General features: G+C 42.1%; 1 protein-coding gene and 2 long non-coding RNA genes across 5 annotated transcripts; 1 reads left to right on the top strand and 2 right to left on the bottom strand.

Moving 5' to 3' along the window:
* Positions 1-43,790: 43,790 nt before the first annotated feature.
* Positions 43,791-45,467, bottom strand: LOC310668781. The gene is made up of 3 exons (XR_014506835.1): positions 45,412-45,467; positions 44,700-44,794; positions 43,791-43,933 (listed from the first exon to the last, which is right to left on the bottom strand). It is a non-coding gene; the product is annotated as an uncharacterized lncRNA (long non-coding RNA).
* A 92,028-nt stretch (positions 45,468-137,495) lies between these two features.
* Positions 137,496-183,609, top strand: LOC310671084. Its single transcript, XR_014507762.1, has 6 exons — positions 137,496-137,593; positions 167,154-167,309; positions 168,550-168,674; positions 176,259-176,464; positions 178,528-178,587; positions 180,069-183,609. It is a non-coding gene; the product is annotated as an uncharacterized lncRNA (long non-coding RNA).
* GRM7 (glutamate metabotropic receptor 7) lies at positions 165,912-565,078 on the bottom strand. Of its 3 annotated transcripts, XM_083424907.1 has the most exons (11): positions 563,390-565,071; positions 432,533-432,749; positions 373,532-373,673; positions 365,524-365,678; positions 326,420-326,560; positions 287,439-287,639; positions 285,775-285,914; positions 248,001-248,936; positions 200,857-201,103; positions 195,223-195,315; positions 165,912-167,159 (listed from the first exon to the last, which is right to left on the bottom strand). In XM_083424907.1, exons 1-10 carry the CDS (start codon positions 563,897-563,899, stop codon positions 195,245-195,247), a joined length of 2,760 nt encoding a protein of 919 aa, XP_083281033.1. In that variant the 5' UTR covers positions 563,900-565,071; the 3' UTR covers positions 165,912-167,159; positions 195,223-195,244. The 3 variants fall into 3 exon arrangements, with proteins under 3 accessions (XP_083281033.1, XP_083281035.1, XP_083281034.1); XM_083424909.1 differs by lacking the exon at positions 248,001-248,936 and having other exon boundaries at positions 563,390-565,078; XM_083424908.1 differs by lacking the exon at positions 195,223-195,315 and having other exon boundaries at positions 563,390-565,070.
* Between the last annotated feature and the right edge of the window lie 11,638 nt (positions 565,079-576,716).

Raw genomic sequence — 576,716 nt, 5'->3', positions numbered from 1 at the left:
GCTTCTCTTTCCGTGCTTCCTATCCGGATGTTAATGGGGTGGAAATGGTGGATTAACAGAGTGATTTGGGGCTTGATACAGTCATGTGCTTTGAATACACTCCTAATTGGCATTGGCTCTCAAGGCCCTGAATAAATTGATCTGACCTTTTCAAATGCATGGTTGAAATGCATGTCAAAGTGGAAAATGTACCATAGAATTTATCCCCTCTCAAGTGGGGAAATTACTCACTTCCTGTAGGCCTGTTTGGAGTCAGCTTTGGACAGATCAATTTGAGGCGGCGGGCAGATAGAAGAAGCTCAAAACAAGGCTCACCCATATCAAAGATGGCAAACTATTTTTCCAGTTGCTCTTTAGTTAATGAAGAGAGGGTAGCACTGGAAATCCTTACAGAGCACAAAAGCAGGATGTAGTCTGGATGCCCTATTTATTTTTTAACACAAAGTACTCCAAAGGTTGTGTAGGAGACTTCCATGGATGCCCTTGGGAGTGGCTGACAGCTCTCCTGGGAAGTGCTGTCTTGGGAAGGCTGCCTTGCTCTCATACATATTATTCTGCTTCTTGTCATGAGCTACTCTGAACACTCTTGTCATAGGGCAGCCTATAAAGTCTGCAAGCAAAGAAAAAAAATGAAAAAGCAAAGCATGCTGATATACCTGTATACAGAAGCAGCCATCATGAGGAATAAGAAAAGGAAAATGCATTCAGAACCATAATTCATCCTACAGTAATGAAAAGAAGAAAAATGGTTGTACAGATTCCTGAAATCTGCTGTTCCAGAATGCAACCAATAACATGTATTTTTCTATGCTTTGTTGTGGCATATTGGAAAACTGACCTTTAGGTATTGTCATTGAACACCATAGCACCTCATGCCAGCCCAAGCATGATGGAACCTCTGGTTTCTTATAACTGAACAAGCTTGACTCATCAGCAGTCAAAAGATTACCTCTATAACAGTCTCCAGCAGTCTCCTCCTTAACAAAACATAGAATCATTACCTTAGGATCCATATAGATAGTGAATAAGCCCTTATCTGTTCTTAATATAATAATTGTTGAACAAAATGTCTGAATTATTGTCAGACTCAAAATATATGGGGCAAAACACTGGTATTAACATTGTTTCTGTGGTGGCCTATAATACTGAAAACATTCCACCTCTTCATTGGTATTTATCTGTTATGCTTTGTATCACTGCCTTAACAAGGTATAAATGTGTTTTGGTTTGTGTGATATATTTTAGGAGCTGAATGGAGGGATGATACAACATGAGATTAATAATAGACATCTGGAATGTTGATCATGTTTACTGTGCAGTGAAGGCAAGCTCTTTCATAAATTTGCAACCCAATAGACGGTTGAGTAGGCAGTAAAACAATGCTTCCAAATTTGTTACCCGGGTAGGGGTCATAAAATATTTTTACGGTGTTTCTTATCTATGATGTGAAAAATAAAGTATTCCATTTGGACAGAGTGGGAATCTAACTTAACTGAAGCACAGTTTTTTTTTGGCGGGGGGATGCAGACAGACAATAGGAGATACTAAAATATGCAACCCATGATTAGCCATCATGATTAGCCTCCATTGCTTAGGACTGGAAAGTGGATAATGTAACACTCCTTAAAAAACAAAAGGGATCTTTGCAGGATCCAGAAACTTACAGACAGGTTATGTTGATGTTGTTTAGTCGTTTAGTCGTGTCCGACTCTTCGTGACCCCATGGACCAGAGCATGCCAGGCACTTCTGTCTTCCACTGCCTCCCGCAGTTTGGTCAAACTCATGCTGGTAGCTTCGAGAACACTGTCCAACCATCTCGTCCTCTGTCGTCCCCTTCTCCTTGTGCCCTCCATCTTTCCCAACAACAGGGTCTTTTCCAGGGAGTCTTCTCTTCTCATGAGGTGGCCAAAGTATTGGAGCCTCAGCTTCACGATCTGTCCTTCCAGTGAGCACTCAGGGCTGATTTCCTTAAGAATGGATGCGTTTGATCTTCTTGCAGTCCATGGGACTCTCAAGAGTCTGCTCCAGCACCATAATTCAAAAGCATCAATTCTTCGGCGATCAGCCTTCTTTATGGTCCAGCTCTCACTTCCATACATCACTACTGGGAAAACCATAGCTTTTACTTTACGGACCTTTGTTGGCAAGGTGATGTCTCTGCTACAGACAGGTTAAGTTAATATCTAATCTGTGTTATTCAAGACAAAATTATCAAACATGTTGAAGAACATGTCTTCTGCAACAGTCACAGGTTCCAGATGGTTGGGGCAGTGGGAATGGATACAACAGATGCAGATGTGTGGGTTGAATCAGGCTAAAACTTCGTTTTTGTAAGTGGGGTTAGCATGGCTTTAGGGCAAGGATCCAGTCTTCATTCCATCAGCCCTTGCTGTTGGAATGTTTGTTGCTGCCAGTTGGTTGGGAAGCACGCATTCAGGTTGGGCAGCATTTGACCCCCATCGTGGTGCAGACAGTGTGTCTGCAATCCTGCCGGGCTACTGGGTGGTGGAACTGATGCAGTGACTGACCCCTTCCAGACTAGGGGTGTGGCCTGCATGTCTCTCCTCAATCCCTTAGCTTAGCTGCTACTCAATGTCATTCCCATCCAAAGTCATGACAAAGCACAGGATGCATAACAGAGGAATGATGAAAACATTCCATGAAAACACAAGGGGAAAGGGGAAAACCTCTCACCCCAGTACCAGTTGAGGTTTGAAGTAATATTCCCACCTGGCCCTGCCAACCAGGAAATGCTAGTAGAAAAGCAGGGCAGGTGGGAGAAATGGCCCTGCATGTAAAGTGGCCAGGACTTTTGTGATCTTGGCTGCCCTCCTACCTGCTTGCACATTTTTATTTAAATACAGCCCCTGCTTATAAATCTACATACTTACATCTTCATCTAGGCTTTGGGTCCATATCAGGACCTTCTGCAGTGGGTTCAAGGAAGAAAAAACCTACACACATGTATACACATTTGATGCAGCAGTTTTGTTTTGTTTGAGTGTATCTGGCCCTCGGTTCTGGCAGCTACATGAGTAGACAGTTGGATCAAGTACATTATTGTCAGAGGAATTAACCCATCTGTCACAGCATCTCTCTAAAATGAACGATTCCACTTGGAAATACAACAATCACATGTGACCTTTGCTTTGTGACAGCAGTTCAGGAAAACAAAATGAAGTATTTCTTCACAGGGCACATGCTAATTGATGGGATTTGCTGACATGAGATGGTTGTAAAGGAAGGTTAGAGAAATTCATGGAGGAGAAGTCTTCACTCACAATGTCCTGTGTCTCCCCAGTTGTGGTGAGCATGCGCACACTTCATCAAACCACTTTTGTGTCGCTTTGTTATTTAGTTTTAACAAAGACATTTCTGAGGAAATATTTTATGCTTATCTGGTGAACCCCCATGTATGCAGAAACCCTTATCTTGCCCGTGATTGGTTTCATTTTACTGCCTAACTGATAGATGCAGGGACACAGAGTTTCCTGTTAATCTGACAGCTAGAGCAGTTGCACAACTAGATGTTAACCAACATATTTTTAAAAACATGAAAACAAATATGAGGGCCATTTGAAAAGAATGGTGTCTATTTTTTTACTATCTTTTTATCCACCCAACACCATGCTTCCCTGTCAGGAAGTGGAAGTGAAGGCATGGGTCATTGTCCTGATGTCGGTAGGCTGGTTCTGCATTGAGCCAAAAAAATAATTATCAGCCATGACCTTCCATGATGCTGACTGAAGTACCCCAAAATTCCTGCCAATGATTTCAGAGGCCTAGTCTCTTTCAACCAAACCCCACATTTTAACACAATCATCACCTGGAGCTGTTTCTGGTGTGAGTCATGTTTATTTCCCTCCATTACATGTACTTCCTTGTGCTTCACAATATTTTATTTCAACTGCCATTTTATTGCCGAGTTGTTAGGCTTCACGAGGTCCTTCCCTAATTTGTCACAGTCACTTTTCAGCGGGAGGGGATTGCTTTCTGCTGAAAGCAATAAGAATTAGTGCTGGGGAGGGTTATCTCCTGATCTTATAAAAGTCAGAAACATTTTACCCGGAGAAGAAAATCCATACTGTGAAGAGTTTAGAGGGGGTGGGGCTTTTTGAGTAATGTTAATTCTTCTAAGAAGGTGCTTCAAACTCTACTTTATATTTCATGTTTTAATTATGAACAGGCATTCTGATCTTATACACCTGATTTTAGATTCAGAAGGGTACACAGAGAGCTTAGACCACTAGCAATAAATTGATATCCTAAGAGTGGAATTCCACCAAGCTTCATTTGGAGTGGAGCCATTGAAATTAATGACCATGATTCAGGTAGGTCCATTAATTTCAGTGGGTCTATTCTAAGTAAAGCTTAGTGGAATACCCTGCTGTGTGTGTAAATGTTCAAGAGATAGACAGCTCTGTTCCTTCCAGTCCAAGCTATTCCACTTCTTTAACCTTTAACAACATTTTATATGCTTAAATGTTCTCTTTTGCACTTCAAAATACTAGTTCTCTCACCTTTGGTCAATCACACAGAATTATAGTTTTGCCTAAGTGGAAAGCCTCACAAAAGCAGCTGCCCATTGACCAACAACACCATGTGCCTAATTAAGACACAAGTCCTGGCTTTCATGCTTACCAACCTGACCATTGCATTGTTCACTAACTGCAGCTTCTGGGCCATCATTAAGGGTTGCCCCATGTAAAGTACATTGCAGTAACCCAAATGGAAGGATACCAGCACATTGATGGGCCACCTCCATCCAGGAAGAGTGAACCAGCTGGAACTTTTATGTGCTCCATGCCTCTGGTGCCATCTGACTTCCAGTGACAATTACCCCCCAAAGTAATGTCGCTGGTGCAACCCCATACAGAACTGGTTGTCTACACAATTCCGGGACCCAATAACTTTCTATCCACAACACCTCCAATTTGTCAGGATTTGAGCTCATATTATTGCCTGCATGTTCCCATTAATGTTTCCAGCTCTCCTGGTTCTGATAACACAGAGAAGTTGAGCTGGGTCCATGCACACGACAGCTCATACCAATAACCAACTTAGTTGGTCTCTTAGGTGCTACTGGAAGGAATTTTTAAATCTGCATACCAATGATACATACCTCACCACAAATGTGTTAGGATATTTCCATTCCACCTTAAAAGGGAGCAGGATGTTTGTGTCACAGCCTGCGCGTTGCCTGTTTCACAGGATGTTTATGTTGTGTCTTTGCTTTCGTTTCTCTCTCTCTGCCGGAGACATCTGAAGCAGGCAGTCATGTTTTTCTTTGTTCTGATCAACGCTGAATAAACTTCTAAATAATGCTCTCCTGGGTGCATCTTTCGCTGTGCATTATCTGCTGATAGAGCGTGCATCAGTTCTGGAATGTGGCAAGCTATTTCTGGAGCTCATGTCGCTAATTGCTGATACTGCCTGTCTACGGGAGATCAATGGACGTCCAGAGACGACGTGGAGTTATGATGGACTTTGTCTCCCTGGCAGTATCCCAACAAAATGTACCTCACCACATACAACCTCTCCCATCAGCTTCATATTAAATTGAGAACATGATGGAACTTTAGAACAGAGAACAGGATGGAACTTGGAAGAACCCTGCAACACAACTGTTCCAAGCCAAACCGAATCCCCCAGTGCTAAAGTCTGGAAGCAGTCCTGCAGGTAGAAGCAGCAATACTATCCAATGTTAGTCATGCTCAGAGCAAACCCATTGAAATTAATGGACAGGATGAACTTGGATGTATTCACTCTAATGGGTCCAGTGGAGGATCTACATTTTGGGGGCCCAGAACCTTGAACTCTGATGGGGGCCCCTTCACAACCAGCAACAAGGTCTGGGTAACCACTGTTATCTTCTTCAATGGGGTTGTTTACAACCAGTCCTTTCCCTCCCATGAAAAATAGGTGCCGGTACTCACCATGAAGTTGTTACAGTAAGTGCCACACTTTTTAACAGCAAAAGAAGAGGTGTTGGTCCTGTGTACCCTTGCGTACCCTGGCGGTGGGGTGGGGAGGCACAACAACTTTTACAACATGTGTGCTACTGACTCTCAAACTTTGGGATTGTTAAAATATATACAACAATGTATACTAGACCCACTTTTTAAAAGCAATGTGAAATGAAGTTTCTTCTGGGGCTCCTCTGTGATTAGGGGCCCTGATAGCTTAAGCTTCATTACTTTCTGAATGAAGTCGAATTTGAGTAGGACGTGGACACAATCCTATATTACCATTCCTCTGACACCCATTCCACAAAGCCAGTTTGGGAGGATGCCTGTATCTGAATACAATAACAGCATTCCATCTTCCTTTCACCAGGATAATTGAGGGGGGGAATTGATAAAGCAGCTATGTTCATTATCTGTTCCTAAGGATTCGCTATCTGAATTCTTTAAAGGCATTTGCCTTTTTCTGTAGGGATCTAGGTAGTTCTCCAAACTCCAAGTCAAAACAGAACAGGCCAGCATGATGGACTGAGCCCAGTGGTGGCCTCTCAGATGCTTGAACACCTCCAGTTTCTACCCCCATTTTCTTCAACTGCAGGCAAGTGGGGAAAACAAGAGCTTTAGCCATGGCTAGTTGGCTCTGTCCATTTTGGTGGGTTACACATTTTTCAAAAGTGAAATGCAGAATTTTCTCCTAGTTCTAAATGATCCTTTCCCTCCATCCAGGCAGGGTCCAGAAATTAGATAAATGAGGTGCAGATCAAAGAGATGAGCAACCCTCCTGGGTAGGTTGCTCACGGCAGGAGAAACCAGCCAAATCTTCCGAGCATCAGCAGGAGTATAAAACAGGGGAAAAAACACTTGTTATTTGTGGATGTGCTGGCGAGTGCAGCTAACCTGCAATTATGGGAAAAACAATTGGTTGGATTTTCAGCCCTCCCACCTCCCCCCCCCCAAAAAAATACAGCAATCACATTTAAAGTAATTACTTTTTTCTGATGTGTGCATCAGAAAAAGTGTTTTAGCAGCAAATACCTAAATAAATGTCATAAGTGGAGACTATCAATATTGCACTATTACCATTTCAGTGTAAGTACCAAAGAGATTGCAGAGCTATTACCCAGTGCCTTTTTAATCAAATATTATTATTATTATTTTTTAAAAAAACCCAACAGTTTGAGAGTTCTGATTATTTGGCTGTAGCCAGGCTGCCTGCAGAGCTGGGAGCTCCTAATTTGCCACTAGAGGGCATCAAGGCCCCAGCAAATAATAGAACCCAACTTAGATACATCCATTGCGTTTGCAATACACCAACCAGGATAAAAAACCCTCTGCTTCATTTTAAATCGTGTTATTTTTCTCTAACATTTTCATAGGGACACTCTTGAATCGCCCACGTATTCTGAGACAGTGTGTGACGCTCCTCCTGCAATTGCAGACATAATTAAAGGTTCTTCTTTGTCTGGTATATGCTGAATTCATTCACTTCGAATGCCCTCGTTTAAAAGCATAGAGGGTGTCTGTTTTTTTCCTCCCCTTAAACATCCACTGCAAAAATGCAGTTTCCTGATAATATTATTATATCAACAGCTCAAGATCAACCTCCCCAGCTGCTAAAGGTAAATTGGCAGGCTGCATACCATGTCATTACTTTAGTGCTGTTTCTCAGAGATCCTCATGCCCATTTGCCTATCTAGGCCAATACTGGCCGTTCCAACCAGAAGTAGCTTTCCAGGTTTTCAGGCAGAGATCTTTCCCATCACCTGTGCCAATCAAACCCAAGATCCTCCAGGATGAGCAAATTTGGAATAGTCAGCTATTGTGCTGTCCCAACCGGAGCTCAGCTAGAGCTACACCAGAGTAATTCTGACTGATCAGGGGTTTAGTCAAAATAAGGAAATGGACAGAAGTTCAATGGCACACCAGGGCCAGTCTCTGAGAGTGGTCCTGTCTGGGGGCTGGGACCCCATATCCTGACTTGTATGAATCTGAACTTATGATACAGTTTATCTTTGTAGATCAGGGCAGATTGACATAACTCTTAGTATGGCAATAAAGAGCTTTGGTGACCCGGGAACTTCCAGCCTCCTGAGTTCACCCACATCTGACCTAAAAATTAGCACATGTAAATTTAGTTGCTGAGTACAGGACACTCAACTCCTGAATGAGAGACATCCCCACAATGGTCAGGTGATTTGAAGGCTAACAGCAGATAGAGATGGCCAGGCTCAGATAGAGGCTCACTCTGAAAGTCTTTCGCCCTTTTGTTTAGCAAACAGGATGGCCAGTTTTCAGTCATTTTTCTCACTACGAGTGAGAACAGGATGCTGGACTAGATGGGCCATCGGCCTGTCCGGCAGGGCTCTGTTTATGCTCCTTTGTTCTTCTAACTGCCTGTTTCCCTCCCTGAGTCGTTGGAGCATATGCTGGATGCGATCCAGCAAACGTATCCCTCTGCATTTCATAAAGCACAAACAGAGCTGTTGCAGAGGTGCATAACCATAGACAATCATGGGCTCCATCTGGCGTACCTGGCAGAGGCATGCTCAGAGCCCAGGAGTCCAACTCAGAAACACAAATACACTTCAAAATAAGCTCATGCAATGTGATTTACAGAAGGAAAAGACTGGAAGTAAGGATTTAGAACAGGGGTCTGCAACCTTTAAGACAAAAAGAGCCACTTGGACCTGTTTCCGAAGGGAAAAAAAACTGGGAGCCGCAAAACTTGTCATTATAAAAATAACTTTTTTGTCACTTTTTAAATTATTTCTTTGTTTGACCCCTCAGAATTACTCCTCCTCATAGAAATAAACGTTAAATTAACAAGTTACCTTTTTGTGTGTGTGTGTTCTTCACTCCCCTTCAAAACAGTGGCCAGCGTACATGCCCCCTTTCAATGCAGTGACCAGCGTACATGCCCCTTACAATGTGGTGGGCGGGCGGGAAGGTGACGTCAGGACGGTGCGTGACTAACGCACGCACCGCCCCCATGCGACGTCACAGCCAGTACAGCGCCAGCCACAGTGGGGAGTGTCGGGCTGCACAATGCACCTCCTCCCCTCGCTAGTATCCGCCCCGGAGCCGCCGCAAAGGTGTAAAAGAGCCACATGCGGCTCCAGAGCCGCAGGTTGCCGACCCCTGTTTTAGAACATAGGAGGTTGCCTTATACAACGGCGGAATATTTTGCTCATTGTCGTGTAGACAACCTGTCAGAGGTTCTCCAAGGTGGTCTCACTCAGCCTTACCTGAAGATGCCAGGAATTGAACCTCTGACCTTCTGCATGCCAAGCAGATGTTCTACCACTGAGCTATGACCCTTCCTAAGCCTATTATTATTATTATTATTTAAAAAGTGGGTGGATGTATATATATGCTCAATTATATGACTAAAAGTCCAGGCCGTTTTATTTGCCTCACAAATTCCCTAAATTTCCACACTTGTGTCTCAACTGTTTTCTTAATCTCTTTCTCTGTCTCTCAGTGTCACTCACAACTGACAAATGACTTCTGATGCTCTCAATGGCTCCGTATGTGAAAAGTGAGACAAAAAATTTAAACGGCTGTCCATTGGTACCACAAGTTTTTATTCTATTTTATTGAACAGCTTGCAGACACAACATCATAAACAGACTGTGGTGGAGATAAAAAAAAAGTGCACTATCTAATCCTTCCCAGGAAATACAGAACTTTATAAATTACAATGTTTGCCTATCTGCTGTATTTCATATTTAAGAGCTAAACTGCCTGCAAATAAATCCAAGGAAGCATTTATGAATTTATTTCAGTAATGCCACTGGCACCAGTCATTGTGGCACCAAAGCACAGAGACAGACCGTATGAATGAAATGTTGATACGCAGTGCGTCTGGAGAAGGGGGAGCGGATATTATACATTAGGGACCTCTCCTTCTTCCTCCATGCTATGTTCACATGGCAAAAGCGCAGGGCTGCCCTAGAACTAATTTCATGCCACACATATTTTGAAGTCATTCAGACATACAGCCTTCAGGTGGGAGATGAGTGAGTTCTATCCTCCCCTTGCTTGCATGGCTGTGTCTCTCTTGACACCTATCTGCAAAACTTTGATTATTCAAAATTCCTGAAAAGCTGAACCAAAAACCTTGGGCAGAAAGTCTCTGAAATCTGATGTACTCCTAAGCTTTTTCCTTCCTGTGCTGTTGTTAAGATCCCTTTTTCACCATTATTGCTAGATATGTTTATGCCACATTACAGGTAGGAAGAAGGCACCACCTTTTTTATCACCAGTCTTAGGCAGTGGATAGGAATTGGGCCTTCTTGACTGTTTAGTTCATCAGGACTATTGGAATGACTTTGATATATAGTGGGAGCAAAATAAGGGGGGAGCAGGGGAACCCACTGTTAAAGATCTCCTGGATTCTAAAAATTAAGAAAAGGCAGGCTGAAAAAGTCAAACGTTCCAGAGTGTCAGATTGAATGAGGCTGCAATACATGATAATGCTAGAAATCAATTGGTGTGCCTGATCTGTTTGAGACCTTTACTCAACCATTCTCATGGGCTGACGTTAGCAGGCTGATGTTAAAACATGGGTCACCTACCTTTTTTGACCTGCAAACACATTTGCAAACTGGAGAAACTACAATGGGCATGGCATACAGACTACAACCAAGCACACATGACAACCTAGTCTATCAGCTACAATATGAGGCCTCTTTCAAGCCAAATGTCATTGGGAAGATGGATGGGTACCCTGTGGGCACTGGGGAAAGCCTCTGTTGGTTCATATGTGCTCTTTGGATTCTTTCCATTAGGATATACACTGTATTGGCAAATATATGTCATCTCTATGTCATCAAAGCTATTCACTGTTACTCAAGCACCTACCATCTCTCTTCCTTTTTCTTTTTCAAAAAATATTTTATTTATACTTTTCAGATTTATACATTTCATTAGTTTTACAATCCTTTTAAGATTTCCCAATCTGACTTCCTTTCCCCTCTTTCAGCGGTTCCATAAATTTGTTGTTAATGTCTTCATATCCAAATTCATTCAATTTACTCATTTTTATCTACTCTAAATATATACTCTTATAAAACTGCAGGTTATTACAATAATCCTGCCAATGTTTTTATCTGTTTACAATTTGTCTGTACATGCTCAATAAACCATTTCCATTCTTTCATAAAAAGCTTGTTGTCTTGATTTCTTATCTTCCTAGTAAGTTTTGCCATTTCTGCATATTCCATATGTTTTTGTATCCATTCTTCTTTCGCTGGGAGTTCTTTCTTTCCATTTTTGGGCGAGTAACATTCTTGCCACTGTCATAGTATACATAAATAAAGTTCTATACATTTTAGGTAGTTCTGTCCCTATAATTCCCAAAAGAAAAGCTTTTTTGTTTGTTTGTTTGTTTTTTACAAAAGTTATTCTAAACACCTTTTACAATTCATTATCTCTTTTCCCAATAAGCTTTAACCTTACTACAAGACCACCACATATGATAAAAAGTACCTTCCTTCTCATTACATTTCCACCATTTATTTGATTTAGATTTATACATTTTTGCCAGTTTACTTGGTGTTAAATACCATCAATATATCATCTACCATCTCTCTTCCAACCACAATCTTTGAAATATAACTTACTCAACCCATTTCCCCCTATATTTCTCAGAACCCTCCTTATACCTTATATATTGTTTTTCACTTCTACAGTAAGCTGTTCATTTTCCCTTCAGTTGGTTTTTACCAGTTCTGTGGTCAGGCCACATTCTTGCCAGTGTGGTGTAGTGGTTAAGAGCGGTAGTCTTGTAATCTGGTGAACCGGGTTCGCGTCCCCACTCCTCCACATGCAGCTGCTGGGTGACCTTGGGCTAGTCACACTTCTCTCAGCCCCACTCACCTCACAGTGTGTTTGTTGTGGGGGAGGAAGGGAAAGGAGAATGTTAGCCGCTTTGAGACTCCTGAAGGGGAGTGATAAAGCAAGATATCAAATCCAAACTGTAACTCTGGCCTCACTAATAATGGGCCTAACATAAATCTCCCTCATTGGTTAGCTGCAGTTTACAGTGAATTACTAGAGCCAAGTTAAATGTTAGCTAGATACATTCCTGGTACAAGAGATCCCAATTCTTACTGGGAAGGCAGCATTAGGAGAGGGGAGGTTTATTTCTTTATACCCCCATCAGAACTGGCATCTCAATTACCCCACTTCATGTGGCTGTGAGCTTTGGGACTTAAAAAACAACCCTCCACATCAGTGTGAGTGGCTTTCCCCCCTATACGACTCTGAGCCAATCGCAGTGGGACAGTGAGGTGGTAAGCCTCCTTTCCCTGCACACTGTCTTCTCAGCAGGAACTGAGCTCCCCTGTTACTTAAGGAAAAACAAGATACATAGCTGCATGCTGCGTAATAAAGCAAATGCCTAACTCGCCCCTCAGAGGCTGCATTGAAGGACGAGAAAGGTGAGTAAGAATTACTGCTCAGCAAACAAATACAACAGGCTGAGGCTTATATAGGTATTCACAACATAAATGACAGCATCTAGGGTGACATTTGAAGCAGACTGACAATTCATATCCATTAGCAGCGGATCAATAACTGTGCAACTTCCCATGTCTCCCAGTAGAGCTTCACTACTGCAAATATTATAGATAAAAGAGGGGCTCAGTCAGTTCCCTCTGCGCATGAGTGGCAAGAAGCTGCCTCGATTTTGCTGGTGCTGAATAAACAGTAATACACAAAAGTCAGCTGCGCATCACTGAAATCAGTGGTGCTTAAGCTTTTAACTATGCACTTCAATTCCATTGATTTCAATTGGATAATGCATGCAGAAGCAGACCCCTACTGCAACCAATCACAACTCACAGGCGCCAGCTTATCACTTTAAGCTTCACATATACCCTAGAGGGCCTTCTCGGTAGTGGCACCCGCCCTGTGGAACACCCTCCCCCAGATGTCAAAGAGAAAAATAACTACCAAACTTTTAGAAGACATCTGAAGGCAGCCCTGTTTAGGGAAGCTTTTAATGGTTAATAGGTTATTGTGTTTCAGTGTTCTGTTGGCAGCCACCCAGAGTGGCTGGGGAAACCCAGCCAGATGGGCAGGGTATAAATAATAAATTATTATTATTATTATAGAAGTCTCTGCTTTTCTTCTCAATACATGTACTCAGAGCTGGCCCACCGATGAGACAGAGTGAAGCAGTGACCTTAGGCGGCAGAAGTGCTTGCCCCACTGCTGACACTGATACCAGAATTCCCCCCTCTTGCCAGTGAAAGGAAGGAATTCCTCAAGGGGTTGCCTTGTCTTCCATGCCCCTGGAGCAGAGAAGGCAAGAAGCAGTGCCTTGAGGAATGCCCATTCTCACCAAGTTGGGCAAGAGGGGAGAGCTCCCGTGTGCAGCATTGCCACTCTGCTTTCTCCCCCTGGGCTGGAGAAGACAAGTGGCAATGCCTTGAGGAGTGCCCTGGTTCTCGCTGAATTTGGTGAACGGGGGCAGTCCAGTAACTGCGGAAATGAGGGGGCAGAGCATGATGACAGGGAGGGGCTGGGAACAGCTCCTTCCCATTTTGCCTCAGGTGGAAAAACAGGATGGGACGCGGGATGTACTGAACTGGCTTCTGTGGTTGTCCATAGTAATGAATGACCTCTTCCTCTGGATCGTACTTCCAGGGGAAAAGCTGAGAGATCTTTCCTTGATGCCCTTCTCTAGTCACTAAAATAATCCAAAGATTGCACTCTGAAGTAAACCATCATGCACAAATAATAAGTATACAGAGATATTTTCAGTGATTGTTCACCAATTCTGAAGCTTTTTTCTCAAGGTTCTTGAGATTCACCAGATGATTTCGGTTCTGGGGGTAAAGAGTGTCCAGGTATAAGGTATTTCCAATTTTAGAAGTGCATGTTTACATAAGAGACCCTACCTGCCCGCGGACTGTCTTGCCAGAGTGGTGCATGCTCTAGTTTTCTCCCGGTTGGACTACTGCAACGTGCTCTCCATGGGGCTACCTTTGAAGGTGACCCAGAAACTACAACTAATCCAGAATGTGGCAGCTAGACTAATGACTGGGAGTGGCCGCCGAGACTATATAACATTGGTCTTGAAAGATCTACATTGGCTCCCAGTACGTTTCCGAGCACAATTCAAAGTATTGGTGCTGAGCTTTAAAGCCCTGAACAGCCTTGGCCCAGTATACCTGAAGGAGCGTCTCCACCCCATTGTTCTGCCAGGACACTGAGATCCAGCGCCGAGGGCCTTCTGGCAGTTCCCTAACTACAAGAAGCGAGGCTACAGAGAACCAGGTAGAGGGCCTTCTCGGTAGTGGCGCCTGCCCTGTGGAAACCCTCCTATCAGACGTCAAGGGAACAAACAACTATCTGACTTTTAGAAGACATCTGAAGGCAGCCCTATTTAGGGAAGCTTTTAATGTTTGAAGTTTTATTCTGCTTTTAATGTTCTGTTGAAAGCTGCCCAGAATGGCAGGGGAAACCCAGCCAGATGGGTGAGGTAGAAATAATAATAATAATAATAATAATAATAATAATAATAATAATAATAATAATAAATGCAGTTGGTGCAATCCAATGCAGTGTCGGGTGCTTAAGCACAGTGCTTTCAACTGACCTTGACTCTACATAACTCTGAGCTGGAGAGCAGCTGGAATATTTCCAGAACTGCCTTTTTTAATTAAAGAAAGAAAGACTAGTACATAAAGGAAAATAAGTACTTGCTACTTGTGAGCTCACAATCTAAATGAAAATATGAAACAAAGGGAAGAGGAGAGGAGAGCTTCACATTTGCGAGATTAAGTTAAAAGGAACGTAGAAATGAATTAGAAAAAGTAGGCAACAGGTAACCTGAAGATAAAATAAGAACGTTAGGAGGGAGAATAGATGTAGATATTTTTTTCATGTATGGGAGGGGGCAGTTATGCACTGTGAATCTGTGTGAATAAGCAGTAGCATTGTCAATAATACTATGCTGAATGTTCATGCTACAAAGAAATTAGGCTTTCTTGAGGGTCCCCCCCCCTGAAATGCTACACGGTTTTTGATGAGGTATTGCATCTTGTGTCATCCTGCTGATTATCTAGTAATGTTGTTTCATAACTGATAATAATCCAAGCTGAGCCTGACAATCTGATGCGATTATTATTAATAACCAAAGGACCTAATTACCAGACAACCTCTCCTGGGGGAAAATTCCTTTTAAACCCATAATATGGCAATCAATTATGCCCTGAGCATCTGAACAAAATCTGGCAGCTGACCCAATGGGAAATGTTAGCATGCCTGTACTGCCTTTCTTGCTCAAAGTATCTCTTCCCAAATAGGCTGGACTTGTGTACATATTCCTTAAAGCATGAAATATACTCAGAGTCCTATTCAACTCAGTACATAACAAATCACTATCCTCTGGGCTGTAATCAGGAGTGGAGAAAGAAGATATGGTGAGATCCTTACCCTTTTCTTCAACTGCTACACATTTTTTGACCTCTCAAAAGCCTGGTGTGGCTTTTCTCACTGCACCTTTTCCTCAGGGATGGGGAGAATAGCAGCTGGGGAGATTTTAATTGCTGGCAGGGAAAGGATAAGCAACTCCTTCCTGGCTAACCTGCTAGTTTCTGTTTCTCACTGTGCAGCTGCTGGGAGTCACAGCATTCTGTTTACATTCCAGAGACAGTCCCAACTCTTGGAAGTCTCACGGGAAGGGAGACAGGATGTGACGTTAGTGGTTTCCTGTTTCCTTTGTTCCTTTGTTTCTTTGTTCAGTTGCTCTCTGCTCTCACAGGGAGAGGATGTATATTTCTTTGCTCTCTGCGTAGCTAGAAAATAAAGCATAGCAATGAAGCTCATACTATCTCATCCTTCCGCGTGCTGTCTTGACGCTCTGCTGGGACAACGTGCCTGAGGCCTTATCAAAGGATCAAGTCATCAATTAATCGTCGGGAGGCGATTCCGAAGATGAGCCTTATCAGCTCAGTCGAACGGAGATACCTTTCCTCCCATGTTCTATCACCTGTGACTAATTTGGGAGGTGGGTAGGGGTGGGTGAATCTCTCCATTTTGGTTTCTGTTTCTTATTTTTCTAATCTTAAATTCAGTTCTCATTTCCACATCAGTTTGCATTTTTTTCCTAAAAGGTCCTTGTGAAAATTCACCAGCATTTTAGTTTACCAATTTATCCCAATATACACACTTTTGTGTGTACTTTTGTCTAATATGACCATTTTCGCAGAGCAATTTCTTCTAAGATAATGTATTTTTTGTGTGCCTTTTCTCCAGTATATGCATTTTTTTTGCACACACTACTTGGCTGGAAATTTGCACTGCGAAATTTGGAGAAGTGCGACATTTGGAAAGATGGCTGTGTTTCGGTTTGGATATTGTTTTGGGCCATGGAAATTAGGTAGGTTAGGTCGTTCACCTTTAAATGTGAACTGAATTGAATTCAACACCCCACCCCATCCCTAAATGAGGGCATATAGAAATGCATGTAATGTACACATTGGCCTATAAATTGGGGGGATGGGGGCAGGCTCATGAAACATCCAAACAAAGCGTTATGTGGAAAAATATTCTTCCTTGTGTTTAGATGTCTTGTTGGCAAGTTAAGGTTGCTAAGGCTGCAATCCTACGCACAGATTATTGGAAGTAAAACTTATTGAATACATTAGGACTCCTGGAGAAAACATGCATAAAATTGTACAATAAAGCTGGGAAATAAATAGCTGATCTCCCAGCTTTATCCAAACACAAATACTTAGAGGCACATTTCCACATACCTGCCAGTGGCAGTGCGTGCTCAAGGTCCCATTGATAGATAAGGTCCATAGTGTGGTGAAAGAGACAGGGCCTTCTTGGAGGTGGTGTCCCATTTGTAGAATTCCCTCTCTGAGGAAGGTTGAGTACCTGTCATGCTGACAGTGTTTCAACTTCAACTGAAGACACTTTTTTATTTTTTATTTTTTTTTGCTTCTGCTCATGGGATATAGGAGCTGCTCTTGAAAATGGTTTTAAAGCTGCAACTGCAAAAATGTCATGACCAGAATTTTAACTGGAATGGCCCACAGGGCACATATCTCTACAGTTTTTAGAAATCTGCACTGACTGCCAGTTTGCTTCCAAGCCTATTTCAAAGTGCAGTGTAAATTTAAGATTACCTTACTCAGTTCCAATAGAGCCATAGAACTGAAAGCGACTTGGGAAATTATCTGGGTTTATTCAATGAATTGTTATTGTTTGTAAATTATATTTACACGAGCTTAGCTATGCTGAAAGCCCTTTGTGAAAGCTCTTTACCTTGAAAAGTGGGCTATAGAAATATAAACAAATAGGTAAGTTTCTAATACATCCAACATCAGATTACCCAGCTAATTAGCACACTGCTTTAAATAATAGTGCCCATATACATTCTATAGTCATGAAATGAGGCTATTTTGGGGAGAAGAGAAACATCTTCATCTGAAGTGAGGAGACAGCTTGTGGGATACGATCACCATTTAAAGGATGAACACACACAGATCTATATTTACAAGCAATATCCATTTTATGAAGGAGCAATCAGCAACAATTAAATATGTTTAATGCAGGAGCTTTGTGAAAAGAGTGAGAAAATATATACCAATCAGAATGATCTTCGGATGATAAAACATTTGAGCCCACATCAGAGTTCTCACCTGATCATATTAGGACAGATGGAAAATCTGATGACATTTCTTGGATTCTATTATCTTACAATATAAACTGGCAAATGTTAGGAGGAGCCTGATTAGATACAACAAATCTATAGACAACTGGAGGCCTGCATCATTTTGTGGATACTTGGTTGGGAAATTCTACCACCTGTGTCAGAGGGTGATGTCATTAGTGGCTCATTGAGAAGAAGCTTCTTGTTTAAAGATCTAGGGAAGAGGTTACATGAGAAGCAGACTGAAGTAACCCCTTGCCACTAACTAAGGAAAGGATTTTCCCAACCCTTCCTTTCCTTTCCTGTGTTTATCGCCATCAATCACAAGATTTTTGGAAAGGAAATGACCAGAAAAAAAGCAATTCCTGGGGGAGCGATCTTTAGTGAATGTGCTGCTAAGGTGGTAGTGGGGATTGTGGAGTGGTGAAGAATGATGAATGGAAAAGAAAAGAAAAAAAGGGCAAAAGCAAATCATTGGCCAACCTTGCATTTTTCAGAAAGTGAGTGCAAAAGTTAAAATGTGCGGGAATCTGGCATCAAGGAAGAAAACATGAGTAGCCAACATTTCCCAAGCAAACACCAGTAGCAGATCTAGCAAAGAGAATAGAGCAGAAAAGAACAAGGCTACATCAAGAACCCTTCTCCAAAGTACAGTACTGTGATTGAAGAGCCCTCGTAAAATTGTTCTCTCCTATGAAAAGCTAGACCTGTCATTGCAAAAGAGTTCGCCCTTCCCTCATCAACATTTTCCTTAAATGGCAAGTCTAAGCAGAAATGATTCCATTTCGGGGTACAAACTATCTGCACAGTTTTGTTTTTGTTAAGTTGTGGGTGAACATATCAGACACACAGCGATTCTTCAAACAGCTCTTGTTTATTCACAGGCCAGGACAGAACTGAACTGAAGGATTCAGTCAGCCTGCTTATATAGAGCTCCAGTACAACGTTACTGCTTCAGTTCAGGGTGTTGATGAGATTCCTGTTCAGCTTGGATACCCCAAACTGGGCATAAAAGGTCTACAGTGGTACCTCGGGTTAAGAACTTAATTCGTTCCGGAGGTCCGTTCTTAACCTGAAACTGTTCTTAACCTGAGGTACCACTTTAGCTATTGGGGCCTCCCCCCGTCACCCTGCCGCCGCCGCGCTATTTCTGTTCTCATCCTGAAGCAAAGTTCTTAACCCGAGGTACTATTTCTGGGTTAGCGGAGTCTGTAACCTGAAGCATCTGTAACCTGAAGCGTCTGTAACCCGAGATACTTCTGTATTTGGATGGCACCACCAAGACCTCACCTGCCAATCATGTCAGCTTGTAAGTCACCCTGAGACTTCAGTAAAAGATGATAAATAAGTGCAATAATAAAAATGGTGATGATAACAACAAAAGATGAAGCCACCTGGTTCCTAGGCTCTTACATCCAATGGCTGACATTCTGTTGTACCAAGCATTCAAATACTCAGTGCAAATGTGTCAGTAATGTCACTGCTGATGTGTGACCAAATCATTGTCTTCCAGTGCAAAGTCCGTCATGGCAAATCTGTTCAGGACACTGATAATCCTAATAGAAGACTTGTTGCTACTGAAATGGAAAGTTCATGGGTGGAAAGTTCATTTCAGTCAGCCAGAGTGAATCTGAACATCTTTAAACACTCACATGTGGACCGCAGATGCAAAGTCTTTTTCTTTTCTTTTTGAAGAAGTCACCTTTGCAAATGCAAGTGCGGAAAACTTAATTTTCAAATGCAAACAAGATAAGCTGTCAGGTTGCCAACATAGTTATCTAATTTGTTGACAGAGAGATTGCAGGCAAAATTCCTATTTAGTCCCATACACCTGCACTTGTTTGCCATCTGATCAAAATTTGCAATACAGCAACCTCACTAGCAGAGAAAATTGCTTTGTGTTCTGCCAAAGTTTTCACTGATAATTTGGAACATTACAGTGCTTAGGTTTTCTGATGCCTGAAAGAGTTAGTTTTCAAGCACCCATTGGAGCAATGATGTGTTTCCCCATCTCTCAAATCTCTTAACCCTTTCCCCTCCAGCTATGCGTGGATTATTTCTAGTACACCAGAGCAAACAGCTTCCAGGAAGACATAGCAGTAAATGGGTGTATTTCTCCTGCTATTTAATTTACTGAGAAAACAATGTTGATGTACCAAGTTGGGGTTGCTGTGTTTTTGTTTTTTTTTAAAAAAAAACCCTGTACATTTTCATCAGATTGGAAAATATAAATTCTGACATTCTGCAGAATGATCAAGTAGCAATTTTAGCTCTCTTTTCTCCTTGGGTATCTTAAAATTAAAATAAATAAATTCCCGGGAAAGGTGGCCACTTCTCCATGCCATGAACTAAAATCTTAGTTCACTTGTTATTTTCCTAAATCCCTTCCATTTATCATCACATTGCATCTCATCTCATTTTTTTTCTTTTTTAGATAAACACAGGTTAAAAGCACTTGCAAATTAAATGTCAAATAAAAATCGCCTGGGAGATTATTTGGTAGCAAAGCAAATTGCAGACACAAATGCATATCTGAAGAAAGACTCTCATACTGAAAGGTATTAATTTTCTATAGAAGGGACACAGTGCACATGTTATTTTCTTTCTTTCTTTTAAAAAAAAGGCAGGATGCACAGTATGAATAGTTTTCTTATGTTATCTTGAACCTGTGGCTTAGTTCCACATTTCAATGGAAGGTACGCCACACTTCTCTGATATGAAGAGAGGCTTCATTCTAATGCACAAATAGAAAAATATAGGTTTGAAAGCACCTGGGAAACATCCTTGGAATTAAAAAAAAGGTGGAGAGAATAATAACCTAGATCCTTTGCACTGAAAGAACATATTCCTTGAGACTGTAGAATCAAATGATTAGAAGGGACCTCGTGGACCACCTTTGCCTAAAGAAGGATGCTCTACCAGACACATCCCTAAAATCACAAGATTAGCAGTGAATACAAGCACCACCAGCATCTGAATTTACTGTTGACAGGCAGGATAGCTATCTCAATCTCTAGAGGCCACGGCCAGTTTAAGATATCCAGGCCAGATTCTCACGCCACTGCAGTCTGAGCAGTGCAGAAAGGTGTTCACAGAGCCAAATAGAATTTGGTGACTTTTAGATAGCCAAGCCTTTGCTGGGCAAGGTAACCTAAGGGTCATTATGGATTTTTTTAAAAAAAAATCAGCCTCAATGAAATGTGCTTTGAAAGCAATTTAGAAGGCATTGCCATGCTTTGTCCATATGATCCACCAAACGGATCATGAGAAAGAATTAACTTCCATGGCAGAGTTCAAGGAGTTCAATCAGGCTGCCTTGCTCTGGGCCAACCCAGGGACTCTCCCCCATCCCCACTGGCAGAGGAAGAGGAGTGGGGGGTGGGGAAGTGCACTGCTCCCGGCAGCGCGATCCCAGTGGGGTGACATCGCGGCTGCCCCAAGACCCCAGGACATGCACCACGCTCCCAGGACACGTGCCAGCCCTGCCCCCATCTGCTCTCCGCCCCCCGCTGCCGGAGCATGAGGCTCCGCCACGGCCCACCCCAACACAAATCCAATCACAAATTAGTATGGGGATAGGGCTAGTGTTTGATTAGGGTTTTTTCAGACTAATTAAACATAGGGGAGAGGTGCTATTGTCTCTCTTTGCCATCATGAAGTATGACTATAAAGGGCATCAGTGAAATTATGCAATCCTATACGTTGTCTACTGAGAAGTAAGCCCAATTAAGCTCATAAAGGGCTTACTCCCAGTGTGCATAGAATTGCAGTTGAAAGATGAATTTACTGCATATCTCAAGGGAGAAATATTGTTTCCAGATTTTCTCTTGGGTTACAAAGCAGCACTATTCAGAGGATTCAAAAGTAGAAAGCTTTTATAGCCCAAATAGCTGAAGATTTTTCCTTGTACTCAGGCCATGATCTAGATTCCATTTATTCCAGGGATGTCCCACTAAAATTAACAAGATTTGCTCCACAGTAAGTGGGCCACGGCTTCTGTGACCAAATATTGAGCCATATAAAATCCGAATTTCTGTTTTATTTTTTCCTCAGAGCCAAGGAATCCCTTGAAGTAAATAATTTTCATAAGCACAGTAAATTTGTTTAGCTAACCCTAAACACACAATTTTCATGTCCTTTGAAGTGTGTTTTGTAACGTAAGGGAGCCTTCGGCAACTTTGCATCAACAAGGATAAAGTAAGCAGGTTTTTTGGGGGTGGGGGGGAATAGACATTTGATGAATCAAAGTTGTAAAAATTAGAAAGGAACACAGGAAGCTGCTTCATATCAGGACATACCAATGGTCTGTCTAGTTCAGCAGTATTCACTGGAATGCCAGGGTTTCAAAATGGAGTCCCTATCTGGAGATGTTGGGGACTGAACCTCTCACCTTCTGCATGCAAACCTTCTAGTACTCAGTTACAGCCGACACAGTTAAAAATAATGGGAAATCACTCATACTGATGTTAAACAACATCCTCAACAAGCAATTTTACCAAACTAATTGTCTGGTTTTCTCTCTGAAAGGTAATGATCAGCCGAAATGCTTTCAATCCTAATATAAACCATAACAATGAAAGAAAGACTAAACTGTATCTTGATAACTTTTATCTGTTTAAGAAGATGAACATTATCTGACTTGCTTCTGGGGTTTACAGAGTTCTGCTTAAAAAATCTAAAATCCTAAGGCCAACTGAAAGAAATCATTCATCCCAAGTGATGCAACAGTGGATAAAGCATTTATCCATAGATATCCATAGATTCCTATAATAATATATTATTTATACCTGCCTATCTGGCTGCGTTTTCCCAGCCACTCTGGGCGGATCCCAACAGATTAAAAACAGAATAAAACCTCAAATGTTAAAAATTTCCCTAAACAGGGCTGCCTTCAGATGTCTTCTAAAAGTCAGATAGTTGTTTTTCATTGACATCTGATGGGAGGGCATTTCACAGGGCAGGCACCACCACCAAGAAGGCCCTCTGCCTTGTTCCTACTCGCTAACCCTGCACTTTCCGAAGTCAGATGAAAAGCTATTCCTTATTGTACATAGCATGTCCATGAGGCCGACTAAGGCAGCCACCGTGGTGTAGTGGTTAAGAGCGGTAGACTCGTAATCTGGTGAATTGGGTTCGATTCCCCGCTTCTCCACATGCAGCTGCTGGGTGACCTTGGGCTAGTCACACTTCTCTGAAGTCTCTCAGGCCCACTCATCTCACAGAGTGTTTGTTGTGGGGGAGGAAGGGAAAGGAGATTGTTAGCCGCTTTGAGACTCCTTAAAGTAAAGGTAAAGGGACCCCTGACCATTAGGTCCAGTCGTGGCTGACTCTGGGGTTGCGGCGCTCATCTCGCTTTATTGGCCAAGGGAACAGGTGTACAGCTTCCAGGTCATGTGGCCAGCATGACAAAGCCGCTTCTGGCGAACCAGAGCAGCGCACGGAAACGCTGTTTACCTTCCCATCAGAGTGGTACCTATTTATCTACTTGCACTTTGACGTGCTTTCAAACTGCTAGGTTGGCAGGAGCAGGGACCGAGCAACGGGAGCTCACCCCGTCGTGGGGATTTGAACCGCCAACCTTCTGATCAGCAAGTCCTAGGCTCTGTGGTTTAACCCAGAGTGCCACCTGCGTCCCGCTTTGAGACTCCTTAGGGTAGTGATAAAGTGGGATATCAAATCCAAACTCCTCCTCCACTTCAAGAAGCAGAATCCAAGGGGAAGTGGATTCCAGGTTCCTCCAGAGGCCTCTGCGTTATTTTGCAGGGCTATCGAGAGATCTCGCTGGAACTGCAACCACACAGCCCTGGTAAGCGAGACTTTGGCGGGGGTGGCAAAGGGGGTGGGGCAGGGTGGCGCCTTTCCATTTTGCCTCAGGCAGTGAAATGGGGCAGCTGCCAATTCCATGCAGCAAGCCCAGCCCCACCCTCATGCTCCCATCTCCTTAAGGGTCAGATACCAAATCTCTTCCGATAATCTCCTTTGAGAAGGGCCATAGGTTAATGGTAGCTCATCTGCTGTGCATACAGGAGGTTCTACAACTCCTGGCACCTCAAGGTAGGGCTAGAAGAGACGCCTTCTGAAATCCTGGACAGCTTCTGCTAGTCCATATAAACAATACTGAGCTAGATGGACCAATGTTCTGACTCAGGATAATGCAGTTTCCTATGTTCCTCCCCAATATGAACACCATTCCTCACTCTTAATAGATGACGCACACATCATATGTTTTCCTACTTAAGCCTTCCTATGTGGTACTTACAGGGAGTCTATTTAGCAGGAATTTAAGCATTTCATGTGTAATGCCATATATATTGTCAGGAGAAATTTGCCCTTGACATAAACTTTCATGAACATTATTTGAAAAGAGAAACCAGCAAGTACCATATAATGTCCTTCAACTTTGGTTATTTTACACTCCTGGTTACTTAGGTTCCGCTACCTTTTCATGTATCTACAGTGGTGCCTCGCAAGACGAAATTAATTCGTTCCGCGAGTCTCTTCGTCTAGCGGTTTTTTCGTCTTGCGAAGCAACCCTATTAGCGGCTTAGCGGCTTAGCGCTATTAGCGGTTTAGTGGCTATTAGCGGCTATTAGCGGCTATTAAAGGCTTAAGGGATTAGCGGATTAGCTGCTAAAAGGCTATTAGCAGTTTAGCGGCTTAGAAAAAGGGGGTGGGGAGCGGAAAAAAAATCTCAAGACTCGCAAGACATTTTCGTCTTGCGAAGCAAGCCCATAGGGAAATTCATCCTGCGAAGCGCATTGAAAAACGGAAAACCCTTTCGTCTAGCGGGTTTTCCGTCTTGCGAGGCATTCGTCTTGCGGGGCACCACTGTATTTAATCTATCTATATCTATATCTATCTAATCTATCTATATCCATCTATCTATCTATCTAATCTATCATCATTATCTATCTATCTATCATCTATCTATCTATCTATCTATCTATATCTATCTATCTATCTATCTATCTATCTATCTATCTATCATCTATCTATCTATCTATCATCTATCATCATCTATCTATCTATCTATCTATCTATCTATCTATCTATCTATCTTATCTATCCTCTATCATCTATCACTTTTTACTGGTCTATATTACATTATATTTACTGAGTATACTAATGATTCTGTGGTCTCATAGCCTTGAAATGAATTAAAGTTTCACTGTATTTCAATTTGGCTTAATCGGGCAAATTCTGACTTGTTAAATTACTTGTCATAACAGATCTTTCACTTGTTTCTCTACCAATTTGTTTCTCACGTTCTCGTTGACTAATGTGTCAATCGAAGTCCACAGACAAACAATAAACATTGCTTAGTCTCCGGATAATTACTACTAATTTTATCATTAAAGCAAATTTATAAAGTATCCTTTCGGGGGGGGGGGGGATAGTGATGGTTAGAAACTTAGGAATTTCATGTAATTGACAAAGCAAATGAAGATCTAAAGAGTCTCTGATATACACACATCTCCCAAACCTCACAGCTCGTGCGATTTCTGTATGTTTTCTTTTCCATTACTCTTGATTAGTGAGATACTTGGGAATAAATAGAAGAGCTCTCATTTATAATTAGGCGCCTGTCCTGTCTGATTAGTTCACTCATCTAGAATGGCATCGAATCTTGATGTCCTGAGAGAAAAAAAATGTGTTGATTGTTATACTACCAAGGAGAAAACACACTTGAGAATAGAAAAGGTTTTGCTGAGCCCCCAAACCATTGTAAGAAAGGCTGGCTCTTGTGCTCCGTGAACACCAAAGTGCTCACTCCTAAAAGCATTTGTGGCCATCAAAGGTTGAAGTCAAACATTCAGGAATCCTCAAGAAGCTCTTTGAATGTTCAGCTTTAATGCTCAAAAGATGCAAAAACAGATCATCACTGTCCCTCAAGGTTAAACAAAAAACACTTCATGTTGGTGAAGGCTAGCAGAGGAAGAAGAATTATAGAGTTGGAAGGGACTCTAAGATCCAACAATGACTAGAGAAACCTCTTGAGGTAAGTCAGTCGCCACATACCTGAGAGCTAGCATGTTATACCACAGAACACTTCTTAATGAGTACACATGTATAGGAATACACACACACACATGCCTCTGCTGCTAGGGAAGCTGCGGTTGGGTTAAAAGTCCAACTGGGAAGAAAATGGGATAGCAGATGGAGGAGGTCAGGGCAGGTGGAAACAGAATTATGGTTTGGGGACATCTCAACATGTGCTATACCCACTTCAACTGAAATGTCAGAACTGGTGCATGCCCAGTTTGCATCTATGTGGGGAAGGGGCTGATGTGCACCAGCACATTATGTGCTTTAATCAAATCAGAGTGCACAAAGACATCCTGATTTCATCTAATAATGATGGCACTTATCAAATTGCTCAAATGCTAAAGCCCTATTCAGGCATTACATTGCATTCATTGAATTAGATGACCCTTGGGGAACCTTTAACTCTAGACATTCCGAGAAAACACAGGGGGATGAAGAATGGAGGGGGTGCAGGGTTGCACACACACATGAAGGTGTGTGAAGACAATTCTGAGCCAGATGTACTAATGGCAGTAACAGCATCCATGACTATCAACTTTACTATATAGTTTCAACTTAAAATAGTTAATATATTTCTTAAAATTTATGTTCAGTAGTAATCATACAGCAGTAGAATATATATGTATAAGTTTCACTTCTCATTCAGAACTGAAGGGTTATACTATATTGAGCTATTTCATTTTTTAAAAATTATATATATATATATATATATATATATATATATATATATTCCAAACAAAACATAACATCTCCTCTCATCTTATACAACATTTTGGCTATAAGCCTAGGACTTCCATCAACCACATCTAATGATTTTCAACCTTCATCATTTAGCCTTGCATTTCAATATTTTCACTATTATATTGCAGGGAAAATTTATGAGAATGGATTTTAAGTTATGGAATATTGAAAGTAATAGTGATATCGAGCTATTTCAATGGGGCATCTGAAAGCAATTTATAAAAATCTTTGAAAAAATGAAACCGTTACTGATTATTATAATATTATTATTGTTATTATTATTGTTTACACAGCATTATGCAAAGAAATAAATTGGGAACATATGATATGTTCTGTGCAAAAATGTTGAAGAATATGCAAATACTTTATTGAAAATTTAAAATGTTATGCTGAGATCAGGTAGTTTACAAACGTTTAATGAAACAATAAATATAAATTTGTTTTCGTTATGCCCAAAGCATACTTATTGAAATATTTTGTCACATGGATAGCCAATTCATTGCTCGATTATATTTACTGCCTAAATTAATATATCTCTATTTCAGATGTACTGTAAAGAATAGCTGACACTTCCTGACAACTTAAACAAGGAACAGGATTTCTAATTTAAGATTCCCCCAAAGGAGAATTTACAGTTTTCTGAAGGGTATGGGGTTAAATAGTTCAAGGAGGGGTGAGAAATACACCCATAGACAAAATTTGCATGCAATGCCCTTTAGCTTCTGGTTACAAATCAGCTGTATTCTGGTTGGAATCAATTTAGAACAGAGGTGTTTACCACTTCCTTCTGAAAGGATAGAAAATCCCATAAGCAAGCCAGCAAGTTGGGTTCTGGGTGTTGCCTTTTTTAATGTGTACAGCCCTAAATTGTACCAATGTGAATTTATGTTCTCACTTGTTTCCCCTCACCTCATGACCTTTTTATGTGTGCATTCTTTCTCAGGGTAGAGTTTTAATTAAAACAATGTTCTCAGCTAATCCTATGAGAGAATTTTTTAGTGGAAAAAACTCCACATCTATCCCTCCCTAGCTAATTCTGCCAGGAATGCTTGTTGAAAGTAATCAAATAAACTTGGAAGTAAACATTGACTATGGAGAATGGGTTGCCATGGGGACAGTCCTGAAGGACAGATGGAGAGGCCAACACAGGTGACTACCAGAGCACTGAACGGCTTTGGCTGGGGAGGGCAGGATATAAATAAATTTTTAGTAGTAGTAGTAGTAGTAGTAGTAGTAGTAGCAGTTGCTAGGTTCTCCTGGACTGTGTTACTGAACTACACAATCAGCAGCAGAAGCAAAAACAAGTAAACTTCATTTGTGAAGCTGCCCAAATTGATCTCTGTGGCCAGCCTTGCATTAATGTTCTCTTTTTATTATTCACAAGAAAATCTATAACATCAGTGAACCATGCAACAGATAGTGTTCATGGAAGTGCTTGTTATCAGATCCATGTGTGCAGATGCTTGCCAGTCCTTGGACCTGCCACAGTTTCTGAGGAGCCGAACCAAGCTCACTGAGCGCAAGCAAGAACATTCCTTTTACTAAAACTGGGACAGGTAGGTTACAAAGCATCCTGATAGCTGCTCAGTTTGAGATGGGTTCGAGGGCTTTGCGGTTGTCAGACTATTCCAGATTTCCTGATTACAAAAACCAGGCTTCGAAATGCTCCAGTCATACTAAGAGGCTCACTAACAAGCATCTTCTGTGAGTGGGAAATTGAGTCTAGCAGTACTTAAGGCAAGCAGCCTTGGATAATGATGATTAGGAGTGAAAATACTGGAAGCCAGAAGGAAGGGGGCACATCTCCTCCCCCCCCCTTAGCAAAACAAAAAGAAGACTCTGTACTCAACCTGAAAGCATCGCTGAAGAAAGGGGAAAGGAATGCGGTGGAGGGAGTAACAGAATGGTGACTCAGTCTAGATGTTAACAGGATTTGGTTTCTCAAAGTTTGTTTGTTTGTTTACATTTAAAAGCCACTTAATAATAATAAAAAACTTTCCAAATAGTGTACTGCTTCTGTGCTCTATGCTTCCTTCCATTGAAGCATCTGGAAGATTTCATGTCTTTCATTGAATAAACTGCCCCATCGCAATAACCTCAGGAAATGTTTTTCATTTGAAAGGTTTCAGGGAGACAGGGATGTCAGCTACAGAGTGCTTGAGCTATCTAGAGATCTGCCAGAGCAACAACAGCAATAGCAAGAACATTTGTTCAGCTGTATCTGCTACATTTTCACAAGTTTCTTTTTAAACTGAGGAGCAACAAGTGCTTACAATCAAAAATCATTCTTATCAGTGTATACTAGTAATCAGATCTAGTGAATCCCAGTGGTTACAGGTAGGAAAGGTTTGCTGCAGTACTGCAAAGCTGTTAGTAGTTGGAACTCTGTCTTAACAATTCAGTGGAAAAGAAACACCCCAAAGCCCATACTTAATTTATAATGGTGCTGACCTTGGTGCTGAAAAAATGAAGCTGTGGCAGGAAAAAGCTACATTACTAATGTAAGTTGTGGTCACCTAAGAATGCTAATGTACAGTGGTACCTCGGGTTAAGAACTTAATTCGTTCTGGAGGTCCGTTCTTAACCTGAAACTGTTCTTAACCTGAAGCACCACTTTAGGTAATGGGGCCTCCTGCTGCTGCTGCGCTGCTGGAGCACGATTTCTGTTCTCATCCTGAAGCAAAGTTCTTAACCTGAGGTAATATTTCTAGGTTAGTGGAGTCTGTAAACTGAAGCGTATGTAACCCGAGGAACCACTGTAATTCCACATGACCAAAACTAGGGGACTTTATAAAACTGGATTTCCACAGATAAATAAGGTAATTAATGTAACCAGAAATTCTTTTTCAGGTTTCCTGCACTTGCTTCTTTTGTTTGACACTGGAAGGGATTAAGTTAGCAGTAAAATCATTTTGGGCATTCAGGTTCATTTCCCCCCTATATTGTTTCTTTCTCGCTTTCTTGTGAGCAATAGGTCAACCATTCACAGGTAACAATGGAAATGGTGCACATGTTTTTTTCTTAGCATCTTTAAATATTTGTGGTTGGTTGTTTATTATATTTGAGCAGTCTTTTTGAAAATCTGGAAGCTCTTGGAAACCACAAGCAAGCTGCAGGGAGGGATGAACCTTGAGGAGCCTGTATGTGACACAGGTTAGGTGATCCTTATCTATATATATCGGAGTGGGTCTTTTGTTTTAATTGCCATATGTCTTCATCTGTCACAAGCTGTTTGTCAAGACAGGCAGACGCTTCCTAATAAAATCCCCAAATACACAGTAAAAATATTAATGAGCTGAAGCAAAGAGGTGTTTGATTGATAGTGGCATCAACTTCATCTCGGAAGACAGAGTAATCAAGAAACATTTTGAAAGACTGTATGTCACTCAGCCCTTAGAGTATTGTTTCTTCTTGGGAAAACTAATTTAGCTTGTACAGAGAACACCAAAGAAATATGAATTAAGAGTCGGTTGGTTGGATTTTGGGCATCACACTGCAGGACAGAGTCTCAAACAACTATGTGCTCTCCTGAGTCCATCTTCTCAGCATGTTCGCACTTTTGTCTCCTCAACATCTATGTTGGCTTGGTAATGTCCACAGAATGGAAGATGGAAGGGTCCCCGAGGACATGCTCTGCAGGGAGCTGGCTTCGGAAGAAATGCCATTATGCCCCTGTGGCAGCAAAACTGGATGCCTTCATCTGTCCCACCTGCAATAGAACATATCTCGCCCATATCAGTCTCTACGGCCACAGCAGCCACTGTAACTCTCCAATGGTTTGACTTTACCCGTGAAGGTGCACTCTTCCATTGTCTCCTGAGACAGATGGATACCAACCAATGGTTGGATTGTCCTGGTTAATTTTATGTAGACTTGCAAGATGTATATATACAATGGACAAGTGCAACAACTAAGATGCATGTGGAAGGGTGCCTGGTTTGCTTCTAGGGCACTCATTTTTAAAGAAGTTTACTTAATAACGTGCCTTCCTAAAATCCCAACTTCATAAGGTTGATCTGAAACATCTTATAGGAATATTAAGTTTCACTAGGTGGTTTCCTGAAATGTATGTCTATGATGAATGCATCATTGTTTTCCTGGTCATTCTACATTTGAAAAATAAGCATTGCTTTATATCATTCTGGACCTATTAGAGAATCACTTTAGCTTTAGTGTGATTGTGTTAATTAATTGATGCAAGTTAGTGGACAAGCAAGGCACACAGATCCCTTTGGCCATGGGGTTGATAAGCTCATGCCAACTTCAGGATGGGAGGAAGCTATGAAACTGGAGGTGGTATAAGCTTATCATCTGAATTACAAAGTGATCTGCATTGCTTGCCATCAACCAGCATTCATTAATTCAAGTTAAAAGAGAGTCCGTGGTCTACAACATTCAAAGCTCTCTCTCTCTCTCTCTCTCTCCATATATATATATAATACAGTGTCGGTCTGAGTGTAAAGTACTGTAACTGCCAAATGTCTGTTTATATCTGGATAAATGAAAGAAAGGAGAGATAGGCTTGTTTTAGACCAGTGGTTTGCAAACACTTTACCCCCTTGGACCACTTGAAAATTGCCAATGGTCCTGGAAGACCACTGAATGGTTTTTCTTCCAGTTGCAGGAATTGTAATGCTACTTCTTTTATTTCTTATATATTGTATTTCATTGTATTATGATTTGAATTCCATAGAATTCAAATTGTAATACAGTAAAATGCAATATAAGAAATTAAAGAAGCAATAAAATACAATTAAATATGTACATATGGAATGTGGTGGGTGAGCTATATCCCGTTTTCAATCAGAAAATCAACAAACGTGTTGCATTGTTGCAGACCGCCTGAAGGAAGGCTGTGGACCGCTGGTAGTCCATGGTCTACTGTTTGGGAACTCCTGCTTCAGACATGTAGAAGCTTGGGCTCACCTCTCTTCCCCTCTCCAGTGTGGCTCTAAGGAGGAGACTTCCTGTTTTTTACTAGCTGTGGTTCACATTTACAAAATGAGGGAAGGACTGTAGCTCACTGTGTTGCATGCAAAAGATCCTAGGTTTGATCTCCAGGTAGGACTGGGGAGAAAAGCTGTGTGATACCTTGGAGAATGGTTGTCAGTCAGTGTTGACAATACTGAACTAGATGGATCAATGAGTTGGTATAAGATGGCTCCATATGATCTCATATCGCCAAAGGACAAACTGGTTGATTTAATCATATTTATTTAAACACACACACAGGCAAGGAACAAAATATGGCTTAATAGCCCACATGATCTTTTCAAACATAACAATAAACTGAAGTGAGTGAAAATCAGGAAGTGAATGCTTCCAATCTCAAAGCCTCACCAAGAGGGAGTGAGCAGCACATGAGCCATAGTTTAGCGTTATGGAGAGACAGAAGGAAGAGAAGGCAGCTCTAAGAAAATCTGTTAGCAGAAGGTACAAGGGTGCTTTGGTGTGATGTTGCTGTGAGCCTGGAACTGATAAGTGTTTTGTGCACTGAGCTACAACAGAGAACATGCCATTGGCTCTTTAGGATTGTTCAACCCAAGCCCATCATAGAACAGGTTGAATACGACCTTCTTGGTCAGATGCCTCACCTGTGTGCACAAGATGGCAGGCTCGGTCACTCTTCCAATTTGATATGGCTTTCAGATGATACCGCAGAGATGTGCCAGAATAAAGTGTGGGTGTTAACCATTGGACAACCCCCTGTCACCTGCCACAATGTCTGCTTAGCACTGATATCAAACATAAAACTTTCCTTTTGACATATTTCAGCTCTTTCCCATTGCAGCATGGTTTTGATGATCTGCATTCTGTGAATATTAATGAAGTAAATTATCTCTGAACTCTTCCAACTGTGCCCAAACAACAGGAACCCACATGCCTCATTAGACTCCCGTCGAGCAAAAACGTTAAAGTGGCTTTTCTTTTAATTTTAATTAAAACAAATTGGATAGACTTTTTGATTTTCCAAAAATAATCATCACCAAAATTACTTAAAGCTCACACCCTTAGAAGTTAGATACAAAGTAACTCTTGTTAAGTGTCATGGGTGGGCTCATTTCCACCACTTTGGCCTCTAGCCTTAGCTATGGCCCTGAGTTATCTCTAGGTCTGTGGCAATGACATACATGAATACACCCCAATGCAGCCTTCTTGGTGCATGGAAAGCATCCTTTGTCTGCGTGGAGCTGGCTTCTTCTAACCCCAACCTCCTTCCTATCCAGTTTCTTAGGAAAATATTTGTTTAATCTTTTTTATTATTTAAAAGCATTTGCAAAAAAACCTGCTTGTTTTGGGGTCACAACCCTATGATCATCCGTAGAGTACAATGTCATGAGTAAAATGTGTCCAGGTTATGAAAGTGATAATACAGGGGCAGGCAATCTTTCAGGTCACTTGTTCCAAGTTGTTCAGGGCTTTATATGTTCACAACAAAACCTTGAGCAAGGCCTGAAAGCTGATTGACAGCCAGTAGCCACAATGCTTTTTGGAGATCACGGTTCCTCAGTACTGCTCGTGTATCTAGTCACCTGCCCCTTTCCACTACATGCTTTTCTTCTGCAAGCAGAATTGTCTTTATTCCATCAATGATTTTTCTTCTTCAGATTTCACTGGTTTTTCCCCTTCTGAAATGATCCCTTAGTTTCTGAGAGCATATCTTTGTTGGGAGCAAGGGAGAAGATTGAGCAGCCTGGTGGCAAGAACGGTGGGGCAAGTCTCTTTGTCGCAATAGATGTAGGGCTCAATTCAGCTCAAATGAAGCACATGAGTGTCTCAGCGATTTCAAATGGGATTTCAAATGGGAGACGTGCTGAACTCTCTTCCATTATGCATGTGCTTATCTCTCCCCCATTGATGTCAATGAGACCTCAATGTGCTTCAGTTTGATTGGATTGTGCCCTTACATTTTTATTTCAGCACTTCAGTGAGCTGATGAATATGTAAATATGGGAAGAGCCATAATTGTATTTCTCAGGGATAAGTCTGGTTCATTGATCATTACATTCTTTCCCAGCAAACCTCATGATAAATTTTTCCTGTATTCTGAACTGTATCGTTAGGATTTGTAGGAACCTCTCAAGGCAGTATTAGAATATGAGGCAGCTGGGTAAATCGTAATGAGATTGCTTAGAACATCCTAGCATAATGAGACAGGTGTGAGCCTGACGGGCAAACACATGGATAGTCATGAGTTTTCCATGAAAGCCGTCTGCAGGGACCTCCTTACAAGAGAATGAAACTGGAGGAGGAGGCTCACAGCAGCCCTGAGAGGCAGGCATGGTTGTCATCAAAAGAAACTTTATAAGATCCTTCCATTAGCCATGCTCCCCCTTTCCTAACTCCAGAAATGGACACGTTGGCAATAATGGTCAATGTTTTGTGGGAGGAGGGCATGTCTAGCTAAATAAGAAATCATCTGTTAACTAATAAGGACCTACTTCTGTGCACCTGCCTGGAATTATGCTTCTCAACAGCAGTAACATAAAGGTTGTCATATTACATGCACTAATTGGGGTTGCCGTTTATATACAGCAGAATGTTTCCACGATGCATTTAGAATTGGCCAATAGCCACTGTCAGCAGATGTCTCCGAATCACTCTAAATCCAGGAGGAATAACGCCTGCGAGGTAAGAACAGATTTCTTTTCTTTTTCTTTCTTTCTCTCTTCTTTTTTGAAATGTGAAATGGATGGGATGTGTTCTACAGAAAGAATCAAGTTTTCAATTGGTGTATGCTCGCTGAATGTCAGTTCCTGAGTTACAGGGTTCACAGGTACCTAGAGGCAGAAAGCTCTGCGGCTGGAATGGAAACTTGGCTTGTTCCCTCAAGCAGGCAGCCACAATTCATCAAGCCTAAAACACATCCCTAATAGATGTTTACCTAACCCTTTTCAAAGGTTCCAGTAATGGGAAGTTGCCTTGTCTTCTCAACTTCCTCCATTGGCCTAAATAAGTGTTTTCTTGGGTTGGTTCCTTATGAAAGAAAGGGGGGGGGAGCAAACTTTTCTCCTGGGGCAACGGAAGGCACAGTTAAAGCAAGTCTTCAGCTTACATGTGCATCAGCATTGTGACTGCCGATAACTGTATTTACTTTACCTAGACGGCGCTGCAAGGAGTGTCTGCAATATTTACCAAGACTGACCATTACCTATTTAAATGTTTTTAACCACCTTTCATTCATACCATTAAGGCTCTTAAGTGGATGCATGGATAAGATCAAAACAGACCAGCGATATGCACATAAAAATACACTTAGCCAAATGTGTCCCCCCCAAAAAAAACACAGATTGATGAACAACTGGTGGCTTAGGAAGAGATGGCTAGGTAAAGGTAAAGGACCCCTGGACGGTTAAATTCAGTCAAAGGTGACTATGGGGTTGTGGCGCTCATCTTGCTTTCAGCTGAGGGAGCCACCGTTTGTCCACAGACAGCTTTCGAGGTCATGTGGCCAGCATGACTAAAATGCTTCTGGTGCAATGGAACACTGTGACAGAAACCAGAGCGCACGGAAACACCATTTACCTTCCCACCACAGTTGTACCTGTCTACTTGCACTTTGGGCATGCTTTCGAACTGCTAGGTTGGCAGGAGCTGGGACAGAGCAATGGGAGCTCACCCTGTTGTGAGGATTCAAACCACCGGCCTTCTGATCAGCAAGCCCAAGAGGCTCCGTGGTTTAGACCACAGCACCACCTGCATCCTGAAGAGATGGTTAATGCTTAAACAGCATAGAAGGTATCAGGTTTGACTAAACCTCTACTGCAGGGGATCTTTCTTATTCTGTTAAGGGTCACATTCTCTCACAAATGTTGGAAGCCACATGTGAACAAGGGCTAGAGCCAAAGGTCAACTGAGTGTGAAGTGATGCAGGATTGCATTCCCCCCCCCCCATGTGCAGACACACGGCATTGCCATGACAAAGGGTGGTAAAATGATGCCCCGCTTTTTCAATGTAGTCCAAAATTCTAAGGCATGGGTTGCAGGCATATAATTGTAGTGTCCGTTCTTAAGATCTGCTCTGCAACACACCTGGATGGGAGATTGCTAGCAGAAATCTTTCATCTATGGAGAAGCAGTGTGCAGTAGTGGTTAGAGTGTTGGACCAGGACCTGGAAGACTCAAGTTATAATCCCCACTCAGCCATGAAATTCCTTGGATGACCTTGGTCACTCCCTGCCCCTCAACCCAACCTAACACACAGGGTTGTTGTGAGGATAAAATGGAGAGAGGGGGAACCTAGTACACCACCTTGGGCTCCTTGGATGTGTACTATAATTTCTTTGAAAGAAAGATGGCATATAAATTGAATTAGTTAATAGTATGGACACATGGTTATCCAAGTCTTATTAGTGACTGAACCTATTAATAATCAGGATTAATTAATCTGGAATAAATAAATAAAAACAGATTAACAAAAGATTCGAAGAGCCCCCTGTTCATATGAACCAACGAGGGGCTAATGTCTTGAAAGAGCAGGCATTTTACATTAACAGCTTGATACTGTCCATTTGTCTCTTGTTGAAAGTGTTCGCTGAACAGCTTGAAACCATATTAACATGCCCATTAATCATTTTCATAAGAATTGGACATGTGCCACAACTCTTATTGCTTAGTAATCAAGCAATTCTTCTTCTTTTTTTGTTCCAGGCAAGTGAGTCTGAATAAATTTCTGTGTTTTCTTTTATACTGCATCCAGCAGGAGTGGACAACCTTTTTATTCAGGCTTAGGACTGCAGACCCTCATAGAAAACCTTCTAAGGGTCTCAGGACTGTGGTGGGAAGGACCATAGCCACCCCTACTGTCTTTATGACACAGCTTCCCTCTGTCAAAAGTTATACTGGCGTCTCACCACTTGCGTGGGGGTTAGGTTACGTTCCCGGTTACCGTGTGTATACATGAAATCACATACAGTAGGGAACACCATCTAAAAAGCCTATAAACACAAGCTCGGGAAACTCTTGAAAAACCCTTGGGGAAAACAGCAGCACTTACCAGACTGGCATGAATGGTGACAAAAATGGTGGTCTTCCAAAAACTCATCCTCCAAACTCTGACAAAAATCCACAAAAATTGGCCAAACTCCACCACAATCTCTCCTTCCAAACCCCCTTTCTCAAACTCCACAGGCCTCAAAGGCTCTTGGGATTGCAGTTGCAAAAAGCTCCTGGGATTGCTAACTGTTTCTTTTGGGGGCATTTTTGCAGTTTTCCTGCTCTTTTCAGGCCGTTTTTGCCCCTTTTGCAGTTTAAAGTGGTTTATTTCCCAGCACTGTGCATATATGCAGTCATGCACAAGTCGAACATGTGTAAGTGGGGAGATGCCAGCTTCTTATGCCTCTTACGCACTGTTAAATGCCACACAACAACAACAATGGTCCAGGTGTTGTTTTTCACCAGATTTTTATCCCCTTCTGCAAGTGCATCTTTTTAATGCACATGGTTATGTGTTTAGAGTGGTTTTGTTCCACATTCAACTGCTGTATATTTTTTAAACCTTTGGAACTGGCAAGTACAATACATTCATCTTCAAGGAAATGCATTTCAGAAATTTGTTTCTTTTAATTTCCCTTGTGCAAAACATATTTATTATGCTCTGTATCAGAGCAATGTCACCCCGTTTCAAGATCACTAACAGTTAAGCCCAGGGGTGTAACAGTGGCATAAAATTAGTTCTCCAGCCCATGTAGACACAGTGGTGGGAGATATAATTCATTGTCCACAGGTCCCAGCGAGCACTTTATTAACTTGCCCTCCGAGACTCCTTAATGGGGTTAATTATTTAGCTACCTTAATTTACAACATATCTCTGTCTTTTGCTTGCGGCAACCGTAGTCCAAAACACCTACTGAAGAGCGAAACTGGAGGAAACGATGCAGTGAGTTCATTGAATCAGGAGGCACTGAGGATGCTAGCTTTCCTGCAGGATTTCAGACCCTGTAAACTGTGGATAAATAATATGGATTACTTATTAAATTCTGCTTGAAGTGGCAATCCCGGGACTCCTTTAACGCCCACTGTTAGAAGTGAAATACAAATTCAGATTGATTCTCTCCATTTTGCTGATTGTCATCACAGCTTTGACATCAGCAAAAGTAGTAATCGAGTGGGGATGGTCTGAACCAAATGGAAAATGAAAACTGTGGCTTGCAGGTATACCTTGGTTCAGGTAGGAAGAAGAGGTGGGCAGCTGCAATCAGTAGCTGATTGTTGATAAATGGAAATCATTACAAAGAACTGAGGCTGAAATGCCAACCATGAAATGGATGTTAGTCTCTCTTTTCTTCTCCCCTCTGGTCTCCATTAATTCACTGAGACCACTGAGTAACAAAGAGCAATTGCTGTGCCAGGAAATAAATAAAGCATTGTTATCTAGCTTCAAGGCGGAGAGCTAAGCATTAATACTTTGCGCGAAGGAGAGAAACTTGCCACTGTGTGTAGGCTTTCTAGCTTTGAGGCTCTTTCTTCAGAACTGCTTAGTAAGCTGAAGCCCATCGTCTCGTCAGGTACAAAAACGGTTCCTTTTAGTGCTGTGCCAAGAATTCCTCCCATGTTTCTTTTACCATTTCCCATCAAATAATGAGAAAATAAATTGCATCAGAAAATTGTTAAAGGTGGAAGAGAAATTTCAGTAAAATGTTCATGGTTGGTCTGCAGCTTTTTCTCTCTCTTACCTTTTGAGGCAACTGAGGGGTATTCTGATGTTACATATTTCATGGACATGCGCATTTTTCATACAATTTCCCATTGTTCAAAATTGGGATTGTGCATAATGGCTGAAGAATGTGCAAAGTTTAGTCAGTATACACACATTTCCCAAGACCTGTTGGTGATTCTGTATTGACTGAGAATCGTGCACAGTTCCTTCTTTCTGGAAGAATTATGTGCACATTATCCATGAGACCTGCTGAATGTGCACAATGGTCGGTTGTTATGAATGTTATGAACAGTTATGCACTGAAACTCATCTTCTTTAGGAGGTAAAAAAAGAGTCAGGACTCCTGGCTCAGCCCCTGTTGGCTTATATGAGTGAAACACAAAATATAAAAGGTGGTTCATTAACACTATCAAGCAAACATGATTTTAAAAACCTGAAGGACAATGGAAGAGTCCGTTAACAGGCATTGACAGTGTTGATGTCTTTAAAATGTGAGAGATTGGTTTGTGAAGCAGAACCACTCCTAAACTGATCCATGTTCAGGAAATTGTCCCTAGCAATGCAACACTTTCATCATTCTTCCCTGTATCCAAATGGTGAGACTCTTTCAAAGCTTGCCATAGGATAACATTTAATTTTCACTTGTCAGATCTTGTAGCAGGGTGGGGGGACTTCTCTAATGATAGGATTAGTGGACCACTTAGGTTTATATACATTTCTTTCTGCAGATAGCCCAAGGACACAAGCATAATTCATTGCTCCTGAAAGAATGTGTTCTTGGATTATATGTATGCATCAATCCTGATATCTTGTGCTTATAAATTGTTTTTCTTTATATGGGGTGGCATCTAACCAACTTATTCTGTAAGTGCACTTGCTCAGTTGAACTTCTCCCCTCTTCCTGTCCCCATGTGCACTCTGCACCTTCCCTAAATCTGCTCAGAAAAACCCAGAACAGGTTTAGTGGGTGTACGGGGGGGGGGGAGAGGGGGAACATTCATTGTGCAAGTGGAAATCTTTGTCCTGACAGAATGAGTTAGCTGGATACCTCCCAGAGCATCCGTCATTATTTCTTAGGTGACATCTTTAAAGGATAGCAACAATAGTTTCCCATGTTTGGGAAATTGGTAAGTTACCTGTTCTGGATGGGGTTTGAACTCCTTCTGAAGGAGTAATTGCATAGCTTGGGGTTAATCCTGCACACATCTTTGTCACTAGACGCCCAAGTGTCCTCTGTGGCTAAGAAATGCCTTTTACCAGCTTTGTCTATGGCCATTCCTGCCCAACCACTGTAGTCCAAGGCTAGTAACTCTAATGTGCTCTATGTGGGGCTGCTCTTGGTGTTACTGGCCTAGTAGGGAGGACCTGGAACACCCTGGGTGGCATGCCTGACTAATGGAGCCAGAGTTGACTGTTTTGGTGGGGTATGACTTGGGCTTAGTACTCCCTCAGTGTCTGTTGGTTTCCTGTCTTAAGTCCAGTCTTCCACATTTCAGCATCAGTTCTTGGGGGTTTTTTGGGGGGGGCAGTGAATCCTCCTATGAATCCATTAGCATTTTAGTGCCCGTTTCTGCTAATATGCACATTTTTTACAAGCAATTCCCCCCAAACATAATGTTATTTTCACTCATCTATGCTTTTGAATGCAGAGTTTCGCTAGATATACACAGCACACTAAAGGTAAAGGTAAAGGTACCCCTGCCCGTACGGGCCAGTCTTGCCAGACTCTAGGGTTGTGCGCTCATCTCACTCTATAGGCCGGGAGCCAGCGCTGTCCACAGACAATTCCGGGTCACATGGCCAGCGTGACAAGCTGCATCTGGCGAGCCAGCGCAGCACACGGAACGCCGTTTACCTTCCTGCTGGTAAGCGGTCCCTATTTATCTACTTGCACCCGAAGGTGCTTTCGAACTGCTAGGTTGACAGGCGCTGGGACCGAGCAATGGGAGCGCACCCCGCCACAGGGATTTGAACCGCCGACCTTTCGACTGGCAAGTCCTAGGCGCTGAGGCTTTAACCCACAGCGCCACCCGCATCCCATCAGTACACACAGCACAGTACACACATTCTTTGGATGTGTTCTTGGATTATATGTATGCTCTTTGGAGAACTGCATCACAGCATAATGCTTCAAAAAGTGCAACTTGGGTAGGGTTGCATTAAGATTGAACTATCTTCTCCCCCATCCTTACCTGCCACACAACATGATGTGGGCTGTGGGTGTGTGATGAGACTGGAACAATGACTTTCAGTTCAACAAGCCAGGCTAGAGTTCATCCACAAATGGTTATCCCTTTAATAAAATGTCTACACTAAGAGGTTAGTTCCAAAAAGAAAAGAAAAAAGCCCTGTTCTTTCACTGTGTCTGCAATCTACCCTATCAATTCCTGAAGGAAAGGGGGATTTTATTCTAGCCTAGTTTTCATAAATAACCAGTGTCGTCTCAGATCCAGAAAGACTTGTTACTCTTGATTCATTTCTGTTCTGGGATCAAGCTTTCAATTAAAACAGCATGACACTTAAATATTTATTTCCACCCAGCCTAATAATTTAATTCTGAGTACCACCATAAAGTTTTCAACCGAGGCTTAAATTAAAAAGGAGACTACGCAACCTCTGTGATCATAATTAATCAGGTGAGGGCTAGGCACGAATGCATATTGACCATATATATTAATGCAATGAAGACCTCTGAGGGATGACTTGGCTCCTATATCTGTCTATAGAAAGAGGCAGAATTATGCAAACTACATAAATAATTTAGAGATATTCAGTGCATGCTGTGGCAATAATTAGAAGTCACTGCCACCAATATATCTCACAATGCTCTCAGAACTATGAGAATGAAGCTTAACTACACAAATCAGATCCTTTGTAATCCCATTAACATTTTATAGTCCAGAGATATAAAATCTTCCCTGTTGCTGAATTGTATATTACGTATTTGTTTTCTTGCAGTTGTCATAGGCAGAGACATGTTGTAACACTAAAAGATTACTTCATTAACTTGTAAGCTATGAGCTCCTTACTTTATATAGGTTGCTGCCCTCTGCTAGGCCTCCCCTCCCTTTCCCCCAGGCATAATAAGGCATACATTTATTCATGCAGATTTTGCTATAAGGGTAAAGACAGAAATAGAGGGGGAGAGCCAATGGTGCACCAACAAATACAACAGGATTTCCCTTTTCTATCCTTTCCTTTCCCATGCTCCCATAACTGCTCTGTGGGGTTCTCTAACTCCCTGGAGTAGATTCAGGTGTGTGTGCAGGGGCTCCAGCAGGGAGCAGAGGAAGCAAATGAAAGATTCATGCAAGCAAATGGAGGGAACCAGTGGAACATGGTTCTCTCTGGGAATGACCAAAGGACAGGGTAGGACATACTGGAGGTGGCATCACTCTGTACATCGAGGATGACACTGAATCCAGCAAGCAAGCTCCTCCACAGAATCCTTGTGGGTGGTGATACCAGGCCCCAAGAGTAATCTGTGGGCTGCTATCCCACAGATCGAAATGCTGAGGGAGATCTGGTGATGGAGAAAGAAATCCAGGAAGCATTCAAGAGAGGAAATGTTGCAGTAATGGGTTGGACCCTAAGATGACGAGGGAGTCAAAGGTGAGCTAAAGGAGAAAAGTCAATCTTGTTCTGTTCTGTATATACATTTTGTTAAATGACAACAAAAGCCTCGCCTTCTTTGCTTTATTCAGGACCAAATAGTATTTGGGAGCATTTTTTCTTGACCTTGACAGAAGCCATAGTTAATAATCATATCCCAGCTATTCAAAAATATCCGCATCCTAATTTTAGAAGGGCAGGAAGTCTAATTAATTTACACTAAGTGGCTTTGCCATTTTTCATTGTGAGTTGTTTTCTCTTTTTTTGTAAAGTGCATATTATCATACTTATTTGCACAGATGTATATCTCCTGCTGAGAACAATGCTACACCTAATTTGCTCCAGCAAATTAGAACAATTAAAAATAACTCAGCAAAATTGATACTGAATCTTCAATTACATCCATGCCTAGAAGACGAAGTGCATTTCATGCAGCTCTTGACTTGCTCATTGTGTCCTCTAAAGCTCTGCTATGGAACCATTTTATGCTGGGGGTTTATTCATAAACTGTTTACTGGTGTTAGTTGCACAGCCTGACTGGCCTCATGAATCACATATTACTTCTGTGGTGTCCTCCGTTGAATGACCTATGCTCCATATTCAGGTGCAATCTGTTATTCTTGTCACAAATATCCCACAGACATTGCACAAATGTTCAAGAAAATTCAGAGGTGAATGCAAGAAACTTTCAGATGTCCAGAAAAGTGCTTCTACAACTGAGGCGCAACAATTTGTAGGGTTTCAATGAATGGATAGGCCTTTGTTGAAGGATGACCTTTGCCCTGTGTGTTGGGGAGTGCTGTGTGCAAGAGCGCCACACTTCTTGCATCTAACATTACCTGAATCATATAGGAAACCATTGCAGTCCTTGGGGCTTTCTGATTCCAGATATGCACCTGAGCTACACGAATGTGGTCCTGGTTATGATCCAGTGAATATAGGTCATGCTCAGCAACCATCATCATTATGCTCAGCAAAGGTAATAATTAAATTTTCCTCTGTAGCTATTTCTAAGCACAGGAAAGAAACAGCCAAATATCGTAACAGATCAAATCCTGTTAGAGGACTTCCCTAAAATGTTCCTCTGTATTTAGAAAGCCATGGGCTTTGCAGATAATGGAGCACAAGAAGTCACTCAGAGCAGCTGTCCATCAGTTGAGGAAATTTCCAAGATGAGAATTAGACACACAGAAATATTTTGATACCAGGAGCAATTTCCAGAGATGCTGCTCATCTCTTCCTATTTGGTCTAGGCATGTCCAACTCCCAAGAGACTGTGATCTACTCCCAGTATTAAAAAACCGGCAATGATCTACCCATTGTCATTGGAGGGAGGGAGGACGAGTGTGCATGGGGTGAGTGGATTGCCCAGAGATGTCGAGCTTTTTGGGGGGGTAGGCTTGCACAGAGGTTTTTTTATATACACAATAAGGATCCCATGATCTACTAGGATCAGCTGGGAATCTAGCAGTAGATCGCGATCTACTGGTTGGAAATCTCTGGATTCCTTTTGAATAGGTTAGACCCCATAAATTCTACATTCCCATCATGGGTCTCATTCCAAGCCAAAGCCAAACTTCCAGACATCACAATGTGCAATAGGGACTTTCCTGGCACTTAAGCCTTGGTGTTTCATGTGTGATTCTTGTGACACTCTCAGTTAGTATGCCTTCCTTTTTCCTTGGAGGAGGAATCAGTCATCTGGTTATCAGCCATAGAAAAATGAAAAAGAGGTATGGCAGAGCCTGGAGGTGAAGCCTATTGTCAGGACTCATGATAAGGAAATATTTTAACCAATGAGCTAATAACTAAATAAATATGGGTATTTTTTTGCATATCATAGGAATGTCTAAGAATAAAGTAACATAGTCCACTCATCAAACAAATACCTGTATTTTCCATGTAATTAAACCTCTAGAACCAGATCTGCCAATTCTCTGCTAAATTCAATTCTGCCAATTAAATTAGTAACCCCCATGTCACTAATTACCAGGATTTTACAGAGAATGAACATTTCTAATTAGTTCTGTGTTACACATGCTACAAATTCAGTCAAAGTCTTTGTGATAAATAGTGAACAGCTGCTACTGACAATACCTAGATATTGATTTTCCTCCTTTTTTAATTTCAGAAAGCATGTTCAGTTGGGTTCCTGGTGGTTCTCTGCATAAAGGTGGGTGGGCAGGGTCATCAGCAGGGAAGAGAAACCCCACCAGGAAATATCTGGAGAGTTTATTCTAAATCAAGGCAAATGTAAGAAAAGAACAAATAAATATTATTAGAGAATAGTAGGAGTCAGTTCTTCTAAGGAATGGCATTTCCAGCTGTTCACTGGTATATTGTACAATAAACAGGAACATATCACATTTATTAATAATTATACTTTGAGGTTGCTCAACTGATAATGGAATTAAATCAAACACAATGATGGCGGCAGCATTTTAACAGTAGATTATGCTGTGCATAATTTAAAGGAGGTGATAATGGGGCTTATGCTGCTTTCTCTGTTAATAAATCAGGCTTCTGATGTTTAAGAAAATAGCATTGTTAACTTGTAAAGACAACATTTATTGTGCTCCAGGGATCTCTCTCTATTCTTCCTTGCTAAGTAGCAACCAGTCTCAGTCACTTCTCTCTCGTATCAACCACTCTTAAAGACCAGTGTGCTATTACTCCACAGTGGTGGTGACAGTACATTTTCCACTTCCGACCTGAACACTACTTTTCAGTGATAAGAAGATTCAATGGATGATCTGCTTTTACTATGCACACATTGCAAATACATGAAATATTCTTCCAGAACCTGAATTCTCTGCATGGGTGTTGTACTTGTGTTGTGAGCCCTAAACCTTTAGATGCAGACTGCTGCTGAACAATAAACTACCTAAGATCCGAAGTGGGTTACTTTTTATTATTTATTTAGAAGATTTATAAACCATTTGATAAAAAGCTCTCCAGGTGGTGTAGAAATAAAATTGGAGATAGACTTCAAATGACCCCCACCTTACCATTAGAAGCAAGGACTTTGGCTAGATGCAAATGTCTTATTCTTCACCTGATCACCTCTGTGTGTGTCTCAGTTTGGTCATTCATTAGCCCTGGGGAGAATAACAGTGACAAAAGTCCCTTTCCAACAAGCACTGTTCCTAATGGAAGCTTAATCAATGATTATTTGAATTTCTTAAAGTTAGGATGTGTCTTTGAGGATTTGTGTATAATTGGTAATACCACATCACAAACTATACAAGTTATAAATTTTCAGGGAGAATGGTTTGTTATCCTCTAGGCAGTTTTTTTTTTTACAGGTTTTGTACAGTTGATTTCCTATGTGCTGGTTGATTATATCCACTTCCCATATATATGAGCTCAGTGGACCATCGTTACACTTTATGAGTCATAAACATCAGGTTTAAAATATGAACGTATTGCATGTGTTGCCAAAAGACATTACAGAGACATTATATTTGAATTGTTCCTTTTTTGTACACCTATTTCATTTTATTTTGCCACATAAATTTCCTCTCAGGGAAAAAATGCTTACAGTGCTAACTATTATTTCAAGCATCTTTCTCTAGCCAGCCACCAAGGTAAACTCATTTGAAAACTTGACATTACATTGCAATGGATAATTGACACTCAAAATGCTTTGGGTATAAAATCTGTACAGGAGCATCAAATGACAGAGAAGCCATATATTGTTCCAAGCAGTACTCACAAATCTATGAGGAACTGAGGATTTCTTAACAGAGAATGTTGACAAAGAGGATAATGTCAATGTTCTGTGTTAAGAATCCTCAGTTCCCTATAGAATTCTGAGTACTTTTTGGAATGATACAAGGCTTCTCTGCCACTTGATGCTACAGTACAAGTTTTACACACACACACACACACAGAGAGAGAGAGAGACAGAGACGGATATTACTTACATTGCTTTTTTTAAAAAAGTATGTGAAATTCAGGAGCCTTAGTAGAGCCTCAGCAATAGCCTCCTGTCAGCAGCATTGTGAGACGGCATTGAGATAAGGCCTACATATTGCACAGGCTGAAGCAATCTGACGCTCCCTTTGGCATCCCTGCAGAACCCTGACCTTGTTGCTCCTTTACCCTTCCTCTCTTCATAAGCAGCAGGTGATGTCGCTGCTGCTGGGAGGCTATTGCTGCACCCCACTGGGGAACACATTTTTGGGGGGAAACACACAACATTGTAAATATTGGGGCAATTTGTGAGGAAGAAGGGGAAACAACTGGGGGTACCCAATTTTGGCAGAAGTCCCATGAACATTGTAAAATGTACTTGCACACTGAAATGTCAGGGCCAGAGATGGGGTTCACTGTGTGTAGCGGGGGAATGACTGGACACCTCTGTGGAGCAGCCGAATGGGGAAGGGAACATAAATAATTCCCAGCAACATTCGGGAGATGGCAGAACAAGCAGCGACTGGCTCCCTTGGCGTCATGCAAGCGTACAGCTGCTGGTCATGCAATGAGCTGCACCGGTATTAGCAACTGATAGCCAAGGGACAGGGAACTTCTGGCCCTATAGATGTTGCTGGACTCCAACTTTCACTGGTCCCAGCCAGCATGGCTAATGGTCAGGGGTGATGGGAATTGCAGTCCAGCAACATCTGGAAGGCCAGGTGTCCCACATCCTTGTGGTAGCCCATCAACAGCTGTGCACTTGCAAGCAGTAGCTGACATTTCCCCTTCTTCCACCTCTTAACAGTCACTGGTAATGACTTTCATGCACATTCAGTGTTGATCCTGCACTAGTAGCACCTCAGTGGCCATCCTTGGAAATAATGCTACGAGCAGCTCATAGAAACACTCTTTAAGGCTCATTGGCAATAAGGCAGGCAACATTCCTCTTCAATAAGCAAATCAATAACTCTCTGCAAAGATGAAATACATTATACACTAACAGTCCATAAGCCAATCTGCCGGTTCATAGCACAATCCGATTCACGTTTACTCAGAAATAAGTCTAAGACCTGCTATGTATGTGTGTTTAGCATTGCAGCGTCCATTGTACAAGCATATGGAATTGTCAGGTGAAGCATCCTTGCCAAATAGAGGTATTCAGGCAATGAGGGGGGTACCTCACAATCTGTGTTGTTGGTTTTTTTGGACACTGCTTCTCTCCATCCTCCTCCTGCTGCTCCTCTCATGTTCACTCGCAATGTTTGGGAAATTGCAAAATCGTCCCTCCTTTCCCTGTCCTTAGTTTGAGGGCTATATGCGCCTTTGGCTCTATACTGTATTACTGTGTTGTGCAACCAGAAGTATATCAAGCCATAGTAGACATTATTGAAGAGCACAAATCCATTCCTACCCTTTGCATCAATCCAACCCCTCTTCTAGGAATGAGGAACTTGTGGTCCATTGTCCAAATATGATTCCCACTATCCTTGCTCATTTGTTATGCTGGCACTACAGTGGCTAAATGGGAGTTAGAATCCAAGAATGTCTTGAAAACCACAGGTCCCCCATCCCTTCCCTACCCTTTCTACTCCTTCCTTCTGCCTTTTTCATGCATAGAATATCCACAGGACCTTTGGACTCATTTGATCCTGTGACACGTGGCCCAAGAGTGGTCCCACCAATAGTAATAAAAACCCTTGATCGCTTCAAAATAGTCTTGATATGTTTCTCTTAAAATTCATGAGATGTAGCAAGCCCACGTTCCTTTGTAGGTAGCAAACTGTACACAGAACTGTCTGAAAAAGATAAAAATTTAGGGATTAGTTCCCTAAATCACAAAGAGGCACACCTCTGAACCCCCTCCTTAACATATGCCACACCTTAGCTGTCCCTCTTGCAACTGCTGTCACTGCTTGAAAACCAGTCAAGTCTAAACAGTACTTGGTAGATGCATAGCAGAATGTCATGGAGAAGAAACAAAGGCCTTGTTTCAGTTCATGCAGTGCTGGAGAATGCATTTTCTTATCTCCCTTTTCTGCCACCTTCCCATCCATGCCATGATTAGCATAGAATTAAAAAGCTTAAAGTAGACATTTTTGATACCCCTGTGAGCTCCCCACCCCCCAAAAGCACAGCTGTTCATATAGACATGGCTCGTTTCTGTTTATCCTTCATTTCAAAATAGAAGAGAGAACTTTATTTAACAAGCAATTCTTACATTTTTTTTTCCAGATTGCAGATGCTGGTATTCTGCTTCAGCAAATAATTCTAAATATATAGACTCGTTGGACACCTTTAATGCAAAAATATATTTTCATTAGTTTTAAAAATTAGGCAACATGGATCCATCCTTTACAAATAAGATATGCAGAGGAAAGGGAAAGATACTTTTCTGCAACAAGTGTATCTAAAGGGCATTCTGTAGACAAACATACAATACATCTGAAGCTAATACTGTTCCACTTTCTGTTTATGTGTGTATGTTACAAGGACTGCAAGTTTAGCAGTTAACATTCATAACAATTGGCCATTTTGCACATTAACTAGGTCTCAAGGAGAATGTGCAAAAAAATCCTTCCATGAAGAGGGTATTGTGTACATTTCCCAGCCAATATACACAATCTCCAACAGACCTTTGGGAGTGTGCATAGCTCAACTGCATTTTGTACATTCTCCAGTCTCCAAAGAACATACCATTTCCCCTTACTACTTCTTCAAAAGTAGGTATGGACATAATACACCATCTACTCAGTTGAGAAAAAGCAGCAGATTATAGTTATATACACTATGTAATGTAGGAATCCAAATAATGATAATGTTGTTGATGGACATATTTTAACCATGACATAAAAGTGGAATCCTTCAGTTTTGCTTAGCAAACTTAGGCCTAAGTTTGTCATTTGACAAATACAGTGAAGGTGTTCTGCGATGTGCATAATTATGTTTTTAGAACATATGAAACCCTGGCCTAGACGCTTACATAAAAGCAACTGAGTATAATTGTGAAGAAGGAGATGACAGAGGACGAGATAGTTGGACAGTGTTCTCAAAGCTACGAACATGAGTTTGACCAAGCTGCAGGAGGCAGTGGAAGACAGGAGTTTGTGGTGTGCTCTGGTCCATGGGGTCACGAAGAGTCGGACACGACTAAACGACTAAACAACATTATTGTGAATCTGACCTGCATTAGAGTGTGCACATGAATCACACCAGGAAAAGTTGGTCGGTTTGCCAGTATTTTCAATGGTCACGCAAAGGAAGAGTCTCCCAAAATAAATAAGGGAGAGTTGGGAAGTTGAAACAGGCTTCACGGTGCTATTGCTTTGAAACCAAGGTTGGAAAAGAAAACAATTATGAGGTTGAAGAACACAACAGGTAAGAGATTTTGATGAACTTACCATTTCAGGAGAAAACTGAAAAGCGGGAGGAGGGGGGATTAAAATACCTTATTCACAAGGGAACTCACTCTCTCTCTCTCTCTCTCTCTCTCTCCCCCCCCCCCCGTGGACCAGGTTAGAATTAATAATTTGTCACCAGTAGTTCATTTCCAATCTTGCCAGCAGATTAGCTGCTTGTCTGAGCTCCTGAAATGGGAATGATGAGGCTCTGAAGAGATTAAGGTATTTCCTGATTAGCTCATTTGTTCTAGTCTACTACAGCTTAATGAGAACTTACTACTCAGATCAGAGATTCAATATTTCTTCACAGGTAACAGTGTTCCGTATTCTCACACTGCATGGGATAGAAGAAGGCTGTTAAGCTTGGGTACTCCACTTTTGAATGAGATGTACAGAAAACATTTCTTGGTTGCAATACCTGATTAAAATCAAAGTGACGGAAACATCCTTTCTGGAAAGACAGACAGCACTGAATCACTGTGGCAGCGGACATGTGAAATGGAAAAACTGAGAGCTTTATTTGAATTAGGTCAAAGTGGCTGTTTTCATCATTATTGGATGGAAGAGGAGCTCATATGGCTAGAAGTAAGCAAATTCTATTTGGAGAAAACTATAGTGATGAACGTATGCAGTCAACTTCAACAGAAAAAAAATCCCATGTGGTTATCAATTCTTGACATTTCCCCATTAAGTCAGTGCTGGGGAATTTATGTGGTGCCATCACCCCTGAGCATTGGTCATGCTGACTGAGGCTGAATGAAGTTGGAGTTGTGCACACAGGTACAGTGAGCCCCTGGCCAGTGGAGGGCCATGGCACAGGAAGAAGTAATAGACCCAGGACAAACATATTGGGATCAAACAGGCCACAACCTAATTGATTACAAGTGCCAGTAGGTTTTGGCATAAGCATTGAATGTGTATCCCGAAACATCCCACCCATCTGCTGGCTGCTTATTTGGCAGAGTGAATTCTGGGTTAAGATCTGCCGAATGACATACATCACATCAGTGTGATCCCTCAAAGATGCCATAATGGCGGGTGCTATAGCCCAATGTCCTCCATTTGGGCATCCAGACAGAAGCACCTCCTCATGGACTCCTTTAACTAGGTATCCTGTTTCCTTGAAGTGGGGGATAGGGCTCCCAACCCCCGGCCCCCCACCTCAACTAAGGATCCTATCATCATCATCTCATTATCATCATCATCAATTGAATTTATATACTGCCCTATAGCCGGGGGTCTCAGGGCGGTTCACAGAATAAAATCAAGATATAAAACCGCAAAATACATAATAAAAATAGAAACAACAGCCCAATAGCCCTCCCCCCCTTTAAGAGCATAGGATATAAATCAGATCAATCAAAGGCCTGGTTAAAAAGGAATGTTTTTGACTGGCACTTAAAGGTATATAATGAAGATGCCAGGCAAACTTCCCTGGGGAGCACATTCCACAGATGGGGAGCCACTGCAGAGAAGGCCCGTTCTCGTGTTGCCACCCTCCAGACCCCTCGAGGAGGAGGCACGTGAAGAAGGGCCCCAGAAGATGATCTCAGACTCTGGGTAGGTTCATATGGAAAGAGACGGTCCTTGAGGTATTGTGGTCCTGAGTCCCAACTCAATGCCTTATCTTCCCACAAGCTGCGACAATTACTATGAGGTAGACAAAAACCTCAGGCAGTCCCAATTTGTCGGCAGGCAAATTCTTCCCTGTTCCCAAATTGAGTGACTGAATATTTCCATAGTAAGGTCTTAAGCATGAACTGCATGCTCACTTTGGGGCAAAGCCAAACATTTTGCATAGGATGGGAGAGGGGGAAATCCAGTGCCAATAGAGTTGGTGAGGCTGGGCGAGGCCCACTTACTGTAAGTGCCTGAAGAGTGGAACAGAGTGAAGCTGGCAGGAGGTGGGGGGCAAAGTTTCCATTCTAGCCCATTCACAATTGGCCCAGCCCAGTGTGGCCAGTTGAAGAGGAAGTAACATCCTCATCCAAATGTGTGTGAACCGTGAGATGACTCTGGCTTGGCTGCAGCCGTACCAGGCCACAATTGCCACCTGCTGTTTTTGTGCCATTAGGTGTAAAGGTAAAGGGACCCCTGACCCTTAGGTCCAGTTGTGGCCGACTCTGGGGTTGCGGCGCTCATCTCGCTTTATTGGCCGAGGGAGCCGGCGTTTGTCCGTAGACAGCTTCCGGGTCATGTGGCCAGCATGACTAAGCCACTTCTGGTGAACCAGAGCAGTGCATGGAAACGCCGTTTACCTTCCCGCCAGAGTGGTACCTGTTTATCTACATGCACTTTGACGTGCTTTCGAACTGCTAGGTTGGCAGGAGCAGGGACCGAGCAGTGGGAGCTCATCCCGTTGCAGGGATTCGAACCGCCGACCTTCTGATTGGCAAGTCCTAGGCTCTGTGGTTTAACCCACAGTACCACCCGCGTCCCAGCCCTTAGGTGTATAGGAAGCCATTCTATAACCAGTTTTGAAGGAAGGGACAAATGCCTAGTGGGGTTTTGTTGATGGAAGCAGGAGGGTATGTGTCTTGCCCTTCACCTCAGGCAGCAAAATATGTTTGGTCTGCCATGGCACCTCCTTCTGGGCAGGGCAGATCAAGAAAGCCTTGATGGTCCAAACACATAGCCCACAGCCCATGTGCTGTACATCTGGTAACTGGATGAATTGAAGAAGGCCTCAGAAGGAGTGAATCATAAGATGTGGGCAGGATCCTATTTTGGGGGTTGACTTTTTTGATGACCTATTATACCTGATGGGTATCCACAGGTTGGCTGTACTAAATCAGTGGATGAGAGAAAACACAATTACGCAATCAAAGCAGAGCTGTGTAAAAAACAGAGGACACTTGAAGCCTGGTGCTGTATCAGATTCAGAACATTGTATGTTTAACAGGTTGAACTTGTAACCGTGTTCATCTAAATCAGTGAAATACATTTCCAATTAACTTTGTAATCAGTCAGTCACATCTGATATATTTATAAACCATTTCTGTGACAAAAAAAATGTTGCAGAAACACTAATCATTTCTCCCCATATGCAATTTTATGTATTCTGTGTGAATTATTTCCCCATGCTTGCCATTTTATTCTATATCCCCCAAAGATCCTTAATGAGCTATGCTAGCTATGTGCCTCAGGCAGAAATGGTTGAAGCCTCGTGATGTGCTGACAGTAATTAATTTATGGCAAATTGTAGTAGGGCACAGAATGTGTGAGAGTCTTTGCCTAACAAGTTGCAATTTGGCTCGGGAGTATAAAAATGGACCCACTACAGTGTGAACAATGCTGAAGGCGGCATTTTCCGTCATCTCACCTGGGAGTAATGACTTTTTCTTACCCTGTAGGCACCTCAAGTATGACACATTTTGGTCCCTCCTGCTCCCTGCTTAAGTCAGGTCCCCTCGGGCTGCATTCCCCCCCCCCCCATTCCACAGCCTCCTAATGCAGGGTGTATTGGGGTAGGAAAGATCCTGTTTGAATGCAGAGGATTGAAAGAGTTTATCTTAAGGTATCTTCACCTTAAGTTCACCAATCCTATTTGCCATCTTAAACAGCAGATGCAAACTTAGGCTCAGAATTTATGCTAAATTTCTCTTATCTCCTAAATACTGAGGAGGCATAACTTTTCCAGGATGAAATGGGAGCACAGAGGATAAGTAGACCATTTGCACAGACTAATAAAGAAAGGTTTTGTTAAAAAAACAGAAACAGTCCCCTCCCCCAACTGAGGCAGCATACATGCCATAAATTTACCAGTGCTTTATTTTCTGGGGTTGACAATACTGGCACCTCTCCCCCCCCCAAAAAAAAAAAATGTTAAAAGTGTGGCACTTGCTATAACAACTTCATGGTGAGTACCAGCACCTTTTTCTTATTTTTTAAAAAACAAAACCACTGTTACTGGCTATTATCCAGCCCCAAATAATACTTGGATTTTTTATTTTTTTGTTTTATCCCCCACAGAACTACAACTCCCAGCACCCTTAACAAACTGAAGTTCCCAGGATTCTTTGGGCGGGGAGCTTAAAATGTGCTTAAAATGTATGGTGTGTGTGCAGCTTAGAGGGCTAACAGGTATAAAAAGAAGAAACTCTTTATGATGTATTTGCAGTGGGATAAATAAATAATAAAAATGCTTGCACACAACAGCATTGGATACATATTTCTCCAATGTAAATTACAGTGGGGCGTATTTGTGTGTGTGTGTGTGTGTGTGTGTGTGAGAGAGAGAGAGAGAGAGAGAGAGAGAGAGAGACCCATACCCACTTTTGTCTCTGGGTGCAACCATTGCTGCCATGCATTCCTCAACACATTATCCCTGGTGGAATGTGACACTGTTTTAGATTTTCCCAAATGTTGCTTGCATGCTATACATCCATATATATATTTGTGGAGCTATCAAATCTTCTGCATTGCAAAAAAAATGTTCAAATGTTTGTTTGTCCATCTCTATGAACTGGAATCTCTGCTACCATTATTTCTTGTTCATAACAATAATAATAATAATAGTAGTAGTTTTATATTAACAACATCCATAAAACCAAACATAAGAAGCACAGCATTTCAACAATGCAGGTAGTTGAGGGCATGTATTGAAAACAACCTTATGTTCTTGTTCTGTGCTTTCTTTCAGATGCACTCAGCAGTTAAATGTGTATCACAGTTCTGTGTCTGGATTTGCAAACTGTCACAAATTCCAGAGAACACCTGGAACCAGCACTTCTCTCATTTCCTTTATGATCCACATAGGTCATAAATTTGCACCAGGTCGGCGGTTCGAATCCCCGCGGCAGGGTGCGCTCCCATCGTTCGGTCCCAGCGCCTGCCAACCTAGCAGTTCGAAAGCACTCCCGGGTGCAAGTAGATAAATAGGGACCGCTTACTAGCGGGAAGGTAAACGGCGTTTCCGTGTGCGGCTCTGGCTCGCCAGAGCAGCTTCGTCACGCTGGCCACGTGACCCGGAAGTGTCTCCAGACAGCGCTGGCCCCCGGCCTCTTGAGTGAGATGGGCGCACAACCCTAGAGTCTGTCAAGACTGGCCCGTACGGGCAGGGGTACCTTTACCTTTTAAGGAGTCTGCTAGCACTCTCAACAGCCACAATCCCACCAACTTTGACCGCAGAAGCTGTGTGAGCAAGTCTGTTTGATGGAGGATACAACTTCTACCCGATACATTGTTACAGTCGTGCAGATAAGCAGAAAAGCAGATCAAAATACCAAGTTTGTAATAATATACGAAACATTGCTTCTTGTTTTCTGAAGAGCATGAGCTACAGTCTCTTTGGGATTCCAAGGATGTTCAGAACAGTTTTCCTTCTTGTTCAATTTTAATAGATCACTCTTGATAAGCAGACCATCAGAATGATTTAGGGCATCAAAGCGTTCTCTCTCTCTACTCCTATGAAATATTTTGAAAGTACTGTCTAAGGAAGAAATAATGAATGTTGAGAGTTTTATTTTAATGCACTTGTGAATGTCTAGCTTGAATCACTTTTTTTTTAAAAAAACCAATCCTTCAATGTTCTCATACCCATAGGATAAACTCCTTTCATTGTTATGTGACTGCCATTGTTATATGACTGCCATTAAATAATCTCCATTCCTTCATACAAGAGAGATCTTCCCATGATCTCTTCCTTCCAAAGAACGGTATGATTGGCAGTTGTGCTTCTCACAACCTTTTGTTTTGCTGAGGATATGAACATAAAGGTCTTTCTGTCATGTTTCTGTAACCAACAAAAGTCTACAGGCATGTAAACCCTTGAGATTGCTTTCCTTTCCTTTCATAACATGGCATTTCATTTGAATTTATGGGCTCAGCTGTCTGGCTGAGTGAAAAGTGTTTTGTTAATTTCCAGTTCCAACCATCTTAGCTTGAGAAATAAAAAAAGAAAGAAGAAAGAGAGTGGGTAATAATATAGGAATGAAACATTTCACTTCCTATCAGTAGAACTATGGGAAAACATTTCTAACTGCAGTTTTCTGACCTAAATGTTTCAATGGGATTTGTAACCCTGTTTCTCAGGAAAAAGAATTCCTCTATAAATGATCACAATATCACTAAGGAAAAAAGAAAGTTTAAAATATTCCAGTATTACGGTAATACTATGGTAATAATATTATAAGGTTACCCACCATTATTTCACCATGATGTAAATTATGGTGTGAAGTGAACGTGAGTCCATTAGTCCATTTTACCATTTTACCTTGGTCCTTTTTACTTCAGAGGAAGCAAAATGGGCTGAGTCAAAGTGACTGTTTACAGCACAATAATGCAATGATATTTTTCAAAAATATCCACCTATCAAGGTAGATAAACCATGCAATGAAAGCATCGAACAGCTAGGTTATCCTATATTTACAATCTTTAAATAGCATAATGGCATGGGAATTTTTGAAAGACTCTGGTAGAACAGATGGCATGACTTCCTGTGATATCCCTGGGTACCTTTAGCCATCTTCTTGGTCCAGAAAGGAACAGTTCATCCTGAAGCAACCAAACAGAACATAAGTCAAGGTATGCCAAGGCCTTTGAGATGACTACTTCGTACCTGCCCATAACATGCTGCATCACTTTGCGCAGGAAGATGTTACATACCAACTGGATCCTTAGTAAGCCTCTCAGCCCCGTGAAGACACTGTTCTCACAGAGGACAATGCTTAACTCAGTCTAAAGGAAATAATGTAATACTATTTCAATATGGCACCTTCTCAATGTGGTTTTTCTATGACGGCAATCCATGGCTATTTTCTTAGCTGTCTCTTTATCCCAGTGTTGACAGTCTTTGGACAAAATGTCCAGATCCAGATAAGCTTAGTGGCCTTTAGATCTTCCCATTAACACATTTCTTTCCCAGGGTCCGAAGCCAAAATGTTATACTCATAGATAATCTGAAGTAGTACTGAATAGTGCCCAGTGCCAGATTGTAATAATGCACATTATCTATGATCATTTCCAATGAGCAGCTCTCTTTGGGTTATTAGGTTGCTAAGAGATAGGAAGATAAGAGATCATTGAGCTCCTTTCAGATACATATAGATGCCCAATTATTTAATCATTTGCTCCCAAGTACAGTTCTTATGAAGTTTAAATTTAAAAGGGAACAAACACTATCGAGCGAAACAGAAGGCTAGATGGCGAAAGTGAATGATTGCCCTTTATCAGCCCACTAGGAGAGCTAGATTAAAGAGCTGGCGGTTTTAAAATTCATATCGGTTACATTGGATCCTGTCCAGGTTTTTCAGGGAAGGGATTGTTGCATCATAATTTATGGAGATTAGATGTAGAAAACGGAATGTGGTAATAACCATTTTATGACCTTGTAACAAGGCTTAGTAACTTTTGGGAACAGCCAGCTGAGACCATATAACTAATGTAGACACACCGACCAATATATTTAGGCTTGATAGTTTAATGTTAGCTACTAGAGTAAATGGCTTGGGACATATATATATATATATATAACTGTCTGAATCCCCATATATATATATATATATGGGGATTCAGACAGTTAGCACTGAGGTTTAAAAGAGATCCATCAATGTTGCTTATGCCAAACAGATGGAAGACAACTAAGTATCTGGGATAAGGGTGATGATTATGTAGGCATTTCCCCCCCAGTTTTGTCAAATTAGTGATCTCAACTGGGGATGTGCTGCTGTGATGAATAGTTTCTACGGCAAGGTTATACCTTCACCTGAAAAGCTTGCGCTATCTGACTAACAGAGGTTAGTCAGATAAAAGTGATTACTTTCCCCCATTTTGACCAGATAGCATTAGAAACAAGTGTTTTGTGAAGATGAACCTTAAACTGGAAATGAATCCAATGAAGATATCTTTATTAGAACAAAGAAGTGGAAGAGGCTTGATGATTCACCTTGTCCAGTCTCCTACAACACTGGGAATAGATACAGGCCGGCAGTGCCTGCCTACAAAACAATTCCACCACATCATATTTTTGGATTTGATATCCTGCCTTTCACTCCCTTTAAGGAGTCTCAAAGCGGCTAACATCCTCCTTTCCCTTCCTCCCCCACAACAAACACTCTGTGAGGTGAGTGGGGCTGAGAGACTTCAGAGAAGTCTGACTAGCCCAAGGTCACCCAGCAGCTGCATGTGGTGTGAAATGCATTCTCTTGCTCAGGTAAGGACTGCTTTCCGTAGCCCTGCCTGGGTCCTTCCTTCCTGAATGTGTGGTCTGCCGGGTGCCCACCTGTTCGTTTGAATGAACCAACCAAGAGCTGGGTGTTTCCTATGTAGTGAATCAGGGTGAAGATCCAAGCTTCCAGACTTCACTCAGGCCCACTTGCAGGACATTTAGGCAGGTCACACCTCTTCGAGGCAGCTCAGCCAGAGTCAGGGCAGAATGGGCACCAATACACACAGGGGTCAGGAGTGCGAATCCTATGCAAAACAGCCATTGCCTGTACAGTGGTACCTTGGGTTAAGAACTTAATTCGTTCTGGAGGTCCGTTCTTAACCTGAAACTGTTCTTAACCTCAGCTACCACTTTAGATACCTGTTGGAAGCCGCCCAGAGTGGCGGGGGAAACCCAGTCAGATGGGTGGGGTATAAATAATAAATTATTATTATTATTATTATTATTATTATTATTATTATTATTAATGGGGCCTCCTGCTGCCACCACGCCGCTGCTGCACAATTTCTGTTCTCATCCTTTAAAGTTCTTCACCTGAGGTACTATTTCTGGGTTAGTGGAGACTGTAACCTAAAGCAACTGTAACCTGAAGCATCTGTAAGCCGAGGTACCACTGTACATTTTAAGCCTGCTTTCTTTCCACTTGAATTCACTGCTTCTTGTCCTTTCCTCAGAGACAATGGAACCAGAATTTGTCACAGTTATTTAGGTCAGCCTTTTAAATATTTGAATGCATATTTAATCTTCTCCCCCTGCCCATGTATGTATGCATGTGCAGTTTCTTCCAGTTTTCCTGATATTGCAAACTCATACCATTGTGTTTATCGCATTTTTCTGAGCTTTCCCTAGATTATTTATTTATTTGAACCATTTTTATACTGCTGAACCGCAGTAGTCCCTAAGCGATTAACTAACAAAAACGTGGGCATTTGACCTATATATCTTTCTCTGGCCATACTTCAAAACGTTTTCCATCTAAATGGAAGTATTTGTAAGGTGATTCAAAAGCAGAAATACTATAAAACTGGTGATAAAAAAGGAACAATGTCATCAGTTTAGTGCAAGTAAGCAAACATATGATCGAAGGTGGAGTATTAGCTCCCTAGTGATCACTACAGTTTATCTTTTAAACCACAACACTTTGGAAGCAATTGGGGTAGAAGTGTATACAATAACTCATTAAGCTCCTACATTTCCCCCTCAATTATAAATATGAAGACAGGTAATCTAAAGGTAACATAATTTGCTCTAGTGGCTAATATTTTGAAAGTCAGCAAGCTCACATGACATATGGAACTCAAAGAGAGTTTGCAGATCCCAACTATTGTTAATGCTTAGGACTCAGAGGTTGAACAGTTGGGAGTTTCCACCAGGGGAGAGAAATAATTTGAAATTGACTGAAGGCTTCAGATAAGTGTTAAGGTAACTTGCCAGCATTTGCCCATGTGACAAAAAATATATAACAGCAAATAGTAGGTTGGCATTTGGCCTGATTGACAGTATCAATAAGTTATTTGAGGGGAAGTGTCAATCTGTCCTTCTCGCAGGGTATTTAAACTAATCTGAAGCATCGATAGAGCGGATCGATCTTTTCTTCTAGGTCTGACAAGTCTAAACTGATGGGAATCCAGGTTATGAGCGAAGCTTCCTACCTGTCGATTTTAAGGAAAAGTGCACTGACTGAAATTCACCTTGGTACAATATGTGGGCCAACCCCTCAGTTTTCTGTACACTGGTATAAGTCCACAACAGAACACATGGTCAAATTAACACCACTAATTGCTGCATTTGGTTTCTTTGAGAAGACAGCAAGCTATGCTCATAAATAAGCTTTATTCAGGCTAAAAGAAATCATATCAAGGTGTAAAATTTTTGGATCCACTGTTTTGTGAGTATATTTTTGGTGTGATGAGAGCCAGTGTGGTGTAGTGGTTGAGAGCGGTAGTCTCCTAATCTGGGGAACCGGGTTCGCGTCTCCGCTCCTCCACATTCAGCTGCTGGGTGACCTTGGGCCAGTCACACTTCCTTGAAGTTTCTCAGCCCCACTCACCTCACAGAGTGTTTGTTGTGGGGGAGGAAGGGAAAGGAGAATGTTAGACGCTTTGAGACTCCTGAAGGGGAGTGAAAGGCGGGATATCAAATCCAAACTCCTCTTCTTCTTCTTCTTCTTCTTCTTCTTCTTCTTCTTCTTCTTCTTCTTCTTCAATTGTGTTTAATGCTTTAAAGTGTTACATTGTTGTAACACTTTAGGGTGAAGGGTGGGTAATAAATTTTAATTTATTATTATTAATAATAATATTCTCCCAATTTCATAATCCTCCACTTAGTTATGATCTTTCCATTCAAGTCCAATTTATCTTGAAGTCTTATTATCAATACATTGCAGATCTTTCCCCATGCTTCTTATGTACAAAACAAAAAGGAAACTGTCTTATTAAATTTACGTTTCCCAAGATTTATTTGACAAGCCTCTTGAGCTCAACCTGCAAACATGCTCTAAAAATGATGTATAAGCATTAGAAGTGAAAGGGAAATGTGCAGAAATTTCAAAATATGTCAACCATACAGAATTTCAAAAATGATCAAATGTTGCATTTGCATATAAAATATAAAAGCAGAAGATGAAATTAATTTGCACCATATAAACTAGACTTTTGAAATCAAACTCAAATCAATAAAATGTGCTTGAGAATTCCTGCCACTCACCCCAGAATTAATCTTCAAGGAGAAACAATATATCAATATGGTGTGGTGTCATTAGCAAGGTATATCAACCTATATTTTTTAGTAAACCCAATTAGAAAGAGAAATGGTTTCCAATCTACACCGTATCACATTATAGCTTTCTGAAGTAATGCTACTCTCCTTTAGGCTGGCATTTGGATGTGAGGCACAACGATTACAGGCCCTATCATTTCTGACATTGTTTGCCTCTGGACTGAAAAGTACAATCAGACAAGAAATAGCTTCTGCTTCTCACCCCTGCCTTTTCTTTAAAATCCCCGCAGAAGGATCAGATTACAGAATGGTGGTATCTCTCGCCTGTACTCCGGATCTTATGAGGAGACAGCTATTTTAGTATTATTTTAAGTTAGACATTTCCTGGCTCTGGAAATCTGAGCTATTACTAGCTGAAAAAATTGCTTTGCCAGGTCCACTGCCACTACAAATTCATTTAATTAAGTGGAACTCTTCTCATTTACACCAAGATAGGTTTGAAGTTGTACTTAAATGAATGTTCCATTTCAATAGTAAGCCAGCATTTTATTAAATTTTTCCCATTGGCCGTCTCTTCTCTCTTATTTTTTAAATATAAGCATTTACAAACGAACAATTCTATACTGATGTGACTGAGATATTTCGAGTTTTTAACTATCTCATCAGTTCATGACAAGATAGCACCATCCACCAATCATTTCAGGGATGTAAAGGGATGTAAAGAATGTGTTGCACTTTTTATTTTACCTGGAATGTACATCAGTCATTGCAGATCATTGATCTTCAAGTGGTGGGTTGGGACCCATACTTGGTTACTAGGCCTTGGTCAGGACCTAAAGTGAGTTACGACAGCAGCTCTACCACTGTACAAACACATGTCCCTCCCTCCATACATGTTTAGCTTAGAGGTTAGTGTTGGGTTTCTATGAGACTAAATTCCTCCAAGGAGCAAGGAGTGAAAGGATATGGCCAACTGCAGAACATGGAAGGTTAATCATGACTGAGATATTTTGTGTTGTGAGCTTTTATCTGAGAGATCTCCTCCCCTACAGATTCTCCTAGGTGCTAATCAGCAGAGGGAGCCATCTTGGTAGTTCTGCTGCCCTCAGAAGTTCAAAGTGGTGGCTCAGAAGAGGCTGACAGCCCCTAGGTTGTGGAATTCACTCCTCACAGAAGTGTTTCTGATGCCTTCGCTATACAGCTTTGAGTCGAATTTTGAAGGTGCACCTTTTAACCCTGGCCTTTGACATTTGAGGTATGTGTTTTCAGCACCCACCCTGTTCTTGTCATTTATTTTAACTGTTTTAATTCTGAATTTAAAATTGTTGGAGCCTGCCTTGGAACTTGCTAGTAAGGGTGTATCTTGTGGGATACATATGCGATACCTAACCAAAGATATCAACTGAGCATAATCAGTTTCCACAAACTGAAGTTTGACCAGGGTGGTGATCTGCAAATGAAAGCAATACACTTCTGTTGCGTACATGCACATGAAAAGTACTGAAAAGTGCAGAGAAAGCTGGTGAAAGCATACACAAACCCCCTCTGAGACCTAAGCAAATCAAAGCAACAATTTAGGTTGCAATCCTAGGGTGTCCCAAGGCTCATAAGATAGACTGGATCTACTCCCCTGACACCAGAGACAGAGCTTTGACTTTTGAAGCCCTGGCCCAACTGACATCTGAGCTCCAGCACTGGATAAGGGGGATCTTCTGACAGATGGCTTGGATACAAAGACTCCAAAGCTGACCTGGTCATCTAAGTTGCCCTCCAATTGAAGATGTTGTACTCCTGTGGTTGTTGTTTAGTCGTTTTGTCGTGTCCAACTCTTCATGACCCCATGGACCAGAGCACGCCAGGCACTCCTGTCTTCCACTGCCTCCCACAGTTTGGTCAAACTCATGCTGGTAGCTTCAAGAACACAATCCAACCATCTTGTCCTCTGTCGTCCCCTTCTCCTTGTGCCCTCCATCTTTCCCAACATCAGGGGTTTTTCCAGGGAGTCTTCTCTTCTCATGAGGTGGCCAAAGTATTGGAGCCTCAGCTTCAGGATCTGTCCTTCCAGTGAGCACTCAGGGCTGATTTGCTTCAGAATGGATAGGTTTGATCTTCTTGCAGTCCATGGGACTCTCAAGAGTCTCCTCCAGCACCATAATTCAAAAGCATCAATTCTTCGGCGATCAGCCTTCTTTATGGTCCAGCTCTCACTTCCATACATCACTACTGGGAAAATATGGCTTTAACTATACGGACCTTTGTTGGCAAGGTGATGCCTCTGCTTTTTAAGATGCTGTCTAGGTTTGTCATTGCATTTCTCCCAAGAAGCAGGCGTCTCTTAATTTCGTGACTGCTGTCACCATCTGGTCGTGTTCCTGAGCTTGGCTATATTACTCCTTTCCCTCCCATTGCTGCAATGGGAGAGAACACGTTTTTTAAAAAAAAACCAGAGAATTTTTTTATGCAAGATCACTCCTCCACTTTTGCACCCATCCTGCTGGGCACAGGATCAGAAGGTGGAACTGCCACCAGCTTTCGCTCCCCTCCCTCACTTTAGGATTGCAGCTTAAATACATTACATTGGCAAAGAAAATACAGTCGGAACCTGAAGTTTTGTTTGCTGTGCTTCTTTCAGCCCCTACAAGTTATGTTTTCCAGCCCTGTTACCCCTTTTTTCTTTCTCTAAGTGGCAGCCCATGAACAGGACCAATTGTTATTGCTCTTTTATGAGTGAAAAAAGTCCCTGCAAAGAAGAAACAGTATCTCCGCCTGTTTTGTACTCGCTGTTTATGGCACCCGGAACCAGCTAATAGAACTCCAGGTGGCAGATATATTCCTTTTCTAAGTTCGTTGCTGCTCAGGCCATCCCTCTTCATTACTGAAGGGTGCAGTAAACCCAGCCTCGCTTTCATGGCTATTGTGTTTCGGTGAGAGCCATTCTGCTTATGAGGCTGGGACCTGAGAGAGCTTGAGCATGCAGGTTGCTCGGTCTGCTTAATGGCAAAGTGCTAACAAGCCAGAGTGACACCTCCTGTCAAAGTAATGCAGCTGCAGCAGGCAAATCCATCAGTGGCCTTATTGCCATTATTTATTTATACAGAACTGGCAGGGTGCGAGGCAGTTAGCAGGCGAGCCAGAAGACAAGGTGCCCGACCCAGAGAACAGAGGAAATAAATCAAATATTGCCCAAGCTTTTTATCACTCCGTCGGCTTTGCTGATTGTTTACAAAGACCGTGGCTAAATAGAATAAAATGGAGAGGTGTGTTGTAGATCTACGTAATAAAGATTCAAGGCTTTTGGTGTGTTCTACTTGACTGAAGAGGCAGTGTTCAGTTGTCATGTTCAGCATTGCTGGCTGTGACAGCACTGATAGCCTGTTAGGTATCTGAAAGGGGACTTTATAATTGAGGGTTGAATGCAAGAAAGTCTTTGTGCAAGCAGATTGACTTCCTCTCAGGTGACGGATTGAAGATGAACTGCCCTGTTTGAGGAGCAGGGCAGAGGATCCCCCAGGGTGAGAGGCTGGGGGAAGAGGGGGAAGCTTCCAGGTGAGAGCTGAGGAGGATCACTTTTCTGTGTGCAGAATAAGGGCTAAGATTTAATTTTGATAGAGGACTTTGGAATTTCCCTTTCCTCCTTTCCCCCCCGTCTTTTCTTCTTTATTTTCTTCCAGAGGCGTGTGGTGAAATTTTCCATAGGGCCAGAGGCACCAGCTTGCAAGGGTGATGGGGGGGGGGGCTGATGTTGCACCCATGAACATGTCATTGAATTTCTACTCAGTATTGATCCGGAGTAGATTCCAATGCAGAGTAAAAACTTAAACACATTGCAGGATTCCCCCAAAATAGACCAGAGGCAATTAAATTTCATCCAGCAGAGCTTTACTACTACTGAAGGAAAATGAGCATAATAGTCACAAATCTAATACATTCAGTATTGGCACAGTCCATAAGAAATCCAGTTGCAGCAGACTTAACTTAAACTTACAATAACTTATAACAACTCTAAACCTTAACACTAAGCATACTATGTACAGAACAGCACACCAGAAGGAAAAGAGACAGAAAGAGAAAGTGAAACCCAGGCTCCTTGATATCATGGGCTGTCCCTTGAGTCTGCTAGCAGCTAGATGACGTCGCAAGGGATCGTTGCCTTAGGAGAGCGAGAAAAATTCGCACCCGGACATCACCTCTTTAATCTTCTACCCTTGGGCAGGAGATATAGAAGTATAATCAGCTGTACCCACAGGCTAAAAAATAGTTTCTAACCTGTTAGCTGTAAGGCTGTTGAACAAAAAATAACATAGCGAAATTGACTTGCGAGGTGGTGTGTTGTTTGATAAGAGATTGAGTGTTGGGGGGGAGGGAGGCTCCTTTAGTTTCACTGTACACAGCTTGTACAATGACAATAAAGGTATTATTATTATTATTATTATTATTATTATTATTATTATTATTATTATTATTGTCGTCCTTCTGGCCTTACTTTTCTAGTCAGCATGACCTTGACAAAAGAGATAAGAGAACCAGTTTAAGCCAGCTGTAGTCAGCTTCTCTGAAGGAATAACCCAAACATCATGAAGTTTCTTTCACACAGAGAAGTTTCCAGAAGCTTCCAGAACCCTCTTGAATTAAGTAGAATAGGAAAGATCTCTACATACCAGATCAACACTTTCTGCACTAAGAAATGCAAACTGACAGAGCATTGTCTGGGAAGGAGGCACTAGGGGAACATTTAGGGGGCTAGCCTTGTCCCCCTAGTCGAATGACCACATGCCACTGAGCTAAGCAGTTTCAGGTCTCTGTACAGGCTCTACATAAAACATCAGAGATCTAATTTGTTGAACATCACTCTCTTCTCGTAATTATATCTTCTGTATATTCCAATCTACCCCTGGCATTCACAGCAAGAGATGGTTATAGGTACTCCATCCCTGATCAAAAGCAAAATTCTAACTAAAGGTGGAGATTCCTCAGTAAAAACGTCTGAGGAACTTTGGGAAAAACAAAATAGTTTTGTTTAGTGATGGGTAAAACCCACTCCTCAGCCCAGGTAGCTTCTCAGCTTTCATTAAAGCATGTGACATTTCTGTTTCCTTTTGTCATTAGGGTTACATTTGTATATCTCAACTTGTCGGCACCAGACATCTAGCACAAAGAACCCCACATTCAGGAGACTTTTCTAAGGATGAAAGACCTGTGTTGTAATACATTTTTTTTTAAATTATATGGCTAATTTCAAGACAACATAAAAAAGATAATTATAATTAAAGATAATTGTATATTTTTTGTTTCATATGACTAATATTATTGTACTCAGTGGAAAAATAAGTCTTTTGACCATAGTGTGCAAATGGCTGATTAACACATTTTGAAAGGGTAATGATTTCACAAAATGAGTAACTATTATACAGTTAGCTAAATTCATTGCCACACAATGTAATGGATGAATGTGAAGTATGTTCAGATCCAAACATTCAACTACCATGTGGTGGAACACAAACTGATTGGTTTAAAATAAGAAAGCATTACTACAATAATCTAAAATAATGTGATTTAACCAGCCTGTGTGCAAAGATTGCAACTAAAATTAATGCCTTTGGTTTTTAATTAGATTCTTCCTTGATTTTCCCACAAAGCTACAATAGAAATCTTTCCACTATCTATTGCAAATTATTATGCTGAAATTCTTGCAAATATTTCTAAGATTGGGTTTGTTCAACAGAATAAATTCAATGGATCCAATTAACTGCATTTTCTTTTTTCTTAGACCATGGAACACAGATGGTCATGATGTTTTTAAACTTCAGCCTTCCCATCAAAGTAATGATGTATAAAATTAGCCCTGAGAAATGTATTACATTTGTATACCTGAACCCACATACATGTTCAACTTTAAACCCAATAAAGAAGTTATCACACCAAGAAATAGTAAAAGAATGGTTTATTATTATTTATTGAATTTATATACCCGGAGGTCTCAGGGCGGTTCACATAAAAAGATCACAATATATAAAATTAAATAAAAGCAATAATGCCCCCCTAGATGACAGAAGAGAAAGACAGAGCATTAATTATTACTATTTGTTATATGATTGGCTTTAGACAGCAAGTTGCAAAGCATGCAGGCAGCAAATAATCATTAACACATTCAAACACCTTTATTATATAGAATAAAAGAAAGTTCCTCTCCACTGAAATCCTGAAAAAGTGGGTGCAACATTTGACACAGACCCACAGTAAAAGAAAAAGAAATTGTGGGTTGAGGGTTATACCTGATCCCGAAGCCTAATGGAACCCAAAGTCAGGGATCAGAGATCTGTGATTCCTTTTAAAATCCTATACCTGCCAGGTATCAGAAATCTCTCACCCCTTCCTTTGATCCATCTCCTGCAAGACATAGAGCTGACAGTGGAGATGTTCCACTGGAGCAAGTGGTCAAATTTACCGTAATGTGAGACTATCACGTTATCTCACAACAATGTGACAGTAAGCTGAAGGAAACAAGCACAATAGTTAATGAATTGTGCTTGTTTCTTCCAGCTTACTATCACGTTGTTGTGAGATAAGTTTGAAGTGAAGAGGACAAGACCCTAAGTTTTGGGGAAAACAAGGTTTTTCTTTATAACCCCCAAGTTGTAAATATACAGTGGTACCTCAGGTTACATATGCTTCAGGTTACATACGCTTCAGGTTACAGACTCCACTAACCCAGAAATAGTGCTTCAGGTTAAGATCTTTGCTTCAGGATGAGAACAGAAATCGTGCTCTGGTGGCGCGGCGGCAGCAGGAGGCCCCATTAGCTAAAGTGGCTTCATATTAAGAACAGTTTCAGGTTAAGAACGAACCTCTGGAATGAATTAAGTACTTAACCCGAGGTCCCACTGTACTCCCAAAAGTAAGCTTCATTGCCTCTTTGAAATTATATTTCTTTGTTAACCAGATATTCCTTGCCAATCCATATATTATTTAGCTGACCTTCTCTTGCAACTGATAGGAGCAGGATGTCAACTCTCATGTCACGTATCAAATAAGAGATGTACCAGGATCATAGACAGTTCAGAAAGGGACAGTTTTTATATTAAACATAGAAGCCTATACTGTTGCCAGGATCCATAAAAATGAACCATGCAGCAACTTCAGACAAGCACCCATGCTTACAAACATCACTCATCTGTATTATCCAAATTGATCTTTCTTCAAATTTTATTGGAGAGCTTGATTGGCCAAGAATTCTTGAATCTGCTACAATTTGGGTAACATTTGACTACAACTTTACCCCAAAAATATTTCTATTCTACAACTTGCACATCAATTCTGTCTCTCAAGCAGACTTGTGATCTTTCCTGATTTCTTCTCCTTTACGTGAAGGCCAGTAGCATTCTTCCATATTCTACCCTCCAAAGACAGTAATTATTTCCTTTCTGCCTCAGCTGAACTACTGCTGTGCTCTAAAAAAGATCAATAATTTCCATTTTATTTGCTAAAAATACCTGACTCTAGTGTCTACAACCTGATAATGTATCCCTTCTCCTCTGCACAACCATCTCCCACAAACTATGTCACTTTTTCTCTTCTTTGCCTGTATTGTAAAATGTCTGAGGAGGCTAGTATCTACACAGCAAGTACCACATAGTAAATAAGACTGATTAACAATAATGGTAAAATGATATTAGTGTGCAGTGGTGCTGTAAACAGGCTATTGCGTGTAGATCTGAATGGAGGGAAATATATCATTGGAGAGGTTGTAGTAGTCCAGTTTTAGCATATGACACACAACATATAGAAACCTAAGGCAAATCCTTATCCTTTGCCTTCACAGCAGCAGGATAGAAGACTTCATTTGATTAAGGAGACTCCTCATCCCAATGCTGCCTCCAGTGGGGATCAGCAGGGATATTCAACTCCCAATAGATCTATTCATAGTATAAAAAAACTGGCAGTGATCTACCCATTGTCGTTGGATGGACCAAAGTTGGTGAGCTTTTTTGCAGGGGGGTGGGAAGAGATCACTGAGGGGCCAGAGAGCTACTAGAATCTACCAGGAACCACCCCATGATCTACCAGTAGATCATGATCTACCTGTTGGACATGCCTTGGTTAGATGATAACTAACAGAACCATTCAAGCCCATCTCCTGGGCTGAGTGGGCCCTCCCTGGCAATCCATGTGGGGACAGTCTGTCTGAATTTAGCCTACCTAAGGTAGTTATGCTCATTAATTTCAATGGAACTATTCTGTGAAGGGCTAGCAGTAGATACAATGCATAGTTTCTCATAAAGCTCATTAGTTTCTCATAATTTCTCACTTGTGTGACAATCCTCTAAATGCTGTATGTGGCAATAAGGTTATAAATATGCCTGCTTATGCAAAGAGGCTTTGCATAAATGGGTGCCAAAATGTATACATATCCAAACATTGTATGACTCTTGATGCCCCGCAGCTTGCTGTAATACCAACACACACACACACACAAAACACATAGAGATAATAATTTATGTTGCACTTATATTGCAGCATTTTGGAGGGCAGACAAAAAGATGCTTTGTGGAGTGCCCAAAGCAGGGGAGAGAAGAAGAAAGAAAAAAAAAACTCCCACAAACCGGCTTCCATTATGAGAAAACCTCTTTATCTCTTAAAGGGAATTCTTGAAAGCTCACAAACAAATATTTCATTTTTTGAAGAGGCCTCTTGTTGTTTTTTCACTTCGTGCTTCAACACCTCCCACGGCAAGTTAAAAATAGAGGAACCTCTTAAATAGAAAATACACAATCGGCCCCTCCTGAAAGATGCAGGTTTATTTGTTTCCCTGTCTATTCAGCAAATGCTAGCATAAACAGTTTTTAACAAAGCGGCTAAGAATCAGCCATAATTGCAGTCATTTCAGTTCCATCAAAGGGATGGTGTCTTTATTATTTTATAGGTAGGTGATGAATCTGTGACAAAGATTAAAGAGTGCATCTCAGAAGGAGGCCTATTATATCTTCTGTCATTTGCCTGATTACAAATGCATACAAATGACATAAACAGAAGAAATAATTTTCTTTTATGCTAATGTTGGCCTGGCCACCTGCACATTTACTAATGCTGGATTAATTGCTCAAAGATGGATTATGACAAGGTAAAGAAAGTGAATGCCTATCATTATTTTAATCCAGTCTCCTTGATCTTGCTATTTGCCGCAGATGCAAGGCTCCTGGTGCACTCCAAGATTTCCTCTTCCCATTAGGGCTGTCCCACTTCCTTCACTGCAGAAATAGACAGTTAATAATGGAGAAAGTTTTAGACCATGGCGGCCAGTTTCTGGGCCCAATTTAAGCAGCTCATTTGAGTGTTTGAAGTCCTAAATGGCTTAGGATTCCAAATATAGGAAAGACCGCCTCCTTCCCTACAGATACTCCCAGCTGTTGAGATCAGCATAGGGGAGTCTCGTGGTAGTTCCACCTGCTTCAGAATATGCCCCCAACAAAATGCATAAATGGAAGATGATGAAGAACGCTCAGATTATGAATACATCATATTAATTGTTGTCACGTCAGAGCTGAATAGAACTTCCTTTATAATTCTTTCCCCACTTTACCCAAATTCAATTCAGCTGTATTTTACATGATGAACAATCTGTTGTTGTTGTTGTTGTTGTTGTTGTTATACCCTGCCCATCCAGCTGGGATTCCCTAGCCACTCTGCGTGCTCACAGCACACGCAGAATTGTTAAACATTAGACATTAAAAATTTCCCAATACAGGGTTGCCTTCAGATGTCTTCTAAAAGTCAGAATTGTTTATTTCCTTGATATCTGATGGGAGGGCGTTCCACAGGGCGGGCGCCACTCCAAGAAGGCCCTCTGTCTGGTGAGAATCTGGGCCAAGCTACAGTGTATGTTGTGTATATTTTAAGAACAAACTTACTTACACACACACACACACACACACATTGCATGTGGGGTGGGGGACTCTTTTGTGAGGAATACAGTGGTACCTCGGTTTTAAGAACAGTCCTGCTTACAAACTATTCAGTTTACGAACTCTGCAAAACCAGAAGTAGTGTTCTGGTTTGCGAACTTTACCTCGGTCTACAAACAGAAGCTGAACGGTGGAAGGGCACCGGCGGCGGGAGGCCTCATTAGGGAAAGCGTGCCTCAGTTTAAGAACGGATTCGGTTTAAGACGGGACTTAAGTTTGTAAACTGAGGTACCACTGTACAGCACTTTAACCCTTCACACACATACCCCACTGTTGTCCTTCAGTTTGCATTTATGAGGTAATCGCCTGTTCCTTTCAGTGAGGCACGTATTCAGTTGCAAATTGAAAGTGTCTGGGGTGGGGTGGAGCCTAGTTTGGGACAATAAAAGGCAAATACTAAAGCCCCTCCCCCTTACTCTCACTAGGGTCCTGATCCAGATCAAATGCACCACACTGGAAATTTGTGTAAGAAATAAGTCCAAACACTTACAAGCACAACTAGGGAACTAACATAATGTGTAATTTGGTCCTTAGTACACGTGAAATATAAGCCCCTTTTATGCATTAGAGCAGGGTTGGAGCTGCTTTTGACCTCGTCCCCTTACTTGGTGTCTGCTGCACTACCTATATACTAGGATGGTTGTCTGAGGGAGGGAGGGCTTTGCATCTTTACCACTATACCCAGAGACTCTCCTGGATTCTGGGACCCTATACAATTAGGGCTTTAGGATATTGGGAAGCATCCACTTGAAGAGGTAAATGCAGGAAGTAATATCAACAACCTCAGATATGCAGATGACACAACCTTGATGGCAGAAAGTGAGGAGGAATTAAAGAACCTTTTAATGAGGGTGAAAGAGGAAAGCGCAAAATATGGTCTGAAGCTCAACATCAAAAAAACAAAGATCATGGCCACTGGGCCCATCACATCCTGTCAAATAGAAGGTGAAGAAATGGAGGCAGTGAGAGATTTTACTTTCTTGGGCTCCATGATCACTGCAGATGGTGACAGCAGTCACGAAATTAAAAGACGCCTGCTTCTTGGGAGAAAAGCAATGACAAACCTAGACAGCATCTTAAAAAGCAGAGACATCACCTTGCCAACAAAGGTCCGTATAGTAAAAGCTATGGTTTTCCCAGTAGTGATGTATGGTTTTCCCAGTAGTGAGAGCTGGACCATAAAGAAGGCTGATCACTGAAGAATTGATGCTTTTGAATTATGGTGCTGGAGAAGACTCTTGAGAGTCCCATGGACTGCAAGAAGATCAAACCTATCCATTCTGAAGGAAATGAGTGCTCACTGGAAGGTCAGATCCTGATGCCGAGGCTCCAATACTTTGGCCACCTCTTGAGAAGAGAAGACTCCCTGGAAAAGGCCCTGATGTTGGGAAAGATGGAGGGCACAAGGAGAAGGGGACGACAGAGGACAACAGAAGACGAGATGGTTGGACAGTGTTCTCGAAGCTACCAGCATGAGTTTGACCAAACTGCGGGCGGCAGTGGAAGACAGGAGTGCCTGGCGTGCTCTGGTCCATGGGGTCATGAAGAGTCGGACACGACTAAACGACTAAACAACAATGTTCTCCACATTAGATGGCTACACTAGCCCAAGGACTGGGGGAGCAGGGAGGAGGAGTTCCACACCACAGGAGTGGGACCAAAGGCATGTCCCCACAGCCCCTCTCCATGTGCTCTCTTCACACAATTCACACTACAGTTCCAGATTCTAAGCACAAATCTTCTAGTTTGGTGTGTGTGTGTGGATTTACTCAGGGTGAGAGGATCATTCGAAACACGTCCCACACTTGTTTTTAGAATATTCTTTTCTTATTTTGATATCTTCTCTCTTAGAAACAAATGTGCAAAGGTTCTGTTGCACATGACTAACTTCTCCTAATTATGTTGGTTTTACTGCAAAGGCTGCATGGAACTTCAGGGAATATGAGGGCATAAACACATTTGGCTGTAAAATTAAACACAGTCATTGTTGCCTTGAAATGTACCAATGTGCCCCCCACTACCTAAAATGTTGAACTTCAGATCTTAAAAACCTGGGTTCAAATCACCCAGTATCCAACTTGGGCAAGGATCTTTCTCATAGCCTCTGTGTTTAAGCTGGAATGAAACTAAGATTTCTGTTTTTATCTCAAATGAACTGAACATTGCATTCTGCACATTAGGGTTTCTATTTATTTATGAATATATAACCCGTTGCCTTGACAGCGCATACCTATGTTAAATGCAGACTACTAGAGTTATGTAATCTGCATAGATTTTTATGTTTTTATTGTTGTTAAATGTTTTAGATATTTTAAAATAGATGTACACTGTTTTAAATACTTTTTAATTTCATTTTTAATTGTATTGTTTTACCACTTTGGCGTTTGCCACTCTGGGCTCCTTTGAGAGCTCCCCACAACCTCATCATCACCCTGGCTTTACCCATTCTTTTCCAGGTGTGCAGCCTTGGTGCAAAACCACTGTGCCCCCATTTTATGCCCCACAGCTGCCAATAAATAACCAGGGAAATTTATTAAAATCTGTAGTTAGAACCCAATGTTGTTTTGCCCACTAGATTATGGAATCATCTGTTATGCAACCAGCAACACAATCTTCACAAGGTGCTTATTGTCATGTTTCTCCGGTGACAACTCTTGCATTATTTCAGCAGGTGTTGTGTTGCTAGTTGGTGTTCTTTTCAAAGTTATTCCCCAAGCTTTTTCTAGGGAACAGGTAAATTTGATATGATGCTTCAGCGGAGCTTATATATGAGTAACCATAAACTCTCCAAGGCAATTTGAAAAATCTCTTCCTGCAACTAGGCATTAGTATGCCGAGAACAGCTTTACTGCATTAAAAAAAATGATTGTGTGGATCCAATTCTTAGTTTCTCTCTTTCATTTTCCCCAGTGATCCTACATAGAAAGAATAAACAGCTGACTAGATGTATACTTGTGTCACAGTTGGGCAATCTGGTTCCATGTCCTACAATATGTCACAGATACAGGGTGCCCCTGTAACACCCCATTGTCAGACCCAGAACCCCCTTTACATATTCCTTAAGAGCTTTCCTCAACCCACAATTCTCTGCAGTGGGCTAGTGAGGAAGAAGAAGAAGAAGAAGAAGAAGAAATTTTATTTATACCCCGCCTTCCCCAGCCAAGACCAGGCTCAGGGCAGCTAACACCAAATATAAAAACAATTGATTGAAATACAGCTTAAAAACAAGATTAAAATACAACATTAAAACATTGAAATGCAACCTCATTTCAAGAGCTGCCTTACACTAAGCAAGAGCATTGGTCTACGCAGGTCTGCTCTTTTGCATGAAGAACCACTCCTTGGCACGGTGAGACGTTCCAGATAGGCAGTGCTTACTCGGGTTTGCTTTGCTTTAAGATGACAAATCATTGGAGCATTCCAACCCTTCTTTTACACCAGGATGGATGTGGTTCAGAGGTTCCTCCTCCTCCATGGGTGGATGAATAGGTCAATTTGAGTTTCTCATTATTCCAGTCTTATGCTCAGTTCTCCATATCAGTTGGCATATTTTTCAAAGTCCTCATGAAAATTAATTTTAGTGTGCAATACTCATAACACATATTTTAATGTAATAATAATAATAATAATAATAATAATAATAATAATAATTTGTTATTTATACCCCGCCCATCTGGCTGGGATTCCCCAACAGCTCTGGGCGGCTTAAAAAAAAATTTAAAATACTGTACTACATCAAACATTAAAAGCCTCCCTAAACAGGGCCGCCTTCAGATGTCTTCTAAAAGTCTGGTAGTTGTTGTTCTCTTTGACATCTGGTGGGAGGGCATTCTACAGGGAGGGTGCCACATCTTCCCTAAAGATGCATGTTTTGGGAAGCAGTTCCCGCTATTGCAATGCATTTATTTTATTTTTATTTTTGCTTTCTCCCGCTTATATATGCATTTTTGTACACAAATGATTGAATTTGGAGAACTGTGAATTCAGAACCATAGCTGCATTTCAGTTTGTGCCCTGCTTTGGGAAAGTGTGACATAGATAGGTTTGCATTGCTCTCCCCCGTCCCAAGCTTCTGTTCTGCCGCCACCAACAGAGTGACACTAATATCCATCCCTTGAATGCATGGGTGGGCAGGAGGCATGTTGGGGATATCCTTACCTATAGAGGCCAGCCCCTGAAATGGGGCAAGGAGAGAGTGGGGCCAAGGCAGTTTGGGATCCACTAGATCACAAGCCAGCCTGTCATTACCCAATGGTGCCATTACCCAGAGACATTGGGCCCAATCCAAATTTGATCTCTGTACTAGCTTGCAGTTGGTGCAGGGATCAAGCCACATCACCCTTCCCTCACCTTTCACTTTTGCCACTGTAAGCAGCTAGGCTGTGGGTGCAAGAACTGCATTGCATCATAATTTTGTAATAACTGGGTTTATTAACAAAGATGCAGGTTGAGCATTGCTGGAGGTGAACACCTAAAACACCCCAATGGCAAAACCTACTGCCCTGCAACAGATTCCCAAACAGGCACAGCTTTCTAGCCCAAAAGCACTTCCCAGAACTCAGAACAAGCCCTCTCCCTCTTTTAAGGGAGATACCAAAATGAAAGTGAAATGGGAAATGTAAGATGGATTTCAAACAGTCCACAACTTTTACTGAATATTGGGCTAACAAACTCAACCTGCCATAAGACTACAGCATGATAATGACCCTGTATAAATCTGGTGCATCGTTGGCATAGCAATAAGACACCCAGAGACGAAGCTTAACACTTGACTTCCCTCCAAATTTGAGAGCCTGTGGAATTCTGTCAAATTAAAGTTTAAGCTCACTGTTCAGTATAAATCACAGTGTGCAAAAAAAATAAAAAAATAGAAAACCCCTACCTGACCCTTGAGGAGTCCAAACATGTTCTGGATGTGTGCATAGTTAGCCATAGTTTCAAGTTACATGCATGTATTATGTTTATTGATAACTCATTTTTAAAGATATAAGCTTAATATGCATAAAATGCTATGCAGAGGAGTTTGCATTAGGCAGGAGGTTTAACTATGGTAAATGCAGCAAGGAGAGTGTTTAAGGCTAATTGATGACTCAACCCTGGAAACCTGAGCTGCACTCTGCCTGTCAGCAGGAAGATGAAACCTGAGAATTCAAGAGTCTTAGTCAGTAGTGGGAGCCAGCAGCATTAGGAGCAGGAAGCTTGTATGGGATCTCCCTTTGGGACTAGAGAGAGGAAAGTTATTGGACTGTATTAAGGACTAAAAAGAAGAATGGATCACATTGCTAGTTTGCTAAAGTGCTGCTTTGTATTTTTGCAATGTTTTATTTTTGTAACCAGTTTAAGAGATTAAAACTACCAAACTGGAACTCATTCTTGTGATGGACTTTATTCCATTTCCACTCTGCACAAGGTCCAGATCAGGGATTCTGCTTGCAACACCTCTAACACTCACTTCTAGTTAAACTGAATCTCAATTTGCCAGATTCCCCCCTCTCAGTCCTAATGATTGTCCCTAAAAGAATATATGCATCTAAAAAAAAGCAACCCACAACACAATGAACACCCACTCCTAGAGCCAGTGTGGTATAGTGGTTAAGAGCGGTAGTGTCGTAATCTGGTGAACTGGGTTCACTTCCCTGCTCCTCCACATGGAGCTGCTGGGTGACCTTGGGCCAGTCACACTTCTCTGAAGTCTCTCAGCCTCACTCACCTCACAGAGTGTTTGTTGTGGGGGAGGAAGGGAAAGGAGATTGTTAGCCGCTTTGAGGCTCCTTAGGGTTGTGATAAAGCAGGATATCAAATCCAAACTCCTCCCCTTCTTCTTCTTCTTCTTCTTCTTCTTCTTCTTCTTCTTCTTCTTCTTCTCTCATATCTGAAAAAGTGACCTGCTGGTGAGGACATGAAAAACCTCAGCCACCAAGAGGCCACTAAATGACAGAGGAAAGTTCTTTCCCAGCCCTATGAGGAACCAGCAGTTGCCAAACAACCAAAAGGTCAGGTTTTCAGGGAGGAGAGGGGAGTAACAGTAATTTTGCTGGCAATGGCAGGAGAAATGTCCTTCATGAGCTTCAAGACCCCAAGAGAATCAGGGAGCCCTGACTGGTTGCGCTGCAGGCAAGGAATAGCTCAGCCAACCAATAAAAGGGTGACATCCCAAACTGGTGCTGAAAATCATGGCTGCTTTTCCGATCCTACCCACCCCAGTCTTCAACAGCTCCTCTGCCTGTCTGCACAAGTTGACAATATGGGAGTGTTGCTTGCCCATTCCAAAAAACCTGCAGCATCTGTCCTGAAATGCTTCTGTTGGTTTCCACTCACAGCTGGCTGGTATATACGGGAAGGCCCTTAGTTCTTCCTCAGGGTGCCTCTGAATAAATACATTGGGCTCAATAGACATACTCGGAGCTACAGAACAGCTTTGTGCTCTCCTACCCACGGCAGCACCCTCATGCATTCCAGGAAGTGGACAAGCTCTGTGAGCAACCTCTTTTGCACAACCCTGCTTCCTCCACTAAATTCAATGGGGAAGCCTAAAGCTGTATGGCTTGAAAATGTACATGGAAGTCTAGAACTGGGCTCCAGCCATGGGTTGCTAGGATAGATTATATAGCTTTAAAAAGTCCAGAGAAATGAATAAGTGTGCATAGACTTCCCCAAAAGCTCTGGTAAATCTGCAGCTATTTTCCACTGCAAAGAAAAAGAATTAAATTGCTGTGATTTGTCTTCCTTTGGGTGCTCTATGGCAATACATTTTTAAGGGAGAAATGGAAATGTTGCATCGCCCAACGTTGGCCTGTACCTTAAAATTAATTATTGAGCAGTTACCATCAGTATACCATTATATGTGAGCAGCCTGACAGGCCCACTCTGAAATGTTAACCTTTGCAGGCATACGGCTCAGAAAGAAAATAGCTTCCCATGGCAGTTGTGAGATTCAGTTTGGTGACAGCATTCTTCCTTTAATCGATAGGAGAAGCAGAAAATCAAATATTAATGAAGGATGGTTAGCCCGGGTTCTCTGTATGTCTAGCAAATGCTTTTTCTTTTTTCAATCTGGGACTGGGTATGAGGCACTAACACAGGACTAAAAGTGGCATTTTTCATTTCAAGTGTATCCTGGAGTATCCTCCTTGTCTCTTCTCTCGCTCATTGCCAGGGCCGACAAGCATCATAAAGAGATGCTCCATCAAAACGGAGTCTGCAGGAGGATGAAAATGATGTTGTTGCTGAAGCAAATGCATCGTCTCAGAGGGCGCACATGTCCATCATATTGAGGCTCGACGGCCCATTGCAAGGTTAGAGATTCTAATGCATGCTGCTGCAGCAATACCATAAGTAAGTATCTCTGGTTGCACAAGGAATCGCTCTCTCACACAGATTTTGTTCCATTCTCTTGGATCGGACTGATGAGGGAAGACAGGTCCATATGCTGAAAAGCAGCACTTAGATACAGGAAGGGGGAAGAAATTTGATTCTCTTCACCAGGCCCCTGTATAGGAGGGGAAGCTGGGTACACTTGCCCTGGGCCTCAGAGGACTAAGCCAGCCAGGGACCCCCACCAAGGGCCTGCCGGACTTACGCTGTTAGGCCAATAACACCCCATTCCTCCTGGGTGCCCGGGGCCTCAGACAAGCTCTTCACCTTTATATGAAAATCTACTGAACTGATAAGTACATAAGAAAAGCCTACTGCATCAGGTCAATGGCCCATCTAGTCCAGCATCCAGTTCTCACAGTGGCCAACCAACATGCATGAAACTCTTAATCTTAAGGTCGTGGGTTCGAGCCCCACATTGGGTGAAAGTTTCCTGCGTTGCAGGGGGTTGAACTAGATGGTCCTTGCAGTTCTTCCAACTCAACAATTCTATGATTCTATGCCCATGGGAAATCTGCAAGCAAGACCTGAGCACAAGAGCACTCTCGCCTCCTGTGGTTTCCAGCAGCTGGTATTCAGAAGCATACTGCCTCCATCTGTGGAGGCGGAGTATAGCCTCCATCTTGGTAAGTAGCCATGGATAAACTTATCCTCTGTGAATTTTGATAAAGAAATTTGATGAAACATGCATTGTAGTAGTAGGCCCAGGGCAGAAGTCAACAATGCATAATAGAGCATTGAAAAAGTTTCAAACAAAACAGAACAATCGCAACTAGAGTGGATCCTAAAAATATACAGTGGTACCTCGGGTTAAGTACTTAATTCGTTCCGGAGGTCCATTCTTAACCTGAAACTGTTCTTAACCTGAAGCAGCACTTTAGCTAATGGGGCCTCCTGCTGCCGCTGTGCCGCCAGAGCACAATTTCTGTTCTCATCCTGAAGCAAAGTTCTTAACCTGAAGCACTATTTCTGGGTTAGCAGAGTCTGTAACCTGAAGTGTATGTAACCTGAAGCGTATGTAACCTGAGGTACCACTGTATCTCTTAGGTTTGAAGTACAAAGGAGCCTCTTCAGTGTTCACCATACACTGTGTAGTGAAGGTGGCAGATGCTCCTCTGTGTATATAATGACATGGAGCTGCCCTTGAGGCTACACGGAAATCTCCTCATAAGCAGTGCATCTAGAACCATACTGCATGTACTACAAATGCACTTCCCATCAATCTCTGGGCACAGTTTAGGTTCTGATTGGTAAGCCTCTCGCTCGTGGCTGCCTCCACTCACACTGGGTCAATGCCTCAGGCAGCCTTTGGCATGGGGCGGGTCCAAAAAGTGGCCACATCCGTGTGTTTTGGTATCTGTCTCATTCTGCTAAAAAAGAGCCCCCTACTCTCTCACGGCCATTAAATAATTTTCCAAAGAAAAGGGATCTCATACATTTAGTATGAGAGAAGACTCCAGGCTCATTCACACAGGAACACAATTGCTTGATTTCTTGATATTTGATAATGGTATCAATCCATGGCTGAAACTGTTTTTTTCCCATTACTTGACAAGTATAGCACTAAATGGTGACTCACATTTGTAAGTGAACCATCAGAAATAGTGTGTTTTTTTTAATCTCATTTTTCAATGGAGTCAGTTTCTCTGCAGATTATTAAGTGATACTTAGAATCAAGCCTTGATGATTCATAAATGAACATGTGAAACGTGTTCACTGAAATGAGTTCATTCATGGGTGCTTTTCTGTGTTGCTGTTCAGCTCTTTGGGTGTCAGCTACATTTTTTTCTTTGGTTGGGGGGGGGGGAATTCTGCCATTGCCCTGGGTGTGTACAGTAGTACCTCGGGTTACAGACACTTTAGGTTACATATGCTTCAGTTTACAGACTCCACTAACCCAGAAATAGTACCTCGGGTTAAGAACTTTGCTTCAGGATGAGAACAGAAATCGTGCGGCGGTGGCACAACGGCAGCAGGAGGCTCCATTAGCTAAAGTGGTACCTCAGGTTAAGAACAGTTTCAGGTTAAGAACGGAGCTCCAGAACAAATTAAGTTCTTAACCCGAGACACCAAAGTACTGTTATTGGTGGTTTTATTAATGTTGTGAATTTTATGGCTTCTGTTCTATCATATTTTATTCTATTAATCTTGGAAACTGTATTTTTAACTCTTGTTGTGTAAACCACTCTGAGTGAATGTTATTTAAAAGGTATTCCCATACAGTGGTACCTCGGGTTACAAATGCTTCAGGTTACATATGCTTCAGGTTACAGACTCTGCTAACCCAGAGAGAGTACCTTGGGTTAAGAACTTTGCTTCAGGATGAGAACAGAAAGTACGGACCTCCAGAACAAATTGAGTACTTAACCTGAGGTACCACTGTATCTGTATTGGGTTAGAATTGATTGTGTGTATGCACCACTGGTCATCAAGGGTCATCTTGTCTAAGCCCCTGCAATGCAGAAATCTCAAATAAAGCATCCATGACAGATGGCCATCCAGCTTCTGCTTAGAAACCTCCAAGGAAGGAGAGTCCACAACCTCCAGAGGGAGACCATTCCACTCTCAAAAAGCTCTTACTGTCAGAAAGTTCTTCCTAAAGTATATATCCTTAATAGTAGCAGAGAGCATGGTGGAGCATGGTACAACACACTTGACCTCCTGTCAGTCACATCGCTGCTTCTTACCAAGAATGATTGAATCACAGAGTTGGAAGGAACTGCAAGGATCATCTAGTCCAGGCAGGTCCAACAACAAGTAGCCTGAGATCTACCATCCAATATCAAAAACTGGCAGTGATCTACCACACTCTCCCATTGTCATTCTTAAACTTAAACATATTATATTTGGCTGCGCTTCTGATAAAAATACAGTGGTGCCTCGCAAGACGAAATTAATTTGTTCCGCGAGTTTTTTCGTAGAGCGAGTTTTTTCGTCTTGCGAAGCACCACGGTGGGGAGGGGTGGGGAGAAGCAGGGCAGCTGCCGCAGCCGGTCCTTGGACTCACCGCACCTTGTGGACACCGACGCAGCTGCTGCCCTCTCGCTCCCCTCTTCCCCTCCTGCAGAATCCTCTCTCTCACGCGCGCGCTCTCTGGTTTGGTCTCTCCAGCTCGGAGTTCCTTGGCTGCCGACTCTAATGAGAACCACATGGGCTGGGAAGAACCCACCTCGCTTAGACTAGAGGAGCCCTCCTCCTCCTCCTCCTCCTCCTCCTCGCCTGCCCCAACAACCCCACCCTGCAAGGAGATCTCAGCTCCGGGATCCTTTCTCTCCCTTGCAGACGCAGGCGTGCGCTTTCCAAGAGCGCTTTCCAAGAGGACATGCGTGCGCGCATGTCCAGGCGCACGCAGGCAACACCCTGGTCCCCGCGGGGCTCAGGAGTGCGACTCCGGCTGCAGCGCTGGCTTCTGGCGGCAACGGCTCCTGAGGGGAGCGCGCGAGGGCGGTGGGCAGCGGCGCGAGGCAGCCGGAAGGTCAGCCATCAGCCGGAAGGTGGGAGGGAGCCGGAGGAGCTGTCAGCAGGAAGGTGGGAGGGAGCCGGAGGAGCGGGGAAGCGAGCGTGCGACCGTCGCCATGACAGGAGAGGCAGGGCTGTTTCGTCTAGCGAAGCAAGCCCTTTGGAAAATCCGTCTTACAAAGCACCTCAGAAAATGAAAAACCCTTTCGTCTAGCGGGTTTTTCATCTTCCGAGGCATTCGTCTTGCGGGGCACCACTGTAATAGCAAGTGATAGTCGCTTCCATAAAACCTGAAAAGTTCATCATAATTCAATATATTTTTTAAAAATACATACTTTGTGTACTTGTAATAACGTAAGAAAATAACATTGAGGACAGGGTCCTACATAATCAGAACATGATGCATGGATTGTTGTTCACAAAAGCTCATGCCATAATAAATGTGTTAAGTCTTTAAAGTACCCCAGGACTCTTGCTGTTTTTCAAATGAGTCAGGGGCACATGTCAACCACAGCAGTTTCCCCCATAGTTCGAAACAGAAATTGGGTGAACTCAACTACAGAGTTGACAGCCTTCCAGCACCACCTTAAGAACGGGATGAAAACTGTAGAAGCCCTTTGCCCTGGATCCAACCCACCCCTTCATTTCGAGTAAACCTAAACCAGCCCTGTTATGTACTGAGTTGAATAGGATCCAAAATGCAGCAGTCTGATTGGTCCTAGAACAATAGGATCCAGAATGCAGCAGTCTGATTGGTCCGCAGGAGCCACCCAATCCAACTCCGGGTTGAAGTGAATCCGCAACCTGATTGGACTACAGGATTAGCCAATCTCATGGGGCCCATTGTGTAAATAATGTATATAAAGCAGACATTTCGGGGGAACTTCCATTCCTCACTACTCTGAGCTGAATAAAGAGCATGAAATCCACGCTCGACTCCGAGTATATTTCAAGCCCTTTCTCCGATGAGCCAGCGTGCAGGGCTGCACACGCACACACACATACACCCCTCCCTGTGTAGGCAGGATGGCAGCAGCCAGGAAAGGTCCCCCCTCCCTCGTATGTGTTTGTTTACTCAGGAGTAAGCCTCACTGTGCTCAGTAGAGAGCTCCTAGGTTTACAGGGGAGGCAAGGCAGCCCTCCCCTCGAGGGCTGGATCCTGGAATGTTCAGCACCATCTCTCTCTCTCTCTTTCTCTCTGGACCCAAACCAGCCCTTTCTCTCGAGGAGCCAGCACACAGGGCTTCTTTCTCTTGCCCAGCCTCTGTCTGCATATGCCTCCACTCACTTGCTTCTCCTTCTCTGAGAGAGAGAGAGGCCCTGTGTGATGGTTCCTCAGAGAAAGGGTTGTTTGGGGGGGGGGGGAGATCGACAGAAACAATCACATGATCTACAAGTTGATCCCGATGTGTTGGACATGTTAGATAAATTCAGCTCCAGTCCTCCGAGCTGATACAGCTCATCTTGGCTTGAGCCCAGTGGAGTATAAAACACGCAGAGTCTGCAAACGAAAGGATGAGGCAGGTATGGCTACATTGCTAAGCTTTATTTCTAAGCTATGCAGAGAGCACAAAAATATACATCTTGTCTCTGTGAGAAGCAGAGAGCAACTCCAACAAACAAACGACAGTACAAAGGAAACAGGAAACCAGTAAACGTCACATCCCGTCTCCCTTTCCCGTGGGAATCCAACAGTATCTGGACTATGGAATGAAAACATAGTCCTGTGACTACCAGCAGCTGCTCAGTGAGGGAAACAGAAACCAACAGGACAATGCTGATCTAGTCCAATGCAGGAATCTCAACTAAAGCATCCATGAAGGGTGGTCATCCAGGGGTGGAGCAAGGCAGTGGCAAGGCCAGAGTGGTGCAACTCACCTGCAGGAGCGACGGATTGGCTCTGATCGTGCATTTTCAACACACTGGCTTTGCCACAGCCAAGTCTCTGTCTCTCTAACTCATGAAAAACAGCAGCAATGCAATCAGCCAGAAGTCAGGGGCTCAGTAACAAGTCATTATGTCAACCGCTACTGATCCAGAACAACAGTCAGTCACTAAGACTCCTTTTAACCAGATTTGGAGCGGGCGGGTGAGGGGGGAGGATAGAATCTGAAAATAAATAAATGTAGCATTTCAAAAGCAATCGGAAAACTGGTGGATGTGTGACTCATAATGGCGGCCCAGTTTCCTCAAAATCCATTTAAAAGAGACTGGTTCCTGCAAGGCTAGCTGAACAAGACATGCAGGAAATCAGTAGAATATTCTCCAGCGCTTTAGATTACTGGGGAAAAGGCAAAGTGACAAAGGATTTCTAAAAATATCAGACCAAGTGGTGCAAATGTACATCTATGGCTGCAGCCTTATAGGAAACAGGGAATGCAAATGATTTAGGATATGTGCAATGTTCCTGAAATGCTCCTGGCAATAGAAACAACATTTCATAGATTATTGGTACAGTAACCTAGAGAGGACATATTTATTGGCGATACAAAATGAAAAATCTGCCCAGAACTCTGTGCTTATTGGAAGCTCGTCTCCTGGGTGAAGAAAAGAATTTGAAACCGCCTTGTTGAATCAATTTGTTCAGCTTCTCTCGGGATGCCTTCTTTATGAGTGTTTATGCTGCAGCTGTGCTTAGCTTCTCGGGGCAAGTTCAGACAAGATGCTATGAGACCCAATTGTGCTCTTTCTCACCTTCCTTATCCGCGATGCTGAAGCACTCAGCTTTCAGAAAGCACAAATGGATTGCTTCTGTCCTGCCCAGGCATGCAAAGGAGCAACTATTCTGGGACTGACATCGGGGTCATTTCCACTTGCCCTCAGACAATCTCAGAAGCAAAGGGTTGCCATATTTCCAGCAGTGAAAATCCAGAAGAAGCTGCTGAGCTCTTTTTTTCAGGGGCGGGAGGAGGGCAAAGTTGCTGAGCGTTTTGGGCAAAATCTAAAAAATAATAATGCCCTTTTTGAGCTATTGTTTTATGGGGAAATGGCAAAAATGGCACTGGTGACATCTTGATTTTCTTGGACATTTGACCGATTTCCACCGGGACAATGCTACTGACAGGTATTCCGGATATGTCCAGGAAAATCCGGACATATGGCAACCCTACATCCTGCCCATCGGTAATAATATTTATTTATACATACATACATACATACATACATACATACCCTGCCCATCCGGCTGGGTTTTCCCAGCCGCTCTGGGTGGCTCCCAACAGATTAAAAACAGAATAAAACATCAAATGTTAAAAACCTCCCTAAACAGGGCTGCCTTCAGATGTCTTCTGAAAATCAGATAGTTGTTTATTTCCTTGCTCCTTGTTCAGAAGGGAAAGATTAAAGAAACCTCGTTGCACTCTGAGATCATATGCATTATAAGAGCCGATTGGTTTATATCTTTTCTCAGTCCTAACTTACTTGAACTAGAAGCATGCAGCCCAAGAACCTAGCTGGTGGCAGGAGCTGTTGGAAGTTCTGGACAGCTGCCCCATGTGGTAAGCCACTGAACTGCATGGGGCAGCTACCGACAGACCGTGGATGGTCTCCACCTGCCCAAGTTAACCATTGAATTCTTCTGGAAGGAGGGCTTTCTTTCCCAGCTAAGCCTTGCTTTTGAGCAGCAAGGAAGGTCCATCGCTCAGTGGCAAAGCATCTGCTGTGCATGCAGGAGGTCCCAGGTTCTATGTGGTTCTATGAAGCCTTATCACAGCCTTGCAGCCTTGTTCTTTGGCTCCTAGAATCATAGAATTGTAAAGTTGGAAGGGAGCATGTGGGTCATCTAGTCCATCCCCCTGCAATGCGGGAATCTTTTGCCCAATGTGGGGCTCAAACCCACAACCCTGAGTTTAACAGTCTCGTGCTTTACCAACTGAGCTATTGTAACTCAGGCCTGACTTCTGGCTTTCTTCTCAACTACTGAATTGTTCTTTGGTTCTGACTTACTTATCATTTGATCTTGATTATTTGCTTGTCTCAAGGCTCCTATTTTTCCTGGCCATGTCTGATTGGTGCCCAGAGCCCAGTGCTGTCAACTTGTAAGTTCAAAGCCCACATGTGAATTTGGCTACAATGCCTGGGGCTTTTCAGTTTACACTCAGAAAGGTGACTAATGGAGGGCTTTGATATAGATTTATAAAATTATTCATTTTCTTGCTAATGACTAGAACTCAAGAACATCCGATTAAATCGATTGATAGGCAGTTCAGGGCAGACAAAAGGAAATACAAGCACCCAACACATCTTTAATTTGTGGAGTTCGATGCTGCAAGACATGGTGGTAGTAAACACTAGCTAAATGACTTTAAAAGCAGGTCGGACAAACTCATGAAGTGTAGGACAATCAATTGCTACTAGTTTGCTTATTTATTACCCTCACCTTCTTAAAAAAATATATATTAAGGTGGTAGGCAACATATAAGAATAAAATCAGCAAAAGCATCCATAAAAACATCATTAAAAAAACACTAATAAAACATCAATAAATAACAATTTGGTGGGGTTTTTTTTAAAAGAAAATTCATATTGTCTAAGCAATATAATTTTTTTAATAATATTTTTATTAAGATTTTCCATAACTTTCCAAAAAGAAAAAGTACAAAAAAGAATAAAGAAAAACAGTTTAAAACAATTCAATTTTTCATAACATATCTTGCATTTGCTTGTTTCCCGGACCTCCCCACACCTCCCCTCCTTGTATTCCAATTCAATTTATTAATTCAGCAAATCCTTTCCCTCTTTACTTTATCCTTATCTTGGTCTTAATATATTATACCTTTAAATTTTCACCTGTTTTTGCATATTCCTTCGTACCGTTGTTACTAAAAACCCCTTAACCTCAATCCAACATCATTCTAACATCCATTAATTTTATAATATTTCTGTAAATAGTCTTTAAATTTCTTCCAATCTTCCTCCACCAACTCTTCTCCCTGGTTTCGGATTCTGCCGGTCATTTCCGCCAATTCTATATAGTCCATCACTTTCATCTGCCATTCTTCCAAAGGGGGTAATTCTTGTGTCTTCCAATACTTCGTGATGAGTATTCTTGCTGCTGTTGTAGCATACATAAAGAAAGTTCTATCCTTCTTTAACACCAATTGGCCAACCATGCCCAGGAGAAAGGCCTCTGGTTTCTTCAGGAAGGTATATTTAAATACCTTTTTCATTTCGTTATAGATCACCTCCCAGAATGCCTTAATCTTTGGGCACGTCCACCAAAGGTGAAAGAATGTACCTTCAGTTTCTTTACATTTCCAACATTTATTATCGGGCAAATGATAGATTTTTGCAAGCTTGACTGGTGTCATGTACCACCTGTATATCATTTTCATAATATTCTCTCTTAAGGCATTACATGCCGTAAACTAAGCAATATAATTTTCAAGACACATGCCCAACCTCTACCAGCAAGGAGTTCCACAGGACAGGACCTGTCACACCAAAGGCTTGGTCCCCAGTGACTGCCAACTGAACCACCAGACATGCCTCATCAGAGAATCTCAGTGACTGAGGTTAAGTATCCTGCTGGTTAAGACAGTTATAATGACTTACAAGTTTAGAGGCAGCATGTCTCTCTGTACCTCCTGCAAGAAGCAAGAGCAGGTGAAGGGTTGCAGAGTTCAGCAGGTGTGCTTCCTCAAGGTTGGCCACTATAGGAAATGGGATTCTTCATTAGGTGGTACATTGAGCTGATTCTGCAGGGCTCTCATGTTCCTACCTTATTGTACCTAGGTCCTCCTGTCTTTAGGCCTTGTGTTTAGATTTTCTCCAGTCCTGTTTTCTATGCACTTCCATTCCACATCTCCACCAACCATTGTTTCCTTGGGCGCTGGCTTTTCAGTTGTTACAGAAATGTCACTGCAACTTTGAACATTTTTTAAAAAAATATCAGAATGTTTATACTGCTGTTAGTAAAAAAATATTCTTCTCCACGTTGTCAATATTTTTACAGCTGATCCAAAGAAGCCTGAACACAGACAAATGACAGCTCAAATCTTAATCCCATCACTTGATCCCAAACTAGGGTGACAATTCACATCAGTCCGAACCACTCCACTGATCTCTGCTCCAACCACCAGATCCACCAGTTGTGATTTTGCTATTGGGATGAACTGACCATTTATTGTGCCTCAATGCACAGTGCATCAGAATGGCGAATCTGTGGAGAACACCAGGAAATGAAACTAATGGCATGTTTTAGAGTATAGTTCTTTTGATCTGCAACATATGAAAAGACTGATTTACAGTAAGGTACTTATTCACATAGGTTCAAGTTGATAGAATTTGAGGGCTGGTCAAATCATGGCTTTGCAATTGCTTCCCCACCCCCCTCTTTTATCAGCCCATAAAATAAAGGACTCTTCTTCTCTTTTTTTACCATGAAGGTCTCTTGGTATGCAAGGGTTATTTTTGTGAACCTACTGAGTATCATCTGGATTGCCTACAGCACTGCTCTTTGAAACATGTAGTGTAGATGTCACAGCTGCTCCTGCTCTAAAAGGATATATGCACCCTGTTGAGATGAGAGTAAATACGTTCCTGGAAATACTGGGGGAGGGGTGTGTGCGCCGATCTATTTATCTGGTAGGTTTTTGTGACTCTTAAGAGCAAAGGAATGTTTATGAAAATAAATGATATTCGTGGGTTTTAATTTCTTTTTGCAAAGATGATATCCTAAGGTCTGTAGGGTGAGCACAGCCTTGAAATATCTTAGCTCTGGTGTGGCAGTCATCAGTGTAGCTGATCCAATGGGGTTGTGACTGCAGGGAAGGAGAAGAAATGTTCTCTGTGTGTATAATACAAATCATCTGTCTTTAAATCACAGAGCTATGCCTCTCTCCAGGGCCAAAGGAAGGCGTCGTGACACCCGGGACACCCGGCTGTAGCGGCGCCGGAAGGATCCCAGCACCGTCTGTATGGCGCTGGAGCAGCGCCAGCAGCAAAAGCTATACAGCGCATGTGCGGTGTCGCTACGTACAGCGCATGCATGTGACACCGCACATGTGCTGTACTTAGCGGTTTGCCACCGGCGCTGGGATCCTTTGCTCATGGCTGCAGCTGCGAATGGAGGATCCTCCACATGCAGCTGCGGCAGCGCAATGGCTGCTCACGCTGCCGCGAGCCCCCGCAGGGTTACTTCTTGACACCCCACAGACATGGAACCTGGGGCGCACTGCCCCCCGCCCACCCCGTTGTGACGCCACTGCCTCTCTCTCTCCACCACAACCCCTCCTGCAAATGGAAGATGTGACAGATACACAATATACCTATATATTGTATTAGCAATATTATATATTATATATAATATATTGTATTAGCAACCCTGATTAAGATTTCTATACTGCGTGCTAACCATGTATTAGTTTGAGGAGGTTGGAATTCTGGGCCAGTTTAGCCCAATGATGCATATTGGAGATTTCTGCTCTGACTGATAGTCAACTCCCTTCTTTGTTTATTTCAGCACTTCTTATACCGCTTCATCACCAAAGTTTCTGAGCGGTGTACGTATAATTTACAAAAAGCACACAGTGGGATAAAATCAATTAAAATTAACCATAAAGGCAGAAAATGCCCTTAAAACATTAACTGAAATAGAAAGATCTTCAACAAGCACCTGAAATTCAACAGGTATGAATTATTCCTAGAGGTCACAGCTACCACCACAGTGTCAGACCAGGACTTCGTGGTCTCCATAGCAACTATGGGGCTGACTCTATAAATCAATGGCCGAACTTTCGAGGGGCATGCAGAAAAACAGAGGCAGAGAGTTTACTGCTGCTTCTGCCCTACTATCAGGTAAATGTGGGAGAAAGAAAGAGAAGAGTTAAGCAAAGAAGGGGTCCAGGGCAGGGATGGAAAACCTGCAACTCTTCAGATCTTGCTGGACGAACTCTGATTCATCACAGGCTAATAGTCAGAGATGATGGGTGTTGTCCAGAAACATCTGGGGGGCTGAAGGTCACCCCCATCTGGTCTCACAAATGGGTCAGAATGGATTTGTGGGATCTGCGATATAGGGTTGTGCTTTTTGTGCTTTGCTTCCCTGTGGTTGCTGAAAAAGGGACCCGATTGCTTGGCTTTTGGAGTGGTATGGTTGAAAACTTGCAAGGAAAATTAGAAATTGGGATAAGCAAAGGGTAGAGAGGGAGAGAGGGTGGGGCGGGGAGAGAGAGAGAGAGAGACTTAATTGGGGCTTAGATTTTTTTGTGCGCCAGTTTGAAAGCATCATAACAGAAAGATGAAATATTAATGTTTCATAATACCCAGTCAGTGTGCCACTGTAAAAGGTGCTGAGCTAGATGTCTCTTGTTTTAGGTGTTTAAAAGTCACCTAGATACATTGCAGACATCCTGCTTTGTGAGTGTGATTAGGGACAGGTGTGCCACAGGTTTTGATTTTATTTACTACATTTTAATGACAGTTAGCCACCTTGGGTGGGAAAGTGCAATGCAGTCTTTAAAATTAAAAAGAAGAAATCTATGCATTCCAGTTAAAAGGACTGTGTACACCATGATTTATAATTTCAATCAGTCAGGTAAGGTCAGGAAGGGAGATGTCAGGCACCGCACTAAAAATAGCCCAAGCTCATTCAACAGATTGACTTATTGTGTGTCTTCTGTGTCTCCTCTGCTTACCTTATTAGCGACTAAAATAGACCCAGTGAACAAGATTCCTTTCAGACTTGTTTATTATCAACAGAACTTCATAATTAAATCATTGACGTAAAATCTTTAGAGATGGCACAGGAGTGAATATTCTAGGTACAGAACAAACAAGCAAGCAAGCAAGCAAAAAAAAAAAAAGGTGCTTTCAGGTTTGAACTTGCATCTACAACACTGCAAATCACGTACCAATTCCTTGTCTGGAACCTGGCTTTCCAAAATAGCTCTCATCACAAATGCACAAGCAGACCTCCATCTGGGCAGTTTGGATCTCAGGTGGGAATCTTTGGACCTGTTTGCAGGATATGAACTGAAACAGCTATAGAAAATTCTGATAGAGCATAAAGCTTAAGAGTGCGAACTGTAAGCTGGAAGTTCACCTTCCGATGTTCAGTTGTGAACTAATTTGGGAGCTTTAAACACCACTATTTATTCAGTCATTGTGCAATCTGAGTAAGCTGAGTTACATTGAGCATGGCCCCATCTGCACTCTATATTTTAAACAGTAATATATCACTTTAAACAGTATTCCCCCACATAATCCTAGAATCTGTACTTTGCTGAGAGTTATTAGGAGAGCCGCTATTCCCCTCACAGAGCTTCAATTTTCAGAGTGGTTTTGAAGGAATGGGTTTCCCAAATCTAAAGCCTAACTGTGCAGTCAGTCTGAAACGGGCCCCCAAATCCCCATTTTTCCTTCTCCAAGGGTCCATTAGCTAAAAAGCATTAACTTGAGCACTTGAGCCAATGTATAACAGGAACCCAGCTATATAAACAAAGCTCTCTCCTTTATCAGTCCATGACGCTTAATGGATGGCCTTGTCAGTTCCGAATTGGAGACAGGACGGCAGAGCTGGGGCTTATCTTATCTTGAAGGTTGTAAATATCCTGACACACTGACACACAGATTCTGCAAGACAGGGTCTGTCAGCCCCCACGGCTGGAGACAGAGATGGCGTCAAGAGAAACTCCTATAGCTGAGTGACCCTCCTAATCCCAAGGTAAGAGTACAGGAACATCCGTTTATGTTCATGGATGTCAACTTACGTGTATGAACGTACGAGGCTGGATTCCTGGGGAAGTGGGGAGAGGGTGCCTGGAGGATATATATACTGTGTGAAATTTCTCTTGCTTTTGTGCTTGCTGTGAACCTATCATGCAGTGCCTTCTGCTATACGGAGAGCAGAATAAACTCTCTGAACCAACCTCGGTGTCATTTGACTCCTTCCTCCCTGCTCTGGGAGCAACGCTCACCCTACCAATTGGTAAAGTCTAAGAAGGCTACAGTTTAACAATCAATCCCTCTTCCTAGGGAGTTCTAAGAACTGCACCTCTGTGAGGGAATAAGGATGGACCTTCTTGTTCACCTACGTCTTGCCCTGGCCCAGAAAGGGTGAGCAAAGGAAGCAACAATGGTGCTCTACCTCTTTCTGGAAATCAAGTAGCTGGTAAAAATTATGAGGCTGAGGACCAGCCACAGACAAGCTGAGGCACGGGGGCTTGTGGTGGATGCTTCCCCCAAGCCCCATCCTCACAAAAAAACAAACAAACCATGCAGCCAACCCCTTTCTAATGGCATGATATGAAAGGATGCCAAAATAATAGTTGCAACCAAAAAGAAGCCTAAAAGTGCCCCACAGGTAAGTCATTATGTCATGGGTCTGTTTGTTGTAACTAGTAAATGTTGTTTCTCTCAGAAGCATAGTGACAGCAGATAACGGCTTGTAATGGCTCCCTTCAGGCCTTAAAAATCTGAAGGAACTTTATGCAGATGCAAAAGCCTAGAAAACCTTTCCAAATCCTTCAGGGAGCATCAATGCATGTACAAACATTGTTTAAAAGATTGCACAGCACATTTTTATGACGCGATGTGAACCTCGGGAAAGAGAAAGGGCTTTATGATGTTTGAGTGGCTTTGCCAGCTATCACACATGTGGTCCTTTTGTGTTTTGTGCTCCTATGCGATTGAGCCATCCCACACAGAAACCTGCCGTGGCTTTTGTTAAATAATCTAAACTACACCTCCTTAGCTGAGGTGGTTGGAATTAATACTTGATGCTGGCGTGGTGACACTTCATCTGAAAAGGAATATATTCTAGAGGGAAGAAGAGATCTAGGGTTTGGAGACGTGTGAAAAAGATGTCGCTGCCATTTGAAAAGGTAGTTACATTCCCAAAGGCCTCATTAGAAATTATGTATCTCAGCTCTTACACAAAATGACCAAACATGTTGTAGTTGGATAGAAGTCTCAGCCTCCATGCATTGCCACTTGAGAGTTCTCCAGGGCTCACCTTGGATTAATTTGGAAGTGATGGGGGATTTGATGAAAAAGGGGGGGGGAATGTTTGGTCCAGGCTCAAAAAATTACCCATCTTGGACACCCACACTTGTTCCCACACTTGACCCTTGGCTCAATATCTCCCCTTCCCTTCCTTTACTTTGAAGTCTGATGGCATCAAGAGCCACTGCAGATGCCCATTTAAAGAAGTCAGGAGGATTTCTGTCTCTGTTGCTCTACTGTGCAACAATGGCAGTGGTCTATGGGAGCTGTAGTTCTCCCAAGGTCTCCTATGGCTTGGCAAGCATTGAATTGAATTAGGGAAGAGCTGTGGTACAGCCATAACATGCAAAAGAGCCAAGTATCTTCAAACTGGCCTGGAAAGTCTCCTATCTAAGACCATGGAGAGGTACTCCAAATCAGTGCAGACCATACCGAGCAAGATGAAACAATGATCTGACTTGGTCTATAGGGCAGCTATGAATTGGTTGGGGGGGGGTGTCTAAAGTTTGCTTTTTTTCAGGTGGGCTTTCCAAGTCTTGAAAGTATATTTGTAAGTCTGAGCACAGAGAACCTGGCAGCTATTTCTAACTGCTACTGATTTCAGAAGACATAGATTTCTTTGCTTTATTTAATTCTATCTGTAACCTGCTCTTCACCATTTACACAATCTCAGAGCAAGAAACAGCATTAAACACAATGTCCTAACAACATACCTACGGCAGCAAGGCAAGGAACATCACTCTAATCAAACACTTTGGTGAAGAGCCATGCTTTTCCCTGGCATCAAAACTCCATCAGTGTTGGAGGGCATTCCAGAGTTAGAGTGCCCACTATTGAAAACACCCACTAACTAGTCACTGTGTACTGTATCTCAGGGAACTGTGGCACCCATGTTGCTGTTTACCAAATTGAAATGTTGCTTCTCAAGGGGGAAGGAGGAAAGCCAGCTGACAAACTAAAGAGTTTTCTCAGGGTCCATCTCCTGTAACAGGTTTTTGGACAGATGTAGCCTAAAGAGGCACAGCTAGTCAGAACCGACAGTACTGGGTTGAATCTGGATCCTAGTTCATTAACTTTGGACAAGATGAAATCTACAGGAAACAAAAAAGCAATATTAGCTTGCTTCGGTTTTATTTACCTCCCAGTTTAATCTTGAACATTATTTTATGCCCCCTCTTTTTCTCAAATTCCCTTCTGCGTAAAGCCACTTGTTACAAGTGCTTAACATAAGGCTTCTTTTGATTTGAACTTTTTTATATGTAAATAAAGTATAGATCTATCAAAAGATAAATCAAACATGCTTGAGTATTCAAAATGGATCATCTCAGTACAATTCCCAAATCCAGTTGTATTTTCAGCTCCAGGTGGATAAATCTGTAAATTTCAGGTTCTGCCTATTTCTCATTTTTCCAATCTTAAGTTCAGTTATGCAGCTTTCCACATAGTTTGCAATTTTTTTTTAAGTCCTCAGGAGAATTCACCAGTGATTTTTATCCTAACAGACACATATTTGCATGCAATTTTTACTAATATATACATTTTTGCAAAGTGATGCCCCCTAATTTAATTCATTTTAATGAATCTATGCATTTTTATGCACTCTTTACCCTAATATGTGTGTTTTTATACACATGACTTAGCTGAATTCAGAGAAATGCAAATGGCCATTTTTCAGTTTGTACATTGTTTCAGCAAGTGAAAATTAGGTAGCCCCCTGCCCCCGCCTCAAACTTCAGTACACAAAGATGAGCAGATGGCTAACTTCTATGACCTGCAGAATGGAAAGTGCTTCGGGTTGAATTTATATATTCTAAAAGACCTACATGTGTACACATGAACAGGCTAACAAGTTTCCACCTGCATGTCCCTGGCTATGCATAGAAAACTAGAGATAGTACCAATCTGTGGGAGGCAGTGGAAGACAGGTATGCCTGGCGTGTTCTGGTCCATGGGGTCACGAAGAGTCGGACACAACTAAATGACTAAACAACATCTTCAGGAAAACAGGGGTGGTGCTTCTTCCAGATTTCTGCTTTTGCAAACAGTAGAAATAAATAAATGCAAATGCAAAGCAATTAAAACTCCATTTCTGTTCACAAATGCCTTACACAATCTTTTAAAAAAGAATGAAAAGAAACTGATTAGAGAAAAACAGAAGGAAAAGGAAATAATGGGTTCTCATGAGAACGTTTATAAACATTTATGACAACATGAAAACTTACTGTCACTTTGTCTGTTGCAATTAAAAGAACAACAACAACCAATACCCTTGGACTCAGAAATCCAAACTCTGCAGAATAAATTGCACAAGTTGTAATTCAACCGAAATGTAGTTCAGCATCAGCAGAAAATGTGAAAGCAGACACTGCTAGGGCCATGTTAAATATGCTCTTGTCTAACTGCAAATACATACAATGGTAGAGAATCAAAAAGAAAGGGGCATGCAACAATGCGGTAAAAAAATTGAGGATGTAGGAACTAGTGGGCATGAAAAACATGTGTTTGCAGAGGGGTGTCACTATCAGCAAAAGTCCTTTAAAGTATTAGTTGGCATTATGTGCCCCGTAAGGTATTCCCTTCCCCAGCTATTCCACTAGAAATGTGCATGGATTTTTCAAATCCATGCTGAGGTGCTTAGTAGTCAGCCGGTGGGTGTCTACATACATACAGTACACAGCCTTGAAGCAAACCTATAACCTGTTGCTCACTTATATCAATTCTGAACAAATTGGTTTCCTCAAGAAAAATATCTGTTAAATTAAGCTACATGGGCATCTGAAGCACATCCCGTTTGAAAAGAACCTACTGTATATATATATATATTCTCCCTGAAAGTGAAATAGGCATCATTTGACTTGTCATCAGGCTTCCCTTTTCATTTAAATAAATAACCTCAAGAAGGTGGAAACTTTCGCCCACATCAAACTCTTTGGCTTAATCATTCCTCGTTGGCATTCATTTTGCTGAAATGGATGCAGTTTTTATCAAAGGGTTAAATTGAAAAGTAACAAGATTAAGGTGCATCTACGAATGGGAAAAGGGGTGAGGGGGGAGAAGCTTTCTTTGCAGACTAGGTAGTTTTTCTCCAAGAGAAATGAGTGAATCCATTGGTGGTAACTCAATGGATGCTATTTTATATATATATAAAAGGTATTAGCTCCAGTCTTTCAGCCACATCCCATCAAATGCAATCATGCAATAGGATGATAATGGCTCAGATGTGACTAAAAGGACTCTCTAATACATTCTTAATGCAATTTTGCTCCCGCTTCGGTCTTGGAAGAGGTGTAGAAATAGCTGCCTCCATAGTTTTAAAGCAAATTATTGTACTTTGTATTTCTTGCAACCTCGTACAAGAGAACACTATGTGCCTGGGAGAGATCACTCTGCCTTGATCTTTGGTATTAAAGATACCCTATGATTGAACTCTAACCCAACCTTTGGAGAGTAGATACCCGTTAAGCACCACACTTTCCCAAACCAGCAACTGAATCCTGTAATGCTATTTAACACAGCTCTTAGCAATGCATTCAAAATAACATGTAAGGCTTTCAGACTGGGGAGGGGGAGCTGGTGTGCTTCTGCTGGCCCCAGGCCCAACATTCATGCATGCACTGGGTGCGCCTGCCACAACCCACCTTTCTTGTGTTGAGCAGTGAAGTGGGAATGCGGCTTGCAAGTGTGCTCGGCTGAACACGCTTGCCACCCTCTTCACACCTCCCCACTCAACACGGAACGGTTGGAGGTGAACCATGTACACCCAATGTGAAAGCGCCTGCTTTGCCTTCCCCATTTAAACCCTCATGCATTATATGGAATGCATGAATAGGGGTACGGACTGACCGATCTCAATAAGTTGCTAAGGTCATGGAATTCTACTCAATATTGATCCAGAGCAGATTCCAATGTATAGTTAGCAGAGTAACAACTTAAACACGTTGCAGGATTCCCCCAAAATAGACCAGAGGCAATTATATTTCATCCAGCAGAGCTCTACTGCTACTGAAGGCACATGAGCATAATGGTCACAAATCCAATACATTCAGGATTGGCACAGTCCATAAGAAATCCAGTTGCAGTAGACTTAACTTAAACTTACAATAACGTATAATAAGTCTAAAACCTTTACACTAAGCATATTATGTACAGAACACCACACCAGAAGGAAAAGAGATCGGAAGAGAAAGTGAAACCCAGGTTTCTTCTGGCCCTACTTTTATAGTCAGCACGATCTTGACCGATGGGATAACAGGACCAGTTTAAACCAGCTGTACAGTGGTACCTCGGGTTACAGACGCTTCAGGTTACAGACCCCACTAAACCAGAAATAATACCTCAGGTTAAGAACTTTGCTTCAGGATGAGAACAGAAATTGTGTGGTGGCAGCGGGAGGCCCCATTAACTAAAGTGGTACCTCAGGTTAAGAACAGTTTCAGGTTAAGAACGGACCTCCAGAACGAATTAAGTTCTTAACCAGAGGTACTACTGTACTCAGTTTTTCTGAAGGTATAACCCAAACATCATGAACTTTCTGCTTGTTTCTTTCACACAAAGAAGTTTCCAGCACCCTCTTCAATTAATTAGAATAGGAAAGAGCTCTACACATCAGATCAATACTTTCTCCACTAAGAAATGCAAACTGACAGCTAATCCCCCAAACAGAAATAAAATAAAATGTTGAATGACATTAAAAGCTCTAAAACCAAATTCTTCAAGTATGCTTCCTTTCAGATAAATAGAGTATGTGTGTCCAAAAGCTATTGGTGGGGTGGGAGAGTAGTTGCATCTGAGCTGATCAAGATTTGCCATTTTCCCCACTTCAGATTGTAGATGTAGGCAAACATCCTATAAAATACACGTATCAGACAGGACTAAGGTTTTTATTCCAGCAATTCCTGTATCTTTCACACTTGAACTTGCCATGGTGTGTAGATCAAGGATGGCTAACCTGCAACGTTTCACATGTTATTAGACTCTAATTGCCATAAGCCCTAGCCAGCATGGTCAGTAGTTTAGGGAAATGGGATCTGTAGTCCAGTAACACCTCAAAGCTTAGCCATCCCTGGTGTAAACTGTGCCACAAAGGCATGCCACAGGCATTCAGGAATTGCCTGTTTAGACAAATGCAGCTGGACCATTTTGGAGAGAGAATATTTCTGGGGTATTTTAACAGATGCCTAAATTAAATATTTAGCTATGATCAATTATGCATCTAATATTTGCAGAGCTTTCACTAGCCTTGGTGGCTGGCTGTGTAAATGGTATACTGAAATGCAGCATGAAAAAAGAAGCAAAGTCAAGAATTAGGCTATATTTTATTGATTAGGTTGATTCTACATTTTAGTATCCAGTGAATCATAGTCATGAATGAATGGGGAGGGGGAAGCATTTGTGTAACTTGCTGTTGAGTACATATATATTGGGCCTAAAGAAGTCAGGAAGTCAGGAACATTTCACATTGTTAGCAGGGATGGTTTAGTCTTAATGCAGAATGAGAACTGTCTCAGGTGGTAGGTGCACAGGAAAAGTAACTGGTGTACCTCCACTCAAATGCCTCATTTATGGGCCAGGTTGCTCATCTGCTAGCCCTCCAGTTGCCCATGGCATGACTGGCAGCCTTCCCATTAGAGAAGGCAAGGCTCCCTGTTGTCCTCTCCATCTCCTCCCTGCCTCACTCTGTGGAAGGGCCAAGGGGGTCCTTCTTCAGAGCAAGGCATTCTGGGCAAAGTGGTTGGACTGCACTTGCACCACCACTGCAGCTAGAAATCAATATATTTCAACAGGGCTTTTAGCTGCAGTGGAAGTTCAGGTACTCTCCTGGCCACTTCACCCAGAATGCCTTACAATGAGGAAAGATGCCCTTGGATCTGTCCCACAGTGATGCTTGGAGGCAATGGAGGGGCTGGTGGAGAATATGCCACTGTTACTGCAGTGGTAAAAGGAGTAAGTAAGGAGGACTAGGAATTGGAGGAGGAGGAGGAGTTTGGATTTGATATCCCGCTTTATCGCTACCCGAAGGAGTCTCAAAGCAGCTAACATTCTCCTTTCCCTTCCTCCCCCACAACAAACACTCTGTGAGGTGAGTGAGGCTGAGAGACTTCAGAGAAGTGTGACTGGCCCAAGGTCACCCAGCAGCTGCATGTGGAGGAGCGGGGAAGCGAACTCAGTTCACCAGATTACGAGTCTACTGCTCTTAACCACTATACCACACCACACTGGGATGAGGTGGGTGACAGAGGGAAGAGGAGGAGTGGGGTTGGCAAAGTCACCTTTTGCCACAGGCACCACAATCTTTTGCATCAGCCCTGATTGTTCACTTTCAATTTCCATAGCAAGAAGGAAGCATATACTTGCTGCCTTAGTCAACAACCATATCTACTCATAAGTATCTATCACTGAGTTCAGTGGGACATACTTTCTGCAATATACATTATGCTTAGGATCCCATCCATGTTCTTTTGCACATTGTGGAGAATGGTTTTAGCTGATTCTTCAGAATCTTGGCATTTGGGGCAAGAGCTAGGAAAGAGATGGAATATATATATATATATTCTAAAACATGGGAAATCGGCAATAAAATGAACTATGGAACACACCAAATAGAGATGTAGGCCTGTTGAGAGCGGGACTCTAGGTTCTGCACAGAAAATTGTTTTCAGCCGTTACCTGCATTTTCTAAACATAAAACTATGGGCTGAACTAGACTTGGAATTAAACGTGTCACTCAAAGTGCTGTAGTTATTTTCTAATTGTTAATAGGTGCCACTGTGGAGAACATTTTTGTTAGGACCATGGCATCTGGGTAGAGAGGATGTGGTCCTAATGAAAGTCATGGAAAGCAGTATCATGTCTAAATCTGCCATGCCCCTCACCATTAAGATAAGAAAATTTCATTAGAAAAATGAAAATATGCATTTTCTACTTTCTTCAGAAGTAGCATTCCACTATAAAAGCCCAATTTCACAATAAAAGCCTGTGTGATGTGCCCAAAGTCAGGTACTGCAGTATTATTTTTATACTCACTTTTGGTCCTCAATCTTGATGCTGCCTGGAAGATTGCAATAATTCTTTTCTCTTTTTCTTTTCTTTTTTCTTCTTTCATGGTCAAAGCCTAAGCGAAACTGCTGCTTATTTCTATTGTTGAGGTGCACTTCATTTTCACCTCTCCAATATGGAGCCTAATTGTTGGTTGTCTATTTTCCCTGTAATATAATAGTTCTGCATTGAAACGATAGTCATCTCTCTCACAAATAATACTCAGTACGAGTTCCTTTCATGAGAAAGACCAGATCTAATTCTCCATAACTGCTAATTTTCTGTAATGAAGGTGCTATGTTCTTTAGCAACCTTAAATTACAGTCTTTTAGGATTTATTCCACTACATTGTTATTACTGATAAGGACAATTATAGGACAGTTCCCCACCACCACCAACACACACACACACACACACACACACACACACACACTCTTTCCCCCTTTTAAGTGTTACAAATTTAATGCATATTTTCCTATCCAGGGATCTGCAGTTTGTTGCACTGTAATTTGAATAGTTTTGAGACTAGCATTATATATCACATTAAGAGAAGTTGTAAATTTTAATACCCATTTTCTGAGTAAATTACTGTTTCAAAGGAGACAGCAGAGTGTGGGTTGAGACAGTAATGTGCTGTAGGTCCCTTGACTTGCTGCTTGATCTAGAGCTCTACTTACCTTCCAATATGCACACATCTTAACTACCAATTTCCTCAAGCATTGTTTTAGCATCCCACACATGTGCTGGGAATGCTTGTACTGCTGTTTTCCCAATGTCAGAACATGGAGGTCTCTGAGCCTGGGCAAAAAAAGGTAATGCAGAGGTTTGTTAGGTGGCTTAATAGCTAATATAAAGGCACCTTAGTGACATTGTTAAAATCCCCATCTCATTTGCTTTCCCAGGCATTTGCAGAGGTTCATTAAAAAGCCAGAGGTCTTTCTGAGCTTCTTCCTGAGAGTGCTAAAAAAAAATTGCAGATGAATTGTCCACCAGTCTTCTTCCCAACCCACCATACCTGCTACAAAATGGTGGAGGGGTGTGGTGGCAGGAAGGGCAGGAGCAGATCTCCCAATGGGGCAGAGCTGCAGTAATAGCCTCCTGGCAGAAATGTGTTACGATATAGAAGCAATGCAGCTGCGAGCTGCTAACTTGAAAACATCACATGATGTTGGGACTGTCCGTGGGAAACAGAGGGACAGTCAATTCACAGTGCGAAGCACTGGGATTAGCTCAGAGTGTAATATGAGCTGTACAGGAAGTGTTTGTCACTCGACTGCTGGAGTTTGAAGAGAGCAGTCATGTTTTTTGTAACGCTGCAAAGACAGAAATAAAGGCATGTAAATACGTTTCTGTCTATCTCTTTCCCCTGCCGGGGGGGCAACAAAGAGGGTGTGTGTTCTTCTCACGCTGAGAAGGATCGCCTATCGCGACCTCTGCCTGGATCTTGCTGGGAATGCAGCCAGGGAGGTCAACAGGAGACCAAGCCGGGTGCCTGGGAGTGTTGACAGTTTCTCCTGATAAAGGCTTGATTTCCGACAAAATGTCCTTGCTGCTTACTGGAAGGGGAGAGGGTGAGGTGGTGGCGAGATCATGGCTGAATAGGTGCACCAGTGGCAATGTCGGATTGACTCTGCCAGTGCTCCCGCACAGCTCTCACCTGGCTGCCACCTCTCTCAATAAGCAGCAGCTGGGTGAGGCAGTCCTGAAGAACAGCATGCTGAATCTAGGCTTTTTCCTGAACAGGGAAAATGCCTTTCCATGGAGCATTCTTGGGATTTCTTGGGATTTATGTTACCTGAATCAATTAATGTGAATTTAATTCATGACCAGGACCTTTATTTCCAGCTAAGCATAGGCCTGCAAGGCCTCTTCTCACTTCCCATGTGAGATTTTCTTGCTGCCAGTTTCCCCATCTTTTTATTGGAGTAAGTTGGTTGAAGGAACTACAAGGGGTAGTTGGCTGGTGAGACCCCATTCCCAACTAGGCCCAGTTCAAAATGAAGTATGAATACCCAAGCTCCCATTAAGTCAATTCCCCACATCCAATACTTTGCCTCACACATTCATTTCATTGGAGCTGACTTTTAATTTGAAGGCCTTTCAAAAACTCTGCTTATTCGAGAAGAAAATGACAACAAATGGAAAATGAGTTCCCAATATGAGAAAGAGTTTTGAAAGATGGACCCAAACTTCAACAACAACAAAACCAACGCTGAATCCTTCTGTTTGTCATTCACAGTAAAATCCAGTTATGGCAAAGTAGGACCTTGCAGGGATATTTTTAATGTGTTTGTTTATGTGAATTAACAAGTTTCTGAAGCATTCGACAACAAATGGCAATTGTTTCATTGCATTTGAATGGGTCGTAAGTGATTTGTTCTGTCCATGAGCTTCTGGACTTACATTTTTGATTTATAGAACCTTCAGATTCTTCAGTGATACAGTCCCTGCCAAAACTGATAAATATAGTATCACATTCCATAATAAATGCATTAGCACACTCCATAAAATAAATGCATCCATTAATAGTATAAGATATTGCCTACTTCAAGAAAACCTCTCATCTACGTGTTCAAAGGCTAATGTACTTTATATCAGTGATAGTAATAGCAACTAAAAAACCACAATTTAATATTGGAAATCATTTTTAAAAACAACCTGAAATGAGAGGTGAGGTGTGCTCACTGTGCAATATATTTATTAGACATAATTTAATTGGCTTTTAGCTTTTCGGGATATTTGTTGCAATATGGAGCAAGAGTCCTTAGTAACTTCTGCTTAGTTACTATGGCAACAGTGAAGTCTGAGCTCATTAGAATTTTTCTCATGAGGCTCACCAAGGCTTGTAAAACTCAACTGCTACTTTAGAGAAAATACTAAACAAATGGGAAAGACATATATCATTTGTGAAAGAGTGGCGCACAACTTCCAAAATCAAATATCTCATATTTTGGAAACCCAAGATGGAAAGCCACCATTCTGCCTCAGGTATGTTGTGGATCGGATGTCTTAAAAATGTATCTCTTTAAAATGGCTGTGTACTGAAAACAGGCATGCTGAACTAAGTGTGCACTGTCCCAACAGCAGAAACCAGCCATCTAATTCCCTCTTTCATCTCCTTTCATGGCCCGGGGAAAAGCTCTGCCTCTTAAAATGACCAATACCTCCATGAAGCTTAGATTCTATCATCAGGGTTCAACAGACAGCACAGTGAAGACACCATTTTTGTCTTGGTGAGGATCTGCATAAACAGGCTATGCTTGTACCTTCATGCTGACTAAATGAAGGTAGTCACCGCCTTGAACTGGCTTCTGCTGCACAGAAGCGGTGGTGCAGTTATGCATGGCTCAGGCGCTTACAAGTGAGGTGGCTGTCATGGCAGGTGGAACTGGCAGGCTAAGCTGCAACTCTAGTTACTCACCTTATTATTATCATTATGATAGGAATATGTGGTTGCCTATTGCGTGTTAGGGATGCGTGTGGTGCTGTGGGTTAAACCAGAGAGCCTAGGACTTGCTGATCAGAAGGTCGGCAGTTTGAATCCCCGCGACGGGGTGAGCTCCCTTTGCTCGATCCCTGCTCCTGCCCACCTAACAGTTCGAAAGCACATCAATGTGCAAGTAGATAAATAGGTACCACTCCGGCGGGAAGCTAAACGGCGTTTCTGTGTGCTGCTCTGGTTCACCAGAAGTGGCTTAGTCATGCTGGTCACATGACCTGGAAGCCGGCTCCCTTGGCGAATAAAGCGAGATGAGCACTGCAACCCCAGAGTCGTGTTAAGATCCCAAGACCTCCCCCACTAAATACTGTAAAGACACAATTGACATGGAATTTCGTTTAAGGTTATTGGCATAATTTTGGCCACAACTTTATTGATTAAAGATCGTGAGTGGTTTGTTTAGGCATTGGTTCCCAACTAGCTGCCCCTGACCTTGGCAGGGCAGCACTGACGGCTGGACTCCAGCAGACGTCAGTAAGGGAAAACATTGGGGGGGGGGCATTGGATCAGGTTCAGACTCAAGCTCACCCCAAATGCTCCCAGGGGCTCTGGCATGGCCCTAACCCCAGAAGGGGATCATACAAAAGCAAGGCGAGCCCCTGGATTCCTTTAACGGAATATCCTTTCGTGCATTGGAGGGGCAGGTGTGACAACCTCCCCTCAACTCCACATTGAACCAATGCCTAACCGCCAAACCTTACAAAATTGTGATGATTTGCTACGCGGCAGGCAAAACCCAAGTGGCACCAGCCAATCAGCCAAATGGGGAAATTCCTACCAGGCCCCTGTCCCAAGAACAGATGACCCACGACCGCATAGCAAGGTCATAATGAACCCTAAATATAGGGAGGGTGGGCGGTGATCTGATGCACGAGGTGAAAAGAGGAAGCTCAACACAACGTGCAGCGGTAAATTTAGGTCCCTCGGTTAATGCATGAAACGATCCCATTGGCCAGAATTACCCCAGCAACTGAGGGACCACCAATCGGGTTGTTGTGGCTATCCAATCGCTCTCACCCACAACAGCAGTGAGGTCAGCCTTGATTATCTCACCGCAACGTGTGCTGTCTGGGAGGAGGACACGATTTGTTAAACTCATAGTAAAGCAATGGGCGGTGGGCAGTCAGACAGAAAATGTGGTCATTTTCTTTAAAACATACACCTCCCCCACATACTAGCAGATTTAAGACAGACTAGTGAGATTTAAAACAGCCTAGTGGACGTGGGTGGTGCTGTGGGTTAAACCAGAGAGCCTAGGACTTGCCGATCAGAAGGTCGACGGTTCGAATCTCCACGACGGGGTGACCTCCCGTTGCTTGGTCCCTGCTCCTGTCAACCTAGCAGTTCAAAAGCATGTCAAAGTGCAAGTAGATAAATAGGTACCGCTCCGGTGGGAAGGTAAACGGCATTTCCGTGTGCTGCTCTGGTTTGCCAGAAGCGGCTTAGTCATGCAGGCCACATGATCTATATGCCGGCTCCCTCAGCCAACAAAGCGAGATGAGCGCCGCAACCCCAGAGTCGGCCACGACTGGACCTAATGTTCAGGGGTCCCTTTACCTTTTAGTGAGGGCTCTTTGCGCCAAATCTATAGGGAATCACCACATAGCTATATTTCTGTGCTCCTGCAGACAGATTTCATGTGGCTTTAAGTTTCGTGCATTTGTTTCGTAATTTATGTGTTACATTGTTGCAGGAAACAATTTTTATTGTTTCCTGTTTCCACATTTAAACAAAATCAGGAAAAAATAACAAGCAATGCCCAGTGTGGAAGGAGAATGCTGTGTCTGGGCCAGCCACAAATTACACCCCCCTTGCCACGTCATCCTGTCATCAACATGGGAATGCCCAAAATTCCCCTGCTGTCTCAAGGCTAAAAAATCTTTTAAAAAAACTTTCAGTATTTGCTACAGATATTAATAATTCTAGTCCTTGAAACACTAATAGCCCATTCTCAAGGCTCAATATATTCTTACACGAAGCAATTAAGCTTAAGGGAATTAATTTATCTTGTAACGCAACCTATATCTTGTGAGATACAGATTGCAGAGTTTTGATCAATGGATGCTGTATAATTGAAAATGTGTTTTTACAGAAAAATACTTTATGTGCTTCTAATTCCCAGGATACTTTAGTAGTTTTGATTGATGTAGAATAAAAGCAAAGCCAATGGACTATCATCTGCATTTAACTATTTGATATATGGCATTATTTATTTCCAAACCATATCCCTTTTAAAACAAAAGTAACTTTTTAAATAAATAAGAACTCTTTTGTGTAATTACAGGATGTTATCAGGGAACTCTACCATGTGTCTATGCATGTGTATATATTTATTCATATATGTAAGGTTCTGTGATTCTATGATGCATCTCACAATGATTATGGAAGCCACAATTTTCAAAAGTAAAGAATCATAGAACTGTAGTTGGAAGGGACTCATAGGGTCATCTAGTCCAGGCTTCCTCAGCCTCAGCTCTCCAGAAGATTTGAGACTACAATTCCCATCATCTCTGACCACTGGTCCTTCTAGCTAAGGATCATGGGAGTTGTAGGCCAAAAACATCTGGAGGGCAGAGGTTGAGGAAGCCTGATCTAGTCCAAACCCCTGCAATCCAGGAATCTCAACTAAAGCATCCATGACAGATGTCCATCCAACCCCTGCTTAAAAACCTGCAAGGAAGGAGAGTCCACAACCTCCCGAGGGAGTCTGTTCCACTATCAAACAGCTCTTACTATCAGAAAGTACTTGCTAATGTTTAGTTGGGATCTCCTTTCTTGTAACTTGAATCCATTGGTTTGAGTCCTACCCTGCAAAGCAGGAGAAAATAACCTAGCTCCATCTTGTGACATCCCTTGTAATATATGAAGATGGCTATCATATATCTTCTCAGTCTCCTATTTTCCAGGCTAAACATACTCAACTCCCTCAACCATTCTCATAAGTCTTGGTTTCCAAACCTTTGATCATCTTGCGACTCAGTTACACTGGCAAAGAAAAAGCACTTTATATGCATTGCTTATGCATTCTAACACTGTGACACCAGATGGCGCTGTGGAGGTCCGTTTTTTCTCAACCTGATTTCTCATACAAAGTTGAAAAAGCATTTAACTGAAGCACTTCTTTGATGTGTCTAGATCCAGCCTTGGTCACCCTCCTCAGCATCTGTTCCAGCTTACCAACCCCTTGTGGTGCCCAGAAATAGACACAGTACTTCAGGTGTGGTCTGATCAAGGCAGAACAGAGCAGAACCATGACTTTCCTTTACGTAGCCTAGAATAGCATTTTCCCCTCTCTCTTTTTTGCTGCTGCTGAATCACACTGTTGACTCATGTTAAGCTTGTGATAGTGTGTTCTTCTTCATGAAGAGCACGTGTTGCGGTGGGGGCTAACAGGACAGTCCAAAGTTGTGGGGCGGGCTAATTGATCGTTGGCCACTGATGTGACTGGGGCTTCCCTTGTTGTTGGGAAGAAGTTAATGTTGCCATTTGTTGATTGACAGCCAGAAATGCTAAAACTCCTTGCATGAGGCTAGGGCTTCCTCTTTTTGCTCGTGCCTCGGATTGCCTGCCCCCCCTCCCTAGAATTAGGGTTGTTCGCTTTGATCTTGCTATGCCTGTCATGGGGTCATCTGCTCTTGGGGCAGGGGCCCGGTAGGAATTTTGTCCATCTGGCTGATTGGCTGGGGCCATTTGGTTTTTGCCTACTGCGTAGCAAATCGTCACAACTTGTAAGGTTGCGGTTAGGCATTGGTTTATGGTTTGGTTGGTTGAGCGGCATGGATTGGCTGTGCCTGCCCCTCTAATGCTGCTGCTGCAAGGGATTACGTTAAAGGAATACAGGGGCTCACTATTGCTTTTGTCCGCTCTGTCAAGGGGCTCGGGCCATGCAAGAGCCCCTGGTTGCATTTGGGGAGGGCTGAGGGCAGGTTCCCTGCTCCGCGTAACCCCCAAGTGTATTCCCCTTTTCTGACTTTCGCAGGCGTGCGGAATGTCAGTCTGTCCCCCATGGGGGTGCAGATAGTCATAACCAATGCCTAAGCAATCATTCACATTTTTGTATTTTAATAAAGTTGTGGCCAAAATTATGCCAAAAACCTTAAACAAAAATTTCTGTGTGGTGTGTGAGTTATTGGGCTGGCCCTGGGGACCTCGACACGCAACTAATTCGACACCTAGATCCTTTTCACATGTACTTCTGACAAACCAGGTGTACCCCTATCTTATACGGGTGCACCTGGTTCTTCCTGCCAAAGTGCAGAGCCTCACATTTGTCCCTACTGAAATTCATTTTGTTGTTCATTTGGGCCCAGTTCTCCAATCTGTTAAAGTAATCTGGAATCCCAATTCTGTCTTCTGCAGCAGTAGATACCCCTCCCAGTTTGGTGTCATCTGTAAATGAAACTGCTCCTTAGGTTATATATCTAGCACTCTCCCCTATTAGAGCATAGAAAGTTGCCTCATTCTTTATCTTAATATTTCTGTGAGATCATAGGCAAGAATCCAATCAAATATTACTAGGCAAGCAAGAACGTACAAAGTTCATGTCAGAGTAAGTGAAATGATACATTAAGTGCTAGTTTAAAGACTTCTAGCCACACAATTAATCTATTTTACTATCACCTCTGGCACAACATATTACCTCATAGGGAAAGAAGTGTATAGAATAACTTTTCTCCCTCGCTGCTCCTAATAAATGATTAGCGCCATCTCCTCAAGAAGTAAAGGTCTCCCATATTCCTCAATAGAGCCATGTCTCCACTTCAGCATCTGCATGGGAATAAACAGGCAGCAGAATTAATTTACACAATTTATAATTTATATATCATTAGAAGTCTTTATATGCCAGGCAAAAACCTTCCTCTGTAACCAGGCCTTTGACTCTCTATGCTCTTTTAGAAGTGGTTGGGATATTCTTAATGTATTTATATTTCCTCTTAGTTTTAATGTATCTATATGTGGGGCTTGTTGTCTATATGTTTGGTTGTAAGTTATTTTGGGTTGCCCTGGGCAAGGTAAAGCGACAGACTAGCTTGGGGTATGGAAGAAGAAGAAGAAGAAGAGGAGGGGGAGGAGGAGGAGGAGGAGGAGGAGGAGGAGGAGGAGGAGGAGTTTGGATTTGATATCCCGCTTTATCACTACCAGAAGGAGTCTCAAAGTGGCTAACATTCTCCTTTCCCTTCCTCCCCCACAACTCTGTGAGGTGAGTGAGGCTGAGAGACTTCAGAGAAGTGTGACTAGCCCAAGGTCACCCAGCAGCTGCATGTGGAGGAGCGGGGAATCGAACCCGGTTCACCGGATTATGAGACTACCGCTCCTAACCGCTACACTACACTGGCTCTGGAAGCTCCCATAGTCCTTGCATTCTTCGTAATAGCTCATTTCAGGAGAGGAGGAAGCAGGGCTATGAGCCCTATAGAGAGTTTTAAAAAATAAAGAAAACACCCCTATAATTTGTCACTTAAGGAAGTCACTGTATTTACATTTATACATCTCAGCAGTTAAAATCACTTTCTCCTTAATCACAAGAAATGCAGATTGACTAAATATTGTATGTAGGAATACATCCTTTCCCTCCTCTTCTTCTACCTTTATTTTTAATTTATAGTGGCAATTATTATATTTCTTCGTTGTGATGCACCTGTCTGCTACTGTGTTTTCACAGCTAGAAGCCTTTTTGACAGACCATAAGTAAATTTTTATTACTTTACAAGTTAAACAATAATTCCACTGGCATGCTCGCTTCAGATCTATGGTGTTTATGATGCTCGCATTCAGCCCCATCAAACAATGCTCCTGCTATTCTTCCTAATACCAATCAGCATCTTTCTGGCTTTCTGCAATATGTTCTAATCCCACCCTTGTCGTTTCAAAAACCAAATAACATTCTTTTAAATTGTTGGTGCATTGTTTATGGATTTTTATTTTATTTCGGTGGGCACTGATTTAATTGTATCTCAACTGCTTTTAAATGACATTCGGAAATCCAGCTATCTGTATATCTGATTGGTACATGCATTTTCAAATACTATTAGCTGGCTGGCTGTGGTTCAGAAAAACCTCCGGCCATGGAAAATGCTTTATAAGGGCAATACCAGTGAAAGAAGAGACACAACAAAGTATTAGAGCTATAAAGAGAATGCAAAGTCACAAAGTGTGCTTAACAAAGCTATTGGAAATAAAAGCTATTTTAGATGCCTTAATTAAGAAGATGCTGAAGGCAATATAATGGAGATCTGCAGCTTAAGAAGGGCTGCCATCAGGGGTTGGCTTCACTGGGCCAGTAGGACCATCATTGACTAATAGAGATGGTAGTAAAGGTAAAGGGACCCCTGACCATTAGGCCCAGTCGTGGCCAACTCTGGGGTTCCGGCGCTCATCTCGGTTTATTGGCCGAGGGAGCCGGCGTACAGCTTCCAGGTCATGTGGCCAGCATGACTAAGCCGCTTCTGGAGAACCAGAGCAGCACACAGAAACACCGTTTACCTTCCCGTCGGAGCGGTACCTATTTATCTACTTGCACTTTGATGTGCTTTTGAACTGCTAGGTTGGCAGGAGCAGGGACCGAGCAACGGGAGCTCACCCCGTCGCGGGGATTCGAACCGCAGACCTTCTGATCGGTAAGTCCTAGGCTCTGTGGTTCAACCCACAGTGCCACCCGTGTCCCAATAGAGATGGTATGTTGGCCCTATTGCATCTCTTCTTCATTACTGCCCTGTAAAAGAAACGAAGGAAATGGTAGTTAAGGGAAGGAGCCACTTCCTTACTTGCCTGCCTCTGGATGGATCCTGGACTAGATATATGGGCCTCTGGTCTCATCCAGCAAAGCTTTTTCATATGTTTATGTTCAGTACAGTCCTCCAACCTACAGCAGGAGTGTAAACACTGCGGGATTGTTGTATATTAGTCTCTTAGCCCAGCCTGCAATTTGAAGGTAACAGCATGGATAACCACCAGCCTACGACAGGAGCCTAATATGAGCTGAATGAGAAAAAGGAGGAACTCTTCTCTTTGCTGCTACTTTGGTGTGTGAGAGAGAGCAGAGCTGGATTTACGTATAAGCTAAACAAGCTATAGCTTAGGGCCCCACTCTCTTGGGGCCCCCAAAAAGAATTAAAGTAAAAAAAACACATGGATGTACATTTCCAAAATATAAGATAAAAAACAAATAAAATAAAACCTACATACAGCAACAGTGTTTTGTGTTGTGTAGGCTCCTATGATGTAAGTAATGGGCCCCGCCTGCTAGGCTGCTCCCTAAAATATCACTGGTTTGCTCATTTCTATATACAGTGGTGCCTCGCAAGACGAAAAGAATCCGTTCCGCGAGTCTCTTCGTCTAGCGGTTTTTTCGTCTTGCGAAGCAACCCTATTAGCGGATTAGCGCTATTAGCGGTTTAGCGGCTATTAGCGGCTATTAAAGGCTTAAGGGATTAGCAGATTAGCTGCTAAAAGGCTATTAGCAGCTTAGTGCCTTAGAAAAAGGGGGTGGGGAGCGGAAAAAAATCGCAGGAACTCGCAAGACATTTTCGTCTTGCGAAGCAAGCCCATAGGAAATTCGTTTTGCGAAGCACCTCCAAAATGGAAAACCCTTTCGTCTAGCGAGTTTTCCGTCTTGCGAGGCATTCGTCTTGCGGGGCACCACTGTATAGGGTGCCTACATTCTGCATGTGCGAATGGCTTTAGATACAGTACCTATTAGGTCCATAAATTACCATATGGCATATATTATGCCATATGGCATATATTAAATTACCATATGGCATATATTAAATTACCATATGGCATATGGTATATATAATATACCATATGGCATATATCGAGCCTGGATAGCTCAGTTGGTTAGACCATGGTGTGATAATGCCAAGGTTGCAGGTTCGATCCCTGTATAGACCAGCTGCATATTCCTGCATTGCAGGGAGTTGGACTAGATGATCACAGGGTCCCTTCCAACTCTACAGTGCTATGTGCTATGATTCTGCTATATTAAACATAAAAAACAGTGACAATTTGTTTTTGACAAAGGACAGCTGGACATATAAAGGGTCCCATTACCTTCAGTAACTTAGGGCCTCATGAAACCTAAATCCAGCCCTGTGTGAGAGAGAGAGAGAGAGAAAGAGAGAGAGAGAGAGAACGCTGCTGCTCAATCCCAGCTACAAGAAAACCTTGGGTTTTTCCATTAGTTTGCATGGACAGCTCTCACTTCCATCCTTGGAAAATAGCTTCTCAGTGTGAAGCAGGAAGCCACCTATCTAGACAGTGAGATGGTTCTCTGCGCACCTCTTTTTATCTCTATAGGCTGGTTCATATTTTACTCTGAATGAGGGTACAAGCTATCTCTGAACATGCAGACATATTTATAGAGCTCATCTCTCACGTGCAGACAATACTCATCGAATGCTAATATGACTAAAGTGGAATCTAGACACATATAAACAACGTTGTGGAAAATGCTTTTTTAAAAGCGTTTTGAAAAATATGTTGAATTTGCTCACCATCGCCATCTAGTGTCACATTTGCATAATGCACTTAAAACACACTTAAAACATTATATTTGCAGCTGCACAGCTGAGTCCTATCTGTCTGAGAGTGTATCTCAACTATTTCTGTACAGAGGTACACAGATTGGAAGCAGATTGCATGTAAGTGTGAACTTCCTGTCCCTCCCCCATTCCCAGCCACCCCATTCTATTCTCAGTCCCACTTGGCTATTAATTCTTTTAACTTCTCAGTCGATCAACATTCACTGCTGTTCAGTTTTTATGCTGCTGTTTAAGGGTGTCCCCCACCCTTTATGATCCTGCACCCAACTTCCAAAGCCCCCTCCAGAGTTCTGGCACACTGAAAGCATAAAAGACTTCATCCTGCTCTGTCAAAGCTCCATAGAGCAGAATTGGGCGATTTCACACACCCCTGTTGTAGTATGATAAATAAAGGTAAAGGTACCCCTGCCCGCACGGGCCAATCTTGACAGACTCTAGGGTTGTGCGCCCATCTCACTCAAAGAGGCCAAGGGCCAGTGCTGTCCGGAGACACTTCCGGGTCACGTGGCCAGCGTGACATCGCTGCTCTGGCGAGCCAGAGCCGCACACGGAACGCCGTTTACCTTCCCGCTGGTAGGCGGTCCCTATTTATCTACTTGCACCCAGGGGTGCTTTCGAACTGCTAGGTTGGCAGGCGCTGGGACCGAACAGCGGGAGCGCACCCCGCCGCGGGGATTCGAACCGCCGACCTTTCGATCGGCAAGCCCTAGGCACTGAGGATTTAACCCACAGCGCCACCCGCGTCCCTGAGTATGATAAATACATACCTTTAAAAAAACCCCACTGAATATACTGCAACCGTTCTCACGATCCCTCCACCTCATGAACAAGCAATATTAGTCAAACACATTTTTGAAGAAACAGCTTGTGAGGTTTTAATACCAGAATGAATTATTACTGCACCTTCTGGCATTATATTTCCCTCAAATGTCACACACCCTACTCAAAGTTTATGAGACCAGTTTGCTGGGTCCCTTCAAGGAGGACAATAACTGTATTGGAAGGAAAGGTTTTGTTCAGCTGGTAATGATTTGACTCAGAGTCTATGCAGGCAGCTGATATTTTACACAGAAACCCCCAGGGAGTGCAGAACTGAAGCTTCAGTAGGTTACAGGTGGATAGAGACTGGATGTTAAATGCCCATTCTGAATTTGCAGCTGTACTATTTTTCTGTGTAACAAATTGGACTGAAGTTGTCTTAGAGCTTACTTTGGTTTATACGTTTACCTGGCCCTTCCCAACCACTTTTTAAGAGTGGAGGGAATGTCCATAACAACCTTAGAAGTCTGTTTAGGTGTCCACATTCACACCATATACATTTTAAGATCCCAAATAATTTTGGGAGCTGTGGTTTGTTAAGGGTGCTGAGAGCTGTTGGGAGAACACTGCTTCCCCTCCCAGAGCTACAATTCTCAGAGTTCCCTGTGAAGGATGATTGTTACACCACTCTGAAAATTGTAGCTCTGGAGGGGGAATAGAGGTCTCTTAACATGTGTCCACTTTCTTAACAAAGTACAGTTCCCAGAATCCTTTGTGGAAATCCATGACTGTTTAAAGTGGTATCATTTTTAATATAATATTTTTATTAAGTTTCCATTTCATAATATTTAGGTACATCCTTGTTATTCACATTAATTTTGCTCTTACGAGCTAGTCGACTTCTCTCCCTCCCGCTTTATGGTTTTCGTAAATCTTTTCTAAATCATAGCATTTGTACTTCTTCCTATTTATTTATCTTTCGTTCATTCCAATATCACATTTTTAAGTAACTATAAAAAGGTATGAATCATAAACTTTACAAGATTTTTAAATCAGTCCTGCTAGCGTTGTTAATTGTTTGCAATTATATTTCAAATATTGTATAAATTTTCCCCAGTCTTTTTGGAAAGCTTGATCATGCTGGTTTTGGATTTTCCCAGTCAGCTTCGCCAGTTCTGCATATTCAGTCATGTTTGTCTGCCATTCCTCTATCGTTAGTAATTCCTGCTGTTTCCATTTTGGGGCTAATAGAGTCCTTGCTGCCATTGTAAACATACATAAACAGTTTTTTTTTTCTCTCTTTGGAATTTCCTCACCTATTATACCCAATAAAAATGCTTCTGGTTTTTTAACAAATGTACTTTTGTACAATTTCTTTAAATCATTGTATATCATTTCCCTGTAAGCTTTAAATTTACTGCAAGTCCACCACATATGATAGAAATTCTCCTCTTTTTCTTTACACTTCCAACATTCTTTATTTCTTGTCTTATACATTTTAGCCAATTTAGTTGGTGTTAAGTACCATCTATACATCATTTTCATTATATTTTCTTTTAATGCGCTACAGGCAGTAAATTTGATTCCTTCATTCCATAACTTTCCCCAAGCCTCTAACTGAATATTATAACCAAAATCTTTAGCCCGTTTAAAGTGGTATCAGAGTCTCTTAAATGTATGGTGTGAATAGTTCAACTGACTGAATCATTCATTGTACCACAGATTGTTGTATCCCTTGCAAACCTATCTTAGAATGGATGAATCTTATTTCTTGGTTCTATTCACATAAACATACCCTGTTTTTAAAGCAGATCTTCAGTAGGAGGCGTATAACTACTTAACATATACAAACAATTTTAAAACAACAGTAATTAAGTAACCATTTCATTGAAGCAATCTAACAGTAATTGCAAAAATGGTAATTGCAACAGCATTTAAAAATAAAAAACAGCTAAACGGATTAATCTTAAAAACCCAAATCTAACTAAAAGCAGAAATAATGTAATACATATTTGCATTTTTTAAATTTACACTTTGAAGGCTCCACCCGAGACAGGTGGATGCCAGCAATGACAATAGATAAATATATATTACTACTTATTTTACACTTCCATAAATAGTGAGAAGGGGTATCAGACAAATAGTTTTCACTGTGTCAGAGAAAGAACTAGAGACTTCTTATAATATCTCTTTATTTTCAGATATAGAAACATAGTGTATTGAAAGCAAGCAGTCTCCCAAAGCACAGAGCACACCAAGTAATGCTTAATAAAATTCCCAAAGCAGGGATATGGACCTACCCCCTTAGCTCAATACTGCTTCCATTGTCCTGCCAATCTCACATTATGCTCTCTCTGTGTACAAACTTAAATGGCAACGAGTATTTCTCTGCTCCTTTCACTACCTTTGAAGGTGACCTAGAAACTACAACTAATCCAGAATGCGGCAGCTAGACTGGTGACTGGGAGTGGCCTCCAAGACCATATAACACTGGTCCTGAAAGACCTACATTGGCTCCCAGTATGTTTCTGAGCACAATTCAAAGTGTTGGTGCTGACCTTTAAAGCCCTAAACAGTCTCGGTCCAGTACACCTGAAGGAGCGTCTCCACCCCCATCATCCAGCCCGAACAGTGAGGTCCAGCGCCAAGGGCCTTCTGGCGGTACCCTCACTGTGAAAAGTGAGGTCACAGGCAACCAGGCAGAGGGCCTTCTTGGTAGTGGCACCCGCCCTGTGGAACGCCCTCCCACCAGATGTCAAAGAGAAAAACAACTATCAGACTTTTAGAAGACATCTGAAGGCATGTTTTAATGTTTAATAGGTTATTGTATTTTAATATTCTGTTGGAAGCCACCGAGAGTGGCTGGAGAAACCCAGCCAGATGGGCGGGGTATAAATAATAAATTATTATTATTATTGTTATTATTATTATTATTATTATTAATCAGCCACCACTGATTATAGGCCCATTGACAATTATCAGGAGAATCAAACCACATGATTTGAAGCAAAGGAAAACAATCTCAATTTCTCTCTCCCTTGTGTGTGATCTTGTCAGTTGTTGTTGTTTAGTCGTTTAGTTGTGTCTGACTCTTCATGACCCCATGGTCCAGAGCACGCCAGGCACTCCTGTCTTCCACATGGTCAAACTCATGTTTGTATCTTCGAGAACACTGTCCAACCATCTCGTCCTCTGTCGTCCCCTTCTCCTTGTGCCCTCCATCTTTCCCAACATCAGGGTCTTTTCCAGGGAGTCTTCTCTTCTCATGAGGTGGCCAAAGTACTGGAGTCTCAGCTTCAGGATCTGTCCTTCCAGTGAGCACTCAGGGCTGATTTCCTTCAGAATGGATAGGTTTGATCTTCTTGCAGTCCATGGGACTCTCAAGAGTCTCCTCCAGCACCATAATTCAAAAGCATCAATTCTTCGGTGATCAGCCTTCTTTATGATCCAGCTCTCACTTCCATACACACTAGATCTTGTCAGTAGGAGTAGTTAATACAAAAGGGCATCATGGACTCCCTCTGGTCCTGCCCTGTGTGACCTAATGCTCACTTGTAATGCAGACTAGAGCAGCTGCCACTGGAGTCAAATCTAGGAGCATTTTGCTGGTGAGTCAGACTCTGGCACGGACTTACTTCTTTTTCTCTCTTCTCATATGTAATTTTTACCTCCACAAATAACATCTGCTCTATTTTTACCCTTTCAATTGTCCTTGAATGGCCCGAGATAGAATACTGAATGCAGACAAGCACCCTGCCTTTTCATTCTTCCTCCAACAGGTTTGCAGGTATAGTTCTCCACTTCAAACACATATGCTTCCTTTGTTTCTTCTGCCTGTTACATTATTTGCGGTGGTTTCAACCTATGCTTCCAACAGATTTTCCGCTTCTCATTTGCCAATGTTCCACTCACTCCACCAGCCTTCTTAAGTTCTTCTCGAAGGCCTTTCCCTTTTGTATCTGCACATGGGAGAAACCTTGATATTTCTTTGTCACGCAATCCCCACTTTGGCTTGCAATCTCTCTTCCCCAGGTTCCTCCTTTTGTTCCCTTTTCTTTGGCAAGAGAATATTCCATCTCAATGCTATTATAAAAACCTTGACAGAGCTGTCTTTCTCTTCAGGCTTTTCTTTCACAGAGCTGCACTTGGTTGTAATTCAGCAGTAACAATGAAGAGCGTTGAGCTTCCCTCGGGAGATTTCTCACATTTTGTATATGGGATTCTTCAGCCACAGTGATTTCAACCAACTGGGCAAAACGTCCAGTGTTCAGCATTTGCTCAAAATTCTTCCACAGATGTTGAGGTACTTATTATTCCTTCCGGAGTTAGCTTTCTTTGACAGCCAGTGAAGTTTAGCAGAGGGGGTGTTGGTCTTGTAGTGGACTCCCTGAGCCGCCATTATGACAGCCTTCCATGGGTCATTTGTTCTCCAAAATTAAATCACAGGTGAACATACTCTCCAGATATTGTTGGTCTCCCGACTCATGTGAACCTCAGGGAGCATGGCAGTTGTCAGGGTTGACAATATCTGCAGGTCCACAGATTTCCTACCGCTGCAGTAAACTGAGGTTCCTCCTGAGCTCTTCTTAGCAGACACGCCATAATTCATAGATTCACACACTCCCTTCATTTCAAAACATCCTTCCTGTTCTCTGCTTACTCACAGCCCATCTTGGAGTTGTAAAAAATATTATACCTGTATACCTGAAGGAGCATTTCCGCCGCCATCGTTCAGCCCGGACACTGAGGTCCAGCTCTGAGGACCTTCTGGCTGTTCCCTCCATGCAATAAGTGAGGTTGCAGGGAACCAGGCAGAGGGCCTTCTCGATAGTGGTGCCCTCCCTGTGGAACACGCTCCCATCAGATATCAAGGAAATAAACTTTGAGAAGACATCTGAAGGCAGCCTTGTTTAGGGAAGTTTTTAATGTCTGATGTTTTATCGTGTTTTTAATATTCTGTTGGGAGCCGCCCAGAGTGGCTGAGGAAACAAAGCCAGATGGGCAGGGTAGAAATAAATAAATAAATAAATAAATAATTTTGCTTGTTGAGTCTTTTATCTCCTCACACTTGCATAATGGGTGCTTTAGCATACCCACACTGTTATCACACTGCAGCCCCTAAATGGGCTGAAATTGCGCATAGGAAAAGCAAATTATTTAAGTGAAAACAGATGTATGTATGTTTGTTTGTTTATTAAATTTGTATACCGCCCTATACCCTCAAGTCTCAGGGTGGTTTACAGGATAAAATTAAGATATATAAAATATAAAAACAACCCAATAACCACTACCCCCTTACAACAGGAATCACAATAAACAAAACTGTGTAGAGATGAAGGAAGTAATTTGCAGTTGCCTCGAGTTCCACCCCCCTCCACAAAATGCTGACAAATTCTGCTTCCACTTCAGTGTTTAACACCCGTATATTTTTACAGGTAAGCTGAGAATCACTGTACGTTTGGCTTGTGGCCCAATGCTTTCCCTCAATTTACAGAACCATGAATTCATTTATTCATTCTTTTTTTAAGGTCATTGCGTGCTGCCCTCAGAAAGATTATTGGGCTTTGAAGTTTCAGCTCTGGAATGCAAAGCACCTCATTCATCCACGGAAGAAGCTTTGCCACCTGCTGCTCCCCTGGGTACTGTGACTAAGAAGCCAAAATAGACCACTCCTCTTATAAGCCATTGGAATAATTTAGTCTGAGCTGTGCTGTTGCCCATCCTGCTCAGAACATTTCCGTTGCTGTCTCAGCAAGTCATCTGAAGTTTAGCCCGTGACTTTCAAAATAGCTGGTGGGGGTGGATCTATTTTTACCAAAGGTTAAGGCCCAGGGATGACTTTATTTAAAGCATGGTAGGAGAATTTCATCTTGATGATGCTCACTCTGTACCTGGTATATCTGCGATTTCTGATGTGAAATGGCTTGATCCACATTTCTCATCCTAATTTACGGGATCAAAACATAAGTTATCTACCAGCTTCCACAGTTCCCAAATGCTCAAACACAAGTCTCAACTCAAAGAAGTATCAAATTATGTGTTAAAAATGCATATTTAGCAATAAGTCTTTTGAATCTATTTTGTTGTGCTTATTTTAAGCGTTCGGTGCAAATTTTCCACTGAGTTTTTTCCTTTTTCTTTTTCCTTTTACAATGCATTTAATGTGGAAATGGGATAGAAGCAACTTATTGCTTAACACTTGCAAAAGTGACATGGATGAGAGAGAGACTGATTTGCCCATCCCTGTATTCTGGATCCATCTTTAGCATCCCAGCAAAGTCAAGGCTGATAATAGTGTGGGACACAAAGACTTCTCAGAGTTGGGAAGCTAAAAGGTCATCGAATCTTATCCTGTTATTGTAGACTAGACTGACCAACCATGAGCCTCCAGTAACATTATCTCACAATCCTAATAATCATGTAGTACAGATGTGGGCGAGGGACGCTGGTGGTGCTGTGGTCTAAACCACAGAGCCTAGGGCGTGCTGATCAGAAGGTCGGCGGTTCAAATCCCCGCGATGGGGTGAGCTCCCGTTGCTCGGTCCCTGCTCCTGCCAACCTAGCAGTTTGAAAGCACATCAAAGTGCAAGTAGATAAATAGGTACCACTCCAGCGGGAAGGTAAACAACATTTCTGTGCGCTGCTCTGGTTTCGCCAGAAGCGGCTTAGTCATGCTGGTCACATGACCCGGGAAAACTGTCTGTGGACAAACGCCGGCTCCCTCAGCCAGTAAAGTGTGATGAGCGCTGCAACCCCAGAGTCGTTCGCGGCTGGACAATTGTTAGGGGTCCTTTACCTTTACAGATGTGGGCACTCTTTTGTTCTGTTGATAGTTCTCATTTCCTCAGGAATAATCTATTGTGGGCACAGTGGAAAGTCCAAAGCATTGTGGAGGACACAAAATGGTGACCGGGCCGCCAACATGGCTGTGCTATTGCACATGCTAATGGTAAGTCTCCCGCCTCCAAGAAGCTCAGCAATACAGAATGTCTCCTTGTATAAATTGGGTGGCATCTCTTTGCCCCACCCTGCCAACCCATAATTATCTCCCCGTACATAGGGTGGAAAAATTCTAGTTTAAAGGTTATATAGCTCAAGAATGTGCTGCAGCAGTCCACTCAGGAGATTCAGTGGTTGTTTATTTGAGATGGCATTACGCACTGATTGTGCTCAGCGTGTCAGGAAGACAAATGAAGCACATATGTGAAATCTTTCACTTTCTGCTGTCTGCTCTTTATTCCTCAATAGATACTGTATACAGCTGAGCCTTAATGCCAGTTGGCTTCCTCCAGAAAGAGCTTCTTGGTGTGTACATCTCTGCAGCTGATATTTGTTTCACATCCTGTGCTCTCTCTCTCTATACACATACTGTGGAGAAGAAGGGTGTTATGAATTGAAAACTGCACTCAAACTTATGCACGCGGCATACCCTGCTATACTAAAAATAAACCTCTTAACTCTTGCCAAAACCTTTGGCTTTACAAAGTGCTCAGAAATTGCCTTGTGTGGGTGCAGCTCTTTCTTATGGTTTTGCAGCGGATGCAAACATGTGCGCTTGGAGAAACAGGTCTATTTACATTTACAAGCAAAGTCAATTAGTCCTGTAAAGAGCATTCCAATCTACAATAGCAAACGTGTAAAAAAATAGGGGAAAACACTGGGTGATCAACCAACCGATGAAGCAGAAATAGAACTCTATACATCAAGTGTAATCTGCAGCAGCTCCAAACAAAAGATTGCTGGTGAGAGACAATTTGCATGCTGCTCAGAGAAAATATACAGCTAAGCACACAGAGGTGAGATCCACTGGGGGAAATGTTCTTTAGCTTGAAACTGCTGTGTTTAATTATATTGTAATTGAAAGCAGTAAAACAAGAGCAAGTACCATAATACATATTATTAGTTGGGTAGGCAACGAGTAGCTTAGTCCTATTGCTAACGAGATTAGAGTAGTTACCTCTCCTTTCCTCCTGGCTCTGGCAGCCTGATACCACATTTAAGCTTTCTGCAGCATGTAGGAATATGCTACACAGTCCCTCTGCTTCTCCTATAACACCACAGTGATTGACAGCCAAATATAACTCTGCCCAAATGCAACAGTTGCCATTAGGCTATACAGTGGTACCTTGGTTTGCAAACAGTCCTGTTTACGAACTATTCGGTTTACGAACTCTGCAAAACCGGAAGTAGCGTTCTGATTTGCGAACTTTACCTCGGTCTAAGAATGGAAGCCGAACGGTGGAAGGGCACTGGTGGCAGGAGGCCTCATTAGGGAAAGTGCACCTCAGTTTAAGGACGGATTTGGTTTAAGAACGGACTTCAGGAACGGATTAAGTTCGTAAACCGAGGTACCACTACCTAGAATGGTTAAAGGTAGCACTGTGGTCTAAACCACTGAGCCTTTTGGGCTTGCCAATCAGAAGGCTGGCGGTTCAAATCCGCGCAACGGGGTGATCTCCCGTTGCTCTGTCCCAGCTCCGGCCAACCTAGCAGTTCAAAAACATGCCAGTGCAAGTAGATAAATAGGTACTGCTGTGACGGGAAGGTAAACTGCATTTGTGTACACTCTAGTTTCTCTCACGGTGTTCTGTTGCGCCATAAGCGGTTTAGTCATGCTGGCCACATGACCCTGAAAGCTGTCTGTGGACAAACGCCGGCTCCCTCAGCCTAAAGTGAGATGAGTGCCGCACCCCATAGTCGCCTTTGACTGGATGGACTTAGCCGTCCAAGGGTCCTTTACCTTTACCTTTTACCTTACCTAGAATGGCTTACCTTTCCCTCTCAGAGACAAGACCTATGCTGTGCAATGACCACTGATCTGCATGTAATGTCAACTGGAGAACAGACAGGAATTTCCCAGGAACAGGATAAGAACTCAGCTGTAACAACACAGACCACACTTTAGTCTATCTATGTGCTAAGGTTGTAGAAACTGAAACTGCAGTCCTCAAACCCCATCTAGAGTAGTTCCATTAAATTTAGTGTGTGGCAAATAGAGTTATCAGTCAATTTCACTTGAAGAATATTGTGAGTTAAATTTGGGGGTTCGCATTCAGGGAAAACAGAAGAATTTCAAGGGAAGCTTACATTTTTATGATGGCTCTATTATTATTATTATTATTATTATTATTAATCTGTAGATCTCAGGGTTGTTCACTCGGCATATCCCTATAAGGGTTACATCCCCCCAATGTATTTATAAAATTACTTATATATAATTAATCATCCAAATTAAATTTCCAGGAAATTTCAAAAGGTTCTGACACCATTAGATGTCACAAATAAATCCCATGAGGGTCAATAAGCCTTCAGGTCCTTCCAGATGGGAACTATTTTTGGAGTCAATGCTGTTCATGCACACAGGTTTTTCACAGGATGTTATCATAATCAAAATGCCAGCCCATCATTTTTAAACATTTAGTGTTGTATGCAAAGACGCCATCCTGTTAATGCAGGATCTTCCACCTGTGTAGCAGGACTTTTTCTCCCTCTCCTTTCCCTAACTATATCCCATTCAAAATCTGCTCTGGCAGTTTTCCCCAAAGCTGCAGAGCATATCTGAGGGGAGCACATGGGAGGCATTCAGGGAGACAAGAGGGACAAGAAGACCTGTGGCACAGATGGAAGTCCTTTTTCTAATGGTATGGATTTGTTGGCTACAATCCTTAATCTGGATTCAACATTACTGCAGATAATCTGATAAACATAACCCAATTGATTTTTACAGTCACCTCTGGTGTCGAAGTTTGTTAGCTTAGTTTTGGGGGTGGGCAGTTATTTGTGTGGTGACATTTTGATGGGGGGGGGGCCTCTATTGCCATGCTTCTACTTCCGTATGCTTCTCAAGTGAGCACCATCTGGCCATTTTGTCTCCAGCGGGTCTCAACACTGAACAAAATACCTTCTAATTCCTTCTATATATATAAAAAAATCCTTCTAACTGCCACACACTGAATGTGCAGACAGTTTGGAGCGGTTATTCTCTCAAATGTCCCCACAGTAACAGCAGTGGATTACCTCAGAGACTGCAACTGCAGTATGTGCACTGGGCTTTGAAAGAAATGTGATGTGGAGGCCTTGTACAAGACTCCTTTACCTCTCTTTCACAAGTCTTATGCAAGTCAAGTAAATATTTCACTATTAAAAAGAAGATTAAAACAACAACAACAAATTCACATGGCTATCCCCCCTGTCCCCCCAGGAAATAGTAGCAAGCCTCCATTTTGTCCATTGTGAAACATGCTAGCTATGGGTGCTAACATTGCTTTTGTGCACTTTTTGGTACTATGTTTTTATAAAAGATGTGCATACTCAGTATGCATGTACAAAATAGGAAAAGGTAGTGGAATATGGGGGAGAAGTGACTGAAGGGAGAGATTTTTAAAAAAAGACCACAGTGCAGATACATTCCACCGTCCTCCATCCTCTAATGTGGACAGTGAGCAGTGGAGGAACAGAGGAAGCCACATAGGCCACAGAAACACAGAAAAAAACGGGCCTTGTGACCTGTTTGCAGCAAGGCCCCTATCTGAAGGCAGACTTGCGCAGCTTAGGCTGTTAGTGTTAAGTTGTGGGTGAACATATCAGACGACACAGCGGTTCTTCAAACAGCTCTTGTTTATTCACAGGCCAGAACAGAACTGAACTGAAGGGTTCAGCCAGCCTGCTTATATAGAGCTCCACTAGAACGCAACAGTAACCATTTTCTGTAACTATCCAATCACTGAACGTCACTTTCGATCCCTTATTTGCATATGTGGACCTGAACTATCTACAGTATCCCCCTGCTGGCCTAGGGTGAGAACTTCAGTACATAACACCTAAACTGTAGCTGTACACCTTTACTCAGAACGTCCTCTCCAGAGCCAGCTCAGCCCAGCGGTTCCATTGACCAAAGCATTGCTAAGATCCCATAATGGCTTCCAGCGGTTTGAGACCCTCAGGCGCTGCCTGGCTTTCTTTAAAAAAAAAGAAGAGAAAAGAAAGAATGTCCTCTCCACACCTGCAGTCCTGCCTGTAATGTCTATGCACTGAGCATAGCCTATGCATGTGCAGTGATAGGATGACACATCAGGAACCCTGTGTAAAGTCCCTGGTTGCCTGGAGAGCCCAAGCATCATACAGTGCTATGCATTCAGGCTCCCTTTAAAAGAGCACCGGGATGGTGGGCGTGGGCCCTGCAGGGGACATGGCAGCCACGGTTCTACTGCCTTTCAACAGATTTAATGTACAAATAGAAGGAACCTTCTGATAAGGGCTTAAGATGAAAGGTGCAATCAGCCTATAATGCAGGGTGGAATGATACGGCCACCACTGCATTAAGATCCGATTTTTTTCACTGTCCTGAGATTCAGAACCCAGAAGAAGGAGCTTCACTTAGAAGGTGCTCATACACCAGGTCAAGAAGATGAACTGGATTTTTTAGAGTCGCTGGCTAAAAAAGACTGGAAGGAAAGCCCTATAGTTTTGCAGATTTATAGCTGCTCACATCTCAGTCTGGGCAATTTTGCTTAGCTAGATAGTAAAAGTAATGATGACCATTAGTGCATAATCCATGCCAAGTACATAGGTGTCAACTGATATTCAGCAGGAAACCAGATAGCGCGGGGGGGGGGGGGAGGCAACAAAATGAAGTGATTAACATTATTGATTTTTAATTTGGCTTGCTTATTTTCATATCCTAAGCGATTTCCAATAATGTCATGCATCATAGAGAAAAGGAACTACAAGCAACATATTGTTTTGTGCTTGGAATAGTGAGAGGAAGGCAATCTCATTATGTCTTTTAAGTATTTGTTTTAATGCTGGGTAATGACAACCAGCCAGTGTAATTGTCTCAAAGTTGCGGTAAAGAGTTGGAAAACACTAAAGCAGCCCATGACTAGCATTGAAAAGCATATGAAAATGCGAACACACACACACACACACACACTTTCCCCCCCTCAACCCCTTTTTGTTTTCTTTTTGTTCTGCTGAAGGTAGAATAAATGTTTAGTTGGGGTTAGGGATTATTTTAATTTTAATACAACTGCAAATTGTGTTTCTTATTATTAGTTTGTACTGTTTTATTGGTCCATTGTATAGTCTGTATAACATATTCAGTTCTGAAGGGGAGAGGATCAGGGCTGCCTGGGAGCGGGCTGGGGCAGGTGCCACAGTGTGGGGGGATGCACTGGGACACCCAATCTCAGTGGGTAGGAGGAGTTATGCTAGGACCAGGCCATGTGATTACCAAGGAGGCAGGTTTCGTCGTTGTTTGAAGACTATCCCTGTTTCCGGGTCTAGTCTTGACTGGAAGGATACTGAAATCAACAAGGGAGACCCACATGACCTTAAGGTGCTGCTGTGCTCCATCTGGTACACAGGCTGAGACCCTACTTGTCCACAGACTGTCTCGCCAGAGTGGTGCATGCTCTAGTTATCTCCTGCTTGGACTACTGCAATGCACTCTATGTGGGGCTACCTTTGAAGGTGACCTAGAAACTACAACTAATCCAGAATGCGGCAGCTAGACTGGTGACTGGGAGTGGCCGCCAAGACCATATAACACCTGTCCTGAAAAACCTACATTGGCTCCCAGTACGTTTCCGAGCACAATTCAAACTGTCGGTGCTGATCTTTAAAGCCCTAAACTGTCTCGGCCCAGTATACCTGAAGGAACAACTCCATCCCCATCATTCAGTCTGGACGCTGAGGTCCAGCTCCGAGGGCCTTCTGGCAGTCCCTTCCCTGCGGGAAGTGAGGTTACAGGGAACCAGGCCGAGGGCCTTCTTGGTAGTGGTGCCCACCCTGTGGAATGCCCTCCCATCAGATGTCAAGGAAATAAACAACTATCTGACTTTTAGAAGACATCTAAAAGTATCAGGAAAATTTTAATGTCTATTGTTTTACAGTTTTTTATGTGCTGTAAGCTGCCCAGAGTGACTGGGGAAACCAAGCCAGATGGGTGGGGCATAAATAATAAACTTCTTCTTCTTCTTCTACTTCTTCTTCTTCTTCTTCTTCTTCTTCTTCTTCTTCTTCTTCTTCTTCTTCACCACTCTGTGTTCTTCTCAGCCAGTCGTTTTGGAAATCTGGACAACACCCCTAAAAAAAAAAGAACTATCTGAGGCTAACAGGTTTCATAATGGCAATGAACCAGTGGAATTTTTATCTCAGTAGATGGTAAATGCTGCTTTAATAGGACTATAGAGAGACAAACTATTTTGTTGATCAGGAATAAGCAGGAGGAACTGCAGCCAATATGACTGGGGAACTGGCGCCTAATGTTTCCCCAATGTGATTGACTCCTCGAGACTAAATACTGACAACAGCAGACACAATATTCCTTACCCTGCCTTGGCTGCCAATGCACAGAACAGCAAGGCAGCCAAGGGGTGGATTTGCAAAGGATAAGTAGGAGGTGTGAACTAAGATGCTTAGCTTCCCACCCCACCCCAGGGAATAAGAAAAGAAGCAGAACAGCTAGGGGGAAAGTGGTGAAATAATTTTCTAATGTTTCCAGCTCCAGCTCTTCACCTCTGCTGAGACATCAGCGGGCCATAATCTCATAGTGTTTCTTTCCTTATATGAGTAGGCTGCCTCTCAAGATTCTAGGACCGTTTGAATGACAATCGTGCCTTGTCTTGAGATCATTGTGGCTCAGTCAATGGTACTGATGTTTGCTTTCATCTAATGAAAAGGGGAGCTTTATTCCTATATAACTCAATTAATCCCATTTACAAATACTGCAAAAGGAACTCCAGGGGACTTTCCACGTCTTTGGCATATGGGATCTGAGAGAAAAAGGGAGAGAGAGAAAGAAAGAGGCAGGTAGAAGAGAAATTCTGATGCAGCTAAGTAATCCCAAATGTGCAATGTAATGTCTTTCCAAATGAGCAAGAAAAAAGCCCAGCAGAAATTAAAGTAATTCATTGCATTAGTGCAGTCCAGTGATGCCAGCTGCACTTTAAACGCCAGTAGTGATTTGTAAGAAAGACCCATCTGAATTCATAGGGGATTATTTGTGCCCTTTTAAGTTGTGTGAGTCTACATATTTGAAGCAGTTGACTACTTCTCTGAAAGAAATTCTTTGCTGCCACATGGCAGCAACAGGCACAATCTGCTTTCTGTTCCATGGAGGCATAAAGGCAGTTCAAACTACATTTGTTTCTGGGTTGTTATTGGTCTTTGAAACTGGACTTTGAAACTGCTCTTTGAAACTGATTTACCTGGTTCAGCCATTTGGGAACATCCAACTCCCTGTGTCTCCTCCAACTGAAAACAAAACAAAACACAAAAAGCCACATCTTTATGCAGCCCACAAAGCCTTGGTCCCAGGTGTCTTGGAAGTACACAGGAAAACAGGGTGGTTTTCAGATATCCATTCCCTTTGTACCTTGTGACACATGTATTTTGGGCTCCTGAACTATTAAATATCCAAACCCTTCTTAGAACACCGTGGGCCAGATTTACCCAAAGCTAGCAGAAGCCAGTGCAAAGGGCTCCTACTAGTGCAGTGGGGCTCCCTCCTCATCTCCCCCCCCCCATGTGCCCACACAGCTCCCCTCCAATCTGCTTTGGAGGATCAGGTGAACAGCATGCAGCGGGGGAGGGAGGAAAGTGGGGGGTTGCCCACTCAGGCAAGCAGAAACGTTTGCACTCACAGAATGATCAGAACAGGGCAGCATTGAGTTCCTCCCATTGATTATAAATTCAGGCTCTTTGGACACAGTCAGCTATACTTATGCCACAGAATACAAGAGGGAAACAATAAAAAGAAACATGGGTGGCGCTGTGGTCTAAACCACTGAGCCTCCTAGGCTTGCCGTTCAGAAAGTCGGCGGTTCAAGTCTGTGTGATGGAGTGATCTCCCTTTGCTCTTTCCCAGCTCCTGCCAACCTAGCGGTTCAAAAGCATGCCAGTGCAAGTAGATATATAGCTACCACTATGGTGGGAAGGTGAATGGCATTTCCGTGCACTCTAGCTTCCATCACAGTGTCCCGTTGTGCCAGAAGCAGCTTAGTCATGCTGGCCACATGACCTGGAAAGCTGTCTGTGGGCAAACGCCAGCTTCCTCGGCCTGAAAGCGAGATGAGCACCACAACCCATAATCGCCTTTGACTGGAGTTAACCGTCCAGGGGTCCTTTACCTTTATGCGCCACCTGCCACAGAATACAAGAGGGAAACAATAAAAAGAAACTCTATATCCTGCTATCGCCACAGCTTGGAAAATGACCCTGCGTCATCCTGACTGGGCTTGACTGGGATTACAGTGGGGAAGAAATGGTACACAATTAGGTTTTTGAACACGCATCAGTTATTCTTCGTTTTTTTAAAAAGGCAGGAGCTGCGGATATTCTCTTAATGTGCCTGTACTTAGAAATTGGGTTTTTATGCTCTATAGCATAACAGCTATTATATCATAAACCACTCCGGTATTAGCTAGTGAGAAACCCTTGCATATTAGCTGCCAGCAAGGGTAAAAGCATCGTACTGTAGTCTGTGTTATTAGTCCCAGATATTGATGAATAGCATACACTTAAAGTAAAGCCCACTTTAGCAAACCTATTGCTTCTTTTATTGCTAGCGCCGAGCACAACTTGAAATTAGGTGACGGAAGCTGAAAGGCCTGGGCTGTGTGTATTTCTGCACAGAAATGTATACTTATTGTTCACTCTGCACTACGCTGAAAATATGATTTCATAGTCATTTTATGTTTTGACTGTATACCAGGGGAAGTAATTGCATTTTTCTTTCTTTATTGGGAGGAGACCAATCAATACGAAAGTAAAACATCCAGACAACAAATCCCCATAGCTGTGTGGTGGCTCTTTGCTTCTGTGCTGCAACACTTGCTGAAACAAGCAGAAAACAGATGCAGTTCCAGCTAAACCAAAGGCTGCCTTATAGCTGCAGTGTCAGAAGGTGAGTATAATTCAGACCCAAGTGACTGTTTTGCCCATTGCAGGTAGAGGGCATGGCCAGGCTCTCTTCGTGTTTGGGCGGCCCTGAGCAAGAAAGTCATCTGGGGACCCTTAAAGGTATGAAAGCAAGCCAGGCATAGAATTCCACTAAATTCTATATGCGAGGCTACAAGGAAAGCATGAATAAACCATCATGATACATTCATTGTGGTCAATTTTTATTACGTGTGGCATGGAGAATATTACTTAATAATATATTGTTATAGATTTGGGAGGAGGATCCCCCTAAATCCTAGAAATTAATAAATGGTAGGATTTTGATTATTTGGGTTGGGGAGAAATATAAGCTGCAGAGGAATTCCTGTGCTAGCCTATGCAAAACAACTTGGCCATGCTAGGGCCATTAAGGAACAATACAGGTCCATTGAGAGCCATTGGCAATGCGAAAGAACTGCCCTCCCCCTTGCCCTGAGTTGTGAACAGAGGCAGGGGGGTTGGAAGGTAGCAAGGGTAACTAGGTGTGAAGCGACAGGAAAAGAGAGACCTAAGCAAGGGTTGCTGGGAAGAAAAAGAAGGAAGAAAAGACTGGGATCCATCTTGGGCAGGCCGGCTGAAGGCTGGCTAGGAGAGATGCTTTGGACTCCAGGGGTGCACTGCAGGGGGGGGGTGGAGGGGTACAAGCCCCTCTTGAAATGACCATGTTCTAAGGTCTGGACTCCCTCCATGAAAACTAAAGGTGTAAATAGGTGAACAAACCATATTTCTTAAAGCTATGACAGTCTCCACCGTGTCTCAGTTCTCCGAAGGAATGCAGATCCTGGGTGAATGTCTAGAACCCTGTGAGCTCTTGCCACTGCTCAGTATACTGTCATAATATATATCAACACTACATTGTAAATAAATGAATGCAAATCATTTGGGAGCTGCCTTGATCTGTTTCTCCCCTTTCCAAATCCTTGTCCTCATCAGGGGATTGTTCCACGTTCCCTTCTTCCATTATCACCACTTAGCCAATCTGTTTCTCAGCTCACAACAGCTGCCTCTTATGCAGCCACGGTACGCACGGGAACACATTCCCTGACCCTACCACCGCCAGCCTAGCCAGGCTTACATCTGTGGGGAATTTGTATATACCAGTGACAGCCACCTCAGATGCCTTCTCAAAACTCTTAAAATGCTGTTCATCTAGTCCTGAAGACTGCTTTTCTTTTCTTTTGGAAATCTCTTTATTCTTCTGCCACGGTGAAATGTACGATCAGCTCTCCATAACTTAAAAACAACAGCAACCCAATAACAGAAGCCTGTTTGTTGTCTTCATATCTCAGCACTAGCAAATGTAACCAAGGCAGCAAGTTGTGAAAAGAACATGAAATGGGGTGGCAGGGGGCGACAACAATTCTGTGAATTAATCCCCAGAGATAAGGCAGTTCTTAAAGTTATGTTTTGGCTCCATTTCCTGACTGTGGGTATCTTGAATGGCTCCCTGGTGATTAACATGATGACATTTACACCTGAGGCTATGGCCTTCATAAACGAAACCTGAAAAATAGTCTTTTTCATTGGCATCTGCACTGGATTGCAGGCAGTCAAAGAATTAACCTTTAAAATCCAACATGACTTGGGAGGGGACAGTTTATCTGAATGATTGCTGTGGAAATTCCAATTCTAGTGTTTTACAACTCGTATTTTGGGAATACAATGTTTGTTGTATTTATTGTTTAAGTTTATTTTTTTTACAGCCTGTTTCATCAGAAATTAAAAGCCTGGGATTTTTTTTAAAAAAACCTAGGTGCCAAAAGATTATCAAAGTGGCCTCCAAGCTTATTGCTGGTCAGAATACATTATATAATGAAGTGTGGGCTGTGTGAACCCTTTGTGATATTCTCTGGTACAGATCACACACGCACAACTGACATTGGGTTATCCTAAAGGAAAAAAGTTCATTTACGTGGCAGTTTGCTTCATTTTCACAACATATCCGAGGTGTTGGTTTCCACATTCAACTTGAGTTTTCACATGATGTAAAAGCCACTTCTGCAGTGCTTAGCATATGTATGGTATATAGGTTTTGTATATACACACTGCAAAATTTCAGGACTGGTTAAGATAAGTCACTAAGGCTCATGTATCTTTCAAAACAGCTGAGCTGTAAACAGGCAGTTGACATTTGCCACCTCGAGTTCATTTTGAACATTGCAGATATCTATGATAGTATTTTCAAAAACATTTTCAAAGCCCTTGACTGAGCTCACAGTGGTTGATCACCTTTCTTTTTCACTTTATCTGTATGGTGACTCCACTGCCTTTTTGTTTTGTAAAATACCAGGCTAATTTGAGATGTCTCTCCCTCTGGGAATGTACCAACAAAACAAAGGAATACCTTATTGCACTTTACAAGAGAAGTTTGCACCTCAGCTCCAGTGTAAGTAACATTAAATGAATATCATCTTCAATTTCCTCATACTTCAAATACTGAACTACAGATGTTGAATTATACCAAACACAGCCCAGGGAATTAAGTCACAGCTATACGGGAAATAGTGATACTGCTATCATGGATCCTACGTAGTTCTGTGAATAATTGCAATGATTCAGTCAGCTGCTGTACATCAAAGTATTTTAGATAAGTGGAAGTTTTAATATGTGGCTGATAAGTATGAATTTTTGGTCCGTTCTTTACTCTCTTTTTTATAAATGATCTTATAACCAAAAGGCTTATCAAACAAAGAAACATCCAAACCATCAGGGGCACAGTTAGTTAACTTGCAGCCCAGGGCAAAACAGAGTCTTGGGAGTCTCCCGTTGCAAACACACACACACACACACACACACACCAAATTCTGTCAGTACATAACACAACATATTTATGTACATGGGAGAACAACATCATAAAGTTATTATGTAGTTTAGTATAGCCACAACGGCAAAAGGAGAATCGATATTTCTGCAAAATGAAAAATAGACCCAATTAATTGTCTTATTTTTTGATTATCTGTAGTGATGATTATATCTTCATTATACACCTTTAGGCGTCAGGCAAAAACGTTCCTTTTTAACTGGACCATTGGTTGACTTGATCAACATCCTATACCCTTTTAAAATGTGGCTCTTTTTGGGGGGAGGGGTATTGTTGGGTTATTGTTTTTATTTTAATTTTATATTTTTTTGTGAATCGCCCTGAGACCTCTGGGTATAAGACAGTATATAAATTCAATAAATAAAGTAAAACAAAACAAAACAAAACAAATGATTATTGTTTCTATGGGGCAATCATTCTGTCAGCACAAGCATTTCTGCTTGTCAGATGGAATTATCTTCCCTTTAACTGGCACATATCAGTCTGTAGTTTCCCTCCATCAATCAGAGCAGATTTAGGCAGAACACAGGGTTGTGCATGGGGTGGAGAGTGGGGAAAGTCCCATTGTGCTAGTGGGACTCACCTTAGTTGAATCTGGCCCATGGAATCTAGAATCTCAGTTGTTCAACGTTGGTGGTCTCACAGACCCCCTAGTACTGTTTCTCACACACTCTTCAATAGAAAACCCAGAGTTATAGCCATGGGAGGATGGGAGGTTGTGGGATAGTCTGTGCCACTCCATTTAACTGAATGCCACCTTACAGGTACATCTGCATCTCCAGCCTCAGTGGTTTCAGCTCCCCAATGATAGAGGTGCCTGGCTGAGTTATTACACTTCAGGGAGTGGCACTGCTAGTGGAAGGGAGGAGAATTACAGCCTGGTAGACAGATACCACTAAATGCGCATAAGATTTCAGCAGAACAATTAGCACATTCAATGTCACTACATGCTGGGATTACTTTCTGTTTACTGTCCCTACCAGGATTCAATTCCGCTAACAGAAAATACTAGAGCAAGAACAACAAAAATGTAGTAAGTGCCTCATTTCCATGAAGTCTTACATGAGCCAGTTCAAAAGCAGCAGAGAGTGAGATCGGATCTGTCTCATAAAGATGTGGAAAGGGGAAAGTTAGACAGAGGCTGGGTAAAAATAGAGGCAGAAAACAAATCATGAGACACGTTTAAAACAAGATAAAGCAGCTCTTGAGAAAACCACCACAAGAAAAACCTCATGGTATCAGATCAGCGCTGAACCAAAAGACAGGATGATGTAGGAAAACTTTCCAAAAGAAAAGCATGTTTTGGTTAAAATTCTAAAATTTACCATATGTTTTGATAGCATACTGAAACCAACACATTTCAAAGAACATCCTTAAGTAATAGACTAGCTCACACAATCCTTGTTGAATGTAGCATAGCAATTGCTCTTAAAAACACACACTCTTCTGCTTGGATAGACTTGAGCTTACTTCTGGGGTGTCAAGTGACTAGGAAGCATTTCAGTCCTTCAGACCCAACACATTTCCTTTTTTTTTTTAAAAAAAAATATTTATTAGAAGTTTAAAAGTTACAGAGAAAAAACACACACAAGAAAAAGAACACTCCAGGTTACATACGCTTCAGGTTACAGACTCTGCTAAGCCAGAAATAGTACCTCGGGTTAAGAACTTTGCTTCAGGATGAGAACAGAAATCGGGCTCCGGCGGTGCGGCGGCAGCAGGAGGCCCCATTAGCTAAAGTGGTGCTTCAGGTTAAGAACAGTTTCAGGTTAAGAACGGACCTCCGGAACGAATTAAGTTCTTAACCTGAGGTACCACTGTATAGCATTTTAAACTTGAACATGCTTAGCTGGGTTGGTGAGTGAAGGCTAGATGGGGAAGCAAAAATATGCACTAGCCTCTTGTTCTGATGTTCTGTTCCAGTGTTCTCATATGCACAGAGTGCACAGATGGAGGGCCAGGAAAGCACGTTCTCTTCACTTGCTACAAACCAGAAAACAAGAAGAGATCAATTGCTGTGTTTTCGGATCCTGCTGCATGCGATGAATGAAGGAATACTATCCAGCCTGGCAGTGTGCCTGCATATTAATTTCTGCCTGCACAATATGCTTCCTATTCGGGAAAGCAGCACGGCCGGAATACAATGTGCCTTCACCAGTCTGTGCTTCTATATTGGCTATCCACATCTTGAAGCAGATACAGTGAGATACTAGTAACTCATGCAACCCTTTTGTGCAGAGATATCTTTGGAAGAAGCTACATCTTTCTCCTATGCAGCTCTCCCTTATCTCAAGGATGTATGAAAACACTACCATAAGGTGTGTGTGGGGGGGGTAGCATCATCAACTAAAGTCTAGGTTTTCAGTTGCTGAAATATTAACATTAGTGAACATGCTCCCTTTTCCCTCCCCCCCCCCCTATTTGAACACATGGTTTCTTACAGGAACAAAATGGCATCTTCTTTTCTTGTAGATTTATTTTCAAGCAATTGGGCAAGATGTTCCTATGGTAACAGATACAATTTAATTTCCCTGATGTATTGCAGAAGAAAAATGGATTGGATTTCATCTGACATGGATCTAGGTAGGCCATATCGCTGGTTATTAAGCACAGTCGCTCAAATTATCCTGCGGCGGCAGCTTCGGGTTAGTTAAAGAAACCTTTCTGATGAGATTCTCAGGGTATTTTTCTTTGAGCTACCATGTTGTGGGGAAACCCGTCAGCCACGGAGAAGATATTTTAGGATGTTTAATGGGCTCACAGTGCAAACCTTCTGGGAAGTAAGTCCTATTTAGTTAAATACAGCCTTATAGCACGGGATTGTAGCTTGTATAACATCCATAGCTCCCAGGTCAAAAAGGGGTGTCCCATCATTAGGTTCAGTGGAAAAATTCCTGCATGTATATAAATATGTATCTTCCATTGACATTTATAGGCCAATGTCTGTAGAGGAGAGCTCAGTGTGGTCATTTCACACTTGAACCATTTGTGTGATAGTTTGCTGAGAATGCTTAAACGTGAATGTGTCTAGGACAAGCAGTTGCACCATCAGTCTCAAAACATTTGAACACCAAGGTTTAATTCAAGCATGCAAGGTTTCAGTGCATCTCAGTGTCCAGTAATACAGTAGGTGGCAATGGTGGCTTGTGTGGAAGCTGAGGCAGTCTTCCAGCAGTGCTGCATTTGTTGAGATGAGGTGAGGTGGTAGGAGCAGCAGCCCCACAGTGCACACTCAATGCAGGGACATTGTCACAAGTCTGGAACTTCCTCAAGCTCACCATCATCTTGCCCCATGTCCTAATGAGCACATGGCTGCCTCCAGAATGACATCTCTGGCTCCCCCAATGAGCCACTGTTGGTGTGAGAGGATATCAGTATCCTTGCATGGTGTGTGTGTGTAGCTCTGTGGGTGGAAATTTGTTCACAGTTGAAGCACTGGGAGAAGGCTGATCCAACCTTTTCCCTGTGGGCCATCTTTGCAACCGAATTCGCTTTCTACCTGCCCTCACATTTAGGAACTTAAGGACATAAACTGAGCCCGCTGGATCAGCCCAGTTCTCTATCTAGTCCAGCACCCTGTTCTCATGGTGGCCTGTGCAAAGCCTCCGAGCTGGACATGAATACAACAGTTCCTAGCAAGTGGACAGTGGAGGAACAAAATAGACATCATGACTAGTAGCCACTAATAGCCTTGTCCTCCATGAATTTGTCTAATCCTCTTTTAGAGCCATCCAAGTTGGTGACCATCAGTGCCTCATGTGGGGACAAGTTCCCTAGTTTAACCATACACTGCTTTCTGGAAAAGCCACTCCAACAAAGTCTATGGGATGAAAAATTTCCCTCACATGTCACCTTCACAAAGTTACTTGTCAAACATTTAACTCGTTTAAAATGAGGCAGATATTATTCTTTCTGTCCTAGATTTGGCATGGACAATCATCATCATTCCCTATACAGTACAGCAAAGTTTCAAAGCAGTCTGCTGAAACGTCTTCTAAGTGTACTACTTTCTCATCATTATTATGGCAGAATGTAATTTCTTCAACACACCCTTAACCAGAACTGTGGTCCTATAATGCCTCTGGTGTAGGATACAGTAGGTAACAAGTAGGACTGAACTAAAAATGGTTGTTTCATTTTCACACAAAACTTCCACTTATTTCTATTTGTTTGAGTGCTCCTTTGAGATTCTCTTCTTTATCTCTCTCTCCCTTGTCCAAGACCTAGCCAACCAAACTTCTCAGAGGGAGCTGTGCTAAAGAACCATAGGAGAAGCACATCTTATTTGGAGAATAAGCCCAGGTTCATAATCAATAGCCTTGGATGAAACATACTGACTCACACAAAATTGAAGTAAACAGATATCTCTGTTCAAAATATTGGTGGTTGTTTTTTTTAAAATGTTGCTAAGTTGACATACTGTAAACAACCAATTAAGGTTTTTAAATGTTAAAATACTTTGTCATTAGATGTTATATTTAGCTGAATGGTTCCCTTGAAAGGAACAGAGTTCAAGACTAAAGAGAAAGTGGATTATTTATCACAGATAAATGGGGAAGGCAGTCTCCTGAAGAACAGATGCCTCTAATTAAAATGCTGTGTTGTTTCTAACATTTAACCTTGCACAAGAAAACTGTCTAACTCTTTTGTTGTTGCTACACTCACAGACAGTCAGAGTGAATAATCAGTAGGGTGATCATTTGTGATATTGTCAAAATAACTCAAAATATGGCACACATTTCCCATGAGCAGGTAGCATCATTCCCAGGGTGGCTTCTCCAGTTACAAGTATGTCACTGCTTCAACCCTTCCAAAGGTTATTAGAAATGCTTTGCCGCTTTGCCCAACGCACAAACACCTTTTGCGGGGGACCAATGGCCTGGTGAATAGAGCCTGCTGTTCTCCCTCTGCTGTTGAATCATTGAGGGAGGCTGGGAGGCAGGCAGTTCCTTCAGAGAAGGCCTGTGAGAGGCCTGGCTATGATTTTATAGGCCAGGGCCCTGTGGGATTTGGTCAAGGAGGCTCTTGCCTGCCAGTCAGCCGCAGACTTCATGTCCCTGACTCCCCAATGTCATGATCACTGCTGGACTCTGGGATCATGACACCAAAACTTATGCACACTCTCTAGGACATGTGTTAGGAAGTTTCTGCAAATACACATGGAGGATTTTTTACACATGTTGCAATGAATGTGTGTAGGTCAGGAGAAGAACCTACTCTGATTGGCACAGTCAAAAGGAGTGTGATACACAATCACACTTATCTATCAATATTCCAATCTCCCAATTACTCATACTAGACCAGGCACAGGCAAATTCGGCCTTCCAGATGTTTTGGGACCACAACTCCCATCATCCCTAGCTAACAGGACCAGTGGTCAGGGATGATGGGAATTGTAGTCCCAAAACACCTGGAGGGCCGAGTTTGCCTATGCCTGTACTAGCAGGGTAACCAAGAAACAAAATCCATGATGCAGCTTAGATCAAACAAAGCTTGGCTCAAACTTGCTTTACTGTCATTTAGGGTGATGATGGCTTTATCCTCCACTCAATATTATCCCCCAAAGTGTTCCTTTACCTTCTCCCATACAAGTGAATTATTGCCTCTTGGGAAAAGGGAACTTGTGGCTCTCTAGTTACAGACCTTCCAAGTGTCTCTATTTTCCAGGGACAGTCCCAGATTTACAGAAGCCATCCTGGTTTCTGATCTCATCCCGGAATGTCCTACTTTTCCTTAGGACGTCCCTATTTTCATCAGAGAAATGTCGGAGGTTATGGAGTTATGTGACCTCCCGATTTTTTCCACAGAATCCTTGGAGCTGAATAGTCAGGCTTTTCTTCCACATCCTCCATGCCACCTGTCATAATTGTTCCTATTGTTTCAGAAAACAAAGAAGCCTAGAAGCCTAGGAAGTTAAGGCTGTAGCATGTATCAGTGGCTTGTTAGAGCTAAGACCTCCAGCTGGGTAGGTGAATTGACATGAAGGAAAGCTGCCAAACAGTTAACATGGTTTCAAGTCTGCCTGGGTCCACAGTGGTACAGGTGAGCACAGGATGTGTGTGTTATAAAAGACTCGCCAAATGTGAAACAAACCTTTCTGAACAGCTGCCCTGCTTGTCATTAGTCAATCTAATGTGAAGAAGATGCAAGAAAACAATTAGTTTGAAGAACAGCCCCTGTCTGCTCATGTGGATACTGGTTATTTCACTCTCAGGTATGAATACAGAGAATTGACCAAAAAAAAGAAGAAGGTAATTTTCTTTTTCCTGAAGGCTCAATATTTCCCAGCAGGAGAAATATGTCCATTTTGACTGTGGCTTTTTAAAAATAACATACGATTATATTTCATTATCACAACAGCTTGATTTATCTCCTTTGTCAATATTTGTCTTCATCTTGCTGCTGCTTATCTCCAGGGCGCAGAATCTTCCATCCTGATCGTAGGCAAAATTATGTGCTTATCATGAGGCCACAATTGGTTTACAATTGAAGCTTGAGGCTCCCTCCCAAAGTGTTAATAAGAGCCCAGATCTAAACATTTTGGGAGTTTGTACTAAGTTCACGCTGTCAGTGCATTTTAGAGCATTTTATGGCCCAGGGCATGGAGTACCAAGACGTGTAGATTAATACAAAGTTGATAATAAACTTGAGGCTCACTACTTTTTCATTCTACCAGATTCACCATTCTGAAATGTATCAATTCTTCCTCTTCTTCTTTTTAAACCGCTGGCTGTCAGACTCTTGTTTGCTTGATGAAAGCAAATGAAAGGACTTCATCCGAAAAGGCAGCCTATAAATATTTAAAATACATGAAAAATAAATAGTACAAAACAGGCATGGCCAACTGACAGGCAGTAACGCAAGGAGGAAATAAATGCCAACAAACTAAAGGCGTAATTTTTAAAAAGGGTATCAAATGTATACAACTATACAGTAATACATTTACTCAGTGCTTTTTATAAAAAAAAATGTTTAGGGGTACTCTCATTTTCCTACTCATATTGAAATAATGCCCCTCAATGAGGCCAAAGTTAGATTCACAAAATGTTTAGGGGTATGCATACCCCTGCGCCCCCCCCCCCGAAAAAAGCACTGCATTTACTGTACAAAACTGGCAGCCTCCATGGCAATTCTGGCTTTTAACCTTTCCCTCCCCAGCCTTCTGCTGACTCTCTCAGCCTCCAGTCACTAGAGGGCAAGGTTGAGACTAACAAACACTTTGTGGTTTCCCACTAACCATCCAAGCTCCGCCTCTTCCTCTTCCTCTCTCTTCTCCCTCTTCCTTTCAAGAGGGTACCATGGAGGTAGGTCCAGTCATGTAGTGTAAAATCCAAAGCCATTCTTGTGAATAGGAAGTAATGGTAAGTATAAAACCCATTTTGTGTTTAATTTTCCGCTTTAAGCAATGCTAGTAATGTGTGAACGAAGAAGAATGGGTCATTCCAGGCAGCTCCAGCTTCTGATTGTGAAAAATAATAACACAACCTCTTGGCCAGCTCCATTTTAAAGGTAAGCAAATCGTACACCCATGTTGCAGGGAGGCATGGCAATGGGTTTTATTCTAAAGTTAAAATACAGTGGTGCCTCGCAAGACGAAATTAATTCGTTCCGCGAGTCTCTTCGTCTAGCGGTTTTTTCGTCTTGCGAAGCAACCCTCTTAGCGGAATAGCACTATTAGCGGTTTAGCGGCTATTAGCGGCTATTAGTGGCTATTAAAGGTTTAAGGGATTAGCGGATTAGCTGCTAAAAGGCTATTAGCGGTTTAGCGGCTTAGAAAAAGGGGGTGGGGAGCGAAAAAAAATCTCAAGACTCGCAAGACATTTTCGTCTTGCGAAGCAAACCCATAGGGAAATTCGTCCTGCGAAGCGCATCGAAAAACGGAAAACCCTTTCGTCTAGTGGGTTTTCCGTCTTGCGAGGCATTCGTCTTGTGGGGTACCACTGCACTTACATGTAGAGGGAAATGGCCCTGCAGAAATGTGGGTTAATATCTTGGAAAGCACTACCTAGAATTGCTTTTCTCAGATTACGTAGATTTCCATGCGCACTGTATCAAGTAGGCATAACTGGGAGTTCCCCTGTTTCTTTCTAGTATTGTTTTATGAGGTCATTTTGCTCCGTGTTCTGTGCTACTGCCTTCCAGTTTAACTTGGAGAATTTCTAAAATTTATTTCAGAATCGACGGGCATGCATCATTTGCTGCAGTTTTCAGATCATTCCTTTTTCTTGTGCCTTACCAGTGCCCACAGATTAAATCACAACACAAAAAGGCATCTTAACATAACTGCTCAATTCTGTTACACACAGTGGTTTTAATTGCGGCGAAGATGCACTGGTATTCAATGGTAACCTATAAGAAAACAAAACTTTCAGCAAAATGAAAGCTGTGGCAAAGTTGCATGAAAAACTCCAGAATTATCATTATTTTTTTAAAGTAGGAATGGTGGGTTGTTAGCATATTGATGTTGCACAAAGCAGGGCCATGCACTTCAGAAACCTCGTAGTTCAGATTGTTCCACCTCAGTTGCAGGTGGACATGGTCATCATGGTGATGTTTTCTCCCACATAATTGCATTTGTGTGTTGGGGAGAGGGAACTACTGTGGAGGAAGCAGAAAGGTGGTTCAAATTTTAGATGTAGGTTCTCATGAGATAACTGCAGGCATTACATAGAATCATAGAATCATAGAGTTGGAAGAGACCACAAGGGCCATCGAGTCCAACCCCCTGCCAAGCAGGAAACACCATCAGACCACTCCTGACATACGGTTGTCAAGCCTCTGCTTAAAGACCTCCAAAGAAGGAGACTCCACCACACTCCTTGGCAGCAAATTCCACTGTCAAACAGCTCTTACTGTCAGGAAATACATGGAAAATGTGATCCCATTAATGTACCATCCATGGTGCCAGTATTGAATGTTGAAGGCTCATGTGGATCTTTTGCAATCTCAATCATTAGTTTTCATGCAGAATAGGATTTGCCACGCCAGATACACAATTACGGAGAGATGCTTTGTTGTAGGAGGCATATCGGCAGATTGAGGCGGAATAAATTTATGCAGCAAAAGCATTACTCCCACCTTAAAGATGGAAATGAAGGGGTCGTATTGGAGAACATTATTACTTGTACAAGTAAAGAAAACTGCTTTGTTACTCATGGATACATCAGTTACTTTAACCATATACATGAAGAAAACTATGTGTGGTATTTCAGGTGTATATAATTTCCATACTAATTCTTCTTGAACTCCAGAGAACCATACAATGGAAGGTATTTTTATTATGCTTTTGACAGTGCGAATGCACTTATATTGCACAGAGTGCAGCAATAACTATGCCTACGAAATTGCATATAATGTTTGCAATGCCTGATGTAACGGAGAGATAATTATAGTACTCCCAGAATGTGACAGGTGTCAGGAACGAAAAGTGTTCTCTCTCACTCACTTAAATCTATGGGAGATAACATATGCATTGAAATGCAGGCACATTATGCCGGAATGATAGTCTCCAACACTTAGAAATTAGTTTCAGTGAAATTTCCCTATTTTACCAAACACCAGAGTGTGATCAGCCACCATAACCTTGGGGCATGTCAATTTGTGCCTATCAGATTCATAGCAAGAACACAGAATGTTTCCGACTAACAAAACTCCCATCTCTTTAGAAGCATAAGCTCACAATTCTGTTTTCAATGGTTAGTTGCATGCCTGTTCAGCCTCTCTGGCACATACGCCAGATGGAGCCAGTGGAGCACCTTCAAAAGGGCATGGCTATGGATCTCCTGCAGCTCATGTCCTCCTCTTCCATAGTTTGCCATGCCCTATAAAGCATTTCACATCTGCCCTCTGCATCACTCTGATGTCTGCTGTTAGGTCTGGGAAAGGCTCCTCCTGCCTGAAAACTTGGCAACTCCTCCTGCCCTCTGCACAAGCCAGCCCTAGTCATTTAGCTTCCCTGGGGACTCTCTCAGAGTCCTGAGTCTAAGCCAGGGGTGGCCAACTCCCAAGAGACTGTGATCTACTTGCCAAGTTAAAAACTGGCAGTGATCTACCCCTGTTTTTTTGGGGGGGGGGGGTTCAGGTCACAGGTTTTTTTTTAGGGAGGAGAAAAACCCTGATGAGGGGGGGTACAAGAAAAAGTTGTTTAGCTTTGTTTAGGGAAGAAGAAAGCCCTGATTTTAAGGGTTTTGGAGGAGAAAAAGAAACAGAGAAACAGCCACTCAACAACAAATTGCTGGGGAAACAAACAGCCTCACTGAGTAACCTCAGTCTTCCGTTCTGACGATCCTGCAACAATGGAGGGCGGGGCAAGGGGGCGGGGCCTGATTCGATTTTACCAACGCTAAGGAAAGGGTCCCAGCGATCAGCTGCCATCTACCAAAACCTCCCCGGGATCTACCAGTAGATCGACCTGTTGGACATCCCTGCTCTAAGCCTATCTTGCTCAGGAACAAACTAGGAAGGGGAAACTGTGTACTACTGAGAATTACTGCAAGACATCAGGTTTCCCAGAAACCTCTGGTGCGGTGGTTATTGTTCAGTGTGCCACCCCACCCCATGGGGGGAGATTGCATAGGGGGCACAAAGAGGCAAGTGGGTGGCAGGGGGTGCTGAGAAACAAGGGAGCAGCAGGGGGTGCTAGAGGTGTAAATGACTATGTGACTTTGAAAAGCTAGTGTCAGTGGATCAGGTTCATAAATGTTGAATTAATTAAGCCAAATAACTGCATTTTGTATAAATGTGCAATCAGTTGGTTCTGTTTTTAATGTTATTGTTTCGTTACCTTCCTTAATGGGTCATGCAAACTGCTACAGTCATACCCTGAGTTGAATGTGCTTCAGGTTGAGTGCTTTCAGGTTGTGCTCTGCGTTACTTCCAGGTTTCGCCGCTCGTGCAGACTCTAAAAATGACATAATGCACATGCGCGGAAGCGGCAAAACACGACCCGCGCACGTGCAGACACACCATCGCATCTTACATTCCATTCAGGATGCAAACGGGGCTCTGAAATGGATTCCGTTCGCATCCCGAGATACCACTGTATTCTGAATAATTTTAAATAGGGTAGAGTAGGGGCACTGGGGCTGAGTTTATGGAACCAAGGGGACAGTGTTTTAGTCCCAATTTCCACACCTCTACTTTCTCTTGCAGGGGAGGAGGTCTTTATATAAATTACTGGCTTTGGATCTTGCAACTTTAGTGATTTTTTTTTGTCCCTTCCCTTCCCTAGCTAGTCCCCTAGGCAGTTTTTAAGTCAGTGCCAGGAAGTAAATGTTTTAATAAAACCAAAGCTCATTAGGCCTGTTATAGGAAGCTGCCTTACATCATAGAATCATAAAATTATAGAATCACAGAATTGTAGAGTTGGGAGGGAATCCGAGGGTCATCTAGTCCAACCCCCTGCAATACAGGAATCTCAGCTAAAGCAGCCATGACAGATCACCATCCAACCCCTGCTTAAAAAGCTCCAAGGAAGGAGAGTCCACATAAAATAAGAGTAGTACATTGCAGTTTATCGGTGCTTTAAAATCAGTCAGGGAAACACTATTTTAAATGCCTTCAAATAAATAACTAAAAAAAAAAATGTAGAAGAGCTGGGAAGGAAGCCTTGCAAACTCCAGGTCTTTTCACACCCACTTTGAGATCCTGCCCTCGGAGGGTGAATGTGACCACCTCTGCTTTCTTTTGTTTCCTGCATTGGGCACCACCTTTTTCGGAAGTGGGGCAGTGATATTCCATCTCTTTCTAAATAATTTAATCAATATGGAAATACAGTCAATAAAAAAATCACATTTCCCTTGCAGAAACACACTTTTTCGCTACCTCTCCTGTAAACATTTTGTCTACACTGCTGGAAGTCTATTATGACTTTTCTTTGTATTTTTTTGTAGCTCCAGAACGACTTTTCAGAAACTCTCTTCAGACATCCTCACTCCTGTGTGCAGCTGCTATCAGTGCTTGCCAGATAGCAGTTATTCATCAGTTTCACTTACCCCACCTTTCTGTAGCAATAGCTTTTGTTATCGGCAGATTTATTTATTTTTATCTCTTCCCCCACATCCGTCCATCTTGTATGCACAGCAGTCTCTTTGATCTCTCCGATTTCCTTTGCTGGTGCAGGTATGTGGAAACGCCATCTGTGAAAATGTGTCACCTTCAGATCTGTCGACTACAATACTCTGTGTGTCTCGATGCCTCTAACATGTAGGGCATCAACAACGCTTGCCAGCATACGGCTGCCATTTTAATATGCTGCTCGTTTTGCCTTTTGGTATAACAGCAGCAGCAGCACAAATGCAATTGTCTCCTTTTCCTTTTAATTGCTTTCCGTGAATATTAATTAGGTCCTGAAGATGTAGATTGGTTGCTCTTGTTAGGGGAATCATCCATAACCAGAAAGCGTATAATTTGACACTTCAGTTTCTTTAAAAATGAAATGCTGCCTGTTATCATAAATGTTTGTTTCCTAGACATCTACAGGTTGACCACCACATGGAATACCAACATTTGCAGTAGCCATGAGAATAATGGCCTCTGCTGCTTTTACATCACAACCCTTTCCCCTAGCCCTGACATGCCCCTCCATTATTTCCTCTCAAAAGTAAAATTCCACGTCTCTGTTCTTTCATACCCCTTGACCTGGTCTAGTGGACTTGGGTCTCCATAGGGAATAGACTGTGAATGATGGATTGTACTACTTTAGAGAGTGTGGGGGGGGGATGGCACTTTTTGAATGATCCCCCCTGCAAAACCCCCCTCCCAAAAAATCCACATCTGCTTTGCTACTTTTTAGGTATTGTTTTTCATAGGGAACCGAACTTTTAAAAATTTAATCACCTACGAATGGGCAACGGGAAGTGGTACAGTCCATTTTAAGCACTGCATGTGTGGTTACAGGGAACCAGCCAGAGGGCCTTCTTGGTAGTGGCACCCGCCCTGTGGAACGCCCTCCCATCAGATGTCAAGGAAATAAACAACTATCTGACTTTTAGAAGACATCTGAAGACAGCCCTGTTTAGGGAAGTTTTTAATGTTTGATGTTGTATCATGTTTTTATTATTCTGTTGGGAGCTGCTCAGAGTGGCTGGGGAAACCCAGCCAGATGGGTGGGGTGTAAATAAATAAATTATTATTATTATTATTATTATTATTATTATTATTATTCAATCTCTTTCCTTCTTTTCTGCTGGTCACTCCAGCCCCTGCTTGTATTTATGCCCCAAACCAGTTTCCTCCTGTAGCTCCCCTTCTCCCATGACCTCTGGTCAGTCATGTTGCTCCTGCTTATCAGGAGGTACAGGGAAAGCAGAGAAGTGGCAAGGAGGTTGGCATGGTGAAAACACACTGGCAGGGGCACCCTATTAGCTCTGCTGAGGCATTTGCATTGCACCAACTTTGCTGCCACCTCACCCCTCTCCCCAGAGGTATGACCAAACAGAGGTCATGTGAGCAGTGGCGCCCTATCATGCGATCCACTACTGTTCTTACGTTCTTTTTGTTCATAGCGGGGGGCAAACTGGATTTGAACTAGCCTGCCAAACCATTACCAGTGGCCCACGCACCCCCAGTAAAATTGGGTGCTGCTTCTTTCCGTCTTGGTTCTGAATGACAGTAGAATTTTAAACTTCTCCTCTCAGCCTCAGCTTCACATTGGTTGATTTGAAGTTTTTTGAATTATGTTGGGAAGTTAGCAATCGATTAGAGAAGATAATCTCCTTGTTTTCCTACAACCATCTAAAAATTTGTTGCAGACTCCTTAACCATGGTCAAATCACTCCAACCGTCATTGTGACCCATCAAAACACTCTTTTTCAACATAACAATCATTTTACATAACACATTTTGAGGACATTGTGACCAGAATTGTGTCAGCAAATGCTAGCAAGCACCCATCACACTCACTCCAGTGGGTGCCAGGTTTAATGGCAACTCAAGGAGCTTCCTAGAACCACTTTTCTTTGTTCATGGAAAGAACTTTGCAAAATGTGGTGTCGAGAGTTTCCTTCAAAACGCGAAAATGATTTTCTATATCCATTCCAATTGGGGTTTATTCCCAATTTTGGCACAGAAATACCTTTGCATGATGACCTCTGTCGGGAGAGACCTGGGGGGATGTTTCTTTGTCCATTCTTCCCTGATCTCTCAGCAGCTTTTGATAGCATTGACCATGGTATCCTTCTGGAGCAGCTGTCTGAGTTAAGGAGTGGTAGCACCACTTTGTGGCGGCTCCATCCCTACTTGGATGGTCATTTCCAGAGGATATGTGCTTTTCAGCCTCATGAAGCCTTCAGTGTGGGGTTCCTACTTTCCCCCTCCAATACTTTGTATTATATGAAGATAGCTGCACTTCACCAATGGGCTCCTACCCTCCCTACACCTTTGCAATTCAGTCACACACTATATATATACAGTGGTGCCTCGCAAGATGAAAAGAATCCGTTCCGTGAGTCTCTTCGTCTAGCGGTTTTTTCGTCTTGCGAAGCAACCCTATTAGCGGATTAGCGGCTATTAGCGGCTATTAAAGGTTTAAGGGATTAGCGGATTAGCTGCTAAAAGGCTATTAGCAGCTTAGTGCCTTAGAAAAAGGGGGTAGGGAGCGAAAAAAACCCCCCAGGAATCGCAAGACATTTTCGTCTTGCAAAGCAAGCCCATAGAGAAATTCGTCCTGCGAAGCACCTCCAAAACGGAAAACCCTTTCGTCTAGCGGGTTTTCCGTCTTGCGAGGCATTCGTCTTGCGGGGCACCACTGTATATATAAATACACACACACACACACACACACATTTCTACTACTGCTGCCATGACAGTGGCTTCAGTACCACTCACCACCCTCCAGTAGTGGTGAGCATACAGCAGTACTGCTTTAGACTAGAACCCAATCTCAGCTTCCATCCGTGGTAGCAGCCCATCATTTAAATGTAATGCATGTAATGCTACGGTCAACAGATCTTTGATTTAATAGTTTTTAAAAATCTAAAATAGCCACCTGTGCCCAGTGGGGAAGACAGTGCACTGTTAGGTCAGGATGCTGTGGGGACCTTGTCCAGTGCCTGACCTGGCCTGGCCCAAGACTGGCATCAAACCTAGATACAATTGATGGGTGATTAGTGCCATTCAAAGGAAGACAGTATATGCCGCCCAAATCCATAAAGTATGGCATAAAACTGTCTATGCCACAGTTCTAAAGTTGTCATATAGGCGTATATACGTGAAAGAAGCAGGCACTCCTGCAGCTTGAAATCTAGGTCAAGCAGTGGTTGAGAAGCAAATACATTTACTGGGTTCTGGATGAAAAATAACTCATAACTGCTTCAACAATATGCCACTGGCCTGGGGATTAGCCAACACTGGTTGGCACATTGAACATGAATAAACCAACAATCCTCCGTGGATTTATTCCCATAAGCCCGGAGGTGTTAACAGCATTTTTGGTTTTAAAGAAGATTTGACACTTGTAAATTATGTGCCAGCAAAAGGTAGCACAGTGATTCTCCTTTCTTCAGTGCACAAGGGCGCATCTTTCTCGGACCAGAATTCCAAGCCTGAGCTCATTTCTTAGTAAGAAAGAGCTAATTGGGACCAAATCATGGCCAGTGGTATTTCCTGCCCTGCCACCCCTCAAATATGGTGGGCATTGCCTGCTGAAATATTTGTATTGCTGGGAAGTTGTATAGCCCGTGACAGTGTGAATTTCCCTAAGGACACTGCTTTCTAATAACCCTAGGTTTAAAGTTGATCCTACCTGGTTTGAGTCTAGAAACACAGCTTATCTGAAATGTCATGAAAAGGGAAGGTTTAATGTCTGAAGTTGATATAATGCCAGACAATAGCAGAAGCATATGTGCTTCTTGTAACCATTTTGTCTGTTTGGAAATGTTAATTGGTTTTAGACTGCTCAAGTGGCATGTGCTATTGTTGCAAGATCTGTGAGATTTGTGATCCACAACTCATGCTTATTGTACCATTATACATGTGCATCGGTTATAACGCGGTTAATGAACTCCCGCTGGGCTCCGGAGGCTTCGGGTGAACGCACCTTGAACGCACAGAATGCACCTTGTTTTAGAGGGGGAGAACAATAATCTCCCCCCCCCCTTCTCCCCCTCCTATGGTCCGGTTCGTCCTATGGTCCGGTGCATCCTATAGAGCGAAAAATACGGTATTACTTGCAGATTATGTTCTCCATAATCACTCCCACTAGATAGTTTATTTTCATGACTTCATTGGGATACATTTGGGCCCAATACTGGATTGATACAGCCAATTTTGTATCAATGGAGACTGAAAGTCAGGCCTTTGGAATAACCTGTGGTGTGTGGTAAAGTCATGCCACCACTGTCCTCCAGTTTAAAGGTAAAGGTAAAGGGCCAGTCTTGACAGACTCTAGGGTTGTGCGCCCATCTCACTCAAGAGGCCGGGGGCCAGCGCTGTCCGGAGACACTTCCGGGTCACATGGCCAGCGTGACAAAGCTGCATCTGGCGAGCCAGCGCAGCACACGGAAACGCCGTTTACCTTCCCGCCAGTAAGCAGTCCCTATTTATCTACTTGCACCCGAGGGTGCTTTCGAACTGCTATGTTGGCAGGCGCTGGGACCGAGCAACAGGAGCGCACCCCACCACGGGGATTCGAACCGCCGACCTTTCTATCGGCAAGCCCTAGGCGCTGAGGCTTTTACCCAAAGCGCCACCCGCGTCCCGTCCTCCAGTTTACTTCATGCAAAATGCTCGTTGAGAGCTCAAAGCAATACTGGCAAATTAAGAGCTACCAACAAATGAATCATTCCATTGGTCTCTCATTCTTATTCAAAAAGCACAGTTATACAGTTCCCTTTCATATATTTTCTCTGTTTATACATTGTCCAAATATGTTTATCTGCAGTGTTGCTCCAAAGCAAATGTTGATTTGAACACTTTTCATGTTGAATGTACACAACATTCAGAGAACTCTTCCTTCCTAAAACTCTCAGGGGAAAAGTTTCTCTTCCTAGCCTTATGCTCACGGCAGTCTTTATGTATGATCGGTATGATGAATTAGAATCCAGCCGGTACACTTCTGTGAATCCTTTTCATTTGAATTCAGTGCTTTACACCTAATTTTCTTTTCCTGTTTGACCTGTTCAGGTGAACCATCTGTATCTTGCAAAGGCCATGCATAGCAAGAGAAATGAGACAATCAATTCCAAAAGAGAGAACATGGTTTGTTACAATGGGAAGTAATACTAGGCAATATGAGAGTCTCATATTCAGAATATCTCAAATCTCTCTCTCTCTCTCTCTCCCCCCCCCCCCCCAGATCACAAGCTTGGATGTAGTCAGTGCAATGTAGTAGATAAAATGTTAAGTCACAACTTAGACCCAATCAACCTCCCTGTTCACCTGTGGAATTTGCAAGCAGGTGGGATGCCCTCTGGTGGAAGGCCCCAAAAATGGGACATTCCAAGGGTGGGGCTGAGCCAGTTTGAGATTCACTGGACCTCAAGCTGGCCTTCATCCTGTTGAGTGATGGCATTAGGCCCAATAAAGGCCGATTGCCCTGCCTTCCACCTTCCTCTACAGCTGCTGTGAGAACCTGAGCTGCAGATGCAGCAGTAGGGATTATGATTGCAGCCGAATTGTGTGCATGCATTGAATGTGCTAGATTCCCACCCCCCTCAAAAAAAGTAACTAGCATTTGCAGGAAGCGTGGCACAGAAGGGATTCAACAAGGAGTTAAATGGGGAGATTAACGATCTCTCCTATGGAAATTCATTAACTTTGGAAGGGAACACACAGGGAAGGCAAATGATATGCAAGTACAGTTGGATGCTCGGGTTGCGAACGTGATCCGTGTGGGATGCACGTTTGCAACCCGCGTCTGCGGGTTGTGATTCAGCGTTTTCGCATGCGCAAAGTACGTTTTAGCGTTTCTGCGCATGCGCGACTGCCAGAACCCAGAAGTAACCCGTTCTGGTACTTCCGGGTTTTGGCAGTCCACAATCCAAAAAAACGCAACCTGAAGTGGACGCAACATGAGGTATGACTGTATTGCTGATGACTGAGACATGTTTGTCTGTTGTGTGCTAGGGAAAAGATATGTTTAAAATATGTATGTTCCCACATCATTGGACGGCAAAACAGAACAAAGACTTTTGCAAAGTAAACTACCGTAATTCCAGTAGAATGGAATGCCAGGTGAAAGTGTGAATTAGAACAGATTGAGGCATGTTCCTAGATGTTTAGTATAAGCACGCCGATTCAACAGGTATAGTGGAAACAATGTTCTCAGTTATGGCGAGAACAATTTTGTTAACAAAAGCAAATATTTTGTTTTTGATATATTTTTGATATATTTAATAAATTTTATACAACGCTTACTGGAACAGAATTCCTCTAAGAGGGTTTACAAGGGAGCCGAAAATATTCATTTAAAATACCAATAAAAAAGAAATATTAAAAGCAAGTTACATAAATAAAATGAAATCAGTAATCTTAAACATATCTATTTCTGTTCAACAGAATTTATAGTGCCCAATCCTAAACCTGTATATATGAAGTTATTTAATAAACTCATTTGAAACCAGATTCTATACCACATATTAGCAACAACTTCATTTTGTCTGATGAAGAGCTCTGCATAATCTTAGCCAAGAAGATTTGCTCCAGTAAAAAACATGGCACCATATATTTAGTCTCTGTATACTCTGGGATCAAAAAAGCAACAAAAGTCTCTTTCTCATACTAGGGGGCAAGCAGCATAAGCTTTTCATTTTATTAAAAGGAAATAAAGATCATCTAGGTACATTTCCGATAGTAGCAATCTCTGCCTCTTATCTCCTAACTGTATCTCTGCAGATAGAGAAAGACAGTTCGGCACACATAAATTTGTTGGCATTCCTGTCCAACATGCTTTTTAAGAGCTGAACATAGACTTACATTTGCTTTAAAGCTTCCTGGTCTACCCATAATCATTCAGACACATACTGAGTGAAACAACTTGACCCTTCTTTCTTCCTCTCGCTTCTGTGTACCTTAATAAGCACATGTAATATGGAAGAGGAAGACAGACCCTCCAAGTGTCCCTATTTTCCAGGGATGTCCCTGATTTAGAGAAGCCGTCCCAGTTTCTGATTTGATGTCCCACTTTTCCTTAGGATGTCCCTATTTTCATTGGAGAAATGTTGAGGGTTTGGAGTTATCTGACCCCCCAAGCCATCTTAAGGCAATAATTTTTAGGGAAGTTTTTCTAATGTTTAATGTTTTATTATGTTTTTATATGTGTTGGAAGCTGTCCGGAGTGGCTGCGGCAACCCGGTAAGATGTGTCAGGTATAAATAGTAAAATTCTCATTATGGAATGGGACACCCCTATTTTCATCAGAGAAATGTTGAAAGGTGTGGGAAGAGAAGGGAGAGAAGGTCCCCCTCATATGTCTATATATGATCCTATGGCGCTCTTGATCGTTTTCTTGCAAACTGCTTATAGGTTTTATTGCAATCAAGCTGTATATAAATGTTGTGAAATGAAATAAGTTACCGTATTTTTCGCTCTATAGGACGCACTTCAAAAATGAAGGGGAAATGTGTGTGCGTCCTATGGAGCGAAGACACCATAGCCCCGCGACCCTCTCCCGGCTGGAGAGGTGACGCACGGCTATGGCAGGAGCCTCTTTAGCCATGCGCCACCTCTTCAGCTGGGAGAGCGTGTGCGGGGCTAAAGAAGCCATAGCCCCGCGACCCTCTTCCAGCTGGAGAAGTGACATGCGACTATGGCAGCAGCCTCTCCGCTGCGCCTTTCCACTGGTCCCTGCCCTGCTCTTTGGGGCTGGTGGTGGGCTTCCCCCCACCAGCCCCAAAGAGCAGGTTGAAAGGAACCTGAAGCCTGGAGAGCAAGAGGAGTCGGTGTGCACTGACCCTGAACGGCACCTTGTTTTAGAGCGGGAAAACAAGAGGGGGAAAATTCTCCCTCTCTCTGCGCAGCGCCTCCTGCCGCTTTGCTGAAGGGGCGCTGGGCAGAGAGGGGGAGATTTTTTTTTTCTTGTTCTCCCCCCTCTAAAACAAGGTGCGTCCTATTGTCCGGTGCGTCCTATGGTGCGAAAAATACGGTAATAAAAAAAATGGCCACTAGGTGCGATCTTCGCATACATTTTCATACATTCCGGTTTCAACTTTGCTAGCTTTTGCCAGAGCCAACAACAGGGATCCTTTGTGCTTTCTGGGTTTTGAGAAGCAACTCTACTATGGAACTAAATCCTACTGATTCCATTGGGCCTTAAGCCTATTTCAGACACTACCAATGTGGTGTAATAGGATGTGGTTTGATCCTTTGTTGTCTGTCTCAGTGACTTCATTGACTGATGACATCATGACCAACCAGCCAGCTCCACTGGTACTGGGGGGAATTTCTGATCATCAAACCTCACATGACTTGTTACAGAGATTCCAGAGTTGAGGAAAGTTATTGTTTTAGTGAGTAGCACACTGCCTAAGGCCCAATGAAATTACAGGGATTCAGTTCTGCATTCATAGCTAGAATGCATTTGCATTCAACTCAGTTCTGTTGGCACCTGTCTGTCTTGAGAGACAATGGGGTGTGCCTCTGAAGTCAAACTGCTGGAGAATCACAGGGCCTGCTGTGGCAGCAGAGACCATTAACTGCTGCCTCCCAGTGTTTTTGCTGCATTAGTAGCACCAAAGTGATCTCTCCAGGGCACAGGGCTGGGCAGTGTGTTTGGAGGTCCTGCACTGCCCAGACAACAAGACCCCCTTCTTGGCCTCACTGCTGTCATCCAAAGGAAACCAGAGCAATGCATTTGGCACCAGCTGGGCTGCAGGAGTTCCCAGAAGCAGGCGTACAAGGCGCCATCCAACTGTCTTAGGGATTCCACTGTAGATTTGTGTATGCTTTACTCCTTAGCCTTTTCTTCTTCTGAAGATATCCCACAAAACAGAGTAGACCCATTAAAATTATTGGACCTAAGCTACCTATGTGTGTTAATGCCAGTTGGTCTACCTTGAGTATGACTTGTGGTGGATACAATCCAAGGTTGTCAGATCTGGCAAATGTTGGCTTTAGCAATGTTGAAGCTGGATTATCCAAGTGCGGGCATAAGAAGGATGTTGTCATTGGCACAATTCCAGATCAGACCTTCATGAGCCAACATGGAAGACATCTTTGGGCAGCAGCCATCCCACCTTGAAAGTGCATACAATGGTCTCCTAATTCACATCATGTGCGCAATGCCAAAGTGTTTAGTAGTTTCACTTTCTACCCAAATCTCTATTCTAGATTTGTTTTTATGTGTTTATTTTCCAGCTATAGAAAGTTTTTTAATGTAACAACCCGAGTCAATTATATCACAGATGCTCTAGCAGAAACTCTAATGCCAAACCATAAACTAAGATATTTTCCGGTAACAGCAGCATCTGTCTGCTTAGCAGCTCAGGTAGTTCGGCAGCCGGCTCTGCCTGTGCGATTAAGCTGGCTGGCACTCGGCTGCTGCTGCCTTTTCGCCTTCATGGCTCCTCATGGATTTACTGTCTTAATGAAGTGAGGAAATGCACTATGGCAGAAGACCTCCATTATCTAAACCCCGTGTTTTACTGTAGGTCTCCTGTGTCTCCTGGGACACTGTAACTCACTCATACGGATACTACCTGCTCATCTGATTATCCAAATATTTTGAATGACCCTGGAACTGTTCTGATGAAGGATGTCCGGTCATTTGTTTTTTGGCACAATCTCTTCATTCGTGTCACTCACTTGGTACATATATATTTACTGGGTTTCTCCCAGCACCATACAATTCTGCCAATAGCTGCTGGGTTGGTAATGAAGGCGCAGAAGTTGGTGTTGACAAGGTGCATTACTAACCAAACTTAAAACTTACACCACAAAGGTTGCACAGCACTCCAAGACATCTAGGCAAAAGCAGATATTATTTCCTTCATCTTGCTCTTCCTGCTTTCAGCAAGACATGTTCCAAGAGCAAATGATTACAGCCTATGTAAGTATTTTACAAGCAGCTTGGGAGATTGCGGGTGATTCCAAGAAGTTCAAGTTCCTTTGCGGGTTTTTTTTTTGCTTTGTTTCATTATAGAGGTGGTGTTGATACCATTTGCAGTGTTTGCTCTCTGTGGAAAGGTCAAGCTATGTACATTTGTCTATGGAAAGGGCAAGCTATGTATATTTACAGGGTACACATGAAGGGTTTCTTTCGCCACAGGCAGGAAGAGAGAGGGACATGACTCTGCATTGCCTGAGCAAGTGAGCCAATATTTATCACTTTATTTCATTCCTTCACGGACCTGCTTCCCATGAAACCTCTCAAAGTGATTTCACAGGAAAAACTCAGCAATGAAAACATATATAAAATTGCATGTATGTGTGGTTAAAAAAACCCTAAAGCAGTTTAATATAGAATTGTATATTAACAGTTTAATCATAGAATTGTAGAGACAATTTAAATATTTTATACAGTGGTACCTCTGGTTACGTACTTAATTCGTTCTGGAGGTCCGTTCTTAACCTGAAACTGTTCTTAACCTGAAGCACCACTTTAGCTAATGGGGCCTCCTGCTGCCGCTGCGCCGCTGCTGCATGATTTCTGTTCTCATCCTGAAGCAAATTTCTTAACCCAAGGTACTATTTCTGAGTTAGCTGAGTCTGTAACCTGAAGCATCTGTAACCTGAAGCGTCTGTAACCTGAGGCACCACTGTATCTACAACAAATCCAATATAGATATAGACTAGAAGAAAAAATCCCACTGAAAGGCTTGCTGAAAAAGGAAGGTCTTCAATAGGCACCAGAAAGACAGTACAGTATAGACAACATCTGATATGGACCAAAGGGTTGGTGACGCCATGCTAAAGGCCCAGTTCCTATGCCATACAGAATGGCCGTCCTGGTGAGATGGGTGCCTACATGAAGGATGCCCTCTCCTGCTGAGCTCTGAGATGTGTTTTGTATATAAAGGCTGACAGAATCTTTTTGGAATTCTGGTCCCAAGCTGTATAGGACTGCTGGTAAGTCTGGTCCCTCACATACTCAAGCAGTTCTGCTTTTTGGAGCTATGTCCCTGCAGGCTATTGCAGTTCAACCCAGGTCTGGCACAAGTATCTAAGAGGCTAGTATTGGACCAGTCATCTGCTATAACTCTAACCTACTTTTACGGTGTTCTTGAGAGAGTAAAGGATGGGAAGGGAGAACAAAACTGTCCAAAAGTTCTTGGAGGAGCCACTTATTAAAATGGTTCCAGTTTGATCCATCTTTAAAAAGCACATGACAGGCTGTGCCTAATAGTTCCCAAATGGAAAGGAATCCTTGTTATTTTTCAATCTCTATTGATTCATGAAGGAGGGAAGATGTCTTCTCTCACACTGCAGAATGCTGATTAAACCCAGTTCTTCTAACTTCTATTCTGCACTGTCATGATTTGGACACTGTTTGTGACATCACTACGGAAAACAGGGTCAATTTCTGGAAGAGTTCGTATCCAGGTCAAGGCTCCGCCATTATTGATGGGCAATACAACATCCACTTTCCCCCTCTTTTTAAAGTCATTTTAACAACAAAGAGGAGGAAGATCTTGCACAGTGGCCATGCTCTCCCACCCCTAGAATGCTGAGGACGCAGCATTGTTTGAGAATATCTGGGGAGGGCACTATTTCCTTCCACAATGCTCTGGGCCATCTGGAAACAGGGGTGGTGGTTCTTTGTTGTTGAATTTTGGAAAGAGAAAAGTAGCTCGCTGCCCAGCCACTATCTGACTGCACTGGGGCTAGTAAGCCTGATCTCCCATTAATTATTTTAAGAATTCCTCTTCCTTCCATTACTCCCAATTTCAGGTGCCCATTTTCAAATACAAATACTTCAAATTCAAAGAGAACTTGCTGGGAACTTGGTGCACCGAACTGCTTTCAAGTCAGACTTTCAGAACGCTCTGCTTGATAAGTGTTTAGGCTGAGCTAGAATTCCTTTTGTGAAATTAATTACTTCTTTTACATAATTAAGTGGCATTTGGTGCTTCTATCTACAGTATTTAGGGTACCCATGCATGCAGTCATCAAATGTATTTATTAATTTCATTTTTAATTCCTTCTCTTTAATCCTTCCATATCTTTATGCGCTTTGCCATTTTGATAGAACCACACAAATTATTTCACTAATTGCTGTTCATTCTGTGCATGAAGCAAAAATGGAGTTGGGGGGGGATCATGAAGGGAAATATCTACAGAAGTCAGGGCTTTACTCTCAAACTAAAGGATGTGAGTAGATGAAAATACAGCAAAAGGACAAGCCTGCACATATTTATAGCGTAATGAAAACTGCAAGCAGCCTCTGTGTGGTAGCTTTTCCAGATTGCCACTGTAACTGGTGATAGCTGAACATCCCTCAGGTCAATTCAGAACTGTTTCTGAAAGCCGTTTTTCAAAAAAGGTGGAAAATAATACATTTCCCCCCATCCAGCTCCAAATTTCAAAGCTTCTGTCGTGCTCCCAATTACGTCAGTGAGAGCTTGATGAATGCAGAAAACTTCCCGAACCCGACTACTGAACTCCTTAACCTGCCCACCTGTTCCTTCTCTTCTCTGAAGCTTATTGGTGGCCAAGGCAAGGCAGGAGCAAAATCTCTCTGGAAACATCTGTTCAGTTCCTCCCTTGCCTGGCATTTAGAAGGTTGCAATGATAGCATCCCAGGGAGCAGGAAACTTGTGAAACATTTTTATTATTCCTAGCCACCTACTTAATGTGATTTTATCTGTGGCATTCCAGACCACCTCCCATTGAGTGTGAAGATCTGCGATTCCTGCATTACAGGAATGACCCTTGGGGTTCCTTTGCATCTCTACAGTTCTCTGATTCTGGGAGAGAGAATGTATGAATGGTTATACTGTGCTGTATTTGGTAAAGCACCGAATGTGGTATAACCGTTAAACATTTTCAACGAAGGCAAGAAACTGTTGTAAGTGAACTGGCTCCAAGCATCAGCAGCTGCGTTGAACACAATGTCAAGTCAAATAGACAACATTTTGTTTGTTTGTTTTAGTTTTGTGGAAAGACGCCAGTGTTTTGTTACTTCTGTACAGAGTAGGAGACCTGGACACATGTATATTTTGGTGAGAGACCACAGCACAGGGCTAAGGCATGCACTTTACATGTCAATCAGTCAAGGCATCTGAAATTGAACAAGATCTGTGAGGAGGAGGAGGAGGAGGAGGAGGAGGAGGAGGAGGAAGAAGAAGAGGAAGAAGAAGAAGAAGAAGAAGAAGAAGAAGAAGAAGAAGAAGAAGAAGGAGGAGGAGGAGGAGGGGAGTTTGAATTTGATATCCCACTGTATCACTACCCGAAGGAGTCTCAAATCGGCTAACACTCTCCTTTCCCTTCCTCCCCCACAACAAAGATTCTGTGAGGTGAGTGAGGCTGAGAGACTTCAGAGAAGTGTGACTGGCCCAAGGTCACCCAGCAGCTGCATGTGGAGGAGCGGAGACACAAACCCGGTTCACCAGATTATGAGTCTACCGCTCTTAACCACTCCACAACACTGGCTCTCTGTTATGTGAGAGAACTCTGCCTGAGACTGGAGAGAAATGCTTCCAGATGACCGTACTGTGCTGGAGACACAGTCTGTTCTGGGGTAAGGCAGCTTTTGATTCCCTATGGGTGAGGATAAATGTGACTATATATTGAAGGACACCCCCCCCCCCCATATCTAGCGCAGGAGGTTGGCCCAAGCAGGAGGCAAGACTAGAAGCAGAAGGAGAAAGTAGCTCACAGAGAGAAGGCCTGTTGTACAGAGTCCTATAATGAATTAATTGTTCAAATCCTCTGATCTGCTCACCATGTAAACAGAGAACATTACATCATGTATACAGGAGAATACACGTATACATGTATACAGCAGAATAAAACAATGATGTTCAGCAATATTTTTATTACAAGGAATAGGAATATAGTACAGAATTTTAAGAGGAAGAGGCCTCTTTGTATCTAAGTTACACTTTTTTTGGCAGAAATGTAGGCCATTTAGAACAGGACAGTGCTTCTGCCATTTCCAGCTGTCTTTGAAAACTACAAGGTTAGAGTTCATGAAGACTACAGTAGACATGGCTCCCTTTTTCACCCACATCTTCTCAGATCAGAGGAGGGTGTCACTCCACAGAGCACACAAACCAAGATTCTGGTATCTTTTCAACAAGACATGGGTCACACTTGTCACCTCATTGTTTGCACTTTTTTCAAACGATGTTTTACAGTCATTGCTGGGATTCCCTTGTGCCAGAGCCAAGGGCAGTGCCCCAGGCCTGAAGGTGCCAGTGTATAATTTTTGTTGCTAAAAAAAGCTGTATCCATTTGAAGATACTTTGGAACACTTGTTCTTTAAAACTTGTGGTTAAACCTTTTGCGTTCTATTTCACCAACATTTTCTCCAATAACTTTCATAGCTTACAGTGAATTGAAAAGAAAGCACAACTAAGTAGAAGCCTAGGCATCATAATTCATTATTATATCATGACAGACTCATGCATAGGATAATCTGAAGCAATTATGTAGTTTGTCATGCAGGACTTCACAGCTTTACTTGCCATGGGGCTCAGCAGAAGTTACTCCATGGAAACAGCCCTGGAGGTAGGAGCAGAACTAATATGTGCTCTACTATGGCCTCAGCTCCCAACCCACAGAATGTGTTTATAGTATCAAAAGTCACTAAGATATCAAGGGTTCCACTCTGTTTCCCTACCATCTCCTGAAGTAGCTCATCAGGCAGAGGAACCAACATAATATCAGAACCTAATTGAGGTCTGAATTCAGTTTGATATGAGTCAAGACAATCTGCTTCATTCAAGTGTATCTGAAGTTGCACAGCCACAGTCCTCTTCAAGGTCTTGGGTGGCATTTATTCAAAATCTCCAGACTCAAAAAGAGCTCCTTAAGGAGAGGAAGCATCATCACCTATTTCAGGTTGAGGGGGAACCATTCCCTCTCATAAGAAGGCATTAACCACTCATTGGACCCACCCTAATAACCCTGTACAGCTATTGCTAAGAAATCACATGGGGCAGGGGAGCTTGGTCTCACTTCTTCATTTGCCTTGTCCATAATATCAGGCTGCAGTAGCTGGAATTGATCCCACATAACAGGACCACTGGTCCCATCACCTACTGGCAAATAGAAGGGGAAGAAATGGAGGCGGTGAGAGGTTTTTCCTTCTTGGGTTCCATGATCTACTGCAGATGGTGACAGCAGTCACGAAATTAAAAGACACTTGCTTCTTGGAAGAAAATCAATGACAAAACTAGACAGCATCTTAAAAAGCACAGACATCACCTTGCTGACAAAGGTCTGTATAGTTAAAGCTATGGTTTTCCCAATAGTGATGTATGGAAGTGAGAGCTGGAGCATAAAGAAGTCTGATCGCCGAAGAATTGATGCTTTTGAATTATGGTGCTGGAGGAGACTCTTGAGAGTCCCATGGACTGCAAGAAGATCAAACCTCTCCATTCTGAAGGAAATCAGCTCTGAGTGCTCACTGGAAGGACAGATCGTGAAGCTGAGGCTCCAATACTTTGGCCACCTCATGAGAAGAGAAGATTCCCTGGAAAAGACCCTGATGTTGGGAAAGATGGAGGGCACAAGGAGCAGGGGACGACAGAGGATGATCTGATTGGACAGTGTTCTTGAAGCTACCAACATGAATCTGACCAAGCTGCGGGATGGAGTGGAAGACAGGAGTGCCTGGCATGCTCTGGTCCATGGGGTCATGAAGAGTCAGACACAACTAAATGACTAAGAACAACAGGGCCAGATGGTTCTCTGTAACCTTCTCCAAAACGGTAGTGCCAAAGGGCAGAATGGGGTGACTGGTTTCATCCTCAAAATGCCTAGCAAATATGTCACAGTGGTTCAGATGTTACAGACTGATCAAGAGTTTCCTTAACCTCTAAAAAGCTCTGCTGGGTAGCTTACTGTGGATGAGAGAAAAGTAATTTCCAATTGCCACCATGGTTACCAAATGATAGGCACAACTATGTGCTCTAATATGTTCAATTGGCTTCATACAAGATTTGTTCCACTTGCACTCTGCCCATCATCCAGCCTGCTTCATTCAACCTTCTTCACCTGGATGAACAGCATTGGAGAAGGTGCTCAGTCATCTTGATGGCCCATTTCTATCTTGCCATTTCTTACTGAGGCCAGAGTCTTGACCAGAGTGTCATGTATGTCAACCAGAAAATCTCTTGGCGCATTCAGGAATCTTTTAAGTTCTCCTAAGTTTCTAGGAGGAGGATGACAGAAATTGGTCCCCTACCATACAGGAGAGGAGTGCTTACCATCAGATCAAACATCACCAGGAAATGTTCAATCCAGGACAAATGTGGTAGTGGCTACCACATTTGGTACCAGATAGAGGGTACCAGACACAGTGAGTGAGGTCTTGTCTCCAGCACCCTAGAGATTGTTCACACTCGATTAGGGCAGCTACCATTAGATCCGTCCATATGCAATGCCAGAAAAGGAGGCACTCTGCTTCTGAGCAATTCAATATCGGCCCAAATATTTTGTATCTGGGACTCAAAGCAGTCACATGATTATCTGGCCTGGCACATGATAGGAAGCCGCATCACTTAAATCTTATCACAATGTGTGTCTTCTCTTGCTAATTTACACATAGGAAAGAATGAAAAAAACAAAACTACAAACCCTCAGCATCTCAACTTTTTGAATGGATACATTTTGGTAAATGCTTCACATTTATTTTGCCATAATGAACAGCGTTTTTTGTATGTCAGTAGATATAGTTTAACTTTTACAAAAAGCTGCTGCAGAGTTGCTGGTTTATTTCCCTCCCAAATATTTACATATAAAGTATACTGTATTTCTATCTGCATTTTTTGCTTAGTGTAACATGAAATCCTTTCTAAATGCAAATGATTCTTTTCTTTTTGTATTGTGCATACCGATAACGTATCAGTTGAGGGTCAATGGGACCCTCCTCCCCACAAAATAGGTTTTACTGGAAATTAAAAACAACAACCAGGAATTGGGAAGATGCTCTGTTATGACTGCTGAGCCTTCTTTCCATGGGCGTGCTTGCTGAAAACGTTTTTTGCTGGAGTTTCCTCCCTACCCCCCCCCCCGGACATCTTTATTGAAAGTTAAAAAGAACCTAAGCTCGGCTTCTGATATTGGAGACATCAATAGTTTCCTTTTTAAAAAAATTGTTAAATTTGCATCCTTCCCTTTCTCCCAGGGTGGAGGGATAGAGCTGTATCTTGTCAGAATACTGATGACACTGCACTCCAAATTCCTGGATGGCAGCTACCAACTTCATAGAGATGTGGAAAAGCTTGGGCTCAAAAGCCATGGGGATGAGCAGTTGTCTCTTAGTACTCCTTCCTGGTAGCGACCCTTCACGTCTTATTCTCTCTAAAACAAACACACCTGTGATTTCAGTCCACTCTACAAATCCAGAATTAGGAAAGGTTCTGGATCATGTAGAATTGTGTGCATGTGAAGGTTTCAGACATTGGCACACACAGACACCCGGGTGGCGCCATCTTGCTTCCTGTTGTTAACCATGATCTGAGCACCTAGATGAAGCTGGAGGGTATGGCACCGTGAGAGGCCAATAAAATTATTAGCATGCTGAGAATTCCCAGAATTCTTTGGTAACTACCCCCCCTTTTTTAACACAAGGGTTGCTTTCACCCTTTATCAACTCTGTGTGCATCACACGCAACAATAGGCATGGTCAGAAGTAGGTGTGACCACCCCAAAATCTCACATATACTTGAGACACACATGGCACATGCTCCCCTCTCCTCAGCTGATCTTTTCAGATCAGTTGAAGAGTGGAGCTGCTGCCCACTTCCTCATCAAATAATTCATCTGATGACCAGAAAGGGGAAAACCTCCATCTCCATCAGGGCACAGGAGTAGGGGGAGAGGTTTAAATTTCTTCACCTACCCTAGTGTTGAATCCATTCTGCCTGCCCCCCATTTTTCTACTGCTGGGATGGGTCAGGGGGAAAAAATAGCTGAGTGGGACTAGTGGTTAGCTCTATACTGTTTTCAGATGACCAAAGTATATAAGGATTTAAAATAAAATAAAATTGCACCCCGCTTTCCCCTTCCACAGAAGGGTCACTCAAAGCAACTACAAAAGCAACAAGGATCTAATGGTTAGAACACAAATCAACAGCACTGAAAAAAGTTGTGTTAGTTTGTGGTTTAATGGTAGGATTGTGCATTAGGATGCAGGGCAAAGAATGACGTCATCGTCTTACTGTATCTACCACTGCAGTAGGAAATTGGATAATGGAAATCAGTTTACACTTTCAGAAATGATGGATCTGCTCAGGATCCATATTTACCGAAAGCCTGTTTCTCCCTGTTGTTTCCCCTTCGTGTAAATATTTAAATGGCTGAGGCAGGTTGCTGAAGTGTGTGATTCATGGAGAAAATAATGAATCCTTCGGGGAATATGTGGGTAGTGTTTACTGAGGCATGTCTTTATGGGTCTGGAACACCTATGGAAATGCATACAGTTTGCCCCTGGATAAATGACTCAATAGCTCCTTTGATGTTAAAGAATCTATTTCAGAGCAGAGCATCCTGGGAAAGCTTGTAGACTGCTATTTAATAAAGAGGCACTAAAAATGGAGAAAATTGGCTATCAGTCATCCTGTTTAAAAATGTAGAGAATGGCTACAACCCAGATATAATACCTTGGCCACTCACATTTCTTCTTCCCACTACTTCTGGTTCGAAATACATATTTAGTCTGAGCAGGAGAAATTGATAACACATATGAGCAGCAATTAAGAACATCAACCCACTGAAATTGGAGGCCAGCATAGCAGTGAAAGATTATTATTATATTATATTATATTATATTATATTATATTATATATTATATATTATATATTATATTATATTATATTATATTATATTAGAACATAAAAACATCCTCTTGGATCAGCCAGTTGCTCATCCAGTTCAGCATTCTGTTCTCACAGTGGTCAACCAGATACCTGTAGGGAACCCTCAAGCAGGATTCAAGCACAAAAGCACTCTCCCCTTCTGTGGTCTCCAGCAACTGGTATTTGCATTGCTACCTCCAGCTGTGAAGGCAGAGCACAGCCATCATGGCTAGGAGCTGTTGATAGCCTTCTCTATGAATTTGTTCAGTCGTCTTTCAAAGCCATCTAGGTGGGTGGCCATTACTGCCTCTTGTGTGAGCAAGTTGCATAGTATCATGAAGTTGCATGAAGAAGTACTTTCTTTTATCTAGCCTGAATCTTCCAATCTTCAGCTTCACTGGCTGTCCATGTTATAGTGCCATGGATAGTTTTATCCTTTTTGAGGTAAGGTGGCCAGAACTGTACACAGTTTTCCACATTTAACCGCCCTGTATATTTGTATAATGGCATTATGATACCAAGTTTTATTTCCCATTGCTTTCCTAATGATCCCTAGCATGGAATTTGCCTTTCTCATGGCTTCCGCACACTGAGTCAACATCTTCATCAAGCTATTTACGACCACCCCAGAGCCTCTTTCCTGATCACTCACTGCCAGTTCACACCCCATGAGTATATATGCAAAAATTAAGATTTTATTTGCCCCTACATCCATCACTTTACACTTGTTTACATTGAATTGCATTTGCCATTTTACCTCCCATTCACACTCTCTTTATGTTTTAACAATCCTGAAAACTTTAGTATCAGCAAATTTGGCCACCTCACTGCTCACCCCTAACTCTTGATCAAAAGTATAAGTCACAATACTGATCCTTGGCAGACCACACCTTCTACATCTCTACATTGGGAAAGCTATCCATTTATTCCTACTCTTTGCTTTCTGCAATGTAACCAATTCCTGATCCACAGTTGTGCTGTGATTTTTCTGAATACTCAAGAAGCAGAGTCCAGGTTTGCAGGATCTAGTTTGCTATTTTTGTTGTTTAGTCGTGTCCAACTCTTCGTGACCCCATGGACCAAAGTATTGGAGTCTCAGCTTCACAATCTGTCCTTCCAGTGAGCACTCAGGGCTGATTTCCTTAAGAATGGCTAGGTTTGATCTTCTTGCAGTCCATGGGACTCTCAAGAGTCTCCTCCAGTACCATAATTCAAAAGCATCAATTCTTCGGCAATCAGCCTTCTTTATGGTCCAGCTCTCACTTCCATACATCACTACTGGGAAAACCATAGCCTTAACTATACAGACCTTTGTCGGCAAGGTGATGTCTCTGCTTTTTAAGATGCTGTCTAGTTTGCTATTTACTAGAAGCTTAACACTGACCGACCAGAGACTATGCAAAATAATGGCTCTGGGTGTTGCTGATGGATCCAGTTACAAACTATATCCATACAGAAGAATGACAGATCAGAGATCCAGCAAGATCAGGGTAACAATGTTGTTGCTGTTGTTAAATGATTGAGAGTCAGAAGCTCTTGCTGATATGCTGCAAAACATCAATCAAGTCTACTGGTGGATGGCAATCTCTGTCTTTCCCCCACTCATGCCTGGCCAAAACCATAGATAATGTGGTTCCATCACTGGTAGTTGGAAAGACAATAATAACGTTTATAGTCATGCCCACTTTTTGAAATATTTCCTACCAGCAGTGGATTCTTTTTGTTACACCAAAATGCTATGGAATATATACTTGCATAATGAAGGCGTCTTCATTTGAGCTCCAATACTTTGGTCACCTCATGAGAAGAGAAGACTTCCTGGAAAAGACCCTGATGTTGGGAAAGATTGAGGGCACAAGGAGAAGGGGGCGACAGAGGATGAGATGGTTGGACAGTGTTCTCGAAGCTATCAGCATGAGTTTGACCAAACTGTGGGAGGCAGTGGAAGACAGGAGTGCCTGGCATGCTCTGGTCCATGGGGTCACGAAGAGTCGGACATGACTAAACAACTAAACAGCAACATAACTTGAAACCTACTCACACGACCCATAGTTAATATAGTGTTGCCATATATTGTTACATGTTCCACACTTAGCTCAGTGTTGATAAGTTTCAGGGACAGCATTTACACTGCTTTGATCTCTTTAGTAGGACAGATCACTGGAGATTTACAATGTTTTTATAATGTTTATTTACAAAAAGACAATTTGAGCATAGGTGGAAGTAGACAGTGCAGCACTCCTGCCTAGTAGCAGATCCACTGCTTCATCAGCTCTCCAGAAAGGCAGAGAGCCACCCATAGATGCTCTTAACCTTGCAAATCTCAAAGCTCCTTGCCTCCCTCCATCTCAGTTTTTTTGCTAACTGTAGTGTTCTTCTTCTTTTTTGCAAAAACACCTTCATTTGAGGAGGCTCAGAAAAGGTATGTTGCCTCCCTCTCCTCCTGTTCAGAACATTCAAGAGGTATTTCCAGAAGCCATATTTTAACAATTAGCTCCCAGAACAACACATTTCATTACCATTAAGGAACACCAGCCAGTCATTCTGGCCTGAGCATTATTTTGCCTAAGCCTCAAGCTGTGATCCAGGATTGCTTCAAGTCAAACCCACAGTAATTTTCTGATTCACAGTAATCAGATGACAGTCCTATATGCTTCCTCCATCTACCTTAAGATGAAAAAGTCTGCATGCAATGCTCAAACTTTCCTAGACCCCCAAATATATATTTTTAGAAAACCTATATTTAATTTTTATAACTCAGTGTTATGTTCTGTGTAACTCAGAAGTTTGGGGAGGCACCATGGCTCATTGGTAGAGCATCTTTGCATGCAGAATGTGGTTCCAGGTACAATCTCTGGTATCTCCAGGTATGACTGGGAGACAATCGTGACTGAAATGCTGGAGAGCTGCTGCCAATCAGTGGAGATGATACTGAGATAGATGGACCAGTAGTCTGACTCAGTAAATAAAAGGCAGTGTCCAGTGTTACTAAACGTCCAAAATAGAATGCATTATGTGTTCATGTGCTCTATGTTTACAGTATCAACAGACTGGATCAAGTGTAATACAGAAGCTTGATCTATAATTCCTAATCATAGTTAATTACCTTGTTGCTTGTAATACTGTGAAGAAATCAGGAAAGGAGTACACTTTCTCATGAATTTACCAAGTATAGGGGAAGCAAAACTATATTTTCAATAAAAATAAATAAAAGCCATTGGACATTTTTCAATTCTTTTTTGAAATGACATTTGAAAACGAATGGAAAATGGAATGCAGGTGTTAACCCTTGTACTCTTTGCTTTTACATTGCTCACATTCCTTATGAATGATTTACTTAAAAGTTGTTTTCCAAGATCGTCACTCCTATCCAGCTATCCCTTAGAGCAGGGATGGGGAAGCTGATGCTGTCTGGATGTTGCTGGACTACAGCTCCCATTAACTTTGACTATTGTCCATGCTGGCTGAGCCTGATGGGAGTTGGAGTTCACCAGGGCACCAGGATTACCTATCCATTCCTGAAAATGCCTTAGAAGTCCCATACCTACCACAGACTCACACATTTCACTGAAGTGGCCGCTCTCAGTCTGAATGCAGATTTACCATAAAGAAGTGAATGGTGATGCTAAACAGGCATTCTTTTTCAACACTGCAGTGCATCCTGAATCCTGGATAGATATGGGATGCATAATGGTGGTTATGGTGATTTTCCATATATTCGTGTGAATTGTATGTATATTTCACTGAGGTATGGCTCCCATTCAGGTATGGCTTTTGAAAAAGTTCTTGAGTGCCCTCTCTTCCCCTTAAAATAACAGCATCAAGATCCAGTCAAAATTGGAACATGAAGGTTTTCATCCATAGCATTCTGTTGTGGGCTAATGCCTCCCGGCTGTCACATTTTGTTTTGATGCTGATTACCTTCATCAGTATAATTTATCAAGTTGTCTGGATAAAAAGGGACGATAAATACTTTGGAATCTAATCTTCAAATTAGACAGAAAATATTGCTGCATTGCCTGAAGGTAGCATGCAGGTGTGCCATCTCATCTGTCGGGAAAGAGAATCTAACTGAATCACCTGTCTTGACCTGTATGAGTCACCCTATTCTTTTTCTTTCATCCTATAGAAAACTTGTTGTGTGATCCTTGGAGGCCTTTTGAATCACGCCATGCTGAATTTGGCCTCATTTTCATTGCAGTCATACTGTGAAGGGATGAATTTAACTTATATCCAACATCTGGCAACCTTCTTACACACAGACTGACTGTGGAAAGCAAAATTACCCACATGCAGTCACTAGTGTGGTTGTAGCCTGTTGCTTTCTCAATTGCTTTTGATCAGTACTCAAGATTGCTGGGAATCCCAAGTAAAGGAAAACCTCTTGGCAATCTCATTAGTTATGGGCAATAATTAATACTTCCTATCTTTATAAGCTACTGTACAGCGAGCCCTATGTTCATTTGGAATATTTAGAGTGACCATACCCTAAAGTGGTTGCCTGTTTTCCAACCTACCTTTACATTTGCTGTGTATATACAATTTATATTCCAGTCACAAATAGACCCAATCTGTGCACTTCACCTTGGCCAAGAATAGTCTTCTGTTCAGCAAGCAGCCAATTCTGGAATCCATTCCTCTGTCACACAAACACAGGGAACGTGCTTTTTCTTGCGACTTCTTGCCTGTCTCGTCTCTATCTCAGCAAAGACTAGCCACCTTGATATAACCTTGAAAGAGAAGTGGGGTCCCAACTAGAAAATAGCATTTTTACAGTAAATAAAGAAAAGTTAACCAAAATGTTTTATTGATACATTCTTAGACAATATCACAGGTTTGAGAGTATGGAAAGAGGGGAGTTCTGCGGCAAAGATGGTTCTCACTAAATTGGCACATAAGCAGCAAGATTAACGAAATTACTTATTACAAACAGTATAAAACATACATGCTTTTTTCCCTTAAAAGTCTTTTTTTTTTTTTTTGTTTAAATCACACTGGTCAGTCAATAGTGGGGCATTAACAAAGAAAAAAAATCTTTTCAAGACATGTAAAAGCCGTTTTCTTTCTTTCAAATACCATAAGAATTATTGAAATTATTGCAAAATAGTTATATACCGTAATGAAAAGAACAAAATAGAAACACAAATACAAATATCCAACATAAATTATTAACATGTACTGTAAAATACATTACTGGCATGCATTCCAAATATCAAGACGACCTCTATCAAAATTCAGCAATCCGTTCTGCTTTCTCTGTTGCCATCAGAATTATGAAAGGCAGAGAATGGAGGTGGAGGTGGAAGAAAGGGGCGGGGACAGAGTGAGGGGCTTGCTTGGTCAGCACAGTTTTTGGTCTTAAGTATCTTTTTTCTCCCTTTTGTTTTAATTAAAAAAATAACATATATGAATTGCAGTGGTACAGTAATAATCATACAAGTCATGTACATAAATTCTTTTAAATCTCAGGGGTTTTGTCGTTTTTGTTTTCGTGTGCTAAAGTTAGAAAGAGCAGGGCTTGCATGATAACTGTGCATTCAAAACCAACGGTGAACCTCTGAAACGACATGAATGGCAATATGCAAAAATCCCTCACAAACTGTACAGAAAGTTCAAAAACTTGCAGTTTGGAAGTACATAGAAAGACAAAAATAGCCCCTTGAAAGTCACCATGGCCAATTGCAGTTCACCCGGGAGAAGCTGGTCGGAGCTCATAGGTCATACCTCCCATACAATGAAGAAAAGGTCCAACATCACAGCCCAGTGGCAGTGCCAGTGACTTATTAAGCCAAGAATAAGTTAAGGATATTTTCATAGAGCAGCTGTTCAGAATACTTGGATCCTCCATAATAACTGCCTGGCCTTTCAACGTCTCCAGCAGTGCATACGCTGCGGTTTCAGGAACAGGCCTACACGAGGTTAGGTGACTGAATGGATGAAAATCTCCATCCTCCCATGGCTCCGTCTGATGCAGCTGACTAGATAACCAGATTGTTATAACTGACATACTTCTTTTTTGCAGCAGGGCCTGTGGAAGAAAAGGGCAAGAGAAGACCAATCAGCAATACAAGGACCTGCTGCATCTTCTGCTATGGTCTGTTGGTAGATACCAACATTTGGGAGTTGGTGTTCTACGGTGAGAGAAGAGGGAAGCAGAGAGGCACAGGCATGCATGCAGGTACATAAAAATTACCAGCCCATAAACATTATTACAAGTCCATCTTCCTAGGCATACCGATGTAAGTCATTTCTTGCATGTAAACAGCTTGCAAGTCGTACCATATTTTCCCTGGTGTGTGTGTGTGTGTGTGTGTATGTGTATATATATATATATGTGTGTGTGTGTGTGTGTGTGTGTGTGTGTATGAATATATATATATATATATATCTCCATATATCCATTGCAAACCAAATCTTGCACACCAGTTTACATGTGGCTGCACAATGTGCACACACATAAGGTGGATTTTGCCTAACAAGTCCCATCAGCAGAAGCCCTGCACAATGATTTGCGCAATGGGGCTTTGCCTCCTCTTCTTCCCCCATGCCCTCCGCCCGGGGTATGTATGTCAGGAGATCCAAAAAAACCAGCATGTGGGGAAGGGAGAGGCCGGGTCATTCTCTCCGGCAAGTTGAAGTTCTTGCGCTGGCAGAATGCTTGATACCACGTGAGATTGAATCCAACCAAGTCATTTCACAAGTGGAATGACGTCTCCTTCCCACTGTGCCCTCCCACCCTCCTCAGATCTGCTTCTAAAGGTTTGGGGAGGCCCCAGAGCCCCTACTGACACAGAAGTAACTGTGGGGCTATTTGGACGCTTGCCGGTAATTTGATTTTACAGCTAAGCCTGAAATACTTCTGTTTGCGTAGCCACCATTCACATCAGACAAAATCAATTTTCATCTCAAAGTAACAGCCTCAATTATTGTCATCAGTGGCAAATTGCTAAATGGCAATTGGTTGTATATAAATATATGAAGGGTGAATAGCACGCTTGTGTTTATTATTAACATTACATCTGTTAACCTGTAAGTATGCTTACAGCTGCACCGTTCAGAAAGAGCAGGGAGTAATTCGATCCACTAGGAACTTCTCCTTAACAACCACACTGAAATAAATGGTGGCTATGCTTGTGCCCTGGCATAAGTTTAATTCATTCACAGTGTTTGTGGAGGACCAGCTGCCGGTGGATTGTGCTTGTTGTTATTGGGGAGTGGGCGCGGGGGGGGGGGGAATCAGCTGTAACTTTCTAAGCATCTGCTGCTGCAAAATGCCATCAATCTAATCAGAGAGGAGCACCTGGTAAACAAGATCCAGGCAGTAATAATGGCAATAGCGTTAGATGCCCTCATATATACACACAAGAATGGCCAGAACAGATTGCAAACTGACTTTGGGCTTTGGATCTTTCCAACAGTTATTGATATGAAATGAAAGGCTTCGTATCAGAATTCTCAGTTCTGCAGCACACAGGGATTGTGTAGTGATAGTACTGAAGAACAATAACCCTAAAATGTTTAAGTGAAAAAGGGCCACAAAAAAGTTAGGTTATAAAAGTGTTTTCAGAATAAAACAAAGATGTAATTAATAGCAGCAGATGACTTTTTTAAAAAAATATTTTTATTAAAGATTTTCTTGGTTTACAAAGTACACGCCTTCTGACATTTTATATAGCTTTCAGTTCACAGTTCTAAGAAAGCTTTGCAATCATTAATGAATTCACAATGGAGCAAACGTCCAACTTGTTCAGAACTTGAGCCTGACCAAGCCTGTTGCAGTGTATCAAATAGGCATTGTTGAATGCTAGGTGTGTGGCAGACTGCTAATGTTGCCTCCTGCAGAAATAAAATCCACAGTTGGGCAAGCAGTTGGCACAAAATAGTTGGCAAGATTTTGAGTTCTCCAGGATGGGCCTTGTGTAAAGCAGGGGACACATTTTTAAAATGTGACAAATTGGCCTGATGTTGTAGCCATCAGATTTGCATCTAGACTCGGTCTCAAAAGCGGAGCCTTCCTTTGTCTCTGCAGGGTGCTCTTTAGGGAATTTACCATTTGAGGATCCCATTCACTCCAGCTGATTTGGTTTCAGCTGACTTCAGAAGCAGCTCACCTGATGGCACACAGCCACAATGTTTCTTTCCTGGCAGCAATGCTACCGCTTACTGAGAGAAGGGTTGAGTCAACGCAGGGGGTGGCACAGTGGAGGCACACTGGTCAATCCGGTGCTCTCGCTGGTGTGTCCACACTGCACTGACTTCCCTGCTGCATCATCCCCTCCTGGTAAGAAGGAACAATACGTACACTGGGAATCTAGAGTTGCCACTGCCCCTTGGAGAAGGAAGCTGTTAGACTATGCTGAGTTGGACAAATTGACTGGAAAGATTAGATACTTAAGAGACCAAAAGTTCACCGAGGACTGGGGAAAAATTGTGGAATATCTGGAGAGTATAAGTGAGGGACAAATAACGCTGGAGGGATTTAAAAAAGCACTGTGAAACGCGAGAAGTATTGTTAAAAGGGAATAGAAAAAAAAAGGTTTAAATAATGACAATACAAACTTAAGAAATGCGTAAATTAATAATGACTATGAATGATTTACGGAAAAGCTGAAGGAAGTCCAGAAAAGAAAGATTTTGTGAAAAATTGGATGTGAAATTATTGTGTGATTTTGTTTTTGTTGTGTGATTTTGTTTTTGTTGTTGCAAGCCACTTCTGATGGCCTTTTTTAAAAAATAAAACTCTTCCTAAAATCAATATTCAGCTTTGCCAATATAAAAACTCTCTGCCTAACAAGAAACACGTGTTTCAGGCAGATTTCGGTAACTTCGTGTTTTTGAAAATCTGGGTCGGCCATTGCTTCTTTGTCGCAGGATTCTAGATGTAACCTGAAACTTGTGGCATCTAAGAGAGACTATCCTTATCCCTACCTGGGTTGTATTCATCGAAATCCTACTCATTGAAAGTCTTACAAGATGCACTGAAATTAACAAGCCTCAGCTAGTCAAGCCAATTTACTTCAATGGATCTACTCTGAGTAGGAATAGCACTGAACACCACCCCATGTCTCGATGCAGACATTATGGCTGTTCTGGAGAATGTGAAAGCTTGCTCATTATTTTGTGACATTTCGGTTGGTCCTTATAAAGTGTAAAGAAATGAAGCTTTTCGGTCTTTTGTGTTGTATTCTTTGTTGAAAAAGGATAGCTTTTAGTTAGAGGCTTTTCTTCACAGGAGGGTTAAAAGCTCAGCCCAAGAAACTGAAACTTAAGGGGGAAGTGAAACATTAACACAAAAGCGGGGAAGGAATCAAAGAAATTACAGGAAAGAGAACTTAATTCTCACACAAAATTCCACTGCCCTTCTGATTGGCCAAGAGACTGGGAGGAGAAGTGGAAATACAAAGTACATGAACTAAAACTAGCCAAAATAATTAATTAGTGTTGGGCTTGGAACACCATTGGACAAAGAGCGAAAAGCTAAAATGGGGTGGCTGAGGGTGGGCAGGGTGGAAGGCGCTGCAGTGCGTAGAATCTGAGGAATGGAAACTGTTTTAATGTTTAGGTTGGGAAACAGACCACACAAGGTTTAACTAGATGCATTTTTTTGGTGTTGTTTGAGTATTCCTGATCAAAAATAAAACAAAATTGTTTAAGTTGCTGCTTTACAAACATTGACTAAAAGCTAAACTTGTTTTTAAAAACGAAGATCATGGCCACTGGTCCCATCACCTCCTGGCAAATAAAAGGGGAAGAAATGGAGGCAGTGAGAGATTTTACTTTCTTGGGCTCCATGATCACTGCAGATGGTGACAGCAGTCACGAAATTAAAAGACACCTGCTTCTTGGGAGAAAAGCAATGACAAACCTAGACAGCATCCTAAAAAGCAGAGACATCACCTTGCCAACAAAGGTCCGTATAATTAAAGCTATGGTTTTCCCAGTAGTGATGTATGGAAGTGAGAGCTGGACCATAAAGAAGGCTGATTGCTGAAGAATTGATGCTTTTGTATTATGGTTCTTTGGAGGAGACTGTTGAGCGTCCCATGGACTGCAAGAAAATCAAACCTATCCATTCTGAAGGAAATCAGCCCTGAGTGCTCACTGGAAGGACAGATCCTGAAGCTGAGGCTCCAATACTTTGGCCACCTCATGAGAAGAGAAGACTCCCTGGAAAAGTCCCTGATGTTGGGAAAGATGGAGGGCACAAGGAGAAGGGAACGACAGAGGACGAGATGGCTGGATAGTGTTCTCGAAGCTATGAACATGAGTTTGACCAAACTGCGGGAAGCAGTGGAAGACAGGAGTGCCTGGCGTGCTCTGGTCCATGGGGTCATGAAGAGTCGGACACGACTAAACAATTAAATAACAACAACAAACTTGTTTTTATTTAACAGAAGATTGGTCGTGCTGGATGAGCCCAGTGGCCCACTTTGTCCTAAGCATCCTGTTCTCACAATGGCAAACCAAATGTTCACGGGAAGCCAGCAAGCAGCACCTAAGTGTAATAGCCCTCTCCCCCCACTGTGGTTTTCTACAGCTGGTATTCAGAAACATACAGCCTCTTGCTTTGGGGGATATAAATCCACAGCTTCATTGTGTCTTTATTTCCCCTCAATGCCCCCCCCCCCGAGCTGTGCTGAATAATAATAATAATAAAATTTTATTTATATCCCACCCTCCCCAGCTGAAGCCAGGCTCAGAGCAGCTAACAATAAAAGTAACACAGCATTCTAAAATCAATTCATTCTAAAATTATTTAGAATCAAATTAATGGCAACCATTGGGCTAGAGTTCTATGGGGATTGCCAAAGGAGGGGGTCAGACTGTGCCCTGGCCAAAGGCCTGATGGAACAGCTCTGTCTTGCAAGCCCTGCGGAAAGATGTCAAGTCCCACAGGGCCCTAGTCTCTTGTGACAGAGCGTTCCACCAGATCGGGGCCACAGCTGAAAAAGCCCTGGCTCTGGTTGAGGCCAGCCTAACCTCTCTATGGCCTGGGACCTCCAAGATGTTTTTGTTTGAAGACTGTATGGTCCTCCGTGGGACATACCAGGAGAGGCGGTCCTGTAGGTACGAATGCCCTAGGCAATAGAGTGCAGACTTCCCAAGCAGCTAGAGAGAGACCAGGGTGAGAAGCAGACTCTGTTTGGCAGCAGCCTATAATAATTCTGGGGGGAGCGGGAGGCGCAGGTAACTCTTATAGAAAAAAATGCAGTTTTCCAGCAAGTTCCCCCATCTGTCTCAATAACTAACAACATAAAAAGGTTATACCGTATTTTTCCATGTATAAGATGCCCCCATGTATAGGACGCCCCCTACTTTTGGAGACCCCGAAATTAGAAAATGGGCATATGCACTATCAGTGTATAAGATGCCCCCAGATTTTTGACCTTAAAGTAAAAAAACCAAAAAACCTAGTCTTATATACAGAAAAGTACAGTAATCTTCAGACTTCCACCAACATGCCTTCAGCTTGGGGAAAAAAGCAGACGAAAAAGTTTTCCTTTCCTACTGCTTCCCCCTCTCTCCCTGTCAACTTAGTTTTCCCATGCTTTTGAAGACTTGTGGAAGGATGTCTGCTGGATTTTGCTTTTAGACGGACTATTAAAAGATAACAAATAAGAAATGCTGCGATATAACCCAATCATCTTTGAAAATGATATCAACGTTTTATTCCTTCTTAACCAGATTTATTTTTGTTTTGTGATCACTGTTAGAGGGTGTATTTGATGCTTTTTTCCAATGGCAGCGCCACATTATCAAATCAGAATCCAGTTGTAGCGTTTAATACTTCATGACTTCTTCTAATACAAAGGCAGAGTCTGAACCAAAGCAACACCAACATTGGGGGGAAAGCTGCTTTTATTTCTCTACGCGGAAAGCCTCCCATGCTTCAAAGAAAACCTAATTTGTACTGCAAGATGTAATACTTCACATGGCAGTTGACATGGCTTTAAAAAGATTCATTTACAGCTTGTCTTGAACTGTGGTAAATGGAGAAACAGGAGGCCCTGCTTTGGAACAAGAAGAAAATGGTCTGTGAGATTTGTAGTTAACTTTGGGGTAATTTGATTTCTGGTGCATTTGTTTATTTGCCTGTTCTACAGCTCCCATACAGAGAGAGCCAGGTAATTTACAACATCAAGGCATCTTAATGTTGTAGTATTTATTCATTTTGCCGTGGCAGTCGTAGGACTCCTCTAATCAGATTGTTTTAAAGTGCATATTAAATCCAGATGCTTTCAAGCTCCTCTAAGGAACTTCGGGCATACCAAGTGCACACAGCAACAAGATGATAAACATTTTGTTTTTCCAGTTAAATGACCACCAGAATAGAAGCTTGTTTAATAATGATGCTTTATAAAGAACTTATATGAGGCGCTGAAGATTAACAAATCCACGCTACAGCATAACCAAGTGCCCACGAGGACAGTGTTCTACAGAAGAATGCAAATGAAGCAGCGGATGATGGATAATTTTTAGAGGGATTCTGCCATGCAGTCTAGCTAAAAAGTGCTATTAAAGAGTCAATATATCTTAATAATGACCACTTGCACAGAAAACCAAAATGCTTCCCTTAGCACAGGAGACCACAGGATTGTTTTCAGTACTGTAGGACAGATAGGAGCTCATGCATTTGTCTGGTGGGAGTGGTTTGAAAAGCTGCTTCTTAGGATATAAACTTCTGGCCAGGGATCATGGAGTTGAACATAGCAAGTGATTAGAACTAAGTGCCATTATTATTATTTTTAACATTAATTCCTAATTTACCCACCATAGCTAGGGAGACCTTGGGGTAGTTGGCCATCTGAAATATTCAAGGTTCCTTCTTTGAATATTCACATTTTCTTCTTTTTCCAGCTCATTTTACTTCTGTAGACATAGGGAATGCGCCAGACACTGCTGTTCACCACAGCCTCCAATTTTACAGCCGATGAAAGCTTAGGTTGCTAGGATGACTGACAAACACTTATTTTCCCTTGATTTATTTGACTGTATTTGATACAAGGATTGCGCTTGTTTTAGTGACTGCATTTGTTGCATAAACGGCTTAATTTCAAATACAGTTTGACTAGCTGTATTTGCAATTCTGCTGCCAGTCCCACCTCTCCCTAAACTCATGGCTACAGCCAAACGATCACATTAAAAGTGCCTATGGAATGAATTAGGGACGCGGGTGGCGCTGTGGGTTAAAGCCTCAGCACCTAGGACTTGCCGATTGAAAGGTCGGCAGTTCGAATCCCCGCGGCGGGGTGCGCTCCTGTCGTTTGGTCCCAGCGCCTGCCAACCTAGCAGTTCGAAAGCACCCTCGGGTGCAAGTAGATAAATAGGGACCGCTTACCAGCGGGAAGGTAAACGGCGTTCCGTGTGCGGCTCTGGCTCGCCAGATGCAGCTTCGTCACGCTGGCCACGTGACCCGGAAGTGTCTGCGGACAGCGCTGGCTCTCGGCCTATAGAGTGAGATGAGCGCACAACCCTAGAGTCTGGCAAGACTGGCCCGTACGGGCAGGGGTACCTTTACCTTTACCTTTATGGAATGAATAAAAGAGCTTGCTTCTGAAATATTATGAAATATGGCCTTGGGTTGTTGTTGTTTTTTTAAAAAAGACACACCTGGAGGAGAATTCCTATGTATTATACAGCCACCCTATATTTATTTAACTTGCATTGTGTTTATATCCATGTGGGACAGGAACATGGAAAAATATATGGATCCGAGGATAAGGTCAAGGTTTGGCTCTGTGTGGCAAGTCTGAAAACGTTGCCTGTGCTACTACGCGATGCATAGCAGCTACAAGCATGTATTATTAATAGCGATATAACTGCCATTCAGAAGCATTGCAGGACAGGGACAAATTGGTTTAAAACAAGTGTATTAACATTCCCTGACAGACTTCAAAGGGGTGAAATCACATTATTTTTATTTTATTCCGATTTCACAAGGTACAACCCCCAAATGTGGCAGAGCTCTTTATATGCACCTTGAGAATTGGCATCTAAGGTGTATAGGCCTAAATTGTCACTGCAAATAGGATCAAATTAAGCAGCTCTAGACACAGCCTGAAAAGCTGAAATGAACTGAAATGGCATGAAGGAAGGAAGAGTTGCAGGTTGCTTAGCAACTATTACCATTTCTCCGCATTAGATGAAGGCAGTTCAAACTTTGGAATTGTTGATATTGGTTTCTGGGAATGTGCAGGGAGCTTTTTAATTTCACCATGTCACAAAATAAGCTAGCTGCCATTGTTAAAGGAAGACTTGACATCTGAAATTTGGAGAGTGATCCGTTTTTCAACGGCAAGTAGGCCAGAAGAGGCAGTTAAGAATTTTAGGGCCTGCCTCTTAGCAGAAATGCTACATTTACTTTCCCAAGGTTATCAGAGCTGGGCATCCCTTTGAGATGACAGTGACTGGTGGCAATTCAGTGCTACTGGCAGAATGAGCTGGTATGTTGGAAATAAAACTATTACTAAAGAGACTTGTATAAGTCTATAAGCCACACACACACACACACACACACAGAGAGAGAGCTGAGCCTGTAGCCTCGAGTGCTTGTCTCCTAGCCTTAACAGTATCATATTTTGCTCAGAGCTCTCATACATTTGGGGGTGGGGAGAAAGGATGAGACTCCAGCCTCAGTTTACTTTTGTATCCCCCTCACAGCAGGACCTTAAGCCATATCACTGGCAAACAAAATCCTGACAGAAACTGACACATTCTGTCCAGGTCTTTGGAAACAGTTCAGATCATGGCCACCAACGGTTGTATTAGCTGAATGAAATTAAGGATGAGACTGTTTTCAATACTGTGTAAACTCCAGGGTCATTTGGGGTATCACGTTAAAATGGCTTCACGTCTATCACCGAAAGCTGAAGCACAGAAGGAAACACAACATCATTTCATGTCATCTTTGCCTTTCATGTGCTGATGTACATCAGATCACCCCTTTGTTTCACTGTTGCTTGTTGACAATCAGGTACTTTTTGACACGCTGATTTGAAATGGTTCTGCTGAGATAACATCAGAATCCACTTATATGCTTAACTGATCTTTGGCTTTTCAGAACTGAGCTTCTCCTAACAAATTTCAACTTTATAATTTGTTTGCTTTTTTCTACTTGCCCCTCCAGCACTGATGGATTCTCCTTGAAGGCAGAGCACCTGCCTCAGAATTCAGAATAGCATACACAATATTCAACCCGCTCTAAAGAAGCAGCAAGTATTATTCCTTTTCATTTGTGGAGTAGAAATCAAAGATTCAAAGCTGTGAATCGCCACACTCCTATACATTCCTATACAAATCCCCCTGAGTACATTGGGGATTACTGCCAGGGAGGTAAGTGAATACTGAAATAAGTTTCCAAGGTTATGAATCTGGAGAGGGATGGGGTGGTAACATGTTGAGAACATGTTAACTAACATTGTGGGTTCTAGTTAACAAGCTGGCCTGTGCTTTGAATGGGGCCAAAGCTCAGAAACAACAAATCACAGTACTCAGACGGTCAGTTTTACAAGGTGTTATAATTTGTGCAAGACTAACTACTCACTTCACAGGTAGGTTTCCTGGCTGAGAACCACTCTCAATTAGGCCATGACTCTGTGCCTTCGAATGAGGAACAATGCACAGTGATGCTAAGATCTGAGCAAATAGGCAAACTGGCACATCTGGAACACCTACCCTTGCCAAAGTTTCCTATCTGGTTTTGTAGTTAAGCCTCCAGAACATGCATTGGTAGTTGTTGGTGAAGTGAAAATAGAACAAATGGAACAAATGTCTCATGTGTTTCTTTTTCTTAAGGTTGGTACAGAAATTATGTTTGGTGTTGATCCATTAAAATGACTTGTGTCAAGTATCTATCCAGGAGACACAAACCTCAAATATAAATACAGTCATACCTCGAGTTGAATGTGCTTCCGGTTGAGCACGTTCAAGTTGCGCTCCGCGGCAACCCGGAAGTAATGAAGCACGTTACTTCCGGGGTTTGCCGCTCAAAATGACGTCACGTGCATGCGCAGAAGCGGCGAAACGCAACATGCAGACACGCCGACACGTTTTGTGTTCCGTTCAGGATGCAAATGGGGCTCCAGAATGGATCCTGTTCGCATCCCAAGGTACCACTGTAAAAACAAAATGCGATTTCAAAATCCTTAGAGAGCCAAATTAAGGCATTCATCACTATATTTCTGTATTTAGAGTTAATGGGCGGTATCAAATTGGTGGCCTTGTGCAACCAGAATAGATTTGGGGGCAAGGCAGGCACTGCCAGAGGAATCTCCAAACATTTCCTACCTTCTTCCTCTTCCATGACCCGATATCTCTGCTGGTGGAATAATGTTAAGGACATTAACTGGATATTCAGGATCTTTGTTTGCATACACACATGGTTATATGCTGGTCATTTTACTTTTATGTGTTTGCTTCTTTAAAATATTTCATGACTGAGTCATGGTTGAATGTTACCCTGAGACTCTCTCATTATTAGCTTTCTTATAGATGCACATTATTTACAATCCTTAAGCAAACTCAGACTGGGCTAACAATAGAAGTAAATTCTCAAAGAACTGTGTGAGCCTGTTACCCGTGGAACTGGTAAAATACTATCGCACAAAATGATGCCTGAACCATAAGTAACAATTATAGATGTTCACCATAATAATTTTCTTTAACCTTGGCTGCCTGCAAGAGCAGTTTGAAGTAGCAGTCATCAGATTACAATATTTCCAAATGTTCTACTGCAGTATATTTATTATTGCACATTGCATTGCACAATGTGATGGTATAGGTAGGTGCCTTATCTAAATTAGAGCTAGTTAATTATATGGATAGGGAGGCGGGTGGCACTGTGGGTTAAACCACAGAGCCTAGGACTTGTCGATCAAAAGGTCAGCGGTTCGAATCCCCGCGACGGGGTGAGCGCCCGTTGCTCGGTCCCAGCTCCTGCCAACCTAGCATTTGAAAGCACGTCAAAGTGCAAGTAGAGAAATAGGTACTGCTTCGGTGGGAAGATAAACGGTGTTTCCGTGCGCTGCTCTGGTTCGCCAGAAGCGGCTTCGTCATGCTGGCCACATGACCCGGAAGCTGTACGCCGGCTCCCTCGGCCAATAAAGCGAGATGAGTGCCGCAACCCCAGAGTTGGCCATGACTGGACCTAATGTCAGGGGTCCCTTTACCTTTACCTTAATTATACGGATGCTTCAATATTCACAAGAAGCCAGAAAGTTGCACTGAGTAACCAAAAAGCATTCAAACTCTGGAGATGTGAATGGTATAATCCTGAACTGGATCAAAACAAGGTGAGATGAGTCTGACTGCAAATGAGCTGAGGATTATTATTATTTAATTACATTTTTGTATTTAATTGTATTTAATTACATTTTTATTTAATTACATTATTGTAGATACTTAAGGAGATACACAGACATAAGTGGGCAATCAGTTGATGGCTTCTAAATTGCATGGTAAGACTTCAAAAGCAGTGCATGAAGAGGGGTTCTGGATTCCATCGACCTACACAGCATTCCTTAAAATGGGAGACATGTTTGAATGTGTATCCACATTCTGGCAACTTGTACCAATAACTGTGTGTTGCTGTTTTAGTTATTTTCAGTTTATATGACCTATTTTCAAATATTTTGGAAACCTTTGAGATGTCTTGCATCATTAGATCATATTTGCTGTCGTTTCTTCCCCAGACAACTAGTCAATTTGTTCACCTGTTTTTAGAAGCTGTTCTTGCAAAGCTCACCAAGAGCATGATCCTTGAAGCAAGGCATTCTGACTTACGTCAATTCAAACCCAGCAGAAATACATCTGTTATGCATCTTCCTCCTGAAAAGGATGCTTTAATTGTAGTGTTACAAAAAGAATAGTTTGCCCCTGTTGTTTTAATGGAACCCAAAGCAGAACACAGCTGCTTAGTTCTGCTCCAGCTACCATTCTAAAGCCTTAAATCTGCAGTACTGTCATGTATCCTTCAACTACACCTACAGCTGGTACTGATGTTTCTTTTAATGAGACTTAACATGGTTCAGTTCGTTATACACAAGGTCCTGTAGCACATATGTTCTGGCCCCACAACTACACAGAGGATGAGGCTAGACTCCTCTTGTGCAAGAAGGCCAGTCCTCTTTGCCAATATTCAAGAAGAACAGCAGCCCATTGGATCCAATCATAATCCTAAGCATTAAGCTTTATTATCAGACAGGAAGTTGTAATTTAATTAGCGCTATTTGCACATCAAGACATAAGATTGCATTGAGTGCATGTCCTTGATTCAGTTCTGTTATTTTAATGATGCACCAATTGTCCTGTCATAGGCAGTCCAGAGGTTATGGTATCATCACAGTTCTGTTTCTGAGACAATGGGTTAAACGGCAAAGGCTGACATATCACAACCTTCTAAAAGAGTTCATTCAGTTGAAACAGGTTTGAAATTAAACCATTTAGGCATAGTGAAAATAACTGATCTAAACAGTTAGCCCAGAATGGGAACTAAGGACTTAATGGAAGCCAAAGAAGTACTCAGTTCAACACACTGATATGACTTCATCAAGGGATTTGCCACGTAAAACCCTCTTTGAAACTAGTATGAATAGATCTGGTGAAAACAAGGAGGAAAATCACACGAAACAAAAAATGCGCCATGTTGTCATAGTAACCAGTATTGCGAGAAATAATGTTCTGAAGCAAAAAGCAAACAAGCTAAAAACAAAAACAACCCCCCCACTATTTCTAATGCAATCGATGGAAAATAAGAGGTGTTGAGGTTGTTAATATTTTGACAGACTACAATAAGCAAACATTTACAGCCAACTGCATGTCTTCTTTTTGAAGTAGTAAGCATTTGCCTGTTGATGCCCCTTTCATACGCTAAGCAGATCTACCATATATTTTGGAAGGTGGTGTGCCTGTCTGTTCATCTGTTCTCTGTGCATTCCAGAGCCTCATGAGATACCATCACCAAACCTGATACGGTGGTTCCCAAGAGGGAGGAGGCAGTTTTCTGAATACTGCATGCTATTTGGAATCAAGATGGTGGACCGAAACATTCTGAACTCCACCACTTCAGATACCTCTGGAAATATTGTTGCCCAGTTAGGTAGGTTCGAGGAGTGGATTTCAGCCTATGATTCAATGCCATCAGACCCTGTTTTGAATTCAGCTGGTGGACCACACAGTTTCAAACTGTGCCAATCTAGATGCCTCTGAAGATATCGCTGCCCAATTTGATGTAGCAGTTCCAAACTGTGCTGATGTGGACAGCTCCAAAGATATCTCTCACCATTGGTTTTGGCCCCATTTGTAATAGTGACAGCTGATACAGAAATTGAGCCATGTGCCAAGTGAGTAATCCTGCAGGGGTCTGCTTTGCCATCATGTTTAGGGAAGTTTTTAATGACTGATGTTTCAATGTATTTTTTATATTTTGTTGGAGGCCGCCCAGAGTGCCTAGGGAAACCCAGCCATATGGCTGGTGTATAAATAATAAATTAATATTAATGTCAATGTTAATATGTTCCCCACAGAGAACATACTGTTTTGTGATCAGGGGCAGGAGAAAGGAAACAGTGTTAATTTAAAGGACCAAATTCTGGGTTGGATTCTATTCGGATTTTCCATGGTCAGGTCATGTGTGTGCACACAAGTGAACATATTTTATTATCAATTTATAAATCTCAGGCTTTTTGTTGTTTCTCAGAATTCCCAAGAGATGGGGAACTTTCAGCTACTTTTGTATAATTTGCAGAAAATATGTGCTTTACTGTGTGCCATCTGGAATATGGTAGTATCTATTGACAGTATAGCTAGCTAATCGATGCAGTGTAGAGTCTGTCGGAGACTACTATCCTCTGGAGTGCATCATTAATATTGTCAATATTTTAAAATAATTTACAATCTACTTAGAGCACAGAAGACCCATCAATGTGTACTTGAAGGAATTTACTTAAAGCAAAGTACCCATCAGCATATTAAGGTTGAACGATAAATGTTCAGATTAGTATTTGTAATTACATGGATACTCATTAAAATAAACTAAGTGCTTCTACACTCAAGTCAAACTGTTTGATAAACCAGTTATGGTAAACTAAGTGTAGGTATTAAACCTTTATAACACAAATCTGGAAGCTCTCACTGGGCAATGGCCAAAATAATGGCAGTCTCATTTCACAGCAAGTGATGCTGAAGATTAAATATTTACAGATAAAAGGTGGACAAATGCAGATGCCATATGGCCATTCATGTTAGGAGCTCTACAGAGGAATGGTCTTTCTACAGGTAAGAGATTAAGGGTCAAATAAGATGTGACATGAATTGCGTTAATGCAATTAATGCACTCTTCTGTTATGTGAATAGGACTCATGGGGAAGCCTGAACCAAGGGTGGTGCAGAGCGGGAAAATAAATCTCTCTTCCTCCCACAGTCTGAACAAAAACCCATATCTTCATCCCACTTCCCAAGGACTTCCTTGCAGTGCTATTTACTTTTTTGGGACAAAAACCATGCACATTAATTGAATGTACACAATTTACATTGTGGGTCTAATTATGCTCCATTGATGTTGGAAGCAGAATTACAATAGAATCATAGGATTGCAGAGTTGTAAGGTGCCCCCAAAGCACCACCCTTGGATCAATTGGTAGACTATTCAAATATCTATATCAATTCCATCTAACTTGCAAATTATAAAGCATCCCTGAACCTCTAACAGCACAGAGTTGAGGCATAAATGGACCAAAAAGAGAACATAGGCAACAGATTAGTGATTACCTAGGGAAACCTAAGCAGGTTGCTATTATTTTTATTTTTAAGCATGGATGAATTCTTAGAAGAGCAGCATTTTTTGTTATGCAGGGTAGGAAATCATTTAATTTGATGAATGTATTATTTTTGTGAATTACTCTCTTGCCTCCATTCTTTGGTATGCAAGGAACCCAAGATGTGTTCTGTGGCAGAGGGTCTTAATAAATGTGTAGCTACATTGTTTCATTGTGATTGAAACAAAGATGCATTATTCAGAAACAAAACCAGCTCACATAATTTACAGTAAACCTTAAGTGCCTTTAATTAAAAAGCATAAATCACAGAGAGCCATTTCAATGTAAACTGTCTTAAGACTGCTGAATATGTCTGTTCTCATTTAAGTTCTAGTGACTTGAAAGATAACAAAGAATTGCAAATTACTTTCTCACATTTAAACAATGCCATTAACCATGTTTTTCTTTTTGCAAGACTGTGTTGGCTTCTCCACAGTTTAAGCCAGGCATGGAAATGATTTCCATCAAACTCACCTGCTGCCTTTTCTCCCCAAATAGCAAGACTCATTGTTTTCTCGAACTGCCAGAATTTCAGTTCTGTCTAGTTATCTATGCAGTTCAGAGTCTTCAGTTTGTTTTATTGGTGAGATATTCATCCAAAATTTGTTGTTGTCTAGTCGTTTAGTCATGTCCGACTTTTCGTGACCCCATGGACCAGAGCACGCCAGGCACTTCTGTCTTTCACTGCCTCTCGCAGTTTGGTCAAACTCATGCTGGTAGCTTCAAGAACACTATCCAACCATCTCGTCCTCTGTCGTCCCCTTCTTTCCCAACATCAGGGTCTTTTCCAGGGAGTCTTCTCTTCTCATGAGGTGGCCAAAGTATTGGAGCCTCAGCTTCACGATCTGTCCTTCCAGTGAGCGCTCAGGGCTGATTTCCTTTCCTTTTTCATCCAAAATAGCTCAGTATAATAATTTCCAGGTGCATGCTATACTATCAAATTGAGGGTGTTTCTCTGCCTCCCAAGAGTACACAAATAGCTTTCCCCCCTCTGAATCATCACACACCAGTATTGTATACAGTAGCACTTTAGAGACCAACTAAGTTTGTTGTTGGTATGAGCTTTTGTGTGCATGCACACTTCTTCAGATACATGCACACAAAAGCTCATACCAATGACAGACTTAGTTGGTCTCTAAGGTGCTACTGGAAGGATTTTTTTTATTTTGTTTCGACTACGGCAGACCAACACGGCTACCTACCTGTAACCAGTATTGTATAGACATTAATAGATCTGATTGTAGGTTAGAAGAACAGGCCCATGTGAAGTCGTTTGCATGGGTGCTTCACAGTATGTTTGCGCAGAAGCAGCAGAATGTGTGGCAAGGAAAGAGGTGGGTGCCACGAATAATTTCAAATTGGAAGCTCAGAATTAAGTGCATTGCCACCACATTGCTGTCCATGCCATTCTTTACTAAAAGCCATGGTACTGAACTCTGAAGCTAATCTGTGACATTGGAGAGATGCCCTGTGTCTGAGTGCATTCATTCATAAAGCACTAGCTGAGATACAACCTGGCCAATTGGTGACCCAGGAGACCAAATGCAGTGAACCACCAATGTATGACGGTCCTTGAAATAACAACTGCAGCAAGCCGTTGTTATTTCTCCAACAACAAGCAGTGTCTTAGAAAGTGTCTGCTAGAGAATTGAAGTTTCCAAACCCAAGCTTGTGGTTCGAGGACCCGACCCCCGCGAGATGGAAATGAATACACAAGGGCACATGATATATGGTTTATGGGCATGAAAAGGCCACAACTTTATTGGTTACAGCAGTGAAAAGGTATTGGCTTAGGCATTGGATGTCCACCACAGGGGTTGAATCACCAGTAGGCGGAGCCTGTTGATGCTAATACAACTATAGGCTCTCCCCTGATGTCACCGGGGGTCGTGCCATGGCCTCCCGCCAAGCAGGCATTGGACAGAATACACGACCGCCAGATTCCTTTAACGGAATACCCAAAATTGAAGGCTTAGGCGATGGCCACACCTAGCCTTCCAACACACCACAACGCATTAATCCAATGCCTAACCTACCCACCAATACCACAAAAAGTTGTGACGGTTGCTATGAGGTAGGCGAAAAAACCAAATGGCCTAATGCTATGCGGAAAAATTCCTACCAGGCCCCCCGACTAACCAGGGCGACCAACCTAAGGTCCATAGCAAGGCCAAGACCCTGAGCTAAAGGGAGTGGAGGGTGGGTGACTCTCGACGGGATGAAGAGGAATGAGGCCGAGGGGAGGTCTGGTGCTGTAGGTTATAGTTAGCTGGACACCCCCCCCCCCGGCGGCACCTGATTGGGTGCCGGCCGGTGGGCGTGGCGCCAGCCAGGTGAACTAGGGAGGCAGGGGGCAGTTGCCCCCTGCTAGGGGGCGGTGCTCGGGCTCCCGCCCACAACCACTCCTCTCTCTTCCAGGGAGGAGAGTCTTTGGCAAAGTTCACTGGAACCCTTAATTAGGAACAGGACAAGTTTATATGCTGTGAGACAGGGCAAGCCTTCAAGGGCATTACCATTTACATGTCTTTAATTTAAATTAAGTTTGTGTCCGGAATTTCTCACTTCATCTACTAACTACAGAGCTTAAGACAAGTGCTGGAAAAGCTAACCAGCAAACTATATTTATTAAGAGCAATAAAATCCCAATTTAGTCATAAAATTCATTGAGAATGTCCTTATCTCTGAGCCTAATCCATCCACAGGCAAGGGGTGAAGATAAAATGGAATGATCTCACAATAGTGTCCTGAGCTCCTTGGATGCAAAGTTGTGATACAAATACATTATAATTGATATATTTTCAGCGTTATTCTACCCGTAAATGTGCAGCTTTCGCATATCCACGTATCGTCTTCACAAGAGAATGCTGATTGCTGTTGCTGTATATGTAATCTAAACAATGTCTCCTACTTCTCAGAAGTTATCTCCACTGAGTCCAGTAGGATTTACTCTCAGGTAAATATGTACTAACGCCACTTGTTTGGGAGCATCCCTATTAAATTCAGTAGCGCCTTATTTCTGAGTAGACATGGCTAGGATTGTGCTGGAATATATTTACCACAATCATTTGATTGGCTAAAACTAAGCTTGGTGTTGGGAAACTGTGTATGTGCAGCTACTCACACAGAGTCAGTTAAGGTTTGGCAGACAGCCAGAAGGCAATCTGAAGGAATAAGTCTGCCTGGTGATAACAGAGACATGAAGACAGCTCCCTGATTGGTCAAGCTCTTTCAAAGGCGTGATAATTAATGGCCTACTAACTGGAATGTGTTAGTTCAGGAGTTCAGAGGTACAGAGTTGTTCTGTGTCAGTGTAGGAGTTGTGAGTCGTGTGAGAGAGAGCTAGCTAAAGATCTGTGTTCTGTTCCTGTAAATAGTCCACTGTATATAATAAACACCTAACTACAAGTTCTTGGTTCCTGCTTCGTCTATTCTGTCTGCAGCCAAGTCACCAATTGCTTCCGTGGTTTCTGTGTGTACTCTGCTAGGTCTGGCTAAGGTTCTGCAACTAGTCAGGAGGTTGCGAAACACCAATAGGTTTTGCCAATACTTGGTGTATGTGCTTATTTGATGTTTCAATGTGTTGTAAACCTCTTTGAATTTTTTCTTAAAAATAAAAAGTGGTATAGAAATGAAAACAACAACAACAAAACAACATTAAATATATTTGAGGAATTTTATTCTTGTGAACTCATCTGATCTGCATCTCACAGAGTAATGTGCAAATAAACATGTAGTTACTCCTTATAATTTTTTTGTGCCTCTGAATATTGCAATGCAGCTCTCAACTCCCCAAAAAAGACATGGTGCATTTTAAAATGAGTATCTTGAAATTTAATTCTTAGAAAATCATATTTTGAGATAATATATGTTTAGAAATGCATATTTTGTGAAAAATGCATTCAAAACACGTTTAAAATGAATGCAGGTTTTTTTAAAAAATACAAATAAAACCACAGATGAATGCATAAATGAGATGGACTTACAAATGAACACATATGAAAGTGTCACAGGCCAGAAATAGACTGAACTGTCCGTTCTTATTTGAAATACATGATCCCTACTAATTTCAGTAAAGCTTTTGAATTAGCTTCTATCGCATTATACCCTCAGTCCAAAATGCCTTTATGTACAACTGTAATATTATTGCTGGTGCCAAAATTCAATAAATACAGTTTTTGTACTGCTAGCTCATTTTCTCTCTGTAGCTCATTTATCACTTTAACATATTTCAGCTGCTTAAAAACAAGAAGAAATGCAAATTGGCAGATGTTTTCATTCTGCAATCTTTGGATGAGATTTCTTTTTAATGCCTTAGTTCATGCAACACTGGACACAGTAGCAGCCCAGCCGCTTACTTGCAATGATGAGTGATTTGAATTGTCTCAGAGCACACATGCTTATGTACCTAGATCAAACAAATATTTTATGGCATTTTTATGGTTCCACTTTTAGTAATGAAGAATATCTTATGGAACCTTTAAAAAACCCTCTCGAGTGTTCTTGTGAAAAGCCTACCACTGGGGTAGTCATCAATGTGATGCTCTGCAGATAGGGCCAGCCCAAGACATTTTGACACCTGAGGCAAATCACAAAATGGCAGCCGCTCCCTATCAGGGAAGAAGGGGTGAGTGAAGATCTACATCAGGAACAAGGGGGCAAAAACGATCTACATCAGGATCTGCCCATGTGGATCCTGCTGCCTGAGGTGGTTGCCTCACTTTGCCTCGTGTGGGCCGGCCCTATCTGAAAATGTCGTCCTCCAACACCCATCAATCAACCTACATGGCCAATGGTCAGGGAAGCTGGGAGTTATTGTTGTTGTTAGCCTTTCACCCTGAGGTCCCAGGGTGGGTCACGAGAATTAAAACATAATATTAAAAAACTACTTATTTGTAGAACAGCAATATCTGGGAGGCATTACATTGGTCACCTGTGGAGGTCAGTTCTGGATCCACATATCTTTCCCCAGTGGGGACATAGGTTTCTGGGGGGGAGGTGATCATGGTGAGGTTTTGCCAAGCGTGCCTTCCTCTTAGCACGTTTCTCCCTTCCGCTTGAGTTCAAACGTCTTCAAAGTCCATGACACCTTTGGTAAAGGCTGCTCTCCAATTGGAGTGCTCGCAGGCCAATGTTTCCCAATTGTTGATGTTCATACTACATTTTTAAAGATTTGCCTTGAGAGTCTTTAAACCTCTCTTGTTGACCACCAGCATTATGCTTTCAATTTTTAAGTTCAGAATAGAGTAGTTGCTTTGGAAGATGATAATCAGGCATCTCAACAATACAACCAGTCCAACAAAGTTGATGTTGAAGAGAGCAACTCATGTCAAAATGTGCTAGTTTCTACTTGCTTTTGAATAAGGGTACAAATGAATAGTTGCCATAGTTACTGTTAGTTGATACTATGCCGATCACATTTGGGGGATGCTATGAAGATCATGCAGTGTGCATGCACACAAAAGCTTATACCCAGAACAAACTTAGCTGGTCTCTAAGGTGCTACTGGACATTTTATTATTATTATTATTATTTATTTCAACTGTGTCAGACCAACACAGCTACCTACCTGAATCTAGTGTAGCAATGTTTGGGTCATTTGATCAAGTGGATAAAAGTTACATTCAAAACTACTGATTTCTCTACACTAGAGTTGACAGAGTGATTGGCTAACACTATTCACTTTCTCGTTTGTAAATAGTCCATTCTGCTTTTTTCTTTTCTTTTCAAGTTAATGGGCATGCTCTGAGTGAGCTTGAGCAGCCAAAACCTGTTGATAACATTTAGATTTGAATCTGACTTCCCTGAAGCATACGAGTGAGATTTAGGAAATGCTAACACTTACAAATGGGGGGGGGGGGTGAGGATGGAAATAAACAGTGGTCTTAAAGTCTAATTAGATGGCTTTCCGCAGGGTTAGTGTTAGGAACAGTAAATGCTCATCAGATCCAACTGTTTACGCTGATCTTATATGGGCCTGTGAGAATGCTGGGAGGCCTCTTTCATACTAGTTCTTATACAAAAAGGGGAGTCAGGCTGAGCCCTGACCAAAGGCCTGGCGGAAAAGCTCCATCTTGCAGGCCCTGAAGAAAGATGTCAAATCCTGCAGGGCCCCGATCTCTTGTGGCAGAGCGTTCCATCAGGCTGGGTGTATATCAGGAATGTATGTATGTATGTATGTACAGTGGTACCTCGGGTTACATACGCTTCAGGTTACATATGCTTCAGGTTACACACTCTGCTAACCCAGAAATAGTGCTTCAGGTTAAGAACTTTGCTTCAGGATAAGAACAGAAATCGTGCTTCAGTGGCACAGTGGCAGCAGGGGGCCCCATTAGCTAAAGTGGTGCTTCAGGTTAAGAACAGTTTCAGGTTAAGTACAGACCTATGGAACGAATTAAGTACTTAACCCAAGGTACCACTGTATATCACACTAAAATGCTGATGAATTTTCATAAGTACTTAAAAAAAACCACAAACTGATGTGGAAAATGAACTTAGGATTTGGGGGGAGGGGGAGAGAGAGAGGTAATTTAATTATTGTTTGATTTTATACCAATGTTATATACCTGATGTTAGCTGTCCTGAGCCCGACTTTGGCCGAGGAGGGTGGGATATAAATAAAAGATGATGATGATGATTACATGTAATTTTGCCCAATACACTGTATTTTTATATGTTGTTTTGCTAACATGTGCATTTTTGTTCACACTTTACCCCAGCATATGCATTTTTGTTAAACATTAGTGGGCTGGGGAACTGCATTGCAAAATTAGGAGAAGTGCAACTTTCGAAGGTTGGCTGTGCTTCGGGTTCACATATTGTGGTGGGTTTGTCTTTAAATGCAGACGGAAACGAATTTCTCCTCATCTCAAAGCAACACTTATACAGCACTGCTGTGCTTGCAACTGAAGTATTAATAGCTGCTTCACATACAAATAGGTTTCAAATAAAGACTGTGATTTTGGCTCCCCCTTCCACCATTAAATCTTGTATTATTGTTGTTGTTACCGTTGTTGTTATTAAAATACTACCCTTTATCCAAGGATCACAGGACTGTTTACAATATGAAAACACAAAAATACATAACAGAATAACAAACAAAAACCAATTCTCCCCCCAGTTTAAACAACCAGAGATGGTTTAATTAGCCTAAGGTCTGGGAGAAGAGAAATGCTTTTGTCTGGCGCCTAAATATATGTAACAGGTGCCAGGTGAGTCTTCTTGGGGAGAGCGTTCCACAAATGGAGCCACTACAGAAAAGGCCTGTGCTTGTGGTGCAAACCTCTGGACCTCTTGCAGAGGAGGCACACGAAGAAGGGCATCAGATAATGATTGCAGGATTCGAGTTGGTTCATATTTTAAGACCACTGTTTATTTCCATCCTCACCCCCCCCCCCATTTGTAAGTGTTAGCATTTCCTAAATCTCACTCGTGTGCTTCAGGGAAGTCAGATTCAAATCTAAATGTTATCAACAGGTTTTGGCTGCTCAAGCTCTCTCAGAGCATGCCCATTAACTTGAAAAGAAAAGAAAAAAGCAGAATGGACTATTTACAAACGAGAAAGTGAACAGTGTTAGCCAATCACTCTGGCAACTCTAGTGTAGAGAAATCAGTAGTTTTGAATGTAACTTTTATCCACTTGATCAAATGACCCAAACATTGCTACACTAGATTCAGGTAGGTAGCTGTGTTGGTCTGACACAGTCAAAATAAATAATAATAATAATAATAATAATAATAATAATAATATGTCCAGTAGCACCTTAGAGACCAGCTAAGTTTGTTCTGGGTATAAGCTTTTGTGTGCATGCACACAGTATGATCTTCATAGCATCCCCCAAATGTGATCGGCATAGTATCAACTAACAGTAACTATGGCAACTATTCATTTGTACCCTTATTCAAAAGCAAGTGAAAAATGGCACATTTTGACATGAGTTGCTCTCATGTATGACTACACTGCATCCAGGAGATAAATGAGTTTTCAGGGAGCAATTGAAAGGAGAATTTGATACAGATAATTGACTTATGGTCTTTGGGCTATTGTATTATTTTCACGCAGGAACTTTAAAAAAATAAAGACGTGGGCTGCACACAATTTATCTCACACACCTACACTTACTGTGTTTTCTGACATGCCTTCCCTATCATAGTTATCTCTTAGCTCAATCTGATAAGCCTTACCATTCTAACACATCTGGGATGTGTATGTTCAAATATCACCATCACCAATTAGAATTAAAGAATGCTAGCGGGGGGTGGGGAGGAATCATGTAGATTTAGCACACTGATCTTTCCCCCTAACAAAGTAGGCCAGGAAAGGCACACCAGAAGAATATTTAAAAAATCATTGTTCAGTAGAAGAGCCACTTCAGCCAACAATCGATGTTCATCCAGATGTTCCAGGGAAACTCACCAGTAGTGCAATTAGATAATTTAGTCTTTGAACTTAATGTTCTACTCTATTTCTTCACTTATTTTAAGATGTAAGTGAGCTGGCCCTGCTGAGTTTGGGGAGCCTCCTGTTCATTCTGCCTGGCATATTTACCCCAAAGTCCTTTCCTGGTGGCACCACTAAAACTACCCAAGACCTCATGATACAGGCAAACATTTTCCTGTTGGAACATATCCCTCTGCGTATGGTCATTCTTTTCAAAATCTATACATTTGCTGGGGCACTGTTATTGGCTCTAAAATTTACTAAAAACACGGTGTTCATTATTTTAATTCCAGGCAATTTTCTAAGTAATTAGAAACAATTCAAAGAAAATCTGTATAGGTGAAGACACACAGGAAGCCTAAGGCCCACAAAAAAAATTCCCCATCAGGCTATCTAGCATGAACACCTGTTTTGAGTTCCAAAGGGTAAAGAAAACGATATAATGAATGGAAATAAAGCAGAGACGCCCAGAGGGCTGAAATATCCACTGACAACTAAATTAATACAGCAGCTAATGTGGGCAGGATAACAGAGCTTGGCCTTTAGGAAACACCTTACAGATGGTAAGGGCTAATGCTGTAATCAATAATTATGTGAATTGCTAATGCAGGCAACGAACAGCTCTCTAACTGCCCAGATGGAGAGGCATTCTGCAGCAATGTATTAGGAAATGAAGCTACTGATCCTTAAAAACCTTGCTGGAACAAGCTCTGTTCATTCCAATGCCGCACAACACTTTGAGGATTATGTCGCCTAGGTCCAGCCTTACAAAGACATATGCTGCACCAGTTTAACTTTGTGCACTACTATCAGTCTTGTTGAAATCAATGGACTTGTTTTGAGTGCACCTAAATTCAGGTCTCCAGGCAGGGTACCATATCAGTATGCAGACACTTGGGCTTCACTGAATCAATGAAGCAATGCTGTTAAGGGTCCTCTCCAACAAACAGCTGAAAGAATTGTGGTTTAGGTTTACCAAATCTGGTAACGTCCATTTCTCAATTCCAACAAAATGGAAAACAAGAGTTATCTGGTGGCTTCCTGGCTTATCACAGCACACTGAGGAAGGAAAGGATGGTGTAAGGATGGAGTATGTGGCCGAAAGAGTCATTTATTAAGCCAGGGTATGATCATCTGAATGTGGCCATTGCCAAAAGAGTCAACCATCTAATTGTATGTGAGATGGTGTGAAGTCAATGCCGGATTTATGTATAAGCTAAACAAGGGGACCCCCAAAAAAATTAAAGGAAGAAAAACTGGATGTACATTTCCAAAATATAAGATAAAATCAAATCAAATAAAACCTACATACAGCAACAGTGTTTTGAATTGTGTAGGCTCTTAATTGTTATGTGCAAATGGCTTTAGATACCTATTAGGTTCATAAATTACCATATAGCATATATTCAATACAAAAAACAGCGACAATTTGTTGTTGAGAAAGGACAGCTGGACATATAAAGGGCCCCAATACCTTCAGGAGCTTAGGGCATGGGTAGGCAAACTAAGGCCCGGGGGCCAAATCCGGCCCAATCGTCTTCTAAATCCAGCCCGCGGACGGTCCGGGAATCAGCGTGTTTTTATATGAGTAGAATGTGTCCTTTTATTTAAAATGCATCTCTGGGTTATTTGTGGGGCATAGGAATTTGTTCATTTTTTTTTCCAAAATATAGTCCGCCCCCCCCCACACACACAATGTCTGAGGGACAGTGGACCGGCCCCCTGCTGAAAAAGTTTGCTGACCCCTGGCTTGGGGCCTCCTCAAACCTAAATCCAGCTCTGGGTGAAGTGACAGTCAAGCAAGTGCTATTCTACATGTGAATACATTGCTTTGCATGTGACTTCTAATGCACAGTGGCACACTCATTCCAAAGAGGACAGGGCACAGGGAAGCCTTAGGTGAGGACTGAATTGTAATACAAAGCCCCACCCTGTTTTACAATGGGTTCCCCTTGCTGGTGGTAGGGGTAAGCTCTCAGTGCTGGCAAGCACAACATGGTTAATTGTGATGGAGCCCTGGATTGAATGAAGGTTGTATAAACGACAAGCAACCATCTTCTAAAAATTAAGCAGTCCAGAAAAGCAGCCAGTTAGGCGCAGTAAGGAGCTCTTCGAACACAATCCATGCATGCTTTCTCTGAAATAGGTCTTACTGTGTTCAATGGGACTTAGTGTGGTTTTAGGATTGAAGCCTCAGAAGCTAAAACTTCTGTTATCCTCACACTGTAGTAAGACACAGTTAAAAGAACACCCACCACTGGTGCGGAGCTCAAAAGGGGGAAACAAAGCTTTGCTTCAGGCTAAAACGATTCTTGAAAAGCTGTGGTCTATTGCTCTCCCCTGCTGATACTTGTTAGATACTGCTTAGGTACTGGACCATGCTGCTGTTGCTTTGGAAACAACAATGCCCAGGTGCTTGGCTCTGGGTTTTGACTTAGGATTGTATCTCAGTTGAGTGAGCATCTCTTTAACTCAGTTCCTGTAAAACTGGACTTCTAATATACTACGTTACTTAAGGCACCAAATTCAGGTCTGATAAATGCACGACATGTTTAAAGTGAGATAATGCAAAGCGGTGAGGAAGGTGGGCAGGATCCTGTCATTTTTCTTAAAATCAGGAATCTAATATCTAAAACAGATGATTGCTGGGTGGGTTCAGATAAATATATTGTGCTGTATGCTAGCTGAAGAACTAGCTGACCTCTTGCTGGCAAATAACTCTGGAATACAGAAGAGCTACTAAGTGGTTAGGGTGTTATTTTTTATAAAGCAAATATTGCTGCTGAAGAAATTCAAATGCCAAAGGACCACAGGTAAAGCCGAGCTGTGAATATCTGTCCTATTTTAAAAGTAGGGCAAATCGTGTATGAGGAGAGTGAAATAGCTGTTGGCTTGAAACTCGGGAAACTGAAGCTTTCCTGGTGCGACACTTCAGAGAGACCCATGCAGAACAGAAGGCTTTTTCATTCCAGTTTCTGCCCTGACAACAAAGGAGGTAAGTTCTCATCTCCAGCTTTTGTTCAAGCAGTTTAAATAAACTATTTAGGGAAAATATTTATTTATTACATTTGTATATTGTCCACTCAGTCCTCTTGAGTGGTTTACATACACAATAAAGTACAGAATGCATTAAAAATTAGTCGTAAGGCAAAACATCATGCAACATCCCCCCAACCCTTAAAAACAGCATTAAACAAACTAGCATGAAACCAGCTCAGGAAAATGACAGCAACTGAAATTCAAATGCCGGGGGGGGGGGGGGGTTCACCTAGTGCTTAAAAGACCATAGAATGGTTTTCATGTGAATGGGCTTCCCACTGGCGTCTGGTTAGCCTATGTGAGAACAGGATGGTGGATTATACAGGCTTTGATCTGATCCAGCAGATTCTCATAAAAGTTATGGAGAATTACCTCTTTTATAGAAATGAAATCAGTGCTCTACAGTCCAGTGCTTATACCCTATACACTAGAAGGTTCAGTGACTTCCTTGTACTAACTTATCAGGCATAGGATTGCAGTCTTAACCAGTCCTGCTTGCTGCTGTTAGGAACATCCCCTTTTTTCTTGCTACATTGACTCTTAACTCGGCCATTTGGATGTCTCTGATGAGTCCACTATAAGATTATTGTGTTATGACAGAAGAATTTAAAGACATGCTTAACAACATTTTACATTTAACTGTATTAAATTTACCATTGCTCTCCCATTCTATTATTTTTTTCAGAAGTTGAAATGGAAATTTGTTAGATTGGGTTGATTACAAAAACGACCCATACATTTTCCAAACAATGCTGCAATAACTTCCTACAGCTGAAGTCACCGAAAAGTAATTTCCACCAGACTTTGTAAAGATAGCCCATACATTATAATGAAATATTTTTTAGCTGTGTATGCAAAACCTTTATGTGCAGTGTGATCCTACACATGCCCATTTGGAACTGAAGCCTCCTTAAGTTCACTGGGGTTTACTCCTTTATAGGATTGCAACATTTAGTGAATATACAGACAGCAAGCTTACATTGCTGTGATGTTTTTATTTCCAAACTCTGAGGAGGATACTGCTAACGTATAATTGTGTTTTCCCCACTAAACACTGCATGCTTCAGAAATCTAGCTACAATGCTGAAAACCACAGATGACTGAGCAACTTAATCCCACCCCACAGAATAGTCTTCACATGGCTTCCTCTCTCTAGTGTTCAATGGATGCATAGGAGGGAGCATGAGTCAACCTGCAGGCCATGCCCCATGTTATTGGTGACAAAGGACTCCGTGTGCATACAGCCATATACACATATATACAGCGTATAACATTTAAATAACAAGGAACCCTGATTAGTCCAGGGTGCTTGAACACAAGGTAGAACTGCACACATTTAGTATCCTTTCTAACCAACACGGTCACTGGAAGGGACATGCTGTGTGGAATGCCAACAACAGAGGGGTATGGCCCACAGTTGTGACCCTCCTTCCCTTCATCAAATACATGTGGAGGGTGTCATGTGAAGACCCCTACAGCTTCTCATAATTCATAAGTCTCTGGAGAACCTGCTCACAGTGACAATATTTGGCATCGAACTATAACCCTAGGGAAAGGCCCAAAGGCAACTTTTGAGTTTCCACAATCCTGCTCTATGCTCTTGAGGTGGCTCACGTTGGCTGATTTTGCCTCCCCTTAAGATTTTCATTTGCATATTATTTCTTTGTTGACTAGTTTTGATTAATCTGACATCTTTAGTTCCATTATTACATTGAAACAAATGTACATTCTTGACATTTAACTTGCTTTTAAAAAACTTTTTAAAGAATTAAGCAGTAAAAGTTAGATCTTTGTCTTACCTTCTAAGAAAGCAGGCAAGAGCTATACTGTAGGTGGAATAGTGTACCAAGTAACAGATTTTTGTACACTCTTTCTTACAGGTGGTATGCAGTCTACAGGAAAAGTAAATATATTGGTATATGTAATGCACACATTTGAATAGATAAGGTAATTTTGGGGGGTGATATCAAAAGGTTTCAGTCAAGCAACGGAAAGGACTTCTGCTCTCACATCCGGACTTCCCCATTGTCTCTTCCTCTTTGTAGCCCCCTGCATGACTTCAAAATCTGCTATAGATGGTTATTGGTTGGGGTCCTCCATAGCTTATTGAGGAACACAGAGTTACAGGGGGGGGGGGGAGAAAGGGGAAGTCGCTTTGCGTGAACAGATGCCCATTTGTGTGATGTTGAATATCAACCTTTAATTTATGAGCTAGGTTTAGGCACACTATAAAGTTTGGGGATATGGCAACACACAAATTACAGTCCTGTAAATTAACAATGAACAAATCAGTTCACAGAAGGCTTCAGGTACCTCTGAACATAAGAGAAGGTGCCTACACATCAAAGGAATATACTGGTTGCATTCCAGAAAGGCCTGGAACTGTTTGCACCAGCTAACATCCAGAATCTAGTTCCCTATATTCAGCTATGCTATCAGTCTTCACTGTCTTCCATACTTCTCTCGTTTGGCTGGTCTTATGAAACTCCCACCATTCCCCACCATAAAAAGATGAATTAGGCAACAACATGCCAATGATGTTAGGAACTGATACAAATGAACAAACGAAAGAAACGGCACAGCAGAGCAGTGGTTGCATCGTGGGGCCTACTTCATTCTCTGAAGTAGAACATGGGATGTTTTCATTTCACATGTACATCATTCACAATCCACTGATGGGATTCCACAGACAGAGTAGATTCTTAACTGCCATGTTTCACGTCACAAACATCCTAAATGAAGTCTTACAGAATTTTTGCTCCCTTGAGAGATAGGGAGGCAACAAAGCTTTTCAGTTTTGCCTGTCTGTGCTGCACTTTCAGTTAAAATTATATTCCATGGTAACTCAGAGGAGATGAGTATATGTGAGGGGGTTAGAAGTCCTAAATGTATCAAATCTACTCTTGAAGCACATTGAGGCACTGATTTCATTTTCATTATGGTGGTCAAGAAGGCAACTCCTCCAGCTGAGAACTTGCTGGCTTGAAAAAAAGAGTTGCAATACATGGTGATTCACACACCGGTAGCCTCCCGATTCAATTACAGTACAGTGGATGCTCGGGTTGTGAACATGATCTGTGTGGGAGGCACATTCACAACCTGGAGTGTTCGCAACCTGCAGCACCACGTCTGTGCACACACGGTTTGCGATTTGGCACTTCTGCGCATGTGCAAAGCGTGATTTAGCGCGTCTGCACAAGCGCCGAAACCCAGAAGAAACCCGTTCTAGTACTTCCAGGTTCGACGCGGTGTGCAATCTGAAAACGCACATCCTGAAGCATCTGTAACCCGAGGTATGACTGTACTTAAAGCTGTAATCATTGTAATATGTGGGGTTATACTTGAAGACAACATGGAAGCTTCATTTAGTGATGAGTCCATTGCCAGAATTGGGGTTGCCTGTGTTACATCTATTCTGAAAGTATCACATGGTATGCTTTTAATAGAAGATGGAGAAGAGGGGAGCCACTGCTTACCTGACCTCAGGTTGCCTGCATCTCTGCTGTATATTGTGACTGAGTGACTAAGGGGTGAAGCGGAGATGAGGTCAGTATGGTGGAGATGCTCTGAATGTAGCACTGGCCTGGTTCTGCAGGTATGTTGGCACTGTACTGACCTTGCCAATGCTTCTTAAGAACCAAAAAAGATATTGCTGGATTGAGCCAAAGGCCCATTTATTCCAGCATCCAGTGGCCATTCAGTTGCTCTTTACACTCTCCATCTCCACTCAATACGCAGCAATGACTTTTCCTTAAGGGAAGGCTCATGCTTTAGAGCCTTCTGAAGCATAACAAAATCAAAACATACAGATAGACACACGTTTTCCAGGTATGTGGGTAGAAAAGTTAAAGGAAATTAACAGTGTGTGTGTGTGTGTGTGTGTGTGTGTGTAGGTAAGGAATGTTTTACTGTCTCAAAAGAAAGACCCCAAAGTGAGAACACAAAAGTAGGCAGCTGGCCTTCCACTTAAATAAATTATGTTTGCCTTACACAACCATCCAAATTTCATCGATTGTGAGGGTTGACATGCAACTTCCGAGCTCCATCACAAAACACTTAAACTCAAATAGGAGAAATCAGGGATGGAATTGTGATTTCTTAAGGGAGATTCACTTGATGTTTGAAGGTTTATGGCAATGAATTTAATGTTATTATCTGACATAATTATGCAAGAACTCTACGTAGTATGATTTTCTGACCCAAGGGGTGGGTGGGTGCTTTAAGATAATGACTTGATGTGGTCACATGCCTGGAGGAAAATTGTTTTGCTTCTCAAACATTCTGAAGAAAGTAGTATTTGAGAAGTAGTTTCTCTGAAAAGAAGTATTCTATTTTTTTTTTAAGGGAACCCTTTCATTAAGGAAGAAGTGAGATCTTATTTCTCATTGCTGATTTCATAAATATATTAATCTTTTAAAGAAGCTAAAGACAACAGGCACAGACATTGAAATTAAGATAAATATGGTGAGTTGTTTGCTTTTGTCCAAATTTGCCACTTTCTATCAAGAACAACATACACTTCACTTATTCAAATGATAACACTATGAGTTATTTTGTCAAATAACCGTGAAATTCAACCAGTGAAACACATGAGAGAAAATGAACAATTTAAGAGAAGAAGTAACAGTGCCTCCAACAATTCTGCTCATTATAAACTGCTGGATTTATTTATTTCTAAACACAATCACATATGGAAAATACTTATAATGCAAACATGTAATAGCAAAGCAAAGCTGCTCAATGAGGAGAACATGCACATATCAGATGATAACAGTATTAGTGATTAGCGAGACTTTTAACGTTGTTAAAAGACAGGAAAAGCTTTGGATTCCACCCACTTCAGCCTCCTGCCATAGAAGGCTCTTTGATACAGTGAAGGTTTCTGCAAAAAGGAGGTGATTTTCACTAATTCCCCCTTTGCCCCTTCTGAAAATCTGCTCTAGAGGACTGGCAAGAGAGTCTTTGGAACAGAGTGGGAAGTGCTTTGAGGGCAGGAGTGCAAGGGAAGGGGAAATATGTGAAAATCTCCTCCATCCCACTTCCATTTGCGAAAGCTTCTGTGGAAGCAAAGAGCCATATATGAATGGATTCATATTTGAATGCATCTCAACCAGCTGCCCACTGCATTTGTTAGTGAAGGGCTCAGTTCATGCCATTCACCAAGACTCACTGAGCATCACATGCAGGTAATGGTCCCCCACCATTCCACTTTGGTCAGTCCCATGGTGCACTGAATGGTCCCAATAACTTTCACTTACACTGTTTTTGGCCTTCAGTAAATCACTGCCAGAAGATCAATTAGGAAACATATTATTAGAAACCCCTACTGGTGTTTGAGGTTGTAGGGAGAAAAAAATGTTTGAAGATGGAGCAATATATAATGAGGTGATCTTGCATATAATTTGTTGCAACCTCATATAACCCCATTATCAGTGCTTTACCTGAGGCACGTATGTCATTAAAACATGTTGCCTCTCTTACGCTTATGAAATGCACCAATTGTGAGGTCTGCTTGCACTAGAAATATGTTTTTTGTGTGTTAAACGTTAAACTCTTAGCAGCAAAATAACACAGTCAATTGCTAGCTTTTTATTATTGTTTTCGGTCACCAAACAATCTAGTGTTTTGAGGTACATGAATCTCCTGTGGGGATAGATATAGACCATGGATATAAAACCTCATCTTTTCATTAAATAAAGGAACACATTGTAAAATCCCACCAAACACCTCACAGCAACAACCTTTGTTAAACCAAAGATAGCTCTTAAAGAACATTTCATTCCTAAATTAAGTATATAAGTCATCAGGCTCTGTTTCAGAGTAATATACATTGAAATGATTTGGGATTGTGTCAGAATAGTATTTAAGGGTGCTCCATCTCACAGGTTGCAACTAGCTGGAGCTATTGCCTTAATTTCAGACCTCAATCAGCACGTTTTAGTTTTCGATATATGAGCCCTTTCAAGGCTTCCTCCACATGGATGGTGAAGGGGAGCCTCTGACATCACAAGCACTGCTTGTGAATTTGGGGACCTTGGTAGTGTGGACTACCTGTGCACATATTCAACTGCCACTTGGATTTATATATGTGGTGGTCCTGAAGGCAATGTGTTTCTCCTGCCTCCTCTAGAGGTTTGCCTTTAATCTCCTTAACTGGTAAGGAAGCTGGGACACACTATTGGACACAAAAGGCTTTCTGCAATGCACTGAAAGAAGTTGCCTGAAGTTGAGTCTGTTATATGACACTTCAACGGCTGTTGACAAATGTGAAGTTTGAGTTTATAGATTCTTCTAAGGAAGACAACCATATCTATTAAAATGTTTTCTCATATAATTTGCATCAAATTTGCATGTGTGTATAACTTTCAAGTTAACATGAGCCCTCGGGTTATTATTAGGGCTGTCAGTCAAAATGGTTAATCAATCACCTGCTTTTTAATCGATCTATTTAAATAAATTTGCATATTTTCAAATAGTTTGTTTCTGAGGATATTAAAGGAAGAATGTCATTTCTCTTGATGCAAAAAAAAAAATCCCCAGATTGTGCCGCTCATTCCTAGAGTGTGCTACTCACTGAAAGAGCAAAATGTCACTGCTTCATTCAGAAATTTTGAATATACCATATTCCATATAACAACACAGAACCAGAACGGTTTCTAAATGAACAAATCCTGTCAGTATTGAAGTAACACTGATTTTAACTAAGCACTGTCTATAGCTTGCGTTTCTTTCCCATAGTTGTTGTACTATGGAACACCAAATAACATCTACTTTAGAGGACAAATCAATCAAAATAAATCTTTTTAAATTTCTCTTTCCTCACATTTGGCACAGAGATTGTGTTGCCTGTGAATGCTTTAGTCTCAGGTTCTGAGAACCACATGTGATTTTAATAATAATAATAATAATAATAATAATAATAATAATAATAATTGTGATTTATGTCTGTATTCCTACTTTTCAGTACTGGATATAAGCATGGAGAAAATGCCTCCACAGAGATTAACAGATGTGCGAATTAGCCAAGTAAGTCAGACACAGAAAGGAGAGGGACCACCAGGCAGATGTCCTGCCTCTCCATTTAAGACCATCAGTCATATAGGGCAGGTGTGAATGAGGGCACAGTATTGGGGTCAATTATGAAAGAAAACTGCTATACTTGGAAGCCTATTCCTAAAAGAGAAGGTGAGGCAAGGAGGAATAAATGCTTGTGGTTTTCAAGAGTAGCGCAGAGGGTCTCTCTCAGTGGGGAAGAGCCAAAGAGCAATGGAGAAAGAATAAATGTCATAAAAAGAGCTTCCCACAGAGATGAGATACCTTTAGCTATCTGTGTATAATCTTCAAAATAGGAGATCAGAACTTATGAAGGCACTTCTCAACATGACCCCTAGCATAGCACCGGCAGAGAAAGCAACAAGTTCGAGATTACTTACTGTTTGGGTCTACATTTTCACAAAGTTCTGTTTTTGCTTCCCCATTTGGTCTGTCGCTAGTTTTGTGTGACAGTCGCGACGACATGGTTGCTGCTGTCACTACTGCCTTAAAGCTGCGCTTCCGCTTCTGGACGTTTAGTTCAGGGTGGAAGATGATGATGTACACTTTCGGCATATAAAGCATCCCCAGGGCCACTGAAGCACTTAAATTCATGGATATTGTAAGTGTGGTGGTTTGTATGTAGACCTAGGAGAAAGAACACACAAGGACACTGTTGAATAACGATTGAGAAGCGGACAACAGCACCTTAAAAAGGAGGTGCCTCTGACATAACTTGAAACAGGGTGGACTACAAGATAGCTTGTTTTCCTTGCTCTGAATTTTGCAGTAGTAGTTCAACATACAAAAGGTGCTGCTGCTCCACCATTCTGTTCCCACAGTAACTGTAGGAAGCCAATAAGAAAGACATCAGTGCTTACTCTTACCATTTGGGTTTCCCAGCAGCTGTTTTCCTACCTTTGATATTGGAAGCAATATATAGCCAGCAGAACTAGTAACCATTAGTGGCCTTTTCTCCCATGAATTTATCTAAATCTCTGTTAAAGCTATCCAAGATGGCATACATCACTCAGTCTTGTGCTAGTGAATTCCATGGTTTAACTATGCACTGAGTGAAGAAATACTTCCATTGTCTGCCCTCTATCTTCTTGTCATTCAGCTTCATTGGATCATCCCTACCCACATTTTCACGCCATATGAAGACCAAATAATTTAAAGAGGGCTCTGTCAAGTTTGCAGATATTTCTAGGTTAGAAATCTCATACGATCTTATGTATAAACGCAATGTAAATCTCACTATATCAATCAGAACTTAACTCTCAGGTAAGTCTACAAAATTGGTGTTTTTCATCATAAAATATTATCATGTACATAATTCCCTTCACTGAACTATTTCTGACAGAGCTTATTGTCTCCTGGAATGAAGATTAAGACATGGAGTTGTATAAGTCATCACAGTCCAACAAGGGGACTGCATGCTGAGTCCTGGGTGCTGGAATATAACAGGCAAATTTCCCAGAACCAACTCAATATTTATGAGCTTCCTTGGCAAGCTTTTCGGAAAAGTACATCTTGTTTGGGAGACTTCTCTCCCAGTTTGCAACATTGGCTCAGTCTTTTCGGTTTTGCTTCCAGTTTTGTTCTTGTCAAATCACACCTCTATTTTTCCAGGGAGTTTTCAACTGCCTTAAAAAAAATTAATCTATTAGTGTCCTGGACACTAACCATAGCTTAGCTGTGCAAAGTTCTTGAAACTGATTTTAACATGCAAGGGCAGGAGTTGGTAAACTACAGCCTGCGGGCCGGATACTGCCTGAGGGGGTTATTAAACTGGCCCCCGGTCCTTGCTGCCCACTCGGTCAGTCCCTGTGCAGAGCTGAATCGGCGCACTGGGACACAGCCACAGCTTCCTGTTGGCTGCAGGAAGCTCCTACAGCCAATAGGAAGCTGCAGACGTTGCCTCCTCCCCCACCATGTCTCTGAAAATCAGTGGGGAAAGAGCGGCAGGCGTGTGTGCATGCGCACGCGTGCGCCCTCTCTCTCACGCTCCCGTGCGCGGGCGATCCAGCCCACTGGTGGAAAAGTTTGCTGACCCCTGCTCAAGGGGGAAGTATGCTAGCACAACTCAAGGGATCCCCTAGGCTTTGAAGTTCTGTAATCCCAGGTATTGTCTGCCTAAGATCCAATGAACAAAAACTTAGGCAGAGTTTCTTTGTAAAGTCTACACTACAGCCAACGCCACTGGTACCTTAAGATCCTCACCACAACTCATCCTGGTTCCACTTACATGGGTTGTGTGAATGTGTGTTTCAAGCACACTTTTCCATTTTTCTTACCAGGGATGTAGCTAGCTGCTCTTCCTCCCAACACAAAATACCAACATTATCTTCTTATGCATATTTACTAGGATGGACATCCCACTAGGATGGGGGATTCTTCCTCCAAGGATTTCAGGCAGTTACCCAAGTAGCATGTTAGGCTAAGTACAGGAGCGCTGGTATGATGAAGCAGCAGAGGGGCAGAGCTGGCCTTTAAACATCAGTTTTCATGTCACTTATTTGAATGATGAAAGGGGTAGAGCAGCAGGGTAGTGGTGAGGTCAGGACTGTGTAGGGCGTCAGAGGAGCCAATCCACTGCTTCTGCAGGTGCATCTGTGAATTCTCAAACTTGCCACCATCCTGAACAAGCGCTGCACTATCCCAGGGAGTGGCAGTGATATTGCTGCTTCCCACTTCTACTGTCCCTGCCTGAGAGATAATGGCTGTCCCATGGCTTTATAGCTTAGTAGGGATTTGAAACTTGGTCCTCCTAAAGGTAAAGGGACCCCTGACTGTTAGGTCCAGTCGTGGATGACTCAGGTTGCAGCGCTCATCTCGCTTTACTGGTCAAGGGAGCTGGAGTTTGTCTGCAGACAGCTTCCAGGTCATGTGGCCAGCATGACAACACCACTTGTTGAACCACAGCAGTGCACAGAAATGCTGTTTACCTTCCTGCCGGAGCGGTACCTGTTTATCTACTTGCACTTTGATGTGCTTTTGAACTGCTAGGTTGGCAGGAGCAGGGATTGAGCAACAGGAGCTCACCCCGTCACAGGGATTCAAACTGCTGACCTTCTGATTGGCAAGCCCTAGGCTCTGTGGTTTAGACCACAGCGCCACCCGCGTCTCTTGGTCCGCCTAGTTAAGGCCTAATTTATAAAAAAATGTTGACTGAAAAAGAGGGAAATTACCATTCTTCTCAGGTACTCTCTAGTGTAAGTCAAGAATAAAATCCCCTTATTTTCATGCTATTCAGCCTCGAAGGTTCCTCTCATTTCTAAAAGAGACTGATCACTCTAGGTCTAGTAAACCAGTCAGGCACTAAAGCATGATTTTAGCTTCTTGGACAATTGCTCCCATCAAATAGGATAAATCTACTTATATGCTGAGAGTTAAGTGCCTGAATGGGTGACCCACCTGTACATGTGTATAGTGGAAAGGATGAAGAATTGCTAATTCATGTTACAGAGCCTTTAAGAAGCCTCGCAAGCCTCAATCAATTTATTTAGTAGCTTAATCAACTAATGCTTTAATTGCAGATTAAATGTTGCCCCATAATTATTCAGAGGGTGCGCTGAGATTAAAGGGCAGCCTGCCATTCAGCTTGCAACAGTATGGGAGCTTACTCTTCCCTGTGCCAAATTTCATGAAAAGGGTAACTTACAGAGGACCTTCCCGGAAATTGGTAGCCAAAACTAGCAGACAATTTGTATTTTAGTTTGAGTCCATTGCAGCTCTCAGTGGGTATCAGATCTGGAACTCCACACTGACAAAGGACCTCAAAGGCTCCTTTACAGAAATGTCTTCCTTGCCTCTTCACCACTACTGTGCATCATTAAGTACATTAAAACAATTCTGCTGGACGTCCTGTTTCCCAGTGACCACTGAGCTGCCCATGGAAAGCCTACAACTGAGAAAAGAGAGCAATAACCCTCTCCTAGTGTTGCTCTGCAGTGTGTAGACATCATGATTTGTAGCAATTGCTAGACTTATCCTCCATGCCTAATCCTCAACTGAAGAAGTTCCAGCCCTACATTTTGTGGCAGCAAAATCCGTTTGTCAACAAGGCACTATGCAAAGAAGTCCTCCCTTTTGTCTTTGAAAATCTGCTTCTGTTGTGCACGAAATGTACACCTGGCTAGGGAAGAATGGCTAGAGATGGATGAGCCAGCCCATTTCTTCCTCTGTATCTTGCAAAGAAGCATATAATTGTAGAGTTGGTCATCTAGTCCAATGCCCTGCAGTGCAGGAATCTAAACTGAAGCATACCTGGGCAGATGGCCATCCAACCTCTGTTTAAAAACCTCCACTAAAGGTGAGTCTAGGGACACGGGTGGCGCTGTGGGTAAAAGCCTCAGCGCCTAGGGCTTGCTGATTGACAGGTCAGCGGTTCGAATCCCCGTGGTGGGGTGCGCTCCCGTTGTTCGGTCCCAGCGCCTGCCAACCTAGCAGTTCGAAAGCACCTCAAAGTGCAAGTAGATAAATAGGGACCACTTAGTAGCGGGAAGGTAAACGGCGTTTCCGTGTGCGGCTCTGGCTCGCCAGAGCAGCGATGTCACGCTGGCCACGTGACCCGGAAGTGTCTGCGGACAGCTCTGGCCCCCGGCCTCTTGAGTGAGATGGGCGCACAACCCTAGAGTCTGTCAAGACTGGCCCGTACGGGCAGGGGTACCTTTACCTTTACTAAAGGTGAGTCTATCACCTTCCAAGGAGGTTTTCACACATGCTTCCTCATAAATCTGTTTCATCCTACTTTCCACATTAATATGCATTCCTTTTTTTAAAAAATCCATATAAAATTTCTCACTAAATACATATTTAAATATGCATTTTAAAACTTATATTCTCTCAAAATGCACATTTGTAAACATATTTTCTTGAAAAACATACACTTCTTTTTTTAAAAAAAATGTTTGATACAGTTTTGGGCTGAGAGATGTTTCACAATATTCAGAAACGTGCAACGTCCGGTGGATAGCTTTGTTCTGATCAACACATTTGTTCAGGAGCAGCAACAATTCAGAATTTTAACCTCCCCCCCAAAAAAAAAGTTACATCAACCTGAAATCAAGAACACATCAAACTTTGTTAAAGTACATTAGCAAGAAGAACACCCTCAGGATATCATTTGAATGCAAAGATACCTAGGTTTGATCATTTACTTTACATAAAATATTTCAGTTTGAATTTCCATGTGTGCCACAATCTCATGTTCTCCATGCAAATGACACAAAATTACCTTAAAATGCTGCAAATAGCCTTTAAAGTGCAGCGATATTAACTAGAAAACTTCGAACAGCACATATGGCACCAAATAGACAATTTTAATGGCTAAGGGGCTGTTGCATCCTCTAATCACTTATGGATCAGGTCCTTGTGGGGTTGTACTATGAAATGCCACAGTTTGGTCATCATATTTTATTTAGCGACTACCACTCATTCACCATAAAAGCCTATAAAAAGAAAGACAATTGGGCTGTAAATACGTTACTACAGGGTCACACTTGACAATTGCCTACTTCTAAGAACAAATTACTTTTTGTACTAACACTTTTAAAAGAAGCATCATTCAATAGATGATTTCATAGCTTTTTCTGTATCAATTGAGATGTTCTGTGTCTCTCTGCTAGAGAGAAGTGAGTAGCTGAAATGACTTGTGTTTTTATTATGGGGCTTTACTACTGAGTCGAATCAAAAGGAATGGTTATTTTCATCATCATTATTTCTTTTAATGAAACAAATCTTCACAAGGCCATTTAAAAATAAACTCAAATTTCAATCATAAAAATATTCACAAGACAATACAATGTCTGGATCGTCCTCATAAAGCAACTGTTAGTAAATGGCCCTGTGATGGAGGAAGAGGTAACAGCTGTTTTTGTCCTACAATACATACTCTTTACACAACTAGTGGTTTGTCATGTACTGTTGAAGATTTCACCATCTACCTACATCTCTTACTTAATCAGGCACTGAGGAGAGGCATTGCATTCAACAGGACCGACTTCTGAACAGACTACACTGTTAGTTATCTGAGAAAGGTCTAATATTACATAGCAAAACAACCAATTAAGAAGGATATTGACAAGCTGGAACAAGGAAGGCAACCAAGATGATCAAGTGTCTGGAAACCAAGCCTTATGAGGAACGCTGGAAGGAGTGGGTATGTTTAGCTAGGAAAATAGGAAACTGAGAGGCGATACGATAGCCATCTTCCAATATCTCAAGGGATGTCACGTGGAAGATGGAGCAATCTTGTTTTCTCCAAATTTGGAGGATAGGACCCGAACCAATGGCTTCAAGTGACAAGAAAGGAGATTCTGACTAAACATCAGGAAGAACTTTCTGATGGTAAGAGCTGCTCAATAGTGGAATTGACTCCCTCAGAAGTGGGTGGACTCTCCTTCCTTGGAGGTTTTCAAGCAAAGATTGGCTGACCACCTGCCATGGATACTTTAGCTGAGATACCTGCATTGCAGAGGGTTGGACAAGATAACCCTTAGGATCCCTCCAATGTTCTATGATTCAGTGAACTTGCTTGAAATCTCCACAATAATGCCCTTTCGTATCTTCACTCTGTTCATAGTTCTAGCTCCGGGTTTGCTTCTTTTGTACATAACCCTTAGCTTAAACATGTGTTTTCTTTATACCTACAAACGCTCTACCTACAAACGCTGATCTGTATAAGAATAGCCAGTTAGATCAGGCTAGTGGCCCATCTAGTCCAGCATCCTGTTTTCACAGTTGCCAACCATCCATTGAGGCAGAGTATAGCCATCAAGGTTGGTAGGAGTGAATTCCTTAGTTTAACTATGTGCTGTGTGAAGAAATGCTTTTTTTCTTCTGCCCTGAATCTTCCAACATGCAGTTTCATTGGGTGTCCACGAGTTCCAGTGTTATGACAGAAAAACTATCCTCCTTCTCCACATCATGTATAATTTTATTCACTTCTACCGTGTGCTTTTCACTCTAACTTAATTCCAGAACAAGACATTTTTTCCCATTTATTTTACAATATTGCGGTGCATCACCATATGTACAATAGCCTGTGAGTACATAGGTCCAGTCTGAAAACACACATCTCAGGCCCGTTCACTCAATATATTAGTTAGACAGAGAGAAGCAGACAGAAAAGAAGGCAATAACTCTGCTTGCTTTTGAGGGGGCCGCTAGGGGCGCATTGGAAGATGGCTGACAAGGTAATTAAGAGGCTGGTATGGGAGTATGCAGCCTCCCTGGTTACCCCAAGGGAATGGGGAACACTGCCTTGCCTGCAGTTGCCATAAATCACCCCCGGATTCAAAAGAAGGGGGTGAGGGCACTAGGCACACAGCCCTCGTATGAGACGGCTCTCCCTGAAGCTGTCTCTTATCGCGCAGCTTGATTGCAGGAGCTCAAAATAAACAATTAGAGAGAAGCAAATGCACATATTTCAAGTGAAGATCGGGAGTGAAGACTGCTAATTTAAGTGATCTCTGTGAAGTGGAGCGACGGGCTGGATTCAACAATAAATCAAGATGAAGATACTTCAAAGGGTCGGTATGTCAGAACAGGACTGAAAGGGGGGGGACTTTTCTTTTTTTTATCTTATGTGAGTACCTAACAACCCTCCCCCCAAGAAGAATCGTTGCAATTACTGATTACAAGCAGGATGATTAAGAACTGTGTGGAAATAAATTACTAAGCAAAGACATGGCTCGTGGGAAGTTTTGGAAAGGAAGGAAAGGTCTTTGTGATGCAGTTATAAAAAGAGATTTATTACGGCAGGCCTGGCTTCAGGATGATCGAGGGGGAGGAGGACCATGGTTTGTTATTACATCAGATTGTGAGTTTGACCTGGCAGAACCCCCTAACAATTGAGGACTGACAGGCCTGCAAGGATTAAGGGACAGACTTTAAGAATGTCTTGTACGGAAGTATGTTAATGGCGTCTGTTTGTTTTGATATGGTTCTTGGAGAATGCAAAATCCACACAGTAACAACGTTTGTTTTCAACCCGCTTGCAGAACCCCGACACCAGAGGTCACAAAGAAAGGAATATATGACAAGAACAAGAAGATGAGGAAAATAATAAAGAGAAGATTGAATAGAACTGTATTAAAGCAGCAGCAAGAAAGATGTTTGGATCCCTTTTTGAACACGAAGGATGGGTACCCACAACAAAAATTTAAAAATTTGGCTGTGTAATTTGGAATTAATGTGAGTTGGAATTAATGTGATTTGATTGGGCGCTTAATAAAAATTATTTGAAAAAAAAAAAGAACTCTGCTTGCTTTTGTTGTTTCTGTCATTGTTTCTGCATTTGTGAATAGGAAGAAGTAATGCTTAAATTAATTGGTACTACAAGTTTATTATCAGGGAATAACAAGGGATAGTGAATGTGGTATGAATATTTTTAAAAAAACAAACACAAACAAACGAACCAACCAACAAACAAACCAGTCATCGCTTTCAGTGACATCTTGGTGCTTGTTTCTGTTTTACAAGTTGTACATCCACTTAGCACAAGGCACATCCCAAGGGAAAGACCTATCACTGTCTACATGAAATAGCATAAGGTTGGTTTTTTTAAAAAAACACAACAACATGCAGTTTCTGTTGCACTTGGTTTTGCAGTACCAGATGGAGGCTACAAGCTCACCTCCATGCCTAGACAACCCTGTCATGTTCATTCCATATGTTTTAGAACTGTTTAGAACTTGTTTTTATCTCGATACCTGAGGCAGCAGAAAAAAGAGATTGGAAAGAAAATATTCACTTGTGTGACATGTATTGGGGGGAGGCGGGGAGGGAATCTTTCATCCAGATTTTTCTAATTCCAATCTGTCATAATTCTGAATTTATGTTTTGTCCTCCAGCTGTCCATTTCATAAAACTTTGCCCTTTGTTTTCTCACATGAATGGCAGAACATATAATGGAAGGTTAAAACATTTGGGTGAAATCCAACTAAGTCATACCCTGAGGAGGCCATTTAATTAAATATTTACTTGAACATTTAATACTTAAATAAATACTTGAATTTACTTAAGCACGCCGATTTCCACAGGTTTACTCTGACTAACAGTGGATATCACCCTATTTCTGTAAAGTTATCTGATTTAATTTCAAAAGCACTTATTTGGGAGATTAGTTCCTGGAAAAATTAATGTTCCTCCACAGCTTTGGTTTAAACTGTTATGGCATGACCAGATTTGGAAGATGAATTTCCAGTCGGCAATGATGAACCATAAATCCTTGCTTTTCTGCAATCCAAATCTTTCTTAAGTTGGGATTCTGTCATTGGAATGAAATAGCAAAAAGCCAAGCTTTTTATGAATATGTGGTAGTTTTGGCGGAGGAAAAATCCTTGTAAAATCTTCATGCTTTTAGCAGTTTAAACTGTTAAAAATGTGGGACTGCTTCTAGCTGTTTGGAGTAGGTAAAAAGCATTTTATACAACATTGTCTGTAAACGCAGGTATATTATAAAATAGCACCCCTTCCTGGGTAATTGTGGGTGGGGAGAGATGCCTGTCTCCATATATTTATGAGGGCTTCTGGCAATTAGCTAGTGACCCCACCATGGCCTGTTTGGGGGGCTGCATTTTTGGGTCAAAACAGGGCCTCTGCGGTACTCCTACACACTGGCAGAGATGTGTAGAGAGGGGCCCACGCTTCAGTCTAGCTCTTGCAGCTTGAGAAATAGCATTTGCAAGGGTAGGATTTTCTGAATGTTAAGTTAATCCACATATTAACTTGGTTACTGAGCTGATTCTGTTCTCTTCAAAATGAGACGTTTTACAAACTGGGTACATAAAGCATTTTTGTGGCTTGTCTCTTTACACAAACATGGGACAAAAAATGGTTATTCATTTTAGAGATTTAGAAATATATGTTCTTTTTTGTTTTGGATTTCAAGAATATGATTTCCTTTAACCCTGTTATTTTTACCCAAAGTTGCTTCAGACTGTATATTTCTGATGATATACAGTGTTAATGTATTTATTTATTTTTTGTTTTCTAGGAAAATAAGACACTCTCACACACAAGAGCAAACGAGTTGCCAGAAATGGAAATATTAAACACCTATTTAACGTGTTGACAACAGCTACATTTTCATGGGTAATTTAACAGTGAAAATTCGAAAGGTGCAAGTGTAGGAGGTTGAGGGGAAAAACAACAATTCTACAGGGTCCTGGAGCACCCTACAACGACCTTATATTGTCAAGCCTATCATCACTTTTCTCTGTTTCATCAAAATCCACAATAACTATTCAAAATCCTTTCACTACACAGGAAGCCCCCCACCGAGCTCACGTTCCAAGATACCGCACATATCAGTGAAATCACGTATAACTGAAACACATTGAAAAAGCCCTCTTAATTATATTTCAGTGATGTTTCTGGGTTACTTCTGGGTTTGGAGTGATGCGCATATACACGGTCGCACACATACTGAATATATGTAAATGGGGAGACAGCTATCTGCAACTCTAAATAGACAATTCATTACCAAAAACAAAATATTCTTGTACTGCAAACCATAATGCATTCCCATCTGCATCTGAGGATGATAATAGGTAACAATTATGGCATTTGCATAATTTTTCTTCAAACACAGAATTTCCATTTGTGGGAGTTTTTACACTGCAAGCATTTAACACACACCTCTTAGCCTACAAGAGGTGTGGGTTTTTTAAGGGCAATTGAACTGCAAAGTAATGCTATGCTGATTGCTATGTCTTCAGTGTAGCTCACTAAGTTTTACCAGTGACTAATGATGGCACCCAGGGGACATTTGATAAACAAATGATAGTAGTTATGATGATTGCAGCTATTACTGTACAAAATAACAAGGCATGCAAATAGCCTCTCTGAAGTTTCCATGGGAATGTCAGAGTATCATTTGCACCATCTGACTGTCAAATCAGTGCTTTGTAATTAAACAAAAGGTGATATTCTCTGTAGGGACAAGAAAATGATGAGAAGCTATATTCACTACATTTGCTGTTTAACACATGGTAATACTGCATGTCCAGTGTCAGACATACTGATTTGCTCTTAAGCGAAAAGAGGCCACAAACAGGGATTGTACTAGCATGCTAAGTTACATGATTAAAAAGTATAATCGAGTTGTCCAAGTGGGAACAAAATAGATGTTGGTTTATAAACTACTGGTACATTTGAAGCCTGATGCTGTACATAGTTGTGTTCACAGAGGATAGTTGCACTTTCTTCTCAGTGCCTTTTTTCGAGACAAATAGGTGCCAGTACTCACCATGAAGGTGTTACAGTAAGTGCCACTTTTTTATAACAACAACAAAGAGGTGTCGGTACTGCATATTCTTGAGTACCCCCTGAAAAAAGCTCTGGTTCTTCTAATGTTAGATTTGCTAGTCTCTTCTTCTCACTCCTAGTGAAAGAGGAGCTACTAATAAAGGTTCCATAAGTAGTGGGTTGAGATTTACCCATACAATTTTGTTTAAAAATGGGTGGAGAACCCATTTTCAACCAAAGGGTGATATTTATGCATGTGAAACTTTCTAGGTTCACATGCAAGATGCAAACATTTGTATGGATGTACAGCACAGTAGGCCACTGAAGAACCAGATGTTTTGCATTCTGTGCCTCATATCACATCATCCTTTCTCAGGGCAAGCAAGAGATGTTATCATAAATAAAGAACACATTCTAGCCAGTAAAAGTGCTCAAGGAGGGCACAGAATAAGGGTTGCAAAGAGTATGGGAACAGAACAAAGAGGCCTGCATTTGGCCCTTGGCTTGATGCTTCCTGTCCCTGACATAGCCACTACTGATCTCTTAGATTTGCAAGCCTAGTTTTCAAAGCTCCAAGTGAAAGAGTAGTTTTTCATGAAAGTTATGAACTTTGTAGTAAACTAAGCATAGGTAGGGGTTAGATTCACACCTTTTTTTGTGTTAGCATACCTTGCAGCTTGGGTGAATTAGATTGGAATAATCACTTACAGTTTCGGGAGTTCAAAGGCTTTATTCATGCAGGAACTATTTACAGGTTGAACAGAGATAAAATGAGAGATAAGTAGCTAACAATTTGTCTGGAGGGAACAATAAACAAAATGTCTCAGCTTTTAGGAGTGGAGTTAATTTAGGCAAAGAGTTACAAGCAAGTGTTAGCTAGTTTGCAAGACAAACATTGCCCTCATGTGGTTTAAGTGAACATATGTGTTAGCTAGAAGTTCAGGATAAGGAAATGTATTTATTTTTCTCCAACACTTTTTAGTTAGGTGGATTTACTCCAAGAAATTATTGTTTATCTGCAGACTAGAAACTTCCCACTGCCACTATGGTTATCTACACTCTCAACTTCATTTAAAAAAGGTAGTGACAATTTTCCAAGCATATACCTAATGTAATATAGATGCTATGAAGACGTATCAGTCTGCAGTATTTCTACTATGGCCCAGCTTCCTAAATTTTGATTTAAAAAAGTGTCCTCTCTGGTTGTGAAGCCAAGATAGATCAAAGGGCAAAGCCTGCAAGAATGTAGCAGGCCATAGTGCAAGCAAAAATAGAGCTTGGTTTCTCAGTGATAAAGTAGGGTTCATGGATGACCAGGGTGAAATCTGGTGGGAAATGAAAAGAGTCTTAAAAACCTTGTGTTGGGGTTAGCATATTTTGGGAGGGCTCTGAAATTTACTGGCTTTTTAGATCCCAGTGCAAGTTACCTGCCAGATAAAAAGGAAAAGGAGCCAAAACAGTACAGTATGTAATGACTGGTTGGCAAACTTTGTATGGGTGTGGAGAACTAGGACAGCTCACTTTGGGGAACATGCTGCTGAGACAGATTTGGACTGAATTAACTGTCAGTGTTTGTAAAAAAAAAAAAAAAAAGGTTCTGACCTCCCTTTCTCGCCTCAGCCTGGTCCTCGGACCCTTGTCGGCATAAGAGTCCACAAGAAAAATATCCTTGTAGAGTACTTTCTGCTTTTACTCTTAAAAGTCTTTCTGCAAAAGCGACTGACCAACTGTACACATATCAACACTACCAGCTTCCACCAACCAACCAACCCAACCAACAAACTAACATTTCTCACTCTATATATACAACCCGGTGCAGGCCGCTGACTCATGCTGACCCAGCTTTTTTAAGCATTAAAGAAACAGCGGCCAACTTTTAGCCGTGACATTAACAGCTTGAATGACCAAGGAAAGTACTTTGTAGTAGAATCTGCTAAGTAGATGCTTTCAAAGAGATCTGGAGAGGTATCTGGTTCTACTTATGTAGGGTGGACACTGCTTCCTCCTCCTTGAACAAGATGTAAAACTGTTTTCTAAGGGCTTCCAAACAGCCCAGCACTGTGTCTTGTAGTTCTGGCAATAGGGATTTCAACACATAGCATCACCTGACCACACAATGACATCAGGCAACTGACAGATGAGTTTCTCTACCCACCTGTCAAAGTTTAGCTCGCCAAGGGGTGAGGAAATAATGATCTGTTTGACTGGCTAGAACAGTTTACCCACCCCTGTGTTTATGTAATTATTTTCTTCATTCAAATCAATGCTGATATCTCCCACACACCGATGTTCACACACACACACACACACACACAATACAAATATTCATGTTGTATTCTGTATGAACAGAATAACAAAGCTAATATATATATATATATATTTAAAAAACTGTAGTTTAAAATAACATTGTAAATTGTCTATACTTATTAAAGTCAGAGCAAAAAAGACCTGATTCTCATATCAAACTTGCATGTTTAGATTGGTTCCTTTGAGGTTCTGGAATGCTTCCAGAATAAACTAGTCATGAGATCAGAAGATGCCCCTGGTTCTGGAGTAATCATATCAAAAATACAATTTGCAATCCATAGGCCCTTCTAATATAGATGGCTCCTTCATCCATTAGGGATTTGAACATGCAATGTATTAATCACCCTAGCTGATAAATTTCACCTAGTATGCTGAAATTGGAGGTGCATTTATGGCTCAGGTAATTAATTAGCTGTCAGATTGGTCTAAGCAGGACTAAAAGGTGATGAAGGCAGACAGCCATTTTTTAACACTAAAATTGAAATTCCCTTTCTCATGAATATGTATGATTTCTTAGTCTGGTAAAATGTGTCTGTCATAAGACTCCTTATGGAGGATTTTAAAACATCTAACAAGAAGTCATCTGCCTGGGGCTATTTCGCAAATTATGCAGAGCAGACACCTGTTTGTCTACTTTTGACAGTCTGAAAGAGGTGTGATGAAGTTTATAAGTGAATTAGTGTTCTATTAATTTCATGAACTGATCTCTTTGCATCAAATTGTTCCCTGTGGTGGAACGGCTCTGGTGTACCATGAAACTCTACAAGGTTCTGCATTTAATTTAAAGGGCTTTGAAAATGAGTTGGGGGGTCTGGCTCACATAATACACTGTTGTTCACTTGAATATGTTTTACAGTCCCTGAGTATGTACTTACATGACAGAGTGAACTAGGAGATTCCAAAGGCTACTTCACACAGGATATATCCTTGTGAGGTTACTTCAGAATGTGCATGGCTGCCAAACTATACTCACAGTAGATGTCATTTGTGGGCACTAGTTTCTCAATGTGAGTGCATGTTAGAGATTATATGTGAGTTGAGTGGTTAGTGTGCCTAACATCTGGCCATTGCGCATATTCACCAGGACTCATGGAAAATGTGCACATGTGGATAGGGAACTGTGCATATTTCTTGGCCAGTAAACATCATCTTCAATAGCCCTTGGGGAATGTGTATCTATGAACTACATTAGCTAGCAAATATGGATAATCCCCAAAAGGCTTTGGGAACAGGTATATCTTGGCTGTGTTTTGCACATTCTGTAGGCAATGTGCACATTCTCCAGTCATTATGCAAAGTCTCCAAGGAACATGCCCCCCATTACTATTTCAGAAGTGTTCAATCTGCACCCCCTGGGCTGCTTCTGGCCCACTGCCTTACCTTACATGGCCTATGACATGCCCTCCCACTGAGGGCTATCCTCTGCCAACATTTCCTTCTCTGTGGTTGGTAAAAAGGAGGCATCTTATTATCTGGAAGGGGTAAAACTTATGTTTCAATCTCTTTCCTGCCCTATCTTTTCACAAGAACTATTATTATTTGACAATGACTCACTTTTCAGCACGATATTTAAACAAGATTTTGAGGAGTAGGGTTAGATTTGTGAGAATTGACAGCTGACCCACATAGGGCTTCTGGAGATACTGTACATCTGTTTCCCACAATATTTTTAGACATCAAACTAAGATGTCTCTTTTTCTTCAAACCTGTGAAGATAGCTGATATGAAGAGTCATCTTTTCACTGCTGAATTTGTTTCATAATGTTGCTGCTTTTCTAATTTCTACATGTTATTGATATGCTGTATTTGTTTACTGCGCTGGGAACCTTCAGGTTAAACAGCGAGTAATAAATCTAACAACTTAACAACAACAATGCAAGAGAATGTACAGAATGCATCTGCAAGGGTTCTGCACCTGTTTCACAAACCAATGCCTAAAAATTCACTGTCATGCAATGCACCTACATCATGAACGTATGAAGTTGCCTTACACCCAGTCAAATCTGACCTGACCAGAATTAACTTTTCTGACTGGAACAGTTCTCCAAGGCCTGAAGACTTTATAGATCTTCCATTCCATTCCACGGTGATGCCAGGGATTGAACTGGCATCCGATGCAAGTAAACCATGTGCTACTGTCTACCCTTCATGCTACTTTTATGATAGTTGTGCCCTACAGTGGGCAGAGTGAGGCAGGTGCTCCAGGTGGCAGATACTAGGGGGAGGCGGAGAAGGAATGGTAGTGAGGGCAAGAGTTGTGTGCCACACAGTCTGCCCCACAACCCCAAAGCTAGCCATCTGCCTCCAGATTTGGTGAGGGATGCTATCCTTGTCAGGAGCTTGTCCTACTCTCAAGTATGACCCTGGCAGAGACACATGCCCGACTGGAATGTTCTCTCCCTCCTAGTTGATCGTTTGGGAGCCCCAACATCACAGTGACCGATGCCAACAGACACCGGCACACTTAAGAGATCCACAGAGTCTTCACAGCTTTCGTGATAGATCTCAGCATTTTGGCTAATCTACTTTATTTACATATAAACACACACGGAGCACTACAACATGGCTCCTTCTCTCTCTAGCATCAGACAGTAAAAGGCAAAAGAACAAAGGACAATAGTCCCACTTCATGGAACACAGTAACACAGACATCCTGTCTCCATCACTTCCCACTCTGTGGAGTAACAACATACACCGTCTTGTGAAAGACAACAATCCCATCACTGCAATCACGGAGCAGGAATTCTAACAGTCCTGTTGCCAGTGCTAAAATTCTGTACCTGAAAGGGAGGCACCATCTTGTCTGACTCAGGTAGAAAAATGTCCTGAATGACCCTGATTATGGGATACAGCACATGGGATACAGAAGTTCTTTCTCTCATACGAAAGTAATGGATGAGTGTCCTTTAAACAAGCAAACAAACCCTTTCAACTTCCCTAACATCCCAGTGTGCTTCTGTACAGAAATAAAGGCAGTTTTACAAGTCACCTGGGACTACATTCTTTGTAAACATATAGAAAGATAACTGCCTCGTCTTTACTGTTGCAGGGAAACCTAAGTGACACCAGAAAAATCAATGTTTGCTTTTAAAAGTGCATGGTTCCTCAATGGTTGCTTTTAAAAGCATTCAGCTCCTCTCTCCTAAAAGAAACCCAAATAAAGTCTCTCAGACATTAGTGGGCTTTTTGATATTGGTTTGCTGTGATATTTTAAATAGTGACAGTGTAAGGCCACATGAAAGCAGAAAGATTTTTGGGGATCTCTCTCTCTCTCTCTCTCTCTCTCTCTGTGTGTGTGTGTGTGTGTGGAGAACCTATTCAATAAGATTTTACAGCTGTGAAATTTCATTTGGCACAAATGTTGCACTCACTTTTTTGTGGAGATCATATTTGCTGCCTCAGAATGCCATAAAATTTGGCATGCAACAATGCAATGGTAATAAACCTGGGGAGAAACAAATGAGGAGAACAATAACACTGATAAACCCCCTAAACGTGTTCATAAGTGCTCAGCACAAATGTTTCCCAGTTTAAGGCTCTAGTTCACGAGAGCATAGAAACAGCAAAATTATGTGCTATAGCTATGCAGGTTATGGTACTTCAATATGTTCCCAGCAGCAGGAGACTTTGGATACCAAAGAGAAAATTGGGGTCATATTGTGAAAGATTGCCACCTGCAGAGGCCAAATGCAAAGGAAGATAGTACCACGGTAAACGGGTCCTCTAGGACTAATTTTCAATTTCCCCTTCCAGCAATGTAAGAACTATTTATCCAGGTGTCGCAGTGCTGTAGCCAACCTAAATCTCCTTGTCTTAAAGCATAACACCTGGCAGATGGCTTGGGTGTATTGGTTGTGAATCTTTTATTTCACAAGCTGAAGAAATGCTGAGAAGAAAAAAATTGACTGTGAACACAAAGTATACATGATTTTTTAAATGCATCTGAAGTTAAATATTTATGCACCCTGCTCCAGGATGATTACTGATGGGTTTATTCCCTTGGGAAAGCACTTGGGGAAATGTTTTCTGGAGTTCCTCAGAGTAGCCTTGAAAAAGTCATGGGCCTTTCTGTAGTGCTGCCCCATGACATTTTGCTGCATTGGGAAGAGCACAAAATATATCCACCTCCCAGCTCTCCAATGATAGGCCCAACACTGTGGAAAGGCTATCTGCATCATTACAATGTCAATTCCTGCCTTCATCTTTCTCCAGTACATAGCCAACATTGTGTCCTGCAACTCCCATCAACCCTGACTATTGGACCATGCTGGCTGGGGCAGATGGGAGCAGATGTACCGCCTTATTAGGATAGTAGCATGGACTAGGTCCCTCAACACTGTGGCAGCTGTCCTGTTAAACCCTGCCCATTGAAGTTAGACAGGTTCTAATGTTGCACACTTTTCATCAGGTACAGGCAAGGGGCTTACGTTACATTCCAGACCCCCACGCGCATTGGAGGGGCCCATGTAAAGCGTTCCACCTCACCCCATTACACCATTTTAGTGATGTTTTACTGACGTCTTCAGGTCACTTCCGGGTTTGGCGCCATGCATGTTTGCACAATCACGCATCAATCGGATGTGCGTAAATCGATCGTTGCCTGTATAAAAAGTTTCATTTTTTCCAGGCTTTCCCAGAAGGACGAGTTGACTTGTGAGCAGTGTCTGTTTGTTGAGTGTGCTGCACTACCTGCAGCTTCTCAGCCATCTTGGAAAACCATTCCACACAAAACATGTTGCAATGATCTAATCTATATTATTGAACTCAACGGGTCTTACTCCTGAGTAGTCATTTACTGGATTACACTGTAAGTGACCTTAGTATAACTCTATTTTTTCCTTTAACCAAACTGTGTGTATGCATGCATGTTAAACTGGATACAATTTGTGTGCTTATCCTGCTTCTTCAAGCATATGACTACGGGAGGCTTTTTTCATTTTTCACATCCACAAATGTCCCATTAAAATGACTGACAGATGATCTCGGCATTTTATGGTTTTTCATTGCCAGGCATGAGCTACCATTATAAATCATATTTCTTCACACCAATTGCATTTCATTCATTCTATTCATGGCTAGAGAGTAAAGTTAAAATGAAATAGATTCCCCACCCCCACCCCCATCCAACAACTCAAAGAAGAAAAGTCTTCAGTTTTGGATAACTTTGATTCCTGAGCAATTCAAAGGGAAACGAAATAAATGGAATGCTAAAAGTCTTAAGCGCTCAACTTTGGGAGGATAATGCCCAATATGATTTCCTACATACCTATGTCTCTGAACATATGTAAATGGAATTGTGATCCAAACCTCTGGCATAGTACAATATAGGAAAAGACTAGAACATCCAGCCAGCCAGCTAGCAAGGCCATCAGGGTGAACTTCAAAATATGTTCTCTTCCTTTTAGAAGTATGCAAACAGCAACGAATGAATAGACTGTACTTGCTATTTAACCAATTTAAATTTCGGGGTGAGCTCCCGTTGCTCGGTCCCTGCTCCTGCCAACCTAGCAGTTCGAAAGCACGTCAAAGTGCAAGTAGATAAATAGGTACCACTCCGGTGGGAAGGTAAATGGTGTTTCCGTGCGCTGCTCTGGTTCGCCAGAAGTGGCTTAGTCATGCTGGCCACATGACCCGGAAGCTGTATGCCGGCTCCCTCGGCCAATAAAGCAAGATGAGCGCCGCAACCCCAGAGTCGGTCATGACTGGACCTAATTGTCAGGGGCCCCTTTACCTTTTTATATTCTAATGACATTCCTGGCATACATCAATAGATAAGCTTGCCATGTTTGTCTAGCACAACAGCCCAATCCTTGTATTCCTCACTGATCTTTAATTGGTATTCGTATCAGTGATTAAATTTATATCCCACCTTTCTTCCCTAACAAGAGCAGGGTGGCAAATACACAAGCGATACAAAAATCAAACTTCTAAAAACTTCTGATAACAATTTCAATACAGGTGCAGACTGGGAAAGATCTCTAAAGGGCTTGTTGGAAGAGGGAAGTCTTCGGTAGATTCTGAAAAGACAGCAGAGTTGGTGCCTGTCTCATATTTAATTGGGGTGGTGGTGGGGAAATTGCCATGAGTAGGTGCCACAGCACTAAAGGCCCAACTCCAGTATTGTGAAGAAGGGACCTCCAGCTAATATGATATCAGCAGGAGGCTCTCTCCTGCAGAGCCCAGTGATCAATTAGGTATATATAAAACGCAGGATGTCTTTTAATGCAATGAGTATGGCAGATGAAAACTGCATTCACAGCTTAGTACATTTCCAAAATTATTACCAGTCCCCCACCAGCCTTAATTCGGACCTGTATAAAGGGGATGATAACGTCCTTTGACAACCTGCTGGTGTATTATATGCTTGCCTCTGGGGCTGCATTTTCTTTCCCAGTCACAACTCGAACCGCACAGGCTTCTTTCTATACGTACAACGGCTCTGCACAGAAACAATGGCTGTCTGAAAGAGCTGGCTGCAGACAAATCAGGGGCTTGATAAAATAACCCGAAACCTCTATATCAAAGAGACAGGCAACCTCAGCAGAAGAACCCGCATACAGATTGTGAGATGGCCGAGCTTTTGGGATTCGCTGCCTTGCTTGCTTTCTCTTTCCCCTCATTACATTTCATCAGTATGGACAAATGAGATAACAGCTCACAGCAGGGCATGTGTAATGCAGGTGCTTTTTGTCAAGAGGCAGGTCAAAACTGACAGCTCTGCTTGACAATCGACAGCAGCTCATAAATTCACACGCTGTTGGCATGACAATGAAAACGCTGGGAAGAAAGCATATATTTACTGCTGCTCCACATTGGTTTGTCCTGAAAAACATCACCCAAAGTATTCTATGGTCTGAGGCGAGAAGAGACAGTGGAGGGGAAGTGTGTGTTTTTCCCCCCTTGTGCGTTTTAGCAGCATTGAATTGTTTACTCACAGGTCAATTGACTGGTCAAATATTATCATCAGACTCTCTATTATTTGACCAAGGTAAAATAACAGTCAAATATATTATGAAGTCAAGAATGCCACTGTGTGTAAGTATCATCCTTAAAATGATTTCTAGTTACATATTACTAAAAATCTCACCAGAGATATCAAAGGAAGTTTAGATAACTTTCAATTTCACTTAAACAGCTACACTTGCTAGAATTATTATCTACATTTAATATTTTTCCACTTTATGTATAATTTACAAAAAACCCCAAGTTTATTGATTTTCAGGAAACTTCACATCTCCAATGAAAAAACCTCGTTATTACATATTTTTACATGGCTGGTTATTTGTATATATTTTAAAATTTCATATATGTGTGTTTTATGAAGGCCTATATTTGTATCGTCTAATAAAGGTTTGGCGAAGTAAGTAAATAGATTTTCAAGGAAACAAAGCAACCAGAATAAATTTACAAGGAAAAATAGGGTTACACACCTTCACAGGTGAAGTTAAACTTCACAGACTTCCTATTCTGGTAAGATACCAGGACCAAAAGTGGCAAACCTATGATCCTGGGAGGTGGACAAGGGCCATTGGATATTGCAGATATTCCTCTTCACCACAGAGGTCCACTGTCTCTCTGGTGCAGTGTCAGCAAACTGCAGAACAACCATGGCTGTTCTTCTGGCAGTGCTCTGAAGATAGTGGGACCAAGAATGGAGCATATCAAGGATGTGCAACAGAAATGGGAGGACGTGAATTTGCAGGACCTTATGTCCCTCCCCCACAGCCCTAAAACTACTCTAGTTCTGGAGCTGCCACTCACCACAATGGGAGATGGGGGAGACTAGATGTTCTGTTCAAAATCATGCAGGTCAATATTCCACGAACATTTCCTAATGCAGTTGCCAACTTTAATTAGATGTGATGGTGGCACTGCCACCATCACATCCAGAATTCTGCTGGCTTACATAGGTCACCTGCCCATCTCCTGCTCTGTTCTCTGAACCAGTAGGGCTCAGGATTATGGCTGCGGCTCCACCACAAATCACTACCGATCTCTAGGAAGAATTGCTCTAAGGTTATACAGTAGTACCTCGGGTTACAGACGCTTCAGGTTACAGACTCCGCTAACCCAGAAATTGTACCTCCGGTTAAGGACTTTGCTTTGCAGCCGCAGCGGGAGACCCCATTAGTTAAAGTGGTACCTCAGGTTAAGAACAGTTTCAGGTTAAGAATGGACATCCAGAACGAATTAAGTTCTCAACCCGAGGTACCACTGTATATTTCATGTTTACAATTCTAAGTAAAGTTGACAACTGCATTAGGAAAAGTTCAGGGGATATTGATCTCTATGGTGTTTTAAAAAAACAAAACAGCACAACAAATCAATTACATTGCAGACACGGAAATCAAATGATATGTCTGCAAAAGCATTTAATTTTATTTGCTTAAATTACACTACTACTTAAAGAAATGGGTTTGTAAATTAAGAAGTCTAATAGATGTTTTACATGATACTGCATTGCGTATAACTGAGACATCCAAGTAGCCACACTGAGTTCTTCCTTTGTGATAATACTTGCAAAATATTTTCTTTTTTGACGTAATAGAAGGTATATACCATGAGCATTGCTTCTAGCAAGGCCAATAGAACTGGGATACCTCTAATGCCGTGGTTCCCAATGTGGGGCACAATTTGATTTTTAGCGGGGTGTGTGTGCAATTCAAGAATGAGTTATTAACAGTGAATTATTTGCATTTCTTCCTCCAGGGGAATAGGACTTCACTTTTTGAATAATAATAATTATATGTCGGGGGGGGGGGGATCAGGATTTTAGAGATGCTTAGGTGGGGCATAGCCTAAAAAGGTTGGGAACCACTGCTCTAATGTATTGCATTTACTAAATATGAATAACAGACTGAAAAGCACACAGAAAACAAAGCACATTGTGCCTGAAGGATCTTCACAGTAGCAGAAAACCAAACAGAAAGTTGGCAGCATAGATTTAGGTAATAGAAAGATTATTTTATTTTATTTTATTTGAGAATTGCCTATTTCAGATGAGATTTGGCATTTGCAGTAAAAATGGGTGTATGACACAACAAGGCTAGATAGTGCCAGACCCATTCATCACAGTTTTAAGCTGCTAAGGCTGCAGTCCTATATACACTTACCTGGGAGTAAGTCTCATTGAATTCAATAGGAGTTACTTCTAAGAAGACATGCAAAATATTGCGCTGCACATTTGTGAGTAAAAAAGAAAAGAAAAGAGCCATGGATATATAATCTAGAATAATTAGGTAGGCTACATATTCTTATGGCTTGAATCAAGGAGTGTGTGTTGTATTTTCATCAAGACTGTCACATTTCATCACTTCAAAACAAATCCAGAGTTATACCCAAAACTGGGCAAGGCCTTTGAAAGATACTGTGTGAATACAGTGGTACCTCAGGTTAAATATTTAATTCATTCTGGAGGTCCATTCTTAACCTGAAACTATTCTTAACCTGAAGCACCACTTTAGCTAATGAGGCCTCCTGCTGATGCTGCGCCGCCGGAGCACGATTTCTGTTCTCATCCTGAAGCAAAGTTCTTAACCTGAAGCACTATTTCTGGGTTAGTGGAGTCTGTAACCTGAAGCATATGTAACCTGAAGCGTATGTAACCTGAGGTACCACTGTACAGGATTGGATGCTATAGAAGAAGAAGAAGAAGAAGAAGAAGAAGAAGAAGAAGAAGAAGAATTTTCCACGCATGTAATAGTAACACATTTCCTGTTAGAGAGGTGGATTCCTCTGAGTGCAAATTGCACCCATTATTCTTTTGGCAGCACCAAGTCTAATTGACTAAATTACTTCAACAGCCCAAGCTATGTTGCTACTTATGTGTCAGATAAAACTGAGGCTGTGGACACTGCTCAATCTAGCGGAATTCGTAAAGTGAAGTAAACCTGTGCTTTAATATGGAATTCCTGTCACCTCAAGACAAGCAGATGGGTGTTTATTACGAAGCTAAATTGGGATTTGATAATCTTGAAACACAAAATGGTTTAGATGCTCACTCAGTGGAGATCTCATTAGTAGACATTGATCACTTCAATCCCTGGTGCCAAAATCCAGTCATTCTAAGATGTCTCAAATTTCTGAGAAATGAGAAAGGAAAAGCATTTTCCAGAGAATTCTACAGTGGAGGAAATAGCCCATTCTGCTTGGAAACTGCTTTTCACAAATGGTATCCTGATTCTTTTCTCTCAAATTTCATTCATTCTATTATTATAAAGGACAATAAGTAATTTCCTCCTGAAATTGTGACAATGCAATAACAATATTCTAAGATAATGGGCAAACTGCCTACATATTTCTCTCTGGTACTGCACCTTGTAGCACAGAATGTCAGTTTTAATGTTCTATAATAGAAAACTTAGAAATTCATTATTGTATATTTGATCCTTACTGGACGAGTCTAAATCTCATCTAATAGGTAAGCATAAACTGCATATGAGTCTCAGGAGATCATTTACAATGTTGACAAACATATATTATTAAATATTGTTAAGCCAGAAAATGAGCACGATATGTATTTACATTAATCAACCAACTCAAACTCATCCCAATATTTTTCTAAATGCTGAAGAAAGCTTTTATCTTTTTTTAAAATGTGGGAGCATACTTTTTGTGTTTGTTTGAAATCTCTTTCCGTATCTATCTGATGACGTATTCAAACCTGGAGAACAATCTTTTAAACTCATCTTCCTTTAAAAACAAAAACAAATAAACATTCCTAAGGTAAGATCGAAAAAGAAAATTGGTTAAATTGTCTCTGCCAAAACGCTCCCCACATCAATGACCACCATTTCATATACCATGATGTTTAGTTAAGTAGCTTTCATGGTGGAATTACCATGAGTGAAATTTCAAATTCTGCTCCTGCTGCTCTAATTGGCTAGCAGTCACCACTTTGATTCTTCCAGAATTCTCTGTTCTGAGAGCCAGTTTGAGGGCAAATGGGAGCCACCACAAAAAAGGGGCAGCCCCTCCTCCACTGGTGGCTTTTTGATGACCAGTTTATGTTTTGACCAGTAACTTCACTTTGTCTTTTTTTACTTTCAACGTACAGAAGAACAGCCAAGAGATTCACAGTCAAGGAATTGCTGTTTCTCCCCTATTGTGGGGAGCTGCGCATTTTATTTTTAATCCTATAGGATTACAACTAGGGATCCCAGGGATCATCTAATCCAACACCCTGTGATGCAGGAATCACATAATAAAAAAGCACTTAGGGCTTAGCCACACTTACACCTTTTGCGCCTCTCTTTCTAGGCAGAGGTCTGTGCTTTAATGTTCTGTGTTTTTCATTTTATTTTTGTCATGAGCTTTCTACGTGAACACCTGTTCTTTAAAGTGGAATTGGAGCAAGCATCGTTTTGGGTTTTCTGCAGATTGCCATTTGTTCCAATTTAGCTTCAAAGAGCAATTTTTTTTTGTGGGGAAAGCTCCAAAGCAATAAAAATGGGTGCTCAGACATGGTTACGGACCATGTCAGGAAAGAGTGGAGGAAAGTGTGGATAAACCCATAGATTACAGCAACATCCTGAATGATACAGAGGAGAATCACCCCAACTGCTCCTCAAAACTAATCCAGATAAAACCAGAGGTTCCCTGAATGTTTTTAAACCTCATATCAAAACAAGCTTTTCATGAAAAAGTTTGCTGTGTTAAGAGTGCCCTTCCCCACACCCCCTTTCATAGTAGCTGCATGCTCCAATATCTCCTGTTCACAGGAGAATTACTTAGGCACTTGGCCAAGAGAGGGATTTATTTTCTTCCCAAGGAGTTCTTGTTGCTCACTTTCAAGTCAGATTGAATTTGGTCCTTGTAACTTCACACACTCGTCTGCACTCTCTCTTCCAGCCTGTCTCCACTGACAATGCAGCTCGCCTCCCAAAGGAGATGGGGCTGATGCGCCCGCCATTGATTGGAGAGAATGAATTTTTAAAGGGCCAGGCCCTCTAATTCTTATCCTGAGTCACATTATCAGTTTTCACTTTCCACTACTGAAGGCAGCTAATGAATCATATTGATTAAACAAGTACTCGTGTAGCAAAACATTTGATCTTTTCACTTAAATCTGCCACATTCCTACCAAGCTGGGTAAGGCTAGCAATATATTATTTAAACGCCTCCATTCTTTAGCTATCACATAACACCACTGTGTACATGCCTTTCTAACTCTCCATTTTTATTGCTACCCATTCTATTTCTTCACAAAAACCAGGTAGCTGTATGCTTTAGCTGCTGAACATTCAGTCCTTATCCACTGTTACATGTGGGCAGCCTCACAGGTTTCACTGGAAGCTAAATTCACATTGCACTTTATACCCTGGCTCAGCTGAGAATTACGACATCTTTAAAGACACACACACACACACACACACACACACACACTATTGATGCAGAACCCTCACCCTTCTTTCCCAATCACCACTTTCGCGCATTTTGCCGATAAAATAATCAATTTGAACAAACATCATTCTCAACTTGTACTGAGCTATCCATATTCCAGTGGTATCAATGTAAAATGGCTGCTGTTTTGGAATATTAGTTTTAATCTGTTCATGTGATGAACGGTATACTTTTAAAAAAATAAAAAAATCTTTGCCCATTGTTTCTTTAGCTGTGAAATCTCCCTATATGAAATCTGTGTCCATTCAATCTAATATACAGAATTGTAATTTGAATTGTGTAAGCAGCCCAGAGAGGATATTGTCCTATATAGTGACCTGAACTATTTTATATTTAATGTAATCATATTTATCCAGCAGAGCTAGGCTTTGGCTGAATTGGGTTCAGACAGCCCAGGATTACCCAGGATCAGGTGGCGTTATCTGGAGTGATCCTTGGCTTTCAAAAGGTGAGGTAGTTGGGCAGTGGGTGGGGTGGGGTGGGGTGGGGTGGGGGGAGAAGAGGAGACAGGCTAACTATGAAAGCAGCACATGACTATTTGCAGAAGGGATTTCAAACCACTGCACTCCGGCTGCATGTACCCTGTTTTTTGTTGGGTTGGGGTTGGTTAAATGATTAGTTGGGGTTGGCAGTTATTTTAATTTGGGTATACCTGTAAACTGTTTATTGTTATTATTGGTTTCTATCGATCTTTTGGGTTGTTTGTTGCTTGTATAGGATATTCTGTTTTTTAATGTTTGTTGTTTGTTGTGTTTTTATATATGCTGTAAGCCACCCAGAGGAAAACCCAGCCATGTGGGTGGGATATAAATTATCATCATCATCATCATCATCATCATCATTCCCAGCAGGGGAACATGCTGGCAAAGCAGACACCAGCAGCTGAAGGCAATCCTTCAGTATAGGGAAGTTTGTTTTTTTTAATGTTTAATTGTGTTTTTATATATGTTGGAAGCCACCCAGGGTGGCTTGGGCAACCCAGTCAGATGGGTGGGGGTATATTTTCAGTGGAGAAATGTTGGAGGGTATGTTGCACTGTAAAGTCTAGCAGGCGTAGGCAAACTCAGCCCTCCAGATGTTTTGGGACTACAGTTCCCATCAACCCTGACCACTGGTTCTGTTAGCTAGGGATGATGGGAATTGTAGTCCCCAAACACCTGGAGGGCCGAGGTTGCCTATGCCTGGTCTAGAGCCTCTTCTAACATTTAAAAAGTAAATTATAGTTAGACAGAGCTGTTACTTTGGCATATTTTTCAACAAATATTCTCTCCGCCTACCCTTTTTCTGCCTCTCTAATCAACTGCTTCCCCTTTGGACTTGTGTATAGCTAGTACCAAAGAGATGAAAAACTAACATAATTTCTTGTTTCACTGGAATTTCTATTTCTTCCAGTATCAGAATCTCTTTAACTATGGGATTGGATGGAACAACAACAGCAATCAGTTCAACCTTTTCTATGGCTGAAATTCAGAGCTGAATGAATAACGTAGATTTTTTATTGAATGATTTCTATTGGGCGTTTTGTTTGAGTTTTCAAAAGCACTATTTAACAAATATAGCACATATTAACAATTCCACATAGAAAACAGAACATTTAACCAGAAGAGCAGAGTGGGGAATGGAAAAAGGGAAGATCAAAGAAGGAGCAGTAAACGTAATGGAAAGGAGAGAGGAGCACAGCTGGCAAGGAAATAAAATATGCCTCTCATAAAAGCAGGTAAGCTCACTAACATCCTTCTGTTTAACCATTTAAACAAACATTTGCTATCAAGTTAGAAATGCTATAAATCTCTACTTTTTTTACACTTTTACCATGTGCAGTTATTATGCAGTTTGCCAGCAGACTGCTGCGTAAGCTGTGTGAAGGGCAAAACATGGCTATGTAAACTGGTCAAATGTGCCCTTCCAGGGCTCTCTATTCAGGCCTTAGTGTCTCTGCCCTGCAACTTCCTCAGGTGCTTCTGCCTGGCTGAAATGCATTCCCGAACTGTGATAATGCCGCTCGCCTGAACAAAGAATGGAGAGGTGTGTGTTTGTGTAATGGAAACCTCTGACTCCTGCGTGGCTTGAATGCAAACCACTGTACAAAGAGAGACACATCCATCGCTCCAGCCACATTTAGCTCAGGTCACGTCCATGAGGGAGAGCAGCCCTCAGGCCAAAACCAGTTTCTCTGCCTCTGCTACATACGTTCAGCTGCAGAACTGTATCACATGCTCCACATGCTATCTTTTTTGCCTAATCCAGCAGTACCAGGGACCCTTTAGGGCAGGTCTCTCTCTCTCCCCAGGCCACACAGACCTTCTTCAAGCTGCACCTCTGAGCACTGCTGCCGTGAACCTGCTTGAAGTGTATCCTTGAGCTTTGACAAAGCCCCTTTCTCACTTGGATGCAAGGTGGAAAGACATGTGCATAAAATTTTTAACAAGGCTGGAATACAACCTGCTGTACAAAGGTAAGAGTCACATCTTTTGCTACACCTGCTTCTGGTCCACCCACTTTTTGCTTCTGGCTACATGACCCCTAGAAAGTTGCCCACAGAGGAATGTGGGCCTTGAGTTTCTAAGGAGTTCTCCACCCCGGTCTGGGGAAATAAATTTTAAAAGCTTATATACTGCTTCCCAGTGCTTTTTTTCTAAAAAAAATGTTTAGGGGTGCTCTCATTTTCCTACCCATTATTGAAATACTGCCCCTCACTGAGGCCAAACTTAGATTCACAAAATGTTTAGGGGTATGTGTACCCCTGCGTCCCCCCCAGAAAAAAGCACTGCTACTTCCCATTTACGTATCTCAAAGCACTTTACAACATACCGTATTTTTCGCGCTGTAAGACGCACCAGACCACAAGACGCACCTAGTTTTTGGAGGAGGAAAACAAGAAAAAAGCATTCTGAATCTCAGAAGCCAGAACAGCAAGAGGGATCACTGCGCAGTGAAAGCAGCAATCTTGCTGCTTTCTGTCTGGCTGTTCTGGCTTCTGGGATAGCTGCGCAGCCGGCATTTGCTCCATAAGACGTACACACATTTCCCCTTACTTTTTAGGAGGGAAAAAGTGAGTCTTAAAGAGCAAAAAATACGGTACATAAAAACCTTAAAATCAATAAACAGCAATACAGTGGTACCTTGGCACTAGAATGGCTTGGCTCCCGAGCAAATTGGCTCCCAAACATTGCAAAGCTGGGAGTAAGTGTTCCGGTCTGCGAACGTTTTTATGTTTTTCGGAAGCTGAACATCTGACATGGCTTCCGCAGCTTCTGCTTGAGTGCAGGAAGCTCCGGCAGCCAATCGGAAGCAGTGCCTTGGTTTTCAAACAGTTTCGGGAGTTGAACGGACTCCGGGAATGGATGAAGTTTGAGAACCTAAGTACCACTGTACTTAATATATCCAGATTGTAATAACGCATATGGGGCAGACAAGGGTGTTTCTGTTTTGCTAGTGGGAATCTTGCCTCCGACTGATATTTTACATCTGTTCTTGATCTGGTTGCGCTTCCAAAGCTCTATCCCCTTCCTAAAAGGTGGAGACACTTAAAGGGGCAAGCAATCTTCTCTGGTTCTATCATTGCTGTGAAAAGATCCACTGGGAATTGTGGGAATCCAGCTCTGATGGTTTTCTCCCACCCTGCTACACATTTCCTATGCATTTCCCATACTTGATGAATTTTGAAGCAAGGAATCATAAAATGTAGAGGAGGGCCCATCAGTATTCAGGGAGCAGGGCAAGTAGATCTCTAGCCAAAGGGGAATAGCAGGAGTGACAGAAAAAGAAAAAAAAGAGCCGGGGGGGGCAGGGGGGGATAAAAAAGAATATAGCAATCCATAAAAAGCTCTACAGTTGTCATGAACAGACCAAGTTCACCATAGCTCTAATGCAGCTGACCCTGTGAAAACAATACATGCACACCACTTTTTGTCTATTTGTCATGAAGAGCCCTCGAGCCTGGGACTGGAGCGGGAACATGCCTGTAGGATAAGGTGACAGAGAGCGCTGGGCTTTGAAGCTCTTGGATTTTTCCTCCTTTGACCCAAGAGCCCCAGGACACACTTCCAGCTGCTGTTTCTTCTTTGTCATGCCCTCAGGATTGATATCAGAGGAGAGGAACGTACATGCCATAGAATCTTTCATTCTTTCAGACCAATGTGACAGGAACATTAGCAATTGCACAGATAAATAGCTGAGAGCAAAAGAGAGAGAAAGGCTTTCAATTTCGGATCCTTCGTGAGGGTATTTCCTTCCGTCCTTTTATGAAGATAAAATAATTGCTTTTTCTCTTCCTACTTATGCAAACTTAGCATCAGGTGGTCTTGCAAGTGGAAAAACAACACCTACACTCACCTGCCCAAACCTAACGCAGACATTCCCTACATTTCCCAACATTCATAGCTTCATTTTGATCCTTAGATTTCATATTGTTCTTTGAGTTTCTCTTATTATTAATTTTTGCATGTGTTGCAAGAGAAAGGGCAGGGGTGCGGGAAGAGCAAGGTCCAGAGGGTATTATGCTGGTTGAATAGAACATCCGTTCCTTTCACAGGTGTTCCACCACATCCTCATATTGCAAGCATGCCTCATCCCTGACTCACAACCAGGAAATACCAGCAGTCTCACACATACATCTCAGTTCCATGCAACAGTACAAGACCAGCAATATTCCAGCACAGTACTACAGCAATGTGGCACCGTCCTTCTTGTTCCATCCCCAGGTGATGATACCAAAAGGATAAACTGCACCAGCTCTGCATTCACGGGACTGTAAGGGTTGGCAGTCAGCCAACCAGCTGCTCAGCCTCACTTATTAGAAATCAGTCTGCATCAAATGTGGTTGTGCACCGGCTCCTGCTGACCATCCCCCCGCATACACACACACACACACACACACACACACACAGACACACACACACAGAGAGAGAGAGAGAGAGAGAGAGAGAGGTTGCCTTACTGCCCTGAGGCCAGGCCAGAAGGGGTAAGGGTTGGAGGAGTTGTCTGCTGACAACCATGGGGACAGCAGGTTGGGACCTTGACACCTGCTTAGAATGACATTATATTAAGACATCACAGTTACAAATTCAAAAATTGTATGGGTAAATAGATCTAATTCTATGGTTCTTTGGAACCCGGCCTACCTCTTTATAGTAGTTCCTCATGTGGTTGATGAAACAATGTAGACTCATAATTCGAACTCCAAAAATGTTTTGCAACAAGTAGCCTGAGGTGAAGGCTACCCTTATGGAGCAAATAAATCTGAAACCCCTCTTTTTTATTTCCTAAGGAGGAATGTGCAACACCCAGTACCCAAGGAAGCAGTTTCATTTCATTTATTTCTCTGAGCTCCATAAAAAACTAACCAACAATGATTACTCTGTGCAACAATAAGCAGATGAGAGAATGCTGCTGTTGCTGTTTGATTTAGCATGTCAATATTCTATTTCGATAAAGTATTTGTATTCAGTGGGAAAAAATGCTGAAAAATATAATGTCTCTCTCCCACCCCCACCCCCACGATCTCCTGAAGCGGTTTCCTCAAATCAAGCCCTGCTCAAGTGTTCAGCATGAAAATTGAGGAACATCTGCATAACTTATTTGGAACTGAATAAAGGCATCTATGGTTTCCTTTGTGTTCCTGGCTGAGCTTAAAATCAGTAGACATTATGCTTTACAGAAAATAATGTTATTATGTTTGAAGGGATTAAGGGCCTCATTATGATCTTTTCACACAAGACACTAGTTTGATTGTTTTTTGGCATTCAACTTCCAGTGCTAGGCTTTGCTTCTACACCATATCTCTGGACAAAATATTACTTCCTCTTACTAAAAGCAAATTGCAAAAGGGGAACTTATAGTTTCTGAGCGGCAATGTTTCTAAGCATATATTTATGCAAAAATTCATGTATAAGCTGCCAGAGTTTCTCTAATGTTCAGGTACTCAGTTCCGTCCATGTAAATTTACAAATGTATCAGTCCAGTGTTGGTCATGACATCAAATGACAATAAACACTTGGATCATGTCCGTTCCCCACACACACACCTGTCCAGAGATAATGTCTGCCTCAGGCTATTAGGGACAAAACCTGCAGTCAGATGTAAAAATTCCAACAAAGAGAGAAGATCGGCATGGCCAAAATAATGCACAGCTGGGTCTATTTTCCCCCATTTAAATGAATTACAAGCAGACTGACGTGTAACTGGGCAAACTGGTCCAAGATCTGGAACCTCAAACGATTTGGGGTGGTATGAGCAAGGTGAGCCCCAGATCTGCTGTTCAGGGCCTCTCACTCTCCTTGTATCATCTGCTACTCTGGAAATGGAGGGTGTGCTCTGCCCTGCTCTCTTATGATACTAGAGAACATCTGCCTGCAGGCAATGTTGTATACACAGCCCCATTTCTTCCTCCAAACTAGACTGGCCTTGCCTCAAGCCTTCTGAAACTGGGTGTGCTCAACTCACACTTTCATGTCAGCTTCATGAGAGGAAGCTGGGAGCACCGGAAGGATGAGGAGCACGGCATTGCTGACTTAAGCCTTCCTGGGAATCCCGCACGATATTGCATTCATTAGAATTTGTTTGCCCATTATACCTGTAAAATGTAACAGGAAAGGAAGAGGAACACATGAATAATCCATTAAAGAAGATGGGACCCACTGATGGGCTCTTGACATCTCTACAACCCTGGAGCTGGTCTCTACGTCCCCTCGCCCCTGCCCAATATTTTTCATTGAATTTTAATAACCACAAACACATTTTAAAAAAATTAAATGAAAGAAAGAAAAGGATAAATTGTCACAATTGCCAATAAAAAAATACAGGATACAACTATGGAAGATAAAAAAAATAATCTTGAATCAAAACATTTGCATAGACCTGGGGTAACGTATACTTCTGAAAGCAGGATTATACCTCTGCCCCCACCCCACAATACTCAGTTTACCTTGGGGAAAACTATCACTAGTCACTGCCCATATCTAGGCATGTAAGCTATTGTCTTGTATGGAACCAATAAACACTGACACTGCCATCTGCCCCACCCACCAGTGGTCATTCCACCTGATAACATGGGTAACCATAATGGAACATAATGTAAGTGTTGATGTCCAGATTTTCCTCCACAGCCCTTCTTCCTTTGCAAAATGACGAGCCATTGGGGAAAGATGCTATTTAGCCTACTCATTATACTGCATTTAATATTGTAAGCCCTTAAGAATAGAGTAGCAGCAGCAACAACAATAGGAGAGGCAGATACTTCTTACTTCAGCAACCAAAAGGTACAAAGTAAAGTTTAAAATAACTAAACCATTTTTTTGTTGTTTTACTCCACAATTTGTGGCTTTTGTGATGGGCATGTTCATATCCATTATTAATGGCACATTTACACAAAACGACTCTGAAGTTAATTCAGCTTCACATGAATGAAAGAAAGGCATTCACTGATCTAGAACGGGCAGGAGTTGGTGCATGTGGTGAAATAGAATGCACAGCATTGCACCAAAAACAATAATAGTAATCATAGAATCATATATGCCCTTTGAATTATTTATAGTTGCAGCTCGTTTGATGTTAAAACAAAATCAAGGTATAAGCATAGGGGAGGGCTTTTAATAATTAGACTTTGCTGTTCAAAATATTGCCAGCGGAATGGCAATTATTTCATTTTAGCTAGTAGGTTGTCATTTTAGCTAGGAGGTTGACTATTATGTAATGTCACAGGCGGGACAAAGGATTTGGTATTCAAATTCTGCTGGCAGTTTTACAATTTCTGAAGAAAGGAATAGGTGTCAACATGATGCATTCAATGCCTTGCAAAAATATTAGCTTTTAACATTTAGCTGGAGGCTGTTAAATGTGCATGACAAAGCCTTGTGCCAACGGATGCAAAGCCCAACATTCTATCATATTCTAATGCTGCCAAGAAACAGAGTTAGGAATAGATGGGGGTATGGGGATAGAAGGCTCAGAGGTGGCAGAAAGGGGTCAAAACTGGCCCCACTCTTTTACCGGGACTGGGGCAAAGGAGGCTTCAATCTACCTCAATGCCTTTGCAACTACACTAGATTAGTAGCTGCCACCCTTATCCCCGGAATGGGCTGTTCCAAAGGGCATTTTAGAAAAAAAATTGTGAATGCAATTTCCCCTTAGAATTTAAGAATGGGGTATGGGATGGAGGAAGGAAAGTAGCCTTCAATCTATATTAGTGGTTCCCAAACTTCAAATTTGCAGATGATTCCCAACTGCTGGAGGGTAGCTAATGCCACAGAAGGCAGAATCCGGATTCAAGAGGACCTTAACATATTGGACAGCTGGGCCGACCATCACAAAATGAATTTCAATAGGGACAAATGTCAGGTTCTACACTTAGTCAGGAAGAACCAGCTGCACAAATATAAGATGGCGGACACATATTTGGATGAGCAGTAGCAAAAAGGATCTAGGGATCTTAGTAGACCAGAAGCTTAGCATGAGTCAACAATGTGATGCAGGAGCAAAAGAAGGAAATGATATTCTAGCCTGCATCAACAGAAGTCTAGTGTCCAGATCAAGGGAAGTCATAGTCCTGCTCTATTCTGCCTTGGTCAGAAAAACACCTGGAGTACTATGTCCAGTCCTGGGTGCCACAATTTAAGAAGGATATTGGCAAGCTGGAGCATGTGCAGAGGAGGGCGACCAAGATGATCAATGGTCTGGGGGAGGGGGGGGAGAAGCCTTATGAGGAATGGTTGAGGGACTTGGGTATGTTTAGCCTGGAACAGTGGAGGATAATTGATAGCCATCTTCAAAGGGCTGTCACATGGAAGATAGTGCATGGTGCTCCTGAGCATAGGACCCAAATCAATGGCATCAAGTATGGATATTCCAGCTAAACATCAAGAAGAACTTTCTGATGGTAAGAGTTGTTTGAAAGTGGAACAGATTCCACTGGAAGGTGGTAGACTCTCATTCATTGGAATTTTTAAAGCAGAGGTTGGATGGTCATCTGTCCTGGATGCTGTAGCTGAGATTCCTGCAGGGGGTTGGACTAGATGATTCTATGTTTCACTGATTCTGTGTTCCGCTCTGTTCTGTTCTTATAGCACAAGCAGAACACATCCACAATTGGTGTGAACCTGGATATCTTCCATTCATCCCCCCACCCCACCCCATGCAGTTCAGGTTCAGTAATATCTTCTTTTTCTTTCCTGCTTTGTGGCTTCTGTGTATTTTATTTACATTAGTTTTCATTCCTTTGTACAGGCGGGATCGACCCAGCAAAAGAGGCTAGAATAATCACACGGGGGAGGGGGGGGGATCCTTGCTTTCTGCATGAAACATCAAAGCACCAGCGCTTGCAGGCTTCAAAGAATTCCTCTGTGACTGGAGACCTATCTCCGGAGGTGCCAACTTTTTAAAAAAGTAATTTCTGCCTAAATGAATACATCACCATTATGATGCAGTTTCATCTGAATTTAATTTGAGTATTATCCCTCCATTGTGAAGACACTGATTTTAATAACTGAAAATTCCACAAAGGATACTGATTGTTAATTATGCCTTAGCATTCATCTGTATATTCCTATTAGAGATACAGGGGTTACAGCAGAATGAATATAGTTTTCATTCTATCCAAATGGCTGGTGGCATGTTCCTCACTGAAAATGAACATTCAGCTCCCTAAGTAATTTATATAGAGCATGATTATGGCCTTGGGCTCTTTCTGTTCAATATTTTAAATTAGATGCATACCTTACAAACCGCAACATAACTGACAAAATACAAATTTTAGGGGGGATTTCAATGCAACAAAAAATGATAGGTTAAGTCAGGTCAACATCAAACATCTTTTTTGTTGTTGTTTCCAGAATCATCGTTTATTAATTTATGCCCTTCTAAGGAGGAGATAATTATTTCAATCTGCCCTAACCTTCCTTAACCCGTAGATCTCAGTAATTGGAATCTGAATATATTATTAACCAACACACCTCTGAATTTCTTTTGCTTTTGGTAAACATCTCACATGATCTTTCGGGAGCAAGGTGCATTAAACATATTTGAAGACTCTTGAGAAGCATGTGAGTGGTTTATGAACACAGAAACAAGGATTTTTTGTGTAGACCTGTTCACCACATAAAATCACAATAAAGAACAGATAAAGAAGAATCAAAAACAGACAACCCCCCAAAACCACAACACATTTAAAAGGGCATTGTATGTCAATCAGCCAAAGGCCTGGTTAAAGGCAATATTTTTGCCTGGCACCTAAAGGTATAATGGTATAATGAAGGTGCCAGACAAGCTTCCATGGGGAGAGCATTCCACAAATGGGGAGCCACTGCAGAAAAGGCCTGCTGTTGCTACCCTCTGGACCTCGCGTGGAGGAGGCACGCAAATAAGGGTCTCACAGGATGATCTCAAGGTCTGGTAGGTTCATATGGAGAGAGGTGCATGTATGTAAATAACGAGTTGAAGAAGGAGCATAGGGTCTCAAAATGGTAACTAAAAAAATATTTTTAACAACTAGTCTATTCTCATCCCCTAATTTACACGTTTATTCTAATAAATTTATGTCTTGCACATTCTGCTCCTTTTGTCTGTTTTTAAACTTTTCCCTTTTGGTGTATCCCACTGCAATTAGTAAATTAATTCAAATACAATATTATGGGCCACTTTGCAGATTACATTTTTAGGTGTACCCCCATAATGTTTTAAGTACAGATCATGAATGTAAATCATGAAGGTGGCAAGCATGTGTTAAATGTATAAGTATTGTCAAGGGATGCGGGTGGTGCTGTGGTCTAAACCACTGAGCCTCTTGGGCTTGCTGATCAGAAGGTCAGCGGTTTGAATCCACATAAGAGGGTGAGCTCCCTTTGCTCTGTCCCAGCTCCTGCCTACCTAGCAGTTCAAAAGCATGCCCCAAAGTGCAAGTAGATAAATAGGTACCACTGTGGTGGGAAGGTAAACGGCATTTCCGTGCGCTCTGGCTTCCATCACAGTGTTCAGTTGCGCCAGAAGCAGTTTAGTCATGCTGGCCACATGACCCGAAAGAAGAAGAAGAAGAAGAGGAGTTTGGATTTGATATCCCGCTTTATCACTACCCGAAGGAGTCTCAAAACGGCTAACATTCTCCTTTCCCTTCCTCCCCCACAACAAACACTCTGTGAGGTGAGTGGGGCTGAGAGACTTCAAAGAAGTGTGACTGGCCCAAGGAAAGCTGTCTGTGGACAAATGCTGAATGCCACAACCCCAAAGTCACCTTTGACTGGACTTAACCATCCAGGGGTCCTTTACCTTTTACCTTAAAGGTATTGCCAGCATTTATTTACTTATCAAGAAACATACATACCACACATCACCAAAAGGCCACGTAGCCTAGCCTAGCATAGTAAACAATATAAATTAACACACACACAGAGAGAGAGACAGAGACAGAGAGAGCGCTAGGTACCCCTAGCAGTGATGGAGAAATGTAATTCAGTTTGCATTTAAAGGTGATCCTACCTAATTAATACATTCCAAAACAATACATGAAACTGACAGACAGATTAAGTTTAAAGGGAAAATGGAAACAATCTAGATAATTTTGGACATCATCCAAATTAAACCATTGTAAGACTTGATCAGATATGCATATTCATCACTTATAGGTAAGCATAACCTATGAATGAACCATTTCAGAAGACGCATCATGGGCAGAACTTTCCATTCACCCAAAAAACAATACTTTTCAATTGATTTGGCAAACTGACTTGGAGTCAAACCTAGTATGAGAATCACTCTGTGAAGTGCAATGTTAATAGAACATTAACTTCTCTGCCTTAATTTGATGCAACTGTATTTCAAAGCCATAAAATGATTGATATAAGCTTTGTGCATTTCTTCTCGTTGCCATCTTAATACTGTCTTGGGGGCTCTTATTTTAGCATTAATTTCCTAATAAACATTTCTCACTGTTTTATCTGGGAAGAACATAAATTTGTGATAGACTTAAGAGTTTCAGGATAATGTTTTCTTTTGTTTTGTTTTAAGCCCACTCTCTCGAGCCATTACTTATTCTGGAAGAAACAAGTCAGCTTTTCTAGCACACTGAAATATTTAGCTATGTTTTTCACTTTTGCTTTCCTGAGATAACAACACCTGGAAGAATGGTTAACAGAGAAAACAACAGCCACTCAAAATATTCTTAAAATTATTTAGTAGGCCCCAAAGCACCAGGCTTCCTACCTTACATAATTTCAGCTTCAATTTATTCACTTCTTATTTATGTTGAGTGCTAAATGGAAGTTGTTTTTTGTCATTGAAATCACTTAGATTAAAAAATCCAACCCTCCCCTTGGCCGGCACAAGATATTTTACGGACTGAACCAAAAGGCAAGATGGCGATGGGGCAGCATCCTTTGGTGCACCAGTTGACAGCAAGCTAGTTTAGGGGTATATGACAGACCATGAGGAAAATGCAGTTCTGGTCTCCAGCAGAAGGAAATGGTTAGGGTACTCAGGAGGAGCAGCCATAGCTGTCCCCAGCACCTGCCATCTTTCCCGAAGGATACAGCTAGCCTTCTAAAGGGAATCCTTGTACAATCTTTTCTCTGCATGCTATCTAGTAGGCTTGTGAAGACCTTGAAGTACAATTTTCAACAGGTGTTGTTTTATTTAAAAGGTGAAGAGAACCCTGCTTCCCCTTGCCATTCATTTCTAAAGCATGTCTGAGACTGAGACATGTGTCAGGTCATTAAATCCAGCAATAACACCTTGAATATTTTAAAATGTTAACTGCCACAAACTAGCTCAGAACAATTTCGTGGGAAATTAACATGGCTATAGTGTAGCTCATTCCCCACCCCCAAGTGCTATATTTTTTAACATCATGGGCATCCGTTGCCAGTTCTGAAATGAATTTCTTTAAGCTTAAACTCAGCAAATGGGATGCCCACTGATTAAGGACTTTGGCAATTTGTTTTCTGTCTTACTTTAACTGATAAAGAAACCCAGTAGGACATACCAAGTAATATCCAAAGAAGACGAGAGGTTAAACATATGTTCTAATGCCCCTCGCTAATAGCAACTGGTGTTAATGGAAGATTCCATCCCAAAGCAAATAGCAGTTTTAAAGAAGAGTCAGGATCCCAACAGAGGAGGTAATGTTAAACTTCTCCTCTCTACCTTCTGCAAGCCTCCGCCTCAACAGTCCTCACTCCAAAAGTTGCTCTTTCCATTTTTAAAGAGGGCACATGAAATGAAAAAAAATATATTAAGTAACCTGTCTAATTTTGCCCTAAATGTGGTTTGGGCTGGGGAGTTGAAGAAATGTAACATTATTTTAGTACAAACTAAGGGTATCTTGGATACATTTTGATGAATATAGCTTTATTAAACAATACACTGAAATTATTAACCTATACACAGATGTAATTTATTGCTAATTAAAATTGTTTGCATGTATGTGGACGGATGCTTGATTCAAGAGAGGTGCATATGTGGCTTAGAGCATTACTACAGATGTCAGTTTGGACTACAGTTAGATTGGTTAATTATTTTATTACTTTCTTAGACAATCATTGATCATGCTGATCAATGGTTTTCGAAGCTTAAATAAGTAATGCTAAGATCATTTTCTCATAGTTCCAGTTCTAAGAAGTCTCTCACACCTGTAAAGCCCATGGACAGGGGCACCAACTTGGGCTCAGCAGTGCCCAGCAGCATGCTGATGGTATGTGCCATCATGATATCTTGATAAACTATGTGTGCTATGTGTCACATCGGAGGCCCCATGAGCCCTCAGCTACCATCTGTGAGGCCTTGGACTCCACCTCCAAGGGCTCCCAAGGCCTCAGATGTGACCTCTGGTGCTTCATGAGGCTCTGGAAATCATGTTGAAGGCCCTGCAAGGCCTCGGATGCCACCTCCGAGGCCCCATGAGGACTCAGTTGCAACCTCTGGTGCTTCGCAAGGCCCTGGAGGTCATGTTGGAGGCCCTGCGGTGCAGGTGCTGAGCACCCACGACAAAATTTAAGTGGGTGCCTGGGCACCCAGGGTCCCCTACAGCAGTGGTGGAGCATCATGCTCCTGAACCAGGGGGCAGAGGGCAAGAGGGGGCAGGGCTGGCGCGCATCCTGGGGGCATGGCGTGCTGCCCGTAGGGGCGTGGTGCCCAGTGCGGGCGGGGTGTGTGTGTCAGCAGTGACGGCACCCCACCGGCATCGTGCTGCCAGGGGCGGTGTGCTCTCCCGCATGCCTCTTCCTCCGCCAGTGCCCTACAGTTGGCCCCAGTGCCCATGGGTAAGATGAACTGCTGCCTAGATAGGATGCCCTTGCAATTCCCACTATAGCATGAGGGAACCTAGGCAAAGCCTGTCAAACAGGGAATAGCGCCTCATGCCCCTAAATGTGCTGTAAATACAGTAATATTTTGCAAATGTGACATTACTAAATATAGCTTTTTTATGTGCCTGAGAATTACATTGTGTAGGGTGAACCAAACGAGTCCCATCGGCGCAAGCTCTGCACAAGGCCTTCAGCTTCCACAATGGTGTCCTCTGCTACTCTCCCCATGCTCCCAAAATTCACCCAAGGCAGTTGGGAGAACCCCCAGAACAGCACATGGGAGGAGGAAATGCTGGCACAGAAAGGATGCTCACCATAGCAGGACACCCACCCATTGTTTACTTTGCCTTTTCCACACTTTCAGTGAATGTGTGTGTTCATTCACCCTGCCAAATGGACCCGGCACATTCTCATTCCCCCACTGATTTGAATGAAAAGGCCATTTAAAAAAAATAAAATGTCACCAGAGGAGAGAGGGTAGTTGGTTTCAACAGCAAATGGGATTAAGGGCTTCACATTTCCTGCAAGTAAAGATACATGGAATAGGAGGATGTGACAGAGGCCTCTGCAACTGGGACATGAAAGCTAAGGTTTGTCTAGAGGCGATGAATTAGCTGCTTATATTCCTCACACTTTCCCCACTAAGCATACTCAAACACAGAATCAATGTTAAGAGATTACTAACGCCTTTCAGATAATAATGATAGTTTATAACAGTTCAAAGAAGCCTAAATATATCCCCAATTAGACTTCGCAGCTAGATGCAGTGAGATATTCTTCTATTGGATGCTTGAGCACAGGAAGAGCAACGCAGGAGAGCAAGTCAGGCTGAGTGATGATGGACACAGCTTCTGTGGGAACACAACGCTAGCTCCTAACCATGCTACTCTTCCCTGCAGCTAGGCAGAAAGAAGTATGCATACTGTTTCTCTTGCTCTATCCATATACTTTAAAAAATTTCTTTTACACCTTTTTTTTTTTGCTAGAGCACCCTGCATACAGCTTTACAGACACAGACATCTCAAAGAGTGCCTTGACATCATTTCAGCATGCTGAAAAATATTGATAAGTTCCAAGATCATAATTCTAGCCACCTTCTATGAGTGCAATGCTGCTAGATAAATGGATGGCTTGGGTTCATATGTAATAGTCAAAAACCTTGCAGAATGCACGTCTGACAACAAAAGCACTTGATCCTCCCACACATCCTCAAAACCCAACCTAAACATGAATTTCTTTAATGGATGCTCAGAAAAATACATGATTGAAGACACACATTAGCCTCAAGGAGAGTTTGTTCTAGTATGATAAGCACTTTCAGACTGCTTCTGCAAAGAGCTTTGTTTTCTCAGGGCCAAAATTTGCCTTAGGGTATATTTGTGACTATGGCTAACTTTTCTAGTTTGCGTTGTTAAATAACAGCTGTGGGGGAGCACAACATGTGAGTAAGGAGGAGAGTTAACCCTTGATCCACGCTCTGCCATTTCAATGAAAATCACCCTCCTGAAGCTGCTGTTTGCTGTGAGAAGGCAACTGCTATACTGGTGTGAGGGTGATTTTCCTTAGGACTGTGGCACATGAAGGGATGTTTAACCCTGCTCTTCACATATCATAGCCTTGACGGCAGTTGTTGTTTACCCAACAGCAACCCATCAAACAGGCATATTAATTCTGATCTTACATTTAATGAAATATAATTTGGCCCCCAGACCGGTTTTGTGGGATATTTATAACTTTCTACCTCCAGGGAACAGTTTCAACAATGCCTGCTTTGCCAAGGAACACTTGAGCATTCGCTAATGAGCTTTGCACATATAGAAACTCTGTGTAGGGAAAAGCATAAACAAATCCATGTGGATCATGGTGTGACAGAGTGAATGTGACTTCCTAGTATGTGCTCATGTAACAAAATATGCACATGCATGGGTATCACATAATGCTATACAGATAATGATATAAAGGTAAAGGTAAAGGGACCCCTGACCATTAGGTCCAGTCGTGACTGACTCTGGAGTTGCGGCGCTCATCTCACTTTATTGGCCAAGGGAGCCGGCATACAGCTTCCGGGTCATGTGGCCAGCATGACTAAGCCGCTTCTGGCGAACCAGAGCAGCACACGGAAACACCGTTTACCTTCCCACTGGAGCGGTACCTATTTATCTACTTGTACTTTGACGTGCTTTCAAACTGCTAGGTTGGCAGGAGCAGGGACTGAGCAATGGGAGCTCACCCCGTCGCGGGGATTCGAATCGCCGACCCTCTGATCGGCAAGTACTATATACGGTAACATATTATTCCTAATATGTAAGTGTTATGTGTGAAACAGCCCCAAGCATTTGATGACAATGTATACTGGCTTAAATGCATAATGATTTCTTGACAATGTATACTGGCTTAAAAAACTAAGAACAAAAATACAGTAAGAATTAGAAAGGCATTTGTTGGAGAAGGGAGAAGCTTTCAGAGAATAATTATATGCTTTGTGTGTCAGTCACATGAATAATTTGCTAGAGAACTTGCTTGACTCACTCAACTCCTTATCGTCTCACTTTGCTATTCTAATATTTTGATTCAATTTGGCTTATTGATTTAGCTGTGCTTGGCTTGACCTTACAGGGGCTGTTTTTGCTCTTTTCAAGTGCCACTTTGTATTGATCCTAGTATAAACCTATAGCTTCTATAATTGGTCTAACACTTCTCGGAGGCTGCCTTTGCTCCTGATCAAGGTATCCACAGATCTGGGGAGAATTTAAAACAGTTTTGTTGTCCAGGCCAATTATATTGGCAGCATTATCACTAGCATTTCATTTGTACAACACTCGCTGCCAAAGGGAGAGGTTAATAAGCTGTGCTGCACCACGGTGTTTAGTTGGACAGCAAATGGTGAGTCGGGGATGTCAGCTATTCTGAACTCCCCACTGCTGTAGAGAAAGACTTTGATTCAGCTGTTCACAATTCAATTACAAGGAAGCCATCGTTCTCATAAGGAAGAAAGCTAGTGCAATAAGATATGTTAAGGAATCGATCTCTATAAGAAGAATGCCTTCAGATGAGCTGATGTGCCAATTGTTGGTAAGGCAGTAGCATGGGCACATGCAGTGCCCAGATTTACATATATGCTAAACAAGCTAAAGCTTAGGGCCCCACTCTTTTGGGCCCCCCAAAAAAATTTAAAGGAAAAACAACAACTGGATGTACATTTCCAAAATATAAGATAAAAAACAAATAAAATTAAACTTTTGTTATTGCCAAATGCCAATGTGTTTGCATTATTAAGTTTGTTATGAATAAAAAATCATTGTAAGTTAGAGCTTAATAATTATTTCACTATTAATATACCTCTTCTTAATTGTATTTCAGTTCAACAATTACTTTGGTAAAATACATATTTTGTTCTGTGCAAATGGCTTTAGATAACTATTGTATTAAGTCCATATATTACCATCTAGAATATATTCAGCACAAAAACAGTGGCAATTTGTTGTTGACAAAGGACAGCTGGACATATAAAGGGCCCCATTACCTTCAGTAGCTGAGGGCCTCATCAAACCTAAATCCGGCCCTGGGCACATGCGTCTTATGGTTCGGATGGTAGACCGGGATCAAAAGTGGGTATCTTTATTTTCCCCCATCTGCCATCCATGGGTCTGCCTGCCTGTAGCTTCCACCTGTGTCCGCTTACAGGGCTGCCTGTAATTGCCAATGGTGCCTTTGCCACTGCCTTCCCTGCTTCTGCCAGCCAGCCGTGATGGGGTTCTTCCTCAGAGGTGAGTTCACAGCAAAAATCTCATGGGTGCCTGTGCTACTGCCATTGTGGCTGTGGCAGAAACTATTTCAGGGGCGTGGAAAGTGGTAATGACCCTGTATTTCACTTTCTGAAAGCATTTCATCCAGTAAATTCTCCCCTGTGATGACTCTTCACTGACTGTAAGAAGGCTGTATACAAAATCACAAGGTAGTCTAATTTAACACTGCAGCTTATGGTCAGTGCCACATTTACATATAAGCTAAACAAGCTATAGCTTAGGGCCCCACTCTCTTTGGGGCCCCCTAAAAAATCTAAAGGGAAAAAACCTGCATGTACATTTCCAAAATATAAGATAAAAAATAAAATAAAACCTACATACAGCAACAGTGTTTTGTGTTGCGTAGGCTAAGTAATGGGCCCCACCTGCTAGCCTGCTCCCTAAAATATCACTGGTTTGCTCATTTCTATATACTATATAGGGTGCCTACATTCTGCATGGACTGGTTGCACGGCAACATGTGCAAATGGCTTTAGATACCCATTAGGTCCATAAACGACCATATAGCATATATTCAACACAAAAAACAGCAACAATTTGTTGTTGACAAAGGACAGCTGGGCATATAAAGGGCCCCATTACCTTCAGTAGCTTAGGGCCCCGTCAAACCTAAAACCCCGTCAAGCCTTGCTTATGGTAAATGGCTTTACCTAATAGTCTCTGAAATAAGCAACCACGCTACCTTCAGCTTTTAATTGGCTACACTCTTATGTTGGTTTGTATGATTTTTATTTTTAAAATTGCTTTGTATGTTAACCACAAAGTGTGATAGAAATAATTTTAACTAACTAAATCATAGGAGGGCAGAGAGGTACTTGACCTCCTGTGTCTCCACAATATCACAACAGCATCTATATTCTTCTTTTTTAATATTTCCTTTCCTCATAGTTCCAAGGGGTTTCACAAGTCTGAACAAGAAGGAAGGGCTGTAAGGACACCTGCAGTTCTTTCCCAAACATTTTCTCCTTCCATTACAAACCCAGTTCCCTCACCACAGTATATATCTCTTCCCGTCATGTTAGCACAGAAAAGATTCTGCTGAAAACTAATTCTTAATTGGAAGACAGTGATTAGGCTAAGTAAATTATATGTGTATAATTGGGGTTAATGCTGGCCACACAGAATGTGCTTGTTCTAAAATCAGAATGTGCACATTTTAATATATAAATCCCTTTTTCTTAGTCACATTAAAATGTGCTGGTCACATTTATATTATTATGTCTTATAAAAAGATCAATATCAAGACAATTTTTATTGCTTCTGATTTAAGTTCCTGAATATTTTCTAATATTAAAAACTTCTTTAATATAACAAAGCCTCCAGAAATGTTACCATTAAACCATCAATAGCTCTTCTTCTCTTCACATTTTCCTATAGTGTAATTTTATTCCAAGGCATCATTGCAGTCCCTTATTATATTATATAATATAATGCCATTTTTCAACATGTAAATGTTGTAAGAACTGATAAAGCCAGATGTTGTGCATGCCAGTATTATAGGAAAACCTAAATCAATATATAGGGAGCACAACCCAATATGCATGTACTTGAACATTTCAAAATGCATTCAGAAGGGATTTGAATTAGGAAAATGGTAGGAGAAACATTCAAAGCCCTAGCAATACTCTTATCTTAATGCAGTTTATTTTCCAGGATTAGAAATTATGATAGTTCCATTCACAAAACTCTAGCCCTCACATCTAGTTTGGTCAGTTGTTGCCTGCTCACAGAATCAGCTTTGATTTTATGAATAATTACATAGTTAGTTCACTGCTGTAAATGGAATTGGACTTGCAAATGTTACCTGCACATGGCCTTCTAACAGGTGAGATCAATGAATCACACTGTATCCTGCTGTGTTATACATATGTGCAATGTCACTTACTAGGCTAAGTGATAACTGTCTCCGTAGAGACAGTGGTGGAGCTTCATACTCCAGCACTGGGGGGCGGAAAGCAGGCGGTGCAGGGCTGGGGCGTGTCCCAGGGCGTGTGCCACCTCCCGCAGGGGCATGGCATGCATCCTGGGGGCGTGGCACATTGCCTGCAGGGGCCTGGCACCCAGCACGGGCGGGGGGCAGCCGCAATGGCACACCACCAGGATCACCCTGCCGGGGTCAGTGCGCTCCCCCTGCACTCCTGTTCCTCCGCCAGTGCGTATATATATATATATATATATATATATATACACACATTGTTTGATTACAAAATATGGTCTTCTGGCAATATGATTGCTTCATATCACAAATTCTGCAGGCAGAAGGAAATTAAATTAGAAAAGTAAAAAAAAAAAGAGCATACAATCTAGTTTTGTCTGAGAAATGGCTATAATAATAGGCAAGTACAAAAGCACAGAGCAAAACTTGTTTGGATGACAAGTCTGTTATGCAAGTATATATACTCCTAGCAGTCAAAATGCATTTGTTAACAACAAATCATACCAACCAACCCAATTTTTCTTCTTTGATGTGGAAATGGGTATAATGGACAAGAAGGACTACTGTGGATATAATGTATCCTGACGTTAGGAAAACTTTTGTCACCAATTCAGAAGACATCCTCCTAACTAAATTGAAGAAATGCATTTTAGAAAGTGGATACAATATTGGAAGCAAAACCCAAAAGAGTTATAATGCAAAATGTATTTCCAAGGAAGTTGTGGAATCTCCTTCCACTAAGGTACAATAAAGTCAATTAGAAATTCATGCATATGTTTAAGTCTAGAGTACTCTTCAAGCAACAACTTGCCTTCCTTTGCATCACAGTCGCTGCAGCCTTCCACCTTCTGAGGATTAAACTTCTGCAGTGGAGATCCTTCTCTATTTTTGTAGGCTCCCTGTACAATTTAGAACTCTGATCTTACAAGATTTCCAATTGCACAGGGAACCTACACAAGTAGGCTCCACATTGCAATGCGTACAAGTAAAAAAAAATAGCTTGGTTATGGCAACACTGAACCTTCATATTTAGAAATTGTAGCCATATTTCCCACAACAAAAGCTGCAATCTTTTATATACTTACCACTGGGTATACTCTATTCATGTTAATAGGATTGCACCACAATACCTAGTTTGAGAAACGCATCTCAGCGATCCTTTGCGCCCTGCGGTTCTGAATTCCCAAAATGCAGATTAGGACACAAAACTATTTTCAATAGATGCTGACTTTATATCCTGTAATCAAAGCAATGAGCTGTCCCTCCCATTAAAATAGTAACATTCTATCCATTATGCTAAAAAAAGGTGCAGCTAAAACAGAAGGAACCAATGGATCAGCTGATTCTTACTGACCATCATCTGCCACTTCATGAAACAAATGACTTACAAACTACTGGTAACTGCAGAAGGGGAGAAGCAAATACATGGCAAATACAAAACCATTTTTTGTCAAGCCATTTAGCCCATTTCCAAAAGCACGTTTAAATAAAAACTTCCATATATAATTTATAGGAAAAATCATCCCGTGAGTTACTTGACTTTCACCTACCTTTTCAGCTGCATGGGAAGTGCAAAAAAATATTGGAATAAAGGCAAGCCATACTATACAAGTCGTGTACATAGTGAATCCAATGGGTTTGGCTTCATTAAAATTCTCCGGGACACCCCGAGTCTTGATAGCATAGACAGTACATGTAACCATGAGGAGAATGCTATACCCCAAAGAACATATGATTTGTAGATCCGTAATGTCACATTTGAGGACTCCTCTGGCTTGATCTGGTTCCATAGGCTTATGCTCATCATAATCTATTATACTGTTTGGTGGGTCAACTGCAAACCAAATAAAAACCCCAAGAAGCTGTACTGATATCAAACTCGAAGTAATTGCTAGTTGTGACGTTGGACTAATAAGCCGGGGTGCTGTCACTGATTTTTTGCCCTGTTCAAATATGCGGTAGATGCGGTTTGTTTTAGTCAACAGAGCTGCGTAACTTATGCACATCCCCAATCCTAAGAAGATACGTCGGAAGGAGCACACGGCGACATCTGGCTTGGCAATCATCAAGAACGTGATGATATAACACAGAAATATTCCTGTCAATAGAACATAGCTGAGTTCCCTTCCAGAAGCCCGCACAATGGGGGTGTCGTTGTATCGAATGAAGGTTGCCATAACAAAAATGGTGGCGATAATTCCAAGCATGGCCAAGAAGACCGGGATGACTGCCCACGGGGAATGCCACTCCAGCTTCACAATAGGGATAGGGCTGCATCCTGTACGATTCTCATTTGGCCGTTGACTGTAGGAGCAGATCTTGCAGGTCACTTCGTCAGACTGGTATTGGTATCCATCGCATAGCTCACATTGCCAACAGCAGCTCATCCCTTTAATAATCCTCTTTCGTTCTCCCGGTTTACAGGGAAGGCTGCAGACAGAAGTAGGGACCTTCTTCGTTCCTTTGCCCCACTGCATTTCATCCATCTATGGGTAAAAGAATGCAAAGTAAATAGGACTGGTTATCTGGAAGTAGTTATCAAGCAGCCCATAGTAACGACAAAGGAAAACGAATGTGTGCACAGATGGCATCATGGAAACAATCCATTTTCTGCTCAAATTTGATCTGTGCAGATTCAATTCTGTACATATATTTGGGTAAAACGGATAGAGCCATGTTAATCCACCACCAAGTAAATGAGGGCTGTTGCTGAGAAAGAGAAAATAGAATTAAAATTTCACACAGGAAGCAAATAATAAGCAAATGATATAAAGGTTATTAGGGAGATGCTATAGGAAATAATTGCATGTAGGATCCAGGATTGTTGAAATGATGAAATTTGTTTTATCAGCTGAAATATTTTGGCATTCTCTCTCATTTCCTTTGCAACACAGTAAATGCTCATCTAGCCATGCATAACTTCTTATAACCTTATAAGTCTTAGAGATTTCTTAAAATTAGAAATTGTTTAATGAACACTGAAGTCTGAATTTGATTTAGGCATCTTGGTCTGCAATCTGCAAAAGCTGTGTCTAAAGTTTAAGCTAAAGGGGTTTTCACACACTGATGCAATGAATAGCCATGCTCCCCAGTGCTAATGTGCCCCCTTCAATCGAAGTCCAGAAGCAGTGTAAGAGAGAAAGAGCTGTAAAGTTTAGAATAAAGAGGTCTCCATCCCTTTAGTTTAAATTAAAGAGAAATTTGCAGCTTCTGCAGGACATGGTGAGCACACCCACCCCACTGGCAGGCAGAAGGCCTAGCCAATGCAAGTGATTCCTTCACACATGTTTCAACACACAAAAGTTCACATGAATCCCTCTTTAGTGTAACATAGATCTGCCACATGACCCATCTAATAAAAAGTAACCTGGTCTGGGGCTTTGTGGTATGTGCATCTGGGGGGAAATGTAATTTATATTCAGAAACATTTGTCTATTAGCAGTCGCTATTTGAAACTAACCAATATAATGGAGTATAGATACAAGATGCCAAAACTGAAATAGAAATCCATGGAAAATTATGGAGCCTTTTTTCCTTTCCTTTCCTCTCCTTTTCTTTTTGTCTAGCAAGAATGCCCTTCATCATACCTCTAAATTAGTAGCCTCCAAAAGCTAATTGTTTTGTTGCTTCTGGTAAGAAACTTAATTATGGAAAAACTACCCGTTACAGAAGGGTTTGCCGATCAGAAGGTCGGTGATTTGAATCCACATGATGGGGTGAGCTCCCGTTGTTTGGTCCCAGCTCCTGCTAACCTAGCAGTTTGAAAGCACGTCAAAGTGCAAGTAGATAATAGGTACCGCTCTGGTGGGAAGGTAATTGGCATTTCCGTGCGCTGCTGTGGTTCACCAGAAGCGGCTTAGTCATGCTGGTCACATGACCTGGAAAGTTGTCTGTGGAGAAATGCCGGCTCTCTCGGCCTATAGAGCGAGATGAGCGTGCAAACCCAGAGTCGTCCGTGATTGGACCTAACGGTCAGGGGTACCATTACCTTTACCTGTTACAAAAGCCACTGACAAAACCAGCAAAGTAAAATTGGGAAATCAAATGGATGTCCCAGACTTTTAACAAATAAAAATAAATAATGTGTACCTGGTGTGTGGTTGTGGTTGTATCTGTGTATGTCGTGTGTGTGTGTGTGTCTGTTAATATATGAGAAAGCCTGGTAATTCCTCAGTGACAGAGCATATATTTTGTGGGTTCAAGATTGCAGGGTCACTGAAGTTGAAAAAGTTATCTCAAGTTCAGGTAGCAGGGCTAGGAAAGGAAGACTTATTTAGACCCATTAGAGTTCCTGTCAGTTAGAGTTAGCAAGACTTGCTAGATAGGCCTGCTGGTAGAAATTCAGGGCAGTTTCAGCCAAAACACACTTCTCTATTTCCAGAGTGGTTTCTCGCTCTGTGGTCCCTCAAGCGCCATTTATTGAGGCCGCTACACATTTTGAATGATAGAGATTGATGACAGACCAAAAAAAGAGAAAAAATGCAGAAAGGAAAACCTTTCTTAATTCCTTCAGAACTAACATTTGTTTGAACATGCCGCCTCAGGAAGAAAAGTTTGTTCACATGGGGATTTCTGCTTACCACTTTATATTACTATATATTGCTGGGAAATGATGGACACAAACACAAACTGGTTTCTCTTTTCCATGTAAATCCCCAATCTATTTATCCTATAAGAAAACAAGTTACTCATTGTAGGCAAAATCCCCACATGGGCTGTACTTGTAGGAGAACAAGGACTGGTGACTTGTGGAGCATGCGTCCCAAAGCATGCTCCACAAGGCATTTAAGCCTATTTTGGAACTGGCTCAAAGGGGCAGGGGGTTGAACACGAAATAGGTTAGATCAATTTGAGTAGAGGACTTGCATTTTTGACCCACACCCTTTACAAATAATCATCACATCACATTTCTGTTGGAGAGAGAGGAACTGAATTTTAGATGCCATTCTCTCATAGATCCATTTTTGACAGAGCCTCAAATCATCTGGTCCAGTCTAATATAAATCTGGACTGGGGACTTTAATCTCTGACAGGTGACAATCACCTCATCACCAGAGCATCACCATATGTTTTGCACAAACCACCAGTGACAGGAGAGTGAAAGGTATCCATTTCCTGCAAAAGATACCACAGTGCAGTCTGAATACAGTCCTGAATACCGTTATATATTCTGGAACTGTGGGGCTTCAATGGATTGTAGAAACTATGAACTGGATGTGAGCCCTTTAGGCCATTTGCTCAGGCCTTCGAGCCTAACCAGACAAAATCTGGACCATGGATCAAAATTTATTCAGCTACTCAGATTCATTCTTGACAAAATATTGGTCAGTCCACCCACTGCTAGTTCTCTGTGTGGCTCTTATGCTGTCCATGGAACCCTAGAGCACTTGGCTGGTGGCTCCATGGAAAACATCAACCCCCCTCATTATTGCAGGATCTTTAATGGGAGAAGTGGGCAGAGAAAGAGACAAGGGCATTTGAATCTTGTACATTATCTGTTATCATACTGGAGGATTTACATGAGAAAGCTTGAAACAGAAATGGCCTGTCAGTACACAACCTCTTTATTTTACGTACCGGAGTAAACCAAAGGGGAAAAAATCTGAATAAATTAATTGGTCAAGATGGTGACACAATAAATGAAACTGCTCACAGCATCTGCTGACCCTTCCAATGTGCAAGCAGATGATCTACATGAAAACAAAATATTTGCAAAGCTTATTTATCTTCCACTTACCTGCACTCACAGTCATGCATCCTTTACATTGTTGAAGACTGCAAACAAGGTTTTAGCCATTATTGAGGGGGTTGCAGTCATTTCTGGACACTAAGGGAGTATCTGTATCTTTCCCAGACAAAACCTGCTCATTTCACCTTTAAAATGAAATGGCTTTTATTCCCACTTGTCGACCTTGATGGGATCATGCACAGCTCAAAAGACTCCTTCGGAAGAATAACAGGAATCAGGTCTAGCTCACGCAAGCTTTGCTGGTATCCGTCTAATATTTTGGGGAGTGCAGCTGTGGCTGTCTCACTTTTTCTTACAAGGCCGATGCCATTATGCAACAGAATGCAATATTAGTGTTTCAGGATGTCAGGCCTAGATATGTTTTCACCTAGCGACACAGAAAAAAAGCTAGAAAAAAGCCAGGCATGGCAAAAGGAGGAGGAAGGAAATTTGAGGAAATAAGTGTTATGATAGCCACGATTTCTCTTGCTTGCTTTGATTGAAACCCAAAGGGTCTGTGTGCAGAGCACAAACCACACACAGTGGGAGTCTTCCAGCCTGCCTTCCCAATATAGCACCTTGTGTCACATTAAGAGCTTCTGGCGCTCCAGGGGGCTTCTGGAGCATATCCATGGTGGCAGGGGGGGCAGCAGCTAAAAAAGAAAATTCACAAACACAGATGCTGTTTCTTTGCTCACAACGTGGAGACGGTTCAATCCTAACTCTTATCAGGATTTTAGATGCTGCCTTTCCCAACTCTACCTCATCCACAAAAGCAGGAGAAGCAGATGGGATTATACAACTATTACAGTATGTGCCCATGTATTTATGAGAGAGGGAGGGAGGGAGATAGGGAGATGATAATAATAATAATAATAATAATAATAATAATAATAATAATAATAATTTATTATTTATACCCCACCCACTCTGGGCGGCTTCCAAAAATATATTAAAACACTATAATACATCAAACATTAAAAGCTTCCCTAAACAGGGCTGCCTTCAGATGTCTTCTAAAAGTCTGGTAGTTGTTGTTCTCTTTGACATCTGGTGGGAGGGCATTCCACAGGGTGGGTGCTACTACTAAGAAGGCCCTCTGCCCGGTTCCCTGTAACTTGGCTTCTCGCAGCGAGGGAAATGCCAGAAGGCCTTTGGCACTGGACCTCAGTGTCAGGGTAGAACGATGGGGTGGAGACGCTCCTTCAGGTATATTGGACCGATTGCATGTTTGAATATGTCCTCACTTAAAAACAGCAGCAACATACTTGTGTATAGAAAACTAGCTTGCCAGGGAGACAGCTAAGTCTGAGCCTTTTCCCCCAGGACATGGTAGTTTTCCTATAACAAAACCAACAAAATCCATCTTCGTTCTGAAGTGGCACTGTGTGCCTTTTCGTGCTCCTGAGATATGGCTTCTGACGACAGCAGCCATGTGGGAGCAGCTGCCTTGCAGTTTCAAAATGTGAATAAATACTGGAAGCATGGCCAGGACCGATGGCAAGGGCTCTTTCCCACTCAATCGTTCTCCTCCCAGGTTGGTGATCCAGCAGGAAAGAAAAGTCAGGCCATGAGTGCCACCCATAAAAATGCAATACAGTATTCATAAGGGACGCGGGTGGTGCTGTGGTCTAAACCACTGAGCCCAGGGTTTGCCAATCCAAAGTTCGGCGGTTTGAATCCCCGGGACGGAGTGAGCTCTGTTCCTCAGTTCCTGTTCCTGCCCACCTAGCAGTTTGAAAGCACGTCAAAGAGCAAGTAGATAAATAGGTACCGCTCCGGTGGGAAGGTAAACGCCATTTCTGTGCGCTGCTCTGGTTTCGCCAGAAGCGGCTTAGTCATGCTGACCACATGACCCGGAAGCTGTCTGCGGTCAAACGCCGGCTCCCTCGGCCTATAGAGCGAGATGAGCGCAGAACCCCAGAGTCATCCATGACTGGACCTAATGGTCAGGGGTACCTTTGTTGTTGCTTAGTCATTTAGTCGTGTCCGACTCTTCGTGACCCCATGGACCAGAGCACGCCAGGCACTCCTGTCTTCCACCTTTACCTTATTCATAGCATAAAATGAGGTGGGGTCAGATCAGAGCATGGAGAAGAAATTACCTTGCAGCAAAAGTTGTCAAAAGGGAGTGGGATTGTGGTGAACCATAGGAGATCCAAGGACTCCTGCAGGTGCAAGGAATACAAGTTGCCTGGTGACAATTACCAATCAAGTGTGAACAAAGGGCATGGTACTGGATGTGTCTGCAGTCAAGGAATAGCTTTCTGGAACAGAGCAAGAAAAAGCCACCTCTCCAAATACTCCATCTCTTGTAACAGCTCCTGTAAACGTGCTTCCCTTGCCAAAATGAGTTTTCCTGCAGTATCTCTCTTGTTTTATCCTGAACAATTCCATGCAATGTTTAAAAATCAGTACAGAAATAATCATGTGAGTGTTAATTAACACACCATGCTTGAAAATAACATTTCCCCCCCTTCTGTAGCCACAGTTGTCCCCTGCAGCTGGTTAATAACAGCTACACTACAATTGCCATGGATAGATTAGGGGGGTAAGAGTTGAGGATTGTTCTCAGGTTTGTTGTTATCTTGCAAATTCCATCCCAACTCCAGTTACTAAGTCAGCAGTTCAAATAGTTTTTTGAATATTTAGCTTCATAGATAGGAGTATTTGCATGATTTAGCTCCCCAGGCTTATCCATTTAAGTCTTGTAATTAGTTTCTAAATCCTAGGCTTCAAAATGATAATAGTTTGAAGCTAGGAATATGTCAATAATATGCAGTTGATACAAACTACCATATACAAATTAAAATATGTGAAATTACCTAAGAAGGAAAAAAAAAGAATTAGTTTCCCATTTAAAGATTGAAATTGTAAGTTTTTGATCTGCAGTGACTAAGAACCCATTGTACAATTGTGCAGCTAATAATTACGGAAAGGAAGATCTTCCCCAAGCCAGGACAGCCTTGGTTGCCTAGCAAACTTGCTGCTATTTAATACCAGCTTGATACATAATAAAACATCTACGTATTATCTAGGACAGAGGTAGTCAGCACGGTAACCCTCCAGATGTTGCTGGACTACAATTCCCAGCATCCCTAGCCATTGGCAATACTGGCTGGGGCTGATGAGAGTTGGAGTCACCATCATGTTGGGCTTAACCCTATCTTGGGCTTAATCCTAAATGAGAAGGCTCATCTGGCTTGTACTGCTGAGCCCTGCATGGATGAGTTGTGCCATCAGGACAGACAAATTAAGGAACCTCCCAGTGCAATAACACCCTCCCCCCATGACAACTTCCCTGCCTGAGCCTTCAGAAGGCTTTGGATTGACATTTGTGAATCCAATCTGTTGGTTATGGGGAAAATCCACAGGTTACCTTGTTGGGGGTTTTATGGCCATCATGACAGCCATGGATGCAGCACACCCAGCGGATCACACGCTAGACTTATTTTTCTTGGCATATCTGAGGGTGAACAACTTGTCAATTGTAGAAGTCAACTTTTCAGGGGATTACTGTATTGTGGTTGGAGGCTTTCAAATGTGCAGAGGGTCTGTTAGTGACAAGTCCTGCTGACATCATCCACAGAAAAGAACCTGGCCAATGGTATACCAGACATTGTTTGGATTGAACAGTGGCTGGTTTAAAAACAAACGTTTATGAAAGATAGCCTCACGGAAGTTCCCCCAGTTACTACACCAGTTTTTTTACTCCTTTGCCCTGCTTACATTCCCTTTAGTTCCCTTTTGTCATCCTCCAGCCACGATGCATCTGCTAACTTAAACCTCTACTATTATTCTGCTCCAAACCAGCTTTGTGGGAGCATGAAGGCTGCAGAAGAGAGGCATGACATGGTAGATTTGGACCATTTGAAACTGACTCTATAATTCTGTCATGGCTGATTAAATGGGAGTGGGTAGACCGTGTCAATATGCCTGATGTGTATTAATAAATAGTAAACAGCAGTGATTAGTAAATGTTACTACAGCTGACCTTTCAAAGAACACAGACCTGCTCCAATGGCTTCATCCAGTGACTTTGTGTATAGTTCTCTCAACTGGTTTGGGTGTGTTTGTCATAAAATTACATAGTGGAGTGAGAAGAAAGAAACCTGGCTCTGTTTAGAATGGCAACATTCCCAAGGTGAGGAGGATGACACTTTAAAGAAGTGCTTCTTGAATCACAGAAAGTAAGCGTAATATCTGAACTAATCACGACTGGTTCCTGTTGGAACATTTCTGTGTTGAGATAAAAGGGCTTCTAGAACTCCTTTAGGCACCACTGCTATATTCCAAAAGGAGTATTGATTATACCATTAAAAACCTGATCATGAATTCTGCAGCTGACTGCTGGATTTTCTCTCTTTGCAGTTTGTCTACTCTGAATGCGATTCCAAAAGAACATTTTATCTCTCTTGATTTCTTAAGCAACTTTAATGCTGCCGCTAGATTTTAAGTCTGCTCATCATTCCTTCCTAAATGGAGGCACCAGTTTTTTACATTGAGTCTTGCATACTTCTTCTGCATTGCAGAACATACTGGAAGATAGCTTTCCATCCTGCCTCTTGCTTGTCATTATGGAGAATATTGCTTATGAATACGAGAACAGCTCTTAATATTACTATGAAGTGTGTGAAGATGATGGGGAGAGTTGTAATTCCAGGAATTATTTGTTTCTACTCTTTAAAATACAGATAAAAAACTGGGTTAATTCCAAGTAATGAATATGAGCTTCTTCATACTAAAATGCTATTTTACTTATTTCATATATTTATATATTACTTAATACCAAGATAGTTTCTAGGCAGTTGCAAAAAGAACGTATGGTAAACAGTAAACTACATCAAAGGTCCGTATAGTTAAAGTTATGGTTTTCCCAGTAGTGATGTATGGAAGTGAGAGCTGGACCATAAAGAAGGCTGATCGCCGAATAATTGATGCTTTTGAATTATGGTGCAGGAGGAGACCCTTGAGAGTCCCATGGACTGCAAGAAGATCAAACCTATCCATTCTTGAGGAAATCAGCCCTGAGTGCTCACTGGAAGGACAGATCGTGAAGCTGAGGCTCCAATACTTTGGCCATCTCATGAGAAGAGAAGACTCCCTGGAAAAGACCCTGATGTAGGGAAAGATGGAGGGGGGAAAGGACAACAGAGGACGAGATGGTTGGACAGTGTTCTTGAAGCTACCAGCATGAGTTTGACCAAACTGCGGGAGGCAGTGGTAGACAGGAGTGCCTGGCGTGCTCTGGTCCATGGGGTCGGACACCACTAAATGACTAAACAACAACAAAACTACATTTTTAATGTTGGGTGCTTTACTGGGGTTTTATAATTTCTTGGAGGCCACCAAGAGTGGCTGGGGCAGCCCGGTCAGATGTGTGGCACAACAAGAACAACGTGGCTGTATGGTGAGCACTGGTCTCATCCAAGGCACGGCCTGGTACATGGTATATTATGAGAACAAAGCTTTGTTGTTGTTTCAGCCAGCATTAAACTGAAAAGCTGCTATATGGTAACCATATAGAGATGCACCTGTCCTGGATTTTGACTAGGTGAGAGTGATGGTCATGTTGTGCATGGCAGCAGACTCTTTCCAAAAGGTTTTTGCTGCTGCAGTATAATTTTAAGTAGCCACCACATGGCCCCTGAGCACTTGTTTTCCACCCTTTTTCAGTCCACAGCAGGGCCCCTAGGATTTATTTGCTGATGGATGTCTTCCTGGCACAGTAAACAATGCCATTCCCTCGAAGCCAGTAAAACTGCTGTGCTCTCTTCATAGGCTCAGTTTAGGCACTACATAAAAACTCTGCTGCCAAACTCTCTCTCTCTATATATATATATGCACATATTATATATGCACACACAAGCATAATTTCCTTCCCCCAAAATGATTAGATCTCTGCATGTTCCCTATATTTGGTTTTCTTCTTTGTTTTCTTCCTGTGCTTATTGGAGAGGAAAATCTCCAGTGTTTATAGTGACTATAGAATCCTGCACTGCTGGTTAAATAGAAGTTTTTATTAACAGAAGAGGTAAATTTCCCTTAATTCAAACACTGCAGAATTTGCAAGCATTCCTCTCCAAGTCTAAAATACTGGCGTGGAGTAGGAGGCATTGGGAGTCTAAATAGGAGCTATATTTGATATTATCTTCTTGATTGTTGATGAAATCAGTCTTTGCATTGCGTAAAATATTTAAGTTAGGATGTGGGAATGAAAGAGTCCTAAATTTCATGTGAAAAAAATTATCCAGCGTTTATGGGTTTTCAAACCAGGTCTACTGGTGCTAAAGTTTACAGTAGGAAGATGACTTAAGACATGGGTAGGCAAACTAAGGCCAGGGGGCCAGATCCAGCCCAATCGCCTTCTAAATCCGGCCCGCGGACGGTCTGGGAATCGGCGTGTTTTTACATGAGTAAAATGTGTGCTTTTATTTAAAATGCAAATCTGGGTTATTTGTGGGGCATAGGAATTTGTTCAATTTTTTTCTTCAAAATATAGTCCAGCCCCCACAACGTCTGAGGGACAGTGGACCGGCCCCCTGCTGAATAAGTTTGCTGACCCCTGATTTAAGAGGTCGTAATCCCAGTTCCATGTTCAATTTGGCCTGTGGTCCTGTGAAATTCGACCAAGCTAGAGCCACATGTTGCTCACATGTGTTACAGTGACCTTACATAAGAGAGAAACCTTATTATTATCTATTCTCTTCCACCAACCTGAAATGATCCTTTCTCCTGTCATCTAAGGGCCAAAGGTTGTACTGGAATAGTGCAACGTTTCCTAGCTTTATCTATATTCAGTTCATTTTTATTTAAATAGGTGGAAACAAAAAAGTGAATGCATTAATATGCAATTTTCTTTGGTAAATGTAATCCAAAAACAGCCCATCAGATTAAGCCAGTGGTGGGGAAGGTATGCTAAAAAGCCAATCCATGTTTTCCACTTCCTCTGCCTCTTGAAAGCAAGGCCTGAAGTTGTACTCGGGTCTTTAATAGCATTTGAATAATTAATCTACAGTTTTACTGTGTGCATCAATGCAAATTTCAAATAATAAGCATTTTCTGTGAAATTGTAGATGAAGCACTTTTCTGACAGCGCAGCAGGGCTAAAAATGTGCAGGACTTGAATGCAGAATGAATAGTTTCTCTGAGCTCATCAGGGGCATTATAAGAAGAGCTCATTGCAGCGAGGACGCCTTTAGTGCCATTACAGTTTATGGGAAATTAGGGTGCATCGAAACAAAATAAACAAACAATATCAGATGCAGCAAAGAACAACAACAATGAAGCTTAAGATAACAAATCTCTTTTCATCTTCCTTTACTGAGGTGGACTAGTGTCTCCTCAGTTGCTTTCATACCAGACTGGGAATATTTGCAGTCATATCTTGCATGCGCCTGCTATGATTTTCTTCACTCCTTCTTTCCAGCGATCCAAAGACAAACATTGTGAAGTCCACTCATTCCCACAGGAGCCAACTCCTAGAGGCCAAGGTCCCTTTGTGGCCCCCAGTAAAATATTTGAGGGGGCCAGGGCCCCTCAGAGTTAATGGGCATTGCCATCCAAATGGTGTGGGTCAATCATGTGGTTGATTATATGAGACGGGGCTTATTTGCTCCTTCAGTACAGTATTACCTCAGGTTACATACGCTTCAGGTTACAGACTCCGCTAACCCAGAAATACTACCCCAGGTTAAGTACAGTGGTGCCTCGCAAGACGAAAAGAATCCGTTCCGGGAGTCTTTCCGTCTTGCGGTTTTTTCGTCTTGCGAAGCAAGCCCATTGACGGAGTAGCGCTATTAGCGCTAATGGCTAAAAAAGGGCTAAAAATGGCTTTTTTAGGGGGGGGATAAGCGGTTTTGCTGCTAAAATGCTTTTAGCAGCTTAGCGATTCAGAATAAGGGGTTTTGGAGCAAAAAAAAAATTCAATTTTTTCCGTCATTTTTCGTCTTGCGAAGCAAGCCCATAGGGAAATTTGTCTTGCGAAGCGCCTCTGCAGACGGAAAACCCTTTCGTCTTGCGGGTTTTCCGTCTTGCGAGGCATTCGTCTTGCGGGGCACCACTGTATTTTGCTTCAGGATGAGAACAGAAATCGTGCTCTGGTGGGGCGGCAGCAGCAGGAGGCCCCATTAGCTAAAGTGGTGCTTCAGGTTAAGAACAGTTTCAGGTTACGAACGGACCTCCGGAACAAATTAAGTACTTAACCTGAGGTACCACTGTACTTTATTCAAGTTGGTGCTTCTGCTCCTCTCAACACTGGCTTCTACTCACATCCAAACCCAGCAATACCACACTTGTTCTTAGCTTTCCTTCTTTCAACGATGAAGAGAAGCATCTGCAAGAGCCAATGCCTGCTTTTCTGTATGGCAAGGCAGTCAGTCAAGGCTTTTATGTGCTACTAGGATTTGAAAGGTCTGGGGAAGAGGGTGGTTTAAAACCCTTGTGGGGCAACAGTGCCTGCTGGTGCAAATGATGTCACAGGAAAATTATTGCCATCTTGTAAACATCTGAGAGACAGGCCAAATAATTAAGGTTTTTAAGAATAACCAAGATCCTGTGTAATATAGGTGCATACTACCCTCGATCCCCTGATGACTGTGTTTTATTACTTATGTTCCCTATAGGAATGTCTTTTCTGCACTCCTAAAAAGCTCTTTGATTGCTTCCATGATAATTCCATGCAGTTACCACTGGCAGGCAACCACTGGTCAAAATGGCTGTTTTAAGGCAATACTAAATGTTTTGAGTGCGATGATAATAATAATAATAATAATAATAATAATAATAATAATAATAAAAATAATAATAATAATATACCCTGGCCATCTGGCTGGGTTTCCTCAGCCACACTCGGCAGCTCCCAACAGAATATTAAAACACGATAAAACATCAAACATTAAAAACTTCCCTAAACAGAAGCCTTTGAGGAACCCCTAATCTTTTAGACTTTTTTTTGGCACCATTTTATGCGGCTGGCCATTTCATCCAAGTAAATGCTTCTCGAAATGGATCCAGAAAAACTCAGAAACCCCTCCATTCCGAATTTACCAGCGACTATAAAATGCATTATCAGCAAGTTCCAATTTAAGGTGTGACACGTGCAATTTGCACTTGGACATCATGACATTTAACAAAGACATGCTCGCCGCAGCTCTTCAGCCGGCTTCGTTTAATGAATGAATGACTCGTTCTCTGGCCAGTAGCCAGGATAATCATGAAGAACTATGGGGAGGAAAACATGGCTCTAGCCACCCCCAAGTGCTTTCTCGTTTTCTGGCATGATATAGCTTGTCAGAGAGTGCTGTGATCCTAGGTGAAATACAGCTGTTGGAATGAAAGCTGGCACCTCTGATGGATGAGAACACGCTCCCTAATGAGGAATTCACTCAATCATAATGACAATGGGTCACAGTACTTGGCTTTTACTGACCACTGCACTGCAACTTAAGAATGTGGGAGAGCTTTTATCTACACAGCACATATCATTTGTTATTAGAGAGGTGCAGGGAGATATTGAGTTTTTGTCAACAAACTTGCCACATACATCAAGTGCAAATATAGGCAGCACCAGGGCTGATCCCAGTGGAATACAAGCACTCTTGGAGGTGGCACGAACAGTTCTGTTTTCAGAAAGCTGCTTATTTGGGCTGCCTTAGAAAGCCCAGGACTCGAATGAAACATAGAGCTTTACTACGGTTTTTAAACTGTTGCTGGCTTGCTTTGCTTGTCAATATTTTTACTGTCCCTGAGTGTCAGATTCAGGCATGATGGAAATGCAGGGCAAAAGCAAAAGAGCTTCCAGACAAGTCAGTTATCTGATCAACTTTTCTAACAATGGCACAAACTTCTCTTTCAGGCACAAAAAAAAGTTGAGTGCATCTTCCATAATCTCAGTTATCATGGTTCACAAGCAAGTTGAAGGAGGACTTTCCAATGGAAGTCCTGGCAGGCAGTTATAAATATAGAGATATGATCATTTAAGCAGGAATGTGCGTGGCTGATGCTGAAAATGTAGTGATAATTGGGAAAGAAAAGGTGCTTGCATGGATAAGAAGGGCTTTTATATTGCATAGATATCAAGCTGCATCTCTGTACACCTTGATATCACTCAAATGCACCAAAGCACATCTTTGATATCATTCCCTGTAAAACTAAAGGGTGATGCTGATCTCAATTAAGCCAAATATCCACACGTGTGAAAAGACACCTTTCTGATGAGCACAGCTGGGGGCTGTAACGTTCATGTGTTCATTCATTACATACATAGTCCATCTTTCCTCCAAGAAATCAAAATGGTACACATAGTTTCTCTCTCCAAATTTATCCTGACAACCACATAGCTTCTTCCAAGTCCATTATTTACAAAAGACCCTTTTCTGCCAAACCAGCAGAATCTTAGCTTAGCCTTCCTCTTTAACAGCCATGACCCACATTTCTGCACTGCTCTGTGCAGTCATGAGGGAGTTCTACATTTACTTTTGGTTGGCAAATAACAATAACAACAAAGTAGTAGTAGTAGCAGCAGCAGCAGCAGCAGTAACATCATCATAGGTAAAGGTAAAGGGACCCCAGACGATTAGGTCCAGTCATGGCCGACTCTGGGGTTGGGGCGCTCATCTCACTTTACTGACCGAGGGAGCCGGCGTACAGCTTCCGGGTCATGTGGCCAGCATGACTAAGCCACTTCTGGCGAACCAGAGCAGCGCACGGAAACGCCGTTTACCTTCCCGCCGGAGCGGTACCTATTTATCTACTTGCACTTTGACATGCTTTCGAACTGCTAGGTTGGCAGGAGCAGGGACCGAGCAATGGGAGCTCACCCTGTCGTGGGGATTTGAACCGCCAACCTTCTGATCAGCAAGCCCTAGGCTCTGTGGTTTAACCCACAGCGCTACCCACATCCCCAGTAACATCATAGTTAGCCCCTAAAATATCCACAGCTGGTGCTAACCAGAAATTCAGAGCAGGCCCCCAGCACTTGACTTTCTGAGGGCTCTAGCGAGAGCTCACAACTAATACATTTTCTTGTTCATGTTGCAGTCATCAATCAATCCTCCTCTGACAACAAGAGTTGGTACACAGAAAATTAGGCTTTGCTCATTGAACTTTAATTATGCTTCATTTGGAGACATTTTCACATTAACATCTCAGTCCTGTCTGCCTGATGAAGTGTGCAGAGAGGAGAAAACACACAACTGATCATTGCAGACAAAAAAGTGGGAACCTGCAACAGAATGTTGCAGTACATCACAACATCTAAGAAGAGCTTTCCTATGCAGTGCTCCTGAGAGTTAGGCTTAGGAGCCTTGTCATGTTTCCTGCCTCAGTGTATTACCCTGAAGAGGACCCCTTCTAGACTGCCCTGCTCTGAGGACATGACTCCATTCCTCTGCAGACTCCCTTGTCCCACCACCACACAAATGTATGTGCCTACAGAATAGGCTGCACACCCTTTAAATATTTTAAAAACTCTCCCAGGGAGGGTGGAGTCACTGGGCTGTCAGAAGAAGAAGAAGAAGAAGAAGAGGAGGAGGAGGAGGAGGAGGAGGAGGAGGAGGAGGAGGAGGAGGAATTTGGATTCAGGGCTGCAGATGACTCTAAGCTAGGGCAGGAGCACCTATGGCCCTCCAGATGTTGTTGGATTCCAACATCAGCCCCGAGTCCTATTGCCAATGATCAACAATGGTGGTACAACAATATCTGGAGGTCTCAGGTTTCCCAAATCTGTTTTCAGCCTTTACTGAGGCAACATCTTCCCAAACTGAGCTAGCAGAACCCTCTGGGAGATGTCCAGGTAAGCAGCATCGTTGGTTCGTGGACATAATTTTAAAAGTATGATTAAACAAGGTAGCACAAGCTGCAAATCTAAGCACACTGATTTGGAAAAAGTCCCACTGATGCGAGTTGTACCTTATTCTGGGTAATGATGTGTAGGATTTCACTGTTACTTTTGAATTAATGATCCTAGACTGTATGAAAATAATAACATGCTGAAAAATAACCCTGACTTACTCTAGAGACTAGATTCAAAAGCACTAATAAAAGCAGAAATAATGAAACACACCCAGCACCTCCCTCCAATGAAAACATAATTGTAACCAGGTATAGCTAACACTTACATACTACCAATTTTTGAAACTGCGCTATTCTTTAAGATAAATATTCCAGTGGAAAATCTCATTAAATCAATAAATTCATCCTTCAAGTCAGATGTCCAGTCCAAAGAGGATTCAGTTGACGTTCTGGCTGCTAAGCTGCTCGTGTTATAAAGTCATGATGGTGAGTTTGGGAGGGGTGGTTTGGTATGCAGCTAATTTGACTTGTTTAATTAAATCCCAGATCTTATTTAACCATATCTCCTTTACTGGCCGAAGATATAACAAAGGCTGCAAGTCCTTGTGAGAAATTAATATTGTGCGTGTGGAAAGTGTACTCAAGTCTCATGGTGCCTCTGTTATAGGGATGAAGGCTCCATCCTCCATTGCTGTCACATAAGCAGACAGCATTAAATTTGCTTCTCTTTTGATTTTGCCCTTCAGGGCAATTCCATTAAAACAGACAAGAAACCCTCGAAGAACAATCTCACAGTGCCCTTCTGAAAGTTAAATCTCTAGTGAAATACAGTCTTGTGGGATGTTCAGCTATTACCCAAGTCTAGTCAAACAAAGGTCCGTATAGTAAAAGCTATGGTTTTCCCAGTAGTGATGTATGGAAGTGAGAGCTGGACCATAAAGAAGGCTGATCGCCGAAGAATTGACGCTTTTGAATTATGGTGCTGGAGGAGACTCTTGAGAGTCCCATGGACTGCAAGAAGATCAAACGCATCCATTCTTAAGGAAATCAGCCCTGAGTGCTCATTGGAAGGACAGATTGTGAAGTTGAGGCTCCAATACTTTGGCTACCTCATGAGAAGAGAAGACTCCCTGGAAAAGACCCTGATGTTGGGAAAGATGGAGGGCACAAGGAGAAGGGGACGACAGAGGACGAGATGGTTGGACAGTGTTCTCGAAGCTACAAACATGAATCTGACCAAACTGCGGGTGGCAGTGGAAGACAGAAGTGCCTGGCGTGCTCTGGTCCATGGGGTCACGAAGAGTCGGACACGACTGAACGACTAAACAACAACAAAGTCAAACTGCTGCACATTTCCTCAAATTATTAGGCTTTCCCTGAGCCTAAGGTTTTGAAAAGAAGTATGTACCGTATTTTTCAGTCTATAAGATGCCCCCATGTATAAGACTTTTTGGGTGGACTTGGATTTAAGAAAATGGGGGGAGATGTATCCATGTATAAGACGCCCCCTAATTTTTGATATTATTTTTTAGGGGGGGAAACCTAGTGTTATACACAGAAAAATACGGTATCTGTTTTAGTTTAATTATTTTAATTATTTGCCAAAATCATCCTTCAAAACCACCAAGTTCAAAAAGCAGTTTGGAGATTTGGCACAAGCAAGTCAAGGGGATGTATGAAAACAAAACACATAGCATTGTTTACAAAAAAACCCCCATGCTGTTCTATCAACCTACAAAGAGTATTGCTGGATTAGACCAAGGGCTCATGTAATCCCATGTTCTGATCCCAGAATGCCTATGGGAAACTGACAAGTAGGACATTTGTGCTATAGCTCTTCCTTGCTCAGATTCCCCAGCAACTGGTATTCAGATGCATAACTCAGGTGCGCTTACAGAGTAGTAACCTTGGGGTGTGTGATTTTAAAACAGACATTCAACAAGGGTGACAGAGGCAGGAGCAGCTCACCCACTAGGCTGGCACCACCACAGCAACAGCCTCCTAGCAGCAGCACTACTGCTGTTTAATTGGAAGTTTGAGGCACCCTGAGATTGAGGTTGCGCCACTGTGCTGTTGGATTCCATCTGGCATCTCTGCTCAGGCCTGATCTCACCATTACCTTGCTCCTCCCTCCCCCTGCTGGTAAGGAGCAGTAATGCTGCAGACAGGAGTCTATTGCTGCATCTCCCACCCACCGGGTGAACTTTTCCTGGTAAGCCCACCTCAACTCGGTGAAACGCCGGCCTTCCCACAGGCAGATTGCAGAGATGAGTGTGCAACACATACACCATTTTCTGCTGCGGTTATCCACCTCTGTTGAGAAAATGAGCTCCAGAGCAGGAGAGATGTGGTTTTAATCTTTTATTTCAAGTGAAAAATGGCACCAGGCGGACACTTCTAATCACATCTACTCACCTCTGTGAAGGAGGAGGAGGAGAAGAAGAAGTTGTTGAGGTTAAAAATCTATTATTAATCTGATCATGTCCCAACCTTATCCTCCCAAGTCTTGAATGGTTTAGCTCTATCTTTTAAGTGGCTCAGTTGGCCTCCCTTGTGGACCACAATCTCCTATTTATAAGATTATCGTGGCTTCCTGCTGTTCAAACTGTGCTGTGCTACTGCTGCTGCAGCCTTTTAATAACTCAGCCCAAGGATGGTAAGCAGATGTGAAGAGCTGGGCTCTGCAACCATTTGATATGCATGGTTGGGTAGAAATATTTGCATTTCCCAGGTCTGCGGTTTCCTTCCTCAAACTGTTATGCTGATACAGCCCTTTGACATTCCCACTGGTGAGGCTTCCTACTCAAGAGGAGCTTTGAGGACTGGGCTGCAAATGAAGTGCATTTTGGGGGGTGGGGGAATAGATATCTATTTCGGAACATTCTTCATATGTGGATGTAGTCTCCAGGTCTTCATGATCTTTGTCGCCCTCCTCTGTATACATTCCAGTAATCTTAAACTGCAGTGCTCCGAACTGGACATGATACTCCAGATGGAGACTTGTTTCCTCTAACTTCTGAAAACTCTCGACAATCTCCATTTAGACTGGAACGGGGAAATAGAAGTTTTTATCTGCGTTTCTGAAGCCATAACTAATCCGCATTAACTGATATTCGAATACTGCCTGCGGAAATACAAGGTTTGAAGCCAACAGAGTAAGAGGTAAAATGGAGAGAAGCATACTCACAAAAATAACTCTTGCTAAGTCTGACCTTTAAGACATTGAACCGAAATGACTGAGAATTGTAAGTAAGCAACGAACTTTACTTTTCTTTCTTCTTCGCTCTCCACTCCCCTGCTTCCTACAATACTCTCTAAGGTGTATTAGGATACTTCCAATTATTGTGGATATTGCTTCTAATCTCCACTATGGGCCATGGCAAGCGGCCAAGGGACCTGGATGAGGCAATGCCTCCCCCGAGGCCCAAACAGTCCAAGATTGATACTTTTTTTCTTAACTGTAATAGAAATAATGAGGAAGTTAGCTACATGGTTGAAACTCACAATCGTTTTAATCCTTTAATTGACCTCGCAGCCGATATAGAAGTGGAGGGGGTGAACTCGAAGACAACGAATAATGCCAACGATAATGACAAAGAGGTGAGAGCCACCTCGAAGGGGGAGCCCGAGTTGGCCCTCGGCGATGGCATGGGACTCGATCATTTCCAATTAATAACCAGGACCCTGCGCTGCATCTTTAAGAGCATAAATGGGATCTCCATGCAGGTGGATAATCTCCACCAAAAGCTTGAGGCCCATTTGCTAGAGCTCCAGCTCAACCACACTCTCCCTCCGAGGGATTTAAAGGGACAGAGGTATACCTCCCTTATTAGACATGAAAGTGGTACTGGTGGTCACCTCCTAAAAACTCAATTGGACTCTCAATCTCTGATTTTACAACCAAACAAAATATGTCTAACTATACACAGTAGGGACCCCAGGTCCCCAAGGTGGAATAATTCGAGAGATGTCAAAGATCATCTGAGGCAACTCCTTCAGATTTGGCCTCCGCTAATAGACCTCAGTACAGTGAAACTTTTAAACTACCACCATCGGCTCCAAAAAGTATTGCTCTCCTTCCAGTCTCCAAAAATTCCCTCCATACTGGTTAGGCGTAAAGCGTTTCTGGCCACCTGGGGCATCTTCCCAACAAGAGTCTTTAATGACACCAGGATTAAACCTCTCTTCCGCAGCACCGTACAAAAAGGTAGCTGCCCGCCAGACAGGCGCGACTCAGCCTTGAAACTCAAGTTGTCCACCCGGGAACCTCACCCTCCCTCTCAGCCCAAGCTTCCTGGTTTATCTACTCCAGCAACAAAGAAGCATGACCAAAGCGGGCCCAGCCATCTGGATATCTCAGAGGAGAGGGACCTTATTTCATCCTATGGCGAGTTGCCATTAGTAGAACAGCAGGAAGTTATAAACAGGCTTGATACACTCAAGCAGCATCTTACACATGTACTTCAAGAGAAAATCTCCTCAAATCCTGGACATAGCAACCTATTAAATCAAAGGAAACCAGTTATGAAGGGGCTAACACCCCAGAAACCCCTGCCAAATACTGGGACTCCAATAACGGATGATTTGGCAGTCTGCCTGGCGGAAGCTCCTCATACACCGTCGCAACGCAGACCCCCTTCACCTCTACTAATAGATCTGCAATCAACTACCTCGTCCTCCGCCTTAAAGAGTAACGCGTCAAACACACCTCATCCTGGTAATCTGTCAATGTCCTATTCTTCTATGCCTGACCTGGAGTCTTCATTCAGTGCGGTCCAGTCAAATGACTCTATATCCTCGTCCTTTGCCAGTCAACCTCTTTTGGTAGAACCTCATGTATCCGCAACCTTTTCAAGCCAATATATAAACGTTAAGGAACCCACTGTGCAAAGAGACAACTTAGGTTTTACTGAAGACCCTGCTGGTCACATCAATCAACTCACCACCCCTTCGATACCTTCGGTAGTACCTCGCCTGGAGCTGTCTCAGACCCCTGGCAATGTCCTTCCCACCAGCAACCAGAGCAATTGACTAGCACATAGTCCCTCCTCAAATTGCTTTAATGTGCTATCCTGGAATGTGGCAGGATGGACGTCCAAACAGGATGACGGGGATATGAAAGAGTTTTTAGCGAAATTCCAGATTATGGGTATACAAGAGACCTGGTGCTTAGAATCTTCACCCCCCCCATCCCTACCGGGCTATGACGCCTTTGTGATTCCTGCGACCAAAACACACTTGTATGGGCGCCCTAGTGGAGGCCTGGTAACATTTGTTTCGCAGGAGCTTCAGCTTAATATCTCTCCTATCTTTTGGTTAGAGAGTAATTACATTCAAACTTTGCACATCACTAACAGCTCGCTTGGGGAATTCATATGTGTAAACTTGTACAATCCATCTACCTACTCCTCCTCTCACTCAAATCAGCTTTGGGAGGATTTAAGATTTATTCTAGATAAATCTGGGGCTGAACTTCCAAAGTCAGAGATCCTTATAATGGGGGACTTCAATGCCAGAATCGGAGCAGATATAAGCTTATTCACCGATAAGTCGCAATTATTCATAGAAGAGGAGTGGTTTCCTACGTGGAATTCACAGGACAAGACCATTAATAGGGCTGGCATCATACTGCTGGAGCTCACTATAAACTGCGGGCTGCACAGCTTGCACGGCACACCCAAAGACTGGTCCGGGGGATACTATACTTTTCTAGGATCTAGAGGGGCAAGTGTTATAGATTACATCTGGTCCTCCTCAGCATTTAATGATGAGGCATACTGTTTCAATGTGTTCAACAGAACCGAAAGTGACCACCTTCCAATTGCCATCTCCTTTCACCACACACAGCTGGGGCCTCCCAGCTCACCACACCCCCAGGATTCATCGACCCTGGCCCCCGGACGCAAGAAGTGGGACATCTACCTGGAGCAAGACATAAAAGTCCTCCTAAATTCCCCTGAGATCCTAGCCCTGAAAGCTCAGCTGTTAACAACGAATGTGAATCATTTCTCAAATTTCCAGCAAATTCTAGTCTACTTGCTCCCTTCGCTTACGAAACCTTCCCGTGCGATTCTATCCTGGAAGAATCAAACCTGGTTCGACCAAGAATGCAAACAGTGCAGAAGTAGGCTTAGATTTCTCCAGTCAGACATGAAAGCAGACAGCACTCAGAGCAAAATCAGGGAGTTAGCCCAATTTCGTTCATACTATAAGAAGCTGCTCCAACATAAGAAATTGCTCTTTGCGAAAGAACGCTGGTCGGCTCTGTCAGTGGCCATTAAAACCCGTGACGACAAGAAATTTTGGAATTTAATTAATGCAGGTCTAAGACCCCCCTCATTCATTGTTAATAACATCACAGCAGCCAGCTGGCACTCTCACTTTGCTCAGCTGTATTCCACCTCAGATTCTGACGTAAATGTAGTCACCACCCTTCCAGCATCTGCCTTGCCCACCTGGGAGCCAGTCTCCCCAGAGAGATGTATTCAACTAATTAGCATGCTATCAGGGGATAAATCCCCGGGGGAGGATATGATACCACCTGAGGTATTCTTATCGAACCAGTCGTGGTGGGCCCCTATCTTAGCATCTCTCTTTACCACCATTAATGCTACTCTTAAGATTCCACCTAACTGGAAACAGAGCATAGTTATCCCAATACATAAAAAGGGGGACCCACAAGATCCGCGCAACTACCGACCTATCAGCCTGTTGGACATATCATACAAGGTTTACTCTAGATTCTTGCTAGAGAAATTAATTGAGTGGGCAGAAGAAACAAAGCTATTCCATCCGGAACAGGCTGGCTTCCGCAAAGGTCACAGCACATCTGGCCAATGTCTTGTTCTACTTACCCTGATTGATAAATACCTAAACAGGTTCAACTGCAAACTACACGCGGCTTTTGTGGACCTGACCTCCGCCTTTGACTCCATTCCCAGAGATAGGCTATGGCAGAAGCTTAGTCATACCAGCATAGATAAGAGACTCCTCCTCCTTCTTATGGAAATTCATAATGACATATCGGCCAGAGTAAAATTCGGCCCTCTGGGAGCTCTTTCTGATTCTTTCCCTCTGAATAAAGGGGTCAAACAGGGCTGCCTCTTGGCCCCTTTTCTATTCAATTTCTATATCAATGACATCGTCACAACTATGAAGGCCCTAAATCAACCTGCCCCCTCCTTACAACAGCTCAAGATCCCCATATTACTCTATGCGGACGACATGGTGATACTGTCATTAACCAAGCTGGGCTTAAACAACATGCTCAGAGGGCTCATGACATATTGTGATACCAACTCCCTTAAAATTAATTTCGCCAAAACCAAAATTCTTACTTTTGGCATGAAAACTCGGAAGTCACTCTGGAATTTTGAGGGCCATTCTATTGAACATTGTTCAGCATTCAAGTATTTGGGTATCATTTTTCAGCATGGGCTTAGCTGGTCAGCTCACCTAAATACAACCATCCTGGCTGCCCGCAGAACCATCAAAGCCTTGGAGAAATTCTACTATGCAAAAGGCGGCCAGCTGGTTCCACCAATCAGAAAAGCATTTATCAGCAAAGTCCTCCCGATGTTATTGTATGGGGTTGAAATCTGGGGGTGGAATTTAAAAACACTACAACGGCTGGAGATTCTACAAAACTCTTTTGCACGGAAGATACTGGGTCTCCCCAAGGGCTCGGTTGCAGCACAGTTAAGAACAGAACTGGGCCTCCCCTCCATTGTTGCGAGAGCCCACATTAGAATTATTAGCTTTTATTGTAAATTAATCAATGCCCCAGGTCCCCTACTAGCCAGGCAAGCCTTTTTAACGTGTTCTCAAAGCAATAAATGGTCCAAGGCCATGGTGACTATTACTGCACGCTACTCTCTCCCAAATCTTGACTCGCTGTCCTCTTGGGACAAACATAAAATCCGGGCCTGGATTCTTACAAGAGACGAGGCCATGGACCGGGCACAGTCCACCTCAGCTCGCCTCTCCATGTGGCTCCCTAAAGTGAAAGTGGTAAGATCACTTGCCAACTACTTGATAGACCTGACGGAGCCCAACTTGAGAAGAGCGTTTACTATGGCCCGCTTCCATTCTATACCCACGGCCTTCCTGCAGGGGATTTATTCTAAGACCCCTATTACCCAGCGTCTATGTCCATGCACAATGAATGAAGTAGAGGACTTCATACATTTCTTTTTCTACTGCCCTATTTATGAGCCAATAAGATCTAAGCTCCTCCTCTTGATCCCGTCCACCATTACATCTAAGGAAGACTGTTTGAAATCGCTTCTTGTGGACGCAAATCCCCAAATCTCACGTGGGGTGGCAATATTCATAGTGCAGGCTCTGAAACTCAGGGCTACTCTGACAGGGTAGCGTGCCCTAGACCTGGACCTGTTTTAATCTTTTTATTACTTTTAACTCAATATGCTGAGTTTGTGCTGGGGCCATTTTGTGCTTTATATATACCCGCATACTAGTTTTTGGGCGCTGGCTATTATATCTTTGCATTATTGTCTTCGGGTAACTTAAATGTCACTACGCCAGCCAAAACACCTGAATTTTGCTGGGCTGCTTGTCTCTAGTTTGTCTTTTTTCTTTTTTGTATTGTCTTATTTTGCTATGGCAGTTTGCTAATGCAATAAAGGTTTTTTTTTTGAGATATCTATTTCTAACACACTGCTTCATTTGAGTTTCTGAGGGGATAATGCCCACTTTTAACTGAAAATATGTCTTTTCTGCTTTCGGGAAATTGCCAGCAGAACAGAAGTTCCTCTCTCTTTCTCGCAAGAGTTAAGAATGGAAGAGGCAAGGGCCATGCATGGGTGCATTTTCTGAACAAAATATGAATTCAGTCTGTCAAGAGGCCTCCACAAAGTTCAGCATACAGTGCGCAGAAGGAAAACATTGGAGCAATGAGGGCTCCCTGCTGACACCAGGACTCCTTGTCAGGCGTTCCTTCACAGTCCCTTGAGCATGGTGCTCAGGGCATTCCAAGCAGCAACTTTGTCTTGCTGCAGATGTGTAGTGGGAGATATTTTGAGTACCTGCATTACTATTTGAGTCAACATTCTTATTTTCACGGCTTGCAAGCTCAGTTATTTATTACTGTTAGTTTAATTAAAAATACTTCTGCACCGACTTTCAAGGTCAGTCACACAAGAATCTTTTGAGTATTTTCAAAAGATAGATAGGCAATGTTTTTTCTTTAAAAAATGTTTAGGGGTACTCTCATTTCGACACAAGAAAATCTCCATTTTATAGTTCAAATCGGGAAAAATAAATACAGTAAATGGACAAAAGTACAAAGACTGACAAAATGTTTAGGGGTATGTGTATCCCTGCGTTCCCACAGAAGCACTCTATATAGGCATCTAATAACAAGCTTTCTTATTACCTTAAGCACACAATTAATTTTTAGAATTTTCTGTGGCAAGATGTGGCGACAGGCACTAGCTCAGATTTGAGAATTAGACAAAGTTTACAGTGGCTACTTATAAGTCAAATCCAAGATCTGCAGAATGAGTTTTTATTTGCTGATCTTGGGCTACCTGCCCCCAGTGCTATTTTTCTAGAAAAAGAAGTGCCAGAACTCACCATGAACACCTCCCTTGTTCTCTTATAATGGCAATGGTGCCCACCTGAGAGGTGCCAGAACTGAGTTCCAGTGAGTTCTGGCTGGGAAAAAATGCCCTGCCCACTTCTACCACCCCAGCTCAGACAAAGAAATATCCACATAAATTGCTCACCCTGGCTCAGCCAGCAAAATTTAAACCAGCAAAAATTATGCCCGCATAAGTCCTCCCAAAAGGGATGTGATGGAAGCACAGGAGAGGTGGAATAGGGCAATGAAAGGCTCACACCTATGCTAGCCACTATTCAACCTGGCCACATCACAGAGTGTGGATCTAAACACAGGGGGAAAACCCCCTCTATGAATAAACCAGAAATTAGATCATTTTAACAAAAGAAGAAAAAATATTTTTGGAAAACAGCATTCTAATTTCTTTTGCTCTCTGGCGCCATCTGGTGTTGCATGTTTATAGCACATTCAAATCGCTGTTTCTTCACTAATGTAGCTGAGTCCCTAGTATCCCCATGGAACTTTTGCCAGCAAAAGAGGGGTGCAAGTCAAATTCCTCCTGAGGGGAGTTTAGAATAGGGATAATTTATACTGGCTTTCCATCATCAGCATTGCTCTATTATTTGTTATTTAAGGCATGTCCGTTCTAACCTTCAGTGGAGATTCCAAGGCAGTTTACAAAAACAAAATCCATAGATAAGACATAATAGTATGTTAAAGAAAATTACGTCTGAAAATTACCGAAAAGCCTGGGAGGTTTGAAAACTGGCACCTAAAGGGCAGCAATGCTGGTGCCATATTGGCACCTCTGGAGAGGGAATTACATTCAATGGACACCACCACTGAGAAGGGAATCCGGTTGTCTTTCTCTCTCTTATCACAGCACACCTGGCCGCAGGTGAATGTGCACCTCTACAAATGAGAATGCGTAGGGAGGTTGGTATGGGAGTAGCTGTTCTTTCTGGTAAAGGGAAGCACCAGTGCTGTATAGAACTTCTGTGGTCCAAGGGAGCATCCCAGTAGGGAGCAATTATGGGGGAGGGAGATATTGCATTGGATTCCTCCGTGGGGCCTTGCCTCAGGCATCCCACTGGGCCACTGTGGGATGCTATATTAAATAGACCTGTGGCCTAATCTAGGGTTTTTAATATGTTCTTTTTTTAAAAAAGCTCCTGCAATACTCCCTCTATATTTATACCTCTCTAAATTGCATGATGAAATATATTTTCCAGCTATTTTCTTAGTGTGATTCTATTTGACATTGTTTTTATTTCTTGAGACATTTTTTTAAAAAAACCACATCTGCAAGGAAAGCAACAGCAGTGTTCAGTTGCCAAGAGATAATAAACTTTAATTTGTTCCCTCGCGCCACAGGTAGTGCATCTCATAATGATGTTACACTTTGCTGTCTAGGCACATGATAGCTACAGTAATAAGAGTGATACTCCACATCCGCTGTTCCGAAACTGCATCATGGATCAATGTGTCATGAAGAGCTGCTGAGTGCGAGTGCAGTGTGAAAAAAGCAGGGGAAAGACCCTTAAGCAGCCAGTTTTCCCAGGTGGAAAATGAACTATGGGACTACATTAACGAGCTCTATTTCTGCTGCCACCGTTTCTGTTTCGAGTGTCAGCCACGGATGCTAGAAGTCTGCTTTGCTGTCATGGCATTTGTTTTTAATACCGATCAAGGCGGAGCAGACTTTTGGTCCCTGTGACTTCAGAAAACAAAACAGTAATACTTAGCAGTCGGAGGTTATGGCCGAAGTTACTGAGAAGGATCAGTCATAGGCCACGATTCAAATAATGAAACAACTAGCTCCAAGCTCCCCAGTAGGGCTACACTACACTACTGCGTCCCTGATGCAATATTAGCAAGGGCTGTTAACTTACAAAGAGACGTCTGCTAAATGAAAATCTCGTGGGTTACTACTGCTAGCTTTGGGGTCCATCTATCATCGTCAAAAGAAACAGAAAACTCAGGAGCAGTAGTCACACAAAGAGGGGGGAAATCACTGACAAAAAAAAAAAATACGATTCTAAACAACAGCTAGAGAAAAGGAGAAAACTCAGCTTATACAACCTCTGGCTATGGAGCCTGTATGTTTATTGCTGCTGTTGTCCCAAGTTGCAGTGCTGGCTCAAGACATTTTGCTGCCTGGGGTGGAGTACAAATGTGCTAGAGTCTTGCTGCATCATTCAGACCACAGTTATTGCTTTCATGGACTTCTTGAAACAGATTGTTTCACCACGTTGCATGGAAAAGCCCCACTAAAGTGAGAAGGAATTTACCTACAACCACCCACAGCTTTTGAGTTCATTTGCACAATGCTGCGTACAATTGCTATTCCCTCAGGCCTTAGGGGTTTTTTTTTGTTTTTACAGTCAGGCGGGATATAAATGTTAAGACTGCTTCCTTCCCTCCAGACCCTCGGAAGTGGTGAGATCTACAGAGAAAGCCAGTGTGGTGTAGTGGTTAAGAGCGGTAGTCTCGTAATCTGGGGAACCGGGTTCGCGTCTCTGCTCCTCCACATGCAGCTGCTGGGTGACCTTGGGCCAGTCACACTTCTTTGAAGTCTCTCAGCCCCACTCACCTCACAGAGTGTTTGTTGTGGGGGAGGAAGGGAAAGGAGAATGTTAGCCGCTTTGAGACTCCTTAAAGGGAGTGAAAGGCGGGATATCAAGTCCAAACTCTTCTTCTTCTTCAGAGGCTTGCGGAGGTGATGGTGGCCTAGGAGTGAGCCTTCTCTGTGGCAGCCCCTAAGCTGTGGAGAGATGTGTCTATGCCTTTATTATACAGCTTTCAGAGAATGCTGAAGAAACACCTCTAGTCATACTTAGAGCAGACCCATTGAATTTAGCAGACTTGAGTATGTTTCACACTGAATACAACCCAATGAAGCAGAAGGTGGTCATGTCAACATGGACCCATCTCATCCTTGTCCAGCTTTGCCTGGACCTGAATCCAGCCTAGACCAGGCCCTACCAAGCACACTTCCTGTTCTGGAGAGACTCAGCTGTCTTCTGCCTTCCTCCACACGCTGACACATGGCTAAAATCTATATAATATCTTAACCACATCTGCCATTTTTACTAGGTACTTATAAAAGGCCAAGCTTATACAATATGGCCTACATTCACAATATGTTTCACCGTATAATATTTGTTTATGACACCATGTGCTTTTAAAATATTTACCTTCTACACAATGAATTCTTAAGGAAGAATTTGTGGATATGGCTGCTGAGCAGTTGTTCAAAAAGCTTTTGTGGTGCTCTCAGGGGGATTCGTTTTAAAGTGCTGCGTTTTGCGATCTTAGCACCTTCACTCCCCCACAACACACCAAGGATAAGTGGTGTTTACTGTATTTGCATTGCTCTGCCAAGGAGATTGAGAAATCTATAATACACCAATTATTTATATAATCATCTCACATTATAGGTTTGGAGTTTTCTCCTGCCAGCTAAATCTGCAGCCACCTAACACTGCTGCCTACAGCTTTTCAGAAGGGAAAAGTAACAACGTCGACATGAAGAAATCATAAGTCCCTGTAAATCCAACTCTTTGGAAGTGTTCCCCTTCTGAGATTCTGGTCTGGTTTATTTGGACCAGACAGACCTAGGCCCAGATCCTTCCTTAGTAGCCATGGAGCTCATTTGGTTACCTTGGGCAAGCTACCACATTCAGCTTAATTACCACACTGATTTGTTGTGAGGTATCTGTTTCCAGTATTCAAAAAGAATCTGCATGGACTCCTTTACTTTTCCAACTATACCAGATCAATATATCCAGCACCCAAAATTGATGGTCTTTCAGAAATCTTGTCACAGGCACCATATAATTTATTTCAGCTGTTTTACATTGGTAGAGACTTAAGGCTATTTTGTACATTTCATACCACTGTTGTCTGCTTTGAGAATGTCCTAGAACTTTTAAATAAACAAACCTGTTTGGTTACATTTATCTAGGTTATGTAACTCAAAACTTATGCTCAGGCTTGACATAAACAAGAGGTTTATGGTCATTTAGCTGCCCATTAAAGTATGTTGTTAGCATATGACTAAAGATCAGAATGTTTGACCAAACTGCGGGAGGCAGTGGAAGACAGGAGTGCCTAGCGTGCTCTGGTCCATGGGGTCACGAAGAGTCGGACACGATTAAACGACTAAACAACAACAAAGATCAGAATAAGCCTATGGCCTGTCAATAGGCTGACAAATCCTCTTTCAGATGGCTCTGTGGAAGTTAAATTCATTCACATCTTAATAACAAAAGCAATGGAAAACTGTAATTCGAACTAGTGCAAATATTCTAAAATTCTCCTCTACAATTTTGGCCTAAATGTGTTCACCATTGGAACACTGTCATTCTGTAGTGAGAAAAATGGATACTTGTCCTTAGATAGGATGTAATAGGTGAGAGTGGCAATGACCTGTAGCCTAGGTTAATTTATTGATTATTCAATTAGAGGGGGGGAGCAGGAAGGCCACAGATCCATAAAGTGCTGAATAAACCAAACTGGTGGACACAAAACCAACAAAACAGCCATAAAACGTTCAGTAAATTTGCCTTCTGTTTTCCAATCGAAGGTGAGAAGAGGAAAATGTGACTAAGTACATTACTTGCTTCCCATTATTTATTATTCAAGTACCTCCTGAAACATGTCAGATATGGAGAAGCTGCAATGTATCCAGTTGAGACGTTTAATTACTCTGTTCTTCACTATGTCATTCATAATATTACAGTATTTCTAAATTCAGTGTTGGGATTCAAAGTACGACCCAACTGTTTCTCAACAATCACAGGGGCTGTGGGTTTTTGTTAATTGAACACTTTCCTTGACACATCACTTATGAAACTAAAAGGGCTTTCAAAAGAATATTGGGCAGGGGCTTACTGTTCAAAGCAGAGGTGGGGAGGTGGGACAAAGCCATGCTTGCCAAAATTAGCCCTTTGGATCCATGCACAGTAATTGAGATTAGTTTATACACAGAGAGACAAATAGATACAGTGGTTTAAGAACAGCTTAGTATATGAACAACTTGGATTAAGAACATTGCAAACCTGGAAGTAGGTGTTTTGGTTTGTAAACTTTGCCTTGGAAGCAGAACATGTTTCGCTTCCTGTCGAGTGTATTCCATTTGTAAATTGAGTCCCCCGCTGCTATGGGAAAGCATGCCTTGGTTTAAGAACGCTTTGGTTTAAGAACAGACTTCCAGAACGGATTAAGTTCATAAACCAAGGTACCACTGTACAGAAGTAGAAGCCATTTTCATAAACATGACAGAATAGAGCAAAGCGATTTAATTTTTTCTTCTGGTGAGGTTGCACTACATGATGTTTTGAGACTTCGGTGGTCAATAGCACAGAAATTAAAAGCACAGTTCTCATGCCTGGATAAAACTGAGATCACACATTCCAATTCTATCCCATCCTACTTCCCCTACTTTCTGTGGAAACACATAGCTTGTTAAACCAACCATCATACTTCTTTGTTTTAAGATCTATAGGATCTCACAGCATGGAATCTTGCTTATAAAACAGCAGCAGCAGCCCAGATTTCTGTTAGACAGCTGATCAAATACAGCAATTAAACCAGTCCACCAAAATAATGCAGCTTCTATTCGTAAACCTGTAGTCATATGTGGCACATAGGATATGACTCAAAAGTTGCATAACGCCAACACTCTTCAGAGTGTCTTCTTCCATCATCAGATGCCTTACAAAACTATCAAGTTTAACATGCAGCTTGGGAGCTGAACATAAAAGGTTCTGAAAGGAAAATCTTGGTGCAGTGAGTAAAATAGTATGCAGGTTGTGGTGGCAATTTCTTCCAGCAGCAACTATAACAAAGCCCCAGTTCCCTATCCACCCTTGTAAATAGCACAATCTGTTGATTTTAAGCAATATATAAATCAATATTTGTAGAAAGATTTATCCACTATTAGATTGTTCTCCTGTGTTACTTCATCCTGCTGAATTGTTAATGTTATTAGTCACAGAACACATATCAGTTGGACTGATACTATCTAATATTTATTTGGTTAACCAGTTAACTGTTCCCCTCCTCTGTTATTGCTTTAATAAACTAATTCCATCCCCAAAGTACTTTCAGACAGTCATAGATTCACAGAATCATAAATTGTAGAGTTAGAAGGGACCCCAAGGGTTATCTCATCCAACTCCTTGCAATGCACGAATCTTAACTAAACCATCCATCACAGACAGTCATCCAACCTCTGTTTGAAAAGCTGCAATGAAGAAGAGTCTACCACCTTCCAAGGGAGTCCATTCCACTCTCACCTGGGAAAAGAAAGGAAAGCTCCCAGGTACGAGATGGGAGGGTCCATCCCTTTCTGTATGAGATAAGGCAGGCATAGGCCAACTCAGTCCTCCAGATGTTTTGGGACTACAACTCCCATCATCCCTAGCTAACAGGACTAGTGGTCAGGGATGATGGGAGTTGTAGTCCCCCAAAAAATCTGAAGGGCCAAGTTTGCCTATGCCTGAGATCAAGGTTAAGAGCTATTTGAGATAGGACTCTGCATTTTCTTTTCTCTCTCTCTCTGTTCTTGTTTTTATCTAGATTAGTTTGTCTTTATTGTATTGTATTATGAAAAAACCTTAATAAAATTTTATTGGGGGCGGGGCGGGAATCAGCTGGATCCCCCTTGGTCTTCTTTCCCAGCCTTTTTGAAGATGGGGACAACATTTGCCCACCTCCAGTCTGCAGGGACCTCACCTGTTCACTAATAATTCTCAAATGTTATAGACAGAGGCTGTGAGTTTACATCTGCAAGCTCCTTTAGTGCCCTTGGGTACAGCTCAGCAGGTCCTGGAAATTTGAATTCATTTAAAGTAGCTACATGTTCCCTTTGGGACGCGGGTGGTGCTATGGGTTAAACCACAGAGCCTAGGACTTGCCAATCAGAAGGTTGGCGGTTCGAATCCCCATGACAGGGTGAGCTCCCATTGCTCGGTCCCTGCTCCTGCCAACCTAGCAGTTTGAAAGCACGTCAAAGTGCAAGTAGATAAATAGGTACTGCTCCGGTGGTAAGGTAAATGGCGTTTCCGTGCGCTGCTCTGGTTCGCCAGAAGCGGCATAGTCATGCTGGCCACATGACCACCTGTACACTGGCTCCCTCGGCCAATAAAGCGAGATGAGCGCTGCAACCTCAGAGTCGGTCATGACTGGACCTAATGGTCAGGGGTCCCTTTACCTATACTTTACATGTTCCCTTACCACCTCTTTTCCTATATTGGGCTGTAGCTCCCTCCTTGTGTCATTTATTCTGTTATCATCAGGTTGGGCATTGCTTTCCTTTTGGGTGAAGACTGAGACAAAGTAGGTGTTGAACTGTTCCACCTTCTCTCTGTCACCCAAACGCATTTCTCTGTCTTCTCCACCCTGCAAGACAACTTAATGGCAGAATATTTAACTGTTTCCCAAGCACTAAGAATAACATCACTAGGGGCTTTTGTAGGGAAGAACCTACTTCAGTGAATGCACTAAGTGGACTGAAAAAGTAGTGAGTATATATAACTTAAGCATGAGGAAACTGTGGCTCTCCATGTTGTTGGATTCCAGTTTCCATCAGCCCCAACTGGCAGAGCCCATGATCAAGCATGATCAGAATGGTAGACAAGGAACAAATGGGTAGGGGAGCAGATTCCCCATCCTGGATATAACTAAACACATACAGGGGCTGATATACATTAATCAGAACATTCATAGAATTGTAGAGTTGGAAGGGACCACAAGAGTCAACTAGTCAAACCTCACATTTTTTGTATGTGCGAAATGTGGCTATTCTTTGGGAATTTAAACATTAGGCATACTTAGAAATCCTATATAAAACCCTCTCTTCAGCTGTAATGGATTCATTTTCTTTCCCTCAAGCTTCTATGTACCATTCTTATTTAGCCTGAGAATACAGTGGAAAGAAGGATCAATACTTACGCCATAAAGTACCTTTTCTTGATATAATACTGAGCTGTAAGATTTGTTCATGATGGGAAAACTGGCAATTAAAACAAACTTGAAGAAATGCAAAATATCAGATGGAAATATAAAAGTTAACCACTACACAAGATCATGATCGCTATGCTTTCCATACTGGGCATGATGCTAATATTTTACTTCTACTCACCATGAGAATTATGGCCATGCTAGCCCATTATTTAATATGAAAACAATCAGAGTATTGCAACTGCTGTGTAAACATTCAGTGTAGTCTAGACTAGAGGCCAGGGGAGAGACATTTTACTTGACTGCAAACACATGTTTTGAATAATTACAATCCAAAAAGCTCTGGAGATTGAAGGGCAGAGAAATATCCTCTGAAAGCCCTTCAAAAACCAGAATACGTTCTGTAAAGTAAAATATCAAATCAAGCTCTTGTAGATGTTTGTAAGTATGTATTTATTACCTTATTAATTAATTTTGAACCACCCTTCTTGAATACAGATCCAATGGCAAATCACAGACATTAAAATAAAGCAAGCCAAACAACCACAAGGTTGTAAAACCCAAACAAAACGAAATTCAACAAATCATAATGAACGATAAATACAGTAGCAATCCCTAATAATAACTCTAAGGCATTGGACAGTCCAATCATAGTGCACCAACGACCTTGGAAAACTAGTGTATCTCAATCGGGGTACTTTGATTCTTGGGTACTTTGCTGAATAGATCATGGGTAGACTGTTGAGAAATAAGTCTGAACCTGTTACTGTGAGGGTTGCACATATTACTATAAAGACTTGGTAGGGTAGCCATAAGCCAGATCTGATATTTCAAACCAATGTGATTGCCAAATGCTATAATGCTCTTTTATTTATTTTTTATTTTTTTCAAAGTGCTCTGTTCATTTATGTTTTACTTATGTAATACTTAACATCTAGATGGGCTTTTGACAAACAGATCAAATGACTAAGAAAGTGATTATGTTATCATGGTATATCATAGAATGATTTAAAATTGAAAACAAGCAACAAATCGTGTTGAATCAAATCATCACATAATCTGGATTTAAATGCTTTCTTTGCAATATCTGGCCAGGCTCCTAGAAGGTAGAAAGAACAAAACCCATTTCGATAAGTCACTTGGCCAACACTCTCTGCCCACAAGATCTATATAATAAAACATCTCTTCAACAACCTGTGACCTGCCAAGAATTAAAATTAAAATCCAGTAGTTAAATAAACTCAGATGCATCTTCATTACAACAGGTTTCATTTCTCACTGTGGAGGCTGCGCTTCATTTCAGTGTGCCCAGAAATGCATGGTAGGCAAGCTCTTCTATCAGCAAAATATGCCAGACTATGTCAGATCACAAATTCTTATAAATGGGAGCCTTCATTTTCCAATACCTGGCTAGTGACTGTCATTAACTTGGTCGCTATATCATAATGGTGGATGATAAAACAATGTGAAAGTTAAATCAAACAGTACAATAAAGAACCTGGAGGGTATAACCCTTTTTAAAGACCAGTGAATCATGTGATATGTTAAAAAAGGATGATGAACTAAAAAGCAAGACGGACACAGTTTCTTTTTGATAGTTCACCGTTTCAGTCCTGATATTTTAATGAAAAGAATCCCCAAGTACGGTACAGTGGTACCTCAGGTTAAGTACTTAATTTGTTCCGGAGGTCCGTTCTTAACCTGAAACTGTTCTTAACCTGAAGCACCACTTTAGCTAATGGGGCCTCCTGCTGCTGCCGTGCCACTGGAGCATGATTTCTGTTCTCATCCTGAAGCAATGTTCTTAATCTGAGGTACTATTTCTGGGTTAGCGGAGTTTCTAACCTGAAGCATATGTAACCTAAAGCGTATGTAACCCGAGGTACCACTGTATTTTTTTTCCCGATGGGAAGAAATTATTATTACTAATAATTCAGCAGTATTAGGAATGCTGTCAATTGCACATGTATAAACATTCTCTCCCACACATTCACTTGCTCTATATCCTCACCTCAACCAAATTCCTGCTGGGATAGCAAGCAGCCCAGAAGAGTCATTTCTCAATCTGTGCAGTTCTATATTAAGAAACACGTGTGTCTCAACACAATGCGCTGCCTTGAATTTCAATCTGAGAACTAAAGCAACATATTGGCAGAATAATTCTGCAGAACTCTGCCTACTCTAAGACAATATTCTACTGCAGTCACAGTTAACTGAGTAAGGGGGGAAAATAACATAGGAGCATGATTTGTCTTCATGCTCTACCAACACATGTGTTCTCTCTCACACCTTATGTAACATTCCAGTCTTCTCAGAATCAGCTCAGTGAAATTCAGCTTGGATTTCAGGCAACAATACAGTGGTACCTCGGGCTAATTACTTAATTTGTTTCGGAGGTCCGTTCTTAACCTGAAACTGTTCTTAACCTGAAGCACCACTTCAGCTAGTGGGGCCTCCCGCTGCTGCCGCGCGATTTCTGTTTTCATCCTGAAGCAAAGTTCTTAACCCGAGGTACTATTTCTGGGTTAGCGGAGTCTGTAACCTGAAGCGTATGTAACCTGAAGCATATGTAACCTGAGGTACCACTGTATTACTGTCTAAACAGTTAAAAAACTCAAAACAAAACAATTATATTGTGTGTGTGATTTGAGCAGTTCAGCCTGTAGCTGTGTGCAAATGGATGGATATTTAAGACATAGGCTTTTGCTTCAGGAAGTTGAACATTGAGTAGAACAAGAAATAGGACATCAATATTTCTACAGTTAGTACATGGTGACCAGGAAAACTGAAAGAGGTTAGGAAATGCTCATCATATATTGGGGGAAGCCAAACGTTCTTTCGGCATATTATAAATAATATTTATCCCAGCATATTGTAGTTGAATACTGGCCAATGCACTTCAACGGGGTATCTTGTTTATTTACGATTGGCTCATACAATTTGAACACAATTACGGTGCTAGCTCAGGGGACCCTGGGGTTTTGTGCTAGATCAGCCACAGAGATTAATAACCTAAGAGGGTTTACTCAGAAATGACTCCCATTGAATTTGTGGAGTTTGCTCCCATCAAGCATGTATAAGATTGCAACTTCAATTTGCTACAATAACCCTTTTCGCATTCAGGAACGGTAGCACCACAACATGCAGTGTAAAATGGTAGTTCGTCCATCCCCAATACACACTCCTTAAAATAAAATAGAGGGATTGGTGTAGAAATATTTCCAGAGTAAAACCAGGACAGATGGACTTGACACCTGCTTTGACATATTCAAGAAAAGAAATGGGGAGAGCAGCATAGCTTGGAGTTGCCGTTAGGTCATCTGTTTCCTATCTGATATCTCCCATCACATCCACCTCCTCCATGTAGGACACCTTCAGGTATACAAGCTGAAACCTTTGCGTGGTTTCCCTGATATATTTTTTTAAAGAATGCCTGGAGATGCTTGAAATCTATCATTCCAAAAGGCACAAACAGGTATGTGGCCTGTACAGCTGGTTTGTTTTCTTGGCTGCTCTGTGTCTCAGTTTGTTACCGTTATTTAATGATGTTTTAATTGGCAGCTATAAGGCGCAGCTACAGTTTTAACTATCAAAACATCCTTGTTTAAGTGTTGGTAGCTGCTGGTGGTACCGTACTTTTTCGTGATTTTTTTACCATAAAAAGTATCTAAAAAATGGAAGGGGGATCATCTCATACATGGTTATTGCAGAGTTGTGTCTGGGGATCGGTTGTTGCCGTGAGCAGGAGATGGCAAGTGGCGATTGGGTGGGTGATTGTTGCATGCGGCAATGACTGCTTCCGATTTGCTGCTGCTGCGGCAGCCGTACAGACGATCTGCATCTTCTTGTCGTGCGGGGTGATGATTGGCAGATTACTCGAGTTGCGCTCATCATTCTGGCGGGTAAATGTTCATTTGGAATCCACCCCCCCCCAAAAAAAAGCTCCACAGCTCTGGGCAATCCCCTCCCATAAAACCAGCTCAACAACTCAATAACTCTGGGCAATCCTTCCCTGGGCAATCTCCCCCTATTTTCTTAAATTCAAGTCCCCAGAAATAGGGGTCGTCTTATACATGGGGGCGTGTTATACATGGAAAAATACGATATTTCACAGAACTATATAATGTTGCAATATTGCAATGGCCACAGGTGACTTTCCCTATGCAGCAATCTACAGCAGCGGTAAGTATCTGACCTGAAGTAGCAGCATACTACGCATGAGCATACCTCAAAGTAGAGAATAAAACAGGCTTACATTGAGCTGCAAGTCATCCGTCCACTGGCCAATCAGATGGTAGCCTGGAGTGCTGGTGTTTGTTGCTTGGTATTGAAAGATGTCGTAACGCCCTGGTGCATCACCATTCTTATTAAACATCACTGGAGTGCCAGCACTGCCTGAGGAAGGAAGTCAAGCAAAAGGAAAGAGAGAAAAGACCCAACACTTTAAAATATTTCCTTTTGTTATGTACTGAATTGAATAGGATCCAAAATGCAGCAGTCTGATTGGTCCTAGAACAATAGGATTCAGAATGCAGCAGTCTGATTGGTCCTAGAACAATGCCAGTATGATTGGTCCGCAGGAGCCACCCAATCCAGCTCCAGGTGAAAGTGAATCCGCAACCTGATTGGCCTACAGGAGAATCCCAGAATTAGCCAATCACGTGCGGCCCATTGTGTAAATAAATAAATAAATAAATAAATAAAACAGATATTTTGGGGGGACTTTCATTCCTCACTACTATGAGCTGAATTAAGAGCATGAAATCCACACTCGACTCTGAGTATATTTCACCTTTCTTTGTTTTCTGGTGGTTGAAGAGCTTTTAGGATGGGATTACAGCTCAGACAGCAACCCCTCCATCACTGTACATTTTAAATGAACATTTTAAAACACCCTTCCCTGTCTTCTCTTCTGTCATTTCTGGGATTCATTGTCCTGACTCCCCCTGCTCAGTGCCAGCTAGCTGAAACATGTAGCAGTCTTGGTTCCAGTCTAATTCATGCATATGACCCAATATATGAGGCGGGTCCATTCCACTACAAAAAAGGGGGGATTCTTGGGTGGAAATCTGTGCTGGGAATGGAACTTCTTGATTATTGTGTTTTCCTTCAGAAAACATTCCATCTGCTTCAAAGAGATATTGCAACCAGAAGACAGTGAATCTTGACTAGCATCCAGAAATAGCTCCTTCCTCCAGAATATGTTCTTATTCCAGTAATCAACACAGTTCTAGAGTGGAAAACAACAACAGAGGAGACTGGGGAAAAGCTGTTCCTGATTTATCCTTGAGTTCATCTTCCCTTAGTCTCTTTCAGGAAAATAAAAGTAACAGGAGTGAGCATACCACTAGCCCGGGTCCAGATATAACCCTAAGCCAAAGCATGGCTTAGACATGGGTACTGCAGCAGCTTTCACCTTTTCTTCCAGCCAGCTGGCCAGGCAGCCAGCCCTGTATACTGTGTACTAACTTCCCTTGAAGGCAACACAAATCATAGAATCATAGAATCATAGAGTTGGAAGAGACCACAAGGGCCATCGAGTCCAACCCCCTGCCAAGCAGGAAACACCATCAGAGCACTCCTGACATATGGTTGTCAAGCCTCTGCTTAAAGACCTCCAAAGAAGGAGATTTCACCACACTCCTTGGCAGCAAATTCCACTGTCGAACAGCTCTTACTGTCAGGAAGTTCTTCCTAATGTTTAGGTGGAATCTTCTTTCTTGTAGTTTGGATCCATTGCTCCGTGTCCGCTTCTCTGGAGCAGCAGAAAACAACCTTTCTCCCTCCTCTATGTGACATCCTTTTATATATTTGAACATGGCTATCGCTTTGCTTTAAAAATGTTTATCAGGATTGGGAAAGGGTCAGGTAGTTAATTCGAACCAAATCTCTGAGACGGATGGATGGTTGTGGACTCACCGTTGAAGTTAACACTGCGGATGTACTTCAGCAGCTTCTTGCCACCTGCATGTTCCATCTCTGGGCAGACACCAGAATAATCACTGCACAGATCCTTGTTCATCTGATGGAGGGCATGAGCCATGGCATAAACAGCATCGATCACAAACTGAACTCTCCCCTCCTGCTCATAGTGGGAGTCTTTCCCAATTCTCTCCTGTCCTGCACAGTTAAAGAAATACACACAAAAGATATTTGTTGAGGAATGGAATTATTCCCATGATTAAAGTGCCATGTCCATTTCAAAAAGCACTGATGAGAGAGAGAGAGAGATATTTTTTTTTTAGTTTTAACACACAAAGCTCATTATTGTGAATAAGACCAGCTCAAGGAGTACTAATTAAATTATCTGAAATATATTTAATTGAGGAAGAAGCACAAGCAAGCTGCATTTTAAAGATAACTGCTTTTAGTTTTAACATAGTCTGAAAGTTAACCAGACCCCACCAAAAGTAGCCCATCTGGCCCAGTGCTCTGGGTTGTATCTGACTTAAGTCATACTCAGTGCACACCCATTGAAATCAGTTGACGTAAGTTAATCAGGTCCATCAAGTTCAAAGGGCTGACTTTGTAGGATACAACCCTTTGATTGGCAGGGGCCTGGTTCACATATTACAGTAAGCCAAATGTGTGGGTTCCCAAAGAGGAGCTCACAACAGCTTTGCTCCATCCCAGAATTGCCTACAGCTTCTGGTTTGCGAGGGAAGAGCTTAACCACAAGTCTGGGTTCAAGCAATATGATAATTCAAACTTTGGCTTAGCTTAAAAAGGTAAAGGTAAAGGGACCCCTGACCATCAGGTCCAGTCATGGCCGATTCTGGGGTTGCGGCGCTCATCTCGCTTTATTGGCCGAGGGAGCCGGCGTACAGCTTCTGGGTCATGTGGCCAGCATGACTAAGCTGCTTCTGGCGAACCAGAGCAGCGCACGGAAACACCGTTTACCTTCCCGCCGGAGAGGTACCTATTTATCTACTTGCACTTTGAGGTGCTTTCGAACTGCTAGGTTGGCAGGAGCAGGGACCAAGCAACGGGAGCTCACCACGTCGTGGGGATTCGAACCACCGACCTTCTGATTGGCAAGTCCTAGGCTCTGTGGTTTAACCCGCAGTGCCACTCGTGTCCCTTGGCTTAGCTTAGTGTGGTAAAAAAATAGCCGGGGAAAGAGAAAAGTGTCTTCAAGCTCTAATTTGGAAGCCTGTACATTTGTGTGATTTTGGTAAGCCAAGCTTACCATGTGATGTGAACCAGCCCAATGTGTGCTCTAACACTGAGCTATGAGACTCACATTTAAAGCAGCCCAGGAGAATCCCAGGAACTGCAGTTTGCTGAGGGTGCTGGGGATCGTAGCTCTGTGAGGGGTAAACTACGGTTCCAGGGATACTCTGTATGTGCTTTAAATATGTGGTGTGTATGCAGCCTGAGCCTCTGTTCCAACTCCAGAATGAAGATACCTATAGTGTCATTCTCATTCAGCTACTGTATTTGTCTGTTAAAACCAAAACCAAAAATACCCCTATAATATGCAAAATAATACTTATCCGAATGGGAAGAAATCTTGCTTTTTTATTTTAAAAAAGAAAAAAGACACACTTCCAATTTTGAAGTCTGACGGTATGCATGCTTTTCAAATCCCAGACTCTTAATTTAAAGATGCAGACAGATTTGAAAAGGAAAGAGTAGTTTCTGTGGCAAACTGAAGGGTGCTCAAGAGAATTTGGTTAACCAGCAATCTGGGGGAGTGCGGTGCATATGCAATTCAAGAGGCCCTCCTTTCGTCTCCCCCCAAGGGATAAAAAGAGTTCATCTGAATTCATAGAATGCTATTCAAATGTTGCATTAGCAATGCAGAAATCCATTCCATTTCCCCCCACCTTCCACTGTTAAAAGAAGCCCTGCTGTTTTCAACCCATAAGAAGGAGGTGTATTTCTCCTCCCCCTTTTTTTTGACACCAGCACACGTTTATGTATATATTCTTTAGTAACTAGAGTGAAGGCTTGAGGGTTGTCCACAAAAGTGCAGAGCTTATTTTCACCTTTCAATCATGTACATGGGTAAACAAACACAGAAAAGGTTTCCAATGAAGTAGCCTTTTTAAATGTTCTTCCATAGGCCGATGGTTTACATTGAATTTTCTCCCCAAGGCTGTGTACCCAACTTCACGATCTTGTGACGACAGTGAGTGCCACTTGTAGGGACGGCTAGTCCTGTTTCGCTGCCTGAGGTGAGACGGAAAGGTGCCATCCCTGCCCTACCAAAGCCTTGCTTAACAGAGTTGCACAGCAGTGGCTCCAGCAAATCTCACCAATGCCACCACTGTGAAACCTGTGGTGGCTGGGATGCCTGCAGGGGCACCCTATCATGGGATTCTGTTGCCTGAGGCAACTACCTCAGTCTCCCTCATGGGTGGGTAGGCCGGCCCTGGCCACTTGGCTTTATGTCAGGCATCAGGGAATCTGATCCCCCCACAATAGGCTGCCAGGAATAGACAAGGGAAGCTCTTACCAATGTTTTTTATTCAATATTCACAGAGAGAGGCTTAGAAACGCAGCCTCTTGGAGCAATGGCATTGCTCTGAGTAATCTCCACCCTCCTTCTCTCCTCAGTCGTCAACAGCACCACCCACCTTACGGTGGCTACTTAGGGCCATTTGCCTCTGAGCCTTTTGCTCTCCTACTTTCAGTGCTCGCCAGGTTCTGCGAGAAGGGGTGTGTGGAATGCTTTTTACCCATAACGTGCCAGCCAGCTGCTCTGGCTCTGCTTTCCCCTCCTCCTCCTCTACTATTATTTCCCCACTTTGCCCCTCATCTACCTCTGAGCCGCAACCTTCTGCAAACCACTGTTGTAAATCTATACGATCTTCCATATAGAGGAGGGGGTCCAGTCCCTGACACTTTAGAAGATCTGAATTCAGATGCCTGCTCAGCCATCAAGAATTCACTGAGCCTCTTCAGGAAAGAATTAGCCTTCCTTACTCCTTCATCTGTTATGTAGGCAATTGTATCACTGATTGTGAAGAAATAGCTAAAGACAGGAAAGCAGTCAATGTGCTGAAAAAGCACTAGAGAAATGTTTAATAATAAATCAGGGATTGACAAATGCTCTGACACAGAATAATAATGAAACTGGTGAAGCTTGCTGCTGCTCTTGGGAGCTTGTTGCCAAGCGCACCAAAGAGAAAACTGATGTGTTAAGTTATCCAGCAAAATCCATAAATATGGTGGTGTCAGAACTGTATGGGTATCCTGGGTCAAGACGCAATTTAGACACAGGAATTGCAGTGGGCAATGGGGAACATGCCTCTCTACTTCCCTATGCACCTTAAGTAAGGAGTGATGTTTACACTCTACTTGGAGGCATACACATGCAGCCACCATTTTTTATATTTTCTTGCCACTCAGAACTGGGGGCAGTGGCGGGGAGAGATGATGTAAATCAGGCCACTGCATGTATCAGCATCTATGAGGTATGTCACACCATGCATTAGTTTAGTGGATGATGGGGCAGGTGGGCTCATACCTTCACCACCAGAAATTGCAGCCACCTGGAAGTATTTATTTTAGGTCTAAGAATCCTAAGCAAATGAACATAAAAAGTGTCCTGCTTAATCAGATCAAAGACTTGCATCTTGTTTTCTATGGTGGCCAGTCAGATGCCTCTAGGAAACCCACAAGCAGGATATGAAGGCATGAACTATCTGCCATGTTGTTTCAAGAAAGTGGTATTTTGATGGCATGCAGTCTCTGATCCTGGAGGCAGTGAGTCTTGTTGCTCAGGTATAGTCAAGACACAGGTATAAGGGATGCAGGTGGCACTGTGGTCTTAATCACTGAGCCTCTTGGGTTTGCCGATCGGAAGGTCGGTGGTTCAAATCTGTGTAGTGGGGTGAGCTACTGTTTCTCTGCCTCAGCTTCTGCCAACCTAGCAGTTTGAAAGCACACCAGTGCAAGTAGATAAATAGGTACCGCTGCGGTGGGAAGGTAAATGGCATTTCCATGCGCTCTGGCTTCCATCATGGTGTTCTGTTGTACCAGAAGTGGTTTAGGCATGCTGGCCGCATGACCCGGAAAGCTGTCTGTGGACAATGCCTGTTCCCTCCACCTGAAAAGTGAGATGAGCACCGCACCCCATAGTTGCCTTTGATTGGATGGACTTAACCGTCCAAGGGTCCTTTACGTTTCCCTTTTCCTTACAGTTAAGAAAAGCTAGATGTCAAGCACGGCCCACACAAACAGTTTGCAGCTGAATATAATTCACTGCACATTCATTTTGAACCAGTGCCTTCAGATGAATGCTTGCTGGAATTGGAATATTCTCATTGAATGCAACACCCCAACCGATTTGCATTGAGCTAGTTATGGCACTCTGGCATACACAACAGCAGCAACAAGCATATTTTACTCCCACTGCCCCACACATTTGTTCCAGCTGATGCCTTTTATCTTCATATAACATTGTGCGAGGCAGGCTCCAAATGTGGCAAGCTGCAGGACTCCGCTTGAAGAGAGGTGCTATGATTAAGATATTCCCTGGGTTAAAGCTCAATTATAATTCACAACAGGACTAGCCATGATTAATTTCTCTCAACTAATCCAAGAGGGTGAAAAATGGCCTGAGCTTTGATAATTCACCAACTGTCCCTTTTTTTATTATCATGCCGCGCCATACTCATTGATTACAGAGTGTATGACATTGCAAGGCGGTGACATTACAGTAGTATCAAAATTGTCTTTCTCTGAGATCCAGAACCAAATCTGTAATGCAGTGGAAAAAGCACACTAAGAGACTCAGAGAAGCAGTCTTAGAATTTAAAAATGAAGACAAACAGGATTTAATTAGCCACACTAAATTTGAGGTCATATGTGGCAAACCGAAAGGGTGGGCGAGCGGAATTTAGTGTTGCAGCTGTGAAAGTGTAAATGAAACCTTCTTAAAGGGATGTGGGCACTTCCTAGGAAAACAAACTGCCAGAAAGCATGGGTAAATCCGGAATTATTAAAAGACAGAGAAGATCAGGCTCTGAGGGAGGAAAAATTTGTATGTTTTCTGCAAGACCTTCATCTGGTCCCAACTCTTGGAGAGGCATTATTGGCGTGATTGCCCTCACCCGTCGGCAGTCAACAGAGCCAGGAAAATGGCTAATCGTGCAGTGGCACAAAAGGTGCAACTATTGAATGGTTGGGTGATACGGCACCCCATCATTACTTTTGACCAGGAGGCCTTGTTTCACAATGATGGCATTCACCTTTCCAGTTGGGGAAATGATATTTGGCTGGTTGACATAGTGGAGGGCATTAGAGATTGGTTGCAGGTGTGAGGGTGTTGCTGGTGAGCCCCTTTGGCACGAGTGGCAGTTAGGCATTGGGTAAGCCTTTGTTTATGAGAAAGGAGGTTGTACCCTCCGTCTGCCTCTCCTCAATAAGGGTATCCTGTTATAGGGATCCAGGAGGTGTGGATCCCATCCGAAGCCTGGGCGTGGGCTAGGGCCATGCCACAACCCATTGGTGAGCCTGGGGGTGCGCTGATTTGATGTACCATATTTTTCGCTCTATAAGATGCACCAGACCATAATACACACCTAGTTTTTGGAGGAGGAAAACAATAAAAAAATATTCTGAATCTTAGAAGCCAGAACAGCAAGAGGGATCGCTGTGCAGTGAAAGCAGCAATCCCTCTTGCTGTTCTGGCTTCTGGGATAGCTGCGCAGCCTGCATTCGCTCCATAAGATGCACACACATTTCCCCTTACTTTTTAGGAGGGGGGAAAGTGAGTCTTATAGAGCAAAAAATACGGTATGTCATAGGGCTCCCCCACTGGTAGTTTACTCTTAGTGGGATGCCCTGCAGACGGGCAGGAGTCATAATATACTGTAGTCTGGTTTCACCAATGCCTAAGCCAAACTGCTCACATCTGTAACCAATAAAGTTGTGGGCTATTTTATTCCATTTATTTGTGTCTGTGTGTTTATTATCTAAGGGAACTGTGGGGTCTGGGGCCTCGTCGTGCAGAGGAATGTCCTCACTTACTAACCTTCAAAAATGTTTGGGCAGTGTGTCAACAAATAGCAGTCATTATGACACCTAGCTGTGTTAATTGGTCATCTGCCACCCTGAGTTCTACACTGGAAGAAGGGCAGGATATAAGAAGCTTGCTTTTTAAAAAAAATGTACAGAGGGTGACTGCAGTGGAACCTTGGAGCTTTCAAAATGTTTTGGAAAAGACTGTCACCTAAAACTAAAACCTTACATTATTGTGGGCAGGTCCATGGATGGGAAATTTTTAAACCAGGAAGAACAGCATGAAATGGACAAATTGTGGTTGAATTAAGCACTGGGATCCCCCACAGATCTGATCAGAAGGTCAGCAGTTCAAATCCCTGTGACGGGGTGAGCTCCCGTTGCTCGGTCCCTGCTCCTGCCAACCTAGCAGTTCGAAAGCACAGCAAAGGGCAAGCAGATAAATAGGTACCACTCCAGCGGGAAGGTAAACAGCATTTCTGTGCACTGCTCTGGTTCGCCAGAAGTGGCTTAGTCATGCTGGCCACATGACCCAGAAGCTCGGCCAGTAAAGCGAGGTGAGTGCTGCAACCCCAGAGTCACCCACGACTGGACCTAATGGTCAGGGGTCCCTTTACCCTTACCTTTAATTGGAGTTGGGGAGCACTAAAGTACTTGCGTTTGTGAATTCCAAACTATGCAAGATGGTGAAACCCCCAAAAGACTGTGGATAACTACAAGGGGATTTCCAAATAGCTTGCCTGGATAACAAAATGACAGATGAGATTCACTTATATAAACACAAAGTGACTGCTTCCAATATACATTAATGGGGTCCAAATTAGCAGTGGCTGTCCAAGAGCTATTTGGGTCATGGTGTACAGCTCACTAAAAACATAAGCTATGTGCAGCAGTGGTAAAAAGGGGTGTGGTAGAAATTCTAAAGAAAGGGATGGAAATGTACAAGTGTCATGACGCCTTTGTGCTGTGTCCTGGCCTGCCAATGAGCCTATTTGGCTGGGTGGGTCAGTTATTACAGCACCAAGGAGAGCTCCTCATGACAACATGCTCCAACAGGAGTTGGAAGTGATCTGGGGTCTTTTGCACTTCTGCCTCTAGTCCACCTCTCTTGCACTGTGTTAAAACATTGTGGACCTTTAATGGCTACAGAGGTGAGATCTGGTAAATGACATATATAGTGGTACCTCGGGTTACAGAAGCTTCAGGTTACAGATGTTTCAGGTTACAGACTGCTAACCCAGAAATAGTACCTCAGGTTAAGAACTTTGCTTCAGGATGAGTACAGAAATCGCAGGGCGGCGGTGTGGCGGCAGCAGAAGGCCCCATTAGCTAAGTGGTACCTCAGGTTAAGAACAGTGTCAGGTTAAGAACGGACCTCCAGAACGAATTAAGTTCTTAACCCAAGGTATCACTGTATATGGATGGCTACTGATTTCATTCCAAGTGTACCCAGGGCTGCTGAACAAGGTGTTATTACACAAACACACACACACACACACACACACACACACCTTCATAGAGCAAGTCCCCCGCATCCAAAGGAACTGCTGTATCTTTGCTGGGTCAAGACACACATTTTTAGGAAATATAATTCAGAAAGAAGGTTCCTTCTTTACACCAGTTAATAAGGGCTGCTTTACACATTATTCACAGCCCAACATTGTACACACACAAGGCACCCTAGCCAACTACAGTTCCCTGGCAAGTGTGCCTATATGCTACACGTTTCCAAAAATGTGTTCATTGCAGTCATGCTTGACATGTTTACACTCACATTTGTGTGTGTGTGTGTGTGTGTGAATCCAAACACATGATAGGATAAATAGCCCTGAAGAGGAGGTTTCAACTGAAGTATATAAGTATTATCCTGCATTATGCTAGCTATGATAGAAGCTGGAATACAATCAGTCCACACATTCAAACTTTCAGTTTGTAATCACTTGATAAACAAATCTATTTTTATTCTTCTGCCCTGTGAATTGAGGATTGCATTTACTGGGTATATTTTGTCAGTAATGGTATTCTTCAGAGCAATATCAGGAAGATATGAAGGCAAACAATATCATCAGTTCATCTGCCTGTGTGAAGAAATAACTTGAGAAAACCATAGACTTTGGCCTAGGCAGAAATCCTCCTGAAAAGCAGTAAGCTAGCTTGAGGAATCAGTCCCACAGAAGAGACCACTGGCTGCAACAGTTGTGAGGAATGGAAGGCAAGGCTGATAAGTTTGGTCCCATATGAAATATGCACCATGTTTTAACTTTTATATTATGTGCTGGCAGAATGGAAATGCTCAGGTGTGGTAATGTTGAATAATGATGTCAAGGCATGAAGGAGAGGGCCAAACCCAAACCATTGCAGAGCACCAGGTTTGATCTGTCAAATACTGGACATAGACAATAATGCTGTTATGTGTTCAATAATTTGCAATGATTGCTATATGCAGTGTATAACCGAAATAAAGTGCGTTGTTCACCAATTTAGCCCTGCTTCCACTTGCCGTTCCTTCCTCTGTCGGCTCCACTGTGCCAAATTATAGATTGTATCTCTTATTTATCCTCTTGTACTCTGTAAAGCGTTGAGCATGTTGACTACGTAAGTAAGAAATAAATGGACCAAAAGAATGAAACATCAAGTTCCTCTGTCCATTAGAATGCTCTCCTGGTACTCCACATATCGGCAATATATTTTTCCAGCTTTAAAATATAGTTCTACTCATGAATCATCACTTGTTCCTTATACATTTATAGCAGATAACTGCTCAAGCTTAACCACAAGCTAGAGCTAAAATGAAAAAAAAAGGATCCTTGTCCCATGACAATTCTCCTAAATGTTTGATGCCACTTAGTATTCACGTCTGGTGGTGTGACAAAATGGAACCAGAGAGTACTTTGGCATTGCAGCTAGAATGAGTCAGCTCTTGAAAGATAAATGTACTTGATGTAGGACCCGGAATGCTGTGCAAAATGGCTGAGTCTGCTTTGTGTCATCTTATATGGGAACAGTCATGACTTTTTCAATGAGAAAGTGGCAGGACTTCTGAACATCATTCCTCAAAGCTCTACAGCTAAGCTTTTGTCACGGGCTCTCTCTTTCAAACTCTGTCCTGCCTAACCTCCACAAAGCACATTGCTTCAGGTAAGTAGCAAGTAGAAATATCACGAGATCAAGACTGATTTTAAAATGTCACTGAGAATAGGCTAATGGATACTCAACAATGCACTGCTGGGAGCCTTTTGAACCCCTTCTTGGCCCCTGGCAGAGCAGACTAAAGCTGCAATCAGCACTTCATTCCAATTCCCTGATGTTTCCTTACCTACTAATTTTTGCATTTTCTACAATGTAAGATCCACTACCAGAATCTAGTGGAAACTTAGTGTTTATTTCTGTGTTAATTTGTGTGTGTGTGTGTACACACACAGGCAGGCAGGCAGGCAGGCAGGCAGACAACATTTGCAACCCTGTTAACCTGGAAAATTATGGAACTGGGGTGGTATTCTGGCATACAGTTCTTTCCTGCTGTTTTCATGTATGAATCATTGGGGAACAGAAGCACACATGGGCACGGCAGGGTGGTGGTGGTGACACAACATGTCCAATGACATCTGCTGTTGTGTCACACCATGCTCACTGTTGTGAATGAAATTTAGCATGCCATGGTGACATATTGATAAAAGAAAAAATCTACAATTCTGTAACACCATCTACAATGCACTGTAAAAGAAATGGTAGAAACCAGTACAGAAGTGCTAGCTGTATTAGCAGGAAAGCTAACATGTCTGAATCTACCCTAAGGACAACAGTGGGTATTTGGGAATCCCATTGGTACTACTAAGCCAGTAATAGCTGCTGCACCAATTCTTGAATCTATTGGGATAGCCTTAACATAGTCTTGTGAGTTGTCACCCTGCTCCTTATTGCAAAATGCAGAACTGATCTATTGATTCAGTCTATATTTCCTTACCTGAACATTGGAAATACGAATATTGCCAACATCCTAGATGTTAGCAATTCATGGTTAGAGCAGCATAGCCTTTTATAATGTGTGTTTGCGTGCATAGTGGACACTGCATCAACTGGGATGATGGGGGACGTCTGTGGAAATGTTCGTTCCTATGAACTTGCAAAGTGTTCCTACTTGGAAACACTCTTATGTCTGTGTGCGTGCGGTGAATGCAAAAGGTGTGCAAAGAGCGTTAGAGCATACAAAGAGGGAATTAGGGCATCTTTCCTTTTATGTTCACTGCATAGCGGTGGGAACATCCAGGCCATATTCACTGAATGCTCCATTCAATAAGACATAAGTGCCTAATGTTAAGCCATTAAAAAAATATCTATTGAATAAAAGCAAACACCCATCCTATCCAACACCCACAGTAGCAAGGCAGGTGTCTCAGAGACAGATCAGAAGTAGGCCACAAAGGCAATACCTTTCCCTGATATTGCTCCCTAGCAACCAGAATAATTAAAAACACACCCCTTATTCAGCATTCTTCTTGCTGAACAGTCTAAAAATATATATTAAAAATGCCCATGATCTAATTAAATATGTTAGTAACACTGCCCATGATAATGGAATGTACCGTGAGTACAAAAGCAATATAATATCTTTAGGTAATGAATACATTCAACAGAAATACACATGACGGCATGATGCAGCCTGTATCATTTTGGTTATGGTGTTAGGAACATAGGAGTCCATTGGTCCATCTTGTTCAGTACCATCCACACTGAGTGGCAGTGGCTCTCCAATGTTTTAAGCAAGATTCTTTCCTAGTCCCACCTGCAGATGCAGTAGATTGAACCTAAGACCTTCAGCACCCACAGCGGCTGCTTGGCCCCACTGAGCTACATCTGTTCCCCAAACATCAGCTTTGGGTTTCTCCAAGACGAGAGATTGCCATTGCCACAAAGGGGCTTTACATTCAAACCAAATATTTGAAATGTGGATACATTTTAGAAGCATCAACTTTAGCAAATAACACCACTGTGATTTTAGACACATTTTTTGCAGTCCTATAACCCTGAAAGGTTTGTTTTCTAAAACAAAAATCTCACAGATCATTAGTCAGTTGTTATTATTATTTTGACCTTTATTGGCATAAAGTCCATTATCGAGTCAAATGTATTTGGAGAGTGAGTCGGCACTTCTCCCTGGCATTATGCGTCATTGCCACCCCCAGTCCTCATATTATCACAATATCCTTATTTCATTTATGGGTTTTTTGGGTTTTTTTAATTGCAGGGGAGTGATATAAGAGGAAAGGGGCTCATAAGAGAATGTGTTGCTGTGTTCTGAATTCTCTAAGCTGTATGTTACTAAGTCACCATTTTTGGTCTTATAAATATCTTCATCCTTGACTGCATCCTTTAAGGACACCCACGGTTTTCTAGTTCTAGATCAGCCCCCATCTGGCTTAGCCAATGGTCTGAGATAATGGAAGTCAAAGTGCAACAGCACCTGAGGACACAAGGTGGAAGGACACAGTTTGAGATAATGAAGAAGAAAAAAACCATTTTCTCTCCAATTCAATGAGTATGACCTCCCTTTGTTCTTCTTATCGGAAATCAGATTTCCTGTTACACTCTTTTGCATTCCCTCCCTTTCTATTCAGCTGATTGTTCTGATGTTATGAAATCTTTAAAAACGGTTATCTTGAAACATGTAAGATATTAAAAGGAGATAAGATGACACAGAGAAGCACGGTTTTCAAAAAGCATCTACAAAGAGAAAACAACTCAGATTCTAACAGACAGATGAAATATATTCAGACATTTGAAAAAATAATAAAGCTACCAACTGGTCGTTCATCTTTTCTTTAGCTGGCCTGGTCAGCTTAGGAGAATCTGGGCAGACAACAGATGGCTCATAACAAAAGCAAGACAGTGTCTTGTCCTTTCACTGGTTCCCCGCACTCCAATTTTTGAAAGTTCTACAAAGAAGTATTTATTTTGTACGCTCACTTCTTGTGTGCATATGTCTAGCAGGTAGGGGAGGACCAGAAGAAGGTGTGGGCATGCAACACTGAATGAGCAAAGTTCAAAATCTCTTGGCTGCCCAGTCGCTGTGACTAGCAGCGAGGTAGAGTTTGGAGATTTGCTTCACTCATATGCCAGTGCATTTGCTCCTTCCAGAAGGTGTAGTGAGAAGCTCAGACAAAGGAGAGAGTCTGAGCAGGGTGGGAAGCTTTGCCTACTGGCCAGTTCGAGAACTTGGTGATGTCCATAAATCTCATTGCAGACAGCAGTAGGACAAGCCTGACAGTGGTTTTGCTCGTGCTGCCTTTTGGCCAGCAGCAGCCACTACCACATCTGTACCGTGACTGTAGCAATGAACGTCATGGCAGCAGCTGCACACATGGAAGTGATAGAAACAGCAGTAACAGAGATCTCCAGAATGGCATGGAGCAGCCTCAGCAAGCGGTGTTGAGTTCCTGGACTAGTTTCTTGTCCTCTGCTGCATATGTGTTGTGCTCCATTTGTGCCAAATTCCTTTGGCGTGTCTGAGGCTGGCTGGCTATTGGGTTACTTGTGTTGGATGGTTGCAGCAAATTGTCCCTGCCTCAGTGTTTCCCTTAAGAACATCTGGATTATGGTTGCTGCCCTGCATTTGTTTGTACATAGGTGTTCGTTTTACCAGTGACTTGTTAAGGTTCAGCAAGGTTCGTCTCCCTGAGTTCCCTAATCTGTTTTTTTTTTTTTTTAAGTTTTTTATTTATACAACAAGGAAGACAAACAAACAAACACCGAACACGAATACCAAACCATACACTAATCACAAAAACAACCATAGACACACAATACTCCTAGCAGACAATAAAACATCTATTGGTCTTAACACTAAAGACCCGACCTCCCGTCCATTCCATACTTCAAATTCATATTACTTATTGCCCATACACATTTTTTCTTATAATTAAACTTATTCTCATTAAATCCAATTTCTTATATCTACCTTACTACTATTACTGAAGTTCCTCGAATGCTGCAACAGAATTTAAACTACTATATTTATTTTTCAAATATTCTTTGAAAACCTCCCATTTAGAAACAAATTCCTGTTTTGATTTATTCTTTATTTTTTCTGATAAACCATCTAATTCAGCATATTCTGTCAGCTTTTGGATCCAATCTTGAATAGAGGGGATTTCGTTACTCTTCCATTTTGCTGCGATCAAAACTCTTGCTGCCGCCGTGGCATATAAAAAGATACCCTTCCTCTTTTGTGGAATATCCAAATCTGTTATTCCTAGGAGGTAGGCCTCTGGTTTTTTATTGAAAGAGATCTTTAGCATTTTTTGCAGCTCTGCATGTATACTCTCCCAGAATGCCTGTATTTTCCTACATATCCACCACATATGGAAGAATGTTCCTGAGTCTCCGCATCTCCAACAATTACTTGATACATTTTTATACATTTTTGAAAGCTTCCAGGGTGTTAGATACCATCGATGTTGCATTTTTTGAAAGTTCTCTCTAATCGTGTAACAATTTGTGAATTTCCAATTGATCTTCCATAAATTTTCCCATTGGGCCATGGTTATTGAGTGGCCAATATCCTGGGACCACCTCACCATTGCCACTGTTTCCTCCTCCTCCTTGACTGTCCAGTCAAGGAGGAGTCGGTAAGTTTTGGAAAGGGTTTTTCTTTTAGAATTTACAAGATCAGATTCAAATCGGAAAATTTCTGTTGAGAACCCCTTTTGTTTGTCAGATTTAAATTTTTCAAATAACTGATGGTATTGGAACCAGTCTGAAATGTGGTCTCTTATTTCCTCAAAGTTTTTTAATTTTATTTGGTTATCTTCATTTTTTAGAAGTATTTTATATGTTGGCCAGCTTTCCTGAGTATTTTTCCGTTTTACTGCTATGGCTTCTACTGGAGAAGTCCACCACGGGATTTTAGGCTCCATCAGGTCTTTATATTTTTCCCATACAGCAAAGAGTGATTTTCTTATTATATGGTTGGTAAAGTTTTTATGAATTTTCGCTTTTCCATATATTAGGTAGGCGTGCCATCCCCAGCGGTTGTCAAAACCTTCCAGGTCCAAGAGGTCCGAATCCTGCAACGTGCACCAATCTTTTATCCAGGTGAAACAGGCTGCCTCGTAGTAAAGTTTTAGGTCGGGTAGGGAAAAGCCTCCTCTCTCTTTTATGTCTATTAAGATCAGGTGTTTAATCCTAGGTTTCTTCCCTTCCCACAGGAATTTGGAAATTTCTCTTTGCCATATCTTGAGACAACCTGCTTCGCCCAGTATTGGAATCATTTGAAATAAAAAGATTAATTTTGGAAGCACATTCATCTTTATAATGGAAATCCTACCCAGAAATGTTAATTTTAGTTTACTCCAGGTTACCAAGTTTTTTCTAATCTCTAACCAAGTTTTGGTGTAATTATCCTGGAATAAATTTATGTTCTTGGGGGTGATCCAAATACCCAGGTATTTCGCTTTTGAGGAGATTTTCAGGCCCAATGTTTTTTCTAAATCGTCCTTTTCTTCTGTGGTTACATTTTTAACAAGCATTTTTGTTTTTGTTATATTCAGCTTAAAGCCTGCCACTTCTCCGAATTCTTTAATCAATTCTAGCACTCTTTTCAGACTTTCTTTAGGGTTTTCAGTCATAACGAGTAAATCGTCCGCAAAAGCTTTAATTTTATATGTTTTGTTTCCCAGAGTGATGCCTTTCACAAGCTGATCCTTTCTTATCTGGTTGTTCAAGACTTCCATCACCAAGATAAATATCAGTGGTGACAGTGGGCAGCCCTGTCTAGTTCCCTTGTTTATTTTGCACTCCTCAGTAATTCTTCCGTTGATGATCAGTTTTGCATATTGTTCTGTATAGATGGCATTTATTCCTTTACAAATATTTTCTCCCAGTCCGATTTCTTCCATTAATTGTTTCATAAACTTCCAGGAAACATTATCAAAAGCTTTTTCAGCGTCCACCAACATAATAGCTGCTGATTTGTCAATTTTAATATCCAAATATTCTAATACATTAATCACACATCTAATGTTGGATTGCATAAATCGTCCGGGAAGAAATCCAGTTTGATCTTTATGGATTATCTCTTTCAGCACCATTTTTAATCTATTTGCAAGAATGTCTGCGAATATCTTGTAATCGTTATTTAACAGTGCGATGGGTCTGTAATTGGCCATATTTGAGGCATCTGTTCCCTGTTTGTGAATAAGCGTAATAAAGCTATCCTTCCAGGTTTTCGGTAGCTTTCCATTTACCAGAATATTATTCATTAGGTCTTTCATGGGAAGAAATAATACTTGTTCTAACTTTTTATAGTAATTAGCTGGGAGACCATCTGGGCCCGGTGTCTTTCCTAATTTTGATCTCTGTATAGCTTGTTGCACCTCCATAGCTGTTATTGGTGAGTTCAAGATTTCAGTCTTTTCCTTAGGTATTATTGGTAGTTTATTTTTGCCCAGATAATCAATTATTTTTTCTAGAGTCTCTGGACCTTCTTTATATAGTTTTCCGAAAAAACCAGCAAAGTTTTTACTAATTTCCTTCGGTTCTTGAATCCATTTATCTTCAATTTTAATTTTATTGATAATTCTATCTTCCTTTTTCTTCTTTAATTGCCAGGCCAAAAGTTTGCCAGGTTTATTTGCAAACTCAAAATTTCTATGTCTCAACCATTTTATCTTCCATTCTATTTCTTCATTTATTATCATGGAGAATTGCGTCTGTAAAATTTTTATACTTTGCTTAATTAGTTCATCATCTGGTTTTTGGAAAAGGATCCTTTCCTTTTTTCTAATTTCCTCCCATATCTCCATTTTTTTCTCCTCCTTTATTTTCCTTTGGAATGCGTTTTGTTGGATAAAGAAGCCTCTTATGACAGCTTTACCCGCATCCCAAACCGTCTCTAGATCTACTCCTTGATTTAAGTTGAACTTAAAATATTCTTCTAAGATTTGCTTGGCCTTTTGCACAGTTTTTTCATCGTTTAGCATACTCTCATTAAGTTGCCACCTCTTAACCTTTTCTTCTTTTCCTTTAAAGTTAACCCAGACCGCGCTGTGATCTGAAATTGTCCTTGGATGAATTTCTGCTTTTGTAATATTATTTAACAAATCCTTTGTTGTCCAGATCGCATCGATTCGTCCCGCCGATTTATGTGGCTCTGAGTAATGTGTGAATTCTTTCTCTGTTGGATTTTTAAACCTCCAAGCGTCAAACAAATTCAGGAGTTCTATTAATTGGAAAAATGTAGTTAGGAGTTTAATCTGCCTCTTTTCTTTCTTCTTTATTGTTCTGTCCATGCTTGGATTGACTACTCCATTAAAATCTCCTAATAATACAATTTTTTCCCCTAAATATTCTATGACTTTTTCTTCCAGGAATTGATAGAATTCAGATTTTCTTTCATTTGGTGCATAAATTCCAATAACTATCACTTTTTCATTATTGATCTTAACCTCTATAATCACCGTTCGACCTTTTTCATCACTGTAAAGCAGTTTTGGCTCCAGCTGAGGTTTTACATAGATTACCACCCCTCTCTTTTTTTCTTTACTTGATGTAATAAACTCAAGCCCCAATCTTTTATTTATTAATACTCTTTTATGTTTTTCCGCTACATGGGTTTCTTGCAGACAGATTAAATCATATTTTTGCTTAACCAGAATATGTTCCACCTTGTTCCTTTTTGATTTTTCATTTAGACCATTTACGTTCCAAGTAATAAATTTATAATCCATACTTTATTTCTTATGATACGTCAACGGGTTTAATGAAATAAAAATTTAGAAATTACACATTCAAGGTCTCAGTCTACTTTTAGTAAATTCCCTTCTTAGATCTGTCTCCTAGCTCTCAACTGTTTGATCAATTTCCTCTGATTCTCCCAACAGTTGCCTTTTTCCTCCGAGCTCTTTCCGATACTTTCTCCAGAATTTGTCTGCGTCTAGTGCCGACAAGCACTTTCTACGTTTCCCTTTAAAGAAAAAGGAGATACCTTCAGGGTACTCCCACCTATATTCCACTGCCTTTGCCTTTAGTGCTTCGGCCAAAGGTCTGTAAGCTTCTCTCTTTTTTATCAACCGATTTGGGATAATCTTGTGGACAATAATATCATTTCCTTCCGATTGGAATTTCTTCTTGTTACTAGCTTGTAAAATTCTATTTCTGAAATCCAAAGAATTAAAAGAGACTAAACAGTCCGCCGGCCAGTTATTTGCTTTTGCTACATTAGATTTGACTCTGAATGCTTTTTCTATTTTTTGCGCTACTTCTGCTTCTTCTAGGTCTAACCAAGCTGCTAGCTCTTTTGAGATTTTTTTCTCAATTATTTCCTCTGCGTTCTCTGTTAGTCCTCTGAATCTTAGGGTATTCTCCCTTCTCTGCATTTGCAACATCGCAATAGAGTCCAAAGTTGAATCCTGCTGCGCTTTCAAATCTGCTGTTTCTTTCCTTATCTTATCACATTCCCTTTTCAACTCTCTATTTTCATTTTGTAGTTTTTTCTGAGCTTCCTCTAGGTTCTGTGTTTTACTTTTAAGGTCTAGCACTATTTTCGTCAGTTCTGAATTTTTTTGTACTAAATTGTTGACCTGAGTTGATAACTCAGCTGCTATTTTCACATTTTCATCTATTTTAACTCCCATTGAAATAAGTTTTTCCTCTGTTGCTTTTGCCTTTTCATTTACATTATTTTTTAAATCTTGGATATCTTTCTTCAAACTTAAAATTAATTCTCTCATATCTAGTTGTTGATCCATGTCACTTACAGAAGTTCTCCTGGTTTGTGAAGCTGAAACTGCCGCAGAACCTGACACAGTTGATTTTTTACCATACATCACTAAGAAATTCAATTAGCTCACTAGGTAATTTGTTCTCTTTCTTTCTGTCTTACAGCTTGGATATCAATTAAATTCAATCTTTCTTGAATTGATACAATCGTGACAATATTTTCAATGTGATAGTTAATGAATATTAATTAAATTCAGTCTTTCTTAATACATTCACGACAATTTTACCAGTCTGATGATAATCTCCGGCCTATGTATCCACTAGTTCTTTATATTCACCAATTTCACTAAATAAATTTTAAATTGATTTTGAACAATTATCTAATTAGTTACAGTCAGGCATCAATACAGCAATATCACAAATTCATCAGATCAAATAAATAAATAAGATAAATGATTGCAATCCTTGCTTCACGTACTCATTCAGGGTGATAGATCATATATATAGATCTTTAAGCAGGTTAGCGGTTCAGTTAATCAGCACCTTGCAACAAAGCTAATGACATCTGATGCAAATATCAGCTGCATTAGCTACCAATAGATAGCAAAAGGCAAAGCAAACAAAAACAAAAAAAAACAGAAACAAAAAAAAACACAAAACAAAACCGCACAAGTCGAAAACCACACAAAAAACACAACCAGAAAAACAACAAAATTGAAACAGAGAGACAAAACAAACAAAAAAAGAAAGAGAAAGAAAAAAAACCCCCAAGGAGAAAATTACAAAAGAAAGAAGCAAGGTAAAGAAAACAAGGAAAAGATGGGAGGGTAAGAAAAAAAAAATAAATCAAGAGAAAGTAATAATAATAGTGCAATTTATAATTTGTGGAAAAATAAAGAGGGGAAAGAAAATATGAAAAGTATATATAAAAGTATATGTTAATAATTAGAAAAGAGCTGGGGAGTATTTTCAATTAACAATGTACAATGCAATAATATTATGTGCTATTAAGTTCTCTCTAGATGTTACTCTTTCAGAGGCAACAGGAATGCTATTCCAGTAATGAGGTATAGGGTCTATAAAAATTTATGAAACCTTGTCATAGAATCATAGAATCATAGAATCATAGAATCATAGAGTTGGAAGAGACCACAAGGGCCATCGAGTCCAACCCCCTGCCAAGCAGGAAACACCATCAGAGCACTCCTGACATATGGTTGTCAAGCCTCTGCTTAAAGACCTCCAAAGAAGGAGACTCCACCACACTCCTTGGCAGCAAATTCCACTGTCGGACAGCTCTTACTGTCAGGAAGTTCTTCCTAATGTTTAGGTGGAATCTTCTTTCTTGTAGTTTGTATCCATTGCTCCGTGTCCGCTTCTCTGGAGCAGCAGAAAACAACCTTTCTCCCTCCTCTATGTGACATCCTTTTATATATTTGAACATGGCTATCATATCACCCCTTAACCTCCTCTTCTCCAGGCTAAACATGCCCAGCTCCCTTAGCCGATCCTCATAAGGCATTGTTTCCAGGCCTTTGACCATTTTGGTTGCCCTCCTCTGTACACGTTCTAGTTTGTCAGTGTCCTTCTTGAACTGTGGTGCCCAGAACTGGACACAGTACTCCAGGTGAGGTCTGACCAGAGCAGAATACAGTGGCACTATAACTTCCCTTGATCTAGATGCTATACTCCTATTGATGCAGCCCAGAATTGCATTGGCTTTTTTAGCTGCCGCGTCACACTGTTGGCTCATGTTAAGTTTGTGGTCAACCAAGACTCCTAGATCCTTTTCACATGTACTGCTCTCAAGCCAGGTGGCACCCATCTTGTATTTGTGCCTCTCATTTTTTTTGCCCAAGTGCAATACTTTACATTTCTCCCTGTTAAAATTCATCTTGTTTGTTTTGGCCCAGTTCTCTAATCTGTCAAGGTCGTTTTGAAGTGTGATCCTGTCTTCTGGGGTGTTAGCCACCCCTCCCAGTTTGGTGTCATCTGCAAATTTGATCAGGATGCCCTTGAGTCCATCATCCAAGTCGTTGATAAAGATGTTGAATAAGACCGGGCCCAATACAGAACCCTGTGGCACCCCACTAGTCACTCTTCTCCAGGATGAAGAGGAACCATTGATGAGCACCCTTTGGGTCCGGTCAGTCAGCCAGTTACAAATCCACTGAGTGGTAGCATAGTCAAGACCGCATTTTACCAGCTTCTTTACAAGAATATCATGGGGCACCTTGTCAAATGCCTTGCTGAAATCAAGGTAGACTACATCCACTGCGTTCCCTTCATCTACCAGGCTTGTAATTCTGTCAAAAAATGAGATCAGGTTAGTCTGACATGACTTATTTTTCAGAAATCCTCTTTCAGCAGGTTATGATGCAGCGCTTTGAGATCTTCACTAGTTGCAGATCTTGTAAAAATCCCTGTAATTGTTCTTAGAAGTCTTATTGGAGGAATGTCTTTTTCAAAAGAGTGCAAAGGTTTTTTTTCCCCAGCTGATGTCGCTGTTTGAGTTGCTCCCTCTTTGCGACTTTCAACCCCCTTCTCAATCTGTGTGAGTCTATGGCAGACTTATGCAATTCACTTCCGTTCCTCAGACAGGAAAATGTCGAACTAAGAAAATGTCGGAGTGCATGAGACAGCAGAAGTACCCTTAGCCGTTGTTAAATTGATTTATACTCCGTTGAGTGTCCGTAGCAGTCTGCAGCCAAAAACAGAAATCCCCGGAAAGGAGGGATAGTAACACTTTGTGGGAGCAGAGAGGTGATACTTATCAGTCTTGTGACAGTTTTATAACTTTGTAATCAATCACCCTCTTATTCACTGCCGTTCTCTGGGTGGGAGTCCCTGGTTTTTATGTTTCTTTTGCCAGCAGAAACAGACAGTTGAGAACTGGCTTTTGAACAACAGTTACTTTTGTAGTGAAAAGTTTGGAAACCTCTTTATAATTTCACCACTTGGGAAAGGTCTTTTTATTATTATTATTTCTTCTTCATGACTTCTTGGTTTATTTCTGTCTCAACATTAATAAAGCCATTGGTATTCCTTTTGTTCATAACTCCAGCAGAAAAAAAAGGCTAAAAACGTCCTTGGTATTAATGGAATAGACGTCTTTTAAAAAAAACAGTCTGATATAGCTTGTAAGTAAATCTTAGTCAGTTGCGAAAAGCCATTTAGGTTCAAACACTTTGTTTTAAGTTCAAACGCTTTGTTTTAATCGTAAATTAGCAAGTTCAGTAAGCAAAATAGGCTAATCGTTTAGGTTTGCTTCAGTTTGTTAGAAGTGTAGCCACAGACATACCCACGGACTCGAGCTTCTCATCAGCGGAGGGTTGCAGGAACTAGCACTGAAGAAGTTCTCCCCCTTCTCCCCCTTCTTGCTCTGCTTTTAAGAGCTTGAAAATGGTCTGGGGGTCCTCTTCTTCGTGCTGCAGCAACTCCATATCACCTTGGAATCTCCTCCCAAGGCTTCGGGGTCAGCTTAGCCTTAGCTCCCCCTTCTAGCTCCGCTAACGAACGCGTACCTCCCGACCTTGGCAAAGTGGGAGAGACGCATCTGTCCGTGAGCACAGACTACGCGGAAGTCCCTGAGTTCCCTAATCTGGATTCATAGTTAGCCGCTGCTTTGTTCTAGTGACAGCCTTGAAGCGGTATTCTTATATCTTGTGGGAGTGAATTCCAGAGGTTGTGTAGAAAGTCCTTCCTTTTGTCTGCCCTGAATAGTCTAACAGCTTCAACAGATGGCCTTGGTTCTAGTAGTAAAAGAAAGGGAGGGGGGACTTATCTCAATCTCTAACATGGATTTTCTTATTTGCCTTAGCTTCGAAAATAAAGTGCCCCAAATGTTGCAACCTGAAAAATGCAGTTGTTTGACAGCTTCCTGGAGCAGAATATCATCATTGTATTAGTTAGATCCTGGTCTCAAATTTACTCCTGATTCTTTCAATCAGGCTCCTCCGATACACACCAGGAGAGCATGTTCAAATCCTGGCTGGCAGATGTTCTAGCATTAAATAATAATAATAATAAATAATAATAATAATAATAATAATAATAATAATAATAATAATAATAATTTTATTTATACCCTGCCATTCCCGGTTCAAAAACCAGGCTCAGGGCAGCTCAGGGCAGCTAACAACAAATTTAAAACACTTAATTGTAAAAGCAGCATAAAATACAGTATAAAAACATGAATAACAACAAAATTCAAAATTCAGAAATCAATTAGAGGAAATAAGCATTAGATAATCCCCAGCTGGCTGAATTGGTCCTACTTGGGCCAGCGAGGAGGCCAGGGGAGAATTAGCTGTGGGGTCTCAGAGCGGGTAATCTTCATAAAAGGGGAGGGGGAGGGAAGAGACGGGAAGGGAATTAAAAGATCAGGCTGAATTCAAATTAAAGGCTAGGTGGAATAGCTCTGTCTACAGGCCCGACGGAAGGAGGTTAGATCCTGAAGGGCCCTAGTCTCATGGGACAGAGTATTCCACCAGGTTGGAGCCATCACTGAAAAGGCCCTGGCCCTGGTGGAGGATAGTCTGACTTCCTTAGGGCCTGGGACCTCTAAACTATGGTTATTCATGGACCTTAAGGTCCTCTGTGCATACCGGGAGAGGCGGTCCTGTAAATACGAGGGCCCTAAGCCACAAAGGGCTTTGAAGGTCAAGACCAGCACCTTGAACCTGACCCTATACTCCACCGGGAGCCAGTGAAACTGGTAAAGCACTGGGTGAATATGCTCCCATGGCAGGGACCCAGTGAAGAGCCTTGCTGCAGCATTCTGCACCCACTGGAGTTTGTGGGACAGTTTCAAGGGCAGCCCCACGTAGAGCGAATTACAGTAGTCAAGGCTGGAGGTGACCGCCACATGGATCACTGTGGCCAGATCGGGGTGGGAAAGGTAAGGGAGCAACTACTTAATGCGGCAAAGATGGAAAAATTGACCTGGCATTCAGCAATAGAACTTTAAAATCAGAGGGGCTATCACAAAAGTTACCACAATACTGTTGGTTCAAAGATACCTTATAAGGTAGAGTGATCAATATGCAATCAGATTGTCTTCCTCTATAATAGTATTTCCCAGTAGCAGTCCTCTGTCATATGCCATTTTTTTTCCTGCCAATGGCTGCACTGACCCACACCCCAGTTCTGAGACGTACTATCACTTCCTCCCTGCCCTAAATTGCAGGGGAAGGGGAGAGAATAACATTTCCCTTAGTGGCAAAGACGATAGCAAAACAGACTACAGAGAGATATTTTGTACAAGACTAACATACACAAGAGGTTTACCGGTAATATGTTATTGTCTCGAGGGAAGTTTATCTTAATTTGCAATAGAACAGAAAGAGGCTTCAACATGAAAAAAGCTAATTATCCAAGGTGATTACCATGGCATCCTGTGGTTAATTATTAGGTCTAAAGAAAAAACACATATTTAAAATATTTACTATAGCTATGTCCTGCTCTCCCCTTCAAGAGATTATGTGATGGCCTGGGATTCGGATTCGGATTCAGATGCTGAACCTGAAGAATCCCAGCCTGCACAGAATTCCCCGCCTCCAGAACCAGCTGAGCCGGGGCTGGGGCATGAGCCTGAAGGGTCCTCACCTGTGCTGGATCCTCAGGTGCAGGCACCAGCTAAGTCTGCTTGGGCTCCTGAGGGGGTGGAGGACCCATTGCCTGCAGGTGCTCCACTCTCAGCAGCGTCAGGGGAAGCTGAGGTTGCCTCTGGGTCCGGTAACCCTCCAGCCTCTCCTGAGCTGCAGAGGCCCTGGGCAGAGAGGTGGAGGGAACTGAGGTCCCGCAGGAGGAGTGCTCGCCTCCAGGCCAGGAGAGGCGAGTCACCTGAGGATCGGGGCCGCCCTGTGCGGGAGCAACTTCGTTGGTTGACAGTTCCTGCCTGAACCCTGTCCTGCTATCCTGCCGGAGCTCCTGATCTCACCCGACTACCTGCCCTGCATCCAGCTTCAACTTTTACGGACTGCCTCCATACTGCACCTTCGACCTTGGACTGGACTCGGACCTCGCCTCTCGGTTAGCCCATGGGATCAGCACAGATTGATCAGCTCCACACTCCGTTTCAGCAATGCTGCAGCACAAGTTGCTCCCACACTAACTCACCAGTCTAATTTCCCTGCTCCAAACTCCAACCACCAAGTTCAATGTCAGTTTCTTCAGGCTTGTCTGTCATTCTTTGATTTAAAAAAGGCATGCCATCAAAGATTATTGCCATCAAAAGTGATCAACTGAGTAATCTTTCCCCCCCCCCGGACAGAATAAAATTGGGTTTGTTGGGATTTGCCCGAGTATGATAGGGTGCTATTAAGAAGGGAGTATGAAATAATGACCAGAAAGTAGGGCAATTATTTTCTTTATATAAACTCTCCTTCTGCGGTCTCTTAGAAGAGTCAGCAAAGAATTCCTGGGCATCTTTCAAAGTGGGACATTCGGTTTTGCTTTGATTAAATTAAAGCAGAGGTGGAAAAGTTGTGGAGGGCCTCCAGAAGTTGTTGGACTCCAACTCCCATGAGCCCCAGCCAGCATGGCCAAGGGTCAGGGGTCATGTGTGTTGAAGCCCAGCACCTCTGGAGTGTCACAGCTTCCCCATTCCTGGATACATCGTCTTTTCAGGTTGTGCCTTTCAAAGAGAGGGGGGACTTTTGGAATAGGGGGAGACAAAAGCTGATTCCAGGACTTCACATATATGTCACTGACAGACAAAGGAAGGGAGCAGCTGATCTTTTGCCTCAGAAACAATATCTCACTAGAGATATGGTTATTTAAGAGAGAGAACCAGCATGGTGCAGTGGTTAGAGTGTTGGGCTAGGACCTGAGAGACCAGGGTTTGAATCCCCATTTAGTCATGAAGGTCACTGGATGACCCTGGGCCAGTCGCCATCTCTCAGTCTAACCTACTTCACAGAATTGTCAGATAAATTGAGGAATGGGAAATCATGTACAGTGTCTTCAGCACATTGGGGAAAAAGGTGGGGGATAGAAGGAATATATATATATATATATATATATATATATATATATATATATATGCTTTCGTAGATTTTCACGGGTACAGGAATGCAGGTTTTGGTGTCCTCGGGTGTCTTCCCGTGTAAAAGTTGGGGTGTCTAGGCGACGTTTCGACGAGGTCTCACTCGTCATCTTCAGGCTGGTGCTTTCGGCTTCTTGTTACTGGAACAGAGCAGGATCTCAGTGTTTGAGTTCCTATAAATACTGTTGAGGAGGTGTGGTGTATAGCCTCCAATGTTCTGGGCAGAGAGGAGGTTCCCAGGCTAGTGTGCCTTTTCTTCTTTTGTTCCTTAATTACTTGAGGGATATCTTGAGTGATTTCTTGAGTGATTTCCTGAATCACACTTAGGTGGGTCATTAGGTGTGGATTAGTTGCTAAAGCCTTCGTGTCTTGAACTCTTGAACTTTGTGAAGAGTTTTTCTGAGAAGATGGCTGTACTGCACTTGGTTGTGCTCTGGCTTGGCTTCGTGTATAGGGGCGAGCTGTGGTTTTGTGGCCTGTGCCAGCCAGATCTGTGTAGGGATTGCAGGGGGGTGCAGCATCCGGAGGTGCCACCCTGGTTTGGCTACTGGATGGTGTCTGTAATTTATCTGTGGAGAGGGTCTGGGTTTGGGTCTGGTGTGGTTGATTGGTGATGGCGTTCTGTGTGCCTCTGGATCTGGTGTCAGATTTTGTGGGGAGGGCTAATTTCCAGATGTCTGGCAAGCGGGATGTGTCGTCACGCTTGTTCATGTTGTGAGGGTGTTTCTCTATCTCGATGGCTTCCATGATTATTCTCTTGTGGTGATGTTCCATGTTCCATGCTGCACCCCCCTGCAATCCCTACACAGATCTGGCTGGCACAGGCCACAAAACCACAGCTCGCCCCTATACACGAAGCCAAGCCAGAGCACAACCAAGTGCAGTACAGCCATCTTCTCAGAAAAACTCTTCACAAAGTTCAAGAGTTCAAGACACGAAGGCTTTAGCAACTAATCCACACCTAATGACCCACCTAAGTGTGATTCAGGAAATCACTCAAGAAATCACTCAAGATATCCCTCAAGTAATTAAGGAACAAAAGAAGAAAAGGCACACTAGCCTGGGAACCTCCTCTCTGCCCAGAACATTGGAGGCTATACACCACACCTCCTCAACAGTATTTATAGGAACTCAAACACTGAGATCCTGCTCTGTTCCAGTAACAAGAAGCCGAAAGCACCAGTCTGAAGATGACGAGTGAGACCTCGTCGAAACGTCGCCTAGACACCCCAACTTTTACACGGGAAGACACCCGAGGACACCAAAACCTGCATATATATATATATATATATATACACAGTGGTGCCCCGCAAGATGAAATTAATTCATTCTGCGAGATTTTTCGTTCTACGAGTTTTTTTCGTCTTGCGAAGCACCAATGCGTATTGACGGTTTCCCATAGGAATGCATTGGCGGTTTTTTTAAAAAAAGGCGCAAGACGTTTCGTCTTGTGAAGCAAGCCCAACGGGAAATCCGTCTTGCGAAGCACCTCAGAAAATGGAAAACTCTTTCGTCTTGCGAGTTTTTCGTCTTCCGAGGCATTCATCTTGTGGGGCACCACTGTATATATATATATATATATATATATATATATATATATATATATTTCACACTCCAAGTAGTTTACAATAGAAAATAAAGGATTACAACACCCTAATAGATACGTCAGAAAGATGTGGTGAAAGACTAGAAAAATAAACAAATTCCTTCATAGATTATTTTATTTTTTTGAAGTCACATAATAAACAGGCCAACAGTTCACAGACTAGGTAAAAGTATTAGTTCTTTCTGCTAAATGGTTGGTTGCTCACAGATATGAATGTAAGAAACTGCAGGGCTGTCCAACTTCCAAGAGACTGCAATCTACTCCCACTATATAAAAAACCCCACAACTGACAGTGATCTATCCATTGGATTGACAAGAGTTGGGGGAGGATGAGCCAAAGTTGTTGAGCTTTTTTGGGGGGAGGATGAGAATCGCGATCCTGTTATACAGCAAAGTGTGAGATCTAGTCTGATCTCAAATAGAGATCAGAGAGAAATTTAGTGTTGGCCGATTTATGGAAGGGCCATAGATCGAAGGTAGCATACATGCCTCACTCACAAAAGGCTCCATGGTATTTTCATGTAGGGCTCAAAAACATCTCTTTCTAAACCCCTGAAGAGTTGCTGACAGTCAATGTAAACAGCACTGAGCTAGATCTGGCTGGGATAGCTCAGTCAACAGAGCATAGGACTCTTAATCTCAGGCTCCTGGGTTTGAGCCCCACATTGGGCCAAAAGATTCCTGCATTGCAGAGGGTTGGACGAGATGACTCTCCAACTCTGTGATTCTGTGATTCCAACTGGATGGTGCAATGGTCTGAAGACGAGCTTAAGGCAACTTCCTAGGAGGTTATGCTGACTGTACGACAAGAAGCTCTGCTTAATTGGAACACTGAAGGCTGATTCCGAAACTCAAGGTCACCAAGTGGACCATATAGAATGTCGGAATATGGAATGCACCAAAACAAGTGAGAATGCTGTCATAAGATGATCCTTCTGCGGATTGCATTTGCAAAGAATGCAGGTTTTGCAATGGTCAGATCAGGATGTTAGTGGTGGTTTTTGTGTGGATGGTTTTGCTGTTACTATTATGGATTTCTTTGTAAAGCACCCTGTGATCCTCGGATGAAAGGTGGTGTAGAAATTTAACAAATGAGCAGCAGCAAATATTCATTCACATTCCTTTGCTACGTTCTATTTTCTTGAGGAATATGAAGCTGGTTGTGAGGGGAGCAACTGCACATTCTCTGTGCGCCTAGTATCTGAATAGGGAGTTTCTCACAAGTGCATTCTGGCCTCTGCATGTAGATGTGATCTCTGTTTCAGACCATGCCATCATCCCAAAGGAACAAAGCCTGCAAAATTATTCAGTTTTGATGTGGTTCCATTGAAAAACTATTGCATATAAAGGTTTTAAATAACGGGTTATAACTGTGAGGATGGATGCCCTTTATAGGAAATGGATTCAGCAACATTCCTTTAAGAGGCGCACACCAGAGCTATATTCTGAAGCAGCAATTACCACTAACGTTCCCATTTCTATTGTACCATTGCCAATGTGCCAGCCAAGCCGTCATAATTGCTCTGAGCTAAGGTGAATATAAACATGCCACTGACATCTTGTCTTTCAATACCTTGGGGTGCTAGTTCTGTTTGAGCCTGACACACTGTAGCTCATATGGTTCAAAATACCAGTAGTTTTAAAGCCAGTATCAAGACAAATAGCCTTTTGTTAGATTTTCAATGATTCTCTACAAAATATCCTTTACAGCTCATGAATATAGGGTGGTAATTAACTACCCACTTTAATTAATGACTACAACTAAGATAGGCCTATTGTTTTCAATGGGTCTACTTTGAGTAAAGGTTAGTTGGATACCATGTATACCCGCTCTCCCAAATAATTTTATATTCTGTCCAAGACATGAGAAAGTATCATTCCGGCAAAATAACTTATCAGTCCCACTTACACGGCATCTATAAGAGGTGTGTGGCCACTTGGAGACCACAAAGGTTGATTGCTCATCTATATGCATATGACATAAACGTTCCTTGCAATCAACAAGATAATGCCTCTGACCCGGTTATGTAATCAGTGCATGCAAGTGGTTCTCCGGTTTTTAACTCTGCCAAAACAAAGCACCCATCAGCTCACAGAGTACCATCCACCATAACTGGTAATGAGAAAAGCCTGTGTGGATTTGAATCACAGTTATTATCGTCAAAGCCAGCCCAGTAGAATTTGCCCAACAGCCTTTGCAGTAGCCAGCCGAGCTCCAAGTTACTTCACTGGCTGCTAGATGTGAACATTTAACTCCTGTTAAGGAGAATTCTGTATCCCTGTAACCTAACAAGCCCAGCAGCCATAGATAAGAACCCCAGTAGAAGGCTGAGCAATAGGGTATTTTGCCAATTATTTTTATTGATTTTCCAATTTCAACCCAATTACACAAATTAATTCCAAATTAAGACAATTTCATTCAAGAGGTTTCCCATGTGCCGTTCTTGATGGGTCTTTACGATTTAATATTACTGCATTTCATATTCTTATTTACCATCCATTTTACAAATTACCACATAACAGTCACTCTTAATGATTTCTATTGCTGAACAATAGTGCTGCCCTTCCAGCAGTTTTTCCTTCGGTAAAAAATGAGGTGCTGGTAACCATACACAGATAATGCGCATAATGCCTGACATGGTCAGGTGAAAAAGAGAGCTGTCAGGACTCCATACTGGTAAGTACTGTCACCAAAGCCCTGCCTCCCAGCATTGAGAAGAATCCTAGAATTGCAGAGTTGGAAGAAAGCCCAAGGGTTATCTAGTGCAACCCCCAGCAATGCAGGAATTCTCAGCTGAAGCATCCATGACAGGTGACCATCCAACCTTGACTTAAAAACCTTCAAGGAAGTGGAGTTCATCACCTCCCAAGGGAAACCGTTGCACTGTTGAACAGCTCTTACTGTCAGAAAGTTCTTCCTGATGTTTAGTCAAAATCTCCTTTATTGTAATTTGAAGCCATTGGTTCAAGCCCTACTGTCCAGTGCAGGGAGAGTGTGCTTCCTGAGTCAGGAATGTTGGCAGCCCACAGTGTGTATGTACCTGTGGAGTCACTGACAAGCCAGAGAACCTCCATCTTGCCCCTCTCTTGCCCCACCCCAGTGAGCACAATACTGCAGCCACCAGGGCATGGCTACTGCTCCGCACCCTGACACGCTGCTGTTATGAATGCAATGAATTCTGCTATTTAAATACCCAGCAAGCCTCAGTGTAGGAGGCTGAGTTTGATTGGGCAGCATTGGCCCTACCATTATGCAGAGTGAAGCAGCTGCCTCAGGCAGCAGGCAGGGCTGCCTCAAGACATTTCAGCACTTGAGGCAACCCCCAAAATGGCTCCCTGCTCTCTGCCAGGAAAGAAGGGCTCAGTGAAGATCTACATTAAGAACAAGGGGGGAAATAAAGATTTCCATTTCCTCGTGGGTCCTGCCACCTGTGGTGGTTGCCTCACCTTGCCTCATGGATGGGCCAAGCCTGGCAATGGATACTGGAGGGCGGCAATCAGGACACAGCTGTGTGTGTTACAAAGCCTTCCCTGTGCTCTCTAAGTTAGGTTGCGGTCTTCATGTGTGAGGGATGAAGCCCCATCACCAATGTTGAAGTAAGATTCAGCTACTCTGACCAGTTTTTGTATGTAGAATGGAGGGAGGCAGCGTCATTTTCTTTGCCTCAGGCAGCAAAATATATTGGGCCAACCCTTCAGGTTGGGCAGACCCAGGGCTGGATTTAGGTTTGATGAGGCCCTAAACTGATGAGGTAATGGGGCCCTTTATATGTCCAGCTGTCCTTTGTCAACAACAAATTGTCGCTGTTTTTTGTGTTGAATATATGCTATATGGCAGGTATCCCCAACCTGCGGCCCTCCGGATGTTTTGGCCTACAACTCCCATGAACCCTAGCTAACAGGATCAGTGGTCAGGGATGATGGGAATTGTAGTCCAAAACATCTGGAGGGCCAAAGGTTGGGGATGCCTGATATAATTTATGGACCTAATAGGTATCTAAAGCCATTTGTGCATAACAAATAGGAGCCTGCACAACACAAAACACTGTTGCTGTATGTAGGTTTTATTTTATTTGTTTTTTATCTTATATTTTGGAAATGTACATCCAGTTTTTCCCCCTTTAATTTTTTTTCGGGCACCCAAGAGAGTGGGGCCCTAAGCTAAAGCTTGTTTAGCTTATACATAAATCAGGCACTGGGAGACTTGGTTAACTCCCATTTATTTCACTGCATGTGTTTGGGTGCGTAATCCTATACACACAACTGAGAATAAATACAATTTAACTCAATGGAGCTTGCTTCTGAGCAGGCTTCTATAGGATTGCACTGTAAATCTCAGCAACTGAAATCAATAGAAATCAAAAGAACTTACATTTGGTAGTTGGCTAATTCCCAAGCTAAGAATGATATAAGTAAAGACTAAGGTTTTCAATCCATAACAAAACATAAAACATCCCCCAAAGTATTATTTTATTTTAAAATGGATGTGTGATGTGCTGGAGAACAAAGAGTAATCATTTGTAAGGATTTGTAATATATAGTTCGGTGGGCAAATAAATAGGCCAAACAAACTCCCTTGATGAAATCTATGTATTTTAAACCTAGAAGCATTTTGGTAAGAAAAGTAGCAATCTTCAGTACTTGCCAAGTTCTATCAAAAAATAAATAATTGCTGCCTTTAAAACTGTCATTTAGAAGCACACGCTGGACCAAAAGCTGCCCTCAGGCATGTACACACAGCTCCTACTGTGTTTAATGTGAGTTGTGCATATTTATCAAAGAAAGGAATTTGACCCATTACAAAGCTTTTTGCCACTTTCAACAAAAGACCAACAGCTCTCAAACTCAGAGTAGCTATTTCTGGATTCTGAAACTCAGAAAAAAAAACCTTACACATATTTCTCCAGACTGGACTGTATTCTTATAAAAATCAATAAGCGCATAAGGGTGTGCACAAGACACAAGATTCAGTTTGTACTTGAGTCTGTCACTTTGAGAAGCAGCTCAATATGTTCTGAGTCACTCTGTGGTATATATGTTTAGAAGTGTATAAGAATGGTTTATAATATTTCACTCCCCTTTTGATGGAAGTAGATAAAATTCTCAGGAACAGCAGTCCGTCCAGAATAGATTTAACGTGCCAAATTCCAGGCAAATACACCCAGAGCTTTGTGGGGGTCACACACACACACACACACACACACACTTGTTACAATGTTAAGGTAGATAAAAGAGGAATGGTTTAAAACCTCTTCCACTGTTTTGAGGGCAGTTGGTCTGGAAATTAACATCTGATACTCTTTTAAATGTGTTTCTGAAAGGGCTTGGGGGGAGGAGAGGTACTGGTTTATGTGGGGGTTTTGCGTTCTTGTTTTTATTATGCATTTTGTTTTTGTTTGTTTTTTAAAAAACTTGTATTTTCATGTTGTGAACCACTTCGAGATCTATGTATGAAGGGCAGTAAAACAAACAAACAAATCAACCAACCAACCAACCATACAGACATGAGAGAGGTGCCTCTGAGAAATCAATTTGGATGCACATTAATGCATACACAGGTTTTTGTGCTAGGAGTTTTTAAAGATGATTTGGGCAGGACTAAGAGATTAAAAAAGAAACAACAAAATACTGGAATGAAAAGCAGCTCACACTCCACAATTCTACAACTAAGGTTGGGTGTGGAAGCATAGCACTTTAAGCACTATAGCCAACATTAACACTAAAACAAGAAGGAGAAGGAGAGAGAAATCATTAAATGAAGTGTAATGTTGGTAAATGGAAATTGGTTTGAGCAGGTGGGAGAAACCCTGGCTAGTCCACCACTCTTTAAAGTGCCCTTGCTCTATAAAAGAGCAAGGAAGGAGCAGGTGAAACAAACTATCAAACTTCCATCAACATCCCTCCTCCATATCGCTGCTAAAATAATTCCCTCTGATTTAAACCTAGGCCTCTTTGTCAAAATGAGTGACTTCTCCTCCTCCTCCCCACTTGAGCTGCGCAAGAGTGTTTCCGCCTTCTAGTCAGCTTGGTTTTGCTTTGAACAACAAAATGTCTGTTATGATTTCTTTGGTGTCCAAGCTGACTGAGTGAGACATGAGGCCCTTGTGTGGTGCAGGGTGGGCACTGCGAAAAAGAAAAAAAAGTAACCTTGATTCACCTCCTGCCTTAGATTTCAAGTTTCAGAGCCACTCTATATGCTGTCAAGGCAGGTAGACAAATGCCATTGTTTTTTATTTTCTTTTTAACAAAAAAACCGGCACATAAGCATTCATAGTTTACATTAAAATTATATGTCCATAAAAGGATCACAGTTTCCATTATCCCCAAACAAGAAATGATTTCAAGATGTTCACTGAATGTCATTTATGCCCCTGACAAATCTGAACCATTTAAAACTCAAAGGAACTGCTGTTGTTATCCGGGTTAAAAGTACCTATACACATACGCTAGAGATCTCACTGTCTCACTTAGACCAGTGCCGGATTTACGTATAAGCTACACAAGCTATAGTTTAGGGCCCCACTCTCTTGAGCCCCCCCCCCAAAAAAAAAATTTAAGGGAAAAAAACCCTGGATGTACATTTCCAAAATATAAGGTAAAAAACACACACACCTACATACAGCAAATGGCTTTAGACACCTATTAGGTCCATACATTACCATATAGCATACATTCAACATAAAAAACAGCGACAATTTGTTGCTGACAAAGGACAGCTGGACATATAAAGGGCCCCATTACCTTCAGTAGCTTAGGGCCTCATCAAACCTAAATCTGGCCCTGACTTAGACTCACAGTGCTGCCACCCTCACACACACAGGAAGCCCCCACAACCGAGCACACACACACACACCTTGCAATGCCACACAGCCTGACAAATGCTCCCCACAATCTCACACACTGCGGCACACTCTCTAGCAATTCCTCGCATCCCACAACCCATACAAACACAGGTACACATATTCCTGCGGATGCTCTGGACCAAACCATCAGCCTCCTCTGCTAGAATTAATATGCCAGGGCGGATGGGCATGTGGTTGGACATCTAGCTACAAACACCTTGTCCACATAAGCTGTCTGCATAAGCGGAAACTGATCTCAGAACACTTCACTGACTATGGCCTTGGATACTTCATCTCGAACAGCAAGAACTGCAGAGGCAAGGTCACTCTGAAGTCAAGTGACTTTATCCACAAATAAAACTAAGGCATACTTTCTCTCCAAGCAAGTTAAAAAGTGTGCCTTCCTGCAGCAGATTTCTCTACCTTCATGTAAACCCGTCCTCTGAAATATGCTCTGAGATTTGAATTATACATCATGAAGTTGCTTGAAATGTCACAGACTACATTTTCCCTAAGGTGGAATGCGCTGCGAAAGCCCCCTCCCTTGCTGCACCTTTTCAGATTTCTTATTTATTTCAATTTATAGCTAATATTCCATTATCAACCCCTGGGCTGTTCATTTGAGGCTTTCTTTTTCTCATTTTCCCCTCATTAGTTTCTGCCTTTCTCTAGGCTATTCTATGCAAGTTTTGTTGTCACAATTCTTAACGAGGACTGAGAAGGGCAACTAACTTCACACACACACACACGGGGGGGGGGGAGAGATGATAGATATAGATAGATGATAGATAGATAGATAGATAGATAGATAGATAGATAGATAGATGATAGATAGATGATAGATAGATGATAGATAGATAGGTAGGTAGATAGATAGATAGAGATAGATGATAGATTAGATAGATGATAGATAGATAGATGATAGATAGATAGATAATAGATGATAGATAGCTAGATGATAGATTAGATAGATAGATAGATAGATAGATATATAATAGATGATAGATAGATAGATATAGATAGATAGATAGATAGATATAGATAGATAGATATAGATAGATAAATAGATGATAGATAGATGATAGATAGATAGATAGATAGATAGATATAGATAGATAGATGATAGATAGATAGATATAGATGATAGATAGATGATAGACAGATGATAGAGTTGCTGATCTAGCCTAAAACTAAGCCTCACTGCTCTGGTGTGTATTGTTTTGCATGGTTTTTTATTATTTTAAAAACATATCTCCTATTAATATTCATTTGCAATTATTATGGATAGGCATTTACACCAATTCACACAATCCCAACAAAGGTCTGAAATGTGGATTAAGTGACGTTGGGCTTAGTCCATACTTGGAATAACATTTCTTACTCTGCTATTTTGGCTAGGGATAATTGAGGGATTCCTTCAGTCCACATTTTAAAGCTAGCAGGCCTAATTCAGTTAATGATTTCCCCACACACTTCTCTGAATTTTGCAATACAGTTCTCGGCTCAAAAAAGTGCTAAAATGTGTATAAAATACATATTTGGGGTTAAAATGCATATGAAAATGTGTATTTTAGGATAATGCAGATACAAAAAAAGTGTGTTTTATGGCAAAATTTACAGCAAACATGCAGAATGATGGAACATCTGAAGGCAGCTCTGTTTAGGGAAGCTTTTAATGTTTGATGTATTATAGTATTTTAAAAAAAATTTGGAAGCCGCCCGGAGTGGCTGGGGAAGCCCAGCTAGATGGGCGGGGTATAAATAATAAATTATTATTATTATTATTATTATTATTATTATTATTATTATTATTACAAACATATTGTCAGGGGTTCAGGAGCAGAGGCACAGGAAAGGGAGGAAATGGAGAGCGAGGGAGAGGAGTCCGAAGGAAATGTCAGCGATGACAGCGGTCCGAGGTCTCTGAGTCTTTCCAGCGAATCGGAAGATTCACAGAAAGGGGCTCCCATGGTCAGGGCAAAGGGGGTGCCTAGGGGGACATCCCAGGAAGAAGGGGCCAGAGGGGACTCAGAGAGCAGCAGTTGGAAATCAGGACCAGCGTCCACACCAGAGTGCAGTAGGGGGGAGGAGTCCCAGGCATCGGGATCAGGCGGCGCGCGGCCAGCAGGAGGACAGGAGGCAGGACTGGCCACGCCTCCATCGGGGAGCGAGGAAACGGTCGAGAGGAAGGTTGAAGGCTGGGCGCGCGCGCCAAGTTCAAATGTACAGGAGGGCGGCGCAGTTGGCAGCCCGGATAGGGAGCCAGGTCCCAAAGCCTGCCGAAGAGAGCGGGAGGAGTCAGGGGGGTCAACATCTGCGTCGGAAGAATCCAGGAAGGAAGGGACCCCGGGGGGGTAGCAGGACCCAGAGGAGAAAGGAGAGACGGAAGAGGTGGAGTAAGGCTAGAATCTTAAACTGGTGTACAGGGGGCGGAGATCCAGATGGAGCTTCGCCGGTCTAAACCCTAGACGTAGAGCTGGGGCGCTCCGGCTAGAAAATGGAAACTGTACTTCAATAAAGACTTTTGTACATTACTACCGGCTAGCGTTGGTCCTCTGTGAGCTGGGACCTGGAGCCAGCTCTGACACATATGAATGAACAAACACACACAAACTCTCTTGTGTCATAAACAGATTTGTCCATACTTGATTTTGACACTATGGCACTTAGCTGCAACTGGAAGCAGCAGCATTAAGAAGGTACTATGTTGTCAACAAGAACACTAGAACATAGAAGCACAAATATCAAAGTCACAATAGTATGCATACTTTTCTGGGAGTAAACCTTATTGAACTGCTGAAACCCAAGCAGGGAGTTTGTGACATCTGCTCCTTTGAAGATCACCAAAGACTTGAGAGAATGCTGCTGTGTTATTCTTTGGCCTTTTGAACCATTTATTTATTTCTAAGTATTTTAAAGAGTGAGTGCAGTGACTGAGAAATCATATATGAGTGCGGTCATTTTTATTTTTATTTTTGAAGGCATAAATTTGGGGCCAACCACAATACAGTGGTGCCTCACAAGACAAAAAGAATCCGTTCTGCGAGTCTCTTCGTCTAGCGGTTTTTTCGTCTTGCGAAGCAACCCTATTAGCGGATTAGCGGATTAGCGCTATTAGTGGTTTAGCGGCTATTAAAGGCTTAAGGGATTAGCGGATTAGCTGCTAAAAGGCTATTAGCAGCTTAGTGCCTTAGAAAAAGGGGGTGGGGAGCGGAAAAAAATTGCAGGAACTCGCAAGACATTTTCGTCTTGCGAAGCAAGCCCATAGGAAATTTGTTTTGCGAAGCACCTCCAAAACGGAAAACCCTTTCGTCTAGCGGGTTTTCCGTCTTGCGAGGCATTCGTCTTGCGGGGCACCACTGTACTGTTGTTCCAATTTAAGCCTCTTTATTTCCACAGTAGACTAAGTTATATGTTATTTAAAGGCATTCTTTTCCATAAGCAAACCCAGAGACTGAATTGGCCTTCTCATTTTGTTCTGTCTCCTCCTCTTGCCCCAGCTTCTATCAGGAGAATTCCCACAGAAGCCAACTGAAAGATGCCAGAGTAAGTAGGAGATCAGAACGGGATGCTTACTGCCTTACATTTGTATGCCTGACACATTTCTTTTCCTGCCGAATCTCCATGGGGAAAAAACATACAGTGCTCTCTGTCTTTTACAAAATAGCTGCCATTTACGGCATCTCTCCCCCTAAGCAGCTCATTCTCTATACCATTAACTGAAGTGCACCTTCAGGCCAATTACAGACTCTGGTAATTAGAAAAGCTCTCGGAGTCACCTACCATCCAACAAGGTGACATTTAGGGTGATGTCACCCCAATATCACTTCATTATGCCTTGTTGAGCACAAGGCAGGCAACATTTAAGACGGTATCTAATGAGGGGAAACTGCCACAACTACAGTCAAATGTTTGGGCTTCCTTTTATAGGCATGCCATACCAAAGAAGCATGGTTCATTAAAGGGAGGGAGTTTGTTGGTACATTAAAGCAGGAAAACGCATCCAGAGGCACTTGAAAATATGGTCGCACTTGGATATATCTGCAAAGCAGACACAGCAAACGCAGAATTACATTAGAACCATTATTTTATTTTTCTTGTTCGCTTGTGCATACAAACAGAAGAAATCTCTCTAGTGTGGTGTCAGGCAGAAGACAAGATTGCACTGACTCGGACTGCTGGATACGTTCATCTTATTTCTCCCTTTGTGCAAAGCCATGTCCTAACAAAGTGGTAGTGGGAACAAACTGTAGAGCAAACTCAACTCTCGGTTTCAAAGGCAGCATTGATAGTGGCCGTGGAGGGAGTGTGTGTGTTTATATCACATTTTTACTGCCTTGATCACCTTTGGCAATCACCCAGCCATAAGCTCCCATGGTGTTTTTGTTAACTGTTGCAATTACAGTAGGTTGGATCCAGAGTGTTACTTTCACAAACAACTCATTTAATGCGCCCACCAGCCCTGCAGAGGTAAAGACTAGGCAAGAAAGGGATCGATGAAAACATTGACCCTGTGTGCATTTGCTGTGGAAAAAAAGCGAATTGCATGTTTGAGATCATTAGAAAAGGAACAGAAGACAGCCTGCTAATCTCACAATGCTTTTGTATAAATCTACAGTCTGACTACATTTGGAATGGTGTGTGTGCTCCCCTAAAAGGATTCTGTGAAGCTGGAGAAGATGGAGAAGAGGGCAGTCAAAGCGGAGGGTAGGACAAGGGGTTTGAGCAACTCCACTTGCTCATGTCGCATATGTGTTGGGCAAACCACTTGACTGGATAGGCCTTTGGATGGCAATCTTCCAATGTTCTTAACGTAAGTAAGAGTATGCACATAGCTGTTAAAATAATCCTAATGTCACATTGGTGGGATTGAACTGGCACCACTGAGCTGACAGTGACTAACCAGGATAGAGATTTTGGGTCATGGTGCATAGCTCAATCAAAACATCACATGTGGTACATGCAAAACCCTCCAATAGTACTCAAGCAAAGGGATACCCCAATGAAACTGATTGTCAGGAGATTCAGGAGAGCAACACATGTCTAATTCATGGAATCACCATAAAAATATGTTGATTCAACAAATGCAGGTGGCTATAAAGGGGAACTGGAGAAATTCATGGAAGAAAGGTCTATTAATGGCCACTAAACATGATTACTGTATGGAACTTCTAGGTTTCATTCACACTGTGTAAAGAAAAAGACTGACTAGGTAGATGTTAGTCTTGATCCCAGTAGGGCTCCTCTTAAGTTCTTACATATATTCACATCTTATATAGGTATCGCCCCTCAGAGAGAGATGCATTCCCTACTCAAATCTATTTCAGTTCCAGACCAGGAGAAAGCATTGCTCTTTCCCAGATTACAACTTCTCTTCTATGAAATAAATTTATAAAGGAAACATTCAAAATGATACAAACACCTCTCTCTCTCTCTCTCTCTCTCTCTCTCTCTCTCTCTCTCTCTCTCTCTCATGAGCACAAAAATCAATGAAAAATGTCAGTTCCTAGAGGATGGACAGGCAGAAACAGAAAAAGTGTCTTTTTTACTTAATCTATTTCTTCTTCTTTGTAAGACTTGTGCTTCTGAGTTCCCATTTTTATAAAGAAAAAAATTCTCTCTGTCTCCCTTTCTCAACTTATCTCCAACCAGCTACACAGACATTTTATGCCGGCCACGTACAGCATCATGGGAAGGACAAAGAGAATGAAATTACCTGTGCATTTACGATCTGTGTCTTCCTTTTTTGACCCACTAATCGTTAACTTGCAATTGAAGTTTTCTTCCCAGTATTCTGCAAACCACACATTTCTTCTGTTGTTCTCCAGTGTGCGAGAAGTAAAGTAGGTATCAAATCCTAAAAGAGAGAGTTGTTGTTGTTATTATTATTACATATATAATTCATATACAAGATTGATGTTTTGGGACTTGCTACGCCTATTGCAAGGGGGAACGACATGATTCCAAGACAAACCTCAGCCCACAGAGCTGTTTCAAAACATCCTAGCAAAGTGACTATTTGTGAAGGGGTAGTGGTGGTCAGAGCTGAAACAAAAGTCTCTCACTCTTCCATACTAAGAAATCTGGGAAGGGTTCTGAGGCTATGGACGAGGCAGGATTGCTTTAAAAAGTGAAAAATGTTTCAATTAGATGCTTGCTCAGTGGGTAGCTGGTGAGGGGAAATGATTGAAGAAGGTGAACCAACAGGAGCTAGAATAATGTGAGGTTCTTCTGATGAAAAGGGAAGAAGGATTTCAGATAGACAAAGGGTTGTGGGTGAAAGCATCTGCTGCTGCTGATTGAAGTTCTACCTATAACAAAGTAGACATTTACAGTTTCTAGGAAGTAACTATTGAAGATACTAAAATATAGCCATTGTCCACTTTGCATTTAGCAACCACACTTTGCAAGTTAATCACTACACCATACATTGTGAATTCTCAGGACACAGCCAAAGTTACACATATTTAAATCTCACTAATTTCAGTTGGTGAGATTTATCTACACATGAAGCTCTCTTATACTGAACTGAGTTCTAGGTCCATCTAGCCCAGGACTGTACTTTGACTGGCAGTGGCTTCTGCAGCTCCCAGAAAACATTTCCTAGCTCTAATACCCAACTTTAATCTTAACTAGAATAATGGAAAACATGTTATTGACCGCTGAGCTATGGCCCTTTCCCCTGTCAGTTTTTCATACTTCCTCTGACAATCTTTAAGGTAACCGTCCAACGCCACTTAAAAAATCTCTCTAAACAATATCTCCTTTTAGACACTACTGAATAACTGGAAGAAATCTTCCTGTATCTGAGGTTCTGGCAAATTGTCCTTAGTATCAAACTCAGGAAGCTTCTTGCACCATACAATAGTACAAGGTAGCTGAAAATTGTCTCATAACATGGAGAAAATGGCTAGAGGTTGTGGTTGTTTTTTGGTCTCTCACTCTCTCATAACACTAGAATTTGTAGACACCCAACAAAGCTGAATGTTGGAACATCCAGATAAAACATTTTTTTCATGTAGTGCATAATTAAAGTATGGCACTTGCTTTCACAGGAGGCCATGATGGCCACCAACTTGGATGGGTTTAAAAGAAGTTTAGACAAATTCATGGAGGAAAGGGCTATGGTTGGTTACTAGCTATGATCTGCTGCCATGGTTGAAGATAGCAATGCTTCTGAATACCAGCTGCTAGAACCAACTCCCTGGCTGCCATGCTGAGGGCAGGTTTGCATGGGGTGGGCATCTCCCTCCACAGAGGTCTCCATCCACACACAGCCCCAAATTCTGCCTGAGTTATCGCTTGATGGCATTTGGACCAATCCCTATGCTAGCTCCATCCCCTTCTGTCCCAGTTGAAATGAACAACTGGACTGCAAATGCAGAAGTAGCTCCACCAGTCCACCATGCCCCACCAATACTCAGCCAGGTTTTGAATTGCTCTGCAAATATGCTTTTAAGTCAGACACCTGAAGGACTCTAAACATTGTTTCCTTAAATGATACAACACATAAACAAATATATAAATCTTAAAAGTGCAGCAAGAGCGGTGTTGTGAACTGATTTTATAGCCCATCTCTATTGTTAATATAATGCATTTCTCAGGCCCTTATGGAGAAGCCCAGTATTATTCCCATTTTCCTGGCTGTAAGTGAAGTTGAGACACAGCAAACTTCCATTGCCACCCAGGGAGAATCATCTCCAATTCTCATATCTTCCCGGTTCTAACTCTAACTGGAACACAGTGTCTTTTGCCTGCTGAAATTTGAGGAGATGCAAGCAAGCCTTTTATCCCATAAGTGTCTGCAAACAATAATATGAGAATACAATAGCAGTGTTGACAAGCCAAACAACACAGCTTGCTGCCCTCAGTTCTACTGCTTTACCACTTCAGTATTTGTTCACGCGTCCAGGATTTAAAGCAGTCAATCAAATGCAGAGAGACCTTTTGTAAATAAGAGGTATTGTAAATCAATAGATACATAAGCTAAATACTAGCTTGGTGTCAGAAAGCTGACCTTTATGCCTGCAAAAAAGAACGCTCACATGAGAGCAGGCTACAGAGACAAGGAAGGATCACAATGTCAATGTGGGTCAAACACCCAGACAGCAGTCTCAGCTTGGGTGATGCTATGCTGACAGATACTAATGGGACTTCACGCAGCATGGAAGTGCAATGACTAGCCATGATCACGATGCTCTCAACACAAGCCAAGCATTTCAGGATTAGAAATTGCCTGCCAAGCTCAGTGGTGGTATCTATTTGGCTGCTTTCTAAATGAAAACATGCTTCAGTCCATCCATTTTTAAAATTCCCCTTTCTTTGATTTTTTTTTTTCAAATATCACCTGCACAAGGAAAGTCAGTTCAACACTCACAGCTGTATTTTGACCCATCGTTAGATGGAGTCGTGATGGATTCACACAGCCTAGTTTGCCACCTTGCAGTGGATCTGACACTTGTGAATGGTTTGGTGTGTATTCAGACAAAGAGCCAAGGACTGTTTACAAATTGCAAACATGGGAAAATACTGTTGGGGCTCTTAGTTATTAAGAGTACATTGGATTTTTGTTTTTTGTTTTCATGCTCTGCAGGGCTGCTGTAACAGGGAATGAAAAGAAACATATCAAAGACCGCTCCCCCCCCCCAACAAGTGGAACGTTTAATTAGATTGCAAGTTACCTTACAGTTTCTTCTGTGTCTCAAATGATCAATACTGAAAAACTGCAGTATTGGTAACATGCAAATTGATTTAATGAAATAAAAAATAAACAAACTAAAAACTATTAGCCAGACATATCTCAAGCACCATGGTTCTGTACATAGTGAAAATTATTTATTTAAGAAAAGTTCTATACCTCTAAGTAGTTCACAAAATTGCACTTCTTTCTATATGTACAGGTGCACTTTTCTGTTGTCACACAATACTTCACATGGTCACAGACAGAGGGCTCCTGTGAAATATAGTGTAATGAGAGGCTGTGGATGGGAAGCCTAGGCGAGTCACAGAAGGGCAGCCAGGAGAGGTTTCTGCAGCCTTCCAGCTCTGCTGGTTCCTTTGCTGCAAGCTTCAAGGCCGCTGTCTCTGGTATCCCAATTCACAGGCCAGCCAGTGCAGCTCCTGGCCGCTTTCTTCCTCTTCTGCCAGCCTGTGGCGACACTGCTGCTGCTGAGAGCCAATTAGCACAAAGGGTTCTGCCTGGGCAGCAGGAGGTGCACAGCAAGCAAGGTGCTCAGAATCAGCAGTGGCCATCCAACTGGAGGACCCCCATTTTTTCTACATCCTTGCTCCCCTGGTATTGATTTACTTATTTCTTTCTGCAACCTAGGCCCATTGTGATAATGTTTTTTTTTCCCCTCAGCCTTAGACACAAAAAGATACAGGGTCACTGGGTACAACAACATTTTAAATTTAGGACAAGTCTTTTGGATCCATACTTGAAGAACAATCCTCCCTTTGGGCCTAAATAACAACTGTAACTGCATAGCTGCATGACAATATTTTCTCGTTTGTATATTGAATGTGAGCATTATCTTCTTCTCTTCTTTGCATTGATTTTGCATTTGGCTCTTGTCATTGTGAATCAATTTTGTGTTAGTTTGCTGCCCTGGCTCAAGGAAACATATAAACCACAGTCGTTTTCCATCTCAGTTTTAGAGTCCAGCATGCGAACAATGTTCTGCTTCAAAATAACTTCCGTATATAACAATAGCTTACTGTGGTGCAGCCATACAGAAAGGCAAGATACTTTTCCAAGTATGAGCAAAGAGTACGAGAGATAGCATATATATATATATATATATATATATATATATATATTCATCTCAGGGTGGGGACAGAATACAGAGGAAGTAAAACCACAAAAGACACATTAGTAAATCATAAAACCAAATTAAGCAACAAGATCAACTGAAACTACAGAGCAGGCTGAGCTATCATAAACTGACTAATGATCTAAGGTTGCATCCCTAACCTAGTTCTTCTGGGAATTAGGATCCAGCAGATCTCCAGCTCAGCCAGCAGGTTCCCAGCTCAGCTGGCATAACTCCATCCCCACAGCTCAGCTGTTTTTCTTTTTCTTTGTATATATCTAAAATTATTATTATTATGGTGGGTGGCTTACAGCATACATAAAAACATAGTAAAACATCAAGGATTAAAAACTTCACAATACAGGGCTGCCTTCAGATGTCTTCTTAAAGTTGTATAGTTCTTTATCTTGACATCTGAAGGGAGGGTGCCAAAAAGTATTGGTGCCAATCATGCTTCTAAAAGGAGGGCATTCCACAAGCCTCACTCATTGGATCATCACCTTGTCGTGGTGAATGGGCTTGCACATTCCTATGACCCTTGTAAGCGAAGCCGTCAGGAGTCTCGTACTCCCAGCAGGGTCACCCAAGGCAGTAAGGTCAAAGGAAAGGAGCTAGACAAAGAATGATCCAAGAAGTTCTCAATGGCAGAACAGGCGGAAGATAACAAGTAGCATGTTACAATGAGTGTGAAGGCAGACGAAGGCTGCAACAGCAGTGCAGACCAGGATGCTTGAATATGAACAGAATGAAATATTAACATTGTACAGGGCTGAGGTATCTAATAAAGAGGTATAGTATGCTCCTTTCCCCCAAAGGACATAAGTAGTTATTCTGACATTCCTCTAATGAAAATAAATGTATTTACTTCATACCCACAGGATTTTATTGCATGAATATTTTTACACTTAGCTAACATCAAATGGTCTAATTTATTCTCTGCCTGTGTTATTAATATTTGTAATTACAGCAGAATAATTCATTTTAGGGTTTTTGGGGTAAGGTAAATAGCACAGCAACTGCTGCTATGGAAAAACAGATCAAACAAAAATATATATTCCCACTGAAACATTGAAATATATGTTCACAATTATTCATTAATCCATTCAGAGAATGCAGGGCGTTGTATGTGCAAGGCTAATTCCTACAGCCATTCTTTCCCCTTACTTATATCCACATAGTCACACATATATGCATCTTAATAATATCACCATTTCATCTATATAATTAATGAGAGAGTTTTACAGTGGGAAACCATCAGATGAATGTAGAAAGCAGCTCAGCCTTTTCCCACTCATCATAAACCTTGTGAATTCCCTTATGCTGTTACACTATTTTTCTATTTTGGCATCAAACGAAGTCCTCCCACGCTCCAGCTGAGGCACATGAAGCAGGCGTGGGAGAATTTCCATGCAGAAATAGTGTCATGCTCTAAATTCCAGAGAAAATCCATATGCATTTGGGACACTAAGAGAGAACCTGTTGCATTGTTTTTTTCCCCATGATGTGGACTTTTCCTTCCTGCAGCAATTATTTACCTAGAGTCATTTCTCAAGGATAGATTGCACTGTTTTCACAGCATCCACTGCCAATCTCAAAGCTTCAGATCAGAGATTCTTGACCAAGAAACACTGGTGTCAGTTTAGGCTTTTGTCTGTTGTCCCTAAACAAACTAAGTACAGTGGTGCCTCGCAAGACGAAATTAATTCATTCTGTGAGTTTTTTCATTATGCGAGTTTTTTCGTCTTGCGAAGCACCGCTGTGTATTGACGGTTTCCCATAGGAATGCATTGGCGGTTTTTAAAAAAAGGCGCAAGACGTTTTGTCTTGCAAAGCAAGCCCATAGGGAAATCCGTCTTGCAAAGCAACTCAGAAAATGAAAAACTCTTTCGTCTTGCGAGTTTTTCGTCTTCTGAGGCATTCGTCTTGCGAATTACCACTGTACTCCAAGTACTTGGACTCAGAGTGGGATGGTTCACTGATCAGCCATAAAGCTAACCATTATCTCTCAACATAAACTACCTGAAAGGGATGTTTTGGAGCCGATTTTGGTCTGTACCATGCCTGGAGAGGAAACAGATAAACCATCCTTCTCTGTGTGCAGCAGTTGTGTGTGTGGGGGGGGAAGAATCCTCCAATTCCTGCAGTTGTTTTATTTAACAGTAAGATGCAGACATTGTTCACAACGTGTTGCAAGTCACATTGAGTTTGGCCTTCTATCATATCTTTTATATAGCCACAGGCCTGAATTGATGGGAGGAGCAAGAGAGGACACGTCTCAGGGACCAGGTTGGAATGAGGGGCTGCAAAATTACAAGCCTGCTCTCTCTCTCTCTCTCTCTCTCTCTCTCTCTCTCTCTCTGTGTGTGTGTGTGTGTGTGTGTGCTTCAAATGAAGGGTGTAGGGACACTCCCAGAATATACAAGAATTGTCCCCCACTCCCGATATTGCTACAATTGGGCTAAGAGACAGATGAAAGCCTGAGTTTTGAACAAATAAGTCATTTCTTCATTATGTCACAATATTGATACTGTAGGACTTTCCAGGCATTTCTCAATTTAAAAAATGAGGGGGGGGGTTTAATCTTGATACAGTGAGGTCCACTGAAAAACTAGTGATAGCACACCTTGTAAAAACTTAAGATTTAAGAAAAATAATAATCAAAGATGCACTTTTATGGACACACTGCTGCATTATAAAGCGAGGAGCATATTTTGTAGCAGCAGCCTCCCTCGTGCTGTAATACTGTGCCTACATCCTTATATTGCCGCAATAAGGGAGACAACCTGAAATGGAGAATTGACTTGAAACTTTGTAGAGCATATTAAGATGAGTTGCATCAGTTTAGAATTGGTTGGCGGTACACTTCGAGGTTGTAGACCACTCACAGTTTTAAAGCTAATACTCCTAAGCAAGTGGGAAGGGTGATATCTTCAGACTGAAAATGAATAGCTACTGGAATGATTCCCCCCTTCCCCCAAGAAGGTATACTAAAGGTCTGCTGGGAGAAAGGCATATGAAACAGAGTTCAACATAAGCTGTCTTCTATAAAGGGGTGGAAATAGAATACAGTCCAATTATAAAATGAAATTATTGACCTGTTTTATTGTACTTGTGCATAGAGCACAGTGAATTTCATTATTTCATTTCAAGCCAGGTAGTTTGTGTCTGCACATAAGATATTGGCCCAATTTCATTTGGTGCTTTTCTTACCAGTTATTTTATTTCACCTCCGCTCTTCTTAAAGTAACTAAAGAAACCATTACAGCTATGGACAGTAATCAAAGTGCTGGCCTTTCTTATGTAGTTAAGATTATTGATTTAATAAGCAGCTAGGCTTGACCTCTGATTAATGTAACTGAAGAGCCCTCGGATCATTTCCCCCTATTTGTTCAGCATTCAAGCCAAAGTACATTTATTTCTTGATCTTAAGTCTGAAGAGAAAACATTAATGGGAGGAAAGGAAATCTATCTTGAAAGAATTCTGCCCCAGCACACCTCCCCTCAGTTTTTATTATGTCGTCTGAACAGTACACTCCATATTTTTTATGAAACTATTAAGATGCTTTACAGAAGCTCTCTAGACTTCCGTGGCCAATAAAAAAGGAAATGCTGCTACTGAGTGATTTTAATAACTTACTGGCAAGGTGCCATAAAAATGGTTCAGGACTGGGGGCAGGGGTATGGGGAAACGAGGATAAAAAGGACTTCCAGGTAGAATAGCAGAAGAAGAAAAATATTCTTGTTGACATGATGCAATGACCACTTACTTCTGATTTACTCTGGAAGATGCCTCGTAGTAAAGGGAAACAGGTGATTCTGCTCCTGATGAATGCAGACTTGGAGAACAGCCTTTACACAAATAGCTGCATTTGCTAACCATCATATGCTCTAACCCTGTCTCATCAGAACACTGGCATGGCAGTGTCTCAGTAAGCTGATGCAGTCCATTGCATGTAAAACAGAACGTACAAGGAGACTGGGGAGGCATTGGGAAGCTCAGCCAGTATGGTGTAGTGGTTAAGAGCGGTAGTCTCGTAATCTGGGGAACCGGGTTCGCGTCCCCGCTCCTCCACATGCAGCTGCTGGGTGACCATGGGCCAGTCACACTTCTTTGAAGTCTCTCAGCCCCACTCACCTCACAGAGTGTTTGTTGTGGGGGAGGAAGGGAAAGGAGAATGTTAGCCACTTTGAGACTCCTTCGGGTAGTGATAAAGGGGGATATCAAATCCAAATCCAAAATGAACTCACCAGAGCCACAGTGCATAAAACAGTGTCTGGCTCAGATATGGGCCCATTTCAGAAACCTCGCCCCTTCCAGATTCCAAGACGAGGGGGTCTGAGGGCAGCCTCTGTCCTTTTCTTCTAACAGATAAGGCTAGCCCCCTAAAGGAGCCACTGGGCTCGTTGTCACAGACATTGAAAACACCTGTATCTGCAATACCCAGAGCGAGTAACAACAACAACAACAACAACAACAACAACAACAACAAATAAATAAATAAATAAATATTATTTATACCCCACCCTCCCTGGCTAGAGTAGGGCTCAGGGCGGCTAACACCAATAAAATCACAGTAAAATCATAAGGGGGGGGGGAGAAACCAATTTAAAATACAGGTTAAACTGCAATTTAAAATGCAGCCTCATTTTAAAAGTAGCTGATAAATCAAGACCATAAAGGGAGGGAGACATAAGGGTCAGACTGAGTCCAAACCCAAGGCCAGGTGGAACAGCTTTGTCTTGCAGGCCCTGCGGAAAGATGTCAAGTCCCACAGGGCCTTAGTCTCTTGTTACAGAGCGTTCCACCAAGTCGGGGCCAGTACTGAAAAGGCCCTGGACCTAGTTGAGACCTTGCGACCTGGGACCTCCAAAATGTTGTCATTTGTGGACCTTAAGGTCCTCTGTGGGGCATACCATGATGCAACATGGGTCATTGTTCTCGAAGGGATTGTATAGGGGTGGGGAGCATGGCTGCTCCCATGGCTCTGTGAGGTAGTTTTGTCAAAAATAAATATGTTTACATATAGGGAGGAATTCAATATACTGCCAAAGGAAATCACTCCATCAGCATAAGCATGTCAGAGGGAATATACCTCTGAATACTAGTTGCCAGGAATCACAGGCAGGCAAAATGCTGTTGCGCTCATGTCCTGCATGAGGATGGTCACTGTAGAAACAGGATGCTGTGTCTTTGCCTGATCCAGCAGCAGCAGAAGAAGAAGAGTTTGGATTTGATATCCCGCCTTTCACTCCCTTTAAGGAGTCTCAAAGCGGCTAACATTCTCCTTTCCCTTCCTCCCCCAAAACAAACACTCTGTGAGGTCAGTGGGGCTGAGAGACTTCAGGGAAGTGTGACTGGCCCAAGGTCACCCAGCAGCTGCATGTGGAGGAGCGGAGACTCGAACCCGGTTCCCCAGATTACAAGACTACCGCTCTTAACCACTACACCACACTGGCTCTCCACACTGGCACTGCACCACGCAGGCTCTTCTTACATTCATAAGTTCTTTCCTGCACATTCCTGTCCTTCATTTGCTGTATTTAGTAATAAGGATGCTCTCATTAAGCAAGAAACGCACTTCAGGTGGCCACATTGTTGTGTGTGTCTCTGTGTGAAAGATATACTTTATTGTTGACATGGCAACATTTGAGCTGAATTAAAAAAATAAATCCAAAAAAATAATAATTGTTGCCTTAATGCCGTGTTTTCTCCCCCTTTTCTATTGGAACACCAATTAAATAGCACACACTGAAGATTTTTGCCAGCGGGTATTGTGAATTGCATTCATGTAAAGCTAATACGTAAGCAGGAACAATGGTGGCAATTCATGCAGTGAATGTACTGGATTTGATATAATTGGTTGTGGCTATACAGAAAAGCAATTTCTCTCTCTTTTTTGAGCCAGCCACATCTATTTTCAAATTCTCTGCAGATAATGACCTAAGAAAAATTTTCTGAAATCTTGCTTGTTGTTTTTTTTGGAAAAAAAGTCCAGCTGTTTTCTACCTTTATAAATTGACAACTCTTCCTTCATACTAGACAACTTTCTTTTCTTAATCAGTTTGATAAAGGGATCCAATTCCAACCTTTTTGATTAAAGTAAGTACAATATATAGTTACTACTCTTTACTTCACTATATTGCTCACAAAACTGGTCCTATACCAACAGAGTTCCTAACCTTTGTGTTTTTTAAACTTAAAAACTTACCGTACAATAGGAAATGGAAGAGGGCATTACCCAGAATGTGAACTTACGAGACAGTTAGTTGCCTTGCTGTTTTGTGGTTGTGCACCAGTCAGATACATGCATTGAAAAACAAAGAAGAAGGAGGGTAAGTCTAGTGTGGCCCCATCCTACACTGAGAAAGGCAGCAACCCACTTTTGGGGGCGTAAAAAATGTGGGTTCAGTACCATAAGGTTGAAAACAATAGCATTAAGGTGGAACACTGGCTTCATGTATACCTTGATGTGCTTTCTGCAAAAATTTTGCCAAAGTTTGGTGCCAGTTTGGAGTTAATCGCATGGCGTTGGTTTTTTTTTGTGTGAACTGCAACCCCCCAGGTTTGATGTATGAAGTACTTCATTTGAGGGGCACTACAAAACACGGGGTTTTCATTTAAAAAAACATTTCAAAACAACTACCAGACGTTGGCACCGGTTTTGAGGGGATTGGACAACATTGGTTTTGGGGTGACACCCATGGCACCTGCGTTTGATGTATCAATTACTCTGTTTGTGGGGCACTAAAACATGGGGGGGTTGCTACAAAATGACTACAAAACTGGTTTTGAGGGGATCCTTGATTTTGGGATTCATTGTTAATGAAGATTGAGGATAACACCCTGCACTCCCCAGGAGCCCACACACTTCTGCTTTGCTTTAAGGACAGGTTTACTTTCATTCCCTGCTCTCTATCCACTTCTAGTGTGGGTTCATGGCAAAACTGTCATGCTCACGTTTCTGTAGGCCTTTTAGAATAGTTAGGGAATCTTTTACCCTTTAATCAATGTGTGTATGTGTTGTACTTGGCTACCTGCTTAGATGGTGACAGCAGCCATGAAATCAAAAGACGCCTGCTTCTTGGGAGAAAAGCAATGACAAACCTAGACAGCATCTTAAAAAGCAGAGACATCAAGATGCCATTGTAGAATCCTTGTTCACATGGTCTAGTTCTCAAGTAACTTATACTTGAGTGTTCACGCAAGAATGTCTCACCAACGGAATGGTGGTTTCCAGAATGAACACTAGTGGTTTCAAATCAGTTTTCAGAAGTGAAGGGTTCACAAGGTTGAGCCCAGATTTCAGTGACGAGTTGGTACATGGTAATTATCAGTTGTATGAGAAAACATTTCCAAAGCATAAATTGACTCAGAAGCCTGAAGGTATCAAATGTGGTTATATTTCTAAAAGTAATGTAATAAGTGGGAGACTCATGAGTACCAGGATAGAAGCCCCCACCCAACCCCACCAATAGAAAAAGTAGGAATCAAAATGCAACAAATCATTAATAAATAAAGTAGGGTGGTTCATTCAGATTCCATTTTAACAGATGGGAAAAAGGGAGGTTCTAGCTTGCTTCAAAAAAAACATCAAAAAAACGAAGATCATGGCCACTGGGCCCATCACCTCCTGGCAAATAGAAGGGGAAGAAATGGAGGCAGTGAGAGATTTTACTTTCTTGGGTTCCATGATCACTGCAGATGGTGACAGCAGTCACAAAATTAAAAGACGCCTGTTCCTTGGGAGAAAGGCGATGGCAAACCTAGACAGCATCATAAAAAGCAAAGACATCACCTTGCCAACAAAGGTCCGTATAGTTAAAGCCATGGTTTTCCCAGTAGTGATGTATGGAAGTGAGAGCTGGACCATAAAGAAGGCTGATCGCCGAAGAATTGATGCTTTTGAATTATGGTCCTGGAGGAGACTCTTGAGAGTCCCATGGACTGCAAGAAGATCAAACCTCTCCATTCTTAAGGAAATCAGCCCTGGGTGCTCACTGGAAGGACAGATCCTGAAGCTGAGGCTCCAATACTTTGGCCACCTCATGAGAAGAGAAGACTCCCTGGAAAAGACCCTGATGTTGGGAAAGATGGAGGGCACAAGGAGAAGGGGACGACAGAGGACGAGATGGTTGGACAGTGTTCTTGAAGCTACCAGCATGAGTTTGACCAAACTGCGGGAGGCAGTGGAAGGCAGGAGTGCCTGGCGTGCTCTGGTCGATGGGGTCACGAAGAGTCGGACATGACTAAACAATTAAACAACAACAACAACCTGCTTAGACTGCAGTTTTGCTGTCTAAGTAGCATTTTTATAGGTTATGTCACTCCTATTTTATGTAATAAATCAAGCTTTATTTATTTGTGTGAGAGCTTTTTGCAGGCATAAGGTTAAGGGTTAACACACATCCATAACAAGTGCATGTCATAACTCCAGCAAAACATCCTAACCCTCTCAGCAGTGTGTAGATAAACATACCTGAGTGCTGGCTGCACACATGGAAGTCCTGGTACACACTTGCTAACAAAGCAATTGCTCTAGGAGGCCTGAGACATTTCCCTCTGGCCCTTCAGGTGTCTGTGTGTCTCACCATCAAAACATGATGCAAGTCTATTGTGCAACTGATAATCTTTCATTGCAAATAAATATACCTGTATGCTATCAGTTAATTTGAACCTGCATGCCCTATTAGGATTAGTGTCTCTATAACATCTCCAAATGTTATCATGTGGTGAGTATTCCAGTTACAAAAAATACTAATTTATTCCCCAGACAAGGTCAGGGAATGCTTGCAGCAGTATCATGTTTATAGATATACATTTTTTGTCCACCCGGGAATTAAATTCTAATTCAAATGAAGCAAATAGGTGTTGCCTGTCTTCTTTTATCAGCACACCAAGCATGACACCTGTTTCTTACCAGGCATACATATTTTATTTGCTTAAAAAAAATTGCTGAGGCAAATTTCCCAGCTAATATCTCATTCCCTTTGGTTGCTAATGTGTATTCAACAAATGTTGTCAACAAACTGGAGGGAAACCACAAACACACCATAATTTTCAAGTATTTTGTAACCTAGCAGGATCCAGGTTTAGACTTTTAACATTCATTCTTCTTACCTCCCCCCCCCCAATACTTCCAACATGTTTCCCCACCACAAAAAGAAAAGAAATCCCCAAAGACTAACATTACACATGGAGAAGAAACACGGAAAACTTGTTTTCATTCATCACAATTAGGGGAAAGAACGTAGCTCTTCTTCTTTACATGCAGAAGGTCCCAGATGCCACCACCAATATAGGGCTGGGATTGAACCCACTTGAAACCCCAGAGAGCCATTGCCAGTCACTGTCAACTACAGTCATACCTTGGTTTTTGAACGCCTTGGTACTCGGACGTTTTGGCTCCTGAACGCCGCAAACCCGGAAGTGACTGTTCCAGTTTGCAAGCTATTTTTGGAACCCAAATGCAGGAGGTTCCTGCAGCCAATGGGAAGCTGCGCTTTGGTTTCTGGATATTTTGGAAGTCGGACTTCCAGAATGGATTCTGTTCAACTTCCAAGGTACAACTGTACAGTGGTACCTCTGGGTTACGTACTTAATTCGTTCCGGAGGTCTGTCCTTAACCTGAAACTGTTCTTAACCTGAAGCACCACTTTAGCTAATGGGGCCTCCTGCTGCTGCCGCGCTGCCAGAGCACGATTTCTGTTCTCATCCTGAAGCAAAGTTCTTAACCCAAGGTACTATTTCTGGGTTAGCGGAGTCTGTAACCCTGAAGCGTATGCAACCTGAAGCTTATGTAACCCGAGGTACCACTGTATTGGTCTACAACTGGTGGGTTGGGACATGCTTGAGTTAAAAGTGGGGGCTCGAGAATTCTCTCCTGGGTGTCAGCCGAAGACCACAGTTCCATTGTGCTGTATCCTGGTGGGTTGTCCCCCCCCCCCCCACTCTGCCAGGATGGGTCCCACTCCACTGATATTTCCCCCTCCCTGAGCTCACTAAGTGGGCTCTGGATCTGGTATACCTTATGCCAGCTGACTTTAAACCAACATAACTCAACACAGGAGGAGTTATGTGAGTAAGTAAGCATGCACAGAGTTGCACTGCCGGAACAGTCACTGTGATGAAAAACGAAGACAAAGTTCTCTCTATCCTGGCAATGCTGAGAGGCATCCGGTTAGAAGTGTACTTCATCTCTGAGAGATAAGGGAACGAGTCACTGAAAATATATCACCTCGTGTGCTTTAAGAGCAGAGAAGTGCTGACTGAGCAAGCCGCCTCCAGTTCTTAACACCTCAAAGCTTCAGTGAAGTGGAACCACCAGGAATAAATACTGAAATTGAGAGGAAATTCTAAGATTTTAAGGGCTCCCATAAAAATGGCAGGTGTTGCTGTGGAGGAAAAGAGGCCAGATCTTTAATAACTTCAAAACTCAAGGATAACTGGGCATTCTGCCATGTAGCTGACACAGGCTGTTGTCTTATGCCAGGCCATTCTATCTGTCCATTTAAGTCAAGTGTACTTAAACTCCAATCTGAGGGGCAGAAGATTTCTAGGGTTTCAAGGAACAGTCTTGAGAGCCAGTGTGGTGTAGTGGTTAAGAGCAGTAGTCTCATAATCTGGGGAACCGGGTTCGCGCCTCCGCTCCTCCACATGCAGCTGCTGGGTGACCTTGGGCCAGTCACACTTCTCTGAAGGCTCTCAGCCCCACTCACCTCACAGAGTGTTTGTTGTGGGGGAGGAAGGGAAAGGAGAATGTTAGCCACTTTGAGACTCCTTAAAGGGAGTGAAAGGTGGGATATCAAGTCCAAACTCTTCTTCTTCTTCTCTCTCAACCACAGATACTGACTTTTAAAACTGGGTATTTATGTGATTATTTAATTATTGCCACCTGCCACTGGGGGGAAAAATTGATTAAAGGTGTTTATGATCAATTATAATACTAGTTCATTAAAATTGCTAAAATAAACCTTCAATAAATACAGACCAGGGATTGAACCTGTAAAGCCAGTAATACTTCTATTTGAGGGCTCCCACTATGATGTTTTCACACACATGTCTGGCAGTATGGCACCTTGCTGCTATATGGTGCCACTGAAGCAAAGGCTGATCCCACAGGACCTATTAACCTACTAGAAAGTTGAAGTTCGGCATCCAATGCCCTTCCCTCTAGCTCGCCAGTATGAGCTGTAAGATTTTTAAAGTACCAGAGACAGGGCTTTTCCTTGTACCAACAGCCCAGCACTTTTAGAATTCCATCCCCAGCTTTGCCACTGCCGTTTTTAGCAGAACTTTGAAGATGTTTTTATTCTAGTTCACATTTGGTGTGCTTGGGAATGTTTTTGCTGCAACTGGTTTTGAAATAAATGGTTTGGATTTTTTTTTTTTTAAAAAAAGAATACTAGTTATTGGTTGATATTTATGAAGTTTTTATGTACTTCTGTCAGGAGCTGCTGCAGGAAGTTGTGTATGGCTGCCCTTTGTGGTAAACTAGTGAACTGCAGTGGTAGGCTGCCATTGAAGAACCTTCTGGATGGACTCTTCCCACCCAGGCTGAAGAATAAGTAGAGAGAGCTTTCTTTCCACTTGGGTCTCATTTGAGCAACAAAGTCTACCTGAACTCTAGCATGGCATGTGTTCCTGGTTTTGACTCTTGGTTTCCCCTCTGTTCCTGAATGTTCTTTGGTTCTTAATCCAGAAAGTGGCCAATGACCCAACTTCAATAGTTTAACACCCCCCCCCCTTCTGTAAACCACTTTGTGACGGCAATGTACCCTGAAGGGCTGGTTAGAAGGTCATTTAATAAATAAATACCAGCCCTGTGTCATGTAGGTCTGTTATGTCTTGAGCTTGGAACCCAGAACAATAGGCAGGTAGGATTTTTGAATGCAGCAATGTGATTGGCCCGTAGGAGCTGTCCAATCCAGCTCCAGGAGGAGAGTGTGAATTAGCTTATCATTGAGGGTGTCAATGAAGTATATATAGCCTGGGATCTGGGCGGGGACCACCTGACTCCTACAGGATGATTGGCTGTTTTTACTATGAGTTGAAATAAACACAAGAAAACCGATGGCTGTACACTCAGTTTATTTCAATGTCATAAGGGCTCCTGCATCAGACTGAGGCAACAGCTCATGCTGCTGGATTCTCATGTGAAGGGCCTTTTTTAAAAAAAAGTGAGACGCTACCTATCTGTCACAACATGGGCTAGAGAACAGGTTCATAGCTCAGTGGTACACTACCTCCTTTTCATGCCTAGAGTTTGAGGTTCCATCCCTTTCACATGCAGTTAGAAGGAAGTGTGTCATCGCATCTACTTACTAGATCCTCCAACCCTTGCCATTAGCTCACCCAATCCAGAACACATCTGCCAAAGACAGAGATTTAAGATTGCAATGATGTATCTTTGTGTGATTCAACAACAGCTGACATTAAACGCAGCAGATCGCATTTCAGTCAGGGCAGGAGGAGATAAAACTTAGATTAATCTTCCCAGTATTTCTTCTATGTCTCAACAAAACTTTCATCTTTCTTTTGCCTGAAAAAAATGATATATTACAACTGGGGCATGAAAAAGTAAAGCTACTTAGCTGTTCAAGAAGAGTGTGATATTATATACAGTTCCATCCATCCATCTATCATCTATCTATCATCTATCTATTTATCTATATCTATCTATCTATCTATCTATCTATCTATCTATCTATCTATCTATCTATCTATCTATCATCTATCTATCTATCATCTATCTATCTATCTATCTATCTATCATCTATCATCTATAAAAACTGCCACCTTCACCAACTGAGATGTTGTTATTGCTTAATGCTACAGCATTAGGTATTTAGCAGGATAGCTACGTTTCTTTTCAAATCAGCCTGCATTCAAAATTCTTTTGATGTCAAGATCACTGCAGGTCACTACACCAGTTTGCCAAGTATCTAAAAATAAGTTATCATGTTCTTTTTTATTCCCCCCCCCCCAAAAAAAAAGGGTAAACAGGAAAGACAGAAAAGCATTCCTTAAAGAAAATCCACTGGTTTAAATAATATGTCTTTAATAAGAAAACATCTGCAAACCATCAGGTTTCAGAACAGGTGTGCATGCGATTTAAGGACACAATTTGTGTGTGGGAAATAATGTTAGATTTGAGTGACCTGCTTTAGAGTGATTCAGATTCACACTTCTTTCTGCGGAACAGACTGTAATAAAAAAAGAAATCTGTTGTCATGCATTGAAAACACAGGTGCTGGGAAGCCTGGGAACAATGGCTGAGGAGCCCAGGGGTTTGGAATAGCTCCTCATTGGCTCAGTGACCTAGTCAAGCTGCCATTCACCACCCTCCCTGCTGGGTCCTTTGGATGCTTTTCAGCAGCAGCTAGTGGTGCTGTTCTTAAATGGAAGCCACTCTCCTACCCACAGTGACTGTCCACCATTTTGTTACCAGAAATATACTGCTCCAACCCACAGATCTATGAAATTTCCAGATTTCATAGTTCTCTAGTCTGAGCTGGATGGGAGCTGAATTTGGCTTCCATTAAAGCTCTGCTGTCTGTCCACCAATGAAGCATGTCTGGAGGGTGGTGAGGGGCAGCAGAGGAAGCATATGGAGGCCACCATAGCAGCTGCCACAAACAGGACTGGACCCATCCCTAATTGGGAGAGGGTTGGGGGATACCAGGCAACACCACCCTCCCAAAAATATTATGGGAATAGCCCTGTTTGTAGGTTCTACAGATATTCCCCTACTACAAATGCAGGAAAGTTTGTGGTAGGGTGTATAGGTATTTTTCTAATAAGGCATTTCTTTATTATAAATAAAATGGATCAGCCTTTGATTTTTTAAAAAGGGCCGGGACTCCCTGCCCATTATTCTTCAGAAAGTACGGAAGAGAAAAGCTGTTTTCTTCCCCCACTTGTAATGAGGAAAAACTACTGTGCAATAACAATGGTGCAATGATAAAGAGGAGCCTGTGTACAGCAGTATTTGAATTTCCCAAGTCTGTAAATCAAAGGAGAAAGCCAGGCTGATCAGAACATACATTGAGTTTTACAATGACTTTTCTCTGCATTTTCTTTCACACGTTAATAGCATTTAGAAGTGAGGCGAGAGGGATTAAAATGTGTTCTTAGCCTCACTGGCGAAGAAATGGACAAAAGGCAGCAAGATGGGAACAAAACACTGCACAAGTCCTATTCAGTGGTTTGCGTCTGCTCAATCTTACATAGTTTAAGGCTCTGCTTCTGCCATCCAATCACTGAGGGCGAAGTTCTGAAGCAGGGAGCCTACTGCATGCATTACCATTATTAAATGTTAGGGCTTTGGGGGGCCATATTTATGAGAATATATGTATGCTGTTGCTGTATGCTGAATATATGTATGCTGTTAGTGATGTATGGAAGTGAGAGCTGGACCATAAAGAAGGCTGATCACTGAAGAATTTATGCTTTTGAATTATGGTGCTGGAGGAGACTCTTGAGAGTCCCATGGACTGCAAGAAGATCAAACATATCTATTCTTAAGGAAATCAGCCCTGAGTGCTCACTGGAAGGACAGATCGTGAAACTGAGGCTCCAATACTTTGGCCACCTCATGAGAAGAGAAGACTCCCTGGAAAAGACCCTGATGTTGGGAAAGATGGAGGACACAAGGAGAAGGGGACGACAGAGGACGAGATGGTTGGATAGTGTTCTTGAAGCTACCAGCATGAGTTTGACTAAACTGCGGGAGGCAGTGGAAGACAGAAGTGCCTGGCGTGCTCTGGTCCATGGGGTCATGAAGAGTCGGACACGACTAAATGACTAAACAACAAACATGTATGCTGTAATTGCATTGCATTTTGAGGCCATCATAGAATTGCAGTGTTGGAAGACACCACGAAGGTCATCAAGTCCAGCTTCCTGCAATGCAAGAATCTTTTGCCCAACATGGGGCTTGAATCCTCAACCCTGAGATTAAGCCTCTCCTGCTCTACCAGCTGAGCGATACATGATTCAGTTTTGTGGGTTTTATTTTATCAATGTGCTTTGCTTTGAGATTTATTGTGGCTTAATTGTGTTGCTGTAATTGTAGGATAGCATTATTATAACCAATAACATGGAACGTGGTGATAACATTGAATTTTTATATTGATTTTTGGTGGGATATATCAACTGCTTTGAGATGTTTGTTGAAATATAAAGTGGTGTTAAAATGTTATCAGTGGTGTTAACATACTGTTAATGATTATGAATAATAATAATAATAATTGCATCCTGTCAGACCTGAGGAATTCTCTCCCTCCTCTCCCAATGGCTTCAAGGAGCCGGGAGGAACAAGAAAGCTTTTCAAAGATATTTATTCAGTCACTGTGGTAACAGACAAAGGAATCTCAGTCTTTCCTCTATAATGGAGTTGCTCACTCTGGCTCCTCCCCCTTTCCCCCTCCCCCAACAGCACTGGCCCCTACGGAAGCCCCCTGTTGCCAAACATCGCTGCGCACCTTGCTCTTGTACCCTCAACGACCGTTGCATCCTAGGGGCTGGGGATCATCTGTGCTGTCTATTGAAGTGTTCACTGGCTGCTCTCTCCCCTCCCTTGATTCTCCCAATTCAGCATAATTTGGCTGCTCGCCCGTCTCTACCCCGTTATCTTCCTCATAGTTTGGCTGCAATTCAATACTGTTTCTCTCCTCCCTGTCAGCTACAGGAGAAGTGGGGGAGGGGCGAGATACCCACCATTCCTCAGCCTCTTCATTCCATTCATCCCGGAATACCCCTATTTCTCTTTCTGAAGTGCTGCTGCTGCCAAGCTTGGGGAGGAGGATGAGCCAGGGCCAGCGGCTATGACAGAGCATCCCATTGCCTGTCCATGGCTGCTACTGCCAGCCACCTTCCTCAGGCAGCTCGCAGTGGTAAGGATGAGGAGAGGTTGCTGCCACCGAGGCCCAGCCCCACATGACACACCGGCTCTGAGGGGCAGGCAGTGTAGGGCTGCCCTGGGTGGGGAAAAAGGGGGAGCAGAGTGAAGAGCAAGGCATCTTGATTATTATTTTTTAATTAAAATACGCTTTGTGTGTCTGTGTCTAATCTTGGACCTTTCCAACATTTATTTGTTTTTGTAAATCTACCAAAGAATAAAGTAAAATAAAGTTGGGATTAAGGGGCAGTTGGTATGTGTGCTGTGTCCCATTGGTGCAGTGGCGGCGGCACTTGTCCTCCTTGTGATAGGAAATGCTCTGTGGGGCAGGGAAGAAAAATGGGGGCCTACTGAACAGAGTTAAGAGGCTCATTTGTTAATCCACCCACTTTTGCCTCTGGCACCCTGCTGGGTTGCGCATGAGGGGACATGGCCCTCAGCCCAAAAATGGTTCTCCAGCCCTGCATTGTAACTTCTCGATTAGCAAGCTGGTCAACACTGCTGGGCTTTGTCGCCAACAGGGTGTGCGCAGTGACTGGGGCGTTGAAATAAAAGGCTGTCCGCAATATCTTTGCTTTTTTATTTTTGAATATATAACATTCAAAAGCTGCAAGTCACCACTCCTTCTCACCAGCAGCATACAAAACATTTAATCAACTTAAATACAGTTTTCAAATAATCAATTACCCTATCATATCCCTGCATTCGGTGTGGAAAGGAAACTCCCCCTTTGATTAGTCAAGAGACCACAGGTGTGCTGCCAAGCATACACCTCTGAGTAGCACCATTGACCATCTCAAGATGAATGAGCAACTGTGGTTTCCCCAGGTCTAAAAGACTGCATTTTTGTGTGTGATTACGGCGACATGCTGTATTTATTTGATATGGCTTGGACTAATGTTCCGTAGTCCTAGGAATGCAGCCCATTAGGAGAGTCTTTGCATCAAGTGTAATGGTGCTTTGCAAAGCTAAGTTGAAATGAGTATCAACATCAAGCGAGCATTGTGTTCCTATTGGGCAATTTCACATGGAATGGATTTTACATGCCTTGGGACTGTTTGCAATGCCAGTAAGAAGAATGCCTCCTTTCTGTATTGCAAATGAGATCCTGAATATATCCTGAATAGGACTCCTTGCTGTACGCAGTCTTAAGTCTCCAGCAGTCAATGTTCAGCCCTTTGACTGAACTGACTTGAGTACTCAGGTAGGATGGTTTGCAAACAAGGAGGCACCCCTAAACCCAGGGCAGGATTTGTCATGGAAACAGAATGTGAGAGGGACAGGACTCTTGCAGTGCCTTACAGACCTTCGGGATGGATCAAGAAAGGAATCTTTTCATACAACATGGTGAGAGGTCCTGAACAAGGTGTTCTAAAGGATTCGAAGTCACCTGTGGGGCATCCTCTATTCATTAGTTGACTTCCGGGAATGCCGAAATATATAGCACTACAAAGACAAAACTTTTACTCATAGCTATGAAAGCCATGTCAAAAAAGAAGGGGGGGGGGGAAAGATGGAAACTGCGCAAAACTGGGGTCAAACTTCATCAATGCAAGCCGTTCCCCAGGTGAAAATACGGGTAGGGGAACGGCAACTGCTTTCAAGAAATTCAGACGCTGGGATTAAATAGGAGAACATTTGGTTTGCTTGTTACATTTCATGTGTGCCTGTCCCACCCTCCCACACTAGACTCCAGGATAAGGTCAGACATTGTAAGTCTCCAGGATTTTTAACTGAGCAAGCTGGAGAAGGTTGCGGTAAGAAAAGAAAAAGCTGCAATACTTTCAACAAGTTAGACGGAAGAAAGAAACTATATTAACTTGATAACACAATCTTGCTGCAGTAAAATTGCATTTCCTAGCCTCCCGAGACCTGCATATTAAACAGTAATACATCCCTCCAGCTAGTGCTCCCTGGGATTATTGAAATTCTCCCCAAAGCCTTCTTTTTAACTTTATAATGTTAAGCACTGAGTTGGTTCAGAAATGTCACACTGTGTATGAAGTTTGGGAATATATCCCAGATTGCCAAAGGATTACCAGGCATCTCTGCCTAAAAAAAACCTATAGAATAGAAGCTAACCCAATATTTGATTGTATACTGTTCCTCAAGATGAGCCTGCCAACTGAATGACCATGAAAAAAGTAAATGGAATAACATACTGTATGATGCTTGAAATGGAAATCATAGCTCATTATACTTAGGGGAGTGAATATTTCCTAGCATTTAGCTCGTAACACCAACACAGACAAATATGGGACATTTACAGTCTTGCAAACACCACAGATGTAATAATAATCAATCGGCGCAAGTGCTGGCAAGCAAAAACAAGAGTCAGCATTAAACGAAGAGCCGCTGAAATAGCTCTTAGCTCCTCATGGAGAGTTTTCAAAGCAGTGAAATCATTAGGTGATTTGGGGCAGTTTAAAGTCTCTTTCGTAATGCCTAGTCATCTTCAGTATTAAACAATCAATGGACTTGTTGCTCAGCACGGAGAAAGATCTGTTCTGATTGTCTTTGCAAACCTAGCCCTAACAAACAGCATGGTCACTGATATATAAGAGCATCTTGCCAAAATTCCACATGTGCCAGCTCCTGTAGAATACTAGATATGTCCATACGGGAGACAGATGGGCACATCACAATATGACCTGAAGTTTTGACATAGATACAGACCTATGCTTTCACTGAATTTGCAAGCATGTATCTGGTCGACTGGTCGTAAATTCCAAGCAAAGTTAATTTGACATACATTGCAATCATTCTGTAGTGAGATTGTGTTCAGCAACTTTGCAATAGGAAACCTAAATTACACGTGACCAGGTTTCCCCGTTTTTACATAGCACAAAGGTTGTTGTTGTGTTGTTGTTTTTTTTTAAAAAAATTCATTAAACATTACAAATGGTAAATAAAAGCCCACATAATTTTCAGTTCCAAAGCACAAAGCAAAGCACAATATAGAAGTAAGGAAAGTATCCACCAAAGTAATATTATGAGCGCTCTGCTATTGTGTATTTGGAGATTCGTCTTAACACAATGATCCTATGCCCAGTGGTGGAGCAAGCCGATCGGGCGTCTGGGGTGGCGCACGTGTTCTGTGCCCAGGGGCGGGGCGAGCGCCGCCTGCTATTTTGTCACCCCCCTCAGTGGTGACACCTGGGGTGGCCTGCCCCTACCGCACCCCTTCCTCTGCCCCTGCCTATGCCTCATGCACTGCACTACGTTCAGTGAGCATGACCCCTCCACAAAGGAGCTTGAGAGAATGGGGGATATAAAATACAGTGGTACCTCTGGTTATGAACTTAATCCATTCCGGAGGTCTGTTCTTAACCTGAAACCGTCCTTCCAGTGAGCACTCAGGGCTGATTTCCTTAAGAATGGAGAGGTTTGATCTTCTTGATCTTCTTCTATTGGTGGGGTTGGGTGGGGGCTTCTATCCTGGTACTCATGAGTCTCCCACTCATTACATTACTTTTAGAAATATAACCACATTTGATACCTTCAGGCTTCTGAGTCAATTTATGCTTTGGAAATGTTTTCTGATGCAACTGATAATGGCATCTTTGCAGCTGGGAAGGCTCATAGTGGGAGAAAAGTGTTTTCTCAGGAACCTTCGGCCGAAACTGAGCACAGCTTCATCACCACCTTGAACTGACAACATAATGGCAACCAGGGTGAAATTAGTTCTATATTCATATTCACATCATAGCTCAGTCGGCAGAGCTTGAGACTCAGGGTTGTGGGTCTGAGCCCCATGTTTGTCAAAAGATTCCTGCATTGCAAGGGGTTGGATTAGATGACCCTTGTGGTCTCTTCCACCTCTATGATTCTATAATTTTTAGGCAGGCAGCTCTGCATTGTGCAATCTGAAGCTTTCAGGCTGTCATTCAGCGACACTCCCACAAGGGTACATTACAGTAAAGGTAAAGGTAAAGGGACCCCTGACCATTAGGTCCAGTCGTGAGCGACTCTGGGGTTGCGGCGCTCATTTCACTTTACTGGCTGAGGGAGCCGGCGTACAGCTTCTGGGTCATGTGGCCAGTATGACTAAGCCGCTTCTGGTGAACCGGAGCAGCGCACGGAAACAGCGTTTACCTTTCCGCCGGAGCAGTACCTATTTATCTACTTGCACTTTGACATGCTTTCGAACTGCTAGGTTGGCAGGAGCAGGGACTGAGCAACGGGAGCTCACCCCATCGCAGGGATTCGAACCGCCGACCTTCTGATTGGCAAGTCCTAGGCTCTGTGGTTTAACCCACAGTGCTACCAGTGTACAAAATGTGACGACAGCTTAGGTGGCAGTGGCTATGTTCTTTTCTTTCAAGACATTAAATTTCTTAGCAACTCCTCCTAAATAAGTGGTAACAGAGACAGGACCTGGTTCTGAAATCCTCATCTTTAAATCTGAAGACTCTGTTTAGATTTAAATCCTTTCCTCCCTGTTGTTTGAAATAAGTGTAATTTTTAATTACAGTAATTATCTTAAATTGCGGCTGTGGTTTGCCATTTATCATAGGAGAAATTGAAGGGGGAAAAGAAGTGTATGAGAGAGAGAGAAAGAAATGAGATGCATTCTGCATCGCTTGAAGAGAAAAATACAGTGGGGTTATCACATTAATATGTCTGCGTAATTAATGTTTGGAATGGTCTTGTGTACTGGGAAAGAAGAGTATTCCCTAAAACAAAAAGCAACAATATTCAATACCAATTAGCAATGGGATCTAAACAAAAGCTGCAGGACTCCATTTGCCAACTGTTTGGGTGGCAAGGAAAGGAGAGGCAATTTTGTTACTGATGTGCATTGATCCCAGGACTGGGAGCAACTTGACCATCAAGAGGAAGGCGATGAATTTAAGGCACATCCCTGCTATTATAGTTCAGAGCTCACTGAAAACAAATAGTTCATTTCCAATGTCGTTCATTTTTGCTTTTCCTGTCTTTTAGCTCCCACTTCTTGGCCTCAATTTATTATAAGTAGGCATTCTTTAAAACTGCACCATACAAATGCAAGAATTAAACTATGATATGAACAATAAAAGAGAATGGTTAAAAAAAACAAGATTAACTTTGATCTGCAATGTCAATAGATTCTACTGATGAAGGTACCCCTGCCCGTACGGGCCAGTCGTGTCTGACTCTAGGGTTGTGCGCCCATCTCGCTCAAGAGGCTGGGGGCCAGCGCTGTCCGAAGACACTTCCGGGTCACGTGGCCAGCGTGACAAGCTGCATCTGGCGAGCCAGCGCAGCACACAGAAACGTTTACCTTTCTGCTATTAAGCAGTCCCTATTTATCTACTTGTACCCAGGGGTGCTTTCGAACTGCTAGGTTGGCAAGCGCTGGGACCGAGCAACGGGAGCGCACCCCGCCGCAGGGATTCGAACCGCCAACCTGACGATCGGCAAGTCCTAGGTGCTGAGGTTTTACCCACAGTGCCACCCGCGTTCCCAGATGAAGGTACAGCAAAGACCAAATAAGAGAATTTCAGGAGTGAAAACTCTCTGTAATGCACTTATGAAACTGCTATTATTTTGGAGGCTTGTTAAAGTCTACGCATAAACATTTGAGGAAATAAACAACTATCTGACTTTTAGAAGACATCTGAAGGCAACCATGATCAGGGAAGTTTTTAAAGTTTGATGTCACATTGTGTTTTAATTTGTTGGAAGCTGTCCAGAGTGGCTGGGGGAACCCAGTCAGATGAGCGGTGTGTGTGTGTGAGTAAATACGGTAATCCAGAATGCGACAGCTAGACTGGTGATTGGGAGTCGTCGTCAAGACCACATAACACCGGTCTTGAAAGACCTACATTGGCTCCCAGTACGTTTCCGAGCACAATTCAAAGTGTTGGTGCTGACCTTTAAAGCCCTAAATGGCCTCATCCCAGTATACCTGAAGGAGCGTCTCCACCCCCATCGTGGAGACATCTGAAGGCAGCCCTGTTTAGGGAAGTTTTTAATGTTTGATGTTTTATCAAGTTTTTAATATTCTGTTCGGAGCCGCCCAGAGTGACTGGGGAAACCCAGTCAGATGGACGAGGTATAAATAAGAAAACATTATTATTAGATTATTATTAGATTTTTTTTTTTAGGCTGATCTTGAGCTGGATTTTTTTATACAGTCGTATCTCATTTTGCGTCCGCTTCAGGTTACATCTTTTCAAGTTGCGTCTTTTCAAGTTGCGTCTTGTGGCAACCCGGAAGTACCGGAACAATTACTTCTGGGTTTTGCTGCTTGCACATGTGCAGAAGTGCTATATTACGCTTCATGCATACACAGAAGTGCTAAATCGCGCCGAGCGCACGCGCAGATGCGGCGCTTCTGGATGCGAACACTTCGAGTTGCGGATGTGCCTCCGGGATGGATTACATCCGCAACCTGAGACCCCACAGTATATGTGTATGATTTTTAAATGTGGAGGTCTTCCCATTTTTAGACCATAACGTGTGTGTGGACAGGCAGGCGGTGTGGTGTGGGGAATGGGGGAACTGCGCTTTGATTTCATTCCGCTGCCAACTTGTCTCAATGTGGCACCATTGCTGATAGGTCATATAATATAATTGCCATCTACATAAAGGTAAAAAAAGAGAGGAAAAGGACCCCTGGACAGTTAAATCCAGTCAAAGGCGACTATGGGGTTGCAGTGCTCATCTTGCTTTCAGGTTGAGGGAGCCAGTGTTTGTCCACATGTGGCCAGCATGACTAAACCGCTTCTGGTGCAACGGAACACCCTGGCGGAAACCAGAGCGAACGGAAATGCGGTTTACCCTCCCACCGCAGTGGTACCTATTTATCTACTTGCACTGGTGTGCTTTCAAACTGCTAGGTTGGCAGGAGCTGGGACAGAACAACGGGAGCTCACCCCATCGCAAGGATTCGAACCGCCAACCTTCTGATCAGCAAGCCCAAGAGGCTCAGTGGTTTAGACCATAGCTCCACCCGCGTCCCTACCATCTACATAACACTAAGTCTCTATCCATAAATCACTGCCCCATCTATCCAAGTCTACTCTGAGTGCCACAAAACATTTCGGACCTTGCTGATGAGGGTAGGGGGAGATATAACCCCATAACACACAGCTTTCCAGTGCTGGGAAAGCTGCGAAAGAACAAGAAAGAGCAAAGGATGTGTCAGGAGGCTGCTGTCTTGGCTTTTATACTGCTTAGAGCAATGCATAGAAATGTAACGGTCAAACATGTTAGCGAACAGCCATATGCAATAGGAATATATATGTGCACAACTGTTGGATCAACTGTGGTGTAGTTTGTAAAGGTAGGAATTAAGTTTATCCTAGGTCAGCTTCAAACTTGGCTAACCCCACAGAATAGCTTTGAACAGAGCCTGCTGCAAGATAGAAAAGGGCAGGCAGGCTACTTTGAACCTACCCCCACTACTCCCATGATGCTACAGCTGTTTTCAGCCTCAGTCAAAACTCCACCCTCTGCTTCTTATTATCTGACTTCATACTCTGATCTTTAAGAATCACTTGTCACCTCTTCATTCACACTAAATTTAAAGCACTGTCATTTTTCCTGTCATCATTGGGATACTAAAAAACTAATTAAAAATTAGCCTAAGGTAGCTCTTTGTATTATATGCCATATCTATGTGGGATGGTGATGGAGAGGCTATGACCTGCAAATTAAGTATGATGAAATGACAGATTTAAATACTCTCCAACAGATCATGAGTTTAAAGGCTTGCCATTTAGTGCCTAAATTGTATACGTGTATTACAAAAAGGTTTTTTTATAATTGGAGCAGTAACAGTGGCGGCGGGGGGGGGGGGGGCAGGTGTGGTTGCCCCAGGTGCAAAATTGTTAGGGGAGCAAAATTCAATGCCTGGTGATACCTGAATCCAGCTACCCACTTTTGCTGCTCCATTGAAAATGGCTTCTCCATGAGAACCAGGAAGTGACCTCTCCAGACAACAGAATGGTTCTTCTTATCCCTGTGGCTGCGAACTTTTGGGTGATGTGGATGCTGTTGGACAGTTCAATGGGCATGCATACTCCTTCTTTTCCCACCCCTCCTTCATGGACCCGGGCACTGGCAACCCATGCTACACCACTGATCAATAAAAAGGAGATATTAAACGGGAATAGCTGTGTGTGTACAATTATGTATTATTCGGGGTGCACTGAAATCTTTCCCATATTTGTGCATTTTTTGTTTGCTTACGGTAATGTCAGCAAAGGTATAAATCTATTACCCGTAGCCCAAAGAAAATGATGGCTAATGATTTTTTTTACATGGACTTTCTTCAGACCTCTTTAGAGATTGACTTCACCCACCAGAAGTCTTTGTAACTGGCACCTATGCTTTTAGAGAGTGGTTTGCAAGTGCTGCATGTACTTCCATACCTGATGCTTCTGACCTAAAAAGAAGTACTTGTCCCTGAACTATGGCTTCATTTATTTTCCAAACAGTTATTAGAGAATTACAGAGTTCAAGAGCCTTATTTTCCCATAGCAGCCCTTCTGGCTATGAATAGAAAAATGGGGACAACTCAGCTGGCCTGCATTTAGCAGAACACCTTGCTGGTATACTGCCTTCCTCATGTGAGAAAAATCAAATGATGACAAGATATGCAGTCTCAGTAAAAAGCTGTCTGAAAGCAGCTATGGGTGGACTTTATGGGTGGGTTGTATTCATTTGAAATCACAATCTCTGCCTTTTGTACAGGTGTCATAATACAAAACACCCAGATTTTGAAGTTGGCATTTCACCACATTCAAAGAATCAATGCGGAATTCCAAGCAGATTCCAGTGGCTACCAAGATTACTGAACGATAGTCCAGCTCTGCCCTTCATGCTCAAGCAGCATAATAGGTGGTACAGGATACACAAAGCAGGAACCAGCATTATGCAGTAAAACTTTTTAAAGCACTGGCCTGGGGGAGGAGGACACCATTTGGGCCCAGCCGGCTTCAGGTGGCAAAATGTCTTGGGCCGGCCATCATCATCATCATGGATTGGCTTCAAGAATTGAGGAGCTGAATGTACAAAATATTTTCCTTTAATGTAAAGAAAATGTTGAGAGGGATGGAATACACAAAATGAGGCAGAGGAACAAAAGTAAATGCAAAGATGGATGGCAGCACGTGAGGAGAACAAAAGGGGAAGACCAATATAACACCAGTAGGAAATAGACCATGATGGCCAACAGAAATGGCAATGGAAGGAAATCAGCAATTGTTGTTGTTGTTTAGTTGTGTAGTTGTGTCCGACTCTTCGTGACCCCATGGACCAGAGCACGCCAGGCACTCCTGTCTTCCACTGCCTCCCAGTTTGGTCAAATTCATGCTGGTAGCTTCGAGAACACTGTCCATCCACCTTGTCCTCTGTCGTCCCCTTCTCCTTGTGCCCTCCATCTTTCCCAACATCAGGGTATTTTCCAGGGAGTCTTCTCTTCTCATGAGGTGGCCAAAGTACTGGAGCCTACATAAGCTTCAGTATCTGTCCTTCCAGTGAGCACTCAGGGCTGATTTCCTTAAGAATGGAGAAGTTTGATCTTCTTGTAGTCCGTGGGACCCTCAAGAGTCTCCTCCAGGACCATAATTCAAAAGCATCCATTATTCGGCGATCAGTCTTCTTTATGGTCCAGCTCTCACTTCCATACATCACTACTGGGAAAACCATAGCTTTTACTATACAGACCTTTGTTGGCAAGGTGTTGTCTCTGTTTTGAAATCAGCAATAGCTTAAGTAAATCAGCAGTAGACCCTCAAAGTCAAGTGAACCCTTGCTAGTTTTGCTCCTCCTCGCATAGATCCCAGGATTTACTATCTGTTCTGTCTAGTCATTTTATGCATTTCATTTTTGGATAGTGTTGGCAAAAAGGCAAGGTAATAAATACAAGATTAAAGTAGGAAGAGCTCTTCCTTCACCTTGCTGCTTCATGCCATTGGAGCTGTCAGTATACTCCTTTTATTTTCTCTCGGGAATCTGCACAAACATTGTTAGTCCTGTTTTCATTCTACACACATGTGCCCAGGACTCCACACTTCATATCCACACACAGAAATTCACAACAAAGCCCTCATTGCCATGACACAACATTTCCTTGTGACCTTAGATTCTAACCAACATGGCCAGAAAAAATAAATTCTAATCTTTTCCCATTTGCTTCGTATAAGTACGCATATAGTACAAATCACAAGGGTGATTTTGTTTGTTTGTTTTAACAACCTTTTTTTTTTTAAAAAAATAATTAAATAAAAGATGTATAAGCTGCCTTTGGGGTAACTGCCTCTCCTAAGAGGCTTCAATACAAAACAACAACAAATCATTGAATGATTTTCACTACTTTCATTTTATTTTGCCCAAATAAGCTTTGAAACGGCTGTCTGAAGAAAATGCAATTCTCTTTTATTGATTTTTGTTGCATAAACATGGGTACTGTTTATTGCTTATCAATACCAAAGAGCTCTGATTAAACACCTTTTAAATGCAACCTTTTATAAAGTGATTATTATATAAGCACACTGCTTGTCCTTTGCAAATAAGATCTGACTTTATCCTTCACTGTAATTACATCAAACAAGACCAGACTATATTAAGACTGATGTAAGCTCACAGGGCTTAATTCACGTAATCTGTACCTTTGGGACAGTGGCAAACATATATTTGTCCCACAAACGTTGTTAAGTTAGATCATTACTTCTTGGGGAACCAATTTACACAGGCAGTGGTATAGGATGACAAAATAGGCTAATTGCTTTCCCTGGGGAGGGCAAGAATTACAGACCACCCCCCTACAAAAAAACCCTAACACAGAACCATTGACAATGATAGGCAGATGTGACTTGTTGTTGCTAAACAACCCCCCTCCAACCCCTAAGCTAACAGCTCAGACAGAAACCATGACAAATGACTATGCAGATTGATCGAATCATGGAATTGTTGAGTCAGAAGAGACTGCATGGGTCCCTAGTCCATTCCCCTGCAATGCAGGCATCTCAACTAAAGCATCCATGAGGGATGGTCATCCAGCCTCTACTTAAAAACCTCTGTTCCCCTGTCAAAAAGCTCTTACTACCAGAAAGTTCTTCCTGATGTTTAGTCGGAACCTCCTGTCTTGCTACTTAAGACCATTGGTTTGGGTCCTACGCTCCACAGCAGGAGGAAACAAGCTTGCTCCATTTTCCATGTGATAATCCTTTACATATTGGAAGAATGCTATCATATCTCCTCTCAGTCTCCTCTTCTCCAGGCTAAATGCCCTCAACTCCCTCAACTGTTCCTCATAATGCTTGGTTTCGAGACACCTGTTCACCTTGGTTGCTCACCTCTGCACTGTTGGGATATTGCCAGGGAGACAAAGGCCATTGTGCCTCCACGTCGTCTCCCGGTCTCCCGTGGAAACAGTATCAGTCAATTAGTGACACGAGCCTTGGAAATAGCTGTCCACATTCCAGGACTCATGCACGCCCTTTTCGCAGAGCTCCCACAACGAAAGATTCACCCAGGAGAGCATATCTTACAGATTTATTCAGCGTTGGTCAGAACAAAGGAAAAAGCATGACTGCCTGCCTGCGTGTCAAGGCAACAGAGAGAAAAACAAAAGCTATATACAAAACAGAAACTTCCTGTGAGCCGGAAGTACGCAGGCTTGTCACAAACAACAGCCTGCTCGCTGTTTAAGGTGGAACGGAAATATCCTAACATGCACAAGTTCCGGATTGTCAATATCCTTCTGAAATTGTGGTGTCCAGAACTAGACGCAGTGCTCCGAGTGGTCTGACCAAGGCAGAATAAAGCAGTACTACTACTTCCCTTGATCAGGACACTAGACTTCTGTGGCTGCATCCTAGAATAGCATTAGCTTTTTTGGCTGCTGTATCACACTGTTGACTCATATCAAGCTTGTGGTCTACTAAGACCCCTAGATCCTTTTCACATGTACTACTGGCAGGTCAGGTGTCCCTCATCTTATACTTGTACAGCTGGTTATTACTGCGTAAGTACAGAACCTGACATTTGTCCCTATTGAAATTCAGTTTCTTAGATTTGGACCAGTTCTCCAATCTGTTAAGGTCATGTTGGAACCCGATTCTGTCCTCTGCATTAGCAACCCCTCCCAGGTTGGTGTCGTCTACAAATCTGATGAGCAGCCCCTCAGTTCTGTCATCCAAGTCTTTCATAAAGACATTGAACAACAAAGGGCCCAGAACATCCCTGACAAACTGAACAGACAAAGGGTCCTTTGAGGAATGTTCATTGGTTCAAAGTAGTCAATGCCTTTGAGACAGTTCAAGTGTCTCTCTATCCTAAGAGCCATTCTTCTCATTCTAATTTCCATAAATTGAGTGCAAAGCTGCATGCATCAACCTGTGTGGTTGGAGTGCCAGACTTGGACTTGGGAGACCAGGGTTGAAATCCCCACTCAGTCACAAAGCTCACTGGGTGACCTTGGGACAGCCACTGTCTCTCAGTCTAACCAACCTCACAGGGCTGTTGTGAGGATAAAATCAGGAGGGAAGAACCATGTGCACTGCCTTGAGCTCCTTGATGGAAAAGGCAGTATATTAAATGAATGAATGAATGAATGAATGACAGGTCTGTTTGCTGAAAATTACACATTGATCTGGAAGGTTATCCTTGGGAAATGAGTTGGGTTGTGTTCAATGCAGTGCTAAGGTGAACATCCCACCAGTGCAAGGATTTCTCCTTGTGCAACAGAACATTCTCCCCCTCTCCACTCACTATGCACCACTTAAATCTGTTTCTCCATGAGCTGCCTATGTCAGTTTCTACCCAATACTCCAGAGTAGATTTGGGGATGGCACAGGGTGTGCCTGGGGAAGAAGGGGTAAATCTCCTTGCTCTTGTGCAATATTTTTGTTGAATATTGCCCATTGTTTCTTAGACTACAACAACATTGAGAGAACATATATACTTACCCTTCCTTTCAGCCTTGCAAAGAACCCCCAATGTAGCTTATACTTAGAGAAATAAATTATACAAACACCAACACAATTTTAAAAGAGAGAGAGAGGCAGAGAGCGCACACACCCTGCCAACAGAAAACAAAGAAAGAATAACAGCTTGCCTCCCTCTCATTTGCACTATGATACACTGTGGACAACCCAGCATGGATTTTTTAAAAAAACTTTTGTAAGAACTTGATGTTTTATGTAAAACTGGTGCAGAGACATGTGCGGCCTAAGCGAGACAGCAAGTCTCCTCGGTATTCTAATTTTTTCTTTCTAAGTGCGAATAGAGGAGGTCAGAAGTATCGCACATTTAACAACAAGTCATGTTATTCTCACATTATCGGCAAAAAACTCTTTTAGAAAAAGGCACCGCAAAGATTCACGTTCCCATGGAACTTCACTGGAAATATTCCCTTGTGAATTTCAACCCACCTGCCTGAATTTTCACTTTTAAGGATGGGCCCCGACTGTTACCTTGATGCAGGATGGCTGCTGTGTGCGGCACATACGTTTTGTTCTTGTTCATGGACCTTACAACCCTCTGTCTACTAAGAGCTTTGAGGTGCTAATAACAGTAACAGAATGATAAAATGAAACCAAACCTACAAATATGCCCATCTTGCAAACTCTAAAAATCATTATAACTTCTAAAATGTCAGGTCGTATGCACAGACTATGATAGGAGTGAGTCAGCAGTAAACCACACTGAGCAAGTTGGAGTTAAGTCTTTATTAGGGGGGGGGGGCAGGATCTGCACAGGAGTGTTAGGCCTCATGAGCACAGCAACCCTTCTTTTGTAGGTCTTGCCCCAATGAAGCAGTTGCAGAGACATCTGTGACTTTTCACCAGCCTCATTCATCTCTGCCTCTAGGCCTTTGTTCTCCCACTCTCCTGCTTCAGTTTCTGCCTGTGATTCTAAAGACATGATTTCTTGTTGTTGTCAAATAAGCCTCATCAACCTGGGAAACATTCAACTCACCTGCTCTGCAGATCAACTCAGTGACCAAGCTGGGATTTAAGCCTTCAGGTGGACCTAAATTGTTCAAGGCTTTGCAAATGAATACAAAGTCCTTGAACCTAGCCCAGCAGTCGATGGGCAAACAAGGGCAGGTACTTTAACACTGGTGTCACATGCTGTCGGCTGGATGTCCTTGTCAGCAACCAGGCAGAGCTTCTGAACCAGGCTCAAGGCACCCCAGATAAAGCTCATTGCAGTAATCCATCTTTGAGGTTACCAACTCATGGACTACGGTTATTCCACCAGTTATTCATCTCTAAGGACTATCAACCTACTTCACATTTTAACCTTTTCTCTTAAACAACAAAGGACTCTTGGGATCATAGAATTGGAAGGGAGCCTGGGGATCATCTAGCCCAAGCCCCTGAACTATGCAGGAATATGCAGTTGTCCCAAATGGGGATCAAAGCTGCCACCTTGCTGCTATGAGTGCCATGCTCTAACCAGCTGAACTATCCAACATCATTTCCCTTTTACTTGATATTCAAGCAGCTCATACTCTCCTGTGTAGCAATCTCAGTTTTTTTTCCAACTTTTTTGTGTCTTTTTATTTTTATTTTGACCAAGTAATAATCATAAATAAATAAGAATAAAAATGTGACCCCAGCACTGAGACCATTCCATTGTAACTATCCAACCTCCCAGAATTTCAACACCTCTTGCAATGGTTTGACCCCTTTCCGTTTTAACAGTATAAATTCTACGAACACCTTCCATATCTCCTCAAAATCATTTCTCCTGCGTATTCCCTATCTTACCTTAATGGCACATGTTAATTTCTCTTTGATACCTATATCCCACACCTCTTTATACAAATTCTTCCATTTTATATTCTGCTTGCCCCTTCCACTTCCTAGCTATCATAATTGGTGCAGCTGTCAATACATTTGTGAGCAAGTCCGTCATAGCCTGTGAACCTCCCACCTCCTTGTAAATTGATAATAATGCTACCTCTAGACTTTCGGTCAGCTTTAACCCAGTGATTTCTGCTGTCTCCTTAAACACCCTTTGTCAGAAAATTTGTACATATTTACACCCCCACCACATGTGAACATAATTCCGTTTCCTGGCACCCCCTCCAACATAACACCGGATATTCCTTGTTTATTTGATTTAATCTGACTGGTGTTAAATATCATCCCCAAACTAATTTATAATAATTTTCTTTTATTCTTATGGACAACATTTTCAATGTATGATTCTCCCATATTTTCCCCCAGAACTATCTATCTGTCTCCTTTGCCCACACCTCTTTTAATTGATCTTCTTGATCCTCCATTTCTACTAATATTTTATAAATTTCACTGGTTTCCCCTTTTATAACTGCATTTTCTTCTTTACCTCCCCTTTTTATAATCTTTTTTTTAGAGCAGCGATGTCACGCTGGCCACGTGACCCGGAAGTGTCTTCGGACAGCGCTGGCCCTTGGCCTCTTTGAGTGAGATGGGCGCACAACCCTAGAGTCTGTCAAGACTGGCCCGTACGGGCAGGGGTACCTTTACCTTTACCTTATATTCTTTGCCATTCTTGCTTTCCCTTAACCACTTCTTCATCCATTGCTCCAGTCATCCAACTTTTATAATCCCCAGGTAGCAGCGTTAAAAAACAGCCAAGTAGCAGTTAAGAGAACACTCCCTGAGCAAAATCCCTCGTTCAAATCCCTCCGTTGCAGTAGTAGCCAATACAGGCAGAGCTGTATTGCTGACCTGGCTTCCCAACACTGCACCTTGCTGCCAGCTACTGGGGAGAGAGGCAAGGCAAAAGGGAGTGCAGTGTGGGCACAGCAGCAGGAGCCTCAGATAAACTACAATAAACTCAAACAACCTCTTTGAGCAAAACATTGAAAGCCTATCACTGCAAATGGAGGCACTCTCATGTTTCGTGGTAGGCAAGGCATCCTCCTTTGGTATATACACATTCACTAGCAGTCTTTGGGGAGCAGTTGTTCTATGCTACGAGATAACAGAGATGACATTAAAATGTCTCTTCTCATTTCAGTTTGATGTATAATCTAATGATAAGAGAGAAACATGGCAGTCTAATTTATGAATCTGAAACGCATAAATGATAAGGCAATGGAAGCAAAAAAAAAAGGGGGGGAGGAAGCAGCAACAGTCTTACCAAATAAACAGTCTTACATAAATGTGATTGACACCCTCTAATTAACACACTGTGCCCTAAGATCTTATCACAGTGCATTATCAAATAAGGACCCACAATTGGCCTAGAATAAGACATCATGGCTGCATTGAGAATGGATCTTATACATCCAAGTTAGTAACCGTTTGCATACCAGCTGAACAAAGATTGTTTGCATGACCAGGCATGACAACCCCAGCCTCCAGGGATTGTGTGAAAGGAAATAAGGACTCTGACAATGTTATGGAATTAAAATTAGGCCACAACTTTATTAAACTTCTGAATGTAGGAAGACCTTGGCTTAGGCCTTGGGCATGTATCCCTCCCAGCCCCCCAGCCGGGGGAACTGGGGCACATCAGGGTAACTGGGATATGGGGGTGCTCTGTGCGATGTAAGTGTAGCAGGCAGCCGAACCCATATCCCCACACACAGGGTAGTTCAGTGACAACCTTTCAGTGTATGGCCAGTGATACCCATTTATGTAACCCCTTTAAGAGGGGACCCTGGAATCGCCACTGCAGGGGGTGAATAACCACTCCCCCCATTATAGAGAAGAACTCCCTCCCCCCATTGTAGAGAAGAAAAGACTAAAGGATTCCACCATAACTGCCAAAGTTGTAATGAATTGCTACAGGGAAAACAAAACCTGCCAATGCAGGAAAATTTCTTCCCAGTCCTTCAACAGCAACCAGTCATAGACCATAGCAGCACCCGCTAAACAGGGCACAAAAGTTAATCAGCAATCAGGAAAACATTAAATAAGGGAGGGTAGGGAGGGTGAATCTCCAGAGCCGTCTGCCTGGCTAATACCAGCTCCTCCCCCTATTTATAATGGGGCTGGCCCCACCTCCCAGCAATGAAATTTAATACTGAGGCTGGGCCTGAATAATACACTGAGAAGCAGGCCAGCCCCTTCTACTAGCAAGTTCCCTGGGAACTGTAGCACCACACGCAGTCCCACAAAGGGCACCCACAATATATGATGTGAGTGCTCATTATGGGATGCAACCCACCCTTGCACACAACTGGATTTTGGAGATTCTGCGCAGCCTCCCTCCAAAGCAAGCAATTCATCCTTTCCTATCTCTAGAAAGGTATCCATGCGTAAGCTGCATCTGCTTCTACTGACAGACTTGATAGGATATGATAGGATATGCCTTGGCAATGCACACAGTGCCCCCAGGACATAGGTAGCCATGCCAAGCACATGGCTGTATGTGCAATTGTCAATCACGTTCTTGTGAACTGAACAAGGGGACGTAATGCAGGCATCTGTCTGCGCAGTAGTCCATGTTACAAGGAAAGTCCTACATTCAGAAACTAAGTACCAAGCCTCAAAAGCCTGTGTGCAGATGTTGTTGGAGTCCAACTCCTGCCAGCTATGACCAGAGTGGCCAATAGTCAGGGATTTTGAGAATTATAGTCCAACATGTTCTGGAGGGCATCAGATGCCGCAGTTGCTTCCAGACCTGCAAGGAAGCAATTGCAAAGGCAGGAGACTTTGAAGGTTGCCTGCACAGAATGGTCACATTCTTCACAGTCCCACTTTCTCCCCGTGCCTGTCAATTGTAAGGTAAAGGTAAAGGGACCTCTGACCATTAGGTCCAGTCATGACCGACTCTGGGGTTGCGGCGCTCATCCCGCTTTATTGGCTGAGGGAGCCGGGGTACAGCTTCCGGGACATGTGGCCAGCATGACTAAGCCACTTCTGGCGAACCAGAGCAGGGCACGGAAATGCCATTTACCTTCCCGCTGGAGCGGTACCTATTTATCTACTTGCACTTTGATGTGCTTTCGAACTGCTAGGTTGGCAGGAGCAGGGACCGAGCAACGGGAGCTCACCCCATCGCAGGGATTCGAACTGCCAACCTTCTGATTGGCAAGTCCTAGGCTCTGTGGTTTAACCAACAGCGCCACCCATGCCCCAAGTCAATTGTAGCCCCCCTATATATATATATATATATATATATATATATATATATATATCTGAAGAGGCTTTTTGGAGTGGATAGAGGAGGAGAAGGGAAAGAACCACTGGGCCAGGTTGCCTTCCAATTGCACAGTGCTGAACAGAATGCTTTCAGACCAGATTTCCTTATAACTCTTAGTAGGAACAAGGAGTATATTAGCAGCGTGAACTTTGTAAAAAGGAATACCAATATTTGATTTCATCGGAACGAAGAAAGACACCGGATGTCAACTTAATGTGCGAAACTCATCTTCCAGGGTCTTTGCAGAGATGGCCTAACGTGTAACAGGCACAAAGCCCTGTATCAACAGAGAACACTTTTTCTCTTTACACAGCATCTCCTTAAGAAAGAGGTTTTCATATTTAAAATGTATATGAATACCAATCAGGAAGCCTATTGATTCTTGAAGGGTGCTAATAGAACAAGAAGGGGCTACAGCTCAGCAATGGAGCACAGACTTTGCATGCAGAATATATCCCATGTTTGAAACTATGCGTCTCCAGGCAAGGATTCGTCTAAATCCCTACCGAGCCACTGCCAGTCAGAGTCAGCCCTCTGTGGGTGGGTGGGAGTGTGCCTTGCTTGATCAACAAACAAATGGGAGCTACCAGCATCCCTATAACATCATAAAGTTGGCAGGACCTGCTGTGCTTATAAAGAGGTTGTAAAACACATGAACATCTTGCTGGCTGCCGATAATTGACACTGCATTTCACAAGCGTTCACCTTGGTGCAGAATATTTTATTGCTGTCATTTTACAGGGCTACCAGTCATCATTGTCAGATAAGCATTTGTATACCCCATGCAAGTCCCATGATGCCTGTTGCTCACTAACAGAGGTGATGCGGAGAACAGCCTGCATGCCTATAAAGATTTTTGTAACAGCAGCCTACACAGATAGGAAGATAGCTTCTCTTAAATTCAGCTGTGTTGTGTTTACGAATCTGAAACTTACAATATATGAGACAACGGTTTAACATGAGGTTAGGTTCACATGTAAAACAAGGGAGGACCATTCAGTGAAACCAGAGAGCAAAACCCTTACCTTCTATTGTTGCACGCTTGGGCAGAATGGTGATGGCTCCCTCAGCGACATCTTCCTGCTGTATTACAGGGTTTATTTTGGAGCCCCAAGTGTCTGAGGCCACCCAAAGAAAATGGCCAACTTGATCAGCCCTTTTTGCTGCTGCAAGGATATGCCTGCAGAGAGAAACATTTATAATTTACACAAATATAAAAGGGGTGGGGGAGAGAAGGAAAGTCAAAGTGATACTTATTCACTTGGGAACAATAGCAGGCAGAGAAAGGTTGCTTAATGAGCTGGAACAATGAATCCCCATAACTGGAAGTTGAGCGCTGCCTCATAAGGCTGCTTTCAGTCTCGCTTTCCATTGTTTCTTGGCTTTGGAAGTTAGACTGGTACAATCAGCTGCACAATTTGATACAGTTAGGAAGCAGCTGTGTGATTTCAAAATCACGGATGCTTAAAAAATATATCCACCGGTCATTTAGAAATTATGCCACAATTTGGGCTGCTCCTGAAGCTTTTAACCTCCTTCAGAAATTCACTGGGGCAAGTCAGGCCCCAGAGTTAAGAATATAGTCCATTTTCTACAAAACTGTCAAGAAAGAGGGGGTAGAAATAGGGGCATAGTTTTGTGACCAACCAGGCAATGACTTTGCAATCATAGTGCTTTTGGGTGGGGTCTAGAATGAATCTAAAATGGTGCCAGTGTTTTCACCACATGGTTGTGTGTCTGTGGTAACAGAGGCAACTGCAGAGCTCAGGACTCCCAAGGATGGCTTGAGAGAAAGCATTACCTGGTACTGACACACCAACTTCCTAACCTGGTATGCAGAGTTCCACTAAATGCCCACAACCTGAGACCTCCCTGTACCCTCTCACTGGCTGCCAGTGCAGAGAGAACAGGGTACCACCTCTCTGTTAAAAGTGATGCTGCTGACAACTTATACTAGGAAGGGATAAGTTCCAGGCAGTCAGAGTACAGCTATGAAAAAGGAGGAGCATGAGGCTTGTATCCTCTGCCCCTTAAAGGCTTGAATATAGAAAGCTGTCTTAAGCTGCGCCTCAGAAGGAAAGGCAATGGGGAGACATCTGTAGTTTCAGGCTTTTCAAATCTAAGGCAGACTAAGTGTTGCCCAAATCAGTTTGAGATGATCTGACCTTCTATCTGAAGGAACAAAGAGGGATCCAAAACATTTTGAACATACAAGCAGAAGATTGTACTGTAAATCTCTTAACCCTTTAGTTTGTTTGACACCCAAGGGCAACAACATAACCCAGGGCTGCCATACATCCGGATTTTGTTCAACAAAATTGCTCAACCATTTTTGCTTGTCCTGGCTTTTACTTTTTGAAAGATGGCAATCCTAACATAATTAAAGCTTCAATGAATGTGATATATAGTATAGTTTATGCCTTCTTAAATGCAAAATGTAGAATTACTTCTCCTGGAAATTTATTTTTATCTTGATTTTACAACACATTTCACTCCACATTCTATCGCCATGGTAATTTCAGTGCTAATTACTTCCCTGTAGAATAATCTATACAAAAAGGTCTATGGGCATTTAGCTACAGTACATTTCATACTGAAGAAAATACCCCTATCTTATTTTCCTTCCTAATGGTTAAGCAAGTATGGATATGATTGCACTTGGAAAGGCCACTTCTCCTCCGTAATAGGAGGGTTGCAATGAATGCCCATGGTTTTCATTTCCTAAAGCAAAAAAAAGGGGCACAATTACTATATCAGACAAGTGTTCAAATATTGCCACAACTTTCCAAACAGTTGGTTGACTGGTGAAACAGAGAAAAGAAAAGCGATGACATTACACAAGATGCTGCAGAATCAAGCTAATTGCACGGAACAAGGATGGAGCGCAATAGCTCAGTCTTTGAGCAATACCCCAGCACTAAAGCAATATCAATAAAGAGCACAGAAAAGCAAGACGTAATTATAAGCGATAGCCTAACGTCCTAGCCTTCTTCAGGCTTTTTCCGTGCAATTAACATTGTACATGCGAGGAAGGGAGAATGAGCGTGCTCAAGCACCGCATAGAAAATTAGCATTCTAAAATGTGTGACGATCCTACATGGATTAGAACAGGCTCCCAGTGCAGTCACTATCTCACCAACTCATGGAGGGCAAGAGGAACAGCAACAGAGGGATGGGACAAGTGTTATGTACTGAAGTTCTCACCCTGGGCCAGCAGGGGGATACTGTAGGTAGTTATGCAAATAAGGAATCGAAAGTGATGTTCAGTGATTGGATAGTTTTAGAAAGTTGTTACAGTAAGGTTGTACTGGAGCTCTATATAAGCAGGCTGACTGAACCCTTCAGTTCAGTTCTGTCCTGGCCTGTGAATAAACAAGAGCTGTTTGAAGAATCGCTGTGTCGTCTGATATGCTCACCCACAATTTAACAACAAGCATATTCATCCCCACTCCCTCTTCTATGCAATATTAATTGTGTGGCTCAAGGAATGCCGGAAGAGGCTCCTGCAAACTAATGAAACGACAACACGTTTTTTTCACAACAGGAATGATGTGCATAAGCGCACAGACACTCTCGTAAAATAAACAGGTCTGTGTCTTTAAGCGAAGAGTGATGGACAATTTCAGCATTCAACTAACTTGTGAAATAAGAATTCATGAAATTTCTGGCCTCCCCAAAACTGAATATCCACAGGGATTACCTCATTATATATTTCAAAATCAGCATGCAGTTTCTGCCCATGGACATTTATCCATTCATTACACTTTCAGCACACTTCCTTACCATAGTTTTCTCAGTCTTTAAAATGTGTGTTTAAAACTAATAAGTGAGAAACCTGCTAGAATGGAAGGTTTTTCACTGTGGGGAGACAGGGAGAATAGCATGGCTTCAGCTGATTGGCAGGAACAAAATAGGATGGTGGTTCTTGCATCAGCAAAGGATTTAACAAAGTTCATCATATATATAATTCTGCTTGCACCAGTCCCACAGCCCGACTGCAAATGGCACCAAGGATGGCACAATGAGGCAAAACACTGGTACGAGCCCTACCAGACTCCTTAGATGCTGTTGCTCCCATCCACAAATCATTCTTACAAAATCACCCTTTGGCATCCATAACTCATGCTGAATAGGCACTCATGTCAATGGAAAGGCATGCCAGCATAGGACATCCCTTTCTTCACTTCTGAGCTATAGTTCTAACATAGGAATTACAAGCATCATTTACTGAAAGCGTATGAGCAATGTGTTGCCTGGGGGAACCTTTGGTTATTGGCATCACTCCCAACATTTGAGACCATACCTAACTGGAATTGCAGATGTGTAGAGTCCAGCCTGGGTTTAACATGTATGCATGTGCCCTGGATATTGCTGAGATATATTTCCCATGCATGAATGCCTCTGGTGATTGAAACAAGGATGCTATCAAACTATGTCTCATTTTAGCAATACTAAATTCTTCAATATCTGTTATTGGATTCCAGCATATATATTGGGGATGTATTCTACTAACCACCCTATCAGTGCAAGGATTTCCACCTGTGCAAATGGACTCCCCACTCCTTCCTCTGCATGTTCTGCACCCTCTCCAAATCTGTTCCAGGGGGTTGGGGGAACCTCTAAAACAGCTTTAGGAGGCACACAGGTGGGGTGGAGGAGAGCAGGAGAACATTCCACTGCACTAGAAAAGAAGCCTTGCACTGATGGAATGATTTCCTTTGTTCTACATTGGATTCCAGCCACTGATTCAGAGAAGAAGGATATCACTGCATTTCTGGACCTCCTTGCCTATTTGCCTATATGCCTCCATGGAATAAAGAAGGCACTTTAGGCTTGTTGGTGACAATGGCATTCAGAAGGACACCACATGGAATTATTTAAGTGATCAGCTAAGCAATATAAAAGGAAGCCATGCAGAACCTGCAAATCACCCACCAACCATATACAGAAACCAGCAGCTGCCTGATGTTACTGTTACAATATTTCTCTTGCTTATTAATTTTCTTAATTAAGTGATATGCAGAGACAAAATTCGGCTTCATGTAATATCCACAAAACAAGCAGTTGTCTGAACAAAGGAGCTGCTGAGGAAGGGAAGATGGGACAGGGTGAATCTGAGGGCAACAAATTCATGTTTTGACCATACATGGCAACTTGATCCAATATATTAAAAATAAATGTTAAAATAAATCTTTAAGCTACAGCTTGACACTACATTGAGGCTGATTTCCCTTTTTAAAAAAGGAAAGAAAAAACCGAGGCTTTTGTGTTTGTGGAAAATCCAGAGCCAGGGTTGTGGACAACGTTTCGCTAAAGTGTTTTTGCTAGAATAGATCCTGCGGGCTGGCCTTGCATAGTGCCTTTGCAATGTTATACTGCAGGGGAGCCAATTTTGTGCCCTCCAGATGCTCTTGGACTCCAACTCTCACCATCCCTGACCATAGGCCCTGCAGCAACAGTCCAACAACATCTGGAGGGCACAATATTGCCTCCTCCTGTTATATAAACTAATAAATCAATCACAAAGTGCAGAGGAATAATAATATTATAATAATAATAAAAATTTATTATTTGTACTTCGCCCATCTGGCTGGGTCTCCCCAGCCACTCTGGGTGGCTATGAGTGGACACTGTGATATTGGCAACAAGAACAACACTTAGACAGCATTGTGTGTGTTCAGGGTTTTTGTGCAACATCTATTTCAATGTGTAGTCTACTGAAAATCTATTTTATATTATGCAGTAATGGCTGTGAATCTTGGGGTAACGTTTTCGTTTTGCTTTTTGGTACTCCCCCCCGCCCTTATTTCATTTCATATATTCTACTGAATTGTTATACAGTGGTACCTCGGGTTAAGTACTTCATTCGTTCCGGAGGTCCGTTCTTATCCTGAAACTGTTCTTAACCTGAAGCACCACTTTAGCTAATGGGGCCTCCTGCTGCTGCCGCGCTGCTGGAGCCCGATTTCTGTTCTTATCCTGAAGCAAAGTTCTTAACCTGAAGCACTATTTCTGGGTTAGCAGAATGTGTAACCTGAAGCGTATGTATCCCGAGGTACCACTGTATAACAACAACAACAACAACAACAGAATTGTCATTATCAGATTTTACCAGAAACCTTGCATAGTTCCAATAATAGTTTCAGGTTCTGTAATTGTTGGTCTTTTGTTACTTCATTATATTGCAAAGCGCAGTCTGGAAGAGGATAATCTGAACATATTACTGAATAACAGTGCCTTAGTTCTTCCCCTTAATGGTATCATTTCATAAAAGAGAGAGAGAGAGAGACAGTAGTTTTTAATCAGGTTTCAGGCTTTCTTCAATGGAATTGGCTTTGCTTTGGAGTGTTTCATTTCTAATGTCACTTATCTTCTGTTTTACCTGAAATTACCTGTACAATAGTTTATTTTAACAGCTCCAAAGCCCAACAATTCTTGGATGCCCATGGTTCCTCTGATTCCTTAATAGCAAGCAATTGTGGCAAACAGGTGCTATTCGGAATCTGTTGAGCTGAAAGCTAGAACTGAAGTTGTGTGGGTTTCCCTTCAAGGTGGAACAACTTTCACAGAGGGACCTGAGCAGCAGAGTTGGCCCAGCGATGAAGCAAGGTGAGGCAGTTGCCTCAAGCTGCAGGTTAGGAGAAGCAGCTGATTTGCCTCTCTTTCTTATTGCCCTCCTCCTCCTCTGGTGTCTGCCCACTGTGTACCTGCATGTTCAATGACACCACCCCAGCTGTCTCCCTTTCAGTCAGTTTGAATATTTGCATGCCCTTTCAACCCTCAACCTGTGAAGTGTATCCCACCACATCCAATCAACAGCCTTCTCTGGTCAGGACAATGGAAGATGTTCCTCTTACCAGCTTAGCTCCGGCCTTGGCAGCAGCCAATGAAAAGTGGGCTGTGTTGAGAGTAATGACAGCAGATCTCCATTAACTATTTGCTTGCTTTTTTAAAAAAATGGCATGCAAACCTTCACCTCTGCAGGTTCAAGTCATAAGCATCTCTATTCTATGCCTATTCTCTTTCTCTTTCTCCTTTCTTCTCTCAGACTCCTTACTCCTTATTTCCTTCATTTTTTTCTTCCTCTGTTTCATTTGTCTTCTGAAACGTTGCTTATATTTTTCAAATAATTGAAAACAAGTCATTCTAAACCATGTGACAATCATTCTATAAGGTGGTTCTCAGTCGACAACAATTGTAGCCGTTATCTTCCCATCCCAAAGATTGTGAAAATGTTCAGCCTAAGTACTGATTGAATAATTTAGTGGTTTATGTATCTTGCATTTTCTATCCCACAAATTGCTCAGTAATTGTCTAAGACTTTGGGGGGTTATTGGTTTCTTAATCAGCTCTCATCTTGGTTAAAATTAAATCAATGCAACACAGTCTCCAGATAAAATGGTAACTTAAATCAATACAGCTTTTTTATTTAAAAACAGAGGCAAGATGGAGCTTTTTCATCTAAGGAACTACTACTGTGTTGGTGTTGCCAGGGGTCAGCAAACTTTTTCAGCAGGGGGCCGGTCCACTGTCCCTCAGACCTTGTGGGGGGCCGGACTATATTTTGAATAAATAAATAAATGAACGAATTCCTATGCCCCACAAATAATCCATAGATGCATTTTAAATAAAAGCACACATTCTACTCATGTAAAAACACCAGGCAGGCCGCACAAATAACCCAGAGATGCGTTTTAAATAAAAGAATACATTCTACTCATGTAAAAACACGTTTATTCCCAGACCGACGAATTTAGAAGGCGATTGGGCCAGATCTGGCCCCTGGGCCTTAGTTTGCCTACCCATGGCATAGACACTTTGCAAGAAGGGTCTGCCCTCCTCTGCTCCCCCTCCCAATTAATCTCAATCTTCAGATGATTTTGATCATAATGTTTACATCAAGCATTTTCTCTCTTTATTGTTTGGCAAGTTTTAGCTTAGGGTTGCTATAATTCAAAAAGTAAAAACCAGTTGTTGAGCTTTTTTTTTTTTTTTTTTTTACAAATTGTTGATGCTAAAAAACCTGCAAATTTTCGATTGACCTGCCTAAGATCCAGGACAAAGCGCCCCTTTTGGAAATCCCCCCCTTTGAAATCCCAGTAATGTCCAGAAAAATCCAGACGTATGGCAGCCCTATTTTAGCTAAACATCTTTTACAAATCTGCTTGCAATAGCTTTGATCTTGACTATCAAACAACTCTGACTGTAAAAAGTCTACATTTAATGAATTTTCATAGTAACTGAGCTCTTAGTGAATTCTGCCTTGATTTTGCACCTCTGGTCTGGCAAGGCTGAATGTCAAAGCATCAAGTTCCCAGACCAAAGGCCTTGCAGTTTAGCTACTTTGCAACTGAATTGCAAAGCAACTGAATTCTGCAAAGGGCAATATAATTAGCTACAAAGGACCTTTGCTGTAAAGTACAAAATATTTGGATTGCAAGCAAGTGATCTGAGATGCAGATTGCACTACCAGCTAATTCCTTTGGCTCTTACCATCCCTTTAGTTGTACATGAAAGCAAATGAGGTCTAGTTCACGCATATGATGTAGGACAAAGGTTCTTGGAATTTACCACTTCAGACTGCAGACAAGCAATCACACAACTGTATATTAACTATAAATATGTTTTGATGGACAGATTGATAGATAGGTAGATAATCACTCTATGTACATAGTATACTAGAGGCCATGGAGAAAAGTTCTACTGAGTGTTTCCTGCTAGCATTTTCTGCTAGTGTACCAGTTTTGTATGGGGAGGGAATTTTCCTATGGGGAAGAATTCAGCCATATAATCCCCCTCCTTCAGTCTGAAGTGGTACAGTCCAGGAACAATTGTGTATCAACATCTATTGTTCATGTAATGCACAGAAATTTTAATACACAAAACCGATGTAGCTCGCAAAAACTTCCACTACTACTTTGAGTTGCACATTCTGTTCTATGTATATATGGTTTTGAAATGTTTTTCTATATTTTCTTGCTAATCCACAAAGCCATTATGTGTAAACAAGTTAATTTCTCCAGTCATCCTTACTTTATATCCTCATCGTAGGCAAATACAATGATAGCCCTGGCTCTGGGAGTATCTAGGAGAAGCTTGATAATTTTATCAAATTCGTAGGTCTTGTCTTTGCGATCCTGAGGGATTTTCAATGACTGAGCAATGCAGAGGTTACCTGTTAATAGAAAGAAAGAAGACAAGATGCTAAAATCTGTAAATTAGTGCAAGAAAGAATACTGGGGGGGAAATAGTGGTTAGATGAAGACTTCATTTGTCCCGTGTGGTCCAGTGGATGTGGTTTTAACTCTGGGGAAAATGGATCCAAATTTCCACTCAGCCATGAAGATATCTGGATGTTCATATGCAAGTAATCAGATCGGCCTAACCTACCTCAGAAATTCTCAGCTAGTCCATCCTGGCACTGTGAAGATTAATAATTCAGGAATATTAGGGTACCCTATAAATCAACAAGGCAGTATAAATGATTAAAAGTGGAGGGAAAGGAAGAAAAATGCAGATAAATCTGAAAATCTGAATCCAGAATTAGATTTCCATTAAATATCCCAGACCTTATGAGGTTTCCCAAAATCTAGACTGCCTTCCAAGTGTGTAGAAGCATTGCTTGGACTTTGGCTTTTCACCTAAAATACTTCATGGCGTGGAATGAGTCCATCCCTGTTACCCTCACATAATAATTGAGAGGGGTGTGAACCCAAGGCCTGTAAAGAGAGATGGATCTGTGCACTGCAGGCGAGCTGCATTTGGAGAAGATTCAGCAAAACATAGCAAAAGACATAGCAGGTTCTGGGGTGCGGCCATCACACATAAGGCTTTGGCAAGTTGTACGCAGATGGAACCTACCACAATTTCACCTTTGGCTGGATTTCACTATAGCTTAAGAAAGGTTTCCTGAGAGGTGATAACAACATGAGAAGGAACGTGCTTGTCAACAGATGAGGGGGAGGGAGAGGGAGAAGGAGGGAGAGAGAGAGAGAGAGAGAGAGAGAGAGAGGTGGCATGATGCTGTAAAGAAAGGTAAAGTTAAAGATGATTCAAAAGAAAAAAAAAACCTCATGCATGGAGTTTGCTTCCAATTCTGCATTGCGATCTCTATTGAACTTTGGAGTGGTATACTTACTTTCTGCTACTGCAAAAAAAAAAAAAAAAAAAAAAGCACATGAGGACTGGTGGTGGTAGGTAATAAGATCTGATGCCCATCTTTCACACTGCTTTCTAATGTTAACACCTAGTTTAGGGTTCTGTGGGAATGGTGGAGGTGAGAGGTTGATGTGTATGCGCCCTCAGGCTCACTCTGATCAACAACAGATTGTTCTGAATTCTTAAATATTCAGTGTAGCCGCAGATTGTCCAACTAAAACAAAGGACAGCCAGGTTCAAATCTCTACTAAATGTGAAACTCCCTAAGTGACGTTGGGGTAGCCACTGCCTCACAGGATGGTTTTGAGGCTGAAGTGAGAGGGTAGTGAATCATGTATGTTGGCCTGACCTTGAAGAAAAACTGAGATGCAAAACTCAATCAGTCAGTCAATCAATCAATCAATCAGTCAATCAATCAGAGATGCCTTTGGTCTTAACTGTTACAAAACAAATTTTGTCTCATGAACATCAACTAACTAATTTAAAATCTAATATATGCTTTATGTTTTCAGCATGTGTGTGTCAGAATTGCACAGACATGAGCACTGTGCACAAATTATGCATTCCTCCTCCAGAAAACCTGTTCTTTATTTTGATAGAAGATGGCATCTGATAAACTTTCCTACTATTCTCCCCTCCCCTGTTTCTTTCCAACACTAGGTCAGACCTGCTCTAATGGCCTGTCCACTGCAACGGGGACACATTTGGACATTAACCTTAAGCTTATTAATAGCACAGCAAACATGCGAGATACAGCCATGTGGAGCCTCTGCTCAACGGGGATGGTGTTAAAGCGTTGGAGTGATACATAAAGGGAAGGGTGGGGAGTGAAAATCCATTTCCCCAAACAATATTGTGAAAATTGCCTGACTTTATAGTTACTACTTTCCCCTGCGGCTCGAGTCTCTTTGGCAGACAGACCCAATTGCTTCTGAATTGTCCAAGTCATTTAAATTCCCAGCACTATCTGTCCCTGGCTGTACTCACAGGTAGCATAGAGACACTAAACCATTTAGCCTGAAACATCCCCAAAGAACAGCCTGCTAGACAAAACATAAAACCAAAGTGAGACTTTCCTCACACAATCTTTCAGGAGAAGAAGAAGGTTCTATTGCTGAGTGCAATTCGGGACAGCTACCATAATTCAGGGCAGCCAATTCAGCACAGAGTACAAGAGGCCAACTTGCCATCTTATTTTTTAAAATGTTTTCTAATTGCTGTGCAAACACATCTACTATACGTAAAATGGAAACTTAAATATAAACCAGTGGTAAGCCGTTTTTTGTTTAAATATAAATAGTATATAAATTGTATGAATAAATAAATGTCACACAATTTGTATGCAAATGATCATTTTGCTTACCGTGTAGGTACAGTAAACCATTTCAAATTCTAATAAAGATATATAAGTCCTATTTTCGTGGCTCTCATTCTCATGGTTGCTTAAAGTGCTTTGGGCTTTAACGTGCAACAGATATTTACTACTAAGGGTATTAAGTTATATGACATTTTAAACGCTAGGCTACTGATATTCATGATTCTGCCTTAGGCACTGCAGAGAAAAGAATCACGACACAAAGGAATCACATTTCCAAAGGTCTAATTTCCAGCTTCACAATTGGTTCCTTCTCTGTCGTTTCCAGATCTTTGCAGTTTCATCAGAGGAAACCAATCTATCCTGTCACATCTCATAACAGCTGTAGTGTCCTCCAGCAGATGTCACTATGGCACAGTTTGTCAATATTATAAGGCTAAGATATATGCATCTGATCATTTATTATATTACTTCTTAAAGAAAAATGTATAATAATAATAATATCCTCCATCAGGTTTGCTGCCAATCCTGCCAATATGATGGCTGGTGGAAGCTCAGGCTCGATGATCTGGGTCTACGCTAAGAGACAGGCTGGATCCAGATGGATGCTGCCCTGGATCCAAATATGATAGGTTTTAGAATGTCCTGTATATATTTGTTTGTTTGTTTGACTGAGAATATGAAATAAATGACTGGAGCCTACTCCCTGGTAACCATCCGTCCAAAAGCAAGCAAGCAAGCAAGCAACAACAACAGACTACTATTGCAGTCAACTGGTAAAGAAGTGGGAGAGATAAAGTTTGTTTTTCTTTGGACCCAGCAACTGCTTTTGCTCAGTGGGCCTTGGGAACATGACTTTGCCATGGATGAATGGACTGAGCTGGACTGAGAGCCAACTTGTGGAGAAAGAACAAGAGGGAGACAGTTGGGCTACGCTGACTTAAGTAGCCAACCCTGGCTCAGCCCAAGACACACTAGCATAACTTACCCATCCCAGCTCAGCCAGCTGGGTCAAGCAAGTCAAGTCCTTAAAAAATGGGTATTCTGTGGAAGTGTCTAGGGAAGGACCAGGCAAGGGAGGCAGACCTATGTTGAGTCCTAACTCCATTCAGCTCTGTCACATGATCTGGCAACCTGGTAGAACTTGCATAAGTAAAAAAAAGAGTGGTGTAAGTTAAACTATTTTAAAGGCTTCTTCCCCCTCTGCTGGGTTGAGGTAGGCTCAATTGGCAGTATCACCGCTCCTGATCAAAGTCTGGGTCTGGCATACTTTATGCCAGTGTGTGTGCGTTATTGTTTGTTTGTATTTTGGTTGTTATTCTCTTATGTATTTTGTACTTTTAGACCATAAACCTTACTGTGATCTTTGGATGAAAGGCACTGTATAAATTTAATAAAATTAGTTACACTGGATTCCCATATTTTGCTCTCTTATTCTGGGCTAGTTTCCTAGCCCTCCTGAATTCTAGGATGTACTTATCAGCTAGGCACTAGGCTTTGGGAAGGAGGTGTGAGGCTCTGGCAGTGTCCTAGAGCCCTCCTTCCTTCTTCCCAAAGCCCAGCGTTTACTAGGCTTTGGGAAGGAGGCCCCTGTGCACCTCTGGAGGAAAGCTGAATAAGGACTGGCTAAAGATCTTAGTTTGACCAAACTGCGGGAGGCAGCGGAAGACAGAAGTGCCTGGCGTGCTCTGGTCCATGGGGTCACAAAGAGTTGGACACGACTAAACAACAACAAAGATCTTAGACCAACCATAGCAAAAAAAAGTCAGATGAAATTCTACTTAAAAAAGGAAAAGCTAAATTATAAAAAAAAATGCCACCTGAAGCACACTAGTGTGTAACATATAGGAGGTGTTGTTTTTTTCTCCTGAGAAGGTTCAATAGACCTTAGAATGGGTATGTAACATAATCAAAATGAACTCATGTGATTTGTAAATGCATCCCCAACTGAAACTGTCATCTAACAGAAGAGTTTATGTTGTGTTGGATATATTCGGGCTTGTAAGTGTTCTTGCCTATGTGGATCAAATTAAAATGGGGTAGAAATATGCCTTGCTCACCAAATTACATTTGTGCATGCGCACACACAAATGTATATGCAATCAAGTGTCTTGAACTATTAATCACGGATTCAGGGAGCAAAGCCACTTGGCTGTCAATCAAGTAGCAGTTTATCCACCCAGAAACAGAATTTGTTCTCAGAAAATCCAGTACGTTACTAGTCTGCAGAGGAAACATATTGAATAACTCCTTTAAAATATTTGCTTTGATAAATAATGCCTTATGTATAACGAACTCCTGTGCATTCACCTCTCCATACTCAATATCTCACCTTTATGTCATACAGGTTTCTAAGAGACCGATATACCTTGCATCTAAAATAAGAGATGCCCTCTAGATATTCTCATGAAACCCAAATCAGCATCTCTTAAAGGGCTCATGTCTATAGGCTGTTCAGGCCCTACAATGAATACTTTATGAAATCTGACAAGGTCAAAATCCAAGGCTGCATGGGTTTAGGCCATGTTAGCTTAACAGCTGTCAGTTACTCCCTACAGCAAGTTGTTTCAAGATGGCTGCTCCAATATGTAGAGCAAGAAATGAGTAAAGGATAGCCAGCATATAAAGTTCTAGCTTACTTTAAAAAAGAAGTTGATCTTCTTCACACTGTGCCATATCACAAACTCCCATTTAATCTCTTCTTTATGTCAAAAGCCAATTGCCATTTTGCATGGGGAAGACAAGGTCCCTCCCTCTTATACATATACTTTGGCTCACAGGACTAGCATAGCAATTATTTGGTTCCTAGCTATCATCAAATTGTAAGAGATGAGAACAGCAAATATTATGGTCGTATTCACAAGTGGGATCTGATAATGTGTTGCAGTGCAGTGCTCCTGTTCAGGCTTCCAGTCAGAAAACCAAACCCCTTTCCAAGATATTCCCAGTATGCTCCCATGGATTTCGATTACCAGTCACAGAAATCAGTCAGTATTCTTCCAAGTCTGCTGATACCTCCCTCATGTGCATGGATGATGCCATTTTGGCTACATAAAACCTAATACAACAGTGGCACTCCTTGGGGTTATGAAGATGAATTAGTTAAGAATCATGCTGTAATAAACATATAAAGTGTGGGTTTATATGACTGTTTCCTAATAAATATGGATGCAATATGCACTTGAAGCATAATTTGTTTTGTTTTTTTGCAGAGAATTTCTGTGTGGAATGAGAATTAAGATTCCTTTGGAACTTGTCCATATGGACTTTTTTTACTGAATAATTTTAAATGTTTCTCTGTTTATTGGTTGGTTTTATATATTTTCCCCACAGCAAACCTAATCTAAAGCAAAATTAAACAGAAGCCATAGTGTGTAAATTGGCAGAGAAACGAAAAATGTCTAGCACAGATGAGTTAATTAAGAACTTTATTCTATTAAAGTTGTCACTGTAATTTTTGGTGCATTTTTAATGCAGTTCCCTGGTGCATTTTATCACCTCAAAGACTCACTTTTATTATGACAGTTAAATCAAGCTTCTTTAATCTACCAAAATCAAGGCAGTCGCTGGAAGACTAAATTGAATGCTAAGAATGGTGTAAATGATAATTATGGAAGAGATGGAAAAGATAGAATAGTTTTTCTTGATGGATTGATTCTTATCTAAAAATAGGTAATTACAGAGCCTCATAACTTGTTAACTCCACAATGTCCAATGTAATGAATTCTCAATTGTTAATTTTGCAAGAATTGTCCTGCGGAGGAGCAAAATTATTTGTTTATGCATAAATGACACATAACCAACCACATCACATCTTTTCTCTGGTTAGCATTCACAAGAATCTGAGCATCAACCATTACACTTTTTTGTCATATTAGAAATTAAATAAATAGATACATGAAGGGTCCCAGGTATTTGTTTTAACCCCTAAAACTAAAATGGCTACGTTAAGAAAACAAACCTGGGGATTACCTCATAATCGCTACCCATCTAATATAAACTGCCAGATAATTTTTTGGGGGTACTAAGGTTGGTCATGGTCTCACAAGTGAATTGGTCATAGATCCTAAAGGGGAGGAGATACTAGATGTGAATCATGGGTCTGATCCTACTGAGGATGAACCAGAAACCCAGTCCAACGAGAAAAACTACTTGCAGACATGAAACTCAACCACCTGTGTGGCCCTAAACATGTGTCCCAGATACCCTATGGCCTGTTCCCTACAAATGCTGGATCAATGTCAGTACTGTTGGACTTCTGGCAATTTCTGTCCAGGTGAAATTGCTTCTGACTTTCTGTTCCTAAATTCCAGTTCATTCTGGTTTGCTATGAGTTTCCTGCACCTCTAGCAGACCAGATAACAGGGATGCTCCCACAGAAACCTCACCTTGCCCTGTGTGCCCCCCCCAAGAGGCCAAAATAGGACAGCTGGCAGGCTTGGATTGGGGTCAGAGAATGTGCACAACAAATTATCTGCTTAGGATAACTGTGCCTCCTGCTAATTATTTTGAGGAAGACCCTGAAATGATAAAAATCATGGGCTTGTACAAAACCGAACAGTTTATCTGATTCCCCAGTTTACAGTCTTGCAAGGTTATTTGTGAAGTGCTATCGCCTAGGAGAATCTCCTATTCTTTACATCTTCTTAACCTTATCCTTTTAGCTTAGGTCATTGCACACCCCAGACTTTTAGTTATGGTTTCTGCAAGGCGACAAATGAACTGTTATTAGGCTCCCATTCCACAGATACTAGACAGACAGTGGCACACATTGTGCCTGAATAAAGGCATAAGGTGAGATTCAACTAATTAGCCCTCCTAGAAGAAGCCAGTGCAAAAAATTCTGCCCCATGCTGTGGGGCTTTCTCCCCTCTCCTTCCCCATGCACCCTCCAAATTTGGCTTGTGGGGGGGCAGAAGAACCCACAGAACAGCCCAGAGGGAAAGCAGGAGGGGGGTCCTTCCATCTTGCAAGCTGAAAAGCTTGCACTGACAGAAAGACTGCACTGGTGGTACATTGCCTTGCTTCCTTACAGTGGCAAACACAGAGCTACAAAAGAGGGTTGCCAAAGTGATGCTTGGTATAGTGTGGGACCATAAAATGAGAAGCAAAATAGAAGCAAAAGAATACTTGTGATATGTCCTTTATCTGGATAGAGAGAGGGAGAGAAAACTTGTTTGTTTGCCTGTTGTCTTTGAGTGCAATTTCATTGTAGGCAGTGGGCATCGATGCTTGCCCATTTCTGATTTGCAGTCATTTGTCTGCTACCTAGAATTACTGGTTGCAACACTGCTCGCAAACAATACCTTCCAACACTGATTTGGCTCCATTGCCCAAAGCAATTTCCTGCAACCTCCGCATGCCCAGGAGAATGTTATGCTCTGTGACATTGTTTTATTTTTCTGAACTGCCTCTTGGAACACCACACTGTAATTTAAGAGATTGTTCAGTGCTGTGCCATTCTTACAAGGATTTCTCTCCAGCCTCTGTATTAATGTGACCGCCTCTAGATAGTGAAGCATTTTACAAGTTGCAAGCACAAAGCCTTCTAAAAAAAATAAAAAATAAAGCTTTTCTGATTTATTTATTTTCTTGGACAGATGCATAGTGTTCCAGCCTATTTCAGATGACTGTGCAGCCTTCAAGGCAAGCAGTCATTGTCAACTAAGAAGAAAAAAAATTCAACGAGCAAGAAAGGCATAATGACTAAGCGGTAGGTAGCATTTGTACATTCTATAGGAAGCCAGCTTGAATGTTCTCTAAATTTTAATAGATTAGTGACTGCAGAGCACAGCATAGACTTGAATGTACAAAGCAGCAGGTATAGGAGGACTGATAGCATATTATGGATTTTGAAAGTTGCCATATGGTATCTGGCACTACTGGCTGAAATAATGTTGTGTCCTTGCATGCTCCTCCTCGGTTGCTCTTCCTACTTGGCCTGTGGTTAATTATGGTATTTCAGGCTCGTCTTCACTCTTTGATTTCTGCCACATTTCCTTTGGTGAAATACTGTTCTTCCCCTCTTTTTGGGCTATGGTGCTTTCAATGTTGAACCAGAAAATTACCTGAAATCCCTAATTCAGAATCTCTTGTCATTACCTTTAGATAACCATTGGAGCTGAAAGGCAGATGAAAGTAAGATCTATTGTTGTCTAGATTGTCTGTGTCTGATTTGAAACCAAATGGAAACTGATGACTAAGAGAGGTGCCCTCTGACAGTCCTTCCGTGAATCTCAAACAGCTCAAGAAAATAGACAAAAAGGCTCTTTGAATTTGTACTGCACTTTTCATAAACAGTTTGGAACCTATTAAAAATGTCTCCCCCCTTTTTTAAAAGGGTCTAACACTCCCTCATCCAGAGTCACACATAACTGACAAGTTGTGGTCCTAATCCACATTCTGCCATGCAGTTAAAGGCAACGAACAGTCTTGTTTTGCACAGTTGGCAGGCAGTGGAACCTCCAGTGCAGCATATGAAGACAGGAAAGACCTGCCTGGTTGTCTAGGCAATCAAGGATATGCTTGTGCCTTCCCCATTCAAAGTAAGGGAAAGAATAAAGGACATGTTTGCCATTAGTGACATCCTCGTGTGTGAATTGGCTACAGAGCACCACAATATTGCTGCATTTATTTATCTCAGGGGTAGCCAACCTAATGTCCTCCTGATGTTGTGGACAATGAGCAATGGTCAGGAATTATGAAAGCTGTAGTCCAAAACATATGGAAGGCACCACGTTAGCAACCCCAACATAATACCATGATATCACTGCATTCTCTATGGGTCCTCTGGTTGGCTTTGATTCTGCAGTGACTTTTTTTAATTATTATTTGGAAAAAAGAGCACTGAAGCAGGAACAGATTGGCATACTAAACAGAAGGTGGTAGAACTTATGCTTTGTAGAAGAAGACTCAGTGTTCAGTCTCTAGCATCTCAACTTAAAGAGATATAAGAAATACTTCTGGGCACATTGCTGAATGGGACCAGATGTATGAATTGCCCTGGCTCTGAGTTCATTTTTGGCCACAATTTGCAGTGCTTTAGATACGTAAGAATGGGGATTCAGAGAAAGGAGTTTGGTCTTCGCATATAAAGCAGTAATGGGAAATATGTGGGGTCCCAGATGGTGTTGGACATAGCTCCCATCATCATGGCCAATGATAAGAACTGCACCTCTAAAGTGCTTCAAATGTCTTGATGAACCCCAACTAATAATTCAATGAGTCAAAATTTATTATATGGTCAAAGAGCTGGTAAAACAGAAATAAAAGAACAGTGTGGCAAGGTCAGTCCATGTTCTTTGAAGCAGCCATGCAAGCCCATGAAAAGCATCCATGTGAATCACTTCTCAGAGAAAGGGAAGAACAATTCCCCCCCCCCCAATATTTTCTCTCATCGAGTCTGTCACACTGTTTCCCAAGCAACCTTAAAAATATCCAAGTTGTTTCAAAGGGAGAGTGAGATATCAGGTAGCAGCTGATCATGAGTCATTCTTCACTTTTCTTGAGTGTAGAAGGTGATATGCAAATAGGCATTTGAAAACTGTATTAACTTTAATATGCAGAATGCTTTGTCAAAAAAGAATAAACGAAAAACTCCACCCAGCATGTTATTAAGAGTCTGGTTCTTTTCTTTCTGACCCAGTTTCTATATTGGGGTGTGGCATTGCTGATTTCAAAGGAAGTGCTCTCTTTCAGTTTTACCTATGGAAGTTTAGATTCAGTTCTACCTAGATCCAGTTTGCAGTACTCTAAAAACAAGCTTGTGCAAAGTTTAATCAGAGTTAGTATAGCTTTAGAAGAGGAGGAAGAGGAGGAGGAGTTTGGATTTGATATCCTGCTTTATCACCACCCGAAGGAGTCTCAAAGCAGCTAACATTCTCCTTTCCCTTCCTCCCCCACAACAAACACTCTGTGAGGTGAGTGGGGCTGAGAGACTTCAGAGAAGTGTGACTAGCCCAAGGTCACCCAGCAGCTGCATGTGGAGGAGCGGAGACACGAACCCGGTTCCCCAGATTACGAGTCTGTCGCCCTTAACCATTACACCACACTTATATCGGTTAATTTTGCACCACACCAACTACCAAGCTGAACTGAAGTTGAATTTACACAAACTGTTACATCTTTGAAGCCTACCGGAATATGGAGCTTGAACTGGAAACCCTCTTAGGCCAAGGCTGAGAATGAAGTGACTGTCCAACTGACTGGAACCTCCAAGCCAATCAGATTGAAATCTGCCCGATCCAATGTACAAGTGGAGAATGTATGCACCAGTCTTATATGGTTGATATAAGCATTATTTTTAAAACATCTGTGTCATAAAATAAGACCCCATTTAGTTTAAGCTGTGTGGACACCCAAGCTCTGTTCCATTACTGTCTCTCTAGAGCATCTATAAGACAACTGTTACCTCTCTCAATGCCTGAGCAGTGAGGACTCTCTGTCGAATAATCGTGGAAACGGCAAACCTAACAGGAAGCATAATGACAGTGCAGAGGAAGAAGGAAAGCCACAACTGAAGTAAGCAGGGAAAAGGAATTGTGATTGTAAAGGATGGTAGGCAAGTACAGAAGTAAGTCAAGAGCAGGGAGCAGCAGGTGACTTCAGTGATCTCCTGCAGAGGATTACTGCCATGTCTTCTGTTATTTAGACCATGGTCTTTTTATAAAGACCCATTAATGCGATGTAACTATTAGCACACAACACCCTGAAACACTAGCTTATTTAAACAAATTCTCTGACCAAAACAGGTTTCTTATTTCAGAACCATCTCCCTTTTTTTTACTAGCCATGGGACATCTGTGCTAGCGCTCTCACAGATAAATTTAATGAACATACCTCCCCAAAGAAGCTTAAAGTATTTTCCATGCTCTATTAACAAAATAGTCTAGCATATTGGTATACAAATAAAGCTACCTCGTCAGTTATCACTCTGCCTCAAATCAATGCAGAGTCATTCTCTTTTGAGACCTTCAGACTGCATATGGATAACGGAGCCCATTCTTGGAAATAACCAAAAATAGGAGTCCTCAGACTCCTATGAAACTGAACAATTGTACAAGTGTATTAGACAAATCCATTGGGTAAAAGGCTATCAATGGTTATTAGTCATTATACCTACATTATTCATTATGGCTACATTAGTCATTATACCTACATATAACCTCCAGAACCCAGGGTGAGGGCGTGCATGAAACATGAAATACTGCATGCAGACTTGACTATAATGTTGCTACTTCCACAAACAAAACCCAGAATTTAATTTACTCGTTGCTTTCAGGACCATCCCACAGAAGTGACAATCATGAAGCAGCCTACATTGTGAGCACTTCAAGCACACCTGCTGTCATGAACCAAATAGCTACATGAATCAAATTGCCCAATTCTTTATGAGGACTAGGTTATTTATTTGGGGAAGGAAACAATGTCATGTTACACTGCCACACAACTAGAGGTCATCTGCATCAGCCGTTGGTCAAACCAAAACAGGCATAATGGGGTGCTACAAAATTACATGGTTCATTCACCATCCATTTCACTCTGGCATATTTTAATTAACTCATTAATTTTTTTCAAGCTTCCAATTAGTTATATAAGTCTATGTGTATGACTATGTCACTGAAGCAGCCTTCTGTATCAGGAAGGGGATGGTGTCATATCACACAGTATAGCTTTCAAACAGATGAAATAATGCCACACATTCCATCCTGATTACCTTACCTCTGCAACAAACACATAGTTGATGCGTCCAGGTTACATCTATTTAAACCCAATGTCTATTATCGTTGCAATTAAGGGAGCAGATCTTACATCAGGTGGGCATATTTTTAGAAACAAATATGTAAGCAAATATATAAGCACATGAATCACTCTGAGGCGGCAGTCCAGATCTGGAAGCAGCAGGGATTAATGGAGCAGCACAACCAGAGCTTCACCCACTAAGCCCTGCTGCTGATGCCAGCCAGGGTGGAAGGTGGGAGGGACATGGGAAAATGCACTTTTGTTGGGCTGGTTTACAGGTTAGTGCAGCAAAGAGGCCTGGATCCATGTTGCTGGGTTGTTTCTGAATTAGGAGGTTTTTTTTACTGGCTACTGATGATAGGAATACCACCAGTGGTAGCTTCTGTCCACATTTGGTGTAAGTGTGTTGAGGTGTTCATCACTGGGAGGACTTCACTGCTGCCACCAGAGCTGGGGCAAGGCTGGGTGAAGTGATACCCTTGCCACATTTAGACCCCTCCAGCACCATGGATTCAGAGTTTGGATTGCCCTGCCCTTGAAGTTCAAACTCACCAGTGTTCTATATCTGCAGGAATATTCTCAAATGCTACATAAGCGTTGGTTGACAATGAGACCGTAGCAGATAAATGAGCTTCTTTCTGTCTTGCATTGCATTATGGCTGTTAACAAAATTTTACCAGTTACTAGGTGATGAAGTAAAATAGCTTAGCTAGGGCTGGTAAATTTATCACAACATTGTCAACACTGCAATAAAGACATTGAAAAATCCTGGCCTCCAGAAAAGATAAATTAAATCATTATCCCGCCATTAAATGGCTATAAAAATTGTTGTAGGAGCTGGCTTGTTCTTTTCCTTCCTAATGAATATTGCAGCTATGATTTTGTTTGCAACATACGCAATAAGGCTCCTGCTTGAGGACTGAAATCGGAAAGAAATGATACGCCACAATCCTCCTTACTTCTCTTTTTTCCTATGGATTTGAAATATAGAATGATAACCAACTTCATGCCAAGGGCTGCTGGGCATCAGCAGATTAAATACACATGGTACCAATTATCCAAATGTTCAGGGAGCAGGGCCCCGTGCTTACCTACCATATTGCTGCCTCCACCTCATCATGAGTGGACACACAGAGGAGTAACATCCAACATATGAAAAGGACCTTGGGCTCCAACAACCTCGCTGATCACTGCCTGCTTTCTCTTCATCTGACCTCTCCCACTACCTGTAGAAGCCCACTCCTGGAGTTCTGTTGACTATTGCAGGTGAGGCAATGGATCACAGCAGAGTAGACCATAAAAGTGGCTGTGCTGCATGAGACTACAAACAAATTCAAGAGGCCCTCAAGATGGCTTGCAGAAAGTAGCACACAAATGCAAAAAAAATGCAATACAATTTATAAAAATTCAAAACAGCAAAATCTTAACATGTAAAACACACACACACAGACACACACACACACATGCACAACCATTGATGTTCACACCAAAAAGGCAGAGGACAGTTGCCATAAACATATAAGAGAGAGTGAAAGTGAATACTAAGGGGGTGCAGCAAGGCAAGTGGGGAATCTGGTCCTTGCTGGTTCTAGCAGTCCCTCCCCAGTAGCTGTCACTGAGTGTACAAGCAGGAGAGGCTTGGCTACTAAGATGACTCAGTTCTTATTAAATGCCGAACGGTGTGCTCTTTTTTAATGTATAGTTTGAAAGCTGCTATGGTCACGAATCTTGCAGCCCAAGTAGGTTATGCATTTTTATTCAGAAGTAAATCCCGCTGTGATTAAAGGGGCATGCTCCCAAGTACATGGGTTTAGGATTTATTTAGTGATAAAAATGTGCCTACATCAAGCTGTGTCCATCCTTTGCTGTCCAGCCAGGCCTGGCCTTGCTATGCAGCAGTGTGAGGTGATCAGCTTCAGGCTGCACCATGAGGAACTGAAGAAGGAGGTAGGGACTTATGTCAGAATGGTGCAACAAGAGTTTTAAAAGTGTTGCCCCAAGTGCTGTATGGGTGGGAAGAGGGGAGAGAGTTTTGGTGTTAGCTTCAGGTGGCAAAACATATTGGTTTGGCACTGTGTCCAGCATCCTTTCTGGTTTGGTCTAGCTGCAAAGTAACTATATTGGAACAGTGACATTAAAAAAAGCAATTTCAGACTAACTGGATTGATTGACCAATTAATTAGTACAAGCTAGCACAGAGAGCTAAAGCAGTGTTGCTATGTTTATCTGAAAGTTCACCTGAAGTAAAGTGTAAAATAAAATGAAATCAGTGGTTTTTTTTTAAAAAAAAATCTTCCTTAGGAATAGTTGTGTTAATATGTTACAGCAAAAATAGCAAAGAGTCTTTTGGTACCTTCAGGTCTAACAGTCTTTAAGGTGACACAATAGAACTTTGTTGGTTTTGTTAGAAATGGCCTCTCAGATCCTTAAAGAAAGATATTTTCTTTAAAAGCTAGAACTCTTCTCCCTCTCCATAAGGCCAAATTGGCTTTGGATAGATAAGTGACAGTAGCATGAGATCATCACAGAAGCTAAGCCTTTGGGTTACCATGAGAGAAAAAGTGGGTGTGAGTGGTCAGGCTTCCCCAAAATAAACTGGTAAATTAGTTTTGGGGGGTTTAAATGACATTTTCAGCTTAACTTTGCAGTGCAGTGCAGTGCAGTGCAGTCTTCATTATCTATGAAGAGTAAAAGTGTGTGTGTGTGTAAGTCTGGACCCGGCCTGCTGAAGCCATATAATTCAGACTTGCACTCTGTCACAGAACACATTGTCACATCCCATATACATGGCCAAAGGAAGCTTGGCCAAGGAAGAAAGAATAATAGCGAATGACTCCTTTAAAGGAGTCTGTAGTTCATTCCAGCCTATAAAATGTATTTCTGGAACCTATGGTGTGAGTAGTTTCTGACCATTCTAAAATATGCCATTTGGGGGCAGGATACCTTGAGTTTGTAGTGGTATCTCAGCTCCAGAGTTTCTAGAATAAAACTGATTATCTAGACCCATTTCAACCCATGGTTGATATGGAAACCTATTTCCATTTGTTCAGCCATACAATGTATCCATGTTCAAATTGGGCCCTAACCACTATGCATCTAGCATTCACATGCCAGCAGGATGCCTAGGACCTTTCTAATGTTGTTGCCCACCATAGTTCACCATGGTCTGAGTTCACCATGAAGCCCTATTTGTAGAATTCTGCAGAACTGAGCAGCCTTAGCCTGCCTGAGAACTTGCTTAAATCTAAACTATCAGGAGCACTTCAAAGTCCGTTCCCCTCCACACACAAAAACAACAACAACGTGGGGATTCAGCTTCATTATTTAACATGTAAGGATTAGGAAAAGGACCTTTTGTTTTGTCATCTTTAAGTTTTGTTTGGTATCATCCTTACTTCCAAGCTCCCTGGTTCTCAGCTGTGTCAGTTTTAATTTGTTAATCCATATTTATATATTTACTTAACAAATCACAGCACACTGTGGTTTTCAAAATAGGTTCTCCCACATAGCCTCCTGCACAGTTCTTCTAGCTGTATCTGAGAGTATGGCTGAACATGTGGGGGGAAAATGCAAGCTGGAAATATTAATAGGGAGGCTGATGCAGTAAACCAGGATAATCAAGACTAGGACCGTGAATGTTGTGTGCAGATGTGATCTAAAGTAAGAGAACGTGCCCTTGAATATTTTTAACTCATACTGTGTGGAAACGGAAGGAAGGGCCAACAATATACTGCAATTAAGCAAGCTGACTATTCTAGATACGGAAGGGGGGGGTGGTGAAAGCCTGCCCAAATCAAGGACAAATCAGTGGATTCCATACACCTAACTTGTATCTATTTATAAGGCCGAGCAATGTATGCACATTTAAAGAAAGAACACTAACTTCAAAGGCTTATCTGCCTGCTGGGTTGAAAAGTTCACAACTTCGCAGATTTATGAGCTGTTACTAATTTCAGCTGTGTAGGCTGTCTCCAAAGTTTTGTAATAGAGCACAGTCTCCATTCCCTGCAAGCCAGTCTTTCAAACCCACTTCTGTTTAACAGCGATGATTCCAACTGATCAGAAATATAATCCCTTTACTGTAATGTCTGCCTCGCTGGCTTTGGAAGCTGGGTCCACCTTAATGACTTCCCAACTATTCCAGTTGTAGCTGGCACGCTCCGGTCTCTTGCCTCATAGCACAAATGAAAGGGAGTGGAGTAGGCAATTTATTTACATATGGATCAAATATTGCAGCACAAATTTCATCTAAATTCAAAACAAGGCACTTTGAAAAAGCTGGAGCACTTAGGGGTTTTAGAACACTTTTTGTTGACCTGTTTCAAAGCTCAGAAAAAGAAATGCAAACATTTTTCAGCAAACTCTGTTACCATTATCATCATCTTCTTCTTGTATGAATGACTAAGCCACGTTTATGGCATCTCCTGATGAATATTGGAGGATGTAAAACCTAAGGAAGTAACTCACTTCCAAAAAAAAGAGGCTCAGATATACCATATTTTTTGCTCTATAAGACTCACTTTTTTCCTCCTAAAAAGTAAGGGGAAATGGGTCTTATGGAGCGAATGCAGGCTGTGCAGCTAACCCAGAAGCCAGAACAGCAAGAGGGACCATTGCTTTTGCTGCGCAGCGATCCCTCTTGCTGTTCTGGCTTCTGGGATTCAGAATATTTTTTTTTCTTGTCTTCCTCCTCCAAAAACTAGGTCTGTCTTATGGTCTGGTGCGTCTTATAGAGTGAAAACTATTTTAGCTTTTGGAGGGAAGAAGGCAGCATGGCATGGTGTTAAGAAAAGAGGCAAGGAGTAGCAGTGAGTGCAACAGGCACTGCAGAATTTTACTGTTTGCATAACAACAGAGGATAACTAGTTGCTGTGGTGTTTGTGTTGTATTGGGTTATACAAACCACTATTACCTGTGTGTAGAGCATGAGTGTATAGAGAGAGGAGCAGGGCCAGTGGCTGCTGGTCCAATAGGATTCCCTGCCTCACTAACTAACCTCAATCTGCCCTCAGCCAGCGCTCAACTTGCCTCCCATATTGTGTACAACCAACACAGGTGGGTGGCTCTGCCTGTCACTGGGTCTGGACTCTACCTGCTACTGGTCTCCCAGCCTTTCACCCCACCAGTCTCATTGGCAGCAACCACCGAGCAGGTCCATGCCTTTAGCCCCACCCTCAACATCACATCTCCCCACATGCACAGCCGTTGTGTGACCAGAAATAAGAAGTGTCCTGATTGTGTGGAGGCTCTGCTTGTAAACTAGGCTTTCCTCTTGTGAGTTTGGAGAATCTCATTTCTCATTTGTCTTGCTTTAAATTCAGTTCTGTATATGTTTATATTAGTTTGTGTAATTTCACTAATATAGGCATTTGGAGAAGTGTGAATTGCCACCAAAATTGTTTTGGAAAGTGCAAATTAGGTTGGTTTACCTATAAAGGCAAATTGAATATAATTTCTCCCCCATACCTACATTTCACACAAGCATGCAGGGTACACAGTTGTGGTAGTGGTGGGAAAACGATGTTGGGGCAGGGCTTAAAACATTGCACTGACTAGATGACTCTCCAGTTCTGTGATTCTGCGGGTGCTCCCCTCTCTCTCGCCATACACTTACGCCTGACTGCAAGTAATGCATGAATAGAGCTAAAGTCCTGTGGAGCTGTCCAAACCTTTAAGGTGCTGAAATTGTGCTTTCCAACCATACCTAAATTCCATAACATCATGTATCCCTGCGTGATACCAAAAGAATGAGAAAGATCTCTCTCTGGATTTCTGCAGCTGTCCTTCCCCTCACCAGTCTTGAAAGAAAATACAGGGGGAAAATATTTTTGAAGATGTTTTCCAGATTAAGTAACACTGGTGCTTTAAAAAAATAAAATAAAAATAAAGGCTTCATTTACAATTTAAAGTGGAGAGTTCATTTTTGTTTCCACGAATGAATTCAAAAAATACTGGAAAATAGACATCTGTCCAGTTTACAAACATAAGTTTTAATGCGGCAGGTTTTTATGCCTTTGCTTTATCATCATCTTCTTCTTCTGTTGGAGAAAAACATTCAAAATACCACACATCATACTAACTTCTAGGGATCAGAGTGGCATGGGCCATAGATTAGCCTATTAAACCATTTTCTTTTGAGATGTGTTTTTGGCCAGTGTCAGAAGCTCCATACTGGAGTACTATATATGCACATCACCTTGAGGGGTATTGCTCATTTACCCTACTAACATGCTATATTGCAACAGTGCCTGATATCACAGAAGAGTCAATTGTCGCAGCAGCAATTCCATCAGATACTTCAGTGCCAACTTGAAACAAACAGAAAAACTACCCCAATGAGCCTCTCTGAATACTTAAAGGTGCTACACATTTGCCATTCAAAACTGAAACATATGTAAAGCATATGTTAATATAATGTCACCCATCCTATAGAACTGAATGAAGGCGTCAGATCAAGGACTAGGTGACTATGGTATCTAAATGTGGAAAGCTGAGAATAGCAGGGCCTGGAGAAAAGAAAGGCTCTGTCAACTTTACAAACACTCATATCAACCTGGCACAATACACATGAAATCACATGCACAAACGAAACATAATCACTTAATGTCTAGGGACAGTACCACGAATTTGGTATCCTTTGGATGAGACACAGTTGAACTATATGGCATCTCTGCAATATGTCTTCTATTTACAAATATTCGGGGGGAACTTGGTAGAAGTGAGCAGAGTTCTGTAAATTTGCAGCAACTATTCCAGCCTTGCATCAGATACTCATAAAGAGCCTTTGAAACGTAAGAAGTTTTACCTTAAGCTAAACTCACAGCACTCTGCCTCCCTGCCTGCCTCCCTTTTCTCTACATTCAGATCACAAATTGACAGGAGGCTGTTGACAGAGGAATTCATTAACAGAAAAGGGGGCAGGGGAGACCTGGTTCTTTCATTACTGTTCTAGTTGTTTATTGACTGTTCTTTTTATTTTGTAAGTCACTCTGGGAGTTTTGGCTGAAGGGTGACTAGGAAGCAGAAACCTAAATAATAAATGAAATAAAACTGTAAACTCTGTGGAACTGTGATGTGCCCTTTTTGCTCATGATAGTCTTTAAAACACCATGAATAGCAGAATAATAGTACATGTGCATTCTCAGATTTATATCCCATTTTTACAATGCATTCACATTACTGGGAGTAGCTTACAACAGATACACAAAAAAGAATCCATAACAGAATAGAAAGAAAGAAAGAAAGAAAGAAAGAACAATAGCCAGACAGACTCAGCAGATATAAAAATGAAAAATAAAAGTACTAACTGGGGTTCACCATATAATATGGTATAACACAAGTTTGACAGAACTATCTAAGTGGGCTATTAAGGCTTAATTACTCATTAAGTCCTCCTCACCCACCTACAGAAAATAGGACTAAGTATTTGCACATATTTTCCCCTATTACCCTTAATTTTCTTTTCCTGCCTGCTCAGACCCCCTTCTTCCCATCAGTGATCAGTGAGTCACAGAAGACAGTCAGAGCCCACCATCCACTCTGGAATTTAGGCAGAGAATAATAAAACAATTCCACTCTCTACCAAAACTCAACAAGATGCTCAGCAGGCCTGTGCACCCTTGCTGCATAAATGCATTAAAAAATAAGTATAATAAAAAAATAATAATCAGGTAATGATGTAGGATAAAGCCTGCAAAATAGAGGGAATAATCTCTACAACCTGAATCAACATAATTTAGGCTTAATCTGGTTCTTTTCCAAAGTCCTAACAGAACAAGACATAAATTGTGCTATGAATTCTGAACATTTATCAATGCAGTCTACAACATTCACAGGCATATATAAATCTTTTAAAATTCATCTTTGGAAAACTAAGTACCAGGTGTTAAATGCTTTGTGTTGAACCGATGGCAAAATGTTCCAGAAGCCCTGCAAATGCCACTTGGTAGTCAAGATATATTAAAACAAATGAATATAATCACCTTTGACTGATGGGTTGTTGCAAAAACGAGCTCATATATTCACTTGTTTTGATATATACTAATTGGCTTGTTTTGATGTTGTGCTTATTTGTTGACCCTGGGCTGTTGGCCCAGACAGAGAAGCTATCTATACACTTTGAATTGTTGCCACCTATGGCCTCAGTGGCCAGGTGGATTGATGGGAGGGTCTGGCCAAACTGATGTGTGCTGCTTTGTGCATAAATTATGTGTAAATGGTTGCTTGGGTGTGGAGAAGTCATTATGACCTCCCACTGTTGTGGGGTTTGCCCCATGTCTGCAAAGGCAGTGGGACTCTGAAGGCTGTGCTTCAAGTTTACTCTTTCTTACAATAAAGCCCTAGAATTGATTACTCTGGATTTATTTATTTATTTATTTTTGCCATTCTTCTTTGGTATTCCTGCATCAAACCATTCCCATAAACCCACCTTTGGGCTGGTGGATCAGGACATGCTTGCATTATAATTTTGCAAGAGAAAAGTCAATAAGCATGTCTACTAAATATTAGCATCTTTCTTTCTTTTTTCTTTTGTCTTAGAAAAAAGTAAGATTTAAGTAAATAAAGTTGGTGGATCTAAAGCATGCTGTTTTGTTGTGTGTGAGGCATGAATGCAGATAGTTCTAAGCCTTTCACATTAATGGGGTGCATATTAAAACAATCTCCATTTCTGTTGTTCTGTTCGAAAAGTGCAGGATATTGCAATAAAAACAAACTTTAAAAACTTTGTATAATGACTCCTCTCACAAGCTGTATAATGAAAAGAACAAGGAAAAGGGTGTTAGTTTTAAGGGTTCTTCATGCCTACACAGTACAGGCACATTGTGAGATGTTTCAGCAAAAAATGTTTCAGCTGAAAGCACAAACAAATGCCTTCTGAAATGGAGGAAATGTGACTTAGCTAGGACATTGTTTCAAGGATTAAATAATACTATCCCTGCAATCCACCCTTTTTTAAGGTCAGAATGTTCTCATGAATTTGATGTAGTAGACTGTCAAAAATGGAATGCTTTTTTAAAAAGATAACACATTTTCTCATTCACAAATCCTCTGCTTCTTTATCACTGGATGTTAGAAGCATCAGCTCCCCAGGAAAAGAATGTGCAATGGGAATATGTTTCAAAATGTTTATTTCCCTTTAAACAAATTGGATTTTTTTTTTAAAAAAGATGCTGGTTTACATGATCCACTGCAGCAAAATGAAGCAGTGTATTAGAGGAAATAATCTTGCAAGACTTCAGCTTTGTATTCGTAATGCCACATGATAAAACTGTGTTTTAAAGCCTCATCAAATCTAACTTTTCAAATATGTCCCTAATATCTCAGTTCAAGTTCATGAAAATTATGAAGGTTGTGCTTCAAGATAGCATTCACAGTCAGAAGCACAAGCTGCTTAAACCCTCTCTTACATGTTCCCTGACAGGCCTGGAAATATACTTCAAGAAGATAAACAATATCTTTGTTCATGCACAATCTATAATGCTGTTGCCATTTGTCCTGCTTCAGTTAGCATAAGTCAACAATTCAAATGCAGCCCTCTTTTAAAGAAGCTGTTCAAAACTCAACCATTAAAATTCATTCTGGATTTAAGAGTGTTACGAAGTTTCACAGGGACATTTTTCTTTATCGTGCTGGTGGTATCGCTTCTGTCTGAACCCAAAAGACAAAAATAGAGCTCCACAGAATTTGCTTCCCGTTTTTCTCATATTCTCTTTTTGGAGCATTCTCTTGATCTTAAGGCTGAGATGGGGGGGGGGGGTCGTCTCAGCAGCTGTCAGCACTCTACCAGCAGCATTCTACAATAGTTGCTGGACCACCTTCAAAGGTGGTTCTACACAGACCCAGGAGCAATCCCCCAACAGATCTTATAAAGATTCAGCTTCATTTAGTTGACACTCATCTAGCCCATTAGACACTGGTTCAACATCCACACAGCTACAGCTACATCTCATTCTGATGTAGCATGGATGTTGTGGGTTTCATCCACACATTGATGACACTGGAGTCCCAAAGCCCCAGATGAGAACTCCTAATGGCTTCATATAGATGTTAAATAGTATTGGGGGCAGAAAAGGACCCTACAGACCCCACAGCTCAACAGTCACTGAGTTCAGCAGAGGTCACCCAGTGCTAATCCCTGAAAGTGGGTCTGCAGAGAGGAGCAGAAGGACTGTATCACTATGGACCCACCCCCCAGTGCTGCTCCTGGAGGATACCTGATAGCATCAAAACTTACTGAGATATCAAGGAGAACCAATGGGGTCAAACTTTTCACTTTCCTCAAAAGAGACATTAGCCAGGGCAACCAGAGCTATCACAGTGCCAAAACTGGTCTGAGGTCAGATTGAAATGGGTCAAGATAATCTGCTTCATCCAAGAATGCTTGGCATACTGAGTTAATTTGTTTTCCCCTGTTGTCCTGTGCGGCAATTGTGTCTTTATTTTAATTACATTTCTAACTGGTTGCCATTTTTGGTCTGCTGAGCTAATTTGTTTCTCTGTGCTGCTGTGTTGTAATCTGTGCTTTCAATTTAATCATGTTTTTAACTGGCTACCATGTTTCATGCTCTTATCTGATTTTAGATGGGATTACTGTGATATTGTCTGTTTGTTACATGGTTTAGTTAGTTTTTTTATTATTGTTAGCTGATAAGTATCTTTTCATAGACAGGCAAGGCATTGTAATACATAAATAAATAACATTTAAAATGTGGTGAAAGACTGCTGGAGTGAGAATTATAAGAAGCAAGCACCCCTGCTTGAATTCTTTATAATAGAATCAAGGCAGCAAACAGGTCCCCTGCCTTGAAGACAGTATTCAGCTATCCAGACAAATATGAGTCAGCATAAGACAGCCTTAGATGTTTCTGTGAACTGAAATGGTGACAGCCCACCATCTCCTGTCTCATCCTGCATATCAAATGCAATGTTGGGATCCATTGTTGCATCTCTGCAATCCATTACAACAGTGACATATCATGAAAATCCCTGCATTAACAACAACAGCAACAAATGAATCAGCCAATGGCTTCAGTCTGAATATATCCAAATACAGCATGCAAGCAAAAAGCAACTTCTCCTGTTCTCTAACAATGCTGGATTCTGTGCATTTGCTGGGCAGGTTACCAGTATTTCAACAAATGCATGAGTCATGACCATTCTATTGGTGTTGGGTAAGTTACCAACTCTCAGTGATGTTTTCATTTACCCACATTACTGCAAGAAAGCATGAATGAAAACATTCCTGAGTTGTCAGGAGTACATGTTGGAGAATCAGTCCTTCCATTTGTTCTGCTAATGAAATTTCCACATGCCAAGATGAAAACTACTGTCTTGCCTTGCGAAACAAGAATGTTTTATCACTCCTTCTTGATCCTAGCTTGACAGAAATATCTGTCCTTGAACAAAATACTGTCTTGTATATCACACTGTTGAAAATGAGAGACTGATTAGAGACACCATTTACCTAGAACCATGTACACACACACAAAATCAGTATTGAGATGGAAGGCAAAAGATACAACATGCCAGAAAAAGGAAGGAATGAAAGAAGGATCCCTCTCTGTTTTTCCCCTCCCTTTTTTGTAAGCATGAGCCCAAAGCAGAAAAGCTCACAATATCCAATATAGCTCTCAAGAAAGCTGTGGCTAGTGATGCCTCTACTAAGGCACAAATACATATTCATCAGTGAAGAGTTAAAAACTCCTTAAGAATTTTAATCTTGATTCTGTTTGAGTCTCAGGCTTCATAATCATTTTGCACTAATCTCAATTTTGTCCCGGCACATATACTTTACTTGTAATCATCTCCAGCTCTATTTTTCAAGCTGAGCTCCTTTTCTTTTCGCAAAGGCTGCTTCTAAAGCTCCTCCCCTGCAGATGAGCTTTAGGAAGAGCTGACAGACGGAGAAATTCTATCAACTGTGCAACAAAAAGGAAAACATTTTCCTGACAATAGTACTTGGAAAAGACAGAGGGAAACTGTTCATACTGTACTAAATCCTCCAAAAGGCACAGTTAATAATTATAGCAGCACATTGTAAGGAAGACGTTTTAAATGATCATTAGGTCAAATTCTAACCGAGAAGAAAGAATTATGGATGCAATGGCATGCTTTGCATTTTGGAAGATGCCAGCAAGCAGTTATTTAATACTTTAAATCGTTTTCATTTTAGGGAAAATATTCTGCGATCAGACAAGCTAGATGTTCAGCACCTCAGTTTTAGAATTAGCAGGGTCTTAGCTGGAGGAGTTGCAAAGAAAACTAAGATCAACCTGGTCCTGACATTGCAGAATCCAGGGTTTGCAATTTCTTTGCAGCTAGAATGAAGGAGAAGTGCTAACCCACTGGTCTCACAGACTGATCTCTAAGTCTCCATGTATGATGCATCCAAAAGATATACAAAAATAAAAAATAAAAAATGTTTTCATACTTTGCAGTCTAATCCACCTCCTCAAATCTAATTAAACAAGGATACTTTGGTTGTACAGCATTAGCTTGTCCAGGACAGTTTTCCCCAAACATGGACTACTGAATATGTCTTCAGCTTTCAGTAGGAAAAGTGGCACTTTGAGAAATTGGCAGGAATCCCAGCCCACATTAACCTTATTGCCTGTAGATGTACGGTACAGTTCCACTTTGCCTGCCCACTATAGGCTTGCCACTTGGCACGTGTGCAGTTTTCTTCAAGTACTCTATTTCCAGTAAAATGCCTCTGATCCCCAGGGATGTATAAATTTCAGTCTTCTTTTTCTTGCTTTCTAATGTGATCCTCTGGCCTACATGAGCTCCTGCCTAGCAACAGTTCTGAGTGCTTACTTTCCAGCCATCAATTTTAAAATCACTGTTAAAAGAATCAAAATTTTTATGTATCTAAGCATTGTGTCTCCTTATAATGCTTTCTATATCTTCACAGCAGTCATATGATGTAAACTAGGCTGATTGTTAGTAACAGGCCCAAGGCAGGAAGTGAGCAAAAACAATGATGATTTAAATGATATACAGTGAGTTTAAAATGTGAAACTGCATATGCTCAGAGTATTTGCATTTTGGTTTATCAGGGTTGGCAAAAAGAAAGAAAGGAAAGAAATGGAAAGTTGTATTTTACTGGTTCGGTGTATCTTTTTGGTAGCTCACAGAGGCTTATACCATAACAAATTAAGATACTATTAGACTTGTATTGTATTATCTTGCTTCATGTGTTCCTTTTGGGGGGAAGGGTGCTCTGTTTTGGGAAATGCACCAGGGTGTCCACCAGCTTAAACTGTATTTTAGAATGGGAGGAGGTGGGGGGGGGGACTTGAAGAGATTTAATATTCATAGCAGACAAGGTTCCAATGTCCATGACTGGATAAATTCAAGATAAAAATGTTTAAAAGCAAGCAATGTATACTAAGAACATTTGATATGTCTATTTATACCTCTAGAAAACCATAGCAGTGTTGTCAGCTCATGTCAATCACCCTTTGCTTTGCTTTTTTTTTTTAAAAAAAAGCAAAAAGGATTTAAGAGTTTGATATGAATATAACAAGTCGTTATATGAGCAGCAGCAACCCACCCACAGGACCCATGAAAATAATTGTGGTGGTTGTCATGTAAAATGGCTAGTTCATTAAAAAAACAAAACCCACTTCCCCTTCTGATCAATGGGTCTACTCAAGCATTGATGATAACAGCGGAAAGCTGCTGAAAGTATACTGAATAGTGTATTTGTAAGCAAAGGCAGATTGAAATATAAGATAACTGCACATTGAAGCGATCTCACAATCACTTTAGCTTAGGCCATACTTTTTCAATGATGCAGCATATCCGTATTATCAGAACATAAGAAGAACCTGCTGGGCCAGGTCCTTAGACCACCTAGACCAGCACCCTGTTCTTACAGATGTCTGTGGGAAAGCCACTAGCAAGACCTGAGCCCAAGATGACTCTCCTCTCCTGGTATTCAGAAGCACTGCTGCCTCAAGCTGTGGAGGCAGAACATAGCCATCATGGGTCTTGGAATTGCCCTGAAAGGACTCAGCAAAAGCCAAAAGGGATCAAAGGAATACAGTGGTACCTCGGGTTACGAACTTAATTCGTTCCGGAGGTCTGTTCTTAACCTGAAACTGTTCTTAACCTGAGGTACCACTTTAGCTAATGGGGCCTCCTCCTGCCGCTGCGCCGCCACCGCCCGATTTCTGTTCTCATCCTGAAGCAAAGTTCTTAACCTGAGGTACTATTTCTGGGTTTGCAGAGTCTGTAACCCGAAGCATCTGTAACCTGAGGTACCACTGTAAAGTGATACAGTTACTCTTTAAAACTTTGGTGCATTTTCAGTCCTTGCATTCTCCTCTTCACCAAAAGTCGATCCCTTTCTTTCACAAACTTCTGAATGTATTTTCTTCTTTCCCTCCAAGAAGTTCCAAAGGGTCCTTTTCTTTACAGTCAAGTGGTGCGTACATTTTGTGAAGCAAATAATAAACAACATGTCCACCATTGTAATAGCAGTGAAAACAGTCTCTCTGTAAATGAGTTCTTCCACCCCGTTCCCCTCATAAGTTTAAGTGCACTCAGGGCTTCATTCAGCAGCAGCAGGTTATGAGTATCTCCATCACTGACAGCCATTGGTATAGCTAAATATTATAGAAGAAAGGGAAGTAACTCATCACAAGGAAGTTGTTTGGGGACCATAATGCTCTCAGCCTTACAGCAGCCTTGTAAGGTAGGTTAGGATGAGAGATCATGGCTTGCCTGAGGTGACACAGCAGGGAGCTTCATTTAAAAACTTGGCTACCTACAACAGAGTCAAGTGTCCTATGTTATGGCACCACAAAGGCTTTGCTCGATTGCATCTAGTACAAATAAGTGACTCACCACCCACTTCCTTAGTCAAGCAAGGCCATGTCTGGGTACACTTGAGTTCAAAATATATAATGCACAGGGCGAGTTCTGTAATATAACACTGGAATGCCTGGAGTTTAGCATCATGTGCCAATGGAAGAGCAACCTGTGGCTTTCCCTGCTGTGGAGAAGAACCTTCTGCAACTGCTACGGCTGTGGCCACACCTGCAAGGGATTAAACACACACATGGAGCTAAGAGCTTTGACTTCACCCCAAATGATCTTATTTGTTCCCTGCAGAAGCACTTTGGATGAACCTAAGACGATCCAACAAAAAGTGGCTGACTATGTAATATACCTATGTAATATACTGGTGGCGCCTGCTCACAATTTGCTGATTAGGCAAGCAGGCGGGACCATTTACCCAGGCAGCAAGCTCAGACCAGAGGCTTCCTTTGCTGCCTGGAAAACAGTCCCTGGGACTTCCCATGGTGGATCCCAGTGCATGGGAGAATGCCAGCCCGCAATGGCGCCCACCAGAGAGGGTGAGTGGACTTCTCACAATGGCCAGCCAGATACTGATACCTACATGCTGGACCCCCAGACTACCCTTTGCAGCTCCCACATCCAATATATCCATTTTCAAATGTAGTGGTAATCCTATTTTTAAAATCCCCACATATGCAGCTCTCCAAAATGAGGGAACTCTAGTTGAGAAACTGATCCTGTCCCCAAATTTGTTATATCCTTGTTTGGAATGAAGGGGTATATCTAAAATTTTTGTCAAGCTAAAGAGACTTCATAATAATGGTATAGAAGCCATTCCCCTTCACAAATTCCCCCCCGCTTCCCCACCCCATTTAGCTGCACCTGCAGAATAAAAGAGCTATCGAAGGAAAGCTATCTGTTAAATGTTGATTCAGAATGACTTCAGAACACAGTCGTTGAGCTTGTAGTGGTAAAATGTGTCCAACAAAACAGCCTCCTAATCTCTGCAAATTGTGCATAAGAGCCTCATTAAATCTACTTGCCATTAATCCTTGTTCTCCCTGCTGTAACTCAGTGAGATGTGCTACCTATGGAAAACACACATACACAGAGAACATCAGTAAACTGATGAAATGAAATGAAAAGAATTCAGCCATTGTCAGCAAAGTGTTCTTGTCTGCCACGGACATGTTTGTTCTGTGTCACTGTGTCACATTTCAAATGGCCCTGTATCAGAACTTCATTCAAAAGGTAAAATAAACATTTTTTTATTTTTATTTTTTAAAAAGGTCCACATGTAAAATTTGAGAACCTTTCCTAATCCTTAGTCCTCAATAGAAAAGTCTTGTACATTTGGCAAATGCACCCATACCAATGAAATAAAAGATAACAATAAAATTGAATATAAAAATAAGTGTTCCTTTTTGTACCGAGGCAAATTTGTGGGGTGGCTTTCAGTTTATTTCTTGGTACACTGCTTGGCAGAGCTGTATTCATCGTTGCCATCGCAGGTGCATGACACTCGCAGCATGGAAAGCGCCAGAAAACATAAACACAGGAGATTGGTATTTGGGTTGAAATAGGCCACAACTTTTATTGATTATAGATGCAAGTGCAGTTTGGCCAAGGCATTGCATATGAATCTGGTATCATGCAGCCTGCTGGTTGCTAAATACTGCAGGGTGGACCCAGAACTTGGGAGTTGCTCCTGACATGGACCAGGTTCATCAACCCCACTTAAACCCCTGTGTGGGCTCCCAGGCAGAGACAATTTTCCTGGGCCCCTTTACAGGGTACCCGATCAGCTAAGGATCCAACCCAATGCCTTATCCACCAAAGATGTGACTGTTGCTATGACAGAGGTGAAAACATGAAGACCGGCCAATGTGTCTTGGGGGGGGGGGAATCCTCACTGTCCCTGAACACAGCAACTGAATAAACCATAGCAATGTCCTCATGAAAGTCTGCCCACTCACCTTTGGGCAGGCCACTTCCGTCTTGGTTGGGTAGGTGGCGAATCTGCAGATAGCCTCCAAAGATTAGCTCTTAATAAAGGTGTGGAGAAATTGTGGGACTGACCTGGATTTTCAGAACTATACCCAGAAAGATCTGATTAAATGTCAAGCTGTCCCACATGAAATACAGAGAGTTATGTCCAACTTGCATCCTTCCATTCAAGGACACACAGTACCTTTAGAATATTTTTCGGTGAAAAAGTAAGGATGATAGGCAGCTGGCATTTTATCAACGTGGGCTGTGTATACACACACACACATAATTCCAGACTGAAGCAGTCTGAAAGGGTGTTAATTCTTAAGATATAGTATGTGTGATAAGTGTTCATAGGGGGCAAATGTGGATACTATTCATATCTATGTTGCTGAGACTGTTGAGAAATGCAAATGCTTTATAGCATAGCACTTCTCAATATTTGTGTGAAACATGGTTTGTTTTTGTTTTAAATGAGAACAGAACGTAAATATCACAACCGAAGTCCAAGGGTGGCTCCATGGTGACAGAAAGACTTTAATTATCGAGCAACTGCACACAGCTAATCTTAAATGGGAATTTTGTGGATGGATTTGCAACAAAGACTTCACTCACAGTCATGAGCTGCTCAAAGATGGGATTTACAATGTAAAGAAAGGCAGCCACAGTGCAGCTTCTCCAGAACATTGATGTTCATGGCCTTGGGGGCTTTTAACACCTTCAATAGTATCAGTGGTTAAGAATGTTTTTTCACCAACTCCCATTACTTTGTTACAGGAAATTAGGCCTGCCCAATAATTACTCACAACTGCTTTAACCTTGAAACTTCATTGCATAATGGCCTGTTCTCATGTTGTCACCCTCTGGACCTCTTGCAGTGGAGGCACACAAAGAAATGCCTCAGATGATGGTCACAGGGTCTGGGACGGTTCATATGAGGAGAGGCAGTACTTGAGGTATTGTCATCCTGAGCCAGTTAAGGCTTTATAGGTCAAAACCAGCACTTTGAATTGGGCCCAGAAATTAATCGGCAGCCAGTGCAGTCAAGCAAGGATTGGTGTTTGTGCTCAAACCGTCTCGTCCCAGTGAGCAACCTGGCCACTGAATTCTGCACCAGCTGTAGTTTCTGAACTATCTTCAAAGGCAGCCCCACATATAATGAATTGCAGTAATCTAACCTAGAACATTGATGGCAGAAGTTAGGCTATTCCTGTCCAGATAGGAGTAAAGCTGGGCCACCAGCCAAAGCTAATGGTAGGAACTCCACACCACCAAGGTCACCTGAGCCTCAAGCAACAGTGATGGATCCTTAAGCTGCGTGCCCACTCCTTCAGAGGCAGTGTAACCCCGCCAAGAGTAGGCAACCTCCCACCCATCTATTCTAGGCAACCACCCACTAACAGGGAGGGCCTCAGTCTTATTTGGATTGAGATTCAGTTTGCTGGCCCTCCTCCATTCCATTACCGAGACAAAACTATGGTCCAACAAATCCATTGCCTCATCTGCAGATGTAAAGGTGAAGCAGAGTTGTGTGTCATCAGCATATTGATGAACATACTCCAAAAGTCCAGATAACACCACTCAACAGTTTCATGAGTAACAAAATGGGGGATTAATTGAACCCACATTAAAGGCTGCACAGGGGCGAAGAGCAGTCCCCAACCATCACCTTCTGGAAATTGCTGGTGCCATAGAAGACAGAATCATGAATCAAGATGACTTTAACAGATTGGAGAACTGGGCCCAAGCTAACAAAACGAATTTCAGTAGGGACGAAGATCAGGTTCTGCACTTAGACAGGAATAACCAGCTGCACAAGCTGAATTGCAAGACAGGGTGCACACGCCATTTGAATGGCAATGTCCACCAGCTTTGGGAAAGCCAGGCCCCCTCAAATATTTTACTGGGGGAGGCAAAGGGACCTCAGTCCCTAGGAAATGGCTCCTATGTTCTCATCCATGGCAGCCGTAACTTTTTGTCACCCTGAGATGGTGCTAAGCCAATTTTTGTGGACCTCATGGCTGCCATTTTGTCGTGTGCTGGAAGGAATCTAGGTTGTTTCGCTCCATTTTGCTGCAGTAGCTTGAAATGCTGTGGTTGCAACTGAGCACCAAATGCTGATCTGTGGCAGGAGGTACAGTGTAGACTTCACATGAATGGTTGCATGACAAGCAAGCTAACAGAGCCTGTGTAAAACCACAGAGCCACCATATAGCCAGGCATATGTGAGTCATTATTGTTGTATTATTTGCAGATTATGGTAATAATGATGTGAATCTTTATTTCTCCAAGACTGGGCTTTATTTATTTAATGAATGGAACACAAATGCAAACAAAATTAAAATAAAATAAAAAATGGTTGCACCTGGGAAAACAAAGCTAAACAAACAAAGGCAAACCAAAGAATCATTGTAAAACCCTGTCTCTCACACACTTTAGTTTGTAAAGAATTTAATTTGTTTTGTTCATCCTACATGAACAGGCTATGTCTCTCTGTGTGTGTTGTTTCTGTTTGTTTATAATAAATATCTGGGGACGTGGGAACTGATTTGGAAGACAGCTCTCATTACTGCTTTTCACTGAAGCAGAAATGAAAAATTGGGTTCTCACAGATATTTTATTTTCTAAATAGATGCATACGGTAAATTCCAGAAGATGCTTCATTTCTGTTGTTTGATTTTTTGTACTCTGGGTCTCGACTCATAATATCCTTAGGACAGAAGTATTGTGAAAAGTCCAAGCTTTTTCATTTTATGCTGGTAATGGTAAAGGTTTTGGTTTCCTCACAGGAATGAAATTTTGGTTGCTTATGTCTGGCTAGATGCCGAAAAGTCCAGCAGGAAGCATCCAGTTGCCATTTTAGCCTGGATTTATATGTTCTTACCCTTTACCTAAATAGTGAGGAATTCTACAACAACAACACAGAGATTAGCTTCCCTCTGGCCATGTAGGGCTAGAAGCAGCAGTGGAGTGAGCAGGGGCGGAGGAAGGGGGGTGCAGTGGGTGCAGGCCACCCCGGGTGTCACCACTTGAGGAGAGACGCAGTGGCTTGGGTGTGCTCAGGCTCTGCGCTGCCCAAATGGTCCACCTGCTGCCTCTCTGCAGCTGTAGGGCAGCTGAGTGGGAGAAGGCAGACAGACTCCGTAGGCCCCAGGCGCCTGAGCAGCTTCCTCTGCCACTGGGTGTGAGTAGTGGGGGTAGTGGCACATTCGCCAGAAGGAAAATAGGGTGGGGACAAGGTGAGATGAAGGTTCAGTCCTGGTTGTGGACCCATGTGCCACCACCATCCTGGGCCTCCTTCTAACTCTCCAGCACTTTGCCCCACTCTATCCCCAAACCATCGAATGCAGCTGTTGGAAGCACACCACTGCTGCCCCATCCCCTCACAAAATGGAAGTCTAGAACCAAACCTTTGACCCCTTATTTCCTGTGAAGCCAGTGCTATGAAGTGGAGCACAGCAGTTCTTATAAGGCCTGTAATTCAAGTCAATTTGTTGGTCTGAGTAGCTAGAATAGCCACACAGACTATCCCTCTCTACCTATCTTGCCTGCTTGGTCACCATCTTTCACCAGCCTATCTTTCACCATGGCACCTGCCTCTGGCTCTTTTTGATCCCCACCTGCCAGCTCATGGACCTGTCTTCCAGTGTGTCTTCGACCATAACATCTCTGCATTCAATGTCTTGTTTGTTTGCACCAAAGCAGCTTTGGCTGGTTTTGAAGCTTGGACAAGGCATGGCCGTTTAATACAACACTAGATAACCTGTTAAATCTATGTTTACTTACAGATATTCAAGGAAAGCCCAGTGAAGCAGCTTCTTAGAGCAGATAGTTCAAGGGCTAATCTTATATCAGATACCTAAGTCAATAAAGCGACCACCTTGAAGTACCCAAGGCTGCCTTCAATCTAACAAAACTCTGCTCTCTGTCACCACATCCCACATGCAGCAAACCATTTCTATTTTTCACCAAATGTTTATCTAACTCTCTCTGCCAATGCTATTGTCATGACCCAGCTCATGGCTATAATTCTAAACTAACAACAACAACAGCAACATGCAAAGGTGACCACACATTTAGCATATCATCTAGTTCTGCCCTCAAGCTTGGTTACAGTTCAAGGTGAAAATGACAGGGCAGGGGCGGGGCAGGCCTTTTCTTGATGCTTGCTCTCCACAAGATTATCGTTTTTAAAAAATGCATATGAATGTCTGAAAGCCACACATATGAGCCTCCCTGTCTCTTATGGAAAAAGGGGGTCATATGCATACTCTGTTCCTCTCCATGTACTGTGCTGATTCACTATGGAGGGATCAAATGGGAATTACTGAAGAGTGAATGGAGTCTCACCGTGGCTTTAATATATGTAAGCACTGGAATTTTATGCACTGCTCCCGCAAATAATTGTGTAGTTTTCCACAGAGCTCTTGAATTTGTCATTAATTTTTAAAAACATCCCCCTCATTTAGCCACCCCTGTTTCTGAAACCATTTCATTGTTTTCTTCTCTGCCTCTCTTTATGAATACCAACCAACCCCTCACTAATGAATGTTCTGGCCTTTGCACTTGAGATACAGTATGTGTTTTCAGGACCCACCCTTTTCCTGTGAGTGTAACTTAACTGTTTTTAATACTGAATTTTAAACAGTTATAAACCACCCTGAGACTTGCTGGTGAAAGGAAGATAATAAATTTAACAACACCACCACAACAACAACCAACCTGAGTATCAAGCAACAGGAGTCTTCAGAGTCTTACTACCTTCTTTTCATTCTTCCCAGCATCTTAATAATTGGTATAAAGGCAGTTTCATCTGTCTAGCACTTTAGTAACACCTGGGAATTTGCTTTCTGTTCCAATGCTTTTAAATCACTGTCTACAAGGAATATGGAGAATGCCTACAGCTTAGCTGGATTACCTCTGGCACATTAAAAGTGCAAAAACGCTGGGATGATTTCCATTGACAGGACTGCAAATCGCCCAAACAGCACACATGGCTAAAAACTGGCTGACACCTTCGAGACATTTCCCCAAGAATTGTGACACTCCAACACCGGAGTTATCAATTCTCTTACAACGAGGAAAAAAAACAAATGACCCAAAAATCAATAGAATTGTGCTAATTCTGCCTTAAGCTCATAATATTGGAGCAACGGTATGGGACCTTTAATGGAATCACAAGACCCACCACCTTCTCAAATATTATTGTTATTGTTATTGTTATTGTTATTGTTATTGTTATTGTTATTGTTATTGTTATTATTATTATTCCTCCATCTCAAGATCACAGGGTGGTTCACAGCATAAAAGTACAAAATACATAACAAAACAAAACCAATAACCCCCCTACCATATTAGCTCATTGTGCTCCCCTTGACCTTCAAAAAGCAGTTTCTAAGGGAACTATCACAAAAGGAAGAACAGCAGGAGCACTGTACAGACTATGTGCTGAGTGACATGGAACAGTTCCATTGCTTGCCTTTGGACGCAATACAAGTAATCGGCAAAGCATCAAATCTTAACTCCACTGAGAGATGTTGAGCAGCACAGAAGCCTTCTGCTCATTCTAATACACAATCATGAGGACAAATTCCTAGCCTAAAGAACATTTCCCAGTAGAAAGCAGAGGATGAACATATTTATCATACATGAAATGCCAAAGAGGCACGAGGATAAACAAATATTCAGCTGCCATTATAAAATCATAGCTAACTGGGGGCACCAGAAGCCAAATCCTTTTTTGTTTTGTTTTGTTTCAGAAACATAGCAGCCATGTCACAATTAAGAAACCAAACAAACGTGCATCTCCCAGTGAACTTCTGGTATCCCCTTCTAGATGTGCACTGAATGAGCAAAAAAACAAATTAATGTCAGGGCAAATAATGTCATGAAATTATGCAACATTGCTGATATAGTGTCTTGTATTTAAATGGATGTACTTTTTTCTAGGGAAAATATTCAGTTGAAAGACAAGATATTCATAGCACAGCTGTTTTTTGGGTTTTTTGTTTTCATATTTAGTACTGCACATCCAGAAAGACTGGGGTTATATGGTTATTTTTGAACAAGCGTTTTTGGGCAACCAGTGTCGCCAGAGAATGAATGTCTTACATCAAAATGCCACATATATGACATAGATGTATTGTAGCCTGCAGTTCAATCAGGCATGCCACTTACTCTGGGTGGCTGCCCAGCTGTTAGTAGCTGCCCTTAGAAATTTGCTCCAGAATATAATAGGACTTACTCCAAAATGTGCAGGATTGCAGCCTTACACGGATTACTAAGGGAATGAAAAATGTTGCTGAATGTTCAAGACTATGGGTACATCTAGCCCAACACTGTATGATCTGATTGCCAGTGGAACTGCAAGGCTGCAGAAAACAAAGTATGCATTTCCAACCCTGCTATCTAACCTGCTAACTGAAAGTACTAGGTATTAACCAGGGACAACAGTGTGACGCGGCAGCTAAAAAAGCCAATGCAATTCTGGGCTGCATCAATAGGAGTATAACATCTAGATCAAGGGAAGTAATAGTGCCACTGTATTCTGCTCTGGTCAGACCTCACCTGGAGTACTGTGTCCAGTTCTGGGCACCACAGTTCAAGAAGGACACTGACAAACTGGAACGTGTCCAGAGGAGGGCAACCAAAATGGTCAAAGGCCTGGAAATGATGCCTTATGAGGAACGGCTAAGGGAGCTGGGCATGTTTAGCCTGGAGAAGAGGAGGTTAAGGGGTGATATGATGGCCATGTTCAAATATATAAAAGGATGTCACATAGAGGAGGGAGAAAGGTTGTTTTCTGCTGCTCCAGAGAAGGGGACACGGAGCAATGGATACAAACTACAAGAAAGAAGATTCCACCTAAACATTAGGAAGAACTTCCTGACAGTAAGAGCTGTTTGACAGTGGAATTTGCTGCCAAGGAGTGTGGTGGAGTCTCCTTCTTTGGAGGTCTTTAAGCAGAAGCTTGACAACCATATGTCAGGAGTGCTCTGATGGTGTTTCCTGCTTGGCAGGGGGTTGGACTCGATGGCCCTTGTGGTCTCTTCCAACTCTATGATTCTATGCCTTTATGCTTTCATACCATATATTTAATCACACAGATATGGCCTCTCCTCGATTCAGATATCCATGCACCTCCACTAGTTGAGGTCTCTGACAATTCAAAATCCACTTCACATAGAGCATAGCACTAGTAGAATCTTAAGGTCACAAATTCCAGAAATCAGGGAAAGCTTACTTTCCTACTCCTTTTTCACTAGTCCATGAACACTCTCCACACCTTTTGTCAGATTTTGTCCCTAGCCTTTCAATCTCCACACTCTCAAGCAGGCATGAAAATGATATATACTAGAGCCTGCAGCATCACAATATCAACCCACTAATGACCTACTGTTATTTTCAGCTGTGCCAAAAAATAATATTGCTATTATTTGCAGAAATATTATAGTGATTCATTAATTTTTAAAAAGATGCTGAGAACAATTTTACGTGAATGTATAATCCTTGCAAGGGTTTATTTTTTAAAAAATGCATTCATAAGCATTTCAAAGAGCAGTCTGAATAGAATTACAGTAAAAGATGTGATTCTGGGCAGGTTCTGGATATTGTTGCAAATGAATCCCATGCTGGCAGTCCAAGGGATACTGCTGCAAGACATATCCTAACACATTATAAGACAGCCTTGGTAACTTTGCTGCAATGGGCAATATCACTCCAAACGAAGGTTTACTAGACAGATTTCCCACTCTGGTCCCAATTCCAGTAGTAGTCAGCAGGACATGTTTGAGGCTCAGTTCTGGATATCATCCTGTTTGAGAGCAAATAGGCACCCCTTGCTCAGCACAATGACGGTGACAAGGCAAGAGGTGAGGGACAGAGCATCTATAGGCTTAGCTCATTTCCCCCTCTTTTAGCCATTGTACCCTCCCACCCTCCAGCTCTCATAAGGTGGTCACTTCAAAATTTTGGTCTTTTTGCCAATTCCCCACTGGGCACGGTGGTTAGGGCATGGTAAAAAGGTAAAGGGACCTCTGACCATTAGGTCCAGTTGTGACCAACTCTGGGGTTGCAGTGCTCACCTCACTTTATTGGCCGAGGGAGCCGGCGTACAGCTCCCGGGTCATGTGGCCAGCATGACTAAGCCACTTCTGGCGAACCAGAGCATTGCACGGAAACGCTGTTTACCTTCCCGCTGGAGTGGTACCTATTTATCTACTTGCACTTTGATGTGCTTTCAAACTGCTAGGTTGGCAGGAGCAGGGACCGAGCAACGGGAGCTCACCCCGTCACGGGGATTCGAACCGCGACCTTCTGATCAGCAAGTCCTAGGCTCTGTGATTTAACCCACAGTGCCAACCACGTCCCTTAGGGCATGGTAGTGGTTGTTAAATAGATTGGTTCTTTCAATGCTCCAGTCAGCCATGAAGCTCACTGGGTGACCCTGGGCCAGTCACTGCCACTCAGCCTAACCAACCTCACAGAGTTGTTGTGGGGATTAAATAGGCAAGCGGGAGAACCATGCATGCCACGTTGAGCTCCAAGGATACCCCACACTGCAAACCTGCTCCTTGCAGGGGAGTGCAATCCCATCCAAGGCAAGCCATCTCCCCAGCTCCTGAACATGAAAACTTGGGACACTTAACACCTCTGCCTCTTCAAGATTCAGTTGCAGCCCATCACCACCTCCAAGCAGTGGTGCATACCAATTAGACATCTGAAAAGAGTGATGAGTCTTTGTCTTTTAAATAATGATACAGTGGTACCTCGGGTTACATACGCTTCAGGTTACAGACTCCGTTAACCCATAAATAGTACCTCGGGTTAAGAACTTTGCTTCAGGATGAGAACAGAAATCGTGCTCCAGCGGCACGGCACCAGCAGGAGGCCCCATTAGCTAAAGTGGTGCTTCAGGTTAAGAACAGTTTCAGGTTAAGAACGGACCTCTGGAACGAATTAAGTACTTAACCCGAGGTACCACTGTAGCTGTTTTAGAAAGGGCATCAGATGTCATCCCTGACTGAGTGTGGTCAACATGTTTGTTAGGTTATCTAATATTAACTTTTGAAGAAGTGGCCACATACATTTGCTGATAGTATAGTTCCTCTCTCAGCAGCCTGTTTCTGAATTTGTCACAGACCAAACAAATTGGTTAAGGCAGCATGATAATAAGTTTCTACTCAACTTGCTGCCTTTAACATCCACAGACACTCCATTCCTCTGCATCACTTTTCTCATCATATCATGTTCTTTTTAAAAAGAAATCAAGCACACAACACTTTCAATTGCACAGTCTGTGCTTCTCCAAAATTTCTGGTGCATAGACACAATGGAATTGATGATTCCACCTGGCTGAGAACTTGCAGTATACACTCCCATGAAATGTTCACAACTATTGCATGGATATGAAGTTTTGTACTTCTTCAATTACTACCAAAAATTCACCTAAAATGAAATACACCATGTATTTAGAGCTTGAACAGAGGGGTGGGGTAACTAACTAACAACAACAACAACAACCCGTAGAAATAGTTTTAAGAGAACCTAAGGGAGTTTCTTCGAAACTAGTACAATGTCACAGAGAGTTTGTGCATATCTCAAAATAACATTGACTGAAATTTGAACTCAGTCTGGAAAACATTCCTCAAAATAGTTGAATAATTTTGAAGGAAAACAAAAAGAGGCTTCTGTTAGGATAATACAACTCTCAAGGGTTGTGTGGGTGTTGTATGTACATGCCTTAACTTCTCTTCAAATATGGACTCAGGTTAAAATCCTAATATTTAGGTTTATCACACTTTTTGAGGGCAGCGCTGTAGGCAGTTTTCAGCGTAGAGCTGGGAATGAGGACACAGACCAGGGGTGTCAAGACAGGAGTCAGAGACAAGGAGCAAGCCCAGAAATCAAATGCTAGAGCCAGGAAGACAGCTGCTGCCCAGAGAAAGTCCCAGGAAGTCTTTTATAACCCTGTTATAACCCTGGAAGGGCCCAGTGGCTAGTATAGGTAGAAAGAGGCAATCAAGAAACTGGAATCTTCAAGACAGACAAAAGAAAGTACTTATTCACAAGATGCATAGTTACGCTATTCACTTCCACAAGATGTATTGATGGCCACCAACTTGGGTGACTTTAGAAGAGAATTAGAAGAATCAATGGTGCATGAGGCTATCAATAGCTACTAGCTACAATGTGGCAGCATGGCACTCAGTTGCTAGGATCAAGCTGGAAGCTGTCAACTCCTGGATAGCCACTGTAAGAACGCAGTGTTGGACTAGATGGGCCTTTGGTCTGATCCAGCAGGGCTCTTATGTAGCAAACATGGTTGGCTGCCAAGGGAGAAGCTCTAAGCTGCAGTCTTGGAGGCTGACTACACAAGGGCAGCTGTGTGCAGAGCACAGGTGGTTCCTTTCAGTGTTCCCCTGTTATGAAAGCCAAAGCTTTTGGGAACAAAGCACACAGGCACACAAGGATATTCCACCCTTTTTAAAACTACCTGGCAAGAGCAAAAGGGGAGACCCTACCCAATTTACACCTCCTAAAGCTAATGTCATGGGAGAAGGTTGACATCTAGCTGCACACTGTATCTGCCAAGCCCCAGGATCCAATTTGATTGGATGCTGGCTCTTCCCCTATCAATCACAGACCTGCAATGCATTGTGAAAGCAGATAACTGGAGCAGGTCCTTGTCTTCATTGCCTGGGGCAACTCTGTTCACTCCAGTTTCAGCGAGTTCTTTGCATCCCTCTGCAAGGAATAAGGATAATGTTTGTTCATGTAAATCACTGATCTGACCTAGTGATTGTAAAAATATCAAAGATACAGGAAGAGTTAGAAAATTACTGTTTGTTTTCTCTTTCTGATCTCTTACTCATGTTTTTTCTTGATTTGTTCAGCAAACTAACTTGAATTAGAAACCCTGAATTCATTAAAGAGTCTTCTTCATTCATTATTTCACCCATGACTGGCTGTTCTCTCTAATCCAGGGATGGATCAGAGTTTCCAGCCAGAGGGTCATATTCCCTAAGAAGCAACCTTCTGGGGGCAACTTGTCACTGGTGGGCAGAGCCAGAAGCAACGTGGAAGGAACAATAAGCATGACTCCCACCTTTGTACAGGCTATGTTCTAGCTATGTTCTAGCTGTACAAAAGCCAAAGGTGACCCTGCTTCAGCCCCGACCCTGTAGGGTAGCTCATTAACACACACACACCACATAGCACACAACACTTCTCTCCATCCAGCCAAGCAAGAGAGATGAGCACAGTTCAAGGACACATTCCAGCCACACAAAAAGCCCTCAAGAACGGTGTACAGGAGGGTTAGTAAAGCATGGGAAGGAAACCATGACCTAGGAAAAGCCCTGAGGTGGGCTAGTCAGACCTGGAGGGGCACATTTGGTCAATGGTCTAAATGCTACTTGGAATGATACAAAGAAGCCAACTCAGGTTTGTCTCTTGCGCTTTCATATATTGGATGGTATCCAACTAACATGTTCTATCAGTGTAAGAATTTTCACATGTGCAATGGAACTCCCCCCCTCTTCTCCCCCTTGTGCACCCCACGCCAATCCCAAATCTGCTCTAGAAGGTTGTGGGAGTGGGGGGGACCCCAATCAGATTTAGGGGAAATGCCTGGAGAGGAGGAGAGGAGCTGAAGTTCCTTTGCACAAGTGGAAATCCTGTTGGAACAAGTTGGTTGGCTACTGTAAATTTGGATTTCCATGTATCCAGATGTAGGATAGCTAAGAACAGCAGCTTTGTTCAAGTGTAAATTACATGAAGGTTGTCTCTTAGTAAGTCTTATCTTTCTTTCTTTTTTTGGAGTTCAACAGAGCTATTCAAAGGGGCCCAATGGTGTTAACAAATTCCTCCTTTCCTCCTGTCCTTTCTTGGCTTCCCTATCCATCCTTCAGCTGATTCCTCCCTCCTGCTAAGCTTAGGCAAAGGCAGATTTGGAGAGAGTGATCGGTTCACTCACACTGGGCTTGGAGCCTCGGGGGTGCTGCAAGGAGTGCCACAACTATGATGTAGAATGGAACTCAAGAGGTGGGGACACCAAATTTTGATGTTGCTGAAATTTGAGACCACTGCCTTAGGGGACAGACAGGCAACACCAACACTGTAGTAGTTCCTTAGATGAAAAAGCTCCATCTTGCCTGCACCTCGCTCTGTTGTTGTTCATTAGCACAACCACCTTTTTGGCACTGTGGCATCTCCTTCTGCTTGGGATAGCAGGACTTAAAGTAAAACATCCCATTGGCATTGTCTGCCATGGATGGTGGGAGTTGTACCTGAATTCCTATGAGCCCAAACAGAGGGAGATGCCAGAGTGTCAAGAGGCTGGGTGTGTCTCTTTTTACTTTTGACAGAATCATGGAGAAGTAGGCGAGGCCACTATCACTTCCACTTGTCTGGTCCCAAAAGTGGAGAGGATGTACACAAGCAGATTCGTGGTAGAGAGGAGTAGGCTGTAATTTTGTGCTCCAGTTTTCCCCACAGAAGTTGAGCGGGCACTTTTTATATAACCCTACTCAATTTATCACAAAACCCTGTTTAATTATTATATTATATAACCTTACTGAAAAAAGGGTTTTTCCTTTTTTCCAAGTAACCAAATGCAAAATACACAAGGCGTAATGCAACCAAAGTTAAGCAGGCTTAATTCCTATTGATTGAAATGACAGAAATCTAAGTACATGTTTAACTCATCCACATAAATCAAAGGGACCTCAAAGTGCTTGTCTTTTGCTGCATTCTGCCACGGTATTTACTTTGTGACTCAGAGCACATGATCTCTTAAGCACATCTGAATATTAGACATTGAGATAACAGAATATTTGGGACCCTTTAGTGAAATACATCAAAGGAAAAAAGATGAATTTTGTTGGGTTTGGCATGGATTCTATGCTTTTGTGAATTGGTTTGAAATGCATTGTGTGGGGTGCAACCAAACCCCGACATTGGTTAGTGGTGCATTGTGAAGTGGCAGAACTGCTCATGCATCCACAGTCCAAATGCAGTCACATGATAGCAGTGGGGCAAGCTCAAGATCCAGTGGACCCTAGGCCAGCTCAACCTCTCCTTGCCTTTAGAATGTCCTGTTTTGGGGTTTTCCACTGGGACCTGCCAGAAAGGGAGCTGCCAGCAGACCTTCCACCAATCAGCATGTTCAATGGACACTGGGAGTTTGGCGCAGTCACAAATACTGGCTGGCTGGATGCCACTACACAATCTAACCTAGCCATCTCAGCTCAGTGTAAGGGGTGGTGATGGTACATTGCTCCGGTAGCTTGAATATGATACAGGATGAATGTTTGTACTAGTTTAGCTGCTGGTGGAGGTGACAGATTTATTGACCATGATACTACTGCTACTACTACTAATATAATGTTGAACTTAGCACTGATTAATTAAGTCACTTTAGAATTTGCTTTGGTTAAAATAAAAAGTAGAGTGGGTGAGAAAATGTTGTGACAGGGCTACCAATAGTATTATTATTATTATTATTATTATTATTATTATTATTATTATTATTATTATTCCTGATGCTGTTCTCTTTAGTCTCTTTAACCCAGGAGCTAATTGTGTACTTGAGATGCATCTCATGTAGACTTTGTCAATACCAATTTCTACTCAATGTCTGTACATTGGATCACAGGATATGAAATGCCAAGAGGGTAATTAGTTCTTCTCACACGTGGTGCTTTAGCTTCTCAGAAGATGTTCTTTTGAGGCTGCTCTAAATATGGATCTTTGTTAAAATAATGTGGATCTGTCTGATCATGTCATTGTCATACATCGAGCCTCTGAATACTTGGGATTCTACATCTTTCCTTTCAATCTCCCCCCCACTTTTGATCTAGCATTTATTTTCTCTTTTTCTCTTGCTGCCTTTCTTGAGTGTGATGGTATTATTTGCATACTTTGAGCTGTCAACTGGGCTTTTTGCTAGATTAATTCCCTGCTGATGTTCTTGTCCCTTAACTCAGCACATAATGAAATCTAACCAATAAGCAATCACAGAGGTGGTTCATAGCCCAGTTAGTCATGATCATTCTTCTTTCAATATATATTTTATCATGACTTACCTTCTTCCTCAGTGTTACAGTAACTATATTAAGTCCCCCCCCCCCAATATATATATAGTACTATAAATATTTCTTCTTCTTTTCAAAGGAGTGGGAAGAGCATTGAAGGAATATCTATGTTTTGTGTGTTGTTGCAACCTTTTAGGTTGCACTCTTCCACACCCTACTTCGAAGGACACAAGAATAGCCTGTTGGATCAGACCACTGGCCTAGCTAATCCAGCATCCTGTTCTCACAGTGGCCAGCCTGTGGGAAACCTGTAAGCAAAACTTAAGCACAAGAGCGCTCTCCCTTTCTGTGGTTTCCAGCAACCAGTATTAAGAAGCATTGCTGCTTTCAACCATGGAGGAAAAGCATAGACATCATCTCTAGTAGCCATCGATAGCCCTCTCCCCCATGAATTTGTATAATCCTCTTTTAAAGCCACCCAGGCCATCACTGTCTCCTGTGGGAACAAGAGCCATAGCTTAACTTTGTGCTACAGGAAGAAGTTTTTGTGTGTGTCGGAAGATACTATACTAAGTTGGAAATAATTCTGAATAATAATGTCAAAATAATTACTTGTGTGTGTGTGTGTTTAAAAATCAAAATAGAACAAAAAATGGGGCCCCCAAATAATAAATATTTTGGCATTACAGAATCATGGTGACAGGATCCATGGGAGTGCTCAATGTTTCTTTAAAAAGTGATCTTTTGAAATGCCAAATTTTGGACTGGGGCTTGTGTGCCACACAAAAAAGACATGTGAGCAGTGGGAGGGGGACTAGAAAGGGTCTATGGGTTATGAGTTAGATAGTCCTTGTATACAGTGGTACCTCAGGTTACAAATGCTTGGGATACAAACACTTCAGGTTACAAACTCCGCTAACCCAGAAGTAGTACCTTGGGTTGAGAACTTTACCTCAGGATGAGAACAGAAACTGTGTGGTGGCGGCATGGCGGCAGCGAAAGGCCCCATTATTGAAAGCACGCCTCAGGTTAAGAACAGTTTCAGGTTAAGAACGGACCTCCAGAACGAATTAAGTTCGTAACCTGAGGTACCACTGTAAATGAAAATGAAAATAATTCCTTATACATCAGTGCAGAAACACATATGCTCAGCACACATACAAAACACATGCACCACACAGGTAGGCAGGCAGACACATACACTCAGTGGAAAGGGGGCATATGACCAGGCAGTCACCCACACACAGAGATACTCTCTCATTCTCCTCTTCCTACACCAGGGACTTGATGGGAAGCAAGAACACAGCAGCACTGGGATGGGGGGTTGCTGCCCTGCTCACTGCTGCTCTGGGGAACAAAAGCAAAGTGCCTTGGCAGGGAGGGAGAACAAAGCAACTCAAAGGTCTTTTAATTTCTACCTCTAGCTGCCCTTCCTGTTTCCTCCATCTTCTAAGACCTTCTAGCAAAGGTGTCATGCCAGAGGCAGAAGTGGCACTTTTCAAGGTAAAAAGTGATGCCAGAGGTGAAGAGGGAGTGGCAGTCTACCAAACATTGCTTTTCAGGTCGAGTCTGGCCTGGGAGAAAAGCAGCCTCCTAGTTGAATAGACGTGGGAACTTCAAGAGAGTCCTTCACATCACTGTGTCCTTCAGCCATTTCATGTATCATACATTGCAAACCTACATCTGCCATGGCGTACATGTTTTTGCCAGGGATAAACAGAAATCCTTACATGCAATTTGACATCTTAGATGGGCACCTAAAGTACCAAAAGTGTGAAGTAGGCTGAAAATCAGAGGCTGCTTGCTAGGTGGGGGACAGAGCTGCTTTGCTAGCTCCCCAGCTGGTGGCCTGCTGATGGTTACCAGGAAGCAGAGGGGGCAAGGTTGTGATGCACATGCCCCAGTGGAGCCAATCCAGCTCTCCTGCTGGTGTGTTTGCACTGTGCCAACCTCCCTGCTGCTTCACCCCTCCGTCTCAGCAAGCAACAGTGATCACCAACCAGGAAGCAAGGGTAGCAGCTCCACCCCACCTGGTGAGCAGCCCAATAGAGTAACATTAATTAGTCATTTCTAGGATGAGGTGACAGAACATTCAAAGGAATGTGCAGCATGTGAAGAACACTTAAGAGACAGTCATCTCCTAAGACTTGATCTATAGATTGGAATCGGTTGACAGAGTGGCGTTACAGTACACCATGGTGTGTGATACATCAGACTGCAGGAGTGGGGATGCCATTTTAAAAATGCTCTGCTGTGTTTTTAAAAAGCAAAACCAGCATGGAGAGGGGCTGGGGTGGAATCATTCATATCAAGCACTGCTTCCTGGCAAGTATATCATCTGCTGATGTGAACTGGCCTGTTCCAAGCCAATGTGGTCCGACTACATAATATCTTATAAAGTGAAAAGTTGGTTGCAATTAATGGATTTTTATATATTATTCATATGTAGGAGAACTGAAAAGAAATTTCTGGATTTACTGCAGCCATAGCGGGATCACTTTATTATAGTGGAACCGGCAAAGGCAAGGAATGCCGCATCAAAGAGATCTTCAGTGCAACAGCATTATGTGAAAGAACCTCAAGAGGCACCGAACTAATAAAATTTTGCAAAGCACTCAGAAGTGTTAATTGCTTTTTAGTGTGTATTCCGGAACGCTGGTACAATAGGCTATCAAATTGTAAGGAAACCAATAATGACTCCTTTTTAAGTGCTTGTTGTGGAGATCCACCCCCACCCCCAAAGACATTTGTTTAAAGCAACTCCATCACTGAGAACTTATTTATTACGTTCTTTGAGACTGTTTGCATACTGTTCATTAAACCTCCATTAGGCTGCAAACTTATGGCCACATCTGGCAACAACTCTCTGTAAAATCAAAGGAACTTACTTCTGATAGACATGTACAGCATGCTGTCTTATTAAACTGATGAGAGCTTGATGAAGCACATATTCGCCATCTTATCTCTGGATAAGAGAACTTGGACAAGCTAACTGGTATTTGAGGACATATTACCAACATTTCTCCCTTGTCCGGCTCTGAAAGGGGTCCAGGAAGAAGCACTTTTGCAGTGATGCCAGCCTGAGACCAGTTTCAGCTGAGCCAGGACATGCTTGCCAGGACATGGGAGGAGTGGGAGACTATTTAAGGCCTGCCTCCTCCTCCAGCTTTCTCTGAAAATGATGCAGCAGCCAGCTCACCCTTACAGTATGCAGAGGAAAACGATCTGGTCGTCAGAGTTGGGGCTATGTCAGATTCTTTTGTTCTCCCCTTTTATTTACTCAACATTATTTACTCAAAAGACAATGTGGATGCATAAATTGTTAACAGCTCCACTAAATTTGGGGTTTTGTAGTTTTAAGTCTACAGGAAAAGTTATTTTTAAGTCCACAGGTTTCAATGATTTTAATACTGCAGCACCAAGAGTAACACAAGCAAGGAGATTTGGCTTGAAAGGATTAAAGTATCACAGGTATGAAAAAGTCTCCAACACATCCTATACCTGGAAATAGGTAGGATGCATTTCTTTTAAATCCTTACTGTGTTCACACCAAGTACCACTGTTTTCCAACCACCAGCAGGGTGTATTAGAGAGATGGGAAAGGGTGGGGTGGGGGGTTAAGTATTTGATCTGAAGCTCCTTGTATCTAGTTGTAAAATATTTGGTCCTTGTGAAATTTTGATTCAAGCATGGGCTGAGAAGGAATGGGGTGGTGGCATAGGATAAATCCTATGAAGGTTCATTACTGATCTCTTTGGAAATTGGAGGACCTACATTGCTAATCATAGCCATTCAGTGCATTTAAGTATAATATTTGGGCAACACATGAGGTCAAAGCCGTTTACTCTTATTGACAGAGGTTTAGCAGACTGGCTTCTTTAGGACTGGATGGGTCATCACATATTAAATATATTCATGGTGAAGCAGTTCTTGCCACACTCCATCAAACCCAATTTACCAAGAGATTTGTACCATTAGTAGTAACCACCAGTAAATCAGGAACTTATTGGCCTGCAACATCTGTTGATTTCAATTTTAAAAATGCTGGTAGTGAGATCACTATGATGCTTCCTTTGGATAATGAATACAGATTGCCAGGTGTTGGCACTGAGGGTTTTTTCTTTTCTTTTGGTTGTTCTCTTCTTCAAAACAAAAACGGGGAATTTATACAACAGACAGAAAACAGTACTTAAACAACAATCAAATTAATCACCAAATTATGACAATAATGTTAAAAAATGAAAAGGCAATTGCTTAGCAACCATCCAAGTAGCTCAGAAATGCCAACAATGTAAATTTAATTAGCTATTAAATTTGTTTAGACACTCTGTCTAGACTTTCTATTTTCTTAATATAAAACTAGCTTTAAGAAAACTGAACAATTAAGTGTTTTTCATCTTGTCTGTCAAGAAGTTGCAGATTATGGCCAATACAATGCAAACACATCTCAAAAAGTATTATTATTATTACTAAGAATGTGTTACTATTTACTGCATAATTGGAACACAAATATACAAGCTGCATTGTCATTCCTTGTTCTTCTATTATAACCTTCCCCAAATTGTGTCCATCCTGATTTTTGGACTACAACTGCCATCATCCCTGGCCATTGGCCATGTTGGCTAGGGCTGTTGGGAGTTGTAGGTCAACAATATTTGAAGGGCACCAGGTTCGGAAGGCTGATCTGTTACATTTGTCTTGCTTTCAGGCCAGGGCCTTTTTAAATAGTAGCAAACCAGCAGGACCCTGACCAAACATACCTAGAAATCAGCATCATTGAATTCTGTGGGATTTACTGGAGTCTTAGGTAATTGTCTGGGAGCAACTCTTATTCCCCACAAACCATGAGAAAGCTTCTCAAAAATTAGGTGAAATTAAATTGATTGCCGGTAGATTCAGGACAGACAAAAGAATGCAGTGCCTCATCTATAGTACACAGTGTGCCAAAAGCAGGAGTGAACAAAGTGGCTCCTGAGATTATAACTGTACCATTTACACAAATAGGGGACGTGGGTGGCACTGTGGGTAAAACCTCAGTGCCTAGGACTTGCTGATCGTAAGGTTGGCGGTTTGAATCCCCGCAGCAGGGTGAGCTCCCGTCGTTCGGTCCCAGCTCCTGCCCACCTAGCAGTTTGAAAGCACCCCTAAGTGCAAGTAGATAAATAGGTACCACTTTATAGCGGGAAGGTAAACGGTGTTTCCGTGTGCGGCACTGGTGCTGGCTTGCCAGTTGCAGCTTCGTCACGCTGGCCACGTGACCTGGAAGTGTCTTTGGACAGCGCTGGCTCCCAGCCTCTTAAGTGAGATGAGCGCACAACCCTAGAGTCGGTCACAACTGGCCTGTACGGGCAGGGGTACCTTTACTTTTTATTTACACAAATATGATGCAGCTATCAACTTAGGTTTCAGTTGTTCCATTGCTCTCCTCCATGGAAACTCACTGTTTGCTGCTAAATGGGAACAAACATAAGTTGGGTTTTCTCTGGACAGACATTTGTTCTGATTCAGTGGTAAACATTGGGTTTTCCTGAGGAAAGCAGCAGGCCAAACAAAAATCTTCTGGAACCTGTGTCTAGTAAGCACAGGACAAGTGGAAATGTGGATGACTTTGAAGTGAGGACACATATTGCATTTCCTCCAATCTCATTATATCATCAGATACCAAGTATGGGATAAATGCAATTCCACTCTCCCCAGGCTAAACCCACCCACCTACCGTTGTGGTTCATCATATCAAATATTTGCTTCCATTTTCTGCACTAGCAGAAAGGAGAAGTGCCAAAATCCAGTCAGATTTAGAACTGGACCAGTGTTGGGGCTCCAGCTGTTTTTGAACTACAACTCCCATCATCCCTAGCTAGCAAGACCGGTGGTCAGGGGTGATGGGAATTGTAGTCCAAAACAGAGAGACCCAAGTTTGGTAAACACTGGGCTGGTCTATACAACACTTAAAGGAAACTGAAAATGGTCTCTACTTCACAGACTGTCTGCAAGCATGCTGACATACATACAGCATCTGCATTCATCAGCTTCCTAGTGACAGCTGGTATGGAAATTATCCATAGCAGGTAGAAGAGTCAGGTAGTGATATTACACATTCACGAAGAGACTATCCCCAGCTGCTGTTATGTCATGCAGGTAATGCCTTCTGGAGTGGGTCTTCTTCACTTTGAAGTGAGGAACAACTTGTTTGCTTGAGATGTCTTTGTTCGGGGGAAAAATTCATTAAACTAATTGCCTGAATGAAGACTGCAGGAGCAAAACAAGGCTCAGATTATCCATAAAGGTAGTGAAGGAGACAAAGGTAAAGGTAGTGAAGGAGACTCATCAGTGGAAAGGAGAAAAGAAAGATAGATGCATTGTAAAACTTGCTAATTAAAATGGTATCAAGCATAAAGATTATGGAAATTAAGGGGGGGCGACAAAACTCATGTAGGGAATATAGAATGTCTACTAAGTAAAATATGTGTGGACATCAAAGTTGTCAGATAAGCACAAACACAGAGAAAAGTTTTTCTCCCTCCAAACATTGGAACTTGTGGACATCCAAGGAAGCTGATTGTTGAGTGATCCAGAAAGTACAGCGTATGGTTTAACTATGGAATGCACTCCAAACAGGAGCCAATCATGGCCACTAACTTGGATGGCTTTAAAAGAGGAGTGGACAAATTCATGAAGGAGGAAAGGACTGTTGATGGCTACTGTCAGAATGGCTAGGTTGAAGCAGCAATGCTTCTAAGTCCCAGTTGCTGGAAAGCACAGGAGGAAACAAAACTCTTGTGCTCAGGTTCTGTTTGCTGGTTTCCCACAGGCAGCTGTTTGGCCACTGTAAGAACAGAATGCTGATGCACTGGGTGATGGGAAAACCCCTACAGCGCTGAGACTAGAGGGCAGCTGTGCCTGGTGAACCACCAGCCCCCTGGAGCAGTGTGTGTGTGTGTGTGTGCATGCATGCATGCACATACTTTCTGGGGAAAGAGCCCTTCATCTCCTGGCACTGGCTGCCCATGCCACTACAGCAGCTCTGGCAAGTGCCCTGTTCACCAGACGTCCCTCCCCATCATCTTCTCTTCTTCCCTTCCAACCTCTGCAGCCTCTGTGTGGTGGAGTCTGGCTTCACATCAACCACTGGCTGGAAACGAACTTCTGTCTGCCCCACAAAATCTACTGCTTCATTCCCCCAGAAGCCATCAAGAGGAAGCTCTCTGGTAATGTCCATCTTGGGTTGGGGTTTATAATAAAATAATGGTTGGGTTGTTTTCTGTGGCACTTCCCGGTCACAGAGTGCTCCAGGAAGTCTTCTAGATCTGCACTCAAGGGGGGGGGGCGCTTCTGGCCTCTGCTGTGAAACTGGAGCAGAGGGAGCAACTGTTGTGATTCCTGCGTTGCCAGGGGTTTGGACTAGATAGCTATTGGTGTCCCTTCCAACTCTACAATTCTATGATCCTGTGATCCTATTATTCTTTGTTTGCTTGGCCCTCCATAAACTGAGCTTTTTCAAAGAAAAGGAGGTGCATCTTCAGGGAACTGAGAGGCTTAGCACAATATTTTCCACAAAGCTAACCCCTCTCTTATCATCACAGGAAGGAAGCTCTTGAGGGCTCTCATTATCAGCAAGTACTGTTAAAATCCAGTTAAAGATTCCCTCTTGATTTCAATGAGAATGTCGCTCAGACTCTATAATGGTGGTCGAGCCCTCATCAAAATAAGCCCTCTTATTGAGTGTTCCTAGGTCAGAGTCCACCTTTCCCACTGACTCTTTCATTCTTCTTCACAGCATGCACTGTAAGATTACCATAATAGCATTGCTATCCCCTGGAATGCACCTGAAGCATTTGTTGCTTTCAGATTACTATACAAAGCAGGAGGAAATTCAAAAACTACATTTGTGAGACGTGTGTGTGTGTGTGTGTGTGTGTGTGAGAGAGAGAGAGAGAGAGAGAGAGAGAGTATTCAACAGTTCTAGCCCTCAGTGCCCAACAAAGAATTCAAACTTCCAGATCAGTTTTCTGCCAAAGACTTTAATGCTTAAATCAGGCACTGTTACAATGTACAGCATGTGTACAAAAGAATTAGATATATGGCTAAGACACTGATTCTGCAGCACCTTCCTTTTGAAGGACAGGGGGGTCACAGCACTTAGTGTGGCAAATGGGTGGAGCCCAGTCAAGAGAATGGGCATTCCTCCAGGTGGGTTGATGTGTATTTATGTGTGTTTATGCCACAAGTAGCGGACCTCAGGGTCTCGAATTTCAGTGGCACCCAGTGTGAAGCCAAAATTTGGCCTCTCCCTCTTGCCTTCCATTCTACATCATAGTTGAGGCACCCCCTGCAGCGCCCCAAACCACTCATGCTCCCCTCGATCTGCCTCTGATGCCAGTGCTGGCACCTCCATTTCCTTGGAGGTGGAAGAAGAGTTGACACCAGCTCAACATCCAATTCACTCTCATCAGCTAACAGGAGGAGGTTCTGGAGGAGGTTCTGATTAGAGGTGTCCAATGTCACTGGAGCAGAACATTCCTCTGCTATGCTGCATGGTCCCTCACCAGGATCCAGCCCACAGTACCAGCCTGTCCCTGGACTCTGACCTCCCTTGGGTTCTGCCGACACTTCCCACCATTACACTGAGACTCTGTCCCGGGTGGTCCAGCTGAAGCAATCTGAGTTCCTTCCATTCTTCCTCAGAAACAGACCATCTTCCCATGACACCTCCACGGGTTAACTCCTCAAAGAATTCCTGTAGATATTTTCAGGACGTTGGGCTGTGGCCATTATACTATACTACGTTTCTAATGGAGTCCTAAGTAGCTCTTCCAGTAACACACAGCATGAATTTCCTGTGACCCTTTCCTTCCATCTGCATCCCCTTATAATATATCCCCACAGTGTAACTAGTAGGCCTGGCCCACCCATGAGGCTAGGTGAGGAGACTGCCTCAGGTGGCAGGAGCCACTTGGGTAGCAGATCCCAATGTCAATTCAGGGCAGCCCTATCCAAGTGGCCAGGTGAGGCAACAGACTCAGGCAGCAGCATCCACCAGGGCAGCTGTTCCCAGTGTTGATCTTCCTCCCCCCCCCCTTGCTTCTAATGCAGATCTTCCCTCACCCCTTATTCCCTGGTGGGGAGGGGGCACCATTTTGGGTTCTGCCTCAAGTGCCCAAATGTCTTGGGCTGGCCCTGGTAACTAGGAATCCCACAGTCTCCAGAAACAGATTTGGGGGGGAGGGTACACAAGGAAGGAAGGGGTGGGAAAGCCCTGTTTTCTGAATGGAACACTATTTGTTTCATAGAAAAGAACCTAGCATCCAACCCCAAAAGGGAAATAATTATTAGTAGCACAGTACTACTGGTGGTATAACTCCACATAATAAATTACTACTATGTATTACAATGCAGCATTTGTGACAGAAGACACCCTTGAGACTTAAACTTATGCAACATTTATTAAATCAACATTCGTAAAGGGAGAGGGGAAACCTTTAAACCATTGCTAATAATTCTAGTAACAATGAGCACACCAGAAGTGTGCAATGTGCGCCAGAAGGTCTACTATCAGTCAAAGACACATTAAAACATGCTACGATTAGCCTCCAAAGCAAGTACCCTCATTAACATTTCTCATGAAACTGATAAAACTCATCTGAAAGGGGGGGGGGGGAGAATAAATGTTATTGCTACTATTTTTAAATGCACCACCAGCAAAAATCAAATATCTCATTAAATGTTTCTGGCCAGCTTTACCATGCCAACTGAGAAGACAAAATCTGCGATATTGCTTCTCTTATGGGAAGTGGAGAGAAAACTTTGGTGATGATACTTAGTGGCAGTTTCAGTAGTGTTAACTTAAAATGTAATTAAGAGGATGCTGTATTAATGAGAATGCTCCTCAGCTAATATGGCAATACATAAAAAGCACTAATATGAATGACTAGAGATCTCAGCAATTAAGAGGGTAAAATATACTTTGCAAACTGCATTTGAAAGTGTACATAAAACGATGCTGTCATTAACATTTCATACTCTGCTATGCAGTATATTTAACCCATGAGAGAAATGAAGTACAGTCCATTAGAATGTACTCAGGCAGGACGGGGGGGGGGGGGAATCACTCAATATAGAGAAAACTGAGGATGCATAAATTATGCCTCTCGTTAAGAGAGGTTTAGCCTGTCTACCAAACTTCCACCTCCTGTCTCATTTATGATGATTTTCAGCTTTTAAACCCAATGGCTCCCTCTGTGGAGATATTTATTTTAAAGGGGTTACCCAAGGGATCTCTTCATTATGTATGTTCCTTTAGCGCATGATGGATGGATGGATTTGGTGTGATGAGACTGCATCTCCCCCCCCCCCCCCCCGGCTACTGTTTCTGCTCAGCACAAGAAATGCCTTTAATTTGGTATGAGGTTGCATGTCAATTCAATATAATTAGCCAAGGGTGAGAGGAGTCCAAGACTACAGCCATTCTCTAGGTACATGTACAAGAAGCTAACTCCTGGGGCGTTCTGAGCAAAGCAGCTTGAAAGCCTGACACAGATTAAAAAGTAAAACTGTTTTGTGAGGGGCTTTCATCCAAACGTTATGGAACTGAGCAGTGTTATATCAACTGGTGCCCTTCTCATCAGTTAGAAATTAGGTGTGTCCCAAACATGCCACCCTTCATTATGCTGCTCAAATTGCTTTCAAAGGGACATGCAGTCGGACCAGCATAAGGGAAACTGGGGATTCTTGGCAAGGGGTTCTTCAGAGCTCTAATGTTCAAAGTAATTGTTATTTTATATGCAGTTAGAGCGGTAAAACTGAATAATTCTCCCTTATTTATTGCTGCTTTCCTTGCAGGTCTCCATAGAAATTTGCAGCTTTAGCCTAGGGTTCTGATGGGGCTGCAATAAGAAACTGCAAATGAAAACAATGTCAGTATTTGCCCATCCTAACTCTCAGGGCAAGTACTGGAACCTCATGTGAGGTCATGGATCATGGGTTTGAACCACACGTTGGGCAAAAGAATTCCTGCATTGCAGAGGGTTGGACTAGATAACCCGCGTGGTCCCTTCCAACTCTACAATTTTAAGACTCTATGATTAGAATACATGTTGCCATTTAAAGAGGGAAGGGGACTTCTGGTTACCTGATCCTTCAACAGTTAAAAGTTTTACTGGGGATTTAAGGTAGTGCTGGAGCAATCTGCTTGCACAAATAGCTGCTGTACCACTGAGCTGAGGCTCTTTCTCCTTGTAAGGTAAAGGTAAAGGTACCCCTGCCCGTACGGGCCAGTCTTGACAGACTCTAGGGTTGTGCGCCCATCTCACTCAAGAGGCCAGGGGCCAGCGCTGTCCGGAGACACTTCCGGGTCACGTGGCCAGCGTGACATTGCTGCTCTGGCGAGCCAGAGCCGCACACGGAAACGCCGTTTACCTTCCCGCTAGTAAGCGGTCCCTATTTATCTACTTGCACCCGGGAGTGCTTTCGAACTGCTAGGTTGGCAGGCGCTGGGACCGAACAATGGGAGCGCACCCCGCCGCGGGGATTCGAACCGCCGACCTTTCGATCGGCAAGCCCTAGGCGCTGAGGCTTTTACCCACAGCGCCACCCGCGTCTCCTTGTAATCTTATGTAAATTTGCTCCAAAGTAAGTCTCACTAAGTTAAAAGAAATTCACTTTTAATGGTCTTATCCTTATTGCTATTGCAGTCTCATCCTTAACTGAACGTTCCCTCCCTAATACACACACATCCTTTTAACCTTTTAGTCAGCAATTAACCCCACTAATTACTAATTAAGAAAACCAATTCATCAAAGATATGATGTTGAAGATTTGTGGCCAGTAGCAGCATCAGTAAATCCAAATTATCTGTTAACATTTTAATCATTGGGGGGTGGGGGCTAAAAAAACCCCCAAAACTGCAGAATGCAGAATGCAATTCAAATCTTCATCCACTGTCACAAAGACAAATCTAAACTAACTTGAAGTGCCCATAATAAAAGTCACTTTAAGAAGAGTTATGAACTCCAAAAGGACAAGTCGCGGTCTTCCGATTCTGCCAGTGTGTCTAAAAAATTACAGAAAGAATAATGTTCTCTAGTTACTGTTGCAAGCCTTGAGAATTTAGCACTTTGGCAGCCACTCTGGGAAATAATCGAGAATAACAGGTAATTTGGCACAGATTTGAGGGTGATGATAATAAACATTTTATCACTTATGAGAAGACTTCTTGTACATCAATGAAAGCTGAGCATCAGAAAGAATTAGATGCCAGCCAGCATCTCCTATGTATTCCAGCAAATCACTTTTGAACTGTACCAGTTTTGATGCAAGACATGCATCATCATATGGTGTGTCCAGCATAATATTAATAACACTTAGTATTTATATTCGTTCCGCACAATTTATGGTTGCTGTATTTCAAAAAGTGAAAATCCGGGCACAAATTGCCCCCAAATCAACATTTCTGATATGGGCTGCCATATGCCCAGGTTTTCCAGGACATTTTTAACCTACTTTGGGAGAGCATTCAAAGGTGTAGGGCAGGCTTCCTCAACCTCGGTCCTCCAGATGTTTTGAAACTACAATTCCCATCATCCCTGACCACTGGTCCTGCTAGCTAGGGATCATGGGAGTTGTAGGCCAAAAACATCTGGAGGACCAAGGTTGAGGAAGCCTAGTGTAGGGAGAGTGTGCTTTGCCTGTTTGTGATTTTGGCTTTATGTGCTATCCCTGCTCCTTCAAACACACCTGCACTGAAATAGTTTTTAATTGTTCAATTCATTGTTGTTTTCTGCCCTGGGTGTCCGGGGGGTGGGGAGCAGGTAACATAAAGTTAACTAATAAATAGTTAAATAAACAAGTTCATCAGTTCCTGCACTATTAAATCCCAAACATCCCCCCCTTTAATGCTACATAAATATGCATCCAAACCAGGAAAATGCATGTAAATACCAGCAGGTTCTGAAACATCAACATATTGTATCTTGCTTCTAAAGAGATCTTTCTGAAAGTGCAGATTCCCCACCACTGCCATTTTTACATGGATTATGCTCAAGAATAAGATGCTTTAAATTACCCAATGACAGCTTTGAGTGTCGTTAATCAGACAGATGCTCTTTGACTTATGGATAATGCAGGAAATCTGCAAAGATGCAGTTGTTGCTGCTGCCACTGAACTACCGGTAGTTAATTAATCCAGCAATAAACACAAACTTCATGTTGCTGCTTGAGATCATGGAAAATTTATTCCATGACCTATTTTAGATGGAAATCTCATTGGAGGTTGAGAAGATCTCATAGGAGGGCAAATCTATCTGAAATCCATAAGAAACATTTTAGATTTGGACGCAGTTTCACGTATTTGTTTAATCTACTTAGTTTATTTTACCTAAAAACCTGATGTGTTAGATCAATAGTTCAGCTGGCTCAGTGGTATCCAACACTACGTCAAAGAACCAGTAGCTTTGCCACATTGGAGACAGGCAGGTCTGACTTTTTGCCACAACCCATGAAAATCAGCTTGCATACCAAGTGACTGGGAAATGGCCAATGTAAGAACAATGTCATATAGTCTTTCCTGCCTAGGAATGCCTTGAAAATCCCACTGCTTATGATATAGCCTGTTGATAACAGCAGCCAAACCAAATTTTCCAGAACAATACTCAGCACATATTTTGGCCAAATGGCCCATCCAACAGCAGAGTGGCAAGGAAAAAGGATGGCTTTTTACGTTTTAGTCTAGCACTTCAACTCTCCCTCTGATGCAGTCAGCACACTCTGTCCAGGTTAGCGATGGAAACTCCAAACCATTGGCAGGGAACTGTGTACGTCTATGGCATTCAACACCCCCCTTCCTAAACTCTGTATTACTGTTTCTTGGTATTTTAGTTTTGTAAACTACCCTGAAATCATAACTGGTAAAGAGGTTGATATATGAAGTTCAAATGAATGAATGAATGAATAAGAAACTTGGAGAACCCAACACATTATTTGTGTTGCCATCATCTTAAATATTCCACCTTTGCTTCCCATTATACATTACATTAGAAGAACTGTGTTAAAAAGTGTGTGTGGGGGGGAGGCTAATCCACAAACTAAATTACAGCAAGGGCATTCAGCCAACCCATGAAAATTGCCTTGTATACAAGATGGCTGGAAAATAGCCAATATAAGAAAAATGTCAGAAATTTAAAAAGAAAAAAAAAATCTGAGGGAAGTGAGCATGTATTAAGTGACCACGGGAGTATCCTGGCAGAAATGTGCATGCTGCATACTGTAATGGGGCAGGGTGAAAATGAGGTCAGGGAGGTGCTGGATTAGCCCTAACTCTGACCTCACCACTGCCCTGCCCCACCCCACAAAATACTTTTGAGTTACAGCATATCAGTATTTTTACCCTCATTCCTTTGTCTGCAAAATAATACCATAGTTCTGAATCATAACCGTTTAGTCTCACGTTCTGTATTGATTGCAAGCATTGATTGCAAGTGATCTATATTGATTGCAAGTATTCTAAGATAATGTAACAAAAACTGTGCAATGTATTCAAAGTGTAGTGTGACCATCATTCTACACGTGGACATACTATTTGTGCAAGTATTCACATTTCTGTAACTAGAACATGGAGTTATATATGTGGGGTGGCAGCATTTATACATCTCTCCTGATGAAAAAGTAAAATCCAGATACTTTAATCCAACTGGCTCATTTAGTCTCCTTGAGTCCTTAAGTCTATCCTGAACAGAGGCAGCAAAATCTTTTCACCGGGGTACACTTTCCTCCGTAACAACCTGTTTCTTAAATCCACCAAATGTTTCAGCTTATCTGAGCTAGCAGAAGACTAGCTTTCATTTGGAGTGTTCTGTTTTGAGATGATGTATTTCACTATGGCAAAGCAGGTTCCGTGGTGCATGACTCTCAAGTTGTGCTGCAGAGAACCTTGGGATTCTTTGGCAATGTATCAAGATTCTCAGTGAGGAGATCACTAGCAGCAGATAAACTCACATGGAAAATGGCTTGTACTCAAGGCAGTGACGGAGCCCATAAGCAGTACTAGGTGATGGGGTGGAGCTGCAGCATGTCACTATGACATACCAGGGTGGAGAGGGTTGAGGCAGCAGTGAGGTCACTATGATGAAAACACACCAGCAGAACCAAGCCAGCGCTCCCACAGGTACATTTGCTGACCTTGCCGACACCTTACCTCCCTCCCTCTCTGTATGCAACAGCAATGTGGGCAACTGGATTTCAGATATTTACTGCCAAAACCTATGGATGGACATTCTAAAATGTGGCCATGAATTTTCCACCACATACTAGTATTTCAATAAAAGACATGTGCAGGGGTTCCACAGCAGACCTGTCATTGTGGAAAAGGTTCCCAAGAGGTATGTTTGAAAACCACTGATTAATCTCAAATAGTGTGGGAATATCTTCAAATGTAAGTGGGGAGCCTTTGAACATATATCAATAGACTGGACTTCTCTAGGCTTCCAAGCCCATTGCATTAAAACAGGTTTGGTGTCTCTTCAGAGCTAATAACCTTTGATCCCTCAAGCTGAGACCTCCTCACATTGTCCATCTGATTTAAAAAAATATGTGTAAAACTATTTGAAAGACATAGACGAATTGTCTGACATAAAGTTTATATCTAAGAAATTGCTTGGTTTAAAAGCAGTCTTGGCTGTGAAGAGATAAGGACTCAATATGCTAAAACATTGCTTTGTACTATCTCACCATAGCACGTGATTTTAACAGTGGGCGCACCAGAAACTTGATACAATTTCACTGTTATATCTTTCTCCAACAGAGCATTAATGCCATTTAGCTCTCAGACTCATAAGTGCTTTGTTCCTGAAAACCTCTATGTAAGTTGAGAAGAGAGAAATGAAGAAATCATAGGAATGGAATTGTGAAGGTATGAATAATGTTAAAGGATAAAGCTTTGTTCAATATAGTATTTAAAATAAGTTCCCATTTTGTGCAGCGTGGTTCGTCACCTACCTGACTCTCTGGAAATTTGTATAAAAGATTCCATGCCTTTTTCTCCATAACTTCCTTCAGAAGCCAATGTGGAGACATAATTCCACCCCAAAGCTCTCACGATGTCCACCATTGCCTGCGCTTGGAAGGAATCTGGAGGTACCACCCGTGAGAAGAAATCATAGCGCCTGTCGTCACTTAGCTCTGGTGCAGTTGAAGCATAACTGATTTGGGGTATCTGTAGGGAATAGAACAATTATTTGGAGTTATAAATTGATAAACTCAACACACACACAACAATTAGCTTGAGCTATAACACAATTAGTCTTCCCAGTGCCCATCTGTTACTTTCTATCTCCGTCAGTGCCTAAGTGAAAGTCAATGAAGCCATCTTTCAAATGATTTTCATTATGTGAATACTAATAGGCCAATTAAACTATTATCAGTTTTGTCCCCAAAAAACTTCCATGAACCTCTTTAGTGAAGGATAAGTTAGCATGCTTTGAGATAAGCCTTGGGTAAGCTTGCCCCCCCCCCTAGACTTTATGATGCGTGATTTGTCAACAATATTTCACCATCTTTAGGGTTCTTGAGTATTTGCCTGTTTACACTTAGGTCTGCGAGTCTGAATACTGCCTACTAGAGCCTTAGTTCCTACCAATTTGTGATCATCTCTGTTACTTTGGCTCTCATCAATCTCAGTCATAACCACTGCCAATTTATGAGAAAATCCAGTCAATCAGCCATTAGAAACATAAGAGCTTGCTGGATCAGGCTAAGCCTATCTAATCCAGCATCCTGTTCTCACAAAACTGGCAAGTAGGACCTGAGCGTAAGATCCACTAGAATCTCAAGTATGAAGCCCTCCCTAAAATTCAGGGATTATGTGCATCAGCTGTTCCACGGGACATAATGGAGCATGGAAGATAAAATCAAACCCTGAGGAACCCCTCATTGAAGGCTCCAGGGGCCGAAGAGCATTACCCACTGGAAACTACCATCCAAATAAGACTGGAACCACCACAAAGTAGTGTCACCCACCCCTAATTCAGACAGCCACTCCAAAAGGTTGCTATCAAAAGCCACTGAAAGGTTGAGGAGAATTAACAAGGACGCCTTTCCCTGTCTCTCTACTAACATAGGTCATCATGCACGGTGACCAAAGCTGACTTAAGAGATCCCAAGGTTAGGAGAGCTTGTCAGCACCCCTCCTGACAAATGGCCTTGTGAACAGCATCACTTGGTGGCTAGTTTGGAGCATTATCTCCAAATATAGCAATATTCAGAACAGCCTCAGTCATTAGGTGGACTGTGGCAGCTGCCTATGGCAGCCCTGCAGGCAGGAAGAGAAGCGGCGGCAGTGGCAGCAGGTATGATGGCAGTGGCAGTGGCAGGGCAAGGCTGCACTTCCTGTTTCACCTCAAGTGGCAAAAAGGGACATGGCGCCCCTGATCCTTTTTCATTCATTTAATGGATTTATAATCCACAAGTTCAGAAAGATATACCAATATATAAGAACAAAACCAAGATATCATAAAAACACCACACTGCCAACTCTGAGATGCCTGAACCTGTAAGTCAAGCTATCCCTTTAGCTTGGAGGGCTTCTTTGTCCTGGTTAGTGGACTATGCTGATGGAAGGTTTTCCAGCAGGTTAAATAACTGGAAAGAGAAATCTATAACAACACACAGGGCATTAAAGAAAGAATGGGCTCCTACCATGCAAGATGGGGTGGAGTGGGGTGTCAACAGTTAGCAATAAAAAATGTATGTGTTCATAAGCAGTCATTATTTGTAACCCATCCTGAGACCTTATGGTAAGGGGTGGGTAAGGAATCTAATGGGTGAGAAATCTAAAAAGGAATTAAATAAAGCCCTGACTTCTTGAAATTCTTTGTTTCCTTTTTAAATGAGTGAGTTGCCGAATGATATACAGGGCTTTAAATCTGATTGTGTGTGTGTTTAACTCTTGAGACACATAATCCAGATGTCAGCTTCATTCCACATTTTCTCATATATATACAGTGGTACCTCGGGTTACAGATGCTTCAGGTTACAGACTCTGCTAACCCAGAAATAGTACCTCGGGTTAAGAACTTTGCTTCAGGATGAGAACAGAAATCATTCAGCAGCAGCAAGAGGCCCCATTAGCTAAAGTGGTGTCTCAGGTTAAGAACAGTTTCAGGTTAAGAACGGACCTCCGGAACGAATTAAGTTCTTAACTCGAGGTACCACTGTGTGTGTGTGTATGTGTGAGTGCATATAAACTTTGTGTGGCGTGAGGAATTTTGTACAGATTGTTTTTCTCCTTTCTTTTCTTTTTTGCAGTGTCACCAATTTGGTCCAATCTTTCCTGCAAGCCCTGCAATAAACTTTGTGAGCTATGCTGAAGTCCTCTTTCCATCATATCTACTCCCTGAAGGATCATCACTGCAATTCACAGCACAAAGTTACCATCTCATATGTATGAAACAAACAACATCTGCTCAAGTCAGCTAAAAGAAAAGAAAAAACTCAATATACCACTTCTTGAGTCAAAAAGTTCAATTCTAGAGCAATCAAGTCACAGATGAATAGGAAGCTGAAAGGTGTCTTCAAGAGAGAGATGCTTGTCAGTAAACAAAGCAGCCAAGAATCTGCAATCATACGGGAACCATAAATTTAGGAAGTCTAGACTCAAAACTCAAGCTAGTGAACTACCGTACTAGGAATTGTGAGTGCTCAGCTGTCAAGGGCCTTTTCTGGTAGGGATGAGAAGTGGAGTGTGCAACACAAACATATGTCATTGACAAGATATTGGGAACTCAAAATCAACCACAATTTCCTGAGAGAATACAGAAGTCTTTCAGCATCATTGGTATTTATGAACCTACTTTTCATTCCTTCTGATTCAGATAGGCACATGCTAATCAACTTGGGATGTAAAACAGGGACACCAAGGAACAATACAAAGGTATACAGAAATACTTATCTGTAAAATTAGGTCCCAATCCCTCTCCCCAAAATGCTACTTGGTGATTACTCCACATGTTTTGCATAAGGCCCCCAGCACACAGCGGACTGAACTCAAAACGCTGGCTTGTGTTTGTTTTCCTCTGCAGGTGGTTGAAATCGTGCAAGTCAAATGTGTGTAAATGAGGGATATCTCATGGGAAGCTGTTAATATACGAACTAAATAAAACAACAACCAAAAGCCTGAGTATTGGCCTGCCAAAGAGGGGTGGCTAACTCTTTCTGAAATACTAAAATATCAAAGAGACAGCTTTTAGTGGGGTGGATACTTAGGCATCACTAAAGAGAGTAAATGCATTAACAAAAGAGACAACAAAAGTTCCTAATGCATGCTCTGCTGCTATAAAAATGTCCATATTAGAATTCAGGATTGGAGCCCTGCTATACTTTCTTTCTTTCCTGTTTTTGATCCTGCGATGCTCCGGTGTTTAAAGCACCGCACCCTGCTGCCATGGGAATGGCAGGGATGTCAACAAATTCTGCATTACCATGGCTTTGCTGCAGGATTAAAAGTAGAAAGAGAAGAGAGGCTGACAAGGAGATGGAATTTGTTTAAGCACACAAAAAAAGCATCTTGGCTAATTCACACTTTAAAAAATGACTGGGAAGCCATGAACCATAAATCCATTATATAAGCACCGTCGGATTGATATGTAATAGAGACCCAGCATGAGCATTCAATCTTAAAGCTGCAGGGTGTCACCTCAACGGTCCTCAGTGATTCTCACTACAAACTCTTCTTCTAAACAAGGATCATGTGAGACACATTTACAACCTGAGTATGTATTATTCTTCTCTTTGCAGAGGGGCAGCTCTCTCAAACTCTCTTAGTGTAATTATTTTGGGGGGAGGGGTAATGGTTGCCTTATCTTGACCCTGTTTTGCAAAGTTTGTGGGGACAAAATGAACCACAGTTAACTTGACATTTGGCAGTTCCGCTTTCCTGTTCCTTTCTGACATGGTAAATTGGACCCCGATAGCTTAGTAAATTAAACATATTCCTAGGAAATTGAATAGGAGTGAACCATGATTGTTGAGTACTACACAGAGCACAAAGGGTTCAGGTTTGCTAAATTTGTTTTTCAAAATAAAAATTAAAAAACTGTCCAGTAGCACCTTATAGACAAACTAATATTTGTTTTCCAAATATATGAAATAGCTGCTACGTTTCGCAGCAGCCCCATTGGAATAGAGAGTTAAACTGGCCAATTTTATGTACTCCTGATCTGGATTGGAAGTTTGCCCCCAATAGTCCTGTTTGCACGGAACAGAGCCTTTGGGGGGCAAATAGAAGCTGAGTAGGAGGGAAATGATTTTCAGGAGGAAACTGGCACAGTTCCCGATCTGGATTAGAAACACATTCTTGATCGGGGGCCCTGCAGCTATTTTTTCTTCAGAATGAGAGCAGCCAATTTAAGCACACTTTTTAAAGCAAGTGTGAATAATGTTAATGTGCAGATTGGCCTCTAGCCTCAGTGGAGCATATTTTGCCTATCTCAAGGTGCTGCAGCAATTGCTGCCATGCTTCTGGGCTCAATTCAACTGCAGGTTTTTAACCTTTAAAGTCACAAATGTCCCGGTTCTTTAAGGTATTTCAAGAAGGACTTTGTCCTTGAGCCTTATAGTCTTGGTGAGGAAGTTCAATTTATGTAGCCTGGTTGATATGGATTAAATGGACAATTCTGCCCCAAATATAAGTTTTGCTTAAAAATGAACAGTACACCCAGATATTTACTGGAACTTAACATCAGGCAGGATCTTACTGAACTTGGGTTTCACTCTGTGCCTTCTGCAATCTGAATGAAATGTATCACCTCATTCCCTTGGCCTGCTGATACCACGGCTGATACCTTGGCACCAATCTAGTTGAAAATGTTGTTTGCTTTGCCCTGTAGTGCCAGGGGTTTAAGCCGGCAGTATATTGTTCTTTGTCCTTGCGCACCAGCTGGTCTATAAATGATATTCATGGGGCTTTTTTTTTAATCAGATGAAGATTTCTATACCATTCACAGAGTATTCCTCTTCATAGTAGCAGCAAAACTAAACAAATGGCTAGTTTTGAATGCGATTGCCATTTATCATTATTCTGGTTTGTTGGCCTAATATTTTACATTGGGTTGAATGGGTGAGGAACCTCAAGCCCAAGGGTCAAATGTGCTCCTCCACACCTCCCTAATTGGCACTCAGGACTGTGATTATGCTTCCAGGATGGAGGATCTGTGTGTGGGTGAGTGTGCAGAAACCAATGGCTTTCCTGTGGCTGGTACGGAGTCTTCTTCAGTGCCATACAGAGTGGTGGTCCATAGGCTGGTGCTGATCTGCACTTGAACAGAGAAGCCAACCTTCTAAAATGCAATGGCAGGACTCACTTTTAAAAGTCCAGTATAACTTTCAATATCATTTTGATATATATATTTGTTTTCAAGAACTCTTTCTTTTTCATATTGTGCTGCAAGGCTACAATGCATGGAAAAGTACATAGAAATCCTTGTAATCAAATAGAATGCATCCATTGGCATTTTATTGCATTGCTCTTCATCATATTTTCCCCCCATTACCTTATTTGTACAGAACTCTATTCTCGAAATCTTTTTTGTTTCCTCCCCAGGGAGAGCTATCCCCCCTCTTTTCTTACTGCGTTTCTTCTGAAAGTCAGGGTTTACTGAACATGATTGAGTGCTGTAACATATTTCATAACAGATGCAGTGAAAACATCCCTGTGTTGTAGGGATTAAACTGAGCCAAAAAAATGGATGAAAACAGATGTTTTCCATAGTCTCTCAACAGAAAGACTGATGCAGACTCTACAAATGTACCATCCAGTGAGATGTATGCTTCACACAGAATTGATAGCCCTTTGGACCATGCAGAAAAAGAATATGGGGTAAATCTTCCTCCCCCTCCATAAACAAAAGTGCAATAGAAAAGTGCCCTATGGCTTAGGGCAATCTATTTTTCCGAGCCCCAGGTACCACCTCGGTGATCAACTGCTGCCTCTATTCTCATTGAGCACACTTACAGATAGTTTTCATGAACTATCCCTCAGTAATATAGGGACCAATAATTCTTAATTTAACTCTTGGAGAAGTGGCAGTGTGGTGGGCCCAAGTTGTGAAGCTGCTCTCCTGACACCAGTGATGCTATAGCTTCCCTGGGCAGGGCTGGAGCAGGCAGGGTGGCAACAACATTGAGACTGTTCAGAAGCTGTGGCAGGGTGCTGGATTGCCTGTGCAAACAAAGCCCTGACTTGGCTATTGCCTTACCCACCTCAGCCTCACCCAGGCCAGCTGTTCATAGGTTGGCTCCATGGCTCTGCCCCAACATCCCATTCATTATGAGAATGGGCCTGAGTAGGGATGGGGAAATATCTCCACATATATAGTGGATTCCATTTCTAAAAGGAACCACAACAGTGAAGAAATTCATGGTCCCAACCCAGTTGGAGGACTAACCCCTTAGACCAGGCATGGCTAAACTCGGCCCTCCAGATGTTTTGGGACTACAACTCCCATCATCCCTAACTAACAGGACCAGTGGTCAGGGATGATGGGAACTGAAATCCTAAAACAGCTGGAGGGCCAAGCCTGCCTTAAACCAACCTAACAATAAAAAGCCAATCAGAGTTTAACAAAGCACACCAGAAATGCTATTTAGATTGGTGGTTATTAACAGGGGGGAAAGTAAATGTTGAAATGTTCTGAGTTCTTGATCTTTGAGGGAAAGTGGCGCTGTGGTCTAAACCACTGAGCCTCTTGGGCTGGCCGATCAGAAGGTTGGCGGTTCGAACCCCTGCGACGGGGTGAGCTCCCATTGTTCGGTCCCTGCTCCTGCCAACCTAGCAGTTTGAAAGCATGTCAAAGTGCAAGTAGATAAATAGGTACCACTCCAGCGGGAAGGTAAAAGGCATTTCCATGCGCTGCTCTGGTTCGCCAGAAGCAGCTTAGTCATGCTGGCCACATGACCCAGAAGCTGTACGCCAGCTCCCTAGGCCAATAAAGCGAGATGAGTGCCGCAACCCCAGAGTCGGCCACGACTGGACCTAATGGCCAGGGGTCCCTTTACCTTTACCTTACATTTTGCTGATCACGCTTGAAAATGTGAATTTGAATGCAGGTTGCCCCCCCCCCCCCCCCCCAGTAAGCTAAATTAACAATTACTCTAAACATTGACTCTAAATGAATGTTTACTCTGAGTATCACCCACAGATGGTCAGAAATTTGTAGCCTCATTTTTGTTTTGTTTTTAGGTTCTATTTTTACAACCAAGCGGTGTCTATATTTTATTAAATAAATAAATTTTACAGTTTCGTTTTTCTGGCCACAACCCAACGTGAGCATTAAATCTCATTGTTGCATTGTTGCTACTGTGTCTCACTTAGAATATGGGAGAGAGCAATCCACAAAGGATATATAGCCTGCTTCACTGTGGCATCTGCCACTGCTGGCTGATCAATCTCCTCCGCCCTACTGCTTTCGCTCTGTTACTTGCTTGGTTTCTCCCACTGTGTAAAAAGAAACACTGACATTAATAGCAATATAAATGCAATGTCTAATGTTATATCACTTCAAATTACTAAGTAAATTTTGCTATTCATCTCTTTTGCTACCAAGGCAGAATTTAATAAAATGAGACCAACCTGAAACTTCTTTCCAAAAGACAGTTGTTAGGAAACTTTTAATAAAAATAAAAAGGCAATTTCTTTAAGGATCATGTGCGATTAAGATAATGCATGAGTGTACCTGTTGAGATATTAATGAGCTCCCACTGGGGTATTATTAAGTGCACAGTTTGCTGTAATTTCACTTTCAGCCTCCTATTAAGTTTTATTGATATAGGTTCCAGACAACACGAAGGGGGAAAAAATGCCACAGAAAACAGATTCGCAACCTTTTGAACCAAAGTTATTTGGAAAAGTTATTTTAGCATCCGTTTCCTGGTGGCACAATGCACTTTGCATATAAAGTAAGAGGACTATGAAGAAATTTGCAGTCAGACACTAAACAATTCAATGTGATTGATGGATGATTAACGGCTCTGAATGGGTTTTGGGTTTCACTTGTACTGATGTAGAAATGTTCCTCTGTCAGAGCTCAGATCAGTTCTCACAGCTGTTCTTTGTTCACAATTTACTTCACTAATTGCATAACAAAAAACTCTGGCATTCCAACAGCAATGAATAATAATTTGCAGCCTCGAATTAAAGTTATTCACTTAGAAAGTGCTTCTACTGCTAGGACAAACATCAAGGGCCCTTCCCCCTGGAATGCAGTCTGAGACCAAGTGCTCATGCCCAACAGCATGACGATATCATCCAAGTAAAGGTAAAGGTAAAGGTAAAGGGACCCCTGACCATTAGGTCCAGTCGTGACTGACTCTGGGGTTACGGCGCTCATCTCGCTTTATTGGCTGAGAGAGCTGGCGTACAGCTGGTCATGTGGCCAGCATGGCTAAGCCGCTTCTGGCGAACCAGAGCAGTGCACGGAAATTCCGTTTACCTTCCCGCCAGAGCGGTACCTATTTATCTACTTTCACTTTGACGTGCTTTCCAACTGCTAGGTTGGCAGGAGAAGGGACCAAGAAACGGGAGCTCACCCCATCGCAGGGATTCGAACCGCGGACCTTCTGATCGGCAAGTCCTAGGCTCTGTGGTTTAACCCACAGTGCCACCCATGTCCCTTTACATCTGTGCAATTACATTTAACTCCCCCCCCCCCGAATTTTTTTTGCTTTTGAAGCTTTCAGATCTTCCAGCATAGTAAAAGCCAAATGAGACTCCTGTTTCAACTACTTAACATACCCTAATTTAGTCTGCAACCTTATAGAAACTTATCTGGGAGCAGCCCCTTTAAATTCTGAGGTGTTTACTTTTGAGTTGGAATGCACTGAATTCTACTGTGAAGCTAAATGTAAATATAAATATACCATTGTAATGAAGTGTTGGTTTATTTGACTATTGAACCAACATCTGAAATTAAGTAAAAATAATTATAATATGTTCAGCAAGCGATCCATTACATGCTAACTATACCACTTCACCACTGAGGATGACCTATGCTACCTAATCACAACACTGGCATGGCTCGTCTAGTGAAACATTTAAACTTATTTCAGAAGAAATACTCAGATTAAGAGGACTGGAGTGGCTGAACAAAAGAGGCTGCTTTAATACAGTCTTTCATATAGTGAAATTTTTTGCAAAAACATTAAGCTGTTTACAGTTCACATTTTCTCCCCTTACTTTGCCTGCTCATGTTTGCCAATTACTAAAGCTACTTGTGTTCAAACAAGATCCTGTTTGCTCAAATCCCAGTCTTTCTCCTTTGTTATCTTTGTAGTGAATTCATAATGATGAATTAGCAACTCTGTGTTACTGGGGCAGTAAATGTAGAAAGCTTTTGTAAGGGACAGACACATTTGTGGCTTTAGGCATTCTCAGGTCACAACTTCATAAAGGGCAACATTTTGGATAAAGTCTCAGGTTTTCAATACGTTCATCGCCCTCCATTAGAGCATTCAGGACTTTAGAGTCAAGGCACCCACAAACTCAACACAATATGCAAAACATAAAACACAGATTAAAGCATCAGAAATAGAAAAACTAGTGTAAATATCTCCTGAAATAAAACTCACTAAACCTGGTGTCTGAAATTTAGCAGGGACGGGTCCTGCAGGCTTTCTATTAGAATAGAGTTTCAAAGAGCTGGACACACTATGCTAAAAGCACAACTGCTTGTTGACATGTGCTTCTGGTCCATGAGGAACCACTCACAGTTCTGGTGTACAAAGAGCATATTATTGTATAAACATTCAAGACCATCTGATAGGATTATTTAACAATGGCTGATCAGACTACACAAGCTGTATGGAGAAAACATGGCCAAAGGTACACGACAAATTACGCAACAGAAAGGGGAAGCTGCAATAATGCCTGGAAAGCCTTGCACAACTGTAGATTAAATAGGCTTTTAAACTTGCTACCTGTCCCTCAAGACTGTATCCAGAAGAGTCCGTTAACTGCACGCTTCCTCATGAGAACAAGTTCACTGAATCAGGGAGCCTCCTTCTGCTTATTAGACTGCAGGATTTCAGGCCCCTTGAAACAGGCAGGCAGGCAGACATATCTCAATACATTTGGCAATGTGCCATTATTATTATTATTATTATTATTATTATTATTATTATTATTCCTCACTCCTGAATAATATTATTAGATATTAGAACGCATGCCAGTAATTGTGAACATTGAGCTTAAAGATGCATCAACATTGTTAATTGTAGGCAGCTAAAAACTAGAAAAGATTGCTGTGATCAGCTCTTGGTTCAAAATCTAAGCTTTTAGTTCTGTGGTGGGGCACCTGCTTTCCATGCTGAAGGTCCCAGATTCAATCTCTGGCATCGCCAACTAGAAGGGTCAGGTAAATAGATTATGAGAAAGATCTTTACGCGAGAGCCTGAAGAGCCAGTCACAGCTAGACAATACCGGGATCGATGGACAAAATGGCCTGGCGTAAGGCAACTTCCTAGGTCCATAACTAGGTAAGTCACAGTGCCAAAGAACAAGCAGGTATACTTTGATGCAAGGTTATTTTCTCTCTCAATGAAACTAAAAAGAGAAACAAAATAAAAACCACATATGTGCAAAACAGAACCCCATATTTCATTTTTCTCTTTGGAAAATGCAACTGCATCAGCCGGTTTAGGGTTTGGCTTTTAAAGACTAGTTTTGAGGCACATCAAGTGCATCCATGTTCTGCATGTACGACAAATTCAATCCTTCCATCTCTTCTGGTACACTCACATACTGCGTATTGGTGGTGGGATGCTATATGCAAGGGATGCCCTTGTTCAAGTGGACCGCTTTGTTGGCTCAGCTAGAGACATTCAGTGGTAAACTTGTCAGTTTACACTTAAATCCCAATATACAGGCTATGAGTTTGTGCAAAAAGCTCCTCCTGCCCATCTGAGGCACACAAGGAGAAAAAATGTTGATAATGACATCCTTGGTCAGTGGCTGCATCTCCATATTCTTATTCCAGTATGGATGAGTTTGAAAGGAACATGGTGCTTTGAAGCATATAATTTGAAGTCTTACTTGACCCTCAAATTCACTTGTCTCTTTTGAGGTTATGTTTCAGACCAATTATTAGCTGAGCTCACTTGAGGATGGGGTTGCTCTGGAGCCCTCTTAACCTTTCTAATTAATGCATTGGGTAATTATATACTGCAACAAAGTTGCTTCTGTCACAACAAAGATACCTCTATATCAAAAGGGTGGAACATCGCAACTAGGATCAAAACTTTGTGTAAAGTAGGGAGGCGAGGGCCTGGCTATTAAAATAATCTGGCTACCAGAATGATCAAGGAATGGAAAAGCTCCTCTAAGAGGAAAGGATCCAGCACTTGATGATTTTTAGTTTACTGAAAAGGTGAGTAAGAGGTGAGATGGTAGAAGTTTATAATATTACACATGGTATGAAGAAAATAGATTCAGAGAAGTTTTTCCACCTCCTTTGGAACATTCGCTGAATGTTGGAATGTTCAAGACAGATAAAAGAAAGTAATTCTCTATGCCACACATAGTTGAACTATGGAACAGACTCCCACAGGAGGCAGTGATGGCCACCAACATGGAAAAGAGGATTAGACAAATTCACAGAGGACAAGGTGAACAGCTGCAATGGCTATGTTCTACCTCCACTGTCAGAGATGTTACACCTCTAATTACTAGCTGCTGGGAATCATAGGTCAGGGGTTTCCCAGGGGCATCTGGTTGGCCACTCGGTCAACTGCTGGCCATTCATATCCAAAATTGTATAACACATACAAGCTGCCCTTTGCTCATTTGCAAGGCAGCTCTCTCCCTGGATTTGTAATCATTCTATGCTATTGAGGAAAACTGGAACTGGATGGTTGACTTTGGGGTTGCGGCACTCATCTCACTTTATTGGCTGAGGGAGCCGGCCTACAGCTTCTGGGTCATGTGGCCAGCATGACTAAGCTGCTTCTGGCGAACCAGAGCGGCATACAGAAATGCTGTTTACCTTCCTGCTGGAGTGGTACCTATTTATCTACTTGCACTTTGTGCTTTTGAACTGCTAGGTTGGCAGGAGCAGGGACCGAGCAACGGGAGCTCACCCTGTCACGGGGATTCGAACTGCCGACCTTCTGATCGGCAAGCCCTAGGCTCTGTAGTTTAGACCACAGCGCCACCAAAAAAGGAGGAAAGGGCAGGGAGACTGACAGATAAGGATGGTGGAATCCACCAGACCTGATCTCAATCAGTCTGAACAGATCTGAATGAAAATTCTGGGAACACATGGTCATTCCTACTTTCCCTGTTCCCATGCATAAAGGAGACTTGGTTACTTCCAGTTATTCTCACTCTTCTTAGTTATTTAAACTTGTTACCCTACAAGGGTTAAGTACAAGGCTTACTGGGGTTTCAAGCTTCGTGGTGCCTTATTGTTGTTTCCATGCCTAACGGCCTTCTACTCTACCAAAAATAAAGGAACTGCCTATATCCCTTTCTGAAAATGTGAGGTGCAGTCGATGCTGCCACATATAGCTTGCTGTGTTGCTTTAGACAGTTCAAGCTGGAAAAGAAGGATATAGATATTTTAAATAAACAAAGACATACACAGCCTACTGTGTACGGCAAGACCTTTTTAGCTGAGCCTGGAACCCTTTACAAGACAGAATGTCTTCATTCACACCTATGGCTTCAATAATAATAATAATAATAATAATAATACAATTTTATTTATACTCTGCCCTCCCCGGCCGAGACCGGGCTCAGGGCAGCTATCAACAAATGAACAAAATGTTGGCACAAGGAAATCTTTTTTTAATAACCCCCTCCCCCACAAATTGGATGCTTTGCTCTAATGCACATCCATTAGGCACACCCTTCAAGGCTTCTGAAAAATCTTAAGTCTAGGGTTTCACTTACTCTTGCACATCACAAGTTCTTTATAAATTTGCAGGATTCTATTAAAAGCCAGCCTATAAGGCCACAATGACAGTTTTACAAGTCCTAAAAAGACCCAGCTATTAAACCATAACAAGTCAAGTTTCAAGCATAAGACATTTTTGGACTGGATAAATGAGCCGTGCGAAATCATAAGCATGTATAATTTTGATTTATGAGCAATACACAATGATTTAGAATGGAGGAAATGAATGGAGGAAGCCCTCACTTCTCCCGAATCCCTGCAATAAATGATAAGAAACAAGCAGAACTAGTTTATAATATGATGGACCAATCAGAAGATATGTCTGCATTCTAGTTGATCCTCTCCACACGTGGAATTTCCTATGGTTTAGTAGCCAATACCAGCATGGTGAGGTGGTTCTTTTGCAGTTATACACTGTCACTGCTGAAGAGCAATTGATATGGGATGCTTCATTACTTGTGATAATTAGGAGGCAGCAGTAGAGACTGGAGGCAACTCAGTCAGCAAGTGCATGGCTGATGATTGGCTAGCATCCCTGCTGACATCAGTAGCTGCCCTGTAGACTGTTAGTCAACCAGCAGACATGCACTTGTATGGTGTCAATTGAGCTACCCTTGCTTCCACCATAATCTATCAACAGTCTCCAGTTAGAATAGGCATTCCTCTACCCTCTTATCTCCTTTCCTCAGGGACAGAGCATCTCTGCCAGATGCTGCCTTAGTTGTTGCCAGTGCTAGTGACTCTTCTAAATTCCTTGGTCATATGTCGTTGCTTGACTGAACCTCCCAGAATACTGTAATGCTTTCAACAGAACTCTATTAAACTCATCTGGTCAATAAGATGAGTAATTTTGCTTCATTAAGACATTCATTAGGACTTCATTAGGACATCTGAAGGCAGCCCTGTTCAGGGAAGTATTTAATGGTTGATGTTTTACTATGTTTTTAATATTTTGTTGGAAATAGCCCAGAGTGGCTGGGGAAACCAGTCAGATGGGCAGCATATGAATCATCATAATTATCACCATGGGGAAATGTAAACTGACCAATATGGTCAACTCTAGTATGGCACCACTAAAACCACCAGAGTTGTGCCAGAGACTTGGGAAACTTGTTTCACCATGGGCCCATTTGACTGATATTCATCAGGTTATTTATTCTGAGCCTATATGCCTGCCTACTTGTAAAATGAGAATGGTAACAGAAGATCTACCTCACAAACCTGTTCTAAGTATTGAATAAAACTTGGGTAGCAATTTACGTACGTACTATAAAAATAAGAACCGTAGCAAGATTGTTATTCTGCACTGAAAACTGAGGAAAAGGAGATGAAATATACTGACTAGAGCACATGTGTTTTAAAAGTACACACTTGAAATATTGTGGGTTTTGTGTGTGGGCTCTCATGCTCTGGCATGATTAACAAACTAGCAAACAGGTTGGAAAAATCCCAGGATAAAGTGAGTCCTTAATGAGTATGGTAAGCCAAGCTGTGTGAGTTAAATTAGGACCCGCCAACCTTGGGGGGGACGGGACCTTTTGTGGATTCTGCACACAAACACACCCAAACCAAGCACATATCACAGCTATTGGGTACAATGGAATGTCTCTTATGGGGGGGGGGGGGCTTATCTAGGCCTTCTACATTGGCAACACATGAGTTACACAGTCTACTCTGCTACTACCCTTTTACTTCACAGATACAGGAGAAAGGTACCCCAGTTCAGGTTCAAGCACTTTGCTTATCTTCTTGGAAGGAAAATGAGGGTGGTGGTGGTGATGATTAAGTATGCTTAGGTAAAGGTAAAGGTACCCCTGACCATTAGGTCCAGTCGCAGACGACTCTGGGGTTGCGGCACTCATCTCGCTCTATAGGCTGAGGAAGCCAGCTTTTGTCCGCAGGCAGCTTCCGGGTCATGCGGCCAGCATGACTAAGCCACTTCTGGCAAACAAGAGCAGCGCACGGAAACACCGTTCATCTTCCCGCCAGAGCAGTACCTATTTATCTACTTGCACTTTGACGTGATTTCAAACTGCTAGGTGGGCAGGAGCTGGGACGAAGCAATGGGAGCTCACCCCATCGCGGGGATTCAAACCGCCGACCTTCTGATCGACAAGCCCTAGGCTCTGTGGTTTAGACCACAGCACCACCTGCTCACATACTGCTTTTTGTCACAAGTGACCTCAAACTGGTTTACACACAAAAATATAAACAAATCACATTTTTACAAATCGCAGAACAATACGAGAGAACCTTGTGTTGAAACACCATTCATGTCCTGAGAAGCAGAATAAAACCAAACTGGATGAATCTTGGTGCTCATAAAATGTGCTTCTTATATTGAGAAAAAGCATGACTTTTATATGCCTTCTGCAACTATAATAGAGATTTTTTGGGGCCTAGGTTTGTTTATAAAACTCCCTCCCCCCCCCCACCCCTCTACCTGCTATAAATACATAAGCAAATTGCACATTTAATTTCCCCCCTAGCAGATGGGAAAAGAATAATTATTCTGAGAAGATATTATTTGCAATTTAAAATTGGATCATGAACTGGCTGGCACTGTGGATTTTCACAGAATTTTATCCGAGTTGATAATGTGAACTGGGAGGGAGGATGTGAAATTGTTTGGGGAAAAGTTTATAGTTTAATGACCTACATATAGCTCACTAATACCTGCAGTGTTTCTCAGTGCTATTTCTACAAGAGCTTTCAGTAAACTAGCTGAAAGCCTTTTTTTAAAAATAAAAAATACCTTATATTCTAATACTGATAAAAATATAAACTGCTTTTTCTATCATCTCCAAAAATAGCTCTGTAGTGTGTGTGTGTGTTGGCTTTTGTTCAATAGACACTGCAAACTTGTTAAAGCATAACGTTTATTTGCCTTGGAGGCTAACTGCAAAAACAAGAGAGGGAGGGAGAAAACTAACAAATGCCAAAAGAATACCACTTGTGAGTTAATGAAGGAACTGAGAAAATACACACAAAGACCCTAAAGAAAGGGAGCATAAAAACAAACCTTTACAATGGTAAGTGAGCGTCCTGAGTGGATTTCCCAACTCTCGAAGTGAGCAGCGTTTCAACTGAGGGGGAATTAGGTAGTTCTTAAATAATATTCAGCATTTATATAGTGCAGGGTGGGTGTTTGAACCCCTTCACATAAATTATTTGCAGTAGTCCTTTGAGATATAGCACTATTTCACTCACATTTGCAAATGGCCCCTGAGGATAAAGGCTTTCCTGAGCCCACTTTCTGAATTTGTGGCTGAGGAGAGATTGAAACAGGGGACTTGATTCACGGCTCACATTCAGTCGCTATGCTGTATCAGCTTCTCGTTTGTCCTCCTTTCCACTGTGTTGGAAGTCTAATATCCCCTTCTGTGTCCTCCCAAAAAAGATTGTGTGTGTATTTCTTACTTGTCTGTATATGTGTATGCATACATACATATATACATGCATACATACATACATACATACATACATACATACATACATAGCTCTCTTCAGTTGTTTATTGGGTGAAGAAGGAAAGTGGGCACAGAAAAGGAACCAACAGACTCACATCACTGGCTTCTCTCTTGGTCTCTGAATTGGTTGTCCCCCCCCCCCCCCCCCCCGGTTCTCTGCTGTGTCTGAACTTATTTCCCAAACAGTGCAGGGAGCAAACCGCTAATGGACTTGATCCTTCATTCCTTGTTTGTCTTGTCAATAATTTAGTGCCAGTTACAGACTGTCATTTTACATAGCAGCAGCATTATTTATGTACAACACTGCAAAAAGCAGTTTATGACAACAATAAATAAAAATAGCATTATGAATACTAATTATAAGCTGCTTTCTCTCTACACTGTACAGTGGAAGCTCGGGTTGCGAACATGATCCATACGGGATGCACGTTCGCAAACTGCAGTGTTCGCAACCCACAGTGGCGCACGTGCGGGTTGCAATTCGGCGCTTCTGCGCATGTGCAAAGTGTGATTTAGCACTTCTGCGCATGCGCGGCTGCCGAAACCCGGAAGTAACCTGTTCCAGTACTTCCGGGTTTTGGCGGTCCGTAACCTGAAAAAACGCAACCTGAAGCGCCTGTAACCCGAGGTATGAGTGTACAACAGAATTAGGGATAGGCCTTTCAGTCAAGCCTCTAGTCAACTGAGCCATCAGCAAAGGAAATTGCCCCTCTCTAGAGAGCTGATTCGCATATTGATGACTAATGATTTTTTATTTTTTAAAAATCCTTTTCTTGATATTACATGTGAGCCTATGCTGGAAGTTTTATGGGTTAAATGCAACAGAGTTTTAGCAGTAGCCTAAGGAGTACTGGGACGCGGGTGGCACTGTCGGTTAAACCACAGAGCCTAGGACTTGCCGATCAGAAGGTTGGTGGTTCGAATCCCCGCGAAAGGGTGAGCTCCCGTTGCTCGGTCCCTGCTCCTGCCAACCTAGCAGTTCGAAAGCATGTCAAAGTGCAAGTAGATAAATAGGTACCGCTCCGGCGGGAAGGTAAACAGCGTTTCTGTGCACTGCTCTGGTTCACCAGAAGTGGCTTAGTCATGCTGGCCACATGACCCGGAAGCTGTACGCCGGCTCCCTCGGCCAATAAAGTGAGATGAGCGTCACAACCCCAGAGTCAGCCATGGTCAGGGGTCCTTTACCTGATTTGTACTGGAATAAACTCCAGTTTTAATGGCACTGCTATGAGTATGGATTATGTCTCCCTCAAAAGAGACTGTGAAATGGTTTCCTTCTTCAGGATGAAGAAAGGAAAAGACAGCCTGGAAAGTTGCTGACTGAAAGAGAGAACTGGGAGCATGTCAGTGATGGGGTCTATAGACTGGAGAAAATCCTTGGTAGGAGATTGAAAGTAAAAGGTAGCGCTGGAGTCATTACACAAATTGACTTTGCTGGAAAAACCTAGGACTAGAAAGACCAGACATGCTGCTAAACACACACTGTTCTACTGCTGAATTGGCAGCAGGAGAAGCTTAGTTAAAGAATTGTTAAGGTGTCTGCAAAGTGTTTTACCAAAATTTATTAGCAGCACTGTCATTTACAAGTCTACTGAGAAGTAAGTTCCATCAAGTTAAATGGGACTTGTGCTGGTTTGATAGGCATGTGTCAGGGTGGCTGCTGTGCAGTAAACCTAGTCTGTTTACGGATATGAAACATCAGTAATATAAAAATACTAAATTTACTGCGCAGCCCAGACTAACCTATCTGAATTACCTAATTCCCCCCTCCCTCACAATTATTAAATTAAACTGAAATTTAGAATGCTGTATGTCTTCCCTTTTCATGTTCTGAAAGCCCCTTACCATCAATGCCATCTAGTGGCCATTATAAACTGTTGATCTTAATACAGATTTCAGCTTTCCAATGGCTTAAGGAACTTAATGTAGTAGGCTATTAAACTCCCTGTTAGCTGTCCAGTTTGCCCTATATCTCTGCCCTGTAATCAAATGTAGAATGTCTTGTCTTAAAGCCTCTCTGCTGTCACTATAGGTCACCCCTTCAGTGACACCTCTGCACTTGGTTCCTGTCTCGCTATGCTCCCAACACATCAACTTCATACTATGAGTCCTCATCTTTAAGGATCCCCCCCCCATTTCACTCTATATAACCACCTCAGCTATTAGCTTTCTCCATCCATTTGTCTACATTTGTCCTTATGACTAAACAGCCTCCCCATTTCTACACCATTTTCCATTTTTTGAAAAGATATTCCAGGAAAACTATTCTTTTAGAAATGCCATAGCTGATCCTCCACTGTCTCTTTCACCCCACTCTTCTTCATGCAAACAGCAAGGACATCACATCATATCTTATACTGTAACATGATTACTTAACATTTGATGCATGTATGAGCAGAATCCACTGAAATTTATTCTGAGAGGTGATATGGCTTATTCGAGCTACTTATTCGAGTCAGATAGTTGTTTATTCCCTTGACATCTGATGGAAGGGCGTTTCACAGGGCGGGCACCACTACGAAGAAGGCCCTCTGCCTGGTTCCTCCAGGCCCTTGCCGCTGGATCTCAGTGTCAGGGCAGAACAATGGGGGTGGAGACACGCCTTCCTAAGAATGGAAGCATTCTTAGGATCTATAGGATGGCTCATAAATAGAGGAAACTTCTAACTAAAGTTGCAGAGGACCTTGCAACATCATACTTACCTCTGGGTAAACATTATGGTAGAACCATTATTTTAATTCTGCTTCCTGTTGCATATGGAAAAGTGATGCATCTGCACTGCTAAAGAGCCCTAGCATGGAAGCAAGCAGGATCAATGTTTCTTCCATTTTCTGTGCAGTGTAGCTTTGGGTGCATGGGAAAATATTACATTCATTTCCCCTGGCACTTCTCTCTGTGATTCTAATGTTCTTTTTACATTGCTATTATTATTATTATTATTATTATTATTATTATTATTATTATTATTATCATACGCTGCCCATCTGACTAGGTTGCCCCAGCCATTCTGGGCGGCTTCCAACATATATAAAAACACGTTACCTGTTGTTTTATGGAACTGTGGCTTTTTTGATTAATATACTGCCAAGTATTGCTGCTTTTTAAATGGTGGGAAAGAACTGCATGCTGGGATACCACCCCAGATTTCATCACATCAAATGGCAATGCAATGGTTTCAAGGCTTAACAGGGCTGCAAATTGATTATTTTTCTGGAAGCAAATAACACAGAAATGAGTGCTAAGTTTTCTGCTAGTTTTCCATATGTGGGTTTTACATCTTATGGGAGATAAATCACTGGGTAAATGGAATAAAGTGCTTTCTGAATGCAGCCTTTAGCACCAAAATGTTAGCTGGGATATAAATGTAAGAAAATAAATGATGAAGTAAATGATAATGCTAAGTAATCATATCCATGGTTTCTGCCATATTCAACACCTCTGAAGAAGCTCTGAGAGGCAGGATGTCCTGGATAGCAATGTTAAACCTTAACAGTAATTTGTTAACAAGGGCTGTGAGTTCTGCTGGTGATGACATTCTAACAGGGCAATTAAAACTTTTTCTGCTCAGACTCATCTCGGCAGGAGATGGATTCTTTCACCTCGAGTTTTCCAAGTGTGGCCTGTGATGCACATTCTGTCATATCCATCAGACTTCAAGAAGTGACACTGCTAAAAGTGGCACAGTGCGAGAACTCTGGAGCAAGCCTTATCAGTTCAGCTAGTCTATTTTTGGCATTTCCCTCCTCGGTTCCATCACCCACAGGAAACCTCCCCCATTTTCCAATTGTGTTTCCACCGCCGCATCAGCATACACCTACACAAAACAGCATGCTTGCTAATGAGAATATCGTGCAGCATTCAAGATTAGAATATTTAAATTGTGGTTGCCAGACCCTGCACAATCCCCAGGGAGATCCTAATCCTTTCTTTCTGCCTTTCTGCCATCACGCCTGGCTATATGGCTCATCCAAGATGTGGTTCATTTATCATGATGGACATTGTTCGTCCCTTCATCCCTTCCATAATTTGGGGTGACCCTACATCTTTGTTGCTCTCTCCCCTAAGAACATTATTTGGCTCTATCACCTAAGTGTTTGAAGAGGGACCTCATGACCTTTTTGTTCTGCAAGGACTCTGATTACATAGCCTACAACATGCCCCAATGGAAAACAGGGATGTGTGTTTTGGGGCACCATGTTCTTATGCGAGAGAATGCCAAAACTGGGACGTCCTGATTTAATCAGGACGGTTGAGGGGTATGTGGCTCAGCTATTACTGACTTTTATCAGCTTTGTTTCTCTTTTTAGTATCTGATTTTGGGCATGTGTTGCAAAGGGCAGGAATTGTTCGGAAAGGTGGTATACAAACAAATAACATTAAGAATGCCCAGACACTGGCGGCATAAAAAATGAGTTTATCCACCCTCCAGAAAATGAACCTTTTTGTCTTTTAACTCCCTTTCTTCCAGTTAAATATTCCCTCCAAGCATTTATTCAGAGTCTACACGGAGCGTGCCATGGAAGAAACCCCATGTGCATATATTTTCTAAGATCCATTGACCAGCTGATAATCACAATGCTCAACCTTACAAGCAATTCCAAATGGGGAAACTAGACTCTCTTCAGAGAAGCACAGCAAGCATTTTATCAAAGACTGAACCCTCCACCCACCCAGAAGTCACAAAAGCGCAGGAGCTTCCAAGATGCTGCATTCTTCACAGGCAACCATCAAGAAAATTAGCATTGTGAAATGGCAATCTCCTTTATATAAGCGCTATGTGAAGTCTCAGTCAGCATACAGTCATTAGCCAGCCACAAGCGAGTTGTCTCTCTCTCTCCCCCCAACCTGAGCATGTTGCTCTGGGAGAATCTTTTGATAGTTATACATTGATGTTTGAGGCACAGCAGTGACAGTTCACTGACAGGTCTACTTAAATGACAGGGACATTATTATTAATTACCCAACGTATCTGTCAGTATGAGGGAGAGAGCTGGGATGCGTGGCAGGTATAATTTGCTGGCACCGAGCTATAAATAGCCACATTACTTCAAGTAAGTTTTGCAGGTATTTTGATTTGCAGCCAAACGTCAGTTTCATTGCACTTCTTCCTCTGTGTGCAGTGCAGAGTAGGAGAGAGATGGTCCACCTTTAAACTGACCCAACAAGCAACTACCAGTTACTTCCAAATGTTCATTGTTTAGTCTCTCTCTTGGGAAAGACCTTGTTTGCATAAGTACTCTATAATAGCCATTAGAAACAGAAACATGGGGAAGTTTTGATATAACAATACAGAGTTTTTGGCACCTTAAATACCAACCAAGGCCATTATGGCATAGGTTTCAATATATGACCTGGCTTTATTCCATTACAGGGTGATTTCTGCAGCATATGTGAATGAAGAATGGAGGCAGTCAAGACAAGTTAAGCTCACTGTCCAAGCAATTCCAAATGGGGATCAGTTTCTAGTAGCTCTCATCAGAATGGCACCTAGATTGTAGGGTAGACCACTTCCAGGAGGGATAAGGGCATGATAATATGACAAAGCAAGCAACACAACTGAGGCTGCAGTCCTACAGTTTATCATTATGTACACTTTAATCATTATACCGTACACTATGCATGTTTTACCACTGGAATTCCAAGTGGTTTTTGTGGCTAGGTGTGCTTGTGCCCAGCTTAGGCTGGTTTACCAGCTACAGCCATTCCTGATCAGGACAGTCTAGCTCAGTTGTCCATGCTGTGCTGACCTGCCACCTAGACTACTGCAATGCACACTGTGTGCAGCTTCCCTTGAAGACAGTCCAAAAGCTGCAGCTGGTACAGATAAATCGGAAGCTCAACTCATTCACATTTATTTGAATGAGTATGAAAGTTGTTCGATGTTGCGTTTCACCAAGGGAAGAGAAAAGAACCACTTGTCTGGAGGCAGACTCCCAAGAGAAATCTTTGAGTGCTCAAGGCCTGGAAGGAGTACATGTCAGTTACTCTTTTCAAGCTTCTACAAAAGCGATTGTCCAGGGGTTTTAAGAGGGGAAAATGGCAACAATAGAAGGAACTATATAGGAGAAACAAATGCGCTGAAGTCAAAGTGAAGATGATTTGTTGTATAGAAAACTTTTATAACTAGGCCCTTCTACTTTTGAAATAACAAGCCATGCTCTCTCTTTTTATATACTTCATCTAGACTCAGGTGCAGGCCGCTACTTTCTGAGAAATGAGTTACAAAAGTAAAATATTTTTGATTATATCCTTGGCTCTCAAGAATGCATTTTGATTCAGTATGAACCTCTCCAGGTTTCGTTTTGTGTGTGCCATGCTAATTGGTTTTTAAATATCCCTTTAATCAGAAGAAATTACATTCTGTCCTGTGTTACCACAAGGGAGAGAGAGGGGGAGGAAAAGCCTGCTAATCAGAATGGTATTCTTTTCAAACTACATGAATATTAACACGACAATTGAAACTAATTCTACCAATTACTGTTACCATACCTCTGTTATGATATGTAAACTGTGCCCAGCTAACTGAGCAATGGTGAGATTTTTTAGGAAGAAATGGTATCACAAACAGAAGCAGAAGGAGAAAGCTGTCTTCCACTTTTGGAGTTAGTACTGGTGTTGTAATGTTTCTGGGTCGAATAACAGGCACCAAGAATGAGGAATAGTTTTATAAGGTTCTAAAACCCTCTGCTTGATTGGAGATTCCAACTAAACATCAGGAAGAACTTTCTGACAGTAAAAGCTGTTCAACAGTGGAACGGAGTCACTCAGAAGGCGGTAGACTCTTTTAAGCAGTGGTTGGATGGCCATCTGTCATGTATACTACAGTTGAGATTCCTGCATTGAAGTGGGTTGATAGATGACCCTCAAGGGTCCCTTGAATGCTACAGTTCTATGCACACAAAGTTAGTAACACTAGAAAGATTGCAAGGCAGATAATGTCTGCCTAAGTGACAGCGGATGGAGTGAGGAAACTACATGTACAAATAATTTCTACAAAATTAACTCATTATATTCTTGCTACAGGGAATATGGCAAAATAATATTTTTAGAAGCTGTTTTTGTAATGCAGCTGCATATACATTAATTAATTAATTAATTAGTTAGTTAATCAATAATAGAATCCTGCTAGGAAGCTGTGTATAAAATTGTTTAATAAACCTGTTCTTTGTGAAACTTGAACAAATTCTTAAGATTCAGCAGTCAGTACAGAAATCAAGGAGAAAAATACTCTACCTCCAACTGTGCAAGAGAATGAGCTAGCACTGACCCCACACAGATGTTGATGCAGCAAGTTTGTTGTTCAACTGACTTGTGAGACCGTGCTGGCTTCATGGGTCACCTGCACTTCAGTACATACTCGATGCAAAAGCAACAGGTGGCTCTGTGCTGCCTTAGTGAGGGCAGGTGTGAACAAATGCATGCAGTGATTTTGACAGTGCAAGGCAAACACACCCACATTTATCTATTTATATTTATGATTACAATTTATGATCTGCCCTTCATCCTAAAGTGCCAGGGTGGTTTACAATCATGACATTTTAGTTAGTTGAAATAAAAAATTTTAAAAATCTGAAGAAGTGTGCATGCACACAAAAGCTTATACCAGGACAAACGTAGTTAGTCTATCGGTCTCTATCAGGTGCTATCAGGTGCTATCAGGACAATATTATTATTATTATTATTATTATTATTATTATTATTATTATTATTATTATTTATTTTGACTGTGTCAGACCAACATGGCTACCTTCCTGACTTTAGTTGTTTGTTTGTTTGTTTGTTTGTTTGTTTGTTTGTTAGTGTACTACCCTTAACTTAAAGGTCACAGCATAAAATACAAAATGAAAACACAATATTGCACAATATTAAAAGCAGCTGAAAACAAGTGGCACCTCAACTGTCAAAAGCCAGGGTAAAGAGTATAATGCTGTATAATGAAGGTGCTAGCCCCCAGCCCCCCAGTGGGGAGGTTCTGCAAATGAGGCCACCACAGACAATGCCATCTCCCAGGTCACTACCCACTGAGCTTCTGAGAGCACTGGGTACAAACCATCTTAGCATCTGAAAGTGTCTGTAGAGAAGGAGGCAGGAACTGGGGTGGGCCTGAGTCATTTAGGGCTTCAAACACTAATGTGAGCACCTTAAATTGAACCTGGAAATGAACTGGCCACCAAAACAACTGTTTTAAAACAGGGGTCATTTGAGATATGAAGGGGACCCCAGCTACTGTCTGCAGGAAGAGGCAATTCTTTGCTGCAGAGCAAAGGAGCATCCAATGTCAGGGAAGGGCATTATGTTTAGAGGGGGGTAAGATTTAGACATTATTGATGGTTGTCACCAGATTGGGATTTAGGCTGCATTCACATGGTGGTTTATTCCATTTCCCCCAATGCTTCCCAGACTGTTCATTTCCATATTGTATTTGAGCTTTCACACAATGTAAGAGCCACTTCTGGAAATCCAGCAGAATATATTGGAAGTTTAGCACTTATTTCTGTGTTAATTGGTTCCAGAAATAATCCGTTTGCAACCACATTAACCTAGAAAATTGCAGAAGGAAAGGGATGAAATCTGGAGTTGTGTGCTGGCATATAGTTCTTTTCTGCCAGTCATGGGGGAACAGAAGCATGCATGTGTACAGCATGGAGGAGTAGCAACATGGTCCAATGGCACTGGACCCCTGGCTACTCTGGATAGTGGCTAAGACAATATTACCCATGTCTGAATGCACCCTTAGAGTCTTTAACTTGATGGATACAGAGTAGGATTCAGCATACAAAGATCCTACAACTAGTACTGTGCTCAAAATTCCCCCTTCATGCCATTCAACATCAATCAATGGGGGGGGGGGAGTAGTTGAAAATTATCAAAGGAAAGAGAAAAAAATTGGTGAAATTCTCAAGGGTGGGGTGCAGTGCTTTTCTTGCACTTTCTTTACTTTCAAGGTGGCCAAGGTGTGTTTGTGAGTGTCCTTCCTTCCATTCTACAAATCATCTCTCCAGTGGTCTGCACTCTGCAGATCAGCCCAAGATGTCCTCAGCTCAGCTATCCTGTAAACATGGGAAGTCAGGAAAGCTGCCTACTGTGTGCATTAAAGATTTTTTTTTTTTTAGTGAAGTCTTTTCTTAATTTTAAAGAAATCAGGGTTGTTGTTGTTGTTGAAGTAAAAGTGTGAGGGATGTGTCTGCTGCCTAGCTAGTTAGGAGATAACATTCCAGGCATCTAGCCACTTCTGTCCGGTAGATTTACGACTGCAAAATCCGAGCCCTTGCAGGAGCCCCAAACAACAGCTCCGTGTTGCTCAGTCAGTTGATGCTTCTAAATTTTTGTGACGTGACTTTCTGGACCAGCATGCCCAGCGAGACAGGGAACGCCTCTTATCATCTCTCTTCCGGGAATAGCTAGTTCCAGGAACAGACTGGCTACTCCCAATTTCAGCCTCCGATTCAGAGGACTGGCTGGAAAAGTGCTGTTTGGGCTCTCGGTAAGTGTTTCCATGCCCACCCCCCCACCCCCGTCTCTGTCTGCCTCCCTTTCCCTGACAAAAAGGGAATTCCCTTAAGAAGTCCAGCAATCACACCATTCCCAAGCATGTGGAAGCAAATGGTCAAACATCTGGTCCAGCATCCTGTTCTCACAGTGTCCGACCAGATGCCTGTGGGAAAACTGCAAGCAGGATGTGAGCACAAGAACATTCTTCCCTCCTACAGTTTCTAGCAACCAGTATGCAGAAGCATTTCTGCCCCCAACTCCAACCAGTCTCCACAGCTTCCTGCACTTAAAGCTCAGGGGAAGACCTCAAGATGCAACGCCTCTCATGGGGTATTTCCGCAGAAGAAGTACAGGGAACCGGGATGGCTGCAGAGTCTTGAAGAAAGGTTTAATATAAAGAAAAAAGCGCACATACGATCCTCAAGCACCTTGTGACAATAAGATGAGCCACTGAAATTACGAAGAACTTTTACTGCACCTCGAGGATGATAAGAGGAGGAAATAAGGCTTTCCGTTTTGAGAAATTGGAGGGCAGGTTTCTGCACACAAGGGCTGGCCCAGGATGATTTGGCACCTGAGGAAAAATAGAAAATGCCACCCTCCTGCTGCCTCCTCTTTTGGAGTCTTACCCATCTCCTCTACAGCAACACACACAAAGAGAGGGAGGGAGGGTGGTGATGGAGTAAAAGGAGGCTGGAGATGAGCAGGAGGTGATGAGCAGCATGCTCCTTGGAGGTCAGACCTGCCACCTGAGGCAACTACCTCATCTCGCCTCAAGGGTGGACCGGCCCTGCAGCACACCATTTCCTACAGGTATGTACTACTTGCTGGAGCAAGAAGCCAATCCTCTCTCAGCCAATCCTCTCCCAGTCTCTTTAAAGTTATCCTGGTAAGGCCTGGTGTCTACAAACCCTGTCCTGTAAGGCCTGCAAGCCATCAATTTAGACAAAGACTCTAAACAACATGGCGTGAACAAAAGATTAGGATAGCAAACCCTGAAGTGAACCATCTGCAGAAGTCTATAGGCAAAAGTGAAAAACAGCTCTCCAGTGACTGATGGGAATGACTGAATGGCTGATATCAGTACATGGTTGAGGCATGCATTGGTGTAACTGCAAGTTGTATAAAGCAAATAAAAGCTGACATTTTCAAAGGGGCCAGCTTTAATCTCAGACATTTTTCAAAGATGTTTAGATATATAAATATAGAGATATTTATTCATGAACTCAAAAGGCTCTATTTGTTTCAGCTCTAACTTTTCCAAAAGCATTTGATCTCCGCAACGTATCTCCGCATATGGAGCTTCTGATTGATTCTACTTCACGTGCAAAGCCCAAATGGTCTTTTATTATTTATGTAGCAATATGCTTCTACATTTCATTTCAAACTGGCTTTTTTCACATAACTGATGGCTTTTGTTACATTGCTTAAATTTACCGAAATTACAGAGAAATAAAACATTTTCAAAGAAAAGCTATGAAAACATGCACTTAGCTGTGAGTTACGGCTTCTGTTTCGGATGCTGCAGATGCTGGTCTAAGTTTGGATACCAGCCATATATAGATGTAAATATAATAGCATCTTCAGGGGCCCTTGTTTGAGTTCTCCTCCACCACCTCTGAAAATGAGATGGGTTCACCTAGCATTTAGTATCATGGTCCTCCAGCATCACACGATGGCCCCTTTCATTAGTCTGTTGTGGATAGATAGATAGATAGATAGATAGACAGACAGACAGATGTGTTGTTGTTATGTTATGTTATGTTATGTTATGTTGTTATGTATGTTGCTATGTTTATATTGGCTGTATGGTTTGTAGGGGTTTTACTGAGTTTTTATTTGTGGACTGATATTCTGAGAAACTTCAGGATAAAGAACATGATAAGAAATATTCCAAATAAAGAGCAGCTTCACTCCTTTATTTCCTAGAAAGGGCATGTGGAAATGCACTGCAGGAGAAGTTTTGAACCCAGCCAGTGCAGTTCCCTACCACACTATTGGAACCTGTCCCAGCAGCCTTTTTAATCGCCTCACCAGATGATGTAGCAGGTTGGTTTTGCTCCAATTCATAGAAAGGGTCTATAGCACAGCCCCAAACATGGAATCTACACTATAGAGGCAGAGCTTCCCACACCCATCACTGAAAGGCGCTCTTCAGTGTCTTTTCTCATAGACCTACTGGTGCAGCTTCATTTGGGCAGGCCAAAATAATTTTTCCACCTGAGGGGAACCACAAAATGGCTTCTCACCCTACCCCCACCAGAGAAGAAGGGGTGAGTGAAGATCTACATCAGGAACAAAGGAGGGATAAAGATATACTTTGGTGGGAGGAGAACCTCCTATTTGCCAAGAGGCCACTTTAGAGGTTGTGGGGGAGGGGGTGCTAGTGAGGAGGCAGCAGATCCAAAGACCACACCTCATACATTGCTGCCATTGCAGCAGCAGTGAGCTATGCATTCACTAGAGGCTAGATTTGCTGCCCTTGTGGCTCCTGCAGCCCAAGGTGGTTGCCTCACCTTGCCTCATGCATGGACTAGCCCTGCATTTTATTGTATTTGGTCCTTTGAGGGAGAACAGAAAAGGATGGGTGTCCATAGGAAAATCCTTGTACCTTGAGAATCTAAAGCAGAAAGAGGAAGGGATCATTCTCCCACCGTTCAAAATCAAAGCTAGCGAAGACTTTAGGGAGCTCTGTTCTAAGGCTGGCTTGAAGTTCAAACTTTACTTACATCCCTTGTTAGGAGTCATTCCATAAATGTATATACTGGGACTATAAAGGTAAAGGGACCCCTGACAATTAAGTCTAGTCGTGAATGACTCTGGGGTTGCGGCGCTCATCTTGTTTTACTGGCCAAGGGAGCCGGCGTTTGTCCGCAGACAGTTTTTCCAGGTCATGTGGCCAGCATGACTAAGCCGCTTTTGGTGAAACCAGAGCAGCACACAGAAACACCCTTTACCTTCCCACTGGAGCAGTAGCTATTTATCTACTTGCACTTTGACGTGCTTTCAAACTGCTAGGTTGGCAAGAGCAGAGACCGAACAATGGGAGCTCACCCTGCCATGGGGATTCGAACCGCCGACCTTGCGATCGGCAAGCCCAAGCATACTGTACTATTTTAGTACAGTGCAACTCCTCCTGGAGCTGCTTTTAATGCTCCAAGCTCAAAGTTAGAGCAAATACTTGGCATGAGAAGTGTTTCAGTTTGAAACCTTGCCTTCTCCCATTAGACCTTTCTCAGGAGCAGGGCTGGAAAAGACTGCTTCCGCATCAGAGACAAAAAATAGTTGGAGATGGCAATATTTCAGTAATTGGGAATATATTGCAGTCTGCCAGAGAGGTGAGGCAAAGATGGAGACTTCTTGTCCTTTTTCCTCTCAGGCTAAGACAGACTCTTGAGGCCAAAGTAAGGTAGCTGCTTATACATAAAGGAGATGGGGGCAGAATAAGCTGTTTGGTCATTATTATTATCGTCATCAGCACCACTGAATTCATGCCCCAACTTTCTACACAAGGCAGTTACACAAAAACGGCACAATGCAAACTAAGATAAAAATACAGACTTTAAAACAAAACAAAAAAGGCAAAACCAGACAAACAATCAAACTCAAAAGTTAAAGACAAACAAGCAAATCATGCAGGAGTTGATGTGGAACTATGAGTTTTCACCAGGCTATTGACACTAAAATTATTTTTTTTAAAGTATTTTTTAAAAATAACAAAAATTATATATTGCTTACTTGTAAATAGAACCTCTAAACCATCTACCAAAAGTACTTGTTTTGTTAACTGTTTTAATTTAAATCATATTCACCTGTTTTCATTAACATATAGCCAATAACAGATTTATGCGCATCCAATTGAACCGCAACCACAACTGTGTGCATCATGGTGACCCAGAAGTGGTCACAGCAGATGGCTGATAAGTCAGGATCTTTGCCGCTCTAGCCAGCATTCGCCTATCCTACCATCTCCTCCCAAATCAGGCACCAGCAGGAGAACAACTTGGAGACCTCAGCCCTACCTATATCTGTTCTTATGCCTCCTACAAAATGCTAACATTCATAAATCCAACCCCTCTCATCACAGAGATGAAGCAGATGAATTGTTTGCTAGAGCTATCATTTGTAGAATTCATGAACCCATTACCTCGGGAGTCTAATGAGATGGATGGGTTTAAGAACTGTACCATGCATACGTATGATTGTTGATTATGCACATTTCAAAAGTATGACTCTCACTGATCATTTAGTCTGCAAAATGCAGCTTTCTAGTCTTGGTCCAAATTACATATTTAAAATCCTCTTCCTGTTTATTGGATCCTCTTCTCTTGCCCCCTAAACTTTTTGATTATTTCACTTTATGCCTATCGCACAGCTTCCATTCAGTAAACTTTCCCATCCATATTTCAGAACAAAGTTCCTTCTTTATTACAAAGTACAAGCAGCCAAGCATCTGTTAGTGCAGTAATAAATGTATCACCAGCTAAGCCCAGTTTACTTAAAATGGAGTGTTTCCAGTTTTTCTTGTGAATAGAGAAATAAATCTCTCTCCCTTTCCCTTCGTTCCCAGGAAAACGGAGCTGAAAGCTCAGTTCAATTGCCACTGCTTTCAGAATGCCAAGTGAATGATAAAAGGAATGGAATTACACACACACGTCCACCCAAAAACGTAAGGGCAGGAATGGGGTAGCTCACAGTTACAATGATTGGAGCAAATTACAGCATAGAGGCTCAGAAAAGGCCTGATGTGGAGGAGATTTCACAGACAACTAGAATCTCCATAAAATAAGGCACTCTCTTTCAAGCAACTGCCCGCTACAAAGAACAATTCAATCTGATAATGTAACCTGGGGATGAAAGATGCACACGACTCTAGTGCTTCTAGATGTGAGTAGTGTGGTTTTTAATTGCCCAACCCATTACATTTAATTTGTCTTTTAGAAAGAAGCAAACACAAATAGATTTAATGAGAAGATCAAATGTGGGGTGGGCAGCAAATCAAATATTGTGGGAAGATATATTTACAGGTTTCTTCCTGTGTTGATCTTTAAATATTTAATGGGAACAGTGGGACGGGTTTCTGATTCAGAGAACTAGCTTCAAATTCTGTGTCCTAGTGCTTTACAGGAATCTAATGTCTTGCCTTAACAGCGGCTAAAACCTAGCCCATACATTATGAAAATGGATCAAACGAGGAACAGTGACCAGACTCTGTGCTACTCCCCAAACAGAAGCAATCTGGTGTGCAAACCCTGCTCATCTATTCAACGAGGAGGAATTCAATGCCTCACTCTCGCTTAGCAGTATACTAGCTGCGCAAGGAAGTCAAAGAGACACAGTTTGAATCTCATCACTGCTTGTGCAACAGATTGCTACTGTAGTCCTGATACTTGTGCAACAAGCTTCCACTAGCACAACTGTTGTGCTGCATTACATACTGCACAACTTTTATTTTTGTCCCTATCCTATTGTAACAACCCTTGCACTGGTGGCCAGAGAAAGTTGAATCCGGGCCAATATTTTCTGCTAAAGACCTTTCAAATTTGTTTTTCTTCCCCCTTTACTACTCTATTCAATCACCTCTCTCATCCTCCACTTTCAAATTGTACACACATTCGCAAGTTAATAATGTAAAAGTGCTCATGTCTGGCTGCACACAAAATTTGCTTACCAAGATTAAAAGGTTAAGACATTATATGCACTGCTGAAGAACATACAGTCCATAGGACTGGACTGACTGCCAGCTGCAATGTGCTCTTTAGATCGACAAGTAGAATGTTAAACAGGTTCTCGGACAAACTGGAAATATTAAGAAAAATTGTCCTTCCCAGCAGACCTGGGCTGCATTGGCTTGGGAACTATGACGAAAGAGTGCGTTTTTGACTAGTGTACCGGAGAAAATAAATTTTCACTTTTGAAATCACATGCTGCAAGATAGCAATCATTCAATATATTCCAACTTTAAAAGAAAATTAATCTAGACTCTATGAGTTCTGCCAAAGGGCATATGCAGAGTCCATTTCAAGGACAGATTTGATTCATAAAAAATTAATTGGTCAAAGGTAGCATCTGCTGGCCTGATAGCAATGTTATCTTATTGTGTAGTATTACTAGGGAGTTATCTGCCAGAGTCGCAGGTTAAGCACATATAGGATTTGCGATAGTGACTGAAATGTCTTCCAGTTCTGGTGTAAAAGTGGAAATGGAAATGAGATGGCATTTATCGCAAAATGTAAACCCAGGGATATAGAAATGTGCTGGTATGGGTTCAACCAAGGACACAGCTCATGCTATAATCAAGGCACAATCCAATGCCAGTCAGTAAAATTGTTACATATTGGCAGATGCAGCCCTCCCTATCATACAAGGAGGATACGTACCAGGAACAGGGATAAGGTGCCACTCTCTGCCATAATTATGCACAGTGTCAAGCATTCTTTAACTAACTCATTATAAAACAACTCTTTTCTAAATAATGGTGAATATCCATTTCTACACTAAAAAAAAATAAAATGAGCACCACTGTTGATCCTATACGATAATTTAGACAGTGTGCAAAGCCTTTTGCAACCCTTTTTGCAATTCTGCTTACATTTGTGCAAGATAGATCACTGATATTTTAAAATGGGGAACTGCAGACCTAATACACAGATGCTCCTTCAATGCAGCTCATCTTCCTGAAGAATGCAGTGCCCAGAGCTCAATCTACTCCAGTCAAAGCCCTGAGCAGGGACAAAGCAGGCTACACCGCCAGAGATATGTGATAGTCATTCAGGCCTCTCTGAAATCACTTTATCCTGACCAAAGGTTTCCACTAAAAGCTCCTCTTAAACATTAAGCACCCACACGTTGCCCTTTTTGTCTTCATAAGTGGATTTAGGAGCGCATGACCAGTTTGGCCGCACTGGGCATGAAGCCTTGGGGGCACTGCAACTATGAGGTAGAATGGTAGGCGAGGCATGGGGAGCACAGGGCACCACTGAAATTTGAGACCCCCAGGTCCACCACTGTTGTGATCTCTCTGTAGATAGACACATTGGGTAGTATGCAAGTAAGTTTTAGGCAGAATAGATCCACTGAAATTAATGAACATGATCAAATTAGGTCCATTAATTCTAATATGCCTATTTTGGGTAAAATTTAGTTGACTACCACTTACTGTTGTTAGTACTATTATTATCATTTCTGATTTAGGAATACAATAAGAATCAACCACATATATAAAAATAATTTTGAATCCAATGCCATTTGCGATAAAAAAAATCTCCGCTTGGAAGGCTTGTTTTCAACAGGTGCCAAAAAGACAACAGAGATGGCAACTACTGACTGATAAATAGCAGTGGGGCCTTCTTAATTAGTTTAATTTGTATTAAATAATAAATAATCAAAGGAGCAAATAATTGCACCTTGCTAACTAATTTCTCCTGACTTCTATGTCCCTTGTCTCTGTGTAAAGTAAACCCACTGCAACACTTCAAATTTATCTACATATTCTATTTTGCCTGTTCCCACAGAGCTTTTGGAGAAAAGAGAATGCATTAAAGTAATATTTTATTCTTGTGCAGGAAATACCAGGAAAATGGCTATCACTTGCACTATGGAGGGAATCTGGAAAAGTCACCTATTTCCACTTTAAAATCTATGCATTACGTTAATTCACTGTACAACTGCATAACCTACATGCTCAGGAATCATTCTACAAGCCACTGAATTACTCTCAGCTCCCAAACATTATACATTCAATGTATTTTTCAAGCCCCTAACATATGAGCAGAATACTGATGTATTTCTTAAGGAGAGCAAAGTTATGTTATGCTGTTCTTTCTTGAAACATTTAAGACCTGAACTTATCTAGCAGTCTCTGTGTGATACTGCCAAAAAGGCCTCTCCTGAAATGAACTCCATGTTATTTACTTTTTTTAATTCCATCTCTCCTGAGTTCAAAGTGGCTTATATAAAGCAGCATAAAAACACGAAGCAATGCCGTTGTACAAAATTCCATACACCAATCACTTGGTCCTTCAGTAATGAAATGACTTCCTAAAAGGATAGGACTTCCTTCCTTCCTTAGTCAAGAGAGATGCACCAAAATGAGTCTCTCCTGAGAGACTGTTCCACAGTTAACTGGGGCAACCACAGAGAAAGCCCTGCACCTCATGAGACAGACTACATGTTGGAAGCACAGCCTTGCTGCTATTCTTAACTGGCAATTGCAAAGGTGGTTTTCCCTCCAGACTCTTTATTCCCTCAATATTAATAGGTATGTCTTTTCAGTCTCTCCATTCTTGCCAGTATTATTGTCACCACTAATGTTCAGATGGTACTTGCAACTGGGGGAGAAACATGGTAAGTGAATACTGTACTAAATGCTAGATGCAATATACAGAGTGTCAGTATAGGCTTTTAAGTCACCTCTACATAAGTATGCAACATTTAAAATCCATTCAAAGAACTCTGAAAGAACCTTAAGCCACATGTTATCAATAGATCATCCATGACATTTCAGTCCACATAAAGAATGGACATGGAAGAAAGGTGTGATGATAGCACATCAGTCAGTCAGGTAATACAGCAATACAGCAGATACATCTCATCCAGGGGGGGTTGGCAGAAAGGGGTGGAACTGCTTACCTGGCCTCCTGTCAGCCGTGTTGCTGTGCTTACCAGGAGGAAGAAACATGAGGCAACAGGGAAGTCAGCACGGTGCAAGCACAGTGGCAGAGCCACCCACCACTTCTGCAGCTGCATGCTACAAAAGTATTGGCACTCAGAATATTTGTTTGCTATTAGTATATATTATTACAAATTCCTGCCAAAGGTGCTGTATGATGTAATATATCCCCAGTGCAAGGAGACTGGAGAGAGAGAGAAACTGTGCAAAAACAAAAACAAAAAACCCAGCTCTCAAAACAGGTGATAGAGATTGAGCATCATAACAAATCCAAAAAGGGTGGGAAAGATCTTTGGGAAGAGTGCCTGGTGCCCTAAGAAACATGATTAGAAACCTGCTATAGACTGATAGTGAGAAAACAGAGAAGGAAAAGCCACCCCAAAGCTGCCATATCCTACTGAGGAGCAGCTTATGAGAGATTGTAATCATCGCTCAGTAGTGGATTAGACTGCAAATCTAACAGACCAGAACATAAACTACAAAACTCTGACACTGTCAAAGCAGACTAGATTTATTAATCCGAACGCTGTTCTGTGTGCTCTTTGATTCTGCCTGACCCGTGCTACAAAACATTACTAACTTGAAAAAGTAAACAATCTTTTTGCTGTGTCCTGTTTCTTTTTGATTAACCCATGGAAAAGTTAGCAAAGCGGGGGCTAAATGTGGATTAAGGCAACCCCTTTGACCATGTTGATTTAACAATACAGAAGTTACAATACAGATTTACTGAAGCCCTGGAGGTTATTTCAAAGTGGTTCAAAATTAATGTATTAACAGCGGTGGTGGCTTCAGACATTGTACCTTTGCAGACCTGATGAAAGCACAAGTGACCAGTGTTTTATCTTTATATGCTTAAAGAGTTGAGTCCTAGCGGACCACATGTTTAGACAGGCTTTTCAGTACAAAAGCTGGGCCCACTTGATGCCTGGTTTTCACTCTTCCCACACCCAATTATTCTAACTAACTCCAACCATTTTCTCCTCTGCCCTTTTCTGCCAACGTAGTTAGCAAAAGCAATTTTCTTATTACAATCAAACATTGCATGCTGTTTTATCAATAGATTAGGGTGGAATATGGACATCAGAAATGATTTCCTTCTTTCCATCCAATCCTTTTCTCCTCAAACTTCCATTGCCGGTTTGGAAGAAGCAGAGAACAATCCATGTTTCATTTAATATTGAAAGCTTTAAGGGGGAAATTCTTTGCCTATCTGTCTGCTTGTCTCACACAATGTACCCTATGGGTTATACGTGATCAACCATCACATAACTTCACATATCACGATAACCAACTGTGGCAAAAATACAATCTGGCAGACAGATGTCTATCCCAGGCTTGAGCAGCCATTAGCATGCGGGGTGAAAACAGGAAGAAGAAAACTCAAGAGGAAGCAAAGACCCAGGCATGCAAACATCTGAAATTTGGAAGATGGGACTGTCCCCAGGTGGCACTGCTGAAACAGGAAATCTGAATGGGAAAAGAAAACCTAGAGACTTAATTAGCAGAAGAGTGCCAGACTTCAAAAGACAACATTACCCTGTTCTCCATCCACCTTGCAGCTTTCAATGGTTCACGACAAAACGCACCAGAACTGCTCTTAAAAGGATGCAGAAATATTCGGAAAGTGATCTAGCCAGCATCCAAAGAAGCTTTCGGCAACTACAGGCTTTGCAATAACTACAAGCAACGAAGGTCTGTGCTTTTTTGACCTGGATTTGGCAAATCCCCTTTGAAAAGCAGCAGCAGCAGCCACTTATTGAGAGCACCATCTCCTGTTTTTGCTAGTGCTCTATATAGACAAAACTGGAATGAAAGGGGCCTTTCAAGGAATGCACACAAAAAACATCTTGTAACTGTGAAACAATTTGTAAAGAGAGGGGTGGGGGAGCATACAGCAATAAAACAATAGGTGCCATTTAGTTAGAAAGAGACTCAAGCGCTGCCTTTTTTTCCAACATGAAACATAATTTTGTTTCAAAAGGCAGTTTGACAAGACTGCAGCTGTTGCAAGGAAAATCCAATACATAACACAGTCTAACACCATGACAACATATCTTATTTTCAGGGCTGTAAAAAGACAGTTGAATTTCTGAGCGATAACACACTAAAGCAGCTTAGGCACATAATATGTGCTGATACGTTTGGCCACCCACACTCAGATTCAAAATGAACCACATCATAAACACAACAGGCTCTAAATTATATCACAGGTAGTTAGCTGCTTACAGCTGCAATCCAATGCACACTTACTAGGGTTGAATTCAGTGGGATTTGTTTCAAAATAAAGATGTGAAGGATTACACAGAAAACCTGCAAAAACAAGATATATAAGCCCTTTTTGGTCAACTGTAAAGAGTTGAACGACATGATACATTTGCTTTGAAAGTGTTTACTGTAACCATGCACCCCTGCGTACGTGCAACATTTTATTCTAGAATCAATGAAGACTGAGTATCTGTTTTTATTATGCAGTCCACATATCAGGGTTTTTTAAACCTCTCAAACGTTTTAACCGGTTCTTGAGAAACTGGTTTTTGTTCTGAAAATAAAAGCTTGTTGCCAATTGATTCTGAGTGTGCATTTGAAAACAGATGTGGACACGCATGGCACTAGAGGTGTAGCCACATCTGTCCAATGATGTAAGTGGACATAGACCAGGATTGCAATCTTCCACTTCCTTCTTCATTCACCTGGGGTGTGTGCAAGGAGGAATATGAGTGGATAACCTCATCAAGGGAAGTGTTTTCAAATGTGTATCAGGTAACTGTTGGCATCAGGAGCCAACTCCTAGGGGCAGAAATCCTTTCATCCCACCATAAAATATTTGAGGAGGCTGGGGAGGGGAGTTGATGGGCAATGCCATTCAAGTGGTGTGCATGCTCCATATCTTGTGATTAATTTTGTGGGGCTGGAGTTACCCCCCCCCCAAATATTTTATTCAAGTTAGCACCCCTGTTTAGCATTCATACAAAGGGTTGTAGCTATCAAGCAGTTAACACTTTGTATATATATATTTATTATTTTTTCTGTTTTACAATTTAAAGCATTCATTTTTACACCCTTAAGGTATCAGTGACTTCCCTTCTTCTCTTTCCTTGGTTCATTTTACATATCATAAATCCCTGCATATTTTATAGAAATTATACCATTCAGCATTCTATTATTACATCCATCATAACTTATTTACACTGTTATATCCATCTTAATGCTGCCAGCATTTTTAGCTGTAAACAGTTATTTCCCATATATTCAATAAATGTTTTCCAATCTCCTCTAAACGTATGTTCTTCTTGTTCTCTTATTCTATATGTTAAATCTGCAAGCTGTGCATATTCTGTCAGCTTAAATTGCCACTCTTCTTTAGTTGAGATCTCGCTCATTTTCCTTTTGGGGGCTAACAAAACACAGGCCACAGTAGTGGAGTGGCATACATAAATACTTTGTATTAGGTAAGCATGCTGACTCAGTATGAGTCAGCATCACGAGTAGTCTGCAGCTAGTTAGTATTTAGTAAAGGTATGATTAGAGGGATGTGGGTGGTGCTGTGGTGTGAACCACTGAGCCTTGGGCTTGATGATCAGAGCAGCTTAGTCATGCTGGCCACATGACCTGGAAAAACTGTCTGCGGAGAAACGTCGGTACCCTCGGCCTGTAAAGCCAGATGAGCGCCGCAACCCCAGAGGTGTTCGTGACTGGACTTAACTGTCAGGTTTCTTTTTTTTAAAAGGTATGATTAACTCTCCCTGCTGGCTTTTTCCCTTTATGTGACGTCTCCTGTATGAGCTGGCATACCTGTGACACCTGGATGCTGGTATTGTAAGAAGACTGCATTATGTACCTTGATGAACCATCTAAGACTGCAACAGGAATAAAGCTCTTCTTGGAACAAGGCTTGATTCCTGAGTGCTTCATGGGGGTGGGAGGTACTTCCAATCATTCACAATCTCCTACAGTAACCACACCCACACCTGTGGATGGCGGGATCTAAAATCAATCTAGACTGAAATCAGCATGTCAGGGATGAACATCAGCCATTCCAGATTGATTTAATTCCAAGGGCATCTCTATAAATTACCTCAGTGGTGGTTAACTCAAGGCCCTCCAGATGATATAGGACTTGAATTCCTATCAACCCCAGCCAACATAACGATGGCCAAGGATGATGGGAGTTGAAGCTGTACATCTAATGGTCATAGGTTAGTCATCCCAGATGGTCCTATACAATGTAATAAAGAAAATGAAAAACTATATGGTTGCAAATTTGGCAGGCATGAGAGAACGAGGGCGTTTTTTGTAGTCACCCCCAGATTAGAACTCCCTCCCCAATGAAGTGTGGACAGCCTCACTGTCGCCATTCTTTAAAGCTGCAATCCTAAACAAAGTCACAAAGAATAGACCCAACTGAATAAAAACAACCTTGCTTCCAAGCAAGCATGCATTGGACTAAAATGTAAGCCAGTTTTTTTTAAAAAAACTATTTATTTCAGGCCACTTTTTCTTGATTTAGGTTTTTGCATTTTACTGGCTTAAATCAGAATCCTTTTTATCTTCAGCAACTCCTATTTGCTGCTTTATTTAACTGGCCTATGTTCTTCATGTGTTTAAATGAATTTGTGTGCTTTGTTGCCAGATCAATTGTCTGTGTTTGCTTTCTGAATTGTATTATGTTTTTATGATATGTAAGCTGCCTTGTAAGAGCACATTGATAAAATAAATAATAAATTACCAACTTTCATTCATCTATTGCCCTTTTTCCAACACTGTGCATCATGCATTATTCATGTGCTCCCAAGTACGCAACCATGTCATCTACAAATGACATTTGCCAACAGACATAGAGTTTCCACCAAAATGTCATCTGCAGCAAGAATTTGTTGAATGCAGAGGTTTGCCCTCAACCAAACATCTGAATAATTCTGCCAAATAAAACAAAGTGTTTTGATAAGGCTAAGGAGGTTTCTAAGGTGAGGCCTGCACACCCAAATTACTGAAAGAAGTATGAAGAAGAAGAAAACATCAATAATATAAGCTTATTCATATATCATTGCAAGCCTGTGTCCTTTTGACTTACACATTCTGCATTATGGTGTCAGAAGAGATACTCAAGGAGTGGCCTCAAGATACTGAACTCCAGGGTTCCATTTTGTGTTCCATTTTGAAGTTTGGAAGAAATGCATGGTGGGAAATCATTTTTCCCAAAGTATCAATTATTTTCTGAAGCCTGTAGGTCCCACACCCATTCCATGACATTATCAATGCCTTGCCAAACTTCTGAACTTGTCCCAATCCTATAGAAGTAGACTGGGCCTTCCCTGTGGCCTATAACCCCTGAAACGTTGGTAATTCTTTCAGGGTGTTTTTGCTGTTGTTTGTTGGGGTGGGCTAAGGTCAGCATGAGGGGTGGATTTAAAACAAAGGCCTGGCTTCACATTCTTAGCCGCAAAACTAATTGGGCAAAGTTGAGGTCAGCCATTCCTTCAAGTTTAATTACTTCACAGCGTTGTTTTGAGAATAAAATAGGAGGGACCCCATGTGCTGCTTCAAGTTGGAGAATTAAAAAATATGTATCAATGAAATTAAATATATTTTTCAAAGTTAAAAAAAATAAATATTGTTTAAAGTCTAGCAATGTCTCCAAAACTTGGTACAGAGTATGAGTTGTACAGCTCATCATGTTCTGAAGCAATATACATTGAACATTATTTCCCCCAGAGTTCTTCTATAGCTCAGAATAGAAAATGAGATACAATGAGGAAAGCGAGTGGTTTTTAACTTACTCTATTTTTAGTCCGAGTCCTGAACACCAACTGCTGCTCACACATAGGTAAGGAAAAGAAGAAAGGGGAATTGTTAAGCTTCTACAGATCTGTGGCTAAGCCCAGGAGGAAAGGAAACTGTTACGATTTGCATTCAGCGATGCGTCTGAGAGGAATTATCTTATGTTTTGTTATGAGCTAAAGAGGTTAACAGTGGCGTGCGGTGAAAATTTTCATAGGGGAACAGTTAGGACTAGAGGCACCAACTTGCAAGGGCAATGGGGGGGGGGGGAATGAGCATTGTGCCTCCCTCCCTAAGCCAGGCATAAGCTTTCTGGGCTTTGGGAAGGTGGCAGGAGGGCTCTTGGACCCTGTCAGAGCATCACACCTCCCTCCCTCAGTTGGGCAGAAGCATCCAGAGCTTTGAGAAGAAGGCACCAGGCTTTAATGCTCTAATTTACCTAGTCCCCCTAGTCCACTGACCACACACCACTGGAGGTTAAGCAGTTTGAGCTAAAGAGGTTAAGAAATCACAGGGCAAGAAACAGCTGTCAGAGTCTGTAGTAAAGATATTTGCCCATATTAATGGTACTAGTTGCATTTGGAGATTCTCCTGAGATTGGTTAAGAAAGATCTGTGAGTGCACAGCAACTCCACCTCCTCAAGGTTTGGAAGCTTGGGGACTTGCTTATCTAGCCACTAGAGCTTCAGAAATTTCTTTTGGGGGTTGGTTGAGCTGAGTCCAGTTTCCAACATTCAGATGAGATTTTAAGTCAGTTTAATACAATGGGACGGGGACGCGGGTGGCGTTGTGGGTAAAAGCCTCAGCGCCTAGGGCTTGCCGATCGGAAGGTTGGCAGTTCGAATCCCCGTGGCGGGGTGTGCTCCCGTTGTTCGGTCCCAGCGCCTGCCAACCTAGCAGTTCGAAAGCACCCCCGGGTGCAAGTAGATAAATAGGGACCGCTTACTGGCGGGAAGGTAAGCGGCGTTTCAGTGTGCTGCGCTGGCTCGCCAGATGCGGCTTTGTCACGCTGGCCATGTGACCCGGAAGTGTCTCCAGACAGCGCTGGCCCCTGGCCTCTTAAGTGAGATGGGCGCACAACCCTAGAGTCTGTCAAGACTGGCCCGTACGGGCAGGGGTACCTTTACCTTTACCTTTAATACAATGGGACAGTTTTCTTTTAAAAAAAATAATTGTTAATTGGTGAACCCTTTCCAAATTCCAAAACAGATCGACGGGGATGTCTTTAGAAGTGATGGACCAAGTCGAAGAATTTCAAGACTCTGGAGTGACAATGTAGTGCTTTAAAATGACACCCAAAACAAGAGAATAAATACCAACTGGTTCCACCCTCCATCTTCTACATCATTCCCATCTCCCTCTGTCGTACTCAAAGGAGAGCACAGAAGATCTGCTTTCCACTGCAGTTCTCTTGCTCCCAGCACCGAGTATTAAAAATTAATTCACATAAATACGTTTCACAGCTAGAAGAGTTAATTAGATTGCATCCATTTAGTTTCTAAACCATTAAATAAAGTTTTTGCATTGATTTACAGATTATAGGCTGGTTCATCACAACAGCAGCAGCATTTATTTCCATTTTCTACTCCAAACACAGTTTCTTCATGGAAATCAATACTGACCTTTGTAAAGCAAGAAATAAATGCGAAGAGCTCTAAAGGCCAAGCTTTAAAATGTTTAATTTTTTTAATAGTTGTGGTTAATACTAGAAGGGATAAACAACAAAGTCTGAAGAAGCCAATATTTTGCTTCTCTGTGGAACTGCAAATCAAAGGGAACAATACGTCAGTTATTAAAAATGCAACTGCCTACGATGCTTCGGTGCCGAAGACTCTTGACGCAAAATGTATTAAACACGTGCAATGATTACATCAGTCTAAGTCAAGCATGGCTTGCAGACGTTGTTGGACTCCAATTGCTATCAGCCCCAGCCGCTTGAGGGCCACAGGTCAGTCACCCTGGTCTAAATCTCAAGGGACAATGAGATTAGGTAAGGATGGCATAAACTCAAGACACTGTTGAGAAATTACAGTATTGTGGAACTGTAGATTAAGACCACATTTAAACAAGACACTGACCATGGGTTAGGCAGTTACTCCCACAGATGACACCTTTTTTTTTTTTAAGGCATCTACCATGGCCATCCTAGGAAACTGAGTCAGACCATAGATAGTATTGCCTACACTGACTGGCAGTGGCCTTCCAGGAGATGTTGGGGATTGAGTTTCACAGCTTCTGCATGCACAGCCTGGTCCCTATTTCTGGGCTGCAGCCCTTCCCTTCCCTGTAAGGGGGCATCCACCATGGCCATGGTTTGCTTACACTGCTGTGGCTGCGTGAAATCGGTAATGATACATTGGGCAAAAGACTTTGGATATAAAATACAGCTTGAAGAATGGGAAAGGTTGTGGAATGAAAGCCTGTCATGCTTTGAAAGAGAATATGATGAAAATGGTGTATAGATGGTATATTACACCAGTGAAATTAGCTAAAATGTATTAAGACAAATAATAAATGTTGGAAATATAAAGAAAAAGAAGGAACATTTTATCATATATGGTGGGAATGTAAAAAAGTAAAGAACTTCTGGGAAATGATATATAATGAGATGAAAAAGATGTTGAAATATACATTTTTTAAAAAACTAGAAGCATTTTTACTTGGTATTAGAGGTCAGGACATTAATAGGCAAGAAGTTAAATTGTTTTTATATGCAACAACTGCAGCAAGAGTATTGTTAGCCCAGAAATGGAAACAAGAAGAAATTCCGACAAAAGAAGAATGGCAGACAAACAATAGGACTACAATAGATTTTGTAAAGAGAAATATACGAAGTGTTACAAAGTAGAAAAAGATAGAGATATTGGTTATGAGTTTGAAATGTAATAGGGAAGATGAGAAATGCATACTGAGAGATTAGATTGGAAAAATTTCAGACAGGATTGATGGAAGTCAAAAATTTGAATAAGATGTAAAAGTATGTTTAATTACTGTTGAAAAAAACATATATATATATATATATATGCAGGTTTTGGTGTCCTCGGGTGTCTTCCCGTGTAAAAGTTGGGGTGTCTAGGCGACGTTTCGACGAGGTCTCACTCGTCATCTTCAGGCTGGTGCTTTCGGCTTCTTGTTACTGGAACAGAGCAGGATCTCAGTGTTTGAGTTCCTATAAATACTGTTGAGGAGGTGTGGTGTATAGCCTCCAATGTTCTGGGCAGAGAGGAGGTTCCCAGGCTAGTGTGCCTTTTCTTCTTTTGTTCCTTAATTACTTGAGGGATATCTTGAGTGATTTCTTGAGTGATTTCCTGAATCCCACTTAGGTGGGTCATTAGGTGTGGATTAGTTGCTAAAGCCTTCGTGTCTTGAACTCTTGAACTTTGTGAAGAGTTTTTCTGAGAAGATGGCTGTACTGCACTTGGTTGTGCTCTGGCTTGGCTTCGTGTATAGGGGCGAGCTGTGGTTTTGTGGCCTGTGCCAGCCAGATCTGTGTAGGGATTGCAGGGGGGTGCAGCATCCGGAGGTGCCACCCTGGTTTGGCTACTGGATGGTGTCTGTAATTTATCTGTGGAGAGGGTCTGGGTTTGGGTCTGGTGTGGTTGATTGGTGATGGCGTTCTGTGTGCCTCTGGATCTGGTGTCAGATTTTGTGGGGAGGGCTAATTTCCAGATGTCTGGCAAGCGGGATGTGTCGTCACGCTTGTTCATGTTGTGAGGGTGTTTCTCTATCTCGATGGCTTCCATGATTATTCTCTTGTGGTGATGTTCCATGTTAAAGAGCAATTTGGAATCTGCAAAATTAATTTCGTGTCCTGTTTCTTTCATGTGTTGGAAAAGAGAGGAAGTTTTTTCTTCTTTTTTGACGGCATTCTTGTGTTCTGCGATCCGTGCATTTATTCGTCTGTTTGTTTGTCCAATGTACGTGGCTGGGCAGACTTTGCAGGGTATTTCATAGACCCCTTGGTTTTCCAACTGAATTTTATCCTTGGGGTTTCTGAGGATATTGGCTATTTTTTGGTTGGTGCAAAAGGCTGTTTTGATATTGTGTTTATGGAGGATTTTGCTAATTTTATCTGTAGTGCCCTTGATATAAGGAAGGAGGGCTATGCCATTGTTTTCTTCTGTGTCTTGGTTTTTGGGGGGTGTTTCTTTTTGGATTAGCTTCGTAACCCTGTTTTGCTGGTATCCATTGGCAATTAACACATTTGAGAGATTCTGTAACTCAGTTGTCAAGTGGTCTTCGTCAGCCAGGCGTTTGGTTCTGGAGATGAGAGTCTTGGCTACGGAGTTTATTTGTGCAGGGTGGTGGTGTGATTGTGCATGTAAGTAGCGGTTGGTGTGTGTTTTTTTCCGGTAGATAGTGTGTCCTAGGGAGCCATCAGGTTTTTTGTAGATTAGGACGTCAAGGAAGGGAAGTTGGTTGTTGGCTTCTATTTCCATAGTGAATTGTATTTTGGGGTGTAGGCTGTTGAGATGTGTGAGGAAGCTATCCAGTTTTTCCTTCCCGTGTGGCCAAATTACAAAGGTATCGTCAACATATCTGAGCCAAAGTTTGGGTTTGTGTTCTGACTTGTCTAAAGCATTGGTTTCAAAGTGTTCCATGTACAGGTTAGCGATGACCGGTGAGAGGGGTGATCCCATAGGTGCTCCTTCTATCTGTTTGTATCTTTGTCCATTGTGGATGAAGTACGTGTTGGTTAGGCAGTGGTTGGTCACTCAAGATATCCCTCAAGTAATTAAGGAACAAAAGAAGAAAAGGCACACTAGCCTGGGAACCTCCTCTCTGCCCAGAACATTGGAGGCTATACACCACACCTCCTCAACAGTATTTATAGGAACTCAAACACTGAGATCCTGCTCTGTTCCAGTAACAAGAAGCCGAAAGCACCAGCCTGAAGATGACGAGTGAGACCTCGTCGAAACGTCGCCTAGACACCCCAACTTTTACACGGGAAGACACCCGAGGACACCAAAACCTGCATTCCTGTACCCGTGAAAATCTACGAAAGCATATATATATATATATATATATATATATATATATATATATATATATATATATATAATGAGCTGCTGTGCCTGCACGAGGCAATGCGAGGAACAGACTAAGGCACAGGAAAACACCGGTAGAGGGAAAATCAGGCTTGATTTCTATTTTCCCACTCCGAATGTTGAAGTCTGCCCTTGTGAGAGAATTGCTTCATCTGTCTTTCTGGCATTTGGCAGGCTTCATTCCTTCAGAAGGGGCAACCATGCCTGCAATTTACATCCAATTCTGGCAGAAAATGACTGTGCCTTTTTCTTTTTAAATCATCAAACTTTGTAGTTTCCTTGCATGATGGCCCCTGCGTGGACCTGCCTAAAATTTGGCAGGCTTGAACCATTCTGGAGGGGCTCCTTTGCCTGCAAATTCCATCCACTTATGTGAAAATAGGGGCAAAGTTAAAGCCTTTTTTTTTTTTTAGATTAGGTGGGTGGAGCAAAACAGCAGATTTAGAAGATCAATTTGAGACCCAAATAACAAATCAGATTGGGATACAGTGGCTCCTTCTACTGGATCAGGCTGCTTCCAAACACTATAGGTACAGAAAGAAGGTAAATTGTGTGGCTGCTGCACACCACTGCACTCAACAACACTGTGACCTTGGACACACTCCCTGAAATGTTCAGAGGCATTTTCCTAAGATAATGGCAGGAAATAATTGATTTAATGAGAAATCTTATTAGGCCGTCTTTGTGACAACAAAGACTGGCAGGAAGACTTTGGCTACAAGACAGAAATCAATTTTGCAGGCTCTCGGAATAGAAGAAAATATAGCTATCTGCAGAACAAAATGTGGAACCCGGACTTGTCAAAAGATACGCTGGCATTCAGAATGCTAAGGAGAAGTTGTAGGTGGTGTACACCAGAACTGGCCTCCACAGTCACTTACGGACTCATTGTTAAAACTATGGAAGACAATCTTACTCGGCTACGAGTGATCACCAAAGAAGAGAAGAAGAAACTGCCATCTGATCTTTGAGAGCATTCATCAATGGAAAAGCCCTGCATTGTAAATTCAGTTAAAGACTTCCAGTGGCAGCTATAATCACAGCCTTCCAGGTGTCTTCTTGATATCAGCAGAGCTTTCCCTGTCCCTCTGCAGGAGTACTAGCCCATGCCTTAATTTCTGGCTAGTGTTGCTGACGGCAGCAATCTCTTTTCATGCTCAGCCAATTTCACCACCTGCTTCTTAGTCATACTCAGAAAGTAGCGAGACTTTTGGAGTCTTCCGCACCATCCTATACATTCATTCTGAGATCAAGCACCCTGATGCATGCTTCTTTACATGACTAATAGATCATCAGTAAATAAGAAGTACCTCGGCTTCAATCCAAAGGCAGCACTCCCCGCCCCCCCAGCTCTATGAAAGGGAAAGAATTATCACTAATTCTCCTGTTAATAAAAGGTTTCAAATCCTACTGACGAATGAAGTCATAAATGGTGTCTTTCATTCAAACACCATCTTGTCAAAAGGAACATATGAATGAAAATCCTTATAGGAACTGTTCACTTAGAAGTAAATCAATTTGCTTTCAACAGTCTCCTAGAGGCACTTGTTTCCTTTTAAAGTGGCATTCAGCATTAAATCTGTATTACGGCAGTACACTGGCTCACAAGGCTTATAGATCCATGGTCCCGAGCTGATATTGCTAGACTTGTGTGTGCTGTTTTTAACATGTAACACACATAGCTGAGCTCCAACATGCGAGTATATCAGTTAACAACTGCAAATTCACGTAATGACTTCCGTGTGAATGGGCCCTCTCAGTTTGGCACCAGACAGACAGACAGACAACAGAATGTGTGAACTGGTTTCCAATGAAACCAATTCACACATTCAGTTTCCAGCTCTCAAGGCTCTGACATTCTTCATTCCATCAGCACATTCAGCAAACATGAAGTGCGAGTCACAAGGACGGGCATACTAACTCCATTTTGGAGTTCTGAAATTCATGGAAACTCCCCACAAGTACAGGAGGAAAGCATACCTAGAATCATAGAGTTGGAAGAGACCACAAGGGCCATCGAGTCCAACCCCCTGCCAAGCAGGAAACACCATCAGAGCACTCCTGACATATGGTTGTCAAGCCTCTGCTTAAAGACCTCCAAAGAAGGAGACTCCACCACACTCCTTGGCAGCAAATTCCACTGTCGAACAGCTCTTACTGTCAGGAAGTTCTTCCTAATGTTTAGGTGGAATCTTCTTTCTTGTAGTTTGGATCCATTGCTCCGTGTCTGCTTCTCTGGAGCAGCAGAAAACAACCTTTCTCCCTCCTCTATGTGACATCCTTTTATATATTTGAACATGGCTATCATATCACCCCTTAACCTCCTCTTCTCCAGGCTAAACATGCCCAGCTCCCTTAGCCATTCCTCATAAGGCATCGTTTCCAGGCCTTTGAACATTTTGGTTGCCCTCCTCTGGACATGTTCCAGTTTGTCAGTGTCCTTCTTGAACTGTGGTGCCCAGAACTGGACACAGTACTCCAGGTGAGGTCTGATCAGAGCAGAATACAGTGGCACTATTACTTCCCTTGATCTAGATGCTATACTCCTATTGATGCAGCCCAGAATTGCATTGGCATTTTTAGCTGCCGCGTCACACTGTTGGCTCATGTCAAGTTTGTGGTCAACCAAGACTCCTAGATCCTTTTCACATGTACTGCTCTCAAGCCAGGTAGTTGGATCAATAATATTTACCCATCCCCTTCTGTTAAATCTTCAAAACATAGATTTCACAATGGTTTTCTCTGCCATCCTTCACAGAAGTGCCTGAGGCAAATGCTATTCTATGAGGTAACATACAGAGATATACAGGAAGCATAAAGACAACGTGGTGCCTGAGGCAACAACAATATGGATCTCTCAACTGTCTCCTTTCCGTGTACAAAGGCCAACTGGACAGCAGTCTTCACCACACTGGTGAAGATATGCAGGGGCCTGTCCTCCAACACCTTGTTGCTCTTCCTTACTCTTCATCTTCTGCCTGGGGCAGTCATCTCACACTACCTAGTGGTAGTTGCAGGCATCTATGAAACTCTTCCAAATATGGGAAAGTTCCTCCTCCTGCTCAGTTCCTTGGGTAATGTTGCTTGCAAGCTGGCTGAGTTAAAAACTCATCTGTTTTCATTTGTAAACCTTTCACAAAATTGTAATGAAATGAGAGAACACTTCTATGGGAAGCAGAAACAGAAATAGTGCGTCCTCAATTAGGCTCTTTATGCTGCCAGTTTTTCTTGCCTAACACTTATTACACCAAGATATACAGTAGCATGGGACGCGGGTGGCGCTGTGGGTTAAACCACAGAGCCTAGGGCTTGCCGATCGGAAGGTCAGTGGTTCGAATCCCCGCGACAGGGTGAGCTCCTATTGTTCAGTCCCTGCTCCTGCCAACCTAGCAGTCTGAAAGCATGTCAAAGTGCAAGTAGATAAATAGGTACCGCTCCAGCGGTAAGGTAAACGGCATTTCTGTGCACTGCTCTGGTTTGCCAGAAGCGGCTTAGTCATGCTGGCCACATGACCTGGAAGCTGTACGCCGGCTCCCTCGGCCAATAAAGTGAGATGAGCGCTGCAACCCCAGAGTCGGCCACGACTGGACCTAATGGTCAGGGGTCCCTTTACCTTTACAGTAGCATTCCTTATCCTGACCTGAAAGTTCAAGTGATTAAGTAAGAAACAAATAAGTAAGAAACAATACTGGTGAAATTTAAAATTATCTTATTATGCTATCTTATTGGGTGGAGGAGGGAAAGTTGCAATAGCTTGAAAATTAATTTTCCTTTGTAACAGGCTTCTGTTATGCCACTATATAGACAATGTTTTCCTTAAAAGCAAGCACTGCAGATCCCCTTTTTGGCCTTCTAACATTAGTATATAAACACCTGCACATTGTGTCCATCTCCAAATGTCTCTGATGTTTACATCTTCCCATACAGCCCTTTGGCTTGCTGTCATGTCTAATTCTATGCTGTCCCTATTTGGTTATTATTATTACCGTATTATTATTACTATTATTATTATTATTATTATCCTTTGGGAATGATTTATTCCTTCTAGTTCATGATTCATTCCTTCTAGCTGGATTATAACTCTATTAAAATCCTCACAATTTTTAATAGGAAAACATGGTGACCTATCTGCAAAGTTTAACCCTATATAATATCTAAATTACCGCTAAAGAAAAAACCCAAACTCTCTTTTCTGTGGACCTTGAAATACTGCAAATCCCCAGGAACAAGAAATATAGGATGCTGACGTGATGGAGTTCAGGAGACCAGTGAGGACTGATGAGTCAAAAGCAAATATAATATTTTGTGATTCAACTGCAAAAGCATTGCTGAAACCAGCAGACAGTGTTGAAAGAGCATAGGTGTGGCGCCATCATCACAAATTCCAGAAATAGGTGCTTGTTTGAAAGAAGACCTAGAAATTCACACTACTGCCGAACAAGCAAGATTGTAGTCTTCTGTAGTTCTAATAGCTATGTGTACGTGGGCAGCTGATACAATATAGACCCACAGCAATATTAAAGACTTATTCTTGTCACATTTCCCTGGTGGTTAAATACTATCCTCTGTTGGGGAATTTACAACAGTAAATGACTGAGTCTTTGATGTACCAACATCCTTATGAGTGCATGGATTCCTAAAATATATGAACGATTAACGATCACAGATACTTATAAATGAGTTTAATTCTTTTCTATATAAACTTGCCTTCTTTTGGTCTTTCCTTTATATTGTTTTAAGTGCAAGGTGCAAGACAATTTATTTTTACGGACTTCTTAGATCATTGCACTCCAAATCCACTGAATTTGAAATCTTTGTATTTTTAGTGACGCTGTGAAACTTATTATATTGGTTTACTTGCCGCTGCTTTATTGATTGTTACTGTATTTTGATATTTGTTGTAAGCTGCCCAAAGAGCACAGTTACTGGGCAGCAGACAAATACTGGAAATAAATAAAACTGTTACCATTTTATGTAAAATGCCCCAAGAAAAAAATGATAAGGAAGGGATTCTATCAACAGCTTCCCCTGTTCTCCACATGTTGTTGAAAGGAAGAAAGAGTTGTACAGAAATCAAATTGATGTCAATAAAATAACAAAAATCACATTCTCCAAGACCACAAAATTATTCTGTGTGTGTCGCAATGCAATAATAATTTGATACCACTTTTCACCAACCCAATATCAAATATGCTTTCTTTGAGGGTACCCCAAGATGTCTATTTTGCAATATTTTCTCTCACACCACCAGCAGCCCAGTCAAAGATACCGTTGACAGGCTCTGTGAGCAGGCCTTGTGATTATTTTGTTTACAAAAGTACTCGGTTGTAATCCAGTCTTCCCAGTAGATTTCAAATAGCGAGCAGCCTTCCTCTCTTGACATATTTCTAGTACAATAGCAAAAGAACTGCTGCTAAGGTTCAGTTCCTGCTTCAGCTGCTCTTCTGTACGACCAGAGGGTCTCTATGAAGGATGGAGGCACAAGGCAGGCCAGCTCTATTTCCAAAGCGCCATCTTAGCCATCTACATTTTAAAAGGTATTATTTAAAGAAAAAGACTCTTAACACAGCTATCTTGTTGTTGTTGGCACCCATCTGTCTCAAGAAGCAATGGAGTATACCTTCGGAGGTGCAGTCAAACTGCTGTGTTAGCAGAACCGAAGTGATCTTTCCAAGGCGCAAGTTTGGGCAGTGTATGGAGGTCCTGGGCTGCCCAGATAATAAGCCCCCTTCTTGGCCTGTCTGATGTGCTCCAGGAGACAGAGGAAGAGCAGCTCAAATACTTGTTGGAAAGAGTTTAGCACTGAAAAGCCAATAAGGAAGGATTCAGGTGAAACAACGAGCTACATCACTTTGGTGCCATTCAGAGAAAGTCTTGTCCTGTGTTGCCGTACACAATATGCCATATTGTAATGACACATAAAACTGTTAGGATATAGTTCTGTTCCACCTTAAAAGGGAACAGGCATGACTGTTGTGTGTCACATGCCTGTTTACTTCCAGCACTTGCTGGGAACTTCCGTTTGTATATTGCTTTTGCTTTATGCTGCTGTGTGCTTGGACACGAAGGGAAGCAGACATGTTTTTCCTTTGTTCCTGAACTAGGCTGAATAAATACCTGTAAATAATGCTTACACATGTCTCTGTCCGCCACTTCCGTTGTGAGAAGTTATTCACTCTGCTGATAAGAGCATGCCGAGTCTCTAAGCGTATCTGAGGCTCGTGTCACTGACTGATGCTGTAGCGGGAACTGGAGATTGCCCAGCTGCCAGCCAGTGGCTAAAGCCAGCTGGGGGCATGCCAAAGGCCCCCGTCTCCCCGGCAGTATCCCAACAAAAACAGGACCTCCAAGAAGGATCCCAATTCAGAAGTAGGGTGATTTTGGAGCAGACAGTAAACTACAGTGGTACCTCGGGTTAAGTACTTAATTCGTTCCGGAGGTCCGTTCTTAACCTGAAACTGTTCTTAACCTGAAGCACCACTTTAGCTAATGCTCTAGCTCCTGCTGCCGCTGCGCCACCAGAGCATGATTTCTGTAACCTGAAGCATATGTAACCTGAAGCGTATGTTACCTGTGGTACCACTGTATATCACTATATAGATATTTTACATATATTGGAATTATATAGGTGTTATGTGCAACAAATATAAATCCTAGTAGAGTAGAGTTTGATGTAATATGGAGGTGAACTATTGTCAATGAACTGACAAAGAAAACAACAAATTCTACCAGATGATTAAATGCTGGTTGTATACCCAACCAGGATAACAAGGTGTGTGCCACCAGAGCAGTTTGATTACTAGAGTACAAACCATGGATTAATACAGTGCAAAACGGGGCACAATTTCCTTTTCGTGGGACCAGAACCTACAGCATAGGCTGCTGTGCCACGCAATATCAACTTACTATGTTTATTAATAACGCATAGAAAAATAATTTCACAGCTTTATATCAGTATGGAATTTATACTCCTTTGCACGCACAGGTCTAGTTCTTGAAACTGCTCTGTGGAGAGGCACAGACTACATTAAAAGGGGAGATTAGACCAATTTGGCATTTGTCTCTTCCAGAATGAATCCCTAGGAGCTCCGGATTGATCAAACTCTCAGCCTCATACCTCTTTTTCCACTTGCACTAAATTATAGATGGCTGCAGTAGGAATGTTAATTATTAATTGGAATGGTTTCCAATTGATTTTCAATTACAAAATATTGTTTTCTATGACATTCCAATAAGGCTGCAGGAATCCCATTAAATCTGAAATGGTCGTCATTAATTTCCACTAAAACACATGCATACCGAATCTCCCTCTCTCTTGGTTGGCAGCAGTGAATTCCATTATTCATTTCCATTAATTTCCATTTATTCCAGGCAATTCTATTTCAATTCTCCAACAGCTACCTGGCTTATCAGTATTCTGAGCTTTCCAATTTGACAGGAGCACAACCTAGCTGCCAACACCCATTCTGGCACATTTGCAAGTTTAAGACCTCAATTGGTCTTCCTGATAGGCTGGAAGCAGCAGCCAATTCATTTAGACAGTTGTCTTTAGACAAGGAGGTGACTCTAGACGTGTATTAAAGCTGTGCTTCAAATTCTTGGCACTTTAAAATGGAGGATTCCGCCCCCCCTTCCTCCGAAGGGATAAAAATGATTCTCAACTGTCTTCCTAAAACAATCCTAAAAATAAACTTGCAACCATCTTTCTAAATTATCATTTACTCCACACACAACTCCTTTTAAAATCTGTTTTCTAAAATGCTCAGTCACACAAATTTATAAGATTATAGGCTGCGTACATAAAAGCGCACTCCCCCTTTTCTGGATAAACAAACTCAAATAACTGCTATTGCAGGGTTTGCTACTTGAGCTCTCTAATAGGAGTCAAAATAATAGTCACTACAAACTAGTCACTACATAAATGTAAAAATCACACCCTTTCACTCTGAAACGCCAGGTTGTGTAATAAAGGGTAAATCACACATATTGATTAGTTTATTATTAGCTTATTAAATAATAAACATAACTACAAATAATAAACACAACTTAGTGTTTTTATATGTAAACTGAAGTAGAATGTGCTTCTATCTATGGGACGGTATGCATGACCTGAGATTAGTACCTACATATCTAAGACTATAAGAGCCCTGCTGGTTCAGATCAAAGGTCCATGTAGTCTAGCACTCTGTTCTCACAGTAGCCACCCAAATGACTGTGAGAAGTCCACAAGAAGCCCACCTAAGCGCAACAGCACTCTCCCCATGCAACTGGTATTAAGAGGAATACTACCTCTGAGAGCGGCTCCCCCACCAGCCCTTTATGTTGCAGGTAAAAGTTCGCAATTAATTAATTACACAGTATTCCTTCTTGTGGGTATACAACAAATGGGAAAGCAATATAATCTTGGGAAATCTGTCAACATTAATTCATCTGTCAGGAGTTGAATTTCTCACAGTTGCATCTTGATTTCATATTTTTAAAACGTTTACTCAAAGAAGTCCCCACAGAAGGATCGAAATTTATCACAGACTCAGAAACTACCTAGACAATGGTTCTCACGACTTAGCAATCTAGACATTGAACATCTCTCTGGGTACCAGCTTTTAGTTCCAGAGATACTACCTTCCTCTAGGTAATTATCACACCCATGTAAACTTCCAGTGTTGCAAATACCACATACAGAAACCAAATCCAGTGATACCAGATGTTCCTTGTAAAGTGTTTTTGGAATACAGTCATACCTCGGGTTACAGATGCTTCAGGTTGCCTGATTTGGGGTTGCGCACTGCACCAAACCTGGAAGTACGGGAACGTATTACTTCCGGGTTTTGGCACTTGCGCATGTGCAGAAGCGCTAAATCATGCTTTGCGCATACGCAGAAGCGCCGAATCGCAAGCCGCACGTGCGCAGACGCGGCGCTGTGGGTTGCAGATGCTGCGGGTTGCGAACATGCTTCCCGCATAGATCACATTGGCAACCCAAGCGTCCACTGTATTAACTAGAACTTCAGTACCAAATGAGCAGAAATTTAAAAGGTGCGGTCCAAAGTTTCAACTTGCACTTCCCAAGGTATTAAAAGACAGCAAATCCATTGTGTATTTATATGAGTCTATGTTCCAATGCAGGCTTCCTTAACCTTGGCCCTCAAGATGTTTTGAGACTATAATTCCCAGCATCCCTGACCACTGGTCTACTAGCTAGGGATCATGGGAGTTGTAGGCCAAAAACATCTGGAGGGCCGAGGTTGAGGAAGCCTGTCCCAATGAATGTAGTGGGACATTCATGTGAGTAAGCCTACAGGAGGTTGCACTACATGTATTTAAAGAAGGCTAAATGTAATAAGATGGTATTAAAGACCATCTTGGGCCAATTTGAAAGACACTGCCGATGTTCCACATTATATCTGCACTATACTGTATATTTAAATCAGCATCATACCATTTTAAACAGTCATAGCTTCCCCCAAGAATCCTGGGAACTGTGGTTTGTTTAGGGTGCTGAAAGTTGTTAGGATACCCTTATTCCCTCTCAGAGCTGCAATTCCAGTGTGGGTTAACCGTAGCTCTGAGAAGGGAATAGGGGTCTTCTAAAAACTCTCTGTACCCTTAACAAACTACAGTTCCTGGGATTTCAACAGAAGAATGGTTGACAACCTATCTGAAACTCTTGGCATGTTTTCTGCAGCACTCAACATAGAACCAAAACCCAATTGTAGCTCCATTCAACGTAACCAGTTGGTTCCCCAGCTGTAAATCTGCAGTTTTGCTGTATCCAGCATCTTCCTGGAAAGTCCAAAACTACATCAGGACAGATCCATCCAATGTAAACAGATCAAAGACAAACTCTTCATGGTTTGAAAAACAAGCCCAAGCCCTCCAAGCTCCAGGAAATACAGCTAGTGTAGTTGGTTGAACTAGGAATCCATGAGCCTTCTTCCACCTCTATGAAAATTACTACAACGCTTCCCATTCTAGGCTAAGGCAACTTTATCCTCACACCTGCAAACAACATCTGTCTTGATGTTGTTTTAGACTTTCCAGAAAGATGCTGGATACAGCAAAACTTCAGATTTACAAGAGGTACAGTATTTCAAGTGTGTACATAAAAGCACCAATTTATTCCTAAGAAGTGTGCCATAAAATCAACATCTGTTTTAAACACAGTTAATGAAGGACTATCCTGAATAGTAGATGTGTTCAGAAGATGCTTTTTAACCAGCGTACCATAGAAGTGTGCTCAGGTGGCCTATCAGCTGCCTCCATATGGCACAATTGAAATTAAAATGTCTGTGTCTGTGTGTGCACATGGAGAAACCTAGATTTAAGACAACAACTATACTGGTTTTAAAAAATGGAAATAATTTGAAGGCAAATACAATAAAAATGAAAGTTTCCCCGGGTCATATTATATTACATCCTATTATATTTTCTATTATTAAAAAATGAAACCTTACGCCACATGATGATGGTTAGAGGCTGCAACAGAAAGCAGCTTGTGCCAGGAAGTGATGCTTTTCCTGGCCAGTATCATTTGCCCTAAAAATAAGGCCACTGACAATAATATATTATCAATTATAGTGATTGAAAAATAATGGGGTATTTACCCAGGTATTCATAACTGTCACCACCATCATGGGACGTGATGAAAACAACCAGTCATATGAATGAGTCGCAGGTCAGGTGAAAATGCAGGCATTAACAGTATTTCATAAAAGAAGTACTTTGTCCTGTGTGTTTGAGGGTTGACAACTTCTGTGGGAGCAGTGTTAGGCCCCACCTGTGTTAACATATTTAAATCAGTATCATACCACTTTAAACAGTTGTGATTTTCTCCAAAGATTCCTGAGAACTGTGGTTTGTTTAGGGTGCTGAAAGTTGTCAGGAGACCCTTAGTCCCCTCATAGAGCTACAATTCCCAGACTGATTGAACAATCAATCCCTCTTCCCAGGAAAATGGAAACTGTAGCTCTGAGAGGAGAATAAGGGTCTCCTAAAACTCTCTTAACAAACTACAGTTCCCTGGAATGTTTGGAGAAAGCCATGACTGTTTAAAGTGGTGTGATTCTCTGTTAAATGTATCATCAGATGGGGTCTTGGGCTGTCACAACAAAGGATCTTGTGGCACCTTAAAGACTAACAAATTCACATTAAGGTATAAGCATTTGTGGACTACATAAACCACTTAATCAGTTTCATGACCCCCAATTGATTAAAACTTATGCCATAATTAATTAGCCCCTCTTTAAGGGTCCACAAGAGCTCTTGATGACTAAAAATTGATTCCTGTGGCCTCTTTCATTCCCATCATTGTCTACAGTTACTGGTCTCTGAAGAAAACAACGAAGGTGTAGTTATTGGTGGTCTCACAAAAGCTCTGCCAAAACAGCAAGTTTTGAAGAGGGATTTAGAAGCAGAGGTGTGTGACTCACTGTTATCTGCTGAACAAAGCTCCTTGCATGGACATTTTCGCATTGCGGTATCACTTAAAGAGTCAGTTGGATGCTGGGGTCCCGAGTGGTAGCATGATAGGGTGGAGAATTCCTCAAGGAAGGATATCACTAATATTCTGTAATGCAATAGAATTGGATTCCCATATGGCTGTCCACAGTGTCAGTAATATGAACCCAAGGTGTGATCTCCTCATTATTCTTAGCAAATGAAAATCCCACATTTTTGCATGACTAATGGTTGAGTTCCTAAAATAAAGGAGGAGGGTACCCAATCTGCTCATTTTCACAAACGGGAAATACAAAGCATGCTATTTCCTGCAGCTTCCTTGCTGCAGATTCATCGTCTTAAATGAAAAGATGAATTATGGTATCGCCTGCCGAGCATTGCAGAAGGTATTTGCTGAAATCCTCTCAGCCTGAAAGCTTTTCCAAACTCTTCTGGTGATGATTCTCCCCCTCCCACTGTCATAATGAGTAGGATTACGCACCATGTGATTCATTCATAACATTGAGAATCTTCCCACTCCACATTAATTGGTTGCCTCTGGAGAGTTTGAGGATGCTCACAAACAGGATCAAGCTCCATCACATGGCTCATAATCTTAGAGATTATGGCAGGTAGGGAGAGACAAGTCACCACAGGGATGCCACTGCCAGCAGCATCTCTGTGGTGGGGCACACTATATAGGCAACTCTCAGTTTAGATGTTCCAGTGAAGGAAAACAGTCTAGAGAAGTGTGGTGTTGTGTTGAAAGCCTGGTCCCACAGATGGATCAAGAAGGAAGGCTTGCACTCCAGATGCATATAGCATATCCTGAAATGGACATATGAAACTGCCTTATACCAAGTCAAACCATTGGTCCATCTAGCTCTGTATTGTTGACACCATACCGACTGGCAGCGGTGATGCTGTATTTGACAGTCTTTCTCAGTCCTACCAGGAAATGGTAGGGACCTTCTACCTGCAATGCAAGTGCTAGGCCACTCTCCACGAAACTGACTGAGGAAACTACACAGACAGAAATAAAACTATGAAGTGACCATACAGTTATTATTAATGTGTGCCACTCAGACAGGCACAAAGGTGATATCCATGTTAGTCATACTCAGAGTAGATCCAGAGAAATTAATGGATTTTAAGGAAGAAGATATTTAAATACATGTATTTAAACAGTAAAGCTACTGATCTGAAGGGGTCAATTCTGAGTATGACTTAGCTGGATATCTCCCAGGGTATTTATTTTAAAGCACAGACCCCCACTTTTCTGACACACACATGCTCCACAAGTCAAAATCAAGTAAAATATGCAAGTTCTCTCACTTCTCACGTGCCCATTCTTCAAAAAAGGAAATTATTTCATGGTTTTGTAAATAAGGAATATTAAATTGGGGGGGGGGCTTTACTTGGGTGGGCTCCCTGAACACAGTGCACAATTTTAGTTATAGCAAAATATTGTTATATTTACAAAAGGAAATTATAAGTTTCTGGAAATATTTGACGTTATAGGAAAATGTTTTTAATTGGGTGAGCCTCCTAAATACATTGGACATTTTTAGCTATGCCAAAATATTCATTTTATTCTAGAAAACAGATTTTATTATATTTTGAACAATCCAATACATGGATTACAATTATAATTCTGTAGGAACATCTTGCAATTTGCTATTAGGTTTGTTTTTTTCTGTGATAAATTTGTACTGCTGGTATAAAATTGCTTTTGTTGCTATTATAAAAATTGTATTGCTATTATAGCATTAATAATGCATTAAATCATTTGGTCCTTATTTCTAAAGGTGCCATTATTATAAATCATTGTTTCTGGATTATTGCTTCATATTTTAAGGAAAATGACACTTTCTGTTTCTATTTTCAGTTTAAAGCTTGTTCCTATGACATTTGTTACTCTGTCCTCTACTATCTTGCGATATTGATAATTTATGAATTCCTTCGAAATGACTTAACTGATTCCATGTAGCATCACTATTGCATCAAATAAAATGCACATTTTAAAGACTTTATAGGCTTCTTTCTCCATGCAATAGCACTTGCAGATAAGTGCTGCTTAATCTTTCTCTCTCAAAGATGCCTCCCAAAGGCTCTAAGTGGATTTTCCCTTCCCACCCCCCGCATACCTCTCTTGAAAGTATTTTACCTATCTCCTGTAATTTCTTCTCCCATTCTCCTTCCATGTGCAACTTGTGCCTTATCCTCTAATCCCCACAAGCTGCTAATTTCTTTCATCATCCCATCTGGTCATTTTGCATTCACTTCTTCCTCCTATAACAGCTTTCCTTTCTCTTATCCCTTCCAGTCTATCCCAGTTTGTTATGTTAACCTTTTGTCTCACTTTCTACTTCTTTCCCCCCAATACAGGCTCTGGCCTTTTTTCCCTCAGAGGAGAAAGATCTTCCTTCCTCCTAAACCTTTCTTTTCCCTGTACATCTTTACTCAGCATGCAAAGAGTTGCCAGTGCTGGCATTGGACCAGCCCAAAGCCTAAGGCAGGGGTCTGCAACCTTTAAGACAAAAAGAGCCACTTGGACCCGTTTCCGAAGAAAAAACAACAACTGGGAGCCGCAAAACCATTGCGACATTTAAAACAAATATATCTCCGGAGCCGCAATCTGACAGCGGGCGGCAAGGTGACGTCGGGACGGTGCGTGACTAACGCACGCACCGCCCCCATGCGACGTCACAGCCAGTACAGCGCCCGCCACAGTAGGGAGTGTCGGGGTGCACAATGCACCTCCTCTCCTCACTAGTATCCGCCCCGGAGCCGCGGCAAAGATGTAAAAGAGCCGCATGCGGCTCCGGAGCCACGGGTTGCAGACCCCTGGCCTAAGGGGTAGGTAAGTGAAGAGGCATTGGGTAGGCTATGGAATTAAGGGCCATCTGAAAATGGTCTGACTTTGACTGTTGAGTGACAACCCACTCTTTTAAAAGCAATGGTCCATGCAGACAGGCAGTGGCTCTCCAGGGTTTCAGACAGGGGTCTCTCCCTCAAGACCTGGAAATACTGGAAATTGAACCGCAACATTCTGCATGCATAGCACAAGCTTTGCCACTGAACCATAGCCCTCCTCAAATTGTTTAAGTCAACTGAAGAGTGTGCCTTGCTAAACATGTACAAAATGGATGCACATTTCATTCTTCATTATATACTACAGTAAAAAGTTAATATTTTGAAGTGGTGGGGTTATTAACTGTTACATTAACTTAGAAAAAATATTTTGCAAAAAGAAAATATCACATTTCCTCCTGGTACTTACTTATAAAACAGTATATTCTTGAAACCAGGCACAAACAGCTCCAATACTTATTTCTGAAACCCCAAGCAGAACACTTTTCAAAAAGCATATATAGCATTTTCCAATTTGCTTCTGAATACATTGACTTTTCTTGTTATTGTCCACACACATTATGTTTGCTTCTATTAATATCCTGAAGCGTGACTTTTCTTGCCAACAGTAAGTATATCCTTTTTACAATACGGATGTCCCTTAAATTTTGAAAATGATCTTCTAATGGCTATATGGGGGATAATTAACTGCTTCTTTGTGGAGATAATGGGATTTGCAATGAGAAAAATATTGGTATTACCTTTCCCAAGACCTCTGTAAATGGCAAAATCCCGGTAATTGGTATTGCTATATGCTTAGCTGTTATTCCTAAAATTACCATAGATAAATCTATCAAAAATTACCTCCTTTCATATTATTTATTGCATTTTGTCTTGGAAATACATCACTGAACAGGTAGGAAATGCCGACTTCCACCTTATGCAGTAAAGACAACAATCACAAAGTTGCATTTGCCTCCCTGAACAGATTGGGGTGGGTGGGGGTGTAAGTTATACTTGCAAAATTAAGCAATTCTGAAGTCTGGACAAAGTGAAAATATAGAACAGTTTGGTTCATAAATCAAGACTTTTATGGCTTTTCTTTCTTATTCCCCACTGAAGAGATAAATGGAGTTGGGAATGGTTTGCAAAACAGGTCAGTTAATTTATGGACCCAATATCAGTCCAATTCAGAAACTAGATCTATGCAAGTGCAAAGCACGTTGAGGAATTCCTACAAAAAAGATTTAAAATTTATTATTCCTGTAAAACAAGGTGCCTGAAGATATTCACACAAAACTGAGAGGTGACCATACCAGCTGGGCCAGTATATTAGGCCAAGATGTGCACAGCTATTCCCCATACACATTGCTTCTTGCACTAGAGTCACTATTAAAGCAGGCACTCTCTTGTTTCCCAGTTACTAATGCTGAGGCACCATTATTCTCCACCTCTAGCATTCTAGCTGGAAAAGTGGTATAGGGAGCTGGCAAATGACAGCACAGGCCTTATCTTTAAGGCAATGGTGGACAACCTTGACCTGCCAGCAACCACAACCAGCATGGCCAATTGTCACAGAAGATGCCAGCCGTATTCCAGCAATCTCCAGAGAGCCATCTTTGCTTTAAGGCATTGGTGCTTGTGCAAATCATCCATTGTCATTAGTGAAAATAAGAGTTCCCAATTGCTCTCAACTCAATGAAGAACTTGGATATTACACTCCAGACCCATAATCAAACCAATGATATGATCCCTTTTGGGAAATGAAGGAATGAGGGTTTATAGTTGAGGCAAGCCCTTTTTTTAACCAGGTCTAGGTTTTGTGGAAGACCTCAGCTTCTAATTGGCCTAATGTTTTCCAAACTGGGAGAGTTTGTTTCTGATCCTGCCCATTCATCCCATTCTACATTTTTTTGCCACCCCAAATTTCTGATTAATTTGAGTGTCTATTTTCTTTTTCACTGAAACTTGCATATAATATATTTATTTTCACTTTTTAAAAGAAAGTTCTATTCTCAGAGGATAATCATCATTCATATTAGTTTATCTAAGCAATTCCTTTTGCTTGGAAATGCTTTTTTTTAAAAAAAATAAAAATTATTAGCTGATCCAAGGTTTCTTCTCCTCCCCATACAATAGAGATTTCAAAAGAGACAATTTTCAGTTAGAGAGCTATTCCCCTAATTAAAAGTAAACACGCTTTGCAAATGCACTCAGCAAGTATCTAAAGTAAGGTGTCTTCAGGGAAATTCCTTTTTATCGTGAAAATTCTCTCTTCCACTTGCCAGCTTAGCGGCAACAATTTTGAAAACACAAAGCTATCCATCAGCACAAATATGTAAACAAATCTGAAACCTCCACTCTGCGTCTCAGAAGAAAGAAAATGAAATAAGTGCAGTTAAAAAGATATTTATCTTCAAATTTCTGTATGGATACATATCCCTCTGGAGAATCTATGATGCCTTCATCGGTGCTTTCCTTGAAGTCAATAGTAACATTTCCAATTATCAGGCCCACATTAAGTAAATAAATTGCCTGTTGGCCCATTATTGTACGTGCATGCTTTCAGTAGTAACGCTTTGCTTCCAGTTCTAAAGACTCACACATCACAGGCTCCCGGAAGAAATGCAACTTAGTGGCTTAACCCCTTACAGCAGAAGTGGGAAATATTGAATCTCCTGAAGGCAACATTTCCTCCAGGGTATTCTGCCAGAGGTCACATGCTTGTAGTGGGTAAGGCTGAGACAAGCTCAAGGTGGAACCAGAACCAAAAGTGGGCAGGTCCATCTCCTCCTTTCTTTCTTTCTCTCTTTCTCCTAGTCCATAAACCCCATTTCTATTATGCCCATTCTCTCTATGTCTGTCTCTCTTTCCCTGGGGAGTGACAAATTATGCTTGCTCTTTCTCCCCTCCTCCATCCATCCATCTGTTGCCCCATCAGTTTTTGGTTCCCCACTCCAGTCTTTCCCTTCCCACCCTCCTTCTCTATCTCTGGGCATCCCCCAACCACATGAAATTAGGCTGAGATTTAACATGGGATGGTAAATGGAGTACAAAAAGAGTCTATCAAATCAGAACAAATTCCCTCTATATATGATTCCCTATATATTTATGGGCTGGTATACAAAATTAGGAACTAAGCTCAGCAATTGTTTAACAACCAACTATTACTTTTATCAAGATCCCAGCTATGATCTTGGAGTAATACTTATTTTCCAACATCTCCCAAACAATAGGTTTCCTTTACAAAACGCTTGACTTTTATGTCTTAATCAAATTCTCTTCCTTTTACCCTCATCGTCTTTAGGCTAACCTAATCATAAACTGCTTTGAATTAAATTCTCTCCCCAAAACAGTCAATCTCATAGTGACTCCTTTATCACATAGTCAGAAAGTATTAACAACACCGTCTTGAGTTTTGAAACATGCTGCAGGTGTTTCTAGACAAACATTCTGACCTGATTTTTCTGACTAAGACAAGAGGTTTTCTGACCTGAAAAACACCACCTTAGCAGGAAGATTGTTTTGCTGAAAACAAGGTGAGAAGGGCAGAGACAAAAAATTATATATAAATCTGTCTCATCCGTTCATACTTCCCTTAACATATTCTATTACTCTGAGAGAGAGGCAGCAGCAATATGCAGGCTGTTTACACAGAAAGAGACTTGCAAGATTCGGGAAGGCACAAGATTGCACAAAAAGAACTCTTCAGCAAGAGTGCAAAGGCTTCTTTGGCAAATATGAATACATATTTTCCCCAATATCCATGACAACCTGAGAGTTAGGCATTGGAGGAGAGGTTCCTGCAGAAAGTGACAGTGCTGCTAGCAGAGAGGGTTAAAGAATATGAGCTATTAAGTATGAGCTGAAGAACATGACCAGAGCAGGCAGTGGGCTGAGGAAACCTGGAACTGGGAAAAGACCTCACACAGTGGAACCTCACGCAGGAGGCAAGACAACTGGTGTTCTGTGGACAGACAAGACTACACAAAGCTGAGGAGTGTTGTTGTTGTTGTTTAGTCGTTTAGTCGTGTCCGACTCTTCATGACCCCATGGACCAGAGCACGCCAGGCACTCCTGTCTTCCACTGCCTCCCTCAGTTTGGTCAGGCTCATGTTTGTAGCTTCAAGAACACTGTCCAACCATCTCATCCTCTGTCGTCCCCTTCTGCTTGTGCCTTCCATCTTTCCCAACATCAGGGTCTTTTCCAGGGAGTCTTCTCTTCTCATGAGGTGGCCAAAGTATTAAAGCCTAAGCTTTAGGATCTGTCCTTCCAGTGAGCACTCAGGGCTGATTTCCTTCAGAATGGATAGGTTTGATCTTCTTGCAGTCCATGGGACTCTCAAGAGTCTCCTCCAACACCAGAATTCAAAAGCATCAATTCTTTGGCGATCAGCCTTCTTTATGGTCCAGCTCTCACTTCCATACATCACTACTGGGAAAACCCATAGCTTTAACTATATGGACCTTTGTCAGCAAAGTGACATCTCTGCTTTTTAAGATTCTGTCTAGGTTTGCCACCGCCTTTCTCCCAAGGAGCAGGCGTCTTTTAATTTCGTGACTACTGTCACCATCTGCAGTGATCATGGAGCCCAAGAAAGTAAAAGCTCTCACTGCCTCCATTTCTTCCCCTTCTATTTGCCAGGAGGTGATGGGACCAGTGGCCATGATCTTCGTTTTTTTGATGTTGAGCTTCAGACCATATTTTGCGCTCTCCTCTTTCACCCTCATTAAAAGGTTCTTTAATTCCTCCTCACTTTCTGCCATCAAGGTTGTGTCATCTGCGGTTGTTGATATTTCTTCCGGCAATCTTAATTCCGGTTTGGGATTCATCCAGTCCAGCCTTTCACATGATGAATTCTGCATATAAATTAAATAAGCAGGGAGACAATATACAGCCTTGTTGTATTCCTTTCCCAATTTTGAACCAATCAGTTGTTCCATATCCAGTTCTAACTGTAGCTTCTTGTCCCACATAGAGATTTCTCGGGAGACAGATGAGGTGATCAGGCACTCCCATTTCTTTAAGAACTTGCCATAGTTTGCTGTGGTCGACACAGTCAAAGGCTTTTGCATAGTCAATGAAGCAGAAGTAGATGTCTTTCTGGAACTCTCTAGCTTTCTCCATAATCCAGCGCATGTTTGCAATTTGGTCTCTGGTTCCTCTGCCCCTTCGAAATCCAGCTTGCACTTCTGGGAGTTCTCGGTCCACATACTGCTTAAGCCTGCCTTGTAGAATTTTAAGCATAACCTTGCTAGCGTGTGAAATGAGTGCAATTGTGCAGTAGTTGGAGCATTCTTTGGCACTGCCCTTCTTTGGGATTGGGATGTAGACTGATCTTCTCCAATCCTCTGGCGACTGCTGAGTTTTTCAAATTTGCTGGCATATTGAGTGTAGCACCTTGACAGCATCATCTTTTAAAATTTTAAATAGTTCAGCTGGAATATCATCACTTCCACTGGCCTTGTTATTAGCAGGGCTTTCTAAGGCCCATTTGACTTCACTCTCTAGGATGTCTGGCTCAAGGTCAGCAACCACACTACTTGGAGTGTACGAGACATCCATTTCTTTCTGGTATAATTCCTCTGTGTATTCTTGCCACCTCTTCTTGATGTCTTCTGCTTCTGTTAGGTCCTTTCCATTTTTGTCTTTTATTATGGTAATCTTTGTACGAAATGTTCATTTCATATCTCCAATTTTCTTGAACAGATCTCTGGTTTTTCCCATTCTATTGTTTTCCTCTATTTCTTTGCATTGCTCGTTTAAGAAGGCCTTCTTGTCTCTCCTTGCTATTTTTTGGAAATCTGCATTCAATTTCCTGTATCTTTTACTATCTCCCTCGCATTTTGCTTGCCTTCTCTCCCCCGCTATTTGTAAGGCCTCGTTGGACAGCCACTTTGCTTTCTTGCATTTCCTTTTCATTGGGATGGTTTTAGTTGCTGCCTCCTGTATAATGTTACGAGCCTCCATCCATTGTTCTTCAGGCACTCTGTCCACCAAATCTAAATCCTTAAACCTGTTCTTCACTTCCACTGTGTATTCATAAGGGATTTGATTTAGATTGTATCTTACCGACCCAGTGGTTTTTCCTACTTTCTTCAGTTTAAGCTTGAATTTTGCTATAAGAAGCTGATGATCCGAGCCACAGTCAGCTCCAGGTCTTGTTTTTGCTGACTGTATAGAGCTTCTCCATCTTTGGCTGCAGAGAATATAATCAATCTGATTTCGATGCTGCCCATCTGGTGATGTCCATGTGTAGAGTCGTCTCTTGTGTTGTTGGAAAAGAGTGTTTGTGATGACCAACTTGTTCTCTTGGCAGAACTCTATTAGCCTTTACCCTGCTTCGTTTTGAACTCCAAGGCCAAACTTGCCAGTTGTTCCTTTTATCTCTTGACTCCCTACTTTAGCATTCCAATCCCCTATAATGAGAAGAACATCCTTCTTTGGTGTCATTTCTATAAGGTGTTGTAAGTCTTCATAGAATTGGTCAATTTCAGTTTCTTCAGCACCAGTGGTTGGTGCATAAACTTGGATTACTGTGATGTTAAAAGGTCTGCCTTGGATTCATATCGAGATCATTCTATCATTTTTGAGATTGCATCCCAGTACAGCTTTCGCCACTCTTTTGTTGACTATGAGGGCCACTCCATTTCTTTTACGGGATTCTTGCCCACAGTAGTAGATATGATGGTCATGCGAACTGAATTCGCCCATTCCCGTCCATTTTAGTTCACTGATGCCCAGGATGTCTATATTTATTCTTGCCATCTTATTTTTGACCACATCCAACTTACCAAGGTTCATGGTTCTTACATTCCAGGTTCCTATGCAATATTTTTCTTTACAGCATTGGACTTTCCTTTTGCTTCCAGGCATATCCGCAACTGAGCGTCCTTTCGGCTTTGGCTCAGCCGCTTCATCAGCTCTGGATCTACTTGTACTTGTCCTCTGCTCTTCCTCAGTAGCATGTTGGATGCCTTCTGATCTGAGGGGCTCATCTTCCAGTGTCATAACTTTTATATGCCTGTTGCCTTTGTCCATGGAGTTTTCTTGGCAGAGATACTGGAGTGGCTTGCCGGTTCCTGCTCCAGGTGGATCACGTTTGGTCAAAACTCTCCACTATGACCTGTCCATCTTGGGTGGCCCTGCACGGCATAGCTCATAGCTTCTCTGAGTTATTCAAGCCCCTCCATGAAGGGGAAGCTGAGGAGTATAGGCCAGTAAATAAGGATCCCAAACACAAACAGAACGCAAGCTGTACTTACTAGTATTATATATAAAATGAAAGAATGTCTGATATTCTCTATCTGGAAACTTGCCACAACATTCCTATTATATTTCAACATACCCATGGCTCCTCCAATCTCATTACAGAAGTTTATTTCTTAACTGGTTCCTTGTAAACCCTGGGGAGCCAATAAAGTCATTTTGAGCAGAGAGCAACTCACACAGGAAGTCCCAAATTAAATATAAGCATAGGCTAATACAATGTGGGGGGTTCTGTCACCACTCATAAGAGCATCAAGCTGTGTTATTGCCCTTCCAGATATCAGCAAATCCTCTAATCGCCTCAAAACTCATTTAAAGACCATGCCCTGTACCATACTTATAACTGCCAGCTAATTGCATATTTTTTCCTACAGGTGTACAAGGAACAACAACGTTTTATTGTACACCCAACTCTGCAAAGTTTACTGATTATATACCGTATATATGTTCTGAAAGAAGGAAGTAGGTACGTCAAAAGCTAGATGGGCAGGGCTGCAAACAGACTATACATCTCTTTCTCTCTCTCTCTCTGACTGACACACACACATACACAGAATATCCTGGAAGCTGTAGTTTACCCCTCACAGAGCTAAAATTCACAACACTCTTAACAAACTGGGTTCCACAATTTTTTCACAGGGTGCATTCAATGTATTCTGGGTATGCTGCCACCATGCTGGCATTCTCTTAGACACATTTGTATTTTGTGCTAAATGCATTGTTATCTGAGCCTCCGTTTAAAAGCCATATGCAGGGATAAATCATCCTGATTGGGAAGGGCATTCTCTTTTAAGACACTGTGAGAGACAGCAGTATCCAAGGCCAGGAGTGGGGCAGTGGCGGGGGGGGGGGAGAGACAAGGACCCCTGGTCAAAAGATAAAGGACAGATACATGTTCTAAAGCAAGAAAGGAAAGAACAAGGGCTGTGCTTTGTGAATAGTACAGGATTATCAATGGATCAAGATGCCTTAAACTATACTGGATGATTTTTATTATTTTGCTCCCTTTTCTTTCTTCGTTGTTTTAAAATATATTTCATTATACACTCTTCAACTCATTTCCCACACCCACCCAAGAATATAATTCTTTTTTTGAAGGAGGGTTGTTGTTTCATGGTCAGTCGACAGTTGGGTAAGGATGAAATTGGATGTTTCCTTACCGTTTTGAAACTCTAAAGCTTCCCATCACATCTCTTCTTCTTTGCTGAACTCCTTTTTTTTTTTTTTTTTTTTGTCCAGGTGGCCTTTTTCCAATATAGCAAAAAGCATTCAATCAAGGCTCCAGACAGCTCAATGGCCATCAATTCATGTGTCTGAAATAAATCCTCTGTCTCATTCCAGGTCTGATGTCTTTCATTCAAGCTCTTTATTGACGATCATTTTATTACTGTGCCATTAATTTTACCTGGGTCATTAATATAGAGAGATTTTGCCCCTTGCTGCCAATGTTTGGAGATTAGATGTTTGAAGAATGGCTCCATGCAAAATGAAAACCGGGGTTAAGCTGTCCTTTCTCTATTTCTTGACCTCATGTTCATGCCCATTTCCTCCTCACCATATTATTGTGCATGTGTGATCTTAAACTTATAATAGACAGAACCAGGGCTTTTTTTTTCCAGGGGAAACTGTCAGGAACTCCGTTCCGGTACCTCTCAAGTGGGTTCTGGAACCTCTCCATTACCATTCTAAGAGAACAAGGGAGGTACTCATGGAGAATTCTGGCACCTCCTTTTCTAGAAAAATAGCACTGGTAGGAACTATCCACTAAGGTTGCAAACCTACGCAAAGTTGCTCAAATATTATCTGTTCCAGGCAATGGTTCAGCAGGTCTCAGGCAGAGGTCCTTCATATCACCTCTGCCCTGGTCCCCTTGTGTGGAGATACCAGCCATTCAAATTACTGCCTTCAGTCCATGTGTTCTACACACACTTCTCTGTTTTGGGGGTACATTTGCATGAGCAAGTGCAGTTTTTCATTTTAAACCCACCTACCACCATGAGGCTTAACACAGCACCATCGGAAATAAAATGGTGTTTCCTTCTGCTGCCCTAGTGCTCAGCACATTAATAAAGACCATTTGTTGAAGGAAAGGATAATATATTTAAAGTAAAAATGTTGACATGAGCATATGTAACTATGTACATGTCTGGCTGGATGTCTTTGTGTATAAAATGTTCTTTTCATGTTTAGAAGGTTGGCTTGGCAACCAGTGTCCACCCCAGTGGTCCATGCTCAGTGCCAGATTTATGTATAAGCTAAACAAGCTATAGCTTAGGGCCCCACTCTCTTGGAGGTCCCCCAAAAAATTAAAGGGGGGGGGACTGGGTGTACATTTCCTAAATATAAGATAAAAAAATAAAAATAAAACCTACATACAGCAACAGTGCTTTGTGTTGTGTAGGCTCCTATGATATAAGTAACAGGCCCCGCCTGCTAGCCTGCTCCCTAAAATATCACTGGTTTGCTCATTTCTATATATAGGGTGCCTACATTCTACATGGACTGGTTGCATTTCAGTTCAACAATAACTTTGATAAAATACATATTTTGTTCTGTGCAAATAGCTTTAGATACCTTTTAGGTCCAAAAATTACCATATAGCATATATTCAGCACAAAAAACTGTGACAATTTGTTGTTGACAAAGGACAGCTGGACAGAATAGAATAGAATAAAACTTTATTTGCATAGCCAACAGGCCATAGCACCGAAGGACAAACACCAACAGAAATACATTACAAATATAGTTAAAATCTTGTGACCTATTAAAACCCTAGGTAAATTAATAATCTCAGTACTTAAAACTTAGCAGAAGACAGCTGGACATATAAAGGGCCCCATTACCTTCAGTATCTTAGGGCCTCATCAAACTTAAATCCGGCCCTGACCATACTGGCTCGGGTGTTGGAACAACTTTGCTTGTCACTGGCCTCCATCAATGCCTACTCTCTGGGCAGTCATTTGGGGGACCTGGCTATGGAGACCTGGTCTTCATACCCAAGGCTGAGCTCTAGCAGCACCACTGTTGTGCTTTCATTAACAGTCATTACTTACTATAGCATTTTGCTCAGGAAGGGCACATTGCAGCTAGCTGCCACTTGAAACTATCCACCAGCCCGAGAACATCTGGAAGTTCCCTATCCCTTCTGTAGGATATACATAGATCCCACCTCTAAAACCAAATTTAAGTGTAGCACCCCATAGTATCCATTATAGGTGGAATCCTAAAGCAATCCTGACAGAAAGTAGAACTTTGAGACAAGGCCACCTGTCACCTCTTTTGATGACATAAAGTAGATAATCTTTTATTTAGGGTCAATGTTTGCAAAAATGCATATTATAGGGTGAAATGCAATAAAATGCATGTCTCTTGGGGAGATAGGTTTTTAAATTATGTGAATTTCCATGCTTTTTAAAATAAAAAATGGCAGATTTATGTGGGAAATGGGTGAAACACTGATTACCATCTACCCTTAGTACAGAATAAACTCTTTGCACCGTATCTTCAGGAACTCTAAAAGCCAAGCAGAGTAGAAGCACTTTCTTATTACACTGTACTGTTAAGAGATTCATCGAGAGAAAACCACATTTTAGCCTGAGGACGTGCCATTAATGCACAGTTTAATATACCAAACATAGGTGATGTGGTAGGACTTCTAGAAGATCAAATCCAATTATTAAATACATTTATAAAATGAGAGGTCCACAAGATTCACAATGGGCAGTACCTTTCCTATTGTTTTTTAGAGGCTTAATTGATCGTTATGTCTATGAGAAACTGAAGTCTCTTGTGCACCTCAAAAACCCGGAATCAGACAGCAATGGGAAGTAAATTCCTGGTTCGACATAGATGCAATCCCATTTCAACAATAAAAGTTTGTTATTGAAATTTAATCCCTCCCTAAACTGCCAGCATTTGGGTTTAATATTGTGATTCTTCACATCTACATTCCATTTTTTTTTTAAAAAAAGAACCCGACAGCCATTCCAAAATGTGCCATACTGTTGATGAACTTCTTATGAATCATGCTTACATGAACAAGAATTATGTATTCTCACAATGTCTGCTCTTGCAGTACTTTTAACTTTTTTTATGCCAACCATCTGTATTCTTTCAAGTGAAACAAGCATGCGTTAGCATCCCTCTGTTTTTTATCCTGAACTCTCCAAAATCTATGTTGCAGGGAAACAGAAGCAACAAATTGAAATTCTTGAAGGAAAAGTCACAAAATGAAATCTGCTTAAAACAAATCTCCACTGGACTTTAGCCACATATAAGAAACAAAGCGTGCCTCTTATATGGAGGGAGAACAGTCCTGTCCTGTCCTCAGGAAGTCTCATTTTGAGTTCTAATTGACACACGAGTGGATTTATTTCTTTATCTGGAAGCATTTATAAACCACTTAATGGGGTTTTTTAAAGAATAAAAAAGAAATCTAAGAGGTGTAAAACATAAAAAATAAACAATATTTTCAAAACAAAAATGCAATGTAAAAACCAGTAAAACAGTAGTATAAAAGCATATAAAAACACACACATTTTATAGTTAATAAGTTATAATTAAGTAAGTTGCTTGTAGCAGATCTCAAAGGTTGGTGCAGAATGGAAAGCAAGCCTTTTGGCACCTTCTCAGCATTCCACACCAGTAACTGAGTCAGCTTCAGGCTTAAGAAGTGAGTAAGTTTAACAGGCAAAAGGCCAATTCACTCATCATGGTTGCCACTGCTTGACACTAACATTAGGCATGCATAGATAATAACTTTTTGTTTCATATTCAGTATCTAATTGAGACGTTATTGACTTTTTCCTTCAAAATGTATGAATGTCATCTTCTGGGTAGCAAATTTAGTTTGCAAATGCTTTGAGCTGTACGTGGCTGCATGCACTGCATGGTTATATGAAGTAGAAGTGCTCAGGTGATTATTTGGCTCCCTGTACAGTGGTACCTCGGGTTAAGTACTTAATTCGTTCCGGAGGTCCATTCTTAACCTGAAACTGTTCTTAACCTGAAGCACCACTTTAGCTAATGGGGCCTCCCGCTGCTGCTGTGCCGCCAGAGCACGATTTCTGTTCTCATCCTGAAGCAAAGTTCTTAACCCGAGGTACTATTTCTGGGTTAGGGGAGTCTGTAACCTGAAGTGTATGTAACCTGAAGCGTATGTAACCCGAGGTACCACTGTACTTCATTTTGCCAAGTGCATAGTGTTAGGAGTCTGACCAGAGATCTGAGAGTTTGGGGTTAGAATAGCTACACAGGATCTACAGATTAACATGCCATACATCAGTGCTTTTGAAAGGCAAGGGTGAGGTGGGAGAGAAGAAAAATCCTCTGCTTTTGTCAGGGAACACAACCATCCTGCCCATGTATTCCAGGTTTGAATTTAGTTTTGGCCTTCACTTCTCGTTATTGACATGAGAAAAGGTGCACAGCTTAAATGCAGTTCTGTTGGGAGGATAAGTGATGCTGTGTTATTCCACATGCCACCCCTCTTGTTGGATTATAATAGTGTTGCAAGCCACCCCAATCTCTGAGCAGTGCGAGATTCCAGGGGTTCCAGGCACTCACCCAAAGTTTGGTTTCCTTGGAACGAGCAGGGACTGTGGTGTCTTTATGATATATGGTTTGTTCGCACCTATATACAACCTGAGCCTACAGTGGGGAGGCTCACAGCATTAACACCCCAAGAAGGTCTTTCTTCTCCCTCAGCCACAGCCTTGGATTGCAGCAGAAATCAAATACCGTATGTCTCTTCCCCACATGCTTCCGCCAGCTGCCTGCTTCTAGCTTCTCACATCAAACTATGGCTTTTGTCCAGCTAATTGATGGAGATAAAGGCCAGCCATTTGCCCTCTGGCATAGAGCATCTTCCTTTGTTATTCTAGAAACCATACTTAGAGCACCATTACCAAGAAACTGGCCTGGCTATGGCAACAACTGAATCTTTGCTGGATCCAGGAATTAGAAAGGACTCTGGCATATAGCTTAACACACACATACCCTAAAATCAACACTACATCCCTCCCAGAACAAGACATCTGTTCCCAAGCGTACAAATGAACAACAGAATAAAAACTTCCCTTTTGAAAAATAGCAGCAAAGTAAACAAAGGCATAAAAAAACACAGGTCTTCAAAAGCAGGTGGTCAAACACAGTTACACTTTCAACCCAGCACCAGTACAGTAACAAATTATTGCTTTGAAGCAAGTTTCCAGGCCATCACAATCTCTCCAAGCCTTCCTCTTTCTCCTTGGTGCACACTCCCAGCCACAGTTCTGTATCCAAGCAGCTTACCCAGGCCCCACACTTGGCATGCCTAAGATAATGGGTTTCCAACATGTTTAGGCCAGGATATGAGCCCCGGTGCCAGAGGTGCATTACTGAAGACCTTGCGCACTCTTCCTTTGTGCCACCACAGCACGAAACAGAGTTCAAGCACACACACAGTTATCTGAACAATTCTTAAAAATCATCAAACAGTTCCTATGACTGATCGCTGAAGAATTGATGCTTTTGAATTATGGTGCTGGAGGAGACTCTTGAGAGACCCATGGACTGCAAGAAGACCAAACCTATCCATTCTGAAGGGAATCAGCCCTGAGTGCTCCACTGGAAGGACAGATCCTAAAGCTTAGGCTCCAATACTTTGGCCACCTCATGAGAAGAGAAGACTCCCTGGAAAAGACCCTGATGTTGGGAAGGATTGACGGCACAAGGTGAAGGGGACAACAGAGGACGAGAAGGTTGGACAGTGTTCTTGAAGCTACAAACATGAGCCTGACCAAACTGCGGGAGCCGGTGGAAGACAGGAGTGCCTGGCGTGCTCTGGTCCATGGGGTCATGAAGAGTTGGACACGACTGAATGACTAAACAACATGACTACAAATATGCAAAAAGCGCAGGTCAGCAGCTTTTCAAAACGCAATGACAAAACTTTCAAGAAGAATCTGTACAGTAAATCATTGACACATATATACAACCTGAGCCTAAGGTGAAGGGGCTCACAGCATTAACACCTCAATAAGATCTTGCTTCTCCCTTAGCCAGAGCCTTGGATTCCAGTAGAAATCAAGCAGGATTCCCTCACAAGCTTCTGCTTGCCGCCTGATTTTAGCTTCTAGTTCTCTCACACACCTCAGACTTTTGTCCTTCTAACTACCAGGTGAGGTAGATTGGCCCAGCCACCTTTCCTCCGGCACAGAGTTACTTCCTTTGTTATCCTAACAACCCACACTTAGGGGACCATTACCAAGAAGCTGGTCTGGCTATGGCAACAACTGAGTTCTTGCTGGATCAATGAATTAGAAGGGACTCAGGCATACAGCCTAACACACACATCGCAAGCTTACAACAATAGGAAATAGTCTCACATCTTGAAAAAGAAGCTGTTCATAGCAAGGAAGTGGATGTCTTTGATTAATATAAGCAGTTTATTGTAAGAATGAAAGGGCATAAAAAGTGAAATAAACCCAGCTGGAATATTGGAGCCCCTGGTAAGAAAGCCAATAGCAGCCTTTTCTGGGAAATAATTTCCACAAGAAATTCGAATGAATCTCTTACACCTTCCTCCCTTCCTAGTTGAATCTAACTCAGTGGATGCTAACTGCCCCTTTTCTCCCTGACTGTGCAGAGTGGTTCTTTAAAAAAAAAAAAGTATTTGTGGACTGGTCTTCAAGACTGTTAACGCAATCTGGAAAATACAAGTCATTTTATACTGCTCCTCAGTTCCCAAAAGCAACTCTCAGGGAGATTTACACAGGAGCTTTCGTTCTGCAGAAATTATTGTGCTCACAGGCAACCTTTGTTTCTATAGACTGTTTCTGAGGGACCAGCATATTTCTCCATGAAACCAAGCAGCTGGACAAGCTCAGGGGGGGATGCACAGCTGTTCACTCAAAGTGTTTCTCTCTTCCTTCTGTCTTCATGAGGTATCAAAGAAAGAGATGGCTAGAAAATAGGCATGCCACTGCTTATATACATTTCTGAAAACCTAGGTCACTCCCACTCCCAACGTGATTGGCTGTCTAAACTTCCAAACTGTGAATCATGACTCAGAGTTCAAGGACCAATGGCAGAGGTCCAATTCATGAAATGTTTTGTGATTGGATAGGTAAAGGTAAAGGAACCCCTGACCGTTAGGTCCAGTCGCGGACGACTCTGGGGTTGCGGCGCTCATCTCGCTTTATTGGCCGAGGGAGCCGGTGTACAGCTTCCGGGCCATGTAACCAGCATGACTAAAATGCTTCTGGCGAAACCAAAGAAGCACACGGAAACGCCGTTTACCTTCCCGCTGGAGCGGTACCGATTTATCTACTTGCACTTTGACGTGCTTTAGATCTGCTAGGTTGGCATGCACACACGGAAGCTCATACCAATAACAAATTTAGTCCATCCATTCTTCTTTGACCGATCATGGACTTAGCGGTCTGGTTGGATATAATAATTTGAGTGAATGTTCCTAACTGAGGCTTGGTTAAATATTTGCACCCAAATATACAAATATATGGGATCAACAGCCTGGTTTACCTAGGTAGTTTCAATTGGCTTGGAAAACCAGACATAATTTCTGAACCAACCGGCTTGAAGTTCACATCGTGATAATTGTTTCATAATATTTGAGCTGGCAATATATCACGAATCACAATGTGTTTAAGGGCTAGGTGATATCTGGTTTTCAACCTTGTAACAACTCACCAGCTAAACACTGCAAAGTTATCAGCAGCTAAACCTCACAGTATCACCAGCTAAACACTGCAATCTACCACAATGTCTGAAATAAGAATGGAACTATACAGAGGCGAACAGGACAATATCCTGGCAACTGCTACTACTTAGGGGTCTAAAATGGATAAATAACAATATGATCAACTATCACACACTCAGTTTCATCAGCAGGCAAGCCAAAATGCATCCCAATAGGACTTTTGGTTTGGCCATTTGGCAGTCCCAGATTATTTGCATTCACTATGACTCATCATAGGATTGTCCTGAATACAACCATTTGGTAGCCAAGCCCCAAAACAAAAGTCTCATTTGGATACATTATGGCTTGCCTGCTGCTGAAAGTGACCATGAAGTGATTGATAATATCACAATTTATCAGTTTTAGACCCTTAAGTAGGAGCAGTTGCCAGGACATTGTCCTGTTCACCTCTGCATAGTTCCTTCCTTATTTCAGATATCATGATACAGTATATAGATATATCAGGATGTTTAGCTGGTGATATATCGCAATATTGAAAACCAGTTATCGCCCAGCCATATCCAGCACTATAAATTAGCATTCAGTGGCATACATTTCTAACCACCATTGGGTATAGTTTCTTGCCTGGCTATTATTAGCCTTTAATTCCATTTTAATAAATTACAATAAAGGAAACGCATACACACAAAATTGAAACTGAATATATGCAAATGAAACAAAGCTGGAGAGAGGAAAACCAAAATGAGAGAAACATAAATGTATGAGATGCAAGGTCTAATAGCTACATTCATGCTGTGTGAAAACAACAGTCACTGAAAATAAATGAAAGTGACACATGGGGTTTTGACATATACGAGATCAGAACATGTTACACAACAGCTACTGCCGGCTTCCCCCAAGAATCAGTGGTGTTGCCCCACACTGTTCATTTCATTAGCCTTTAGTTAACTTAACAAGGCATGACTGCACACCAACAAAAAAAATGAAGCAAAATTATTAACCATGCTCTTAATTCACTCTCATATATTTTCCAATATATCACTTACTATTCCTAAGAATAACAAGAAGCAACTATCTCATAATCAAAAATGCCCTATTTTCCTTTTTTTAAAAAAATCAAAAATTAAGAGTAGCAAAATAATGGATAACATATTAACCATGGTGTTCAAAATGTGAAAGTGAAGATAAAGTGGATAAACAACTCATGGTAAGAGAACAGAATGTTAAATTAACATAAAATCTACAAAATATAGTCTACTATCTGCCTTGGTAGCTCAGTTGGTAGAGCATGAGACTCTTAAACTTAGGGTCATGGGTTTGAGTCCCATGTTGGGCAAAGGTTTCCTACATTGCAGGGGGTTGGACTAGATTATCCTTGTGTTCCCTTCCAGCTCTAAGATTCTGTGAAGAAGAAGTTGGTAAATAATAATAATAATAATAATAATAATAATAATAATAATAATGGCTGGGGAAACTCAGCCAGATAGGTGGGGTATAAATAATAAATTATTATTATTTATACCCCACCTATCTGGCTGAGTTTCCCCAGCCACTCTGGGCAGCTCCCAATCGAGTGTTAAAAACAATACAGCATTAAATATTAAAACCTTCCCTAAACTTCCCTAAATTGACAGGTCTGTGTTAGTGAATCCATAAAAGCAAGACCTGCTCAATCCAAACTGACTGTTCTTTTCTTTTTCTTTTTATAAGAGTCTTGTGTTTTCTGTAGTACAATCCTAAACATGTCTCCTCAGAAGTAACCCCCACAGAATTCAGTTGCAGGTAAGTGTGTATAGAATTTCAGCCCTAATCCCCATACATGCAGAAAGCTAAACCAGACATATGTGGCTTTGGGTGGGGAGGAAAGCTTCAGCTGTTATTATTTTTTCCTGGGCCACAATGTAATCTTCTGAAATCACTTCAGCAAGATTCCAAGCCATGTAAGGCTTTTTAGTTTAAAAGCAGCACTTTCAACTGGTGCTATGTGGTCATGCAATCAATACCCAATACCCATGTGTTGCTCCTTTTTTTTTTTTTTTTTTTTTGAGAGAGAGAGAGAGGATTGTTTATTTTTAATGCAGAAAAATGGAAGGGGGGTTGTTATGTACTGAGTTGAATAGGATCCAAACTGCAACAGTCTGATTGGTCCTAGAACAATAGGATTCAGAATGCAGCAGTCTGATTGGTCCTAGAACAATGCAGCAGTATAATTGGTTGGCAGGAACCACCCAATCATGCTCCAGATATAAGTGAATCCACAACCTGATTGGCTTACAGTAGAATTCCAGAATTAGCCAATCATGTGCAGCCCATTGTGTAAATAATGTATATAAAGCAGATACTTTGAGGGGACTTCCATTCATTCCTCCTCACCATTATGAGCTGAATAAAGAGCATGAAATCACTTTGCGACTCTGAGTATATTTCACTGGCGACGAGGATGGGATCTCGCTGAGCTGATCGCCACACATAGCACCGCAGCACCGCCACCTGCCACACCACTGCCTCGCACCGTGTATCCAGGCTTCAGCTCCGGGACACAAGGAACTAAGAATGGCAACCAACAGCAGCTTCTCGCCGTTCAACCCAGCATCTGGAGACTGGGAAGCGTACGCCTCCCGTTTCACCTTCCTCCTAGAAGCCAAAGGGGTCACCGACGAAGAAGACGCCAAGAAGAGGGCGATATTCTTCAGCATCTGCGGAGAGGAGACGTTTGAAATCGCCCGGGCTCTCCTTGCACCTGAAGACGTCGCTACTGTTCCATACAAAACAATAATGGAACAGCTGAAGGGGCACTTTTCGCCGCAGCCCTCAGTGGTGGCTCGTCGAAATGCCTTCTACGCAAAGCGGCAAGTCCCTGGTCCTAGAACAATAGGATTCAGAATGCAGCAGTCTGATTGGTCCTAGAACAATGCAGCAGTATGATTGGTTGGCAGGAACCACCCAATCATGCTCCAGATATAAGTGAATCCACAACCTGATTGGCTTACAGTAGAATTCCAGAATTAGCCAATCATGTGCAGCCCATTGTGTAAATAATGTATATAAAGCAGATACTTTGAGGGGACTTCCATTCATTCCTCCTCACCACTATGAGCTGAATAAAGAGCATGAAATCACTTTGCGACTCTGAGTATATTTCAGGGGTGGAATCGCTTTCCAAGTATGAGGAATTTATTTATTTATTTATTTAATTTAGCAAATAACTTCCTCAAAAATAGTTTCTCAAGGCAACTTACCGAAATTCGAAGGCACAAAATAAAATAAAGCACAAACTATAATAATGAAAGAAAAATAAATATCATAAATACTTAAAGAGGCATAACCATTAAAAAAAAAAAAGTTTCATGACACCCAGGCTGAAATTTGGCAGGAACTTTCTAGGCCATGTAAAACTGCTTCATGAGCTGGACCTTGTCCAAGGCTGACTACTAGCCACTCCTGTTTACATCACCAAGCAGTGAATAATCATAATAATCATAATAATAATCATAATAATAATTTATTTATTTATTTATAGATACATACATGCATACATACGTACATACATACCCCAGCCACTCTGGGCAGCTTCCAACAAAATATTATACATACATTAGAACATCAAACATTAAAAACTTCCCTAAACAGGGCTGCCTTCAGATGTCTTCTAAAAGTCAGATAGTTGTTTATTTCCTTGACATCTGATAGGATGTTCCACAGGGCAGGCCCCACTACTGAGAAGGCCCTCTGCCTGGTTCCCTGTAACCTCAGTTCTCACAGGGAAGGAACCGCCAGAAAGCCCTCGGAGCTGGACCTCAGTGTCCGGGCTGAACGATGGGGATGGAGACACTCCTTCAGGTATACAGGACCAAGGCCGTTTCTAAACAAAATAAACTAAATATAGAACTAAATATACTTAATAAACTAAATCTAGAACATAAAGAAACAGAGAAACTGCTGAGCATGTTCAAACCACTCTGTTTATTTTTGTGAACAAATGTACAAAGATTACTCCCTTTCAAAATGCAGAAGTTTGAAACCAGAAGTCTAGTTCAACATGTTTGTTTTACAACAAAAAAAGTATAGGTTTCCTGTTATTTGGTCAACTGGATTCCTTGTGCCAATTGGCATTTTAGAAAGTGATCCAATGCAAAGTAGCAAGATCCTTATAAAATGACCCAATTTCATTTCATAAAGCTAATAAATTAATCCCTAAAACAGCATTATTAAATGGAAGGATTTTTTACCCATCAGGATGAAAATCATATGCTGCTGTGATAGATTACCTTTACAGTAAATGCAAATCTAATTTAGTATTACCATAAAATCCTCTGAGACTGCAGTAAAATACTTGGCCTGGCGACATCATTGCTTCAAGTAATCTGCACACAAGGCATGTGTTTCTTTTACTAAAATAGCAAATATATAAATGATGTTATGCTGAAGCTGCTTCAAACACCAATCATAAGCACTTTACAGCTACTAAATACGGTGGCCGTGACCTGTAGGTGATGTGGCTCCATTTTTCTCTCTCCCTTTAACGTTTGAGCATGCATTAAGAAAAGCATGCCTTTCTCAAAGTATCTTTCTGTAGATAAGCTGTTGCTGCTGGACCCATATCAAGACTAGGGACGGAGGAGAATCTAATTCAGTCTGCATTGTTAAGTGAAGAAATTACACCTCCTGCACCAATACATGGATTATAATGTAATTACCCTTTGCAATATAGTTCTCAGCTTAAGACGTGTTCCAAAACGATATATTTTAGAACTGTTACGTTGATATAACATATGTATTTAAATCCGTATAAATATATAAAAATACAGATAATCTCTCTCACACAAGCATATGTATGCATGATAAAAAAATATTTAAATATAAATTTTCATGCAGATTTTTTTTTTTTGTTTCAACCATTTTCCAACTACACCATAAACATTTTCAACCATTTCTTGCTCTCCTGTTCTAAGATTTTTATTATCTTCAATAAGTAGTATCACAATGACCTCTCTATCCAGCGTTGGTAAAATGTTTGGGTTGGGGTTTTTCATTTGAGTTTTTTTTAATCCCCAGCCCACTGTTGTTGTTTTGTTTTTAGAGGGTACTTCCACAGACTCTCTCTCTCTCTCTCTCTCTCTCTCTCTCTCTCTCTCTCTCAGGAGATCACTGCTTTATCCCCAGGAAACCTTGAAAACTATCATGTGTGACTGGAGCTGGAGATGTCTAACAGATCCCTGTCAAACTACAATTCTCAAGATGTTGTGTGGGAGGAAGACCTGCCAATTTAACTGGCATAAGACTAAATATGCGATTATAAAACAGATATGCCCTACATAATGTGGGAGCTGCAGCTCTGGAAGATTTTGCTTGAAGCCCAGGGGGATCAGAGGTATAGCACTTGTGCACAGATCTTTTAAGTTATTCCCAACCTTTTATTACTGGGATTGCATGGAGGGCGGGGTGGGACCCGGTACCTGAAGCTAGGCAACTCTGGGTCAAAACAGAAGTGACAAAAACCATACCATTGGTAATTGTGTGAATGGTCTCCCTTAAAGAAACCACACACACACACACACACACACACACACACACACACACACGTAAATAGCAGCACTGAGAGAAGGACAATCTGAACCAGAACCAAAGTAGGGACAAATGGTTACATTCTCACCAACACTGTCCTGAAGGGGATGAGGTGCCTATGGGCTGCTATTTACGTTTTAAACAAAAAAGTAAATAGCAGTCCATAGGCACCTATAGACTGCTATTTACTTTTTTGTTTGAAACATAAATAGCAGCCCTGGGGCTCCATCTTAATTAGGACTGGGCAGGGAGGGATAAGCGATTTAACCCTTTGCCCCTGCTATGGTCCCATTCTGGATTTCCACCTACTCCAGACACTTGCTTTAAAAACAATCAATAATGCAGTTAATCTTCTATGATTGTTATTACATTTGCTGGATCCCTTTATTGCTTAAATCAAATGGTTCTTTTCCAGCTACACCATCAAGCATTTTCTCCACCAGCTGGTAGAATGAAGTTCATGCAGATATGAAGTTCATGTTGGTGTGCGCTGGATCATGAACTTTTGGGCATCTCTGCACAACCAGCACTAATTGGTTCCATCTGCACTGCTTGCGTCCATACTGTCCCCAATCATAGATACTGAACTGTGTCAATACCAAGTCAACCCATCTTTGATCGCCCTGTTCCTTGGATTGAATTTCAGGAATACATGGCTAGTTCTTTTATTCTGTATGTGCATCTGCCTCAGTTTCAATCTTTAGCAAACCAGTATAAAGTTAGGCTCTTAATATTTTCGATGAGATAAACCTTTTTGAACAGCAAAACTTTTAAAAAAGAAAATCATACGCAATGCAAAGTGAAGCTGTATTAGAGTATCAAAACGAACTAGGAGATAAATAATATTGTAAAAGATTGATGATATTTGTTACTAGGTTTGAAAATCTACCCCTTAGAGTTAAAGAAGTAGATGGATAATCAATCTGTTCTACATGTTGGATGTATTTCTCTAGAAGTTCCTGGCCTTGTAGATTTCAGGGAGTGACACATGGTCTGAACACTGCTTATACTGCTACCAAGCAAATAAATGTGCTACTCTTTCTCATCAATATGAATGTCTGCAGTGCCCGAAATTCAGTGGGAAAAAGTATTTCATTAATCAGCTTCCACTTCAAGAATCAACAAAGGCAGAAAGAATAAGCCATATTGTACACACAAGCACACCTGAAAGAGGGTGGGTGGAATCCTTACATGTTTTACTTTCTCTCCCACTATTTATTTATGTTATAAATGTATGTAGCTTGAATCAAGAAAAAACAAACTGGCCTAGGCTGGGTACATAATAAACTCAGTATGGTGTAATAAAATTACAGTTACCACAATCAATAACCAGACAAACATAAAGACAGGATCATACAACCCTGCCATTTTAGCATCATTCCCCAAGAAAATTCTCTTTATGGTGTCCTCATCTCACCTTCTGAGATCTTTCATTTCTATCACAACTCTAAGTATCATGCATGCTTTTCCATGCACAGCTAGCAAAAGAAATGAATTTTAATCTAGTGACACACATGCGCATGCACACACACACACACACACACACACACACACAAACAGGCTATAGGGTGCAATAAAGTGCATGCTCAATACATTTTGCTGTCTGATGTGGAGCTAGATTGCTCCCCACTCGAGGTCAGGACTTTTGAAAGTTTTGCTGCGCAAGTCAGACACAATTCCTGATTTCAGAGTGCCTGTTTTAAGCAGGCCACTTCATTCTACTGCAGGGCAAGGCCAACCCTGTCTGATGCTGATCATAACTGCAGGGAACCTGTGCACATCATGCTTCTGGCTGAAATGGGAGAATGCAGGATCTAATCCACAGAGAGAATATGCATACAGTAGGGATGTATGGCTCAGGACTGTTGTATCTCAGGAAGGGCCATAGCTCTGTGGTAGAGTGCCTGCTTTGCATGCAGAAGGCTCATTTCCCCAGCACTTCTGGGTAGAGCTGGGACAGATTCCCTGCCTGAAATCCTGGACAGTTGTTGTCCATCAGTGCAGTCAATCCTGAGCTAGAAAGACCAACAGGTCTGACTTGATAGAGAACTTTTTCCTATATGCCTATCTTTCAGAACTCTTCTCCTGATATGAACCTATGTCAATCCTTTGTTCTTCATCTAATGCTCTTTCCAAGGTTCTCCTTCTGAGGGAAACATGGAGGGTGGCAGCAAGGGACAAGGCATTGTGGCTTCCCACTACTGAAACGTTCCCCAGGAAGGACTGCCAATTGCCACCATCCTTTCAGCACCAAGTAAAAACTTACCTGTTCTCCAAATATTTGGAGATTACATTGAATGTTGCTAGTTACCGAAGGGTGTTCCCAACAACAGAAGACTTGCTGGATTTTTAAAGAACTGTTATGGGTTAGTGCAATGGTTGTGTTGCAATGCATTGTTTTTGACTTTGCGCTTTTATTTTATTTTTCCAAGTTGCTTAATTTTTAGTAGTAGGTAAATAGGTAAAGGTAAAAAGGTAAAGGACCCCTGAATGGTTAAGTCCAGTCAAAGGCGACTCTGGGGTTGTGGCACTCATCTCGCTTTCAGGCCGAGGGAGCAAGCATTTGTCCACAGACAGTTTTCCAGGTCATGTGGCCAGCATGACTAAACTGCTTCTGGCGCAACGGAACACTGTGGCAGAAACCAGAGTGCACGGAAATACCGTTTACCTTCCCGCCACAGCGGTACCTATTTATCTACTTGCACTGGCATGCTTTTGAACTGTGATAGGGTGGCCATGTTTCTTACTTTACAGATAAGAGACCTCTCTTTGATTGGTTGCCTGGTCCAAGTTTGATTTAAGGATAAGGAATCATGCGTGGGAAGAAAAGGAACCTTGAAGTTGCCCATCAGCAATACCTCGACTTCTGTGTGAGCAGGCACACAAACCACCTAGTCACAGTCTCTTTTCCATTATGCTGAGATGTATTACGCTACTATTTAAATTATAGTAATCATTTCTAAATTAGCAGCTATACATATAAATTAGCTTATACAAAATTATGAAAACGTATGTCCTCTTTAGTCCTCTTTTTTCATTATTTCTTTTTGGTGATGTGTAAGCGGACCCCCTAAGTAGTAACCGGAACTCCTACAACTAAACAGCTAGTCAGCCTGACAACTGGAATTTCAATATCTGTCCCTACTTGAGCTGTTTCTTCCATTCTGCTCCTGGTTTCATCATTAATCATGAAGGGGGAAATCACTTAACAGGATCAGCTGGATCCAGTCAAGCAGCATTCTGGTAACGCCTTTGCTGAGCTGTAGGTCTTGATGAGAAATTTACTGGGGCTGTGTTTGCATCCCCTGAACTCATCTGTGGCCAATTTCAGACTTTGCATGAGCCCAGCCCAGTCTGGCCTCAAATTGATTCAGGGGCAGAGCTAATGTTTAATTCAGGAGGGGGGACAGAAGAGGAGATGCTCTGTCTCCTCCCCCCCCCCATCTCGACCTAACTGTGGAGATCAGGATTGAACCTTCTGCTTACCAGCTGGTGAGCAGACAATTTGATCCTGCTGGCTGCTGCTTTAAAAGCATGTTCCCTGCAGCCAGCAGAATTGAACCCTCAGATAAACCCTGTTTACAGCCCTAATATTCATGTGCTGGATCCCCATCATGCCCAGCAATAGGGCTTTGGACACATTTGTGGGCAATATGCCCACAAGTAGCCACTGATGGGCCAAAGAATTAAGACGTGAACCTCCATGTTCAAAATATCCACTAAACCCCTAATCCAAATACAGTCTGTGCCCCACTGAACTCAAAATGGGAATCACTGAGTGATATGGGGAAAGTAAGAGCTCATCCAGTTTTCCACTTGTCCCACTGTTTCCCTCCAAGAAAATCCGATCTTTACCACTGAATTGGAGCAAACATCAATTGGGGTTTCTGTGGAATGACGTTTGTTTCAATTAACTATAAACAGGAAAGCAGCAGGAAAAGCAGAAAACTACTCAGACCCATCTCTATAAAGCATGAGACAAGCAGAAAACCTCTCAGACCCATGCTTTCTAGGCTCAGGACAAGCAGAAGTGTGGACAAACCCCAAGTATCAAGGTGCCATTGAGCATGCAAAGCACATACTGTAGATAACAGGAAGCCACACAAAATATGCATTATAAATACTTCTGTACAGAAGAAGACTAGCAATATTCATTTCATCAGAAAATCAACTCAAGAATGCTTATGTATATAATGTTCCATTGCAAACGGTTATTTTATTGCATATATGGACTAACCTTTTAATCTTAGGGTGTTTGATAAGAGACAGTAATGCTGTAATCCTACACACACCTGGGAGTAAGCCCCTTTGGGCACAGAAAATAAATATGCTGAGACAAAGCTGCATTTTAGTCTGGAATGAGTCACTGGCAAATGTTAGTGCTTTATATATAACATCAAGAACCGTTTTTAAAATAAAATGTATATTTTAATCAATGTAGTTTGCATTCACTTTGCAGAAAGAAGCGTGCCAAATGCAATGTTAGCATCATTTCTGAAAATGGCCATGGGGAGTGAGGTTTTCCATTTCAGCTGGGGTTATACAAAATCTAAGAAAGAAGAAACCTAGCATGCAGCCAGAGACATTGCACTCTGCTCGATTTATGCTGAATCTGTACAATCTGTACAGGTTTGAAGCTACAAAAAAAGAAAACCAACTGAAGCCTTAAACACAATGCTACATCCCACTTCACGACACGAAGGTATTTATTTTAAACTCCTCCCAAAATGTTTACATTTGGGGGGGAGGGGGGATTTGTAGCCTCCATTTTCCCAAGAGATTGGGAAATTATGAATGTGTGAAGTTCAATAAACTACTCCAACTACTCCAACAAGACTCTCCCATGAAGCATTTCAAAGCATCTTTGAAAGTGAAGTATATAGAATCATAGAGTTGGAAGAGACCACAAGGGCCATCGAGTCCAACCCCCTGCCAAGCAGGAAACACCATCAGAGCACTCCTGACATATGGTTGTCAAGCCTCTGCTTAAAGACCTCCAAAGAAGGAGACTCCACCACACTCCTTGGCAGCAAATTCCACTGTCGAACAGCTCTTACTGTCAGGAAGTTCTGACAGGAAGTATATGGTAAACCCAGGCTTCTCAAGTGGCTCCCAACACAAACTTATAGGCAAAGGTAAAGGGACCCCTGACCATTAGGTCCAGTCGTGGCCGACTCCGGGGTTGCGATGCTCATCTTGCTTTATTGGCCAAGAGAGCCAGCGTACAGCTTCCGGGTCATGTGGCCAGCATGACAAAGCCACTTCTGGCGAACCAGAGCAGTGCACAGAAACGCCATTTACCTTCCCGCTGGAGCGGTACCTATTTATCTACTTGCACTTTGACGTGCTTTTGAACTAGGTTGGCAGGAGCAGGGACCGAGCAACGGGAGCTCACCCCGTTGCAGGGATTTGAACCGCCGACCTTCTGATCGGCAAGTCCTAGGCTCTGTGGTTTAACCCACAGCGCCACCCGCGTCCCTAACACAAACTTATAGGTGTCCCCAAATCCCTGGTGATGTTACAGAGGATGTGTAGGAGCAGGATTCCTAGGCACATTCTCACTCGGCACAAGAAACCAGACTTGCATTCCACCTGCAATCCCTAAACTGTGGTGGTAAAGAAAGCTGCTTCATCTGCTTGTATCCTTAAAAAGGAGGATGTAATTCAAATTGCCACACAGCAACCCAGTTCGACAGTTCTGTTTGCACTGCAGCAGCTGAAGTGTAATCTAGTTTCCGAGAAGTGGAGCAGAACCAACAAGATCTATTCTGCTTGCCAATAAAACCTCTATGACACAGGCTAACCTCATAATATTGGGATGCTGGTGTGGCGTGGACTTAAAAAAAAAATATATTAAAAGTTTTCAGTGAAGGCATAAATGCTGGTGCAGTGTGGACTAGGTATGGGATCTGACAGGCTGTCACCTCTACCAATGCCAAGTGAGAATGCAGAAGATTCCAGTTCACTCTTCGTTTGGGAATGAATCTACCCATTTTGCTTTCCTCGGACCCATTTGTAGATCAGAATACAGTGGTACCTTGGGTTAAGTACTTAATTCATTCCGGAGGTCCGTTCTTAACCTGAAACTGTTCTTAACCTGAAGCACCACTTTAACTAATGGGTCCTCCTGCTGCTGCGCCGCCGGCGCACGATTTCTGTTCTCATCCTGAAGCAAAGTTCTTAACCTGAAGCACTATTTATGGGTTAGCAGAGTCTGTAACCTGAAGCGTATGTAACCTGAAGCGTATGTAACCCGAGGTACCACTGTATAGATCTATAGTTTTAACCGCACAATCAATGGATTTATTTGCACCTGAGCCCACACTGTACACTGTACTTTTAAGGCGGTCTGAGGGCTGCCTTTTTCTGTCTTGAACATTTTACAGCTGCCTAGAGATGCTAAGATCTCCGCTGTGGCCATGTAGCAAAACGCTCTTTTAAAATGCTCCCAGGAAGCAGCTGTACATCACAACCCCCTTGCTGAGAAACTATAAAGAGAGAAAGGTGGGTGACCCCATGTACCTAAGGGAACAGCCATCTCCCCAACCCCCAATACAATGTCCTTGCATCAACTGCGCTGTTTAAGTTACATAAGGACCCACACTAACCTCTGGATTTCAGAAATAGAGGGAAGGATGTTTGTTAAGAAAACAGTTTAAGATGCAGGCTGCAAAAACCCATGTTGTCAAATGTGCAAGCAGCGCCAGATTTACGTATAAGCTAAACAAGCTATAGCTTGCCCCCCCCCCCATTTTTTTTAAAGGAAATAAAAACTGAATGTACATTTCTAAAATATAAGATAAAAAAATAAAAATAAAACCTACATACAGCAACAGTGTTTTGTGTTGTGTAGGCTCTTATGATGTAAATAATGGGCCCTGCCTGCTAGCCTGCTCCCTAAAATATCACTGGTTTGCTCATTTCTATATATAGGGTGCCTACATAAAATATGTATTTTATAATAAAATACATATTTTGTTCTGTGCAAATGGCTTTAGATACCTATTAGGTCCATAAATTACCATATAGCATATATTCAACAACAAAAAACAGCGACAATTTGTTGTTGACAAAGGACAGCTGGACGTATAAAGGGCCTCAATACCTTCAGTAGCTTAGGGCCTCATCAAACCTAAATCTGGCCCTGCATGCAAGGCTTGGCTTAATCTTGCTGCTTCTATCTCTTTTGCATCTTTCCTGCTTCACATTTATTTTTCAGTTTCTGCGGAAATTTGGTGCCTACTCCCAATTAAGCAGTTTCATATTTCCCTAGGGAAATTCATCTGATTTCTTACATTTACAGTAAATGCTATATGGCTGACAACACCTTCAAAAATTCTGTTGCAGCCAAGACATTAACTAGGGCTGGCTGTGGGAGACTTCAGCAATATTTTTACATTAAAATAAAGGTCATCTTTTGCAACATGTATAACAAAAAGGACAACACTGTATCTTATTGGAAACTTTTAAAATCACCGTTCTTTCCGGATGAACGAAAGTAAAAACATCTCATTGACTGAATAAAAGCACAATTTCTAACCAGCTTTATTTTAATCCTTTTGAAATTCTGGCAACTCTCCATGACATATACAAGATGGTGAATCATGTTTTCTGGTCATATTTGTTTCTTCAGTGATATATTTCTAGGAAAGAGGAATGGAATCTAAGATGTGGAAAATGTCCAGAATAAATGAATCCTGTTTTTCTTAAGTTTGTATTTATTACAATTATTTATATCCTTCCTGGCAGGATCCGGGGGGCGGGGGGAGAGAGGGAGAGAGAGAGAGAGAAGAGAGCTATTTTTAGTTCCAGGTGAAAGGATCTAGAAGCCCATGTAAATTAGAAATTAGTCCTGGGAACCAACAGGATCATACGGCCTCAGCCCAGTATACCTGAAGGAGTGTCTCCACCCCCATCGTTCTGCCCGGACACTGAGGTCCAGCGCCGAGGGCCTTCTGGCGGTTCCCTCACTTCAAGAAGCCAAGTTACAGGGAACCAGGCAGAGGACCTTCTCGGTAGTGGCACCCGCCCTGTGGAACGCCCTCCCACCAGATGTCAAAGAGAAAAACAACTACCAGACTTTTAGAAGACATCTGAAGGCAGCCCTGTTTAGGGAAGCTTTTAATGTTTCATAGATTATTGTATTTTACTATTTTGTTGGAAGCCACCCAGAGTGACTGGGGAAACCCAGCCAGATGGGTGGGGTATAAATAAATAATAATAATAATTTTTTATTATTATTCTATCACATGTAAATCAGAATCCAGACCAGAGTTCAATAGAAGCCAGAGGAGCTGTGATCCACCCACCACTGCAATTGTTTACAATTGTTGTTTCATTTCCAAAGGACTTTGGGAGTGGGGGTACAAATTGCTTGCCAGGTGGCAGCTACCATGAAGAGCTGCCTCTGCTGGTGGTCATTAAGAACAACCATGAGACCCTCCTCAAATGGACCCCCCATTTTGCCATGAATGAATGAGTTAAGTTAAGGGACATTTCAGCTTGGCCCTCCTCTAGGTCCCATCTAACACATGGTAGTTTACAGGCTTGTTTCATTGCCCTGCATAAATAGAGTTCAAGCCCTAGAACATGCCCCAGAATTCACTGCAATGAGCAGAAGCTCCAGGGCGAAGAAGCAGATGTAGAAAGAGCTCCCTGCAACTAGACAGTCTGAATATCAAATTGCTTTTATTGTAGGATCTTCCTTCTTTATTGGCCGTTCAGCCTCTGGAGGGCTAGGAAAAATTGCCTCAGAAGCCAGATAAAGAGCTATTGGTTTCACCCCTAAATGAAGAGAGGTCAAGTTATTGAAAATATTTATTAGCTAGCATAATGAATGCTGATCTAGACACTTTGCTTATTAGCTGGACAGGCAGATTGCTCAAAAAAAGGGAAATCAGAAAATAGTTTCAATGTAGTACATTGGCATCTGTCTGAACCTTTGGCCCCAAGTAGCTTTCATTTCAAAGTGGCTATTTACAGTCAAGGGGCCTGATTCAGCTAACTGATGCTGTTAGTGAAAGCCCTTGAAGGGACTTCTGCCAATCCTGTCTCCTGGCCTGGAGAGGGGTTGGGAAATGGGAGGGGAGGGGAGTTTGTTCCATACAGAAACACCTCTGCAAACAGAACATTTGTAACAGCACAATGTTGAGTTCTGCTCAATTTTTGAAAAAATAATAATACTAATAATAATTTATTATTTATTATTTATACCCCGCCCACCTGGCTGAGTTTCCCCAGCCACTATGGGCGGCTTCCAATCAAGTGTTAAAAACAATACAGCATTAAATATTAAAAACTTCCCTAAACAGGGCTGCCTTCAGATGTCTTTTAAAGAGAAGATAGCTGCTTATTTCCTTCACATCTGAAGGGAGGGCGTTCCACAGGGCGGGCGCCACTACCGAGAAGGCCCTCTGTCTGGTTCCCTGTAACCTCACTTCTCACAATGAGGGAACTGCCAGAAGGCCCTTGGCGCTGGATCTCAGTGTCCAGGCTGAACAATGGGGGTGGAGACGCTCCTTCAGGTATACAGGACCGAGGCCATTAAAGTTTGCAGTGCTTAGTGGAAATCGCAAGAAGGTATAATCACATTGGAGAGACAACCAAAATAAACCTTAAAAGGTTCTCTGAGCGCAGCAGACCTTTCAAGAAACAGGCTGTTTTGTAATGTGATGGTATCTTTTCTTCATTACCAGCATTGTGTTTAATTTGCATTTGCAACTATGAATATCATCTTCAGCAATGAGAGAATGAACGCAACAATGGGATGCAGGTGAACCATTTGGAGGATGCAGTCAGCGCGATGCATAACAAAAGGTTAAGGCATTAACAGCATTTCTACATTATCAGAGAAATCGGAGAATTAAAAGATGAGAAATGTGCAAGGTAATAAATATTCATTATAGGTTGAAGAGAGAAGTACAAGGGAGGGCACAACAGCATAGACCCAATTTCACTGGGCTACCAGAGAGAGAAAATATTCAGTAATTACAAAAGAAACCTGCTGAAACTTTCAAAGTGGGAGGGTGTGGGGAACTCATCCCCCTCACACCAATTATTTTTTTACTGTGACACGGCAAAGACATGCATCTGCAACTCCGACGGGTAGAAGGGTATGAAAGAAAAAAGCATGGGTTAGTCTAATTAAAGCAACCCCTCCCGCTAACTATTTCTTGGCTGCAAATCATAGTCTCTCTCTACTGCTTTGTAGCTGGTTGGCAGCCCAGATTCTAAAGCCTGCCAAGAGCGTCAGAGCAGGCTTAATGATCTAGGTCATAGAACCATCTAGTTCAACTTCTGGGTTCTAACAGTAGTGAGCCAAATGCTAAGTGGTAGAAGACATCCCAACTTTCCTTGCTATAAGGATGCTGCATTCAATTATTCACCAGCTATAATGTTGCATTCAAGTAAATACCAACAAGCTCACTGGGGCAAGACAAGTTGAGCATATAAAGCCAATCTTGGACTGACTGCACTAGCTGCCAGTTAGTTTCTGGGCCCAGTTCAAAGTCCTGGTGCTGACCTATAAAACCTTACATGGCTTAGGACCTCAATATCTTAAGGACCGCCTATCCCCATACAAACTCACCTGGATCCTGCGCTTGTCATCTGAGGCCCTTCTCTGTGTGTCCCCACTCCCTCAAAGGTTTGGAGGATGACAACAGGAGAGCAGGCCTTTTCTGTGCTGGCTCCCCATTTGTGGAATGCTCTCCCCAGAAAGGCTCACCTGGCACAATCATTACATGTATTTAGGAATCAGGTGAAAGCATACCCAGGCCATTAAACAATCTATGGCCTTTTAAAAGGGAAGCTGTTTTGATTTTTTTCCCCTGTGATTGTTTTATTGTTTTTTATTATTATGCTATAGGTGGTATATAAATTTAATAAATAAAATAAAATTTTGAGAATACAAGCAAGAATTCCTATAGTTCTCTTCGTTATCTCTATCCTTTAGCTTTCTATAGTTGGGCCTTAAGCTAGCTTTTCCATAGATCAAAACCAGCACAAGAAAGTGGGAAAGTGAAAGCTCTAGCATATCTGGATAAAGTATTTTAATATTGCCCTGACTGTAAATAAGTTACTATATTGTGTGACCTCTCTACATTAGAATGAATTTTTAATAGTGTTATCAGGGATGGGAAGATCTGTCAGTTTCAACTTTTTCAGTTTCTCATTTTTCCGATCTTAAATTCACTTCTCCACATTTCTGGAGAAATTTGAGAATTTTTTTTTCTGTTGGATGCTCATGAAAATTGTTCAGAATTTTAGTGCAAAGTTATCCTAAGAAATATCCCTGGAAAAGACCCTGATGTTGGGAAAGATGGAGGACACAAGGAGAAGGGGACAACAGAGGACAAGATGGTTGGACAGCGTTCTCGAAGCTACCAGCATGAGTTTGACCAAACTGCGGGAGGCAGTGCAAGACAGGAGTGCCTGGTGTGCTCTGGTCCATGGGGTCACGAAGAGTCAGACACGACTAAACAACAACAACATCCTAAGAAGCACACTTTTGTCTGCTGTTTTGACTAATATACATATTGCAAGCATTTTTTCCTAATAGAGTGCATTTTTGAATGTTATTTTCATGCACACCTTTTACTGAAGATATGCATTTTGTAACCATCATTTGATTGAAGAACTGCACTGCAAAATTCATTTGAGTGCAAATATCAGAAGAGTGCAAATTTTAAAAGATTGCTGTGTTCCAATTCATATGTTGTTTCAGACAGTGCAGATTTCATATATTCTCCTTTAGCTGCAAACTGAATTGGATTTCTTCTCCATCCCTAGTTGTAAGATTGGGAGTTTGGACAGGTGTGGGTTACTTAGCTAAGAATAAGTACATATTGTTCTTTGAGAGTCTTCAGCAAAGTTACTTCTTGCCAACCTATAAGTTTGAAAGTACGTCAAAGTGCAAGTAGATAAATAGGTACCGCTCCGATGGGAAGGTGAACGGCATTTCTGTGCGCTGCTCTGGTTTCGCCAGAAGCGGCTTAGTCATGCTGGCCACATGACCCAGAAAAACTCTGCGGACAAACATCAGGTACCTTGGCCAGTAAAGCAAGATGAGCGCCTCAACCCCAGAGTTGTTCACGACTGGACTTAACTGTCAGGGGTCCTTTACCTTTACCTTTTTAGCAAAGTTGCCAATTACATCCTTGGGTAGGGAAACTATAGATAATGGTCCACAAAGGAGATGTTTCAGAGAATAAACTTATATTTATCTCAGTCCCAGGAAGATGGGAGACAGGGACAAGCTGGCTATCAGGAAAAAACAACCACCTTTAGTTTCTGAGAGTCTAACACAGACTGAACCAGGAAGCTGAGTTTGGGCTCTTTGGGGCTCTGGCTGTCTCCCTAGAGATCTGATATGCAACAGTGAATTTGCCTGTCTGTTAGCATGCTTAAACTGTGGCTCTACCAATCCTCAACTTCCATATATACAAAGAAACACAGATATTACAAAGTGTATTGTAAGCATCTGGTGACATTCTTCTAAAAGGAAATTAAACCCAAAATGTGTGTTGAAGCCATGAAACACCTCACTATTCAGAGCAAAACTATAATATCAATTGCCCTAATTCAAGCAGTGATGGAGACAGAGGGGGATTTGGATAGGGGACAGGGACGCGGGTGGCGCTGTGGGTAAAACCTCAGCGCCTAGGGCTTGCCAATCGCATGGTCGGCGGTTCGAATCCCCGCGGTGGGGTGCGCTCCCGTTGCTCGGTCCCAGTGCCTGCCAACCTAGCAGTTCGAAAGCACCTCCTGGTGCAAGTAGATAAATAGGGATCGCTTACTAGCGGGAAGGTAAACGGCATTCCGTGTGCTGTGCTGGCTCGCCAGATGTGGCTTTGTCACGCTGGCCACGTGACCTGGAAGTGTCTCCGGACAGCACTGGCCCCCGGCCTCTTAAGTGAGATGGGCGCACAACCCTAGAGTCGGACACGACTGGCCCGTATGGGCAGGGGTACCTTTACTTTTACCTTTAATTCAAGCAGTGATGGAGACAGAGGGAGATTTGGATAGGGGACAGGAAAGGAAAACCACTCATTGATTATAAATAAAACAACAGAGAATTTTGTGCCAATCAAACATTCCCCTAGGATAAGAGTGAAATTAAGAAGAGACAAGGCATACGTCTGTGAATGAAATACATGTGCAAGCATAGGGCGATAAGTCTGATTATCACTAGAATAATTGTTGTGTATTAATTCCTGACTAAAAGATAGCTTGGTGGTTTTATAAATTCAGTTCCAAAGGTTTATATGCAAGTTTAACACTGGCAGTCTTAATTTACATATGCCATTGTAGCCGTTGGTTGTTAATATGGTGAAAACAGCTGAAGGGGACACCTTTTAACACACACACACACACACACACACACACACACACAAGATCTAATTTATGTATGTTAGATGAAGGGAGTTTGGCTCTACTTGATTGCCTAGATACATAAAGGGATACATAGTCTTCATTGGAGTAGGGGGAGGAAGGTGGTGAATGATATTTTTTTTTGACATTTATATATTGTGTTCCATTGCTCTCAAACACAGAACTAAGCATGCAGGTGTGGCGTCACATCTCCAAATGACATAAGTTTGAAAGTCCTCTAAAGTTAGCATTGTCACACAGCTACAGAACTTTATCACCTCTCAATATTAAGAAGTTAGCATTTCATCAGGGCACATCTTGATCCCCACAGAAGTTATAACAGGATGTTTCAGAAATAGAGATACAAGAGGAATCTATTAACAGTGATTGTGGTTTCAGAAACTACAACGATATATGCTGTAAGCCGTCCAGAGTGGCTGAGGAAACCAAACCAGACGGGCGGGGTATAAATAATAAAATTATCAACTACATGGAGACAGCAAAGGCACTGATGACCTATACTTCTTGAGGAACCTGCAAACCAAGTACTCATGAATCTCTCTCAATGGGATGTACATTAATCAAGCCACATGACCTGGAAAGCTGTTGCTTGTGACACATCAGCTTGAGAAGGACGGAGGCAGTCGCAAGGAGAGTACGAGAAAACTCACCAAAATTATTTGTTTGGCAAGGCTAGCAGCAAACAAAACTGAGGAAGTACAAAGAATATAGAAGAATACAGAGCTTCTGGCAATGAAGTAAAATGATTTGTGGGGAGGCTTTTCAAGGATACACAAACAAGTACAGCAGTGGAAAAGGAATTCATAAAAATCCTATGAAAGGGTCACGAAAGAGGAACAAGTATGTTTTGAAACATATGTAGAGAGGGATGAATTAAAGTGTTGCAAAAAGAAACACTATTCAAAGGATTTGGTTTATATCATCATGGTTTTCTTTATAGACTACAAAAACACATATCCTTTACTTACTGGTACTTACCTACTTATCAAAGTGGCTGCTGGGAATGCCAGGTACTAAATCTAGACTTCTATCTGCAAAGTGTTCAAGCTCTACCTCTAAGCCAGGCATCCCCAAACTCAACCCTCCAGATGTTTTGAGGACACAACTCCCATCATCCCTAGCTAACAGGACCCCAGTGGTCAGGGATGATGGGAATTGTAGTTCCAAAACAGCTGGAGGGCCGAGTTTGGGAATGCCTGCTCTAAGCTATGGTCCCTCCCTTTTTACCCAATCTCTCACACAATCCTAAAGAGGTTCAATTTCACTTGTGCTGAGATTAATCTTGTGCTATCAACGATACTGATTTTTCAAAGGGCAAAAATGATACTGAAAAACCCAGTGATCCTCAAAACATATACCACCTGAGGGATTTTTTTTTTTCAATCAAGCGGTATATAAGTTTTATGAAATGAATGAATGAATAAGCAAATATACTAGAAATAGATGCTGACTTTCATTTATAGGATAATATTTACTTGTTCCCATATGTTCCCTGGTGAATGTGATATATGAAAAATCCCACAAGTACAATTCATGTAATTTGTTTTTAGCTGTTCTTATTTTATCTGTAAGCCACTTTGAGTCCCTGTCAGAGAAAAAGGCAGGGTATAAATAACTATAACAACAACAACAATAGTAACAACAACTACGAATTTATAGCAGTGTTCAGGTCACCAAAAGCCTTAAGATTTTTCTGAACAGGGTGAGGATCTAACATACACAGCTGTGAACACCGCAATTTGATTATTCAATAGGAATTTTCCAAAGCAAGAAGGAAACCTGTTTGCCAAATACTTAAGAACGATGGAAGAAACTTGTCTCTCTGGAATATGTTAATATTTCCAAGGGTAATGTTTTTATTGGAAACTAATAATGGTGGGTCTTACGGGTATCTTTATCAAAGGCCTGGCCTTTGGGCATTAATTTAGATTATCTGCAAGTCACGCAGCTGCTTATCTACATAATCTACTTTTGTCCAATCTACAGGATTCAATAATCAAGCTGCTGCTTCCTGTGAAGCAAAAGAGTTGTTATCTGCATAATCTTAAAAAGTTTCAAAACCTTCATTGATCTTTTTATTAGTTCTTTCTAAGCTTCAGAGTCTGAGCTTAAGAAGAGAAGGGTTGGAGAAGGACAGACAAAGATTTGGGGTCTGTGCTGTGATGTCACTCTAAACAAAGGGAACTAATGGCAAATCATCACTTTAAAAACTTAGCAAAAGCGGGGCTGAATGACTAAGCAAAAAGACACTCAAGGGCAGAGAAAAACTGTAGCTGCTGGAAGCAAATTTAGAAGTTCCTTGCTGGCTAGGAAAGCACAGGCTGTGTCTGACACCATACATGGATATTTTTTAGTCAGGAGTGAGGTATGGCATGCGGGAAGAGTAGTGATCCTGCTTGCTTGTTTTTTATACCTATCCCTCATCCCACCATCATCCCAGTAACAATACCATATGATACAGTGTTGTCCTTCTTCCTTTCTGAGCCAAAAGCAGTACTGAAAGTCTGTACTGAAAGTACTGAAAGCAGGCCCTATTGACCACAGTGTAAAAGGGACCACTTTAAGCTGCTAGGTGAGTTGTGCTTTACAGGCAATCTTGGTGCAAACTGGTGAAGCCCAGTGTTTGAAACTCCCATTGTTCTAGGTGCATTTCATTAGCAGTTTCTGAATTCTGAGCGCAGTACTGCGCCTAAGATTTCAGATTTCAGAGCGCAGTACTGCGCCTAAGATTTCAGATTAAAACTGCAGAGTGGAAGAAAAGGAGGACCTTTTTCTGCCTTCCCACTTCCAGCTACTCTCTGAAGACTGGAGAAGAGACCCTCTCAAGAATATTAGGGGGGTGGGCAGGGGAAGGACTAGACCATGTGAAAAAAGAGCATAACATTTTAGCTGTAGTTCATTCGTTTTCAGCTTTGTATTCTTGTTATAAAAAATCACAAGTAGACATCCCGTTGTTGCGCCCATAACCTCGGTTTAAGGTGCCATTTAGCTCCTAGCTTTCATGTCTCAGTTTCTAACACTGCTTTGAGAGGTACTGAATTTGGCAGCACGAGTTTAATGAGGCAGCAGGAAAAGATAGATAACTTTCCAATGGCCCTTGCACCAATGTAAGTGTCACTGAGGGCTCAACCACACTTCCTTTTGTGGTGTGTTTCTTGGCACAGATCCAGGCGTTCCAGAGCCATGTCTGAGTGTTTTGTTGTTGTTGTCCTGGTGCTTTCCCCAGGAAAACCTGCTTATTACTGCTGAATCAGAGCAAATAACAATCAGATTTTCCTCAGATTGGTAATTGCTTCAATTCAGTGGTTGACTTTTTGTATCCATAATGGTTCCCCAAGTTACGGGGAAACCTGAAAGATCAGGGCTCACTTTGATTTACACCCCCCCTCTCTCTCATTCTGTCTCATCTTCTAATCCCAAACATGGAAATGTTAATTGTAACCTCCTAAGCAGAAGGTCCGGTCTTCTCCCCACTCCTACATATGCACTAATGCTACTCTAAGAAGTACTGTGTCCATGGGGTCTCCTCCCAATACTATTGGGCTTCCAATGGTCAGGGATGATGATCTCCAATGGTTGGCCTACTGGGGTTGAGCTGCTTTGCTCATGAGCCTGACACTCATCGAAGTCTGTGAAGATCATGCTTTTGCTAAGAACTCCAACTTTGAACGGTGTGAATTACTGCCAGCTCACTCTGTGACAGAAGATCTCCAGATGTTGTTGGACTTCATCAGCCCGAGGCAACATGTACAGTGGTTAGGGACAATGAGAACAGCAGTTCTCATATAAATAACAACATTCTTCTTGTTGTTCTTGTTCTTCTCCTTCTCATCATCAAGCAACACTTTGAGGGCACTGTATTGGTGACCCCTGTTATTCTTGTTCAACAAGAATGTCTTTAGCCTCTGTGACTGAGAGCCAGGCACTGACAGTCCTTCCACCTATTAATAACGCAATGTTTGTCATTTAGTGACTACTGATTAAATGCAAATACTTTAGTAGGGTGCAATTATGAACATTAAGCAGCAGCAATATTAACAAAATCCATTTAGCGAGAGAGTGTAATTTTTTATATTTGGGGGATAGAATCTTTCATCACCCATTTAACTAGAGCCTATGAAATTAGAGTCTAGTTAAATTAGGGTAAATTAGAATAGAGAAAGCTCTTCACAATCCAAGACTATTAACGTTACAAAATAAAGTGTATACCGGTCATACTTGGAATTCAGTATTGCATGATTACCTTCGTAATGCCTACTGAGACCGTTCCGAGCCAAACCAAACTCTGCTCATTCTAAGATGGTGAGATCAGAGGCTGTAATCCTCAAGCTAATCATTCTACAGAATGCCTATACTCTTCCATTGAGACAGTTAAAGTGCTCCTCGGGGACCTCAGAGCCTGAGGACTTTGCTACTAGGCTTCCCCGAATCTGCATACGCTCCAATCTCAGAGTCCTGTTGGATTTGGGGGGGGGGTGTGAAAAAGATGTGCAGAAGAGTACTTCTATGCAATGTCTCAATTAGCCTGGCCTGGCCCAAATATCAGCAGTCTGGTCTTGTAGATTTTCTCTAACTAGCCCCATTTACCAGGAAGTCACAAGTCTGATTTACCTGACGCACCACAGACCCTAGTTCTGTTTTGCCATTAGGGGGAGTTGCTAGAGTTGCAATTCTTCACCTTCCTCCCCGGAGCCTATATAAGCTAAATCTCTGAGTGGTTGAATGCAACTTGTCCCTAGTGTGCATTCATATAAATTCATGGGCATGAACATGAATTGAATGAATTAGCTTCAGACTCCAAGATCATTATTGGGGAGATTGGGAACCTTGAGGAAATGGGAAACTGTTGCACACAGAGCAAGAAAGAGCCTGGTGGCATCTTAAAGACTAACAAATTTATTGTGGTATAAGCTTTTGTGGCTTTTATGCCATAATAAATAAAGTTTTTAAGCTGCTACAAGACACTGGGGGATTTTGTTCTGCAACAGACTAACATAGCAACTGTTCTGGAAACTGATCTATAGTAATTTATTTTTATAACAGTACTTTAAATATTTGTCAATTTTTATTATTTTTATCCTGAATTTGAATAGGTGCTCATATATATATATATATATATATATATATATATATATATATATATAAAATCAGGAGAGAACAAGGCAGTATAGAATAAATGAATACTGCTAACAACAGAGGAGGACGTTCAGCAATACTTAATTGAGGTGAGATCCCTTGGGCTGTGATCTTTGGTATTTAATTTATTCACAAAATTTATATCCCAAGCTCTCACGGCAGGTCTCATTCAAACAAACAAAATAATACAAATACACTCAGTGAAATCAAGCAGTAAAACAGTAAAACAATATTTATCTATGTCTTGTATTCACTTAGTCTGCTCCTTAGAATAAAAATGAATGACTTTCTATCCCCTCCCGTGATGCCGCCAAAGGCTTGGAGGGAGACGTGGATCTTCCACTAGAACTAGAAGCTAAACAATGTCAACACCAGTTCAACCTAAGGAGGATTCGCATTCAGTATATTGGCCCTCATCTATCCAATTACAACATTCAAGCAGCAATCATTCCAATTTAGGATTGGTTCCACCTCAATTTCTTAGAATCAAGTAACTGAGTGTAGAGAATCTATTCCACATCTGGATTTGGGTACAGATGTCTGTGGTTTCAGGAGCTGCTTGAAAGTCCATCTGGTGAACACTGTAGGGCCAGGGGTCAACAAACTTTTTCAGCAGGGGGCCGGTTCACCGTCCCTCAGAGTTTGTGGGGGGCCGGACTATATTTTGAAAAAATAAATAAATAATGACTGAATTCCTATGCCCCACAAATAACCCAAAGATGCATTTTAAATAAAAGGACACATTCTACTCATGTAAAAACACGATGATTCCCAGACCACCCATGGGCCGGATTTAGAAGGCGATTGGGCCAAATCTGGCCCCCAGGCCTTAGTTTGCCTACCCGTGCTGTAGGCAGTAGATAGCCTGTAATGCACATGGTCCCCAGTTTGGGCAATCTTTCAGACATGACCATGCCTGGGTCAAAATGTTCACCTTCTTTAAAATATGAGTTGCCAGTGCAAATAAAACTATCTTACAGTCCTTCCAAACTCATTGACAATTTTCAAAACACAAACTGAAACCCCCCAAAATTCAGTGCAATATTAAAATAAAGGAAGTGGAATAAAATCACAATGTCCTGTAACTTCCTGGAAGTGCAGCTGGGAAATCCTCATGTTACAGCTAATTATAATAAACCAATTTTTGGAAGTGCAGCATGTTAATAGCTCAGTTACTTCTTTAAGTAAAGCATCCTTTGATGTGTGTGTGATTCCGAGCAAACATAGCTGCCATGGAGCATCATTCAGAATGGCACCAGATCTTTTCCCTTATGCTTGTAGAAAGGACCAGAATCCATCAAGAACCTTGATGGTTAGAGTATTTCTTAAAGGTTTTTACATGTCATAGATATTAAACTGGGGACATAACATTCAGCATTTACCAAACTGTATCCCTTTGTATTGTACATGATGTCAGAGAAGGAAACACAGCCAAGCCTTTATCCTTGTCTTTTGATATATGCAAATCTGTCTGGATTGGTACACTTTCCAGAAGTCTGGCTATGCTGGGGGAAAAAATTATGTCTCTTCATCTGGGGGATTTCTCAGGTACACAAATCTTCTTCATCCGACATTAATCTGCAATGCTGGGCTTAGGCCTAAGTATAATAATAGATTCCATTGAATTGTACATTTGCCACCACTGTAGCCCTTCAAGGAGTCAGGTTGCTTCCCACAATAACACCAGAATAAAACTATACCTGTAGTGCCATGACAGAGCCCCTGATTGCATGAGAGATTCTGCTCACATTCAAGCAAACACAAATACAATCCTCCTTAGCCTGGTCAATGGGGACTGAGCACATTGAGTGACATGCACAGGAACAAGGGGGAGGGGGCTGCTACATTCACCCCCTGCCTCCCTTCCATAAATACAGTGTTTAAACATTCAGTCAAACACCTGAATCTTGACATGAGACAGGAAGAAACAACAGACTTCGGCTACAGTCTTAAGCATGCTTCCTGGGGAATAAAAAGTCCCAATGAAACTGGTGGGACTTCTAGTAAACATGGATAGGATCATGGTCTCCGAATGATTCACAGTGCCCAGAACCAATTTGCTATTAGATATAATGGCTGATATTCATGGCTTTCCAAATGAGTGATATCAGACTCTGTAATGAAGCTATTTCCCTGAACGATGCAGCTGGAGATGGCCCTGCGTACATAAATACCCATCGCAAACATGTTGCCTTTAGGCTGGCATCATTGCTGATTTAGGCAAGAACTACACTGAGCTAAAAAGCCGAGCGGTAGATTTATAGGGGCATATTTTTTTAAGCTGTATATACACATCAGCCTTATTATCGCAAAGGGTTTTTACTGCTGGTTTAAAATCCTTTGGTTCCTTCAGCTACATCTGTTCAAATTCTATATTGAAGAACCATCAGAAAAGTATTCATTCCAGAGCACCATAATACGATGGTTCTGCCTCTGAGCACTGTAAAGCAGAAGCAGGATGGTTTGGGAAAGGATTATTATTATGGCCTGTAATAGCGCTTCTCTTCTCTCTGCCTCCCGGAAATGAAGGGAAAGGGATTGCGACCTTTGCTCTTCCTTTAGATTCCTTGGCCTGTTTACATTCCTATGATACTGAAGCCAGATGTCCGGTGCGGAGAAGATTTTAACACACCTGGTGCTGCATCTACATTCACAGTGGATAACAAAGATGCAACTCTCTGAGGATTTGCATGGCTTGGATAACCATGGATGGAGCAGCAATCCTATGAGGAAACGTTGCAGCTTTGAGAACTTCTTCGTTCAGAGAAAAGGCAAGTAAGAGGTGGCATGGTGGAAGCTTATAAAACTATGCAAGGCATGGAGAAAATTAGAGAGAAAGAAGTTTTTCTTCTTCTTCATTGTGGGCATCCAGTGAAGCTGCATGTTGGAAGAGTCAGGGTAGATAAAAGAAAGTGGTGCCTAACTAAAGCACGGAACTCACTCCCACCAGCTTGGATGGCTTTAAAAGAGGATTAGGGATTTTCATGGAGGAGGAGGCTATCAAAGGCTACTAGGTATGATGGCTGTGTTCTGCCAGCATACTAAGAGGCAGCATGCCTCTGAATAGGTAAAAAAGTAAAGGACCCCTGGGCAGTTAAGCCCAGTCAAAGGCGACTATGGGGTTGGGGCGCTCATCTCACTTTCAGGCCGAGGGAGCCAGTGTTTGTCCACAGACAGCTTTCTGGGTCACGTGGCCAGCATGACTAAACCGCTTCTGGTGCAACGGTACACTCTGACGAGTGCCAGAGTGCACGGAAATGTCCTTTACCTTCCTGCCACAGCGGTACCTATTTATCTACTTGCAGTGGCGTGCTTTCAAACTGCTAGGTTGGCAGAAGCTGGGACTGAGCAACAGGAGCTCACCCCATTGTGCGGATTCGAACCGCCAACCTTCTGATCGGCAAGCCCAAGAGGCTCAGGGTTTTAGACCACAGTGCTACCCGCATGCCTCTGAATACCACTTCCTGGGAATCACTGGTGAGCAGAGAGCTGTTGTGCTCAGATCCTGCTTGCAGGCTTCCTATAGGAATCTGGTGGGCTACTGTGAGAACAGGATACTGGCCTGAACCAGCAGGGTCATCTTATATCCATGGGTTTTGTTTCTTTTAACTTTTTATCAACTTGTTCTTCAGTGGGGGGAAAAGGAAACCAATTCTAAAATTAGGTTTTCATCCTCCCCTATGTTCTTGTTTTGACAGCTGTTCAAGATAACATCGTCTCTCGTGCCAAGAAAAACAGATCTTTCTATTCACGACAGGACACTTGTGATGTTAGCCTAACAATCACATGCCACCTTAAAAGAGAGAGCAGAAATCCCTCCATCTTTTCAGCATCCTTTAAGCACAGACTAGTCATTCAGCACCTAGGTCTCAGTCCCTCAATCAGAGCTCCTTATCCTTGCTCACTGAGTACATTGGGTATTTATTACAAATCAGTCCAATTCATTTTTATTTTACTCAGTAAGTTCAGGTTTGTTTGAATTATTGCCTCATTTGCAGAGTGCAGAGGCATTATGATGAAATGTTGTCTTGAATAAGAGAGACTTTTTCTGGATGAGTAAGAAATTCATGATTTGATAGAACACTGATTTCAATGGCCTTGTTGGGGAAGTAAAAGCAATGCATCATTTTGATCGACGGCAGGCTATACTATTTAATCTTGTTTATGGACCATTGTCCTCGTGGCACTTGAGCTAATAAAACATTTCACATTTTCTTAAATTGCTCAATTGGAATATTTAATCACAAACAGTTTCCTCTACCTCCTCAAATAAAGTTCCCTATTGCAAATGAAAAGTGCAGTCAAAAGCACTTCCAGTCGGTGAAATTATTATGTATAGTGGAAGCATGTAACAGACAAGACACCAAGCCCTGAAAAAATTCAGTGTGTTGTCTGTTCCAGGCCCAGGCCCAGGGGCTTGGAAGTGCCCCTTGCTGGCCTGACCTAGCTGTGCCTCCCTTCCCTGCTTTGTACGCAGATACTTTACTGCAGCAGGTGGTAGTGCCTCTTCTGAATGGGAGCCAAGTTCAGATCCCAGCTGTGCCACACGCCTGCCATTTTAAGGTATCCCCAATTCACACACACCGATTTGCTAGATCTATAGCCTGGGAAGTCAGGGGCAGCGGCAGCAGCAGCAGCAGCAACAGCGGCAAAGAAAGCACATAGAACAACAGAACTGTAGAGGACCATCTAGTCCAACCCTGCAGGAACCTCAACCAGAGTGTCTGCTAAAAGCAGGGTTGGGCCCTGCACAGCTTTGGGAGGGCAGGTGTTGTCCCAAGGGCTTCCCAAAGTCTGACACAGGCACGGCACAGTTTTACTAGAGACATTTCAGATATTGTTTCTTAGGGGGGGATTTGACAGTAGGGGCAGCAGTTGGCAGGACAGCACAGGCAAGGCAGAAATCCATACAGAGCATTGCTTCCACTTACTGAGAGGAGGTGCAAGGAGCTTATTGTGGTGTGGGTGCAGGAGCAGGACCATCTGATTGGTTGTGCCACCACATCTGTACTGTGCTGAGCCTCCTGTGCCCCTGGGAAGTGGTGGTGATGTTCGACACTGGGAAGCCAGGTGTACATCGCCACCCTGCCTGTGTCACCCTACGAACTGCTGCTGGACTGCAATGTGGAACCAATCACAGTTCACCAAGATCACTTGTGAACTGAATCAGGACAACAGATTTTTGTCATACTGCAGTGGTACCTCAGGTTAAGAACTTTATTCGTTCTGGAGGTCCGTTCGTAACCTGAAACTGTTCTTAGCCTGAGGTACCACTTTCATAGAATCATAGAGTTGGAAGAGAGCACAAGGGCCATCGAGTCCAACCCCCTGCCAAGCAGGAAACACCATCAGAGCACTCCTGACATACGGTTGTCAAGCCTCTGCTTAAAGACCTCCAAAGAAGGAGACTCCACCACACTCCTTGGCAGCAAATTCCACTGTCGAACAGCTCTTACTGTCAGGAAGTTCTTCCTAATGTTTAGGTGGAATCTTCTTTCTTGTAGTTTGGATCCATTGCTCCGTGTCCGCTTCTCTGGAGCAGCAGAAAACAACCTTTCTCCCTCCTCTATGTGACATAGACACTTTAGCTCACTTTAGCTAATGGGGCCTCCCACGGCCATGCAATTTCTGTTCTCATCCTGAAGCAAAGTTCTTAACCCGAGGTACTATTTCTGGGTTAGCGGAGTCTGTAACCTGAAACTGTTCTTAGCCTGAGGTACCACTTTAGCTCACTTTAGCTAATGGGGCCTCCCACGGCCGTGCGATTTCTGTTCTCATCCTGAAGCAAAGTTCTTAACCCGAGGTACTATTTCTGGGTTAGCGGAGTCTGTAACCTGAAGCATTTGTAACCTGAAGCATATGTAACCCGAGGTACCAACTGTACATGCGTTTAATTGGCTCACCAATGGCTGGATGTCAGTGTTATCAACAACTGATTTTGTTTTGCTGGTAGGGTTTTTTTCTGTGAATGACCACTGTTAGTGACATAATTTATCACTGTCTGTACTTTTAAGCATTTCCTTTCCTTCCGACGTCACCATTTACCATTCATTCCAACTCAAGAGAATGCTTTGTGTATCTGAAGTGGACCATGGTCCATTAATTCTTATTATGTCATAATAAATGTGTTAGCCTCTAATGTGCCACAGGACTCTTTGCTGCAACCAGATTAACAGGCAAGCCTTTTGAAAACTACCTCAAGAGACTGTTGTTACGATAAAGTGGCGTGATGAGTAAGGTGCCTCAAAACTCATTAAGAAAAGGTGGGATGCAAATATGATAAAAAAATTAATTGGCAACCGGCTAGCATAGCTCATTCCCACAGCATACTTCAGCATACCTATAAGGGTCTCCGACAACACACAACAATGCTACACTATCCTCTAAAACGGATTTGAGAAATATTGTTTCAAAGTGACTCTTAGTTCTGCTAATTCAGAGAGATGTGCAACGCATAAAGTAGCTTCAGTCTTAATGGACACGATGGCACCACAATGAGTGACTAGTGTTTTACAGCCGTGGAAGATTTTCCTGCAACTGTAGCGATGATTTCCAATCTGCTCAAGACGCATCATGTTCTTACTTCATCTCTCGCAGGAAGCACCATTTACACCCAGGTGAACTGCTTTCATCAAAAAGAATGAGGGAAAAACTTCCAACCTTTCTTTTCAAGGAGATTTAAGAAATCGTTCTGCAAGAAAAATGAAAGCTACGCCCCCCCCCCCCCGCTTTTGAGTTTTCTTTGAAAAATAAAAGGCATTCAGCTGCTCAGCTGTGAATATTCATCTTCTCTTTGTAGTCATAGCAATTATCGTGTGTCCAAATGCGTTATCGATCATCTGATAACAAATGTACATTTCATCAGCTGTACTGTTTCATTTATTTCCTGCTGATCTTTGCCATTCCCCATCTTCAGCCATCCCTTTCACTTACCAGTTCTTTTCCCACTGATCCTATGGACGATTCTTAGGCTATTTTTTATACCCCTTTCATGACATTGTCTGCCCACTCATCTTCCCTGCCATCCCATTTACCTTGCTCATTTTCTACATTCTTTTCAGTAACCAGGACTGAAGGAGCTGCTTTAGAGGTGATCAAGGGAGATAACCTTCAGCTTCCTACTCAGAGTCCCTTGCTATACATTGAAGACTGTGGCAGTATTGTTTGTACCCACATGAATCAGAAGGAAGGGGTAGGGGTCCATGGGCTTTATAAAACTTGGCAACTTCTGTCCCATCATGAATCTTTGCACCTGGAAGACATCACACCTCTTGGGGCATCCTGTTACCTCTGCACACTGCTGCCTCTATCCCTCTCAGTAGGGAGTCATCTATCACCGCCACACGTCACCTCCACATCTGGGGAGTGGCAAGAATCATTCTGCACACTTTCTACTGCCTACTTGGTGTATTCTGAGGTCTGCAACTGCTGTCCTTACTTCCTGGTGTCTGAGATGAGGCCATGGAATTGATTTTGCCACTCCTGTGACACTTGCAGTCCCTTCAGTTTCAGAGTACTGCCCATATCTCATGGGAGGCTTCCCAAAAGCACCAAGTCCAAACACCCTTGAGCAGGTAAAACTAAGCTGCATAGTTCTCTGCATCCTGGCCACTGAATGTGACATATTTCCTGGATAAATAATTTTGGCCACATTTCCTATTTTAATAATGCCAGATGATAGAATTTAGAATGGGGTTTGGGTTTTTTTCAGTACAGAATGAAAAGAAACCAAGCAGCTCCAGTTTCCAACTTTTACCACACCCCAGAATGTGTAAGAGAACAACAACAACAACAACAACAACGTACGTTTCCGAGCACAATTCAAAGTGTTGGTGCTGACCTTTAAAGCCCTAAACGGCCTCGGTCCAGTATACCTGAAGGAGCGTCTCCACCCCCATCGCTCTACCCAGACACTGAGGTCCAGCACCGAGGGCCTTCTGGCAGTTCCCTCACTGCGAGAAGCCAAGTTACAGGGAACCAGGCAGAGGGCCTTCTCAGTAGTGGCGCCCTCCCTGTGGAACGCCCTCCCACCAGATGTCAAAGAGAACAACAACTACCAGACTTTTAGAAGACATCTGAAGGCAGCCCTGTTCAGGGGAGCTTTTAATGTTTGATGTATCACAGTATTCTAATATTCTTTTGGAAGCCGCCCAGAGTGGCTGGGGAAGCCCAGCCAGATGGGCGGGGTATAAATAATAAATTAATTATTATTATTATTACAACAACAACAACAACAACAATTTTTTGTTATATGTGACCAAGCAAAGCTGTGGAAAACTTACCACTTGACTGTATTGCACCTCTGATACCAATCTTTGTGACTATCCATGAAGAAATGTTGAGATTTTGAAGATTTGCAAACAGGTTTAATAGTGTCCATGTTCCCATGAAGTTCAAGGGATATACTTGGGAAGTGACATTCATGAAATGAGAACACCACAGTGACTGTAGCTAGTCTAAGCAATTTTGTGCGAATGTTTTGTTCGTTACACCTTTTGAATCTCCTTATTGTTTTCTCTGAACGCTGGAATGTGTTGACAATTATACTGGGGATATTAAAAGTCTTCTGGCTGGTCTGCTTTTGTGATATGGAGAATCTTTCCTTGTAATTGCAAGCGGGAAGGCAGAATGGCAGTAGCACATTAATATAGTGTGTTTTAAATATTGACCTTTTTCCAAAGCTTTGATAGATGCTAGCAAGCAGAATTCATTAAAATATTTCTAATTTCCTGACATTAAAATGGGAAGGGCTTCTCTCAATACACAGCTACTCAAACAGCCACCATCCAAATGTCCTAGTTTAACAAAGGTCCCTTGACTCTATGCATGCCAATGAACCTGACTATTGAATTTATAAATCAGTGCTAATATATGTCCTACAAAAGTCAGGGACTTCTGGCTGTGTATACACTGATGTCTTACAATTCATTAGAGGGGGTATAAATGCTTGAATGAGCTTGGTCTAAAGGTGCACAAATACATTCAAATGAATTTCAAATCAGGACTTTGAAAATGGATTAAGGGGGAGGGAAGTACCCAATGAGCACTTCAGGGGCAAAATTTAATTCTGGCCACGTATACAATATAAAAGGCTAAATAAATATTAATATATCTACTTTCAGGGTGATTATATTTTATTTCTAATCTTCAAGCTCTATAAACTTGTGAAGTGCATGTGAACAGAATAGAAGCTTCTATTATTTTCTCAATGTTTTTTTTTTTTTTTTTTGCAAAGGATGCAATCCAGAGAATGCTTGCTTGAGAGTAAATTCCACTGAGTCGGGATTTAAGAAAACCTCCTGTATTCAGTGCTACAGAACAGGCCTCTGTACCCGAGTATCTTTTGCCAAGCATTTGTGTATTATAGAAAGCAACTAAGCTGACTAGTATTATAGAAAGCAACTAAGCTAACTTTTAAAAACTTATATTATGTGTGTGAATTAAGCTAAAATACCTTGGCAACAGTTTGTCAATATGCTGTTCAATTTCTGATCCTAAATTTCAAAATGTTGTGAGTCAGGTTCCTGCGTAACTAGTGTGAGAGTCAAGATCTGTTTTCCAAACACACTTACTTTTGTCCTGCTTGGTCTCTTTTCATTCTGTACTAAAAAACCCAAGAGATGTGAACACTCTGCATTCTCTCCATCTAGAGGTTGTAGATATGTGTAAGCCATATATCATAAAGACACCCCAGGCTCTACTGTGCCTCACTGTTCCAAAATGAAACACAGAACCTGTTATCCCTGGAACCTCACACTGCTCAGATATTGGGGTTGTGTATAACAATATGATCAGAATCATGAATCTGTTCATTTGCTTCCTTTCCATGACACCCAACGAGGTCAGTAAGATCCACCAAGAAGCCTCCTCGCCACGGCTGCTCTCACCTTAACTCCTTTCTCACATGAGTTGTCAGCTGGAGAAGACAGCTGGTCTTCTCCAAGAGCTGCCAGTTGCTATGGTCTCATAAAGAGAAAGAAGAGAGCATCTTAAGCTAACCACTCAGAAATATACCATTGCACAGGAAATAGTATTATAGTGAATCATGCCTATGGTCTTCCTAGCTCAGTATTGCCACCGTACTTCAACAGTGGTCAGCGGGGCAGGGTTGCGCTGTGCTACTAACTGGGTTTCCCAATGCTTGGGTTGCTAGTGGTTCCCCAGAGGGAAAGGGGGAGAGATGAGGTGGCAGGGAAGTCGGTGTGGGCGCCACGTACCAACTGCTGCTATATGCTCTGCCTTCTAATCCTGCTTGCAGCTTTCCAACAAACATCTGGTTGGCCACTGTGAAAACAGGATGCCGGACGAGACGGGACATTGGCTTGATCTGGCAAGGCTTTCCTGATGTTATTATGTTTAACTCCCATCATTGCTGGCCATTGTCCATGTTGGCTGGGGCTGAAGGGAGTTTTAGTCAAGCAACATTTGGAGGGCACGATGCTAGCTGCCTGCTCTAAAACTTGACTAGCAATGGTTCCCCCAGGGTTAAGAAATAAAGTTTCCCTAGCCCATGGATTTAACCTGGGACCTTCTGCAATGCACAGCATGTGTGCTGCCACAAGGCTACATTCCTTCCTTTATATAAATAACACTTGCAAACAGATATAGCTAGCTGATTGGATACTTTTTCCGCTTTGTGTCTATGTAAGCAACCCTGATAACATGGCCACCCCAAAAAGACAAAAGCTGCTGCGGGTTGCCTTTATTTAATTCAATCCATTCAGCATTAACTCTCAAGCCACAAAAGGAGCTTAGTGTGTAGGTTACATATGAACGCCGCATAAAAACACTGAGGAACAGCATTCCCCTTTGGTGCGCTGAATAAAATGCACAACTGTGGCCAGATGTCTTTGATATGCTTGAAGCTTCTTCTGAGACAGTGCCTTCAATATGCCCAATGAAAGCTTTTTTTTTTCTTAAAAGAACTACTGAAGTGTTTTGCCTTTATATTCCACAAATTCATGAAGTAGGGCACTGGAGAAAGTTTCCGGGAAAGGGCTAGATAGATGAAAATGGAAGTATTAACTTGAGCAATTGCAAGAGTTGATAAAAATTGGCAAAACTGGGGTTGGGGAGAGAAACACAGACGGCTGTTGGATCCACTTGCCAATTTATTGTAAGATAGATAGGTCAGCAGCAGCTTGTTGCCATTCTATTTTACTCTGACAGGGTGGATTACTGTACAATATCAGTAAGTACCTTCTCTGCCATCTGTCTATGCAGATTGTTTAGCAGGGGAAGAAATGCTGACACCTCCCTCATGAGATCCTTGCAGGAAAGATACAGCCCAAGGGCCACACGTGACCTTATCCTAATTCCACGGGTGAGGAGCCCAGAGGGAGAGCAGGGTGGCAGGGGGCAAAGCAAAATGGATCAATGGAGGAAGAGAAGAAGGGAGGGCAATTTCTGGAAGCAATCAGCTCGGACCTCTTGCAAGAACAATCTGTTCATCCCTTGGAGACCCACTGGGCAGGAAAGGAGTGGAAGACCAAAGTAGTAGTAGTAGTAATAATAGTATACAGTACTGCCATATACCCACAGGTCTCAGGGTGGTTCACAACACAAAATCACAATATAAAAACACAAAATACACACAGAGGGGAAAAGTGTGCCCCATACACTTTTGCCTCTGGCCTCATCCACCAACAGCATATGGCCCCTGACTGATTACTCCTGAGGGAATGTGGCCCCTGAAAGAAAACTGCTCCCCACTCCATTCCTGCATTAGACATGCCTTTCCCTTTTTTTAATCAAATGCCAGTTTATCTAAGCTTCCTTGGGTGTCTGGCCACATTGCCAGGAGCTATGAAACGCAAGGCTCATTGCCTCAGCCATCCTGCTGAATCATGTATATGACGCATCCAAAGTGTGGAGGAAACATATTCATAAAAAGAAAGGACTGTCTGTGCTGACTAAAGAGATAATAGTGACCAACTGTGATGTGTGTGGGTGGATAGTGATGCTTTTGGATTGCCAACAGATTAAATGGGTTTTTGTCGGGTTGGAATGACAAGCCTGCAACAAGTGAATCTTATCCCCACCCCCCATATACTACACACTATGTCAAGGGCCTAGACCAGTCCCTATGCCTCCTATGGTCTTTGTGATTATTATAATTATTCACACTAAGGTATGACTAAGGAATGCATTACGGAGGCATGAGAGATCAAGCACCACAGACAAAAGCTTCAGCATCCCTCCGCTGCATCTTAAATGCTCTTCAGTGGAGACAATTCACATGTTTAGCTGAAAGTCCTCAAACAATAAACACCAAGTTATGAAATTCAGTGGTGAAGCCACCCAAAGCTGGTCCTGACTAAGGTCTGGATACAGTGGTACCTCAGGTTACATACACTTCAGGTTACATACGCTTCAGGTTACACACTCCGCTAACCCCAAAATAGTGCTTCATGTTAAGAACTTTGCTTCAGGATAAGAACAGAAATCGGGCTCCGGTGGCGCGGCAGCAGCAGGAGGCCCCATTAGCTAAAGTGGTGCTTCAGGTCAAGAACAGTTTCAGGTTAAGAATGGACCTTCGGAATGAATTAAGTATTTAACCCGAGGTACCACTGTACATGTAGACAGTTTAAGAGTATAACCCAAAATTAAAAGGTGTCAAGAAAGAAGTCAGGGGGAAAAAACAATCACAAAACACTTGTTCTCCTTAAAAGCAACAGCAGTATTTTATCACCAGGCGCGCATCCTAAAGTTTTGGATTCTAAACGACAAAGCCTGACATTTCAAATCATCAAGGGACAAGCACAATTTGTAATACACACAACAAGAAATATTGTCAGAGAGGCATATTAAGGAAGCAACTTTTATATTGCCTCCTTCCCAATTTATGGGGTTAGTAATCACACCTGATCTACAAGAACAGCTGCTTCTCTGTGAAATGGGCAATTATTATACAAAAGCTTTTAACTTAAGCCATCCATTATCAACATGCTTAAAAACATCCCTTTTCCTAACCGTAACTTCTACATTACCTCATTGTTATCTATGAAGCTAACAAAATATCGGCTCCTTTAGGCAATCAACAAGCCTTTGTTCTATGAAAACATAGGAATTTAAATTCTTCTGACAGCGCTATCACACTTTTCAGAAACTGCCCCTGGTTTTACCATCACAAAATATAAATCTGAGCTTGGAGGTCTGATGTTTGGGCACATTGCTTTGTTCTTGTGACACCTGGAGCTAGCCAAGGGAACTCACTTGCTACCCCCACATTCTCTTCCCAAAGGAAAGCAGGATGGTGGAAAGTTATTTCTTCATGACATCATTTGGCTTAGATTTAGTTATGCACTGGAGAGGGAGCAGGCAGAATACTACCACTCATAGCAAGTAGTGGCATTTTCAGATGCACATTGTATTTGTGTGACTTTTACTGCGAAGCCTGTCCTGATTAGGGCCTCTCCCTTATTATGTTCAGAAAGACTGCTTTTTAACAGGTGTGTGACAGACAGAAGTTCAGTAGGTGAAGCTCTTCTCAGCATGAAGATACAATACTGCCAGGTTTCCCAAACTTGGATCTCCAGCTGTTTTTGGACTACAACTCCCATCATTGCTACCTAGCAGGACCAGTGGTCAGGGATGTTGGAAATTGTAGTCCAAAAAAACAGCCGGAGACCCAAGCTTGGGAAACCCTGTAAAATGGTAGTGTTTGCACACTGGGGAAAGCTGCCTGCACCTCTTGTCAACTGGTGATAGCAGATGTTAAAAGTGTGGCCTGTATATGTAAAAATACAGAAGCAGTCACAATCTTGTGTTCAAAGAAAGCCCTGTGATTAAGGAGGGTAAACAGGAGATGAAGAAACACGTTTTAATTTTTTTCTTTTATGTTGTTAAAAACACAAGTGGTGCTTCAGTGAAATTCCTATTTTGCCCCCCTGGACTTTTGTTGCCAGGGTTTGTCTGCAACAGTGACTTAAATCGCTATTTGATCAGCAGGAATTAGCAGATCAGACTTTGAATGGCAAAGAGAGCAATATGATCACCTACTGTTGCTGCAGGAAAAAACGGCTCTAGTTCCTTCCTTGCAGAAAATCCCCATGTTCAGTCCCTTTCATCTGCAGGTAGTGCTGGGAAAGACTTCTAAAACTCTGGAGAGCTACTACCAGTCACTGTAAACAAAAGGTGGGGAACTCTGACTCTCTAGTTGTTGTTGGACTACAACTCCCATCATCCCTGATCATCAACCCTGCTAGCTGGGGCTGATGAAAGCTAGAGGGCCACAGGTTTCCCATTCCTAGTGCAAAAAACATTGAGCTTGTTATGTACTGAAGTTCTCATCCTGGGCCAGCAGCGGGATGCTGTAGATAGTTTTCACTCAGGTCCACATATGCAAATAAGGGATTGAAAGTGACGTTCAATGATTGGATAGTTACAGAAAATGGTTACAGTTGTGTTGTAGTGGAGCTCTATATAGGCAGGCTGGCTAAACCCTTCAGTTCAGTTCAGTTCTGTTCTGGCCTGTGAATAAACAAGAGCTGTTTGAAGAATCACTGTGTCGTCTGATATGTCCACCCACAACTTAACAGAGCTATTTGAGTTAATGTAAGTCAGCTTTTCATGAGATATACGCACACACACACTACAACAGGCTTCTAAGAGGTAACACAAACATCAAAATATAAGCATCCACAAATAATTAAAATGCACAAACAATTCCATTAAAACAACACAGTAATTAAAATGGAAGACGCGGGTTGAGAGATTAAGGAAACGCCTGTGTAAAAAGATGTCTCTTTAAAAGCTGGCAGAATACCAATACAGGTGGGGCCTCTGTTATTTCAGCAGGGCCCACATTTGATACACCCACCTCCATAGTGTCACACACCAATAATTTCTAGGCACTTACAGAGATTAGTTCAAAGGCTGGCAATCTTAGAAGAACTACCGTATTTTTTGCTCTATAAGACTCACTTTTTCCCTCCTAAAAAGTAAGGGGGAATGTGTGTTCATCTTATGGAGCGAATGCAGGCTGTGCAGCTATCACAGAAGCCAGAACAGCAAGAGGGATCCGCTGCTTTCACTGCACAGTGATCCCTCTTGCTCTTCTGGCTTCTGAGATTCAGAATATTTTTTTTCTTGTTTTCCTACTCCAAATACTAGGTGCGTCTTGTGGTCTGGTGCGTCTTATAGAGTGAAAAATACAGTACTTGCCTAGGCATTCCACTTCCTGGTCCTCTTTCTGAATTTTCTTGTGCTTACCTGCCATGATTTAACTCCTGCAGGCCAGGCTTTTTATTTTCTACCTCTTGCAAGGCACTGGCACCTCCTCCAAGTAGGTCTGACCATGTGTACATTCATCAGTTAAATTTAGAATCCTTGAAAAAGAAGGCAGAACTGTTTTTATTTTATTTTAAAATCAGGTGACAAGTTACACCTGCTGAATTTCCCTTGCTACACAACTATTAAAGGTGCAGGAGCACCTTTTAAACCTGGCAGTTCTACTTCCTATGATTCAGGAAAGGGGATGGAGATGGTTTTTGGAAATCAGATTCCTTTCCAACCAGTGGACACATCAAGCTGTTTTCTTTTCCTTCCCTGAGCTTAGTCCATTATGCAAGAGTGTACCTCTAAAACGAAACACAGTGAGTTGGCTTCAATTATGGACTTGCCTCTGAATTTATGTATATTTGTACACACACAATGTGCTAGGATCTCTCTTCAGGTCACCAAAAATGTTTGTTTTCCATCAGCAACCCAGTATCAAAGCAGAAAATGGGACATTCATAAATCTGAGCCTGACAACCCTCTAACGAAGCAACGTGACTCATGATGAATAGGAATGGGGTGGTAGGTATGATTTCTTAGACAAAATGTTCGTTTTGTCAAATGGGTAGATAGATAATGCATGATTATCAAGACATTTATGTAATAGCTGCCTTGCTGCAGGCATTCATGCACTTCTAATATGCTGGCTTTTTCTTTGCTTTTGTTTCAGTTCCTCCATCATCTCTAGCTGCTGCAGAAAAGTTAATAGCTATAACCTCATTAATCTGTTCTCTAAGTACAGGCAGGAAAACTGGGTAGAACACCTGGGCAACTCATAGAATCCGTTTGTTATGGAAAGAATTTTTTTTAAAAGAGTTACTTTTATTTATTTATTTATTAGAAATCCAATCCCCCCCCCGACTTTTCAACAAAAAAGTTTGCCAGAGTATTTTACAGTGATCAACAATAATATGATCTCTGCCCTCAGGCCTACAATCTAAAAGACATGGCTCAAAAGGATAAGGGATTCGTATGGAGAAGGAAAAAAACATAATTTGGGAATCTAACCCCCCAAGAGGATAGGCGATCATTGTCTTGGTGTTCCGCTGGCAATTGAAAAGATTCCTTTTAAAATACAGTACACTTTACCATCTCTTGCTGCTAAGTGTGCTGATTGTGAGTGCTGCTCTTTCTGTTCTTTTTCTGTGGTTTTTAGTTTGACCGTTTGTTTTTTACTTGTTGATTCACTGTTCTTCTGATGTTTGCTTTCATATTTGTAAGCTGCATTGATAAATTCCTTTAGGGAGTGGGAAAGAAGGGTATACTCTAAATAAAGGTTATCAATTACAAAGCAAGCTCTCTGCAGCTGCTCCTTCTCTAGTCAATGGACCAGGCCCAGGTGCTTCCCCGCTTCCCATGATGCTTTTCTCCAGAGACAAAACAGTAGCCTCTTAGCTGAACTTTCTGCAGAATTTCCCCCCTGTGAAACCTCTAAAAGATGAACGCTGTCGGAATGCACTGTGGTGCTGGTTCACCTCCAGATCAACCTTTGCCTTACAGTGTTAAGAAATTTACCTCCTAGGCTTTTAAAACATCAAATACGGTTCTGAAAGGCAATGGTGAAGTTGCAGGTAAGTCAAGACAGTTAAAACTAAATCTCCTAATATATGAGACACGCTGGCTGAAATCCAGTGGTATCTAAAGCACCAAGCAAGGAGAGGGCTGAAAGACGGATCTTGAGAGAATGTTTTCTACATCAGTATTTCCCAACCTGTTTCTGGCCTTGTTTCCTTCCTGTGCCACCCCCCCCCCCCCAGGCATGGGCAAGGGAGCAGCTGCCCCCCAATAAGTAAAAATCAATACAAATCTGAGGTTATGCCCTCCCTAACAAAAGCCTGCCCCCCTAACAAAAATCCTGACTATGCCCATGCTCCCCTATCCTACCAATAGAAAGGTAGGTATTTACCGTGGTTTTCCGTGTATAACACGCCACCATGTATAACACGACTCCTGTTTTTGGGACTCCAAATAAAGAAATCCCCCATATGCACTATCCATGTATAAGATGACCCCCCCCCCATTTTAAACTTGAAAAAATAGGGGGGGGTATAGTCTTATACATGGAAAAATACGATAAATGTTTTGTTTGTAAATCGAACATTTTTTATTTATAATTTTTATAATTTATACAAAATACAATTACATCAAATGACAGGAACATAATGAAATATTGTTGAAGCAGAAAAACAGAGAATCATGGAGCTGGAAGGGACCCCAAGGGTCATCCTTCTATTGCAACCCCCCCCCCCCCCGCAATGTAGGAAACTCCATGACAGATGGCCACCCAACCTCTGCTTAGAAGCCTCCAAGGAAGGAGAGTCCAGAACCTCCCAAGGGAGATCCATCTTCCATAAAAAGTAAACAACACTTATTTGACCCCAGTTATTTGACACAGAGTGGGATGCGGGTGGTGCTGTGGGTAAAAGCCTCAGCGCCTAGGGCTTGCTGATCGAAAGGTCAGCGGTTCGAATCCCCGCAGCGGGGTGCGCTCCCGTTGCTTGGTCCCAGCGCCTGCCAACCTAGCAGTTCGAAAGCACCCCCGGGTGCAAGTAGATAAATAGGGACCGCTTACCGGTGGGAAGGTAAACGGCGTTTCCGTGTGCTGCGCTGGCTCACCAGAGCAGCGATGTCACGCTGGCCACGTGACCCGGAAGTGTCTCCGGACAGCGCTGGCCCTCGGCCTCTTGAATGAGATGGGCGCACAACCCTAGAGCCTGTCAAGACTGGCCCGTACGGGCAGGGGTACCTTTACCTTTACCTTTATTTGACACAGAGGGGGAAACCTACAGGTACAGTCCAAAAGGTGCACAGGGAGTTCTGTATGCATGGGAGAATTTTGAAAAACAAGTGCTCCTCACTGAACAGGTGCAAAAAGATCGTGTCATCAGGAGCAGCCCTGGCTGCCTAGATAAAACATTATAGTCCCACACACCCTTACCTGGGAGTAAGGCCCACTGAACTCAGTGCAGCTGTCTCCTGAGCAGACACTTAGTTATTTACTATATGCAACTCAGCAGCACCAGGCAACCCCACTCAGCTAGGCGCTGGGGTGCATTTCACCCCATGACTTGCAGAGTCGGTCTGATGCTTCCAATGGGCTCTGCGCCTCTCGGCAACATCCAAAGGCCCTGATACATTAGACGCTGGAGTGGATTGCACCCAGCGCCTTGCGGAGTCAGGCCCACCGGCCCCAGCACTGGTGGCAGCAACAAGCAGTTCCGGCTTGCCCAGCCCTACTCATTGCCACTGCAGTTGCCTAACTTGGGGATTCTAGATTGTGGGCTTTGCTGGTCAAAGTGGAGCCTCGGTGATTGCTCTCTCCTGCCAGAAACAAACCAGGACTGCTCCAAAAAAAACATATGTGGCCCCCTAGCCTTGTGTTGTGCCCCCCACTTATGCAATTTTCACCTGCGGCCCCCTTGGAATATCCTGGGGGGCTCCAGGGGGCCATATGCTCTACAGGAGCTTTGTGGACTAGCAGCCAATTGGAGTCCCTGAGGAGGTGCTCTTCTCAGAATCCTTCATTGGATTCTACTAGAGTTCATAATATGGAAAGGTTTGTTGAAAAATATAAGAGCCCCTGGGGCACTGGTAGTCAGGAAGTTCTTTTGACCTAAGTCAGGGACTCTTTTGCGTATATCACTACCCAGTCTTCATTTACTCTATTATAAAGTGTTTCTGGATATCACAATCAATTAAGAAAAGAATGACTTATTAATCTTGTGTGCTGGATATTAAAGCAGTGATTTAACTGCAGGCTTCGGATGGGGGGGGGGGAAATTATGAGAACAAAGTGGAAATGAATTTTACCTTGCTATTTATCAACATAATTCAGTTCATTTCACCCTAACTAGCAGGATGGTGTCACACGTAGACTGTATCCTACTGGGTGCAAGGTTATGCTTCAAAGTTGTGGTACCCATGCAGGGAACATGGAACACTTCTGTTATGCACATCAGAGGTATCTCATCACTAATGCTGCAGAAGACAGAATCGGGATTCAAAATGACCTCAACAAATTGGAGAACTGGGCCCAAACTAACAAAATGAGTTCCAATAGGGACAAATGTAAGGCAGGAGGAACCAGCTGCACAAAGAGCAGCTTGCCAGTAGTACTTGTGAAAAGGATCTAGGGGTCTTAGTGGACCACAGGCTTAACATGAGTCAACAGTGTGATGTAGCAGCAAAAAAAGCTAATGCTGTTCTAGGCTGCATCAACAGAAGTCTAGTGTCCTGATCAAGGGAAGTAATAGTACCACTCTGTTCTGCCTTGGTCAGACCACCATTTCTGGGCACCAAAGTTTAAGAAGGATGTTGACAAGCTGGAACGGGTGCAGAGGAGGGCAACCAAGATGATCACAGGTCTGGAAACCAAGCCTTATGAGGAACAGTTGAGGAAGTTGGGTATGTTTAGACTGGATAAGAGGAGACTGAGAGGAGATATGATAAGCATCATCCAATATCTCAAGGGCTGTCACATGGAAGATGGAGAAAGCTTGTTTCAGTTAACAGAAAAGAGATTCTGACTTAACATCAGGAAGAACTTTCTGACAGTAAGATCTGTGACAGCGGAAAGTTCCAGTTTGTCAGTGTCCTTCTTGAACTGTGGTGCCCAGAACTGGACACAGTACTCCAGGTGAGGTCTGACCAGAGCAGAGTCCTCGCCCTTCTCTCTCCTCTCTTCTCCCCAGCCCCTGCCCCACAGGGCATTTGCCATCACACAGAGAGAAACACTTGGTAAATTTTTAAACTTGCAAATTGGTAAAAGCAGGGTCATAGCCAAGTGGAGAAGCTCAAGTTGTAAATGGAAGTCAAGTTGCAATGTAATATAGGTAAGTTACCCAGAGATGGTTTTTATTCAACATGAAATAAGTTGAAGTAATGTAACATTAAATAATACTTATTAATAATAGTGTATTGCATGCATGAGTTCTCAGTTAAGTCACAGGAATCTCCAAGAACAACTGAAAAAGTTCCTGTCTGAAAACCTGTAGAGATGCTGTAGTCGAACAATAAATTAGTGTGGACAATACTGAGCTGTAATGCTAAATGAACAAATGGTCTGACTCCATATGCAGCCCTTTCCCATGTTCCATTTAGAGCAACAGCAAAATTCAAAGCATGCTAATAAAGAAAGACACAGCCCATGTTTTTCACAGGCTTCTCTAAGACTTAATTACATTTTATAGGACTTTTAATGTGCAAAATGTTTTAATCCATATCTCATTATAAAGCATTATCAGTCACAAGAACGCAATGAAGTGGGCAATTATTATCACCGTTTTAGTGACTGGACTGAGGATGGATGATAGTGCATTGCTCAAGATGTTCCACTTGAGGACTCTGGGCCAGCTGCAAGAATCTTTAGGCTCAAGAGTGAATACCTGAGTTCAGAGACTATGCAGAAATGGTGGTCACAATACTGGTAGGCACATTTCCATTTGATTCACCGCTGATGTATTTTCCATTCAAAGCAAGTGCAGAAAGTCTTGCAGGTACAGGCACTGAGTGAGTGGGAATTTCATCCCATATTGGTTGCTGAAATACTACTGAATGGACATGAAGAACGTGTCCCTAAATACTTTGCAATTCCAGATTCTTGAAATGACAGAACTCTGCAATGCTAGCTCATCATTGAGGTTAGCTGTTGTTTGCTTGTTTTGCTGAGGCATGCTGAACAAAATATTTTTATTTCTTGAACAAAAGATTTCATCTGCAAAGAATAAGATGCTTTTCTGGTGCTATTTTCCTCCCCTGCTGTGAACTGGAATGCCCATCTTGCCACCACTTTTTTCTGCAGAGCTCCTATGCATGATTTATCAGTGGTCGTACAGGCAGAAATTCAACAGGTGTATTATTGGCATAATGAAGATGCTGTGACGGGAAACACCTGGGGCAATAATGCAGTGATTAAAAGTGCAGGAACTCTGCCTCCCCTTCTCCCACAACATGGCAACCCTCCTATGCTATGGTGGAATATGATTTTGGCTGGCTAAGAACAGGATCAAGAGTGAGGTAATAACAATAACTACATTCAACATCAGAAAGATTATGTGCATTGGGAAATGATAGGAAGTCTATTTTATGTTAGCAAAAAGATAGGGAAAAGGAGATTGTACAAATTTAATTTAGATTTAATTTCTGTAAACATGCATAATACTATTAGTATATGATTGTTTTCATTTTTGTTTATTTAAGAGTGTGTATGTTATTCATGAATTTCAATAAAATAAAATAAAATACAGTGGTACCTCGGGTTAAGTACTTAATTCGTTCCGGAGGTCTGTTCTTAACCTGAAACTGTCCTTAACCTGAAGCACCACTTTAGCTAATGGGGCCTCCTGCTGCCGTTGCGCCACAGGAGCATGATTTCTGTTCTCATCTTGAAGCAAAGTTCTTAACCTGAGGTAATATTTCTGGGTTAGCGGAGTCTGTAACCTGAAGCGTATGTAACCCAAGGTACCACTGTAAAGAGAACAGGATCAAGATCTCATGACTTTTGATCACTTATTTGGAGTAAATAACAAAGACAATGACTAGACCAGTGATCAGGTTTGATGGGAGCTTTAGTCCAACAGCAGCTGGGGCACAACCTCCAAGTGTCCCTATTTTCCAGGGACGTCCCTGATTTAGAGAAGCCGTCCCAGTTTCTCATTTGATCCCAGAATGTCCCACTTTTCCTTAGGATGCCCCTATTTTCATTGGAGAAATGATGGAGGGTAGTGAGTTTTCTGACTCCCCAAGCCATCTGAAGGCAATCCTGCAGAGGGAAGTTTTTAAAAATGTTTAATGTTTTATTATGTTTTTATATATGTTGGAAGCTGCCCAGAGTGGTTGGGGCAACCCAGCAAGATGGGGGAGGGGCTATAAAGAGTAAAATTATCATTATGGAATGGGACATCCCTATTTTCATCAGAGAAATGTTGGAGGGTATGTTGGGGACCCAAGTTTGAGAATGGTGGTAGACTTTGCACTCGTGAAACATTTGCTTGGATGTGACACAGGAAACTTCAGAAGATAGCAGCAAACAAGGACTGATGTTCTATAAGCAGGAGTTGTAAATGAAGTCTCCTATTGTGGCCGTGAAAGGTCTCAATTAAGGGAAAGAGGGGAAAGTAGGAGATATGATGGAAAACCTAAAAACAAAAGTGAAATTATAGCCCAAAGCAGGGTGTTAGTGGAGAAAAGTATGCTTCTGGGAAGTGAAGAATGAAATCTTACAGAGCCTGTCAGTTCCCCTGGGCATTCTGGTAAACACTTCCAGCTGAAGGATTCACTGATAAAACTGCCCTAATGTAACTTTGAATTTGCTGCTAGCTTCTGTGGGAATCTTGATGGACCATATGGTAACAAAGCCATATTTTGCAATGTAATAGTAAGCTTATAACTAATCATCTGAATTATTTCACGGCGACCCTTTTGTTTCTCTTCTGCCACCTCTGCAGCTGAATCTTGAGAAGAAAACCGATTTGTAATTTAAAAAGTCTTTGCAACTCAAAGTCTGATTTCAAACAGAAGCATTCCAAGGCCTAGTTAGGCTTGCTGAATCAGCACACTGGATACCTGCAAGCCTCAAGGGATCTGTGACAATGCCTGTGTTAATTCCTGCTGGTCTGAATGGAAGGTGAGAAACCAGCACAATTAGGTTAATGACACAACAACAACAACAACAACAACCTGTTACATCGAACCTCCAATGCTATTTGGTACCTTTCTTTTTTTATAGTCCCCCCCCCCCCACTTCTGGGCTAGTACGCAGCTACCTACACAGTAAAGGCAACCCCCATTTTAGGCATGACCAATATGTGCGCAATCACACACATGTTCCGAACCCAGAAGTGATCCAGAAACATCATGAATGACATCACTAAAAGGGTGGGGTGGGGGTGGAATGGGACAGAGCAGAGCGGGAGCAGAATGAGGAGGCAACGCTTCCGTTTTCTTCCTTTGTGATTTTAAATTGTGATGTCTTGTGCTTACAAACAGTAAACGGAACTTAAGAATTCTGCACTCGGTGTCAGTTCCTGCACTTTCGTGACTCAGCAAGAGATTACACACAGCTCTGTTCTAGTCGGAACACTTGATAGCTGATTAGAAATTGCTCACTCTTTAGATGTAGTGTAGTATGAGCAATGATCAGGACTCTCGGTTTCTGCTTGAATAGGCCATCATTTCCAAGTGTTATGTAGGGTAGCCAGGTTGGACGAGGCTCCCAGACCTTTAATAAAGACGTAGAGGCAGGTTCAATGAGTGTTGATTACTCTATAGCAGTGCTGCAGCTGTTAGAAAAGCACCCCACACTTATTTATTAAAGTCATCCCTTTTCTTGCAGTCACTCTAGTCTTGAGGAGAGAATCTCACTTATGGAGTTTTACATTTGGGAATCTTTAGTTTCTGGTAGCTTCTGGGCAAATAATACTGAGGACCAGCAATCACATTCCGGGATACATATTTATTTATAAGTATTTATAAACCACACACACATATATTCTGTCAAACATTATGAAGCCAATACAGGGGTCTGCCTCTTGAGATCAGGTAACCCCATTATACTGGCTGGGAATATCTCGTTCTCAAAGTAGATGGCTATGTAGATGACTTTCAGTTCATTTCTCCAACCAGATGTCCAGATGTTAGCCACTGGGGGAAGGAGAAACTTGCTTTTCTCATCCAGTCTTTGACAAGAAAACTGGTTCTACTTTCCTTCTTCCATGGTGTCTGAGGGTAAGAGTTTGTTTACTAAGTCTACCATCTTATACTCACTTTCCTGGGAGTACATGTGTACAGAACTGTTATATGAGATGCTATGTGGGCCTCTTCTGCTTTCATGACCAAATGACCGTGCTTACAAAAGCCGAATTCTTTTCTACCACTTTCTTCCTGATTGTCCAGGATATTCATACACCTCCAGCGCTCTGATTGTATTATGCTTCTCAAATGGCTTTAATTATATGCTTCATCTCTCTCAATATTATGACAAAATTCATCATATTCCTATCCCCAGGACACTCTCCATTGTCACTCATTGAGATTAATTAGCATATTGCTATAAATAGAAATAACAGCATCTGATACGGTGCGGTTTGTAGGATGGATCAGTGCCTCCAAGTGAAACCAATTTTTGGAGAAGAAAACTCAGAACGTATTGTCTGCAGGTTTATCCTATTAGCATGGTGCCATCTCAAGTGTAATCAATATTACTTTCATAAAAATTAATATAGTACAGAGCCAAGAAAACAAAGAGGATGGGAGCTGGGAAAGGAGAAGTCTCCAGATCATAATCTCCATTCAGTGAGCAAAAATGGAGAGTAACAGGGAGGGCCCCAAATGAGAAAATGTGCAATTTCCCTAGTAGCAGCGGTAGGCGTGTGGACAAACCATCTAGGACAAGGTGCCCCACAGCTAGAGAATGGGAAAAGCTCTCTGATGGTTTATACAGTCTTTGCCATTCCCAGTTCTAGTTCAACCAGCCTTTTGGAAAGAGCTTTCTGTTCGGTGAGTCCTCATTAACAAGTATCCCTTATCATCCTGAAGGCTAGTTTCCAAGGAGGTCAGTTTTATTTTATCCGCTTCTCTTTAATCAATTGTAACATGTAGTGGGACAACGTGCACAGGCCATGGGGAGGAGAGGTTTATCTTTTCCCTACCCAGCTGTGATCTAGACAAAAATCCTGCCCCCCTGCAGCTATGGGGCTTGAGGGGGTAGGAATTCCCATGTACACCAACAGCAATTTATTGTCTACGGCCCATAGCCATGAAAGGAGGGGGCTGGGCTTTGTTGGAACAGCCTGCACCCAAACCAAAGAGGGTAGGCGCACACTACACATTCAGCATAGAATAGGCTTGGCCCCACTGAAAGGCCCTGTGCTTGAAATTACATGTAAGTTTTACGTGTCGTGTTTTACCTGTACTGGCTTATTTACACAGGTAGCACACAGACCTGTTTCCCACGACATGGTATGGCTTAGTGAGACTATGCAAAAATAGAGGCCCCCCAAGAGAAACACTTACAGCTGCTTTGCTGCTCCCCAAGCCTTTCTTCTGGCAGGCTAAACTAAACCAAACTTTGGTTTAGTGAGTCATCTGAAACAGGACTTGTGGTCAAACCATCTCCTCTCTAACTGAGCTGCAGCAAAGAACATATAGTATTCAAAAGGACCCGAGAAGCGCAAAGCATCTCTCCAACAACTCACCCAGCCATAATCTCACTGAGCCATAGTTTGGCTTACCATGTCATGCAGACTAGGCCACATTAAACTTTGCAGGCAGTAAATCACAAACCTATATAATGCCTATAATGATATTTATTGACATATACATTTCCAGATGTTTTCATTCCACAAAGCCTGTCTGATAATGATCCTGTTCTGATGTAATGGAAAACCACAATCTACTGTTATGTGAAAGTTTGTGTGGAGGGAAAGTATGTACCTCAGGTTAAGAACTTAATTCGTTCTGGAGCTCTGTTCTTAAACTGAAACGGTTCTTAACCTGAGGTACCACTTTAGCTAATGGGGCCTCCTGCTGCCGCCGTGCCACCGCCACGCTATTTCTGTTCTCATCCTGAAGCAAAGTTCTTAACCCGAGGTACTATTTCTGCATTAGCGATGTCTGTAACCAGAAACGCCTGTAACCTGAGGTACCACTGTATAGTGAGTGTGAGTATGTGTGTGTAAACTGTATGGGAATTGTATGGGTATCTGAAGAAGTGTGCATGCACCTGAAAGCTTATACCCAGAACAAACTTTGTTGGTCTCTAAGGTGCTACTGGACAATTTTTTATTTATTTCTACTGTGTCACACCAACACGGCTACCTACCTGAATCTAGAATGTATGGGAATTGTATGTGTACACATACACATTGCCCATGCCCACCACTAGCATTTGGCCCTTAGAGGGGTGGCTGATTGTCAGTGTAGCCCTCAAGCTAGAAAAAGTTAACCACAGCTGGTTTAAACAAACCACAGTTCTCTGAAGGAGGACACAATAGTTACAAAATTCCCATTCTATGCAAATTCAGGCAAAGAGCACATAAGGGAGGAAATTATGCGATACATTTGTCAGAGTTATATTCTGAGGATGTTGCCAACTTGTCTCAGCAAACTGCTGTATGTTAACAATTCCTCCACCGCTTCCTGAGATACAAGGTGAGCTTTGGCAGAGAACCATCCAACAAACTGAACCAACAACAGCAACAGACAACTATGCAAATATCCATTTCTTGCATTACTCCAAAATATTCCTAAAGTGTCCTGGTCACTTAGGGCTCTTGGCTTCTCTACATCTGACAACAACAAGGCTAAAGATTTTTTAAGCAGGTAAATGAAAAAAGCTCTTCTTCAGTAAAATGGGAAATGTATCTCTGTGGGCCCCCATAGACATTTGTCCTCCAACATACAACTTTGCCTAACTGAAAGCAGAAATAAAAAATGCTCTATATTCTGTTTATGTACATCATAATGAACTTTTCTAATGGAAAATAATAATTTGAATTGACCCCAAGCCTGCAAGCAACATACTACTACCAAATGCACCAGGGGGGGTATTCAAAGCCTTCATGTAAATAAATAGCCATCTTTCCCAAGTGGCAATGAATGCTGCAGCATCAGTTTCCCTGGGAAATATGATATTAGTTCCCTCTTAGTTATATCAATGTCCCATGTATAAATGTGGGATTCTTTTGTGTATATAGTATAATCCAAAATGATAGGGGAGGTTGTTTGGTTTTGTGCTTTTTAAAATCACTATCTGAGAAATATGAATATTTTTGAAGAGCGAGATCTTAACAGATTTGCGAGGAGACAGATCGTTTGTGGAACACGGGAAGTAATATATCATTTGCTTGATTCTGAAAGAATGCTGTGTTTAGCCCTATTGCAATGGAGAATAAACTCAAGACACTTCTGTCTTCTAGCTCTCTCCATCCATACTTACCCTCATCACCATCATTTTTATTGCAAAGCTCTGTAAGTCAGGCCAGTATCATAACCCCTGCATTGCAGATGGGGGAACTGGGGTAGAGTAGTTTCCCTAAAGACTCAGCCAAGTTCATGGCGGAGGAGGAGACTTGAACTGGGGGCTTCCACTCTTGCACATGAGGAAGCCACCCCTCTATAGTGTCTTTGGCTAAAACCAAAGTGGATTTGAAGTACATGGGCACATATGCTGAAGGCCTAGGAAGAAACGTGGTAAGCATGACAAGATCTTCTGCTACCCTAACCTGCTGCACATCCAGAGCAACACAGTACTCTAATAGTAGTGCTACATTTCCTCTCTTGTCTGCAGTCAATTTCCAGAGACCTTTTCAAAGAGGCAGCTGTGTTGGGGATGAAGAATGTAACTCTTGAGCAGTCCATGAAGAGGAATGATGGGATATGAACTTCAAGTTGTAGTAATGCACACCTGTAAAATATTCGTATCCAGAACAGCAGTTTCTGGCAGGGTGGCGGCAGCAGAGTGATGACATAATGAGATCAGGGGATGTCAAAGACGTGTGTGTGTCTTAATATATTGTACGAAGACAAGTTTTACTCTTGCCTTCCTGACATGTTATATAAGATCAACATACTGGAAATACAGCAGACATTTCATGATTGCATAGATGAAACAGAAGATTGAAGGGAGGAACTGCTGTGGGAAGGAAATGTCTCCATAAAAGTACTTTTTGTATTTTTCGCTCTATAAGACGCACCAGACCACAAGACGCACCTAGTTTTTGGAGGAGGAAAACAAGAAAAAAAATATTCTGAATCCCAGAAGCCAGAACAGCAAGAGGGATCGCTGTGCAGCGAAAGCTTCTGGCTTCTGGGATAGTTGTGCAGCCTGCATTCGCTCCATAAGACGCACACACATTTCCCCTTACTTTTTAGGAGGGAAAAAGTGAGTCTTATAGAGCAAAAAATACGGTATGCCTGGATACTGAGATCCAGCACTGAGGGCCTTCTGACGGTTCCCTCCCTGTAAGAAGTGAAGCTACAGGGGGGAAAGGCAGAGGGCCTTCTCAGTAGTGGCACCCACCATGTGGAACAAATCAGATATCAATGAGATGTGGAACTATATAACCTTTAGAAGACATCTGAAGGAGTTTGGCGCCCCCACCCCCATTATTGAATGCCTATGATTAACATATATTTCTGTCGCAGATCTTTACATGTGGGACACAACTCGCCCACCTTGAAAAATATTTTGCCCTTTCTGTGCCCATGCCCCTCCTATATTTTCTAGTGCTATCACTGTTCCAACGTCCTTTAAAAAAAGTTTCATTGGATTTCAAATGAAAAAATTCTGCCTGTTACAAAAATTGAAATAACAATATTCAAAACACCCACATATTATAGAACAACTAGAGGACCCACCCTGTCGCAAGAAAGACCCTGCTGTGGCTGCTGGTGGCTTTGTTACTCCCTCCAGGAGTGACGATAATTGGGAAGCAGCAGCTGAGCTTCCCAAGTTGGCAGTTCCCAAGTTGTAAAGCTCCGCTCTGAAGGAGCAAGCTCTTCCTGGAGAGATGCCCGCAAAGCTCAGATGCCGGAAGCAACGGGAAAGCCGGCTGAGCCCTCCCATCCTCCACCTCCTGGCTTGCGGAAAACGGAAGAAAGAAGGAAGATCCAGGAATCGGACATCCTTGGGCAGTGGCAGCAGCACCTGCACCTCCCTTCTTCCCACCTAGTGCAGAGCCACGGAGCCCAGAGGCAAGACCGGATCACCACCAGATTTCTCCCTCCTCACACCGCCCCCAGGCTAGGCGAGAGCAGAGCAGCCGGAGCTGGGCGTTCGCCGCCTCAGGAAACGCAGCCAGGAAAGGCAGCCCTGCTGGGGGGACGAGGGGTGGGGAACCCGCGCTGAACCAACGGCGCCAAACGAGGACAAGTGGCGGAGCCCAACTTCACGCTGCGAGCCACTAGTTGAGGCGTCGCTCCGCTCCGGGCAACCCAGCCCAGCCTGTCCTTCCCCCTCGCTCTCAGCAGCAAAAGCCGCCTGCTCCCTCTCTGCGCTCCGCCTTCCAGGGAACAGTTGCCATTTGCCAATTAGACGCGGAATTACAAGGTGTTGCGAGGGCGGACGGCGGAGAAGTGCCCCACTCTGTGTCCCGGGGAGCTCTTTTTCTTCCCCTCCCCATAAGAAGTGCTTATGTCCGAGATGGAATCATCTGGAGTTTCAATTTACAAATCAGCTATTGCAAACACACACACACACAAACGCACACACACTTTCCAAGGTAGAAGTATCCCCTATCCGAATTGCAAAAACGCCTTTGCTGTCGGTTAATTTATTCTCTCTCTCTCTCTCTCTCTCTCTCTCTCTCTCTCTCTCTCTCGTAAGAAGGCCATTGACTGCTAGAGTCAGGATTGTGCTCTGTCTCCCGCCTTTCCCATCGAGATTGTAGGCAGCTTGGAAACGGGGGGTGGTTTAGGTGGTTTGTTTTGTTTTTTAGTGGGATGGGCTTTAACTCGGAAGCGCAACTTGGGCTAGAAAGGGGACGCGCGTGCTGTCAGCGCAATTGCTGGACACGGACCCGTCGAAACCGCAGCTTGATATCCGAAGGGGCAAGGGGAGCTTCAGTTTATAGGAACGAGCCAAGAGAAATGCATGAAAAATAAAAACCAGCGCACATGGGGGCAAAGCACTGCAGCAACACAGGCGCGCGCACACACCGCAAACCATCGCCAGCACCAATCTTTTAATCCGGTTTTCACCGCCATCTCTCACAACTCGAGGGAGGAATGAAAGGCTCCGGGCATTCGCAGTTGGGGAAAGAAGGGGGATATCTCCCTGCAGACACACGCTGATTCAGATGCCGAAATGGACTAGCCAGCCAGATAAACTGACCTGTTGTCCAGGCTGATGGGAACGGTTGGGTTCCATACAAAGATCCCTTTCCAAATCGATCTTATCTATTCATCGCTTCCAACTATGCTTTGCATTCTACCCTCCCGGGTAGGCAAAGATTATGCCCATATTGAAATTGTCCTAGCACACTCAGCAAAACGAGAGAGAAAGAGAGAGTGTGTGTCACAGAAACAGATACACATACTCTTGGAAAGGATGGGAATTTAGACCAGAAAAGAAATCAGTGAAGAAGACGACCGAGCTGAATACGGATTTCAGTGCCACCGCCACGCGGTGCCCCTGTTTTTCCTCTTATTAACCAGCAGGGTTATTCCCTCCAGCCCCAAAGCCGAAAAGTGGCGGCTTGCTTCCTCGCCGTTTCGTGGAAGCTGCCCCCTCCTCACCCAACAGCTCGCCTCTTTCTATCACTGAACCGAGAGCTTGGCGGGGAACCGGTCGCCTTTAGCCAAGCCATATTTCACTCTAATGCAAACCCATTGAAATCATCGCCTGGCGTCTCCCCCCTCCGTCGTCTTGATTCACTGATTGATTCTTGAAAATGGGATCATAAATCCAGAGAGTGTCAGGAGAAAAATCCCGAGGATACGTGCTGGAAGGGAGGGCGCCTCTGATTTCCAAGGAGGGAAGAGGCGGCTGGGAAAAGAGAGATGGGAGCGCTGGGGAAGGCAAAGAGCAGAGCAGCAAACTCCCCGGGGGATGGGAGCGTGTGAACTGCCTGCAGGAGGGAAGTGGGATGGGGTGGATTATCTAACGCTAGGCATCCTCGTCCTAAGGAAGCCCTCGAGTCTAGTGATCCTACAGCCTACAGAGCCTACAGTTGGTTGGCTTCCATTGCTGGGGCTGCTCTCTGCCATGCCCGCGGCTGGCGCTCTCCTTCAGCACCACTCCCTGCCAGCCCGCGTGCCAGGACTCTTTGGCCATTTCTGGCGCCAACAACCTGATGCTGGAGCCTCCGCGGAGCGCCCTACCTGGAAGAGCCTCAAGATGTTGGCCACCATGATGGAGACGGAGCTGCCCGACGCCCCGATGACGCCCACCACTTTCTCCGGCTTGACGAAGACCGGCGGCTCCCCGTTGGTGCACCTCACGTCGGAGGTGTCCTTCTGGATGAGCGCCTGCACGAAGGTGAGCGACTGCTCCAGCGCGTACGTATCCCTGGAGCAGGTGTCCAAGATCCTGGCGCCCAGGGTGACGTTGGGCAAGAGCTCGGGGTCGCTGTTGATCTGGTCCAGGGCGTAGAGCATGGCCTCCAGGCGGTGGATGCCGTTCTCCTTCTTGATGTCCCCGCACGGCACGCCGGTGGGGCCCTTGGCGTGGACGGGGAAGAGGCCGCCCAGGGTGATGTCGCCCTCCAGGCGGATGGAGTGCGGGGCGTACATCTCCTGGCCTTGCGCCACCGCCGACAATAGGAACTCCAGCAGGCACCAGGGCAACTTCATCAAAGTCAGCAGCTGCCACAGCCTCCCCGGCTGGAGCATGGTGGGCACCCAGGCTACCACGAGCAGGAAGGAGGGAACGCCGCTGTTCCAGCAGCCGCCAGCCAGCCGGGGGTCGGGGCGCCTCCTGCCGCAAGCGAGAGAGGATTCCCCCGAGGGGCGGGCCGGGGCGGGTCTGGCAGGGCGGGGAGGTCCAGCTCCGGGCTGCTGCCGTCGGCGCGCTGCTTCCCGACCGCGCTCGCCTGTCTGCCTGCCTGCCTGGGCTCGCTACTGGGCGAAAGAGAGACTGGGCTGCCGCTTTAAATGCTCGGTCGGCTCCTCTCCGCCTCCCGCTCGCGCTCTGCCCACCTCCTTCTCCTCCTCCTACTCCCCGGCTTTGCCTGCCTGCCTGCCTGCTCTCCCTGCGCGTCATTACGCAGAGATGCGGGCGGAGGGAATCGTCGGCGAGGCGAGGCGGAGAGGCCGCGGGGAAGAAGGGATGGCGAGCCTCTCGCAGACAAGGAGCATCCTCGGCTCGGCGGAGGCAGTCGACGTCTCCTGCCTGCCTTGAGTCTCTCTCCTTCGGGTCCTTTCTGTTACCTATGCCGAGAGCCTTTTCGCAGCTCTCCCTCGGTTCGTTCTCCATCCTCTTGCGGATGCGTCCTGCGCTGGAGAATTTCAAATGCTCTGGGACGAGGAGGCTCCTCTGTACTGTGGCTTGTAGAAAAACGCTCGCTAGTCGCTGGAGACTGATTCCAAAGCACAAACTCTTTCAAATCGTAAGCTCTCTGGGGTAGAGATCCCGGTTCTTCGATGTAAGCAGTTCCTTGCTTGAAATTTAGGTGTGCGGTGTGTTACATGTACAAAGGGGTGCGTATATTAATGTGAAGAAGCAACTATCTGAACGTATCTTGTATATTTTAAATAGTTCCATTAATTTAACTGTTGCATGACCTAGCGGTATTCTGAGCCCTAGATTGTAGGGTGAGTTCTGACCAATTCCTTTTTGATAACAGAAATATTTCTATCCTATTTGATTAAAACTCTTCAAATAGAAGACTAGAACGTAAATAGTGACAGTAATTTTGTTTCACCAAGTTAGGATACATGGCAGGTAAATGCAAGGATTGTAAAAAAATAAATTAAAAAAATCGCAGGAATGTGGAGATGTTTCATGAATCCCAACCTTAAGAACAGCATCCTTTGAGAGGAGCTCAGGTATTTTATTTTTCACTTCAGAGAGAAGGAAAAGGTAGAGCTGGGCAGCTTGTTTCCAGTGCAGTGCAGAGGAAAAACGGATTTCAGGTAACCTGGTCCAGAGTTGTTTAGGGCTGGTTTCGTGGTGGCTGGGCTGCCAGTGCAGATCCCTGAGCACATGTCCCCTATAAGGAGCACTGCTCACTGCTCTGTATGAGGCATTTTGCACCCACTGTAGCCCCTGGATCCTAGCTTCAAGGAAATCCCCATGTAGTGCAAAAAAGCAAGACTCTAAACTCGACAATGTGTTGCAGTGGCCCAATTGTCACTGTTCAGAAAGATGTGCAGTTGGCGCAGCAATCGGAGTTAGTGATAGGTGCTCTTTGTGACCAAGGCCAGCTGGAGCTCAATGGACAAATGATGGTTCAAAGAGCACCTCTGAACTGCATACCTGCTCTTCCAGAGGGAGTGCAACTCAGTCTAGAACAAGCAAATTTCCCAGTTCTCGAATCTGCGAACCACTCACCCACAGTGTTTCTGTCTAAGTAGGATTCAGCTTCAGTCTACTGGTTCTCATACACTCTACCACTGTATCAGTGTGACTGAGGCCTGCCTCATGCATGCAATTGCAGAAACAGGTGCCCATTCAGTCAAACAGATGCTCTACCCCTCCAGTCCTACAGAAGAGTTTGGGAAGAGCATCCCATTTAAACCCAGAATCTTACGGAACTGAAAGAGTTGATCTTCATTCTTGGAAACCACAGTTCTTTTCTGAGGCTCTCTTTTGCCTTTAGACAAATTATGACCCCCTGCTTCACTAAAGGGAGAAATTTGGAGTCTATTTTATCTGCCAAAAGACAAGGGAAGCACAGCTTATAGGCATAAGACACCTGGCTCTGGGTATTCCAGACCTGATACAAGATGCTCAGAGTTGAATGAAAAAATAAACAAATGAAGTAGGTCAGAACAGGACAGCCTCAGCGAACTTTGACTCTGCCATCTGTGCAAAGATTCTACATTCCTTTGCTGACACTGTGGCATGTGGAACAAATTGAACTGCCCTCCGCACAGCATTCAAGAGAAAGGGGAGGAGAAGGAGCAAGGTGAAGGAGTACCTACCCAAGTCTATTATATTTGATTTTTTCTGTCAATTTGAATATGTCATTTCTAGTCCAATGCTGCTGTGAAACCTCCTTTTCTCTCCCCCGCTCCCTCCCACTTTCAAAGCACAGTGTTTTCTCGGAGCTAGCTGAAAGACAACTACAGCCATGTGGAATGAGATAATGACATTGCAGTTGAACCAACTACAGCTAGGGCTGAGGAGTGCTCAAAAATAGCACTCTGTGTAACATGGATCTGTTGAGAAGACTCATCAGAAATGTTTGCCTTTCTGCTCCTGAACAGCAGCCTACAGAACAGCTCACATGCTTTGAACATCAACCCTGAAGACCTCTTACCTACATTAAAACATTCTGATTATATTCTCTATCTCCTGGCTAAATAACAGCTGTTCTAACTGGATCTTGTCAGGCCTTGATATCATTTCCTCAAGGAAGGAAGGAAGGAAGGAAGGAAGGAAGGAAGGGAGGGAGGGAGAAAGGCAAGTGGGAGGCGATATCCTTGTGCACCACCAAACAAGTGCATTCTGACATCACAAGATCAACCCAGAGATGCTCAATGTTTAGCTAGAAGGCTTGACCTGGTTCTGAGGTGTCTGAAAGATGCCCAGAGGCATCATGGCAGCTTTTACAGGCATTTCCAGCATAGTGCCTGGCACAAAGAATAGGGATAATTTGATAGAACCAGCAGATGTAGGGCAGGCTCTATAAAGAAACCCTAATGGATACATAGGAGTTGTTTGCAATAACATTGCTCTATTAGCCTGATTTCTTTTCAGTAACAAATGCTTAAAAGAGGGGTAAATGATGTCTGTGAAGAGGAGGGCTCTGTTCAAACAAACAGATAAAATGGAGGAGCCTGCCAATATTATTTGATGAGTTTTAATATTACTTTGTAGTGTGTGTCCTTTGAGGGGCTTGTTCAGTGTATGTGTGTGTGTGTGATGTGAGATGGAGCTATTCTATTTTGAATTTAACCTTGCTGTTTTGTCCATTCTCCATCTTTGGGTATATAAAGCCAAGAGGCAGATTAATGGCCTCATAATGCTCTTTAATTACTCCTGTCCTATTTACAAATAAGGCAGTTTAAACAATGGGTTCCTTCACCTTTTTGATGTGAATTTATGAGTAAAATTGGGATTCCAATCTCTTTTAATGGCTCAGTAGAGTCCCCTACCAGGAGTCTTAATGTAAATGAGAAGATGGAGTGCTCTCCACCCCACCCCCCACTGCTCCTTGGGAGTTATATCCTGAACTTTATATCAAAAGGAGTTCCAAACCAGCTCACAACCAATAGTAATGGTAACAAAAATGTAAAATGATGTTACCATTTCAACAGCTGCATTGTAAAAGTAACTCAGATCAGAGAGCATCTTTGTAAAAACACATACAAAAATAATTGTCCTGAACAGGTGCCTAAATTCATCTAGAGAGATGATCAGCCATTTCTCCCAGAGCAGATAAGGCGGCCCTGCTCTCCCCCTTCACTCAGAAAGCAGGGGAATATAGAACAGAGCATCCTTTGATAACTGCAGTGCTGAGCTGTTTCCTCAAGCAACTTCTAATATGGTTTGCACAAGTTCACCTATACCAAAATAGCATTCCATTTGCCATGCGTGTGTCAAATTCTCATAGATAAAATCTGCCCTAATGGTGTAAAGAACAGCATTTACAAATCACTTGCTACAAGGAGCTTTGCATTGTTGTGTTGAGACCCACAAAGTACATGGTTGATTGCACATACAAAATAAACCCAAGTATGGAAGTTCTCTTGAATGAAATTAATGTGGATTGCAAAGAAATCATCTTTTGAATTGACTAAAGGCCATAGACAGTGATTTGCCTCCGCTGCACCGCCCCCTCCCATAAAAAGGTAGCTCAGAGGAGGTAACTCCAACTCCTCTTTCAACTGATGTATAGGAGAAAAGTATTGGGCACAACATTGGGTGTAAAGTAAAGAAAGCACTATTGATAGCAGCTTGTATAGTCATAACCGAAACCTGCATAAGCCGTAATTTCCCAAAGGCCAGTGGATAAGGAAAGTGTGGGATTCCATGGTCATGAACAAAATTACTTGTAAGAAAGAATCTGAACACTCCAGATATTCCAACAAAATTGATAGTTCTCTATACTGAAATTTGAAGAAAATGGATAAAATGATAGCTATGAACATTCTTAGCATGCTACAATATGGCAATGTTTGCTATATGACATGATTTGGCTGATGTATGATTTAAGCAAAATTTTGTAATTATAAAATTAAAACAAACAAATAAACAAATAAAAACATAATAATTCTGGCCTTGTATTAGTCACTGCTCCAAGGAGTCATGGGACCAAATACAGTGGTGAAGAGTATCCAGTTTTCAGTGTTGCTGGTCACTGTTTTGTCTTTTATCTGCCACTTTGAGTAACATTTGCTAAAGAGAACTCTATGAGATCACTTTCTTGGTCTGCTTTGGCAGGAAGCTGCAACACTACATCCTTCCTGCCTGGGCATCTCTCCATCATCATGCCTCCAAGCTGACCACATGTATGTACACCATTCTGAACTTAGATTTTCTACTTTTGTAACTTAGATAGTAATTATAAACCTACCTTTATTTTGCTACTGTACCTGTAAATACTACTTTTACTTCTTCACAAAAGAATTTGTGTGTGATTGCTATTTTTAAGAGGGAGAAAAGTGATGATACCAGAGAAAATCTAGTCTGTCTTAAAACATCCTGGATTATTGTTTCTAGAAGATTAAATCAACATTGCCTTAGCTTCCAAGTTTAAAGCTGCAAAGGATGGTACTCTGCCATGGGCGTAGCCAGGATTTAGAGAGGGGCAGGACTTTTGTTAGTGGGGCAGAACTGACATGATTGGTCAGTTAGTTAAGTATTTCTATTGCTTTACTTGATCTGGGGGGGGGGGAGCAGCCCCACACCCCCTCTTGGCTACGCCCATGTACTCTACTGATCTCAATCACATGACTAAGGAATGTATAATAACTAAATCATATATCCACTCCTAGCACATAAATCCATTCCTACAAGAACTTTTGAACATAAGAACATAAGAAGAGACTTGTTGAATTGGGTCAAAGGCTTACCTACTCCAACATCCTGTCGTGATTCCCAGCAATGGATATTCAGAGGCATATTGTCTGAAACAGTGGACTAGAACATAAAGACATGGAAGTAACTAAAAAAAACTGGCAAGGGGGGGTATATTGCGTGCTGCATGGAGACAGTAGTTTGATTGCTGGGCAGCAGTGGGGCCCTCTCACATTCTGACTTACAAAAGCTTCTTTTTTTGATATCGCATTGCACAGGGAAGAAGCTGCCACTCCACTCCCAGGTCTTGTCTTGCTAACTTTTCAATAGGCTTAGCTGATCATGGAAGCCTCATTTTCTACTCTTTCAAATCATCATGAAACCTGCTTTCCTGCCTAGGGCTAGTTCATGCAAGCATGTACATCACTTGGTGACTCAGCGCTTGATGACTTGCAGCAGAATGTGTGACTGACTCCATTGAAAAACACTGTGCGTGAAATATGGAAGTTTCACCTGCAGTGTCTGGCCTGTAATAGCTCATCTACAGATGCAAGTCATCATGACCTGATGCTGTGGACATCAAGTGATATGTATGCATGCATGCATGTGAACTAGTCTCAAATGCATAGCTGTCAACTTACAGATTTGAAAATAAGGGACCAGCAGCCTCGAAAATAAGGGATCAGCAGCCAAAATAAGGGATTTTAGTCAACCAGCTCCTTTCCTTTTCCCCATAACAGTCAATCGCAGGAGCCTCCAAAATAAATCCAAAAGCCCCCCCCCATGAGATCGCCACCTGCCATTGTACTCAACCAGCTCCTTTCCTTTTCCCCCACCATGTGCCCCCGCTCCAGAAAGACCTTTTCCCCAGCAAGGGTGAGTGGACCGTCGATGACATATCCATCTGATTCTGAGCACAGGTATGTTTAGCTTCTGAGCCCCTCCAAGCCAAAGGCAGAAAGCCCAGCCAGCAGCCAAGCGAAGCCTCAAGTGGTGGTTCCCACAGCGCAGCAACCCGGCAAAGGGGATGCAGCAAGGAAAACCATTGTCACCTCTCCGCTGGGAAGCACTGAGCAAAGGCGAGTCCCCAGGCAACGCGGCCAATTTGATTGGCACAAGGCACGCAAGCTCCACCCCCTAGTCATTCTTGGACTCCTTATTGGGTGAGCAACGCAGCCAAGCAACACAGTTGGAGCTTCCCTCCTCCCTGGCCGGCAGGGAGGGAGGGAGAGGAGCTACTTCCTTTGAAATCCGGGAAATTTAAGGGACATCATCAATAAGGGACAGCAGTGGGAAACGGTGCTGGGATAAGGGAGTTTCCCGCCAAACAAGGGACGGTTGACAGCTATGCTCAAATGTGGATGAGAGGCAGGCTTTAGAAAGACAGTGAAACTCAAAGGGCTTGTGAAAACTCCAGTGTTGATATCTACTGTATCATAAGTCATGGGAGTCTATTGTTTTGTTCTACAGAGGAAAATCTTGTGGATGTCTACCCCAGCTGAGATGCTAACAATATTATTCAGAATTGTTTGTTAGCTGTCTTACAAATTTTAGCACCAGACACACAGAATATAAATCTCTTAAACTGATGAAGAAGTACAATTGTCACTGATGCAACAAAACCAGCCAGGCGTGTTTATGTTCCTATTGCTCCGTCCTTATTTAGGTACTTCCCAGACATATTTCAACTTTATATAACTGTCCAAGGTTGTACACCCTCTCATGTTTTGAGATGTTCTTTGTAAGGTCATACATATATACATATTTCACCCAGTTCCTACAAATTCTGATTCTTCAGTGCCCAACACGCACACTTAACTGAATAGCATATCTAGCTGAACAACACAAAGTTCAAAAGTGATAGACAAGACTGGAACCCAATGCACAAAGAGAAAAAGCAGGTGAAATGTACCGTAGATCCCAGGGATGCTGTGAAACTGACATTGAGTTACTGAGGCGGTTTTGTATTAATGCAAGAGACCAAGCCCTGACTTGCTGAGATTCCAGAGATATACCAAGATGCACTTCTAGAGATGCAGTGGTGTAGCCAGAGATACATTATACCTGCTCATTCTCACAGGAACTAGTTTCCATTATACACTGTAGTGGAATATCAGGTAAGGAGGCAGGTTCTGCCCACACCGAAAAGCTGTGTCCCAGACTGAAGCCATTGGCTATGATTTCAACCATCTATTAGAATCTGCTAAGAACTGGAATTAGTCTTGTTCTGCCCTAGTTTCCATGATTAATTCACACTAAAGAGTGACAAAAATGATGCTACCTCTCACATGATTTCAATGCATGTGGGTGTGGGTGTCACTCCCTCACAGTTGACATATGCTAGGCTATGCCTACCAGCATTCACATTGGCTAGCTATGTGTAGTACAGCTGTGTGGGGCTGCTCCACATAAGGAGCAATTCTAGCTGGCACCGGATTCCCTCTCTTGTAAGGAGAGCCAGCGTGGCTTAGTGGTTAAGAGCGGTGGACTCGTAATCTGGTGAACCAGGTTCGCTTCCTCACTCCTCCACATGCAGCTGCTGGGTGACCTTTGGCTAGTCACACTTCTTTGAAGTCTCTCAGCCTCACTCACCTCACAGAGTGGTTGTTGTGGGGGAGGAAGGGAAAGGAGATTGTTAGCTGCTTTGAGACTCCTTAGAGTAGTGATAAAGCAGGATATCAAATCCAAACTCCTCCTCCTCCTCTTCTTCCTCTTCTTCCTCTTCATGGTAGAAGAGCCCTATGTGCAAACATCTATATGCATGTGCTGCCCATTTACACAGCTGTCAAATCAGCAGTTTGTGGAAGATGTGATCAGCACAATGCACTGGGAGTTGGAGGGCAGCTTTAGCCAGCATGACCCCATGGCTCCCACACACCCACCTGGGTGAGGGGTCAGTTAACCCTACTAGTGAGATGTAAGCTAAAATTTCAAAACTAGTGATACCATTGCTCATCTGCACATGTATTTTAGTCTGCATTATCCTAATTTTGTTTCATTGTTACCAGCAAACGTGTGGCTAGAAGACACACTACTGTGCTTATGTTTATGCATAGAAATCAAGAAGAAGAAATAATGAAATAATAATATGATTTTTTAAAAGCCCTGTCTATATCCACATCTAAGCCCTGATACTTAGTACAGCAGTATATCTATCTATCTATCATCTATCTATGTATCTCTATCATCTATCTATCTATCTATCTATCTATCTATCTATATCTATATCTATCTATCATCTATCTATCTATCTATCTATATCTATCATCTATCTATCTATCTATCTATCTATCTATCTATCTATCTATCTATATCTATCTATCTATCTATCATCTATCTATCATCTATCTATCTATCTATCTATCTATCTATCTATCATCTATATCTATCATCTATCTATCTATCTATCTATCTATCTATCATCTATCATCTATCATCTATCATCTATCATCTATCATCTATCATCTATCTATATCTATCATCTATCTATCATCTATCTATCATCTATCTATCTATCTATCTATCTATCATCTATCTATCCATCTATCTATCTGATAATACCCACTACACAAATAATAGCCACTCCATCTTACTGGTTCAGACTTGTGGTTGGTTTCTGTGTCCTTTCTAAATCACTGGTGATAGTGAGTGAATGGTTAAATCTTAATTCTTTCATGTCTCTATCTTCAGCTGTTGAGTGCTGGAGTAAGTGTCACTTGTGTAGCCTGATTCAGCATCCTAAATCAAATTCTGCAAGCTAGCTGAATGTGTCATGACATTTAGAAACTGAAAAATATAACCATCTTGTCTCAATGACCTCTTGTATTTAGACACTATCTTCATGAGATGCAATGCAACCACTGCCCACAGTCTAGTCCACTATACAGAATACAACATATACCCTAGCATCAATAGACAACCCTGTAAATACACATACTTTGCAAATATTCTTAAAGTGTCTTGCTCACATAGGTCTTGCTCACTTTTTACAGCATTTGGACTGGGAAACTTTTGGGAAGGAGAGTAAATGAAATGCTTTTCTTTTGTTCGTTAAGAAGAAAACACAAATTTTAGTGAAATGTCTGTCTTATTGACCCCAGATACATTTCTCTGGTTTAAGTGACTATTTTAAGAGAATTAATATATTACTAGCTCCACATATGTTTCTCATGCAGGTGTATCCTTATGCAGTATTAGTCTTTCAGAAATATAAACCTCATTGATGAGTAGGATTGTACTTGCAATGACTTTTGAGTGACAATTATTTGTGTAGGGAGGGGCTTTGGGGATGATTTGCTTGATGATAAAGTAAACCATGTTTATGCCTATTAATGGAAGCTATTATGTCATTCTGTGCATGGATGTAGCCAAGGGGGGGCAGGGGGGCAACAATCCCCCTAAGTCAATAAGAATCAATACAAAACTGAGGTTCTATCCCCCCAACAAAAGCCTGCCCCCCTAACAAAAATCCTGGCTATGCCCATGATTCTGTGTGAATCAAATATAAAAGTAAACAATTGATTTCTTGTTGAATGGTAGCTTATCCTGAAAAGGAAAACCAGTATGGATTTTTATGCCTTTTTTTTGTTTAAAAAGAGAAATGACTAAGGTAGTGGTTTTGTATGTAACAAACAATTCAACAGATTTGTACCAGATTTGTGTGGGACTCTTCTACCACAATTGATCAATGGTCAGTTTTGGAAGGGATAGTCACAACTGGAAGCGGGGTAAATTAGGATAGCTTTTGGGGGGCTTCTGGCCACACATTTTTCTGTAAAGAATTAACAGAACGCATTCATATAGTAAAAACAAAGTTAGCATTCTGTACACATGGGACCACTGGATATGCATGTAACAACCCCTCTCTACATTATGAGGGAGAAGAACCTGAGATACTAAACGGCAACCTAAGCTTTTCAGCCATGCTAGTCACCAGCATCACCACAGTAATCACAATGCTTGGAGAGAAAGTTAAGTCAAGTGTCATTATACCCATATTTCAGACGGAGGATTTGAAGTTTAGAGAAGATGGTTTGTCCAAGGCCACTTAGTGAGTTGGCTGAGGAGAGACAAACTGGGAACTTTCCGGCTCGCATTCTCACCTTTGCCTAAACATGTATTTCAAAGTGTAGTAAAGTCTATGGCAATACTGGGCATATCTGCTGAAGACCCTGGTGAAAACAGCATTATGAATATTTAATGTTTCTTGCACTAGCCCTGTCTGTCCCCCATTTAGAGCAACATTCCCCACAACATTGGTGCTACACTTATTCTCTTCCTTCCACATGTTAAAATATGAAGATGTGGTAAGGATAGGGAGTGGCTGCCTTTGTGCCATATTATGTAAGATCATAAAACATGGTGAAGACTTACCAAACACTTTTTCATTATTTCAGGGAAGATGGATTGCTTTAGAAATTGAATTACTCTGTAATATTAGGGTTGTTGTTGTTAGCTTATGGAAAAGCCTAAAGCATTATTTCAATGATGCAGGCATTTCTGGATGAGGCCAAGTGTTCTGGACCAATTTCTGTCTGACTTCAGGCACTCGTTTAGGATCGAAATAGTCACAGCCACCCCGACCAGTTATTTTCTATGGGAGAAAAGCAAGAAAAATGTGACCCTGTTGATGCTCCTGGATTTCTCACTGGTTTTTGTAACCATAATTAATGCATCTCACCAAAATGCTCTGTGGGTTGGGAACTGGAGGTACAGTGGGCCTGCTCCTACCTACATAGCCAGTTCCACATGTAGCACTAGGGGGTTTCTGTTTGGCCCTGTGAAGGGATTAGATTGTACTTAAATAGATGGTTTTCTAAGGACTCTGATTTTATATGTATTATTGTGTAATATATGGGAATGCATATTTTTATTGTCTGTTCAGTTGGAGATTATATAGGGTTAACTTGCTGTTCCAGGAGACTCAAATAAAAAGACAGTAGAACTCCATTGTGTATATGAATTATGACATGTCTCGTGTCTGAGAGTGGGGAAACTAAAAGGCTCCAATACTTCCTGCTGCCCATAACCTGGTAGGTGGAATCTGAGATTTCCAGGGGGTGGATAGGGAAAGTCTTTATCTACAGGTAGTTAGCCTGAAGGTGTGTGATTTAAGGTGGAGCTCCTGAGGCATCAAAGCTTTTGTATGCCTGGGAGAGAATGGTGGTAAGAAATATGTACTGGGATTGTACAGGACAACAAATAAGTTTATGATTCTCACTTTAGGGAATGCACTAGAGTTAGGGATAGAGGATTGTGTTTAACCATTTGTTTGTCTTTTGCTTCATTTGGTTTATGCTGGTTTTCTGTGAAATTTTCCTTGTAATATCTTTTTCTTAAAACACCATATAACTTCAGATTTTGTTTCATAAGCTCCAAACCTAGAAGCCATAAACTATGCTACCCTGAGAGGCCTCAGGGAAGTATACTCTGTGGTGGCCAGATGTTCCTTTCCCAGGTGGCACAGGACCCAGGGTAGTGATGGGTGTCCACCAGAAGCCCCAAGACAGTTGTTCCATGGAGTCCCTCAAGGTTCTGTTCTGTTCACAGTGCTATTTAACATCTATATGAAACTGCTGGGTGAAGTCTTCAGATGATTTGGAATTTAATAGATCCAGTATCTCACCAGAGTTAGATGAGGCTGTAGAAGTTCTAGATAAATATTTGGCCACCGCAATGGGCTGGATGAAGGCCAGGAAACTGAATCCTGTTAAGAGGGAGATGCTGTGGCTGAGTGGTTCCCTTGTTTTGTGAATGGCCTGTTGTTGAGGTGTGCAATGTGGAGCACCCTACACAGTCAGATGATGCTGTGCTGCTGCCCTTCCACCAACACACACATAACCACAACACATGTGTGTGTTGTGGTATTCTGAACATGATTTACGTAACGAGGCAATTGTGGTGCGTGTTGCCCTTCCATCATTGGAACATTGTTGTATAGCTGAAAAAGTATGACATGGCTTTGTGTGTGTGTGTTTTGTGATTTTATTGCAATGCATATAGTGATCTTATGACATTTTATTGTTATCTGCCCTGAGATCTTTAGGCTAACGGTGGAATCTAAACATTTTAATAAATACTGAATGTACCTCTAAATAACATAAAAAAGCAGCTGAAATGAAGGGGGAAAAAAGATTTCTGTCATTCTGGAACCAGCCTACTGCAATTCAAACTATAGTTGTGATTAGACAGCCACTCTAGGTGGCTAGAAACCAGAATGCTAAGAAGTGGTCTTTCTAATAGAGGGACTAAACAATTACAGGCACAAATCCATCATAAGGTTTTGAGAGACACGTCTCAAGCAGAAACTCTGCTATATCCTTCAGCTAGATGTTTCAGAACATGGGGGCTCTCTTTAATGCTGGCAGTTCGATGATATGGACCACATGTACGGATTGGGCACTACAGTGTGCTGTGCATTTGGCATGGGAAGAGTTGTTGATGCAGAGAGAGAGAGAGAGAGAGAGAGAGAGAGAGAGGAAAATTGAAAGCAATTAATTCACTTTGTCTTTAAAATACAGGGTG

The sequence above is a fragment of the Podarcis tiliguerta genome, assembly GCF_965153285.1.
Source record: "Podarcis tiliguerta genome assembly, chromosome: 2".
NCBI lineage: Eukaryota > Metazoa > Chordata > Lepidosauria > Squamata > Lacertidae > Podarcis > Podarcis tiliguerta.
Note: the sequence above shows the minus strand (reverse complement) of the source record. Positions and strands in the feature narration are given on the sequence as shown.

What these genes read in the sequence shown, in the direction of transcription:
- GRM7 (XM_083424907.1), bottom strand. Translation starts at nt 563,899, where the DNA reads ATGCTCCAGCCGGGGAGGCTGTGGCAGCTGCTGACTTTGATGAAGTTG. An exon ending in ACAAATTTCCAGAGAGTCAG is followed by an intron (nt 373,674 to 432,532) that starts GTAGGTGACGAA and finishes TTCTATTAACAG; the next exon opens with GTAACCTCTGCATTGCTCAG. An exon ending in CACAGATCGTAAATGCACAG is followed by an intron (nt 287,640 to 326,419) that starts GTAATTTCATTC and finishes TTAACTGTGCAG; the next exon opens with GACAGGAGAGAATTGGGAAA.